The sequence below is a fragment of the Myotis yumanensis genome, unplaced genomic scaffold (genome assembly GCF_028538775.1).
Source record: "Myotis yumanensis isolate MYYU_CA2020_CCGP unplaced genomic scaffold, mMyoYum1.0.hap1 SCAF_16, whole genome shotgun sequence".
NCBI lineage: Eukaryota > Metazoa > Chordata > Mammalia > Chiroptera > Vespertilionidae > Myotis > Myotis yumanensis.
Genome location: NW_027223767.1, coordinates 3318520 through 3848099, shown reverse-complemented (window position 1 = coordinate 3848099; position 529580 = coordinate 3318520). Strand labels below are relative to the sequence as shown.

At 44.0% G+C, this 529580-nt stretch overlaps 7 protein-coding genes, 2 non-coding genes and 8 pseudogenes across 22 annotated transcripts; 6 read left to right on the top strand and 11 right to left on the bottom strand.

Moving 5' to 3' along the window:
• Positions 1–3520: 3520 nt before the first annotated feature.
• On the top strand, positions 3521–3648 carry LOC138995242 (small nucleolar RNA SNORA19). Its single transcript, XR_011468568.1, has one exon. It is a non-coding gene; the product is annotated as a small nucleolar RNA SNORA19 (small nucleolar RNA).
• Positions 3649–14633: 10985 nt separating this feature from the next.
• On the bottom strand, positions 14634–17314 carry UBB (ubiquitin B). Its single transcript, XM_070393103.1, has 2 exons — positions 17214–17314; positions 14634–15925 (listed from the first exon to the last, which is right to left on the bottom strand). Exon 2 carries the CDS (start codon positions 15917–15919, stop codon positions 14774–14776), a length of 1146 nt encoding a protein of 381 aa, XP_070249204.1. The 5' UTR covers positions 15920–15925; positions 17214–17314; the 3' UTR covers positions 14634–14773.
• Positions 17315–35473: 18159 nt separating this feature from the next.
• On the bottom strand, positions 35474–35990 carry LOC138994670 (ubiquitin-conjugating enzyme E2 C pseudogene; annotated as a pseudogene).
• Positions 35991–39680: 3690 nt separating this feature from the next.
• On the top strand, positions 39681–40572 carry LOC138994560 (phosducin-like protein 3 pseudogene; annotated as a pseudogene).
• A 3465-nt stretch (positions 40573–44037) lies between these two features.
• CENPV (centromere protein V) lies at positions 44038–60931 on the top strand. The gene is made up of 5 exons (XM_070393253.1): positions 44038–44417; positions 51561–51659; positions 53578–53647; positions 59405–59519; positions 60535–60931. The coding sequence occupies exons 1-5, from the start codon at positions 44053–44055 to the stop codon at positions 60657–60659; spliced, it is 774 nt and encodes a 257-aa protein (XP_070249354.1). The 5' UTR covers positions 44038–44052; the 3' UTR covers positions 60660–60931.
• Positions 60932–65317: 4386 nt separating this feature from the next.
• Positions 65318–68829, bottom strand: LOC138994559 (large ribosomal subunit protein uL13-like; annotated as a pseudogene).
• Positions 68830–69066: 237 nt separating this feature from the next.
• Positions 69067–75393, bottom strand: LOC138993845 (H(+)/Cl(-) exchange transporter 5-like; annotated as a pseudogene).
• Positions 75394–82827: 7434 nt separating this feature from the next.
• PIGL (phosphatidylinositol glycan anchor biosynthesis class L) lies at positions 82828–154268 on the bottom strand. 2 transcript variants are annotated; one of them, XM_070393251.1, is made up of 7 exons: positions 152990–154268; positions 133836–133935; positions 93912–94002; positions 89757–89824; positions 88322–88353; positions 86735–86868; positions 82828–85297 (listed from the first exon to the last, which is right to left on the bottom strand). In XM_070393251.1, the coding sequence occupies exons 1-7, from the start codon at positions 153405–153407 to the stop codon at positions 85199–85201; spliced, it is 942 nt and encodes a 313-aa protein (XP_070249352.1). In that variant the 5' UTR covers positions 153408–154268; the 3' UTR covers positions 82828–85198. The 2 variants fall into 2 exon arrangements, with proteins under 2 accessions (XP_070249352.1, XP_070249353.1); XM_070393252.1 differs by lacking the exon at positions 88322–88353.
• On the bottom strand, positions 104263–127497 carry LOC138994512 (serine/threonine-protein phosphatase 2A 55 kDa regulatory subunit B alpha isoform pseudogene; annotated as a pseudogene).
• NCOR1 (nuclear receptor corepressor 1) lies at positions 153663–401931 on the top strand. Of its 12 annotated transcripts, none has more exons than XM_070393236.1 (47): positions 153663–153678; positions 187668–187845; positions 210686–210819; positions 231080–231272; positions 239486–239668; positions 262385–262498; positions 269388–269444; positions 270179–270231; positions 270565–270591; positions 272626–272692; positions 275559–275731; positions 276813–276903; positions 282582–282760; positions 283255–283309; positions 283962–284063; positions 299937–300064; positions 305397–305614; positions 307143–307205; positions 310733–310872; positions 320298–320424; positions 327514–328063; positions 329984–330113; positions 343832–344027; positions 358086–358246; positions 360214–360334; positions 360433–360534; positions 360881–360981; positions 363186–363351; positions 365110–365250; positions 366812–366895; positions 367293–367549; positions 368955–369315; positions 371905–372132; positions 374851–375060; positions 375522–375671; positions 376020–376133; positions 377791–377956; positions 378173–378666; positions 381108–381236; positions 381639–381787; positions 381939–382162; positions 388867–389007; positions 391020–391162; positions 395301–395354; positions 395800–396021; positions 398995–399174; positions 400877–401931. In XM_070393236.1, exons 2-47 carry the CDS (start codon positions 187738–187740, stop codon positions 401062–401064), a joined length of 7374 nt encoding a protein of 2457 aa, XP_070249337.1. In that variant the 5' UTR covers positions 153663–153678; positions 187668–187737; the 3' UTR covers positions 401065–401931. The 12 variants fall into 12 exon arrangements, with proteins under 12 accessions (XP_070249337.1, XP_070249338.1, XP_070249344.1 ...); XM_070393237.1 differs by lacking the exon at positions 153663–153678 and adding an exon at positions 154085–154258 and having other exon boundaries at positions 299940–300064; XM_070393243.1 differs by lacking the exon at positions 153663–153678 and adding an exon at positions 154085–154258 and having other exon boundaries at positions 327562–328063.
• Positions 241017–241666, bottom strand: LOC138994485 (nucleophosmin pseudogene; annotated as a pseudogene).
• Positions 401932–404362: 2431 nt separating the features above from the next.
• Positions 404363–433430, bottom strand: TTC19 (tetratricopeptide repeat domain 19). Of its 2 annotated transcripts, XM_070393248.1 has the most exons (10): positions 433206–433430; positions 433008–433126; positions 430906–431016; positions 430431–430469; positions 429624–429680; positions 429248–429309; positions 426830–426924; positions 408370–408524; positions 406635–406797; positions 404363–405983 (listed from the first exon to the last, which is right to left on the bottom strand). In XM_070393248.1, the coding sequence occupies exons 1-10, from the start codon at positions 433387–433389 to the stop codon at positions 405850–405852; spliced, it is 1119 nt and encodes a 372-aa protein (XP_070249349.1). In that variant the 5' UTR covers positions 433390–433430; the 3' UTR covers positions 404363–405849. The 2 variants fall into 2 exon arrangements, with proteins under 2 accessions (XP_070249349.1, XP_070249351.1); XM_070393250.1 differs by lacking the exons at positions 433008–433126; positions 433206–433430 and adding an exon at positions 432206–432574.
• Positions 419324–419487, bottom strand: LOC138995233 (U1 spliceosomal RNA). The gene has a single exon (XR_011468563.1). It is a non-coding gene; the product is annotated as a U1 spliceosomal RNA (small nuclear RNA).
• A 136-nt stretch (positions 433431–433566) lies between the features above and the next one.
• Positions 433567–453236, top strand: ZSWIM7 (zinc finger SWIM-type containing 7). The gene is made up of 6 exons (XM_070393612.1): positions 433567–433721; positions 435524–435545; positions 441591–441693; positions 450582–450686; positions 452004–452123; positions 453022–453236. Exons 1-5 carry the CDS (start codon positions 433631–433633, stop codon positions 452118–452120), a joined length of 438 nt encoding a protein of 145 aa, XP_070249713.1. The 5' UTR covers positions 433567–433630; the 3' UTR covers positions 452121–452123; positions 453022–453236.
• A 215-nt stretch (positions 453237–453451) lies between these two features.
• Positions 453452–478700, bottom strand: ADORA2B (adenosine A2b receptor). Its single transcript, XM_070393610.1, has 2 exons — positions 478354–478700; positions 453452–454768 (listed from the first exon to the last, which is right to left on the bottom strand). Exons 1-2 carry the CDS (start codon positions 478698–478700, stop codon positions 454105–454107), a joined length of 1011 nt encoding a protein of 336 aa, XP_070249711.1. The 3' UTR covers positions 453452–454104.
• Positions 478701–486198: 7498 nt separating this feature from the next.
• On the top strand, positions 486199–487880 carry LOC138994558 (UPF0711 protein C18orf21 homolog pseudogene; annotated as a pseudogene).
• Positions 487881–499496: 11616 nt separating this feature from the next.
• LOC138994738 (TIP41-like protein pseudogene) lies at positions 499497–500303 on the bottom strand (annotated as a pseudogene).
• Between the last annotated feature and the right edge of the window lie 29277 nt (positions 500304–529580).

The following is a 529580-nucleotide window of genomic DNA, read 5'->3' as shown; positions in this document are numbered from 1 at the left end:
GAGGCAGCTGATCGATGTTTCTCTCTCATCGATGTTTCTGGCTCTCTATCCCTCTCCCTTCTTCTCTGTAAAAAATCAATAAAATATTTTTTTTAAAAAAAGAATCATTTAGATTTGAGTGTTTAGACCCTCCCCTGGAGCCCTAGGGTTTCCAGGACCCGCCTCGTTACTACTAAAGCTTCTCTCTGAAGAGAAAAGTTGTCAGCCAGGTCTGCTCCAGGCCTGGATGCTTCAGGCCTCACACTGCCTAACCCAGGGCTAGGGCCAGGGTTAGAGAGAGAATGGAAAAATTCATGCACCAGAGTTTTCTGTTTTCCTCTGTGTTGTCCCTTCTTACCTTAGTTTTGGTGTGTGTGTGTGTGTGTTCCTGCCTTTCCAGGCAGAGGTTTTCCTCAAATGTCTGGTACATGGAATGGGGCTTGCTTAAGCATCCCCGAGGGTGATGTCATGGTTCCCAAAGTCTAGTACTCAGATGTCCACTTCATTCCCCCTGGTTAGCAGGGTCTCATCTGTCTGTGGGTCCCCAGAGCACTGAGGTCTCAGCTTCTCTCCTGCGTTATCAGTGTCATCCTCTGCCTATGGCGCACACACTTCTGGCCAAGCCTCTCTGCCTGGTCTTCTCTCCTACTCCCTTTGTCCTGGAAGGTTTACACCTCTCTTACTCATTTACCATCTTTTAGAGGGGATTGAGGAGGAAGCCATTTTTAAAACTGTGAGCCCAACCATAACTGATGTTTTATTTCTTTTAAAAAAATACTTTTATTGACTTCACAGAGGAAGGGAGAGGGAGAGAGAGATAGAAACATCAATGATGAGAATTATTAATCAGTTGCCTCCTGCATGTCCCCCCATGAGGGATCGAGACCAAAAACCCAGGCATGTGCCCTGAACAGGAATTAAACTGTGACCTCCTGGTTCATAAGTTGACACTCAGCTACTGAGCCACACCAGCCGGGTTTTATTTCTCCTTTTTTTTTTTTTATTTCTTTTTTAAAAGACAATCTGGTTCCCAGAAAATAAGAGTGAAGAAGTTGAAGTTGAGACAATGTGCAGACCACCCTTTGGAGGTGTTTCATCATATAGGGAAGCCGGGAGGGGACACTAACGGAAAGGTCTGTGTGGGGGGAGTGTTTGTTTACAGATCACAGATACATGGAATGAAAGATGCTATTTGGACAAGTTTCAGACCAAGTGTGAGAAAACCTGATTACCTCTGTTTTCTCAAAAAAGTGAGATCGCCCGGCTGGCATGGCTCAGTTGGTTGAGCATCATCTCATTTACCAAGAAATCGCCCCCCCGTTTGATTCTGGTGGGGGCACATGCCCAGGTTGTGGGCTCAATCCCCAGTAGGGGGCGTGCGGGAGGCAGCCGATCAATGTTTCTCTCTCCCTCTCCCTTCCTGTCTTATTCTTAAAAAATCAATAAAAAACATATATTTTTTTTTAAAGAAATGTGAAGTTAAGGTCACTAGCTGAGAGTAAAGGGGCAGGTGGGGAGGTTGAAGAAAGAAAATAAAGCATATCGCATCTCAGACTAATGGAGTGAAATTGCCTGGCCGAGTTCAGAATCCCTTTGAGTTGTGCAATCATGAAGTTAAAGTGAAACCAGGCTCCTTAGCTGTGTGACTCCCCCCCCCCCCCCCCCCCCCCCCCCCCCCCCCCCCGCCCACCACCACCACCCACCACCAGCAGTTGGGTGCAAGCAGGGAGAAGGCAGATATTGGAGTCATCAGGCCTGGGTTTTTGCCAGGTGACCAGGAGAGGAAAAACAGCCAGCTGCTCCTCACCTCACAAAAGAACTCCTCACTGTCATGTTTTCACACTTCGTTCTCCAGAGAGAAGCAGCACGAGGAGGACTCACCCCTAAAATGTCATTCCCTAGGCTGGGTGTTTTGAGGGGGAATGAGTAGGCAACTGCCGGGAGCCCAGCCCAGGAGCCACCTGTTTTTCTTAGCATCTCCCAAGCACAGGCAGCCTGGATGCCCTGATTTGACGCCAAGTGTGCCTGGAGCAGAGCCCTGAGTCATTGCAGAGGTGGAGGTAGGCAATGGGTGGGGAAGCAAGACTAGAGGCCCACTCCTCCATCTTATCTTCCAGTTCAAAACAGCACGCCCCTCCCACCCAGCAGATGTGCTAACTCAGCATCTTGTTTGACCCTGACCTGTCATTGTATTTATCACCCACATTACAAGTGTCCGTTTACTTCCCTGTTTCTACCGGAGGATTGAGTCTATTTGTCTGGGTAGCCTTAGAGATTGGCACAGGGTAAGAAAGACCACTTTTATTTCACAAATATTTAAGGCTCTAGAGTAAGGCTTAGAACATACTTATTTCCTTAGTGTTAGGACTGATCAAATAACTGAATCGATGCCCTCTCCCCCGGGAATGGACCTTGAGGCCATTTCACTATGGACATTCCCTTTTGCTGAGACCACACTTGCTGAGACCACATTCCATTATCTCCTCTACGGACCTGCGCAGAGACTTCTCCGCCGAGATAAAGCCATCCAACGTCCTTTAGAAACCGCCAACTCCGTCCCTGGGGGCTGGAGCCATCCAGGCTCAGCCACCTGGTGTGCGGACAATCGAAGATCGAAGATGGAATAAATTTGTAATCCCTCACCACTCTGGCCTCGTGCACACGCCCGTTCGTTCCTCCTTTGGCGACCTAACACTTAGGAGATGCTTTGGGCCTGAATTCACACAAAGCTTTTTGGCTTCACCTTTTCCGAATGGAAGGGGTGATGATATTCGCCTATTTCTGGGTGTCCCCAAACCATGCCCCACAGAAAGTTTGGGTTTCCACCCTTTTCTCCCTTACATTCTGTGGTTTGGGGTCACCCAAGAGCCTGCGCAGATGTTGCATTTACTTTGCGGGATGTCTTTAGGCACAGGTCCCTTGAGTCAGTATAAATTTCCATGTTAGACTACCCACTTCAGGCGCTGCTCACCTGAGCCCAGGGCACGGAGCTTGGAGCCAGGATGTAAGGCTCTGGCCTGGAACACGAGTGCAGAGGCCAGAGCTGAGAGGGAAACTAGTGAACTATTTTAAGTGGCTGCAGTCAGTCTGCAGGGGAGCAGCTACGCAGAGTGAGTCATCAGACATTACTGGAAGCCAGAGGAGCCTCCATCTGCGTTCTGGGGGCTCTGCACAGAGGCGTCTGAGACAGCAGAGGCACCAGCAGCTCAGGGGAGGCTGAGGCCGGAGGAGCAGAGGAGGAGACACTGCTGTGCAGGCTCCTCCCGCCCCCACTTTTGCCCCCTTAACCTCTTCCTTCTTGTCTCTGGAGGCCTGTTTGTCTACGCTCCCCTAGTCATGCTTTCAGGGGACTCAGGACCTTCTCCTTTCTCTAGGTCTTGGCCGCTGTGGGGGCAAGTAGCCATATTGTTCCAGCAAACTTTGCCAACCTGCTTCCAGGAAAAGCTCAGGGGAGGAGGGAGGAGGAGGATTACCTAACAGGCCATCAGAGCTTCTGGCTGCAAAAGAGAGAAGGCCATTTTAGCCTCTAAAGGCAATTACAGTGCACATTTCATTGACCTGCTTTCTGGTATATGTGAGCAGTGTTATTTCTTATGTGTTATACAAATGGTTGGAGCTTAATTAGCAGTATAACTAAGTAGTAATGCTGCCAGTCTCCTTCAGACAAACAGTAAAAATAAATAAATAAATACGATTACACGCAGGCCTGATGCTCAGAAAAATAGCTTTCACAGGGTTGGGAGGGACTGGGGTGCTGCTTCACAGGAAGCTGAGGCAAGCAGAAGGTGCTGGAAGCTTCCAGCTAACTCGACCAAGTGAGGGGTGAAAGCTTCGTTTGTTGAAAGGTCGCAAGAGCATATTTAGCCTTAGAAGTAAGGTCTTCCTCTGATAAGTCCCAAAGGCCTTTTTCTCCCCCAAATGCTAGCGCATCCCCTTTGCTGGATGCAGTGGTCACTATTTGACACTGACTCAGGGTGAACAGAGCAGTTCCGAACATTGGGAGTGTTACCTGCATTCGCCAAGGCCAGTGTTTGGGAGGTGTGGGCCGCACACTGAGGAAGTGGAGGGCGGGCCCCTGTGCTCTGTCTTTGCCTGCAGAGCCACTGATCCCAGAAGTTAGCCCATCAGCAAGCTCCTATCCATCTCCAGGTGAATGGGACCAAGGAGGATGGACGCCTGGCTCTGCCGAGCTTCCCCTTCCGTTGGGTTCCTTTGATGTCAGCTGTTGGCCTGGAGCCTAGCCCCTCGCTCCAGTGTAGGAGCAGGAAGGAAGGTGCAGCTCCTGGGCCACTCGTGGAGCTCATACACAACAGCTAATTCCACAAATATTCACCGGTGTGGATGGAAAGCCGCGTAAAAAGATGGGCTTGTGTCATTGGGGTCTGGCAAACTGTCTTAATGCCTCATAATTATAGGGAAATTCCTGAAACTCTAAATTTAACCACTAAACAGAATTGCAGGGTCTGCAGCAAAGAGTAAATGTTCTTAGCAAACCAATAAGTAAGACAGCTGAACAAAAATTTTAAAAACTGAAGATATGAAGGGACAGTTCACAGGAGAAAAGAAAGGATGCTAAACCTGACTCATCAAATAAATGTGACTTTTTATTAATTATTTATTTATTTTAGTAGATTATATTGGCCCATGATGAAAATTCAAACTGTTCAAAAGGTATTTTCTTTCTGGAACCAACCACTGTTAGCAAGTTCTTTTTCCTTTCTTTTGTATTAAAACATATTTGACGAACAGCATTAGCAATTTCTATGTATCCTTCTAGAATTATCCTACATGTGCTGACCAGCAGACCCTGAGCGATGGATGAATAGATTACTCTGACACATGTTTCTGTGAAACAGAGGCTAAGAAGGTGGTTGGCAAGGCACCAAAAACAGCCTCAATCGCCTGCCTCCTTTGGCTTTTACTGTAACAACAACTTGAACTAAAATTAACCTCTAGATACAATCAGCAGGGCAAGTATCCCTGAGAAAGTATATGCTTCTACAAGGTCGGGTCTTAAAGACTAAACATAGAGATTCCAGCAAAACACCCAGGGGATCGCACTTGTTTGGAAAAGTCAAGGTAGGGGCTGCTGCCTTGGCAAGTTCCCCCAGAGGCCCCTGACCTTTTGGAGAATCCTCCTTACAGACTTCACAACCAAGTCCCATGCTTTGCCACATACATGTATGCAAAATCATTAACATATAAATAATCCCCTTTCCACGCAGGTGTTAACACACACTGCTATTCATATTTATGTTGTTTTCAGTGCATTGCTACCGTTAAGAATACAGCAGTGTACATCTGTGTCCATGCTTCTTTGTTTACATCTGTGAGAACATCTGAAAAAATTTTAGCAATGGAATTGCTGGGTCAAAGGGTATGTACATTTCATTCTCATAGGTACTTACCAACTATACTCCAAAGAGGTTTTACCAGTTTATGCTGAACAACAATGCATATGGATGTATTTCTCTACTCTCTTGGAAATAGTGTACTAGCAATCCTGTTTTATCTTTTTTAATCTGGAAGATTTTTAAAATATATTTTATTGATTTTTTTACAGAGAGGAAGGGAGAGAGACAGAGAGCCAGAAACATCAATGAGAGAGAAACGTCGACCAGCTGCCTCCTGCACACCCCCCACTGGGGACGTGCCCGCAACCAAGGCACATGCCCTGACCGGAATCGAACCTGGAACCCTTCAGTCCGCAGGCTGACACTCCATCCACCGAGCCAAACCGGCCAGGGCTGGAAGATATTTTTAAATGCTATTTCATATATTTACTAGTCATTTTTCTTTCTGCAAGTAAAGCTGCACATCTTTTCATATGTTTAAGAACCATTTAGTTTTCTGTGAATTATCTGTTCTTATTCTTTGCCTATTTTTCTATTGGATTACTAATCTGCTTCTTATGTATATTGTAGAAACTCCTTATACATTAAAAAAATTAGCCTTTATATATGTTGTAAATATTTTTTCCAGTTTGCTATTTATCTTTTGACAAAAATGTGAAAAAATGAATTCATAAGGTGTTGACCAAGAAGTTGCCTACAAATGTGCCATCCATATGGATTAAATAAATTATGATACATATAATAGAATGTTGTGCAGCTCTTTAAATGAAGATTTATACTTATTAACAAAATAATATCTATGCATAGTAAGTAGAAAAGGCAGGATATAAAACATTATGTGAGCCCCTTTTTGAAAAATGTACGTTAAAAAAATGTATGTTACCAATAGTCACCTCTAGTTGGTAGAAATTCAGGTAATTTATTCAGGTTATTTTATTTTCTTCTTTTTTCCATTCTAGCTTATCTGAATTTTTTTAAAAATTATGAAGTTGTGTTGTATTGTTCATTTAACAAGATAAAACATATGAATTAAGCTATTTCCATGTAAAAAAAACAAAAGTAGCCCTAGTCAGTTTGGCTCAGTGAATAGAGGTCAGCCTGCGGACCAAAGGGTGCCAGGTTCAATTCTGGTCAAGGGCACATGCCTCAGTTGCAGGTTCCTCCTCGGCTCAGGCCCTAGTCAGGGCTCCTGCAGGAGGCAACCAATCAATGTGTCTCTCTCACATCGATATTTCTCTCTGTCTGTCCCTTCCCTTCCACTCTCTCTGAAGTAAATAAGTAATTAAGTAAGTAAATAAATAAAATAAGCTACTAGTAATTCTAAACAAGGCAAACATATTTAAAAATACAAAAAGAAGCATGGGGTTATCATCTGAGTGACAGAAAACAATGATAATAGTGTTCAGTATGCTTGGCAAAGTATAGTTATGTGATATAAAAGGCATTTGTCAAGGTCACTACTGACACTGGAGTTAAGATAGGCATTACAATAATCCAGCGATTCTCAACATTTTCCATCTCATGGCACACATAAACTAATTATTAAAATTCTGTGGCACACCAAAAACTATATTATATTTTTTGCTGATCTGACAAAAAAATAGGTAAAATTTTGAATTGTTCATACCGAATGGCTATGTGTTGGCTATTGTCATTTTTTTATTTGACAATCTAAGAGAAAAGAGGTCAGTGCCCTGGACTAAATAGTCAGGTATTGTATGTTTTAAAAATTCTTGCAGCACACTAATGTGCCTCTTGCAGCACACCAGTTGAAAATCCATGCATTAATCACTAGATAACTAACAGCTTTAAAGAGTCTCTACCGCCCTAGCTGGTTTGGCTCAGTGGATAGAGCATCGGCCCGTAGACTGAAGGGTCCTGAGTTCAATTCTGGTCAAGGGCACATACCCGGGTTGCAGGCTCAATTGGCAGGAGGTAGCCGATTCAATGATTCTCATCATTGATGTTTCTCTCTCTCCCTCTCCCTTCCTCTCTAAGGAGAAAAAAAAAAAAAAAGTGTCTGTCATTGGTTTGTTGATCCCTGTGGGGAAGAATGCTATTATGATCTGGGAGTCATGTGGGGGGCATGTTTCTCTTCCTGGAACACTCTTCACCCAGAGGGGTGTAGAAACATTGATGATTCTGTTTCTTAAAAAAATGTGTTGTTGTTATCAACAGCCTTACACTTTTACTTATTTTTTGGGCCCAGAAGTAATACAGAAAAAGATTGCCAGATTCTCTTTCAGTTTCAAAACTTCTGTTTTGACAAAAGATACCATAAACAAACAGTGAGATAATAGTCTCAGACACTATTTAACACAATTATAACAGATAAGTTATTACTTTTTAAAAAATATAAAGAGGTCCTACAAATTAATAATAAAAAGGGCAAAGGTGTGAAAAGGTAATTCTCAGTACAAATTAATGTAAAAAAATACAAATAGTGCTTAATCTTATAAGGTTAATCAGAAACATGCAAATTAAAACAATAAGGTGTCCCCTGGCCAGGCACTCAATTGGTTAGAGCACATTCCAATATGCCAAGGTTGTGGGTTCCATCCTCAGTCAGGACACATACAAGAATCAACCAATCCTATATAATAAAGAGCTAATATGCAAATGGTCATCACATCCTCATGCCCTTGCACCGGAACTGCTCAGATACTCAACACTGGGGAGAGAGGAATGAGGACCAGCCAGGCTGCGGCCCAGGAGAGGGACAAGCCGCATGCCCTGTGGTTCTGGGCACCAGCGGCTGCATCTGCACCTGTGGTCCAGCCTGGGAGAGGGACAAGCCGCACGCCCCGTGGTCCCGGGATTGGAGAGGGTGCAGGCCGGGCTGAGGACCCCCACCCCCGTGCATGAATTTCATGCACTGGGCCTCTAGTGAATAAATAAATAAGTGGAACAACAAATCAATCTCTCTCTTTCCGTCCCTCCCTCCCTCCCTCCTTCCCTTCTCCCTTCTCTCCTTCTCTATGTCCCTAAAATTAATCTTTAAAAAAAATTTTGCTCTTCAAATTATCCAAAATTAAAACGATTCATAATGTATGTTAACAAGGGTATGAAAGGCTAGGTACTCTTAGGCCGTACTGATGGAAATTTATGTTGGCATAGTTTTAAAAAAAGTATTGTAGTATAAGATACATAATATAAAATTTACCATTTTAACTTTTGTTGTTGTTAATCCTCACCCAAAGATATTTTTTTCATTGATTTTTAAAGAGAGGAAGGGAGGAAGGGAAGATCAGAGAGAGAGAGAAAGAGAGAGAGAGAGAAACATCAATGTGAGAGACATCAATTTGTTGCCTCTTGCATGTGCTCCGACTGGGGCCAGGAATCGAACCTGCAACCCAGGTACCTGCCTTTGACCTGAATGGAACCCAAAACCCTTTGGTGCATGGGCTGATGCTCTAAACACTGAGAAACACTGGCAAGAGCCATTTTAAACATTTTTAAGTGTACAGTTCAGTGTCATTAGGACATTCACATTGTTATGTAATCATCACTACTATAATCTCCAGAACTTTTCCATCATCCCAAACTAAAACTCCATATGTATTAAACACCAACTTCCTATTCCCCCTCCCCTAGACTCTGGCAACTCCATTCCACTTTCTGTCTCTACAAATTTGATTATTCTCTATACTTAATATAAGTGAAATCATATAGTATTTGTCCCTTTGTGAGTTGCTTATTCCACTTAGCATCATATCTCCCAGGTTCATCCATGTTGTAGCATGTGTCAGAATTTCCTTTCTTTTTAAAGCTGAATAATATTCCACTGTGTGTGGTACAATCTTTTTGAAAGGCAATTTTGTGGTAATCAAATTGTAAAATTCCATATTCTTTGATACAGCAATAAGAGAATTTACAAGGATGTTACAGCATTATTTTAACAGTGAAAAATTTAAAACATTCTACCTATCCATCAGCAAGATAGGTAAAGTGTGAGATATCTATACTATGAAGTACAGGGTGGGGCAAAAAAAAAAAAGTACGTTTACAGTTGTGAGACAGGTTGCACTGAAAGAGGCCTGGAATTATGTGCAATCCACAGTGCTAGACAGGGAGATGGGAGAGGTCATGGCTGGAACAGTGTTTCTTAAAATGTGAGGGACATTCACAGAAAAGGTTAAAAAAAAATTGAAATTGAAAAACACTGGGTTAGCCTGGCCAGCATGGCTCAGTGGTTGGCCTATGAACCAGGAGGTCACTGTTTGATTCCTGGTCAGGGCACATGCGCTGGTTGTGGGCTCCATCCCCAGTGTGGACTGTGCGGGAAGCAGCCAATCAATGATTCTCTCTTATCATTGATGTTTTTATCTCTCTCTCCCTCTCCCTTTCTTTCTGAAATCAATAAAAATATGCTTAAAACAGAGAGTACTGGGAGCTTTGTCCCTTAGTACTACCTCAATTGCAGCCTGTGGTATAATAAAGAATGTATCTGATCTTCAAAAAAAAAAAAATATGCTTAAAAATAAAAGAAGAAGAAAGAAAAACAGTGGGTTAAACAACATTAAACAAAATCTTTTAAGGCAAAACTTCTTGGAGCCTTTAATATAGTCATGCATATCATAAGTCTCCAGGAGGGAGGTAATAGCTTCCTGAGCCCTTGTGACCACAACATCCTTTTTACAGTGGTTATGTTTGGAGGACAAAGTTTGGGAAACATTGATAGTATAAATTTCTGAAAGTAAAGGTATTCCTTAAAAGGAGTTGTGGTAGGTGTTGTGTGGTCAGACGAGTAGGTGCTAGAACAAATTATAGGGGTTGGCTGATACCTACTAGATGGGAAGCAAACTTTACCACTCAATTTCTGACAACAACAAAATAATAATTACTTTTCAAAAAGGGGGGAGGGGGAGACCAAAGTTAGTAATGGGATCAAGAAAGTATGAAAAAAGTAAAATCCCAAAACTTACTTCCCTGTTACTATTGTTGCAGAGTGTAATACACTTTCCCAGAAATCAGCATCTGTCTTAGCTTGGAGTCCGCTGAGCCTAATTAAAAGGGAACCATGACTTGCCCCTTCAGATTATTTAAGGAATGAGCAGAGTGTAATTAAAATGAAGGCTCTTGAGGTTCAGGAAGTCTCATGAGATGTAGTTTCTGGAGGCCCTGGGAGATGCATAGAGAATGAATCAGAGACTTGTGCATAATAAATCAGGAACTCGACCCAATTTGGGAGCATAATCTGACTTCAGGATAAAGAAGTACTTTGCTGCCTCTTGGACAGGGATGCATGTTGTGAACAATACTGAGGGTATGTTGCAAATGACTTCAGGCTTCCTGGAAGCCTATGGGTTGCACATAATATCTAGAATATAGTTTAAATACAACTCCCTAAACCCTCTTTATCTTCCTGAAGGAACCAATGTTAAACAGGGGCCCACTCTTTTGTGTGCTCATGGTTACAAGCCAGTAAGTGGAGCCAGATTTAAACTCAAGTAGTCGTGTCTCCAGAGCCACACTCCGAATCATTTTATTATACTGCAACACTTTTATACAGAGGGTGTATAATCTTTTAAATTGAATGGACTTCATAATTTATGTATAATTCACTGTACTGTTCTCATTTATTTTTTCATTTCACTGAGAACTAGCAAAAACTTTATCTTGGAGTGGCATCAGGCTACCGGGTCTTGCTTTCAGCATGCCAAGCAAGCATTCTTTTAACACAACTTAGCACACAGGCACCTTTCAGGAAAGTTCATAAAAAATAGAACATATTAATGAATTCCTAAGTAGAAGGTAGACAATGAAGATTATAATTGGGGATGGTTGAGACACAGGGAGAGCCTTTTCCTTGCTCAAATTTCAATTGTGTGTAGGGTGAATTGGCTGAGACCCATGAATACCTTTGGGGATTCCTATGGAAGAGATCCTGAGGCTTAAGAGACAGGAACAGCTGAAACCCTTTTTCACAAGACCCATTAGCACAGTGGTTCTCAACCTTGGCTGCACATTAGAATCACCTGGGAATCTTTTTAAAATCCTGATTTCTGGGCCTCATCCTCCAGAAATTCTGTTTCTTTGTTATGGGGTGAGGCCACAACATTAGTAACAAAGAAACAGAATTTCCAGAGGATGTGCAGCCAAGGTTGAAAACCACTGCATTAGCACGTCAAGTGGTAGTGAAGATTTGGTAGAAATGACAATTGTGCAAGTCCTATTTGCCCAAACCAAATGCTGTTCAGTGAAATGCATTTATTCTCTATATTTTTATTTATATACTAGAGGCCCAGTGTGGGGGGGGGGGGGTGTGTCCTCAGCCTGGCCTGCACCCTCCTCAATCCAGGACCCCCTTAGAGGATGTCCGACTGCCGGTTTAGGCCCCCAACTGCCCTCCACTGCCAGTCTGATCTCACCCCTAACTGCTTCTCCTCAACCCCCACCATCATGGCTTTGTCCAGAAGGAAATAGGATGTCCAGAAAATGGCAGGTTGACCTGGTCTAATTAGCATATTACCCTTTTATTAGTATAGATTTTTTGTTAATCCTCATGTGAGGATCCTTTTTTCCATTGTTTTTTAGAGTGGGAGAGGGAGGGACAGGGAAGGGAGACACATCCGTTTGTTGCCTCCAGCACACCTGTTACAGGGCCGGGATTAAACTTGCCATCCAGGTATGTGTCCTTGACCAGAAACCGAAGGTGAGACCCTTCAGTGTGTGTGTGTAATGTATATGTATTTGATTTCAGAGAAGGATAGACACATCAATGAGAATCACTGATCGGCTGCCTCGCCCCCCCCCCCCCCCCTCCCATTCACCTCACACCAGGGATTGAGCCCGAAACCCAGGCACATGCCCTGAACTGTGACCTCCTGGTTCATGGGTCAATGCTCAACCACTTATTTTTATTTTGGAAACATCGATCTGTTGTTCCACTCATGTATTCATTGATTCTTGTATGTGACCAGGAATCAAACCGGAAACCTTGGTATATGCTATAACCAACTGAGCTACCCAGCCAGGGCCTATTTTTCAAGTTTATTAATCAAGGCTTTTATTAGTGTTAAAAAATGTGAAAGACAATTTTTTTAAACATGAACCTTTAGAAGAAAAACACTGATGTGATAGGGAAACATCAATCCATTGCCTTCTGTACATATCCTGACTGGGAACTAAGCGAACCTGTGACCTTTCAGTGTAAGGAACAATGGGCCAGCCACACCAGCCAGGGAAGAACAATCATTAAAAATCCAGCTTTAGCCCTGACCACTTTGGCTCAGTGTCTAGACTAGAGCATTGGCCTGTGGACTGAAAAGACCCAGGTTCGATTCTGGTCAAGGCTACCTCTACTTGGTTGCATCCCCAGTAGAGGGTGTACAGGAGGCAGCTGATCGATGTTTCTCTCATGGATGTTTCTCTCTACGCCTCTCCCTTCCTCTCTGAAAAAAAATCAATATAAAAAAAAATCCAGCTTTACTATCCAAAGGTCTGTTTTTCCCAATTATTTTATTGCATATTCAGCAAAAACCTGCTTAATAAAAGCACTAGTTTGGACATTCTGAAGGGAAAGAAACCCAATGTAATTTCATGGACTTTATGAGGTATGTCTGAGTTCATAGGACACTTGGATTCCAATCCTTGGTTCCCCCCTAACATGAACTAAGCATTCAGCAAGTTAACCAACTGTGTAATGATAATGGGACTAGAGGTCACCTTCCTCAAATCTAAGGAAGGCTTTTAAAAAAAAGTTCTGCCCTAGCTGTTTGGCTCAATGGATAGAGCACCGGACCTGCAGACCAAAGGGTCCCAAGGTTTGATTCCGGTCAAAGGCACATGTGGGGTGCGGGTGCGGGGGGTGTTTGCCGGTCAATCCCCAGTAGGGGGCATGCAGGAGGCAGCTAATCAATGATTCATCATTCACGTTTCTCTCCCCCTTCCTCTCTGAAATCAACAAAAATGTATTTTTAAGAGGGATAAAAACATCAATGGGAGAGACATTGATCAGCTGCCTCTTGCAACCTGGGTATTTGCCCTGGCAGGGAACTAAACTGGGTTCCTATTGATTCATGAGTTGATGCTCAACCAGTGAGTCACATCAGCCAGGCAGGCAGGCTTTTTATAAAGGCTTTTTTCATTACCACCCCAAGGGTTTGATATATAAGTGCTATTTCCAACGTCTAACTTAAAAAAACCCAGAGTTAAGTACTCCAAAATTTTTATGCTGAAAATGTTTGACTGTTGCTAAGGTAGAATTCCTAAAATTAAGCCCCAAGTCATTCTGAGTGAGGTATACCTGGACTACCAAGGGTGTATTTCTAGGCCTGATGCTTGGCTTTTTGTATTTCAACAATGCACCTCTGGACACCTCCCCATCACCCCAACACACGCCATTCAATTTTGTTCAAATGAGAAACCACCAAATCACTGGTTACACTACAGGGAATTGTTTGTAAAGGGGAAAGAGGTTGAGAACTTAAAAAAGCACTGTAAGAATCCAGATTCTTATTCCCTCAAAATTCTCTTCCTGGCCCTAACCAGTTTGGCTCAGTGGATAGAGCGTCGTCTGGCAGACTAAAGGGTCCCAGGTTGATTCCAGTCAAGGGCATGTACCTTGATTGCAGGCACATCCCCAGTAGGGAGTGTGCAGGAGGCAGCTGATGGATGTCTGTCTCTCATAGATGTTTCTCTCTATCCCTCTGTAAAAAAAAAAATCAGTAAAATATATTTTTAAAAATTCTCTTCTTGGTATTAGAAATATACTGCCTAGTCTTATCGGTATGGCAGCATAAGAACTGCTTGCGTTAGCTTTAGATAAGAATGAAGACGTTTATCAAGTCCCAAACTAGAAAATTTCATTTGCTGTTGCAATCTTACCTTTCTCCTTATAATAATGTAGAGCTATTAGTCATTAAGATTGATTGTTGTTAGGACCCACCTTCATTTGCTGCCTAAAACACCAGTGTCTGCAAGTGGCCTTAGATCAGAACCTTTTTAACTCAAGTTCTTTCATGCAATGTTTCTCATCAGCCAGCCTTCTTTCAAATTTAAGGGCTCCAAATTGATTCTTGGCTCCTGACTTCACATATAACAGACAGGATTAGGTTTCCATTCACTACCTGAAGCACTTCAGTGCAATGCACTATTGAGCAAGAAAAACAGCCAACTGGTAATTATAAGACTGAGACCAAGTTCCTATACCTTGGCACACCCTATGTTTACCAAAGTCCTGACTTAATTTTGGTCACTGACAATCTCAAAATTAAATCCCTTCCTTAAACACCATTTTAACCAGCTAGGAATCCCCACATCACTACATAATTTCATGACGACAGACACCAAATATGCTACCATGCAACAAAACTTTTATTAACATTTTGAACAGATTCAGTTATAACTGAACTGGTAATTTCTAAACTTAAATTGGGGCAAATGGCTAGAATGCAGAGTAGTGCCATCATTGGCACTATGAATGCAAAACTGCAGAATTAACAGCCACCCCTCAGACGCAGGACCAGGTGCAGGGTGGACTCTTTCTGGATGTTGTAATCAGAAAGAGTGCGGCCATCTTCCAGCTGCTTGCCTGCAAAGATGAGCCTCTGCTGGTCGGGAGGGATGCCTTCCTTATCCTGGATCTTGGCCTTCACATTTTCAATGGTATCACTGGGCTCCACCTCCAGGGTGATGGTCTTGCCGGTCAGGGTCTTCACGAAGATCTGCATACCACCCCTCAGACGCAGGACCAGGTGCAGGGTAGACTCTTTCTGGATGTTGTAATCAGAAAGAGTGCGGCCATCTTCCAGCTGCTTGCCTGCAAAGATGAGCCTCTGCTGGTCGGGAGGGATGCCTTCCTTATCCTGGATCTTGGCCTTCACATTCTCAATGGTATCACTGGGCTCCACCTCCAGGGTGATGGTCTTGCCGGTCAGGGTCTTCACGAAGATCTGCATACCACCCCTCAGACGCAGGACCAGGTGAAGAGTAGACTCTTTCTGGATGTTGTAATCAGAAAGAGTGCGGCCATCTTCCAGCTGCTTGCCTGCAAAGATGAGCCTCTGCTGGTCAGGGGGGATGCCTTCCTTATCCTGGATCTTGGCCTTCACATTTTCAATGGTATCACTGGGCTCCACCTCCAGGGTGATGGTCTTGCCGGTCAGGGTCTTCACGAAGATCTGCATACCACCCCTCAGACGCAGGACCAGGTGCAGGGTGGACTCTTTCTGGATGTTGTAATCAGAAAGAGTGCGGCCATCTTCCAGCTGCTTGCCTGCAAAGATGAGCCTCTGCTGGTCGGGAGGGATGCCTTCCTTATCCTGGATCTTGGCCTTCACATTCTCAATGGTATCACTGGGCTCCACCTCCAGGGTGATGGTCTTGCCGGTCAGGGTCTTCACGAAGATCTGCATACCACCCCTCAGACGCAGGACCAGGTGCAGGGTGGACTCTTTCTGGATGTTGTAATCAGAAAGAGTGCGGCCATCTTCCAGCTGCTTGCCAGCAAAGATTAGCCTCTGCTGGTCAGGGGGGATGCCTTCCTTATCCTGGATCTTGGCTTTAACATTCTCAATGGTGTCACTGGGCTCCACCTCCAGGGTGATGGTCTTGCCGGTCAGGGTCTTCACGAAGATTTGCATTTTGACCTACAGAGTTCAAAAAGCAGAAGTTAATATATCATTTCAGGATCTTTACATTTATTACTTTTATATCTAATCAATTCTTCAAAACTTAATTCTTCTTCCAAATGCCTTAAATCATACACATCTCTCACGAACCTCCAATTTTTATGAAACTAGACAAATTAATCAACCCAACATTCCTTTAAAAAAAGTTTAACCCTGCCCTGGCCGGTTCAGCTCAGTGGTTACTGTTGGCCTCTGCACCGAAGGGAGGATTCCTGGTGAAGAGGATACACTGATCTCCCCCCTCCTTCCACTCTCTCTGAAAAGCACTAGGAAAAATATCCTCGGGTGAGCATTAACAACAAAAAAGATTTTGTGGCACAATGAAAAATCTTTTTTTTTTTTTCCTGAGTGTGGAAGGGCGGGGGGAAGAGACAGAGAACATCTATGAGACAGACACATCCATCTGTTGCCTCCCGACCCGGGCCCCAATCCGGCAGGGATCCACTCTTGTGCCCTTGACCACATTGGAACCCGAGACCCTTCAGTCCGCAGGCGGACGTTCTAACCGCCGGCTAGGGCAATATCTCCTTTTAAAAGACCAAAAAAAAAAAAAAAAAAGTCATTACCCAAGGATATATTTTTTGTTGAATTTTAGAAAGTAAGGGGGGGAGAGAGGAAAGTAGAGAAACATCCATTCGAACCCCTGGGTTCGCGCCCACCACCTTTTTTTGGTGTACGGGGTTCCCAAACAACCGAATCACCCGGCCAGGGCTAAATACGAAATTTTAATTTAGTCAAGGCTTCAACTTATACTGTAGTATCGAAATTGCTTTGTAAATTTACCCTCCAGAGCTTTCTTCCTTAACCTCAGAATTTCCCCAAAACTTAAGCATAGCACCTAAAATAAAATTTTAAAAAACCCACAGGACACGGAAAATAAAAACTCCCTTTTAAACGGAGCTGGTAAGCGACATCTGTGTTGCGATTCGAAAGGAAAAGGTTTCTAGAAGTCACACTACCTTTTTTCCGCCTTCCCCCTCTGAAACAGACACGATGGAACCGCCATCGGTTAAGCGTCTGTTGGCCCCTCTCCGCGCGCGCGCCAACCGCCCCCGCTCCCTTCACGTAAACAAGGCCCACCTTCCGGAAAGGCCCGGCGACGCGACGCCGCGTCAGCTCCTCCCCTCCCCCCACCAAGGTGCACCCAGGCCAAGACCCGGCCAGTTTCCTCTCACTTCAGTTCCCTCGGCACCGGCCTCCCTCCAACCCCGGCCCCCGCCAGGTCTCGAAGGCTGCGGGCCAGTACCTGTTAGCGAGTGCGAAAAACCGCAAGTCCAAACCCGTCGAGCCTCCTCAACAACGACACAGGCCCTACAACGTCTGGCGCGTCTATAAGTTCCGGCTAGGCGGAGCTGAAATTTATGCAACGTCTGTTGTGGACTAATCACTCCTACGTAGCCGCCGTGTCCGTGCGCCACTGAAAATAGTTCTCTCGGCCGCACCTCCCGCGACGCAGTTAGATCCTTCCAAGTAGGCCCCAAACTCCTCAGAATCTGGAAAAGGGGCCCTAAAAATTCTGCTACTCTCTATTCCAGGCTGTTCTTCTCCTCCTTTAGGAAAAAGTAGGAAAGTTATCAGGCGGATGAATTCGAGTTGAGGGAACCGTCCTCGAAAGCTCTGGAAACTTCCTTGAGGCGCCGGCGCTGATTGGTGAGGCGGGTGAAGACGAGGCTGGCGGTGATTGGTTGCGGGCTCGGCACTCCGCTGTTGCTGGGCTCCGGGCAGGGAGAGCCGACGTTGCTAAGTGACTGAGTGCGCGTGCGCCGCAGAGGCGCGCCTCCGGGACAGCAGGGCGTTTCCGGTCGGAGATGGGGGAGGGGTCCTCCGCTCCTGCCTCCGAATACTAGACCTGAAAACCGCGCGTTTCGGTCTTAAGCGGAGGGAGCAGGGGGTTCCGCGGGGGCTTTTCCGAGAAGGCCGCCCCGTCTGGCCCGGAGGTCTCGGGAGCCGGGCGGGGGCCGTGTCCGCTGTGAAGCGCAAGCCCACCGCCCGAGGCCTGAGGAACCCGCGCCCTCACGCCGGCGAGTTCTTAGTGTTGCTCTTGGTTGTGGAGCTTTCCTCGCGCCTCTTTACAGTCGGTGCTTTTGTTGCCGGCCCCTCACCGCCGCCAGGGGTTCCCGGACCGCCCCTGCCTCAGTGGGAGGGGGCCGGCCCCGGGCGCCATCCTTGTCTTAGCATATAAGTGAATTTATGCGAGAGGCCTTGATGCGTTGTGAGAAGCCAGTTTATTAAAGCTGCACCTTCACTGAAAAAGCACATCAAGCAAACTGTGCGTCCGGCTTGAGGCACAGACGGGGGCGGTGCTGCACGCCCTCCGGTCGGTGGCCTCGGCCGCCTCCGCTGGCGGCGGGTGCAGGTGGTTCTCGGGCCCCTTGTGCTGACTGTGGCCTCCCGGAGCTCCATCCGCCCGCTGGCTCCCCAGTGGGGGTAAAACTGCCCCTTTCCTCCCCCTCCCCCGCCCCCTCTGCGTTCTCTCATTAGGGCTTTTTAAATCATTTTTCTCGTGTTGGGGAGATAATGGCTTGTTCGTTACAAGCTGGCTGCACATGGCCCCCTTGTTTGGTTTGTTTTCGCTTTCCCGTCCGTTCCCCTGTCCCCCGGCCCTGGAACCGTCACACGTTCGTCACACTGTCTGCTCCGTCCCCACGAGGTTCGGGCCGCGTCTGTGGATGAGACCCTCGGAGGGGCGCCCTCGGCGGGACCCCCGCACCCCAACCCCGCCGTCCTGGTCCCTCCTGGCCGTTTCCCTGCTCGTCGGTGGGGAACGGGAAAGGCAGGTTAGGGGTCCGAAAACCCTCCTCAGGGACCGGGAATCCGTGCACCAGGAAGTGACAAATGTTTCTGCCATTAATGTGCTCGTGGTGCGAGTGGCACTGAAGGGGGTGGACCCGCAGGACCGGCTGGCGTGCTGCGCCCCGGGCGTGGGCGCTGGTCGGAGCGGCGGTGGGGGCGGGCGGGCCGGGCTGTGGGGCTCCGGTGCCTGAGTCCTGGGGGGGGGGGGGGGGGGGGCGCGAATACACCTGCAGAGGGTCCTGCGGTACCGACCTTCCCGGGTGAGGCGTCGTTTAAAGATTCGCATGAACACCATTAGCGGGGTGTCCCTTAGAAAAGGTCGTTCGAGCACAACATTTCTAAGCACAACCTTAGGAAACGAGGTCAATACTATGGACAGGTATAGGAGTTAACACTATAAATTAGACACTTTAAATTTACTAACTCTTGGTAAGGGCTGCTTATTTTAATAACCAGGAGAGAGGAATAAAATGTCTGTAAGATAATGTTGGGCCAGGAGGTAGTTGATAAAATGTTTATGTTACAAAGTATGAATTTTCATGTTTGCAAACCCAGCAGTGAGTCAGCTTGTCTCACCAGCTCGCAGCTTCTGCTGAGTCATGCTTGTTGACTCAGGGCGTGGCCTGGAGCGGAGAGTCACGGTGGGTAACGATGATTTTGCTGGGAGTTCCACCCGTTGCCAGAAGTTAGTCATACAGCTGCCTGCTTTGATATTTTGCCAAAGTGGGTCATTTGGTAACCTCAACAGAACAGAAATGTTTTCAGAAGGAAGGCATGTGCTGTCCAAGGGCAATTTTTTGTGGCATGTTTAAAAAATGAAACTTTTAGTAATATCATTTCTGGTGATAAATATCATTTCTGGTAACAAATTAAAGACTAGAACACAAAGATCAGGACTTTGGTAATCTTGCACAATATTTGGCACTGTGCTCAAATGTTTGTTCAGTGAAGTATAATTTCCCCTTTTATTCAACTGGAAAAAGACACACAACTTTTTGACAGCCTTAGGTCCTAAAGTACAAAGCAAAAAGACAGTACTTAATCTCAATTGGCAAATAGTTTTTGCCTAAGCAGTTCCTTAGAAAGGAACAAAGGAATTGATTCTGAGATTCTGAATGGCTTTACTTGACTAGATGTTTTTAAATAAAAATCTGAGAAAAATGTGGTTCTAGTTAAAATTCCCAATTGTCTTGACATTATCAGTTGATATTTAATATATGGAGTTAGTTTGTGGTTTCTCATTTCCTCATTTGTCTATTTATCTCAACAGAATTATGAGACTAATTCCTAATTTATTACCAGTGAATTAGAAACTTTACTTTTGAATGCCCAAAATGAAAACAGAGCAAAATTCTGTATTGTCATTATACTGGGCCTCAAAATTATAGAAATCTGTCCATTTAAAAGTAGCTACTTAAAAATGTTTTATTATGAAATATTACAAACATATATAAATGGAAGTTGGAGATATAACAAACACCTTAAAACCACCACCCAACTTTATTAAGGCTTAACATCTTGCTGTTTTGCCTCAGCTTAAAAATTTTTTAGAGTAGTAAAAAATACAATATAAAACTTAATCATCTTACCAGTTTTAAGTGTACAGTTCAGTATGTGTTAACTATAGTCACATTGTTGATCCCTGGAACTTTTTTATCTTATAAAACTAAAACTCTATACCACTAAACCAGAACTCCCCATTTATCCCTCCCCGCAGCCCCTGATAATCACCATTCTACTTTCTGTTTTTGTGATTTTAAGTATTTTAAATACTTTGTATAAGTGGAATCATACAGTATTTTTTTTTTTCTGTGACTGGCTTATTTCACTTAGCCTAGTATCTTCAAAGTTCATCCATACATTTGACAAAATTTCCCTCTTTTTAAAGGCTAATATCTATTCATCTGTCTATGGATATTTGGGTTGTTTCCACTCTTGGCTATTGTCAAATGTTGCAGTGAACATGGGTGTGCAAATATCTCTTTAAGATTCTGTTTTCCATTCTTTTGGATATAAACTCAGAAGTGGGATTAATTCTATTTTCAGTCTTTTAGGAGCCTCCATACTGTTTTACATAGCCAACAGCAATGCACAAAGTGTTCCAGTTCTCCACATCCTCACCAACATTTGTTACTTTCTGTTTTTTTTAAATATTAAATTTTTAAAATTGATTTTAGAGAGAGAGAAGAAAGGGGGCAGGGAGAGAGAGAGAAACATCAATGTGTTGTTCCACTTATTTATGCATTCATTGGAGTCTTGTGTGTGTCCTGACCTTGGCATATTGGAATGACACTAACCAACTGAGCTACCTGGCCAGTGTCTACTTTCTGATTTTTTTTTTACAGTGGCCATCTTAAGAATGTGAAGCAAGCATGTCAGACTCATGGCCCGTGGCTGCATGCCTCGTTTTAGGCCACACCCTCATCTTAGGCATTTAGCCCACCAGCCTCAAGTTTGACATGCTTGGTGTAGGATGATATCTCATTGTTATTTTGATTTGCATTATCATAATGATTTATTTTTAAGTGGTTATAGATCCACAGGAAGTAAAAATAGTACAGAGAGGTCTCATTGTACCCTTCACCCAGTTTCCCACAATGGTAACATCTTACATAACTGTAGCAAAACATCAAAACCAGAAAAATAGCATTGGTGGAAATCACAGACCTACTCAGATTTCAACAGTTTCACATGCACTTTAGTGGGTGTGTAGTTCTATGCAATTTTATCAGATTAGCAGATTTACATAATCACCACCACCATCAAGACACGGAGTTGTTTCATCAACACAAGGATCCCTTGTGCTACCTCTTTTTTTTTTTTAATTGACTCTAGAGAGAAGAAGGGAGAAGGAGAGGAGTAATATCCATCTGCTGCCTCCCATATGCACCCCAACCAGGGATTGAACCTGTAATGCAATCTGGGTATGTGCCCTGATCTGGAATAGAACATGAGACCCTTCTGTGCATGGAACGTCACTCCAACCAACTGAGCCACATGAGCCAGGGCTATACTACCTCTTTATGTTTACAAGCTTCTCCCATCCCTTTCCTTCAAGGCAACCACTAATCTCTTTGGCATCTTTATAATTTTGTTATTTTGAAAATGTTATAAAAATGGAACCATACAATATGTAACTTTTTATGTTAGCTTTTTTCACTCAGCATAATTTCCTTGATATTTGTCCAAGTTGTTGCATAGATTTTCATTCCTTTTTGTTGCTGAGGAGCATCCCATAGTATGGATGTACCATAGTTGGTTTATTCTTTAGAACTCCTTTCATGTTGCAAAACTGAAATTCTGTACCCATTACACAGTCTCTCCTTCCCCTTAGGCCCTGGCAACCATCATTCTACCATGAATTTGACTAGGTATCTATATATATATATAAAAGCCTAAGAGTCCGCTGGACCGGTAGTTACGATACGCACTGACCATCATGGGGCAGACGTTCAATGCACAGGCTGATGAACAGACTGATGAATCTCGGAAGAAGAGGGCGGGGGAGAGTGGGAAGAGATTAACCAAAGATCTTATATGCATACTACAAGCCCGGTGCATGGGTTCGTGCAACGGTGGGGTCCTTCGGCCTGGCCTGTGGAGATCGGGCCGAAACCGACAGTCCGACATCCCCCAAGGGGATGAAATATACATAAAGTAATGAAATATAAATGAAATAATACAGTATTTGTCCTTTTGTCACTGGCTTCTTTTACTTAGCACAATGTCCTCAAGGTTCATATATGTTGTAGCATCTATCAGAAGTACCCTCCTTTTATTTATTTAAAAAAATATTTTTATTGATTTCATTAGAGGAAAGGAGAGAGAGAGAGATAGAAACATCAATGATAAGAGAGAATTATTGACCAGCTGCCTCCTGCATGCCCCTACTGAGGATCAATCCCGCAACCCGGGCATGTGCCCTTGACCGAAATCAAATGCCGACTCTTCTGTCCACAGGCCGATGCTCTATCCACTGAGCCAAACCAGCTAGGGCAGAAGTTCCTTCCTTTTACAAATTAAATAATATCCCATTGTATATACATACAACATTTTGTTTATCCATTCATTTGCAATGGGCTTTTGGGTTGATTATATCTTTTGGCTGCGGTGAATAATAGTGCTATGAACACGTGTGTACAAATATATCTTAGAGGCCCTGCTTTCAAATCTTTTGGATATCCCCAGAAAGGGAATTGATTGCTCATATGATAATTCTGTTTTTTATTTTTTTGAGGAACCACCATACTGTATTCCATAGCAGCTACACCATTTTACCTAGAATGTACCTAGAATGTTCCTAGGAAGTGGTGGGCAATATACAGATCTTGTAACATAGAAACCCATACTTGAAACCTATGTGATCCTATTAACCAATGTCACCCCAAAAATTTAACTTAAAAAAGGGAAAAAAGAATGTATCTAGGAATTGTACCTAGGAATAAAACTGTGGAATGTACCTGAAACTTTACTAAATTTTGCCAAATTGCTTTCCAAAATGAGTACTAACTTACAATCCCACCAGCAATATAGGTGAATTTCCACAGTTCTATATCTTCAGCAGCTCTTAGTCTTTTTTAAAAAATATATATTTCTTTATTGATTTCAGAGAGAAAGGGAGAAGGCGAGAGAGAGAAACATCAATGATGAGAATCATTGATTGGCTGCCTCCAGCAGGTCCCCTACTGGGGATTGAGCCCACAACCCAGGCATGTGCCCTTGGCCAGAATGGAACCTGGGACTCTTCAGTCCACAGTCCAACACTCTATCCACTGAGCCAAACCAGCTAGGGCAGCACTTAGTCTTTTATCTTTTTTTTTTTTAATCCTCACTGGAGGATATTTTTCCATTGATTTTTAAGGCGAGTGGAAGAGAAAGGGAAAGACAGAGAGAAACATCGATGTGAGAGAAACACATCGATTAGTTGCCTCCTGCATGAGCCCAACCAGGGCCTGGGCCTGGGAGGAGACTCCAACCAAGTGCATGCCCTTGACTGGAATCAAACCTGGGACCCTTTGGTCCATAGGCCGAGGCTTTATTCACTGAGCCAAACCGGCTAAGGAGATATATATATAGATAGATAGATAGATAGATAGATAATTTTTTTATTGATTTCAGAGAGGAAGGGAGAGAGAGGGGGAGGGGGAAGGGAGAGTTGGAGACATCAATGATGAGAGAGAATCATCGATTGATTGGCTGCCTCCTGCACCCACACTGGGGATCAAGCCAGCAACCCCATGGCATGTGCATGCCCCCACTGGGAATCCAACCGTTACTTTGTGGTTCATAGATTGTTGCTCAACCACTGAGCCATGCTGGCCAGGCCAGCAGCACTTAGTCTTAACAGACCTTAAAATTTTTGAAAATCTAATGGAAAGATTTCTTTAAAAAAAAAAAAAGATTTACAAAGTCCCCTTCAGTTTACTTTATAAATATGAGCCTATTTGTTTTCAAATGGGATTTGACTGTAAGGGTAGAGACTCTTATTGAGGCAGGTCTGACAGTTGTGTAGAGTTGGCCATCAGAATTCCTTTGGAATGAAGATCTAAGGAGCCTCTTGGGGAAAAATTGTAAGAGGCAGTGAAATACGACTTGTAACTGTTAAGGGAGGGGTGTGAGGGTAGGAATAAATGCTGGGTTTGCTCCTACAAACAAATTGGCTGTGTGTCAAATGTGTCAATTATGTAAAATTCATCAATAAATCCTTTTAGGAACCTAAGGCAGTATGTTACAGCAAAAAGAGTATGAGATTTGGAATGAAACACAACTGTATCAGATTCCTGACTTGGTTTTACACCTGCCCTATGACTGTGTCTATTTTACTTAACATTTTTAACCTGTAATTTCTCTATCTGTAAAGAAAAAATGTGGGTCAGGTGTCATCCTACTTTGTCAAACTGAGTCTTTTTTTTTTTCAAACTGAGTCTTAAAATCGAGGTAAATCACTTGGTAATTAGTAGATGTTGAGCAAATGTCATTTCCATACCTCATTTTTTGCCTTTTTGCTTAGTCCCTTTTAGAGTTGGCCTTTGAAAAACTGATATTTTCTTTTCCCAACACCTTTTAAGGAATTCTCAATCCTAGTCAATGTACTAAGAAAATGAGGCTTGCTGTATCAATTTTCCAACCTGTTAGAAAATTGTATTAGGTATCCAGACCCAACATGGCAATAGTAGCTATTATTTGCTTGGATAAATTAATTTTGTACCATTCCCTTAGACTTAAAGGAGTTATTCTTCTTTTTCTGATTGAACTAACTCTGGGATTTAAATGACACTTTAAATATTTTTTAAAGTTGATTTCAGAGAGGAAAGGAGAAGGAGAGAGAGAAAAAATCAATAATGAGAATCATTAATTGGCTGCCTCCTGCACGCCCCCCACTAGGGATTGAGACTACAACCCTGAGCATGTGCCCTGACCAGGAATTGAACTGTGACCTCTTGGTTCATAGGTTGATGTTCAACCACTGAGCTGCACTAGGTGGGCTAAATGACACTTTAAATTTTTACTTATTGTGTCTAATATTTGCTGTCAAATGTAGGAACAGAATAGCCAAAAGGTGTAGATGGTTTCATAAGCCAATGTGTTATTTTTGTTGGCTGTGTCACACGTAAACATAGATTAGATTTATTATGGGAGCTGTCTTGGACATCAGCTCTTTGCCCCTATTTTGCTGTCAGAGGAGTTGGCTAGCACGTTTTTCTAATACATAATACAATCTCTGATACATTTGAAATGTAGAGAATATGCATATTAAGCCAAACTTTATATTCATCAGTTCTCGGTATGTATTTATTACAACAGGTTTATAATTCATTATCATAATTTTCTCCAAGCAGTTATTCTTGGGCACTGTATACTCTTGAGGTTTGAATCCTGAGCCAAGAAAAAGATACTAGTTCTGCTGGCTCATTCATTCGTTCATTCATTCAGCAGACTTGTTGAGCAACTTCTGGGTGTGGGAGGCATTGGGATTGCTGTACTGGGACAGGACATAGACCTCGCTCAACAGAGTCATGGTCTTAGCATCAATAAGTGGATGGTTGTGAGGTCTGAGGGTATCTACCTCAAAGAGTTGTTGGAGGATTCAATGAGTTAATTCATGTTAACAGTTAAGAAGAAAGCCTGGCCGAAACCGGTTTGGCTCAGTGGATAGAGCGTCGGCCTGCGGACTGAAAGGTCCCGGGTTCGATTCCGGTCAAGGGCATGTACCTTGGTTGCGGGCATATCCCCAGTAGGAGATGTGCAGGAGGCAGCTGATCGATGTCTCTCTCATCAATGTTTCTAACTCTCTATCTCTCTCCCTTCCTCTCTGTAAAAAATCAATAAAATATATTTTTTTTTAAAAAAAGAAGAAGAAGAAGAAAGCCTGGCATGTGGGGAGTACTTGATAAATGTTAGTTATTAATTACTACTATCAATCTTGAAAGACAAACAAGGGCTTAGTACTTGAAGTACAAACTGGACAGTCTTGGTTGAAATCCTGACTACTATGTACTCACTGTGTAACTGTGAGCAAGTTACTTCTCTAGGCCTCAGTTTCTTCACCCTTATGGTAGAGAATAGTAATAATGCCTAGCTCGTCAGAGTTTTTGAGGATTAAATGAACCTGCCTCATAAGGTTGAGTTTATATAGGTTAAATGCTTAGAACAATGCTTGGAAGATAAAAAAACTCAATAAATGTTAGCTATATAAAAAAAGAAGTATATATAGATTTCCGTGGAGGCACAGAGAAGGAAAGAGCCTGGAGGAGGAGGATAGGAGAGGAACCAAAAAGGTTCAATAAAGTATTATTTAGAAACCCAATCAGGAGGAGGAGTAGGATTGTCCAGGAGGAGGTGAAAAATGAAAGGCATGGTGTGGCATATAAGCATAACCAATGGACACAGACACTAGGGGGGTGAGGGCATGTGCTGGGGGGTGGGGGTGGCTCCTCCCCTGGGGAGAGGTCAATGGGGGAAAAAGGAGACATATGTAATACTATACGTAATACTTTCAATAATAAAGAAATATATATATATGTGTGTGTGTGTGTATATATATATATATATATATATATATATATATATATATATATATTTCAGAGAGAAAGGGAGAGGGAGAGAGAGAGAAACATCAATGATGAGAAAGAATCATCGATCGGCTGCCTCCTGCACACCCCCACTGGGGCTCAAGCCTGCAACCCAGGCATGAAAAAAAGAAAGAAAGAAAGGCATGGTGTGTTGAGGAATGGTGAGTAGCTATGCATGTATGTGATTTAGGATGGCTGCATGTTCGCCTGTGGTTTGGAAAATAAGGCTGGAGAAGTAGGCAGAGCTCAACTCTTCAGCAACCTTACTACTTCCAGCCATACTGGCTATCCAAGATTTTTCCCATTTCTGGATCTTTGCATTTGATATTTCCTTTGCCTAGACCTCTTCCCATGGCTACTTCTGTCTCACGTTTTAGGCAACATAAGTGTCACCTCCTCAGAAAGGCCTTCTCTGACATCCACCACTGCTCCAGGACTTAACCAAAGCACCCTGGTTATTTCTTTAACAACAATTACATGTTTATCCAATCCATAATTGTATTACTTATAAGGTTGTTTATCTCTTTGTCTCCCTCACTAGAATATAAATTACATGAAGATACAGGCCATAGCTCTCTGGCCTATCACCATACCTCCACACTTAGCCAGGTTGCATAGAGCCTAGTACGTAATCAGCACTTAGTAAATATTTGTTGAAAGAATGAATGACTAATGAAGGATGTGCCCTTCTCTGCTAAGGACCTTAGATTGTTCCTGTAGATATTTGACATAGGAATGTCATGATTAGATTTCTATTGTAGAATGATAACTTGATGACATCATAGCAGGTGAATAAAAGGTGGACAAGACTAGAGACTAAATCTCCAGAGATGGTGGCAGTTGTCCAAGCAGGGTAAGATAAGAATCTGTATGTGACCACATCAACAAAATCCAGCATCCCTAAAGAAAACAGAAGGAAAGACCTGATAAAATTAAATAAAAACAGAGCACTGTTTACTGGTATTTGGTCCTTGTATCAAAAAAAACCCAAGGTCCTGGCCAGGTAACTCAGTTGGTTGGAGCGTCATCCTGATATGTCAAGGTTGTGGATTTAATCCCTGGTCAGGTTACATACCAGAATCAACCAATGAATGCATAAATAAGTAGAACAGTTGATGTTTCTCTCTCTCAAATCAATAAATAAAAATTGAAAAGAAAAAGAAAATGCCCAAGACAACTGACTTAAATGTATATAATATAACAAAACAAAAGAAAGATAAGTGTATGGGGAACTTATAATAAAAGGAGAGGAAACAAGAGAAAATAAGTTGGAAGTGAGATTAGTATTTAAAATGTTGGCTCTAAAGTCTGTCCTTTTGTTAGAGGTGGGCCATAAACCTACATTTTGGTGTTCTGTTTTTCTCAGCCAGCACAGAGAGAGACCCAATCAATTACATAATAAGTTCATGTGATTAAAATAATTGTAGTATATCCATACAATGGACTACTCCTCAGCAATAAGAAGAAATGAACTATCAATACAAAGAACAACCTGGATAAATCTCAACATAATTATGCTGTGTGAAGGAAGCCAGGTCAAAAAAGGAGCCATACAAACTATATGGTTCCAATCTATTGAGAGAGAAAGATCAGTGGTCACTTGGGGATGGAGGCAAAGAGAAGTAGTAAGATGTGATGGATTATAAAAGGCAGGAGAAACTTTGGGAGGTGAGGGAAATGTTTGTTATCTTGGATTTTTGTGACATATTAAAACTTGTCTATATACTTTAAAATGCGCAACTTATTGTGCATAATTCATACCTCAATAAAGCTATTAAAAAATTAAATTAGACATTTGACAAAGCAATTCCTGATATAGCTCAGGCAAATATTTGATGAACATGAAGATATCTCAGAAACTAAAAGTAAACTTACTTCAACAATTTTTTTTTTATTTTGTTAATGTGTTTTTATTGATTTTTAGAGAGAGAAGAAGGGAGAGGGATAAAAAGATAGAAAACATTGATGAGAGAGACATCATTGACTGGCTGCCTCCTCACGCCCCCTACTGGGGATTGAGCCGGCAACCCGGGCATGTGCCCTGACCAGGAATCAAACCGGTGACCTCTTGGGTCCTGGGTCGATGCTCAACAGCTGAGCTGGGTTTATTTTAATTTTTAAGAGATAAATATCAGCACCTTTAATGAAATATAAATATATATTTACACAGTTTGGGACTTCTTAAATCATGTTAATGTACCAGACTTTAGTATCACTCTAATAGATCTCCTCTGTTTGAATTTATTTGAGTCCAAACAGAAGCTATTTTGGAATGTAATGCTGCCCTTTGAATCCAAACAGATATATTGTCAGAGGATATATTAGAAGATTTTAAATAGTAATGAACTTGTGGTGACCAAGGGTAGTTACAGCGTTAAATTCATTACCTAAGTAATAAATACCTCAAGCAAGACACACATCTTTTCTGCTTTCGTAGTCGTGTCAGGCATACAAAGCATGTTCCTTTGCTGTCTTTGTTGAGAGCGAGAACCTCTCAGATGCAGATTTAGTGATCTCTATGGCAAGCTTTCCAGGCACTCTTATCTGTGGGGTTGGTATAGCAGAATTTTAAAAAGAATCATAACTAATTAATTCATACGATTCTGAAGCAGAAAAGTGTGTGTGTGTCTTAGGGACCAGAAAATATTAAAGGTCGAAGGAATCTGAGCACACAGAACTGCTTACCATAAAGTGAAATGATTATAATTATGTTGATTGTTGTGCCAGGACTTATGCTTAGCATTGTATCCCTTAATCTTCCCAACAAAATAACTTCCCAACATAAATAATGTGATTGTGCCTATATTATAAATACTTGGGGTTCGGGGGGAAGCTATATAAGTAGCCTACAGTCACAGCTAAGAAGTGGCAGCGGTGAGATTTCAACTCAGGTTTACCTGACTCCAAAGCCCAAAGCCATATGCTGATTGTCTCTAGTGGTCCTTTATGGCTGTGAGAAATAGGGTGCCAATGTAGGGCTAGCTACCTAAGTGGTGAAAGCAAAGAGGGAAACATGATTACACATATATTACACTGTCCCCAAGATACAGAGAAGTTGACTGATTGTTCAAGAGAAACAGAACTTTTTCTGCGACAGATGTCTTGTATAGGTTCTTACAAAGAGTATGCTCCGTGGTGAATGGATAAAGCCTACCATTGCACCCCTCCAGTGGAGATAATTAAGAATTTTACTACAATAAGAATGAATAAGATCTGGGGGTCAAATATAGAACATGGTGACTATAGTTAACAATACTGTGCTGTATACCTGAAAGTTACTAAGAGAATAGACCTTAAATATTCTTACCACACACACACATAAAAACATAACTATGTGAGGTGATGGATTGTGTTGATCACATATATATAATGATGTTGTATACCGTAAACTTACATTACATGATTTGTCAATTATATCTCAAAGCTGGGGGGAAAATGAATTTTACTACAGCTATTTCCTATGATGGCCCTTGATGTAGACTTGTGTCCAGCTAGCTGTTCTATGAGAATCCAACCCAGTTTGTCCAAAATTTCAGATGGTAAGGCTTAGGACAAGTGTAAAAAATATCTAGACTAGGTGGGCCACATGCACATTAATGGTCAATGCACTATTAATACCGTGACTCCGAAGCAGTCTTTGTTAAGGATAGAACAGCAATGAGTTGCTCCAGGAAAAAATCCAATGCCTTAGGTATTCAAGGTTGTCCTCAATTGCACCCCACGCAATTATCTTACATAACCAGTCATCAGTGTCCCCAGCACACAGCAGAGTGGAAAAACTTGGTGCCTGTCTCAGAGTGGCTTATCATACAATTAAATAGAAAACATGTAAATAATAACTCCAGTGCCATATGAGAAACAGTATAAAAGAGGAGTTATAAGAAACAATGGAAGCAGAAAATATGTGCTCAGCCCAGCTGGTAGGAATGGGGGAAGTTTTCCCTGGGCAGACCCATGATTGGATTCACCGGGATGCCAAAATAGGGTTCAACTCTCCCAGCTCAGAGACTCAGTTCCATGCAGGCTAATACCCATGCAGATAGCCATGGCTTTGAAATCTCCCTGTTTATTGGGAGGCCTCCCTCACCTCACCATCGTTGGATGCCATAGCCAGGTAGAAGATAGTTTTTCTTATGTTTCTTCTGCATCCGGCCTTCTAGCCCCAAGGCAAACATAGTTCAATCTAAAGTGGTCATGTTCCATTGATAGAGAATCCAGGAACTCAAATTTCATTGCTCACCACTTGTTACTCCCCTGCTTCCTATAACCCCTAGAATAGAATTCCGATTCCTTGCCATGGCCTATAAGTTCAGCATGGTCAACGCATGCCTCCCTCTCAGCTTCGACCCCGATTAGTCACTTTAATCCTGCCATCCATCTGGTTGGAGATGGTCATCAAGAGGATGTGACCTTGGTTGACCCATGAGGTGGAACAGAGCAACCGGAGGCTCCTTACACCCTCCTGTCTTTGGAATGTATGTTCCACCCACTGTTCCTGCACCAGGAGCCATTTCAACGATGCAGCCTTGGACTGAATATGTGACTAACCCAGTTAAGGCCACTATGTAAACTTTTAAGATTCTGGTGGGCAGGTGCAGAGATCTACTCGTCTGCAGCACCCCAAACAAGCCTAATATGTAAGTTCCCTTGCTTATTTTACCTGCCGCCTCCCAATCTGTAATGGTCTGCCTCTTTCCTTGGTCTTTCCCTGCCCTCCATATACAAGGGCCAATGTTGAATTTCACCCAAGGAACCCCCCAAAGTCTCAAACCAACACATCTCCCAGACATGGTAAGCTCATGCTGGTCTCCAGGCTTATGCTATTCCTCCTGACTGACTTTTCTTCCTTTTTCCTCATCATTCAAGATTCAACTCAGGAGTGCCTTCCTCAGAGAGTTCTTCTTCAACTACCCTGTGATACTACACTACATTATTATTTTCTTGCCTTTGGAGCATTTGTCAATCCCTGATATTATTCCATTTATTCATATTTTTATCTCCTACACATTGGAATCCCCATGAGGTCAGAGATTGTTATTCATGGCCGCCCAGAGCAATGCCTGGCACAGAGGTGCTAACACCCTCCCAGACCAACCAACAGGAAGTGTTCCTTCAGCAAATGGGTCAATGTCAGGGCTCCAGTAGAGGGCGCTGTGGCACAGGAGAATGTGAGGAGGAGGAGCCTTGCAATATAGGAATGTCCTCCCTCAGACAACAGAGGATGTCATGGAAGAACATTCACCCTTTTGCTGCAGAGATAGTCCCTTACTCCAAGAAGACAGATCTGGCCCTTTATCAGACATAGCCCTCATCTGGCTCATTGGGAGGCCCTGACCCACCCCCATCCTCATACATCTCAGAACAAAAGAAAAGGTGAACAAATAAGATGGATATTTGAAGGCATGAGGGCTTAAAGCAAGCATGTCAAACACAGAGGCTAACACGGGCCAAAAAAAACAAGGTTTAAGTTTATGTGGGCCACAAAAAAACAAAAGCTTCAATTTTCTTTCTTTTCTTTTTTAATATATCTTTATTGATTTCAGAAAGTAAAGGAGAGGAAAAGAGAGATAGGAACATCAATGATGAGAGAGAATCATTGATTGGCTGCCTCCTGCATGTCCCCTACTGGCACATGCCCTAACAGGGAATCGAACGGTGACCTCCTGGTTCATAGGTCGATGCTCAACCACTGAGCCACGCCACACCAGGCCTCACTGTTATTTTTAACAAATTTTAGGGAATAGACCATAGGTTGGAAAAACTGTAGTAATTTTGCCAACATAAATAAATATTACCTATCTACAGCTATAGTCTACATATTTAAATCCAAGAGTCACCGCTCGTAAACAATGTTCGGTGAGTGACCAGCACGTGATCACAGGGCACCATGCCCAGTAATTGGTTCTGTTGTCGATGCAGCAGTTGTAACGTGTGCCAGCCGTTGCTCCCACGTGTGCTAAGCCCTGCTCCAGCCTGTGCATTTGTTTACTCTCAGTGACTGCTGAACGCTCGCATTTACTAGACCTATTCAGTATAAATTTAAAATTACAGTAACACATATAGAAAACTTTTCTGTGAAATTAAATTTTCATGCATACTTAATTTTAATTACACAAACGTATCTACATAAGTAAACAGGTAGACTAATTTGTAAATTTTTTAACAGACACAGTCAGAAAACCTACTTAATTATATAACAGATTTTCAGCTTTAACAGACACCCCCCACCCCCACCACCGAAATTAGTCCATTATATCGAGGTTTTACTGTTCATCTCAAGCAGAGACAACTCATATCTGAAAAGCACATGTGCATAAGGAGGGCAGTATATTTTACTCTCCTGTGCTTCCACATTCCTAGGAATTCTGTCCCAAATCATGGGAGCTTGTGCTGCAGGGCTCTGTGTGGCATGCAGCTGAGCTGGCTGCAGCTTCTGGCAACTCCCTGAATGAGTGATGTCCACAGTGTCCTGGCCTCACAGCCCTGCTCAGCTCCCGGAGACTCAGGCCTTTGGCGTCCTTTATGGAATCAATCTATCTCATATTTGGTCTTCCTCTTTCCCTGCTGCCTTCCATTTTCCCAGCAATATTGTCTTTCCCAAAGAGCCCTGCCTTATGATGTGCCTGGAGCAAGACAGCTTTAGTTTGGTCCTTTTTTACTTTTTAATTCATCTTTATTGTTGAAAGTATTACAGATGTCCCACCCCCCATGACCCTCTCCTCCCACTCTCACTCTCTCCCCAGGTTTTCACCGCATTATTGTCTGTCCATGGACTATGTATACTAAGTGGCTGTAAAAAAAAAAAAGGGATCTCTTACCCTTTGAGACTACATGGAGGCACCTGGAGAGTATTCTACTAATGAAATAAGCCCGTCAGAGAAAGACAAGTATCACATGATCTCACTCATGTGGAATCTAATGAACAAAATAAACTGATGAACAAAATACATCCAGAGACATTGAAGCATGCAACAGACTGACATATTTCAGAGGGAAGGGGGGCAGCGTGAGAAGACATTAACCAAGGAACTTATATGCATATATACATAGTCCATGGACAGACAATAGTGCGATGAATAGTACTTGGTACAGTAAAACCTCTATTCTACTTTCTCTCTCTATGAATTTGAATTCTGGAAGAAGTTAGTGTCATTTCTGGTAGAGAAAGTTGCTCATGTTAGATTAGCTATAGGAGTGGATATGTTTCCCGTTTCTACATATGACACTTTTGTTCAAAAAACAGCCTATCCTATATAACAAAAGCCTAATATGCAAACAGCCTATCCTATATAACAAAAGCCTAATATGCAAACAGCCTATCCTATATAACAAAAGCCTAATATGAAAATTGTTCGATCGGGAGTTTGGCCGGTCACTATGACATGTGCTGACCACTAGGGGGTGGAGCGGAACATGGCGGGTGTCGACGATGCAGTGCTGGCAGCGGGCGGCAGTGGAGGCACTGCTGGCCCCAATGGGCCCTGACGAGAGCAGGACATCGGCGGAATGGTGGAGCAGGGGAGTGGGTGGCGCCAGGCCAAGGCGGGTGTGAGAGGGGGCCCAATCGCCCTGCTAATTGCTCTGCAGATGGTGACCAGCTTCGGTGGCAGGGGCAGGGCCACCACCTGCTCCCAGGCTCTGAGAAAGCTGGCTGGCCCCAATTTATTGCGCCCACAGGTGGGATGGTGGAGCAGGTGAGGTGGTGGCACCAGGCCACGGTGGGGTGCCAGGTAGGGCTGCAGGGCTGCGAGGCTGGGGGTGTGAGCTGGGGCTGCAAGCCTGGGGGTGCGAGCTGGGGCCCCGACCCCCGCAGGCCACCCCGAGGGACCCCACCCGTGCACGGATTTGTGCATTGGGCCTCTAGTATTAAATAGAAGTTATGATTTAGCAAGTCTTATCAAAACCTACACAAACGCACAGATGCTAAATAACCAGAGATGATAAAAATACTTTCCAGTTAAGTGTCTAAAAAAACATTAAGATTCCATGATAAGTCTTTGAATTAATTCTGTTTCTATGGTTATGTTTTCCTTTTCATTTCTAATGTATAAATGTATATTCTGTTGTCTCCCTTTTTATTTTTCTTCATCAAGCTTGGCAGGTGTTAAGCTTATTGACACCGAGTCAGGAGTAAAAGAGATAAATACATACACATATCCTGGCAAAATTCTGAACTCATGGGTAAAGGGAGAAGCTTATTTTCACACTAATGGACGAGGACAGATCGGGAGGCAATCGATCTATGTTTCACTCTCACATTGATGTTTCTCTTTCTCCCTTCCTATCTCTTTAAAACCGATAGAAGCATGTCCTCAGGTGAGGATTAAAAAAAAAAAAATTAGAGAAAGACAACTATAGACACTCCAATCTTATATATAGGGTGTCCCCCAAAAATGTATACACACTTTGAATATTTATAAAGCAGTTTATTAAAACACATTTCATTTTTTTTAATTCAAAATGTATTTATTTAATTATATTCATCACAGGGGCTCAACCAGAGGCTTAATTTAAAAACGAGACACAACAAGTATGACATCACAGCTGAAGATACAGAGTCCTGTACAGAAATCAAGGCAAGGACAGACCATCTAAGGAAAAAGGAAAAAGGCAGCACAAGGAGAGAGGCTGGAAGCCCAGGTCAGGGCTCTTGGCTGGAGCCCTGCTTTGCTAGTTTTCCTGTCGGTGCTTCTTGAAGGCTGTGGGGTTTCCCCAGAGCTCTGCAGTGTGCTCACCGGGCTGTGGATGGGGCTCTCCTAGCAGGCTCTGGACGGAGAGCAGGATGGTCCTGACGTCATACAGGGCAGACCACTTGTCCTTTAGGATGTCCGGCAGATGTTACCCTGGTGTCCACGCTGGGGGCGGGGCGGGGTGGGGGTGGGGTGGGGGCGCGGGTTGCAGGGGGCGAGGACTTTGTGGGGAGAGGGAGAGCGTATGCCTCAAGTCTTCCTATACTGTGCCAGCTGCTTCATGGATGGTCCCCACCCCTTTGAAAAGGTTCTCTGATTCAGGGAAGGCAGAAATTCCTTTGTCACCTGACGTCATGAGGTCATCAGTTCCCGCTGTAGCCTCTTGCCCCGCAGCTGGGAGGCGCCCTTCCTGGGCTCGGCTCCTTTGGCGACACTGGCGGCGGCTGGGTCGTGGTTCTGGGAGGCCATCAGGGCAGCGCTGGCAGAGAACTCGGAGAACACGACTGTAATTCAAAACACATTTCATTTTTTAAAAATGCAATAGAATCTACAGACATTGTGTGTGTACATTTTTTTGGGGGGGGGGGGGTGGGGGGGGCGGGAGGGACACCTGTATTGTCCCTGGATCCTAGCTGAGGAAAATACTAAAAGTTCTTTAATCAATTGATAATTATATTAGAAAAAATATCTCAATATTGGGTAGAGAAGAGTACAGTGCTTGTTGTGAACAATTTACCTTATAATATAGTTGTCTTCATTGATCATTTATTCATTCAACAAACATTTTGAGTGCCAGGCTCAGCAGCAGCTCTTGGAGCTGAGTATCATGGTTATAATGCTAATGAGATAAGAAATACATGCTGCAAATGTTCAGGAAGGAGTTTTCATACAGAAGACATACTTAAGAGGAATTGGGCATCGGGGTCAATGGGAAAGTCCGGAAGTAAAACAGCAATTTCTAAAATTCTCATCTAGATGAAGGGGTCAAGATTTTGCAGGCGAAATGTTTTGGAAAACATGTTTATTGATCAATTTTGAAATATTACTAGAAGAATACAGGTTTCATCAGAACTACTAGGTATGGGAAGAGAAATACCCACATTATGGAGACAGATTAGAACTTCCAAATTAACAGGAGAGCAAGCACGGAATGAAGAGAAACTTTCCCAAGCCAGTACATGGATGCTTACGCATTAAACATGGCCGAATACATAATATTCATTTCAGAATTTAACTAAGTATGCAAAAACAAAGCAAATCATAGAGGAATTTAATAGTGCAGTTTATAAGCGTGACTTAACAGAAAGAGAACTTTCTAATATACAGAGAACATATACCTTTTATGCCCATAGAAATCATTTATATTCCTGGCCATCAAGCTAATAAATTCCAAAAAAAGAGAGATTTTAAAATTCAGAAACTTTAAATTAGAAATCTAATTAAAATTAGAAATCAACCACCAAAAGATTTTTTTTTTAATTTTCACCACCAAAAGATTTTTTACAAATTTGCTTGGGAGTTAAAAAATAGCCTAACATGCAGATCTAAGAGGAAATAGAAATTATTAAGACAAAAAAAAAAGTGAATTTAGGAAGGTATAAGGTCAATATACAAACAACCAATGGTTTTCTGTGTATTAGCAACAAACAATTAAAAAAATAAAAACTTGCCCTAGCCAGTTTGGCTCAGTGGATAGAGTGTCAGCTCACATACTGAAAGGTCCTGGGTTTGATTCTGGTCAAGGGCATGTACCTTGGTTGCAGGCTTGGTCCCTGGCCTTGGTTGGGGCGCATGCGAGAGGAAACCAATGTCTCTCTCTCATCGATGTTTCTGTCTCTCTCCATTCCACTCTCTCTAAAATAATAATAAAAATAAAGTTTTAAAAAACAACAAAAAACTTAAAATACTATTTGTAATAGCAGCAAAATATCAAATATTTAGTAATAAATGTCACAAGTTTATTACAAAATATTGCTGAGAAAAATTAAAATAAGATTTCATAAATGGAGAAATATATATTTATATATTGGAAGACAATACTGATAAGAAGTCAGTTCTCTATTGATCTACAGATTCAATGCAACTCCAAACCCAAATCCCATAAGGCTTATTGTTATTGTTACTAGAGGCCCAGTGCACGAGATTCGTGCACTCCGGGGGGGGGGGGGGGTCCCTCAGCCCGACCTTCACACTCTCGCAGTCCAGGAGCCCTCAAGGGATGTCCAACTGATGGCTTAGGTTGGCTCCTGGCTTAGGCTCATCCTTAGCACTGCTGTGGAGGTGGGAGAGACTCCTGCCGCCACTGCTGCACTCGCCAGCTGTGAGCCCGGCTTCTGGCTGAGCAGTGCTCCCCCTGTGGAAATGTACTGACCACCAGGGGGGCAGCTCCTGCATTGAGCATCTGCCCCCTGGTGGTCAGTGCGCATCATAGCGACCAGTCATGCCGTATTTGGTCGATTTGCATATTAGCCTTTTATTATATAGGATTATTATTATTATTATTTGGGTAAGAACAACAACAACACACCGCATTGCTAAAATTTGTACCTTGTATAGGAGGTCTCTCACTCTGGGAGCTCTGAGCTGCTAATTATTTTAAAAATCTGAATTCTCTGAGGTCACCCAAGGAAGTTCAAGCCATGTGGAGAGGCTCCAGGTAAGTACTCCAGGTGACAGGCCAGTGGGTCTTCCAGCTGTCAGCCAGCATCAACTGTCAGGCATGTGAATAAGCCATCTCAGCCATCCAGCCTGGTCAAACCTTCATACGACTATGGTCTCAGGGACATCTCAGTGACAGTTCATGAGACACCCCAAGCAAGAACTGTCCGGCCAAGTCCTTTCTTATTTCCTGTCACACAAGATCTTAAGTAAAATAAAATAGTTGCTTTAAAAAAAAGTCATAGCAGCCCCAAACTGGAAACACTTTAAATATCCTTCAACAATAAAAAGAATAAATAAAATGTAGTCTATTCCAATATTGAAATACTACTACACAGCAATGACAATAAATGAACCATAGCTACATGAACTCATGGATGAAACTGACAGATCTAACATTGAGTGAAAGAACTCATACACAAGCGTACATATTGTATAAATGCATTTATATAAAGTCCAAAATCATGGTGATGAAGAGTGGTTATCCATGGAGAGGATTGACTAGAAGTGTGACAAAGGACCCTTATACGATACTAGAATGTTCTATATTTTGATCTGGATGGTGGTTGTGAAGTTGTACATATATGTAAAACACTGCAGTGTGTGTAAAGTTTAGCTCAATTTAAAAATGAAAAACATGAATTAGGATTTTATTTTAAAGATATTATGCCATTAAATTGGTTTCAGGTGAAGAAAACAGTGGAGACATCAAAATTAAACCATAGAACCACCATCTTTTAGAACTGCCTGAAATCTGGCTGAATGGAAGTCCTATAACTAGAGAATTAAAGAAGAAGCCACACTGAGACTGGTATGAGGGGTGCAGGTGCAGAACGGTCCGGTCCAATACCCACCTGTGGTGTTTTTAATTGGGAGGGATATCTTGGCTACAGAGGTCCCCCGTGAGGAGTGTTCCAGTGCTGGGAAGAGAAGTCCTCATAACTTCGGGATGTAAAAACCAGCGGAAATTGTAAACATGGAGGCTGCTGGAGTCCCCGGTGTTCCTCTTACAGCGGACGCATGGACTTAATTTGACTCACTCCCTCTGAGCTCCAGCGCTGGGGTAGCAGCACATACTGGAAGGAACTGAATTGTCTGGCATCAGGGCAGGAACTGGGGGAGGGAGGGGCAGCTTTCTCCCAGACAAAAGTGCTAGCAGAGGTCATTGTTCCTCTGCCGAGACCTCCCTGAGCTGACTGACAGGTGCCATATCTGAGTTTCCATCAACGTGGCTTACACTGTTTGGCCCTAGTGACTCCCTTAGACTCTGCCCCTCCCAATTTGCAGTCCCACTCAAGCTATTTGCAGTGGTCTTTCTATATGAATAGCCCGTCTTCGATCAGGCTTTAGAGTTTCCTAAAATCTCTTCAACAAGCAGCAGCTGGCCTCAGCATGCCTCATACCTCTCAATAAGAGGCCCAGGCCCAACATAAGTAGCAGCCATCTGCAGGTCGCTCTGTACCTCGTGCCAGGCGGCCCCAGGCAGGGCATAGGCCAGTCATGGCGAACCTTTTGAGCTCGGCGTGTCAGCATTTTGAAAAACCCTAACTTAACTCTGGTGCCATGTCACATATAGAAATTTTTTGATCTTTGCAATCATAGTAAAACAAAGATTTGTATTTTTGATATTTATTTTATATATTTAAATGCCATTTAACAAAGAAAAATCAACCAAAAAAATGGGTTCGCGTGTCACCTCTGACACGCGTGTCATAAGTTCACCATCACTGGCATAGGCAGTAACTGACTTTGTACCTCTTGGGAGACCCAAGAGCCAGTGCACAAGACTTTGGAAGAACTGGAAGATAATGAAAATGAATTTAATGAGGAAGACCAACGAGCTATTGAAATGTACAGGCAGCAGAGACTGGCTGAGTGGGAAGCAACTAAAGCGAAGAACAAATTTGGAGAAGTTTTGGAAATCTCAGGAAAGGATTGTGTTCAGAAAGTTACCAAAGCTGGAGAAGGCCTGTGGGTGATCTTGCACCTTTACAAACAAGGGGTTGATTTGCCTCTGTGGCCTGATAAGTCAGCACTTCAGTGAACTTAGCAAGAACTTTCCTGAGGTCAAATTTATCAAAGCCATTTCCACAACCTGCATACCCAATTATCCTGAAAGGAGTCTGCCCACAATATTTGCTTACCTTGAAGGTGAGCAAGGCTCAATTTATTGGACCTCTGGTGTTTGGTGGCATGAACCTGACAATAGATGAGTTGGAGCAGAAATTATCTGAGTCTGGAATAACCAAGACAGACCTGGAGGAAAACCTTAAAAAACCAATTGAAGACTCATTGCTGTGCTTGGTGCGGGGGCTCGATCCCCTTGAAGAAGGGCAGCAATTTACAGGATGCAGAAGGCCAAAGCCGCCAAAATGTGCTGAACTTAATGTGACAAATTGTCTGGATTTTTTAAAAAAGAAAAAGTAGGACTAAATCCTTTGGTTTTTAGCCTTTTATAGTTATGTTTTATATCTCATGGATCTCAGAAACAATCATTGCTGCAAAACCTATTAAATTTCTTGGAACTCTCTTTTTTAAAATATGTTTTTATTGATTTCAGAGAGGAAGGAAGAGGGAATCATTGATCGGCTGCTTCCTGCACATGCCCTAGTGGGGATCAAGCCTGCAACCCTGGCATGAGCCTTGACCAGGAATGGAACTGTGATCTCCTGGTTCAACCACTGAACCATACCAGCAGGGCTAGACCTCTCTTTTTTCCTTTTATTTTTTTAGAAGAAACTTTGTGTCCTCACTGACCACTCATTTTTAAAAATATATATATTTTATTGATTTTTTACAGGGAGGGATAGAGAGTTAGAAACATCGACGAGAGAAAAACATCAATCAGCTGCCTCCTGCACACCCCCCACCGGGGATGTGCCCACAACCAAAGCACATACCCTTGACTGGAATCGAACCTGGGACCCTTCAGTCCTCAGGCCGATGCTCCATCCACTGAGCCAAACCGGTTAGGGCCCTTTTATTTTTTTTTATTTTTAATTTATTGTTTTTCTCTTTGCTCTTCTTTGGAACTCTCTTTTAAATTTAAAACATTTCCTTTTTTTAAAAAAAACAGCTATTGGTATGGCAAAAACAAAAATTAAAAGAATGAAATTAGGAATATTGGAGGAATTGAGGGATTTTCATAGGAGTATGGTTGATAGCATAAACTACAGTATCAAGCAGGCTGTTTTGTAGAAGTAGACGATTCTATGCTTTATTTGGAAATGCACAGGACTTAGAAGGGCCAAGATAATCTTGAAGAACAAATCTGGAGGACTTACTCTGATTTCATGACTAAGTAATTAAGCAAGCATATTAAGACAGAATTGACTTGGTGTAAGGGCAGGTAAGTCGATCAATGGAACAGAATAGAGGATTGAGACCTAGATAAGTTCATGTCTATAAAAAAAAAAGGAAAAAACTCACACCATATGCAAAAATTAATTTGAGTCTTAGCTGGTTTGGCTCAGTGGATGGAGTGATGGCCCATGGACTGAAGGATCCCGGTTGGATTCCAGTCAAAGGCAAGTACTTTGGTTGCAAGCAATCCCGGGCCCTGGTTGGGGGTGTGTGTGGGAGGCAAACCGATTGATATGTCTTTCTCACATCGATGTTTCTCTGTCTATCCCTTCCTCCCACTCTCTCTAAGAAAAAAAAAAACACTCAATGGAAAAAATATCCTCAGGGGAGGATTAACAAAAAAAAAAATTTAATTTGAGATGGATCATAGACTTAAGGGTGAACGCTAAAACTATAAGCTTCTAGAAGACAGATAGGAGGAAAATCTTCATGGTCTTGGGGTGGGCAAAGCTTAAAAACATGACACAAAAACCCTAACTATAAAATAAAAATTTCCACAAGTTGAACGTCATCAAAATAAAAAATTTCCACTCATCTAAAGATATTAAGGTGAAAAGGAAAGCCACGACTGGGAGAAGATATTCTGAATATACATACCTGGCAAACAACTCCCATCCAGATATAAAGAACTCCTACACATCAAGTAACTCAATTTATAAAATGGACTAACTCTCGGAGGAGTGTCTGTGAACAGGCATTTCACAGCCGAAGATATTCAAATGGTCAATCAGCACGTGAAAAGGTGCTCAGCATCACTACACACCCAAGGCATGCAAATACCATCACACGGAGGTATCACCGCATTCCCACCAGAAAGGCTGAAGTCAAAGGTCTGACAAGACCAAGCGTTGTCAGGGTCTGAAGCGACTGCCACCCTCATACACGGCTGGTGGAAAATAAAGTGGTACAGCTACTTTGGCAAAAACTGAAAGTACAGATTATCTAAAATTTTTTTAGAGAATCCCATATAAAACCCAACGGATAGAACTAAAGCTATACTCAGAAAATATTTCTAGCCATTAATGTTTTTATTACCCAAAACACTGAAAATAAATTATATATTTAATTCAGTAAACTATTAAACAAATGATAATAAACAAAAACAGAGTAAGTTGAAATTAAAGTAGAAAACAAAAAGGTAGGAGAATGAATTAGAGAAGATGTTATTTCTTTGAAAATATGAATAAAATAGAGCTACTAATAGGTTTAGAACAGCAGTTCTCAACCTGTGGGTCGCGACCCCTTTGGGAGTCGAACGACCCTTTCACAGGGGTAGTCTAAGACCATCGGAAAAACACATATATAATTACATATTGTTTTTGTGATTAATCACTATGCTTTAATTATGTTCAATTTGTAACAATGAAATTGGGGGTCACCACAACATGAGGAACTGTATTAAAGGGTCGCGGCATTAGGGAGGTTGAGAACCACTGGTTTAGAAAATATGTAGGTTTCATCCGTGGTTCTTGTGGTTTTTTTGCTTTAAAGTTTGGTGCTGTACATGGTCGCACTCATAGGTGGAATCTAAGTAACAAAATAAACTAATGAATGGAGTGGATCCAGATTCAAGCATGGAACAGAGTGCGGAATCTCAGAGGGAAGGCGGGGTGGGTGGGTGGGTGGGAGGTAATCAACCACAGACCTTGAATGCATATATGCGTGGCCCATGGACACAGACAATAGGGTGCTGGAGGCCTGGGGCCGGCGGGGCGGGCTGGAGGGGGTCAATGGGGGGGGGGGGGAGAAGGGGGACATATGCAATACTTTCAATAAAGAATTATTTAAAAAGTAAAGTTTGATGCTGTGTTCAACAAAACATAATCACGTCATTTAGTGAGGGTTTCATTCATTTATTACTTTTTTTTTAAAAAGCCTGTTGACCATCGATATAAATAAGGATATCGATGGTCAACAGGTGTGGGTTTTTTTAAGTAATAAATTATAAAACACACACACCGTTTTAAAAAGTTGGGAAGACGAAGTTTAAGAACTATGGTTTCGGCTGCTCTGTGTGAGCAGGTAGCGGGGGCCCGGCCTCCAGTTCATTTCAGGCGCTCGGGGCTCCTGCAAGGGCAGTGCTGTCCTGTCTTGGGGATGACGTTGCCGGCTGCCCGCTGGGATGTGCCGTGAGTTCAGGGCTGACCCAAGACCACTAGGTCCGGCAGGTGAGCAGCCCCGAGGCTGCAGGGGGGACGGCCTCCTCCGCAGGTGCACAGGCTCTGGGTGTCGGGAGCCTGGGCCCGAGGCGCGGGCCCGTTAGGCTTGCAGGACGCACTGGCGGGTGCAGGGCCGAGGCCAGCGGGCGAGCTGACTCTCCTTTTGGGGCGCAGCTGGGCGGCCAGGTGCGGCGGGCCGGGCCCGGCCGGGGCGGGGGCCAGGGCCAGGGCCGAGGCCGGACCGGCGGGCGCAGCGCCCCCTGGGCGTGCAGGTTGCTGGGTGGCGAGGAGCGCGCGCGGGCTGCGGGGACGCGCGGGCGGCGAGGCCTGCGCGCCAGTCTGCGGGAGCCATGCGGCCGACCAGGAGGAGCGCGTCCTCCGAGCCGCGCGGGCAGAAGCGGCCCGGGGCCTCCCGGGCTCCCGCCGCCGCCGCCTCGGCTCCCGGCGACACCCGCGCCCCGCGCCCCGCGGGCCAAACCGGCGGCCGGAGCCGGGCCGCGAAGCAGCGGCCGAGGCCGTCGTCGCCGCGGGCCCAGGAGGCGGGCCCCGGGGAGCCTCCGCCAGAGCCGGCGCTGCCGCCGCCCCCGATCCCGGCGACTCCGACGTCCTCGGTGGCCACGCCGGACCTGGGCGACCAGCGGGAGCGCTGGGAGACGTTCCAGAAGCGGCAGCGGCTCACCTTCGAGGGCGCCGCTAAGCTCCTGCTGGACACCTTGTGAGTGCGGCGGGAGGGGCGGGGAGGGGGCCCGGGAGAGGGGGTCCGGGGGAGGCCCAGGGGTCGGGGTTGGGAGGGGCGCGGGGCTGCGGGGCCGGGGGCCGGGGCTGCGGGGCGGGCGTGCGGCTGCGTGTTGGGGCAGGTCTTCTGTTCTGCGTCGCACCCGTAGTGTGACCGCCGCGCCCTCGGGGCACCGGGCTCGGCCCTCATCCGTCAGGGGTGCGCGGCCTTGCCTGGCGGGGGCTTCTCCCCTCGGCCCCAAGCCGGGACGCGCGGCGCAGCGGGGCCGGGTCTTCCCGGGTCGCCGCGCTCTTGTCTGAGGGCGGCGGTGCCGGGAGGAGGATGGCCCGGGCTCTCTCTCACCCGAGCCGCTGCTGTGCGCGCAGGTGTTGGGGGGAGGCGGCGGGAAAGGAGGGTGAGAAAAGCCCAGCACAAGTTCTCAACCAACGGGGGCGCAATCCCGTTTTTGTTCCAGGCGCTCGCTGCGAGGGAGCGGGTGGCGGGAGGGGGTTCTGCACCGAGAGGAGCGCGCGGGAAGCGCTGCGGGGCCTCAGGGGCGCGGGTGCGGGCGGTGCGAGGGCTTTTGTGCTCCTTCCCCGCTGCCGCCGGCCCCGCAGAGCTCGGAGGCTGCGGGCAGAGCCACGCACCTCGAGGCAGAGGAGGACCGGGGGGCCGCGCTGTTGGGGGGCGGTGGCGGGGCTAGTGATGTGTCCCCGGCCGGGCCCCCTGGTTTTCTCCAAACGCGACAGCGCCCAGACCCCGGCCCTGGGGCCGGGTTGTACTTCCGAGAAGGATTTTAGCACCTTAATACGTCTGTGTCGATTATTTATGAATTAAAAAGATCAAAACCCTAGAAAAACACTATTGGCAACGGCCTGAGGATTATTCCTGAGTAAGAATGTTCCTTGTCTTTGTTCCAGAAGAAATTCGCTTCGTGAGAATGAGTCTTCCCAGAGACGGACTATTTGGTTTTCTGTGTGCTTTACTTTTTGTCGTTTTGGACTGAATATTATTTTTTTACTTATAAGAAACCAAAACTCACCATATTAACTTACATGCTAAAGGAATGTACAATTCTGCACTGTTTTTGTTAAAGAATTGTATGAAAAAAAGTCTGCAGGAATATATAGCAAATAGTTAACTGGATTCCTGCGGGTGTTAGGATTATAGGAATTTTTCATTTTTGTTGTTATCAAGTGCTGTAACATTTGAACTTTTTACAGTAAGCATTAATTGTACATGCAGAAAAAATATAAGTACATCAAATTAACTGATTCAACTTGTAAAGAAACATGGTAAAGCATTCAGTTTTTAAAATTCTTTAAAAATTATAGTTGACACAATATATTAGGTTCAGGTGTACAACATAGTGATTCGATATTTACCTATGGTGTGATCACTAGAAGTCTAATAATAACTTTGTCACCCTACGAAGTTATTGTGTTATTATTCCCTGTGCTGTACCTTAAATCCCCATGACTTATAACTGAAAGGTAGTACCTTTTATTCCCCTTCACTTTTTAAAAAATATATTTTTACTGATTTCAGAGAGGAAGGGAGAGGGAGAGAGAGATAGAAACACCAATAATGAGGGAGAATCATTGATTGGCTGCCTCCTGCATGCTGGCAACCTGGGCATGTGCCCTGACGGGGAATCGAACCATGACCTCCTGGTTCATAGGTCGGTGCTCAACCACTGGGCCATGCTGGCCGGGCCCTCTTCACCTTTTTAAAAAATGATTATTTTTAATAATTCTTTATTGTTGAACGTATTATATATATCTCCTCCCCCCCACCCCCATTGGTCCCCTTCAGCCTGCCCCATTATCTGTGTCTATGGGCCATGCATACATGCATACAAGAACCTTGGTTGATACCCTCTCACCCTCCCCCTTCACCTTTTTTAGCCATTCCCTAATAACCAAATAAATGCAGATTAAAACTGCAAGCTGTTTTTTCCTGTAATTATTGCTTGAGAAGGTACAGTGACATGTTTTCCCATTCATTACTGATAAGACTGTTCAGTTCTTTTAGAAAGCAATTTGATGATATTTATCAAATCCCAGTCATGTTCAATTAAGGGCCTGGCTAAATATAATAAGTTTTAAAAGCATTAAAATTGTATGTAATGTGTATGTATGGCTTTGTAAAAAGTCATGTGTATGAAAATACTGGAAGAGAATATAGCAAAATGATAAGAGCTGTTGTTACTTTTTCAGAAGGCTTTTTTCTGAACCCTCAGACTCAGTTGGGTCCCATTGTCTTTCTTTTCCACAGCAGCCTGTACCACCTTTATCACAATCATTTCAATCCCCAACCTTTTTTTTTATTTGGGTAATTTGTTTGATGACCACCTAAGGTCAGTAAGGCCAGGAACCATATCTGCTGTATCTTGTTTACTGCTTTCTTTCCACTGCAGTGCACTTGGTTGGTAAAAATTTTTAGTAAATATTTGACATAAATAAAAATGTTTGAGTGGTGGGATTAGAATTCCTACCCCTAACCCCACCTGACCTTGTCCCAAAATTTTTGGAATGCTTTATTTTTTTAAATAAAATATTTTTATTATTGATTTCAGAGAGGAAGGAAGAGGGAGAGAGAGAGAAACATCCATGATGAGAGAGAATCATGGATTGGCTGCCTCCTGCAAGACCCCCACTGGAGATCGAGCCCACAACCCGGGCATATGCCCTTGACCGGAATCGAACCTGGGCTGTTTCAGTTTGAAGGCCGACGCTCTATCCACTGAGCCAAACGGGCTAGGGCTGGAATGCTTTCTTTTGCATTTTTTATTTTTATTTATTTCAGAGAAGAAGGGGGAGGGAGAGAGGGATAGAAACCTCAGTGATGAGAGAGAATCATTGGTCAGCTGCCTTCTGCACGTCCCACATTGGGGATCGAACCCGCAACTTGGGCATGTGCCCTGACTGGGAACCGAACCCAGAATCGAACCTTAACCTCATGGTTCATAGGCTAACACTCAACCACTGAGCTACGCCGGCCGGGCTCTTCTAGGGTTTTTATGGTTTCCTGACTTACATTTAAGTATTTTATCCATTTTGAGTTTATTCTTGTGCATGGTGTAAGTTGGTGGTCTAGTTTCGTTTTTTTGTTTTTTGTTTTTGCATATATCTGTCCCAATTTTCCCAACACCATTTATTGAAGAGACTCTCTTGACTCCGTTGTATGCTCTTGGCTCCTTTGTCAAATATTAATTGATTGTAATGGCTTGGGTCCATTTCTGGGGTCTGTGTTCTGTTCCATTGGTCTACTAGTATATGCCTGTTCTTGTGCCAGTACCAGTTAGTTTTGATTACAGTGGCTTTGAAGTATAACTTGGTATCTGGTATTGTGATTCCTCCAACTTTGTTTTTCTTTCTCAAGATTGCTGCAGCTACTCAGGGTCTTTTTTGATTTCATATAAATTTTTAAAGTATTTGTTCTAGGTCTGTGAAATATGCTGTTGCTATTTTAATAGACATTGCATTGAATCTATAGATTGCTTTGGGTAGTATGGACATTTTAATGCTATTGATTCTACCAATCCATGAACACGGTATATTCTTCTACTTGTTTATAATTCTTTTTTCAATGTCTTGTAGTTTTCCGAATACAGGTCTTTTGCCTCCTTGGTTAAGTTTATTCCTAAGTATTTTAAGTTTTTTATTGTAATGGTAAATGGGATTGCTTGTTTAGTTTCCCTTTCTGAGTATTCATTATTGGTGTATAAAAAAAGCCATAGATATTTGGGTGTTGATTTTGTATCCTGCTACATTGCCAAATTCACTTACTAAACCTAGGAGATTTTTTTGTGGAGTCTTTAGGATTTTCTAGGTACAATATCATGTCATCTGTGAATAATGAGAGTTTTACTTCCTCCTTTCCAATTTGGATGCTTTTTATTTCTTCTTGTCTGATTGCTGTGGCTGGGACTTCCAGTACTATGTTGAATAAGAGTGGTGAAAGTGGACATCCTTGTCTTGTTCCTATTCTTAGGGGAAATAGTTTTAGTTTTTGTCCATTGAGTAGGATGTTTGCTGTAGGTTTGTCATATATGGCCTTTATCATGTTGAGATATGCTCCCTCTATTCCCACTTTGCTGAGAGTCTTTATAAAAATGGGTGTTGGATTTTGTCGAATGCTTTTTCTGCATCTATTGAAATGATCATGTTATTTTTGTCTTTCAGTTTGTTTATGTGATGTATCACGTTATTGATTTGTGAATATTGTACCAGCCTTGCATCCCTGAGATAAATCCTGCTTGGTCATGGTGTATGACCTTTTCAATATATTTCTGGATCTGATTTGCTAATATTTTGTTGAGGATTTTAGCATCTATGTTCATCAGGTATATTGGCCAGTAATTCTCTTTCTTTGTAGTGTCTTTATCTGGTTTTGGAATGAGGATAATGCTGGCTTCATAAAAAGAGCTTGAAAGTGTTCCTTCCTCTTAGATTTTTTAGAATTGTTTGAGGAGGATATTGTGTTAGTTGTTCTTTGAATGTTTGGTAAAACTCCCCCATGAAGTTGTTGAGACCCGGGCTTTTATTTACCAGGAGTTTTTTGATTAGTGTTTCAATTTCATCAGTGGTTATTGGCCTATTCAGGTTTTCAGATTCTACCTGATTCAGTTTGGGGAGATTGTATTTTTCTAGGAATTTATCCATTTCATCCACAGTGTCCAACTTGTTAGCACATAGTTGTTCATAGTATTTCCTTAAAATCCTTTGTATTTTTGTGGTGTCAGTGGTTACTTTCCACTTTCATTTCTGATTTAATTTATTTTGGTCTTCTCTCTTTGTTTCTTGATGAATCTGGCTAATGGTTCATCAATTTTGTTTATCCTTTCAAAGAACCAGCTCTTGGTTTCATTGCTTTTTGTATTTTTTTTTTGTCTCTATGTCATTTATTTCTGTTCTCATCTTTATTATTTCCTTTCTTCTACTTTGGGCTTTTCTTGTTGTTCTCTTTCTGATTCTTTAAGTTGTAATGTTAAACAGTTTACTGATAATTTTTCTTGTATTTTGAGGTAGGCCTGTAATGCTATGAGCTTCCCTCTCAGGACTGCTTTTGCTGTATCCCAGAGATTTTGGGTTGTTGTGTGTTCATTTTTGTTTCTTCCCAGGAAGTTTTTTATTTCTTTCTTGATCTCAGTGGTAACCCATCATTGTTTAATAACATGCTACTTAGCCTCCATGTGTTTGAATGTTTTGGGAGTTTTTACTGTAGTTGATTTCTAATTTCATTCCACTGGGATCTGTAAAGATGCTTGATATAATTTCAATCTTCTTGAACTTATAGAGATTTGTTTTGTGTCCTAACATGTGGTCTATCTTTGAGAATGATCCATGTGCCCTTGAGAAGAATGTATATTCTGCAGCTTGGGGGTGAAATGTTCTGTAAATGTCAATTAAATCCATCTGGTCAAGTGTGTCCTTTAGAGTCTCTGTTTCCTTGTTAAGTTTTTGTCTGGAAGATCTGTCCAGTGAAGTCAGAGGGGTGTTAAAGTCCCCTACTATGACTGTGTTGTTGATCTCTCCCTTAAAGTCCTCTAGAAGTTTTGTTATATATTTAGGTGCTCCTATATTGAGTGCATATATGTTTACCAGGGTTATATCCTGCTGTTGAATCCATCCCTTTAGTATTATGCAGTGACCTTTGTTGTCTCTTGTGATGGCCTTCATTTTGAAGTCTATTTTGTCAGATATGAGTATTGCTACTCCAGCTTTTTTTCTTTTCCATTTTTTCCCAGTCCTTCACTCTTATCCTGTGTGTGTCTTTTGTTCTGAGGTGGGTCTCTTGGAGACAGCATATAGTTGGGTCATGTTTGTGTAACCATTTAGCTACCCTAAATCTTCGATGGGAGCATTTAATCCATTTACATTTAAAGTTATTATTTTTTAAAAAAATATATTTTATTGATTTTTTACAGAGAGGAAAGGAGAGAGATAGTTAGAAACATCGATGAGAGAGAAACATCAATCAGCTGCCTCCTGCACATCTCCTACTGGGGATGTGCCTGCAACCAAGGTACATGCCCCTGACCGGAATCGAACCCGGGACCTTTCAGTCCGCAGGCCAACACTCTATCCACTGAGCCAAACCGGTTTCGGCAAAGGTTATTATTGATAGGTACTTATTTATTGCCATTTTAATTCTGTATGCCCAGGTTTCTCTCTCTATTTCTTCTTCTCATTACAGCAGTCCCGTTAGCATTTCTTGTAATACTGGCTTGGTGGTGATGTACTCCTTTAGTCTTTTTTTTGTCCAGGAAGCTGTTTATTTCACCGTCTATTTTGAATGTGCACTTGAATTACTATAGCCTTGCTGGATATAGTAATCTTGGTCTCAGATCCTTGCTTTCCATTACTTTGAGTACGTCATGCCTGTAGAGTTTCTGATAAGAAATCAGGTGTCAGCCTTATGGGAGCTCTTTTGTAGGGTAACAGTTTGCTTTTCTCTTGCTGCCTTTAAGAGTTTTCTCTTTGTCTTTAATTTTGGCATTTTAATTATGATGTGTCTGGGCATGGGCCTGTTTGGGTTCTTCTTACTTGGGGTTCTCTGTGCCTCCTGGACTTGTGTGACTTTTTCTTTTACCAGATATTGGAAGTTTTCAGCCATTATTTCTTCAAACACGTTCTCTATCTCTTTCTCCGTTTCTGCCTCTTCTGGCCCACCTGCTATTCTAATATTGTTTCATTTCACATTGTCCCACAGCTCCCTTAAGCTGTCCTCCTGTTTTTTAGTTGCTTTTTTCTTTATGATTGTCTGATTGAGTGATTTTTTTCAACCCTGTCATCTAATTCACTGATTCAATCCTCAGCTTCACCTAATCTGCTGTGTATTCCTTCCAATGTGTTCTTTATTTGTGCTGTGTCATTCTTTATTTCTGTTTTCGTAGTTACTATATATTTTCTCATGCTGTTGATCATCTTTACCATCATTATTCTGAACTCTATATCAGATAAATTTCTTATCTCTGCCTCATTTATTTCTTCTTCTGGATAATTCTCTTGTTCTTTCATTTGTGGGTTGTTTTTTTGTCTCCTCATTTTGGCTGCCTGTTTGGGTTTGTGACTCTGTATTGGGTAGCTCTGCTACGCCTTAGAAATTCTGATCTTTCTGATTTTCTGTTTTATGTAGCGAATACCAGGGCCTGGTGAAACACACAGGAGGCTGCCACTGTGGAGCAGTTCGCTTTGAAGTTTGGGCCTCAGCAGACTTGCACATCTTCGACTGCAAGTGAGAGTTTTCTCTTCCCAAGTTGGTTTAAGAGGACTTCCGAGTTAAAACACAGCGCTTCAGCTTCTCCCGGGGGATTGGGGTATAGATGAAACAACATACAGTTGATAATTGTTGGAGTCAGGTGATATGTATATAAGGGTTCATTTTTCTATTCTTTTTCCTGTTGTGTGTACTAGAAGTTTTTTATAAATTTAAAACCCTGTTTTTAACCCTCACCAAGGACAAGTTAATTGATTTTTAGAGAGAGAGAAACATAGATCGGCTGCCTCCCATAGGAGCCCTGACCAGGGATTGAACCTGCAACACAGGTATGTGCCTTGACTGGGAATTAAACCCATGACCTTTCAGTGTACAGGACAATGCTCCAGCCAACTAAGCCACACTGGCCGGAGCTAGAAGTTTCGTTTGTTTTTTTTTTGTTGTTGTTGTTAATTAATCCTCACTTGAGGAAATTTTTCCATTGATTTTTAGAGAGAGTGGAAGGGAGGGGGAGAGACAGAAAACATCGATGTAAGAGAGGCACATTGGTTGGTTGCCTCCCTTACACACCCTGGTCAGGGCCAGGGATCGAGCCTGCAACCTAGGTATGTTCCCTTGACTGGAATCAAACCCAGGACCCTTCAGTCTGCAGGCCAACGTTCTATCCGCTGAGCCAAACCAGCTAGGGCTAGAAGTTTTTAATAATAATTTTTTTAAAAAAGATGAAGGCTAAAAATAACTGAGTCTGCTCTGTATGTGAGTGTGTGTGCATGAGTGAGTGAGAGAGAGAGAGAGAGAGAGAGAGCACTTGGTGACACAGAGCAGGGTCCTCGGGCTTGTGCCCGGCAGAGTCACCCCCCAGACTGGTGGGTGGGGAGTGGTAGCTGGAAGCAGGTCAGTCTGGGCACTGAATGAATGCCTTGGGCAGAGTCTTCAGAGTTGGGGGAGGTGGAGGGGAAGGGAGAGGAGGGTGTGCCCACTGTGCTGAGCCCTCTCCCTGGGTTCTTCCAGGTGGAGGGCGTGCTTTTTAGCGCCGTCCCTGGCACTGTGACAGAACAAGGACAGGCTCGGTGTTTTGGACCTTTTGTCCTTAGGTGGTCCCTGAGTTATATGAGAAAAAATATCATGGAACTGACCAGGCTGCTAACAGTGGAGTCCAGATTGAAGAAGCACCATGGCTTCTATACCAGAGTATTAGAGGCTCTTCTTATTGAGGATTCTGTACTAAATTATAATTTTTTTAAAATATACTTTATTGATTTTTTATAGAGAGGAAGGGAGAAGGATAGAGAGTTAGAAACATCAATCAGCTGCCTCCTGCACACCCCCTATTGGGGATGTGCCCGCAACCAAGGTACATGCCCTTGACCGGAATCGAACCTGGGACCCTTCAGTCCGCAGGCCGACGCTCTATCCACTGAGCCAAACTGGTTAGGGCTAAATTAGAATTTTTTAAAAAGGTGGACTGAAAAGAGAGGGCTTAGATTTAGTTCCACAGATGGTCATCCGAGGGCCTGTTTTACTTGGAGGTGGGCTTACTGTGATGTGCAAATGAGCCAAGAGGGACATGTCATCTTTCTTGTCCATTTTGGTGTGGCTCTCCCAGAGGTAGAAGATTGTAGCTATGACTGGGGTCACTGTGTCTAGAACCAACAGCTACCTGCCCTGTAATGAAGTGGGGGTGGTAACAGACACGTGGTTCTCTTAGTGAGGGTCTTCAACGGGATGCGTGGTCCCCACTGCTGAGGGTGGGGCCTGCGGGCAGAGACCCAGGCGGCCAGTTTCGCTGCCGGAGCGTCCCCTTCCCGGGAGAGTGCTGGCAGAGGCCTTACTCCTGGGGTCAGCCAGCTCTCAGATCATATCACGTTGGGCCCCTTGGCACTCAGAGGGTGGGGAGGGCTGTTCAAAATCTGGAACTTGCTCTTTCTTTCTGTAGCTGCAGTGTTTGCAAGAAGAAGCAGAACAGACACTTCATTGTTCCTGCTTCTCGCTTCAAGCTCCTGAAGGTTAGTGCTAAGAGCAGGGCTGACGATGCAGAGCCCATTGGTGAGTCCGCCGCTGACTGGCAGCACCCCGTAGCGTTCGAGGGGACAGGAGCGCAGCACGGCGCCTCTGGGCGGTCCCTTCCCTGGTCACCCAGGCTTCAAGTGTATTTGTAAGGTTTTGTTATGTTTTCTTTTATATTTTGGATGCTTATGTGATATTACTGAGGAAACATTTTCAAATAAATAAGATCATCCAAATCCTATCAACTAAAGGTAATCACTGTGAATATGTTGGTGTATATCCTTGTGCACGATTTTGTACACAAAAAATACATCTAAATATGTATTTTGTCTTTTATCAAAGTAGGATTTTACCTTCCTTTCTGTTTTATAACCGACTTTAGCATTTCCCAGTGAAAAATATATAAGATTTTTAAACTTTATTACTGTGGGGAGTTTTTTGTTCTTGGGGCAGCATCTGAAAGGAGGGACATGCATGTACACAGCGCAGTCCTCCCCGCTGCCCCTCTCGTCCTCCGGCTCCAGTCCCTGGGCTCTTGTCCTGTTCTTCGTTTGCAGCCCAGGGAGAGACTAGTGAACAAGTGCATGGGTCCCTGCCTTTCTGGGCAGTGAGGGACTTACTACCAGTACTTCGGGCTGATTTGTCTCCTATTGTTTGTCAGCCCTCGGTCCTCATGCGAGTGGTGGGGGCAGTGGGACGGGGGCAGCAGACCTGTCTCTTGGCTTTCCCGGAGGTCCCGAGGACTGCCCGTCCCCTCAGAGGCCCGTGGCTGCGGCCCAGGTCGCCTTTGCTCCTGGCACCCAGGGCGGATGGTGTTTGAAGACACCAGCGGGTGCAGCCGGGGCTCTGGGTCTTGGACTCACACTTTTTCTTCTGGGGCCTGCCTATCAAGGCGTTCTCCTCGTGCTCCTGAGCGCCATCCTCTTCTTTGGCTCCAGTCTGTTGAAGGAGTAAGTTTCTGCTTATTTTTGGTATTTATTCTTTTTAATTAAAAAAATTTTTTATTGATTGGTTTTTAGAGAGAGAGACATCGATTTGTTGTTCCACTTATCTGTGCACTCACGGGTTGATTCCCGCAGGTGCCCTGACCCAGGGGTCAAGCCCACATCCCAGGTGCACCTGGACAACCTCTGACCAACCGAGCCACCAGCCAGGGCTTATTCATTCATTTTAAATTGACACATAACATTATATTAGGTTCAGATACGCAGTGTAGTGATTCATTATATGTACGTATTGTGTGTGTTTTTAAAAAGTAAGTACAATACTTACTCATTCAACAAGTATTTATGGGACACCTGCTGCGCGCAGGCACTGCTCCACTGAAGCCCAGCCGTTGGCAGGACAGACAGGTCCGTCTCGGAGTTGACAGTCTATAGAGGGGATACAGAAGGAATGAGTAAGAAGAAGTCTGATCGTGCGTGTAAAGAGGGGAAGTAGAGCAACACACAGATGACCGCTGGGGGCTGGAGTAGATTGGTTAGGAAAGGCCCCTCCGGTGCTCAGCTCTCAGTGGTGAAGGTGGGTGCGTGGGTGGAGGAGCTCCCCAGCAAAGAGAGAATATAGTGCAGGGGGCTTCCGAGCACAGCTGTGGCACGCCTGAGGAGCTGAACCAGCCGTTGTGACCGCAGAGGGTCAGTGAGGTGGAGGCGAAAGGGCAGACTAGGGTGGGGTTGGCGAGAGCAACAGCAGAAGGGGTAGCTTTTACTCTCTGTGTAGTGTGAAGTTCGCGGAGGGGCGCAAGCAGGGCAGTGACAAGACCTGCTTCAGTGTTTTAAAAGCTCACTCTGGCTGTTGTGTGGAGAGTGGCTTGTAAGGAGGCAGGTGCAGAGAGGGGTAGCTAAGAGGTTGTTGAGGCGGGTCAGGTGAGAGATGATGGGAGCTTGGATTCAGACGGTAGTCATGGAGATGGAAAGAAAATAGATAACTGGAGATGTGCTTTCCTTCTTCATTGATTCTAGAGAGAGGAGTGGGGAGAGAGAGAAACATGGATGTGAGAGAGAAACCTCGATTGGTTGCCTCCTTCTATGCGTCCCTTAACCGGGAATTGAACCCACAACCTGGATATGTGCCCTGACTGGGAATTGAGCCCACAACCCTTTGGTGCATGGGATGATGCTCTAACCACTGGCCAGGGCTGGAGAATTGTTTTGAATAGGTAATTGAACAGGTGTCTTAGAGCAGTGGTTCTCGCACCTCAGTGTGCGCGGTCACTTACAGGGCGTGTGTAACAGGTGGCCGAGCCCCACTTCTGGTCCGTGGGTCATGGGATGGGAGTGAGAGTTTACATTTCTATGTTCATGTGATGCTCTTGGTGAGCACCACGCTCTGAGAGCCGCTATTGTGGAGAAGGGTGCACAGAATTCTGTGAAGGATCGGGCGTGAAGAGGAGGAAGAGAGCAAAGTTACATCCACAGTGTTGGGCTTAACCAACGAGGCGAACAGAGATGCCAAATCCTGGGCGAGAAGCCAGTGAGATGCTGGAAGCAAGAGTTCTTTTTTGAAAAAGTTCGACTGAAGTTATCTTTTGGACATTCATACAGAGATAGGAAGTGGGCAGCTGGAGGTGAGTGGGGTTGTGGGGGGAGAGCAGAGCTGCAGCTGCCGATTTGACAGTGGTTGGCTTATTGCCGGTGCTTAGAGTTATGAGACCGGGTGAGGACAGCTGGGTAGAGGGTGTAGCCAAAGAAGGGAGAGGGCCGAGGACAGAGCCTGGGCTCGCCAGCATTTATCGAGCCCGAGAAGGATGGCCAGGAGGGAGGGGAGAAACAGGAGTGGGTGTCCTCAGAGACACAAACTTTAAATGGAAGGCGTGGTACTGAGAGGTCAGTAGAAGAGCAAGTTAAAAATCCAGAGGTCAAGAGAAGTGCCCATTGGATTAGTCAAGATGCTGCCCTTGGTGATTGTGATTGGGCCTGAGACAGAAGTGATGACAGGCTGTGCGCTCAGTGGGAGGAGGGCTGTGGTCGGGCTGGTGGGCGCACAGGATCGCGAGGGAGTGAGGATCGGAGGTCACCGGTGACCTCAGGTAATGAACTGGTGAGGTGGGTGTGAGGCAGCTCCCCACTCTGGGGAATTTCTCGGGCGGAGTTTGTAATCAGATCACTCTGGCTGGTTTGGGACCACTTGGCTGTTGCTCTTTGCAGCTTCTCTGTGGTGAAGTGGCCGCAGGGTGAGGAGAGGCCCCTGAGGGAACTGTTTTTATAGGAGACGCAGAGCTCAAGGGTGTTCTGGCGGCTGGGGAAGAAGCGTAAGAAAACCTCCACCCCAACCCACAGACAGACACACACACACACACACACACACACACACACACACACACAAACCCTCCACCCCAACCCACAGACACACACACACACGCACACACACACACAGAAACCCTCCACCCCAACCCACAGACACACACACACACACACACACACAGAACCCTCCACCCCAACCCACAGACACACACACACACACACACACACACAGAAACCCTCCACCCCAACCCACAGACACACACACACACACACACACACAGAAACCCTCCACCCCAACCCACAGACACACACACACACACACACACACACACACAGAAACCCTCCACCCCAACCCACAGACAGACACACGCACACACGCGCGCACACACACACACACAGAAACCCTCCACCCCAACCCACAGACAGACACACGCACACACGTGCACACACACACACACACAGAAACCCTCCACCCCAACCCACAGACACACACACACACACACAGAAACCCTCCACCCCAACCCACAGACACACACACACACACACAGAAACCCTCCACCCCAACCCACAGACACACACACACACACACAGAAACCCTCCACCCCAACCCACAGACACACACACACACACACAGAAACCCTCCACCCCAACCCACAGACACACACACACACACACAGAAACCCTCCACCCCAACTCACAGACACACACACACACACACAGAAACCCTCCACCCCAACCCACAGACACACACACACACACACAGAAACCCTCCACCCCAACCCACAGACACACACACACACACACACACACACACACACACACACACAGAAACCCTCCACCCCAACTCACAGACACACACACACACACGCACACACACACAGAAACCCTCCACCCCAACCCACAGACACACACACACACACACACACACAGAAACCCTCCACCCCAACCCACAGACACACACACACACACACACACACACAGAAACCCTCCACCCCAACCCACAGACACACACACACACACACACACACACACAGAAACCCTCCACCCCAACCCACAGACACACACACACACACACACACACACAGAAACCCTCCACCCCAACCCACAGACACACACACACACACACACACACACAGAAACCCTCCACCCCAACCCACAGACACACACACACACACAGAAACCCTCCACCCCAACCCACAGACAGACACACACACACACACACAAACCCTCCACCCCAACCCACACCCACACTCCCCCCCGACACACACAGCGGCACAAGTATGTATATCCTTTTTTAAAAAATAGAAATAGTGTCTAGCACACACATTGTTATACGCTTTGCCTTTTCACTAACTTTGTGACCTTAGAGAAGATTCCGTATTAGTATTTGTAACTTTTGGGAAGTTGCAGAGGATTCCATTTATGTGTCCATAGTTGCTTTAACTAGTCTTCTGTGGACATTTTCAGTGTCCAGTCTTCGGCCTGTACAGTACAGACAGTGCTGTGATATCCATGTACATGTGTCATTGGAAACAGGGGATTCTAATTGTGGGATACATTTCTAGACGTGGAGTTGCTGTGTCAAAGGATTGTTCATTTAAAATTTTGATGTCAGAACCTATCCGTGTATATTCTCACAGCTGGTCCGTTGAGTGCTGCTCCTCCACATCTCCTCAGGACTGTGTTCAGCTGCTTTTATATTTTGCCCACCTGACAGTGAAAAATATCTCAGCACAGTTCATGAGTGTAAACATCATTTCACAGGTTAAAGACCTATTTGTTTATTTTTTTCTTAATTTTTATTTATTGATTAGAGAGAGAAGAAGGGGGGGAGGAGAAACATCAACTTCTTGTCCCATTTATTTATCGCTTGTTGGTTGATCTTGCCGGTGCCCTGACTGGGTATCAAACCCTCAACCTTACATTTTGGGTCAATGCTCTAACCAACTGAGCTACCCGCCAGGCCTGTTTTTTCTTGTCACTGTTTGTTCATGTTCTTTGTCCAATTTCTCATTTGTTATTAACCATTTGGGAAATTAGTCTTTTGTCTCTGATGTCAGGCAAATACTCTTTTCTTAGTTTGTTCTTCGCAACTGCCGTGGACTGTTTTCTCAAGACCTTCAGCAGCGCTGTTTGGGGACATGGAGAGCCAGTCCCTAGCGCGGGCTGTCTACTCACTCGGGCCTGGAAAGCAGGCGTCTTCCCGCCCCCACACCCCACCCCCCATGTCGACAGGGCTGCCTGGCCGTGAACAGGGACACTGTGAGGCTGAGTTGCTCTGTGTGCAGTTGACCTGCGAGAAGGCATGAACTGTCCTTTCTCCAGCTCAGGCCCATCTTCACGAGTCTCCTGGCTGTGCAGGTGGTTCCCTGGGGGATTGGACGTGTCCTCATCATCCCGAGGGCCCTGCAGAGGGGCTCCCTAACCCGTTGAGCCTTTTCGAAGATAGATTTTTTAAGTGAGAAATAACATCTCTTTGTAGAAGGGGACACCTGTCTGTCTGTTTTCCCTTAGGGAGCGGAGAGCATCACCACGTACACGTTCAACACTCACAAGGCGCAGCATACCTTCTGCAAGAGATGTGGGGTGCAGAGCTTCTACACCCCCCGCTCCAACCCTGGCGGCTTCGGTGAGTAACGGGAACGGCACAGCTCGGGGGACACCAGTCACCAGGCTGCTCAGGGAAAATCTGGTTAGCAAGGTGGGCACTGCGTGCTCGGCTTGCCCCTGCGTGGCAAGACCCTCCCGCAGGCCTGTTTCAGAGGAACAGACGATGGGACGGAAGCCTGGCTCTGGTCAGTCAGATGCCAGCCCCGTCCCGACCTCATCCTGGTGCTGCCAGAGCTGCCTCACGGGGCTGGCACTGAGGGACAGCGAGCAGGGGAGAGATCGGGGGCCTGTGGGAAGGGGGGTAGCAATGGTGGTTAAAGGGATAAGGAAGCAAGATCGAAGGGCATTGATAATGCCCTTCAAACTTTTTGGTTCAAAACAGAAACAGGAGAACCCCCCAAAGTCCCTCTTCCGGTCCTACTTGATCTGGAGGCAGAAACAGCCTTTAGACGGCTGTCCAGAATGAGGCCACTTGCCATGTGAATTGAAGCAGCGGTGGGGACGTCCCTGAGGGATCTCGTTCCCGTGGAGGCGCAGCCTCCAGGACTGGGGGCAGCTGGGCCGTGTCCTTGCCTCACGGTGGGGAGGGCATGGCACCATCTCGCTCTTCTGCGCATTTCTCGGAGCAGCTGCTGCTCGTTCCCGTGTGTCACATGGTGGCGCCATTTTCCTACCGCAAAGCACAGGAAGGCTTTGGACAGTGTCAGCTCCTGTACAGATGGGATGGCATTTAATGCTTAGAAGCCACCTGGCTCGGCCAGAAAAGGCCTGTGAATTCTGCAGACTGTGGGTCAGAGATGGGTCCAGGCGGAGCCGTTCTGCTCTGTACTGAGCCAGTCCTGATGGATGGCTAGCCGTGGCCTCCCTGGCTGAGGAAGGCTGATCCCCGTCTCAGAGACAAGCAAAGTAAGCAGGACCCTGTAGGCTTACATGCAGCCCAGTGATGCTCGCGGGTGTGGATTTGTCCAAGAGCCAGTAGCACACCTGGTCTCACTCATACTGGGGACCTCTTTCTCTGTGCCACCTCCCCCCAGGAATCGCCCCACACTGTCTGGATGAGGGCACTGTGCGGAGTATGGTCATCGAGGAATTCAATGGCAGCGATTGGGAGAAGGCCATGAAGGAGCACAAGACCATCAAGAACATGTCTAAAGAGTGAGCGCCCGCTCTCTCCCTTTCTGGAAAGGAGGAACGATGGGGCCAGCAGCGTGGCTGCCCCCCTCTGCACTCGGTGGTGCCGGCGAGCGTGGCTGCCCCAGGGCTCAGGCCGGCCACCAGCTCCAGCTCTGCCCTTGACTCCAGCTACATTTCCTTAGGCAGCTCTTTGTCCTCCATCAGCCCGGACTTCGATGTAGACTAGTTACATCCTCTTTCTCTTCCCAACTTTTGTGTGATCTTTTAGAAAAAATAAATATTTTAATATTAAAGCAGTTACAGTGATTTATAATTTTCTTTGTCCTTTGATTTTGCTTCTGATTATAAGTCTTTTACCTCCTTGGTTAAGTTTATTCCTAAGTATCTTAATTTTTTTGTTGCAATGGTAAGTGGGATTTTTTGTTTAGTTTCTTTTCTGAGAATTCATTATTGGTGTATAAAACAACCATAGATTTTTGGGTGTTGTTTTTGTATCCTGCTACATTGCCAATTTCATTTATTAAATCTAGTAGTTTTTTGGTGGAGTCCTTAGGACTTTCTGTGTACAATATCATATCATCTGCGAATAATGAGAGTTACTTCCTCCTTTCCAATTTGGATGACTTTTAATTCTTCTTGTCTGATTGCTGTGGCTGCGACTTCCAGTACTATGTTGAATAAGAGCGGTGAAAGTGGACATCCTTGTCTTGTTCCTGTTCTTAGGGAAAATAGTTTTAGTTTTTGCCCATTGAGTATGATGTTGGGTGTAGGTTTGTCATACATGGCCTTTATCATGTTGAGATATGCTCCCTCTATTCCCACTTTGCTGAGAGTTTTTATAAAAATGGGTGTTGGATTTTGTCGAATGCTTTTTCTGCGTCTATTGATATGATCATGTGATTTTTGTCTTTCAGTTTGTTTATGTGATGTATCACGTTTATTGATTTGTGAATATTGTACCAGCCTTGCATCCCTGGAATGAATCCTACTTGGTCATGGTGTATGACCTTTTCAATATATTTCTGGATCTGATTTGCTAATATTTTGTTGAGGATTTTAGCATCTATGTTCATCAGGGATATTGGCCTGTAATTCTCTTTTTTTTGAAGTGTCTTTATCTGGTTTTGGAATGAGGATAATGCTGGCCTCATTAAAGGAACTTGGAAGTGTTTTTTCCTCTTGGATTTTTTAGAATTGTTTGAGGAGGATATTGTGTTAGTTGTTCTTTGAAGGTTTGATAAAACTCCCCTGTGAAGCTGTCCAGACGCAGGCTTTTGTTTGCTGGGGCTTTTTTGATTACTGCCTTCATTTCATTAGTTTTATTGGCCTATTCAGGTTTTCTGATTCCTCCTGATTCAGTTTTAGAAGAATGTATTTTTCTAGGAATTTGTCCATTTCGTCCATATTGTCCAGCTTGTTGGCATATACTTGTTCATAGTATTTTCTTACAACCTTTTGTATTTCTGTGGTGTCAGTTGTTACTTCTCCATTTTAGTTTCTGACTTTATTTATTTGGGTCCTCTCACTTTGTTTCTTGATGAGCCTGGCTAATGGTTCATCCATCTTGTTTATCTTTTCAAAGAACCAGCTCTTGGTTTCATTGCGTTTTGTATTGTTTTTTTAGTCTCCATGTCATTTATTTCTGCTCTAATCTTTATTATTTTCTTTCTTCTACTTACTCTGGGCTTTTCTTGTTGTTCTCTTTGTAATTCTTTAAGTTGTAGGGTTAAGTAGCTTATTGTTAATTTTTCTTGTGTTTTTGAGGTAGGCCTTTAGTGCTATGAACTTCCCTCTCAGGACTGCTTTTGCTGTGTCCCAGAGATTTGGGGTTGTTGTGTGTTCGTTTTCATTTGTTTCCAGGAAGTTTAATTGGTTTTTTTTTAGACATTAAAAAATAATACATACTTTTTTAATTTCAGAGAGGAAGGGAGAGGGAGAGAGAGATAAAAACATCAATGATGAGAGAGAATTATTGACCGGCTACTTCCTGCACACCTCCACTGAGCTCAAGCCCTCAACCCATGCATGTGACTGGGAAACAAACTGCAAACTCCTGGCTCATAGGTCAATGCTCAGCCACTGAGCCACACCGGCCGGGCCCATCTTAATGTTTTTTAAGTGTACAGTTCAATAGTGTTAAGTGCATTCACATTGTGCATCCAATTTCCAGAACTGGTTGTCTTGCAAAACTTAACTTCTGCAAGTTACCCATTAAACAACAAGTTAGAATCTACATTTTTAAAGGAAGCAAGATTTAGAAAGATAGACGGGAGAAGTAACTATGAACAGGTATGGTCACATGCTAATGGCAGGCGAATTGGATACTTGTGATGGAAGAAGTAATAGAAGAGAGCAGAAAAGTATGTTGAAGTCAGACTGTGGACTGTCCTAGATATTAGGCTCAGGAATTTGGCCTTCATTTTACAGGTATTGGGATCCCTGAACAGCTTTGAACAGGATAAAGAAAGCCTGGCCTGTTATGCACTCTTTTTTTTCTTTTCTAAGTTAAGTGTTTATATATATATATATATATATATATTTTAAAATCTTTATCGTTGAAAGTATTACATAGGTCCTCCTTTCCCCCACATTAATCTCTTCCAGCCACTCCCAGCCCCACAGCCCCCTGTTGAATACTCTTTTGACTGGTTTCCTGCCTCACTCGGTGCTTCACATTGCTTCCTGCATGCTACAGTCATTAGCTTTCCTACAGCAGTCCTTTCATCACCAAATAGAGTATATACATCATGGCAAATCTTAATAAATATTTGCTCTTTGCTCTAGGAAAATCAATTGAAATGATTGCGAGGTAGACTAGATAAGGGGAAAAGAGACGAGAGGAAATTCAGTAGTTCCCCCTGTCCATGGTTTGGCTCTCAGTGGTTTGTTACTCACGGTTAACCATAGTACCAAAGTCTTAAATGGAAAATTCCACCTTTCTTCCTCCCATCATGTTGGCATGTATCATCTTATCAGAAGTAGGGAGAGTACAGTGCAATAGGGTATTTTTAGAAAGACCACATTTACATAAAATTTATTACTGTATCTATCTATATATATAAAAGCCTAAGCGACTGTTAGGACTGGATGACTGGCCGGTAGCTATGACACACATTGACCACCAGGGGGCAGATGCTCTCACAGCCAACCTCCCATAGTCCCTCCCCTACCCGCCAGCTGGCCCTGATTGTCCCCGATCGCTGGCCAGGCCAAGGGACCCCACCTGCGCACAAATTTGTGCACCAGGCCTCTAGTATTGTTATAATTTTCTGCTTTATTATTGGTTATTGTTAATCTCTTACTGTGCCTGATTTGTAAATTAACCTTTATCATAGATGTGTATGTACAGGAAAAGGTTTGGTGTTCTTCAGTTTCAGGCATCCACTGGGGTATTAATCATCTCCCCTGCAGATAAGGGGGGACAGTTGTACACATGGACTGGGGTTCTGTGTGGTCACCATCTCTGCCAAGTCATTGACAGCCTGTTGACAGACACCTTGTTCTGACTAAGGTGAAAGGAGTTGATAAGTTATACAGGTAAAACATGAGTATATTATACAGTGAATGTTCCCTCTGGTATATCATACCTCCCTTGTTAATTGCAATATTATGTAAAAATACAAATTTTATTTATCTTTAAAAATTAAAAAAATGTTTTGATTGATTTCAGAGAGAGGAAGGTAGAGGGAGAGAGAGATAGAAATATCCGCCCCCTACTGGGGATCAAGCCTGAAGCCCTGGGCATGTGCCCTAACTGGGAATTGAACTGTGACCTCCTAGTTCATGGGTCGATGCTCAACCAACTGAGCCACTCCAGCCGGGCAATTTTGTGTCTCTTTTAAAAACATAAATTACATCACTTTACACCTTTTGTTCTCACAACTTTCATTTTTGTTTAGAAACCTCAGTAGATATATCTTCATTATTAGCTGTTACATAGAATTGCATAGTATGGGTATAATTCATTTAAGCTTTTTTTTTTCATGGAAATTGGGATTTCTAGTTTTTGCTTTACAATGAGTGTTAATGAACATTATTTTACATGCCTCTTTACACATGTATTCTTTGAGGATATAGAAGTGAAATTATTGGATTGAAGATATGCATATTTTAAATATTAAAAATATTGCTAAGTTGCCCTTGAAGTGTATGCTAGCCTCTAAAATATCCATCTGCCCTGCACATAGCAGAGTGCCCTCACTATCACCTGATGTTATTAGTCTTTTTTTTTCTTTAAAAACAATTTATTCATTTTCCGATCACAAGGTACAGGACCGTGCAAGTGCGATGCCTGAGACGCTGTGGCTGCCGTCCTGTCTGTGCATCTGTAAATCCCTCTGTGCAATACCAGGTCCCTCCTGCCCCCAGCAGTTGCTGCATCCTAACAGCTGCAGTCTAGTATCGTGTGGGAAGTTTAAAGAGTTTTCCAGCTTGTAAATGCTGAAAGGGAACTAGCTGTTCCAGGTGCTCATTTCCTAAAACTCTGAGTAGGTCACAGGCAAATCATGCCCAACTGACAGGGCCATGTAAAGCTTTTAAAAGGCCTTTCTTTAAACAGCAGTGACTAAGGCCCCTTCCGTGTCCCCAGCCTTCTAAGGCCCAAGGCAAGGTGCCTGTGGCCCCGGAACAGCCCCTGGGCGTCCCCCCATCCTAGGGGGCGATGGAGGAAGGGCAGGCCAAGCATGAGGAATAACAGTCAGTGTTATTGGGCTCAGACCAGGAGTCCATGGGTCTTGAGGACCGCTGTGAATTTGTTGATTTTCTTCTCCTCGTTCTTTTCGGCCTGTTTCCGTAGCCTCACGAGCTGCTTTCTCTTGCGGTGATGGACCTTGGCCTTCTCCTTCCTCTTCTCCTCCAGAGGGGCTGTGCCGGCCTGGTATTCCAGCCACCCTGGTAGCCAGGCGCCCCAGGCAGGCAGACTCCCGGGCAGGCTGCAGACGCACAACCTTGAGGGCGGCGGGAACCCCATTTGCTTTTCCTTGTCATAGGGCGGTGGGATCCTGTCAGACACCTGGAGGCGGCCCAAGGCGGCCTGGCCGCTGGTCTTGTGGGGCAGCCTCACTCGGCCGCCAGAAGATGCGGCTGGTGGCTCGGGAGTGCTAAGGGCCACGGGATGGGTTGGTGTTTATCTGTTTGCAGAGGAAGGCCAGGTACTTCAACTTGTTTCTGTAGAGATTGCCAGAAATGTGATGCCCTCACAGAGCACAACCACCACCTTGCCGCCCAGCAGTACCTGCTTGGCCACGATGGCCGCCAGGCGGCCCAGGAGATGGCCTCGGCCATCAAGCACCAGGCCCTGCCCTCCGCCATCCTCGGCAGCCACCTGGGCTATTAGTCTTTTTAATTGTGACCAGTCTGTTGGGCAAAATGTTTCATTTTTTAAGTATCCATTTTCCAGATTACCTGTGAGATTGAGCATTTTTTAATGCTTTTTGGCCATTTTAATTTCCTTGTTCTGTCAGTTGCTTGATCATGTCCTTTTCCCATTTTTCTTTGGGGCTGTTTTTAATCTGAATCTGCCAGTTAAAAAATATTAGTAAAACATCAATGAGAGAGAATCATTGATTGGTGCCTCCTGCACGCCCCCTACTGGGGATCTAACTTGCAATCCTGGTTCATGGGTTGATGCTTAACCACTGAGCCACACCAGGCAAGAATAGACTTTTTATTTCCAGTACTCCCCTGAGGATATGTTTTTGAGAGAGAGAAAGAGAGAGAGAGAAAGGGAAACACCAATGTGAGAGAGAAATATGGATCGGTTGTCTGCCATATGTGCGGTGACCGGACACCAAACCCACAGCCTAGGTATGTGCCTTAACCGGGAATTGAGCCTTCAACCTTTTGGTGTGTGGGACAACCTTCCAACCAACTGAGCTATCTGGCCAAGGCTAGACTTCTTTATTCTTATTTATTGATTTGAGAGAGAAATGTTGATTTGTTGTTCTACTTATTTATGCATTCATCGGTTGATTCTTGTATGTGCCCCGACTGGGGATTGAACCCACAACCTTATGTTTCGGGACGACGCTCTAACCAACTGAGCTACGAGCCCAGGGCTGAGAATAGGTTTTTTATGAAACTGAACTTTATCATCTCGGAAAGCGACATGTCTCACCACTTTGATTTGTTCTTTTATGCTCTTCAGGTAAGTTTCATGCCATTTTCCATGTAGAAGCAGTGTAAATGGCGCATTGTGTGTTGGCTTTATTCCTGGCTAGCTTTTCTTTGTTGCTTTTATGAATGGAATCTTCTCTTACAATTTGCAGTTGGTATTGCTGATGGAGAGGAATTCTGTTGTGCCTGGTGTGTTAAACTTTTATCCGGCCACTTGTTGAATTTCCAGTGACTTTCTAAGCGAGTCTGTTGAAAGTGTCCCTTGGCAGTGAGGCCGCTAGCAGAAGTTGGAACAGCTATTGGGCCCCTGAGTGGAACCTGTCCTAGCTTGAGCTCCTTAGCCATCCTTAGAGGTTGGTATTTTCCCACTTGTTTCAGCGGAAGCCAAGGTTTGGTACCAGCCAGGAGGACTTGGAATCAGACGCCATCCATAGCAGCCTGGCACGTTTGGAGCGAGCTCTCAGCTGGAGAGCACTCGGCTGGCGGCCACCCTCACAGAGCACTTTCCCTTCCTTTTGGTCCCTTGGCCAGGACCCGCCTCACTCCTTGTTCCTGTCATGCCCTCTCCAGGGATGTAAGGGGGCTTGCTACAACTTTGTTTCTATTTTCTGATTTCATAAAGGAAGGGAACAATTCTGAAGCTGCAAGAACTTCCCAAGGTCGCATTCCACTAGCTGTCGTTAGTGGAAATCCCGCCCTGGGACTCTCTCAGAGCCTTTCCTGAAATCACCTCCACTTCTCTAAAGCGCACGGCACTAGGACCAGTGCTTGCTTTTGTGGCTGATGACGAGCTCACGGAGGATCTGTCATCCCCTGCGCCTCCTGGTCTCTGTCCCTCTCGGGCAGGAAGAGCAGCCTGGGCAGCAGGGACTGCAGTCGCTCCAGCTCAGGCTGAGTGTGGGTTCCTGGAGAGCACGCTGGCTGTTTCCTGGGGTTTCCCAAAGCAGCAGGAGAAATAAAACTGAATTCTGAGCTCGTAGGCTCTGATTAACTCTTTAAATATACTAGGATTCTTTTCCGTACCTCTTGCCTCTTCCAAACTCCTCAGACCTTGCCCCAAGGCTCACCTAATTAGACCAGGTGTCTTCAGCTTCTAATTACTGTTGACTTCACTTCCATGTGGATTTTCCTTTTAAGAATATCAGCCTGGGACTGGAGCCCAGAGGCGGGAGGAAGAGTGAGAAGAATCGGCCTTGACCAAGACTTAACACCAACCAAACTATGTTTTCGTTCCCCAAACTCTTGTGGTCCAAGAAAATAAACACTGCATCCTGGTCAGCCTGTCTCTGTAAGGTTTGGCTGCTTCACTGTTCACAGAATTCACTGACGTCACCTGCTCTCTGCACCAGCTAACCTCGCTGCTTTTCTTCGCTGACCAGCTCGCCTGGTGTCCCCAGGTCAGATGTGCTTCTTCCAGGAGATGCTCAAGATGATCCACTGATACATAGGAAGAAACTGTTAGAGTTTCTGTTTGTCCTTTAACTTTTTATTTTTTGTGTATGCTTTATAATGTGTGTGTGAGCACTTAGGACAGATGTATTATTGCAAAATCAAAATCAGGAGATTCTTGCTCTGGCTTTTTGATTCTGTTTTCCCCGGTGGGTGCTGCCATCAAACATCTGTCTATGCACCTTTGTACTGAGGATAAATGCGTGCACGCAGAATTGCAGAGTCAAGGGACATGTGCGTTTCATTCTTTTTGACACAATGATTTCCAGAAGATTCGCCATCTTATGTTTCCTCCATTAGTATAGCACATATGTGTCCATTCCCTCACCTGAAGAATTATTTTTATAGAAGTCTTTGCAAATTAGATGAGTGAAAATGGCATTTTCATTTAATTTGTGTTCCTTTAATTAGCAGTGTGGTTTATTTTCACACTGAGTGAGCGTGTGTGTGTGTGTGTGTGTCTGTGAAGAGAGTGAGGGAGGGGAGAGAACTCTGCAGTCTTCTGTTTCCTCACCGCCGAAGTCCTCAGGACACCTCTCCCTCTCTAGGTCCGTCACCACCTTCATTGTTGCTTTAATTTGCATGCCCTGGTTGCTACAGAAGTTAAATAGTTCTTCGTACTTATTGGCCATTTGGATGTCCTCTTTTGTGAATTTTCATCTTTAATCCATTTTTCTTTGGGGATGTTTTCTTATCAATTTTATATACAGTATTAGGGATATTACATCTATAATATCTGTTGCAACACTTAGAAAACTTGTGACATATTTGTCTCTTTCTTTTTTTAATATATTTTATTGATTTTTTACAGAGAGGAAGGGAGAGGGATAGAGAGTTAGAAACATCAATGAGAGAGAAACATCGATCAGCTGCCTCCTACACATCTCCTACGGGGGATAAGCCCGCAACCAAGGTACATGCCCTTGACCGGAATCGAACCCGGGACCTTTCAGTCCACAGGCCAATGCTCTATCCACTGAGCCAAACCAGTTAGGGCTTGTCTCTTTCTTTATATCTTATGGGTTTCTAGCCTGGCTTGGTAAGGTCTGTCCCACTCCAAAGTACATATGCTTTTAGTTTCCCAGATTTCTTAATGATATATATTTTTAAATGTTTATTGATTCTATTTATTCATGTTTGTTAATTCTCACTGGAGGATATTTTTCCCATTGATTTTTTTAGAGAGAGTTGAAGGGAGGGAGGGAGAGAGAGAAAGAGAGAGAAACATCAATGTGAGAGAGACACATTGATTGGTTGCCTCCTGATGGGCCTGGGATCAAACTTGAAACCCAGGTACATGCCCTTGACTGGGAATTGAACCTGCAATCCTTCAGTCCTTGGGCCAATGCTCTAACCACTTAGAAACACTGGCCAGGGCTACTTACTGATTTTGGAGGAGAAGGGGGAGGGGGACGAACGGTAATGGGGAGGAGGAGGAGGAGGAGGAAAGAAGAAGAAGAAGAAGAAGAGAGAAACATCGATTTATTATTACTTGCTGATGCATTAATTGGTTGCTTCTTGGATGTGCCCTGACCAGAGATTGAACCTGCAACTTTGGCGTATCGGGCCAACTCTCTAACAAACTGAGCTACCTGGCCAGGGTCAATAATATTTTACTTGTTTTGGTTTTTATAGGTAAATCTATAATTCATTTAGAATCATTTTTGTATTTGGTATAAGGTAGAAACTCTGTTTTCTTCCAATTTCCTGACCAACCCTTCTGAAACCATTTATTAAAATGCCACGGTTACCATACACTTCTCAGGTAATTTGGATCTGTTTCTGGATTTTCTCTTCTGTCCAACTTCTGTTTATTTCTATGCCTTTATCTTACTGTTTTGATTGCAAGGGCTTTATGTTTTAATATATATAGAAAGGCAGCTCTCGCAGATCTCACATCTCTGTCCTTTTAAAAAAATATTTTCATTGATTTTTAGGGAGAGAGGAAGGGATAGGGGAGAGAGAGAGAGAAACATCGATGTGAGAGTGGAACACTGATTGGCTGCTTCCTGCATGCTCCCCACTGGGGATCTAGCCTGCAACCCAGGCATGTACCCTGACCAGGAATCAAACTGGTGACCTCCCAGTGCATAGGACAGTGCCCAGCCAACTGAGCCACACTGGCCAGAGCACATCTCTCCTCTTTAATATTTCTGTTTTGGCTATTTTTGGACATTTCCTTTTCTAATATATTTTAAAAATAATTTTATCTAGGTTCAAAGATAATACTCCATTGAAATTCTGCCTATAATTACATTAAATCTGTATATTAACTTTGTACGCATCAGAATTAATATATATAGCATGTAGCCCTGACCAGTTTGGCTCAGTGGCTAGAGCGTCAGCCTGTGGACTGAAGAGTCCCAGGTTCGATTCCAGTCAAGGGCATGTACCTTGGTTGCAGGCACATCCCCGGTGGGGAGTGTGCAGGAGGCAGCTGATGGATGTTTCTTTCTCATGGATGTTTCTAACTCTCTATTCCTCTCCCTTCCTCTCTGTAAAAAAATCAATAAAATATATTTAAAAAATATATAGCATGTAAATATATAACTATAAATTAGAACTTATATATATATTTGATAGTCAATTTATTAACTTTGTAAGGATTTCTATATTAAATTTATCAAGGAATATTGTACAGCTCTCCATTTATTCAGGTTTTGTTTTAGGTCCTGCATCACATTGTTAATTTTTGAAATTAAAACTGGGTTAAAATACAAATATTTGTACTCTGTAATATTTACTTTGTATTTAGTGGGCTAACGTGTCAGATGAGTACTACCAGGTTCAGAGAGCTATACCACACTTATTAATTTGGGGTGGGATGAAATGCTCTAAAAATACAAATTTTAAATCCATCAGGTCTAATGTGTCTTTTAAGTCCACTATTTGCTTATTGGTTTTCTGTCTGGAAAATCTACCATTGATGTTAATGGGGTGTTAAAGTCCCCTACTATGATTTTATTACCTACTGTCGATCTCTCCCTTCATGTCCATAAGATTTGCTTTATATATTTAGGCGCTTCTATGTTGAATGCATAAATGTTTATAACAGTTATATTCTCTTGTTAGATTGATCCCTTTATCATTATGTATGTCCTTCTTTGTCTCTTGTTATAGTTTTTATTTTAAAGTCTATTTTCCCAATAAATCTAATTTTTTAAAAAGTCTATTTTGTGTGATATAAGTATTGCTACCCTGGCTGCCATGGTTCAGTGGTTAGAGTATCAGCCTTCACACCGAAGGGTGGGTGGTTTGATTCCTGGTAAAGGGCAGGTATCTGGGTTGCAGGTTCAACCCCCAGACCTGCTCGGGGCTCATGTGGGAGGCAACCAATCAATATGTCTCTCTCACATTGATGTTTCTCTCTCTCTCTCTTTCTCTCTCTTTCTGAGTCCCCCTCCAACTCCTCCTCCCCATTCCACTCTCTCTAAAAATAAATGGAAAAAATATCCTCCAGTGAGAATTAACAACAACAAAAGCATTGCTACCCCAACTGTTTTGTTTGTTTGTTTCCATTTGCATGAAATCTATTTTTCCATCCCTTTACTTACAGTCTGTGTGTGTCTTTCGATTTGATGTGGGTCTCTTATAGGCAGCATATATATAGATCTTGTTTTCTTATCCATTCAGCTACCCTATGTCTTTTGATTGGAGCATTTAATCCATTTGCATTTAAAGTGATTATTGGTAGATATGTCGTTTTTGGCATTTTATTATCCATATTTGTTTATTTTTTATGTATCAGATTTTATTATGTGTACATTAAAAATAATTTTTAAAAAACAGTTGTCATCAGCAACAATGATACTTTCTATTTCTCCATCTAAGGGTGGAACATCATCTCTCCTGGAGAAACCCATAGCTGTCCCTGGTCTGTCCATCAGGTCCGCATCCCTGGAGCTGCTCTGGAAGCTGTCGACACCCCTGCTGAAAGCCGCTATTACCCATGGCTCCCTGCCACGTGGCCATGTGGATCCTATCCACTCCCACGGTGGGTCACAGGCTCAGAGTTTCCCAGAGCTCCCAAGCCAGTTCGTCCCCATCAAGCCCGTATTACAAGAATTGTTAAAGGGACGACTTTAAGGAGAAATGAAAAGAAGAGAAAAGAAAAGGAAAGAAACATAGAGTCTACTTCCTGCCACCTGAGCTGGCGTCACCCCTTCCCAGCTCGGCCAAGGTGTGGGGAGAGTGCCAGCCAGGGTGGGCACAGGATGTAGGGAGACTTGGGATGTAGATGGGACCGTGGCAATGTGGTCTTATTTTCTGCCAGATGCTCATAAGCCCCAACCTGGCTTTTCTGCTCCACACTTATGATTTCCTTCACTTATTCAAGGTTGCTTACACAGGGGTACACGTACAACTTCATTTGTCAGTCTGGGAAACCGATTTGCTCTGTTGCCCAGGTCCAGAGCCGTGGAGCCCGTCTGCTGCTGGCAGGCCAAATGCTCAGTTGGCTCTGGCATCCAGAACACCAAATTGAGTTAGTGCCCTATGTAGAGGGCAGAGCTTCATTCACAGCCCTGCCGGAAGGAGAGGAAGACTAGCCAATGGCTCATGGGACAGGCACCTCGCCAAGTATCAGCCAAGCACAGCTAACATCTGGGTGTGTGCACCCTACCCAGCCCTCTCCCCACACCTTGGCGAGCTGGGAGGGTACAATGCCAGCTTGGGTGGTGAGTCCTAGACTCTCTTTTTTCCCCCTTTCTTCTTAAAGAAGTCCCTTTAACATTTCTTATAGTACTGGTTTGTTGGTGATGAACTCCTTTAGCTTTTTCTTGTCTGGCAAGCTCTTTATTTCTCCTTCAACTTTAAATGATAGCCTTGCTGGGTAGGGTAGTCTTGGTTGTAGGATGCCAAGTTTATCATATTGTATGTCCTTATAGTAAACTAGAACATTGTAATGTAATCTTATTTTCACACTATTTTTTAAAATTGCGATATAGTTCACATATTATAAAACTCACCCTTTAACTTGTAGAATTTAGTGGTTGGTGATTTTGCAGGTTTGGTTCCAGACCACCAAAATAAAGTGAAAATCACAATAAAGTGAGTCATACAAAATTTTTGGTTTCCCAGTGCATATAAAAATTATGTTTATAGTATATATTGTCTAAATAAACAATGTAGCCCTGGCCAGTGTTGCTCAGTTAGGTTCCATGCTCCTTCTTGCTTTTTCTGTAACTCACTTCAGTTTGAAGTTTTTTCACAGCAATTTCACCTAATCTGGCCACACGAAGTTTATCTGCTGCTGCTGCTGCTGCTGCTGCTGCTGCTGCTGCTGCTGCGAGGCTGTGGGGCTGTCGCAGGTCACCACACCGCAGCCCGCTCCCCGCGCACCTGGCGGTCACTTTTCATCAGGAGCCGGGCTCTGCAGCATCATGACTGTTTCCTCCCTCCACAGTGCAGGTCGGGTGGGAGTGACGGGAATGCTTGGAAGATGGCTGCAGGGAGGAGGGTCGTGGCTGCCGCAGCAGTGCCAGCTTCCAGGGGGAGTTGGGGGGAGCCCTCAGCCAGCCAGGGCATGCGGCTCGGGCAGCTCACTCGGCCCCTCACCGGCCTTCATTAATCCCATGCTGGTCTGCGTGAGGCGCCTGCAGAATGGAAGGCACAGGCAGCGGCTGGGAGTGGAGGGTTTGTACTGCTGGTTTGAACACCCAGAGCCTGTGGTTCTGGCTGAGCGGCTGATTTCGGCTGGTGCCTCCGGCGCTGCATGGAGGGCAACATGCAGGCCTTCGTCAGGCCCCGGGCAGCTTCTCCCACAGGAAGGGCCTGGTGAACACGAGGTCCCGGAGGTCAGCTTGGCACTCACAGGTCCCACGGGTGCCATCGGGCTTCCCCTGGGCGCACGTGGTCAACGTGTTTTCTCTGGGAATACGATAATGGTCCATCTTCAGGTGGCATTATCCCGCTCATCATAGTCAAATGTGGCCGACGGCGGTAACTGGCAAAGGCTGACGGGTCCCGATTTCACGAATAGGAGCGATGAAGGCATGCAATCCATCGCAGTTCCTCTTGATGCAGAGCTGGGCAACTGCTATGGCATATTTGAAGTCTTTCCAAGTCCACAGACCCCGCTTGATGGAGGTCGCAGTAGGGCTACTGAGAATAACTCCTGGGTTTCAGGGTCATAGGTGCTGTGGTTTCCAAGCCTCGGAGACGAGTTCCATGGCCCTCTCTGCCTGGGCACACGTGCCAATGACCTCCAAGTTCCCGGCAGCAGAAAGGAGGCTCCTCCTGCTCCAAAGCCGCCTGGTGAAGCCAGGTGGGCAGGAACATGCCCACGTGAAGATCTAAAGGCACAGGCCCACGGTGCACAAAGATTTAAGCTCCATGATTTCATCAGGGTCTGAGATGCCGAACGCCCCAATCTTCACCATGCGGCACTCCTCACAGGCGCTCAAGTCCTCAGGCTGAAGTCTGGGTCGCTCAGAAGCAGGTTCTCATCTCTTGGTGCCGGGTGCTCTCCAGCCCGTCCAAGGGTGAGGTGAGCAGCTCCGGTGAAGCTGAAGACCGCGCTCCCTGAGCAGGCCCTGAGCCATGGTGACAGCCATCGGGGTCGGTGGCGACAAAGGTCGCCCCTCATAAGAGAGAGAGAGAGAAACTTCGATTAGTTGACTCCTGTAGGTGCCCAGACAGGGGATCAAACCCGCCTTTTGGTGTACCGGATGAGGCTCCCACTGGCTGAGCCACGGGCCAGGGCTTCTCCCATTTTCCTTAAACATTGTTATAATAGCGACTGAGTTGTATCTTTCAAAACCTGTAAATAAAATAACATGGCTTTTCTTCTTAATTTGTTGATGTAATACATTATGTTGATGGATTTCCCAAAGTAGAGCCATTCTTGCATTTCTGAAATAATACCCCACTTGATCATGGAGTGGTAATTCTTTTGATGCACTGCTGGATTCAATCCTATCTAATAATAGACAAACATGGTAATTAACCATACCTTTGACATGCTTCCTATTGGCTAATCAGGGCGATATGCAAATTAACTGCCAACCAAGATGGCGGCCGGCAGCTAGGCAGCTAAAGCGAATAGGAGGCTTGCTCGCTCCAGTGAAGGAGGAAGCCAAGGTTCCCCACCTGCCGCTGCTGGGCTCTGAGCTTGCACTCTAAGCAACTATGTTGTAATTATAGAAGCTAAACAAACCCCATGCTTTCAGCCAGCAGGCCAAGCTGGAGTTGCAACAGTGTTTCAATTATAGAACCCAAACAAACCCAGATACCTGCTTTCAGCAGCCGAGGTCTCAGAGCTGGAGCTGAGCCTCAGAGCTAAAGCCGGCTCTCAGTTCCAGTGACAGCCATAGAAGGTAAATAAATCCCAGAATAAAAAAGAAAAAAGAAAAAAAGGAGCGGTTGGGAGCTTCAGTCACCCACCAGCCTGTAAACGGCCCTCAGCCTCTCACCCAGACTGGCCAGGCACCCCAGTGGGGACCCCCACCCTGAAGGGGGTGTGACCAGCTGCAAACAGCCATCAGCCCCTCATCCAGGCTGGCCAGGCACCCAAGCGGGACCCCCACCCTGATCCAGGACACCCTTCAGGGCAAACCAGCCGGTCCTCACCCGTGCACCAGGCCTCTATCCTATATAGTAAAAGGGTAATATGCCTCCCAGCACTGGGATCAGCGGAGCCTCGAGGCCTCACGTCCCGGGATCAGCTGAGCTGCGAGGCCTCCTGACACCGGGATCAGTGGAGCTGCGAGGCCTCCCAGCACTGGGATCAGCGGAGCAGTGAGGCCTCCCGGCACTGGGATCAGCGGAGCTGTGAGGCCTCCCAGCACCGGGATCAATGGAGCAGCGAGGCCTCACTGCCCCGGTGTCAAGCAGAGCTGCGAGGCCTCCCAGCACTGGGATCAGCGGAGCCGCGAGGCCTCCTGGCCCCTGGAGCAGCGTGACAGGGGGCAGCGCCCAAACCCCCTGATCGCCCTGTGGCTCTGTGTGTGACAGGGGGTGGGGCCACAACCTCCCTATCCGCCCTGCTCTGTGTGTGACAGGGTATGGAGCCCCAACCCCCCTGATGGGCCCTGCTCTGTGCGTGAAAGGGGGCAGCGCCCCAACCCCCTGATCGGCCCTGCTCTGTGCGTGACAGGGGGTGGCGCTGCAACCTCCCCATCGACCCTGCCTTGAGTGTGACAGGGGGAGGTGCCCCAACCCCCCAATTGGCCCTACCCTGAGCATGACTGGGGGTGGCATCGCAACCTCTCGATCTGCCCTGCTCTGTGCATGACAGGGGGCAATGCCCCAACTCCCCAATCGGCCCTGCTCTGAGCCCAACCAGGGGCTGCACCTAGGGATTGGGCCTGCCCTCTGCCACGTGGGAGCAGGCCTAAGCCAGCAGGTCGTTATCTCCCGAGGGGTCTCAGACTGTGAGAGGGCACAAGTGGGGCTGAGGGACCCCCCCCCCCGCCAGTGCAGAAATTTTTGTGCACCGGGCCTCTAGTCTATATATATAAAAGCCTAAGTGACCATCACAACCAAATGGTCGACCGAACAGGCTTCATGGGGCGACTAGGCCAGCAGGGGTGTTGGTGAGGGGTGAGGTGCCGGAAGCCAATTCCAGCAGGTCATAATTGCAAGAGTTTCATCAAAAGGTTTATGGAACTTGGGGACTCAACAAGGGCTGAGTCACATATATTGTCACCTGTTGGGAATGGCTAAAGGCATTTCCCCAAACCTGAATAGGATACATTAAATTGATTGCTTGCTGCCAGACAGCTCAGGGCATCTTAATCTACATGTTATTGCCTCCTACTGGCCAAACACCTGAACAGCTGTAGGCTAATTCTTCCAAATCTGACAATGCCTCTGTATACGAAACCCTGACCCTTTGAAGTGTATATCTCTGCCTTGCCTCAGGCCAATTTATATCAATAAAAAGCATGGGGTCCTGAGATGAGGCGATCTTAGATCTTAGTTTCCTTTCAGCTAGGCTCCTCTGACCCCCAAATGCCTTTCAAAATTATCTTTCATCTCTGGATTTCTATTTAATCTACGCACAGCCTTCTCCAGATTTCCTGAACCCTTCTTGATGCTGGAACAAGAACCCCGGCAGCAACAAAACGACTGAGCAGCAGGCTGCGTGGGGGACCAGGCTCGCAGGGGGGCAGATGGGGGCGACCAGGCCAGTTGGGGGGGCAGTTGGGGGCGACTAGGCTGGCAGGGGGGGCAGTTGGGGGTGACTAGGCCAGCAGGGGGAGCAGTTAGGGGCGATCAGGCAAGCAGGCAGGTGAGCAGTTAAGAGCCAGTAGTCCCAGATTGTGAGATCTGGATCCGGGCCTAAACCAGCAGTCGGACATCCCCTGAGGAGTCTCAGATTGGAGAGGGTGCAGGCTGGGCTGAGGGGAACCCCTCCCACCCCGTGCACGAATTTTGTGCACTGGGCCTCTAGTGTACTAATATTTTCTTTTACATTTTCGCATCTATATTCACAATAAAATTGTCAGTTTTCTTTTTTGTGATATAGCATGTTTTGGTATGATGTCTATGCATTGGAGTACTTTTCCATTTTATGCCAAGTAACATCAGAAGTAGCTTTAGATAGCTTTAACACTATCTACACTAGGAACTTTTTTTTTTTTTAATATATTTTATTGATTTTTTTTTTACAGAGAGGAAGGGAGAGGGATAGAGAGTTAGAAACATCGATGAGAGAGAAACATCGATCAGCTGCCTCCTGCACATCTCCTACTGGGGATGTGCCCGCAACCAAGGCACATGCCCCTGACTGGAATCAAACCTGGGACCCTTGAGTCTGCAGGCCGACGCTCTATCCACTGAGCCAAACCGGTTAGGGCTACATTAGGAACTTTAAAAAATATTTCTAACTACCATTCTAAGGTCTTCTGATGTGATTTATTTGGTCTGTTGTCTTTTACTTTTTAAGTAAATTTTAGTCATATAAAATCCCATTCATAAGACGTCTTACCTTTGAATGAATCCAGTTGTCCCTTTGTGCCAGTACACTGCCTAGTTCCCATTCCCAAATGTGGGTGGACCAAAGCTGGTGCTGGGGCATGAGGTGGAAAGGGATCTGGAAGTGACCACCTACTCAGGACTTGCTCAGTTTGAAAGCATTTTTTACTTTGCAAAGATTCAACAAAAGGAGCAGGGTGAAGCTTTCCAGTGGAGAAGACAGCCACCATGTCAACATCAGTTTGTCCTGGAGTCCAATTCCTGTAGAGCTTGGCTCATCTCACCCCTGCCTAGCTATAGGGCCACCCCTGCCTAGCTATAGGGCCACCCCTGCCTAGCTATGGGGCCACCCCTGCCTCACTATAGGACCACCCTGCCTCGCTATAGGGCCACCCCTGACTAGCCACGGAGCCACCTTGGCGCACAGGCTTCCCTCCTTCCCTCCTAGGTTTTGCCATGAAAGCAGAACAGCTGTCCGCCCAAGGATGGGCAACATCACCTTCGGGTCTTGGATGTACCAGTTGATGCCAAGTCATGCAAAGATGAAAAATACTGGTTTTCCTTAATCTTGCAGTGAGGCAGGACTGCATTTTTGGGGATTGACATGTTTGGGCCTATTTTACACTGTGGTAGGGTTTTGTGGTAGTCCAAACTTTCCTAGGGAGTTATCATTTTCTTTTAAATTCTGAAAGAATATTAAAGCCTTCCATTATTATTGTTTCATTTTAAATAAAGAACTTGTAGTTCTGGGAGATGTTGTTTCAGGTGTCTGGATGCTGTGGTACTTGGTGCAGCTCTTTCACAGAGTGAACCTGCTGTAAAATATCTCCCACTGGGCAAGATTAATGCTTTTTATGTCTAGATGTTTGTCGTTTGCCGTTTTCTTTTTACTTGCCTTTGTCTGATAAATGGCTCATTCTTATTTTAGCCTTTGTCACTTTCAAATGTTGCTAGATTTTGATTTCTAACTCAATTTGATAGTCTGTTTTGGTAGGGAAATTAGCTCCCTCATTTTAGTTTGAAGTAACTGATATCTGATTGTATTATTTTCATATCATTCTCATGTTCTCATATTACATTTCATACTTTTTTTCCTCTTTTTCATCCTTACTTTTGCAGGCTTTTACGTTTCTCTGCATTTCCTGTTGCCCCCTTAGTTAATTTGTATACTACACTTTCCAGAGCTGCAGGTCCTAACAATCCAGACGGAGCCCTGTGTTTGTCCGCAACTCGTTGCCCTGCACCGTGATACTTCTCCCCAGCTCCCGCCTCGAACCCAGAGGAGACCTCTGCAATACTTTTATCTCCCTCCCCCACTTGACATTTAGAAATTTTGCCAGCATGCTTGTGCATCTTTTCAAAAACACTAACGATAGCTAGGATATGGTGCACCCTTCCGAAGCGCTGACTCAGGTTTCTTTATTTTTCCTATCTGTAAATTCTGTAATGCCCGCTATTCACATGTTAGGTCTCCTCAATGTATTTTTCAAGTCCATTTTCCACCATGGTTTGCATTTCTCAGCTCTTTCCCCCTCTTTGTGTTAAGACGTAGCCTCTTCGTGATATTGCAGATTACTAATTTGGCCACTGATAAGAAACATCCCTTTGCATCTGGACCAGGGCTTGAGCTTCCATTATTGTTTTTACTATTTATTTATTTAAAATCATTTAAGCCCTCCGGTTTGGTTTAGTGGATGATAGAGTGTTGGCCTGAAGGGTCCCAGGATTGATTCCAGTCAAGAGCACATGCCTTGGTCCCCAGTAGGGGGCGTGCAGGAGGCAGCCAATCAATGATTCTCTCATTGATGTTTCTATTATCTCTCTCTCCCTCTCCCTTTCGCTCTGAAATCAATAAAAATATATTTAAAAATTATATATAAAAATAAAATCATTTAAAATTTTTTCAATTATAGTTGACATACAATGTCATATTAGTTTCAGGTGTATACCCGAGTGATTAGACATTACATACTTTACTAAATGATCATCCTGATAAAGCTCACACCCATCTGACACCATACATAGTTACTACATTATTGACTATATTCCCTATGCTGTACTTTACATCCCCGTGACTATTCTGTAACAATAAATTTGTACTTCTTAATCCATTTACCTTTTTTACCCATCTCCTGAACCCCTGTCCCATCTGGCAACTGTCAAAAAGTTTTCTGTGGCTAACCATATATTTCTGTTCTGCTTATTCATTTATTTTGTTTTCTATATTCAATTGTTGACAGGTATGTATTTATTGCCATTTTATTGTTCATATTTATTCTCCTCCTTCCCCTTCCCCTTCCCCTCCTCTTCCTTCATCCTCCTCCTCTCCTTCTTCTCTTTCTCCTTCTCCTCCTTCCCCTTCCCTTTCCCTTTCCCCTTCCTTTTCTTTCTCCTCCTCCTCCTCCTTCTCCTCCTCCTCCTCCTCTTCTTCTTCTTTGACCCTTTAACATTTCATTTTTGGTGGTGATGAACTTCTTTAGCTTTTTCTTGTCTGAGAAGCTCTTTATCTGACCTTCAATTCTAAATGATAGCTTTGTTGGGTACAGTAATCTTGGATGTAAGTCCTTGCTTTTCATCACTTTGAATATTTATTACCACTCCCTTCTGGCCTGCAAAGTTTCTGTTCAGAAATCAGCTGACAGTTTTATGGGAGCTCCCTTGTAGGTAACTAACTGATTTTTCTCTTGCTGCTTTTAAGATTCTCTCTTTGTCTTTAACTATTGGCATTTTAATGATGATGTGTCTTGGCGTGGGCCTCTTTGGATTCCTCTTGTTTGGGTCTCTCTGCACTTCCTGGACTTATATGTCTATTTTCTTCACCAAGTTAGGGAAGTTTTCTGTCATTATTTTTCAAATAGGTTTTCAATTTCTTGCTCCCTCTCTTCTCCTTCCAGCACTCCCATGAAGCAAATGTTGGTACATTTGCAGCTGTCCCAAAGGCTCCTTACAGTATCCTCATTTTTTTTTTCTGTTCTGATTGAGTGGTTTTTTTTTTCCTTTCTTATCTTCCAAATAGCTGATTTGATTCTTGGTTTCATCTACTCTACTGTTGATTCCCTGTAAAGTAGTCTTCATTTTAGTTAGTGTGTCCTTCATGGTTCTTTTTCATGGTTTTTATGTTACTTTTTATGCTGTTGAAGTTCATCTACTCTTCCCCTAAGTTCAGTCAGCATCCTTATAACCAGTGCTTTGAATTCTGTGTCTAGTAGATTACTTGTCTCCATTTTGTTTAGTTCTCTTTCTGGAGTTTTGTTGCGTTCTTTCATTTGGGACATATTTCTTTGTCTCCTCACTTTGGCAGCCTCCTGTGTTTCGTTTTATGTATCAGGTGGAGCTCCTACCTCTCCTAGGCTTGGTGGAGTGGCCTAAGGTAGTAGGTGTTCTGGAGCATCCAGTGGCACAGCCTCCCTGTTCACACAGGCCAGGCATTTGAAGCGTGCACCCGTATGGGTTTGTACACCCTCCTCTTGTAGTTGAGCCGTAATTGCTGTTGGCACATCAAAGGTGTGATCACCTACAACCAACCTCTAACCACCATAGAGGATCAGCTGTGTAGGGGCTCACCCCAGAGAACAGGACTGACTTCAGCAGGGCTCTGGTGCCTGCTGAGTCTGCCCTTTGACTGTGTTGCTTGTGGAGGTGGTTGGGTGGTGATGCTTTGACGTGGTCTGAAGCTGTCCACTGGGTGCACTGGCCCTGGGGCCTCCCAGGAGGTGCAGGTCAAGGTCAGCTGCTGCCTGTGTCCTGCCTGTCACCATCCAGCATGAACTACAAAGCAATCTGTAGATGGCTGCTACTTGTGCTGGGCTTGGAGGTACCCAAAGAGGCCATGCTTTGAACCAAGGCTGGCTATACTAGTGCTAGTTCTGGGGCCACTTAGCCAGAGTTATGGGACTTGCTGAGGCTAAATGCTGCTTGTTTGGAAAATCTGAAGCATGATCCAAGACAGGCCATTTGTATGGAAAAGCCACTGGAAACAGCTTTGGTGAGCCTGAAAGTTGGGTGTGGTGGGGTCTCAGGGAATCACCAGGGTGGGGCAAACAGTGAGCCAGGATGATGGAGACTCAGGTATAGCACCGCCTGCTGGCTCTGTGTATACGTGTGTGTTGGGGAGGGTTCCAGAAAAGGAACAGTGGCCTCTGCCAGCACTACCTCCAGCTCTCTCCTGATGTTGGACAATTCGGTTTCTCCCTGTGTGTCTCTGGTGCCTTTCAAGCTGCTGCCTCTGTGCTGAAGCTCAGAGGGAGTGAGTCAAAGTGAGTCCACGTGCAGGCCCTTTAAGAGGAACTGTCTGGGACTCCAGCAGCCTCTGTCTTCCTCAGCCACAGTCTCCACTGGTTTTAATATCCACAAGTTATGGGGACTTCTCACCTGGCACTGGAACTCTTGGCTGGGGGGCCTGGGACCCCTCACTCCTCAGGGAGATCTCTGCAGCCAAAATCTCTCTCCTGATTTTTACGTACTACATGTGGATGTGGGACCAGCCCTTTCTTCATCTCCACTCCTTCTATTAGTCTCGATGTAGGACTTCCATTCAGCTAGATTTTAGGCAGTTCTGAATGATGGCTGATCTGTAGTTTAGTTATAATCTTGATGTGGTTGTGGGAGGAGGTGAGTACTGTGTTTATCTACAATGCCATCTTGACAGGAAGTCTGTGTATACAGAGTGTCCTAAAAAATGTATACACACGTTAACAGCTGATTCTATTACATTTTGCAAATGAAATGTATTTTAATAAACAATGCCTTTATAATTATTTAAAAAATATTTTCTTAGGCCACAGAGTATGTGCATTTTAAAAGGTCTTAATGAGACAGGCTAGTAAGCCAGGACAAGTGGGATAGGGAAACTGAGACAGATAATTAAATGGCCAAGCAGTTTACAGCCATCTAGCAAATCACAAAATCCGATCTTCCCTAACTACCCAAGGACACTGAGGAGCAAATGGTTTACATTTCTCCCCAACCAGAGGATAAATAACTTAAATCATCCTACTCAGGGAGACAGCAGAAATCCCATTAGTGCCAACCACACCCAAGGACATGAAATTAAGAAAATAAACCTCATTTTGGCACATAAGCATGAACTGATGAATATTCTATTGAGATCCTCCCCTAAACGCCCAGCCTTTAAAACCCTCAAGTTGAAGGAACCAGGGTGCACTCTCCCTCCCAGGAGTACGCCCATGTCTTTCTACCCTCTCAGACTTGCAAGCAGAGGAGCAATGGGCAGCAGCAACTCTTCCCAAGATAACCCTCTGACACTACCTCCAAGCCCCCTTTTCTCTGACTTTCCAGTGAACCAGAGCAGCCCTGCCTGGCTCATTTCTTTCCTATAACATTTTTAGAGCCAAAGCAGCCCCACCTAGACTTTCTGCTGTTGCTTCTATCTTAGGCCCTTCCTTTCTTCACTGTCCCCAGCTTTAACACACATACTCTCAGATTCACCTGGACTGGCAATGTGAAATCTTTCCTGCGTGAAGTCAAGAACCACCCACTATTGGCCAGCCTGGGACAGACCAGCTCAGGTCCCTGTCTGGGAGGCTGGGTCAGTGTCCACCACTCCAACCAGTGTTAGTGGCTTGTTTTTGTCACTTTCACATGAAGGCCATTAGGAGCTGCTGACAAATTTTTAGTAGACAGGTAATGGCCAGTTTTGCAACTTCAATTCCAGCTTCAGGGCCTGATAGCTCTGTGAGCCGAATTTGGCCCCCAGGGGGCATTCAAGACAATGGTGACCCTCCGAAAAGAGAGGCAAGTTTGGGTGAAGAGACCCAAGAAACAGGTCTCTAACCTGCTGCTATGGAGCTAGCAATTCAGGGCTTCCTGTGACAGGCAGAGGGAATACTCAGGATTCTTTTCTTTTTTCTTTTAAATCTTTACCCAAGGACATATTTTTATGTGCCCTGACTGGGAACTGCACCCACAACCTTTTGGTGTATGAGACAACGCTTCTACCAACTGAGCCACCGGCCTGGGCCCTAGGTCTTTTCTGTATCAGGCCTCAGATTTCTGCTAGTCCCTCTGCTTAACGCCCGTTTTCTCTATAGGTCTCAGAATACTTGCAGCTCCTCTTTCCTGAGCATTACCGTGTGCCAGACCCTTTTCTATGCACCTCCGGCAGCATCTCCTCTCTGGTTGGTACTAGTACATTGCTGTACCTGTTTTGCAGATGAGATAATTGAGGCAGAGAGAGGTTAGGCACCTCTTCTGTGGTTACCTTGCTGGTAATTTTGGCCTCCACCCAGGTTCACTAGTCTGCGGGGCCTGTGCTTTCCACCACGGAGATTCCCTGCCTCGGGCTGCTTCCCTGGGACATTAGCTGGATTCTGACCTCTCAGAATGCTTTTGTTTATAGTATAATTTTAAGGCATCAGGTTATTGAGCGTGTGTGTGTTTTATTTAAAAAGGCCAGATTTCTCTTCCTATTTCCTGCTTTCCCTAAAATATTAAGACCTGAAATGTTCAATTATAAGTTCACTGAGGGTAGGGCCCACATCATATTCGTCTCTGTGTGAAACTGCCCACCACAGCAATCGGAGCCTGGCTGCCCCCGTCTGAATGTGATGTTAAAAAGAGCAAGTTTTCCCTAGATTCAAATCTGATACATAGGCCACAAAGATAAATCAAGGAATTCGGGTTAAACTAACTCAGTATAGACTACTCTGTGTGTGTGTGTGTGTGTGTGTGTGTGTGTGTGGTGAGCCGGCTCTGAAACAGCATACATGCGCGGCAGCGTCACCTGTGCATTGACCTGCGGCACTTGCACGGCCACTGACATGGCCGCAGCTGGGCTAGGTGTCTGCCATACGCTGGGTTTTCACATATATTAGTTCTCACAAGCATAGAAGAAGCTAGCAGGGTAACTCTGGTTACTCTTGGGCTTGTTTTTGGTTGTTGTGTGTTTTTTCCCAGAGGAGAAAGTGAAGTTTAGACAGTCCTTCGGCCTGCATGGCCTCTGTTCGTCAGGGGCTGGCCACCCTGAGGAGCAGGGTCCTGGTACACCGGGCTCTCCTTCGGCTCAGGGACATAGCCAGCTCCCGAGCAGGCCGCTTCCTGGTCCTTTCTCTCCTTGTCCCGGGATCAGAGGGCGTGCAGAGAGTTGATTTTCAGATACCGGGAGAAGAGCACGTAGAGCCGGCGGAACCACAGGAGCTGGCTGCGGTGGCAGGACATGGCCCTCTGCAAGAACCAGAGCACACGTTAGCAAACAAGGGCACTGAGCGCTTCCTGTTAGTTTGTTTCATCTTCCTCCCAACAACACACTGATGCTAGAGCCTTGGCAGGTTTCTTCCTGTGACCTCGGAACCGAGGACGGGCTGCCACGCCGCCTCCCTCTCCCATGGCCAAGCGCTCCCTGTGGTAACAGCAGAGGATGCGCTGCAGCGGTAACGCTCAGTCTCCACGCAGTATTTCAATTGTAACAACCCAGTGAGTTAAGTACTATTATTATTTCTTAAAAAATAGATGAGGAAACATATCCATCTCAAGTAGCTAGTACAGAGTGGGCTGACATTTGAACCCAGAGCCATCCGATTGCCTCTGGAGCCTTCGTTGTTAATCCCCTTGCCCCAGCACTTCGCATGCATGACACACAGGGTGTTTCATGGGGCAGCTAGAATACTAGGCTCAGACGCCTCTGAATTCGGTAGCCCGGAAAGTACAAGTGCTGTTAGAGAGGAAGGAAGAATGGTGCACATAGGCCTGGGTTCTTTGCTGCCTAGTGGAAGAAATGTTTATCATCTAGTTATACAGGTCTGGGGGAGTTCAGTTTTTAAAAAGAATGGATAATAGCAACTGATTTAACTGTATATAAACATATAAACGGTTTCTGCCTGTTTTTCTTTAAGTACCAAAGTGATCTTCCTCTCCAAGTTAATATCATTATAAACCTTTCTCTAAATAACTCGTTTTATATTTGTCAGGACATATGTGGCTTCAGAGATGTGAGTGCACCTGTGACAACAACAAGCTTTAAGTGATAAAGGGAACTATCACTCTAGCTGGTGTTGCTCAGTGGATAGTGTTGGCCTGCGGGTGAAGGTCCCTGGTTTGATTCTGGTCAAGGGCACATGCCCAGGTTGCGGGCTTGCGCCCCACTAGGGGCGTGCAGGAGGCAGCTGATCAATGATTCTCTCTCATCATTGATGTTTCTATCTCTCTCTCCCTCTCCCTTCCTCTCCAAAATCAATAAAAATATATTTTTAAAAATATAAGAATAAATATATTCTTATGTACATATATTTATCTAATATTCTTTATATAGAAGATATAAACCAACATATTAACTAGGATTACATATGAGAGGTGGGATTGCAAGAAATTTTATTATTTTAATTTTCTTTTGATGCTTTTATGCATTTCCAGATTTTCTACAATAAGCATATGTTATTATTTACTTTTTTAGCATGTATTATTTATTTTTATAATCAGTAAAAAAAAAAAAAAAAGGTAGTTCTTGAAAATCTATGACTCCAGGTCCAGCACCAGTACTGACACTCAGGGGCAGAGGCTGGCTGCTGGGGGAGGTCTCTGTTAGGGCCTCTGCAGGCCAGGGTTTGAGGAGCCGGAGTCTGGGGCAGATCTGGAGTGGGGTGTGAAGGAAGTTGCAGTCCTCACCTTGGCCTGTGTCACTTCCTTGCTGGTCAGCACGAAGCGGACGTCGCCGGCATGGAGCAGAGAGAAGGGCAGGTCCAGAAGGGCGATGTACTTGCGCAGCACATTCACAGACTGAAGCGTGAGCACCGTGCACCCTGGGTGGGGGAGGGAGGGGGAGGAGGGAAGAGCTGTTGCTTCCAGACAGATTTTCCCGAGCACCCTACCTGCCCCTTGGGGCTCAGGGCGGGGCAGTGGCCCTTTGTCCATCATTTTCACCGATGAGAAGAGTGAAAGGACCACAGGACACCTGGCCTGCTGCCTCTCCCTGCTACAGTCCTAGCAAGAAAAGGTTGGTTGCCAGAGGTTGGGATTTGGCTACCTCAGGGCCAGGGGAAAGAGGACAGAGACAGGAATTTCTGTATTGGGAGGCCAGAGGTCTGCTTCCTGCTTGGTCACTAAAGAACTAAGAAAGTCCCTTAACCTCTCTGAGCCTCAGTTTTCTCATCTGTAAAATGGTGTTGATAGTGTGGGACCTGCCTGTCTCACAAAGTTAGCAAATAAGAATAAAATAAACTATAGCCAAGTTCCAAAGACCTCACAGCTTGGTGACCTCAGTAAGCCCCTGAGAAAGGGCACATGCTCATATGTTTTCATATCTTTCATCTCCACAGCATTCCTGGGAGGAATGTGCCTTGTCCCTCTGACAGACCAGACACTAGCTCACAGGTCAAGCAGCGGCATCACACAGTATATGGCAGGGGGTGGCATGCACCATCCTTTGGGTTAGGAAGAGTTTTACGAACACCAGAGGTGGAAAACACCCACCCGTGAGAAAGCTAGAAGGCGAGTGGGCAGGGCCTGGCGTGTCAGCTGCACCACAGGGCGCCCAGATGATTGGCTGAACATGATTTCTGGGTGTCCGTGAGGGTGTTTCCAGATGGGATTAGCATTTGAGTCAGTAGATTTCCTTCCAGTGTGAGTGTGTGTGTGTATGTGTATGTGTGTGTGTGAGCACGTCCGTGTAAGCATCCATTTAGGGGCTGAAGAGAACAAGAGGCCAAGGAGAGGAGAACTCCTTTTCTGCCTGACAGAGAGGGGATGCTGGTCATCGGCCCTCAGGCCCTGGATTGGGCCTGGGATCTTGGCTCCCTGCTTCTTGGGCCCTGGGGCTCGGACAGAATGATACCACCTGCTCCCCTGGGCCTCCAGCTTGTAGAAGGCAGATCCTGGGCCTTCTCAGCCTCCATAACTGTATGAGCAATTCCTTATAATAAATAGGTAACTAAATACTCTCCTATTGGTTCCATCGGCTCTGGTTCTCTGGGGAACCTTGACCACACCCTCAGCCTCCCCCCAACGCATGGGGGCTGCCTGCCTGGCCGGGCACTTCTCAGTGATACACCCTGGTTCTGAGACCTGGGGACCCAAATAGACAGAACCCTGAGCCAAGTCAGGAAGAGGGTGGCCAGTCTCCCCATCCACCCACCCACCTCCGCTTGGCCTAGGGCAGCTCTCTGTAGCCACGTTTACACATTTCACACTAATAGGTTTCCTAGGGGACATGGCTTTCCCTGACCCAGCGGCCTCTAGCACAAGGGACAGGCTTACCTTCAGGTAACTTCCCTTCCGAATGGAGGGTCCTGGGGAGGGAAAGGACAGAGAGAGAGGAGTAAGATGATCTTTGCAGGTAACAGGAAGGGCCTGCCGGGGAAGCCTGCCATGCCCATGGTCCCTCCAGGTCAGCTTCTAGGTCGTTTCTTTTGCATAAGTTGGCACATAGATTTATGCTACAAAATTTAAAAAAAAAGAAAGACTGTGGGTGATGATTTATAGCCTCTTCCAGGGGGCGACACACACGTTAGGGACGAAGCTGGAAGGCTCTGATACTGGATGGGAATGCAGAGGCAGCAGATAGACGAGGCACTAAATGGAGCCCCTGGGTTCCTGGGGTCTGGGGCTGCCTCTGCCACCCCAGCCTGGCAGTGCCGGGCAAACCGCCTCCCTGCCTGGGTGAAACGAGCAGGCCCAACTGGACAGGTAAGGTCATTCCACCGTCACGCATTTCTCTGCTCCCGGCTGAGAAGGCTGGGCCTGCCGAGAAGGTGAGAAGATAAGCCCTTCACTTCAAGTTGCCCCTTTCCTTCCTCGGCAGTTGGGCCAGGTCTACCAAGCTGCTGCCAAGGCGCCCATGGGAAGCCCTTCTCCTGAGAACGGGAAACAGGACATACGTTCGTATGACCCTGAGTGAGTCCCTAATATCTTCGAGGTTCAGGTTTTATTTGTTACTGGTAAAATCCACATCAGTCAAATAGGGTGATTGTGAAGTACAAATGAGATTTCATGTTATATATATACATCCCCCTCCTGCAAAGAAAGATATGAAATAGTGTATAAAATATACAATAGCCTGGCTGGGTGGCTCAGTTGGTTAAAGTGTTGTCCGGTGCACCAAAAGGTTTCGGGTTCAATTCCAGGTCAGGGCATATACCTAGGTTGTGGGTTCGATCTCCAGTTGGGGCGCATACAGGAGACAACCAATCTATGTTTCTCTCTCTCATCAATAAAAACATATCCTTGGGTAAAGAATATACATATATATAAAACAGATGACAACAAAAATGAATGAGAATAGGGAGGAAAAAAAAGATGAAGCCAGGAGGCACACTGGTTTACACAACTCAATCCTTAAAGTCTCGTACATGTGCTACTAAGAGTTGCAAATTTGGCCCTAAAGGTTTCAGTGGTCAAAGCAAAGAGAGAAATTAAATCAGTTACCCCTTTGCTGTGTCCATGGTGTAAAACACACACACACACACACACACACACACACACACACACACACACGCAGCTGTTTGGGAGATGAAACAATAGGACTTGTGAGAGATTTCTCACGGGGAGAACAAGGGAGATGTATGAGCACCATCACCACCACTGCCACCACCGCTCGCTGCTAACAGTGCCGTTTCATGGGCTCACGGTGCTTCAGAAACCATCCCTCCGAGCAAATGACAAACGCCTCCCCCCATGACCCAGTGCATCGTACCTCACAGCCGCATACAGAGCAACATGATTGCGGTGACCACTCACTCCCCCGGCATCGAAAGTCACCACCTGCAGAGAAAGAGAGGGTTGCACTCCTGCCCTGACTCCAGCCAGCTGTGCCCTCCCTTGGGCAGGACAGAAGAGAGCAGGGCCGTGAACTCTTCACGCTCTGAGCATATCTGAACTGACTCTGGCTCAGATCAGTGGTGTGTAACTATGGGTGTGGCCGACTGTATGGAGCCTTTTCCACAGGAGTTTTGCCGTTTGTTCTTGTTCCTGACGGCGGAGCAGAGTGAAATTCAGCCATGATGTGCTACTAAGCTCAGAGTAGCTTTGTCTTTATCTGCCTCGCCAGTTATTAGCACATTTAGTTTTCCTGGCTGGCTGCCGTGTGGTCTTTGTTCATGATGCTGCCTGCGCTATCGGTCTCTTTTCCTTGTGCCTTACTAAGTGCACAAAAGCTTTAGGGGACAATTTCCACCATGGCCTGGGGTTAAGTTCACAGCAGAAATACGTTTATTCATAGACGGCCTCCGCTTCCATTTCCACAAATATAGAACTCTTTATTAACTAAAAACTTAGATTCCAACATTTCAGTTCTACATAGATGGATTTTAAAAAGCCCAAAGAACAATTTAAATAATAATAATGATAATATAATAATAATAAAAGGATAACTTGGATAAAAGAAATATTTTAGAGAAATCAAGGACCCAGAAAAAGGAATAGTACTAGTTGGTTAGGGGTGATGGAAAGAAGGAAGCTGTCCCCAGAGGAGGAAGCTGACCACATAGCATAGACAAAGGTCCTGAAACTGGAATTGGAAGAGGCTGGGAAGGAATTCATGACCAGTCTTTCTTTTCATATATATATATGTTGATTTCAGAGAGGAAGGGAGAGAGAGAGAGAGATAGAAACATCAATGATGAGAGAGAATCATTGATTAGCTGCCTTTTGCACAGCCCCCACTGGGGATTGAGCCTGAAACCCATGTATGTGCCCTGACTGGGAATAAAACTGTGACCTCCTGGTTCATAGGTCGGCGTGCAACCACCAAGCCACACTGGCCGGGCATGACTGGTCTTTCGATACTACACCACATAAAATGTGTTTACTTCATGTACAGGAAACTGTGAGCAGCTAACTTTTACTGAGCATAGGCTGGAGGGTGGGGTACAGATGGAAAGAAAATGTAGTCTTATCCACTGATCCTGATTCAAACAAGCTATAAAAAGAAAAACAAATTAGTTTTCTTTAAGAAAAACACATTTATGGCATGAGACTATTGGAAATGCAAAACATTGATATGAATTAATTTTATGGGTGATAATGATATTAATGTTAATGAAATATTCAATGTCTTTTAGAATTACATACTAAAATACTTAAATAGGAAATATGATGAAAAGGATTTGTTTCAAAATAATGTAGGAGATGGGGGAGGTGGGCTGAGTAATAGGAACATAGAGGTTCACTAAACTATTTCCTCTACTTTTGTATGCTTGAAATTCTCTATAATCAAAAGTTAATGCCCTGACTGGTTTAGCTCAGTGGATAGAGCGTCGGCCTGCGGACTCAAGGATCCCAGGTTCGATTCCCGTCAAGGGCATGCACCTTGGTTGCGGGCACATCCCCAGTAGGGAGTGTGCAGGAGGCAGCTGGTTGATGTTTCTCTCTCATCGATGTTTCTAACTCTATCCATGTCCCTTCCTCTCTGTAAAAAATCAATAAAATACATTAAAAAAAAAGTTAAAAAAAATCTGAGTTAAAGATTTATAAAAAGCTAATCATACAATAGTGAATATATGTCATTATGCATATTTAAAAATCCATGGAATATACGACACCCAAGTGAGCCCTCACGTACACTATAGACTTTGGGTGATGATGATGTGTCAGTGCAGGTTCACTATTGCAACAAATTGCAGAGGACAGGGGTTATGTATGGACTTTCTGCTCAGTTTTGCTGTGGATGGAAAACAGCAGCCTATTATGTTGTACACCTGTAACTAAAATAATATTGTTGTCAACTGTAGATGAAAAAATTTTAAATACAGTCTATTAAAAAACCAGTTAACCATCTAACTCAAGTGCTGATCCCATTCTTTTTATTTTTTTAAAGTATATTTCCTTATTGATTTCAGAGAGGAAGGGAGGATAGAGGATAGAAACATCAATGATGAGAGAGAATTATTGATCGGCTGCCTCCTGCATGCCCCCTATTGGGGATCGAGTCTGCAACCTGGGCATGTGCCCTTGGCTGGAATCGAACCCGGGACTCTTCAGTCTGCAGGCCGATGCTCTATCCACTGAGCTAAACTGGCTAGGGCTGATCCCATTCTTCATGTAACAAGGTGGGTGCAGGGGCTGCAGCTGCTCCACTCAGGACACTAGTTACCCCAGCCCTGTGGTCGGCAAACTGCGGCTCGCGAGCCACCTGCGGCTCTTTGGCCCCTTGAGTGTGGCTCTTCCTAAGCCTTAGGAGTACCCTAATTAAGTTAATAACAATGTACCTACCTATATAGTTTAAAAAATTTGGCTCTCAAAAGAAATTTCAATCGTACTGTTGATATTTGGCTCCCTTGACTAATGAGTTTGCCAACCACTGCCCCAGCCCGTCGGGCAAGTCACAGAACTTTACCACTGGGAGTTCTTCCAACTTCCAATGTCTTGTTTCATCCTCTGAGGGATCAGGAAAATAACACCTGCCCTCCTTTCCTCCTTGGGTTGAGGTGAAGATAAAATAAAGCCACGTGGGCCCTAGCTGTCTGGCTCAGTGGATAGAGCGTCGGCCTGCAGACTGAAGGGTCCCGGGTTTGATTCTGGTCAGGGACACATGCCTGGGTTGCGGGCCTGATCCCCAATAGGGGGTGTGCAGGAGGCAGCCAATTGATGAGTCTCATCACTGATGTTTCTGTCTCTCTCCCCTTCTCCCTCCCTCTCTGAAATCAATAAAAATATATTTAAAAAATAAATAAAGCCACGTGGAAGTGTGCGGAACCACGCAGCAACACAGGCTTGAGTGTCTAGCGCTCGGTCGGGACAGCAGACAGCTAGCCGCTGGGCCAGGTTGTCACAGGCACGTGGGGATTTGGGGCCACTGGAGTTTGCCTCAGGCACTTTTCAAATTCTCCAATGTCTTTGTTTCTTCCTCATTTCACATTTTTGGTGTGGGGTGGGGGGTAGGGGACCTTTGTTATTTTCAAAGGCTCACACAAAGCCTAGGTCTAGGTTCCTCCCACACTGGCAAGTTTATCCTCAGCTTAGAAAAATGTTTCTCTAGATTTCAATAACCAGAGAAAATATCAACAAGAGAAAAAGTTCCTCCTTTGTAGGTGATTTGGCTTTTTGCGTTGCTACCTTTAAGATGTCCTTTCTCTTTGGTGTGCTGCGGTTCCACTATGATATACCTGCGTATGGGTTTCCCTCCTCCTGTGGGACTCACTGGACTGCTTGAAATGGTAGGTTAAGGCCTTTCTCATTCTGGAAAAGTTTCAGCTATTGCCCTTTAAGTATTTTCTCTGCAACCACTTTCTGTTTTAGAAGTAGACGGTAAGCAGGCTTAAACTTGACTACTGGCGGGGCCGCTCCCGCAGATCCTGAGAGAGCGGATGGGGTTCCCAGGCGTGCCCACCCCTGCAGGTGAGTGTGAATTTCCTCTATGGTGGTCTCAAATGTTCTCCCTGTGGGTGTGAATTTATCCTTGTGTTTTTTTGAAATTGAGGATGAAAGTTCTAATTTTGCCACTTGCTGAACTTGGGCTAGCTGCCAGCCTCTGGAAACTCAATTTCCTTGATGTAAAATGAGATTATAACCTTTACCTCTGAAGTTAAAACAATACTCTAAATGTGAAAATGCTCGGTGAAAGGGGACGTTTTGTACAAATGAGAGTTGCAGGCCAGGCTCCTTGGGGGCCTGAGCTTTTAGGTGGCAGGACAGAGGACACCACGGAAAGGCCTCTGCCTCGGAGCGCTGGCAGTTTGGTTACTTAGTCTCCCAAAAGGTGTGTTGTCATCAGGAGGTTTGAGAGAGAGCGTGGAGGGTTCGCCTCTTTTGGAGTGGCCCTGGAGATGGGCTGAGGGGTGGCGGGGGGGGGGGTCGGGGGGGGGGGGGAGGGTGACCACAGGAAAGGTGTGACTGGGAGGGCGTCCCGTACCAGGTTAATGTCATTCACTTCTATGTGCTGGAGGAGGACGCTGGCCACATGCTCTGTGTCCCACTCCACACCCGGGTCATCTGGGAAATCCCTGGAAGGAAGAAGCACAACTTGAGCACCGTTTCTAACCAGGTGCAAACCTCTCCCTAAGCTCCCGGGTGGGCACCAGTCTTGTGACAGGAATTGTAGGGGGGCTGCCGTAACATCCAGATTTTTGTTGAAAAAATCTAGGTAAACGCTAGAAACAGCACACAACTAGAAATCGATGGACAACCCCACAGAACACGCCGGGAGCTTTGGGCTCGTTGCTGAGGGGAAGAAATAGACATCAATGAGACAACACTTTGTCTACAAGTTGGAGAGACAGATGGTAAGTAAGAGCCAACCCGGCACCGAGTGACATGTGTCTTTATAAGAGTAACAGTAATAGTGTTTTAAATAAAAGAGTTCAAAGGCGTGTTGCTTCATTCCACCTCGTGGACATCCTTTTAAGAGACATTAAGTAGCTTGCTTGAAAGGTTGTTAAAGTGGGGTCTGAACCAGGTTTTCTGATGCAAAACCAAGATGCTCTATCACCAGGGCACCAGCAACATGCCATCCGCAATGAGGCAGCGCATGGCCTGCCTCGGCCAGTGGTGTCTGCAGCTGGCTCTGCACCGGATCTGTGTCTGCATTGTCCACACCACAGACCTGTGTCCTCCTGTCCCGTTCTGGTACATGTATCTATGGCATCACCTGACACAGGCCAAGGCCTCAACTTGAACCCCTTCTTGAAGAAATTATAAAGAGATATCATCTCTCTTTGGCTCAGGCCCTATGGCAACACCCACGGTGTGACCCGGGGGCCCAGGCTCTCACTGCTCCCCACCTGGCAGGCTGCTCTAACCTCTCTGTGGACAAAAGCCACTCACTGACCCTCCTAGGACTCTGGTCAAGGGAGAGTCCCTGAAGGTTTTTCAGCATGAAAGTGGCATGAGCCTCAGCACTAAATAATATGGCTATTTATATTAAAAAAAAAATATATATATATATAGTATAGTTATTTCTACCGCTTCACTGCTACCTCTACCAAAGCCCTCGGTGCCTTCTGTGGAGGACAGGAAGCTTTAGGCTTTTCAAACAGCATCCACGTAGCTCTCATACTGCGCCTGTAGCAAGTAGGACAGACAGCTCAACTGGTGGGGACAGACAGGGAGATAACAGAGACAGTACAAGCCTAGCCCTACTTCCTGGAAATAGAGGTAACTACGGTATGTAGAACATGAGCTGCTGAGCTCTGGCTGCTGGAGGGAAAAAGAGACAGGAATCAGGGGAAAATACCTTAGTGTGAAAACAGCTGCATGCACACTCCTGGTGGGGAAGCCCACGAAATGTATGGCATCATTCTGGAAACCAATAGTAGTCATGTGGATGGAGCAGCAGGCTAAGGACAAGGGTGGGCAGTGGAGGCTAAGCCTACTAATCCCCGGTTCTGGAAGATGAGTCCCTGAGTGGGCGAGCCACCGCGGTCTGCATTATCTGGAGACTCGGGCCTGCTGATCCAGGGCACGTCACTCAGAGCAGGGCCACAGGACAGGTGTGACTCCAGGCCGCTCCCTCGGCGCCTCTGCCCTCTCACCGGGGAGAGGAAAGCCCATCAGAGGGGCTCTTGGATCAGACACATCGATATGGCCGCACTGCTCTTACAATCAAGTCCAGACTCCTCTGGTAAGGCACTCGAGATTCTTCCCAATCTGTCTCCTATTTTGATTCACTTCATTTCTCTTTACAGAGCAAATAAGATGATGCATGAGAGGAAGCATTTAAAGACTGGCGAGGCGTATGTAAATGTCAAAGTAGTGGCTATCACTGAGGCATTAGCCCAATGTCAGCTTCTTAAAAAAAAAAGAACCCCCCTCTCTTTCCTGCTCTGGAGGCCCTTGCAGAGCTCTGTGCCGACTGCCTGGGTCAGTGGTCCAGGAGATGTGCAAGACGATCCGTGGAGGGAAAGCAAGAAATCACTAGAATTTCTATATCTATATTTTTCTATCTGTTTAAATTTCTATTTTTTTAGCTATTTTATATCATATAACAGAGTTTAATGTGTACACAATTTAAACGAATAACCCACAAATATGGAAACGCATACTCAAATTTCATTTCTTTTTGTCAGGGAATTATGATAAAAAATACAGAGTGGGGCAAAAGTAGGTTTACTGTTGTTCTGTGGACAATAATGCAGTAATTAATGAATAATAATACAAGACTAAACTGTGTTTTGTGTACTCATAGCTCTAAATCTATTTTGGCTCTACCCTGTATTTGGAGATCACTGGTCTAATCTACTCACCCTATATTTTATTTTTTTCTGTATATTTAAAGACTACTTTATTGGTATAATTTACATACTATAAAATCCACCCATTTAAAATGCACAATTTAGCCCGGCTGGCATGGCTCAGTGGTTGAGCATCGACCTATGAAACAGAAGGTCCACAAGGTTTGATTCCTGATCAGTGCACATGCCCAGGATTGTGGGTTTGATCCCCAGTGTGGGGCGTGCAGGAGGCAGCCAATCAATGATTCTCTCTCATCATTGATGTTTCTATCTCTCCCTCTCCCTTCCTCTCTGAAATCAATAAAAATGTATTAAAATAAAAAAATGTTTAAAAATAAATAAAATGCACAATTTAGTGATTTTTAGTAAATGTTTTGAACTTCTACATTTTACTAGTGTTTTGCATATATTTGGTGGAGCCAAAGGCTGCTATACCCACCAGACCGAGGGTTGAAACATACAAGTAAGAGCTTTGGAAGTTAGCAACTTGATAAAACAAATAAGGGGCAAAACACTGTATAAAGTGCAGAGGCCAGCAAGGTATCTCAATGGATCACCTTCCCTCAAGGCAGGAAAACATAAAATTTGACACTGGGAAACTTCAAACAGATAAATGTAAAAAAAGTAATTCCAGCCCTAATCGGTTTGGCTCAGTGAATAGAGTGTCGGCCTGCGGACTGAAAGGTCCCAGGTTCGATTCCGGTCAAGGGCATGTACCTTGGTTGCGGGCACATCCCCAGTAGGAGATGTGCAGGAGGCAGCTGATCGATGTTTCTCTCATCAATGTTTCTAACTCTCTATCCCTCTCCCTTCCTCTCTGTAAAAAAATCAATAAAATGTATTTTAAAAAGAAAGAAAGAAAGAAAGAAAGAAAGAAAGAAAGAAAGAAAGAAAGAAAGAAAGAAAGAAAGAAAGGAGCTTTCTTAGAAGTGTCCTCGTTAAAAAAAAAAAAAAAAGTAACTCCTTCTAGATCAACTGCCTGACTTGTCCTTGGCCTCAAGTTCAACCCTAATCAACTCAAGGCTTGGGTTCAAATGAAAACTTCTGCAAAGTTGCTTTCTTTTCTGATGGATTAACAATTACGCCTTAGATAAACATGCTGGCAGAATGTAAACAGAAGTGTTGCAAGAGACAGCTGGTGAACGACCTCTGACCCATAATTCTCAGTGCTGTCCCTCGTGCTGGCTGGGGTTTGTGCCTGAGGACTAGGGTTAAAGTAGCCATCTTGGTCCATGAAGTCATATTAGGGAACGAAGGCCAGACACAACAGTGACAAAAAAGAATGCAACCTTCACAACAGCCTCAGACAGCACACCTTTTCCTGTTGCAGTTACTGGGGTTTTCTGTCATTTGCCGCATTACCAAATCCTGATTTACATATGACGTAAATTTCTAAAGTCTCCATTTTATTGATTATTTAGTCCAGGGGTCCTCAAACTACGGCCCGCGGGCCACATGCAAATACAAATATTGTATTTGTTCCCGTTTTGTTTTTTTACTTCAAAATAAGATATGTGCAGTGTGCATAGGAATTTGTTCATAGTTTTTTTTTTAAACCATAGTCCGGACCTCCAACGGTCTGAGGGACAGTGAACTGGCCCCCTGTTTAAAAAGTTTGAGGACCCCTGATTTAGGCAGTTTCCAATTTTTAGTAAAGTAAAAGGTTGTAATGAGCATCCTTATACAAAACTCTCTGCATCTCTCACTATGTTTGGGGGATAACGTGATAAAAATGTACTTTCTGAGTCAAGGTGAAGTGAACATGTGTGGATCTCTCCAGAATCCTGTTACGGAGAGCAGATGGAAAGTGTGTTAGCTGCAAGAAGTGCAGCATTAAGGGAGTGTTTTTATAGGCCAACCTTTCTCCTGGGAACCACATGTATGTAAACCAAAGCCAGTATGAAAGCAGTAGTCAAGCCTCAGAGCAGTCAAGCTTTAGATTTAAAGCCAGGCATCACCCTTCCTATTTGACCTGAAATGTGAACCCTGCAGCAGACTGGCTTCAACAATAGTCAGGTATTCAGCAGTTCGTTACCTTCCCAGGTGTGTGTAGGTCTACAGCGCTACAGGGAATGGTAATAAAGTTACCCAGCCTAGAAACTTTCTTTACTTGTTAGCAACGTTCTTCCTGGTTCTTATTGCAATGTTAATGAAAGAGTATGGCAATCTCTCAGGTGCTGATGTGCCTGGTAGGTTTGCTGAGATGTAAAGCGGAGGCAGAGGGATATAATGGGCTGAAACCCAGGTTTGGCAAGTAAAACAGAGATGACCACTCAGAGGCTCTGAGGACCGGGAAAGCCAGGGAGCTGCAGCAGCTGGGTGGTATGGCCCTTACTCGATGTGCTCCCCCTCTTTCGGGAGACTCCAGCCTGTGGAGCGCTCTCAGCTCAGAAATAAGACTAGATCTCTGCAATATCTGGCGAGTGACCTTGTACCCAGACTTTCCAAGTTAGAGGCCTGAGTTTTTTTTATTAGGTCTTCACTCTATATCTCAAATCAATCAGGTGATGCGACCTGATAAGAAGGCAGTAATAGAGAACTGGGAATAAAGGCAGAACTTCCAAGGTCCTTCACAAAGGAAGTGTGAGGACTGTTTAAAACATTAAAAAGGTGGCCCTGGCCGGGTAGCTCAGTTGGTTGGAGCATTGTCTCGATGTGCCGAGATTGTGGGTTCGATCCCTGGTCAGAGCATATACAAGAATCAACCAATGAATGCACAAATAAGTGGAATAACAAATCGATGTCTCTCTCTCTCTCTCTCTCTCTCTCTCAAATCAGTAAATTAAAAAAAATTAAAAACCATAAAAAAGTCTATTAAAGAAATAAGCCAGTCAGAGAAAGACAAGTGTCACATGATCTCACTCATATGTGGAATATAATGAACAACATAAACTAATGAACAAAAATAGATCCAGAGACATACATAGAAGCATCAAACAGACTGTCAAACCTCTCAAACCTCAGAGGAAAGGGGGGCGGGGTGTAACAGATCAACCATAAGACTTGTATGCATGCATATAAGCATAACCAATGGACACAGACAGCAGTGGGGTGAGAGCCTGTGCTGGGGCTGAGAGTGGCTAGGGAGAGGTCAATGGGAGAAAAAGGAGACTCATGTAATACCTTAAACAATAAAGAATTTAAATTAAAAATAATAATAAAGAACAAAATAAATTGCATGTAACGGATTAAGGAATCTCAGACGGAAGCCAGGGGTTGAGGTGTGGGTAGGGAGACATTAACCAAAGGATTTATATGCATAATGCATGAACACAGACAATAGGGTGATGAAGGTCTGAGGGGACTGTGGGGTAGAGGGGGTCAATGGGGGGAAAAGGGGACATCTGGAATATTTTCAACAATAACTATAAATATCTAAAAGCCTGTCAAAGATTGTTTAAAGAGTCCGGCCAGCATGGCTCAGTGGTTGAGTGTCCACCTATGAACCAGGAGGTTACGGTTCGATTCCCAGTCAGGGCACATGCCCGGGTTGCGGGCTTGATCCCCAGTGTGGGGTGTGCAGGAGGCAAATGATCAATGAGTCTCTCTCATCATTGATGTCTCTATCTCTCTCTCCTCCCTTCCCCTTGTAATCAATAAAAAAAATTTAAAAAAAAAGATTATTTAAAGAAACAGGTATTTTATAAAACAAGAAATGTAAGCTGCCAACATATATTCTTCCAATTTTCAGAAAGAATCACAGAAATGCTAAATTAAAGCAGGACATCTGTGTGGAGAAGGGCACAGGGAAAGGCGCTGCTGGTGGGAGTTTAAATTGCTACACTGAGAGAGCTGTTTGGTTATATGTGATTATTTGTGCCTTTGATCTTATCTTTCTAGAAATTTACTCTAAGGAAATAAGTAGAGAAGCCTAAAAGTCAAAGTCAGCTCAGGCAGAGATGCCAATGTCATGGCCATTAAAGGGAGGAGGTCCGAAGTTCTGCTGTCCTGCCACCAGGGAGCGATTTCTCTAACTTCCTGTGTTGTGGCTTATGAGAAATGCTCAAGATCACAGAGTTTGGGGGCATTTTCAAAGCAAAAATAAAGGAAATATAGATACACCTAAGGTAAGGAATTTAATGCAACACAAAATAAGAAAATCCACAAGTTACTCAAGTTTAATTTTGGTTTTGACTTCCCAGTCTAAAAGAATGAGACATGTGAAAGTAGAAATGTATTTAGAGGAATTGAATTTTGAAAGCAAAGTAAGTTTGCGAGAGAACTAGAGAAAGGGCTCTGGATGTGTCAGATTCTGTAGATATCCTCATCTGGGTTTCCCAGAAAGCAGAGCCTAAGGTTCATGTGTATTTTATTGGGGTGTGTGACCCCTGGAAGCAGGAGTGACAGAGGGAGGGAGAATCCACACAGGACGCTTTATCAACTTGACCCCTGCATGAGCATTGGCTGCGTGATCTCATGGGACTGTTTGAAGTTGTATGAAAGCATCTCAGAACTGCTCAGCTGTCCAGAGGAGAAAGAGCTATTTATCTTCACGGGGTATTAACTCTTCAACACTTGAGGGCTGAGCAGGCTTGGGCACCTGAGTCTCTGAGCAATGACAGAGAAAACCTAGAGCAGAAAGGAGGGGGTGCAGAACAGGGCCTTCGGTGAGCAGCTGTCAGGTGGCACCAGCCAGACCCCAGCACACAGCCCAGGCTGGGAGGAGGGATCTGAAGCCCCCCCCGCCCCCCCCCCGCCCCCCCCCCCCCCCCCCCCCCCCCCCCCCCGCCCCAAGCAGGGTTCTGAGAGGATGAAGCACTGCCCTGGAGCCTCTCGGGACTAGGCACACAAGCCTGGGGTTAAGGTTTAGGGATACAAACATGAACACAAACCCTGTTCCCTTCCCTCAGGAAGCTGCAGGCCCAGTAGAGCGAGCTTTGCATGGCGGCTTGGCTGCAGGATGCGAGCGATTTGCAGAGGGAAGGAGCGGGCTGGGTAGGAGGGAGAGAGCCAGCCTGGGGTAGCAGTATCTCTTGCTCACGGTGCTGCCCTCAGTCAGTGGGTGCCACAGGAAGCACCTCAGGGAGACTGCGGCACTGTGTCCGGCTGGAAGGCCTCTGAGAAGGAGGTGGGTGTTTGCGAGCTATCAAACACAACAGGGGAAGCCGACTTCTGCCAATCTTCTGGTCCAATAACTACAATCCTCACAGGCCCCACCCTGGGGTGTGTTTAGCAAACATAGTGTTAACACTGCTGGGAAGTGCCCCAAACTTAGCCCTGCCCTAGACCTTTATGTTCAGTAAACAAGTCAGACCGCTGGCCTGTGAGGGCTCATAAACACAACGTTTGCTTTCCCGCTGGCTGAGTCCTCACACGCTGACCTTCTCTACACGCTAATGGCTCACCCTGGCTGCGCCCTGGAACCCTGTCAGCAGCCATGGAAACGCTGGGTAAAACCTGTGGGTTGTCAGTTCCTTCAGTCACAAGTCACAAGGCCCCGCAAGGAAAGCCCCTTCCCCACTCTCCCTGGGGAAAGCCCCGCGGGCCAGGCCTCCCCTCCCAGCCGCAGCCCTGCGGGGAGGGGCTGGCTGCACGGGCACTGCCACTGCAGCTCCACCGGGGTTGGGTAACAGCTTATCTCTCTGAAAACCGAGTCCCACTTTTGCACACTGCACTCTGAACTTTCGTACAGACGGGCGGCTTGCACACCCTTATTTGGTCTTGTGGCTGGTGCGGCCCAGCTGGAAGGCTCAGCCGGCCCCTCCCCCACCCACCCCAAGCACATTTCCAAACTTGATTACTTCCTTTGTCGTCCAAGGCTGGCAAAGGTCACTTGAGTTCATTGAACACAGGCCAGATGAGAGCACGAAAGGTTACCTGGGGCCTGTGCAGTCCCACAGGGCCTCAGACTGCTAACGCTGCTGCCCACAGGGCCACCGGGGCCTCCTGCTCTGAGGAGCGAGGCTGCTGAAGCCAGTAGAAACCCTGAGAAGATCTAAGCTGAAGGGAGGTTGAAGATGTGCTTTAAAAAGCAGAGGCAGGCAGCTTCTGGGGGTGTCTCAAGATCACCAGTGACTAGCCTAAGATAAACAGTAGGGAAAAGAAACGGGGGAGAAATAAGCAAAGGAGAAAGGAAAGACAGAAAAGTTAGAGGACTGAAAAAAGAGGAGCACACATAAAAAGCAATGCAGTTAGCAGCCCAAAGACCAAATGTCCTAAGACAGTGGTCCTCAACCTTCCTAATGCTGCGACCCTTTAATACAGTTCCTCATGTTGTGGCGACCCCCAACCATAAAATTATTTTCGTTGCTACTTCATAACTGTAATGTTGCTACTGTTATGAATCGTAATGTCAATATCTGATATGCAGGATGTATTTTCATTGTTACAAATCGAACATAATTAAAGCATAGTGAGTAATCACAAAAACAATATGTAATTATATATGTGTTTTCCAATGGTCTTAGGCGACCCCTGTGAAAGGGTCGTTTGACCCCCAAAGGGGTTGCGACCCACAGGTTGAGAACTGCTGTCCTAAGAGACCCTTGTCCACGTAAGGCTTAAAGCTTCCAACCCTAACCATAAAATGGGTTTTTCCTTTCTCCTAGTGAAAGGAATTTTAGAGACAGGGCAGGCAGTTAGGGAGTATGGGGAGTGGAGGGGGTCCACGGGAGAGGAATGCATACGTGAGGGTTTGGGGCAGCCAGAATGCTTATCTTACTTTTTTTAAAAAAAATATACTTTATTAATTTTTTACAGAGAGGAAGGGAGAGAGATAGAGAGTTTGAAACATCGATGAGAGAGAAACATCGATCAGCTGCCTCCTGCACACTCCCCACTGGGGATGTGGCCGCAACACAGGTACATGCCCTTGACTGGAATCGAACCCGGGACCTTTCAGTCCGCAGGCTGACACTCTATCCACTGAGCCAAACCGGTTTCGGCCTTATCTCACTTTTACAGAGAAGAGAAATGTCAGAAGGTAAGGGGAAGGGGAAGGTATACACTCACAGAGGATAGAGGTGTTGCAAGATAAGGGGGGCACCAGGTGGGCTTTGAACTTTGAAACTGATACTATGTAAGTGACCAATTAGGAAAACATAGGACATACATGAAGGAAGAGTCCAATTAGAAAGGGTCATGTTCAGACAAAGAACTCCTAGCATTTATAAACCCAGAGACAAAGAAACTCAGAAGATTGATTTTTTTCCCATTAGAGAGAGCAAGCAGGCTTTTCCCATTTTGGGACCCCTACCCAGGGTGTTCCCTTTGGGGATCCCTGCTCAGGGGGAGTTTGTATATGCTTCCAATAAACTTCCACATTTTTATTTAAAATCCTGAGCCACGAATTTTATTCTTCAAACTTTGTAGGATAAGAACCCACAGGAAGAGTCCACACCCCGAGCTCCATGTATCAATAGGACATGAAAGGGATTTGCAAACCATGGCTGTTAGGTGTTATGTGAAGTCATTTACACTGCCTGCGCTCACTTACCCAGAAAGATCCATTTCATATTACTGCAACAAATAAAGTCTGCAGTTTGCAAAGTTTGTGTGAAGAATCTTTTTGTAAAAATTGCCAATTTGGCCCTAGCCTGGTGGCTCAGTTGGTTGGAGAATTGTCCCATACACCAAAAGGTTGTGAGTTTGACCCCTGGGTTGGGGGCGCCTGTGGGAGGCAACCAATAGATGTTTCTATCTCACATAGATGTTTCTCTCTCTCTCTTCCTCTCCCTTCTTCTCTTTCTCAAATCAATAAAAACATATTTAACACACACACACACAACACAAAAATAAAACAAAAATCCCTTAGTTCACAATATATAACCCCCCTTTACCACTAACCCCAAACTGACTCATTATGTGAGCTTTAATACTTTCTTTTCTTAATATACCACCACCAAGACTGGGTGTAGGGGGCAAGGGGAAGAGACATGAAGGGGAAGAGTCCAGGAGGCCAGAAGAGGAGGAATGCTATAAGCCACAATAAGAATGAACTGTATTTAATTTAAAAAGGGGGTAGGGGTATACTCCACACATGATACAGTAGTGAGGATACACAATTAAATCCTATAAGTATGACTGAGGCTTTCACTGTGTTTGATGTCATCACAACGGAAGACACAAAAAGTGGAGTAAATCAATTTTGACACAGTCCAATCTGGTCCAGTAGGCAAGATGGTGCAAGAAGTCATTTAAATTAAAAGTGCCCTACCCTGACCTACATGGCTAGCAGGCATGGAGAACACCACAGTGATGAACCCACAGAGCTTCCTCCATGTCGCTATAAGAAAATGTGTTGTCCAATGGCTCATTGTCAAATACTGGAAGGAGGCACCACGATGTACCTCTCTCTTTTTAGGTATGAATGCTCGAGTCAACCATCTCAATTAAGCAGGAATGCCAACCCTACTTCACTTTGTCTTGAAATATATACAGATTGTTTGTAGTCGCTACAGCAATGATCTTCTTTGTGGAGTGCCAGCTGTATGAGGCACGTTCTTGTTGAAGTGTAGGCTGCCTTCTCTCACCACTTGCACAGACTCTGTGTGGCTTCAGAACCATGCAAGGTTTACTGTTTTCTCCTGATGCTTCTAGGGTTATGTCTCACTTTGTGTTCCTGTCAAAAATTCTGAAAAAATTGTAAGATCCAGTCATGACAATACTATCAGAGCCATTCCAACAACATTCAAACTTGTCAAATATTCCGTCATTTTCATACAGTGAACAAGCTTACTTCCGAGGTTTTTCATGTACCTGATATGTTTCCACATGCCTGTTCTCCATATTTAAGTCCCAAATTTTAGTCTCTAGTCATCATATATCTACCACTATGGCTGAATTTTACAGCAGAAATAGAGAAGATGATAAAAAAAAAAGATGTGTTTCTGGGATCTTCAGGTTCCTCCAATAGTTTAGAATGCCGCCACAAAGGCACGTGCCCTCATGTCACAGAACCCAGCAGTTCCTTCGCTGTGCCGTATACCAATGTGCTGCAGCTGCTGACATGGAATTCTGTGCTGTAATCACCTCTGTTACCTCTCCCATGGTGCAGGCTTGATATCCACAATATTAAAACTCCTATCTGTAATTTCCAGATGCCAAAGATTAATCCATAAATCATCTGCAGATAAATGTTCCATAATCACTATTAACAGAAATTGAGTTGATGTGCTATGTATGAGCATTGGCAAATATTCTTCATGGCCTGGCCTCAGCCAAAGATCCATGGGCCTAACGACTGGCATGCAATCTTCCTCTTTTAAGTTACACCCTTCTGGTCTCTTGTCCCTTTCACTGATTTTCTGTAATTTTATTGTTTAACCACTGGTAGACAAGAGAAACTGAGCAGCATTTTTCTGGAGTAACCACCCAATTTTGTTGATCTTCTATTTCTAAACTTTTCAAGTAGTCAAACTCTGGTTCGTGGCTCTGGAAGGTGCTGTAAGCATCATATTCCTCTGCTAGGAGACTGGATTTTGTTCCTCTGCTCCTGTTGAAAGATGATGACTCTACTGTCTTTATCTCCTGTTGCTACTAATTCTCCAGAGTGCGTAAATTCTACTGCAGAAATCATATCTGCTTCTGCTACCTCATCTACTGCTCCTTTCACCTGAGAAGAACACTGGATATCCTTCCCTCCACTCCTGCCATGTTGTGCTGCATATGGTGACCTGCCGGGTTCCTCGGGGTCTCCACTTCCTGGAGTCCCCCCCTCACCTGGGGATGGTGGGCAGAGAGGGTGGTGGCGGGGGAGAAGGGAGGCTGGGTGGGCAGAGGAGCACTCTGGGGCTCTCCTGCTCTTGCTCTTTCTCCAGCAAAGGACAGGGTCAGGCGATTCCTAATTAAAAAAAAATTTTTTTTAAGAACCAAAATAAATTAGGGTTACTTCAGAGAGGAGGTTCATCCTGATTTTGGCAAGCATCTGAGACATTGCCATATACCAAGAAACAAGACAAGGCCCAAAGCCACAAACTTGGAGCCTTGAACCTCCCCAGGCCAGCCAGGCCTTGCTGATTATAAGCACCCACTGCAGTCTGGGAGAGGCGCTGGGAGCTGTGGGAAAGCTTAGGGAAACGCTACCCTTTAGGTTCCCCTGAACTGCAAGGCACTGTGCGCGGTGACATAGGAATGCAAGAGGCCAGAAGGATCAGACAAGTGTTCAAATAACAAAATCTAAGACAAAAAGTGCTATAAGTGAAGCCAGGCAAAGGAAAGTCAGGCAAGTTGCTACGAGGGCTCAGAGGAGGGAAATACAAGGTTTTGCATATGGATCAAAGCTGGCTCGTGAAGGCAGAGGCATCTGAGCCGGGTTAGGATGCCCGGGCTCCCGGCTGGAGTCCCAAGTTCCAGACTGAGGAAAGCCTGAGCCACGCTGTACAGGGTGAGTGCACAGCTGTGATCTGAGAAGTGGAAGTTCATGTGGGGAGGGTGCGGGGGGCCCAGGGATGGATTCACAGCTAGCAGCTACGGAGGGGTTTCAATGGGAGTGGCCAGATCAGCTATGCTTAGGAAATTAACCTGGAAACAGTTCGAGGAATAAACTGGGTGAGTGGAGGATGGCAAGTCAACCATAATAGTCCAGTCCAAAGGAAGTGGCCATGGGATTGGAAAAGAGCAAAGAGCCAACAGCTGTTACCAAAGAAGACTTTACCAGATTTAGCAGCTAACTGGAGGGTATGAACAAGGAATAAAATGACATCAAAGATGACCCCAGTTTTAAACCAGGAGGGACGACAGTTTTAGTAACATTCCTTAAAGTCAAATGCTGTCAATTTTTTGAAATGATCAATTGGTAAAACAATCCAGAGTGCCAGATGGACATTGAAACTGGCGGTGCTAACTTTTTCGGTCCATTTTATGGTCATCAACATTAAAACGACACATTAAAAATGATCATAAAGAAGTTGTAACCACGGAGAAACTGTCCCGCGCTGCCTCAAAGGCACAAGAACCCTGGCTTGGGAAATCTCAAGTAGGGACAGGGAAGAAAGGGCAAATGGAAGCTGGGAGAGAGGTCAGCACTGGGAGAGAGCAGGCAGGCAACAGAAGCAACGCTGTCAAGGGCTGAGGAGGATGAGTCCTAAGAAAAGGCTACTGATTTTGCCTGTTGAGAAATCGTTAGTGGCCTCTGAAAGCGGTGTCAGTGAGGTGGGGTAGGCAGACGCTAAAGGACAAGGACAGAGGTCAGTGAGGGGACAGAAAGCAGCACCAAGAGGATATGAGGCACCCACCACAGTGACTTTGGGGAGGATGCTGGTGTCAACAGCACAGATGTGAGAACTGATTGCCTACAAGAGGGCTGAAGAGAGAACTTTGAAGATTTATGAAGAAAGAGCTAGCAAGGAGAGGGGCCAGCAAGGACTGAGAAGGAGCAATTGGAGATCGCCTGACTAGCTCTGGGTAGTATTACATAGACACCAAACCCCACAGGCATGCCACAAGCGAGGCGAGATGCTGGTAACGGAGCATGATGAGTGCACAGGGACTGAGAGCTCATCAAAGCAGCTTTCATGAGCAATGTCCTGCTGGCCATCCAAGTTTGTGGTGAGGCCCACACCGGATGCATTCCCCTCCTTACGAAGAGTTCTAGCAGCTGCGAGGAAGGAGGGCAGAACAGAGCCTATAGTGAAGTTAATGGCTGGCCAAGAGCGAGTGAGCTGCTGAGCACTCTCTGAAGTAAGGGTCAAGAATGACTCTGAGCCTGTGACCGACCTGCAGGGACCTCCAGAGGCAACCCTGACAGAGCAGAGGTGAACTATGAGATAAGGCTTTAAGCTTGATCGATGGATTCTGCTAGAACTGAAGTGGATTCCTATTCTAACTCACTATTAATAATAATCATTAATTCTGTAATCGTTCAATAGGAGTTTTTGCATAATGGGTGATTTAAAATGTTTACAAAATCTTCTCACTGCTCATTTGCTTCATATAGATGAACATTTCTTCTACGAGTGAGTCTTGCATTATTCACTATTACTTTGCTGCTGGGGCTATAATGGGCTGAGTCCCACGTCCAGCTTGGACATGAGCTCATCCTCCTGTTACGCGCAAACATCAGGGTATCTGGAGAAGTGGCATTTTGCACTGACCCTTCCGCAGCCTTAATGAGCACTGCATTCCCTGAGACTGTTCTTAATAAGGGTGGTAGTCTGAGGAAGAACACCTTCCTGCCAAATGGTACTGTTGATGCATTAAATAGAGAATGTAAGCATTTAGCAACCATCTAAGTAATCCTGTTAGCCTTGGAAGAGTCAGTCTAGGGTTATTTTTTGAAACCAATGCTGCCTTACTATTTTGGGAGATAAAGTGGTTCAGTTTTCAAGGTGTCCAGGTATGGGTATTAAAGCTACATTTGCCATAATAGTATCAACCATCTGGTGAAATAAAACCCAAACCAATGACCTCTAATTCAGCATTCCATCATGGTATCTCGTTCCTAAAACTTGGGCTTTTCGAAAGTTGTAAAGGACAAAAATATGGATTCTTTCTGTCTCCATCCTGCACTCTGAGACCCTGGTTATTGGGGGATGGAGAAGTCCAAGTCATTGGGCCATCAACCACTTCCCTCACCTGGAACCAGGGAGGGTTTTCAGAGGACTGTGGGCAGGCAAGACTGAAGGAAATTTGGGGTATGTGACATTTTCCAGGAAGACCTTATCTATTGGTGGTCAGATGGCTTCTGAAAAGCAAATTTTTCTTAAAAACCAGGTGGTGTCCATATCAGGGCAGTCTACCACTATGGCAAGTTACGTCCTAGTCCACTGGTAATCCCCATCTGAGCAGCACCCCCATGATACCTGTTCCTCCCTCCTAACTCCTGTGTTAGGGTCCACCTTAGCAGCAACCCCATGGATACCTGTTCCTCCCGCCTTTCATTCTCTGGGCCATATCAGAATCTCTGAGGATGAGTATCTGAAAATTTTCAGTGCTTGCCCTGGCTGGGTGGCTCAGTTGGTTGGAGCATTGTCCTGTACACCAAAAAGTTGTGGTTTTGATTCCTGTTCAGGGTGAGTACAGGAGGCAACCAATTGCTGTTTCTCACTCTCCCTTCATCTCTAAAATCAATAAAAACCACATGATCGGGTGAGGATTAAAAAATAATAATAAAACAAAGGTTTTCATTGCTCTAGTTCACCGGTGGCTTGCTCACTTGTTATCACACAGAAGATGTAACAATGGGCACCACCACCATTGTACCAAAGTCCAGCTCTTTCTTCTGGACCTTATTTCCCCTTGTCATTGAAAATTCTACCATGGATCCCCCTTTTCTTCCTCCTTCTCCTTTGGCCAGTCTTACAAACATTCTCCAATATCAGTATCCAAATTCTTCTAGAATTAATATTTTTTAATAGACAAAGAACTAGACATTAAATATTGCAGCAGAAAATATACACATCTACCAGGCTAGGGATTTATAAAGAAAATATTTGAGAAATAATTTAAATCATTTCAAGATCATTCCCAATTGGGTTGATTCTGTTTGGTGTGGTTACTTGAAAGTATATACAAGGGGCCGAAACCGGTTTGGCTCAGTGGATAGAGCGTCGGCCTGCGGATTGAAGGGTCCCGGGTTCGATTCCGGTCAAGGGCATGTACCTGGGTTTCGGGCACATCCCCAGTGGGAGATGTGCAGGAGGCAGCTAATCGATGTTTCTCTCTCATCGATGTTTCTAACTCTCTATCTCTCTCCCTTCCTCTCTGTAAAAAAATCAATAAAACATATTTTTTAAAAAAAGAAAATATATACAAGGGTACATGTGCAGTGCTGGCTAGGAGAATGTCTTAGTTCCTATGAATGATCTGTCTTAGCTTTGTAGATAGCAATATGCATGTTCTTGGGGATGGAATGGCATTCATTTATTAATAACTTCCGATACCCATTCTCTGAAACAAAAGCAGTTGATGTTCTTTCAGAGTAATTAAAAATACTTAGATTTTTCTTAAACAAGGTACAATGCTGCTAGAATTAGCATCTAAAAGATGTCAAAATGTAGCTTATAAAATGAGTTAAAAATGAACTATAGTATTGTTCTGCAGCAATATTTTCCACCTGAGGTCCACAAGTCCCTAATAGTCTGTGGCTAAATTCACAGGGGTCCATGAGTTCTTAGAAAAAGGTATTTTTATTTAGATAACAATCTAAAAATTTTTATGATTATTTCACTGACAATACTAGTAAATGGATAATGTCCATGTGATTTCCTGCTTATATTTACACTAGAGGCCTGATGCACGGATTCGTGTACCAGTGGGGTCCCTTGGCCTGGCCTGCACCCTCTTGCAATCTGGGACCCCTTGGGGGATGTTAGACTGCTGGTTTTGGCCCGATCCCCGCAGGCCAGGCTGAGGGTCCCCACCGCCTCTAGTATGCATTTAAGATCTTTGATTAATCTCTTCCCACCCTCCTCCTTCCCCCCTCCCCACTGAGATTCACCAGTCTGTTCCATGTTTCCATGCCTGTGCGTTGAGTGTCTGCTCCCTGGTGGTCAGTGTGCATCACAGCTACTGGTCGAACGGTAGCTTAGGCTTTTATATATATAGACTAGAGGCCTGGTGCACAAAAATTTGTGCACTCGGGGCGGGGGGGGGGGAAGGAGGGGGGTTCCTCAGCCCGGCCGTGCCCTTTCGCAGTCTGGAACCCCTCGGGAGATAACGACCTGCTGGCTTAGGCCTGCTCCCGGGTGGCAGAGGGCAGGCCCAATCCCTAGGTGCAACCCCTGGTCAGGCTCAGAGCAGGGCCGATTGGGGAGTTGGGGCACCACCCCCTGTCACACTCAAGGCAGGGTCAATGGGGAGGTTGCAGTGCCATGCCCTGTCACGCACAGAGCAGGGCCAATCAGGGGGTTGGGGCGCTGCCCCCTGTCACTCACAGAGCAGGGCCCATCAGGAGGGTTGGGGCTCCGTACCCTGTCACGCACAGAGCAGGGTCGATCAGGGGGTTGGGGAGCTCCCCCTGTCACGCACAGAGCAGGGCCCATCAGGGGGTTGGGGAGCTCCCCCCTGTCACTCACAGAGTAGGGCCGATAGGGGAGTTGGGGCACCGCCCCCTGTCACACACAGAGCAGGGCAGATCAGGGGGTTGGGGCACCGCCCTCTATCACCCACAGAGCAGGGCTGATCAGGGGGTTGGGGCGCCGTCACTGTCACACTCAGGGCAGGGCCAATGGGGAGGTTATGGCTCTACCCCATCACACACAGAGCAGGGCCTGTGGGGGGCGGTTGGGGCGCCGCCCTCTGTCACCCACAGAGCAGGGCCGATCAGGGGGTTGGGGTGCCGCCACTGTCACACTCAGGGCAGGGCCGATGGGGAGGTTATGGCTCTACCCCGTCACACACAGAGTAGGGCTCGTGGGGGGGGGGGTTGGGGCGCTGCACCCTGTCACACACGGAGCAGGGCCGATCAGGGGGTTGGGGCGCCCCACCCTGTCACAGACAGAGCTGCAGGGCGATCAGGGGGTTGGGGAGCTCCCCCCTATCAGGCACAGAGCAGGGCTGATCAGGGGGGTGGGGCGCCTTCCCCTGCCACGAACAGAGCAGGGCGGATAGGGAGGTTGTGGCCCCGCCCCGTCACACACAGAGCTGCAGGGCGATCGGGGGTTTGGGTGCTGCCCCCTGTCACACTGATCCCGGTGCCAGGAGGCCTCGTGGCTCCGCTGATCCCGGTGCTGGGAGGCATATTACCCTTTTACTATATAGGATAGAGGCCTGGTGCACGGGTGGGGGCCGGCTGGTTTGCCCTGAAGGGTGTCCTGGATCAGGGTGGGTGTCCTGTTTGGGTGCCTGGCCAGCCTGGATGAGGGGCTGATGGCTGTTTGCAGCTGGTCACACCCCCTTCAGGGTGGGGGTCCCCACTGGGGTGCCTGGCCAGTCTGGGTGAGAGGCTGAGGGCTGTTTTCAGGCTGGTGGGTGACTGAAGCTCCCAACCGCTCCTTTTTTTCTTCTTTTTTTTTTTATTCTGGGCCAGCTTTAGCTCTGAGGCTTGGCTCCAGCTCTGTGGCCTTGGCTGCTGAAAGCAGGTATCTGGTTTGTTTGGGTTCTATAATCGAAACACTGTTTCAACTCCAGCTCTGAGATCCCAGCTGGCTGAAAGCAGGTTTCTGGGGTTTTGTTTAGCTTCTATATTTGTAACAATGTTTCAAACTGCAAGCTCAGAGGCCGGCAAGGCAGGCGGGGAACTTTGGCTTCCTCCATCACTGAAGCAAGCAAGCTTCCTGTTTGCTTCAAGCTGCCTGGCTGCCGGTCGCCATCTTGGCTGGCAGTTAATTTGCATATTGCCCTGATTAGCCAATGGGAAGGGTAGCGGAGGTACGGCTAATTGCTATGTTTCTCTTTTATTAGATAGGATGTCTGAGAACACATGAGTCTTCTCAAAGTACCTGAAATTTTTTTCTTTCAAACAGGATCCAATACTTTATGTAAGCTAAATATAAACAGAAAATTATATTGGGCAGAAAAAGAGATCCATACATTATCAAGGTTAACAAACCTTGCTCCACAGTACTTGGGTTGAAAACCAGTCCAAGTTCTCTAGGCAATAAAAGCGAATCTATCTGTATCAACCCTCTCCTTCCCCAGCCTTGTAAGACCCTTAACCACTCCCATGTGTGGAGTTAACATGAACCCAGGCAGGCACCATGTGCGGGAACCCATCCCCAGGAACAGCTAGAATTACCAATGTGAGGGCATAATTTAGACAGCATCCAAAGGGCCAGCAGTGGATCTTAAGCATCTGTGTGAGCATCAAGCTCATCTTTCCCTCAACAACTCCTGTTTTCCTGGCCCACGTGCTGGGCTCTGCCTTGATATGCTCATCTGTTTCCCCACTGAGAGCACACTTGGTTAGGACCTCATGAGGTCTGGTGAGACCATATGTTAAAGCCGAATGACTTGTCCCAGTTTCCTGTCCTAGATGCTGGCTGTGGTCTAGCTCCAAACAAGGTCACCACAGGGCCACTTGCCTGACTTTGATCACCTCTGGAGCTAGAAACTCTGCTGCAGTATCTTACCCACTAGATTGGGCCTCCCTGGAAACAGACACGAGTCCAGTTCAGACCTGCATTTACCCCATCATCAAGCAAATACAATCTGATGTCTGACTCGTGGGCCTGTGTTGAAGTTTCTGCACCTTTAGTAGACATATCTGTCTGTACGACCATCTGGAGGGGAGAGAGATACAATGCGGGCTGGATTTAGGTTTGACAGCAATAAGTGTAAAAACTTACAGAAAGTCCTCTCTTGGGAAGTATAGCAAAATAAAAGAAATGTAAATGGAAGTTTAAAAGTTAGAGATATACCTGAGTGTGTTAAAGGATAATGTTGAGACTAGATCATCCGAAGCAGTTTCTCTGTATATCACTTGCACTAAAAGGCTCACTGTAACAGCTGATAGCTCAATTGTGACAATGAAATGCATTTTAATAAACACTGCCTTTATAAGTATTCAAAGTGTGTGGACTGTGTTCCAGCTATCTGGAAGCACACACTGCATGGAGCGCATGTGGCTAATTCCCATTTATTAAAGAAACAGTAAGAAAAGATACATTGCAGGAAAAGCACCAACCAACCTTTCACATCAGGTTGAACAAAGCACAGTGATTTCTCCCCTTTACCCACCCCCAAAGTTTATACATTTTTTGGGACACACTATATATACTCAGTCACTAAATTGACACATGGGGAGTCCCTTTGACCTGCTCTCTCCCTTATCTTTGAAAGTCAATTCATCACTAAGTCCTAGAAACACTACCCCCCCAACAGCTTTAGAAACCTTCTCTCCTCTTGGTCTCCTCTGCCACTGCTTTTTCTGACTCTTACACAGCTGACCCTTGAAAAAGTAGGGGTTAGAGGTGCTCACTCCCCACCCAGGCAAAAATCTGAGTATAAGTTTTGACTGTCCCCAAACTAAGTCCTTCCTTGGTATCTGTGGAGATTGGTTCCTGGGCCCCTGCAGTTACCAAAATCTGTGGACACTCAGATTTATATAAAACTAGAAGCCCGGTGCACAAAATTCGTGTACAGGGGTGGGGGGGTCCCCTCAGCCCAACCTGCATCCTCTCCAATCCAGGACCCCTTGGGGAATGTCCGACTTCTGGTTTAGGCCCGATCCTCGGGCAGTCAGACATCCCTCTCACAATCAAGGACCACTGGCTCCTAACTGCTCACCTGCCTGATTGCCCCTAACTGCCCCCCCCCACCAGCCTGATCACCCCTAACTGCCCCCCTCTGCTGGCCTGATTGCCCCTAACTGCCCCCCTCTGCTGGCCTGGTCATCCCCAACTGTCCCCGCCGGCCTGGTCACCCCACGCAGCCTGCTGTTCAGTCATTTGGTCATCCCTCACTAACCCCCCGCCGGCCTGGTTGCCCCATGCAGCCTGCTGTTCGGTCGTTACTGTTACTGTGACGGCATCCCGGACAATTTGCATATTCCTCTATCATTAGTATAGATGTCCTTTATATAAAATGGTGTAGAACAATACACACAGTCAGCCCTCTGCATTTGCAGATTCCCAGCTGTGAACTGAAAAATACTATCTTCCAGCCCAACCAGTGTGACTCAGTAGTTGAGTGTCCACCCATGAACCAGATCATGGTTTGATTCCCATGGGCTCGATCCCCAGTAGAGGGTATGCAGGAGGCGGCCAATCGATGGTTCTCTTTCATCATTAATGTTTCTATCTCTGTCTCCCTCTCCCTTCTCTGAAATCATTAAAATCATATTTTAAAAAAAACAAGAAAAAAAATACTATCTTCCATCTGCATTTGTTTGAATCTGTGGAGCAAAACCCTCCAATATGAGGGCAACTGTATATTCAATGAAAAAAATCTGCATATAAGTAGACCCGTGAAGTCCAAATTTGTATTGCTCAAGGGTCAGCTGTACTGTCCACTTGCTTATGTTAACGGCCTCTTGTGCACAAGGGACCGTTATGTTATGCACAAGTCTGACCCCTCTTTCAAGCGGCTCTCCACAATGCTGTCAGAAAGAGATTCCTAAAATGTAAATCAAATGCAGCCATTGCCCAGCTTAGTATATTTCAAAGCTCCTTAGTTTTAAAAAATTGTCGGAAGTCCTTAACCTGTACCTAACACAATCTTCATGGTCTGCCATCTGCATGGCTAGTTCAGGACCCCTTCATCACCTCTCCTCCCGCAGGTGGCTGCACGCCAGCGCTCTGGATGCACACACTGTGCATGGAGCGATGTGGCTAATTCCTACTTGTCCTTCCAGGCTCAGACCACAGGTAATCCAGCTGTGGCATCTTTCCTGACTCCTGTGTTCAGGTCCCTGGCACCCTTTGTGGACTGGTCTTCGGGTGACTGGCCTTTGGAATAGCCCTTCTGTGCGGCCTTCATAGCGTTAGTTGGTTTGCTGGCCTTCTCTACTGGACTGTAAGGTCTTTGAGGGTAAGAGCTTGACTTTTCATTTTCTATTTTTAGGACTAATATTTGAAATATAGCATATGCCCCCAAAATGAGGGTTAGATGAAGACAATGAATAAATAAATTTCAAAATTAACAAATAAGCAGACAAATGGAAACCCAGGTGCCTCTCATGAGTTCTGTTTCCTGCTGACTTCCAGGTGAACCTGGCTCAGTGGGGCACTGGTGTTTTGTAAACAGCCTCACTCACAAGGGCAGAATGAGCATCAAACACCGAGCACCTAGGCTTAGAGCGAGTGCAGAAAATGCGAAATGGACAGATTAAACCTGTGACATGTAAGGACCAGGCAGTTGAACAAGAGAGGCTGAAAATGACGGGCACAAAGTGGCCAGGGAAGAAGGAGGTAGGAGGACAGTTGGGGCCAAGTACTGTTATGGATGCCAAAAGTAGTTCTCAGAAGTGGGGGGAGAGGTCAACCAGCGCTGCTGAGAGGGCCAGTAAATATCCGACTGATTTTACAATTAGGGAGTTACCAGTGACCCCGAGGAAGTGGAATTTCAATGGCAGAAGGAAGAGAAGAGATGGGGAGCCCAATTTTACTGTACTGAGGAATGAATAAAAAGATGAGGCTGTGCAGATGGTGAGTATAAATAATGTAAGATTATAAAAGAAGAGAGAGAAGTAGGGCAGTAATGGGCTGGAGGAGAGTTAAGCGAAGGTTTTCTGGTTTGTTTGAATGATAAGAGAATCTTGGACAAACATACGGCAAGAACCCAAAGCAATGAAACAAGAATAAATAGAGGTTAATGGAAATTCCCAATAGCTCTGGCTGGTTTGGATCAGTGGATAGAGCATCAGCCTGTGGACGGAAGGGTCCCAGGTTAGATTCTGGTCAAGGGCACATGCCCAGGTTGCGGGCTTGATCCCCAGAAAGGGGTGTGCAGGAGGCAGCCAGTCAATGATTCTCTCATCATTGATGTTTCTATCTTTCTCTCCCTCTCCTTCCTCTCTGAAATCAATTTAAAAAAAAAAGTAAAAAAGAAAAGAAAAGAAAAGAAAATTCCCACTAAAGCATGCTATGGGCATAACAGATTATGTGTCATAGGTCAGGATTATTGATGAATGTCAGCAATGAGGCTGTAAAAAACAGGTGTGTAGGTGTAGTCCTGGCAGCCAGTACTAGGAAATATATCATTGCTTCTATCCTCAGCCCTGTCAGGGCTAGAGCAGGAGGCAACCAATTGATGTATTTCTCTCTCTCTCTCTCCTACAATCTCCTCCCCCCTTCCACTGTCTAAAAATCAATGGAAAAAATACCCTTGAGTGAGAATTTAAATAAAAATCTGCCTCAAACAATATAAAATTGAGTATATCTGTTTGCATTGTCATGTGAACGTGGCTAGAGTTTCAATACTTTTGGAAGGTGTGTTTGGGATGACTGGTTTGACTTAAAATGAGTATGTGGTATGCACACAATTCCTTCTAGGGGAGACATCTCAAAGAGAAAGGCAGTTATTTGTCAGAACTGATCTGCTTCAGGTATTAAGACACTATGGGCAGAAAAATGAACAATGAAGAGTGGTTTCAGGAGCCCCCAAATGAACAACCTAGGAAGCAGAAGCCTACACTGCAGGCACTAGTATATAACCAACGGCCTTCTTAGTCTCTGTGTGACTCCAGAGTGAATAGTAGTGGAAAATTCTTTATTTCACGAAGGTTAATGGCTCTTCTGGCAAGGCCAGGGAACACTGTATTAATTAAATTATTATACAGGTGTCCTATGGGATAGTGTGCAATATTAAAAAAACTGTTTTTATGTTTGTGTATAAATATGTATTTGTAAAGTTTTGAAGGTATGGAAGTTTACACACCAAATAGTTAACAATGGTTTTCTCTAAGGAGGTAAGTGGGTGGGGAAAGAATAGAGGGTGCCGTTCATTTTTTCACTTGATAATTTCTGTACTGTTTGTTTTTACAATGAGCATAGATACTATTATTATTTTTTATTTCTTTTTGGATACTATTGTTTTATTTTTAAATTTTAAATTCTTTATTGTTTAAAGCATTACATATGTCTCCTTTTCCCCCATTGACCTCTCCCCGGCTGCTCCCATCCCCCAGCACATGCCCTCACCCCTCAACTGTCTGTGTCCATTGGTTATGCTTATATGCACGCATACAAGTGCTTTGGTTGCTCTCTTACCTTCCCCCCCGCCCCCCCCGCCACTATTATTTTAATAACAGCTTTATTAAGATAAAATTCACATACTATACGATTCACTCATTTCTTTTAAAAAAAATTAAATTGATTTGAGAGAGAGAGAGAGAGACATTTATTTGCTGTTCCACTTATTTATGCATTCATTGGTTGATCCTTGTATGTGCCCTGACTGGGGGTCACACTCAACCTTGGAGTATGGGGACAGTGTTTTAACCAACTGAGCTACCCGGCCAGGGCCCAACCACCCATTTAAAGTGTACAACTAAACGTTTTTTTCTTTAGTATACCCACAGAGTTCTGCAACTAACACCACAATCAATTTTAGAACATTTTAATCACCTAAAAAATAAGCCCCATTCGTTTCCCAATCCCACCAGTCCCTGGCAACCACTAATCTCCTTTTCTCTCTATGAATTTGCCTGTTTGGGACATCTGAGATAAATGGAATCAACATATGTGACTTTTAGTGTCTGGTTTCTTTCACGTAGCAGAATGTTTTCTAGGTTTAGCCATGCTGTACCAGGTATTAGCACTTCATTCCTTTTTATGCTTTAATAACATTCCAGTATATGAATATACCACAATTTGTTTATCCATTCATCAGCTGATGGACATATGGGGTCTTTCTATTTTTTTTTTCTATTTCTTTTGGCTGTTGTAAATAGTGCTGCTATAAACACTCATGTACAAGTTTTTTTTATATATATATCTGCTTCCAATTCTTTTAGGCATTTATGTCAGAGAATGGCTGGGTAATGGTGATTTTATGTTTACTTTTTTTTTACTTATTGATTTTAGAGAGAGAGGAAGAGGGAGGAAAAGAGAAACACATCAGTTTTTGTTCCACTTATTTATGCATTCACAGGTTAATACCTGTATGTGCCCTGACTGGTACTGAAACCACAACCTTGGCATATTGGGACGATGCTCTCACCAACTGAGCTACCTGGCTAGGGATATGTTTAATTTTTTGAGGAGTCACCAAACTGTTTCCCATAGTGATTATACCATTTTACATTCCCATCAGCAATGTACGAGGTTTGCAATTTCTCTGCATCCTTGCCAATGCTTAGTATTTCCCTTTGTACTTTATTTTGAAAAATATGGTCAACCTAGTGGGTGTGAAGTGGTGTTTCACAGTGATTTTGATTTCCATTCTAGTAATGATTAATGATGCTGAACATCTTTTCCGTGTTTATTTGGAGAAATGTCTACTTAAGTCCTTTGCCCATTTTTAAATGGATTTTTCTTTTTGTTGTTAAGTGTAATCATTTTTTAATGTATTACTTTATTTACATACTAGAGGCCCGGTGCACAAAAGTTTGTGCCCTCGGGGGGGAGAGGGGGTCCCTCAGCCCGGCCTGTGCCCTCTCACAGTCTGGGACCCCTCAGGAGATAATGACTTGCTGGCTTAGGCCTGCTCCTGGGTGGCAGAGGGCAGGCCCAATCCCTAGGTACAGCCCCTGGTCGGGCTCAGAGCAGGGCCGATTGGGAGGTTGTGATGCCACCTCTAGTCACGCTCAGGGTACAGCCGATTGGGGGGTTGGGGCACCACCCCCTGTCACACTCAAGGCAGGGTCGATAGGGAATTTGCGGCGCCACCCCCTGTCACGCACAGAGCAGGGCCGATCAGGGGGTTGGGGCGCTGCCCCCTGTCACGCACAGAGCAGGGCTGATCAGGGGGTTGGGGCGCTGCCCCCTGTCATGCACAGAGCAGGGCCCATCAGGGGGGTTAAGGCTCCGTACCCTGTCACACACAGAGCAGGGCCGATCAGGGGGTTGGGGCGCTGCCCCCTGTCATACACAGAGCAGGGCCCATCAGGGGGGTTGGGGCTCCGTACCCTGTCACACACAGAGCAGGGCCGATCAGGGGGTTGGGGCACCGCCACTGTCACACTCAGGGCAGGGCCGATGGGGAGGTTATGGCTCTACCCCGTCACACACAGAGCAGGGCCCGTGGGGGGGAGTTGGGGCCCCACACCCTGTCACAAACAGAGCCGCAGGGCAATCAGGGGGTTTGGGAGCTCCCCCCTATCAGGCACAGAGCAGGGCTGATCAGGGGATTGGGGTGCCTTCCCCTGTCACGAACAGAGCAGGGCGGATAGGGAGGTTGTGGCCCCGCCCCCTGTCACACACAGAGCCACAGAGCGATCAGGGGGTTTGGGCACTGCCCCCTGTCACGCTGATCCCGGTGCCGGGAGGCATATTACCCTTTTACTATATAGGATAGAGGCCTGGTGCACGGGTGGGGGCTGGCTGGTTTGCCCTGAAGGGTGTCCTGGTTCAGGGTGGGGGTCCCCACTGGGGTGCCTGGCCAGCCTGGATGAGGGGCTGATGGTTGTTTGCAGCTGGTCACACCCCCTTCAGGGTGGGGGTCCCCACTGGGGTGCCTGGCCAGCCTGGATGAGGGGCTGAGGGCCGTTTTCAGGCTGGCGGGTGACTGAAGCTCCCAACTTGTCCTTTTTTTCTTTTTTTTAAAATTCTGGGGCAGCTTTAGCTCTGAGGCTTGGCTCCAGCTCTGAGGCCTCCTTCACTGAAGCAAGCAAGCCTCCCTGTTCGCATCAGCTGCTTGGCTGCCGGCTGCCATCTTGGCTGGCAGTTAATTTGCATATCTCCCTGATTAGCCAATGGGAAGGGTAGCGGAGGTATGGCTAATTACCATGTTTCTCTTTTATTAGGTAGGATTATTCTATATGCAACATATAGTATATAACATATTATATATATAAACTAGAGGCTTGGTGCACAAAAATTTGTGCACTCGGGAGGGGGGGTCCCTCAGCCCAGCCTGTGCCCTCTCGCAGTCTGGGACCCCTTGGGGGATGACCACCTGCTGGCTTAGGCCCGCTCCCCAGGGTATTGGGCCTAAGCTGGCAATCAGACATCCCTCTGGCAGCCCGGCAGCCCTCGGGGGATGTCCACTTGCCAGCAGGGAGCAGGCCTAAGCTGCAGTCGGACATCTTTAGTGCTGCTGAGGAAGCGGGAGAGGCTCCCACCATCACCGCTGTACTGGCAGCCATCAGCCTGGCTTGTGGCTGAGCAGAGCTCCCCCTGTGGGAGCGCACTGACCACCAGGGGGCAGCTCCTGCATTGAGCGTCTGCCCCCTGGTGGTCAGTGTGTGTCATAGTGACCAGTCATTCCCTGTCGTTCTGCTGTTAGGGTCAGTTTGCATATTACCCTTTTATTATATAGGATATAAATATAAGTCCCTTATCAGATATATGATTTGCAAATATTTTCTCTCATTCAGTGAGTTATCTTTTGACTCTTTCTCTTTTTTTTCCTTTATTAATCCTCACCTGACGATATTTTTCCATTGCTTTTCAGAGAGAGTGAAAGGATGGGATGGAGAGGGAGAGAGAAAGAGACACACATCAACTGGTTGCCTCCTGCGCATGCCCCGACTGGGGCCGGGGATCGAACCTGCAACCCAGGTATGTGCCCTTGACCAGGAATTAAACCCATGATCCTTTGGTGCCTGGGCCAATGCTCTAACCACTGAGCACAGAGGTCTGGGCTTGACTCTCCTAATAGTGCTTTTTTAAAAAAAATCTATTTTATTGATTTTTTTACAGAAAGGAAGGGAGAGGGATAGAGAATTAGAAACATCGATGAAAGAGAAACATCGATTCAGCTGCTTCCTGCACACTCCCTACTGGTTATGTGCCCGAAACCAAGGTACATGCCCTTGACTGGAATCGAACCTGGGACCCTTCAGTCTGCAGGCCGATGCTCTATCCACTGAACCAAACCGGTTAGGACCTAATAGTGCTTTTTGATGTATAAAATTTTTAAATTTTGATGAAGTCTAATTAGTTTATTTTCCCTTTTATTGCTTCTATGTGCTTTTGGTGTTATATCTAAGAATGTTTTGCCTTTCCTGCTCATGAAGATTCACTCCTAAATTTTATTTTAGCTCTTTTTTTATTTTTGAAAGATTTTTGGAGAGAGAGGAAAAGAGAGGGAGAGAGAGAAACATCGATGTAAGAGTGAAACACCCAACGGCTGCCCCTGCATGCCCCCCAACGGGGATCCCAGCTCACCACCTGGGCATGGGCCCTTACCAACAATCCAATTGGTAACCTTTAGGTGCATGGGACAACGTCCAACCATCTGAGCCACACTGGCCAGGGTTATACTTTTAGCTTTTATATTGAGGCCTTTTTGAGATCATTTTTGTGTATCCTGTGAAAGGGTTCAACTGTTGTTCTTTTGCATGTGGATATCTAGTTATCCTAGAACCATTTGTCAAAAAGAGCATTTCTTCCCCCCATTGAATTGTCTTGGAACCATTGTTGCAGATCAACTGACTATGTGAGGGTAAGCATGTATTATTAAAAAAAAAAAATAAAGAAAAAGAAAATCCAAAAGTGAATAGAGCCTAGAAATCCTTTCACTACAGAAACTAGCTACTTAAACTGTGGCTCAGCCTTGAGGAACGAGGTCTAGCTAACCATGACAGTTTTACCCAACTAGCAGAGCTCGTACTACATCATCTTAAATTGCAATACACACAGGCCACTGCAATTTTCTTATCCCAAGGACTCTATAGAACATCCTAAAAATGACTAAGAATTACTTCTTGGAACTTGGTCTTATGAAGAAATAATCTGAAAGACCAACTAGCACTCTTTCTTCTGGATACTCACATTATTTGTCTATAAGACTTGCATTTTAGAGAATTAATTATCTCCTATCCAAAGTTTTTGGTTCCTACAATTTTTGTAGATGCTGTAGACTGAATATTTGTGCCCCTCAACAGTCCTATGTTAAAATCTATTCCACTCATCTGATGGTATGTGAAGATGGGGCTTTGGGGAGGCAATTGAGTAGAGCGCTCACAAATGGGACTAGTGCTCTTAAGAGACCTTAAGAAACCTCCCTTGCTCCTTCTGCCATGTGAGGACACATCTAGAAGACATGAACCAGGCACAGGCCCTCACCAGACATCAAAACTGCTGGTGCCTTGATCTTGGACTTCTTAAACTCCAGGACTGTGAGAAATAAATTTCTATTGTTTTTAAGCCACGGAGTTTATGGCACTTTTGTTATAGCAATCCGAACGGACTATGATAGTAGGCAAGAGTGAGCTGGCCAACCTTATTTTGGTAAATAAAAGGACTACTTTGAGTTTCTTTCCACTGTGGATGTCATAAAATGTAAAAGTGCTTAATAAAATGGAAAGCACTTAAAAATGTCAGCTATATTGCTGAATTGAGTACATAAACCTGCATTTATATCTAGGAGCTTTAGGTAAAACTACCATCTCATTCAGTCAGTTTACATATAAAAAAAGAGAAGCTCAGAGAGGGAAAATTACTTGCCGAGCCGCAGTTTGCCGACTACTAACACACAGATGGTTGTAGCAGAGCTAAAACCTGAACACACATTTCATGACTCACAGACCATAGCTCTTTCCATCACCATGTGCTTTCCTTACTTTCTTTTCTCTAGTCTTGATTTTTTCACATTCATCCTTCCACTACAAGCAGTAAAATGCAAATATGGACTTCTAGTTATAGTGCTAGTGACATTTTCACTTCCCTCTCTTCCCTCAAACTTTATTGAAAACAACAACAAAAGAAATAAAAGTTATGTAGCATTAACTTTGATGAAGCAAAAACACCACTGTATCAGAAAACCACAAAACAGGAAACATACCTGCCTAATACTGTGAAATCTGCCCCAGAAAGAGGGGCATGCTGCTGGCCAGCATATGTTCTACCTCAAACTGTCAACAGGATTTGAAAATCCCTCAAAATCAAGCCTCCCCATCCTCAAAGGCACCCAGTGATCTTTGAATAGCATCATGAGAATCAGAGACAATATGGTCATGGAGAAGCATACTTTGAAGAATCACGGTGATAAGCTATTTCTAGGGTTTACATCAAGCCTGTTGCCTGAGAAGAGTACTATGAGATGAACACGAAAATACATAAAAAATAAAGATGCCTACACAATAAAGGAAGGAGAAGGCTTTGTCTTACTGTTGAAGACAAAGATTCAGCAAAAGCTTCAGATGGCCCTGCTCAAATCCTTATATCCTCCTCAGCCTCTCCAGAACCATTTTTACAAAGGTCACTGGCCTACTCAAACATGAGAAACCACCTAGAGAGAACCAACAGGGGACATCCCCTATGCATGATAATTTCAAAAACAATACAAAAAAAAAAGAAGAAAGAAAAGAAAGAAAAAGAAAGAAAGAAAGTTAGAAAAAAAAAAGAAACCATAAGCAAAATGCAGATGAAGAACCTATTATAATTTCAAACTATCTCCTAGGGCAGTAGTTGGCAAACTGTGGCTTGGCAAACCGTGGCTTAAGAGCCACATGCGGCTCTTTGGCCCCTTGAGTGTGGCTCTTCCACAAAATACCGGCTCTTCCACAAAATACCGACTTCTGCGCATGGGCCACGAAGTTTCAATCGCACTGTACGTGCGTGCCCGCACGTGGTATTTTGTGGAAGAGCCACACTCAAGGGGCCAAAGAGCCGCATGTGGCTCGCGAGCCGCGGTTTGCCAACTACGGTCCTAGGGTATCAAAGAATTACCAGCAGCCTGATATCTTTTAAAAAATTAGAAGAAGAAGAAGGAAAAGAAGATGGGATTTTTAAGGGTTTCAAGAAGAGGTCTTTACATAACAGAAATGGAAGTTAGTGTAGCTTGGCAAATAAGCAAGGAAAAAAATAAACAATTATTCAAAATAAAGTGAGAGATATAATGGAAACGTTGAAGAGATCTAAAAATTGAAAAGAACATTGATATATAGGTTATAGAAGAGAATAGTTATGGAATACAAAGAAGATCTAACATACACCCAATTAGTGTTTCTAAAGAAAAGAACAAGGCAAATGGTTAGAAAGATATAATGGAGTCTACAGAACGAAAGACCTACTATGTCCTAGGAAAAATTGATTTGGAACAATCAATTTTAACTAAATATTAACATGATATAGTTCTGGAACTTTCAAGGATAATCCAGGTAGAAAATATTTTGTACCAGGGGAAAAATATCAGAATCTCCACAACAACACAATGAAGAAATATCTACAGAGGAAAAGGAAGTATAACCTGATAATTTTATAACCACCCAAAGTGTCCTCTAAATATAATATATATTCTTAAAACGTACGAAAATACAAAATGTGCTGCTTTTCAAAAACATACTGGTTGATGACTTCCTGTCATGTCAGGAGTGAATCCAAAAAATGAATTGAGGATTGAACAGACTGTGGTAAAACAGACTAATTGGACCATGCGGTTAAACACAGGATTAAGATTCAACAGTATGGTAACTATGGTTTTTGAAAAGACTGTCATAAACCTCTACAAAGAAAAAGTAATAATATAATGGGAATTTGGGGAGGAGGGTTTTGGGGAAAAGTTTAGGTATACGTACTTCCTCTATGCGTTAGTAGAAACATGGGTTAAAAACACTACTACCATCACCACCAAAAAACAAAATCTCAGTAACTACAATCTCCAAATATTTCACACTCTTCTTAATTTTGGACAGATATTTTTGGAATTAATCAATTGTAGCTGAATTAGATAAAAACATTTATCTGAAGTTTATTTCAAGTTAAAGTCCATTTCTTTTCAAGTAATATTCAATTTCATTCAAACCACAGCAACTATACAATTATTTTCATTTTTCTAAAACTATAATTATATTATCATCTATCTTTCTGTCTGCAGATATGCTTAGAAAGAAGGCTAGCACTGAGTATTGACAACGGTTATTTCCAAGTGTGAGTATCAAGATGATTTTTACTTTCTTTTTATTTTTTGCAAGCACGCATTACTAAAAATACTTTATGTACACAAATCTGACCATCTTGCTCCTTTGTTCAATGTCTCTTCATTAAAAAAAACTTAGCCCTGGCTGGTGTGGCTCAGTTGGTTGGAATGTCCTCCTGTGCAATGAAAGGTTGCTGGTTCGATCCCTAGTTGGGACACACACCAGGTTGTAGGTTTGGTCCCCTGTCTGGGAAGTAGTTGATCGATGCTTGTCTCTCACATTGATGTTTCTCTCTCTCCCTCTCTAAAGTCAACAGAAATATATAAAAAAATGTATAGTCAAAAACTTATATCCACACAAGATTCTGTCCACAGATGTTTATTTATTTATTTATTATTTTTTATCCTCACCCGAGCATATTTTTCCATTGATTTTTAGAGAGAGTGGAAGGGAGGGGGAGAGACAGAGAGAAACATTGATGTGAGAGAGACACACTGATTGGTTGCCTTCCACATGAGCCCTGACCAGGGCCGGGGATCAAGCCTGCAATTCAGGTACATGTCCTTGACCTGAATCGAACCTGGGATCCTTCAGTCCTTGGGCCAATGCTCCCTGAGCCACACCAGCTAGGGCTGCCCACAGATGTTTACACTAGCTGTATTCATAACTGCCAAAATTGGGAAGCAACCAAGATGTCCTTTGGTAGATACATAGGTAAATAAATAAACTGTGGTACATTATTCAGCACTAAAAAGAAATGACTTATCAAGCCATAAAGAGACATAGAGGAACCTTAAATGCATATTACTAAGTGAAAGAAGCCAATCTGAAAAAGCTATACTGTATGATTCCAACTATATGACATTCAGAAAAGGGCAAAACTATAGAGACAATAAAAAGATCAGTGGTTGCCAGGGGCTGGGGAGGAAAGGATGAATAGGCAGAGCACAGAGAACTTTAAGGGCAGTGAAAACACTATATTATAATGATGAATACATATCATTATACATTTGTTAAAACCCATGGAATATACAACGCAAAGCATAAACCTTAATTTAAACTACAGATTTTGGGTGATTATAATGTAACAAATGTCCCATTCTGGTGGAGGAGGTGGATAATGGGGGAGGCTATGCCTGTGTGGGGGTAGGACTTATAGGGCAAATCTTTGTATCTTACTCTCAATTTTGCTGTGATCCTTAAACTGCTCTAAAAAATTAGTCTTTAAATTTTTTTAAATGCTAAAAAATATACACTTAGAAACATATTGAAAAATAAAGCTAATAAAACATTTGTATTACAACTAATGAATGCTCTTTCTCAAAACTATGGGAAGACAAAAAAGTGCAAAGAATAAAGTATATACTGCTTTTTAAAACTCAATATTATATTATGGACACTTTCCTGGATTATTAATCATGCATAGGACAGTATGAATTGTGGTTTAATGGGCTGAACCATCGCTATATAATTAATTGTCTACTGTTACATTTAGTTTGCTAGCAATTTTTTGTTAATATAAATAGTACTGTAATGAATATTTCAGTAGTCACCTGTTTTTGTGGTATTTGCAACCATTTTCAAGGAGTAGTATTAGCCCCAAGTGCATGCTCGGTCAAGACCACCCCTCTCAGCCCCACTTTGCGTCTTTTACATTGACTCCCCGTCATGCTACTGAAAGGCCCAGCCTCCCTTCAGTCCCGGAGGATCTGCCTTTGAAGCGGCTTTCGGTTTCCACATAATAGCTCCACATCAGCTGGGCCCATTCAGTCTCCTCCCTGGTTTCTTTTCTAGGAAACATTCTTGTCCATTGCACCTCATGGGAGGATGGGAGCCCAGCCTTGTTCCTGCCAACTGGGACTGGCACTGTGCCCTTGAGCTTTGGCTGAGTCACTCTCCGTGTATTTGGAGAAGGGAATTGCAGGAGGCTCTATTTTCATCTCTACAGTGAGGACGCTGTAGAGACCCACTTTGGCAGCTAGCATACTGTCTTTTTGCTTTCTGTATGGGGAAAGCTCTTCTCGGCCCCCAAAGGAGAGGGGGGTTTAATTACCAATGTAACCCCAACAGCCCCAGACTGCCTTGTGGTTTCTTTCACTATATGATTTGCATGACTTTATTGGAAAACACAAAGACTTCCAGGAACTGCTAGTAAGCCAGGCTCATTTATGTTTACTGGAATCTATTTTCTTGTTCAGCTAAAATTAGTCTGTAAAAGACTTGTTAAGACAAGCACTGGGAAAAAGGAGATTTGTAATGTGCTGAAACTTTATGACAATGTCGCCAAACATATAGAATGGCAAAATAAAGAGACGTAGAAAAATCCTTCCAAACTGAAATATTAATTTAGAACTTTCCAAAGAGTTAAAAATAACTATGCGAATCAGGAATCTAGACTGTTTTATTTAATTAAAGAATTTGAAAACAATTGCATATGTCTTAAAAAATGGTTTGCTAATCACCATTTCGGAGTGAATGAAGAAAAAGTGATGGAAGAAGGTTGAGATGCATAGGCATCCATTCAAGTTCTTCAAGATCACACATTTACATGTGGCCCCAGGAAGAAAGTTTACAGTATAAGTGGAGCCATTCATTTATTCAACAAACATGTGCTGAGAAAACTACTACGTATCAAGGGTTAGAGAGAGGTTAGAGATACAGGAAGAAAAAATACAGAGGGGCTCCTGGCATAGAGTAAAACTTCATGTGCATGTTAGGATATAAGAGTACAATGAGAATATAATGCAAGTTTCCAAGATAATCTGGGAAGTCAGGATGGTGCCAGAATCTAAGGTAATTTCTGAACTGAGGTTTAAGTATGAATAGGAGTTGGCTAGAGACAAGGTAAGGGGTGTGGAGAAGTGAGGAAGCATGTGAGAGGCAGGGACCAGCACAGGCAAAGGTGTGCACACATAAGAAAGCGTGGTACCTTTGAGGCCCAGCTTAAATAGGAGGCCAGAGATGCAGAGGAGATGCAGATGGGGGTACTGGGCAGTCCTACCTATTTTTGTTATGGGAATGGATGTGATGTGGGTAAAACAGGGCTGGGTTACAGGGTTGAGCAGGGAGACCGGGATCAGACCACAAATAGCTTCAAGACCTTGCAAGTTTTGCCAAACAATAGGTCATTGGGCTCAGAGTACTTTAGTGGTCCTAGATTATAATAGGGGAATCTGTTTTGTTTTATTCCGTCACAATCAGGCCTCTTCAAATCCCCACCATTTCTAGTCAGAATACTTTGGGGCAGTATATCTGATCCTTTTCCCACTCATCTGCCAGAAGGAGGCCCATGAGAAGACCATAGTGTCTATAAAAAGGCTTAAGACCAATATTTATTTTTTCAAGGAACTCTATTCTGTTTTGAATTTACCAAATCAAGTATCAAAATATACACAGATTTAATTCTAACTTAGCATTGACTTGTATGGATAGAAACTGAATAGAGAGAGAATGTTTTATTAGATACTAGAGGCCCGGTGCACAAAAATTTGTGCACTCGGGGGGGAAGGGGGGCCCCTCAGCCTGGCCTGTGCCCTCTCGCAGTCTGGGACCCCTCGGGAGATAACGACCTGCTGGCTTAGGCCCGCTCCCAGGTGGCAGAGGGCAGGCCCAATCCCTAGGTGCAGCCCCTGGTCGGGCTCAGAGCAGGGCCGATTGGGGAGTTGGGGCGCCGCCCCCTGTCATGCAGAGCAGGGCGGATCGGGAGGTTGCGATGCCACCCTCAGTCACTCTCAGGGTAGGGTCGATTGGGGGGTTGGGGCACCACCCCCTGTCACACTCAAGGCAGGGTCGATGGGGAGGTTGCGGCGCCACCCCCTGTCACGCACAGAGCAGGGCCAATCAGGGGGGTTGGGGCTCCGTACCCTGTCACGCACAGAGCAGGGTGGATCAGGGGGTTGGGGAGCTCCCCCCTGTCACTCACAGAGTAGGGCGGATAGGGGATTTGGGGCACCGCCCCCTGTCACACACAGATCAGGGTGGATCAGGGGGTTGGGGTGCCTCACCCTGTCACACTCAGGGCAGGGCCGATGGGGAGGTTATAGCTCTACCCCATCACACACAGAGCAGGGCCCGTGGGAGATGGGGGGTTGGGGCGCCGCACCCTGTCACACACAGAGCCGCAGGGCGATCAGGGGGTTGGGGAGCTCCCCCCTATCAGGCACAGAGCAGGGCTGATCAGGGGGTTTGGGCGCTGGCCCCTGTCACGCTGATCCCGGTGCCGGGAGGCCTCCCGGCTCCGCTGATCCCGGTGCTGGGAGGCATATTACCCTTTTACTATATAGGATAGAGGCCTGGTGAACGGGTGGGGGCCGGCTGGTTTGCCCTGAAGGGTGTCCTGGATCAGGGTGGGGGTCCCACTTGGGTGCCTGGCCAGCCTGGGTGAGGGGTTGATGGCTGTTTGCAGCTGGTCACACCCCCTTCAGGGTGGGGGTCCCCACTGGGGTGCCTGGCCAGTCTGGGTGAGGGGCTGAGGGCCGTTTTCAGGCTGGCGGGTGACTGAAGCTCCCAACCGCTCCTTTTTTTCTTTTTTTTTCTTTTAATTCTGGGCCAGCTTTAGCTCTGAGGCTTGGCTCCAGCTCTTAGGCCTCGGCTGCTGAAAGCAGGTATCTCATTTGTTTGGGTTCTATAATCGATACACTGTTTCAACTCCAGCTCTGAGATCCTGGCTGGCTGAAAGATGGTTTCTGGGGTTTTGTTTAGCTTCTATATTTGTAACAATGTTTCAAACTGCAAGCTCAGAGGCCGGCAGCGGCAGGCGGGGAACGTTGGAGTTCTCCGTCACTGAAGCAAGCAAACCTCATGTTCGCTTCAAGCTGCCTGGCTGCCGGCCGCCATCTTGGCTGGCAGTTAATTTGCATATCGCCCTGATTAGCCAATGGGAAGGGTAGCGGAGGTACGGCTAATTACCATGTTTCTCTTTTATTAGATAGGATGTGGGGTAGTCTTAAAAAATGCATATATATATATACATGTATATATATATATATATATATATATATATATATATATATACATGTATATATATATAAATATAAAAGTTATAAAGGCTTCCTTAAAAAAAGCAAACTGTACAGAAATCTCTGAAATTAAATAAAATGAAAGTATTCCTCTTTCAAGCCCCAATTAAGTAGAAGCTACTTTAAGGTATGTATCCTTTTAGTAATTATCTATGTATACAAAAATATGTGGGTGCTTTTCGTTTTCTTTTGCTTTGAAATATAAATAATTCTATGGATTTATATTAAGAAGCACAAACCCAACAAATGAGTTCTAAATCCACAGGTTGCATTTTCTAATCACATACAATTCCCAAATGCTTCAGGGACCGTCTTTAACTGCCCTCCTAGCCTGGCTTTCAGCATCGCAGTGAAACAGCCTTCCACAAACGCAGCAGTGGCAACTGCCAGGCCAGCACCTACTATTCAGCTCCTGCATCTTGAACTGCTCTGCTCTTTCTTCAACATCTATTACAGTGCCTTGCCCATTCCAGGCATTGACTATGTATTATTAATAACATGCATTTCAATATCATATGACTCATTAAGTTAACAGAACCCATAGATATTAAGGAAAAGGGTAGAATTACTGAAAGTATCCATTTAGGTGTCTAATGACTGAAATTATGCCTTCTTTTCTTTTTTCTTTTTTTTTAAAAAATATATTTTATTGATTTTTTACAGAGAGGAAGGGAGAGAGATAGAGAGTTAGAAACATCGATGAGAGAGAAACACTGATCAGCTGCCTCCTGCACATCTCCTACTGGGGATGTGCCCGCAACCCAGGTACATGCCCTTGACCGGAATCGAACCTGGGACCTTTGAGTCCGCAGGCCGACGCTCTATCCACTGAGCCAAACCGGTTTCGGCATGCCTTCTTTTCTTGAGAACTGAATTTTCCCCCACTTTAAGAAATCAGATAAGGGTTTTACTTGGTAGGCTCCTCTTGCTAAATATCTCCTAGAAATCCAGCAATGAAGTTCAGAACAATGGAAGGAAACTGACTATGCACAATGTCATTAAATGCATTCAGATAATACATTGGTCTTCAAGTGCAGTAACAAAGTGGTGGCTTACTTTCCCGCAGAAAGCCAGGAATCAATCCCGTCTTCCTTTCTGTTTTTGAATTCTAGCACTGCCATTTACTAAACCTCTGAGGGGTCTCTTTAAAAAATTTTTTTAAAAAATATATTTTTATTGATTTCAGAGAGGAAGGAAGAGGGAGAGAGAGATAGAAACATCAATGATGAGAGAAAATCATTGATCGGCACCTCCTGCACACCCCATACTGGGGACTGAGCCTGAAACCCGGGCATGTGCCCTGATTGGGAATCAAACCTTGACCTCCTGGTTCATAGGTCAATGTTCAACCACTGAGCCATGCTGGCCAGGCAAGGATTCTCTTTTTTTTTTTAAAAAAAAGATGTTTTTATTGATTTTGGAGAGAGAAAGGGAGATGGCGATAGAAACATCCATCGGCTGCCTCCTGCACGCCCCCTATTGGAGATTGTGCCTGCTACCCTGATCAGGAATTGAATAGGTGACCTCTTGGTGCACAGGACAATGCTCAACCAACTGCGCCACACTGGCAAGGCCTCAGAGGATTCTCTCAATGTCTATGAGCTTTAGTTTCTTTGAGTGAAACAAAAAAGGATAATAAAACCTTTCTTGCACAATTAGTGGAAGAATTACATGAGATGGCCTTTGTCAGGCATGGAGTGGGCATAAAATAGAGTGGTTGAAGCATAGGCTCTGGAGCCAAACTGCTTCAATTCAAACGCCAGCTCTATACCACCTATGCTGGATGACAACGGGCAAATTACTCAATCTCTCACTATTCCTCAGTTTCTTACCTATGACATCAGACAAGTAATTGTATTACTTTAAGCATTAAGATCATGTATTTAGCATGGTTTTGGGTACTGACAATGATGATTTAATATATATTTGCTGTCATTATTATGAGTATAGGCCCTCCATAAAACGTCTCTTTCTCTTCTTACCCTTTATTCTTCTCTTTGACTCATTTAAATCACCTGAAATAAAATTCTAAAGCTCTGCCTTTTCTGGATTATGAAGTTAGAGACTGAAAGACTAAAGGTTGCATGTTGCTAGGAACTGACTGCATCCTCCCCAAATCCATCTGTTGAAGCATTAACCCCCAATGTGACTGTATTTGGTGATAGGGTCTTTAGGAAGTAATTCAGGTTAAGTGAGGTCATAATGGTAGAACCCTAATCCTATAGGACTGGTGGCCTAAGAAGAGAAAGGGAAATTCCTCTCCTCTCTCTCCCTCCATGTGAGCAAACGGTGAGAGGACGGCCGCCTGCAAGCTAAGAAGCAAATCCTCTCCAGAGCCCACCCATCTGGGCTGTGATCTGGGAGTTCCAGCTTCCAGAACTCTGAGATCACACATGGCTGTTGTTGAAGCCACCCTACTGGTACTTTCCTATGGTCGCCTGAGCAGACCAAGGTACATGGTTTCTTTGCATCTTCAAACTGGCTTTTTGACAAATTTATTCTTAACAAGTTTACTACACCTCTCCAGTAGCATTTCAACAAGTATGCTACTTGTTGAAGCTGCATGATCTTCAGGATACAGAAAACATGTAAAAAATGATGACATGACAAGAGTAAGGAACTTTATAACCGAGCTGAGATCTTTGGTTTGACTACAGTTCTCACAACTCAGATCTAATCCTCAAAAAACATCTTGCATTGCTGAGCCAACCGCACAGGCAGAAGTCTGTGTGCAAGTGGGGTGCCTGAGCAGAGAAGCCCATAAATATTATCATTAACAGTGAGAAAATAAATCACAACATATAACCACAGTGTAAAAGGGAAGTATGTCATCTTTGAAAATAAGCGAGCAATGATTTATTTCACAAACTGACTCAAAACCATGTATCTTCCAAGGGTTACTGAGGAAGAAGTTTAGGAACAGAGACTAAGCAACTTCCCCACATGCACAGTTAATAACCTGATGAAGCTGGGGTTTTAGTCCCGGCAGTCTGGCTCCAGATTTGTTCTTTCAAAAGCATTACACAATCCACAGGCATTGACAGAGAAGAAGTTCCCCCATGATGATCCCAACAGTTTACCCTGAGCCACGTAAAACTGAGAATAAATAAAAACTTTTCCCTTATCTCTTTGTAGGGCATTGATGTGAACAGGAGCTCCCTCCTCGCTCAATCTAACACAGTGAGCAAGTGAGCATCACTTCCCAACAGCGTTTAACATGATAAAGAATATATTTCATAAGCAGCAGCTAATATAGTGAAACACTAGATGTGTTGTCAATCAAATCTTTAATACAGATGAATTACCTGCTGTCAATAATCATTACATTGGTGGGTGGAATCCCCAAAACATCACAGCTCTGCAAAAGTTCTTTCTTACGAATCTCCCCTTGATTGTAGTAATTCCCTGAGGATGACAAATACACAGTGGAAGATTTAACAGAGACTTACGGGTTCATTCATTCTTACCTCTACCTGAAAACTTTGTGGTTATGATAAAAAGCTGAAGAAAATACAACATTAAGATTATGATCAGACACTCCTGGGAGAAGACCAGCAGCACAATCTTTAGAATCACCATTTAGTTCTTCCCCAATCTCTGCATCTATCTCTGTTGGTTGCCTATCTGCCTGTCTGTCTGCACGTCAGTTTCATGCCACAGGCAGCACTGTACATCTCAGACAGCAATGACTTTGGAGTTAAGCAGATTAAGGATTAACCCTTCTATAACCACTCAAGAACAAGTGGGGTCCTGAGCACACTATTAGTTGGAGCCCTTTTAAATGAATAGTCCTTAAATATCTGTTAAACATTTATTTAAAGGAGAGATTCCTGAGTATTACAGGAAAAGATGCAGCCTCATTCAGGAAAATATCCCCCTTTGAAACAACCAGCTATGCCAGCATGCCCTTCTGAGACCCCGACGACATCAGCATCCCAAATAGCTTACGCATTCTTTATTTTCCCAACACATATACTATGCTTCCTAAGAACAGTCCTGGTAAGTGCAACTCCTCTGTATCCTCATGAATAATATACAGTGAAATGTTGGTATCACTACACAGCACTCACCTAGCTATGCAGCCTTGAATCAATCTCTGCAGAGAGAACTGCACGTGTGATTTGCGCTAGTTCCTCAACCTTCTTGAGCCAGTTTCTCCACATTAGTTTCTCACTTCAAGGTTTTCCTGACGGTTACACGAGATAATACACATTCACCCAGTTGGGTGCTCAGTATTAATTTCTCTTTCCTTGACTTCTTTACCTTCCCACTCCTCCTCTTCCTGAACTACAATTCATCTTCATCGTCCAGATCAAATGGTCTTCCCTCTAGGAAGCCTAGTCCTGTTTTCCCCGGCAGATAATTATTTCCAGTATTCTGCTCTTAAGTAGGAACTTTTCTCCATGATCGAGTTATTAATTCCTAAATGTCACTTGACCTAAAAAGTCAGGGTCTCATTCAACTTTGCATCACCCTGGTGCCCAGCGCACTGCAGGTTCTTGTGGGGCACTGAACAGAGAGGTTCTGCTTCGCGCTCCTGGGAACTCGGAGAACTCCATGGAAACCTTTCGCCTTTGGCAGGGATCACTCAAGTGCTAGTTTTCAGCTGCTTAAACCCAGATAGGAGCCAGTCATTACATTGTATCGACTAAGGGGACTAACGGTAAAAAGTCTCCAGATAACAGCATAATGTTGTATGGTTCTTGTCACAATTTTCTGTTAACACTTCTTAAATGTATTCATGCCTCTGTTTCTATTTTGTTTTTCAGTTGCCTTACCATTTTTTAAAGACAGAAACTAGTCAGTTTTGTGATGGTCATTACTATTTTAAGTTTCTCCCAACTCTGTACACATACCCTCTCCCATTAAAAAAAATATTTTTTTTTTATTGATTTCAGAGAGGGAGATGGAGAAATAGAAACAGCAATGATGAGAGAGAATCATTGATTGGCTGCATTCTGCATGTCCCCTAATGGGAATTGAACGTGACCTCCTGGTTCACAGGTTGATGCTCAACCACTGAGCCACACTGATGGTTCCCATTTTGTCTTAAGGTTATTTGATCTATTGTGAAAGAGTCTAATGTATACTAGTGATGTGATTCTGACGTTCAGAGGCTCTGATTATAGTTGTGAGAAACTGATGAAGTAATGTGTTTATGGAGTCAGTTTTATTGCTTTGTGTTTACGAAATTTAAAAAAGGGTAGTGAGTTGAAGTTAGAGATCGCTAAATATTTTCACTAAGTTTGGTGAACATGTGGGCATTTCAACAGATTAAATGTTTGAGATTCTTCATCAATTCTTAATTGAAACACTCTAATACAGCATTCAAGTAGGGTGGCTGCATCCCAGGAGGCACAAGATAAACTACTGGGGTAGAGAAAAAGCTTTAGAATTTCTTCTCTTAATTTGTTTACCTTGTTGACTTTTTATTTTTACAAATGTCAACTTTAAAAAAATAAACATGTTTTTATTGATTTTAGAAAGATAGGAAGGGAGAGGGATAAAGAGATAGAAACATCGATCGGCTGCCTCCTGCACACCCCCTATTGGAGATCAATCTCTAATCCTAGGCAAGTGCCCTGACTTGGTATGGAACCGGTAACCTCTTGGTTAATGAGTTGATGCTCAAACACTAAGCCACATGAGCCGGGCCAAATATCAACTTTTGTTAATGTTTTATAATGTACACAAGTTCAGTGGTCCATGTACTTATTATAATTATAAATATATGTTACACATAATTGAAGTATAGATACATATTGGAAAATATTACCAAAAAATGTTTGAAGATTATTATTCTAGAAAACAAAAATGAATGGGATTAACATAGATTTATTTACCAGTATATAGAACTACATTGTGTGTGTGTGTGTGTATGTGTGTAAGCTTATGAATAATTGCATGCTTAGTGAAGTCTTCTGTTTCGTGAAAACTACTAACTAGCAAGCAAGCTGACATTTAAAACAAAAAGACACTTTGTAAAGACCCACATTTATATACCACATGTATAAAGGTAGACATTTTATTTTACTTTAAATATTTTAAATTTATTCTAAATAGGTAAAAGAATTATGTGGTTAAAAATCAAAAGGAATGTAAAAAAGTAAAGTCCCCTGTCACACTCCTTTAGTTACCCTGATCCCTACCTTGCAAGTTTTAATTTATTAGAGGGAGAAGAGGATTGAGAATCAAAGCATTATGGTCCCAATTCCTGGCCTTCTACTAATTTCATGAATCTGAAGAAATTTGTAAAGTTCCCAGTTTCAGGAATGCCAGCAAGGTTTTTCCTTGAACATAATGACCAAGACACTTTTAAAATATATTTGGAAGAAAATAAGGTCAACATATTCTCAACTCTGAAATGAGGGAGTTTAGATGCTGATACAGTTAGGGTCTGCCCAGGAAAACAGAAACTATATCAAATATTTACATCAGTTTAAGAACTTAATGAAAAGAATTTGATACATAACTGATGGAGGATTTGAGGGTCAAATAGGGAACAGTGAAGTGACCCAAAGATTAGCAACAGCAAGAAGTGACTACCAACACTCGGTTGGAGAGAGAAAAGGAGGCAGTGTTACTGGAGCCCAAAGGCCTGGGTTCCCCAAAGGAGCTGAAACTGAAAGAGCTTAGACCCTCTTCCTTTAGAATATACCCACAGAACCCAGTTGGAGAAATCATGATTTAAAAACGAAACTAGAATAAAAAAGGGGGCAAATTACCTGAATAGACATTTCTCCAAAGATGAACAGATGGCCAATAAGCATGTGAAAAGATGCTCAATATCATTAGTCATCAGGGAAATGCAAGAACCACAATGAGATATCTTTTTATATCCCACTAGAATAGTTTAGTATAAAAAAAGCCACACAAAATAAACCAATGTTAAATATAAGTGTATGTGGAGAAATTAGAACCCTCACGCACTGCTCGTGGGAACATAAAATAGTATAACTGCTGTGGAAGAGCCGGTGACTCCTCAAAAATTTTAAAAGAGAAGTATCATACAAATCAGCAATTCTACTCCTAGGTAGAGAGACAAAAGAACTGTAAACAGGGATTCAAACAGATCTTGTGTACCCATGTTCATAGCAGCATTATTCACAACAGCTGAAAAATGGAAACAATCCAAGTGTCCATAAGCAGATGAATGGATAAGCAAATGTGGTATATACATACAATGGGGTATTATTCAGCCTTAAAAAGGAATAAAATTCTGCCCTGGCCAGTGTGACTCAATGGTTAGAGCATCGGCCTGTGCACTGAAGGGTTGTGGGTTCAATTCCTGGTCAAGGGTACAAACCTGGGTTGCAGGTTTGATCCCTGGCCTTGGTTAGGGTGTGTGCAGGAGGCAACCAATCCATGTGTCTTTCTCACATTGATGTTTCTCTCTCCTCTGTCTCTCTCCTCCTACCTCCTTCCTTTCCACTCTCTCTGAAAAGCAATGGGAAAAATATCCTTGGGTGAGGATTAATAACACTAACAAAAAGGAATAAAGTTCTGATATATTCTTCAAACTTTGAAAACATGCTAATTAAAATACGTGGGACATAAGGGGACAATCTACACTAATAAAAGAGAAACATGGTAATTAGCGTACGACCGCTACCCTTCCCATTGGCTAATCAGGGAGATATGCAAATTAACTGTCAGCCAATATGGTGGCCGGCAGCCAGGCAGCTGATGCGAACAGGGAGGCTTGCTTGCTTCAGTGACAAAGGAAGCCAACGTTCCCCGCCTGCCTTGCCGGCCTCTGAGCTTCAGTTGGAAACATTGTAACATTTATAGAAGATAAACAAAACCCCAGAAACCTCCTGTCAGTCAGCCGGGATCTCAGAGCTGGAGTCGCAACATTGTTTCGAATACAGAAAACAAAGGCCAGAAACCTGCTTTCAGCCGAGCCTCAGAGAGAAAGCCGGCTCTCAGCTCCAGTGACAGCCATAGAAGGTAAATAAATGCCAGAATAAAAAAAAAAGTAAAAAAGGAGAGGTTTGGAGCTTCAGTCGCCCGCCAGCCTGAAAACGGCCCTCAGCCCCTCACCCAGACTGGCCAGGCACCCCAGTGGGGACCCCCACCCTGAAGCAACAAGATGGCGGCTAATTTGCATACTGAAGGCAGGCAGCAGCAGGCAAGGCTGTCTGTGGTCTGGGACCCGGATCTGTGACCCTGCCGGGCGGGATCAGCAGAGCCGCGAGGCCTCCCGGCACCAGGATCAGCGTGACAGGGGGCAGCGCCCAAACCCCCTGATTGCCCTGGGGCTCTGTGTGTGACAGGGGGCAGTGCCCCAACCCCTGATCGGCCCTGCTCTGTGGGTGGTAGAGGGCGGCGCCCCAACCCCCACCCCCCCCCACCCCCCGGCGGGCCCTGCTCTATGTGAGACGGGGTAGAGCCATAACCTCCCCATCGGCCCTGCCCTGAGTGTGACAGGCAGCGCCCCAACCCCCTGATCGGCCCTGCTCTGTGAGTGACAGGGGGGAGCTCCCCAAACCCCTGATGGGCCCTGCTCTGTGTGTGACAGGGTACCGAGCCCCAACCCCCCTGATGGGCCCTGCTCTGTGAGTGACGGGGCAGCGCCCCAACCCCCTGATGGGCCCTGCTCTGTGCGTGACGGGGGTGGCGCCGCAACCTCCCCATCCACCCTGCCTTGAGTGTGACAGGGGGCGGTGCCCCAACCCCCTAATCGACCCTCCTCTGAGCCTGACCAGGGGCTGCACCTAGGGATTGGGCCTGCCCTCTGCCACCCGGGAGCAGGCCTAAGCCAGCAGGTCATTATCTCCCGAGTGGTCCCAGACTGCGAGAGGGCACAGGCCGGGCTGGGGGACTCCCCCGCTCCCAGTGCACAAATTTTTGTGCACCGGGCCTCTAGTTATTCTATGATTCCACTAATATGAAGTATTTAGAATAGTCAATTTCATAGATACAGAAAATAGAATAGTGGTTGCCAGGGGTTAGGGAGAGGAAGGAATGAGAGTTATTAATAGGTGGAATTCTGTTTGGGATGATGAAAACGTTCTGAAAATAGACAGTGGAGATGGTTAAACAATATTGTGGATGTACTTAATGCCACTCATTGAATTGAATACTTAAAAATGACTAAGATGGTAAATTTTGTTATGTATATTTTACCAAAATAAAAATATTTTAAAAATTAGATTTGCATTGAATAAAAATGTTTCAATTATGAGTTATCACTGTAAAACAAAGTTATGCCTTTAAAATTGGCAAAATAATTTTTTAAAAACTCATTAAAAAAATACTGAGCATATATCTATGCAGCCATGATTAAGAAACACTGCCACATGCTATTATCAACCAATATACCTACACTTGTAAGTATGTGTTTTTTCATTGTTCCCAAAAGGAGCACATTAATATTTACCATTAGTGATGGAAATATGACTTTTCGTTAGGTACTCTGATCTATGACCATGGATAGTCATTAACATGGCCAACCATATTGGAAACTATTTTTTTTTTCCTGAATATGACAAGCATATTTGTACCAGATGGAATGAGATGTATGCACTGCATAAAAACAGTGTTCAGCTCACTGCAATGAGCAGTTATAACAAGTATTTCCAATACTAAGCTCTTCAAAATTCACTACATTTTGTTGATTATTCCCATTCTATACTTCTATCAGGTTAGTCCTATTGCATTCCCTTTCTTTCTTTTATTATTTTTTTAATCCTCACCCGAGAATATTTTTCCACTGATTTTTTAGAGTAGAAGAGAGAGGGGAAGACAGAGAGAAACATCAATGTGAGAGAAACACATCGATTGGTTGCCTCCTGCACAAGCCCTGACCATGGCCCAACTGGGGAGGAGCCTGCAACCAAGGTATGTGCCCTTTCCTGGAATCAAACCAGGAATCCTTCAGTCTGCAGGCTGACAATCTATCTACTGAGCCAAACTGGCTTTCTTTCTTTTAAAAAAATGTTTTTATTGATTTTAGAGAGCGGGAGAGAGGGGGAAAGAAACACTGATGAGAGAGAACTATCGATCGGCTGCCTCCTGCACGCCCCCTACTGGGGATTGAGCCCACAATCTGGGTATGTGTCCTGACAGGGAATGGAACAGGTGACCTCATGATGCACAGGACATGGCACCCAGCCACTTGAGCCACACTGGCCAGGGCTGCATTTTTTTTTTTTTTTACGCTTGTTTCTTTCCCTTTTTCACTGTTCACAGACAACCTTTGTCACTGTAGAATTTTCTTTGGTCTCTGACATGATCTCTTCCCTGTTCATTAACATTTCTTTTATGGCTTCTCATAGTTTAAGCAAGTCCTTTATATTTGCACTTAAAAGTCTTAACTCATTGAGTAAATAAAAACTTTGGAAAGAGTGTAACATTCTTCAATTAAGTAAATAAATACTCAGCAGGACATAAATATTTTTAGGAACACATACACTATATTAGGTTCAAAATAGGGGATGTATATAAGATTACCTGACATATAAATCCTAAGCTTAATTATAAGAAAGCTAAGTAAATATATACTTAGAAATATATAATCTCTCTATATAAAAGCCTAATATGCAAATTGTCCCCCCAGGAGTTCAACCAGGAGTTCATTCGATCTTTATGATGTGTGCTGACCACCAAGGGGCGGTGCAGAACCAAGGAAGGCCCCAGCTGGCAGCTGGTAGCCGACAGCCTGCAGCGGGGGAAGGAAGGCCCCGGCTGGCAACCAGAAGGCCCCGATTGGCCCTGATCGCCGGCCAGGCTTAGGGACCCTACTGGTACTGAATCTCGTAAACCAGGCCTCTAGTATTCTTATGAACAGTTAACCTACCATCAACATCAACATTTATGAATAGGCATTGTTTTCATTGATCCCTATGCATTCTTTGGTTGGCATTATCATATAGAAATCCTATTAACCTAAACCTTAGAGAAAAGTGCCTAAGTATTTATATATATGTATATTTACAAAATAGGACCACAGATATGTAACCTTTGAGTCATGTTGTGAAGTTTTATAGCTCCCTTAAACATAATTTATATTTTTAAATATTAGTAATTTATTCCATTCTTTTTTGGGGAGGGGGTTAATCCTCACCCGTGGATATTTTTTCCATTGATTTTTAGAGAAAGTGGAAGGACGGGAGGAGGGGGGGGAGATGAGAGAGAGATAAACATTGATGTGAGAGAAACATCAACTGGTTGCCTCCTACATGCTCCCTGACAGGGGCCGAGGATCAAACCTGCAACCCAGGTACTTGTCCTTGATCGGAAATCAAACCCAATATACCATTTGGTCCACAGGCCAATGCTCTAACCACTGAGCCAAATCGGCCAGGAGTAATTTATTCCATTCTTAATAGAATATAGTCAGTAGTTAAGATGTTGTTTTGTGTGTGTGTGTGTGTGTGTTTAGAAATCTCAAAAATTTGGGGTCAGAAAGAAAAGAGACAGATGAGACTAATAATTTTGAGGCTAGATCTAAATATTTCTCAATAAGGAAACTTTGAAGAATTATTTATGATTAAAAATCATTATTAAAAATATCCTGATAAGTTGTTTTAGGAAATATGATGAATCAATCAGATGCCTGGAGAAACCCTCTTAGTATAGGACACCTAAACATGTGAAATACAAGGCAAACCTGTAACAGAAAGTATAGCTGAATTAGCAGGAAGGCAAGGGCTATCTTTGAGGTTTTCAACATAGGGAAGCACAAACCAGATTAAGTAGGGTGGAGCTGAAGCCGGAGTATCTGCCTATGCCCGGTGGCCTAAAATCAGGGCAGGAGATAAAGCGTGGGCACAAATAAGGAGAACTCCACACAAAGACAGAACCTTCAAAAGGCAATACCACAGTGGGTGAACCAGATAAACCTCCACGGAAATGTGAGGCCACACCTCTGTCTCAGACTCGGTTCTAGTGGAAGGGAGATGCCACCTCCGAAGGACTGTTAACCGTACACTCGCCTTTACTTGGTGTGGCACACTGTATTATCCAGAAGTAGCTACAGCAGTATTTCTAGTCCCACATGCACCTCTAGAACCTTGTTGCTCCCTATGAAGAGCTGAAGTCTATTTCTCTCCTTGAACCTGGATGTGACTTGTGACTGCCTCGACAAGCACAATTCAGTGAAGTGATACGGCGTGATTTCCAAGGCTAGGCCATAAAAGTGATGTGGCTGCCTCTCCGGATACTAGCCCAGAAACAGCCACTGGGTTGTGAGGAAGCCCAAGCTTCGTGGATTTAGTATATGTGGACTCTATGTAGATGTTCTGGCCAATATCTCTAGCTAAGTCAGGTGATTCTAGTCCCAGCCTTTGGATCCTCCAGCTTTGGATACGAAACATGCCGAGGCAGAGACAACTGTACTCTGAAACCATGAGAGATAAAGTTTATTACTGTTTAAGCCACTAGTTTCGAGATAATTTGTTATACAGCATCAGACAACTAATGCGCTTGTGTTTGGACCCTGAATTTACACTACCTCTGTGGACTGAAAAAAATCTCCATCATTTAAAAATTTTAGTAGTGTCCTTTGCTGCCTGGCTGAAGCAAACATAATTCATCAAAATATCATCGCAAGTATGTTTTCAAGGAATATGTATTTACAATAAAAAAAAATCACAATATACACATGGAAACAAGTCACTCAGAATGAGTTACTCAAAGAGCAGAATCAGACACACAGATTGCAGAAATTAGAATTATTAGAGCAGATATGTGCTTAATATATTTAAAGAATTTGCAAAATGAACGCCTAGACATGAGAAATAGATTAAAGAACAAAATTATGAATCATCTCAATACTACATATGTAAGACCTTTATTATAAAACTATTAACAGACACAAAAAAAGACACATTGTAGAAAGACAATAAAAATGAAGGGACATACTATAAAATCATAGATGGAAAGACTTTATATTGGAAAAAGTCAATTTTCTCTATAATGATCAATAGTCAATGAGATTCCAATGAAAATGCCAACAAGGTTTTTCCTTCAACGTGACCAAACTAACTCTAAAATATACACAGAGGAAAAAAGGCAAAAAACAGCAAATACACCCTGAAGAACAACAAATCGGAGGGCTGGCTATACCAGATAATACTGCCGTAAAATCTACAGTAATTAAGACAGCATGATATTGGCATAGGGAATCCAAACTGACTAAAGGATTAGTATGTAGATTGGAAATACATGAAAATTTGTTATATGAGAGTTGGCACTGCATCTGGAGGGGAAAGGATGAGCTAAATTGGTTTCCCTGACTCCAGTCGTGGCCTCCACACCATTCTCCAATTGCCACCAGAATGAGCTTCCCAAAACACAGAACTGGTTGTTTTAACTCTCCAACCAAATGTATTCATAACACCTGACTATCTACTATAGCTTTCTCCTACCTGTATAGTAACAGGTTACATAAATTGAGAGAAATGCTAGACTAAATAAAGTTAAATAGGATTTTTTACAGCAAGATTTCTCAAAGATGTTAATATTCTAACAAGGAATTTGAACCTCTGAATGGGGGACAGCACATCTGGCTAATTTAACCAAACTAGTCAGGCCAAACCATTTTTTAAGAAATAGTAACTTGATAAATCAATGTTTCTGGAATCATACACTGGAAATCAAAAGTTATTTTATCTGACATAGCATACAAGGCAATGCGAAAGGCAGATGGATTACTTTTATGCTGAACAGTTTATGACAAGAGCCACAGGGTCCTGGCTCCTCTACATTCTCGCTGGTCACTTTGGTCAAGTTACTTTAACTTTTTCATAATTCAATTTCCCTTACTGTAAAATGGGAATAACACATTCTGTATGTTTACTTGTATAATTTTTTTAATATAATAATTCCTGTCATAGGATTGCTGAAATTAAATAACCCGCTAATAACAAAGTATTATATTTTTTCCTGCTTCTCCCTACCCTTGAAAACTGGAGATATAGTTAGAATGAATTATTCATACAAGTCCAAGACTTACTGATGACTTTACTATTGCCTATAATGACTTGCCCCATTTCCTATATACCCTGTCCTATTCTTTTTTTTTTTAAATTAAATCTTTATTGTTCAGATTATTACAGTTGTTCCTCTTTTTCCCCCCATAGCTCCCCTCCACCTGGTTCCCACCCCACCTTCCTCCCTCACCTCCCAGCCCCCACTGTCCTCATCCATAGGTGCACGATTTTTGTCCAGTCTCTTCCCGCATCCCCCACACCCCTTTACCCCTCAAGAATAGCCAGTCCACTCCCTTTCTATGCCCCTGATTCTATTATAATCACCAGTTTATTCTGTTCATCAGATTATTTATTCACTTGATTTTTAGATTCACTTGTTGATAGATGTGTATTTTTGTGCATAATTTGTATCTTTACCTTTTTCTTCTTCTTCCTCTTCTTAAAGAATACCTTTCAGCATTTCATATAATACTGGTTTGGTGGTGATGAACTCCTTTAGCTTTTTCTTATCTGTGAAGCTCTTTATCTGACCTTCAATTCTGAATGATAGCTTTGCTGGATAAAGTAATCTTGGTTGTAGGTTCTTGGCATTCATCACTTTGAATATTTCTTGCCACTCCCTTCTGGCCTGCAAAGTTTCTGTTGAGAAATCAGCTGACAGTCGTACGGGTGTTCCCTTGTAGGTAACTGAGTTTCTTTCTCTTGCTGCTTTTAAGATTCTCTCTTTGTCTTTTGCTCTTGACATTTTAATTATGATGTGTCTTGGTGTGGTCCTTTTTGGGATTCCTTTTGTTTGGGGTTCTCTGCGCATCCTGGACTTGTAAGTCTATTTCTTTCACCAGGTAGGGGAAGTTTTCTGTCATTATTTCTTCAAATAGGTTTTCAATATCTTGCTCTCTCTCTTCTTCTGGCACCCCTATAATTTGGATGTTGGTATGCTTGAAGCTGTCCCAGAGGCTCCTAACACTATCTTCGTATTTTTGGATTCTTTTTTCATTTTGCTTTTCCGGTTGGATGTTTTTTGTTTCTTCGTATTTCAAATCTTTGACTTGATTCTTGCGATCCTCTAGTCTGCTGTTGGAACTCTGCATAATATCCTTTATTTCAGTCAGTGTATGCTTAATTTCTAGTTGGTCCTTTTTCATAACCTTGAGGGTCTCACTAGATTTCTTGAGGGTCTCACTACATTTATTGGCGGTCTCACCAGACTTTTTGAGGATCTTACTAAATTTATCGGTGGTTTCTAGAAAGTTCTTGAAAAACCTTAAAAGTGTGGTTTTGAACTCTATATCCAGTATTTTGCTTTCCTCCATTTCTGTCATTTGTGTCCTGTTTCTTTGTCTTCGCATTTTTTATGCTTCCCTGTGTTGATAGAGTGGCTTTCTGTGCTAGGTGTCATATAGGGCCCAGTGGCTCAGCCTCCCCAATTACCTGAGGTGGATACTCTTGGTGCACCCCCTTGTGGGCTTTGTGCACAGTCTTGTTGTAGTTAAGCCTTGATTGTTGTAGGTATCACTGGGAGGAATTGACCTCCAGGCCCATTGGCTGTGAGAATCAGCTATGTCTATGGTGGGAGAACTTCTGTGCTGAAGACACCCTCATGGGGCAAGACTTGCTTCAGTGGGGCTTTGGTGCTCACTGAGTCTGCCCCCTGAGTGTGTCCCTTATGGATCTGAGGAGTTGTAATCTGGCTCTTGGATCTAAGGAGGTGCTAATTTAGCCTCTGCCTGAGGCTACCCAGCAGGAGCTACGAAGAGATCTGCAGATTCCCCTTCCTTGTTTGGGGTTTGGAGGTGCCCAGATGAGGCCCAGCTGTGAAGCAATGCAAGCTGCTGTGGGGCCTTGGGCCTTCTCTTGGAAGTTCTGGGTCTGTCTGGCCCAGCTGCAGTTTCTTAGGTAATTTTCAGATTGCAAAGGGCCAGGGCATTCATATACAAAAGCCTCTGCCGCAGCTTGGGTGGGGCGGGGTCTCAGGGAATCAACAGAGCGGAGCAAACAGCTATGGCTGATCCTCAGCCCTGCCCTAAGAGGCCCTGCGTCTGTGTCCCGGTAATCGCTGCAAGCACCTCTGACAGGTAGCCGCCCTTGAGTTCCGAGTTCTGCCCGCTGCCAGACAGTCCAGTTTCTTCCCGTATGAGTCTGGGTCCCCAGAGACTTCCTGGAACTGGAGTTCAGAGCAGTCGGGGGCTTGAGACTCCCTCCCGATTCAAAAAGACAGCCGCGTCCTCTGTTGCCAGCCCTTGCCGCGTGCGCCTCCGTACCTCTGCACTTTACTTCCGCAGCTCCTCTGAGTCTCAGTGCTTTTCTCTTTCCTTCTAGTTGTAGAATTTCCACTCAGCCCGCCTTTCTGTGGTTCTGGATGATGTCTGTTTTGTCTTTTAGTTGTATTTTTAAGTTGTTGTGGGAGGCAGCAATTTCAGGTGTTTACCTATGCCACCATCTTGGTTTTCCCACCCTGTCCTATTCTTAAAGACCAGCTCAAAAGAAAACCTCTTTGGAGAATTTTCTTTAATCCAACCCCCTGAAAAGAGAATCCATGCTTTCCTTCATTTTGTGTGCATTGTACTTTATCACACACCCTTACAGTTTTCATTATACGGTATCACAAATTATTAACTTTCCTTTTTTTCATGTTAGAGTAAGTCAGTAGTTTAATATACCAATTTAATGTTTAATACACCATTTTTGAATGAATTGGGAATTTTGAAAGTAATTTTAAAAATTAAAAGAGAAAACAATCTAAATAGCAAGTTGAATTCAGAGGAAGGAATGAAACAACAATAAGGATACTGAGTGTTTAATATGTGCTAAGGGCACACATTTTTTTATTTGAAACAATTTTGATTTTTGGTCCCAACCTATTGAAAAATAAGGAGAAATTTATAAAAGAAACCAATACATTGACCTGGCTGGGGTTTCTCAATGGTTAGAGTGTCAGCCCAGCAACAAAGTGTCTTGGGTTTGATTCCCAGTCAAGGGCAAGCACCTGGGTTGTAGGTTTGATCCCCAGCCAGGTAGGAGCAGGTGCAGGAGATAACCCATCTACTAGTATGTATCTCTCTCACATCATTGTTTCTCTCTCTCCTTCCCTCAGTTCTACTCTCTCTAAAAATCAATGGAAAAAATATCTTTGGGTGAGGATTAACAACAACAATAAAGAATCCAATGCACCTATAATACTTTGTTAATAAAACCCAGACTTCTTTTCCAGATCTTGAAACAAATTAGCTTATAATTTGACTTCTATAGTTATCATTGTAGTATAAAAGATAAATAAAATGAAAAGCAAAAATAAAACCAACAAAAGGCCTTTAACTATATTTATTTGCAATTGATATCCATATCAGCACAAATTGAGAAGAAAAGTGCTTAGACCCAAATTCTCAAGAACGATGAAAAATAGTTTACTTTTAGCAAATAAATATTAATCAAATAAAGAAATATTATTTAAAAATACTATTCAATGCTAGAGAGGGTACTATATGTATTAAAACAGAGATTCTCATGATATGATACTGTATATAGAGAACCCTAAAGATACCAGCAAAAAAACCGTTAGAACTTATAAATGAATTCAGTAAAGTAGCAAGATATAAAATAAATATCCAGGAAGAGTTGCATTAAAAAAAAATATATTAAATAAACAAATATTGGTTTCAGAGAGAGGAAGGGAGAGAGAGAGAGAGAGAGAGAGAGAGAGAGAGAGAAACACCAATGATGAGAGAGAATCATTGATCGGTTGCCTCCTGCACAGCTCCCACCAGGGATTGAGCTCACAACCTGGGCATGTGACCTGACCAGGAATCCAACCCTGACCTCCTGGTTCATGAGTTGACACTCAACCACTGAACCACCCGGCCAGGCTCAGTTGCATTTTTATACACCAATATTGAACTATCAGAAAGGGAAACTAAGAAAACAATCCCATCAACAATTGCTTCAAAAACAAAATAAAATACCTAGGAATAAATTTAACCAAGGATGTAAAAGACCTGTACTTGGAAAATCATAAGACACTGAAGAAAGAAACTGAAGAAGATACAAATAAGTGGAAGCATATACATGTTCATGGATAGGAAGAATTAACACCATTAAAATGTTCCTACCACCCCAAACAATCTATAGATTCAATGCAATTCCTATCAGTATGCAATGGCATATTTCACAGAACTAGAACAAATATTCCAAAAATTTACATGGAACCACAAGAGACCCTGAATAGCTATAGCAATCTTGAGAAAGAAGAACAAAGTTGGAAGAATCATGCTACCTGATATCAAAGTGTACATACTACAAGCCCATAGTAATCAAAACAGTGTGATACTGGCATAAAAACAGACATATAAATCAATGGAACAGAACAGAGAGCCCAGAAATAAATCCATGCCTTTAAAGTCAATTAATAGTTGACAAAGGAGCCCTAACCGGTTTGGCTCAGTGGATAGAGCGTTGGCCTGCAGACTGAAGGGTCCCAGGTTCGATTCTGGTCAAGGGCATGTACCATGGTTTCGGGCATATCCCCAGTAGGGGCTGTACGAGAAGCAGCTGATCAATGTTTCTCTCTCACTGATGTTTCTAACTCTATCCATCTCCCTTCCTCTCTGTAAAAATAATCAATAAAATATATTTTAAAAAAACAGTTGACAAAGGAGGCAAAAACATACAATGAGGTAAAAATAATCTATTCAACAAATGATGTTGTGAATATTGGACAGATACATGCAAAAAATGAAACTAGACCACTTTCTTACACCATAGAATAAACTAAAAATGGATTGAAGACTTAAATGTTAGACTCAAAACCATAAAAATCCTAGAAAAAAACATAGGCAGTAAAATTTTGGACATTTCTCATAGCAATATTTTTTTCCTGATATATCTGCTTGGGCAAGGACAACAAAAGAAAAATTAAACAAATGGGACTATATCAAACTAAAAAGTTTTTGCACAGCAAAGGAAACCATCGACAAAATGAAAAGACAACCCACTGAGTGGGAGAACATATTTGCCAATGAAACATCTGATAAGGGGCTAATATCCAAAATTTATAAAGAACTTATAAAACTCAACACCAAAAAATCCAAACAATCCAATTAAAAAATGGGCAAAAGACCTAAACAGACACTTCTCCAAAGAGGACATACAAATGGACAATAAATATGAAAAGATACTTGATGTCACTAATCATCAGAGAGATGCAGATTAAAACCACAATGAGATATCACCTCACACTTGTCGGAATGGTTATCATCAATAAACCAACAAATAACAAATGTTGGAGAGGATGTGGAGAAAAGGGAATCCTTGTGCACTATTGGTGGGAATACAGATTGGTGTAGCCACTATGGAGAGCAGTATGGAATTACCTTAAAAAACTAAAAATGGAACTGCCTTATGAACCAGTGATTACACTTCTGGGAATTTATCCGAGAAAACCTGAAACACTAATTCGAAAGAATATATGCACCCTTATATTACTTGCAGCATTTATAATGGCCAAGATTTGGAAGCAGCCCAGGTGTTCATCAGTAGATGATTGGGTAAAAAAGCTGTGGTACATTTACACAATGGAATACTACTTGGCAATAAAAAAGAAGGATCTTACTTTTGCAACAGTATGGATGGATATGGAGAGTATTATGCTGAATGAAATAAGCCACTCAGAGAAAGACTAGTACCATGTGATTTCACTCATATGTGGAATCTAATGAACAAAGTGAACTAACAAGCAAAACAGGGACAGGTTCATAGAGAGCAGGTTGACAGCTGTTGAGGATAGGTTGGCGGTTGGGGGTCTGGGTGGGAGTGGTGGAGGGATCAAGCAGAAAAAAAAAGGATAAAACACTCATGGATATAGACAACAGTGTGGTGATTGTGGGCTGCGGCAGGGAGGGGGTTGTTGGGAGAAAGTGGAGTAGTGTGTGGGGGATAAATGGTGAGGGAGACTTGATTTAGGGTGGTGAACATGCAATATAGTGTATAGATATGTGCACCTGAAACCTGTGTAATTTTGTTAACCAGTGTCACCCCAATAAATTCCATTAAAAAAAAAAGACAGATTCACATTACTAGTCAGTGAGACTATAAGTTGGTATATTTTTGGGAATATAATTTGCATGAAAAGCTTTAAAACAACCAACTTTAGAAATCAGTCCTAATAAATTACTATGGAATACATATAGATGTTTGCTGTTATTTGTAATGGAGATAAACTGGAAAAAACAACAACCCTAAATAGACATACAATAAGGGATGACTAAATTAAGATTTATCTCTATGAGACTATTTAAAAGGATATATACTAGTTTTTATTAATATGAGTAAATGTTTAAATTATAAGTTTCACAAGGACGTGGTCCTTATCTAGCTTGTTTTTACTATTTATTCCTAGGGAATAGCATAAGGCCTAGCATACAATTTTTTAAATTAAAACTTTATTCTTTTTTTTTATATTTTATTGATTTTTTACAGAGAGGAAGGGAGAGGGATAGAGAGTTAGAAACATCGATGAGAGAGAAACATCGATCAGCTGCCTCCTGCACACTCCCTACTAGGGATGTGCCTGCAATCAAGGCACATGCCCTTGACCGGAATTGAACCTGGGACCCTTGAGTCCGCAGGCTGACGCTCTATTCACTGAGCCAAACCGATTAGGGCTAAAACTTTATTCTTTATAAAGCTGTTAGGTTCACAGCAAAATTAAGGGGACGGTATAGAGATTTTCCTTGCCATTTACCCTGTCTCCACATATACATAGCCTTCTCCATTATCAACATTTCCCATCAGAGTGTTACATTTGTTACAGCTGATAAACCTCTATCATTGCCACCCAAAGCCCACAGTTTACATTAGAGTTTATTCCTGGTATTGTACATTGCATGGGTTTGGACAATGCATAAGGGCATATATCCATCATTAAAATATCATACAGTATTTTCACTGCCCTAAAAAAATCCTCTGTGCTCCATCTAGTTATTCATCTTTCCTCCCATCTCAACCCCTGGAAAACAACGATCCTTTTACTGTCCCCATAGTTTTGCCTTTTCCAGAATATCATTCCATTGGAATCATACACTGTGTAGCCTTTTCAGGTTGTTTTCTTTCACTTAATAATATGCATTTAGGGTTACTCCATGCCTTTTCATGGCTTGATAGTTCATTTCTCTTAGCACTAATAGTCCATTGCCTGGATGTATTAATTTATTTCACCTACTGAAGAACATCTTAATTGCTTCCAAGTTTTGGCAATTATGAATAAGCTGCTATAAACACCCGTGTGTAGGGTTTTGCATGGATATGCTTTCAAGTCCTTTGTGTAAATAAATACCAAGTAGAGTAATTGCTGATGGTTTGGTAAGAGTATGTTTAGTCTTCTAAGAAACTGCCAAATTAACTGCCTTCCAGAGTGCCTGAACCATCTTACATTCCTACCCTTAATAACTGATAGTTCCTGTTGCTCTACATCTTCACTAGCATTTGGTGTTGTCAGTGTTCCAGATTTTGGCCATTCTAAGTGTAGTACATATACATTTTTATTAAATACTAGAGGCCCGGTGCACGAAATTCATGCGGGGGAGGTGTCCCTCAGCCTGGCCTGCACCCTCTCCCAATCCAGGACCCCTTGGGGGATGTCTGACATCCCTCTCGTCATCTGGGATCCTGGCTCCTAACTGCTCACCTGCCTGCCTGCCTGCCTGCTTGCCCCTAACCACCTCTGTGGTGACCTCCGCGGCTTTGTCTGTAAGGTCGTTCGGCTGTCTGGTCTAATTAGCATATTCTGCTTTTATTATTATAGATTTGGTAAATGAATGAAAAATGTTCAGTGAAAAAAAATTATATTAAATGTTATTTCTGTGAAAAATCTGTCTATAAAAAGAACTGGAATGACACACCATGAAATGGGAAAAAGAGGTCGTGGGCATTTGTTAAGAACAGCTTTATTGAGATACAATTTTACATACCATAAAAATTCACCATTGTATATGTACATTGTGCGATTAGCGCCATCATCCAGGATCATGGTCTCATTCCACCTTTTCTGTCTGGTAAAGGAGGGCTTATTCTTTGGAAGTCCCCTTCCCTGAACTATAAAATTATCTATAAAAATTTCAGGGTTGAGCAGGCATGATATAACTAGATTCTGTTTCGCGTACTATGGTAGGATCACTATTCTTGGTCCTTCTGCAAATACAAAGGCTCCACAGAATAATGAGTACAGTCCCATTCTCCAAAGGAAATGTGGGTATTGGATGGAATCAGAAGTGAGCAGTTCCCTTGTGCGTGATCTTGCTAGCGGAGTGCGAAAGCTGAGGACGCCCCCCAACAACCTGGGAAACCGGCCGCTGCAGTCCCGGGGCTGGAGCCACCGCCTCTCCGTGAAGCGCCCAGAGAAGGGACTTTGGGGTATAGTTCGTTAACTCTCTACAACAGAGAATCCTTTGGGCAAAACTCGACTGAGATGGGTGAGCACTTAAACATCCTTTACAGCCCCGGGTCCCAACGCCCCGCCGGCAGCCTCCTACCTGCAGAGAAGCAGAGCAGGAACACCGGGTGCCTCAGGCGGGCCAAGCCTAGCAAAGTGGGAGCAAAGAACATGGCTTCGTCGTCGGGGTGCGCGATCACCAGGAGGGCCCGGCTTCCGCTTCCCAACAGGCCAGCCTGCACCTGACTCTTCATTCGTTCCAAGAAGTGCCAAGCCCAGAAGATGCCCGGTGCTAGGAGGGCCACCGCCACACACACAACACCCACGGCCTCCATGCCGTCTGAGGGGCACAGCGCCTGCGTCACAGGGACAGGTGCCCCGGAGCCGGCTCGGGGGAAACCACGCTCCGCGCAAATTGCGTTCCGAGTTGCGGTCCGTCCCGCCAAGCAGCTCCTACGGCGTGAGGCTTGAAAGGTCGGGTGCCTGGGATGGGCTGGCACGGTCGCCTCCCGGCACATACCGAGTTCCCTCTACTTTACGTAGCGTTTACGAGGACGGCGAGAGCTCGGGACCGAGCCCCTTCCTGTCAGTTTCTACCCTCGTCCTGACACAGTCCGATCGTTTCACCCTCAGAGTGAGGCTGAGGGCGCACTTTGTGGTCGCCAGGGTCACAAGCTCCGAGTGGCTAGATAGAGTAAGGACTGACATCAAGGACAAATAGGCATCGCCTGTTCGCTTTTCAGTGAAGTCTTGGCGCGAGTTACAGCCGGAGCCCTGGGAGACACCTGGGTAGGTCGACGTGCACCCCTCCTGCTCCCAGCCTGTGGGGGCCGCTCCCTCCCCGCGGCCCGCGCTCGCGCCGAGGAGGGGTCGCAGGGCCGGGGCCTCACGTCCTTCCCGTTCTCACGCCCGGGGGAGGCCCGAGTGCGGGGAGTCGGCGGCTCGCGGTGGGCTCCCCAGGCCGTGCGCGATGGCAGCGCCGGTCCCGGTCGGGCACGGTGCTGCCGGGCCTGTCTCAGGGGAGGGGACCGCCGCCGCCAGGCAGAGGCGAGGCGAGGGGACCGGGCGCGGGCGACTTAGGAAGCTCGGCCGAAGTGGGAGCCGGGCCCCGCCAGCGGAGGGAGTCGGTCCTCCGACCTTCCGGAAGGAGGAGGAGCCGGCGCCAGAGCCGCCTGAGCGCGGCCGCCCGGCTGGGGGAGGGAGCGGGGTTGAGTCAAGATGGCGGCCAAGGTGGCGAAGCAGCAGCGGCGGCTGGAGTGAGCGTCCGCTCGCCGCGCCGAGCGAGGTACCGAGGTAGCGACCCGCGCCGGGGCCGCGTCCCGCCCCTCAGGCCCGGGGCGCGCCGGCCACCACGCTGCGCCCGCTCCCGGTGAGTAGGCCCCGGCCTCCGGTCCCCGGTCCCCGCTCGCTCGGGGGCTGCCGAGGGCTCTCAGGGCAGCGGCCGCGGGGGTGCCTCCCTGTGGGGCGAGGGCCTTCGCGGACCCGGCAGGTGGGGGCCCGCCCCAGCCGCCAGCCCTTTCTGCTCGGCCGCCCAGGGGCGGCGGGCTTGGCGGGGCGCGCGGGCTTGGCGAGTGGAAGCGGCTGTGGAGTTGGAGGAAGAGCGGGCTGCGGCCCGGCCGGCGGCCGGAGGTGTGCGGCGGGAGAGGCGGCGGGCCGAGCGGCCGGAGGTGTGCGGCGGGAGAGGCGGCGGGCCGAGCGGCCGGGACCCCGGCGGGCCGCGCGGTGGCCGCCGCGCTCCCTCGGAGGCGGAGTCGGTGGGCGGCCGGGAGAGGAGGGTGCGGGAGGGTGACAGCGAGGGACGAGCGCTTGAGGAGCGAACTAGTTCGCCTTTCTAAGCAGATCGCCCGGGAGAGGAATGGCGAAGGGCGGGTCGCGGTGGAGATGGCAAAGGTCGGAACTCTGTACCTTCTGCCTTGGATATTGGCTTTAATAATGATGCCAAGTCGGGGAATTCTCTTTTTGGGGGTCAGAGGGATTTGAGAAACTGTAATTTAGAAATGAGTCCTAATGGGGAGGAAAGCGAATTTGAATTCTTCGAATGAGCTGGACGAGGTGCGCCGAGGACCGAAGGTGTGGGTGGGGGGACAGTGATGTGCTGGTACCCGAGTTGTGTTGATGTTGTGGGCCCCGTGCTGCTGCAGCAGCTCGCCTCGGAGTGGAGTTCCGGGTGGGGAATTCTGCTCTTTGGAATGAGTGTACTCACCTGCATCAGGGTTGCTTCCTCAGTCATGTCCCAATTTTGAAATTTACATTCCTTGTGTTTACCCTGGCGAGGTAACGATGGGAGGCGGAACACTGTGCAAAGAGCAACAGGCCCAGGATTTAAAAATGCCAACCAAGTATTCATTCATTCGTTCATCGTATCTTGATCAATAGCGCCTGCTGATGGTCACATGGGATTGGCTAACTGAAGAGCTGATGGCATGATTTAGTTTTCAGTGTTTTTTTTCAAAATGTTTTCGTGTACTTTTTCATAAAGTTATTTATTGGAGGAATCAATTTGCTGGGGCTCAGGAGTAGCCCAATTTTAGAATCTTATGTCTAAATAGGTAAAAATTACAGAAGAGCCGAAACCGGTTTGGCTCAGTGGATAGAGCGTCGGCCTGTGGACTCAAAGGTCCCAGGTTCGATTCCGGTCAAGGGCATGTACCTGGGTTGCAGGCACATCCCCAGTGGGGGATGTGCAGGAGGCAGCTGATCGATGTGTCTCTCTCATCGATGTTTCTAACTCTCTATCTCTCTCCCTTCCTCTCTGTAAAAAATCAATAAAATATATTAAAAAAAATTACAGAAGAAATAACCACAAATTGTTGGAAAAAGAAATAGTCTTTACTTTCTTATTTTGTTAAAATCCCGTGGAAGTTTATTTATTTATTTTAATATTTATAGTACACAGTTGCTTTGCCTTGTTTTAAGCACACGTGTTACTAGAAATCAAGGTTAACACGTACATGTAAATAATATGCACATACATACATAACGGTGTGAATACTTGCAATATTAAAATAAAGTACTATTTTCTTTTGCAAAAGCCTTGCCATATATTGAACTACTCCCCCAGAGAAAATATAATACAAAGAGTCCCGATTCTTCCTTTAATGAAATTGTGACATTTTGGAATATGATCAACCTTTCTGTGCTTCAGTTTCCTCACCTATGATAGGAGGAAAGCGTCTCTCCCAGGGTTGGCTGTTGTGAGCCTAAGAAAGTTAATAGTTATGAAATTACTTTAAATAGGTTGAGAGGGCTATATTTCTGTGAGGTAGTAACAGCTCCCTCTGCCCTTGTGAAATGCTTTATTTGCACATCTCATGGCATTTACACTTTCTACCTTATATTTAGCTTTTTATGTACCTGTTTTATCTCCTCTGGAGGGAAGGATAGGCCCTTCTCTGATTTTATCTTTAAGTTTATGGCAAATTTAAAGATAAAATTCGAGGATTTTATTTTCTGGGTAGAATATTGATACTGCAATATTTATTAAATGAATAAACATTGCATTCTAATTAGAAAAATGGATTCACATTACAACTTATCCAAATACACTTGTTACCTGTGGTGTAACATTCTCTGAGATATCTCTCTCTATATAAAAACCTAATATATCGGGAGTTTGACCGGGAGACTAAGAGTTCGATCACTCGCTATGATGTGTGCTGACCACCAGGGGATGGCATGGAACTAAGGAAGGCCCCAGCTGGCAGCTGGGGAAGGAAGGCCCTGGCCAGCAGCCGGGGAAGGAAGGCCCTGGCTGGCAGCTGAAATGCTTCGATCAGCCCTGATCACCAGCCAGGTCTAGGGACCCTACCTGTGCATATAAAAGGCTGATACGCTAAGTGTCCCTCCTACTGTCTGACCCATCACTATGACACACACTGACCACCAGGGGGCAGACGCTCAATGCAGGAGCTGCCAAGCTGCAGTGACTTGGCGGCTGCAGTTCTTGGGTGACACACCCCAAAACCAGAGAGGAGAGAGCCCAGTTCCTCGCAGAGCTGCGCGATTCCACCTTTGGCTGTGGGTCATGTTGTTGCTGGGGCACTGTTGGTCCTGAATCTGGTTTACTGCACACTTGTGTTTGCGTTCCACACCCTATACAACAACAACTTTGCAGAGTGCCCTCTCGCACTCCAGGACCCCTCGGGGGATGCCGGAGAGCTGATTTTGGCCTGATCCCCGCAGGCCAGGCTGAGGGACCGCCACCTGCTGAGGGACCCCACCTGCTGGAGGGACCCCTCTCACTCTGCAGACACTGGAGAGGGACTGTGAGAGGTTGGCTCCAGGGCGTGTCTGGCCCGTCTCACCCAGTCCTGCCCCGCCAGCCACCTTCTAATTAATTTCCTTTCAGTGTGCACGAATCTGTGCACCAGGTCACTAGTATACTAGTATATATAACTGCCTGTCATGTTGAATTTAATTATACAGCAAGACTTAAGTATTTGGCCTGCCCACATAATTTTTTTAAAAAGGCACAAAATGTTTGAAATTAACTTATAGTTTCTTTGAATTTAATTGATTAAAAATTTGTTTCCAGGCTAGGCAGATTTAGATTAGTTAGGTTTTTTTAAAGCTTTTTAAAAAATTGGTGAAGGATGAAATTTTCTTGCCATTGTTATCTGCAGTGGAAAGCAACGGGCTTTGAATAGGCCAGGAATTGATGTAGGTCAGCAATTTTCAAACTTGTTCTTCTCATTGGCACACAGAAACTAATGACTAAAGTTCTGCAGCACCAACTGACAAAAGAATAGGTATAATTTTGATTCATTCACACTGGATGGCTATTGTGTTGGCTGTTGTCAGTTTTTAATTTGACAATCTAAGGCTATGGTTATCAACCTGTGGGTCGAGACCCCTTTGGGGGTTGAACGACCCTTTCACAGGGGTCGCCTAAGACCATCGGAAAACACATATATAATTACATATTGTTTTTGTGATTAATCACTATGCTTTAATTATGTTCAATTTGTAGCAATGAAATTGGGAGTCACCACAACATGAGGAACTGTATTAAAGGGTCGCGGCATTAGGAAGGTTGAGAACCATTGATCTAAGGGAAAAGAGGTCAGTGCCCCTGATGAAATAGTCAGATATTGCATGTTTTAAAAATTCTTGTGGCACACTGGTTCATAATCGCTGATGTAGGTAAATGTCAGGATATTTATTACTTGTTTTTTGTGTGTGTTTATTTTGTTGTTCAGTTTTAATTGTATTTCGTCTTAGTTACAATTTCAAACTCTTAATTGATGGCTGGGAATGATAGAGGTTTCCCATACTTATGTAGTTAGTTTCATCTATTCCTTCCTTCCTTCCTTCCTTCCTTCCTTCCTTCCTTCCTTCCTTCCTTCCTCCCTCCCTCCCTTTCTTCCTTCCTTCCTTCCAAGATTTTTTAAAATAGATTTTTAGAGAGAGGGAGGGAGAGGTAGGGGAGAGAGAGAGAGAGAGAGAGAGAGAGGAAGAGAAACATTCATGTTAGAGCGAAACATTGATGGGCTGCTTCCTACGCTTTCCCTATCTGGGAATCGAACCGGCAACCTTTTGGTGCACAGGACAATACTCAACAAATGAGCCACATCAGCCAGGGTCCATCTATTCTTTTACTTCACATATGGATTTTACTAGATGTAGTCAATGTTCATCATAATTAATTGTGTTGACTTATTGATTAGAGATTCATTTATAGTTCATTGCTTTGTATAACTGGTGTTAAGTGCTTTTTATGTTCAGGGCACATTATTAAATACTATAAAGTTGAGCAGATTAATATGTGCACAAATAATTCAGTCTGTAGATTGCCTGATATTTTGTCCTTTTCAAGTTTGAGGATGAAAAAAGTACATTTAGATAGATGGTTAAGAAAACATTTTGTTTGTTTCTTTTTCTATTAGGACTTATTAGGAGTATTAAAAAGCTATGAAAAGCTTCTGATATGTAGCAATAACTATGTAGAACATCTGATTTTTATTTGGGTATTCTTGTGGTAGTAGTTTTCCTTGAACATTTTTACTACCAATTTTTCTACCCTAGGAGCTAGTGTGGTCAAAATATGATATTACTTGGATAGTCTTCAGATATAACATACAAATCCTCTTTGCATTTGAAGAGGAGTTCTTCAGTTTAATTCTTCCATGTGTGCTGTTATTACTTTTACTTAAAAATGATCTCAAAAACAAATTTAAATTGATTAAAACAAAATGCTAATAATTTATAGAATTATAGAATGTAGAGTCATATAGGTTATCTACAGATGCTCCTTGATGGGGTTATGTCCTGCTAAACCCATCTTAAGTTGAATATATTATAAGTTGTAGGTCCCTTAGACCTAACTTATTGAAGGAACATCCTAGCCTAGGCTACCTTAAACATGCTGAGAACACTTACATTAGCTTACAGTTGGGCTAATGTGATTTCTTTAAAAATTTTTTTTTAAAATTTATTGATTGATTTTAGAGAGAGAGAAAGAAAAACACCAGTTTGTTGTTCCACTCATTCATGCACCACTGGTTGATTCTTGTATGTGCCCTGACCGAACCCACAATCTTGGCGCCTCTGATGATGGTCTAATCATGAGCTACCCGGCTAGGGCTGGGCTAATGTAATTTCATCTCAAGAGTAATTGCTTTCCTTTTCTCACCAGCAGCAAGTGACATGGCATATTGTAGACCTGATGGGATGGGAAAATACAAAACACAATATCCAAATAACTCTGGCAACACAGTACATTGTAGGATATCTGCTATTTATTCTTTTGATCATGTCATTTTTGTTTTGTTTGTTTTTTGTTAATCCTCATTTGATATTTTTCCATTGATTTTTAGAGAGAGTGGAAGGGAGGGGGAGAGATGGAGAGAGAGAAACATCAATGTGAGAAAGACACATGGATTGGTTGCCTCCCGCATAGCCCTGTTCTGGGATAGAGCCTGCAACTGAGGTATGTGCCCTTGACTGGAATTGCTGGAATCAAGCCTTAGGTCCACCGGCTGATGCTCTATCCCAGCCGTGGGCAAACTACGGCCCGCGGGCCGGATCCGGCCCATTTGAAATGAATAAAACTAAAAAAGAAAAGACCGTACCCTTTTTTTTTTTTTTAAATATATTTTATTGATTTTTTACAGAGAGGAAGGGAGAGAGATAGAGAGTTAGAAACATCGATGAGAGAGAAACATCGATCAGCTGCCTCCTGCATATCTCCCACTGGGATGTGCCCGCAACCCAGGCACATGCCCTTGACTGGAATCGAACCCGGGACCTTTCAGTCCGCAGGCCGATGCTCTATCCACTGAGCCAAACCGGTTTCGGCAAGACCGTACCCTTTTATGTAATGATGTTTACTTTGAATTTATATTAGTTCACACAAACACTCCATCCATGCTTTTGTTCCGGCCCTCTGGTCCAGTTTAAGAACCCATTGTGGCCCTCGAGTCAAAAAGTTTGCCCACCCCTGCTCTATCCACTGAGTCAAACCGACTAGGGCTTGATCAAATCTTTGACTGGGAGCCTTGCTCACTGCTGCTACCCACCATCACAAGAAAGTATTGCACTGCATATCGCTAGCCCAGGAAAAGGTCAAAATTCGAAATATGGGTTCTATTGAATGCCTATCACTTTGACAACATTGTAAAGTGGAAAAAGGTCATCCGTGGAACAAATGTAAATTGGGGGCTATCTGTAGTCTTACCTTGTTTTACGGTTTTTCTGAGGGCCACAGAAATGAAGTGATCTGTCTAAATTGTAGTGGGGCACTAGCAGGATCTAGTCTTTTGACATCCAGTGTAGCGCTCCTTTCATTACACCATATCATCTATGGCAGCAATTTTTAACCAGTGTGCCACAAGAGTTTTTAAAACATGCAATACCTGACTAAGTGGTCGGGGCACTGACCTCTTTTCCCTTAGATTGTCAAATAAAAACATGACAGTGGCCAACACAACAATAGCCATCCTGTGTGAATGAATCAAAATTATACCTTTTTTTGTCAGATCAGTGAAAAATGTAACATATTTTTTGGCTTGCCACAGAATTTTAGTAATTAGTTTATATGTGCCACTAGAGGCCTGATGTACAAAATTCATGCAAGGGGCTCGGCCCTCGCAGCCCTGGCTTCTTCTGGAAGGTTGTCTGGAAGGTCATCTGGATGGTTATTCCGCTGTTTGGCTGTCCGGTCTAACTAGCATATTATACTTTTATTATAGATGAGAGAAAAAAGGTTAAAAATCACTGATCTATGGGATTATTCAATGTGATGATTGACAGTTACTTAAAACAAAAGTTGGGGTGGATGGGAATAAGAGATCATTTATTCAGCTTAGGTATTGAATTTAAGGTATTTCTTAATTTTAAATTTCTGCAATAAAATCAGCAATATGATCACTGGGAATTACCTACTCTGCTTAATTGTCAAATCTGTTACGATAAAAAAATGTTTTTGAGATTATCTGGACCTAGTGATATATATTTTTTAAAACTATATTTTTATTGATTTCAGAGAGGAAGGGAGAGGGAGAGAGAGTTAGAAACATCAGTGATGAGAGAGAATCATTCATTGGCTGCCTCCTGCACACCCCCTACTTGGGATAGGGCCTGCAACTTGGGCATGTGCCCTGACCAGGAATTGAACTATGACCTCCTGGTTCATAGGTCTACGGTCAACCACTGAGCCATGCCAATGGGGCTGGACCTAGTGATATTTTATGAAATTAAACTATTACAAGAAATTTTGTTATGCCAGTGGTTACCTCTGAGAACTAAACATATCGATTATAAATTAGCTATTGTTTGCTTCACTAACTCTAAAACTTTTTTTTTAAACTTTTAATTTTTTTGATTCAGCTGGAATTTATTTCTGGGTGCATGGTTTTTCCACCAAATAGCCAGAATGTCAATGCTATTTAGTGAATAATCTAACCTTTAGATTTGCAACCTTCATAATTTATTCGGAATGTGTTTGGAACTGTTACGTTCTACAGTGGGGCCTTGACTTACGAATGTCCTGACTAACGAGTTTTTCGAGATACCAGCCGTCTCTCGGCCAATTTTTTGCTTTGAGTTGCGAGCTAAAATTCGGATTACAAGCCAGCTTCAGATACCCCACCGCTAGTTGGCGCAGCGAACGTCACAGTGAACGCCACAACAGCAACCCAGCATCACGTGTCTCACTCGTTCACTTTAAGATTTGACATACAAGTAATTTGAGTTACGAGCTCCGTCACGGAACGAATTAAACTTGTAATTCAAGGCCCCACTGTATTATGTTCTCTTGATCTTTTGTTGTATATTACCATATCCTTTAAAATATTATTGTTTCATAATTGTAATACTGGAAGGGTTAGTCACCTGTTCATTATGTTTTTTTTCAGCCTCTGACAGTTCTTGTCTGTTTGTTTTGGATGAACTTTAGAATCATTCTGTGAAGTTCAAAAAGAAATCCTGTTGAGATTTTTATCGGGAATACTGACTATTGATTGGGAATATTGAATTTAAAGTTTAATTTTGGGGAAATTGGCACCTTTATGTACTTACTATCCTCTAACAGATTTCCATATTCTCAGTGGATTTTCAAACTTTAATTCAATTAAGTTCTGTACATCTCTTATTTATTTTGTTAAACAAATACGGTAGGAAGTCAAACAGTTTATATTCAATGAGGGAGACAGAGTACATACATATAATCAAGTAAAACTAAATAATTCATTAGATTATGATTAATCCTGTAAAGAACAAAAAGGGTGATGTGATTGAGAGTAACTGGTGGGAGCCTACCTTATAATGTGGTTGGGAAAGGCTTTTCTGAAAAGATGACATTTGAACTGAGACTTAAGTCTGGAGAGAAGTCAGCCACGGGTATAAGTCAGGAAGAATGTTCCAGGCAGAGAGTAAAGGACAAAGACGAGGCAAAAAAGGGTCCTGCAGAATGAAAGATCTGTAAGGAAGCTTCTGTTGCTGGGGCCTACTGAACAATTGGGAGAGAAGCAGGCCAGATTGGTCGGGACTTGTGGGCCCTAGTGAGTATTGGGATTTTATTTGAAGTTGCCTGGTAAACCCTGGGGAGTTTTAAGCAGAACATGTTCTGATTCCTGGTTTAAAAGAATGCTTTGATTTTTCTGTGGAGAAAGTATTGAGGTAGAAAGTCCATTTAGGAGTTTCTTGCAGCAAGAGATGAAGTTGGGGGAGTTAAGATGGAGAAGAGTTGGAAGGCTTGGGGGAAGTGTCCGGAGTGGAAGGAAGAAGAGGACTTGTAGTTGGAATGGGTGTTGTTTGAGAGTTAAGCACTGTTAGGTGCTAGGGAGGCCATATAAGCAAAACAGAGATCATACCTACCCTTACAGGTGTCTAGTGATTTTATTTTTAGATATAATTCAATAAATTTTATTTTAAGTTAATTGTGATTTTCTACTTTATTTTGGTACATACCTGGAAATAGAGGCTGTTCATTAGTCTTGTTTTATTTTGCTTCATAACTTTTAGCAGTGTGTCTCTGTTTTTGGGTCAAAGGGGAGGCACCAGAACATGATCTTTAAGATAACTATCTCTGAGTTAAAAAAAATTACCTTGGAGAAGTTACTTATTTAGCCTTTTTGAAACCTTAATTAGGGAAAATAATGGAACTAGTGTTTTAGGTGAGCTTTTGTATGGCCAAGCTGTAAGTGCATTGCCTAGTACATAACAAAAGCTCAATAAATAATAACTTTTTATTATTCTCTTTAGGTATTGTCATATATATTATGACAAGCTTCTAGAGTTCAAGTTTTTGTAATCTTAATACACTGTTCTCTTTTGTGTTAATGGAGGAGAAAATTGGCAGATAGTTGTCCATTTTGGCTTTTTGAAATATACGATTTAAGGGAGGAAGGGAAGGAGAGAGAGAGAGAGAGAGAGAGAGAGAGAGAGAAAGAGAAAGAAAGAAACATCAATGATGAGAGAATTATTGATCGGCTGTCTCCTGCACGCCCCACACTGGGGATGGAGCCTGCAATCCGGGCATGTGCCCTTAACCAGAATCAAACCCAGGACCCTTCAGTCCGCAGACCAACGCTCTATCCACTGAGCCAAACCGGCTAGGGCCATTTTGGCTTTTAAATATATATATATATTCATTCTTATAGTTGAAAGAGTGACTATTGCTTAACTTAGTTCAATATAATACAACTATACCCCCAAGTTCTCAGATGTGTGTTATGTACTGCTCTCTTGGAAAACTTGTTCTTTCTTATTTTATTTATGTAGGGATAAAGCAGAATTTTTTTAAATTAAAAAATTATTTATTGAATGTCTGTATCCTTAGATTAATCAAATAATTATGCCCTTATTCTTGTGTTTCTTTCAATATCAGACTTTATCAATGTAGCATAATTTAACCTAAAAGGCCTCTTCTTTAGCTCCCATTTATTTACTTCTTTTTAAAATATATATATATTTTTATTGACTTCAGAGAGGAAGAAGGAGAGAAAAAGATTAATGATGAGAGAGCATCATTGATCGGCTGCCTCCTACAAGCCCCCTACTAAGGTTGGAGCCCGAAACCCAGGCATGTGCCCTGACTGGGAATCAAACTGTGATTTCCTGGTTCATAGGTTGATGCTCAACCACTGAGCCACACGGGCTGGGCCCTTTCATCTATCTTCTAAGTGAGATGTCATAATGTAAAAAGAGGCTACAGATAAAATACCTTATTAATGCCTTCCCACAGAGGAGTCCCCTCCTACTTTTTAAGGGAAGAATAGTTTATACTACAGGAGAAATTTTATTCCAGTTTAGCACCACTCTGATCTTATACAAATTACAGAATTCACTTAGATGATTTCTTGTCTCTCTCTTTCTTCTTCTGAGGGCTGGACTCTGAGATAGCTCAGGAGGTCAGCTTTCTTTTCTTCTTTTTAAATTAAATTAAATTTTAATTTTTTAAGTTTTCAATTACAGTTGACATACAATATTATATTAGTTTCGAGTGTACAACCCAGCGATTAGACATAATTTATGAAGTGATCACCCGATAAGTCTTGTACCCGTCTGACACCATACAGTTATACAATATTATTAACTGTATTTCTTATGCTGTACTTTATATCCTCGTGATTATCTTAAGTTCTTAGTTTATTAATCCTCTCATGAAAAACCTGTGATTACCACAGATAAAGTCACTGAAGAATCTTAACTCCTTCTGTTGTCCCATCTCCAGCTCACTTTTTGCAGCACCAACAATGGCCTTTGAACTTCTCCTAATTTTCTTCATTTTCTTCTTGTGTTCCTCTCTTGAGGTCATTGTTTTCTCATACAGGCCATGTCTTGCAAGTCTGTGTTTGGGTTCATTTTTCTTTGGGTAATCCAAGGAATCATAAATCATGCCAAAGCCAATTGTCTTGTCACCAAATACAAAGATGACATTTTGGCTGGTTTTTCCCAAATTTTTGTCTCAGGTACTGTTACCTTTTCAGGGTAACGGACCTCAATGATCATTTGTTTCCGATAAAGTAGTCTGTTGGTTATGAACCTCCTGGTCCATACAGCTACTGTGTTCTTCATGACAGTGGCCTGTGGTTAAAAAAAAAAAAATTGTTTTATTAATCCTCACTCGAGGACATGATTTTAGAGAGAAGGGAAGAGAGAGAGAAAGAGAGGAGAAAGAGATTGGCTGCCTTTCTGTATGCCCCCCACTGCCAATCATACTTGCATTCTAGGTATGTGTCCTGTCCGGGAATCGAACCCGCAACCTTTACGTTTTCAGGATGACTTCCAACTGAGCCATCACAGCCAGGGTCGTCACTGTTTTTTGTTTTGTTTTTCAAAAATTTGATTTTGTTGATTTTAGAAAGAGGAAGGGAGAGGGAGAGAGGAACGCCTATTAGTTGCCTCCTGTACTAGGATTCGACAACCCAGGCATGTGCTCTGACCAGGAATGGAAACGACCAACCAACCGAGCCACACCAACCAGGGTCATGATTGCTTTAAAACTGGCAATTCGGGCCGGCTGGTGTGGCTCAGTGGTTGAGCGTCGACCTGTCAACCAGGAGGTCACAGTTCACTTTCTGGTCAGGCCATTTGCTTGGATTTCGGGCTCGATCCCCAGTGTGGGGGGTGCAGGAAGCAACCGACCAATGATTCTTTATCATCATTTATGTTTCTCTGTCTCTCTCCCTCTCCCTTCCCCTCTGAAATCAATAAAAATATATAAAAAAAACAAAACTAGCAATTTGTACTTCTTAATCTCTTCCCCTTTTCACTCATCCCATTGGGCCACTACCAAAACGTCCTCTGTATCTATGAGTTTGTTTCCCTTTTTTGTGTTTGATTACACATATAATTGAAATCATATGATATTTGTCTTTCTCTGTCTGATTTATTTCACTTAGCATAATAAATGGACCTTGAGCAAACCTGTATCCCCCTTTTGCTCTAGGTCCATCTGTGTTGCAAATGTCAAGATTTCATTCCTTTTTTGTGGCTGAGTAATATTCCATTTGTGTGTGTGTGCGCGCGCGCGCACGTGTGTGTGTGTGTGTGTGTGTGTAGGCCAGATTATTATGACCACCTGATGTTGGTAGGCAAATTAGCTATAATTTCACACTGAAGTTGCTAGAGGGCCAGACCATTATAAATAGGGAAGCAGGTTGTTTACCACGACAGTAGAAGTGATTTTTTTCTGAAAATATGGGTAAGCAACGCAATTTAACAGCCTTTGAACGTGGGATATATATATATATATATATATATATATATATATATATATATATAAATATACATATACATATACATATATACATATGCAGGTGCCTGACTCATGCAGGAACAGTTTCACCACACGAGTCCAGGTGAAAGTGAGAATAAGTTTATATATATGCCATGTCTTTCATCCAGTTGTCTATCAGTGGACACTTAGGTTGTTTCCATACCTTTGCTATGATGAATAATGCTGCAATAAACATAGTGGTGCATGTGGTCTTAGCTTCTCCTTATCTAATGTACTTTTGGAGTTGGACTAGAGCTAGGCTCCTTTGTGAGAATTAGTGCAACCTGATTTGCCTCAGTTTACTAATATTTTGGCATCTGCAATGTTATAGAGGCCATTCCCCTATTCCATACTTTTGTATCAAAAGGTTTTATTATTTGATAATTTAAAAGAAAATTGAATTGTGTATTTTGTAGGATTATTTGTCTGCTTTGGTGAACTGTGGGCTTTGCCTTAGTGTGACCCTCCGTGGGTTCATTCTTGCTCATCAAAAGAGGCATCTACAGTCTCACCACAATGAAATACATTTTTAATCCCCCCCATGACCTCCACATACATACACACGCATACACACACACACACACACACACACACACACAGCTGAGTCCACCTTGAAAACCTATCCAAGTACATTTTGGTTATACAGAGATTATTGGTCAAAAGCCAGGAGTTCCCGTGAGAAGGAATTGGATTTTTTTCCTTTTAGATGACTGTTTTTGAAATTTTGTTGTTGCAAGATACGTTTCCTGTTGAGTAAAATTTGTGTGTGTGTGTGTGTGTGTGTGTGTGTGTGTGTGTCTTTATTATAGTAGTTCCTCCTTATCTGCAGTGGATGTTACCAAACTGCTTCTGTGCTGGGGGCTAGCCCTGCCTCTGTAGAGTCAGGACCTTTCATGAATCAGGCGACCTGCAGGTGCCTGACTCATGCAGGAACAGTTTCACCACACGAGTCCAGGTGAAAGTGAGAATAAGTTTATTAAAGCTTGGGACCACGAGGCCAAAGAAGGGCCCCTGGAGACAGGACCAGGGGATAAGCCTGGGACAAGCTGCCACTGCCCATGGCTCCCCTGGGTGCACATCTTGTAGGCACCCTTAGGGCTTAGGGTAGAAGAAGCAAAGTACACGCCCGAGGAAAGGGGGACACAGGTTTGCTCAAAGAAGAGCTCACATTGGCACCCTTTGTCCTGAGGGTTTTATCTGTTTTTTATAGGTGGGAATTTTAGGGGCGGTCTCAGGGGTGGATCTCAACAGACTATTCATTAGATTTCCAGCTATGTCATTTAGTACATTGATATATAAAAATGAGCTCATAATGGGGCTGGAGTCATTATCTTTCTTTTTTTGTTAAATATATTTTTATTGATTTCAGAGAGGAAGGGAGAGGGAGAGAGAGTTAGAAACATCAATGATGAGAGAGAATCATTGATTGACTGCCTCCTGCATGCCCCCTACTGGGGATCAAGCCCACAGCCTGGGCATGTGCCCTTGATCAGAATCGAACATGGGACCCTTTCGTCCGCAGGAGGACACTCTATCCACTGAGTCAAACCAGCTAGGGCGGGGTCATTTTCTTTCTTTTTTTTTTATTGTCTAAAGTTTTACATGTGTCTCCTTTTTCCCCAATTGACCCCCACCCTCCCCCAGCCATTCCCACCCCGGGCAAGCCCCCACCATCCCAGTGTCTGTGTCCATTGGTTATGCTAATATGCATGCATACAAGTCCTTTGGTTGCTCTCTAACCCCCCCCACCCCACCCCCCCCTCCCCCCCCCCGCACCATTTGTCTCTGGATCTATTCTTGTTGATCATTATATTCCACATGAGTGAGATCATGTAATATTTATCTTTCTCCGACTGGCTTATTTCACTTAGCATAATGCTCTCCAGTTCCATTCATGCTGTTGAAAATGGTAAAAGTTCCTTCTTTTTTATAGCAGCATACTATTCCACTGTGTACATGTACCACAGTTTTTTAATCCACTCATCTGCTGATGGGCACTTAGGCTGTTTCCAAATCTTAGCTATTGTAAATTGTGCTGCTATGAACATAGGGGTGCATATATCTTTTCTGATTGGTGTTTCTGGTTTCTTGGAATATAGTCCTAGTAGTGGGATTATTGGGTCAAATGGGAGTTCCATTTTTAACTTTTTGAGGAAATTCCATACTGTCTTCCACAGTGGCTGCACCAGTCTGCATTCCCACCAGCAGTGCAAGAGGGTTCTTTTTTCTCTACATCCTCGCCAGCACTTGTCGTTTGTTGATTTGTTGATGATAGCCATTCTGAAAGGTGTGAGATGGTAACTCATTGTTGTTTTGATTTGCATCTCTTGGATGATTAGTGACTTTGAGCATATTTTCATATGTTTCTGGGCCTTCTCTATATCCTCTTTCAAAAAGTGTCTATTTAAATCCTTTGTCCATTTTTTGATTTGATCGTTTATCTTCCTTTTATTAAGTTGTATGAGTTCTCTGTAAATTTTGGAGATTAAACCCTTATCGGAAATATTATTGGCAAATATGTTCTCCCATGCAGTGGGCTTTCTTGTTGTTTTGTTGATGGTTTCTGGGGTCATTTTCTTCTTACTTCTACTTTTATCTTGGACTAGTGGCCTGGTGCATGGATACGTGCACATTGAAAGTAAATTAATTAAAAAATATTTTAATACATATCGCTATTCGCCCTTTTTCTATAATAGAAGTGTCAGAGATGAAAGAAAATTAGTAAAGTGTACATGAAAATAATATATAAATTGATTAATAAATAAACAATAACAACATGATATAACAATGAATATTTTCCATGTGATTTTTACTGTCAGAATCTTCATTTATCATTAATTTTTAAAAATATGCTGGGTTTTCTGGAAAATTTATATCATTTGGACAAACTTTGCCTTTACTGCAACATCAAGTACATTTTCCATGAGATGGTTTTTTTCATTGGAGAAATTTAGGGATAGGCAAAATATACATGTTAACAGTCATTCCACCACAGCTGTGTTCGATAATTGCATCCTCATTTACCTCATTTTCGCTATGAAGACAGTTCCTACCAGTATTGGTAGTACTTGTTGATGACTGTTCTTCAGACATATTCTGTTGATGACGTCGCTTTCTTTTGGCTTCAGATGTACATAGTGCCAATAGTTGTTCTTCAGACATACTCTGTTGATGATGTCACTTTTTTTCAGCCTTAGAGGTACATTGTGCCAATAGTTGTTCTTCAGATACATTCTGTCCACGATGCTGGCTTCTTTCAACTGTAGAGGTACGTTGTGGCAATAGTTGGTCTTCAGACATATTCTGTTGACAGTGTCAGCTTCAGAATGTCAACAAAAACGTGATGTCATTACCCGGCACCCACAGCCACCGTTTCTGGGCTGGGCTGGGATGGGGTCTTGGCAGTGTTGGCTGCGATTTGGTGGGGTGTCGCTCCAGGATGGTGGCAGGGGCCTGTGTCCCACTTGGGAGAAGCCAAGTGTTGCTTTGTGGGCACCAGGTTCGCGGTGGCATTTATTGTTAAATGGCCTGTCACTACGGAGAGGAAGCCGGGCGTTGCTACGTGACATCATTACTTGATGTCCACAGCCACCATTTCTGGGCTGGACTGGGCTTTCGGTTGCATTTTGTGCCATGGGGTCTTGGCAGCAGCTGTGATTTGGTGGGCTGTTGCTCCTGGGTGGTGGCAGGGCCTGTGTCCCACTTGGGGGAAGGTGAGTGTTGCCTTGTGGATGCCAGGTACGCAATGCCGTTCCTCTGTAAATGGCCAGTGCACGTCATGGCAGCTCCTGCGTTAAGCATCTGCCCCCTGGTGGTCAGTGTGTGTCATAGCGACTGGTCGGAGGGTCGAACACTTAGCATATTAGCCTTTTATATATGTGTGTGTGTGTGTGTGTGTGCGCGCGCGCGCACACGCGTACCCACATACACACACACACATACTAGAGGCCCGGTGCATGAAAATTCATGCACTGGAGGGGGGTTCCTCAGCCCGGCCTGCCCCCTCTCACAGTCCGGGAGCCCTCAGGGACAGGAGGCGACTCGGCCGTCAGGGGAAGGTGACAACTCCATCACACCTCTGCTGCTGCCACTGCTGGCAGCGCAAGCCTTGGCTGGCCCTGGGCAGCTGGGCAGCCACCATCCGAGCCTTGCCTGTGCCTTGGGCCTGCCCTGGGCGGCTGGGGGATTGAGGGCAGGTCCGGCCGCACTGTGTGCCTGCCACCTCCCCGGCGGGGCTGAAAGGACTGGGGGACTCCGGCGGGGCTTAGGGGACTGGGTGCCGCCATCTTGTGGCTATGGGTACTGCCATAGTTTGCGATGGTGTGATGGTCAATTTGCATATTTCCTCTTTATTAGATAGGCTATATATAGATAGATTAGTCTGGCTCTAATTAGGTGGCTTCTTTTTGGTCTGTTTTGTTATCTATCAAAAGGTGATTTAAGCTACCTGCTCTTAGATATCTTTGGTTAGGGGATAGGTTTAAACCACCCACTCTGAGGTATCTTTGGTTAGGGAGCATAATAAAATCTTGTGATTTATCAGCTGGCTGTTAATTGTTCAGCCTGTCCAGCTGTTTGTTCAGCCATTTGTCTCGGTTTCCTCATTCCACTTGCAAGGGAATTTTCCTAGGTTCTTACTAACTTGCCTTAGGAGTATGTTCCAAGATCCCCAGTGAATGCCTGAAACCATGGATAGTACTGAACTCTACATATACTATGTTTATTTTCTACTACATACATACGTTTTCTCTTAAAGGAACCAGTTTATATCCTTTGGCATATCCAAATTGCCAGCATCACTATTCTTGTGCTTTGGGGCCATTGTAAAATAAGGGTTACTTGAACACAAGTACTGTGATACTGCTACAGTTGATTTGATAATTGAGACAGCTACTAAGTGACTAATATGCAGGTAACATATGCAGAATGGGTATGCTGGACATAAGGATGATTCACCTCTGGGCAGGATGGAGGGTGGAGTAGGATGATGGGAGATTTAAAAGTCATGAATTATTTTTGGAATTTTCCATTTAATATTTTTGTACTGCTGTTGACCACGAGTAGCTGAAACCACAGTCAAAGGGAGGGGGATGACTATGGTACTTTAATGTGGGAAGATACAAAAAGGAATTTAAGTAGAGCAATTTCATTTTACTACATTTTATTGCCTGTTTGTAAAATACAGGAGGCTAGTTATGAGTTTATTTGTAAAATCCAGATAAAATGTGTTCTTGTCACTTACAACAGTGACATTTAATTCTAGTATATTATTTCCATTCTAAAATATAATTATACTAAATGTTTATGATATGAGGAGGTTCTATATAAAACCTTGACCAGGTTTCTTTTTTTTTTTTTTAAAGGTGTCCAAATATGCCCCAACTTTTAATAAGATACTCTATACATGTACAAAAATTGAAATAGCATGTAAAAAAATTGTTACAAATTACATTTTTGAAAACCAGAGAATTTAATTAATACATCCTTTGCTAGTTATGCTCTAGCCAAACCACCCAATGCTTTCTTTTTTACACACAAGTTACTTCTAATTTTTGATACTGCATTTCATCTTACTGACTTCAGCAACACTCAAGACCTATTAGTGTTTCTTCGGGTCAAATAAAAAAGTGGAACTGAGGTATAATGAAATGCAAACTATATAGATTCCTTATAAGTTATTGGCCTCAAGATAGACTTTCAAGAAAGAGATAAAAAAAAAAAGACATCACAGAACTTCTATCAGAGGTTATCAAAATATTGGTATACATTATGTTCTAACAGTGTAGATTTCCCAAGCTGCTGCACAATTATCCTAAAATTACTAGCAAGAAAAAAGTACAAGAATAAGGCTAATGGCTAACTCCACTTAGTGTCTTAATTATTCTCCATACTAATATCATCAGAAGGATCTCCAAGAAATAGGCAATAATGACCGCTACATCTAAAGCTTCTGAATCTTGATTCAGTCTCAAGTTTCCTCTCACGTGATGTTTTCCAAGTAGAGAGAGGGTGCAGTATTTAATAACGTGTAGCATCCTCTGCAGCTTTTCTTTCCAAGCAGTTGCCAATGTCCACATTTCATGTCTCACGTAGAGTATGCCTGACCCAGCCCCAGGCCAAGCCCCTGGAAATTCTTTACTCTGTCTTGCTGTTGCGGTGAACCTCCTGGTAGAAGGAAAGGGAATTTGGTACTAGGGTTGAGATTCAAGTTACCAAGGTTCTTTGCTAGTATTTCTGAGACAACTTGAGAATCCCTGAATCTTCTTTTTCTAAAAATCCTACCCCAAGGATATGTTTTTTATTTTATTATTTTTATTTATTTATTTTTTTGGGGGGGTATGTTTTTCATTTACTTTATTTTTTTAATCCTTACCAGATGAGTGAGGATATTTTTTCCCCATTGATTTTTAGAGAGAATGGAAGGCAGAGGGGAGGGGGGAAAGGGGTGCTAGGAAAAGAGAGAGAGAGAGAGAAAGAAATACATTGATGTGAGAGAGACACATCAATTGATTGACTCCTGTTCTGCCCTTTGGTCCAAGGCCCAACACTCTAACCACTGAGAAAAACCGGCCAAGGCTTGCTTGCTTGCTTATTTATTTATTTATTTATTTAACTGGAAAGAGAGAGAGAGGGTGGGGAGGGGAGGGGAATATTGACCAGTTGCCTCCCACATGCGCCTTGACTGGGGATTGAACCAGAAACCTAGGTACGTGCCCTGACCTGGAATGGAATCTGCAACCTTTTGGTGCGAGAGGTGATGCTCCAACCAACTGGGTGAGCCACTTAGCCAGGGCCAACTGAATCTTATTCACTCAGCATCTTAGAAGACCCCGAAATCAACTTGAGCTTACTTGATGAGCCCGTTGGAAGTCTGGTCACAGCTTGAAACTCCTAGATCCCTCCAAAGGGTTCCAGTGGAAGGTGATGCTCAAAACTCTCAAATTGCTACAGAGGAGCCCAGAAAGAACTGTATAGCCCAGAAATAGGCAGGAAAGTCCAAATTCCAACAAAATGTGGTGAAAGAAAGAGCTAACCTTGACCAGGTGTCTTAAAAGTTTCACAGAATTTTTACATTTCATGAGTCAAGAATGTGACTAACCCCAAGTTATTGAGTTTTGGTGCAAAGGACTGAACTTAAAAATTGAAATTGCCACTTGAGGTGTTCTCTTCCCCTTCAACCTTAATTTTAAACTGGATTCTTTTATTTCAGTTGCTTTCAAACTGTAAAGTGTTCTGTGGAGGTTATATCTTGGTGAACCAGAACTGAAGTGAGGTTGGAAGGCAGGACTGGGGAAGAGAGATTGAAAAGATAGAGTCTAGGTTCCCCATTCTCAGAATCATTTCTCCTTTGTATATTTTATACGTCTGGCTTCCATCTAAGATGATTGAGGGGAAAGTCCAGTTTAAAAATAAGAAGGTCTGAACTATTACTACATGCTTAATGTTTTGAGGAAGGAGGTTGTAGTGGTCTCCAAGCTGTAGTTCTTGTGACCAGCTACCCCAGTAGTTTTTGTACCTGCTTTGACCCATAAATTTATATACTATTAAGGGCTAATCTCTGATTTCACTGATGTTTTATTGCCACCTGCTTTGAGTTGATAGTACTTGACTTTATTTTATTTTGGAGGTATTCAAGTTAAGTTCACTAAAATCACAAACCTCTAGGATAGCGATTCTCAACCTGTGGGTCGCGACCCCTTTGGGGGTCAAACGACCCTTTCACAGGGGTCGCCTAAGACCATCGGAAAACACACATAAAATTACATATTATTTTGTGATTAATCACTATGCTTTAATTATGTTCAATTTGTAACAATGAAAATACATCCTGCATATCAGATATTTACATTACGATTCATAACAGTAGCAAAATTACAGTTATGAAGTAGCAACGAAAATAATTTTATGGTTGGGGTCACCACAACATGAGGAACTCTATTAAAGGGTCACAGCATTAGGAAGGTTGAGAACCACTGCTCTAGGACATCATGAAAGATTACGGACAAAAGGGAAACATAGACAAACCATTGGAGTCATATTTGAGGGACATTGCATGCAAGTGTTAAACTCAGGACTCACCATTTCTGAATATTTAAAAAATATCTTTCCCTTTGCTTCTCCTTTCCATTTGTAGTTTTTACTTACTTCGGATGTCTGAATTGGGTGGAGAGCTCAGAGATAGATTATGCAAGCATTTCTTACTGGTGCAGATCAGAATTACTTGGAAAATATATAAAACATTTATGAACATTCATATAAGTGAAATACTCTACAGCAATAGAAAGAAAATGAAGGTTTTTGTTGACTCACGAGAATGATTGTCAAGATACATTGCTAAAGTAATAAAAGCCGGATATAGAACAGTATTTATCTACCAGGTATTATGCTACCATTTATGTAGGGGGAAAGAGGGAGAGACAATATTTATTCTAAAGGATACTCTAGAAACTAGTAAGTTTGGTTGCCTTCTGGGAGGACAGCTGGTTAGCTGAAGGGAGAGGGGAGATTTTTCTTTGTATTATATGGTACTTTTAAAAACTCTTAAGTCATACATATAATACCTACTTCTAAAACCAAAATGAAACAAACATCACACCATTAAAAACTCCATGTGCTGGCATTTTCTCTTTTACCAAGTGCAAGTATGTACGAGGGGAATGCTGCCCAGTTGGTTTTAATGTGCGGTCCCACTGAACATCTCAGAGTAGTTCACTATTTACTGAGAAAACTGCAACTTCGTGTAATGGGAGAAATTGAATTTCTCTGTGCTTCAGTTCCTAAATCTATAAAATCATTGTGAGTTGGATAATCTAAAAACCTCCCAAGTCTTAGTTTTTCTGACTTCCATGTGTTGAGAGGGAGCAGGCAGGAAACAGTGTGGGGAGACAGCTGGTTCTGTCTTCTAACTCCTCCCTTGGCCATGTTCTTCTACAACAGAAAATTAAATGAGTAGTAAGAATGGTATGTTTATTTAAACTATTCATATGCTACATAGGACCCATGAAACTTTTAAAAGTTCTTTCTCTAAGTTTTGTATTAAGGTTATATTGAATGATAGTTCTCTAGAAAATTTTGTTTTCTAAATGTAGCTTGGTAAAGAATTTGACTAAAATGGAGAAATTGGATCAAGTTAGCACACTGAATTTTTTAAAAAAATTGCTCTCCTTCCAAATCCCTTAAAATGATAGAAACAAACAAAAAATACTTTAGTAAATGACATAAATTATTAAGTGAATGGGGATTTTCATATATACACATACATATATGAATATATTTATATATAATTTTTATTTTAGTTATACAAGGTGATGGCAAAAGTAAGTTTACATTTGTTCTTATGGAAAAATAATACAATCCTATATAATAAAAGGGTAATATGCAAATAGATCGAACGGCGGAATGACTGGTCGCTATGATGCGCACTGACCACCAGGGAGCAGACACTCAATGCAGGAGCTGCCCCCTGGTGGTCAGTGAACTCCCACAGGGGAAGTGCTGCTCAGCCAGAAGCCGGGCTGATGGCTGGCAAGCAATGGCAGAGCCTCTCCTGCCTCCGCAGCAGCGCTAAGGATATCCGACTCCCCATGGGGAGTGGGCCTAAGACGTCAGTCAGACATCCCCTGCGGGCTCCTGGACAGCAAAAGGGCACAGGCTGGGCTGAGGGACCTCTCCCCCCAAGTGCACGAATGTCATTCACTGGGCCTCTAGTAATAAATAATAATACAAGAATAAACTGTTTCGTGTACTCATAACTGTAAACCTAGTTTTGCCAAACCCGGTATATAAATAATTCCTGTCATGAGTATATATGTACACACCTGTTTGTGTTTGTGTGTGTGTGTGTGTGTGTAATATTTCTTATGGGAATTTTACATATTTTTTAAATATAATTAAGATGAGAATTTATATATATATGGTACTTTATATACACACATTTTCCCATTATATATGACTAGAGGCCCAGTGCACAAAATTCGTGCATGGGTCGGTGTCCCTCAGCCTGGCCTGCACTCTCTCCAGTCTGGGACCCCTGGGGGGATCTCTGACTGCTGGTTTAGGCCCGATCCCAGAGGTATTGGGCCTAAACTGGCAGTTGGACAACCCTCTCACAAACTGGGACTGCTGGCTCCTAACCGCTTGCCTGCCTGCCTGATTGCCCCTAACCGCTTCTGCCTGCCAGCCTGATTACCCCTAACTGCTCCCCTGCTGGCCTGATTGATGCCTAACTGCTCCCCTGCAGGCCTGGTCGCCCCTAACTGCCCTCGCCTGCAGACCTGGTCGCACCCAACTGCCCTCCCCTGCAGGCCTGGTCGCCCCCAACTGCCCTGCCGGCCTGATCTCTCCCCCAACTGCCCTCCCCTGCAGGCCTGATCCCCCCCAACTGCCCTCCCCTGCAGGCCTGGTTGCCCCCAACTACCCTCCCCTGCTGGCTATCTTGTGGTGGCCATCTTGTGATGATATGAAGGGTGGCCATCTTGTGGTGACGTCGCACGTGATGCCACCAAGGCTTTTATCATATAGGATACACACACACACACACACACACACACATACACATACATATACATACATACACACACACACACACACACACACACACATCTATATTGCCTGGTGCATGAATTCGTGCACCAGTGGGATCCCTCGGCCTAGCCTGTGGGATCGGGCAGAAACCATCTCTCTGACATCCCCTGAGGGGTCCTGGATTTTGAGAGGGCGCAGGCCAGGCCAAGGGACCTCACTGGTGCACAATCAAGGCCGGGGAGGTAATGCGGGAGGTTGTCCAGCTGGGGAGGGACTGCGGGAGTGCTCCAGGGTGTCTCCAGCCCATCTCGCTCAGTCCTGATTGGCCAGGCCTCAGCAGCAAGCTGCACCTACAACTTGGAGCATCTGCCCCCTGGGGGTCAGTGCACGTCATAGCGAGCAGTTGAGCGGCCTTAGCATATCATTAGCATATTACACTTTGATTGGTTGAACGGCCGACTGGATGACGGGACACTTAGCATATTAGGTTTTTATTATATAGGATATTCATCATATATAATGGGAAAATGTGTAGAATATGCATAAAATATTCCCATCTTAATTACACACACACAAACATTATTTCTCATCCTAAAACATAAACATATATAATCATGTTTTAGGATGAGAATGCTCAACAGTATAAAGTTAGCTTTTGTTCTCCCTTTAGTCAGTGTATGAATTCAATATTAATATGGTTTCATTCAGAGTTTTTTATGGGGCCTGATAAGCTGACTCTGATATTCACATGAAAGAAGAAAAGTGCTAGAATAGCGTTCTGAAGGCTTTGAAAGGAGCAGCAACAACTAAGCATAGTGAGGGGAAACTTGTCCAGACATAAAAGCCTTATAGTGTTACAGTAACTTAAAATGTGTGGTATTGGCATAGGAATCATGGACATATTATAAATATACTTTATAATTGTTCATATTTTTCTTTATGAACAATTGTCTGTGTACCTACCATCTGCTTTTAAGAAAACAATATTTTATCATACTTGTTTTTGTTTCAAGAAATAAATTATTAAAGATTGTACCCCTTTCCTAGATCATTTTCCTTTCTTAGTTGTTACTATTATCCTAAAGTAGATGTATATTTTGTGTTTATGCTTTGATTATGTGCACGTATAAAATATATAGTATTGTTGTCTGTGTTTGTAACATATTAGTAGCGCTATAAATTGTTTTTACTCAGCTTTGCATTTTTTTAAGGTTTATATGTTTTGACACATATAGCTCTAGTTTTGTGTGTGTGTTTTTTTTTAATCATCACCGGAGGACATTTTCCCATTGATTTTTAGAGAGAGTGGAAGAGAGAGGGAAAGACAGAGAGAAATATTGATGTGAGAGAAACACATTGATTGGTTGCCTTCTGCACGTGCCCTGACCAGGGCCCAGACTGGGGAGGAGCCTGCAACTTAGGTATGTGCCTTTGACTGGAATTGAACCCAAGACTGTTAGGTTCGAAGGTCAACACTCTATCCACTGAGCCAAACCGGCTAGGGCTCTAGTTTTTCATTGTAACTTCTGTATAGTATTTTATCTTATGAATATACTACATTGTGGAATTTAGGTTATCTTCAAATTTCCTTTTGCATTGCTGCAATAAATATCCTTTTTTATGTACTAGTAAGTGTGTGAGTTTTTGTAGGGTATATATGAAAATTGTTGGGTTGTAACAAGGATGGCATTTCAGAACAGTGTGGAAAGGCAGACATGTTTAATAACTATCAATTAAAGAAAATATAGGTAGACCTCTATCTAACCCGTTTTTAGAAAAAAATTTAGGTGATTAAGGAACTAAATATTAAAAAAATAAAACTTTTAAAAGTTTAAGAGGAGAATGTAGAATAATATTTTTAAAATTTGGGGTAGAGACGGTCTTCAGAAAGTTATGAATTCTGGAAGAAAATAGAGTAGGTTCTCACTTAACTTCCTAGATAGGTTCTGTGACTTTAGGCTAAACAATATGTAACTGAAACAAATTTTACCATATGCTAATTGAAGTAAGCAAGATCTATGTTCCTATGGCGTCTCATCAACATGATAATATAACAATGTTGAATGGAAATGACTTATTGAGGATCTGCTATATTTGTAACATAAAAGTAGAAAAGGATTAATATTCAGAATACTGAGAGATATTTCAATTTCTAAATATAAACCAGCAAACCCCTCCCAGTACCACCCCATGCTCCATTCTCAGGCCTTCCCCCCTGCCACCCTACTCCTTCACTCTCCTCCTGCCTCCTTGCTTTACATTAGGATTTCTGTAGTCCTCCATGAAATGCTCTAATCTCTTTCAGGCCAACTCTGTTTTCTTCTCTTTCATACTTTGGCTCTAAAATAATATTAGAACTGAGACAGTCTTGAGAAGGAAATGGAGCATAATTAATAAGTGCACTGGGACAACAGCTGTAAACTGGGTTTGTTTCAGGAAATCAGGTCATCCTAGCTGAGATTGGCTTTCTATGATCACCCCATCGAAAATGTCTCTTATCTTGTTCTGTTTTAGTTATAGCACTTCATGATATTATTTCATGATTATTTATTTTCTGTGTCACCTCACAATAAGATGACATATATTGGTCACCATCCTATGCCAATGTTTAGGACAGTGTGTTGGTACATAGTAGTGTGTACTGTTCGCTAAGTATTTGTTGAATATTTGACATTTCTGTCTTTGGTCTTAAAATCTTGTGAAGGTATGAGACACATGGAAAATTGAATACTAATGGTACATACAAATTATACATTTGTAAAACAGAAGTGTTCTCATTTATACAGACTTTTGTGGCAGTCCCCCAAATAAAAGTTTCCATTAGCTAAACTTTTTATAAAACACTTTTCTTAGCTCATATTGGGTATTTTGGACAGTTCCTTGAGAAACAGTCTCAGGCATTCATCTTTGGGTATCTCTGTATTAAGTAATCAAATGAATTCCTAGAAGGGGAACTGCTGTGCTAGAGAATATGCATATTTTCAAGGCTCATGGTATATATTGCCATTCTTCTGTAGAATGCAATTTGTACTCATTTGACATACCAATGTAAAAGAGTGCCTTTTTCCCAAAACTCTCACCAGCACTAGGCATTATCCTATCTAATAAAAGAGAAACATGGTAATTAGCCGTACCTTTGCTACCCTTCCCATTGGCTAATCAGGGCGATATGCAAATTAACTGCCAGCCAAGATGGCGGCCGGCAGCCAGGCAGCTTGAAGCGAACATGAGGCTTGCTTGCTTCAGTGACAAAGGAAGCCAACGTTCCCCGCCTGCCGCTGCCGGCCTCTGAGCTTGCAGTTTGAAACATTGTTACAAATATAGAAGCTAAACAAAACCCCAGAAACCTGCTTTCAGCAAGCCAGGCCTCAGAGCTGGAGTTGAAACAGTGTTTGGATTATACAACCCAAACAAACCAGATACCTGCTTTCAGCCAGCCGGGATCTCAGAGCTGGAGTTGAAACAGTGTTTCGATTATAGAACCCAAACAAACCAGATACCTGCTTTCAGCAGCCGAGGCCTAAGAGCTGGAGCCAAGCCTCAGAGCTAAAGCTGGCCCAGAATTAAAAAAAAAAAAAGAAAAAAAGGAGCGGTTGGGAGCTTCAGTCACCTGCCAGCCTGAAAACAGCCCTCAGCCCCTCACCCAGACTGGCCAGGCACCCCATTGGGGACCCCCACCCTGAAGGGTGTGTGACCAGCTGCAAACAGCCATCATCTCCTCATCCAGGCTGACCAGGCACCCAAGCGGGACCCCCAACCTGATCCAGGACACTCTTCAGGGCAAACCAGCCAGCCCCCACCCGTGCACCAGGCCTCTATCCTATATAATAAAAGGGTAATATGCCTCCCAGCACCGGGATCAGCGGAGCCGCGAGGCCTCCCGGCACCAGGATCAGCGTGACAGGGGGCAGCGCCCAAACCCCCTGATCGCCCTGCGGCTCTGTGAGTGACAGGGGGAGGGGCCACAACCTCCCTATCCGCCCTGCTCTGATCATGATAGGGGAAGGCGCCCCAACCCCCTGATCAGCCCTGCTCTGTGCCTGATAGAAGGGAGCTCCCCAACCCCTGATCGCCCTGTGGCTCTGTGTGTGACAGGGTGCGGCGCCCCAACCCCCTGATCAGCCCTGCTCTGTGTGTGACAGGGTGCGGCACCCCAACCCCCCCTCCCCCACGGGCCCTGCTCTGGTTGTGACGGGGTAGAGCCATAACCTCCCCATCGGCCCTGCCCTGAGTGTGACAGGGTGCAGTGCCCCAACCCCCTGTTCCGCCCTGCTCTGTGCGTGACGGGGGGAGCTCCCCAACCCCCTGATGGGCCCTGCTTTGTGCGTGACAGGGGGGAGCTCCTCAACCCCCTGATCGGCCCTGCTCTGTGCATGACCGGGGGGAGCTCCCCAACCCCCTGATCGACCCTGCTCTGTGCGTGACAGGGTATGGAGCCCCAACTCCCCTGATTGGCCCTGCTCTGTGCGTGACAGGGGGTGGCGCCGCAACCTCCCCATCGACCCTGCCTTGAGTGTGACAGGGGGCGGTGCCCCAACCCCCCAATCGGCCCTACCCTGAGCGTGACTGAGGGTGGCATCGCAACCTCCTGATCCGCCCTGCTCTGTGCATGACCTGGGGCGGCGCCCCAACTCCCCAATCGGCCCTGCTCTGAGCCCGACCAGGGGCTCCACCTAGGGATTGGGCCTGCCCTCTGCCACCTGGGAGCGGGCCTAAGCCAGCAGGTCGTTATCTCCCGAGGGGTCCCAGACTGCGAGAGGGCACAGGCCGGGCTGAGGGACCCCCTCTCCCCCCCGAGTGCACAAATTTGTGTGCACCGGGCCTCTAGTCCTATATAATAAAACCCTAATATGCAATTCGACTGAACTGCAGTACGACTGGCGGAACGACCTGCGAACGGCCGCACAGACCACCAGGGGGCAGATGTTCAACACAGGAGCTGCCCCTTTGTGGTCATTGTGCACCCACAGGGTAACGCTGCTCAGCCAGAAGCTGAGCTCATGGCTGACGAGTGCAGTGGTGGTCGTGGGAGCCTCTCCCGCCTCCGCTGCAGGCGGGCGGTAAGGAGCAAGGGGTCCCGGACTGCAAGAGCCCCAGGCTGTGAGAGGGATATCTGACTGCTGGCTTAGGCTCAATCACCTTAGGGGTCCCAGACTGTGAGAGGGCACAGGCCAGGCTGAGAGGACCCTGGCACCGGGTCTCTAGTTTTTTAATATTTTGCAAATTTGGGGAGTGATTTTATTTTATTTTTCTGTGATTTCATTAACTTTATTTCCTTGGTTAATCCCATATTCTTGTCATGTCTGCAGTGTCATCTTTTTTATTGCTTTGTAAGAAATATATATACACGTATATGCATATTATATTTGGTATATCAAAATTTTGCTATTGTACTTTTTCTGTTTTATGGTTTGCCATTTAAAGTTGTCTTTGCTGCACAGAAAAATAAAAGAATACTTTTTGTAAGTTAAAGATATCAACCAACCTTATTTGTGCCTTTGGTTTGTGCTTAGGATATCTTTCTCTGTTCCCAGTGTTTATATGTATTTCTGTTAGGCTTTTTTCAAAGTACTGCAAATGTTACCTGGTCTTTTAAGGACCTCCAATTGGAAATCACTTTGAGAATATTAGTGTCCTTAATTATCTTGCCTTATCCTAAGGGTCAAGGAACAAAGGGAAGAAAAGCAAATGGTAATTTCTGTTCTGAGAGCTTTCCTGGGGAAGATTTAGGACAAAAACCAAAGATTTACTGAATGCAATAACTCTCAGACTGTATTTCAGCAAAAAGATTTTCTTTGCTTATAGGGTAATGTTATTTGCCTCTAAGATTAAGGAAAAAGTGCTGCTAATTAAATCATAATGTGCCATTGATTGTAGGATGCACATTGACTTCAGAGTTTTTAAGATATGAACACGGGGGATATTAAAACTCCTGAAAGATGTTATATATTAACTTGGACTGCAGCACAATAATTTTAAAATTCTGTGGTTGCTTTATATAGTTTTGTTTGTTTGGGCTTGATAATTTTTAAAACACAGCTTTATTGATATATAATTTGTATACCATACAATTCATCCATTTTTTTTTACAATGCAACAGTTTTTAGTATATTCAGAGGTGTGTACAAGCATCGCTACAGTCAATTTTAGAACATTTTCACCACCTCAAAAAGGAATCCCAATACAGAGAATATTATTTAGCCTTAAAAAGCAGAATAATTTTGATATAATGCTATTATATGGATACAGCTTGAATATATGCTAAGTGAAATGATCCAGTCAGAAAATAACAAATACTGTATGATTCCACTTATATGAGGAAGTAGAGGCCTGGTACATGAAAATTCATGCACTGAGGGGGGCTGTCCCTCAGCCCAGCCTGCCCCCTCTCACAGTCTGGGAGCCCTCAGGGTATGTCCTACTGACAACCTCTGCGGGAGGCGACCCGGCTGATCAGGGGAAGGCGCTGCCCCCATTACCCCGCTGCTGCTGCCACTGCCAGCTGTGGCGGCTGGGAGGCCTGAGCCCCGGGCCTCGCAGCCACTGTGGCTTTGTCTGGATAGACGTCTGGAAGAGGTCCGCCCTAATAGCATATTACCCTTTTATTATTATAGATAGCCAAATTCATAGAGGCAGAGAGTAGAATGGTGGTTACCAGAGGGAGGAGGAATTGGGAGTTAGTGTTTAATGGGTTTAGAGTTTCAGTTGGGGAAGATAAAAAGTTCTGGAAATACATGGTAATGATAGTTGCACAGTAATATGAATGTACATAAAGCTACAGAAATGTACACTTAAAAATGGCTATAATGGCCCTAGCTGGTTTGGTTCAGTGGTTAGAGCGTCAGCCTATGGACCAAAGGGCCCTGGGTTCGATTCCTTTCAAGGGTTGCAGGCTCCTCCCCGGCCCGGGCCCTGGTCGGGGCTCGTGCAGGAGGCAACCAATCGATGTGTTTCTCTCACATCAAAGTTTCTGTCTTTCCTTCTCTCTTCCACTCTCTCTAATAATCAATGGAAAAATATCCTTGGGTGAGGATTAACAAAAAACAAAATAGAACAAAATGGCTAAAATGGTAATTGTATGTTAAGTGTATTTCACCACAGTGAAAAAAAAAAAATAGAAATCCTAGACACTTGAGCTTTCATCTTGTATTCCTTCATCCACATCCCACCATCATTAAGCAACCACTAATCCACTTTCTATCACTATTTTGACTATTTTGGACTTTCATATGAAAGGAAACATACAAAATGTATACTTTTATGATTGGCTATTTTTACTTAGCATAATGTTTTCAGGATTCATCCAAGTTATAGCAGGTACCAATACTTCATTCTTTTTTTTTTTTAGAGAGTGGAAGGTAGGGGGGAGAGAAAGACAGAGACAGAGAGAGACATTGATGTGAGAGAGATACATTGACTGGTTGCCTCCCAAATGTGCCAGAGACCAGGGCAGGGATGAACTTGCAACCCAGGTATGAGCCCTTGACCAGGAATTGAACTCATGACTATTCGGTGTGTGGGCTGATACTCTAACCACTGACCTATGTCGGCCAGGGCCATTCATTTTTATGGCAGAATAATATTCCCTTGTATGGATATACCTGATTTTATTTATTCATCATCAGTTGATGGAAATGACACTTGGGTTGTTTCCAAGGTCTATATAGTTATTTTGAGACTTAACTTGAGATCTTAGGATTATGAGAAATAAAAACCTACTCACTTATATTTAGTAAAGAAGGACTTACTGTAAGACCATGTAAAGGGTGTCCCAAAATTCACACAAGAAGTAATTTTGATAGAAAACACACGTTTATAATTAAAAATTGTGAATTTTTTATTGATTCATGAAGTATACAGTATAGGGTTATGTATGGAATAGCGTATCGGGTAAATGGCCTCCACGGCTTTTCTGGCACATACACACTCTTTTATTGAAATTTTCCATGACAGTTTTGCATAAATGTGGCTGAATTTCCTTGATACAGCGCTCAATTTCCTTCTTCAAGGTGTGGGTGGCCGTGGGCTTGTTGGCATAAACCTTAGACTTCAAAAAACCCCAAAGAAAAAAGTCCAATGGCGTTAAATCGCATGATCTGGGTGGCCAATTCTGATCACCAAAACGGGAAATTACACGACCAGGAAATGACTCACGCAGTAATGGAATTGTTTCTCGGGCTGTATGGCATGTGGCACCGTCTTGTTGAAATCACATGTCATCCACATCCATATCTTGCAATTTAGGCACAAAAAACTGGATTATCATGTCGCGATAGCGAGCACCATTAACTGTTATTGCCTGAGCAGCCACATTTTCGAAGAAGAATGGTCCGATGATGCCTCCAGCCCAAAATCCGCACTAAACAGTGACACGTTGTCGATGCATTTGTTTCTCAACAATCACTCGTGGATTTTCTGAACCCCAAATGGGACAATTTTGTTGATTAACCAAGCCATCAAGATGAAAATGAGCCTCATCGCTGAAGATGATTTTGTTCGAAAAATCAGCATCCACTTGTTGTTCCATAATCCATTTGCGTATGTGCCAGCCAAGCTGTGGAGGCCATTTACCCGATATGCTATTCCATACATAACCCTATACTGTATACTTTATGAATCAATAAAAAATTTACAATTTTTAATTATAAACCTGTGTTTTCTATCAAAATTACTTCTTGCTTGAATTTTGGGACACCCTTTAGTTCAGTTTAACAGGAATCCAAGGACAAGGAAAGAAGTACAGTGTTCTCCTGTGGGGACGGACCCTGGAGCTGAGAGTCAGGAGCCAAGGCAACTGCTGCTGTGTCTTAGGGGCTTGCAAATTCTCTTGGCTCTACTTCTCTATGCATGTCTACTCTAGTCTTTGTCTAGGTTAGTGTTCTCTACTTCCTCTGTTAACTTCGGTGGCACAAAATATGTGGCTCATCTTGACTCTGCTGTGGCCACTTTGTAACTCAGGTACCTGTAGCTCATGTTCTCAATTCCAAATTTCTGAAGAGGGATCTGATTGGTATATCCCCGGTCCAATAGGGTAGTTCACTTGGTACAAACATGGTGTCAAAACCACACCTTAACTAGGGGCAGGTTCTCTAGAAGGAGTGTGTGCACATGGACCTGGGTGTGAACAACCTGTATAGGACACTAAAGATTGATCTAATTCTCCGGGCCAGTGGTCATCAAACATGTTGGTCTCAAGACTCATTTACACTCTTAAAAATTTAGAGCTCTAAGGAGCTTTTGTTTATGTGGGTTATATATGTTGATATTTACCACATTCGATATTAAAATGGGGAAACTTTAAAGATATTTATTCATTTAGGAATAATATAAACACATTTAATGTTAATATATATAACATGCTTATGACAACTATTTTCTAAAATTAAACAAAATTTGTTGAGAAGAGTGACATTATTTTACATTTTTGCAAACCTCTTTAATATCTGGCTTAGAAGATAGCTTGATACTCATATCTGCTTTTACATCGATCTTGTGGTATGTATGTTGTTTTGATTGAAGTTTATGAAGAAAAGCTAACCTCACACAGATATGTACTTGGAAAAGGGAGGGGTATTTTAATAGCTTTTAAAGATAATTGTGGCTATTCTTCGATACCAACCTAAACCAGAAAAGTGGTAATTTTTTAAAGGTTATTTGCTGTGTAGAATCTGAAACCATATCAGTGAGTCTTTCATATTCTATCACACTAAACATTTACTGGTTTGTCATGTACTTTATTTAATTGTGGTAAAATATCTTGTGCTTTAAATAACTATTCATGCATAATTTTGTAACATTCAGTATTAGTTGGAAAATATTGATTCATTCAGTTAATGTAGATGTTTCTAATGTTGGAACATTTTATTATATAATATAAAAAAACTCACACTTAATATCACCACCAGTCTTGTCAGAAAAGTCTTCAAATGTGGGGAAATTGTCAAGTTCATGGTGGCAGATGCAAGTTTTTCCAGAATTCTAATTTTCGCAAATATTGGCAGTTTTCTTCTTTGACATGGTAGTCTCGCTTTGTTCTTTCTTGAAAGTTTTCCTATTAGTGCCTTCTTAACTTATCATTTTGACACAGAATTATTTAAAAAAAAAAAAAAATTTCCTCTGCACAAGTGCCTATCTTGTAAATACTCTCAAATCTTTTTAACAGGTGACTTTTTTACCATCTCAAAGTTTACAATCATGGATTTTTGTTGTTGTAATATATAATGTCTGTTTCTCAGACTTTTATAGAAAGAAAGGCATTTACTGAGCAGTTGCTCTGTGCCAGTCCCATGTTTTTACTTTATACAGCTGCTGGTATTATTTGTGGTATGTTAAGTAACCTTTTTTAAGTGTAAAGGGAAATAAAGACTTATTAATATTTTTAAATGTCAATAATTTCTATTATATTAAGTAAATACACAAGAGAAACCTTTTACTGGTAATTGTGGTTTTATTTATGTAGCTATAGTTATAATTTATTAGAAGTACACCTGGTGCTTTAGTTCTTATCAGTTCTATTTTTTCCCATTCTATTTAGGTGGTTTCCTAGAAACATGATTGTTTGTTGGATTTGATCTCACAGTCTGGTGAGGACTTCTTTACTGATAATGTCAAGTTCAGGTTATCCTCCCAACCAAGGAGCATTCAGCACAGAACAAAGCCGTTATCCTTCCCACTCTGTTCAGTACACCTTTCCCAGCACCCGGCACCAGCAGGTAAGGAGCAAATATTGTGTAAATTGCATATGTATTTTGTGTTTTTCTTTTACTTTTCCTATATTTGTTGGTCAGAAACCAAATGTAGTTGTTATACATATACAGGGGTTTGCAAAAGTAGGCTTACAGATGTAATACAAATAAATAATATAATCCTACATAATAAAAGCCTAATATGCAAATTGTCTCCTTGGGCGGTCGTTCAACTGCTCGCTATGATGTGTGCCGACCACCGGGGGTCAGCGTGGAACATGGTGGGCGTCGGCGACATGGCGCTGGTAGCAGGCGGCAGTGAAGGTGCTGCCGGCCCTGATGGGTCCTGACAAGAGCGGGACCGGGGCAGGATGGCGGGGCAGGTGAACAGGCAGCGCCAGGCCAAGGTGGGGTGCCAGGTGGGGCTGCGGGGCTGCGAGGCTGGGGGTGCCAGCTGGGGCCTGATCTCCGCAGGCCACCCTGAGGGACCCCACCTGTGCACGAATTCGTGCACCGGGCCTCTAGTAGTAAATAATAATATAAGAGTAAACTGTTTTGTGTACTCATAACTGTAGACCTACTTTTGCCAACTCGTGTGTGTGTGTGTGTGTGTGTGTGTGTACACTTTTTTTTAATGGCAAGAACCATTCTCAAAGATGGAGAACTAAAAGTTGGGGATTAATTATCTTTGGCTTCTTACTATGACTTTATGACAGATTTATGACAGAGTGACCATGTAGGGTTTTGTTGTAGGATTTGTTGTGATTGATTGTAGGATATATTGATAGAATATTAGTTTATTAGTTACCTAGAGTTTCTAGGTTAAGACCTATGTTTGTGCTCCAAGTTTGGTTGAGTATTAAGCTGGCCAGATAATATGGCTTCTTTTGAGTGATGGCTATGATAGGGCCTCTCCCTTCTTGAGAGATTTGATGGTAGGAAGATGAAAGAGTTTGTATTATTGATTTACCTTGTGAAAAATAAAATGTGAAAAGAAATTATTATCTCAGAATAGGCCAGGTATAGGGATTTAAGAGGTTTGAAGAAAAAAATGGAAGGGAGGTAATGAAATGGTCAAAGAAAAAGAAAACAATTTACCAGCAAAATATAGTTATTTACTACTGGGTACGACTGAGAACTCCTTTGAAGTGTGGTTATACTTACAGAGTGAGAAAGGACATTCTTACCTTGTTTCTGTTTAGGGAAGCATTCAGTCTTCCACCATTAAGTATAATATTAGTAGCATATTTTTGTAGATGCTTTTTTTTTTTGGTCGAAGATGTTGCTTTGTAGGTTGAGAATTCTTATCATGATTGGATGTTGAAATTTGGTTGCATGTCCTCCCTCCCCCCAGTGTTAGTTAGTCATCTGATCATTAATTTCCTAGATTATTGTTGCCTTTTTTAAAAAAAGTATCTTTGAGGTTTAGTTTATATATAATAAAATTTAAATATATATGTACATTTTGACAGATTTATACACCCATAAAACGCCACCAAAGTGAAGATACAGAACATTTCTGTCACCTCTGAAAGTTCCCTTTTTTCCCATCCAGGTCAGGGCTCCTTTCCAACTTCCCACAAACCTTAGCTCACAGGAAACCACTGATCTGCTGTCTGTCATAATAGATTATATTTGTCTTAAGTTTCATGTGAACTTCCATAATATTTTTGAAATTTAGTTATGCTTTGGCATATTTTAATAGTTAGCTTTTTTTATTTTATTACTTGACTGGGTATGGATATATCACAAATTGTTTATCTAGTTACCTATTCCAGTTTTTGGTTATTACAAATAAAATTATTTTGTATCTGTGTGTTTGTTGTATTTAGATTATATAAAGAGCCCTAGCTGGTTTGGTTCAGTGGATAGAGCGTCGGCCTGTGGACTGAAGGGTCCTGGATTCGATTCCTGTCAAGGGCACATGCCTGGGTTTCAGGCTTGATCCCCAGTAGGGGGGATGCAGGAGACAGCCAATCGATGATTCTCTCTCATCATTGATGTTTCTATCTCTCTTTCCCTCTCCCTTCCTGTCTGAAATCAATAAAAACATATTTTTAAAAAAGAATTTACCTTATTAATACTATCCTTTGGAAAATGTGTGTGTGTGTGTGTGTGTGTGTGTGTGTGTTTTTAATGAAGTCCAATGTATTAGTTTTGTCTTTTACATTTCTTACTTTTTGTGTCATATTTAAGCAGTTTTTCAGAAACTCAAGGTCATTAAGATTTTCTATGTGGATTTTACATTTAAGTCTGACCTATATTGAATTAAAATTTTATAGTGTGAGTTAAGGGTTGTTTTGCATATTGAGTATTCAGTTGTTCTAGAAACTGTTTATTGAAAACATTATTCTTTCCCCAATGATTTGCTTTGGTAGTTTTTGACCATATATATATCTAAGTCTATTTCTGTTTCTTATACTGTTCCATTGATATATTTTGTCTACCTTTACTGCACAGGGTGTGCTATTCTAGGTACACAAATACTTAATCTTTATTAAAGTACTTCACATGGTCTTGATTATTATCTATAATAATAAAAGCGTAATATGCTATTAGACTGGACAGCCGAATGACCTTCTGGACGTCATTCCGGATGTCCTTCCGGACTAAGTCGCCACAGCAGGGGCTGAGGCAGAGGTGGTTGGGGGCAATTGGGCAGCCATGCAGAATGGTTAGAGGTGATCAGGCAGGCAGGTAGAGTGGTTAGGGGCGATCAGGCAGACAGGCAGAGCGGTTATGGGTGATCAGGCAGGCAGGCAGGCAGAGTGGTTAGGGGCAATCAGGCAGGCAGGCAGAGTGGTTAGGGGCGATCAGGCAGACAGGTGAGTGGTTAAGGGCAATCAGGCAGGCAGGCAGAGGCAGTTAGGAGTGATCAGGCAGGCAGGCAAATGGTTAGGGATGATCAGGCAGGCAGGTGAGCAGTTAGGGGCGATCAGGCAGGCAGGTGAGCAATTAGGGGCATCAGGCAGGCAGGCAGAGTGGTTAGGGGTGATCAGGCAGGTAGGGTCTCTAGTAGCTTTATAAGTTGAAATTAAATGGTGTGATTCCTTCCTTAATTGTTGTTTTTAATATTCTAGATCCTTAGCATTTCTGTATACATTTTAGAATCAGCTTGTCAATTTCTACAAAAATATTTCTGAGATTTTGATTGGAGCTTTATTGAATCTAGAGATTTATTTTAGAGAGAATTGATGTTTTAACAACTTTGAGTCTTCTGTTCCATGAACGTGGTATATCTCTCCATTTATTTAGGTCTTCATTAATTTTCCTCAGTAATGTTTTATAGTTTTCAGTATACAGATACATATCTTTTATCAAATTTATTTCTAAATCCTATTTTTTTATGCTATTGTAAATGGTATTTTTTAAAAAAAATTTCAGTTGTTTGTTGCTATGACATTTATTGATTTTATATTCTGAAAATTACTTGTTACTTCTAGTTGTTTTTTTATAGATTTCATGGAATTTTCTATGTAGAAGATCTTGTAATCTGAGAATAAAGACATTTTTGCTTTTACCTTTCCAACTTGGATGCCTTTTCTCTTTTGGCGTTATTGCACTGGTTAGAATATCTAGTACAGTGTTGAATAGAAGGGGGAGAGTGGATATTCTTGCCTTGTTTCTGATCTTAAGAGGAAAATATTCAGTCTTTCACCATTAAGAATGTTGTTAAGCCCTAACTGGTTTGGCTTAGTGGATAGAGTGTCAGCCCTCGGACTGAAGGGTCACAGGTTCGATTCTGGTCAAGGGCAGGTACCTCAGTTGCAGGCTCAATCCTCTCGCCCCGGTGAGGGGCACATACAGGAGGCAACCAATCGATGTGTGTCTCTCACATCGATGTTTCTCTCTCTCTCTGTCTCTCCCCCTCCCTTACACTCTCTAAAAATCAATAGAAAAATATCCTTGGATAAGTATTAACAATAACAATAACAAAGTGTTGTTAATTTGGGAAGTATTCACTCCTCCTGTATTTTCTTAAAGAGTTTGTGTAGGATTGATACTTTTTTCTTTCTTATATGTTTGATAGAATTTGTCAGTGAAGCCATTGGGGCTTAGAATTTTCTTTCTTTTTTAAAATTTATTTTTATTGTTGATAGTATTACATATGTCTCCTATCTTCCCCCATTTGTCCCCTCCCACCCAGACCCCACCCCCACCTTAGGCTTTACCACACATTTGTTTGTGTCCATGGGCTATGCATATGTGCATATAAGTTCTTTGGTTAATCTCTTTCCACCCACTTCCTCCCCACCTCTCTTCTCCCTGAGGTCTGTAAGTCTGTTTTGTTTGTCCATTCATTTTGTTCATTAGATTCCACATATAAATGAGATCATGTAATATTTGTCTTTCTCAGACTGGCTCAATTCACTTAGCATAGTAATCTCCAGGTCCATCCATGCTGTTGCAAAGGATTAGAAATCCTTCCTTTTTACAGCCACATAGTATTCCATTGTGCAAATGTACAATTGCTTTTTAAAAAATAAATATATTTTTATTGATTTCAGAGAGGAAGGGAGAGAAGAGAAAAAGAGAAACATCAATGATGAGAGTGAGTCATTGATCTGCTGCCTCCTGCATGCCCCACATTAGGGATGGAGCCTGCAACCCAGACATGTGCCCTGACCAGGAATCGAATTGTGACCTCCTGACTCACAGGTCGATGCTCAACCACTGACCCACACTGGCTGGGCTACAACAGCTTTTTAAAAAGAATTTATTGTTGAAAATATTACAGATGTCTCTCCCTTTTTTCCCCTCCGTTGACCCTTCCCCAAGCCTTCCCCACATTATTGTCTGTCCATGGAATATGCATATAAGTTCTTAGGTTAATGCCCCTGCCCCCCTCTGAAATATGTCATATGGTTGCATGTTTCAATGTCCCTGGATCTGCTTTGTTTATCAGTTTATTTTGTTCATTATATTTCACATATGAGTGAGATCATGTGATACTTATCTTTCTCTGATTAGCTCATTTCGCTTAGCATAATACTCCCTCCATGCTGTCTCAAAGAGCAAGAGATGCTTCTTTTTCACTGCTTCATATTGTTCCATGTGTAAATGTACCACAGCTTTTTACCCATTCATGTAGTGATGGGCACTTGGGCTGATTCTAGATCTTAGTTATTGTAAATAGTACTGCTTTCAACATAGGGGTGCATATATTCTTTCTGATTGGTGTTTTGGGATTCTTAGGATATATTCCTACAAGTGGGATCACTGGGTCAAATGTTAGTTTCAGTTTTAATTTTATGAGGAAACTCCATACGGTTTCCACGTGGCTGCACCAGTCTGCATTCCCACGAGCAGTACACTAGGGTTCCCTTTTCTCCACATCCTTGCCAACACTTGTTTATTGATTTATTAGAGGCCCGGTGCACGGATTCAAATGGGAGAGGCCTGCACCCTCTCACAATCCGAGATCCTTCGAGGGATGTTAGACTGCCAGTTTCCGCCTGATCCCCACAGGCCAGGCCGAGGGACTCCACCAGTGCATGAATACGTGCACTGGGCATATAAGATCTTTGGTTAATCTCTTCCCATCCTCCCCCCTTCCCCCCCTCCCTCTGAGATTCATCAGTCTGTTCCATGTTTCTATGCCTGTGCATTGAATGTCTGCCCCCTGGTGGTCAGTGTGCATCATAGTTACCAGTCGAACAGTTGGCCAGTCGGCTGGTTGTTAGGCTTTTATATACATAGATTGATAGTGGCCTTTCTGGCAGGTGTAGGGAGATAACCTCATTGTAGTTTTAATTTGCATCTTTCTAATTATTAGTGACTTTGAGCATTGTTTTCATATGTCTCTTAGCCATCTGTATGTCCTCTTTGGAGAAGTGTTAAGTCTGGTCCTTTGCCCATTTTTCATTTTGATTGTTTGTCTTTTGTTGATTTGAGTTTTTTACATATTTTAGAAATTAACCCCTTACTAGATATATCACTGGCGAATATGTTCTCCCATATAGTGGGTTCCCTTTCATTTTGTTCATTGTTTCTTTTGCTGTACAGAAGCTTGTTAGTTTGATGTATGTAGTTCCATTTGCTTATTTTTTCCTTTGTTTCTCTTGCCCTAGGAGATGTATCTGTGAAAATTCTGCTACTTAACACATTTCGTACCACATAGAAATCTCTAAGACATATGCCAGGGACCGCATGTTCTTGGGCAAACTGCATGTTATTTAAATCATCATAACTACAGATCATAATGCACTTTAGGTGTTGTTTTTCAATAATTATAACATTTTTATTTACAAAAACAATTAAACAATTAAAGTTCCTAGTACTTTTTTAACGTATGATACTGTGTAAAACATTTTCCTCTATGAAGAGGGATCAAACAAAATTTACATAAGTATCTAGATTCGCTCCTTTTTACAGGGGCGGCACAAACTCTGCAGGCTCTCATAGGAAATTTTTTCTTTCCACTCGCTGGAATACACGTAGGTTCATGCTGCTTCATATCACCTGACAACCTTTTGGGTGGATCTTTACGAGGTGCTCTCCTTGCACCCCCAGGGGAAGGAAGGGCGGGACAGATTTGTCTCTGGTTCTGGAGAGCCTTCATTATTGTCATCTGTTATCCAGTCTCTCGCCACCGATAGCAGAAACTGTTTATACTTTATTTTTGCTTGTGGATTGAGGACGTTGTACACTCTAAATGAATTGTAAAGTCCACAGTTTATAAGGTACAGCACTACTTTTTTTGACAATTTCATCATTTTCCTTAGAATGGAACAACATGAAAGGAAGTGTATCAGTTTCGTTGGTTTCCTTCCTTTTTCTGAGAGAGGGCATTTCTAAAAGCGCCAGGAACTTGAAGACGAAGGCTATTTGAATGACCAAAATACAATGTAACTTCAATGCTCTATGGGTTCGTGCAATTATATAGTTTTTCGTAGATTGACCTGTACGATTTCCACCAATGAGATCACTTCATTTGATGTGGACAAGACAGTGTGTTGACATCTAAGATCCATAACAGATGGCGCGTGAAAAACGAGAAAACTCGTGAGCGGTCCTTAACAGATGGTGCGCGAAACACGAGAAAGCTCGTGAGCGGTACGAAAGGTGTTAAGAAGTTTGAGATTTTGCTGCCTATGTTTTCTTCTAGGATTTTTATGGTGTTTCGACTTATATTTAAACTAGAGGCCCGGTGCATGAATTCATGCATGGGTGGGGTCCGGCTGGCCTGCCCTGATGGGGGCTGATTTGAGCCAGGCTGGCGCGGAGAGGGGATATCGGAGGTTGGACAGCCGGCCCTGTCCCCGATCGGGGTGGAGGGCTGATCGGGGGCAGGGCCAAATAGGGGGAGGGTGTGGGCCAATGGGGGGGGTAATTGGGGGTGGGACCGATGGGGGGAGGGGCCGCAGGAGGCTGGCTGGCCGCAGTGGGCATCCTAGTGACCAGTTGTTCTGGTCATTCCAGCGTTGCTGTCATTCCGGCATTCCGGTCGCTGGCTTTTATATATATAGATCAGTGGTTCTCAACCTGTGGGTCACCAACCTGTGGGTCGCGACCCCTTTGGGGTCGCCTAAGACCATTGGAAAACATATAATTACATATTGTTTTTGTGATTAATCACTATGCTTTAAATATGTTCAATTTGTAACAATGAAAATATGTCCTGCATATCAGATATTTACATTACAATTCATAACAGTAGCAAAATTACAGTTATGAAGTAGCAACGAAAATAATTTTATGGTTGGGGGTCACCACAACATGAGGAACTGTATTAAAGGGTTGCGGCATTAGGATGGTTGAGAACCACAGATATAGATCCTTAATCCATTTTGAGTTTATTCCTGTGTATGGTGTCATTTGGTGGTGTAGTTCCTTCCTTCCTTCCTTCCTTCCTTCCTTCCTTCCTTCCTTCCTTCCTTCCTTCCTTCCTTCCTTCCTTTCTTCCTTCTTCCCTTCCTCCCTCCCTCCCTCCCTCCGTCCCTTCCTTCCTTCCTTCCTTCCCTTTTGCATGGACCTGTCTAGTTTTCCCAGCACCATTCCTTGACAAGACTGTCTTTATTCCATTGTATACTCTTGCCTCCTTTGTCAAACACTAATTGACCATAATGGCGTGGATTGATTTCTGGGGTCTCTGTTCTGTTCCCTTGATCTATATGCCTGTTTTTGTGCCAGTACAGGCTGTCTTGATTAGAATGGCTTTTTAAAATAGTTTGGTATCCAGGATTGTGATTCCTCCCACTTTGTTCTTCTTTCTCAAGATTGCTGGGACTATTCAGGGTCTTTTTTTGTTCCATATAAATTTTTGGAATGTTTGTCCTAGATCTGTGAAATACGCTGTTGGTATTTTAATAGGGATTGCGTTGAATCTATAGATTGCTTTGGGTAGTATGGTCATTTTAATGATGTTAATTCTTTTAATCCATAAATACAATATATGCTACCAGTGTTTTGTATTTTCTTCTATTTCTTTTTTTAATGACCTATATATTTTTGAAAACAGTTTTTTTTGTTGTTTTTTTTTACCTCTTTTGTTAAGTTTATTCCTAGGTATCTTATTTTTGTTGCTGTTGCAATGATAAATAGGAATTTTTTTTTTTTTTAGTTTCTCTTTGTGAGAGTTTATTATTGGTGTACAAGAATGCCATCAATTTCTGTATGTTAAGTTTTGTATCCTATTTTGCCAAATTTATTTATTAAATCTAGTAGTTTTTTGGTAGAGTCTTTAGGCTTTTCTGTGTACAGTGTCATATCATCTGTGAATAATGAGTTTTACTTTCTCCTTTTCAATTTGGATGCCTTTGATTTTTTTCTTGACTGGTTGCTATGGCTAAGATTTCCAGTACTATCTATCTACACTAAAAAAAGAGAAACATGGTAATTAGCATACGATCGCTACCCTTCCCATTGGCTAATCAGCAAATCCTTATGCAAATTAACTGTCAGCCAAGATGGCGGCTGGCAGCCATGCACTGGAGCGAACAGGGAGGCTTGCTAGCTCCAGTGATGGTGGACTCCAACGTTCCCCGCCTAACTTGCCGGCCTCTCAGCTGCAACTCTAAGCAACTATGTACTATGTTGCAAATATAGAAGCTAAACAAAACCCCAGAAACCAGCTTTCAGTCAGCCTGCCTTCAGCCAGCCTGACCGCAACATTGTATCAATGTTTTCAGCAGTGAGGCCTCAGAGCTAAAGCTGGCCCAGAATAGAAAAAAAAAAAAAAGAAAAAAAGGAGCGGTTGGGAGCTTCAGTCACTCGCCAACGTGAAAACGGCCCTCAGCCCCTCAGCCAGACTGGCCAGGCACCTTAGTGGGGACCCCCACCCTGATCCAGGACACCCTTCAGGGCAAACCAGCCAGCCCCCACCCGTGCACCAGGCCTCTATTTTATATAGTAAAAGGGTAATATGCCTCTCGGCACCGAGATCAGCGGAGCAGTGAGGCCTCCCGGCACCGGGATCAGCGTGACAGGGGGCAGCGCCCAAACCCCCTGATTATGCTGCGGCTCTGTGAGTGACAGGGGGCGGGGCCACAACCTCCCTATCCGCCCTGTTCTGTTCGTGACAGGGGAAGGCGCCCCAACCCCCTGATCAGCCCTGCTCTGTGCCTGATAGGGGGGAGCTCCCTAATCCCTTGATTGCCCTGCGGCTCTGTGTGTGACGAGGGGGAGCTCCCCAACCCCCTGATCACCCTGTGGCTCTGTGTGTGACGGGGCGGGGCCCCAACCCCCTGATCAGCCCTGCTCTGTGCCTGATAGGGGGGAGCTCCCCAATCCCCTGATCGCCCTGCGGCTCTGTGTTTGACAGGGTAGAGCCATAACCTCTCCATCGGCCCTGCCCTGAGTGTGACAGTGGCGGCGCCCCAACCCCCTGATCGGCCCTGTTCTATGGGTGATAGAGTGTGGCGCCCCAACCCCCCTCCACGGGCCTTGCTTTATGTGTGACAGGGTAGAGCCATAACCTCTCCATTGGTCCTGCCCTGAGTGTGACAGGGTGCAGCGCCCCAACCCCCTGATCCGCCCTGCTCTGTGTGTCACTGGGGGCGGTGCCCCAACTCCCCTATAGGCCCTACTCTGTGAGTGACAGGGGGGAGCTCCTCAACCCCCTGATGGGCCCTGCTCTGTTCGTGACAGGGTACGGAGCCCCAACCCCCCTGATGGGCCCTGCTCTGTGAGTGACAGGGGGCAGCGCCCCAACCCCCTGATCGGCCCTGCTCTGTGCGTGACAGGGGGTGGCGCCGCAACCTCCCCATCGACCCTGCCTTGAGTGTGACAGGGGGCGGTGCCCCAACCCCCCAATCGGCCCTACCCTGAGCGTGACTGAGGGTGGCATCGCAACCTCCTGATCCGCCCTGCTCTGTGCATGAGGGCGCAGCGCCCCAACTCCCCAATCGGCCCTGCTCTGAGCCTGACCAGAAGCTGCACCTAGGGATTGGGCCTGCCCTCTGCCACCCGGGAGCGGGCCTAAGCCAGCAGGTCATTATCTCCCGAGGGGTCCCAGACTGCGAGAGGGCACAGGCCGGGCTGAGGGACTCCTCCCCCTCCCCCCGAGTGCACAAATTTGTGTGCACCGGGCCTCTAGTATATATATAAAAGGCTAAGTGACCATCCAACCGGCTGGTATCTATGACGCATATTGACCACCCAGGGCAGATGCTCAACACAGCTGAGCTGCGGTGACTTGGCAGCGGCGGTTCTTGGGTGACGCACCCCTGAACCAGAGAGGAGGCAGCCTGAATCCTCATGGGGCCGCGCGATTCCACCTTGGGCCATGGATTATGTTGTTCCTGGGGCACTGTCGGCCCTGAATCTGGTTTACTGCACCCTTGCATTTGCATCCTATACCCTGTATGACAGCAATTTTGCAGAGTGCCCTCTTGCACTGCGGGACCCCTCGGGTGATATCGGAGAGCCAGTTTCAACCCGATCCCCACAGACCAGGCCAAGGAACTCCTCCTTCACTCGAAGGGATCACAGATGCCCTTTGATCCATGGCACCACCCCTGGTGTGACTGGCCAGGGAGGGACCGCAGGAGGTTGGTTCCAGGGCTTGTCTGGCCCCTCTTGCCCAGTCCTGCCCGCCAGCCACCACCCGAGACCACCTGCATTAGTCTTTGCACCGGAGCCAGCACCTTGAACCAGAAGACCCGAGCATGAGTTTTCTTTCTTTTTATTCCCCCTCCCCCGCGCCGTCCCCCTCCCGCCCCCCTTCACTCTGCAGATGCCCTCTAAGCCACTGCACCGCCCCAGGAATTCTAATTGATTTCCTTTCAATGTGCACGAATTCATGCACTGGGCTACTTGTGTTGAATAAGAGTGGTGAAAGTGACAATCCTCTCTTGTTCCTGTTCTTAAGGAAAACGGTTTTAGTTTTTGCTCATTTAATATGATGTTGACTGTACATTTGTCATATATGGCCTTTATTATGTGGAGGTATGTTTCGTCTATTCACACTTCCCTGAGAGTTTTTATCAAAACTGCTGCCCTGGCTGGTGTGGCTTAATGGATAGAGTGGTGGCCCATGCATTGAAGGGTTGTGGGTTCAATTCCTGGTCAAGGGCATGTACCTATGTTGCAGGTTCGATCCCCGGCCTGGGTGAGGGCGGTGAAGGAGGCAACCAATTGATTTGTCTCTCTCTCATCGATGTTTCTCTCGTTCTTCCCCTCTTTTCCATTCAATTCTCTCTAAATATCAATGGAAAGAAAATATCCTTGGGTGAGGATTAACAAAACAAACAAACAAAATAGTTGTTGGATTTTGTGAAATGCTTTTTCTGCATTTATTGCTATGATCATGTGATTTTTATCCTTCATTTTGTTTATGTGATGTATCACATTTATTGATTTACGAATATTGTAACAGCTTTGCATTCCCAGAATAAATCCCACTTGATTCTGGTGTATAATCTTTTTTATTAATACATTTTTATTGATTTCAGAGAGAGAGAGGGAGAGAGACAGAGAGAGAGAGAGAGAGAGAGAGAGAGAGAAACATCAATGCTGAGAATCATTGATCGTCTACCTTCTGCATGCCCCACACTGAGGATTGAGCCTGCAACCCAGGCATGTGTCCTGACCGGGAATGGAACCGTGACCTCCTGGTTCATAGGTCGATGCTCAACCACTGAGCCATGATGGCTGGGATGAACTTTTTAATGTATTGCTGAATCCAAATTGCTAGTACTTTGTTGAGGCTTTTAGCATTTATGTTCATCAGGAATATTGGCCTGTACTTTTCTTTCTTTGTAGTGTCTTTATCTGGGTAATGCTGGCCATGTAAAAAGAATTTGGAAGTCTTCCCTCCTCTTGAATTTTTTGGAATAGTTTGAGGAGGATAGTCATTAGTTCTTTGAATGTTCTGTAAAATTCAACTGTGAATCCATTCAATCCAGGACTTTTGTTTGCTGGGAGTTTTTTGATTATTGCTTCAATTTCATTACTAGTTATGGGCCTATTTAGGTTTCTCATTGAGTTTTGGAGGATTGTATATTTCCAGGCATTTGTCCGTTTTGCCTAGGTTGTCTGGATTGTTGGCATGGAAATATTCATATTATTTTCTTACAATCCTTTGTATTTCTGTGGTGTCAGTTGTTATTTCACCTTTTTCATTCCTGATTTTATTTTCTTGGGTCCTCTCTTTTGAGCAGTCTGGCTAAAGGTCCAATCTTATCTATCTTTTCCAAGAACCAGTTCTTGGTTTTATTGATCTTTGTATGTTTCTTTTTAGCCTTTATGCCATTTATTTCCCTTTGATATTTACCATTTCCTTCCTTCTACTTCCTCTAGAATTTTCTTGTTGATGTCTTTTTAATTCTTTTAGTTATAGTATTTAATCATGTATTTGAGCTTTTTCTTGTTTCTTAAGGTAGGCCTGTAATGCTGTGAACTCCCTCTCAAGTACTGCTTTCACTGTGTCCCATAGATTTTGGGCTATTGTGTGTTCATTTTCATTTGTTTCCAGGAAGTTTTAATTTCTTCCTTTATTTCATTGGTAATCCAGTCATTGTTTAATAACATGCTGTTTGGCCTCCATGTGTTAGAATGTTTTTGAGGTTTTTTTTATTGTAGTTGATTTCTAGTTTCATACCATTGTGATCTGAGAAGATGCTTGATATGATTTCAATCTTCTTGAACTTGTAAAAACTTATTTTGTGTCCTAATATGTGGTTTATCTTTGAGAATGTTATAGGTGCACTTGAGAAGAATGTATATCCTGCAGCTTGGGATGAAATATTTCCAAATATCAATTGAATTCATCTGATTGAGTGTGTCATCTAAGGTCACTGTTTCCTTATTTATTTTTTGTCTGAACATTTATCTTGTGATATTAGTGGGGTATTAAAGTCCCTTTCTATGTTGTCCATAATTCCCTTATATTCTTACTAGAGGCCCGATGCATGAAATTTGTTCACAGGTAGGGTCCCTAGGCCTGGCCAGCAATCAGGGCCGATTGGGGCCTTCCGGCTGCCGGCCAGGCCTCCCTTCCCCAGCTGCCGGCTGCTGGCCAGGGCCTTCCTTCATTCTGTGCCACCCCCTAGTGGTTAGCACATGTCATAGCAAGCGACTGGTCTCCCGGTTGAACTCCTGTAGGGCCAATTTGCATATTAGGCTTTTATATATATACTAGAGGCCCGGTGCACAAAAATTTGTGCACTCGGGGGGTGGGGAGGGTCCCCCAGCCCGGCTTGTGCCCTCTCACAGTCTGGGACCCCTTGGGAGATAACGACCTGCTGGCTTAGGCCTGCTCCCAGGTGGCAGAGGGCAGGCCCAATCCCTAGGTGCAGCCCCTGGTCAGGCTCAGAGCAGGGCCGATTGGGGAGTTGGGGTGCCGCCCCATCATGCACAGAGCAGGGCGGATTGGGAGGTTGCAATGCCACCCTCAGTCACGCTCAGGATAGACTGATTGGGGGGTTGGAGCACCGCCCCCTGTTACACTCAAGGCAGGGTCAATGGGGAAGTTGCAGCGCCATCCCCTGTCACGCACAGAGCAGGACCGATCAGGGGATTGGGGCGCTGCCCCCTGTCACTCACAGAGCAGGGCCAATCAGGGGGTTGGGGCTCTGCCCCCTGTCACTAACAGAGCAGGGTCCATCAGGGGGGTTGGGGCACTGCCCCCTGTCACTCACAGAGCAGGGCCCATCAGGGGGTTGAGGAGCTCCCCGCTGTCACAGAGTAGGGCCGATAGGGGAGCTGGGACACCGCCCCCTGTCACACACAGAGCAGGGCGGATAGGGGAGTTGGGGCACCACTCCCTGTCACACACAGAGCAGGGGGGATCAAGGGGTTGGGGCGCTGCACCCTGTCACACTCAGGGCAGGGCCAATGGGGAGGTTATGGCTCTACCCTGTCACACACAGAGCAGGGCCCGTGGAGGGAGGTTGGGGCGCCACCCTCTATTACCCACAGAACAGGGCCAATCAGGGGGTTGGGGCACCACCACTGTCACACTCAGGGCAGGGCCGATGGAGAGGTTATGGTTCTATCCTGTCACACACAGAGCAGGGCCTGTGGGGGCGGGGGTTTGGGGCGCCTCACCCTGTCACACACAGAGCAGGGCCGATCAGGAGGTTTGGGCGCTGCCCCCTGTCACGCTGATTCCGGTGCCGGGAGCCTTGCTGCTCCGCTGATCCCGGTGCCGGGAGCCTCGCTGCTCCGCTGATCCTGGTGCCAGGAGCCTCGCTGCTCCGCTGATCCCGGTGCCGGGAGGCATATTACCCTTTTACTATATAGGATAGAGGCCTGGTGCACGGGTAGGACCGGCTGGTTTGCCCTGAAGGGTGTCCTGGATCAGGGTGGGGGTCCCCACTGGGGTGCCTGGCCAGGCTGGCTGAGGGGCTGAGGGCTGTTTTCCCGCTGGCAGTTGACTAAAAGCTCCCAACTGCTCCTTGTTTTCTTTTTTTTTTTTAATTCTGGGCCAGCTTTAGCTCTGAGGTCTTGCTGCTGAAAACATGGATACAGTGTTGCGGTCCGGGGCTGACTGAAAGCTGGTTTTGTTTAGCTTCTTATTTGCAACATAGTAATAGTTGCTTAGAGTTGCAGTTGAGAGTCCAGCAAATGAGGCGGGGAATGTTGGAGTCTGCAGTTCCTGGAGCAAGCAAGCCTCCCTGCTTGCTTCAGTGCCTGTCTGCCGGCCGCCATCTTGGCTGACAGTTAATTTGCATAAGGATTTGCTGATTAGCCAATGGGAAGGGTAGCGGTCGTACGCCAATTACCATGTTTCTCTTTTATTAGTGTAGATAGATGTTTTTAAAAGGTTTTTTCTTTTAGCTGCTCTAACTCAGTGTTTTTTCTACCATGACTTTCAAGTTGCTAATTCAATCCTCTGCTTTATCCAGACTGCTTTTAATTCCTTCCATAGTATTCTTGATTTCAGGTATAGTATTCTTCATTTCTGCCTGGTTTTTATTTATGGTTTCTATGTCTTTTTTTTATGCTGATGTAATTCCTATTAAATTCCTTGTATTTTTCACTGAGTTCCTTGAGCAAACTTATAACCATTACTCTGAACTCTATGTCTGATAAGTTGCTTACCTCCATCTCATTTAGGTCTTTTTTTTCTGGAGATTCCTCCTTTTTCATTTGATGGTTGTTTCTTTATCTCCCCATTTTACTTGTCTCTTTGTGTTTGCTTCTATGTATTAGAACTGCAGTGACTTCAGTGTTTGTGGGGTTGCCTTTTGAACTCCTGAGCTGTTGTTCTAGGAGTGACCCTTTTGTGGGTTATTTGGGCTCTCTCATAATTGGGTCTTGATTGTTGTTGTCCCCATTCCTGGGTGTAATCTCCTTTCAGGCTGGCTGACTGTGAGGGTCAACACTGATGACAGTGTGAGAGCTGTTGTACAGTGCTGACAGGACAATATAAAGCAAAAACATACAAAAGAACCCAACAACTACAGCAAAAACAATAGAAAAGAGAATTAGAAAAAAGAACAAGAATAGGAATAGTAAAGGGAAAAGAAAAAGAATACTAGAAAAGGTGAATACAAAATATTATGAAAGAAAAGGGGGAGAAAAAATAATAAGGACTAGGAAAAAGAAATTGGTAAAAAAGAAAAGAGAGAGAAAACAATTACGAAAAAGTAAAAAGCAGAGAAAGATAAAGCAAAAGAAAGAAAAGGGAAAAAATAGAATAAGAATCAGAAAGAGGCAAATAAGAGGTATGAAAGAAATGAGAGAAAAGAGAAAAGCAAAATAATACCCAAGTAATAGAAAGGAAAAATAAAGGAATTAATGGGAGAAGAACAAAACAAGTGGAGTTCGTCTAGGCAGATTTTACTTCCTTCCTTCCTCTATGTTGTCTAAGGCTGTTTTGTATGCCGATCTTGGTCCTCCTGGGAAGTACTTTTTTGGTAGCCAATGTTAGAAGCTGTCCATGTTTGGCTCTCGGCACCCTGTTCAAAGCTTCAAGTGATCCACTGCTTCTGGCTGCTTCCAGAGCGCTTGGCTACCCACAGGAGGGGCCAAGCTGAGCTCGTAGGCCAGTTTTTTGGTAGCACAGGGCCTTGAGGCGGGTCAGCAAATGTTCAGATTTCAGGGAAGATGGTGAGTGTGTTCCCCTTCCCAGACCACTCTTCTGAGTTTGTCCTGGAATATTTCCCTGACCTTAGCAGGACTGAGCCTCTCAGGCAGGCTGGTGGGGTCTGTCAGAAGCCAGGAGTTTTGTCAGCTCCATGAGAGGGAAGTGCCAGCCAGGTTCCTGGAAATGTAGGGGGAATGGCTCTACCCCAAAGCCAGTCACTGATCTACCTGACACTGCTACCTCCTCAGGAGCCCAGGGAATTCCTTAGGGTGGGGTGAGCTGTATCCTCTGGGGCAGGCTATTGCCTTTCTTGAGGCTTCTCCTGTTGGAAGGGGCTTGCAGTTCTCAGGGAAAATGGCTGATGCAATATGGGGGGAGGTGGATGACCCAGCACAGGTGCCGGTAGCCGCCCCCGCATTGATTCTCCAACTCCTTCCACCCCAGTCTCCTTAGGCGACTCCATTCTGCACCGCACTCCCTCCCCAGAAACCTAGGGTGAGTGGCCAGGAATGAAAATCCTTTGTGCCAGCCCTTTAATAAAAGTGGCTTTGTCTCCAGGAGCCTCAGACTTTCCCTGGCAGATAAAAGCCCTGGTACTGGTTGCTGCATGGGCAGCTGTTGCCAGCTCTGGTTGTCTGGATTGGGGAGCTGAGCCTGGGGTCCAGGCCTCTCTCCTCTCAGGGTGAACCCTCCTCACCCTTGGTCCTGCCATTCCTGGGAACTGGGCCAGCCCCTCTCACACACAGCCTTGCTTTTCCTACCTGTCTACAGGTGGGTTCTGCCCTTCCTTGTTTAAAAGTCTCCTCTTCAGCCAGTCTTCAGCTGGTAATTCAGAGAAAATATTCCCCAATCTATGTTAAACCTTCTCCTGTGCTTAGAATTTTGTTTGTGGGATGTATTTAACTTATGAACACAATTTCTTTAATAGCTATAATTCAGAATCTTTCTCCTCTAGTCAGTTTGGTAAATTTTGTTGTTCAAGATGTTAAATTTATTTACATAAGTTGTTATACTATTCCCTCATTCAGTGTCTTTGAGATCTGTTGTGATGTCATTCTTCATATTAAATGTCCCCTCTCTCCCCCTTTTTTATTAGTCTAGCTAGAAGTTTACTTACTTAATAGACTCTTTTATTTGGTTTTATCTATTTTCACTACTTTTTTTCATACCCTGATTTCTGCTCCATGTTATTTTCTTCCTTCAATAATTTCACCCACATATATCTTTTCTAAGACACCTTTCACTCATATATATATATATATATATATATTTTCAGGTTTCTGATTGGTATCTTTTTTTTTTAGTACAGGTCTTTTGATAATGGTCTTTCTCAGCTTTTGATTATCTGAAAAAGTTCATTTGAACTTCATTTTTTGAAGAATATTTTCACTGGATACAGAATTCTATATTGATTATTATTTTTTTATTGTTATTATTTTTCATCCTCCCCTGAGGATATATTTTTATTGCGCTAGAGAGAGAGAAAGAGGGAGAGAGAGAGAAATAGTAGGAGGGAGAGAGGAAAGCTGGGAGAGAGGGAGAGAGAAATATTGATGTGAGAGAGAAGCATTGATCAGTTGTTTCCTATACACACCCCAACTAGGGATTGCCCCCTAGGTATGTGCCCTGATTGGGAATGGAACCCACAATCTTTTGGTGTACAGGACAATGCTCCAACCAACTGAGCCACACTCAGCCAAGGCAATTGATAATTATTTTCTTTTAGTACTTCATCTTATTTTAAAATATATTTTTGCTCTAGCTGATTTGGCTCAGTGGATAGAGCGTCGGCCTGCAGACTGAAGGGTCCAGGTTCAATTCCGGTCAAGTGCATGTACCTGGGTTTCAGGCTCGATCCCCAGTGGGGGGCATGCAGGAGGTAGCTGATCAATGATTCTCTCATCATTGATGTTTCTATCTCTCTCTCCCTCTCCCTTCCTCTCTGAAATCAATTAAAAAATATATATATTATGTGCCCTTGACTGGAATTGAATCCAGGACCCTTTAGTCCATTGCTCTATCCACTGAGCCAAACTGGCTAGGGCTCTTTTAGTACTTTAAGAAAAGATGTCATTATTTGTATTCTGGCTTGATGGTTCCTGACTAGAAGTAAAAGTCTTTGGTCATTCTTCTCTTTGTTTATTCATATGTAAATATGTTTTTCCTCATTTTACTTTTTGTTGTTGTTGTTATTAATCCTTACCCAAGGATATTTTTCCATTGATTTTTAGAGAGAGTGGAAGGGAGGGGGAGAGACAAAGAGAGAAACATTGATGTGAGAGAAACACATCATTTGGTTGCTTCCCACACAAGCCCCAACAAGGGCTGGGGATCGAGCCTGTAACCAAGGTACATGCCCTTGATCAGAATCGAACCCTTGACCCTCCAGTCCTCAGGCCAATGCTCTATCTACTGAGCCAAACCAGCTAGGACCCTTTTGTTACTTTTAAGATTTTTCTCTTCATCAGCAGTTTTCAGCAATTTGATTATGATGTATCTTTTTTTGTGCTTCTTTAAATGTATATGTCATTGTCTTTGGCATTCACTGAACTTCCTCCTTCTAGACTGGGGATTTATAATTTTCATAAAATTTGGGCAATTTTTTTAGCCATTATTTTTTGAGATATATTTTTCTCTCTCCTTTCCTAGATTCTTTCTGAGGTAGCAATTACTCATATTTCATATTACCCTACAAGTCACTGGACCTCTGTTCATTTTAAGTTTTTTTAAATCCATTTGCTTCATTTTGCTATGGCTTCCTGTTCAATGACTTTTGTTAGTTTCCAATTTATTGTGAATTTTATCCAATGAAGTTTTTGGATATTTTCTTTTTGTTTAAAATATAAACACTGAATTTTATACTTTTTAGTGCTGGCTTTTGTTGTAATTATTTAAAGAAAGTTGGATTCTTTCTGGTAGGCAATTAAATTACTTTTGAAATTTATTTTTAAACTCTGCTAGGGCAAGTCTAGAGTTGTTTCTTTTTTTTTCAGTTATTAAAGGCCTTTATTAACAGACTAGAGGCCTGGTGCATGAAATTCGTGCACTTGCAGGGGGCGGGGGGATCCCCTTAGCCCGGCCTTCACCCTCTCGCAGTCTGGGAGCCCTCAGAGGATGTCTGAATGATGGCTTAGGCCCGCTCCTTGTAAGCCTGGCTTCTGGCTAAGCCATGCTCCCCCTCTGGGAGCCCACTGACCACCAGGGAGTAGCTCCTGTATTGAGTGCCTGCCCCCTGGTGGTCATTGTGTGTCATAGAGACCGGTTGTTCTACCATTCGGTCAATTTGCATATTAGCCTTCTATTATATAGGATGCTTGCAGTTTGTTGACTTTTTTGAAAAAAAAAAAAAAAGTAAACTTTTATTACAAATTAAAAATGATATTCTTAAAAATCTTGACCAGATATAAAACAATTTAAAAACCTTTAAAGGTATATTAAGAAAAACCAGGCTTTTTAACAAGACAAGTTTGTCATTACCAAAAAGAGACATTGAGGTAAAAAACAAAAAAAAACACCCAAAAAACCATGCTGTATAGGTAATGGAGCTAGTTCTAGTTATTTGGTCAATGGGCAAAAAAGCAAGTACGTCCTTACTGCTGAAATTTCATATTCATTTCTTCTTGTTGAATGACTAATTCGGATGATGGTAGATAGCCAATGGTAAGCCAGCATTTACTCAGTTTTACTCTAATTAGCCTTGGGAGCAGACAAATTCGAAGTTGGTGGATCGGCTGCTTTTGTCTCTTTGCCACTTTTGGTTTAGGGCAGTGGTTCTCAACCTTAGCTGCACATTAGAATCACCTGGGAATCTTTTTAAAATCCTGATTTCTGGGCCTCATCCTCAGGAAATTCTGCTAGTAACAAAGAGACAGAATTTCTGGAGGATGAGGCCCAGAAATCAGGATTTTAAAAAGATTGATTACTAATGTTGTGGCCCCATCCCATAACACCAGGGGCTATAATATTTGCTGCCTCTGCATCCTTTTCTCCAACAACATCAAACTCCATTGCCTACACTGCGAAGGTACTTTCTGGGTTTATTCTTCTTTATGACCATTTTATTGTTCCCCAAACCTTAGTTGCGATGACCTTCTTGTCCTGGGTTTCTGCTTTCTGCATTACCCCTGGTGCTGGGCTTGGTGTTGGCAGTACTGAGCATGGGGCAGGCTATTGCTGGGTCTCTACCTCTCTGCTCATGGTTGCTTTGATGATGGTGACTAGGGCCGGCTGCATCAGCTGTAGCGCCTCCTGGGGTGTGATGATAACTAGGCCAGTGGCAACCATGGGACTGCTTAGGGCTCTTTAGGGTCTACTCTCCTTTCCTTCTACCAACTGAGCTACCTCCAGTAGTCTTTAAATTTTTTTAAAAATTGATTTTTAGAGAGAGGAAAGGAGAGGGAGAGAGAGAGAAACATCAATGGGAGAGTGAAACTTTGATCTGCTGTCTCCTGCATACCCCCTACTGGGATTGAGCCTGAAACCTGGGCATGTGCCCTGACTGGGGATCGAACCGGCAACCTTTTGGTGCCTAGGACGAGACCTAACCAACTGAGTCACGCCAGGGGAGAGTAGTCTTTATCCACTTCTAAACTTATCCTTTTTGGGGTATCTACTGAATGTCTGGTATGTTCAGTGAGGTTTCTTCCTTCTGGCTGGATGAAATTTGAACCAGTTCTGGTCCTGTGTGAGCTCTGGGAATTGTTTGTTTTGTAGGTGGTCCTAGAACATATAGTAGTAAAAGCAGGAATGATATGATAAATACAAGCCTGTATAAAGTAGAAATAATGTATGTACAGTGTAGTTCAACATATTGAAAAAGACTGATTTCTCCTAAAGTATAAGATAATGAAACACCATGCTTTGTACACCCATCAGTCCACTCAATCAGTAGACTTTCCATTTTATCCATTCCTGGATACTGACTAAAAGAGACCACTTTACTACTAGCAAAACAAATAGTAACTTTGGCAACTTTTAAGATTCTTTCTCTCTTTATGGACACAGGCAAATTCAGCGCATACACAATGTCTTTATTTTGTTCACCACCATCATGATGCTTATGTCCAATTTTATGCCAAGCTTAACACTCCTATGAGTTCTTACACTTTTCTGATACCGTAGGACCCATCTTGCTAACAGATGCCCAAAATAGAGATAAAGCACAGGTGCTTACAGATGCACTTCAAAGCAATGGCGGCTTGATGCTGAGATGCTGAAGGTAGTAGTTCCCTGGGAAGGAGCATGGTGAAGCCAGTCTTGCCTCTCTGGGTGCACTGCTTCTATAATGGCTCACTGCAAAACAAACACTGAACATTTGTTTCACTTTTTGCTTTTTTGTAAAAGTGAAAATCCTCTTTGGATTTTTTTTGGTTAGTGAAAACAGGTACTAATGTAGCTCTTTTGTAAAAGTGAAGTAGTATAACTCGAACTTTTCAGAAGTGGGGGATACCTGTATACCACATTTTGTTTGTCCATTCATAAGTCAAGGGACCTTTGGATTTGTTCTTCTTTTTCGCTATTGTGAATAATGCTGCTTTGAAAATTTGTGTGTAAATTTTTGTGTGTAGACATATTTTTTTTTTATTTATTTACCTGTGTATATACCTAAGAGTGGAATGCCTGGAAAATTGCATTTTCTTTTCTTTTTTAGTAGTGAACTTTTATTGATTTCATAGAGGAAAGGAGAGGGAGAGGGAGATAAAAACATCAGTGATGAGAGAAAATCATTGATCAGCTGCCTCCTGCATGTTGCACACTGAGGATCAGGCCTACAACCCAGGCATTTGCCCCGACTGGAAATCGAATTGCGACCTCCTGATCCATAGGTCGATGCTCAGCCACTGAGCCATGCCAGCCAGGCAAAGCTTTTTCATGTTCAATAAAAAGACAATAAAAGAGAAATAGGAAAACAAACATAAAACCACCCATCCAGGAATGATGCAAAAACTATTACTCTTAACCTAGCAGGTTGAGTCTCTGGACTTCTGTTTCTTCATTTGTAAATATACATGAATTTAACTGGATGGCTTTTGTTACCCTTTCAGCTTACTGATTTTGAATTTAAGTTTGGCATACTTTTTAGGATTTCATATTGAACACATGAGTTTGAGATCTTACTACATGAGTAATATAGATCTGAAATTATTGTTAGAAGAATGAATCAAAATTGAACACAAAATTTAATTTGAATTCCTTTGAATGACATATAGTTAAAATGTTTATTGTTTTAGGTTTTGGAGAAAGAATTAGATAAGTAAAGGGTTGAAATCACCAGTGCTATTTCTTTCCATACTTAGTGGCCCATAACTACCTTTGTGCATTTATATTTGCTTTGATTTCATGATGCTTTTCACTTTTTGGTTAATAATTAACATATGATTGTTTTAATACTAGGAATTTGCAGTCCCTGATTATCGTTCTTCTCATCTTGAAGTCAGTCAAGCGTCACAGCTTTTGCAACAGCAGCAGCAACAGCAGCTTCGCAGACGACCTTCCTTGCTTTCAGAATTTCACCCAGGTTCTGACAGGTAATGGGGTTTCTTTTATTTCTCTCTAGGACTGAACTTGTGAAGTGTGCCTACTTCACAGGTGTGTTAATTTCTTTAATTTTTTTATTTTACAATTTTATTAACTAAACTGTGACTGGTCATTTATAGTTTGTGTTTTGTTTGTTTTTATTTGTTTATCTTTTGGAGTTGTTGTAATTAGTGAACCAACCCTTAAAATTTATTCCCATAGTTCAAAGTTAATGCTGTGTATCGGGACGTCAGGTAGACCTACGCTTGAATCCTGGTCAGCAGTGTGGCCTTGATTACATTATACAAGGTGGGAGCAAAAGTAGGTTTACAGTTGTTATATGGAATATAACACAATAATAATAAAAATAATGCAAGAATAAACTCTATGTATTGTGTAAACCCACTTTTGCCCCAGCCTGTATAAATTGGTGTTCTCTATTTAGGCTACTTATTAGAACTGCCTAGGAGCTGGGGTTTTTTCTTTTGGTTTTATTGCAACAAATGTTTATTCTTGGTCACACTACATGTTTTTTTGTTTTGTTTTTAATCTTCACTGGAGGATATTTTTCCATTAATTTTCAGAGAGAGTGGAAGAGAGAGGGAAAGACTGAGAGAAATATCGATGTAAGAGAAACACATTGATTGGTTGCCTCTTGCATGCACCCAGACCAGGTCCCAGGACAGGGAGGAGCCTGCAACCAGGGTACATGCCTTTGACTGGAATTGAACCCAGGACCCTTCGGTCTGCAAGCTGATGTTCTATCCACTGAGCCAAACTGGCTAGGGCTGCCTGGGAGCTTTTAAAACTTGATGCCCACTACAGCTGGCATGGCTCAGTGGTTGAGTGTCAACTTATGAACCAGGAGGTACCCGTTTGATTCCCGGTCATGGCACATGCCCGGCTTGCGGGCTCGATTCCCAGTGGGACATGCAGGAAGTAGCTGATCAATGATTCTCTCTCATCATTGATATTTCTGTATCTCCCTTTCCCTTCCTCTCTGAAATCAGTAAAGATATTAGATAGATAGATAGATAGATAAAACTTGATGCCCAAGTGTCATTTCAGAATACAAGTTCCCTTGAACAACAAGGGTTTGGCCTGTACAGGTTTACTTATACACAGATTTTTTTCAGTTGACACTTACAGTTCAATTGACTGCAGTTCAGTTGACCTGCGTAGTTCAAATCCCGGTTGTTTGAGGGTCAACTGGCTGTTTGGACTCTGCATATGCGAGGGCCAACTTAAGTTATAGTGGATTTTCTACTGTGTGCCCTAACTGCTATATTTGTTCAAGGTTCAGCTTAATTAAATCGGTATCTGGGATTGGGCCCAGGCATTCCCTTATCTCTAAAATTTCCCAGGTCATTCTCATTTGTAGCCAGGATTGCAAATCACTGATTTAGGCTCTTCAAACCTTAGTTTTCTTGCTTGTAAAAATGGGGGTATTAATGTCCTTGTCCTCAAAGGATGGTAAGTATTTGATGAGATAATATTGGCTCTTTACATGTTAGATACTCATTTTCCCTAGAGTCCTTATCATCTCTGCTATCTTTGACTTCATTCTTACTCTTGATATAAAATATTTTGAAATACAGTAAGTACCTTTATTAAATTGTCTTCCTGGTTTTAGCAATTTTATAAAGAACCTGATTTCCGATTTTAAAAATATATTTACTGTTTCAGTTTTGAGGTGATAAAAGGCTTGAAATTATTTAGTCATGTTTAAAGTTATTTTAAAATACATTTCTTGGTGAAGGTTGTAGAGAGAATTCAGATCACTCTTCCCCCAATTTTTAGCAAATATGAAAAAAATAACTTTTTAAAAAGGGGCTAAAAATGCCCCCTTTATAAAGAAGGAAAGGCATATAGCCACTGCCATAAACTTGGAAGAGTGGCATTTAAGGAAGGAATTAGAAGAATCTTGCATCACTTGGCTTTCTAGTCCCTATTTCTTTACTCAAGGAGCAGTGTTGAAGAAAGAAAGAGGATCATTAAAGTCCTAGGATTTCTCATGCATAATCTTCAATTTGAGAAAATTTAAGTCTTGATGGTTTGCCATTCTGCAGGAAGAGCTGTCACCATGTGTGGTTTTCAAAATTGGTGAGCCCAAACTATCAGGATTGGCTTACATGTCTGGTAAAGTGGCCGGGATTCTTACCAAAGGCTCTGGCAGCTTCAATCAAGGTTTCCCTTACTTTGCTCTTTTTCCTGTTCCCTCAGGCTATAGAAAAGAATCTAGAAAGCCATACCCAGTCCATCATCTGTAAACAAACACATGACAGGCAAAGTAGTGATGAGCAAGGAAAACCCTTCACTCTATTTCACACCAAAGAGAAAGTCCGAGAGGGGCTGCCCATGTTGTACCTGAATAGGAGGGTAAGGAATGCCATGAACAGGGCAAACATATCCCTGGAAAAGAAAATTAATAAGCAGTACTGTATGCCCCAAACAAAGACCTCTACATGTAAGAAGACAAAAACAAAGAACATACCACATGAGTGCTATGCACTATAGAAGAACCTATATATATAAAAGGCTAATACGCTAAGTGTCTGACCAGTCGCTATGATGCGCACTGACTACCAGGGGGCAGACGCTCAGTGCAGGAGCTACTTTGATGCGCACTGGCCATGTACAGAGAAACGGCACTGCGGACCTGGCGCCCACAAAGGAACACTTGGCTTCCCCCAAGTGGGACACAGGCCCCGCCACCACCCTGGAGCTCACCAAATTGCGGCTGACGCTGCCGAGACCTCATCGTGCAAAATGTGGCCCACAGCCCAGCCCAGCCAGAAAAGATAGCTATGGGTGCCGGGTAATGATGTCACGTAGCAATCCCCGGCTTCCTCTCCCTGGCGACGACTAACCTCCTTGCAGTTTCTTCAGCCCAGGAACATGACTTGCTTTATACCAAGGTGCAAACATTTCACACTTTAACCAAATGTCTGTGAAGCGTTTTCCCATGCCTCATCTCATTTGATCCTCACAGAAGTCCTGGAGTAGGTAGATAGTAGAATTCTGTTTTCTTTTCATTAGTCAGAAAATGGAGATTTAGAAAGTTTAGAAACTTGACCCGACTGAAAAGAAGTAAGAAATGGTGGACCTTGAAAATGACTTCAGGTTTTCTCACTGTGCAGAATATAGTCAAACACTGCTGCAGTTAAATATTTTACCTTTTGTTCTCCCTGCATGATCTACAATAATAATGTGCTTTGTGTTGATAATTGCTGTGTTGCTGACAGTTACCTGAAAAAGAAGTTGGGGTGCTTCACTGGGCTGGAAAAAGTTTAGCTACATCAGAAAGCAGGTCTAATTAAGTAAGTTTATTCTATATCTATAAAAGGCTAAGTTGACTCACGCATGCGTGATACATATAAAGTTCTCACTGGTGTAAGTGCACCTGTGTGTTTCGATCTGTCATTGTCGATCGTGAATTTGGTTGTCACTTCTATTATAGAGAAAGGGCAAATAGCGATATTAAAATATTTCTTCTAATTAATTTCCTTTCAATGTGCATGAATCCATACACTGGGCCACTAGTTTAAAATTAATAATGAAGTATTCAAACACGAAACAGCCAAATTAGATAAAATGGAAGATTGAACATCCTAGTGCCCCCAACCTCATCACTATGTACTTAACATATAAAATGAGGTGAAACAGAATTAAAATAGGTGTGGTAAAGGTCAGACCTTTGTTATGGAAGAAAGTTGTAAGATAATAAGAGTGAATGCAGAAGAAAAGGACAAAGATGAAAGCAATTTGAAAGAAGTTGATTAATCTAAAGGACAAATTACAACCACCCAATGTATCATATGAGCATGTGTTTCTGAGATGAAGAACATGGTAAAGGGGAAAAAATTTCATAATAAAATAATCCGTTTTTTTCCTGGTAAAGTAAACAAAGTTGATAAGAAATAGCCATACCTGTCTCTAGGAAAAGATTACACAGAATGATCAATATCTAGACAGATCCTTGTTAACTTATTAAAGTTCAAGGGTAAGTAAAATAATCAGGAATCCAGTAAGCAAAATAAATCTTTGATGGGGAGAAGAGTCTGGCCTCAGATTTCTATAGTGTCAGAAGATAGTAGAACAATAGCTATAAAATTCTTAGAAAAAGGAATTGAGATCCAAGAATATTATGCCAGACATATTCAAGAATAAAAGCAATAGACATCCTTAGACATGAAAACACTGAACATCTAAAACTTTAAAAAACAATTTCTAGTAGGTGATGGGATCTAGCTAAGCAGAGAATAGATGCCATAAACTCAAATTTAAGTAGAAAGTCCATATGAGTTATATAGATGAATTATGGTATTATAACAGAATGTCAATAATAATTCTTGACAAAGTAAAAAGACTATAACTACCCCACGTAGAGGTACGGTAAATATTGGGAGAATGTATAAAGGTATGAATTTGAAAAGTGTGGTTGGAGTGAGTTGGTACTTATATAATGGAAATGTTAAATAAAATTTCATCTTTTTTTTGCAGGCCAGCAGTGAGTGGCCCTGGTTCTAAGTGCTATGTTAATCCTCACCTGAGGATAGTTTTACCTTTTTTTTTTTTAGAGAGAGAGTGAAAAGGAGGGTGGGTATGTGTGTGGGGAGAGGGAGAGCGAGAGCAAGAGGTAGAGAGGGAGGGAGGGAGGGAGAGATATGAGAGAAACATATTGATTGGTTGCCTGCTCCGTGCACCCCAGCTGGGGCCAGTACTGAACCTGCAACCCACATATATGCCCTTTGGTACATGCCCTTTGGTTCGTAGGCCAGTGCTCTAACCACTGGGAAACATGGGCCACGGCTAAAATTTCACCTTTTTAATGGTTTTTATAATGTTTTCCTTACCCTTTAACAGGAATTTTTTAGGAACTGCTTTTCTTGTGATAAAGAAGCTTTTATCTGGTATATAGCAGCAGTTCTTTCCATTTTAAGCTTTATTACATATTTTTTTCTCATATCTGTATAAAAATAAAACAGATATTCTTAAAAAATACAGTTTGTGATTCTTTTGTTGTTTTGTTAATCCTCACCTGAGGATATTTTTTTCCCATTGATTTTTCTTTAGAGATAGTAGAAGGGAAAGGGAGAGACAGAGAGAGAGAATTGATTGGTTGCCTACGCATGGGCCCCAACCAGGGTTGGGGAGTGAACCTGCAACACGGGGGGTACGTGCCCTTGCCCCAGCATTGAACTTGAGACCCTGTGGTGCACAGGCTGATGCGCTAATCATTTAGAACACTGGCCAGAGCTTAAAGGTATTTAAAGATGGTATTAAGAAATGAAAGTCAGTAAAATATAGGAACTTTTATGTTTAAAAGTCTACAGCATTTTTATTATGAAAATCTGGTGTTCTTGTTTTTTGTTTCTGCTTTTGGATACTCACTTTGTTTATCCATTCATCAATTGAAATTTGATTGGTTTTTACTTTTTGACTATTATGAATAATGCTGCTATGCACATTCATACACAAATTTTTGTGTGGCATTTATTTTCCTTTCTCTTGGTAATTTAACTTGCAGTAGAATTGTTCGATGATATAAATGAACGTTTAAGATTTCTTTACTATTTAAGAAACTACCAGATTGTTTCCAAATTGGCTGCAACATTCTATAGGTATTATTTTTTAAAAGGCAAAAATGTTAATTTAGAATGCACATTTCATGTTTAGCTTCATCAGAATTCCCAGTATATAATTGTAATTGTTTTCACAAAGATTTTCATAGTACATTTGAATTTTTTGAAATTTTAAATGTTAAATTATATATTTACTTATTAATGTGTCAGTGGTTTTGTTCTTCTAAAAAGGAACAGCAAGCTGAAATGGGAAAAATCTGATTTTTTAATGGAAAGAGAACTTTCCATGCTCTGTCTGCCTTAATTGTTTGGTGTCCTGCAATGCCTTGGGCTCCCCTGCAGCACTGGGTATATTTCACCTTCTGGCTTTGGTGAATCTCACAGGCAAAATGTAATACTTGGAAGTTAGTTCTTATAGGTTGTGTCCTCAGCAATGTTGCCTATTTGAGGGGACAGCTGAGGGCTGAAAGATAGCTCAGGCAGTTAGCTGGGTCCTATACACCAGAAGGTTGCATGTACTTATAGAAATTTCAAACAAAATCTCCATCCAGGCTAACAGTGAGTGGCTCTGGTTCTAAGTGCTATGTTGAGGAGCTTGGCACTTAACCTAATGCTGGATGCTTGTTTTTGATATATTTTGGCTGTTTTGTGGAGGGTGAACTTAGAAAGACTAGGTGCAACAGAGAACACGTAGAGGACCTGTAAGAGAAAGAGAGAATATGTGCGTAAGATAGGGCGATATAATTGAAATGGAGAGGAGACACACCAGTAAATTAAGAGGTAAGACTTCCAAGACCTGGCAATTGACAAAGATGAGGGAGTAAACATGGATAAACCTTAGGTTTCCAATTTGTTGGTTGTTGTTGGTTCCAGCAACTGTGATAGAGATTAAGGACAGAGCAACAATGTAAGACACCTTGAGTTGGTATGAATTAAGTTTGGGGTACCGATGAAACATCCAGGTGGAGATGTATCCAGGATGCTTGGGGAGGGTCTAAATCAGGGGTGGGGAACAACTGGCCCGAGGGCCATATAAGTCCCCCAAATACATTTGGTCTGGCCCTGCCAGGGTATTAGGGGTGAGTTAATTAAATGTTTGACCAAATATAGCAGGCTAATTTTTAAGTTGGATGTTATAAATATCCAAATGGCCTTGGCAGAAATAGGTTCCCTGTACCTGGTCTAGATTTAAGATACAGATTGTTATAGTGAATGAGGAAGTATGAAAATTGAGAAGAGCAATAGTTTAAAGATGAACCTGTATGATTTCTAACATCTGAAGACACTGAGAGACAGAAGCCTCTGAAGGAGCGTGAAAGGAAAACTTAAAACAGTGGTCTTCAAACTTGTTACTTACATGTTATTCAAAAGAATTTTGAAAAGCTGTAGTCTGCCGTGTAATTTTAAATTGACATCTAAAATTCTTCATAGCCGAAACCGGTTTGGCTCAGTGGATAGAGCGTCGGCCTGCGGACTGAAGGGTCCCGGGTTCGATTCCGGTCAAGGGCATGTACCTGGGTTGCGGGCACATCCCCAGTAGGAGATGTGCAGGAGGCGGCTGATCGATGTTTCTCTCTCATCGATGTTTTTGAGTCTCTATCTCTCTCCCTTCCTCTCTGTAAAAAATCAATAAAATATATTAAAAAAAAATAAATAAAATTCTTCATAGTAAGTTTGAAAAATGAATATAATTTGTCATATTGAAAATTGTCATTAAAAAACCCCTGCTGCAATATGCATTTAAAACTATCTGATGGAATCTAAATACCATAGTGATTTGATACCATCATCCACTTAAAATAAAACTGTATTTGAACAAACTTATCTTTAATTGAGCTTTTTTATTCCCTTTTTTCTTAGAACTCATTTAGTCATTCCTTACACAAAATTTATTTTAATGTGATATGTTTTTATTATATAAAGTCTTATATTGATCAACCTATCACACTTTTATTCAACACCAAAGTATATAAAAGTATCTTTAAGGTGCTCTATTTGAAAAAACCTTCCAGATTGAAATATAATCATTATGTTATAATTATTTTTTAACATTTAAAATTTTATTTTCTATTACAGTTTATATTCAGTTTCATTTTGTATCAGTTTCAGGTATATAGCATAGTGTTTAGATAATCAGATATTCTATAAAGTGGTCCCCTTGATATTTCAAGTACATACCTGGCACCATACATAGTTATTACAATATTATTGGCTATATTCCTTATGCTGTACTTTTACTAGTACATCTTGGGACTATTTTGTAACTACCAATTTGTAGTTGTTAATTCCTTCACTGTTTTCACTCAGCCCCTTCTGTCCCCTTCCTTCTGGCAATCATCAGTCTGTTCTCTGTATCTGAGAGCCTGTTTATATTTTGTTTGTTCATTTATTTTGCTCTTTAGATTCCATATATAAGTGAAACCATATGGTACTTGTCTTTTTCTGTTGAGCTTATTATCTATAATAATAAAAGCATAATATGCTAATTAGACCAGACAGCCGAACGTCCTTCTGGACAAAGCAGCGGCAGCTGCAAGAGCTGAGGGCAGGCAGCTGTGGTGCCAGCAGCAGCAGCAGCAGCAGTATGATGGGGGCGGTGCCTTCCCCTGATCGGCCCAATTGCCTCCCATGGAGGAAGGCCATACTGCGGCTTAGTCCTGCTCCCTGTGAGGAGGGGCCCTAAGCCATCTTGGGACATCCCCTGAGGGCTCCCAGACTTTGAGAGGGGGCAGCCCGGGCTGAGGGACCCCCCCTCCCCAGTGCACAAATTTTCGTGCACCGGGCCTCTTGTGCTTAACATAATACCGTCTAGTCAGCGGTTCTCAACCTGTGGGTCGCGAACAATGAAAATACATCTTGCATATCAGATATTTATATTACGATTCATAACAGTAACAAAATTACATTTATGAAGTAGCAATGAAAATAATTTTATGGTTGGGGTCACCACAACATGAGGAACTGAATTAAAGGGTTGCGGCATTAGGAAGGTTAAGAACCACTGTGGCTAGGTTTATCCATGCTGTCAAAAAGGTTAGATTTCCTTCTTTTTTTATGGTCGAGTAAAATTCCATTGTATATATTTACTACAACATTTTATCTACTTATCTATTATTGGACACTTAGGTTGCTTCCATGTCTTGGCTACTGTAAAATATGCTACAGTAAACATAGGGTTGTATATGTCTTTTCGAATTAGTGTTTTGGATTTCTTTGATAAATACCCAGAAGTGGGTTTTCTGGGTCGTATGGTAGTACTGTATTTAATTTTTTAAGGAACCCTCTGTATTGTTTTCCATAGTGACTACACCAGTCTGCATTCCCATCAACAGTGAAGGAGGGTTCACTATTTTCCACATTTTTGCCAACATTTGTTTGTTGATTTATTGATGACAGCCATTCTGATAGGTATGAAATGATATCTCATTGTGGTTTTAATTTGCACTTTCTCTGAGGATTAGTGGTGTTAAGCATATTTTCACATGTATATTCTGGTCCTCTGTGCATTTTTTAGTTGGATTGTTTGTTCTTTTGGTATTGAGTTGTATGAGTTCTTGATAAATTTTGGATATTAACCCTTGATGTATCTAATGTTATCATTGGCGAATATCTTCTTTGATTAATTGGTTGTCTTCGTTTTGTTGATGGTTTCCTTTGCTCTGCAAAATGTTTTATCTTTATATAGTCCCATTGCTTAGTTTTTTCTTTTGTTTTTCTTTTCTTAGGAGATATATCAGAAAAAATATTGCAGAGAGAAATGTCAGAGATTTTACTGCCTATGTTTTCTTCTAGGAGTTTTGTGGTTTTGAATCTTACATTTTAGCCTTTAATCTATTTTGAGTTTATTCTTGTATATGTTGTAAGAAAGTGGTCTAGTTTAATTTTTTTTTTATGTATCTGTCCAATTGTCGCAGCACCATTTATAGAATAGACTGTGTTTACTCCATTGTATGTTTTTGCTTCCGTTGTCATAGACTAATTGACCATATAGTCGTGGGTTTATCTCTGGGCTCTCTATCCTGTTCTGTTGATCTATGTGTCTGTTTTTATGCCAGTACCATGCAATCTTGATTACGGTAGCCTTGATATCAGGTAGCGTGAGACTTTCAACTTTGTTCTTATTTCTCAAGATTGCTGTGACTTTTTGGGGTCTTTTGTAGTTCCATATAAATTTTTGGATTATTTTTACTAGTTCTCTAAAAAACGCCATTTGGATTTTGATAGGTATTGTGTTCAGTCTGTTGATTGCTTTGGGTAGTATGAACATTTTAATGATGTTAATTCTTTCTGTCTATGAGCATGGGTACGTGCTTCCATTTATTTGTATCTTCTTCAAGTACAGGTCTTTTACTTCCTTGGTTAAATTTATTCCTGAGTTGTTTTTGTTTTTTATGTAATTATAAATGGTATTGTTTCTTTAGTTTCCTTTTCTGATAGTTTATTATGGTTGTATAAAAATGAAGCTGATTTCTGAATATTTATTTTGTATCTTGCTACTTTACTGAATTCATTTATCAGTTCTAGTAGATTTTTGGTGGAATTTTTAGGATTCTCTATATACAGTATCATGTCATATGCAAATAATGACCATTTTACTTCTTTCTTTTCAGTTTGGATGCCTTTTTTTTTCTTGTCTGATGGTTGTGGCTAGGACTTCCAGTACTGTCCTATATAATAAATCCCTAATATGCAAATTGACCGAACTGCAGAATGACTGGTCGCTATGACATGCATTGACCACCAGGGGGCAGATGCTCAATGAAGGAGCTGCCTCCTGGTTGTCAGTGCGCTCCCACAGAGGGAGTGCCGCTCAGCCAGAAGCCGGGCTCTCCGGGCTTTCCCGCCTCCACTTCAGGCGAGCGGTAAGGAATGAGAGGTCCCTGACTGTAAGAGCCCCAGACTGCGAGAGGGTGCAGGCTGTTCTGAGGGACTCCCCCGTTTCTCGCCCCCCTACACCCCTGTGCATGAATTTCGTGCAGCGATCCTCTAGTGTTGAATAAGCTTAATGAAAGTGGACATTCCTGTCTTGCTCGTGATCTTAAAAGAATGCTTTTAGTTTTTTCCCCCTTCAGTATGGGTTTATTGTATATGGCCTTTATTTTATTAAGTATGCTCTCTCTATTGCCACTTTGCTAAAAAAAATTTTTATCATAAAGGGGTGGTGGTTTTTGTCAAATGCTTTTTCTGCATGTATTGATATGATCATATGATTTTAATCTTTTTTGTTTATGTATATCACATTATGTAAATCATTAATTAATTTATAGATATTGAACCAACCTTTTATCCCAGGATTAAATCTCATTTGATCATGCTGTATGATCTTTTTAATATATTGCTGAATTCAGTTTCCTAATACTTTGTTGAGGATTTTTGCATCTATGTTCATCAGGGATTTTGGCCTATAATGTTCTTTCTCTGTAGTGAGTGTCTTTACAAACAGTCCTTGGGTTACGTTGGACTTGACGTATGTTATTTTGTAGTTACATCACCATGTCCCATTTATTTATATACTAGAGGCCGGGTGCACACAAATTTGTGCACTCGGGGGGGGGGGGGGGGTCCCCCAGCCCGGCCTGTGCCCTCTCGCAGTCTGGGACCCCTCGGGAGATAACGACCTGCTGGCTTAGGCCTGCTTCCGGGTGGCAGAGGGCAGGCCCAATCCCTAGGTGCAGCCCCTGGTCAGGCTCAGAGCAGGGCCGATTTGGGAGTTGGGGCACCGCCCCAGGTCATGCACAGAGCAGGGCCGATTGGGAGGTTGCGATGCCACCCTCAGTCACGCTCAGGTAGGGCCGATTGGGGGGTTGGGGCACCGCCCCCGTCACACTCAAGGCAGGGTCGATGGGGAGGTTGTGGCGCCACCCCCTGTCATGAACAATGCAGGGCTGATCCGGGGGTTGGGGCGCTGCACCCTGTCACACTCGGCAGGGCCAATGGGGAGGTTATGGCTCTGCCCTGTCACACACAGAGCAAGGCCCGTGGAGGGGGCTTGGGGCACCATCCTCCATCACCCACAGAGCAGGGCCTATCAGGGGGTTGGGGCGCCGCCACTGTCACACTCGGGGCAGGGCTGATGGAGAGGTTATGGCTCTACCCTGTCACACACAGAGCAGGGCCGGTTGCGGGGGGGGGGGGGGGGGGGGCGTTGGGGCGCCGCACCCTGTCACACACAGAGCCGCAGGGCAATTGGGATTGGGGAGCTCCCCCCTATCAGGCACAGAGCAGGGCAGATAGGGAGGTTGTGGCCCCACCCCCTGTCACACACAGAGCCGCAGGGCGATCAGGGGGTTTGGGCACTGCCCCCTGTCACGCTGATCCCGGTGCTGGGAGGCATATTACCCTTTTACTATATAGGATAGAGGCCTGGTGCATGGGTGGGGGCCGGCTGGTTTGCCCTGAAGGGTGTCCTGGGTCAGGATGGGGGCCAGTCTAGGTGAGGGGCTGAGAGCTGTTTTCCTGAAGCGAGTGACTGAAGCTTCCAACCGCTCCTTGTTTTCTTTCTTTTTTTTTTTTTATTCTGGGCCAGCTTTAGCTCTGAGGCCTCGCTGCTGAAAACATCGATACAATGTTGCAAAATCCCGGCTGAATGAAAGCTGGTTTCTGGAGTTTTGTTTAGCTTCTTATTTGCAACATAGTACGTAGTTGCTTAGAGTTGCAACTGAGAGGCCGGCAAGTTAGGCGGGGAACGTTGGAGTCCGCAGTCACTGAAGCAAGCAAACCTTCCCTGCTCGCTTCAGTGCCTGGCTGCTGGCCGCCATCTTGGCTGACAGTTAATTTGCATATACTCACTGATTAGCCAATGGGAAGGGTAGCGGTCGTACGCTAATTACCATGTTTCTCTTTTATTAGTGTAGATAAAAAAAAAGTTCCATCATTTTTGACGTATGTACATATGTGCTTTATGTTTTTTATTATTTATTTACCACAAGTAAAGGTCAGGAATTGTTATCTTTATTTTAAATGTTTTTTACTGTTTCACTTCATTACTGCTGTGTATTTGCTCCATGTGAGTGATGTAGGTGCTTATGTAGTTGGTTCTGACTTAAGGGCGAAAATCGCGTTACGTTGCACTGTAGGAACGGATCTCCCATGTAACCTGAGGACCTACTGTATCTGGTTTTGGAATTAGGATAATACTGGCCTTGTAAAATGAGCTTGTGAGTCTCCCCTTTTTTTGAAATTTTTTAGAATAGTTTGAGAAAGATAGGTGTTAGTTCTCTTTGAATATTTGGTAAAATTTACCTGTGAAGCCATTCGGTCCAGGACTTTTTTTTGTTGGGAGTTGTTTGATTACTGCTTTGATTTTATTGGTTATAGTTGGTAATAGTTGTTAAAATTTTTTGTTTCTTCTCGATACAGTTTTGGATGATAGTTCGTTTCTAGGAGTTTACCCATTCTAGATTGTACCATTTGTTGGCATATAGTTGTTTGTAATATCCTATCCTATCTAATAATAGACAAACATGGTAATTGACCATACCTTCGCTACGCCTCCCATTGGCTAATCAGCGTGATATGCAAATTAACCGCCAACAAATACGGCGTCTAATTTGCATACTGCAGGCAAGGCGGGCCAGCGCGAGCCACCATCCGGGCCCCGTGTGCTGCCTAAGCCCCACCCCCAGCCGGGACCCCTGTGTGCGGCCCTGGGCGGCGGGATCCCCGTTTGCGGCCTTGGGCGGTTGGGACTCCCATGTGCGACCCTGGGTGGGCGGGACCCCCATGTGCGGTCCTTGGTGGCAGGGCTTGGTGGCATGATCGGCCCAAGGAAGCCCTATTCTTGCAGGGGCTGCTGGGGGCCCGATCAGAGACACAAACATGCAGGCCCGGCACCCAGCAGCCCCAAGCCCCGCCATCAGGGTGCTGGGGCTGCTGGGGGTACCAGAGACACAAACCCGTAGGCCCACCACCCAGCAGACCCAAGGCCAGTCACCACGGTGCTGGGGCTGCTGGAGCCCGGATGAGAGACACAACACACAGGAGGGCCCGGCACCCAGCAGACCCAAGCCCTCCCACCATGGTGCTGGCGCTGCTGGGGACCGATCAGAGGCACAAACCTGCAGGGGGGCCCTGAACCCAGAAGTACCAAGCCCTGCCACCACAGTGCTGGGGCTGCTGGGGGCAGGATCGGAGACACAAACCCGCAGGGGGGGGCCGGCACCCAGCAGCCCCAAAGCCCACCACCTCGGCGCTGGGGCTGCTGAGGGCAGGATCAGAGACACAAACCCTGCGAGCCCTGCATAGGACGTGTGCTCTGCTTCAGGCGAAGTGCTTTCCCTCCAACCCAGCTCTCCCTGGGAGTCCGGCATGGAGGGCACTCTCCCTGGGAACCCGGAAATCCACCTCTGGGGCGACTGTGCAGCAGCCACACCTGGCGAGCCACGGAGAGGGCGACCTACCCATGTGGATGTGTACACTGGCGGAGGCCACGCAGCTGCCATAATTGAAGTTGTCCTTGATGTAGGAGCGGGGGTAGTGGGGATCAGAGTGGGCCAGGTTGGCAATGGAACCCCAGCTCCCCGCCAAATGACTAGAGCACATGGTCCTCAGTCACTTCATGAGCAGCAGTCAGCCCCGACTGGGATCAACCTGAAACCAAGTAGGTGCCCTGGCAGAATGGAACCCAAACCTTTGCTGTAGCAGAGGAGCTCTGACCCACAGCAGGGGCCAGGGCAGCTGGCGAGTGCAGCGGCGGTGGCGGGAGCCTTTGCGGCAGCACTAAGGAGCAGCAAGCCAAGGGGTAGGAAGCAGCAAGCAGGTGGGCGGTAAGGAGGGAGGGGGTCCTGGACTCTGAGAGGGCACAGGCCGGGCTAAGGGACCCCCCCACCCATCCCCAGCACACGAATTTCGTGCACCGGGCCTCTAGTCCTATATAATAAAAGAGAAACATGCAAATTAGCATTCCTCCGCTATGCCCAAGCCACGCCCACCAGCAAATGAGGAGTGGGTATGCAAATTAACTCAACAAAGATGGCGTGTTATTTGCATACACAGAGCAGAGTGGGAGAACCGGCAGCTTGGGGGGACGTGGCTCCCTCAGTTGCTCCCTCGGTCGCTCCTTTGGGGGGACGTGGCTCCCTCGGTCACCAGACGGAGAGCAGAGCAGGAGAGCGGGAGGCTTGGGGGGACGTGGGTCTCTCGGTTAGAAAATACCCAGAGCGTGGGGAGCACCAGGAATGCTGGGAATCGTAGTTCTGGTGGCAGACGGCTCTTGTAGACACTAGAGCAGGGGTGGGCAAACTTTTTGACTCGAGGGCCACAATGGGTTCTTAAACTGGACCAGAGGGCCGGAACAAAAGCATGGATGGAGTGTTTGTGTGAACTAATATAAGTTCAAAGTAAACATCATTACATAAAAGGGTACGGTCTTTCTTTTTTTTAGTTTTATTCATTTCAAACTGGCCCAATCCGGCCCGCGGGCCGTAGTTTGCCCACGGCTGCACTAGAGCAAAGTGAGCCTGGAGCACTGTTGTGGTTGGGGATTTAGGGAAAGCAAAGAGGAGAGACATAAGTAAAATCAGAGTGTCTAGGGAAAATTTAAGGGAAGATATCCTAAAATTTCCAGGAAATCTCCACCAATGGAGCAAAGGAAAAAAAAATGCCTCTTATTCTGTGAGCAACAAACCAAACTGGGTTGGGGGTCTCAGACAATTCGCTCATATGATTGCAAAGACAGACAGAAACTTCCAGATTGGAGAGGGCTCCCAGATTGGAGAGGGTACAGGTCGGGCTGAGGGACCCCCCTTCCACGCCCCCACCCCTCCACCCCCCAGTGCACGAATCTTCGTGCACCGGGCCCCTAGTTTTCCTATAATCCTATGTATTTCTGTGGTGTCAGTTATTACTTTGTATTTCTTTTCCCAAATTGTTTTGGCTATTTGGATTCCCCTGTGATTTTATGTGAATTTTATGATGGGTTTTTCTCTTTCTCCAAAAACAAAACAAAACACGCCATTGGGATTTTATTACAGATTACATTGAATCTGTAGATCAAGCATGTCAAACTCAAAAGTTAACTAACACAGGCCAAATAAACAAGGTTTAAGTTTCTGTGGGCCGCAAAAAAACAAAAGTTTCAATTTTCATAGAAACATACGTTTGTTTCGATAGAGACATGCTGAATACAAAGGGCTAAAATAAATGAGTAATCGTTAACAAAATAATAGAACATTTTAATAAAAAATAAACATTTTTTCTTGAACATTAACTTACCAGATGTTGAATAACTGCACAAATTAATAAGTGTAACGCAAATAAACCTATTTTTCTTGTGCTCCCAAAGTGAAGTATTTCCTGTTGTGCACACCAAACAAGTCAGTCCAAGACTAATGACGTGGCAGTCGGCTGCTAAAATATTTGCTGCTAGTATTAGTGGAGAGAAATGGTGCGCCTGCGCGTAAGGCACATAAAGGAAATGAATGCATCACAATGATAGTAATCAGTCATTAGCACATGTTGTAGTTTGTTATTAATAATTATGTATAACAGGATATTGTAAAAATTAAGTTACGAATTTTTCATTAAAATGTTTCTTTTTTTTTTTAAATTAAATCTTTATTGTTCAGATTACATTTGTTCCTCCCCCCCCCCCCCCATAACTCCCCTCCTTCCAGTTCCCGCCCCACCCTCTGCCCTCACTCCCCACCCACTGTCCTCATCCATAGGTGCACGATTTTTGTCCAGTCTCTTCCCGCATCTCCCATTCCCCTTTCCCCCCCAACAATAGTCAGTCCATTCCCTTTCTATGTCCCTGATTCATTATAATCACCAGTTCATTCTGTACATCAGATTATTTATTCACTTGATTCTTAGATTCACTTGTTGATAGATGCATGTTTGTTGTTCACAATTTGTATCTTTACCTTTTTCTTCTTCCTCTTCTTAAAGGATACCGTTCAGCATTTCGTATAATACTGGTTTAGTGGTGATGAACTCCTTTAGCTTTTCCTTATCTGTGAAGCTCTTTATCTGACCTTCAATTCTGAATGATAGCTTTGCTGGATAAAGTAATCTTGGTTGTAGGTTCTTGGTATTCATCACTTTGAATATTTCTTGCCATTCCCTTCTGGCCTGCAAAGTTTCTGTTGAGAAATCAGCTGACAGTCGTATGGGTATTCCCTTGTAGGTAATTGAGTCTTTTTCTTGCTGCTTTTAAGATTCTCTCTTTGTTTTTTGCTCTTGGCATTTTAATGATGATGTGTCTTGGTGTGGTCCTCTTTGGATTCCTTTTGCTTGGGGTTCTCTTCGCTTCTTGGACCTGTAAGCCCATTTCTTTCACCAGGTGGGGGAAGTTTTCTGCCATTATTTCTTCAAATAGGTTTTCAATATCTTGCTCTCTCTCATCTTCTGGCACTCCTATTATTCTGATATTAGTGCGCTTGAAGCTGTCCCAGAGGCTCCTTACACTATCTTCACACTTTCGGATTCTTTTTTCATTTTGCTTTTCCAGTTGGGTGTTTTTTGCTTTCAAATCTTTGGTTTGATTCTTGTGCTCCTCTGGTCTGCTATTGGGTATAATATTCTTTATTTCAGTCCGTGTATGCTTACTTTCTAATTTCTTTATTGTAGCATCGAGGGTCTCATTAGTTTTCGTGAGGCTCTGCTCAAGTTTATTGCAAGCCCTCAAAATTGCGATTTTTAGCTCCATATCCTCCATTTCTGTCATGTTTTTTTGTCTCCACATCTTTTATGCTTTCTTGGTGCACCCCCTTGTGGTCTTTGTGCACAGTCTTGTTCTAGTTAAGCCTTAATTGTTGTAGTTAATACTAGAGGGATTTGATCACCAGGCCGACTGGCTGTGAGAATCAGCTGTGGGAAAACTTCAGTCCTCTGGGGAGGTGCTAATCTAGCCTTTGCCTGAGGCGATCCGGCAAATGGCTCTGCGCAGGGCTTGGGCGGGGCGGGTTCAACAGGGCGGGTGGAGGGAGCAGCTATGGCTGCTCTCAGTCCGTCCTTAGGGGCTCCGCCTCTCTGTCCCAGCAACCGCTGCAAACCTCGGAGGGACCGTAGCCAGACAGTCCCGCTTCTCCCATTTGAGTCTGGGTCCCTAGAGACTCGCCCGGATCTGTAGCCCAGAGTCTGAGACTCCCTCCTGATTGAAAACGAGAACCGCGCCCTCAGCCACCAGCCCGCTTTGCGCGCGCACCACCGTACCTTTAAATTTTCCACACTGCGCCTCCTCTGAGCCTTGTAATGCTGTTGTTTTTCCTTCTAGTTGAAGAGTCTCTCCTCAGCCAGCCTTCCTGTGGTTCTGGTTGATGTCCGTTCTGTCTTTTAGTTGTATTTTTGAAGTGGTTGTTTGCTGCAGCAGTCTCCGGTGTTTACCTATGCCGCCATCTTCAATTCTCCTCCAAAATGTTTCTTATATTCCGTTATAAAGGCTGGGACGCAAAAATATTTGTTGTGGGCTGCATGCAGCCTGTAGATAGCTTTGTGTAGTATTGTCATCTTAACAATCTTAAATCTTTCAATACATGATGTCTTACTGTTTATTTAAGTTTTCCTTTATTTCTTCCAGCAGTGTTTTGTGTTTTTCAAGCTGTAGGTCTTGAGCCTTCTTGGTCAAATTTATTCCTATTTTATTATTTTAGATGTTACAAATTGAATTGTTTTTTTAATGTCATTTCAGATCATTCATTGCTAATGTATAGAAATAAAACTGATTTTTGGCCTAGCCAGTTGTGGCTCAGTGATTGAACAACCAGGAGGTCACAGTTAAATTCCCATTTGGGGCACATGCCCAGGTTGCAGGCTTGATCTCCAGTAGGGGACGTGCAAGAGGCAACTGATCAGTGGTTCTCTTTCATCATTGATGTTTCTATCTTTCCCTCTCCCTTCCTCTCTGAAATCAATAAAATATATTTTTAAATGGATTATAAAAACAAAAACTGAGTTTCCCATGTGTGTTTGTATCCTGTAATTTTGCTCTACGCATTTATTAGCTCTAACATTTTTTTGTTTGTTTGTGTGTTCTTTGGAGTTTTCTAGATATGAGACCATGCCATTTGCAAAGAGAAATACTTTTTCCTTTCCACTTTGGGTGCATTTTATTTATTTTTCTTGTCTAGTGCTTTGACAACCCGCAATACTAATATTAAGTACAAGTAGCTTCCTACTCCACTATTTTTCATGTTGTCATTGTGAATTTTAAGAAGATAATGAGATTTTATATCTTACATGAGATTTCAAATTTTTGAAGTACTATAATTTTATGGAATTCAGGGCTTATTTCATCATCTACCCTAAAAAATGAAATCCAGTGATTATCATTTCAATGAAATGTTTCTTTGAGCCTATGGAAAGATGATAAAATGTCAAGAAGATAAAAATGTTTGTAAAATGTAATCTTCATCCAGATATGTGTCACCAGGATAGTTGAAATAAGACAAAGCTTTGCATTCTCATTGTTCTTATACCTTGTTCAGTCTGAGAGATGAGACTAAATATTATGGAAACATTTAGAGGAAGGCATAATCACTGTGGTATTTTCTCTCTTACAAGCATAAAAAAAATAAACATATTGTGGTACTCCTAGAAAACGTTATTTTTGAGACAGTTCTTTTTAAAGCTTGGCCATAAAGTAAAATATCACTTCTATAAATAACTTGGTAGAAAATGAAAAGTCAAATGATCAAAATACTCATCTGTAGTACTCTGCATGGTACATTATTTCAAGAAATCAAAGTCAGATTTCGGACCTTCAAGACACGTACTTGGGGAAACTAAACAGAATACATGTGTGGGGGGTCGGAATTATATCTTCAAAAACAGTGTTGCATTTCCAGTTAGGAGACTTTTCTTTAAGTCTCTGTAATACCTCACAACTCAAGTCATTTGTTGAGAGAGAGAGAGAGAGAGAGAGAGAAAGAGAGGGGGGAGGCATCAGTGTGTGAGAGAGAAATATCAATTGGTTACCTCCTGAACACACCCCAACTGGGGATCGAACTTGTAACCTAGGTATGTTCCCTAATTGGATATCCACCCCCAACCCATTGGTGTACAGGATGATGTTTCAATCAACTGTACCACCAGCCAGGGCTAAATTTATGGGTTGTTTTTTTTTTTGCTTGTGGTTTTTTTTTTTTATTGGTTAAGAATGGTGTTATTCTAGTGTCGATTATACTGAATTCAATAATTATAGGTTGAAATATATTATTTTATAGATATTCTTCAGCAACTTTAAATTTTCTGTAAATTGAAAATTTTTTTAATAATATTTTTTATTGATTTCAGAGAGAAAAGGAGAGGGAGAGAGAGATAGAAACATCAATGATGAGAGAGAATCATTGGTCGGCTGCCTCCTCCACGCCCCCTACTGGGGATAAGCCCATAACCCGGGCTTGTGCCCTGACTGGGAATCGAAAGGTGACCTTCTGGTTCATAGGTCGATGCTCAACCACTGAGCCACTGGCCGGGCTAAATTGAAATCTTTTACTACATCTTTCATTTCTTTACCACTAGCACTTCCAAATCTGTTGCAGAATATTTTTCTATTGGAATTCAATAGAAAATTATAATATTTTATAGTGAGGTATATATTCTTCTGGGGTGCGGGAGAAGGGGACAGGGATTCATTCTGGAAGTAAGCTAATTTTTTCACTTATTTCAAAGTCCAACCAGGGATATTAGTAGGAAGTTGTACATCACTTAAACTTTTTTAAGTGTTTATTTTCTTTGTATGTACTAGGCCTCAAGAAAGGAGACCTGGATATGAACAGTTTCACCCAGGCCCGTCCCCAGTGGATCATGATTCACTGGAATCCAAGAGACCACGTTTGGAGCAGGTTTCTGATTCCCATTTCCAGCGTGTCAGTGCCACGGTCTTACCTTTAGTGCACATGCTACCAGAAGGGTTGAGGTCTTCTGCAGATGCGAAGAAGGTAAATATTTGCTCCCTTACTCTGTGGAACTGTCAGTCTCTAATATTTATTTAGTTGAATTCAGGCACCTCGCCTAAAAGAAAGTCCAGTTACAGTCTCTAAAGGTTAGTGCTATGGGAAAGTAAGAATTTTGTTAAATAAAACGAAAAAACACAGACTTATTGTTCCAGACTTTTGAAGTCAGTACTTTAGATTTTTTAGTAAATGAAAACAATCTGAGGACTGTTATAAAGAAAAATTGCTATCGAATAACTCTCAAGCATTTTGTACTGGCTTGCTGGACTGTAAAATGTGGTCAGAGGTACTCAAGACTACCACCATTTTCCTAAATTTAAATTAAATCTTAAATAATCTTCTGAAATTTTTTAACTTGCAACATGGGACAAGATACTATTTATGTGTGGATTAAGTGTATTTATAAAGAAAAAACATTTTTTTTCTAATATAAAAAATGTATATTCTTTAGGAGACTTGCAAATACTAGTACAAGTAAAAAGTTACCTGTAATTCTGTATCTTGGAGATAACTATTTTTAATATGCAGCTATATTTTGTGACATTTCAAATAATGTGTATTTATCAGAAGGCTCTACTAAGATCAAACCTCTTTTTCGTTGTGTTTATTATTATTTGCCTTTCTTTAATGAAATGTATGTTTGTTTATTATGCCTTTATTTTGTTGCTGTGTTTATCTTTTTTTTAGTTGAATGTATTGGGGTGACATTGGTTAATAAAATTATAGGTTTCAGGTGTACAGTTTTATAATACATCATCTGTATATTGTATTGTGTATTCACCACCCCAACTCAATTCTACTTCCATCACCATTTATTCCTCTTATGCCCTCTACTATCACTGCCGCCCCCCACCCCCCCTTTTCCTTTTGGTAATCACCATGCTATTGTCTGTGTCTATGAGGCTTTTTATTTTTTATTTTTATTAATCCTCACCCGAGGATATTTTTTTCCATTGATTTTTAAAGAGAGTGGAAGTGAGTGGGAGATACAGAGAGAGACGAACATCAATGTGATAGAGACACATTGTTTGGTTGCCTCCCGCACGCATCCAACTGGGGCCAGGGATTGAATCTGAAACCACAGTATGTGCCCTTGACTAGAAGCGAACCTGTGACCCTTCAGTCTATGGGCTGATGCTCTAACCCAGTGATGGTGAACCTATGACACGCGTGTCAGAGGTGACACACAAACTCATTTTTTTGGTTGATTTTTCTTTGTTAAATGGCATTTAAATATATAAAATAAATATCAAAAATATGTCTTTGTTTTACTATGGTTGCAAATATCAAAAAATTTCTATATGTGACACGGCACCAGAGTTAAGTTAGGGTTCTTCAAAATGCTGACACGCCGAGCTCAAAAGGTTTGCCATCACTGCTCTAACCACTGAGCAGCCAACTAGGGCTGTTTTTTTTGTTGTTTTTTTTTTTACCACTTGGCGACAGCATGGATGGATCTAGAGGGTATTATGCTAAGTGAAGTAAGCCCGTCAGGGAAAGACAAGTACCAAATGATTTCACTCATGTGTTGAAATCCAATGAACAACATAAACTAACAAACAGAAACAGACCCATACATAGAGAACAGACTGACAGTTGTCAGAGGGGAGGCGAGTTTCAGGGCAGGGAGAAAATGGTGAAGGTTTATCTTTTTTAAAATTGTGCATTTTACTTATCATTAAAGCTGGTACTTAGTAGGAAATGAATAAATATTTATTTTAGAGAGAATAAACTAATTCTTTAAAACTCTTAAAAAGATATCAGCCCCTTTACTATCATACATTAATATCTCTTACTCTCTCCCTCTTTTTATTAGCAAATCTCTTCCTTATAACTTATTTACCTTTACAAATAACGGCTCTTCCCACCCTGATATTAGGTAAATAAATACCCACATATTTTCTTTGGGTTTTTATGCAGTAAAAAGTGATTTAAGACATAGTGATTGTCTGCAATTTATTTTCATATAGTTGAGCCAAGGTAAAAAAGGGTAAGTGTGTATGTATGTGTAGAGAGAAAACAAATAAAGTAAAATGTTAACTAGTGAATCTAGATGAAAGATAAATATCTATTATACTCAACTTTCAACTGTTATGTAAATGTGAAAATTTACAAAATAAGTTGGGTGGGGAAAAGCTCTTTGTCATAAGCTATAAATGAGCTAAACTTGGGGGAGTTTTGATACCCTCCTCATCATACTAAATATCTCTATTATAGTTTATGGGTATAAAACAAGTATTTTGCAGCATTTAAAAATATATACTAGGTCTTCTTCCATGACTGAATAAATTATCACAAATGTAATATCTAGTTATGGAACTTTTAGCAGAAAGGGATCTTAAAAGCTTATTCATAGGGATATAAAGATGGTTAAACATTTGTAAATCAGTCAATATGATATATCATATTAACAAAATCAAGGATAAAAACCGCATAATCATCTCAAAAGATGCAGCGAAAGCATTTGACAAAATTCAGTATCCTTTTGTGGTAAAAACTTTCAACAAAGTTGGTATAGAAGGAACATAATTCAACATAATAAAGGATATGTATGACAAACCCACAGCTAATATGCTTAATATGAAAACTTCTAAGGTCAGGATTCTTAATTCTTAATTCTGTCAAGAATGCCATTGGTATTTTAACAGGGATTGTATTAAATCTGTATATTGCTTTAGGTAGTAATGACATTTTAACAACAGTCATTCTTCTAATCCATGAGCAAGGTACAGTCAAACTTCAGTTCTCAGATTTCTCCCATCTTGAACATTTCAGTTCTCCACCAAGTTGCTCACAGAAAAAAAAGTCTCACTATCACCACTTCTATTCAGCATAGCATTGGAAGCCACAGAAATCAGACAAAACAGGAAATAAAAGGTATCCAAATTTAAAAGGAAGAAGTAAAACTGTCATTATTTGCAGATGACATACTATATATAGAAAACGCTAAAGACTCCACCAAAAAACTGTTAGAACTAATGAATGATTTCAGTAAAGTTACAGGATATAGAGTCAACATACAGAAATCTATTGTGTTTTTGTACACTACTAGTGAGTAATATGGAGAAAATAAAGCAGTCCTATTTACAATTCCATCAAAAAGGATAAATTACCTAGTAACAAATTTATCCAAAAAGATGAAATACCTGTACTCTGGAAACTATAAGATATTGAAGAAATTGAAGAATTAACAAATAAATGGAAGAGTATATAGTGAAACCTCGGTTCTTGAACTTAATTTGTTCTGGAAGACTTTGATAAGCAGTTTGTTCAAAAACTGATTTTTTTCCCCATTAGAAATCATGTACATTGAATTAACTCGTTCCAGACCCCCAAATGATTTCTCTTTTATCCTTTCTTATATACAGTATATGTATAATGTACTGTTTAATCTGTAAACAAACACTTCTTTTCTTAACGTGTTAAGTGCCCAGTCAGTCACCGGTGACTGACACTATACTTTCTGTCGAGAAGAGAAAACAGGCTGGGCGCTTAACGTGTTTAATTTATAGAACCATCACTTACTAGCCTTAAATAAAGCACTTTCAGCACTCTTTCCAGGGGTGCAGCATCTTTGCTTTTTCACATCACTGCTATCACTGGCTAACTGCATTTCACTTATCCAAATCAACAAGTTTTTCTAACTCTTAATTGCCTGTGCTCATTGTTTCTTTCACACCCTTAGCAACATCAGCACTCTTGATGGCCTCTTTATGTTTTATTTATTTATTTATTTTTTTTATTAAATCTTTATTGTTCGGATTATTACAGTTGTTCCTCTTTTTCCCCCCATAGCTATCCTCCACTCGGTTCCCACCCCACTCTCTGCCCTTACCCTCCCCCCACACTGTCCTCATCTATAGGTGTACGATTTTTTTTCCAGTCTCTTCCTGCACCCCCCACACCCTTTCCCCACCGAGAATTGTCAGTCCACTCCCTTTCTATGCCCCTGATTCTATTATATTCATCAGTTTATTCTGTTCATCAGATTATTTATTCACTTGATTTTTAGATTCACTTGTTGATAGATATGTATTTGTTATTCATAATTTTTATCTTTACCTTTTTCTTCTTCTTCCTCTTCTTAAAGGATACCTTTCAGCATTTCATATAATACTGGTTTGGTGGTGATGAACTCCTTTAGCTTTTTCTTATCTGTGAAGCTCTTTATCTGACCTTCAATTCTGAATGATAGCTTTGCTAGGTAAAGTAATCTTGGTTTTAGGTTCTTGCTATTCATCACTTTGAATATTTCTTGCCACTCCCTTCTGGCCTGCAAAGTTTCTGTTGAGAAATCAGCTGACATTCCTATGGGTACTCCCTTGTAGGTAACTAACTGTTTTTCTCTTGCTGCTTTTAAGATTTTCTCTTTGTCTTTTGCTCTTGGCATTTTAATGATGATGTGTCTTGGTGTGGTCCTCTTTGGATTCCTTTTGTTTGGGGTTCTCTGCGCATCCTGGACTTGTAAGTCTATTTCTTTCACCAGGTAGGGGAAGTTTTCTGTCATTATTTCTTCAAAGAGGTTTTCAATATCTTGCTCTCTCTCTTCTTCTGGCACCCCTATAATTCGGATGTTGGTACGTTTGAAGGTGTTCCAGAGGCTCCTTACACTATCTTCATATTTTTGGATTCTTTTTTCCTTTTGTTTTTCCGGTTGGGTGTTTTTTGCTTCTTCGTATTTCAAATCTTTGACTTGATTCTTGCGGTCCTCTAGTCTGCTGTTGGATCTCTGTATAATATTCTTTATTTCAGTCAGTGTATGCTTAGTTTCTGGTTGGTCCTTTTTCATATCCTCGAGGGTCTCACTAGATTTATCGAGGATCTCACTAAATTTATCGGCGGTTTCTAGAAAATTCTTGAAAAACCTTATAAGTGTGGTTTTGAACTCTATATCCAGTAGTTTGCTTTCCTCCATTTCTGTCATTTGTGACCTGTTTCTTTGTCTCTGCATTTTGGCTGCTTTCCTGTGTTGATAGAGTGGCTTTGTGTGCTAGGTGTCCTATATGGCCCAGTGGCTCAGCCTCCCCAGTTACCTGAGGTGGACCCTCTTGGTGCATCCCTTTGTGGGCTTTGTGCACAGTCTTGTTGTAGTTGAGCCTTGATTGTTGTAGGTATCACTGGGAAGAATTGACCTCCAGGCCCATTGGCTGTGAGAATCAACTGTGTCTGCGGTGGGAGAACTTCTGTGCTGGAGACAATCTTATGGGGCAAGACTTGCTTCAGTGAGGCTTTGGTGCTCACTGAGTCTGCCCCCTGAGTGTGTCCCTTATGGATCTGAGGAGTTGTAATCTGGATCTTCCCACTATGACCACTGGGTACACTGGCTCTTGGATCTCTAAGGAGGTGCTAATTTAGCCTCTGCCTGAGGCTACCCAGCAGGAGCTACGAAGAGGTCTGCAGATTCTTCTTCTTTGTTTGGAGTTTGGAGGTGCCCAGATGAGGCCCAGCTGTGAAGCAATGCAAGCTGCTGTGGGGCTTTGGGACTTCTTTTGGAAGATCTGGGTATCTCTGACCCAGCTGCAGTTTGTTAGGTAATTTTACATTGTAAAGGGCCATGCCATTCATATGCAAAAGCCTCTGCGCACAGCTTGGGTGGGGTGGGGTCTCAGGGAATCAACAGGGCTGAGCAAACAGCTATGGCTGATCCTCAGCCCTGCCCTAAGAGGCCCTGGGTCTCAGTGTCCCTCAGTAATTGGTAATCGCTGCAAGCACCTCTGAGAGAAAGCCGCCCTCGAGTTCTACCAGATGCCAGACAGTTCATTTCCTCCCTGTATGAGTCTGGGTCCCCAGAGACTCGCCCGCCTGGAACTGGAGTTCAGAGCAGTCGGGAGCTTGAGTCTCCCTTCCGATTGAAAAAGACAACCGCGTCCTCAGTTGCCAGCCCTCTCCTCTCGCGCCTCTGTACCTCTGCACTTTACTTCCGCACCTCCTCTGAGTCTCAGTGTACTTTTCTCTTTCCTTCTAGTTGTAGAATTTCCACTCAGCCAGCCTTCCTGTGGTTCTGGATGATGTCCGTTTTGTCTTTTATTGTAGTTTTGAAGTGGTTGTGCGAGGCAGCAATTTCAGGTGCTTACCTATGCCGCCATCTTGATTTCCGTCCTCTTTATGTTTTAAAATTGTGCTGATCATTCATTTCACCATCAAAAAAAGCAAAAAAAAAAATTTTACAAAAATATTCACAGCATTCTCTCCTTTGTTTGTGACCTGAAAGGGTTGTCAGGTCCAGAACATTAATAACTGAGACATTTTTTTCTGTGAGCAACTTGGTGGAGAACTGAAATGTTCAAGATGGGAGAAATCTGAGAACTGAAGTTTGACTGTACCTTGCTCATGGATTGGAAGAATGACTGTTGTTAAAATGTCATTACTACCTAAAGCAATATACAGATTTAATACAATCCCTGTTAAAATACCAATGGCATTCTTGACAGAATTAGAATAACTATAGTCCTATGAACTATGCTTATTCTAGATTTCTTATAGCCTGAAGAAAACTAATATCTTAATCTGAAATTTATTTGCTTTTCAGTATTGCTTATATCTTTACCTTTGCCTGGTAATTAATAGGATGTGTGTGTGTATACGTATGTACCTACACGGGGTGGGGGGAGGTAGAGGGGCTTTTATTCTACAGTTTCCTGCTGATTTTGAGGTGAAATGGTATATTATATTTGGCTAAAGAGATGTTATATGCACTGTAGTGTAGGCAGGGTTAGTTGCTCTTTATAAGGATAGGCCTAGGTGATAGTAGCAACAGAAGTTCCTAGGTAATTTTCTTAACTTCTGTGCCTTATTATTGTTTCTTGGAAAGCCTGAAAACTTTATGATGGTAACTCTTGATCATATCGTAGTTGTTAAGTTGAGTAGGCACACAGATTTTCATCTGTAGTTTATACCATATTCCAACCTACATGTTCATATCTTTTGAAGAACCATTGCAAGAAAATGGCTGAGAAATTGGTATCTTCCTTTGTCTTGATTGCATTATTATTTCCCCAGAAATTCTATATAGTCCCTGTATTGTTATACCGAAGGTTGGTTAGTCAACCTGCCACCTCATTCTGTATAGCTGTTAGAATCTTCAAAATAGTGAACGATATGTTTGAATTATAAAAGTGATATAAACATCAGTGGAGGTTGTATGTATAAAAATTACTATTGTAGGACTTCCATATAGAGATATAGTACACATGGCTCTGCTGTTTTTGTGAACTCAGAAAGGAAAAAATACATCTACTATGAAGGGCTCCTTGTGGCTAACTGGGCTAAAACAAACAACAAAACAAAACAGGCCCTAGCAGCCATTTCCTCACAGGGGCATCTCATGCAAACTACTTTACAAAGGAGCGCCTTCTCTAAACTGCCTGTATCCACACTGAACTGCCTGCTTGCACTGTGTTTCTGCCATCTGAGCCAGTCCTTCTGAACGAGTTTCTATTATTTCAACCAATAGGACTGAGATTTTCCCCATTCAGTCAGAGCTGTGCAGCTCCAACCAATCAGAGCAGCTCTATTCTTACCATTCTGTATAGTGCCTTTGAGCCAATCAAACTGGTAGGATTCTGAGTCCTCATTTGAGAACAGACCAATAAGGTACCAGTGGCAGGGACTTCTTTCTATATAAGTCCGCATCCTTCTGGCTTGGAGAGTGCACTTTCCACTGAGACTGTTTCTACTGCTAGAGTTGAGACACTGAACCATCCTGGAGCAGAGCACAGTGGAGCAGAGCAGAGCTGCCTAAGTGAAGAGGGACCTGGACCTGGGCCAAGGGCAGCTTCATAGCCTTGCTGTTTTAAAAGTCACACTGTAGCACTATTGAGCTGTTTGCACTAAATAAAATTTCCTTCTTAACTGCACCCCAGATTGGGGATTCCTGTTCGTGTTGAATTGAAGCCAGTGACCATCGTTTGACATTTTAAAATTGACTTTTTCAGTTAAGAGAATCATGACACTACCATTGGCTCTTAGTGAGGAACAAGTTGTTGTTCTCTGCCAAGCTGGAGTGACTCAGTGGTTGAGTGTTGACCTATGAACCAGGAGGTTGTGGGCTAGATCCCTAGTGCGTCGTGCAGGAGGCAGCTGATCAATAATTCTCTCTCATTGATGTTTATATCTCTCCCTCTCTCTTCCTCTCTGAAATTAATTAAAAAGTATATATTAAAAAATAAATAAATTGTTCTTGATTTTCTTCTCTAAAGGATCCAGCATTTGGAGGCAAACATGAAGCTCCATCCTCTCCAATCTCTGGGCAACCATGTGGAGATGATCAAAATGCTTCACCTTCAAAACTTTCAAAGGAAGAGTTAATACAGAGTATGGATCGTGTAGATCGAGAAATTGCTAAAGTGGAGCAGCAGATCTTTAAACTGAAAAAGAAGCAAGTAAGTTTTTGATTTTACTGCTTAATGTATTCTAAGAATGAATGTCTCTTTAAAGAAGATGATGTTGATTTTTCTATACATTTCAAATTTATTCTGTGATTCTGACTTTTTTTGTTGTTTTCTTAGTTTCATTCATTAATTTCCTCAGTTGTATTATTTTATTGTATGCTCATAGCAACCTTATTTATTCATTTTATTTTTGATCCTATTGGATGGATTGTTTTTAATTTTGTTGCTATTTCATATACTAGTGCTATATTTTTTGGTTCACGTGGAAACAGATTTTCTAGGACATGTGCCCAGGAAAGGTATTGCTTGGCCAGAGAGTATGCATATCTTTGCGTATACTAGATTATACTAAATTTGCTAAAATGTCAGTACCATTTTACATTCTCAATGGTAGCATGTACAAGTTCCATTTTGTGTATAGCCTTGCCTTCATTTGATAACTTTTTTCAGTTGGATGTGAAATAGTTCTCACTGTGGTTTTAATTTGCATTTTGCCTCATCAGGAATGTGATAGAGCTTATTTTCTATTGTTTATGGTATATTTGTGTTCCATATGGGGATTTTTTTTCTTTCAATTGGTCATTTTATTATTTCTAGTATTTCCTCAAGTCTTGTCATTGATGTGTATAGCAGATAACTTCTGTATTGTGGCTCGTCATTTTTCTTTATTTGTGGTATGTGTGTGTAGGGATTTTTTTATTGAGATAAAAAATTCACATACCATAATAGTGACTCTTTTAAAGTGTATAATCCAGTGGCTTTTAATGTAGTCATAAAGTTGTGCAATTATCACCACAATATAATTCCAGAACATTTTTATTACTTTGAAAAACAACCACATACCTATTAGCAATTACTCTCTATGTCCCCCTTGTCCCTGCTCCTGGCAACCAATAATCTCTTTTGGTCTGTATGGATTTACATATTCTGCACATTTCAGATAAATAGAATCATATAATATGTGACATTTCATTTAGTGTGTTTCTTTCATTTAGTATGTTTCCACTATTTATCCATGCTGTATCTTGTATCAGCAATTCATTTCTTGGTATGGCTGAATAAAATTTTGCACGTATATACTGTTTCGTTTATTCATTCATTAGTTGATGGACATTTGGGTTGTGTTCACTTTTAGCTGTTATGAATAATGTTTCTATAACATTCATGTACAAGTTTTTTTTTGCTTTTTTGAGTGTTAAGAGTAAGATTGCTTCCATTCTGAAAAGGGGATTGATATTTAAAAGATTTCAGTGTGGATTGTTGATGATGCTCAGTATGAACTTTATTTGTCTCTCCTTTATCTCTCTCTTCATTTTTGGGCTCACAATACCAGGACTGTTCAATATGGTTTTTCTCGATTTGCCTGAATTTTTGATTTAATGTCATCTACAAAGCTAGGTCCTTTTGTATTTTAGGAGTTTTTCCCGTTTTATTTTTTAGTCTTTTTCATTCTAGTTTGATATGTATAGGTTTCTTTACTGGAACTCTTTCTTCAGTTTCCTCCTCCTCATTATATTCAATATCTTCATCATTACGTTTTACTTTTATCTGTGGAACCTTGCTACCATTTCTAGGGGTAGATCACTTTCCAGATTATGTGCGAGTTTGACAGCCTCCTCTTCTTCAAAGATCTTCTGATTCTGCATCTTCCTCCACAGCTGCTGATTGCTGTCCGCTAATATGCACAGGCCCTGAAGCACGTGTAGACCACAGGTGGTGTTATTTCAAAGCCACTAAGGGAAACATTGGTTGTACAGATGGTTTCAGTTGCCAGTATTACTTAAATTGGACTGTCTTCATAATTCATTGCCTTTTTTTCAACAATGCTCAGTTCATCCTTTGCACCAGCACTAAACCATTCTTAAAGATAACTGGTGCCCATTTTCATCATTATCCACTTTAAAGTGATAATCTTTGTTAGTCTTTAGTTCCCCAACTGAAAAGATAGTTCTGGGACCTTAGTGGGCTCATGTCCACTGAATCTTCCATATATAAATGGCTCTCACATTAAAAAAAAAATCCTCACCCTGAGGACATGTTTATTGATTTTTAGAGAGAGGAAGGGAGAGAAAAAGAGAGAAACATTGATCCATTGCTTCCCATATGTGCCCCAACTGGGGATCGAACCTGCAACCTTGGTATGCACCCTGACTGGGAATTGAACCCACAACCTTTTGGTGTATGGGACAACGCTCTAACCAGCTGAGCCACCCACCCAGGGTAGCTCTCATATTTTTATTTTGGAGCCAGAAACGTCACTTTAGCGTACCCCTCTGCCCCCCAAATAAGGTTAAACAATAGAAAAACTTAAAATTATTTGAAAAGTCGCTAGTGCTTACAGGTCAGGCTCTGCAAGATTTTACAAAATGATGTTAAGCCTCAGTAAATAAAACAGTATGATTCCAGTGTATGGAAAACAGAAGGAATCTGCCAGAAAAGTCAGAAATGGACAGAAACCGATTGGGAATTTAATGTATTTAGTTAATCAATTTAATGGGTTAATGGTGATGATGTCATCCTCTTGGTGGGAGAGAATAAGGATGGAGATAAATGACTACTGTTCCAGATAATAGCTGGGTGGTAGTCACACCAGGGCCAAAAGTTTTTAATTGTGATGAAGTTGAATTTATTTTATCTTTTACTACTTTTGCTTTTGGTGTCCTATCTAAGAAACCGTTGCATGATCCAAGGTTACAAAGACTTATACCTTTGCTTTCTTTTTTCCTAGGCACAAGCTTTCTTTTTTCCATGTGTTATTAACATTTTCATGTCTACAATTCTCTTCTATTTATCCTGTTCTTTTTCTCCTTTTTTCCCCTCCTTATGCCTCCAGTTGTTCGACCCGTTTGTTTTGTGTGTGTTTAGCTTCTTGGTTTCTCATGATCCATAGGCATTTGAACAAAGCACCCAATAACTTGTTCTGTTTTACCACCGTAATGTCTCTCCCTGTTCCTCTGTGAGCACCCCATTCCTTCCTATTTGTCATTCTGGAGCTGTCTGCTTTGACGGGGCATTTTCCTCATTTGCCTGTTGTGAAGGAGTAGCTTAGTTAGTTTTCAGGTCTTTTTCAGAGGAAATTGTTCCATATATAGCTGTAGATTCAGTGTGTCTTTGGGAGGTGGTGAGTTTAGGATCATTGTTGCCATCTTCAACCACTCCTTGCCTGTACCTATGTTTTCTTTTGCGAGTTTTATAGTTTTAGCACTTAATTTAGGTCTTAGAGCTTAATAGTGTTTTTTGGTGAACAGAGTTTCTTTAGATTTTATATGCGACTACCCTGGCATCATTTTATTTTTAAATTTATCTTTATTGTTGAAAGTATTACAGATGTCCCCTTTGTATTTTTTCCCCCATTGACCTCCTCTATCCCACACCTGCCCCTCCCAAGCCACCTTGGCATGATTAAAATAGTTTACTATATTATAGTCTTTTGAAAAGTTTTATAGTTAATGCTTTTCACATTCTTTTTCTTAAATTTATAGGAGTGATATTGGTTAATAACATACAAATTTAAATGTACAGCTTTATAATACATCATCTGTATTACTCACCATCCACAGTCAAGTCTCCCTTTGTATCTATCTATCTATCTATCTCTATATATTTTTTAAAATTCTCACCCTTGGATATGTTTAGAGGGAGGGAGGGGGAAAGAGAGAGAGATGAGAAAGCAAATATCAATTGGTTGCCTCCTGTACGCACCCTGACTGGGGATTGAACCTGAAACCTAGGTATGTGCTCTGACCGGGAATCGAATCCCCAACCTTTTGTTGCATGGGACTGTGTTCCAACTGAGCCACCTGGCCATACATTTTGGAAGTTTTTTGCTTACTCTTCCAATTTCCTTACTGTTAACTGGTCTATTTAGGTTTTCCAATTCTTCATGATTCAATCTAGGAAACTTATTTATTTCTAAGAACTTGTCCATTTCTTCTAAGGTATTGAATTTGGTGGTGTATATACTTTCATAGTATTGTTATATAGTCCGTTGTATATCTGTGGAGTCCGTTTTAACTTCTTTTTCATTTCTGACTTTGTTTGTGTGAGTCTTTTCTCTTTATTTCTTAGTGAGTCTAGCCAGGAGTTTGTCAATTTTATTAATTTTTTTCAAAGAACCAGCTCTTGTTTGATTAAATTTTTTATTGTCTTTTGTTCTTTATTTAATTCTGTTCTAAATTTAATTATTTTTTTCTTTCTACTGACTTTGGGCTTCATTTATTCTTTTTCTAATTCTTAAAGGTGAAATATTAGGTTTTTTAGTTGCAATTTTTGTTTCTTGAGGTAGGCTGTAGAGTAATGCTATAACTCCCCCACATTTTGATATGTCTGTTGGGATTCTCATTCATTTCTCTGTATCATTTTTTTGGTTAATCCTCTCCCCAGGATATTTTTTCCATTGACATATTTTTTTTAATATATATTTTTTATTGATTTTTTTTACAGAGAGGAAGGGAGAGGAATAGAGAGCCAGAAACATAGATGAGAGAGAAACATCAATCAGCCGCCTCCTGCACACCCCCTACTGGGGATGTGCCTGCAACCAAGGCACATGCCCTTGACCAGAATCGAACCTGGGACCCTTCGGTCCGAAGGCCGACGCTCTAGCCACTGAGCCAAACCGGTCAGGGCGACATTTTTTTTTTTAAGAGCGTGGAAGGGGTGAGAAGAGACAGAGAGAGAGAGAAAGAGAGAAACAGTGATGTGAGAAACACACATCGATTTGTTGCCTCCATCACACACCCCGACTGGGGCTAGGGATTGAGCCTGCAACTGAGGGAATTGAACCCGGACTCTTCAGGCTGAGGGCCAATGCTTATCCACTGAGCCAAACTGGCTAGGGCCATTTCTATGTATATTCATTTTATTCTTTTAATCCTCACCTGTGGATATGTTTTTTTTATTGATTTTTAGAGAGGGAGAGAGAGCGAAAGTAAGAGAGAGAGAGAGAGAGAGAGAGAGAGAGAGAGAAAGAGAAACAGGAAAACATTAATGTGAGAGAGAAACATCTATTGGTTGCCTCTTGCATTCGCCCAGACCAGGGTGGGAGATCGAACTTGCAAAACAAGTATGTGCCCTTGACTGGGAATTGAACCTGCGATCCTTTGGTGTGTGGACTGACACTCTGTTATTAACTACTGAGCCACACTGCCCAGGGCTGTTAGGTTTTGTTTCTTAACCCATCACACTACTTGGTGCATTTTAATTGATGAGTTCAGTCCATGTACATTTATTGTGATTTTTTGACGTATGAGGATTTCCTATAGCCATTTTATCTTTTGATTTCTGGTAGCTGTGCATTGTTTCTGGTAGCTGTGCATTGTTTCTTTACCCTTGTCTTTCTGTCTGTTATTCTAGTTTGGTGGTATTCTTTGATTTGATTTATCCATTTCCTCTTTTGTTGTTGTTGTTGTTGTATGTGTCTTAGTTTTATTTTTTTATTTTTATTTTTTTAATATATTTTATTGATTTTTTACAGAGAGAAAGGGAGAGGGATAGAGAGTCAGAAGCACCAATGAGAGAGAAACATCGATCAGCTGCCTCCTGCACACCTCCCACTGGGGATGTGCCCGCAACCAAGGTACATGGCCTTGACCGGAATCGAACCTGGGACCCTTCCGTCCGCAAGCCGACACTCTATCCCCTGAGCCAAACTGGTCAGGGCTGTGTGTCTTAGTTTTAGATTTTTGTTTTGTGGTTACCATTAAGTATATGGGGAAAAACATTTCATATTTACAATAGTCTTTATTCTTCTGATTGCATCTTATGTTCATTCACCTGTGCAAGTTCAGTCCTATTCTCCTCCCCCTTCATATTTTTGTTTTCACAAATCACTTTTTTATGCTGTTCATGCATTTCCAAATTGCAATAGCTATTGTTTTTTTTCTTTTTTATTTAATGCTTTTATCTCCTTTGACCTTTATGATATGTTTTAAGTGTTTAATGCTGTATTCTGAACAAGAGTTGCAATTTCCTTGTTCTGTGTCTGTTAGTCCTGTTACAGTTTTGTATTCTTTTGTTTTTTTTATTTCATGTAGAAGAGCACCTTTCAGCTTGTCTTTTTGTTGTTGTTGTTGTTAATCCTCACAAGAGGATGTTTTCTCCATTGATTTTTTTTTTTTTAAAGAGAGAGTGGAAGGGAGGGGGGAGAGAGAAATATCGATGTGAGAGAAATACATCAATTGGTTGCCTCCCACGTGCGCCCCGACTGGGGCTGGGGATTGAGCCTGCAATCGAGGTACATGCCCTTGACTGGAATCGAACCTGTGACCCTTCACTCTTCGGGGTGATACTCCATCCACTGAGCCAGGCTAGGGCTCAGCCTGTCTTTTATTGCAGATCTTATGGTGGTAAATTCCCTCAGCTTATATACGGCTGGAAAAGCCTTTATTTCTTTATTATATCTAAAGGTTAACTGTGCTAAATATACTATTCATAGCTGGTGATTTCTCTCTTTCAATAATTTGAATATGTGTATATATATATATATATATATCTTTTAGTATCTTTTTATTGATATCAGAGAGGAAGGGAGAGGGAGAGAGAGATAGACACATCAATGATGAAAGAGAATCTTGATTGGCAGCCCCCTGCATGCCCCCTACTGGTGATTGAGCCTGCAATCTGGGCATGTGGCCTGAATGGGAATTGAACCATAACCTCCTGGTTCAACCACTGAGCCACACCGGCCGGGCAATAATTTGAATATTTCATTTCAATCTTTCCCAGCTTTTAGGGTTTCTGTGATAAGTCCCACGAGGTTACCATCTTTTCTCTGGCTTCATTGAGAATTCTTTCTTTGCCATTAATTTTTGAGAGCTTTAATGTAATATGCCCTGGAGAAGGCCTTTTTGGGTTGAGATAATTAGGTGTTAGCTTATTGGATTCAAGGGTCCGGTTTTTTCCATAGGTTTGAGAAGTTCTCATTGATTATTTGTTTGAATAGTTTCTATGTTCCTTTCTTCCTTTCTTCTTCTTCTGGTGGACCCATTATTGTTACGTTGCTTTTTCTAATGGAGTCAGATAGTTCTCATACTGATCTTTGAGTTTTCTTCATACTCTCCATTCTCTCTCTTCCATCTGAGTCATTTCTAGACTTCTAGCTTCAGTATCAGTAATTCTTTCCTCTGTCTGGTCTCCTCTATTTCTTAGGCTGTCTAATTCAGTGGTCGACAACCTTTCGGACCTCTTGGACCACCAGTGGTCTGTGGACCACCGGTTGGCGACTGCTACTCCAAAGGTTTCCTTATTCTTTGCCTGATGTATTGAGTGCTTTAGCTCCAGAATTTGTGTGTGTGTGTGCGTGTGTGTGTGTGTCTATGTCTATGTTTAAGTTTCAATATCTTTGGTGAAATACTCTTTGCCATTTATTTCATTTCTGAGTTTGTTGAATTACTTTTCTTGTATCTTGTTGAGTTTTTTTTTTCCAGAACTGTAATCTTGAATTTTCTTGTCATTTAAATCATAGTCTTCCTTATCTTCAAGTTTATTTTCTGGAGATTTTTAAATTTTCTTTCTGAACTCCCTTGTTACCTTGGTTATTCATTGTATTTGATGGGTTATTTCTCTTCCTGCCATTTGTGGAAATGAAATCTCTTTTTTCTTTCTTTAAAACATTTTTAAAAGTATTTGACTCTTAACTTGATAAGTAGAGGACTTGCTTTTTTTTTTCTTGTAAGTGGTGCTGAAGCGAAAGGGTTTTTCTTTTCTTACCTGTACGAAGAGAATTGATGCTTCTGGGATTATCTCTATGGGGCGGTGTTGCCTCTGCCATGGAAATTCTCCCCATTCCCTTCTCCATATTGGCCAAGGAGCTGGGTGTCCTCTTTACAACCAGGTACTTGGACCCCTTTCTCTTGGGACAGCATCTACATGGAGGAAAGTTATGGTCTATGGGTCTCTTGGCCTTTGTTTTCCTGGTGCTGCCTTCCTGTGGTGAGAGGTGCCAGCAGAGCCACTCTGTCTGAATTGAACCAGCTGCTTTTACTAGGCTCTGCAGTGACAGGGCATGGGGTGGGAGCATCTGTGCTGTTCTTTGTAGTTGCTTTAGCTGCAATGAGTACAGACCACGCAGGTTGGAAAGTTGGTGTTTTTTTGTGTTGTTTTTTTTTGCCTCTTCTCAATCTGCTTAGTGAGAATTTTAGTGCTGGGGGGGCCATAGAGGATGGGAAGATTCCTACATCTGTAGATTTCTTTGGTGATGGTGGTGTGTGGAATGAGCCTCTTCTCTGCCCCTTATCTTGGGCTCAGCCTCTGTGTGTGCCAGGCCCAATTGATTGCTGTCTCTGTTGGGGTCGTACCCTGACCTTTCACTGCTATCACTGCTATCACAGTGGTGGCCTGGGCCACCACTAGGGCTGGATTTCCTCTGCAGTCTTGTCCTTTCCTTGTCCAGTCTCCCCTGTTCATCTGGATGTGCCCACGTTCAGATGTGTCAGTGTGTGGAACTTTCAGATATGTTTGTGTGTTGAGCAGGGAATCTTTTGTTGAATTATAGCTATCCTACTTGTTACTTACAAGGAACAGTCATAGGGCTCCTCTCATGCCACCATGCTACTGACATCACCCCTCACATTATTCTTAAGCTACCAGAAATTGATGTTTTGTGACTGCCTTAAGGCAGGAGTCAACATTCATTTTTATTCCTGTATGGATAATTAATTGAAAATTTCATTCTTTGCCCACTGTTCTACAGTTTTAGCTCTATTATAATTAACTAGAGGCCCAGTGCACGAAATTTCTGCACTCGAGGGGGGGTGCAGTTCCCTCAGCCCGGCCTGTGCCCTCTCACAGTCCAAGAGCCCCGCAGTCGGTTGCCCCAAAGAGGTAGGCCCCACTCACCCAGCCAGGGCTCCTTGATGGATCGCTCCAAAGAGGTAGGCCCTGCCCCTCCGGCCGGGGCTCCACAATGGATCGCACCCCGCAGCGGGAGGCCCTGCCCACCCACTGCAGCCCGCTGGTTGGTGGCCTAGGCCTCCCTCTTTGGGGCAATTGTGGAGCCCCCCCTCCCCGATTATTGATAGTGACTTATCGGACACTTAGCATATTAGCCTTTTATATATAGACTAGAGGCCCGGTGCACAAAAATTTGTCGGGGGGTGTCCCTCAGCCCGACCTGTGCCCTCTCACAGTCTGGGACTCCTCGGGAGATAACCACCTGCTGGCTTAGGCACGCTCCCCTGGTGGCAGATGGCAGGCCTGGATCCCGTGCTGGGTCACAGATGGCAGGCCCTCTGCCGCCCCGCTGCCTGCCGCACAGGGCAGGCCTGGCGGGTGGTGGGGCGGGGCGGGCAGATCGTGATCCACTGCGTCCTGCCCCGCTGGCCACCGGGCCACGCAGATGGACGGCAGGCCCGGCTGGCGGCGGGGCAGAGTGGGGCGTGGGGCGCGGGGCGGGTGGATCGCCATCTGCTGTGCCCCGCCCCGCCGCCCACCGGGTGGTGCACATGCCGTGGCTGGCGGTGGGGCGGGCGGATTGCGCTGTGCCTCCCCGCCTGCAGTATGCAAATTTAACGGCCATCTTTGTTGGGTTAATTTGCATACTCTTCTGATTGGCTGATGGGCGTAGTGAAGGTATGGTCAATTAACATCTTTGTCTTTTATTAGTGTAGATTGCTGGATTTTCTTGCACAATATTTATCTTAGAATTTTTGTATCTGATATGTGAGAGCAAGATCAGCCTGTAATATTTCTTTCCTGTAATTTTTTTTTTTGGAGGAGGGGGGCTGATTGAATTCAGTAAATATTTATTGAGTGTCTATTATATGATCGATAAGGTTGTTCCAGGTACTTGGGACACAGCAGAGAACAAAACAAAGGTCCCTGCTCTTATGGGGCTTACTTACAGTTAAGTGCTTATGACCACTTTGCCTACACACTATCTGTGATCCTGGGCGAATCTCTTCTCAGCTATCCAATGCGGGAAGAAGCAGGCTCGGTCCAGACTTGGGTAATGTGTGTGATGCACTGTAGATGCCAAACAGATACCACCTCCAACTCACTACGCAGAAAATAGGTCAGGCTGGAAGTTGATTTTTAATAATAAAGTACAAGGGGAGAGGGCAGAGGAAGTGCACCTGAGTGGTCTGGTGTGCTGCTGCACCAGGGTCTGGGCTAGCTACACAAACTGCTGCTTCTGCTTCTTGGTGGCTTCCTTGCTGACAAGGTCCTTTGCCTTGTATGTACTGCCAGTGCTATCTCCTTTGGATCCTCTTTGGCTTCCTTGGCTGTCTCAGCAAGGCTTTTGGACGGAACCTCACCTTGCAGCTTGGTTAGTAGTCTCTGGGACAGGAGCTTCTAGTCAGGGGTCACCTCCTGGTGCACTGTGTCTTCCTTCAAGACATGTTTGCTAAAGGGGTCTGGATACCGCTGCCAGAAGGCAGCAAACACTTGGTCCCAGGAACTCTGGAGCACACTCTGGCCCAGGAAATACTTCACCATTGTCCTGGCCGGGGTGGGATCAGTACCTGTGCAGCATCAGGGGTGCAGAGCCAGGGGGGCACACAGAGGCCAGGCTGGGGCTCGGCCCATGCCCGCCAGGCTCACAGCTCAGTCACCACACCACTGCTCCCCACCAGCTGCCACTGCATGAGGGATTGTCAGGCTACCTCTCTTATAAGGTTCTTATTTTTGTCATTACATTTTCTTTACTTTTATTCAATTACAGTTCACATTTAATATTTTGTACTAGAGGTCCAATGCACAAAATTCGTGCAAGATGCTCGGCTCTCGCAGCCACGGCGGCTTGCCTTGCCCCTCTCATCCCCAGCTTTGTCTGGAAGGTCGTCCGGAAGGTCATTCGGCTGTCCGGTCTAATTAGTATATTATGCTTTTATTATTATAGATTAGTTTCAGGAGCATAGTGGTTAGATAATCATATACTTTATAAAGTATATAAAGTATTCTCCCTGTTATTACCAGTATGCAACTGGTGTCATATATACTTATTCCAGTACTAGTGGCCTGGTGCATGAAATTTGTGCACATTAAAAGGGAATTAATTAGAGGAAATATTTTAATATTGCTGTTTGCCCTTTATCCATAATAGAATTGTCAGAGATGAAAGAAAATTAGTAAAATGTATATGAAAATCTTCCTCCTGTCAGAGTCTGGGGCGCGCCGCAGGACCCAGAGCCAAGTCCCGGCCCACCCGTGTGTGCCTTGAAATCATGCGAGACCCAGACCTGGCCAGTCCCACCTCTATTGGGCGAGATCCAGACCTGGCTGGCCCCACCCCTGTCAAGCCCCCTGGGTGGGGGGGCGCAGCCTCAGGTCCCCTGGCCCGAAGCCGGGTGGGGGGGTGCAGCCTCAGGTCCCCTGTCAACCCCGCCGGGTGGGGGGCGCAGCCTGAGTTCCACCGTCAAGCTTCACCAGGCAGGGGGCATGGCCTGAGGTCCCCCATCAAGCCCTTTTGGGTGGGTGGTGCGGTCTGAGGTCCCCTGTCACGCCCCACTGGGTGGGGGGCGCTGCCTGAGGTCCCCTGTCAAGCCCCACTGGGTGGGGGGCGCTGCCTGAGGTCCCCTGTCAAGCCCTGCTGGGTGGGTGGTGCGGTCTGAGGTCCCCTGTCAAGCCCCACTGGGTGGGGGGGGTGCAGCCTCAGGTCCCCTGCCCCGGCCCAGCGCCACACAGCCTCAGGTCCCTGCTGATTGCTCATTAAGACTTGTTACGGGAACTTGGACTCTGCTGTGAGTGCAGCCATCTTGTGTTACAGAAACCCTGCCTCTGCTGTGACAAAGTGATGGTCAATTTGCATATTCTCTCTTTATTAGATAGGATTACTGACTGTATTTCCTATGCTGTACGTTACATCTCCATGACTGTTTTATAATTGCCAATCTGTACTTATCAATCCCTTCACCTTTTTCATCCTCTCCCCTCTGACAAACATCAGTCTATTCTCTGTATCTAAGACTCTGGTTTTGTTTGTTCCTTTATATTGTTCTTTAGATTCTATATATAAGTGAAATCATGTGCTCTTTGTCTTTCTCTAACTGACTTATTTCACTTTGCATAATACCTTCTCGCTCTATTGTCAGCACATTTTTTTTTTAATATATTTTATTGATTTTTCACAGAGAGGAAGGGAGAGAGACAGAGAGCTAGAAACATCGATGAGAGAGAAACATTGATCAGCTGCCTCCTGCACACACCCCACTGGGGATGTGCCTGCAACCCAGGTACATGCCCTTGACCGGAATCGAACCTGGGACCCTTCAGTCCGCAGGCTGACGCTCTATCCACCGAGCCAAACCGGTTTTGGCATGTCAGCACATTTTTAACCTCTGAAATAATTTTAGTAAGATTGTGATTGTTTGTTCTGTGAGTGTTTGGTAGCACTTAATAAAATCAGCTTGGTCTGGTTATATCTTTGTGCATGTGTGAAGATTTTTAAAAATAGCTATTTAACTTTTCTTTTCCCATATTCTTACCTATACGTTTATTTATTTATTACCCTCACCCGAGGATATTTTTCCATTGATTTTGAGAGAGAGTGGAAGAGAGGGAAAGACAGAGAGAAACATCGATGTGAGAGAAACACATTGATTGCCTCCTGCATGAGCCCTGACCAGGGCCCCCTGGGCTGGGGAGGAGCCTATGACTGAGGTACATGCCCTTGACTGGGGTCGACCTGGGACCCTTTGGTCCACAGGCCAATGCTCTATCTACTGAGCCAAACTGGATAGGGCATTTTTATTTATTTTTAAAAAATCTTTAATAGATATGTCCCCTTTTCCCCACATTGCCCAACTCCACCCAGTCTCACCCCATCCCAGGCTTTCACCACCCTGTTGTTTGTGTCCATAGGTAATGCATATATGCATATAAGTTCTTTGGATAATCTCCTCCCTCTGAGATTTGTCAGTCTTTTCCTTTTTTCCATGCCTGTGGTTCTATTCTTTGTTCATTTATTTTGATTTTTAGGTTCAGTTGTTGATAGATATGTATTTATTGCCATTTTATTGTTCATATTTTTTATCTTCCTTCTCCTCCTCGAATTGGTAGAGTGGCCTTGTATAGTAGATGTCCTGTGGAGCCCAGTGGCTCAGCCTCCCCAGTCACCTGAGCTGGGTATTCTAGGTGCACCCCTGTGTGGGCTGTGTGCACTGTCTTATTGTAGTTGAGCCTTGATTGTTGTTGGCATCACTGAGAGGAATTGACCCCCAGGCCAATTTGCTGTGAGGATCAGCTATGCCCATGGTTGGCAAAGTGCGACACGCGAGCCACATGCAGCTCTTTGGCCCCTTGAGTGTGGCTCTTCCTAAGCCTTAGGAGTACCCTAATTAAGTTAATAACAATGTACCTACCTATATAGTTTAAATTTAAAAAACTTGGCTCTCAAAAAGAAATTTCAGTCGTTGTACTGTTGATATTTGGCTCTGTTGACTAATGAGTTTGCCGACCACTGAGCTATGCCTATAGCAGAAGAGCTGCTGTGCTGGAGATAGCCTTATGGGGCAGGACTTTCTATAGTAGGGCTTTGGTGCTCACTGAGTCTGCCCCTTGAGGGTGTCACTCGTGGATGTGTAGAGTTGTAATCTGGTGTGGTCTGAAGCTGTCCACTGGGTGCACTGACTCTGGTGCCTCCCTGGAGGTGCAAAGTTAGCCATTGCCTACCCATCAGGAGCTATAGAACAATCTGCAGATGGCTGCTTCTTGTGTTAGGGTTGGAAGTGCCCAGGAGAGGCCAAGCTGTGAAGTAAGTTGGCTGCTGCTAGTGCCAGGCTTGGGGCCTCTTATTGAGGGGTATGTGGCATGCTGACACCAGCTGCTGCTAGTTTGAGAGATTTTAGTAAAGTCTGAAGCCTGAGCCTGGACAGGCCATTCATATGGGAAAGCCACTGCAAACTGCTTGGGTGGGGTACAAATTGGGTGGGGTGGGGTGGGGTCTCAGGGAATCACCAAGGCAGAGTGAACAGGGTGAGTCAGGTTGATGGAGACACAGATATGGCTCCTTCCAGTCAGCTCTGGGATGGGGGAGGTCTCAGTATAGGAACAGTGACCCCTGTCAGCACTTTTGTCTGGGAGAAAGCTGCCTCAAATTCTTGTCTGATGCCAATTTAGTTCCTCCGTCTATGTCACTGGATGTACTCAAGCCACTGCCCCAGTGCTGGAGCTCAGAGGGAGCAAGTCCACTCAAGTCTGTGTGCCAGCCCTTTAAGAGGAACTGTCTGGGTCTCAAGCAGCCTCCATGTCACTCATCCACAATCCCCGCTGGTTTTTATTGCCCAAAGTTTCAGGGACTTCTCTTCCCAGCTCTGGAACCCTCCTGGGCTGAGGGGTCTGGTGTGGGACTGGGACCCCTTGCTCCTTACGGAAGCCTCTACAGCCAAGATTTCACTCCTAATTAAAAACATGCCACATATGGGTGTCAGACCAGCAACCCTGTTCAGTGCCTCCATCCCTCCTACCAGTCTCAGTGTGCCTTTTTCTTTACTTTTCTTGTTGTAGAAGTTCCATTCAGCCAGATTTCAGGTGGTTCTCAATGATGGTGGTTCTGTATTTTAATTGTAATTTTGATACGGTTGTGGGAGATGGCTAGTGCTGCATTAACCTATGCTGCCATCTTGGTTTTATCTCTTAGCTATTCAATTTTTTAATAAAAATTCAGTTCTGTTTCTTCTGGAGATAATTTTTCCTCTTATATTTTGGAATATAATTTTATCTTCTATACCATAAGTTTCTGCTTCTTATTTTCTTTCTTTGGTTTTCTGCTCTTTATAACTTGTTAACACATTACTTTTTTAGCTTTTTCTTCTCTCTCTCTCTGCACTACTTTAACTTCATTCCACAAGGTATAATATATACTTTTTATTATCTGTTATGGTTTCTTTTTTGATCTCTCTATTAATTAATTTTTTCTTGGCTATTTTTAGTTATTTGATTTTCACTTTATTGTGACCTGAGACTGTAGTCTGTAACACACCAGTCTCTGGTCACAGTAAAATTAGAAATGTTTGTGTTCTTGAATTTTAGCCTAGTATGATGGTCAGTTTTCATAAAAATATTGTGGACATACTTGAGAAGAATGTATATCTTGTCTCATTTTTATTTGCAACTTATCAGTTGCCATTATGGTTTTGGATTTGTCCATTTTCCTAATAGGTCTCTTTTTTAAATTGGGGTGTAATTGACATAAAACATTAGTTTTAGGGGTACAATATAATCATTCAGTATTTGTTTATGTTGCAAAATGATTGCCACAATACAATAGGTCTTTTTAACATACATCACCATACATAATTATAGATTTTTCCCCCTTGTGATGAGAACTTTTAAGATCTACTCTCTTAACAACTTTCAAATATGCAATTTAGTATTATTAACTGTAGTCTCCATGCTGCACATCACATCTCCATTACTTATTTATTTTAGAATTGCAAGTTTGTATCTTTTGACTCTTTCACCCATTTGCCTACCCATCCAACTTTGGCAACCACCAATCTGATCTCTATGTCTGCGTGCTGGGTTTTATTGTTGACTTTGTATTCAAGATTTCACATATATCTGATATCATATGGTATTTGTCTTTCTTTGTCTCACTTATTTCACTTAGCGTAATGCCCACAAGGTCCATCTATGTGTCACAAACAGTAAGATATCCTTCTTTTTTTATGGCTGAATAATATGCCTTTATATATATCACATTTCCTTTATTTATTTATCTGTCAGGGACAGATTGTTTCCATATCTTGACTATTGTATATAATGCTACAGTTACCATGGGGGTGCGTATAGCTTGTTGAATTCGTGTTTTTGTTTTCAGAAATACCCAGAAATGGAATTGCTTCATCATATGATAGTTGTATTTTGAAATTTTTGAGGAATCTCCATGATGTTTTTCATAGTGATTGTACTAATTTACATTCCGACCGACAAGGATTCACTTTTCTTCACATCCTCACCCACATTTATTTCTTATGTTTTTATAATAACTACTTTAACAGGTGTACGTTGATATCTCATTGTGGTTTTGATTTTCATTTCCCTCTTGATTAAATTAATGTTGTTGAGCATCTTTTTATGTACCTGTGGGTCATCTGTATGTCCTCTTTGGAAAAATGGCTATTTAGATTGTCTACCAATTTTTTAATTGGATTTTTTTCTTCTTTTGAGTTCTGTGAGTTCTTTATATATTTTGGATATTAACCCATTAACAGATATATGATTTGCATACATCTTCTTTCAGTTCTCAATTTTTATTCTATACATTTTGAGGCTCTTATTGTAGGTTTGTACATATTTATAATTTTCCTGGTCAGTGAAATCGTTTATTGTAAGGTAATGACATTCTATCTTTTTGAATGATTTCTACCATAAAGTCTTTTTTGCCTAATAGTGATGTAATTATAATTAGATCAGCTCTTTTGGTTGATGCTAGTTAGCCTATCTTTTTTTAAAATTTAATATTTTTTATTGATTTCAGAGAGGGAGAAAGAGAGAGAAACATCAATGATGAGAGAGAATCGTTGATGGGCTTCCTCCTACACGCCCCCTACTGGGGATCGAGCCCACAACCTGGGCATGTCCCCTTGACCGGAATCGAACCTGGAATCTTTCAGTCCCCAGGCCGATTCTCTATCCACTGAGCCAAACCAGCTAGGGGGTGTTAGCCTATCTTTTCCCTTCCCTTTACTTTCTGTGCTCTTATATTTAAGGTGTATCTCTTACAAAGGTTTTGTATACAGTCTGGCAACCTGTCTTTCCACAGCATAATTTAGTTTTTTTTAAACTGATAATGATGATTAGTAATATATCAAGGATTTTTAACTACTTTATGTATGCTATTTGTCCTATTTTTTTTTTATGCTGATGTTGGTATTTTCTTTTTTAAATCCTTATTCTGGATTGATTTTTTTGGTCTTATTTCATTTTCTCCTGTCCCACTAGTTGGATTGTATTTCTTTGCTTATAGTTAGTTATTCCACAGAAATTTTTTTTAATTTTTTATTTTTTATCCCCAGAAAATTTTAACAGCCTGTTTAAGTCAAATCCCAAAACTAATAAGTATCTTAGCCATGTTCTTGAATAGTATGAAGGTATAGAACTTTAGTTCTTTCTATCTTCCCAATGTTTATGCTTTTGATATCATATATTTTAGTTCTTTTTTAAAACTACCTAAGACAGTATTCTATAAATAAAAGGCCAGCGACCATAAGTGTAATGACTGGAATGACCGCTCAACCAGTTGCTATGAGGTGGGGGCCGGCAAGGGGGACAGGGTGGTTGGCAATGGCGGTGGGGCGGGACCCAGGGCAGTGAGGAGAACCGGGTGGCTGGTGGCAGCAGTAGAGCGGGACCTGGAGCCGGCGAGAGGAACCGGCTGGCTGGTGGGGGTGGCGGGGCAAGACCAGGTACTGGCGAGCATGTGGAAGATGGGCCTGATCGTAGGCTAGACCTAGGGACCCTATCTGTGCACGATTTCATGCTCTGAGCCTCTAGTTTTATATAATCACTAGAGGCCCGTTGCAGGAAGATTCCTGCAAGAATAGGGCTTCCTGAGGCTGGAGCCTTGCTCCCTCCCGTCTCCTCTGCCTCGCTCCCTCCTGTCTCCGCCGCCTCGGCTCCCTCCCGTCTCTGCCGCCTCAGCTTCCTCCCTTCTATGCTGCTTTGCTCCCTCCTGTCTCCGCTGCCTCGCTTCCTCCCGTGTCCGCCGCTTCGCTCCCTCCCTTCTTTGCTGCCTCGCTCCCTCCCTTATCAGCCGCTTCGCTCCCTCCCGTCTCTGCTGCCTTGTCAGCCGCTTCGCTCCCTCCCGTCTCTGCTGCCTTGCTCCCTTCTGCAGCGCTTGGCTTCCTTCTACGCTGTCTTCAGTCTTTGCTCCGCGCCTGTGTATGCAAATTAACTGCCATCTTTGTTGGGTTAATTTGCATATCGCTCTGATTGGCTGGTGGGTATAGCGGAGGGACGGTCAATTTGCATGTTTCTCTTTTATTAGTGTAGACTAGAGGCCCGGTGCACAAAAATTTGTGCACTCGGCTGGAGGAGGGATCCCTCAGCCCGGCCTGTGCCCTCTCGCTGGCTTAGGCCCGCTCCCCAGGGGATTGGGCCTAAGCTGGCAGTCAGACATCCCTCTGGCAGCCCAGCAGCCCTCGGGGATGTCCACTTGCCAGCGGGGAGCAGGCCTTAGTTGCAGTCGGACATACTTAGTGCTGCTGAGGAGGCGGGAGAGGCTCCCACCACCACCACTGTACTGGCAGCCATCAGCCTGGCTTGTGGCTAAGCAGAGCTCCCCCTGTGGGAGCGCACTGACCACCAGGGGGCAGCTCCTGCATTGAGCGTCTTCCCCCTGGTGGTCAGTGTGTAATAGTGACCAGTCATTCCCAGTCGTTCTGCTGTTAGGGTCAATTTGCATATTACCCTTTTATTATATTACCCTTTTATTATATAGGATAGAGGCCTGGTGCATGGGTGGGGGCTGGCTAGTTTGCCCTGAAGGGTGTCCCGGATCAGGGTGGGGGTCCCGCTGGGGTGCCTGGCCAGCCTGGGTGAGTGCTGAGGGCCGTTTTCAGACTGGCCACACTCCCTTCAGTGTTGGGGTCCCCGCTGGAGTGCCTGGCCAGCCTGGGTGAGGGGCTGAGGGCCGTTTTCAGGCTGGCCACACCCCCTTCAGGGAGGGGGGTCCTACTGGGGTGCCTGGCCAGCCTGGGTGAGTGGCTGATGGCTGTTTGCAGGCTGGCCACAGCCCCTTCAGGGTGGGGGTCCCCGCTGGGGTGCCTGGCCAGCCTGGGTGAGGGGCTGATGGCTGTTTGGAGGCTGGCTGGAAGCAGGTATCTGGGATTTATTCATCTTCTATAATTGAAACTTTGTTGCCTTGAGCGGAGGCCACAGCCAGCCAGGGCAGGCGGGAAGCTTGGCTTCCTCCATCGCTGGGGCAACCAAGCCTCCTGCTTGCTCCAGCTCCGTGGCTGCTGGCCGCCATCTTGGTTGGGTTAATTTGCATATAGTCGCTCTGATTGGCTGGTGGGCGTGGCTTGGGCGTAGCGGAGGTGCTTTCAATTTGCATGTTTCTCTTTTATTAGATTAGATGTTAAGTTAGGTTCATCAACACATTTGTCATCTTATTCATTCATTATTCCTTCATGCAGTGCAGATCTTCAATTTGGGATACAAACTTGTGCTTGAAGAGCATCAGAATTTCCATTAGTGAGGATTTGTTAGTAAATTCAGTATTTGGTTTTTTTTTTTATTACTTAAATGTCATCTTTTATTTATGCCTGTTTATTGAAAGATTTCTTTATTTGGTATGTGGTTATTTTCTCTCGGTATACTGTCTTCTGGCTTCCATTGTTAAAACACCAGCCTTTACCCTAATTTGTATTCTTTTGTAGATAGTCTGAATTTTTTCTCTTACTCCTTTCAATATCTTTTTCTTTGGGTGGTGTTGTTTTTACGAGCATGTATTTAGAAGTGGATTATTATTTTTTTAAATCCAGCTTGGGATTCATTGGGCTTCCTCTATGAGTTTTTCATCAGTTCTAAACCATTATGTTTTTTTACCAAACTCTTTCCTGCAGTTTCTTTGTCATCTTCTGAAATTCCTGTTAGATGTAATAGCACTCTTGTCTTCTATGTGTCTTAATTGCTTTTATTTCCCATTTTGTTACTTCTTTGGGCTTCATTTTGAAAAGTTTTAAAATTTCTGTGTTTCAGGATACATTACTCTCTCCAGTTATATTTAATCTATCAAATATACTTTCAGTTTCAATAATTATGTTTTTATTGCTAGAATTTTTATTTGGCTCATTTTAAAATCTGCTTGATTATTAAAAAATATTTCCTTTCCCTAGCCGGGTTGGCTCAGTGGATAGACCATCGGCCTGCAGACTGAAGGGTCCCGGGTTCGATTCCAATCAAGGGCACTTGCCCAGGTTGTGGGTTCGATCCCCAGTAGGGGGCGTGCAGAAGGCAGCCAATCAATGATTCTCTCTCATCATCGATGTTTCTCTCCCTCTCCCTTCCTCTCTGAAATCAATAAAAATATATTTAAAAGTTTTTTTCTTGATTTTTGAAAATATGTTGAGCCCTCCTTTATTTATTGAATCAGATTAAATTTATAATAAAATAATATAACAATTATTTTAAGTTTTATGGGTCTGGTTCTGCTGAGTTGGTCTTGTCTTTTGTTTCTTCACTTGTAAAGTGGTAATACTATTACTTTTTTTTATTATTGATTTCAGAGAAGAGGAAAGAGGGAGAGAGAGAGAGAAACATCAGTGATGAGAGAGAATCATTGATTGGCTGCCTCCTCTATGCCCCCCGCTGGGAATCAAGCCCAAAACCTGGGCATGTGCCCTGACCCAGAATCAAACTGTGATTGCTTGGTTCATAGGTCGACACTCAACCACTGACCTACACTGGCCAGACAATACTAGTAATACCAGTTAAATCATGTGATTTGTTTATGAGTTGAGATGATGAATATATTGAATAATATGTGGCACATATAAATGCTCAATAACATTTAACAACATAATAATTAGAATTAATGAAATATATTGTGTGATCATCAGGAGATTATATAGCTATAATTATGTTGAGATATGTCAAAGATAACTTGTAAATAAAGAAATATACCATAGGTGAATAGAAACAATGTTAATGTGTGGTCATATTCATATGTTTATACATTTTCAATAAAAATTCCAACCAAATTTAGTTTTAAACTTTTGCAAAATTGTAAAGTTAATGTGAAAGGGCAAATAGGTGAGGAAAATTTGTATGTTTTGTTTTTGTTTATCTGTTTCTAACCTTTCTGTTAAAATGATTTTGTCCTAGGGCTACTTGGGTATAAAAAACAAAATATGATTTTCTGAAGCTTGTTTGTTTCTTTCTCTAAATCCACTTAACAGGGATCCTAAAAGAATGCCCTCTTGGTAAAGGAAAGAAAGGGCATTGTTAAAGAACTTATTCTCATTAAGGTGATTTCACAACTCCAAAGATCTGTCTTTTGCTTATATAGATAGCAGACTGCAAGAGTAATTTTAACTTTAAAGTGGAAATGGTCCAAACTTCTCACTTGGAGGATGTTTATCCTTTCATTTGGGTGTGGTCTGAGTTCTAGCACAGATGAGTTCTTCTGGGCTTTTAGTAGACTTAACATTTTTACCTAATGAACGTCTTTTTTCATCTTAGGCAGCGAACTTATATTGATGTGGCTATTTGTTGAGAATTTACTAGGTATTACTGGTTTAGGTGTTGTGGGGAAAAAAGCAGTGAACCCAGCAGACCAAGCCCCTGCTTACTTCAGTAATAATTATAGGTAATAACATTATATTAAATGAACATTTTTAGTTTTCAGATGTTTTTGAGTCATTTAGTCCTCTCAAAAAGCTATGTGATAAGTAGGATTAATATCCCTACTTCATCCTTAACCGGTTTGGCTCAGTGGATAGAGCATCAGCCTGCGAACTCAAGGGTCCCAGGTTTGATTCCGGTCAAGGGCATGTACCTTGGTTGCGGGCACATCCCCAGTAGGGAGTGTGCAGGAGGCAGCTGATCAATGTTTCTCTCTCATCGATGTTTCTAACTCTCTATCCCTCTCCCTTCCTCTCTGTAAAAAATCAATAAAATATATTAAAATAAAATAAATATCCCTACTTCATATATGAGTAGTTTATATTCTTGCTGAATATTGAAGGAAGGACTTAGAAAGGATCCTAGGATCACACCACTTATAGAAGGTGACCCTAAAGCTCAAACCCAGACAGAGTAATACAGATAGCTTTCTGCTTTGTAATTGCACACCAGCAGTCCATATTGTTGTGGTTTTGCCAGTGCCTTTTGACTATGAAACATAAAGTTTGTTGTGGGGTGGGGATGGGGTATGGTGCTATTACTAAGTTAAGGATTAATTCTTTAACGCAGTTCTCCCATGCTCTATCCCCACCAGACATTAACATAAACCGTATATCTATAACATAAAAGTGTTTCCCAGTGCCACAAAAGATCATTGTGATAGAAGTTTATGGGGTATCTTTTTTACTTTTATTTTTATTATTTTTTAGTTCTAATTTTTTAAATGTATTTTTATTGATTTCAGAGAGGAAGGGAGAGGGAGAGAGAGAGAAACATCAGGGTTGAAAGAGAATCTTTGATTGGCTGCCTCTTGCACTCCCCCCAGTGGGGATCGAGCCTGGAACCCAGGCATGTGCCCTGATCAGGAATCCAACCGTGACCTCCTGGTTTATAGGTCAACAACTCAATCACTGAGCCACGGTGTTTGGGCTATGGCAGCCGTGGGCAAACTACCGCCCGCGGGCCGGATCCGGCCCGTTTGAAATGAATAAAACTAAAAAAAAAAGACCGTACCCTTTTATGTAATGATGTTTACTTTGAATTTATATTAGTTCACACAAACACTCCATCCATGCTTTTGTTCCGGCCCTCCGGTCCAGTTTAAGAACCCATTGTGGCCCTCGAGTCAAAAAGTTTGCCCACCCCTGGTATGGGGATCTTTATATGTTTTGTTTCTCTTATTATTTTGTTTTATTTATAAGAATTAAAATATTAAATGATTTATCTAATGATGATTTATGTTGTTTGTTTATTAATAAAAACAAATCTAATAGAATTTGTTAGAGCCCTAGTAGATTACATGATTTCCCTATAGAATCAGCACAACATTACTCAGTAGCATGTGTTATCTCTGGTGATTAATTATTGGTGGGGGTGACATGCAGCAGATGCCTGACTCTTCCTTTCTGGATCTCTTAGCAACAGCTAGAAGAAGAAGCAGCTAAACCTCCTGAGCCTGAGAAGCCTGTGTCCCCTCCTCCTGTGGAACAGAAACACCGCAGTATTGTTCAAATTATTTATGATGAGAATCGGGTAAGCTCATGCCATTTTTAGTGGCACAAGCCTTTGAAACCATTTGTGCCTTTTCTTAGTTATCAGTGAGTTCTGTAGTGATGTTAATGTATTAAAACCTGGTTTCTGTTATAATTTTGAATGTTCTTAAACTTTGATTGACTGAAGCTTGGTGCTTTTACCTTATGAAGAAAAGTTGACAGCTATATCTTAAATTATTTAATATTTCATTTACATGTTATATAAATATTATTTAATGAGGGTATAGTTTTATCAGCTGAGTCTCTCTCCTATTATATAAATACTGGCAAACAAATTTTGTTTTGTACCAAATAATACAAAAATAGTCATTCTATAGTTTTTCACTTTATAAGGGACATTTAATGCCAGATTCTGGTACCATTCCAGTAGAGATAGGTCATTGGATGTGGAAATTACTTACATTATCACCTTCACAATTAATAGCTGGGCTATGATTTGAATCTTAGTTATAAAGTGTGAGGTCATTGACCTTTAGGTAGACTTTGCTTTTTTATGTTTATTAAAATAATTTTTATACTAATAAAAATATATGAATTTAGGAAAACCAGGCCTCAATTCTGTGAATTATTTTGTGATGTCACAGTTAGTTTTTGGCCAGGATCCAGCCCAGGAATGAGCAGTTAAAAGGAAACTGATTTCATCTTAATATCAACAACTTTCCAACAGAGCTGTTTGACAGTGGGCTTCCAGAAGTCCTCAGTCCAGAAATGAATAAAATGTGACAGTGGGCTTCCAGAGTCCTCATTTCAAAAATGAATAATATACTTTAAGTACTGTGGGAGAGAATAGGCTTGTTAGCTAATGTTGTTCATAAGGTAGAAGTTGGGATTGTTGTTTCAATTTGCTTCTTTATAGTGAGTAGAGCAGTACATCTTATAGGCAGCCAATAACTTTATAATATTCCAGATCCTAAAGGAAATTGGCCTTAAGAAAAGCAGCTGTGAATTAGTCATTAAATAAAAATTTGTAGGAATGATCTTGGATTCATATGTACTAGTACGTGTCTATATGGATAACTGAAGTCAGCAGATATGTAATACTTAAAGTAATTAGAAGTGTCACGGCAGGTAATATGGACAATTAATATTATTTTCTTGGCTGAGTTCAAAATTAGTCCATTTTATTGAATGGACAGAGCTATGTACATGAGGATCTATCAAGTGAGGGGCAGTGGGACCGCCTTGTGGCATATCCAGAGGGACAGTGCTCGGTGGTCATGCAGGGATGTGGCCCGGGTTGGCTCGTACTTCATTCTTTAAGAGAAGCCATGAACATGGAAATATAGGTGAAATTTCCTGCTTTAAAACAACCCCAACTCTGTAGAACAATAAAAGTGCCTTTGTGGGCTAATGGGCTTTATGGCCACTTTATGATGTCAGGGATAAAGTAAAGAGGGGTTAGAGCTGATAGCAATGGAAAAGAATCTTTTAAAATAAAATGTTGAATTTCTCAGTATGAATTAATTGTCAAATAAATGGAATTCAATATTTATTAATTGATTGAATTTCTTAATTACCTTTGTCTCACAAACCTAATAAACAGTTCCAACATTAGTGAATTCTGTAATTGCCTGACTAGGATGTGAGGACTGATAGATAATTTAATTTGTGTTTGATATTTGTATGTCTTTTCATTAATTAGGATAATATATGTTTCTTGATGCCCATCAACAAAACTGAAAGCTTGCAGACCTCTCTTTCCATTTTAGAATTTGCATATTTGTTGTGTAGTCTGTAAAGTATTGAACAACCAAACTTGAAATCTGTGTATTAGAATTACAGTAAAGATTATTTTCAACTTACAGTACTGTAGGAATCACCTTTTTTATATTATTTTTGTATACCCTGCTCCTAGTCATCTGCTGTGGTTGTACTTGTGCAGTCATAGAATTGTAGCAGAGGTTCCTGGAGGGGAAGTGATGAGAGCACAGCTGGTCATAGGCTTTCTCACACTAACTTCTTGCCATGCTGCTTTGTGTGAGGTCTACACTGATTCTCGAGCTTTGTATAATGAATGACTTTATCTGTTTTGATTCTATAGGCAAGGAGAGAGTGTACATCCACCTCTTGTTCCTTGTTTGCAGCAGTCTACACTGGTTGGGAATTAAGCCAGATGTGGCTTCAGAGATAGGGGCTAATATCTTGTTTAAGGCATCTTTATTTTGTTTAGAAAGTTAGTGGGAGGAAGAAAACTCCCTAAAAATTACTGTTAATTTCAAAATTGGCTTCCTGAGAGAAAAATAGCCTTGCATCATATTTAAACCTCAGACTAAGATTTATTTAGTCTCTAACTAGACTCTTCTGGACTATTTTCAGTAGTTCAATTTGTCTTCCAAAAATATTTATAAATGTTCTAATTTCAGAATTATAATACATATAGAAGACCGGGGGAGGTATGGACTGTAGTTTTCAAAATCTTGTTTATATTTTGACTGAATGATGTGCAAGTTAATGTGACACTAGGAGAAAGAAAGGGATGGACAGTAGAGAGCATGCTTAGTGTCAACTGCTTCTAGTCACCTTGGCCAATGTCCTAGGACAGGGGTGGGCAACCTTTTTGTGAGCCGTGCCAAAACCAGCAAAATCTCTGACTCAAAATTCTTCTGCATGCCAACCCTAATTTTTTGAGAACATGTTACACCTACTTGATATCTCTTAAGGTGTACGTATGTGAAGAACCTTAAAGAAATAATAAAATTCATTTGAGCGATAAAAACACAGTATATGATGATGAAAAATACATTTATTTTTAAATGTATACATGTACACTGATAGTCCGACAGAAAACTTTTGACTCCGTTTGATATTATCAGCGGGACTTTTGCTGCTGCATCACTGATGACAGAGATTTTACATCAGGTTTATATTTCGTGACCTTCAGAGATATGCACGAGCTATTACTTTCATCCGTCAGGCTACTCCTATTACGAGACTTAACAAAATTCATCACTGAGAACAAAGATTCACAAGCGTATGTGGATGAAAACATGGCGAGTAACGCTGTTGCAAAGTTTTTTAAACAGAAAAAATTTTCTGGAATGGCATTCCAAGTCCTCAGTAGTTCGTTTTCGACACTTCTCTCTGGTACTCTTGTCTCTAATCGCTTTTTTTCAATGTTTTCCAAGTCAACTCTAAGGTCAACAAATTTCTTCTTCCAAATTGAGCTACTCTGAAATTCAATCAACTGCATTTCAAAGTCAGCCATGTCTATGGTCTTTAACCCTTTGCACTCCGCTGTCCCCTCTCAGGGGACATTGGAATTCTAGCATATCACTCGGATGTCCCCTCTCAGGGGACATTGCAGTTTATTAGTGATTACGGGGAATTGAGTTATTTCAACGCAACTTTTTGAGATATGCATGTTCCCTGAAGTTTTATCTTGAAATGGCACAAGAAATTAAATCAAAATATCGTAAAGTTACTAAGATATATACAAGAAATGTCAGCGGGTTTTGTGTCGGATTAAACAATAAACTACATATTCCCGATGTGGGACAAAGAAAACGGGACTGCATTGTGTGTTCTAACAGGAAAACACCTGGTGGCAGGCGTCAAACCACTTACTACTGTCAAACATGCACTAATCAGCCTGCAATGCATATTGGGGAGTGTTACAAAACTTATTATACTGTACAAAATTATAAACAATAAAATATTTTTTTTTGCAAATATACATTCCTCGATGTCACCCAATTCATATAAGTCCAATATCATTATAATACGTTACTTGGTTCCAAAATTATACTAAATAATACGAGGGTCTGTAAATGCACGTTTCCTCCGCAAAGTAGCGTCGAGTAGCTGGTAGCCAATGTCCAGAATGGTTCGGAGTGCAAAGGGTTAAGATAACTTGTTATGTAAAATTATTTATTTATCTAAGATGCACCTACACTGAATTTATCTGAAAAATAAAAAAGTCGATATTAAGAAAAAAATTGTAAATGGAAGATTATAAGAGAGGGTTTCGTGTACCAGCAAAAGTTCTTGGCGTGCCATGTTTGGCACGCATGCCAGGGGTTGCCCACCCCTGTCCTAGGAATTACTTATTTTGTCTCTGCCACGGTAGATTTAGCTAATCAATGAAGAGCATCAGTCCTACCTCTTAAAATTTAGTCTGATCAATTGCTCCTCTCTTTCTTTTTTGGCAGTAGCTTAATTTGAGCCCTTATCTCTAACATGCCAGTAGATAGTAAGTTTCCTTCTTTTAGTCTGTTTTTCTTTTTAATCTGTCCTTCATATTTGTCCCATGATGTGATTATCCAGATAAATCCTTTTAATGCTATCCAACTTTCTACTGACTAGCTAGCCCAAACTTTGTATCAGTGCTTGCATGCGTATCTCCCTGGCCCTTGGCCTGATACTCCTTCCTCAGTGATATCCTGCCAGAATGTGCCCTTGAAATTACTGTCTTTACCTCTGCCTCCAGGTGTTCCCGTGTCTTGTCTTTTTTCTGTCTCTTTCTATCCATTGCACTTGTACTTTAAGACCCAGCTTAAGTATCATTTTCTCTATGAAGCCTTTCAAGACCCCTTCTCTTCCTATTTCAGGAAGGGCAATTTTATTGATTGTTTTCTTAGGGTCTAGCTAGTGTCCAGATTATACCCAACATATGTTTGAAGAATTAATTACTTCTGTCTATAGACATATAATAAAAATTATAATATGGTAATGTGAGGGTTTTAAATTAAAGTTTTTCTGCCAAACTATTTATAGGTTAATCTGTTCTTAGCAATTAAGTCAACATGAAGTCAAATATTTAATAAAATTTTGCAAAACTTAAATCTTGGGGTCAGCAACATCTTAAAAATCAGCCTTTATAATTAGCCCTGAAAAGGTAAGTGCCTTTACATAATAGGATACTGGTAAATATTTGCCATAAGATGATTTTGCTCCCTTGTCTCTCAGTATTATTTGTGTACAATTCCACTTTGCCTGTTCTTGGTATCAACTCTTAATATAGAGTGCCTTGAGAAAGCAAATTTAAAAACTAGTGAATATTGGGTCTAGAGGGAGTAATTTGCAGGTGCTAGATATTTCAAAATTCATCATTTGTAATTATATTTGTATGTTATTTAACATATTCCAAAAACTAGTAAATTTGAGTTTTGTTAAAATTACATTTTGACTTCTTTTTAAAAAAACTTTCTCTTTTTAGAAAACGTATTTTGTTATTGCTTTCAGAGAGCAAGGGAGAGGAAGAGAAAGATGGAAACATCAATGATAAGAAAAAATTATTGATTGGCTGCTTCCTGCAGGCCCCCTACTGGGAATCAAGCCTGCAACCCAGGCATGTGCCCTGACCAGGAATCCAGCCATGACCTCCTGGTTCATAGGTTGGCACTCAACTACTGAGCCATGCTGACTGGGCTACATTTTGGCTCTTGACATTAATAGTTACCAGAGACTATTTTTATTGTCATACCTTGGCAGAGGGGTGGAGGCTACTGGCATCTAGAGGGTAGAGGCCAGGGATATTGCCAAATTTCTACAATGCATAGGACAGCCCCCCAAATAAGAAAAAAGCTGTCCCAAAATGTTTATAGTACAAAGTTTAACAAATCCTGCCTTTAAAACCATCTACAGCTTGGCTGGCTTGGCTCAGTGGTTGAGCAGCGACCTATGAACCAGGAAGTCTTGGTTCAATTCCTGGTCAGGGCACATGCCTGGGCTGTGGGCTCGATTCCCAGTGTGGGTTGTGCAGGAGGTAGCTGATCAGTGATTCTCATCATTGATGATTCTATCTCTCTTTCCCTCTCCCTTCTTCTCTGAAATCAATAAAAAAAATACTTTTGAAAATCTATAGAAATAGAATTTGCTATGCAAATTTAATGGGTATATTTATAGTTTAGTATTTGACATTTTTGATATGTTTATTTCTCATCTGAATTACCTTTTAAGTTTATTGGAGTTTGGATAGTTCATTATACTATTTTGTCCTTCCTAAGCCAGTTAAACATTTTTTTTCACATAATATGTACTAAATAAATATTTGATTGATAAATGAGATGAAAAAGAGGAATATTTATTTTAAGGGAACATCTTTCTTTATACTTGGGAAATACTGATTGATACCCATTCCTGTTTGTATGTCCCATCAGAAGAAGCCCTGGAGAGTTTCTTAGCCAGATGCAGTAAGGTGGAGTCTGCAGCAGGCCATGAGCCATTGTTACTAATGAGACTGCTGGGAGAGAGAGGAGATTTGAGAACCACTGAGACATTTGCTAGTTATATAATTCTAGTTTAAATATATTCAGTTTTGAATTTTGTTATATTTTATTTGTTTTTTATAGATGATTTCTGTTAGCACTTATTTACTTTTGAAAATAACATAAAAATATATGTTAGTCACCATTTATTTACTACTGAACACTTGAGTAATTCAGACTAGTTGTTTCCTCTAGTTTGGGGGTTATTGCTAAAGTTTTCTTGTAACTAGAAAGTAAGCTTATTCTAAACTGTTCTTCAGAGAGATTAATTTGGCTTACCACAGCAAAGATTGACAACTTTATGGTGTTTTAATTATTTAATTTTCATTAAAGACATTTTTAGTTGAAGTATTTACATGTTTGAAGGATTCATTTCTAATTGTGGATTGCTGTTCCCTCTCCCTAGAATGAATATATATTTGCTTTTAAGAATTTACCAATTCTTTAGGCAGTGCTTTCAATACAAATGTTAAGCTTTGACTGAATTTGGTGAGGAAATTATGACAATAGAAATAGTATTTTAGCCTATCATAAGGAGAATGTTTAGAAATAAGGATAAGCTTAAGTATAGATTGGTCTTTAGATAAATATTATTTTATTGGTAATGATTTTGCACTTAGGTAATATAATTTTTAGTTATACAGTATAATAATGTCTTTGTAGAAAAAAGCAGAAGAAGCTCATAAAATATTTGAAGGTCTTGGCCCAAAAGTTGAACTGGTAAGTAAGAAATTACTTTTTTTATTTCTAGTGCTCTTTTGTATTAGTTTTTCTTGGGATAAGATGGAATACAATCTACTTACTTTGAGGTGAGAGCAATATAGCTGGGCAGTAATTTGTGATCAAAATAATGGTGCATGACCAAAAGGTTGCAGGTTTGATTCCCAGTCAGGGCATCTGCATTAGGTTGTGGGTTCGATCCCAGTTGGACACGTATAGGAGGCAGCCAGTTGATGTCTCTTTCTCACATTGATGTCTCTCTCTCTTTCTCCCTTCTTCTCTCTCTAAAAATCAATTTAAAAAACATATCCTCGGGTAAGGATTAAAATAATAATAATAATGGTGCAGGAACTTGGTTATCTTTGAAAAGAAGCATTATCCTGGGCAGCCATTAAATCATCCATATAGAAGGAGAAAGAAGTAAGAACAGAAATAGAAAGCTCTTTGAATCATTCCGTTAGGATGATGATAGTGCTTAATTTTTCTTTGCCTTTAAAATGAAAAATCTCTGAATTAATGATTTTATTATGGGATACAATGGATTTATAAACTTTCTAGGAATGGCATTATTAGATATTCAGGGAACCTAAAAGTCTGGAGGTTTTGGTAGGGCACATATTGTGTAGACCCATTAGTACTTTATTTAGCCTTACAGTAAAATATAATTTGTTTCCTTGTTCTTTATAGACATATGTACAACATTTTATGTGTAAATATTTGATTCTATTTTATAGCCACTCTATAACCAGCCATCAGATACCAAGGTGTACCACGAGAACATCAAAACGTAAGTATTTATTGTCTCTAGAGTTCTTCAGTTAAAGACCATATATTCTATAAAGAGATTGTTTTTATGTTATCTTCTGACATATTATTGTAATATAGTGTTGGTATATTTTAGATTTGTGTAATTTGCTGTCATTTTACTATATGTTATCTTCCTCTGGCTTCTTGGGGGTTGGGGTAACAGCTTTGAGTTTCCGAGGCCAAAAAATGAAATAAATTATTGCATAAAACTAGCTGGTTTTATAATCTGCTAGTAAAAAAGGTGGATACTTAACATTGAAATGGCTTACCTTGAGGCTTGAATTTTTTGCCTCCTGTTTTGTCTTTTTTTCAGTGGAGTACCTGCAAGGCGCATGATGAAGTAAGATAATGAAGCTTTTTCATTTAAGACTAGTGATGACACCGTCCCCCACCAAGCCACATCTGCCATTGCAAAGTAGAAGTGCCACGGATCATTTTATCATTATTCAAAATCCTATTCTAGGGAAATCCCTTCCATGACTCTTGCTAATGACGGTATTTGTAGACCCTTCTGCCATTTAATGTCCTGGTGCCTTGGAAGCGCTCAGTCACCTCACCTGGGTGAGGAAAGCTCCAAAGTGTAGTTTGTTTAGCCTTGCTCATCCTAGATACCAGGCCTTTATGGATGCGGATTTTGGAATAAGAAAATAAGTAAAAAAGAAAACCTAATTTCTTGATCTGATTGAAGAAAAGAGGAGGCTAGATAGGTATCTTTTTAAAAAAAATTATCATACTTTAAGAGAATTTTAGGTAATTATTCTTGTTTGTAACAAAAATGTGATATTTCTACTTTATATGTTTTATTAAGTATAATGAGAAATTACAGTTTTTAGTACAGTTAATAATGAGCACATTGCTATATATGTATATATATACACATATATTTTTTCTTTTTAAAAAATTTCTTACTGAGAGTATGTGCAATAGTTGACTACTTTGCAGAACTGGTGGCAGATATAATTTGCATGGTATGCATGAAAAATATTGAAAGTGAATAATTTTAACTTTTGTTAAGAAAGTGGTTCATAATAAAAGTCTTGTACTTAGAATTTTTCTGTGAGATGCTACTGTGGTCTTGACAACCCTTAGGTTAGGCAGAATTCATATAAAATATGCCTTGTTTTGGAGTTGTTTAGCTATTTTAACATTTTTAAAAAGAATATTGAATAAAATATAGTTGGCTACTTTTACTGATTTTTCCCCCCCAACAAAGCTTCAGTTAATGTTTGTGTTCTGTCTTTTCCTCCCAATATTAGCTAGAGAGCATAAGTCTGTCTGACTTATTTCATGTTATCTACACTGTCCTGAGCTGGTTACTGACTAGCTGACTTCTTTATTTAAATTCTTAGGAGACATTTTAAATTATACTTATTGATTGTTATTTGCTATTGAGTAGCACATAATTACAATTAGAGCAAACTGAATAGATGGTGATGCTTCTACTGTACGTGTGAAATTCCTTGTGAAATATCATTTACTCAGCTGCATGCACCCATTATGAATCATTGAGTAGCTATTTTTCATCATTGCCATTTGCTTTGTATAAAATAGCAAATGTACATTTTAATAATTCTTTTAATCTCTTGGCTACTTTTCCATATAGCCAGCTCCTGATTGCCCATGCTTATTTGAGTGGAGCCAGTGTCACTGTTAGTCCTGAGTGGCAGATAATCCAAAAAATTACTTCTACTTGCCTTGGCCTTGTATTTATATTTGAATAATCAGCTTGAAATCCTTTCTGGAAGTAGGTGGGGTATAAATATTTATATTTGAACCTGCATGTCATTGTTTTTGAAGGTCACAATGCTTCAAATTTAAAAAGTGAAATTATGTTAAGGTATAAGAGAAGTTTTTCTGTCTTGTCACATTGCCCTCCATTACTTCTTAGAGTGAGTTGTGTCATTTCTGTGACTGAAGAAAATCTTCTTTTTAAAGCAGAAGTCACCTCTCTATGTTGGTATACATTCTCATAGCAGGGAGGTCAGCACCAATCCTGAGGTAGGGAGGTAACTTAAAGGCTTTTCCTTCTCTTCGACCTCCCCTCCTCCAGAGAGTACAAAGATGTTTATTATCGCCAGGGTTCTTAAGAACTGTGTAATTGTAAATTGAAAATAATATTTACCTTATAATTGGATATAATAATTGAAAATGAACTATTTATATAAAATTTTGTTGTAGAATGGGAGGAATTTTAGTCAGCTCTAATTATTGCAAAAGTCTTATTTTGCAGGGTGAAAAATTAAGATTAATTTTTATTACATCATATGTTCTTAAGTGATCTTTGCTTGTTTTTCAGTGTCTGTGAAAAATAAGTGAATACATTTTTAAATTGTGCATTTTCTTAATGTCATACAACCATATTTTTCTTTTCTAGAAACCAGGTGATGAGGAAAAAACTCATTTTATTTTTTAAAAGAAGAAATCATGCAAGAAAACAAAGGGTGAGGTCCTATCCTTGTTAACTGAAATTTGTACAGCTTTTCCATTCATGCCCATGTAGGCATTTGCTTTTCCATTATTAATGAGAATGGTTCTTGATTATATTTGAGAGAAGGTTGCTGATTTAGAAATTAAAAATAGATGTGACTTAACTATAAATTAACTTCTAACAACCTTTTGATATCATAATTCATGTTTAATGTCATTATTAAATTAATATCTTTGGTCATCTATGTATAAAATTTTTATCTAGCCAAATAAAGAAAATGGTGAGTAGTTAAAAAAATGTGATAAACAGGATGATCTACATTTATTCTCTTAACCCTCAAACAAATGTGGGTAAGTTACAGTCATGCTAATTACATATTACTGTTCTCTCATTAGGAGCTGGGTCAGCTAAAGGTTAGCTTTTTCAAATTTTAGAGAGTTAATTTTTCATATTTATTATATGACTTGCAGTCCAAAAGTTTTGTAAGTATAGTCTTCATGGAAATTAAATTACAGAAAATATAATGCCAGTATTCTTATTTTCGTAACATGTCTACTGATTTTTGATAAACTATTGATTTATTTAAATTCAGTTGTTTAGTAAATAAGTGTTGTTCTTTATTAACTCACATTGGAAGTGAATGTTGTACCTTATATTTAATGACCTGACAGTTAATGATTGCAACACTCTAGAGTCAGCAGCTTTTGTTTGGAGTGTGACTTCTTATATTCTAATTGCCAATCGCGCCCTTCGGTCTTGAATTTTATGTGTGGATGTGCCAAGAACATAGAAATATATATATATATACACATATATATATGAATATGTATATATATATATATATATATATATATATATGCCTAAGTGACCATTATGACCGGTTGACTGAATGACTGGTTGCTATGACGCGCACTGACCATCGGGGCAGATGCTCAATGCAGGAGCTGTCCTCTGATGGTCAGTGCATTCCTACAGCCAACCTCCCACAGCCGGCCAACCTCCCATGGTCCCTCCCCCCTGGCTGGCTGGCCCCGATCGCTGGCCAGGCTGAGGGACCCTACCTGTGCATGAATTTGTGCACCAGGCCTCTAGTAGTAAAGAAGAAATTAGCTAAAGTATTTTTTTCTATTCAGTAATTTTGTTGCAATTATGGTAATTTCTAAATTTGCTATCTGCAAACACAGAAGCTCAGATTTTCTTTTTATGCTTCAATAGAGTAGTTATAACGTGTCTGTGTTCACTGATTTGTTTAATGTTCATTGGCTGCTTACTCTGTTCCACATATCATTCTACAGTGGTGAGCAAGACAGCCATATGGTTTTAGCCAAGGTGTAACTGAGGATAGATAAGTCAGCAGGCAATTGTAGTACTGTGATCATATACAGATGACTGTGAGCATGTAAGAGGGATAGTTAGTGCAGAGATGAATCATGAAAACGGAAGTTTCACAGGAAAACTTGTATGCTAATAACTTGAATAAGCAGAGGGAACAGCTTAAATGAAGATTTGGGAGGTAGAGTGGATTGTGTGATGAAGATCGGGGAGGTAGAGTGGAGTGTCCCAGGTTTAGAGATGGCTGGGGCTTAGACAGAGCTGGGAGTGTGGTGAGAAATGAGGCTGGTGGGGAAAGCCAGGGCCAAGTCCTATACAGCCCTGGAGGTCACCTAGGAGTCTTTGGATTAGATCTTGAGAGTATCTTTTTAGTGTTTGAACTGAGGGAGTGAAATGTTTAGGTTTGGATTTTAAGAATTTGCATCTGGCTACACTATTAAGAATGTGCCAGGTGGGTACCTGAAATACCAGAGGGAGGGACCACTTTGTAAAGTATATGATTGTCTAACCACTATGCTGTACACCTGAAACTAATAACAAAATAATAGTGGATATAAATTGTAATAAAATAACAAATTTTATTGTAAAAAAGAGTACATGGGAGACATTAGGAGGCTCTTTAATCTAGATGAGGATTGATGTTAGCCTGTACTGAGGAGGTGGCGGTACAGATGGAGTAAAACAGACATATAGGAGTGGAAAAGAATGATTAGGAAGATGTTGGGGTGGGATATGGAGTATGAGGAAGATAATTTTATCTTCTCTGATGCCACTTTTTGAGATGACCAGTGTTAACAATTTTTCATGAGTCCCCCCACACTTTTTTAAATTTGTGTGTCGTCAGACACATACACAGTTCTGTGCAGGAGCGTTCTTCTTTCTGTTTTTGATATTTATAAAAGAAGATCATACATTACTCATTTTTATAAAAGTATTCTTGATTTCATGTCATTTGCTGAGTTTTCTTTCTGTAATCATAAATTACAACCAATTTCTGTCTTTTGCAGACTGTCAAAAATGTTTATGACATAGCATAATTTATAGTAACAAAAATATGCGAGTAACCAAAATCACCAACAATAGAGGAATGATTAAAGTGTGTTTTCTCTGACACATTGGAAGGCTAACAACAAAATGTTAATATGGTTGCCTTTGGGTGACTGGGATTACGAACTATTTATGTTTTTGTTTTTAATTTTACATTATTTTTTACATGAAGACATATTGTTATCAGGAAAAAAAACAATCAAAGTAGCTGGTCATTTAGTAGTAGTAGCTCATCAGTTCGTTGATCAATTTATATAGTCCTCCTGTTAACTAAACAAAATCTGACCAAAATATGCTCTATATGTCAGATTTTTCATAGGCAATGGAGCTCCCTTTCTCTCTCCTCTTTCAGATTGAGAACAGCTTCTCATTCACAATTGAGTTATAGGCCAAATGTACTTCTGACTTTATCTTAAGAACTGACATGTACTTTAATGTATTAGGTTTGTCAGAATCACAGAATTTTGTTTAATTTTTAATTTGCTACGGGTATTTAATAGGAACAAAAAATCTGCCAACGTTACGATCAACTCATGGAAGCATGGGAGAAAAAAGTGGACAGAATAGAAAATAATCCTCGGAGGAAAGCTAAAGAAAGCAAAACAAGGGAGTACTATGAAAAGCAGTTTCCAGAAATTCGAAAACAAAGAGAACAGCAAGAAAGATTTCAACGGTAAGCAGTTTGGTGTTTAATGGCTGTGCTATATTCTTGGAATCACACTTTTGATCTTTCACAATACTTATTGTTACTTGATAATCATTAAGAAAGATTATAAAGAACTTTTGTTTTTAATATGTCTTGGTGAATTTAATATTAATTTTTTATATTCATGATGTTGAATCTAAATTTAAGTTAATTTTTTAAAGAAATATGTTTTTATTGATTTTAGAGAGAAGGGAAAGGGAGAGAAGGATAGAAACATCAATGATGAGAGAAAGTCATTGATTGACTGCCTCCTACTGCTTCCCATTGGGAATTGAGCCCGAAACCCGGCATGTACTCTGACTGGGAATCGAACCATGACCTCCTGGTCGACGCTCAGCCATTGAGCCACACTGGCTGGGCTTAAGTGAATATTTTTAAATTGATTATTCAATTTTTGAAAATATCCATTTCTTTGGAAATGATAGTTAATAAGAATAGACCTGAGTATCTCGTTGTCCTTCATACCTACACCAACATAGTCAAACAGGATTAAATTGGTTGCTAATTATAAAATTCTTTGGTATTGCTAAGATATTTTCTGATTTGTTTTTACTTTTGGAGAACAAGTATTTTGTAAAGGTAAAAACAGTGTTCTGCTCTTCACTGTCTCATGTAACAGTCATGTAAGCTCTTTTAATTATGATTAAGGTTTTTTTTTGTGAGGGATGATGGTTGTGTTTTTCTTCCCTCTTTTAAAAAATCTTTGATGCATTTTTCTAAGCCTGCTATTCCAGTTTCTGGAAGGCATGCAAAAAACTGGTATTTGAAATGGAAATGTCACCAATAACTAGTTTTCCAGAAGTTTCCCATAAATAAATAGTTCTGTCTTTTGAACTTGGACATGCAACCTTTAAACCTTAATCTCGGCATTTAAATTATTACTAATTTTATAGATGACTCAAGCAAATTAATTTAGGTTTCTTCTCTGACATCTAGTTGATTAAAAAAGTCTTCTTCAGAAAAGTAATCTATACAAAAGTAATTTAATTTATATGTCTTCCTTATAAAAGGCCTTTAAATATATATATAATTTCTCTCTCATACTTAGAGTTGGGCAGAGGGGAGCTGGTCTTTCAGCCACTATTGCTAGAAGTGAACATGAGATTTCTGAGATTATTGATGGACTCTCTGAGCAGGAGGTAAGAAAATAAATTGATCTAATTTAAGTTAATTCATTATTTAGGAATTTTAGCCTCATACTCCAGGAACTAAGGGTTTATTTATACATAAGTGAGGGAATACTCCAAAGACTGTGGTCAATCATTGGAAATTTTAAAGAAGGCAGTCACATGATCATATTGGTGTTTTACAAATATGGCTTTGGCCACATGGAGGTGGGGAAAGAGAGGAGGAGACTTTTATAAAAATAAGGACCTGAGTCAGAATAACAGTGTTAGATAATAGGAGGGGACTGAAAGGAGAGGTTATAGAAGGTAGAATGGACAGGACAAGATGGATAGATTAAGTGTGGGGGTGAGAAAGAAGAGAAATGGAAAGTGACTCCCTGGTTTCTAGGTTAGAGGACAGCATGTTGTGCCATCTCATAAAACAGCAAAAGAGCATGTATTTTGCAGATGTTTGTGTATTCACTTGTTGTGGTTTCCAAAGAGTGCTCTCTAGCCTGAAAGAGACATAAGAGGTGACATTATTAAATCATTGCTGAACAAGAATAAATTTCAGTCAAGAACACTGAGTCTTTGTAACTGTGTTCAAACTATGTCTTAAGGTTGTTTCAAAGCCATCTACCTATTGAGTTTTGCTAGTTTTGATTTTATAACATGGCTTTTTAAAACCTCATCTCTACATTCTGGTGGTCTTGATTATTTGAATGTGGTAGCCTCTTAAGTAATGATCAAAGATAATTATTATGTTGCTGTATATTTCAAGATTTGTGGCCATAATACCTAGAATAACTAAACCTGTGTTAAATTTCTTAGCTTGCTTTTTGACTGAAACCATATAAGCATCTATAATTAGTATCAGTTGAGGTGATTTCAAACTAATGTCTGCTGCAAACAGTACTTTGGTGTTCAAACTGATTGAGAGTACCTCATAAAATTATAGACTTTCTAAGGACTTGTAAGGTAATATCTACTTCTCTGAGGAAAATTATTAGGAGAAGACCTAGCCTTGTTACTGAGATTAATACTTATAACTTTGCTAAAAGTTTTTTCATGGAAGTTTGTGCTTATAAACTTAAATTAAACCTTGGGAAAAGAAATTTATAGACCTAAAAAGTTTCAAATTGCTAAGAGTAATAGTCTTAAAATTTTAATGGAAAGATTATGTAAGATTAGTAAGAAGCATTTAATTCCTAAATGAAGTTAGTTACTTTAAAATCAGTGATCCTAAGATTTGGTGCCTGTTTGTTTAATTTTCTGTTTATTGTTCTCTAAAATGATGTCAAGATTTGTAGTCTAAAATGGTGTTAAGACTTTAAAAAATGAGACTAAATAGAATTAATGTGGCTCATAAGGTCACTATTATATCAATGAACTTGACATAACTGTATTTTCTATATCTAAAATTTTATCTGAAATGTCAGCTTTTAAGTAAAGAACTCTTTTCAAAATGTGGCTTATAAAAAAATAATATGTATACTGACTCTTTAATTCACTGAATGGATATTTATTAGATATATAAATAATTACTACATGTTAGATGTTATGGAATGCACTACTATTGGAATGAAAAGTTCAACATAGCTAAGATGGCCATATTGCTTAAAGCAATATAAAGATTTAATATAGAGAAAACCAAGATGGCAGCATAGGTAAACACCTGAAATTACTGCCTTGTACAACCACTTGAAAAAAAAAAAAGACAACTAAAAGACCAAATGGACATCATCCAGAACCATAGGAAGTCTGGCTGAGTGGAAATTCTACAACTAGAAGGAAAGAGAAAAGCACACTAAGACTCAGAGGAGGTGCCGGGTGGAAGTAAAGTGCAGAGGTACGGAAGTGCACGTGGAAAGGACTGGCAACTGAGGACGCTGCTGTCTTTTTTAATCGGGAGAGAGACTCAAGCTCCCAACTGCTCTGAACTCCAGTTCCGGGAAGTCTCTGGGGACCCAGACTCATACGGGGAGAAACTAGACTGTCTGGCATCGGGCAGAACTTGAGGGCGGCTTTCTCTCAGAGGCGCTTGCAGCGATTACCGCGGAACAGTAAGACACAGGTCCTCTTAGGGCAGGGCTGAGGATCAGCCATAGCTGTTTGCTCCACCCTGTCAATTCCCTGAGACCCCACCCCACCCAAGCTGTGCGCAGAGGCTTTTGCATATGAATGCCCTGGCCCTTTGCAATCTAAAATTACCTAACTAACTGCATCTGGGTCAGAGAGACCCAGAACATCCAAAAAGAAGGCCCAAGGCCCCACAGCAGCTTGCATTGCTTCACAGCTGGGCCTCATCTGGGCACCTCCAAACCCCAAACAAAGAGGAGGAATCTGCAGATCTCTCTGTAGCTCCTGCTGGGTAGCCTCAGGCAGAGGCTAAATTAGCACCTTCTTAGAGATCCAAGAGCCAGTGTACCCAGTGGTCATAGTGGGAAGATCCAGATTACAACTCCTCAGACCCATAAGGGACACACTCAGGGGGAAGACTCAGTGAGCACCAAAGCCCCACTGAAGGAAGTCTTGCCCCGGAGGGGTGTCTCCAGCACAGAAGTGCTCCCACCATAACCACAGCCGATTATCACAGCCAATTGGCCTGGAGGTCAATTCCTCCCAGTGATACCTACAGCATTCAAGGCTCAACTACAACAAGACTGTGCACAAAGCCCACAAAGGGATGCACCAAGAGTGTCCACCTCAGGTAATTGGGGAGGCTGAGCCACTGGTCCCTATAGGACACCTAGTACACAAAGCCACTCTATCAACACAGGGAAGCAGCCAAAATGCGGAGACAAAGAAACAGTTCACAAATGACAGAAATGGAGGAAAGCAAACTACTGGATATAGAGTTCAAAACCACACTTATAAGGTTTTTCAAGAATTTTCTAGAAACCGCCAATAAATTTAGTGAGCCCCTCGAGGATATGAAAAAGGAACAACTAGAAATTTAGCATACACTGACTGAAATAAAGAATATTATACAGAGACCCAATAGCAGACTAGAGGATCCCAAGAATCAAGGCAAAGATTTGAAATACGAAGAAGCAAAAAACACCCAACCTGAAAAACAAAAAGAAAAAAGAATCCAAAAATATGAAGATAGTGTAAGGAGCCTCTGGAACACCTTCAAACGTACCAACATCCGAATTATAGGGGTGCCAGAAGAAGAGAGAGAGCAAGATATTGAAAACCTCTTTGAAGAAATAATGACAGAAAACTTCCCCTACCTGGTGAAAGAAATAAACTTACAAGTCCAGGATGCGCAGAGAACCTTAAACAAAAGGAATCCAAAGAGGACCACACCAAGACACATCATCATTAAAATGCCAAGGGCAAAAGAGAAAGAGAAAATCTTAAAAGCAGCAAGAGAAAAACAGTTACCTACAAGGGAGTACCCATACGACTGTCAGCTGATTTCTCAACAGAAACTTTGCAGGCCAGAAGGGAATGGCAAGAAATATTCAAAGTGATGAATGCCAAGAACCTACAACCAAGATTACTTTATCCAGCAAAGCTGTCATTCAGAATTGAATGTCAGATAAAGAGCTTCACAGATAAGGAAAAGCGAAAGGAGTTCATCACCACCAAACCAGTATTATATGAAATGCTGAAAGGTATCCTTTAAGAAGATAAATAATTTGATGAACAGAATAAACTGGTGAATATAATAGAATCAGGGTCATAGAAAGGGAGTGGACTGACAAATCTCAGGGGGAAGGGGTGTGGCGGGTGCGGGAAAAGACTGGACTAAAATCATGCACCTATGAATGAGGACAGTGGTAGGGGTAAGGGCAGAAGGTGGGGTGGGAACTGGGTGGAGGGGAGCTATGGGGGGAAAAAAGAACAACTGTAATAATCTGAACAATAAAGATTTAATTAAAAAAATATTTAGTACAATCTTCATCAAAATTCTAAAGTCATCTTAAAAATAAATTTAAAAAAATTATTTATCAGATTTGTATGGAATTCCAAAAGATCCTGAATAGCCAAAACAATTCTGAGAAAAATTAACAAAGCCGGAGGTATCACACTACCTGACTTCAAATTATACTATATAGCTACGATAATCAAAATAGCATGGTGTTCACAGAAAAACAGACACGCAGACCAGTGGAACAGAATGAGAGCCCAGAAATAAAACCACATGTATATAGGCAAATAATTTTTGACAAAGGAGCCTAAACACACAATGGAGAAAAGAAAGTCTCTTCAATAAATGGTGCTGGGAAAATTGGAAAGCCACATGCAGAAGTATAAAACTAGATTACAGTTTTTCCCCATCTAAAAAATTAATTCAAAATGGGTCAAAAATCTAAATATAAGATCTAAAGCAATAAATGACATAGAAGAAAACATAGGTACTAAACTTACGGATCTTGGTCATAGAGAATGTTTTATGAATTTAACCCCAAAGGCAAGGGAAGTAAAGGGAAAAATAAATGACTGGGACTATATCAAACTAAAAAGCTTTTGCACAGCAAAAGAACCTGCCAACAAACAAAAAGGCAACCAGGTGAATAGGAGATAAGGGGTTAAAATTCAAAATCTACAAAGAACTTATACAATTCAACACCAAACAAAAAATAATCCAATTAAAAAATAGGCAGAGGACCTGAACAGATACCTCTCCCAAGAAGACATACAAAAGGCCAACAGATATATGAAAAGATGTTCAACTTAACTAGCTATTAGGGAAATATAAATCAAAACGACAGTACCACCTCACACCTGTTAGAATGGTTATTATTAACAAGACAAGTAATAAGTGTTGGTAGTCAGCCATAAGAAAAGATGAAATATTGCCATTTGTGACAACATGGATGTATCTTGAGAATATTATGCTAAGCGAAATAAGCCAGTTAGGAAAGCTAAGAACGGTATGATTTCACTTATGTGGGATATAAAACTGAAATTTATACACACATAGAACAGTATGGTGGTTACCATAAGGAAGGGAGTAGGGAGGTAGTAAAGGGTAAGGGAGGCCAAATATATAGTGATGAAAGATGATTTGACCTTGGGTGGTGGGCACACAATGCAATATACAGATGATGTGTCATAGAAATTTACCTTGAAACATGTATAATCCTATTAACCAATGTCACCCCAATAAATAACTTAAAAAAAAAAAAATAAACCCTCTTCTCAATTTGTAGTAGTAGATTATAACAAATACTAGAGGCCTGGTGCACAGATTTGTGCACCGGTGGGGTCCCTTGCCTTGGCCTGTGGGATCAGGCTCTCTGACATCCCCTGAGGGGTCCTGGTTTGCGAGACGGGACAGGCCAGGTCGAGGGACCCCACTGGTACACAATCGGGGCCAGGGAGGGACAGTGGGAGGGCTCCAGGGCATGTCCAGCCTTCTCATCCAGTCCCATTTGGCTGGGCCCCAGCAGCAAGCTAGCCTACTGGTCGAATGTCTGCCCCTTGGTGGTCAGTGCACATCATAGCAACTGGTCAAATGGTCAGACACTTAGCATATTAGGCTTTTATTATATAGGATATGTGTACTCTGACTCTTATTCATTGAATGGATACTTATTAGATATTTGAGTAATTACTACATTCTAGATGTTATGGTGTATACTACTATTGTCATTGAACTACATATGTATGTGGGTTTTTGTTTTTTTAGTATATATTAAGACAGTCTGTGACCCTCTTTAGATTTTATTTTATGTAAACTGCATTTTTTTTTCCAGAATAATGAGAAACAAATGCGGCAGCTCTCTGTGATTCCACCTATGATGTTTGATGCAGAACAAAGACGGGTCAAGTTCATTAACATGAATGGGCTTATGGAGGACCCCATGAAGATTTATAAAGATAGGCAATTTATGAATGTTTGGACTGACCATGAGAAGGAGATCTTTAAGGACAAGTAATTTAAATTTTAAATTATTATCTACTTGAAGCTTACATAGTTAGTAAAAAACACTTAGCCCCTCGTTTTGGCATTTGAATTGATACTGCAAAGTAGAGAATATAGATTTGAGGTTATCTTCCCATAAGTTTATAAGTGGAAATATAGGTAACAGATAAGAACTGGGGTTATGAAGTCAAGTTAAGAGAGGTACCCAAATAGGGGTGGTATCTGAATCATCTGGGGGTGCTTTTTAAAAGTACAGATTTCTGTGCTCTATCATAGACCAGTCCAGTCATTTCCTGGTGGATGGTGCACAGGAATCTGTGCCCTTTAAAAGATTCCAGTGATTTTACAGTTGTTCCTCAGGTAGGCAGCTAGGAACCACTGGGATTTAGTTGGTACATATTTCTATTCTCGAGGTTTGCACACACACACACACCGCTCCGCTTTTGAGTTGTTAAAATGTTTGTCTGTGTGTTTGTGTTGTTGTGTGTTTTTTTTTTATGCAGGTTTATCCAGCATCCAAAAAACTTCGGACTAATTGCATCCTACTTGGAAAGAAAGGTGAGAAATGGTTGGCATTGAAAATGTTTATAGTTTTTTGATGGTTGCTACTTGGAAATTTTATGCTCTAATACCCAAAAATAGTTAATGGCATCTGATTTTTGCAAAGGGCTTGCTACAGAAAAGATTTTCATGTGATTAATATAGTGATATTTACAATTATATGCTCACGAATCCTTAGCACAGAACACAGACTAATAATATTCATGGTTAATGAAAATAACCTGATATTGTATTTTTCTAAAAACACATAGATTACAATGCTTTTTTAACCTCATTAAATTTCTAATTATAATATTATGGTCCTGATTTTTCCTGAATTTTTTCACAGTGGGTTGAATGTAGTGTTTTGGGGGAAAATATTTAAAGAAACAATTTGAATGTTTAGATATATGCATTAAGAATAGGAATTTAGTTACTGATTAATAAGAAAGTTGTTGAATGTTTCTGATAGTTCCTAGTATTTTTTATGTAATTTGTATTGCCCATTAAAGTAGTAGACATAAAATGTACATTTTTAGAGTCCAGCTATGTTATGTGTGTTTCATCTCAATTTATACCTTGAGAAAACCAGAGATTTTCCTAGAAAGTGTTAATTTTTTAAAAATTTTATTTCATTGGATTCTCAAAAATACTTCTTTTTTACTTATAGAGTGTTCCTGATTGTGTTTTATATTACTACTTAACCAAGAAAAATGAGAATTATAAAGCCCTAGTTAGAAGAAATTATGGAAAACGCAGAGGACGAAACCAGGTGTGTTTCAATACTGTATGGAAGATGTTTCAGGGTTGGTGTAAACAGGAAGATGAAATTGTTATAATAGGAGCTTTGTACTTAATAACGTGTACTTTAGGGATTGGCGTTTCTATTAATTATGGTATTATGAACATGTTTTGATTGTTTTGAAGTTAAGCTATATATTTTTAAGTGTTATATTTTTTATTTTGAATGTATTTTAAGTTTCTAGTATGAGAAACTTATTAATTAATGAGAAAAGTTTTATACTTCCATGTAATCTAAATCATGCATGTCAGTGTTAACAATAATAATGTAATTAAATTTGAGACCCTTAATACCTTATTTACTATATCATCTTTACAAGTCCTTTGTTTGAGGAAGGGACAGGTAGGTAAGAGAGAGAAATACAGCATGGTAACCAGAGTGGCGGATTTTAATTCATTTTGGGAGTTTAGATAGTTTAGATAGTTTAAATCTTTAAAGCACTTGAGGCCTGGCTGGTGTGCCTCAGTTGGTTGGGTTTTGTCCTGTGCACCGAAACATTGCCGGTTTGATTCCCATGTGCCTGGGTCCCCTGGTAGAGGGCGTGTAGGAGGCAGCTGGCTGATGTTTTTCTCCCTCTCCTTCTTCCTCTGTCTTGAAAATAAATTAAAAAAAAAATCTTAAAATAAATAAATTAAATACCTCAAAAAAAGTACTTCACCTAAAAAGATAGTTTTTAATACAATGTAGTATATGTTTTCACAGTTGCAACTCAGTTACTTCTTCCAAAATACTCAGCAGCTGTCACAGCTCATGTATGCTTTACCAGTGAGACTGTTGGGATAATGCAATCACCTGTTACCCTCCACACCCGGATACAAGTCGAAACATTGAATTGTATGCATGAACTTGGACAGCTGCTGACTGTTTATTAGCATTCCTAAATTTCTTAATGGTTTCTGTACACAGCTACCCTGTCTTCCTTTGTCTCTTTGGTCACCAGATACAGGTTGACACAGTTTTTTCATTGTTTATAGTCATAACTTTTGTGTTTTCTGGGTCATCATTTCTTACAGAACACTACCTCATAAGATGTAATTACATGTTCTTCGAAACTTATTTCTTGGTCAAAAAAAGTATAGGGAGTGTTTCCTGAGTCAACGGTGTGAAATGCTGCTTTAGGTTGTCAGCTGAGGTGACCTTGATAGGCATTTTCAGTGGATTGGTGAGGGAGTCAGAAATAAGATTATAGTGAACTGAAGGGGATATAGAAGGTGTGGAAGTGGCAATAGTATTAGTGTAGCCTTGTTTGTAAGATTTGCTCATAAAATAAAACAGAAATGGGTGGCAGGCCTGATGGGGATAAGAAGGGAGGAAAAGAGTATTCTTGTACATCAGTGGGACTGATAGTGTAGAGACAAAGAGATAGATGCTTGTAGAGCCCTGTAAAGATTTATGAACTGAATAGCAGCAAATTGAATGTTGGTAGTGAGATAGGAAACACTGTTCCACTAAAGGAGCCAGGGCTTTCCCCCTGCTTCCCACCTGCAAAGTGGAACCAAGGTCTTTTTGCAAGAGTTGCTTGAGCCTATCTACGTTTTCAACAAGTTTCAGCTACAAATTTTTTAAAATAGCTTTACTAGTATTTCTAATTACTAACTAGTCTTTGTAACTTTAATTTTATATTTAGAAATTTTGTATGTTACTGTTTAAATTTTTTTAATCCCAGGAAATGTAAAGGGATAATTTGATGTTTATTATACCTTATCAATGCTGGATTAACAGTGTCTTGCTTGTGATAAAGGGGAAAGCTCTAGTGACAGGGAGTGTCTCTGTTAACTCTGAAACATTTGTCTTCTAAAGTTATTTGGGGTACCACTTCACTCTTCTGTGGCACACTTGCCTTGTTAGGTTTTAGCCATATTAGTGTTTTCCTCTGCACATTCTTGTTCTATGTGATAGCACCCTTAGCATATCCCCAAGTGCATTTGCAGAACTGAGATTTTCCATATGTATCCTCATCTTGACCTGACCCTTAGGAGGCTTGCCCCCAAGTAGGTTCAGTTTGGGTTTGGTCAGCCTTCCAACAATTCTAGTCCTGCTCACAATCACTTTTAGGTTACCTTGAAGATTTTCCTTCTAGTTTTATAGTTTTTTGGTTGTTTCACTGGAAATTTGTGAAAGGAGGGGGTTAATAATGGACTTATACCACCATCTCAGACCAAAAGAATCTTATCTCTGTTTCTTAATTGTTTGTGTACTACTACTTCATTTCGTTTGTGTGAAAATAGATGGACAACTTTTCAGAAATTAGTTGGTATTAGTTTAATATAGTATGGAATGAGCCCTAGCCGTTTGGTTGAGTGATTAGTGGTTTGGCTCATGGACTGAAGGATCATGGGTTTGATTCTGGTCAAGGGTAAGGCGTACACCAGTTTGTAGGCTTGATCCCCATCCTGGTCGGGACCCAGGTGGGAGGCAGTCAATCGTTGTGTCAGTGTGTTTCTTTGTCTCTCCCCTTTCCTTCTACTCTCTCTAAAAAAAAAATCAGTGGGTAAAATATCCTCGGGTGAGGATTAACAAAACAAAACTATAAAGATAACTGAATGACATTAGAACTGATACCAAATAAGAGAAGAATCCATTGGACTTTTAAGCAGAAGCATAATATCAGATTTTAGTTGTGACAGACTGTTCTGACTGTTCTATTGAGGTTAGATTTGTGAGGCAAGGGAAGAGTGGGGAGAACAGTTAAGAGATTATTTTCATAATCCCAGTGGCTTGGACTTGGCTATAGTTGGGTGGTGAAGAGAACTGATCAGTTTCTGATATATATTTAAAGGTAACGCCAAAGGGTTTTGCTGATGGTTTGATTGTGGGGGAATGTGAGAAAAACAGTTATCAAAGATAATTCAGGTTTTGGTTTATGGAGGTGCCATTTACTGTGAAAGGATTGGCTGAAGGAGGAACAGGTTTTGTAGGAGGAGCAGATTTCAGGACATGATAAAATTCAAATACCTGCTGGACATCCAAGCGCAGATCTAATGTACACATTTAGCTATATAACCTTGGAGTTTGGGGAAAAGATTTGGTTTGGAAAGAATAGACTGTACTATATAGAAAACACTTTTAAAAATATCAATTATAAGTTAAGAATTTTTAAATTCATGTGTCTTGATTTTACCTTCTTTATCTTACTCTGGTCGATATATCATAGAGATCCAACTAATTTGAAAAGTCTCTTTACTGGTTTATTATCCAATCAAGTTTGAATCACTAGGTAATCGCAGAGTGATTAGGGCACATTTATTTTAAGACTCTGTAGAACTCCACTGAAGCACGTTCCATTCTTTCAGTTTTTGTCTGCCTCTCCCTTCCCCCACTCCTCTTACCCATAGTAAACTATTGACGGAAAGATTCCAAGTTTGTGAGCTTAGATTTTTAACCTATTATTGCCATAAAGTAACTTGCTTATTATTTACTAGAGGCCCGGTGCACAAAACTCGTGAACTCGGGGCTGGGGGGGGTGGGGGTCCATCTGCCTGGTCTGCGCCCTCTTGCAATCCGGGAGCCCTTGGGGGATGTCCGACTGCTGGGGAGCGGGCCTAAGCCAGCAATCAGACATCCTTAGCCCTGGCACCGCCGCTGCACTCTCCAGCCGTGAGCCTGGCTTCTGGCTAAGTGGCGCTATCCCTGTGGAGTGCACTGACCACTAGGGGGCAGCTCCTGTGTTGAGTGTCTGCCCCCTGGTGGTCAGTGCGCATCATAGCGACCGGTCGTTCCACCGTTTGGTTGATTTGCATATTAGCCTTTTATTATGTAGGATTCTGAAAGTGAGTTTTTAATCTCAGAATCATAAGGAAATTAGACAGGTAATCATATTTTTGTGAAAAATTGTGTTCAGAAATCATTATTGGCAAAAGATTACACTCTTCTCTCAAATTGCTGTTAGATACTGCCCAATCCACTTTTACAGTTCAACTTATTAGCATCCCATGATCAGAATGAGTGGTTTATTATAAATTTTAGTTGAAGCCGTGATTACCTATTAAAAATTGGAAACCAGAAGCCTACTCTTAAATGCTATTATTTGAGATCTAAAATTATAAATGATACTAGAGGCCCATTGCATGAAGATTCGCGCAATAGGCCTTCCTTCTCCTGGCTGCCGGCACCGGTTTTCCTCGGCACCCGGGACCCAGGCCTTTGGTCCAGCCGCAGCAGAGAAGCCAAGCCTCGAGGCTAGGCTTCTCCGCTCCAGCCGCAGTGAGGCTTGCTTCTCCGCTCCGGCCGCAGCGAGGCTTGGTGTCTCCTCTCCGGCCACAGCGAAGACGCAAGCCTCTTCAGTCTTCAGTCTTTAGTCTTCAGTCGTCTTCAGTCTTCGCTGGGGCCCAAGCCTTCAGTCTTTGCTCCTCGCCTGCGCATGCAAATTAACCCGCCATATTTGTTGGGTTAATTTGCATACTCATCCTGATTGGCTGGTGGGCGTGGTGGAGTGACAAAAATTTGGATGTTTCACTTTTATTAGTGTAGATGCCCAGTAATTTAATTCTATGTATAACATCTACACTAATAAGAGAAACATGCAAATTGGTGTCACACCGTTACTCTTCCCATTGGCTAATCAGGGCAATATGCAAATTAACTGGCAGCCAAGATGGCGGCCGGCAGCCAGGCAGCTTGAAGCGAACATGAGGCTTGCTTGCTTCAGTGACAAAGGAAGCCAACGTTCCCCGCCTGCCTTGCCGGCCTCTGAGCTTGCAGTTTGAAACATTGTTACAAATAAAGAAGCTAAACAAAACCCCAGAAACCTGCTTTCAGCCAGCCAGGATCTCAGAGCTGGAGTTGAAACAGTGTTTCGATTATAGAACCCAAACAAACCAGATACCTGCTTTCAGCAGCCGAGGCCTCAGAGCTGGAGCCAAACCTCAGAGCTAAAGCTGGCCCAGAATTAAAAAAAAAAAGAAAAAAGAAAAAAAGGAGCGGTTGGGAGATTCAGTCTCCTGCCAGCCTGAAAACAGCCCTCAGCCCCTCATCCAGGCTGGCCAGGCACCCCAGTGGCACCCCCACCCTGATCCAGGACACCCTTTAGGGCAAACGAGCCGGCCCCCACCCGTGCACCAGGCCTCTATCCTATATAGTAAAAGGGTAATATGCCTCCCAGCACCGGGATCAGCGGAGCTGTGAGGTCTCCTGGCACCAGGATGAGCGTGACAGAGGGCAGCGCCCAAACCCCCTGATCGCCCTGTGGCTCTGTGTGTGACAGGGGGCAGGGCCACAACCTCCCTATCTGCCCTGCTCTGTTCGTGACAGGGGAAGGCGCCCCAATCCCCTGATCAGACCTGCTCTGTGCCTGATAGGGGGGAGTTCCCCAACCCCCTTATCGCCCTGCGGCTCTGTATGTGACAGGGTGCGGCGCCCCAACCCCCTCATCGGCCCTGCTCTGTGTGTGACAGGGTGCGGCACCCCAACCCCACCCCCCCACGAGCCCTGCTCTGTTTGTGACGGGGTAGAGCCATAACCTCCCCATCGGCCCTGCCCTGAGTGTGACAGTGGCGGTGCCCCAACCCCCTGATGGGCCCTGCTCTGTGCGTGACAGAGGGGAGCTCCCCAACCCCCTGATCGACCCTGCTCTGTGCGTGACAGGGTACGGAGCCCCAACCCTCCTGATGGGCCCTGCTCTGTGAGTGACAGGGGGCAGCGCCCCAACCCCCTGATTGGCCCTGCTCTGTGCGTGATGGGGTGGCGCCGCAACCTCCCCATCGACCCTGCCTTGAGTGTGACAGGGGGTGGTGCCCCAACCCCCCAATCGGCCCTACCCTGAGCGTGACTGAGGGTGGCATCACAACCTCCCGATCCGCCCTGCTCTGTGCATGACCTGGGGCGGCGCCCCAACTCCCCAATCAGCCCTGCTCTGAGCCCAACCAGGGGCTGCACCTAGGGATTGGGCCTCCCCTCTGCCACCTGGGAGCAGGCCTAAGCCAGCAGGTCGTTATCTCCCGAGGGGTCCCAGACTGCGAGAGGGCACAGGCCGGGCTGAGGGACCCCCCCCCCCCACCCAGTGCACAAATTTTTGTGCACCAGGCCTCTAGTCTATAATAATAAAAGCGTAATATGCTAATTAGACTAGAAAGCCAAACAAACTTCTGACGATCTTCCAGACGAAGCCAGGGCTGCGAGGGCTGAGGCAAGCCACCATGTCAGCTAGGGCTGAGCTCCTTGCATGAATTTCGTGCATCAGGCCTCTAGTTTTGTTAGAAGAAAGTATTTTTTCTTTCCAGTCTAAACTCTTTATTTAATAAGTCTGTTACTGTGTGGATAAGATTATTATGGTACCTGCTAGTGACCTATGCAAAAGCAAGTCATTGTTTAGGGACCACATTCTTCATTTCCAGTACTTGAATACTTTTTGCAAGAACTTGTACTCTTCCATTATGTTGACAACATATTCCCTTTTATGTCAGCATGTGTTTTCTTGGCCTTATTTACTTATTTATTTATTTAAAATATTTTTAAAAATTTCAATTACAGTTGATATTCAATGTTATATTAGTTTCAGTTGTACAGCATAATGGTTAGATATTGATATAACTTACAAAATGATCTTCCTGATAAGTCTATTACCCACTTGGCACCATATAGTTATTACAGTATTATTGACTATATTCCCTATGGTGTACTTTACATCTCTGTGATTATTTTGCTACTGCCAGTCTGTACTTCTTAATCCCTTCACCTTTTTTCACCAACCCCCAAATCCCCTCCAATCTGGCAATCGTCAGTTTGTTCTCTATATCTATGAGTTTTTTCTCTTTTATTTGTTCGTTTATTTTGTATATTAGATTACACATATAAATGAAATTATATGGCATTTGTCTTTCTCTGTCTGACTTACTTCACTTTTCATAAAACCCTCTCCCTCCGTCTGTCTTGTTGCAAATGGTAAGAGGTCTTTTTTTTGGCCAAGTAATATTCCATATATACCACATATTCTTTATCCAGTCCTCTATTAATGGACACTTAGTTTGTTTCCATAATTTGGCTATTATAAATAATGCTGCAGTGAACATAAGGGTACATATATCTTTTTAAATTAGTGTTTTGGATATCTTTGGTTCAATACCCAGAAGTAGGATTGTTAGATCATATGGTAGTTACTAGTGGCCTGGTGCACAAAATTCATGCCCATTAAAAGGGAATTAACTAGAGGAAATATTTTAATATTGCTATTTGACCTTTATAATAAAAGTGTCAGATATGAAAGAAAATTAGTAAAATGTATATGAAAATAATATATACATTTATCTCCCGTGGGGACGTACCGTCAAGTCCCCACCGGCACCCACGGGGACCCGGTGTCAAGTCCTGCAGGCGCGGTGAGACCCAGAGTTAAGTCCTGGGTGTGGGTATCCGGCTCTCTTCTCCCTCCAGTCAGAGTCTGGGCCGGCGCCCGTAGGGATGCAGCGTCAAGTCCCGCTCGTGCTGAGAGACCCAAAGTCAAGTCCCTTACCCAACCACACACACCTGTAGTATAGTTATGACGTAGCATGATAGCTCCAGCTTCATTCTTTTTCAAGTTCACTTGGCGTATTTGGGGGACTTTTGTGGTTCCACATAAATTTTAGGGTTATTTGTTCTAGTTCTGGGAAAAATGTCATTGGTATGTTGGTTGCTTTGGGTAATGTGGACATCTTAATGATGTTAATTCTTCCTATTCATGAGCATGATATATGTTTCCATTTATTTGTGTCTTTTTAAAAAAAATATTTTCATTGATTATAGGGAGGAATGGAGAGGGAGAGAGAGAGAGAAACAGCATTGATGAGAAAGAATCATTAATTGGCTGCCTCCTGCACACCCCCAACTGGGGATCGAGCCCGCAACCCAGGCATGTGCCCTTGATTGGATTCAAACCTGGGACCCTTCAGTCCGCAGGCCATTGCTCTATCCACTGAGCCAAACCAGCTAGGGCTATTTGGGTCTTAATTTTTCTCTCTGATAGTTTGTAATCCTAATATATAAAAAGTCAGGGGCTATCACGAATGAAACAACCGGATGGACGACCAAACAGCAGGCTGCGTGGGGCGACCAGGCCAGCAGGAGGGGCAGTTGGGAGTGTCCAGGCCGGCAGGGGTGGGCAGTAAGGGGCCACCAGGCTGGCGGCGGGGGGGACAGTTAGGGGTGACCAGACTGGGAGACGGGGGCAGTAGGGGGCGATTAGGTAGGCAGGCAGGTGAGCAGTTAGGAGCCAGTGGTCCCGGATTGTGGGAGGGATGTCCAATTGCCAGTTTAGGCCCGATCCCCTGAATCGTGCCTTAACCAGCAGTTGGACATCCCCCAAGGGGTCCCAGATTGGAGAGGGTGCAGGCTCGGCTGAGGGGACCTCCTCCCCGTGCACGAATTTCGTGCACTGGGCCTCTAGTTGATTTATAAAAATGCAGCTGATTTCTGAATATTAATTTTGTATCCTGCTAAGTTAGTGAATTCATTTTTCAGTTCTAGTAGTGTTTTGGGTGGTATATTTGGGGTTCTCTATGTACTGTGTCATGTCATCTACAAATAATGACAGTTTTTATTTCTTCCTTTGTAATTTGGATGTCTTTTTTTTCTTTTTGTCTGATTGCTGTGGCTAGGACTTTCAATACTATGTTGAACAAAAGTAGTAAAAATGGACATTCTTGTCTTATTCCTGATTTTAAGGAAAACACTTTTAGCTTTTCCCTGTTGAGTATGTTACCTGTGGGGTTTGTCATATATGGCCTTTATTATGTTGAGATATGTTTCCTCTATTTCCACTTTGCTGCAAGTTTTTTTTATCATAAATGGGTGCTGGATTTTGTCAAATGCTTTTCCATATCTGATATGATCATGTGATTTTTAGCCCTCATTTTGTTTTTGTGGTACATCACATTAATTGATTTGCAGATGTTGAATCAACCTTTTCCCCAGTGGCCTTGATCATGGTGTTTAACATATTGCTGAATTCTGTTCGCTTATATTTTTTGAGGATTTTTATATCTATGTTAATCTGGGATAATTGCTATTACCTTCATTGCCTTCATGATGGTGTTTTTTGGTGATTGACACCTTTCAGTCTTCAGGAAAATAATATCAAATTCATTTGGTTTACAGGCATTAGTTATTAATATGTTTTGATAAGATGGACATAAGATATTTTCTATTTATTTCCTGAAGTATTTTTAAGGAAAAATTCAGTGGCTGAGGTAGTAATTTCTGCTTTCTGCTTCTTGTATACTTTTAGTTAACTATAGCTGCTTGATCTTAAATGTAGTTGTTTCTTTTTTTGACAGCTTCATTGTCTGAGAAGTGGGAATTTCTTTATCAATTTTCTAAAGACTTGAGCATTTTAACAAATATAAATATACTAGCCCTAACTGATTTGTCTCAGTGGATAGAGCATCGGCCTGCAGACTGAAGGGTCCCAGGTTCGATTCTGGTCAAGAGCACGTACCTTGGTTGTGGGCACATCCCCAGTAGGGCGTGTGCAGGAGGCAGCTGATCGATGTTTCTAATTGATGTTTCTGACTCTCTATCCCTCTCCCTTCCTTTCTGTGAAAAATCAAGAAAATATATTTAAAAAAATAAATAATTAAATACACACACACACACACACACACACACACACTCACTAGAGGCCCGGTACATGAATTGTGCATGGGTGGGGTCTGGCCAGCTCACCCTGATTGGGGCCAATCAGGCCAGCCAATGGGAGGGCAGCTGGGGTGAGGGGCCGCAGGCAGTTGGCCAGTTGGCCCTACCCGTGATTGGGGTGGGGGAGCCAATCAGGGTTGGGGCCGGCTGGGAGGAGGGGCCGTGGGCCTTTGGCCGGCCGGCCCGGCCCCCTGGTCAAACTCTCAGTTGAACTCCTGGTTGAACTCCCAGTTGAGGGGACAATTTGCATATTAGCCTTTTATTATATAAGGATATATAGGATTTGTTAGTGTTAGATATTCAATTAGATGTAACAGTAATAAGTCTCAGCGTAAACTATTTTTAGATTTTGCTGTAGAGCACTGTCAACATTTGAAACATTCAAACCTGTAGAGAATTTTTGTGAGTTATACTAGAGGCCCATTGCAGGAAGATTCCTGCAAGAATAGGGCTTCCTGGGGCCTATTCCTACAAGAATAGGGCTTCCTGCACTCCCTTCTCCACTGCCTGGCTCCGCTCCTGTGTCTGGTGCCTCGGCTCCACTCGCGTCTCCGCAGCCTCAGATCCCTCCCTTCTCCGCCGCTTTGCTCCCTTCTGCAGTGCTTGGCTTCCTTCTAGCTGTCTTCAGTCTTTGCTCCACACCTGCGAAAAGGGGGTCTTGGAGACAGGTTCAGGGGATAAGCCTGGGAAAGTTGCCACAGCCCACTGCTGCCCTAGTTGCAAGTCTCATGGGGACCCTTAGAGTTTAGAAGAAAAGAAAGCAAAAGTACACTGTGAGTGGGAGTGTTCTAAGGAGGGCACATACTGGCATCTTTTGTCTCGAGCATTTTTCTCTGTTTTTGCTGGTGGGAATCTTAGGGGAGCTCTTGGGAGGGTGTCAGCAGCATATTCATCAGCTTCCCAGGTGCATTTTTTAATATGCTCATGCATCAAAATGAGTGTATGGGGAGTTTGGGATCATTCTCTGGTCATTTTCACTGGTTTACTTCTATATTTTGTCTTTCAGGCTCTAATAGGTTTTTGGGGGGTTTTATTATGTACTAGTGACCTGGTGCATGGATTCGTGCACATTGAAAGGAAATTAGAAGGTGGCCAGCGGGGCGGGACTGGCAAGACAGGCCAGACACGCCCTGGAGCCAACCTCCCATGGTCTCTCTGGCCTGCTGCACCTGGGGCAGCACTGCAGCTTGAAGGGTGTCTGCAGAGTGAGCGGGGTCCCTCCCGCATGTGGGGTCCCTCAGTCTGGCCTGCGGGGATCCGGCCAAAACTGGCTCTCTGACATCCCCTGAGGGGTCCCGGATTGCAAAAGGGCAGTTCTCAGGTGACGCATCCCGGAATCGGGCTCCATCCTCTCTGGTTCTGGGGTGTGTCACCTGAGAACCGCCACTGCCAAGTCACGGCAGCTCGGCAGGTCCTACATTGAGCATCTGCCCCCTGGTGGTCAGTGAGTGTTATACCTACTGGCTGGTTGGATGGTCGCTTAGCCTTTTATATATGTACTAGAGGCCCGGTGCACAAAAATTTGTGCACTCGGGGGGGAAGGGGGGTGTCCCTCAGCCCGGCCTGTGCCCTCTCGCAGTCTGGGACCCCTTGGGAGATAATGACCTGCTGGCTTAGGCCTGCTCCTGGGTGGCAGAGGGCAGGCCCAAACCCTAGGTGCAGCCCCTGGTCGAGTTCAGAGCAGGGCTGATTGGGGAGTTGGGGCGCCGCCCCCTGTCATTCACAGAGCAGGGCTGATTGGGAGGTTGCGATGCCACCCTCAGTCACGCTCAGGGTAGGGCCGATTGGGGGGTTGGGGCACCACCCCCTGTCACACTCAAGGCAGGGTCGATGGGGAGGTTGCGGTGCCACCCCATCACGCACAGAGCAGGGCCAATCAGGGGGTTGGGGCGCTGCCCCCTGTCACTCACAGAGCAGGGCCCATCAGGGGGGTTGGGGAGCTCCCCCTGTCATGCACAGAGCAGGGCCCATCAGGGTGTTGGGGAGCTCCCCCCTGTCACGCACAGAGCAGGGCCGATAGGGGAGTTAGGGCACCACCCCCTGTCACACACAGAGCAGGGCAGATCAGGGGGTTGGGACACTGTCCTCTATCACCCACAGAGCAGGGCTGATCAGGGGGTTGGGGCGCCACCACTGTCACACTCAGGGCAGGGCCAATGGGGAGGTTATGGCTCTACCCCATCACACACAGAGCAGGGCCCGTTGGGGGCGGGGGGTTGGGGCGCTGCCCTCTATCACCCACAGAGCAGGGCCGATCAGGGGGTTGGGGCGCCGCCACTGTCACACTCAGGGCAGGGCCGATGGGGAGGTTATGGCTCTACCCTGTCACACACAGAGCAGGGCCTGTGTGTGTGTGTGGGGGGGGGGGGGGCGGGTTTGGGGCGCCACACCCTGTCACAGAGCAGGGCCGATCAGGGGGTTGGGACTCCGCACCCTGTCACACACAGAGTCGCAGGGCAATCAGGGGGTTTGGGCGCTGCCCCTGTCACGCTGATCCGGTGCCAGGAGGCCTTGAGGCTCCACTGATCCCCGTGCTGGGAGGCATATTACCCTTTTACTATATAGGATAGAGGCCTGGTGCATGGGTGGGGGCTAGCTGGTTTTCCCTGAAGGGTGTCCTGGATCAGGGTGGGGGTCCCCACTGGGGTGCCTGGCCAGTCTGGGTGAGGGGCTGAGGGCTGCTTTCAGGCTGGTGGTTGTTGACTGAAGCTCCCTACTGCTCCTTTTTTTTTCTCTTTTTTTAAATTTTATTCTGGGCCAGCTTTAGCTCTGGCTCTAGCTCTGAGGCTTCCGCTGGTTTGTTTGCGTTCTATAATCGAAACAATGTATAACTCCAGCTCTGAGATCCCGGGGTTTTGTTTAGCTTCTATATTTGTTACAAAGTTTCTTAGAGTTGCAGCTCAGAGGCCGGCAGCGCAGGCGGGGAACGTTGGAGTCCTCCTTCACTGCAGCAAGCAAGCCTCATGTTCGCTTCCAGCTGCCTGGCTGCCGGCCGCCATCTTGGCTGACAGTTAATTTGCATATACTCACTGATTAGCCAATGAAAAGGGTAGCGGTCGTACGCTAATTACCATGTTTCTCTTTTATTAGTGTAGACTAGAGGCCCAGTGCACAAAAATTTGTACACTCGGGGGGGCGGGGCGGGTCCCTCAGCCTGGCCTGCATCCTTTTGCAGTCCAGACCCCTTGGGGGAGGTCCACCTGTTGACTTAAGCCCACTTCCCCAGGGGATCAGGCCTAAGCTTGCAGTCAGACATCCTTCTGGCAGCCAGGATGCCCATGGGGGATGTCCGACTAAAGGCTTAGGCCTCCAAGGGAGCTGTGTTGAGGAGGCTGGGGTGACAGAGGAGCCACGCTGTCCCGCCCCGCCGCCCTGGGTCGGGTTGCACATGGGACACCCGGGTGGGCTGGCCGATCGCTGCTGCCCCTCCCAGTTGCCCCGGGTGGCAAATAGCAGTCCCGGATGGCGGTGGGGCAGGCAGGATGGTGCCGTCCCGCCCTGCCTGCAGTATATAAATTAGCCGCCATCTTTGTTGGTGCTTAACTTGCATATTGCACTGATTAGCCAATGGGAGGCGTGGCGAAGGTATGGTCAATTACCATGTTTGTCTATTATTAGATAGGATATATATCCTCTCTCCAATAAAGACGGGATATGCAAATTGACCATCACTTTGCAACAAAGATTGCAGCGCCCACAGCCAATAAGAAGGGAATATGCAAATCGACACGACAAAGATGCCAGTGTTCTACCCGCCCCAGCTGCTCCGGGCCTCTGGGCAGCGCACGAAGGTAGAAAGATGGCTCTGGGCCGGAGCGAAGGTGGTGCCGGTAGCCAGGGGAAGGAAGGTCTATTCTTGCACGAATCTTCATGCATCAGGCCTCTAGTATATATATATATTCCCCAGACTTCATGCATCCTTAGGTTTACTGGTACCAGCAGCACTAATTGGGTCTCTATTACCTATCTCCCTGACTAGGGTGATTTAAGCTATTTATTCTCTGGTTAGGGATGAGAGGCATAAACCATTTTCTCTCAACTGTCCTTGGTTAGGGAAGATAAGGTCTTGCAATTCATTAGCTGGCTGTAAATTGTTTGGTCTTGTTTTATTTTCTTATCTAAGTTCCCTCATTCCACATGCCAAAAAATTTTCCTACTTTTTAAAAAAATACATCCTATATAATAAAAGCCCAATATTCAAATTGTCCAGTCGGCCGTTCAACCAATCAAAATGTAATATGGTAATGATATGCTAAGGCCACTCAACTTGCTGTGATGTGCACTGACCACCAGGGGGGCAGATGGTCCTACTGGTAGGTTAGGTTGCTGCTGGAGTCTGGCTGATCAGGACTGAGCCAGATGGGCTGGACATGCTTTGGAACCCTCCTGTGGTCCCTCCCCATTTGGCCAACCTCCCACATCCCTCCCCAGCCCCAGTCGTGCATCGATGGGGTCCCTTGGCTTGGCCTGCGCACTCTCACAATCCGGAACTTCTCAGGGATGTTGGAGAGCAGTTTTTGGCCCTACGGTGGAACTACTAGTCACTATGACATACACTGACCACCAGGGGGCAGATGCTCAACGCAAGAGCTGCCCTCTTGTGGTCTCTGTGCTCCCACAGGGAGAGCGCTGCTCAGCCAGAAGCCAGGCTTATAGCCGGCGAGTGCCGCAGCAGTGACGGGAGCCTCTCCTGCCTCCACTGCAGCACTAAGGATGTCTTACTGACAGCTGTCCATTGGACATCCCCTGAGGGCTCCCAGACTGCGAGAGGGCACAGGATGGGCTGAGGGACCCCGCCCCAAGTGCATGAATTTCATGCACCAGACCTCTAGTGTATATGTGTGTGTGTGTGTGTGTGTGTGTGTGTGTGTGTGTGTATACACATATACATATACGTTTTATTGTTGAAAACAGTACATATGTTCCCCATTTTCTCCCCCTTTGCCCCTCTCCACCCAGCCTCTACCCCACCCCAGGGCTTCACCACACTATTATCTGTGTCCATGGGCTATGCATATATGCATGTAAGTTCTTTGGTTTATCTCTTCCTGTATCCCACTCCCATCCCTCACCCCCCAACCCCCACCCCTCCGAGATTTGTCAGTCTGTTCTACGCCTTCATGTCTCTGGACCTATTTTTTCTAGCTTTTTATTATCCTGCCTCATTCATCCTTTATGAGATTACTAGAGGCCCGGTGCATGAACTCATGCACGGGTGGGGTCCCTCGAGGTGGCCTTTGGGGATCGGGCCCCAGCTCATGCCCCCAGGCTTGTAGCCCCAGCTTGTGCCCCCAGCCTCACATCCTTGCACCCTGTCTGGCACCGCTCCCTCACCTCCACCATCCCGACTGCGGGTTGATCGATTGGCACGGGGCCTCCCGCCTGGCTCCACCACATCCTGGGAGCTCGATGGCGGCCCCACCCCCAGCCGACGCTGCCCCTGGTTGCCATCTGTGGGGCGATCGGCAAGTCAGTTGGGCCCCTGTTCGCACCCTCCTTGGCCTGGCGCTTCACAGCAGCTCCTGCATTGAGCGTCTGCCCCCTGGTAGTCAGTGTGCGTCATAGCGACCATTCGAATGGACATTTATCATATTTGCCTTTTATATATAGAGATGGTTGTAATTTCAGCTTAGAAGTATTTGTGCTTCTTTTCACTTTATTATATCCTTAATATTTTTCCAAATTACTTTAGTCTTGATAAATGACCATAGCTGTCTACTAATTCCATTAAATGAATGTCCCCCAATAGAGTAAAAGCATAACGATCTCTTATATAGTATTATCTATAATGATGAAAAAATTGAGAATATAGTAAACATCAAATACTAGGGGGATGGTTTGATAGGTTATCAAATTTTAAATTAAAGTTGAAATGCTTAAGTGACAGATTAGATATAGGAGTTACAAAAAGAGAGCACCAACCGCAGATTTCTAGTGGAGTCTTAACATTTTTGATTCTTTGATGGGTTCAAACCCTATGGGCATGTGTGTGTGTGTGTGTGTGTGTGTGTGTGTGTGTGTGTGTGTGTGTATGTATATCTAACCTTTTAAACAATATATATAGAATATATTAAAGAGCATTAGACTTTTTGTAAATACATGATTCCTAATTACATTGTAAAAGATTAATAAGTTAATTATTCTTTTTGCATAGATATTTATTAAAATTCATCATCAGAATTTGAGGAGCTAGTTCTTTTTCCTTTGAATTTTATAAATGATGGTTTATTCTAGCAGCAAATTGCCCGACCATCACAAGAAGAAAAAGTAGAAGAAAAAGAAGAAGATAAAGCAGAAAAAACAGAAAAAAAAGAAGAGGAAAAAAAAGATGAAGAAGAAAAAGATGAAAAGGAGGACTCTAAGTAAGTTAAATAATTAGAATTAAATAATTAGTTAAATTTTATACTTATTTTTAAATAATGAAATTGTGTCTTTTGAAGGTATAAAACTTCAGATAAAAGAATTAATGTGATGTGTGCTTTAACTATTGAATAGTTACTTGATATAAATAAGGAGTGGAGTATTTCAGTAAATATAACTTTTGGCTTATTTGCCAGACATGGTATATATATTACTTCAGAAGGAATAGGCTATAATAATATATACTTATCACTGAGATATATCAAATTTAATCTAATCTTTGATTTCAAAGATACCTCATGATCTTTTTATGTACCTCATTTGTATTATCATATAAAATAGAGTTCCTGGTTTGTTTGTGGTTGTTGCTGTTTTTGAGGTTATAAAAGTAATTCTTGCTCATTATAGAAAATTAGGAAAAGAGAGCAAAATATAAAGAAAATCAATCTGTGATTCTTCCACTCAGAGATTCTTGATTCCTTTGTGTACATATTGTGTCAGGGTGGTGTGGAGGGCTTAGCGGCTGGGTTAGTTGTGTCTCCCCCAGGGGTCAGTGTTATTAAAGCATTATTTACATAGAGTAAAATTCACCAATTTTAGGTGTAAATGTTATACATTTTGACAAGTGTGTGCATTGGAGTGACCATTGCCACAACCGTGATGTAGATAGAATGTTTTCTTTATTTTTTTTGCGAGTCAGTTTTGTTATATTTATTATTTGCATATTAGATAGAACATTTTCATAACCCCACAAAGGTCCCATATGCTCCTTTGCAGAGTTTCTCTCCCCCCTTTTCTGGCATCTGGCAATTGCTAATCTATTTTGCTTTTTCTACAATTTTATATAAACTGGATTATGCAGTATAGAATCCATGTGTGACTTCTTTTACTTAGCATAATGCTTTTGAGGTCATACATAATGCATGTATCAGTAGTTTGTTCCTTTTTAATGTTTTCTGTGTTATTTTTATAATCCTCTTGGAAATATTGAAGATTTATCTAGTTGTGTCAACTAAAGCAGACTTAATCATTTGACATGGCTTTTAAAGGTTGGATACTCATGCCATTCTAATATTCTAGGAAGATACCCATTTAAAAATTATGTATATTTTTTGCCCTGACCAGTTTGGCTCAGTGGCTAGAGCGTCGGCCTGTGGACTGAAGAGTCCCAAGTTCGATTCTGGTCAAGGGCATGTACCTTGGTTGCGGGCACATCCCCAGTAGGGGGTGTGCAGGAGGCAGCTGATGGATGTTTCTCTCTCATGGATGTTTCTAACTCTCTATCCCTCTCCCTTCCTCTCTGTAAAAAATCAATAAAATATATTTTTAAAAATAAATTAAAAATATGTATATTTTTTCGTTGTTCACGTATAACATTTATATTCCCATGTGATCATTGGTTCTGCTCATATGGAACTACCGTATCTTGATTTTACTTTTTTTTTCCTTAAAATCTCTAATTTGTTTAACAAACATTCATTTATTACTGATGTGACTAGGATGTTATGGAGGATAAAAAAATACATAAGATATTTGCTACTCCCAGGTAGTTTATGAATTAGTTAGTAGGAGAAAATTAGGCAAGATACAAGTACTATTTTTAAAATTTATTTATTTCGTTTTTAAATATTTTTATTAATTTCAGAGAGGGAGAGAGATAGAAACATCAGTGACGAGAATCATTGATTGGCTGCCTCCTGCACACCCTCTACTGGGGATTGAGCCCACAACCGGGGCATGTGCCATTACCTGAATGGAACCATGACCTCCTGGTTCATAGGTCAAGACTGAACCACTCAACTATGCTGGCCCAGCTACAAGTACTATTTTTTTAAAAAAGAAAGAAAAGCCTGGAAGAAATGAACAAACCCAATAAATTTATGTTGAAAGATTGAGAAGAGGTTGAGGTTTACTAGTACACTGGAACCTTTGTTCTTAAATTTAATTCATTCCGGACAACTGTTCAAGAAGTGATTTATTCGAAAACTGAATCATTTTTCCTATTAGAAATAATGTAAATTGAATTAATTCGTTCCAGAACCCCAAAAGATTCCCCGTTTTAACCTTTCTTATATACAGTACAAGTCTAATGTACTGTTTAATCTATAAACAAACACTTCTTTTCTCAAATTTATCGAACCACCCCCTATTAGCCTTAAAGCAATCACTTTCAGCACTCGTTCCAGGGGTGTCTTTCAGGGAGTCAGCAGTGCCATCTTCACTTTCTCACATATCACTGCCTCTGAAATGCTGTCACTGACTAACTGCTTTTCCTTTATCCAAATCAACAACAGTTTTTCTACCTCTTCAATTGCCTGTGATCATTGTTTCTTCACACCCTTAGCAATATTAGCATTCTCGATGGCCTCTTTAGGTTTTAAAATTGTGCTAAGCATCCCTTGGGCCAGCAGCAGCAACAACAAAAAAAAACACAAAAATATTAACAGCACAATTTCCTGAGATGTTAACAAGGAGAGGTTTAGCTGTAAATTGACTCATACTGGTGCATTCTATCCTTTGTTTGTGGCCTAGAGAGGCTTTTTTTTAAAAAATATATTTTATTGATTTTTTGCAGAGAGGAAGGGAGAGGGATAGAGAGTTAGAAACATCGATGAGAGAGAAACATCGATCAGCTGCCTCCTGCACACTCCACACTGGGGATGTGCCCGCAACCAAGGTACATGTCCTTGACCGGAATCGAACCTGGGACCCTTCAGTCCGCAGGCCAATGCTCTATCCGCTGAGCCAAACCGGTTAGGGCTAGAGAGGCTTTTTATCATGCAGATGTATCAGCATGAAGGTTGTCTGGTCAAAACTGAAGTTTTGTTCAAGAACAGACATTTTTTCCTTGAACAACATGATTGAGAAGTGAATTATGGGAGAGGGGAGACATTCCAGAACCAAGGTTTGACTATACTGTCTGGATAATTTGGAGGCTTTTATGTAGGAAGAACTGGTTAAGTTGGGGTAGAATAAAGGGAACAATGTTAATAGATAATGCCTCTCTGAGAAATGACAGATGATGGTTTCATTAGAAAAGAACATAGTGTGCCTGAAAAAGAAAAGTAGAGAACAGATTGGTGTTAGATTACGTAAAGCCTTAATGAAAGAAACTGTAGATTTCATTCAGGAGACTGTGGAAATAGACAAGGCTTAGAATGGATGGAATGATTTATTACCAAAATTATTCTGCTAGAATAATGTTATATTAGCAATATAGAATGAATGGACTAGAGATATATAAGAGTCAGGGAAGCTGTTATAAAAGACTGTCATTGGGGTACCAAGATACTGAATAAGTACAGTGGTAGTAGAAACAGAAATGGTGAATTAATGGGAGAAATATTAATGAGATAAAATACCCAAAATTTGTCATCAGATTACATACAGGAAGTAAAGAAAAAGGGAAAGAGCTAAAGATGATGTCAAATCTATACCTGAGTGATTATGAACATGGTGGTATTGTTAACAAAAAATGATTAGAGAGTGAGGTGGATCAAAAGCAAGGTGGTGAGATGAGCATGTTTTTGCATATTGATGGGAAATTCAGGTGGTGCAGTAATTGGGAAAAATAAGTCTGGATCTTAGGAGATTTAGGAGATGGGGTATGAGTTCATTAGAATTGATGTAAATAGGTAATCTCACAGAACTTTAAGGCCAGAGAGAGCCTTGGAAAATCCCTACATTAACAGATGATCGGGAAAAGGCAGGCCAGAAAGAGTCCCAGAATAGCAATAGGGATATTAGAAAAGTGTGAAATCCTAAAAGCAAAGTTGAGAAGGATATAAAAAGATTTGTCCACTGTATCAGTTGCAACGGAAAGAGTAATGTGACGAGAAGTAATAAAGGTTATTTGATTTTGCAGTTTTTAATTCATTGGCGACTTTTGACAAAACCTCTTTAATCAGAGGCTATGGTATAAAGCAGATTGGTAAGGGAATACAGAAGTGAAGGGGGAGAGAGCTACATGGTAATTTCAAGGGTAATTTAGAACTGAAGGGGAAAGAATTATTCTTGAAACATTTGGGGGCAGGGCAGTGACTTACTTGCTAAGCCACAGTAGGTCTTTATTTGAAGTAGGTAAAATTAAAACAAACAACAACAAAAAACGCACCTTCCATTAACCATTTGTACACCATAAGTGTCTATAGACGCAAGCGGCGGACCTTTTTAAATTAAATTCAAAATATTGTGGCAGTTAACTGGTTAAGCAAGAATAGTTGAGTGCTTGAATAGTGCCATCTTTTTGTTCATTTGTAAAAATTTACATTAAGCACCTTAAAAAAATTTTACTTTTCAATTATAGTTGATGTATAATATATTTCAGGTGTACAACTCAGTGATTAGACATTTACATAATCTATAAAGTGATATCCCTGATAAATCTAAGCACCTTGCTTTTAACTATAACAACCCTGGGAGATAAGAAAGACAGAGAATGGTTTTCCAGTATTACATGTAGTACTATTGCTATAGTAATGACCGCTTAATGTGTTTTTCCTAAGTGCCTGAGACTATGATAAGCCCTTTATAGCCTGAAGGAAGTTTAACTTCAATAGTAGGAAACACCTACGAAGTTTACTATGTTCCAGACACTGTTCTAAGCATTTTACAGAAATTAATTTCTGTAATTCTCACCACAGCCCTATGAAATATACTATTATTATCCTCATATTACAGATGAGAAAAACTGAGCTCCATAGAGGTAAGGTTGCTTGTCCAAGGTCATCACAGGGCTAGTCATCACATAGAGCTCTGTATGAACCCAGGCAGCCTGGGTCTAGAGGCCATTTTCCTAACTATTAGGCCATGCTGCCCTGTTTGTACATAACTGTCCTTGAGGTGGTGAAGAATATGGAGCCTGCTTTAATAAAACAATATTGTAGACTGTTATTACAGAAAGAGCATCTGTCATGGAGAGTGTCCTGAAGCTTCTTCATTTCACAAAGGAGGAAACTTGTGTCACAGCAAAGGCCAGGAATCCAGGACTCCTACCTCTCGGTGTCCCCTGCCTCTCGGTTGCAGGTCCAGAGGGTGTTTCTGTGCTTCATTACTTCCTCAGAGAGAGTGTTCTTGTATCTAAGTTAGGGGATTTGAAATGTGTTTACATTTTTAAGTCCATTAACAAACAAAACAAGCCTTTGTGAAATATTTTAATTTGATCAGTCAAAACTTCTCAAAATTGGGGCATGACAATATTTTATAAATTTTGTTTTAGTAACGAAGGGATTGGTTAGTTTTATTCAGTTTCTATTTAAAGATTTTTCAAAGCTGCCTTCTTTGACATATGTATACCTTAAATCACACAAACTTTTCATTCACTTTTGTTTCTAGAGAAAATACTAAGGAAAAGGACAAAACAGAAGGAATAGCAGAAGAAACTGAGGAGAGAGAGCAGGCCACACCCCGGGGACGAAAGACTGCCAATAGTCAGGGCCGCCGAAAGGGCCGGATTACCAGGTCCATGACAAATGAAGCCGCTGCTGCTAGTGCTGCAGCTGCAGCCACCACCGAGGAGCCCCCTCCACCTCTGCCACCGCCGCCAGAACCCAGTGAGTGTGCAGATTGAGTGAACCGGCCACACTTTTGTTTGGGGTTCTGTTTCAGTGCTAAGCTGGGGCAGCAGGGACCTCTGATATTGACAACCTAGAAATACTCTGCAAGTCTGGCTTTCACATTTTTCAAACTTCTTTGTAAAAGAACAACAGCCCCTATTTTGCTACCCTAATAGAGCTCTTTTTCTTTTTACTTACTTATAATCCTAATGTACATGCTACTTTGTTTTCTGATATTTGAACATGGCATATATCATGAATATTTTCTAGTTTCTAAGCCATCTTCAATTTTACACTGATGACTGCCAAATATTGGCATTGTGCCCAGAGGCACAGTTTCCTGACCCATACCCTGTTATTATCCTCTACCCTCCTTTTAAGCCAATGTAACACTGTAATTAAAAAAAAATTCATATAGCATTTTCTTTCTGTTAAATTATTTTCTATAGGAATAAATTCTGAATATTGAGTCCAAGAGTTCAAAGCATTTGTCTTTGTTGCTAAGTATTGTCTCATTAGTTTATAAAGGATTATGTTAATGTCGAGTACCACCATTGGTGGTTCAGTGGTACCAATTTCACTGTAAGATTAAGTATGAAAGTTCTAGGAATGGCAAGAATAATGTGAGAGAAATATGTAGACAAGCGGATGCGGGCAGATCACAAAGGGCCTTGTTTGAACTATATGCTTCGTTGCTTATAAAGGTTTTAAATAGAGGAGTGCTTTGATTAGATTGGAGTTCAGATATCTCTAGTGACAGTTGTGGAGCTCAGATTAGAGAGAAGGAGGGCTGGAGGAAGAGGGACCAGCTAGAAGGGCATCATTATGCATGCAGTGGCCCAGGCAAGGAGAGGTGGATTCAGGGTATTAGAATTGACACACATCATTGAATGTGAGTGGTAAATGGGAGGAAGGATTCAAAATGACTAGTCTGAGGATCCTGTCACTAATTTGAGTGACTGGGTGGATGGTAGTATATACTATTGAGAAGGGGAATACAGCAGGCGCTCATTTCAGGCCTGATAGTCTCAATTTTCTTTCTAAAGTAAAAGAGAAAGTGTTCAGTTCATGATCCATCCATGTTTACTAGATGTCAGGCATGGAGGATGAGCATAAGAGCCTCCAAGAGAGGAAGAGACAGGGGACTCAGAGAATGGGAGAGGACTGTGCCTGGACCAGCAGGTGGAGTGCTGTTTCTTCCTCTGACTCTTCATTAGGAAAGGATGGAGCTCTAATAATTGGGAAGGCACTGGGTGAAGTGGGACTTCTTAGAAAATAAATTAATGGTATTCAAACGTAGATGTGGACGGAACTTTAAAAAACATTAAGAAAGATCACAGAGGTGTTGCATTTTCCCCTTTAGTTTGGTGGGGGAAGAGGCTGATGCCATCCTATTTCTTTAGTTTCTTTCACTAAATGTCAGAGAAATAGGTTACAAATTATGCAGTCTGTGCCATATAATCTGTGAATGAAGGATTTGGGTTAATTTTTCTCTACCTTATTGGATTTTCTCTCTTTATTTTAGTTTCTTCAGAGCCTGTAGAAACCTCTCGATGGACAGAAGAAGAAATGGAAGTTGCTAAAAAAGGTAAATGATAGTTCAGATTCTTCAAGTTTTTTTGTTTTTGTTTGTAAGATTATTAATAACTAGTGGCCTGGTGCACGAATTCATGCACATCGAAAGGGAATTAGAGGAAATATTTTAATATTGCTGTTTGCCCTTTCTTTATAATAGAAGTGTCAGAGATGAAAGAAAATTAGTAAAATGTATATGAAAATATCGATTGCCTCAAAGAGGGAGGCCCAGGCTGCCTTGCTGGGGCTCCATGATCAATCGCCATGCAGAGGGAGGCCCTGCCCACCCACCACAGCGCCACCAGCTTGGTAGCCTAGGCCTTCCTCTTTGGGGCGATCAATCGTGGAGTCCCCCCACCCCCTGATCGATCGCTCCACAGAGGGTGGCCTGGGCCTTCTTCTGTGGGGGCAATCATGGGGCGATGGCAGGGCCCCCCGACTGATCGCATCACACCCACCTTGGCTGAAACTGGCGCCAGTGCGTATCATAGCGTGGTCTTCTGGCGGTCGTTCTGCTATTTGGTCGTTTGGTCGATTTGCATATTATGCTTTTATTATTGATGAGTGAGATAGAGCTAATTTTTTTAATCTAAGAAAAAAGTTCTTCCACAATGATAAATAGAATTTAGAAGTAAACTTACAAGTTGTGGGTTTTTTTTTACTGTGTGGTTGGTACCTTATAAGATACCCCAATTGTGCCTTGTTGAAGAGCCACTTTTAAGGGACTTAAGGTTCTCATTTTATTTAAAGAGCAAGTAGGCTATTTTCACTTTTTCAGAATAGTTGCGATTAATGCTTTTAAAGTTGTTTTAGAAGGTATTTTCATATAAAAAGTTTGTATTTGTGTTATTTAAAAGTTGCATTGAATAGAATGATAAATAACTTCTTAGTGCTTATTTGGTAAGGCATTTGATTAAAAACTACTAAGAAATTACACTGTGATTCAGAGAAGAGTATGAACATTGAAGCCAGACACAAAAGTTTGGATCCTGTCCTTGATCTTATTCTGGCAATTTTTGGGTCTTGTATTTTTCCACTGTTGCTTATTAATAAAAGCCTAATATGCTAAGTGTCCGGTTGTCCACTCAACCAATCAAAGTGTAATATGCTAATGATATGCTAAGGCCGCTCAACCGCTTGCTATGACATGCATTGACCACCAGGGGGCACATGTTCTGATTGCTGGGTTAGCCTACTGCTGAGGTCCGGCCGATCGGGACTGAGCAAGATGGGCCGGACATGCCCTGGAGCCCTCCCACAGTTCCTCCCCAGCTGGTCATCCCCCTGCATCCCTCCCCGGCCCCAATCGTGCACCGGTTGGGTCCCTTGGCCTGGCCTGCGCCCTCTTGCAATCCAGGACCCCTGAGGGGATGTGGAAGAGCTGGCACCAGGCCTCTAGTGTAATATAAAATTTAAGATTTCTAATAGGATAAATAATTGGTTTATAAATAAATTGTTTTCAAATATAATAATTTTTGAGAGATTAACCGCCTTTTGGGGGAGTTTAGTATTTACCTTGTAATTCTAGAGAGAGGATATTGTAAACAGCTTGACTTTTAGTGATACATTTCAGACTTACTTTCTATTTACCAGGTAATGAGTGATACATTTAAATATCATATAAACCAACTTTACCAAAAATACAGAAGTTAGTGTTCTGTCTTTTATTTGAAGTTTGCCATGATTAGAAAATTTGTGATTTGTCATGATTACATGTTTAACTTTTTAAAAGATTCACATTTATTCTCTGATCATCAAAATTTCATAGTGAAGTAAGTAGATATTAGCTATATCATAATCTTTTTCAGGTAGATACACTAACATATGACTTTAGTCACCACTCTTCTTTCTTTTTTTTTTTTTTTAATGTATTTTATTGATTTTTTACAGAGAGGAAGGGAGAGGGATAGAGAGTTAGAAACATTGATGAGAGAGAAACATCGACCAGCTGCCTCCTGCACACCTCCTACTGGGGATGTGCCCACAACCAAGGTACATGCCCTTGGCCGGAATCAAACCTGGGACCTTTCAGTCCGCAGGCCGACGCTCTATCCACTGAGCCAAACCGGTTAGGGCTAGTCACCACTCTTTTCATCTCTTATTCATATATCGGATAAGATTTAGAAGTGATCTTCCAGTAATTATTAAGGAAGCTACTGGAATTAACCTTGAAAAACTGATGTTTTTCTATAAATTCTTAAATTTATACTGGAAAATTTTGCTTGGGTACACCTGTATTTAAAGTATATCTCTGGCTGGATAACTCCTATGTATATATGCATTTTCATACCCATATTCCTTTGACATGTGTATGTGTGCATATATATATATATTATTTGATTAAAAAAGTGTCAGATGGCATAGATTTCTGTGATGCTTTGGGTTACAACAGATTTTTTTCAAATGGTTAATTTTTCTTAGGACATTTCTTGATTGTGAATGGACTGAAGACATGCTGATGATTCATGGAGTCTTGTATGTGTGTATACATACATATACATACATACATACAGGATGGGGCAAAAGTAGGTTTTTAGCTGTGAATACATGAAACAGAGTTTATTCTTGTATTATTAATTACTAGAGGCCCGGTGCATGAATTTGTGCACTAGTGGGGTCCCTTGTCCTGGCCTGTGGGATCGGGCCGAAACCAGCTCTCTGACATCCCCTAAGAGGTCCCGGAATGTGAGAGGGACCAGGCCAGGCCTAGGGATCCCACCGGTGCACTACCAGGGCCGGGAAGGGATGCAGGAAGTTGGACAGCCAGAGAGGGACCACGGGAGGGCTGCAGGGCATGTCCGTCCTGTCTCGCTCAGTCCTGATCAGCCGGACCCCAGCAGCAAGCTAACCTACCAGTCAGAGCGTCTGCTCCCTGGTGGTCAGTGCACGTCATAGCAAGCGGTTTAGTGACCTTAGCATATCATTAGCATATTACGATTTGATTGGTTGAATGGCTGACCAGATGACCAGACACTTAGCATATTAGGCTTTTATTATATAGGATTTTATTATTTTCCATATGAACAAGTATAAACCTACTTTTGCCTCACTCTGTAAATATATCGTTATGTTAATCATTTATATTTGATTATATTATTAATTTTATATTGATACACTCTTTCCAAAGATTTAGAAGTACCTTCTCAGTCAGTTTACAAGTATTTGAATTATTACTATGTGTCCAACGTTAATGATCATGCTTTTGTTTGTTTGTTTTTATTGTTGTTGTTGTTCCACTTATGCATTCATTGGTTGATTCTTGTATGTGCCCTGATGGGGGATCAAACCTGCAATCTTGGACAATGCTCAAACCAACTGAGCTCCCTGGCCAGGGCTTTCATGAGCATGTTTTAAATAGAGCTGTTCAGTGAGTTTTGTGTCAATACATATTTCAGTAAGTATTGAAGTATATCAATGAGAATTGAAAACACTTTTAGTGTTAATGATTGTGAATACAATGCTTAAGTTTGTCTTATTATTGCTCTTGTTTGCTTTATCAGGTTACTGTTCTTTAACATTTGTTCTGTTTTTAAAATACAGGTCTAGTAGAACATGGTCGTAACTGGGCAGCAATTGCCAAAATGGTGGGAACTAAAAGTGAAGCTCAATGTAAAAACTTCTATTTTAACTATAAAAGGCGACACAATCTTGACAACCTTTTGCAGCAGCATAAGCAGAAAGTGAGTATGTCAGGCATGGTGAATCTCTTACTTACTGATTTTTACTCTCAGTTTCTTGTTTTTTGAACTTCAAGATAGGTTTTGAGAAAAACTTTTGTAGCTCATATTTTTATTTATTGCATTTACCTGTAAAAGATATGCTACTTTCTTGGCACAAGTTGACTATTTATTTACTGCCCAAAGAATAAAACTTCTGTCAGTAGTAATGAGAATTCAGTACATTTGAATTACTGTAAACTGGATTTAAAAATGGAAGCATTTGGGAGTTTGAATTTAAAATTAGTTGGAGTGCTCTTGACATGATTTGATTTGGCATATTACAAAGCATTTTCTCAGAGAAATATTATATGGGGTAAATGTTAAAAACCAGAAAGTAGGAAAAACCAAGATGGCGGCATAGGTAAACACCTGAAATTACTGCCTCGTACAACCACTTCAAAACTATAAGTAAAAGACAAAATGGACATCATCCAGAACCACAGGCAGGCTGGCTGAGTGGAAATTCTACAACAAAAGGAAAGAGAAAAGCACACTGAGACTCAGAGGAGGTGCAGAAGTGCAGAAGTATGGAGGCACTCTCATAAAGCGCTGGCAACTGAGGATGCGGGTGTCTTTTTCAATCCGGGAGGAGACACAAGCTCCCAACTGCTCTGAACTCCAGTTCCGGGCGAGTCTCTGGGGACCCAGACACATACGGGGAGAAACTGGACTGTCTGGCATCGGGTGGAACTTGAGGGCGGCCTTCTCTCAGAGGTGCTTGCAGTGATTACCAATTACCCCGGGACACTGAGACCTGGGGCCTCTTAAGGCAAGGCTGAAAATCAGCCATAGCTGTTTGCTCCACCCTGTTGATTCCCTGAGACCCCGCCCCACCCAAGCTGCTAGCAGAGGCTTTTGCATATGAATGCCCTGGCCCTTTGCAATCTAAAATTACCTAACTAACTGCATCTGGGTCAGAGAGACCCAGATCTTCCAAAAGAAGGCCCAAGGTCCCACAGCAGCTTACATTGCTTCACAGCTGGGCCTCATCTGGGCACCTCCAAACCCCAAACAAAGAAGAGGAATCTGCAGATCTCTCTGTAGCTCCTGCTGGGTAGCCTCAGGCAGAGGCTAAATTAGCACCTTCTTAGAGATCCAAGAGCCAGTGTACCCAGTGGTCATAGTGGGAAGATCCAGATTACAACTCCTCAGACCCATAAGGGACACACTCAGGGGGCAGACTCAGTGAGCACCAAAGCCCCACTGATGCAACTCTTGCCCCATAAGGGTATCTCCAGCACAGAAGTTCTCCCACCGCAGACACAGCTGATTCTCACAGTCAATTGGCCTGGAGGTCAATTCCTCCCAGTGATACCAGCAACAATCAAGGTTTAACTACAACAAGACTGTGCACAAAGCCCACAAAGGGGTGCACCAAGAGTGTCCACCTCAAGTAATTGGGGAGGCTGAGCCACTGGGCCCAATAGGACACCTAGCACACAAAGCCTCTCTATCAATACAGGGAAACAGCCAAAATGCAGAGACAAAGAAACAGTTCACAAATGACAGAAATGGAGGAAAGCAAACTACTGGATATAGAGTTCAAAACCACGGTTATAAGGTTTTTCAAGAATTTTCTAGAAACAGCCGATAAATCTAGTGAGACCCTCAAAGATATGAAAGAGGACCAACTAGAAATTAAGCATACACTGACTGAAATAAAGAACAATATCCAGAGATCCAACAGCAGACTACAGGATAGCAAGAATCAAGTCAAAGATTTGAAACATGAAGAAGCAAAAAACACCCAACCGGAAAAACAAAAAGAAAAAAGAATCCAAAAATATGAAGATAGTGTAAGGAGCCTCGGGGACAGCTTCAAACGTACCAACATCCGAATTATGGGGGTGCCAGAAGAAGAGAGAGAGCAAGATATTGAAAACCTCTTTGAAAAATAATGCCAGAAAACTTCCCCTACCTGGTGAAAGAAATAGACTTACAAGTCCAGGATGCGCAGAGAACCTTAAACAAAAGGAATCCAAAGAGGACCACACCAAGACACATCATCATTAAAATGCCAAGGGCAAAAGACAAAGAGAGAATCTTAAAAGCAGCAAGAGAAAAACAGTTAGTTACCTACAAGGGCGTACCCATACGATTGTCAGCTAATTTCTCAACAGAAACTATGCAGGCCAGAAGGGAGTGGCAAGAAATATTCAAAGTGATGAATAGCAAGAACCTACAATCAAGATTACTTTACCCAGCAAAGCTATCATTCAGAATTGAATGTCAGATAAAGAGCTTCACAGATAAGAAAAAGCTAAAGGAGTTCATTACCACCAAACCAGTATTATATGAAATGCTGAAAGGTATTCTTTAAGAAGAGGAAGAAGAAGAAAAAGGTAAAGATAAAAATTATGGACAACAAATACATATCTTATCAACAAGTGAATCTAAAAATCAAGTGAATAAAAAATCTGATGAACAGAATAAACTGATGAATATAATAGAATCAGGGGCATAGAAAGGGAGTGGACTGACAATTCTCGGTGGGGAAAGGGGTGTGGGGGTGAGGGAAGAGACTGGACAAAAATCATACACCTATGGATGAGGACAGTGGGGCCGGTAAGGGCAGAGGGTGGGGTGGGAACTGGGTGGAAGATAGCTATTGGGGGAAAAAAGGACAACTGTAATAATCTGAACAATAAAGATTTATGTTTAACCCTTTGCACTCCTCTGTCCCCTCTCAGGGGACATCGGAATTCTAGCATATCACTCAGATGTCCCCTCTCAGGGGACATTGCAGTTTATTAGTGATTACGGGGAATTGAGTTATTTCAACGCAACTTTTTGAGACATGCATGTTTCCCTGAAGTTTTATCTTGAAATGGCACAAGAAATTAAATCAAAATATCGTAAAATTACTAAGATATATACAAGAAATGTCAGCGGGTTTTGTGTCGGACGAGAACGTGAGATGCGTGCTCACGATGGTCCGAGCACTTCACGACGCCACTTGAAAAGAGCGATAAGGGGAGTTTATAGAAGAAAGGTCGGTTTTCGAACATAGTGCGCACTGTATAGTGAGATATATAATTACAAATAAACAAGTCTACATCTGGAGGAAAAGATTTTCAAAGCTGAGCTCATTTTGGTTTGAAGCTTCGAGCAGTGCACATAGATCTAACGAGGAGAAAATCGGAAAAGTGATTCTTTTCTTAGTGAATAAATTGTTTGGTGAAAGCTATTTTGGTAAATATCATCTTGTCAGTTAGTAATAACAATTAGAAATTTTCAACCCATGCATTTATTCATATTTTTTATTAGAACAATGGCAAAGCGTCCAACCACGAATGAGTCTCATGACACAAGTAGTAGTGAAGATGAGCTCCAGATAGACCTCTATACAGACACATTAGAAAGACTAACTGTAGAACAAAACGACAGCAGTGATAGTGATATCGGTCAACCTAGAAGGTGACGAATTGTTCGCATAGATAGCGAAAGCGATAATAGTAGTACGGAAGAAAACACACGGCAACATGACAACGTTCATCAAGTGAAGAGTGGGAAGATGTTACCGAATCGGACGTTCCTCCAGCCACGATAAATTTTGATTTACACGAAGAAATAGCCGGACCACAAGTTCCGAGTAACATAAACGAGCCCATAGACTATTTCACATTATATTTTACTGAAGAATTAGTAGACAGCATAATAAAAGAGACAAACAATTATGCCAAAGAAGAAATTGGAAAGAAACAGTTGCATACAGAAAAAATAATACTACGCTTCTTGCGTGGAAAGATAAAAGAATTATTACCATGCTCACCAATTATTATAACACAAACCTACAATCTACCCAGAGAACATTACTCGGTGGACATATCTTAACAGTCAGTAAGCCTGAAATGGTGTTAGAATGTACGGCAAATATGGGTGGTGTGGATCGTGCGGATCAATACGCTTCGACGTATTGTTTCCTCCGTAAATTGTTCAAATGGTGGAGGAAGTTATTTTTTGGGGGGTTGGAAATGTGTGTGATAAACTCATACATAATGTATCGCATCGAAAAACAAACAAGTAATGAAACGCCAATGACACACCACAAGTTTGTCAAGACACTCGTTGACCAATTAAAGGGCGATTTTCGTGTATCGAGAACGCGTCCATCCACATCTTCTGCGGACAATAGATTAAACAATAAACTACATATTCCCGATGTGGGACAAAGAAAACGGGACTGCATTGTGTGTTCTAACAGGAAAACACCTGTTGGCAGGCGTCAAACCACTTACTACTGTCAAACATGCACTAATCAGCCTGCAATGCATATTGGGGAGTGTTACAAAACTTATCATACTGTACAAAATTATAAACAATAAAATATTGGTTTTTTTTGCAAATATACATTCCTCGATGTCACCCAATTCATATAAGTCCAATATCATTATAATACATTACTTGGTTCCAAAATTATACTAAATAATACGAGGGTCTGTAAATGCACGTTTCCTCCGCAAAGTAGCATCGAGTAGCTGGTAGCCAATGTCCAGAATGGTTCCAAGTGCAAAGGGTTAAAAAAAAACAGAAAGTATATAAGAGTAATGAAAATTCCTTAACAAGGAAGTTTCAATGTTCTCAAAGTCTATAATGCTCTTTGAGGGTTCCATGAGCTCAAGACTACAGTCAAACCTGGGTTTTCGAATATCTCCCATCTCGAACCATTTGCCAAGTGGTTCATGGAAAAAAATGTCTCAGTTGTTGAACAAAACTTCAGTTCTCAACCTGACAGCTCTTTCATGCTGATACATCAGCACGGCAAAAGTGGTCCCTCAAGCCACAGACAAAGGAGAGAATGCTAGTCATCTTACACTAACCCTCACATTGTTAACATCTCCTGAAATTTTGCTGTGAATATTTTTGTGTATATTTATTTATTTAGCTTTTTTTGCTAGCAAAATGGACAATTAGCACAATTTTAAAATATAAAGAGGTCCTTAAGAGTGCTAATGTTGCTAATGGTATTAAAGTCACTGATCACAGGCAATTAAAGGTAGAATAACTGTTATTGATTTGGCTAGTGACAGCATTCTGGAAGCAGTGATATGTTAAAAAGCAAAGATGCTGCACCAGTGGAATGAGTGCTGAAAGTGATTCATTTAAGGCTAAAATTTGATAAATTTAAGAAAAGAGGTATTTGTTGATATATTAAACTAGAGGCCCGATGCACGAAATTCGTGCAAGGGTAGGCCTTCATAGCTCTGGCTGCCTCGGCCCTCACAGCCCCAGCTGCCTCACAGCTCTGCAAACCTGCCCCCCGCCCACTGGTCATTCCGGAAGGTTGTTCTGGAAAGTCGTTCCACCGTCTGGTATAATTAGCATATTAGCTCTTTATTATATAGGACTAGAGGCCTGGTGCATGAGATTTGTGCGTGGGTCTGGTCCCTAGGCCTGGCCTGCTGTCAGGGCCATCTTCCTCAGCTGCCCACAGCTGGCCCGGCCCCCTGCCACCACATACCCTTGGTTTCCCGTTCTTTATCAGGTAATCTGTGCTTGACAGCTGGGGAACAGGACCAAGAGGTCGGCTGTTCCCACCCGCTCACCGGCCCCACCCCCACTGGAGGTGGCCATCAGGCAATCGGAGCCTGCCGGCCAGGGAAAGAGACCAAGAGGTCGTCAGTGCGTTTCTTAGTGACTGGTCCAGTGGTCGTTCTGGTTTTTCTGCCGTTAGGGTCAATTTGTATATTACCCTTTTATTATATAGGATAGAGGCCTGGTGCACGGGTGGAGGCCAGCTGGCCTGCCCTGAAGGGGGCTCTGGATTGAGGTGGGGAGTCCCCGCTGGGGGGTGGGGCCGGCCTGGGCGAGGGGCTGTGGGCAGTTTGCAGGCCAGCCATGCCCCCTGGTCAGGGTAGGGGTCCCCACTGGGGGCAGGGCTGGGTGGGCGAGGGGTTGCAGGCGGTTTGCAGACCAGGCACGCATCCGGTTGGGGTGGGGGTCCCCACTGGGGGCAGGGCCATCCTGGGCGAGGGGCCACAGGTGGGCGAGGAGCCGTGTCTGGAAGACGTCCAGTCTGTCTGGTCTAATTAGCATATTACCCTTTTATTAGTATAGACTAGAGGCCTGATGTATGAAATTCGTGCCAGGGGCTCAGCCCCAAACACAGCGATGGCCGCCTCTGCCTCGACCACCACGGCTTCATCAGGTCTAATTAGCACATTACACTTTTATTATTATAGATAGTACATTAGATGGTAATGTATAGAAGAAAGATTAAAATGGGAAATCATTTGGGAGTATGGAACGAATTAATTCAATTTACATTATTTCTAATGGGAAAAATAAGTCAATTTTTGAAAAAACTCTTCTCGAATGGCCTTCCAGATCAGTTAAGTTCAAGAGCTGAGGTTTCATTGTCTTTACATAAAATCTTAAGATGTTATTTATTTTTTTCTACTCTATTTACATTTGCATTGATGGTGTTAAAGCAGTTGTGAGTGAGAGTGCTGGTGACTTAGCATGAATCCTGGCAGCACACCACTGTGCCAAGTACTCTAATGTATTCTTAACTCCAGGTATTTGAAGCATTTTGTTTTTGTTTTAAAGCCAGTGTCACTTAAGAATTTCCTTGATGAAGCAACAAAATTTAACTTTATTAAATCCTAACTGTTGAGTACTTGTCTGCATGATAAGTGGGAAGCATGCATAAAGTTCTCCTGCTCACTATCAAAGTATGATTGATGGCTCTCTCAAGGAAAAGCACTTTTGAAATTGAGTTCCAAGGCTCTCTTTTTTCATGGACTGTCATTTTTAGTTGACTATTTGGCAGGCTTCCTTTTTTTAAAATATATTTTTGAATTGATTTCAGAGAGGAAGGGAGAGATAGAAACATCAATGATGAGAGATAATCATTGATAGCTGCCTCCTGCACACCCCACACGGGATCGAGCCCACAACCCAGGCATGTGCCCTTGAGCAGAATCGAACTCACGACCCTTCAGTCCGCAGGCCAACACTCTATCCACTGAGCAAAACCGGCTAGGGCTGAAATTTCTTTTTTAATGAAGCACAAGATGAATGAAGAAAAAAAGTAGTAAATCTGAGTAAGAAGGAGCTATAAAATATGTCGTTTAATAGCATTCTTACCAATTGTTACTTTAACAATTTAATCGTAAACATATTTGAGAAATACAAATTACTTAACCACGTTCTTATGGTCTGTTTGATTTGACATTCTAAAGTATTTTCTAAGACTATTTGTCAATATATTTGTACCCTTTGTCAGTATTTCTTTAGAAATACAACTACTACTTGAGATGAGCCATCATTGCAAGATATATTTTACATTATTAACATATTCATGTGATATATCTGAGATTTGCTTCACAATAAATCAGTACAGAATGGGGATCAGGGAAAGTAGGTTGGGTATAGATGAAACAAGATTTGTCTCAACTTCTGTATGTGTTTCAAAATTTCCAAAATAAAAACTAAAAAGAAAAAAAAAAAAGAATGATCTAATGTGTAATAAAAGTGCATATGTTTAAACTGATTCACATTTGAATTATAATGTTGGCTAATTTTAAGAGTTATACACAAAGGAACTTTTAGGTTAAAAATGTGAATGCAAGAGCTAAAAATATGCTATAGCAACTAAAATATAAAGGAATGAAAATAACAAAAAATCTGCTGAGAGAGTTGACTTCAAAACCATTGAAATGTTCTGGGAGAAAAATAAAAGAATAAATCAGACATGTTTCTAAAAGATAAACATTGTTTTATTGGACAGGGCTCTTCAGAGAAACAGAACCATTGTGTGTGTGTGTGTGTGTGTGTGTGTTTCACGAGGGAGCGGGAGTGGGAGTGAAATTGATTTAATTATTTTTTATTTTTTTTAAAATCTTTGCTCGAGGATTTGTTTATTGATTTTAGAGAGAGGAAGGGAGAGTGAGAGAAAGAGAGAGACACATCCATGTGAGAGAGAAGCATTGATAGATGCCTCCTGTATGCACCCTGACGGGATGGAACCCACAACCTGGGTATGTACCCCCACTGGGTATCGAACCCCCAGCCTTGCAGTGTACTGGATGACGCTCCACCTGTGTCATACCAGGCCAGGGCGAGATTGATTTACTTTAAGAAATTGGCTCATGATTTTGGAGGCTATGTGGGCACAAAATCCAATACGATAGGGTGATAGGCTGGGTACTCAGAAGAGCTACAGTCTGATAACAAATTTCCTTGTAGTGTGTGTGTGTTGGGGGTAGGTAGTGCAGGTAGCCATCAATCTAATTCTATTAAGGCTTTTAATTGATTGAATGAGGCCGTCCCCATATTATGGAATGTAATCTGCTCAACTCAGAAGCCTATAGATTTAAATATTAATCTGGTCCAAAGGAAAAAAAAAACGCATGCATGAACACATCCAGAATAATGTTTGACCACATATCTGGGTATTGCAATCCAGCCAAGTTAACATAAAATTATCATCACAGATGTCTTTAAAACTTCTTGTTCTGATCATTTTAATTACAGCTGTAAGAATAGGAACAGCAGGCTTCAATTGTTAGTCTAGAGCAGCGGTCGCCAACTGGTGGGCCACAGACCACTGGTGGTCTGTGAGGTCCAAAGGGTTGGCGACCGCTGGTCTAGAGTGTTTTATCTTTTTAAAAGAGATCCCAGGAAAACATGACAGAATGTTATCTGTTAAAACACAGTGGAAGATATATAGGATTTATATTTTTGTGTACTTGAATTGTTACATTGACATTTAATAAATTCTGTTGGCCCTGACCAAGTGGCTCAGTTGGTTGGAGCATTGTCCCATACACCAAAAGGTTGTGGGTTCGATTCCCACTCAAGGCACATACCTAGGTTGCAGGTTCAGTCCCATATCTGGGTGTGCTCAGGAGACAACTTTTTGATGTTTCTCTCACATCGATGTTTCTCTCTCACCCCTCCTCTAAAATTAATGAAAACATATCCTTGGGTGAGAATTAAAGAAAAAGAATTAATGAATATTATATAGTGAAGAAAATGCTTGGGGATATAGTACATTATTGCATGTGAAGATTCCACATTCCACCTTATTGTTATAAGAAAAAAATATGTTATTTTTATTAGAAAATACATTATTTGGAAAGAAAGAAGAGCAGGAGTTTTGTGATTTGGGGCTATTTTATACATGTATAGTGGTGAGTAATTTAAAAAAATTTGTTTTTATATTACTTTTGATCAATTTGTTGAAAGCGATTTACCTACACAAAAGACTAGTTAATGGTTATCTGGAGATAACTGTACTCTAACCAGAGCAGCTGTCACATATACAGCCTTCTTGTTTAGTATGTGTGTATGTATTTGTGAACTCCGTGATTTCAGATAGGAAAAGGCTTGTTTCTTTCCATTTAGTTATTTAAATCATAATTAATATTTTGTTACTCTAGACTTCACGAAAACCTCGTGAAGAACGAGATGTGTCTCAATGTGAAAGTGTAGCTTCCACCGTTTCTGCTCAGGAAGATGAAGATATTGAAGCCTCTAATGAAGAAGAAAATCCAGAAGATAGTGAAGGTATTTCAAAATGTTAAATTTAGTTGTACCTCCTGCTAGCCCAAATACGTAGTTTGTAGCTTAGTGATTTGACTGTTTAGGAATTGCTTCATTAAGGAAATAGGACATTTGTGTTTTCAAGGCATAGAGACATTAAACTTGAACATAATGTGTTCATTCAACTAACAAATATTTATGTAGCACCTGAGATGGTCCAAGTGCTACAAACAGAACATCTTGAAAATGCCAGTCATGCTTCAGACACTTAATATTTCTTGTCTTTTTTTTTTTTTTTTAATAACAGCCATTCTAACAGGTGTGAGGTGCTTGCTCACTCTGTTCTAACCACTGTTCTTTCTTCTGTTCCTGAGCAGAGCAACCCTCACTTCAGGGATTTTACATGTGCTAACCCCTCTACCTGGGATGCTCTTCTCAAAAATGTGCCTGTTGGCTCATTCTCCCATTTCTTCAGGCCTCTATTGATATGTAACCCTACCTCTATAATATCTCTTTATCCACTGGTTCCTAAGTTTTGTTATTTATTCACTGCACTTATTACTGCCTGATATATCTTCTATGTATTGTTTAATGTCTGTTTTATACTAGAACTAGTAGCCCTGTGCATGAATCCATGCGCCAGTAGGTCGCTGCTGCCCTCCTGTAGCTCTCCGCCCACTGCCCCGCCCTCCTGTAGCTCCCCTGCCCCCCCATAGCTTGTTGCCCTGCCCTCTCCTGTAGCTCTATGCCTCCCGCTTGTAGCCAGTAGGTTGCTGCTGCCCTCCTGTAGCTCTCCGCCTGTTGTCCCTGTCCTCCTATAGCTCCCCCACTCCCCTTCCCACCCCCATTGCTTGCTGCCCTGCCCCCTCCTGTAGCTCTCCGCAGCCTGCTTGTACCTCACTGGCCCACCCTCATGCTGTATCTGTGATCTGGTTGTGATGCACTTGGTTGTTATGCCTCAAGGCGTGATGGCTAATTAGCATATTCCTCTCTTATTTAGGACTAGAGGCCCGGTGCACAAAAATTTGTGCACTGGCAGGGGAGGGGGGGTGGGGGAGGGTGTCCCTCAGCCCCACTTGTGCCGTCTCACAGTCTGGGACCCCTCGGGAGATAACCACCTGCTGGCTTAGGCCCGCTCCTCGGGTGGCAGATGGCAGGCCCGATCCCTCGGTGCCTGCCCCGCCTCCCCGGGTCGCGCGCACGGCAGGGCCGATCCGGGGGTTGGGGCGCCGCCCCGGGTCGGGTCACACACGGGACACCTGGGCGGGCCGGTGGATTGCTGCTGCCCCGCCTGGCCGCCCTGGGTCGGGTCGCACACGGACGCCCGCCGCCCCGGGTTGCAGATAGCAGGCCCGGATGGCAGCAGGGCAAGCGGGATGGCGCTGTCCCGCCCCACCGCCCTGGGTCGCAAATAGCAGGCCCAGATGGCAGTGGGGCAGGCAGGATGGCGCTGTCCCGCCCTGCCTGCAGTATGCAAATTAGCCGCCATTTTCGTTGGCGTAGCGAAGGTACTGTCAATTACCATGTTTGTCTATTATTAGATAGGATGTCAGCTGCATTGAAATGTACTTTGATTATTTCTGTCACCAGTACTTCAAACAGCTAAATTATCCTCATTTATCCTAAACTAGAGGCCTGGTGCACGGATTCGTGCACTGGTGGGGTCCCTCAGCTTGGCCTGCGGGGATCGGGCCAAAACTGGCTCTCTGACATCCCCCAAGGGGTCCTGGATTGTGAGAGGGTGAAGGCCGGGCCAAGGGACCCCACTGGTGCACAATCGGGGCCAGGGAGGGACCACAAAAGGGCTCCAGGGCATGTCCAGCCCCTCTCTCCCAGTCCTGATCGGCTGGACCCCAGCAGCAAGCTAACCTACCAGTTGGAGCGTCTGCCCCCTGTTGGTCAGTGTTCATCATAGCGACTGGTCAAACAAACAGTCAGAAACTTAACATATTAGGCTTTTATTATATAGGATTATCTTCTAAACGTTTTTTAAAAAATCTATTCCATTTGTAATTATTTTTCTGTATAGTGTAAGATAGGGTCCATGTTTTTCTTCCAGACAAATAGTTCTGAGAGAGCTAGTTTATTAAATAAATCATTTTTTAGCCAGTGGTTGAGTGTCGACCTATAAAGCAGAAGGTCATGGTCAGGATAAATGCTTGGGGGTGAGCTGCAGGCCGAACTATAAATTGTTTACCTAGTTTAAGAAATGTATCTTAAACCATTGGGATTCTCATTGGACATATATATTTTAATTTTAGGGTGATACAAATTTTTATGTTGTATTGTAGTCAATTTTAAGAAAATAATCTAAAAACTTAATGCTGTAGTGAACATCTCTATATACTTTTTATAATAGTGGCAAATTGGATCCAAGGGAAGGTAAAGTAAATTTAAGACATATTTACAACCATTTATTCATTTTATACTTCAGCGAATGTTTGAGTGTATTGTGTAGCAGGCACAGTACTTGTGTCTAGGATTTAAACGATAAGCAAAATACATGACTCTGCTCGTATGGTGTTTATAGCCTAGTGGAAGCAGCAGCCAGGAATCAAATCATTGTGAATAAATATAAAATTGTAACTATAATGAGTACATGTGTAGTAAATTATACATGTAACTGTAATGAGCCAGAGTAGTAAAATTTAAGGAATTATAAGGAAACTAGAGACCTGGTGCACGAAATTTGTGCATGGAGCGGGGTGGGTCCCTTCTGCCCAGCCTGCACCCCCTCCAATCCAGGATCCCTCTCACAATCTGGGACCGCTGGCTCCTAATGGCTCACCTGCCTGATTGCCCCAACTGGCCCCCCCCCCCTCCCCGCCAGCCTGATCACCCCTAACCATCTCTGCCTGCTGCCCTGATTGCCCCTAACTGCCCCCCTGCTGGCCTGGTTGCCCATGCAGCCTGCTGTTCAGTCGTTTGGTCATCCCTCACTAATCCCCCTGCCAGCCTGGTCACTCCATGCAGCCTGCTGTTCGGTCATTACTGTGACAGAGTCCAGGACAATTTGCATATTCCTCAATTATTATTAATTTCCTATAGATAATAGAAGGCTTTTTTTTAAAGCATGCGATATTTGATGTAATATTTAAAGGAAAATTAGGTGAAAGAGCCTTTTCAGTAAGAATAAATGGCATGGGCCCAGCTGGTGTTGCTCAATGGTTGAACTTCAACCTATGAATCAGGAAGTCATGGTTCAATTCCCGTTCAGGCCACATGCCTGGGTTGCAGGCTCCATCCCCAGTGTGGGTATGTGGGAGACAGCCAATCGATGATTCTTTCTCATCATTGATGTTTCTATCTCTTCCTCCTCCATGAAATAAATAAAAATATATTTAAAAAAACACACACACAAGAATAAATGGCATGTATAAGTCTGAGGTGGAAGACACATGGGCATTCCCTGAAACTGAAAGGAGGCCCAGTGATAACAGAATACAGAGCGAATATAACATGCGAGATGGAACTAGAAAGGTGGGTGGGTGGGTCCACCACCCTGGACCTTGTAGCAAGACCATCCTCAGAATTTTGGAACTTTATCCTAAGAGTAATGAAGTTTCATGGAAATGTTTTAAGTGGTAGGAAAGAAGAGTGAGGAAAGGAGAGGAAGAGAGTGTGGGTGAATTTTGGTAAGATTTGGCTTTTATAAAGCATTATTGTAGAGAATGGTGTGAGGTGGAAGGTGAGAAGAAAAGTCATATTTGGAATAGAATGGCAGTAGTGCAGTTGAACAGAAATGAATGAATTCAAGAATATTTTTAGAGAGAAAATCTGTGAGATTTGTTCATACAGAATATGAGAATAAGTGTCATTAGCATTTAAAAGTTTTCTGGTTTGTTTAATGGAATAGTAAACACTAGAAAAGAACCTGATTTAGAAGTGAGTGCAAGTCCAGTGTAAAACATTAAATTTGTGATTTCTTTGACATATTTAGGTAAAGATGTCAAGACATTAAAAATCCCATCTATGCCCTAACCGGTTTGGCTCAATGGATAGAGTGTTGGCCTGCAGACTTGAAAGGTCCCAGGTTCGATTCCGGTCAAGGGCATGTACCTTGGTTGCGGGCACATCCCCAGTAGGAGGTGTGCAGGAGGCAGCTGATCGATGTTTCTCTCTCATCGATGTTTCTGGCTCTCTATCTCTCTCCCTTCTCTGTAAAAAAAATAAATAAAATATATATCTTTTAAAAATCCTATCTATACTAATAAAAGCCTAGGTGGTTCGCGCGTGTTGTTGTCACAAGATGGCCACCACAAATAAGGCTTCCACAAGATGGCCACGCACACAGCGGAGGTGGGGCCCGGCAGCCTCCCTGCATGGTGAGGCCTGGGGGTCCCGTGGCTCCATGCAGCATGGAGGAGGCTGGTCCGGGCGTCTCCGCCGTTTCAAATGGAGGAGGCGGGTCCCGGCGAAGGAGGCGGGTCGTGGCAGGGGAGGGCAGTTGTGGGCAATCAAGCCGGCAGGGGAGGGCAGTTCGGGGCAATCAGGCCGGCAGGGGAGCAGTTAGGCGTCAATCATGCGGGCAGGGCAGCCGTTAGGGGGCGATCAGGCTTGCAGGCAGAAGTGGTTAGGGGCGATTAGGCAGGGAGGCAGGTTAGGAATCAGCAGTCCCGGATTGTGAGAGGGATCGGGACTATACCAGCAGTCAGACATCCCCCAAGGGGTCCCGGATTGGAGAGGGTGCAGGCCAGGCTGAAGGACACCTCCCTGCCCCCTGTGCACAAATTTTGTGCACTGGGCCTCTAGTGTAATATAATACAGGATGTAAATGATAAAAATTAAACAAGTCATGGTAATTTTAGGAGGAACAAAAAGCCAGCAGTCCCGGATTGTGAGGGACAACCTCCCTCCCCCGCCGTGCACAAATTTCGTGTACCGGGCCTCTAGTATCCTATACTAATAAAGGACAAACATGCAAATTGACCGTACTTTCACTACACCTTAAGCCACGCCCACCAGCCAATCAGAGCGACTATATGCAAATGAACCCAACCAAGATGGCAGCCCGCAGCCACCGAGCTGGAGCATGCAGGAGGCTTGCTTGCTCCAGTGATAGAGGAAGCCAAGGTTCCCCGCCTGCCGCGGCCCGGCTCTGAGCTCCACTGAAAACAACAAAGTTTCAATTATAGAAGGTAAACAAACCCCAGATACCTGCTTTCAGCCAGCCTTGGCCACGGAGCTGGAGTGAGCAGGAGTGGGTTGCCCCTGGCGATGGAGGAAGCCAAGCTTTCCGCAGGCCTCAGCTAAAAGCTACAAAGTTTCAATTATAGAAGGTAAATAAATCCCAGAATTAAAGAAAAAAGGAGAGGCTGGGAGCTTATTTCGGCAGGGTGCTTGGCCAGCCTGAAAACGGCCCTCAGCCCCTCACCCAGACTGGCCAGGCACCCCAGTGGGGACCCCCCCACCCTAAAGGGGGTGTGGCCAGCCTGAAAACAGCCATCAGCCCCTCACCCAGGCTGGCCAAACCTCCATGGGGTGAGGGTCTCCACTGGGGTGGACATCCTCCGAGGGATCCCACACTGCAAGAGGGTATAGGCCGGGCTGAGGGACTCCACAAGTGCACAAATTTTTGTGCACCCGGCCTCTAGTAATATATAAAACTCTAATATGCAAATCAACCGAAAAGTGGAACAACCGGTTGCTATGATGCATACTGACCACCAGTGGGCAGACGATCAACACAGGAGCTGCTCCCGGTCAGGGCCGGCGAGCAGATGGTGGGTGCCAGGAGGGGCCCCCCGATTGCCCCACCTGCCAGTCACCCTGCAGAGGCAGGTGACTGGCTGCAGGGGGTGGGGCTGGCCAATGGGCAGCGCCAGGCCGCCAGCCAAGGTGAGTGCCAGCGGGGGCCCCCCGATCGCCCTGCCCATCGCCCCACAGATAGCCCCTGATCGCCGGCCAGGCCTAGGCACCCTACCCTATATATTGAGAATAGTCCCTTAGATTTAAAAATTAAACGCAGCATCGCTACTCTAACACTAAAAAAACAGGATGATGCAGCGATGACATGTATGGACTCTGGCTTGCACATTTTGTGGTTTGCCCTGATTCTGACACTTATAACTATGTGACAAAGCCAATTATTTAACTTCTCTCTGCTTCTGTTTTTCCACCCATAAGATGGAGAAAATGGTACTACTGCCTCAGAAGGATCATGTTATGTACTACTTTTTCTAATCAGGGCAAAAAAATGTAGCAGACCATACAACAGCAAGATGCCTTTCACCTGTATGAAAAGTATGGTCACTGGTGCATGCAGCATCCCAGATTGTGAGAGGGATGTCCAATTGCCAGTTCCCAGATTGTAAGAGGGCACAGGCTGGACTGAGGGGACCCCCCCGCTCCCGTTCACAAATTTCGTGTACTGGGCCTCTAGTATACTTATAAGACGATACAAATGATGTAGGGAAAGAGCAGTGCTACAGTGTTTTACATTAGAAATCTGTACTATTATTACAGAGCTTTGCTGTCTAGTGTGGTAGCTGTTGAGCTCCTGAAATATGGCTAGTGCAAATTGAGATGTATTAAAAATGTAAAATATAATCAGGTTTTGAAGACTTAATACCAAAAGAGGTAAAATATCTTAGTAGTTTTCTATATTGATTACATGTTTAAATGATATTTTGGACAATTGGGTTAAATAAAATATATTGTTAAAGTTAATTTTAGCAATCTGTTCACTTTTTTAATGTGGCTACCACATTAAACTTAAAATTACAGATGTTACTCATGTTACATTTCTGTCGCAAGCTGCTGGTAAAAAGAAAAGCACAGATATAAGCTGGTAGAAACAGTCCAGAATGTTACCATTTATGGGAATGGTTTTTGTTTGGTTTTGTTTTTCCTTCTTTCTTTGTTTTTCAGATTTTATATAAATTATTTTTAGACATTAAAAGCTTTTACACTTTCAGTTTCAGAAGGTCAAGACAATTTGGTCTTTCCCTTTTCATGCTCTATAGAAAACTAGCTTTTCCAATGGTGGTAACACTTCAGGGAGGTCATTGAAGGAGTGAAATCTGTCCTAAACAACTGCTCTCAAGCCTGGCTTCTATCACCACGTGAAATGTGCTCATTATCAGATTTTTATGCTATATCATTATCTTTAAGGTGCTGAAAATAGTTCTGATACAGAAAGTGCTCCTTCTCCTTCACCAGTTGAAGCTGTGAAGCCCAGCGAAGATAGCACTGAAAATTTGACTTCTCGAGGAAACACTGAACCTGCAGCTGAGCATGAGTGTACCACTGAAACTGCTCCCAGTGCATCTCCCTCATCAGCTCCAAGTACAAAACCAGCTGAAAATGAAAGTGTGGGGACCCAGGCGAATAACAAAGTCACTGTTGAGGTAGCAGAGCCAATGGATATCGAACATCAGGAGCACAGTGCTGACGTGACTTCTGTTCTTGATCTTCCCACGACTACCAAAGCAGAGTCTGTAGATGTTGAAATGGGGGTACCTGAAAACAACCCATCTCAAGTTGAAGGTGATACCAAAGAAAGGGACCTGGAGAAAGCCAGTGAGAAGACAGAGCCTGGAGATGACGATTTGGTGGTGGCTCAGCAGATAAATGTCCAAAGGCCTGAACCCCCATCAGACAATGATTCCAGTGCCACCTGCAGTGCTGATGAAGATGTGGATGGAGAGCCAGAGAGACAGAGGTGAGACTCATTCATTAACTATTCTATCTTTACTCTGTTGGTCACTGACTAAATCATAGGAATGCTGTTGGCTATAGGGAGTACTCCTGTATAAACATCAGCAAATTAAAGGTAGTGTGTATGCTTTAAACTTTTTTTAAACCAAGAACAATTGTGTGATCATTATTTTTTAATGAAAAAGACTATATGTTTTTTACATTAGTTGTTGCATGTGTTCCGTATGATAGCAAAAAAGGGGATTTCATCTGACAAAGTTGTGAACTAAACCACAGATGACTGCCATTACTGGTGATAGTAGTAGGATGTGAGATGAAGGTGGAAGCAAGAGGTATTTGCTCCAGCTATTCTTGCTCTAAGACCCTATGGCCTCACAGCAATGCATACTGTACCCATAGTATTAGATGTAAGAAAATACTGATAGGCCAGTGGTTCTCAACCTTGGCTGCACATTAGAATCACCTGGGAATCTTTTTTAAAATCCTGATTTCTGGGCCTCATCCTCCAGAAATTCTGTTTCTTTGTTATGGGGTGGGGCCACAACATTAGTAACAAAGAATTTCCGGAGGATGAGGCCCAGAAATCAGGATTTTAAAAATATTCCCAGGTGATTCTAATGTGCAGCCAAGGTTTAGAACCACTGTGATAGGCGAAACATGTTAAGTTTTCTAAAAACATTTTAGAAAGCACAATTTAAATATAAGTTAATGGTAATTAACTTTTTTATCAGTTAAAATTTTAGATGCTTTATTTGTAATTTAAAATATCAGGTATAATACAAATTAACTTATAAATACTTTTATTCATCCTATATAATAAAAGCCTAATATGCAAATCAATGGAACGGCAGAATGACTGGTCGCTGTGACGAGCACTGACCACAAGGAGGCAGACGCTCAATGCAGGAGCTACTCCCAGCCCACAGGCCCCAGGCCAGCCAAGGCGGGTGCCAGTGGAGGCCCTCCCCCAATTGCCCCGTCGGCCCCCACAGATCAGCCCTGATTGCCAGCCAGGCCTAGGGACTCTACCCATGTATGAATTTTGTGCACTGGGCCTCTAGTTAAATTAATATAAGAATGTATCATCTTTATGGTTTTTATAAAATATTTAAGTATAAAAATGTATATTTTATAGAAATAGATACTACTTTATGTAATACTAGAGGCCCAGTACACAAAATTCGTGCACCGATAGGGTCCCTAGACTTGGCCAGCAATCAGAGCCGATTGGGGCCTCCCGGCTGCCAGCCAGGGCCTGCCTTCATTCCGTGCCGCCCCCTGGTGGTCAGCACAAGTCCCGGATTGTGAGAGGTCGGGCCTAAACCGGCAGTCGGACATCCCCTAAGGGGTCCCAGATGGGAGAGGGTACAGGCTGGGCTGAGGGACACCACCCCCCCACCCACCCCCGTGCACAAATTTCATGCACCGGGCCTCTAGTATCTTGTAAGGTTAATGTGATGTGATGTGTGTGTGTGTGTGTGTGTGTGTGTGTGTGTATGTATTGACTTAGAAGGAATTATGGTGATTATATACAGGGTCTGGCAAAGTAGGCTTATAGTTGTTTGTATGGAAAATAATACAAGAATATACTCTGTTTCACATGCTCACAACTGTAAACCTGCTTTTGCCCCACTCTGTATTTAAAGTCTTAAATAAGAATATGTTGCCGAAACCGGTTTGGCTCAGTGGATAGAGCGTCGGCCTGTGGACTGAAAGGTCCCAGGTTCGATTCCGGTCAAGGGCATGTACTTGGGTTGCGGGCACATCCCCAGTGGAAGATGTGCAGGAGGCAGCTGATCGATGTGTCTCTCTCATCGATGTTTCTAACTCTCTATCTCTCTCCCTTCCTCTCTGTAAAAAAATAAAATCTATTTAAAAGAAAAAAGAATATGTTAACTTCTCTTTTTATAATTGCCAATTGCAGAATGTTTCCTATGGACTCAAAGCCTTCACTGTTAAACCCCACTGGATCTATACTAGTCTCATCCCCAATGAAACCAAATCCACTGGACCTGCCACAGCTTCAGCATCGAGCTGCTGTTATCCCACCAATGGTAAGTGCTTAAAGTTGCAAAACAAAGACCTGTATATACATTTCTTCTCTCCTTTAATCAGTACTTGATTTTTTTTAAAGAAACTGTGGTATAAACCCTGGCCAGGGAGCTCAGTTGGTGGGAGCATTGTTCGATCCCTGGTTGGAGGTGTGTACGGAAGGCAATTGATTGATGTTTCTCACGGTGATGTTTCTCTTTCCTCTCTTGTCTCCTCTCTCTAAAAATTTAGTTAAAAAAACACACACACATGTCCTCAATTGAGGATTTAAAAATATTGGGGTAAAAAACACATAGCATAAAATTTATCATCAGCTATTTTTAAGTGTACAGTTCAGTAGTGTTAAGTATATTCAAATTGTTGTGAAACAGATCCCCAGAATATTTTCATCTTGTAAAACTGAAATTCTGTTCCCATTAAACCATAACTCTCCTTTTCCCTCTCTCCCAGCTCCTGGTAACCACTGTTCTACTTTCTGTTTTATGATTTTGACTACTGTAGGTACTTCATATAAGTGGAATATAAGTATTTGTCTTTTTATGACTTGCTTATTTCACTCAGCATAATGTCCTCAAGATTAATCATGTTGTAACACGTGTCTTCCTTTTTAAGATTTATAATATCCATTTTGTTTACTTATCTGTTGGATATTCGTATTAGATTCATTGTGATGATTGATTGAGATGGTCATTTCTAAGAAAAAAACAAACGAAATATAATTCCTTAGCCATAAATATTAATAACTTTTGATTTGTTTGTTTTGCTCTATGACAGTAGTAGAATAAATAGGTAACTAGGTTTTGAATATTTAGAATGAAGTATAGAGTATGGCTAACTTCAGTATATAATTCCAAATCTAGTTTTATTTACATTTTACTTCATCTCTACAAGTTTGATTCCCTTTTGAAAGTGAATTCCAATCTTGGGTATTGTTCTTTTACTTAGTTATGTTCTATCTCCTGCTTTATTTATTGTACCCTAGCCATTTTGGCTCAGTGGATAGAGTGTTGGTCCTCGGACTGAAGGGTGCTGGTTCAATTCTGGTCAAGGGTATGTATCTCGGTTGCAGGCTCAATCCCCTGCCCATCAGGGGCGCGTGCAGGAGTCAACCAATCGATATGTCTCTCACATCGATGATTTCTCTCTCTTTGTCTCTCCCTCTCCCTTATACTCTCTCTAAAAATCACAGGAAAAATATCCTCGGGTGAGGATTAACAAACAAACAAAAACAAAAAATTTGTTAACTGTCTCATATGATAATCGGGAAAAGTTAAGTGTGCACTTGTGATAGGCTCACAAAAAAAATCATTAAACATTTGTTATTCATCAGTTTCTTCAAATGGATATTTATTAAATATCTACCCAGTTCAAGACAGCAGTTAATGCTGTATGGAATATACACATGTTATAATTTCTGACTTCAAAAAAACTTAGAGATTGGTTGTGATCATAAGACATAGAAAAAAAATCATAATAAAAATTAAAATGAACCCAACAAGCATGGCTCAGTGGTTGAGGAAGTCACCGTTGACCAGGAAGTCACCGTTGGATTCCTGGTCAAGGCACATGCCTGGGTTGCAGGCTCAATCCCCAGGCGGGGGACATGCAGGAGGCAGCCAGTCAAGGATTCTCTTTTACCATTGATATTTCTATCTCTCCCTTCCTCTCTGAAATCAATAAAAATTAAAATGAGAGGAAAAAAATTTTTTTTTAATTTTTTAATTTAAAATGAGAGCTTCCTTCTTATTGAGACATGTGAATAAGATTCCACTTAGGAAATAATACTTTGGTTAGACCAGAACACTTCATTTGACTTTTTGTAGCAAAATAGGAAAGGCCATGTTTACATATAAGCCAAAGCACAAAAGTAAGAAAATTATGTGTGTGTTAACATTCAGTGATATTTTTTACTTATAGTAGCAGAAAATACTATGGAAGTCTTTAGATAACAAGTTCTAAAAAAGTTTAGGTGTCTACTTCCCCAGGATTATTTTGTATTCATGAAATGATGTATTGTGTTAGGGGCTAAAGTAGTTGTTCGTATGGAAAGCAATCCTATATAATAAAGAGCTAATATGCAAATGGTCATCACGCCCTCACTCCGTAAGGGCTCAGACACTCAACACTGGGGAGAGGGGAATGGGGACCAGCCAGACACAAATGAGCTTGTGAGAGAGGAATGGGGACCAGCCAGGCACAAATGAGTTCGTGAGAGAGGAATGGGGACCAGACAGGCTGTGGCCTGGAAGAGGGACAAGCCACCCACCCTGCGGCCCTGGGTGCTAGCGGCTGCGCCTGTACCTGCGGCCCGCGAGAGGGACAAGCCACCCGCCCCGCGGTCCCAGGCAACAGCGGCTAGGGCTGCGGCCCGGGAGAGGGACAAGCCACACGCCCTGTGGTCCCATGCGCCTGCGCCCCAACCCGGGAGAGGAACAAGCCACATGCCCTGCAGTCCTGGGTGCCAGCGCCTGTGCCTGTGGACCAGGAGGGACAAGCCACCCACCCCGCAGTCCCAGGTGCCAGTGCCTGTGCCTGCGGCCCGGGAGAGGGACAAGTCGCCTGCCCCGCGGTCCTGGGCGCCAGCGGCTTCAACCCAGGCGAAGCTGCCTGCCATGGTCCCCTGCGGCTGGCCGCAGGCAAAGCCGGCCTACTTCCTGGGTGCCTGCGGCAAGCCAGAGGGAGGGTAGCCTGGGTCCCGGGTGCCTGCAACTGGCCGGAGGAGGGAATCCTGGGTCCCGAGTGTAGGGCTAGGCAGAGGCGGTTAGGGGCGATCAGACCAGCAGGGGAGCAGTTAGGGGTGATCAGGCAGGCAGGCAGAGGTGGTTAGGGGCGATTAGGCAGGTAGGGAGAGGAGTTAGGGGCAATTAGGCAGGCAGGCAGGCGAAGGGTTAGGAGCCAGTGGTCCCGGATTGTGAGAGGCAGTCGGACATCCCCCAAGAGGTCCCGGATTGGAGAGAGTGTAGGCCAGGCTGAGGGACTCCCCTCCCCGTGTGCGAATTTCGTGCACCGGGCCTCTAGTATAATAATCCTATCTAATAATAGACAAACATGGTAATTGACCGTACCTTTGCTATGCCTCCCATTGGCTAATCAGCACAATATGCAAATTAACCGCCAACAAAGATGGCGGCTAATTTGCATACTGCAGGCAGGGCGGGATAGCGCCATCCCGCCTGCCCTGCCGCCATCCGGTCCTGCTATCTGCGACCCGGGGCGGCGGGCATCCGTGTGCAACCCGACCCCGAGCGGCTGGGTGGGGCAGCAGCGATTGGCCGGCCCGCCCAGGCGTCCTGTGTGAGACCCGACCCAGGGCGGCGCCCCAACTCCCGGATCGGCCCTGCCGTGTGCGCGACCCGGGGAGGAGGGGCAGGCACCGAGGGATCAGGCCTGCCATCTGCCACCCAGGGAGCCGGCCTAAGCCAGAAGGTGGTTATCTCCCGAGGGGTCCCAGACTGTGAGAGGGCACAAGTGAGGCTGAGGGACACCTCCCACCTACCCACCCTCCCCCGCCAGTGCACAAATTTTTGTGCACCAGACCTCTAGTAGATAATAATATGAGAATAAACTGTTTCGTTTACTCACAAATGCAAATCTGATTTTGCCCCACCCTGTATATTATTGAATAGTTAGGGAGAATTGATATGTTAATGAATTAGTTGTGGGAGTTGAAGAGATTGATTCATTAAGGATGACTACCAGTGTCTGGCTGAAGCTGCTGAGGTTCAATTTTCTAAAATGGAGATCACTGTAGGAGAAGCATTGAGTTTAGAAAATGAAAAGTTCAGTTTTGCATATAGGTTTTGAGGTGCTTTGAGATATCCAAGTGGAGTTGTTAGGCAATTTTTCTAAGTATAGACTTTGGAGAAAAATGTCTTAGAAATAGAAATTTATGAGTTGTTAACATATAGATGACTTTTAGATTCACAAAAGAGGATACCATTACCTGGTGAGAGTGTAACTGAAAAAACACAGGTTCAGCTGCCTGCCACCACCAAAGCCAAACTTGTGAGGCAGGTGCTGGTGCAAAAGGAAAGAGGTTTCATTCAGGTCTCATTTGACCTAAGAGACCTGGGAGAATGGTGAACTCCCGTCTCAAAGACAATCTCTCTTCCTGTTCAAGTCCACCATTATTATAGGGATAGGGAGAGGGGAGTTCTTTATTTTTTTCCCCATTCAGTTATCTTGCTAGCCTTAGGTGCACTTGGTGCCCTATCTATTCATCTTTCTAGCTTGTGGAGTACGCTCAATGTAAGAACCTCCTCTGCTGCCATCTTGGCCAATGGTAGAGACTCCCTGATGCTCCAACTGACTGTCTGTGGTAACACCTTCCCCTTCAAAACTCTGGACCCTTGTACTCTTACAAGGGTAAATAGATGAAGGTCTCATCTTCTGTAGTTTCTTCCTGAATAGTCTTACCTATCTGTGGATCCAGAGATTCTTACTATCTACTAAAAGAAGAGGGGGGTCAGTAATGGAGGGAAGCTTTATATGAGGGAAAAGGATTGCTGTCTGAAGACGTCATATGCGGTGTAGAGGATGGCACTGTGAACAAGCAAAGCTGATATTCTTGTTTCAAGAGCCAGTGTTGCCGATGGGCTTCCAAAGTGAGACCTATTGGGCAGACAAACGATCAAGTGCTCAGTGAGGGGTATGCCTAGTCGTGCAGGGGAATTGTCGAGAAATCGAGACTGGAGAGACTAAGGGGTGGGCATGATCTAATCCTGAGTGGGGCTTTGGGTGGCACACCCAACAGCAGGATAAGTTTGCCAAGGAAGCCACTTTCTGGGAAATGCAAAGGTGTTATCAGTCTAAGCCTGGGCATAGAGTAGAGCAATTGTAAAAAAAAAAAAATAGTAAAAGGAAAAGTAATATTGTCACTTAGCTTTGGGAGGCGCCGTTCCTTCCCGAAAGCGGAATTTTAAATCTCTTTCACGATTGCAGGTCCAGCTTTCCCTTGCAGTATCAACAGCAGCAGCCAGATCTGAGTCCTCTCCAGGCAGCACCTGCTTTACCCGTGAGGGGTGGATCCAAGGCTTGATTCCCGGGAGCTTTAGGGAAGAGTGTGTTGTCAGCAGGATTATCACAGGGACTGGCCCATTGCTTGGCTAACTGCTGTTCAGGATGAGTCTTTCAGGTTTTTAGTAAGACTCCCAGCTGGAATGGGTGTAAGGGCTCGCCAGATGGGTAATCCAGCAATGAGCAAACTTGTGCAAAATTGTTAGTGTTTGCCCTAAATGTTGTACATATTATTTAATGATTGATTGCTGTTCTAAGTCTAAAGGAGGTGCTCCTAAAACAGAAATTTGGAAGGGTCTCCCATAAACTGTTTCAAAAGGGCTTAATTTAAGCCCCACTTCAGAGTGCTAATCTAATCTGGAGCAAGGCAATAGGGAGTATCTAGTCCCATTTCAAATGTGTTTCCTGGCATATTTCATCAGGATCTTCTTTATTGTATGGTTCATTTTCTTTCTTTTTTTTTTTTGAAGTTTTTATTTATTGATTGATTTAGAGATAGGGAAACATCAATTTGTTGTTCCACTTATTTATGTAATCATTGGTTAATTCTTGTAGGTACCCTGATCAGGGATCGAACCCACAACTATGGCATATCAGGATGATGCTCTAACCAGCTGAGCTACCCGGCCGGGGCTTGAGTGGCTTATTTTCTTAGTCTTCCCCGTAGATGGCATCTCCAAGATGCATGTAGTTTCCATTGAGTCTGCAGTGCCTGTCCTATCTCCTGGGAGATTTCTGAAGTAAACAATGGTTCAGTGCCACTTTGAATGCTGTAAGGAAGTTGAAACCTAGGGATTATTTCTTTGAGTAGAAGTTTTGCTACCTCATTTGCCTTCTCAGTTCTAGTGTGGTATTCCTCTACCCATTCTGTAGGATGTCAGAGGTTGCTACTAGTGCCCAGAGGCATGGCAACCATCCTGTTGTCATGTGATCTAGTTTCTTTGATACATAGGCCATGGGTTGAGGGCTATTTCCCCAGGTCTGGGTTAGTACCCCAAGTCCAATTTCTTGCCTTTCATGAATGTATCATTTGAAAGGTTTTGTAAATTGGGCAGTCCTAATGCAGGAGCTGAAACTAATTTTTCCTTTAAAGTGTCAAATACTACCTGAGAGTCTCTTGTTCATTTAAGAGGTTCTGAGTCTATTCTACAATTCTTTCGCTATACAGTTATTTCGCCATAGGGCCAAAGTTCAGAATAAAAATTAAGCAAAACTGTAATCCCTAAGAATCCACGAAGCTGCCTCCATTTCTGTGGAGTTTTTATTGTAGCAGTGGCTTGTTTTCAATTTGCCATCAAACTCCCAGTGCCCTGTTCCACTTGGAATCCTGGGATCCACCTCCTGTGTGCAGATCTGGGCCTTGTAAAGTGATACTCCATGTCCTCTTTTTGCCAAATGATTCAGGACTTGATGGTATTGAGCAACAGTCTTTGTAAGTATTGCTAGCTAATAGTAAGTCGTTTACATATTGTTGAAGAACTCCCAATTTCAATTGAATATCCCTTAAATACCATGCTAATATTTCCCCAGTATGGTCAGGGAATCCTTAAATCCTTACAGCAACACAGTCCAACAGTATTGGAGCATGGCTTTAGTTTGTGGGTCCTGCCATTCAAAGGCAAATAATAGTTGAGCCTGTTCATCTATTGAGATGCAGAAAAAAACATTCTTCAAGTCTAGGACTGAAAACTACTTGCTGTCCCCAGGCACTGAGGTCAACAAAGTATAAGGGCTGGGCACCATAAGATGAGTGTCCTGGACAATATCATTTATGGCCCTGAGATCCTTACTTTGTACAGAGGAAGACTTTTTGACTGGAAAAATGGGAGTGTTATAGGGAGACTAGCATGGCTGAATTAATTATGATTTTAAGAATTTCTGCAGCCCTGGCTGATTTGGGTCAGTGGATAGAGCGTCGGTCTGCGGACTGAAGGATCCCAGGTTCGATTCCAGTCAGGGGCGCATGCCCAGGTTGTGGGCTTGGTCTCCAGTAGGGGGCATGCAGGAGGCAGCCGATCAATGATTCTCTCTCATCATTGATGTTTCTATCCCTCTCTTTCTCTCCATTCCTCTCTGGAAAAAAAAAAAAAGAATTTCTGCAATAATGCTTGAATTCCCTATATAGCTTCCTTTTTAAGGTGATAGTCTTTCTTCCATGGAATCCATGCTCCTTTTAGGTTAATTTTACAGGTTGGATATTAACTGCCCTACTTGGGGTTCTGTCGGCCCAAAGGCTCAGTCAACCTGCTTGTGGATCTCGGGTGGGAAGAGTCACCTCCATCTCCTTCCAGTATTACCTGGAGCTGGAGAGCATGTTCTGATGGGACTCCCATACATAATTGCTACTTCTCAGGTGAAAAGTTATTTATGCATGCAATTTACAAAGTAAATCTCAGCCCTACAACCAAACGGGGCAGTCTGGCATGTAGAGAAAACTGTGCGTAAGCTTTTAATCCCCAAGCTGGCATTCTGGAGGTTGAAAGAACGCCTGTTTTTTGTAATGTCCGGTCACTTCAGTAACCAACTCCACAGCTGAATTTTTCTTGGTTAATTTCCCGTATCTACAAGGAAGTCAATTAGCTTGTTCCCTGAGGCTCCTGTGGGGAAATAGGTCAGGAGGTGTCTAGGGGTGCCCCTGGTCCTCCAGATTCGTCATTCCTTTCTAACATTTCTTGGCAAGGTTTTCCATCCTTTTTGTTTTTCTTTTGGGGTTCCAAGGCAGTCCTTTCTCCAATGGCCTTCCTCTTTGCAATAGGCACATTGATTGGCACCTTGTGGGTCTTTCCTTTTCCTTTCGGATCCCGCCTCTCCTTCTGGTTTCCCGCACTGTTTCTAAGAAAACAGTGGCCTGCTTCAGTGTCCTTGTTTCCTGGGCATGGTAAGATTGAAAGGCTCTGTCCACCAGCTGGGAGGGTTTCATTCCTAACACCCTGTCTAAATGTTTGAGCTTCCTTCTGATCTGCAGGCACTTTGCCCAATAAAAGTCACATTTATCATCCGGACATTTGGGTGGTGAATGGCAAAAGTGGAGGTGATAAGATCTACCATTTTCTGAGGATCCTCCCTGTATGAGGTATTGGAATTCTTCCAGTTCATTAAATCCGAAGTAGAAATGGAGTGTGGGCCTAAAGGAAGCCAGCAGATGGGCCTTTCTGGTTTATTCTGCTTATACGGTGTTGCCTCAAAGGGAATTGTCCTGCTCCAGGTAGGGATGCTCCCTTGCCAAATTGGGTGCCCTGCCAGGTTATTGAGGGTAGACCATTCCTTCATCATACGGGGTGGGGCTGCCCCCCCCCTCCTGGCCCTATCTCAGGGGCATCAGCAGCGGGGGTGATGGTGGGGGAAATCCTCCTGCTGCTAACCCTGGGTTCCTCGGTGGCTGGGCGTTAGAGAGACTCATTTCCTCATTCTCCTTTTCTTCTTGTGTCTTTCTATTGGAGGAGGTTTTAGAGCCAGTTCCCTTCTCTGGATCATTAAGTTGTTCCCTTTCTTTGCCGAATCCGTATCCTATAAAAACATGGACACCTGGACATAAGGGATTTCATTTCATTTCCCTAACCATTGTCAAAATAATTCCAACTGTATGATGGAGTAGTAATTTAGGGAACCTATTTTTCCCCTGTAGTATAAAGTATACTAGGTGTAGCGGTTAATAATGCAGATTTGTTTCAATAGATGGAGTTACACATATGTTGATATATATGGGATTTGATATATATACTATTTTGTTGTATTGACAACAAGCTTTAAAACTTCATATGTCAAATTTTCTGAAGGTGTTGACATCATAGATATTTTTACGCTTAAAAATGTCGAATTTTGTGTCAAAAAAAGACCATTTGCAGGAAGTTTTAATTCATTATTTTGAAGAAAAGTGCTGCTGAAATACTTGGGGAAGCTTATGGTGAACATGCTCCATCTCAAGATATTTGTGAAAGCTGCCTTAAAAGTGATGATTTCGACGTGAAAGACAAAGACAGTCCAGGTCAACTGAAAAAGTTTGAAGACCAACAATTACAAGCATTATTGGATGAAGATGCGTGTCAAACTCAAAAACAACTTGCACAAAGATTAAACATTGCTCAGCAAACAATTTCCAATCGTTTACAAGCAATGGGAAAGACTTTAAAGGAAGGAAAATGGGTGCCACATCAACTGAACGAAAAATGGAAAACCGAAAAGTCATCAGTAAAATATTGCTTCTACGGCACGAAAGTCTTTTTTGCATCGAATTGTGACTGGCGATGAAAAGTGGATTTATTTTGAGAATCCCAAATGCACAAAATCATGGGTTGATCCAGGTCACCCATCAACATCGACTGCAAGGCCAAATCGCTTTGGAAAGAAGACAATGCTCTGCGTTTGGTGGGATCAGGAAGGTGTGGTATATTATGAGCTTCTAAAACCAGGTGAAACTGTTAATACTGATCACTACCAACAACAAATAATCAATTTGAACCACGCTTTGATCATGAAACGACCAGAATGTGCCAGAATTACATGGCAAAGTAATTTTGCTTCATGATGACGCACCATCACACACTTCAAAACCAGTAAAGACATGTGAAAAGATCTTGCCTGGGAAGTATTAATGCACCCACCATATTCACCAGACCTTGCTCCTTCAGATTACCACTTGTTCCGATCGATGGCACACACACTTTCTGAGCAGCACTTCAAAACATACGAAGAAGTGGAAACTTGGATCTCTGAATGGTTTGCCTCAAAACAAGACAAGTTCTATTGGGATGGTATCCACCAATTACCTGAAAGATGGGGAAATGTGTAGCTAGCGATGGACATCACTTTGAGTAATGAAGCACTTTTGATGTTTCTCTTGAAATTATCGTGTTTTCTTTGATTACAAAATCCACATTATTAATCGGTACACCTAATACATAGGCCAAGTAGTGTTACAGTAGAAAACCAATTCCTTCTCAGTCATTAGACCATAGCTGTACAAGGACCAATCTTCTAAAATTCGGGCCAGTGGGCTCCCTTCAGGAGTCAAAACAGAACACCCCAGTGGCACAAAAGTACAAACCCAAAACCATAACCATAGCAAGACCCCAGACAAAGTGGGAACATATGAACAAAAATTGGATCCATAATTCCATTTTTCCAAATGAGTACTCGCAAGCACCTCTTAATGTCTTATCTCCTGCCAGCCAGTACCACAGCAGTGCTAGCAGGACCCAAGTGGCATGAAGCCCAAGCGACAGGGGTAGCCTGCCAACCGGTACTGCAAATGATTTTAACAGGACCCAAGTGACACCGAGCCCAAGCAGCATGAAGCCTGAGCAGCAGGGGTAGAGGATCCCTGGTGTGCAGTCTTGGGGTTCTTCTCACCAAAAACCCGTTTCCTTTCACCAGCCAAGCATTTCAGGTGGCTGACACCTAGAGAAGGAGTGCAGGCAAATTCCCCGGGACAAGCTCTTGGCAGCTACTGGGAAGTCCCCACGGTCCCACTGTCCCTGGGCCAGCCTGCCACAGGCTGCTGGGACCCCACCCGAGTCCTCCAGAACTTGCTGAGGTCCATGCTATTCCAGCGGAGTCCTCAAAAACTAACTTAACAAAAACAAAAACGGAGGTTTGGCTGCCTACTGCAATGAAAGCCAAACTTGTGAGGCAGGTGCTGGAGCAAAAGGAAAAAGAGGTTTTACCCGGCGGGGTTGCTTAGTTGGTTGAGTGGAGTCCTATCTACACTAATAAAAGAGAAACATGCAAATTGGTGTCACTCCACTACCCTTCCCATTGGCTAATCAGGGCGATATGCAAATTAACTGCCTGCCAAGATGGCGGCCGGCAGCCAGGCAACTTGAAGTGAACATGAGGCTTGCTTGCTTCAGTGATGGAGAACTCCACCGTTCCCCGCCAGCTGCTGCCGGCCTCTGAGCTTGCAGTTTGAAACATCGTTACAAATAAAGAAGCTAAACAAAACCCCAGAAACCTGCTTTCAGCCAGCCAGGATCTCAGAGCTGGAGTTGAAACAGTGTTTCGATTATAGAACCCAAACAAACCAGATACCTGCTTTCAGCAGCCGAGGCCTCAGAGCTGGAGCCAAGCCTCAGAGCTAAAGCTGGTCCAGAATTAAAAAAAGAAAAAAAGAAAAAAAGGAGTAGTTGGGAGCTTCAGTCACCCGCCAGCCTGAAAACAGCCCTCAGCCCCTCACCAAGACTGGCCAGGCACCCCAGTGGGGACCCCCACCCTGATCCAGGACACCCTTCAGGGCAAACGAGCCGGCCCCCACCCATGCACCAGGGCTCTATCCTATATAGTAAAAGGGTAATATGCCTCCCAGTACCGGGATCAGCGGAACCGCGAGGCCTCCCGGCACCGGGATCAGCGTGACAGGAGGCAACGCCCCAACCCCCTGATCGGCCCTGCTCTGTGTGTGACAGGGTGCGGCGCCCCAACCTCCCCTCCCCCCACAGGCCCTGATCTGTGTGTGACGGGGTAGAGCCATAACTTCCCCATCGGCCCTGCCCTGAGTGTGACAGTGGCAGCGCCCCAACCCCCTGATCGGCTCTGCTCTGTGGGTGATAGAGGGCGGTGCCCCAAACTGCCCCCCCCTCACCACAGGCCCTGCTCTGTGTGTGACGGGGTAAAGCCATAACCTCCCCATCGGCCCTGCCCTGAGTGTGACAGGGTGTGGCGCCCCAACCCCCTGATCCGCCAGGCTCTGTGTGTGACAGGGGGCGGTGCCCCAACTCCCCTATCGGCCCTATTCTGTGAGTGACAGGGGGGAGCTCCCCAACCCCCTGATGGGCCCTGCTCTGTGCGTGACAGGGGGGAGCTCCCCAACCCCCTGATGGGCCTTGCTCTGTGTGTGACAGGGTACGGAGCCCCAACCCCCCTGATGGGCCCTGCTCTGTGCGTGACAGGGTATGGAGCCCCAACCCCCCTGATGGGCCCTGCTCTGTGAGTGACAGGGGGCAGTGCCCCAACCCCCTGATTGGCCCTGCTTTGTGCGTGACAGGGGGTGGCATCGAAACCTCCCCATCGACCCTGCCTTGAGTGTGACGAAGGCGGTGCCCCAACCCCCCAATCGGCCCTACCCTGAGCATGACTGAGGGTGGCATCGCAACCTCCCGATCCGCCCTGCTCTGTGCATGACAGGGGTCGGCGCCCCAACTCCCCAATCAGTCCTGCTCTGAGCCCAACCAGGGGCTGCACCTAGGGATTGGGCCTGCCCTCTGCCACCCGGGAGCAGGCCTAAGCCAGCAGGTCGTTATCTCCCGAGGGGTCCCAGACTGCGAGAGGGCACAGGCCGGGCTGAGGGACCCCTCCCCCCCCCCCCCCGAGTGCACAAATTTTTGTGCACTGGGCCTCTAGTCTATATATATAAAAGCCTAAGTGACTCTCGCAACCAAAACAACTGAACAGATGACCGAACAGGCTGTGTGGGGTGACCAGGTCGAAAGGGGGGTTAGTCAGGGATGACCAAATGACTGAGCAGCGGGCTGTGTGGGGCGAACAGGCCAGCAGGGGTTTAGTGAGGGACGACCAAGCGACTGAACAGAGGGCTGTGTGGGGTGACCAGGCCAGCGGGGGCGGGGGAGGGGGGCGGAGGCGGAAACCAAACGACCAAACAGCAGGCTGCGTGGGGCGACCACGCCGACAGGGGGGCAGTTGGGGGCGACCAGGCTGGCAGAGTGGGACAGTGAGGGGTGACCAGGCCGAAGCGGGGACAGTTGGGGGTGACCAGGCTTGCAGGGGGGGGCAGTTGTGTGTGACCAGGATGGCAGGGGGCAGGGGCGGGAATTGGATCAGGCCTAAACCAGTATTTGGACAACCTCCAAGGGGTCCCGGATTAGAGAGGGTGCAGGCTGGGCTGAGGGGACACCCCTCCCCTCCCCCCGTGCACGAATTCCGTGCACTGGGCCTCTAGTATATCATAAAGATTGTGGGTTTGATTCCTGGTTAGGGCACATAGCTAGGTTTTGGGTTCAATCCCCAGTTGGGGCATGGCACATACAGGAGGCAGCTGATGGATATTTCTGTCTCAAATCAATGTTTCCCTCTCTCCCTTCCTCTCTCAAAATCAATAAAAACATATCCTCAGGTGAGGATAAAAAAAAAAAGGTGTTTTATTTAGGTGCCATACAACCTGGAAGAACAGTGGACTCCCTGTCTCTAAAACCATCTCTCTTTCTTCCTGCTCAAGCCTGCTGTTGTTATAAGAATAGGGTGGGGAGGGCTTTTTTTCTCTCTCCATTCATCTTCCTAGCTTTTGGCACATTGGGGCCTTTCCATTCATATATCTATCTTTATGGTCTGCTGGGGCCCTGCCTTTCCATCTTTCTAGTGTTTGGCCCGTCAGTGTAAGAACTTCCTCCTGTTGCCGTCTTGGCCAACTGGGGAGACTCCCCTGTACTCCAACTGACTGTGGTAAAAAAAGGACATTGAGAGGAGGGGTAAGGACACAGGGTAGAGCTACCAAGGATTTGACCATCATAAGTTAGAAGCAGACAGAGTGTTTTAATTTCTAATTTGATTTATCTTATTACAGCTTTTGTGATTTATATTGTGTTCATTTCTGAAAGTAACTGTTTAGCATTTCAGTCATTATATTTGAAGATTATTTCGATTAAAACATGGTAAAATCACTTTGACCAGTAACATCACAGAAATAAGCATTAGTTGCAACAGATGGTAATTATTATGTTGGTCATGGCATATTTACTTTTTTTTCTTCCTGTAGGTGTCCTGCACCCCATGTAATATGCCAATTGGAACCCAAGTGAGTGGCTATGCCCTCTACCAGCGACACATTAAAGCGATGCATGAGTCAGCACTCCTGGAAGAGCAGCGGCAGAGGCAGGAACAGATTGATTTGGAATGTAGAAGTTCCACAAGTCCCTGTGGCACCTCCAAGAGTCCAAAAAGAGAGTGGGAAGGTAGGTAGAGCTTTCATCACAAAACTTGCCTGAAAGGAAACAAAGCCATACACAAAGGTAGTGGCCTTTGTGCTTTGTAATTTACTAGCGTATTAATTGATACATTATACTTTTTCTGAGCAGGTGAATTGACTTTAGTGAAATTATTATTTTTTTTAATATATTTGTATTGATTTTTTACAGAGAGGAAGGGAGAGGAATAGAGAGTTAGAAACATCGATGAGAGAGAAACATCGTTCAGCCACCTCCTACACACCTCCTACTGGGGATGTGCCCGCAAACAAGTTACATGCCCTTGACTGGAATCAAACCTGGGACCTTTCAGTCCTCAGGCTGACGCTCTATCCACTGAGCCAAACCGGTCAGGGCTTTAGTGAAATTATTAAGTAATGTTAGTATTATTGAATTTTCTGATATTTATCTATATGTATAAAAGCCATGCTTTATGCTCTTCATCTGAGATTTCAAAGAATGAATTGTTATCTTGTCCTCCAAACCAATCACAGTTGACAGGGTAATACTCTAATTCTCTGAAACTTTGTGTAATGTATAGAGCCAGTCAGACCCTGACTTAACCCTCACCCCAGCATTACCAGTTGTGTGGCCATGGCCAAATCCCTTAACCTTTTTGAGCTTTGGTTTTCTTCTTTGTGAAGTACAAATTTTCTATCTACCTTGATGGAATTATAACCTGTAAGAAAGAATGAACATTAAGCCCAACCCACATGGCTCAGTGTTGAACATCAACCTATGAACCAGGAGGTCATGGTTCGATTCCCAGTCAGTGCACATACCTGGGTTGTGTGCTCGATTCCTACTGTGCAGTGTGCAGGAGGCAGCCCATCAATGATTCTCTCTCATCACTGATGTTTTTCTCTCTCTCCCTCTCCCTTCTTCTCTGAAATCAATAAAAATATATTTTAAAAAAAGAATGTTCAGTATGGTTTTATAACACATGCTCAGCTTTATTTTATATATAACATATAATGTAATGTAATATAATGCATAGTAATTAATATATTATGTATATATATAAAAGGCTAATATGCGGAGTGTCTAACCGTCCAACTGGTAGCTATGACATGCACTGACTACCAGGGGACAGACACTCAACACAGGAGCTGCTGTGATGTGCACTGGCCATTTACAGAGAAACAGCACCGCAGACCTGGCATCCGCAAAGCAACACTTGACTTCCCCCAAGTGGGACACAGGCCCTGCCACCACCCTGAAGCGACAGCCCACCAAATTGCAACCGATGTTGCTGAGACCCCATAGTGTAAAATACAGCCCACAGCCCTGCCCAGCCCAGAAACAGTGGCTGTGGGCGCTGGGTAATGACATCACATATCAATGCCTGTCTTCCTCTCCCTAGCGACTAGCCTCCTTGGAGTTTCTTCAGCCCAGGAACACGACTTGTTTTATAGCCAGGTGGAAACATCTCACACTGTAACCAAATGTCTGTGTAGCATTTTCCCATGCCTCATCTCATTTGATCCTCACAGAAGTCCTGGAGTAGGTAGATAGGAGACTCGGTGGAATCCTATTTTCTTTTCATTAGCCAGAAAACGGAGATTTAGAAAGCTTAGAAACTTGACCCGACTGAAAAGAAGTAAGAAATGGTAGACCTTGAAAATGACTTCAGGTTTTCTCACTGTGCAGAATATAGTCAAACACTGCTGCAGTTAAATATTTTACCCTTTGTTCTTTCTGCGTGATCTACAATAATAATCTGCTTTGTGTTGATATTTACTGCTTGTTGCTGACAATTACCTGAAAGAGAAGTTGGGGTGCTTCATTGGGCTGGAAAAAGTTTAGCTAAATCAGAAAGCAGCTCTAATTAAGTAAGTATATTCTACATCTAAAAAGGCTAAGTTGACTTGTGCATGCACAATACATATAAAGCTCTCGCTGGTGCCAATTGCACACGTGTTTCCATCTGTCATTGTCGATCGTGAATTTGGTTGACACTTCTATTATAAAGAAAGGGCGAATAGCAATATTAAAATATTTCTTCTAATTAATTTCCTTTCAATGTGCACGAATTCGTGCACCAGGCCACTAGTTATGTAATAATAGTATAAATAAATACCACAGAGTTACCATTATCATTGTTACATCACTTATTTCAAGTGACAGATTTGAGATGTGCAAGCTTTTTTAGTTGGTACATGATACACTTGTTTCTTCTAAAAGAAGAAAGGCAGCGATTTCTAAAATTTAGTAAGTTCTGGTATGGTTGGTTATTAGATGGCACATGTATTCTGGTGATAATTTATGGGCTGTGTGCTACGATAGTAAAGTCTTCTGTGATTATGGTTTAGTTTTTTTACAGTGATTCAGAAGACTCTTTGCAAGTACCTTTTATAGGTAAGAGCTATTAGCTGTAGGATGCCATGCATTTCAAGGGCCGTTTAATGTAAAACAGGAACTGTGATACTTAACTGATCCTGCTGACTCCTACCCCAGTCACACTAATAATGAGTTATTAGTTATATGACATGTTGAACTGCTTATATTAACCCTTTGAGTGCCAACCAATATCATAGGAGCTATGCTAAAATTGCCAAGGCATTTTTGCTGATTTTCCTTAGGTGCCATCTGTCAATAAAGAGTGAACTACTAGCATCTAATAGTGACATTGCAGGAGGAGCACGATAGCGCTCCCGGCACTTTTGGCGAAAGACAGGAGGAGTGCGATTGCGCTCCCCGTCACTCTAGGGGTTTGTTTTAAATAGGAGATTGTTAGTGTTTAAACGTAAACCTTATGCAAGTAAAAATGTGAGCCAGAGTATTATACCCACCAACACTGGGTATGTAATAGATGCTAAACAAATATTTCTTGAATGAAGGTAAAAACATTGATAACTTTGGGCTTTTACTATATTGTATCTAGAAAATTCTTAAACTCTAATTCAGTAATTGACATAATGTGTCAATAATTACTCAGTAATTATATTGAAGGAATTAATTAAATGAACCACAAAGTATAAATGGGTTGAGAAGAGCCTAAGAGCATTTCAACTATGAGACAATCTGTCATGATAATGATAAATTATCTACACTAATAAAAGAGAAACATGGTAATTGGCGTACGACCGCTACCCTTCCCATTGGCTAATCAGCATATCCTTATGCAAATTAACTGTCAGCCAAGATGGCGGCCGGCAGCCAGGCAGCTGGAAGCTAACAGGAGGCTTGCTTGCTGTGGACTCCAACGTTCCCCGCCGGCCTCTGAGCTTCAGTTGGAAACATAGTAACATTTACAGAAGATAAACAAAACTCCAGAAACCTCCTGTCAGTCAGCCGGGATCTCAGAGCTGGAGTCGCAACATTGTTTCGAATACAGAAAACAAAGGCCAGAAACCTGCTTTCAGCCGAGCCTCAGAGAGAAAGCCGGCTCTCAGCTCCAGTGACAGCCATAGAAGGTAAATAAATGCAAGAATAAAAAAGAAAAAGAAAAAAAGGAGAGGTTTGGAGCTTCAGTCGCCCGCCAGCCTGAAAACGGCCCTCAGCCCCTCACCCAGACTGGCCAGGCACCCCAGTGGGGGCCCCCACCCTGATCCAGGACACCCTTCAGGGCAAACCAGCCGGCCCCCACCCTGAAGCAACAAGATGGCGGCTAATTTGCATACTGAAGGCAGGCGGCAGCAGGCAAGGCTGTCTGCGGTCTGGGACCCGGATCTGTGACCCTGCCGGGCGGGATCAGCAGAGCCGCGAGGCTTCCCGGCAGCGGGATCAGCGAGACAAGGGGCAACGCCCAAACGCCCTGATTGCCCTGCGGCTCTGTGGGTGATAGAGGGCGGCGCCCCAACCCCAATTGCCCTGCGGCTCTGTGTGTGACAGTGGCGGTGCCCCAACCCCCCCACGGGCCCTGCTCTATGTGAGACGGGGTAGAGCCATACCTCTCCATCGGCCCTGCCCTGAGTGTGACAGGGTGTGGTGCCTCAACTAACCCCCCCCCATGGACCCTGCTCTGTATGTGACAGGGGGCGGTGCCCCAGCTCCCCTATTGGCCCTACTCTGTGCGTGACAGGGGGGAGCTCCTCAACCCCCTGATGGGCCCTGCTCTGTGTGTGACAGAGTACGGAGCCCCAAGCCCCAATGGTCCCTGCTCTGTGTGTGACAGGGGGAAGCGCCCCAACCCCCTGATCGGCCCTGCTCTGTGCGTGGCAGGGGGTGGCGCCGCAACTTCCCTATCGACCCTGCCTTGAGTGTGACAGAGGGCGGTGCCCCAACCCCCCAATCGGCCCTACCCTGAGCATGACTGAGGGTGGCATCACAACCTCCCCATCCGCCCTGCTCTGTGCATGACAGGGGGCGGCGCCCCAACTCCCCAATCGGCCCTGCTCTGAGCCTGACCAGGGGCTGCACCTAGGGATTGGGCCTGCCCTCTGCCACCCAGGAGCAGGCCTAAGCCAGCAGGTCATTATCTCCTGAGGGGTCCCAGACTGCGAGAGGGCACAGGATGGGCTGAGGGACCCCCTCTCCCCCCCGAGTGCACAAATTTTTGTGCACCGGGCCTCTAGTCCTATCTAATAAAGAGGGAATATGCTAATTGACTCTCACTCCGTAGCAAAGATGGTGGTACCCACAGCCAATAAGGAGGGAATATGCTAATTGACTGCCCTGTCCTCAAAGATGGCGGTGCCCACAGCCAATCTACACTAATAAAGAGAAACATGCTAATTAGCGTACGACCGCTACCCTTCCCATTGGCTAATCAGCATATCCTTATGCAAATTAACTGTCAGCCAAGATGGCGGCCGGCAGCCAGGCAGCTGGAAGCGAACATGAGGCTTGCTTGCTCCAGGGACTGCAGACTCCAACGTTCCCCGCCTAACTTGCCGGATTCTGAGCTACAACTCCAAGCAACTATGTACTATGTTGCAAATAAGAAGCTAAAAAAGACCCCAGAAACTGGCTTTCAGTCAGCCCCGGACCGCAACATTGTATCGCTGTTTTCAGCAGCGAGGCCTCAGAGCTAAAGCTGGCCCAGAATAAAAAGAAAAAAAAGAAAAAAAGGAGCGGTTGGGAGCTTTTAGTCACCTGCCAGCTGGAAAACAGCGCTCAGCCCCTCAGCCAGACTGGCCAGGCACCCCAGTGGGGACCCCCACCCTGATCCAGGACACCCTTCAGGGCAAACCAGCCGGCCCCCACCCATACACCAGGCCTCTATGCTATATAGTAAAAGGGCAATATGCCTCCCGGCACCGGGATCAGCGTGACGGGGCAGCGCCCAAACCCCCTGATCGCCCTGCAGCTCTGTGTGTGACAGGGGAAGGCGCCCCAACCCCCTGATCAGCCCTGCTCTGTGCCTGATAGGGGGGAGCTCCCCAATCCCCTGATCGCCCTGCGGCTCTGTGTGTGACAGGGGGCGGGGCCACAACCTCCCTATCTGCCTTGCTCTGTTCCTGACAGGGGAAGGCGCCCCAACCCCCTGATCAGCCCTGCTCTGTGCCTGATAGGGGGGAGCTCCCCAATCCCGATTGCCCTGTGGCTCTGTGTTTGACAGGGTGCAGCGCACCAACCCCCTAATCGGCCCTGCTCTGTGTGTGACAGGGTGCAGGGCCCCAACCCCCGCCCCCCCCCCCCCACAGGCCCTGCTCTGTGTGTGACAGGGTAGAGCCATAACCTCCCCATTGGCCCTGCCCTGAGTGTGACAGTGGGGGCGCCCCAACCCCCTGATCGGCCCTGCTCTGTGGGTGATAGAGGGTGGCACCCCAACCCCCCTCCACGGGCCTTGCTCTGTGTGTGACAAGGTAGAGCCATAACCTCCCCATTGGCCCTGCCCTGAGTGTGACAGGGTGCAATGCCCCAACCCCTTGATCCGCCCAGCTCTCTGTGTGACATGGGGCAGTGCCCCAACTCCTCTATCGGCCCTACTCTGTGAGTGACAGGGGGGAGCTCTTCAACCCCCTGATCGGCCCTGCTCTGTGTGTGACAGAGGGGAGCTCCCCAACCCCCTGATCGGCCCTGCTCTGTGTGTGACATGGTACGGAACCCCAACCTCCCTGATGGGCCCTGCTCTGTGAGTGACGGGGCAGCGCCCCAACCCCGTGATTGGCCCTGCTCTGTGCGTGACAAGGGGTGGCGCCACAACCTCCCCATCGACCCTGCCTTGAGTGTGACAGGGGGCGGTACCCCAACCCCCCAATCGGCCCTACCCTGAGCGTGACTGAGGGTGGCATCGCAACCTCCCAATCCACCCTGCTCTGTGCATGATGGGGCGGCGCCCCAACTCCCCAATCAGCCCTGCTCTGAGCCTGACCAGGGGCTGCACTTAGGGATTGGGCCTGCCCTCAGCCACCCAGGAGCAGGCCTAAGCCAGCAGATCGTTATCTCCCGAGGGGTCCCAGACTGCGAGAGGGCACAGGCCAGGCTGGGAGACCCCCCCCCCCCCCCAGTGCACAAATTTTTGTGCACCGGGCCTCTAGTAAGGAGATAATATGCTAATTGACCACCATGCCCTCAAAGATGGTGGCGCCCTCAGCCACAAGATGGCGGCATCCAGTCCCCTCAGCCCCACTGGGGCGGCAGGCGTGCAGCAAGGCCGGGCCCGCCACCGCTCCGCACGCCTGCCTCCGGAGTCCCCCTGTCCCCCCAGCCCCCCAGCCACCTAGGGCCGGTCCAAGGCACAGGCAAGCCTCAGATGGCGGCTGCCCAGGGCTGCCCAAGGCTCAGGTAACCAGGGCTGGCCGAGGCTTGCACTGCCGGCAGTGGCAGCAGCAAAGGTGTGATGGGGGCGTTGCCTTCCCCTAGTCGCTGGGTTGCCTCCCTCCGCTGAGGGCTCCCGGACTGTGAGAGGGGGCAGGCCCGGCTGAGGAACCCCCCCCCCCCCCTCCAGTGCATAAATTTTCATGCACCGGGCCTCTAGCATAGAATAATTTAAAAGTTTGTTGATCTACTTCTTCCATAAATGATTTAGAATAAGTTTTGTGAGGAAGAATTAAAACCTAGAAAATAATGACATTCAAATGGTATTTACTGAATTCTTGCTAAAGTTTAACGTTACTCAGTTAATAATATCTGAATCATTCTAATATATATATGTAATTTAGGACCTCAGTATTTTTTCTTGATCTACTTTACAAAATGGGTTATATTAGGAGCTGAAAGACTGAACCAGCTTATAGAGCCCCAAATTCTGAGATTCCAAACTGTGAACTGCATTTCTCTGTGATCAGTATACCTTTTAATCCATGGGGTTTAGACTCGAATGATATCCTAATTTTTAATCAGAATGCAGTGGTCTTATATTCTTGATTAATATGACACCAAGATGTTCATTAATATGACACAAATTTGGTTCAAGGTGATGCTCTACAAACTGGGATGGTTGATTACATTTTATCCCAAGGTTAAGTTTTGTTTTTACTAATCTACCTGATATGTTCATTCAGTAATTTATTTAACAAGTGCCTGAAGTCTCTCCTGCATTTATAGCTATCCTTCATTTCAGTGTAAAGGATAATCTTCCAAATAACATTTATATATTTACAATTAAATTGCATGTTTCTGGAATGTGTGACACAAATCTTTTTAATGCAACATCATAAAGTAGTTTATAGAATGTTAAATACAGTGAGAATGTGATGTATATATAAACCATCACTGGTTATATAAAACAGGCTGGTACAGTCCACCTGAATTAGGACCATGGTTTTGATTTTCCTTTCATGGTCTAATATAGAAAGTAACAGGCAGCACCTGTTGTCCAGCTGTTTACATTCATTTTCTCTTAAAGTCAGTGGTACAAATAATTATTTTAGATGTGCCCTTTTTAAATGGCATAAAAGCCTTTCCATCTATAGAAAGCTTGAAAAAAATATTTAGGGAACAATTGCTTTAATTTTTCAGTAACATTTACACAAGTTGACCCTTGCTTTAGTTTGCAACCTTTTTCATGCAGTGAAGGAACTGAAATTTACATATGTAGAGACAGAGTTAGAATTGAACTTCTAATGCTGGTTAACAAAAGCTAATTGAAATAAGAGTTAATACTCTTATGCAGCTGAATGTAGTTTGTTTTTGTTATTTATTTTTCGGCTCTGAATACATAATGATTTATTTTATTTTATTTTTAAAAAATATATTTTATTGATTTTTTACAGAGAGGAAGGGAGAGGGATAGAGAGTTAGAAACATCGATGAGAGAGAAACATCGATCAGCTGCCTCCTGCACACTCCCCACTGGGGACGTGCCCGCAACCAAGGTACATGCCCTTGACCGGAATCGAACCTGGGACCCTTGAGTCCGCAGGCCGACGCTCTATCCACTGAGCCAAACCGGTCAGGGCAGAATACATAATGATTTAAATAGCTGTATTTAGAACCATATAAATTTTGATTTTTGTCTTTTTCTTTAAGAACTACTGCAATAGAGTGGATTTTTCCATCTATATATATAAAAGCCTAAGCCACCATTATGACTGGATGACCAGCCAGTAGCTATTACGTGCACTGACCACCAGGGGCAGACACTCAATGTAGGAGCTGCCCCCTGGTGGTCAGTGCACTCCCATAACCAACCTCCCATGGCCGGCCAAGCTCCCGCAGTCCATCCCCCCAGCCGGCTGGCCCCAATCAGGACTGGGTGAGATGGACCTGATCACTGGCCAGGCCAGGGGACCCCACCCGTGCACGAATTAGTACACTGGGCCTCTAGTCCTATATAATAAAGAGCTAATGTGCTAATTAGACTGAACAGCAGAACGACCGTTGGGATGACCCTCTGGATGAAGCCAGGACTGTGAGGCCCAGAAGAGGCTGCGAGGGCCTGCTGGGGTGGTGAGGGGCTGCGAGGGCTGAGCCCCTTGTACAAATTTCGTGCATCAGGCCTCTAGTATAATTATAAACATACTGGAAATTGCAAAATAGACACAAGATTTATCATACACTATCATGTTAAATTCTCCAGAAAGGAAGAAGTGATTTTCTTTGGAAGTTGGTTTATTTCTTAACTTTTCACAGTGTTAGAATACTTACTAATCTGATTATTTACTGGAGGCCCGGTGCATGAAGATTCGTGCACTGGAGGGGGGGGGGGGGGGGGGGGTCCCTCAGCCCGGCCTGTGCCCTCTCACAGTCCAGGAGTCCTCAGGGGATGTCCTACTGACAGCCCCATCACCCGCCGCTGCCACCCGGCCTCCCTCTGTGGGAGGTGACTGGATGGGCGATCATGGGACGGCGCTGCCCCCATCACCCTGCCTTTGCTGCTGCATGGCCTCCCTCTGCGGGAGGCGAGGACAGGGCATCAGGGGACAGCGCCGCCCCCATCACCCCACCGTTGCCAGCTAGCCTCCCTCTGTGGGAGGCAACCTGACGGGCTGATCAAGGGATGGTGCCACCCCCTCCCCCCCCCGATTGTTCCTCCGCCGCCGCTGGTCACCGCCCCCTCCCCCCATCGCCATTCCCTCCCTCTGTTCACTGGCCCCGCCCCCCGCTGACTGGTCGTTCCTCTGTTCGATCAATTTGCATATTACGCTTTTATTATATAGGATGTCAAAGAAGGGAGAGTACAGCTATCCTAATGGATGCCCCAGAGGCATCTGAAAGTCAACACGGAGTGCTTCAGAGAGGCACCAGTGCACTGTGCTCTAGAGGTTAGGGCAGGACTTAGTTTGCTTTTGAAAAATTCCTGGTCCTATGACCTTCCTTGGACAGTTAGATGTGATTCTTTGAGCCTCAGTTTCCTCATCTGTAAAATGGTGTTAATAATATCACTGGTCATGAGGTCTAATGATATAATTCATGTGACGCATGGTGCTCTGCACATAGTACATACTGAATATTAGCTAATGTTACTATAATTATTTCTGGTTTTTAAAAATATCTTTGTAAACCAAAGAACTTTTTATGCCTTTTGCTAATGAGTCTCTATTTGAAACTAATTATAAACCTTCCATTAATAGTGAAATGCCAGAGACCTTCCCATTGGAAGGGAACTACCAGGATGCCCACCATTACTTAGTATAGTGTAGTAAGGACAAAAGGATCAAAGAAGAGCTTTAGCTATTTGAAGGGAGAAGACAAATTATTATTCACAGGATAAGACTACCAACTGAAGCCCTAGCTGGTTTGGCTCAGTGGATAGAGTGTTAGCCTGTGGACTGAAGGGTCCCAGGTTCAGTTCTGGTCAGAGCACATGCCTGGGTTATGGGCTCAATCCCCCGTAGGGAACATGCAGGAGGCAGCCGATCAATGATTCTCATCATTGATGTTTCTATCTATTTCTCCCTCTCCCTCTCTGAAATCAATAAAAATATATTTTTTAAAAAAACAGTCTTAGAATGTTTTTTAAAAAAAAGAATCAACTGAAAAGTTATTAGAGCTAAAGGGAACATTCAAGTTTCTAAGAAAAAATAAATATGCAGAAATCCTCATCCTTCTTTCCTGTATGTCGGCAGTAATCAGTTATCTATACTAATAAAGGGGTAACATTCTAATTAGATCGGATTGACCAGACGTCTTCCGGACGTCCGACGTCCTGGATAAAGCCAGGGCCTGGTCCAGGGGAACCTGCCCCGGAGGCCGGGAAGCCACCCGCGATCCTGGTGCCTGCCCAGATGAAGCCGGCTTGAGTCCTGGGTGCCTGCGGCTGGCCCGGGCAAAGCCTGCAGCCGACCGGAGGAGGGAAGCCTGGGTCCCGGGTGCGAGGGCCGAAGCAGAGGCGGTTAGGGGCGATCAGGCAGGCAGGCAAGCAGTTAGGGGCATCAGGCAGGCAGGCAGAGTGGTTAGGGGTGATCAGGCAGGCAAACAGAGTGGTTAGGGGCATTCAGGCTGGCAGGCGAGCGGTTAGGAGCCAGCGGTCCCAGATTGCGAGGGGGATGTTCGGCTGCCAGTTTAGACCCAATCCCTGCATACAATACGGTAGTTGGACATTCCCCGAGGGGTCCCAGATTGCAAGAAGGTGCAGACTGGGCTGAGGGACCCCCCCCCCCCTCCCCGTGCATGAATTTTGTGCACCGGGCCTCTACTATCTATATAATTCATATATGAAAAAGATGGTTTTCCTAGCAACAAAATATAAAATCTCTATAAGTAATTTTTATCAAAGGATATTTAAGAACTATATGAAAATATATAGGTTTCTTAATTTGAAAACTCATTGTAAAATGTCAAGTCTTCTATATTCATAAATTTAATGCAAGTCCAGTGAAAATTCCAGTGATACTCTGGGGAGGAACTACTCAGAATGACTTTAAATTTAGGCTTATCTGGAAAAATAAATGACTAAGACTAGGTAAGCAAAAGAATAATGAATGAAAAGGAATTTATTCTGGCAGACATTAAAATGCCACAATCTAACTGATTTGGGTTATGAGTGATTTCACTTTCTTCTTTGTGCTTTTCTGATTTTCCAAAATTACAGTGTGTTCATTTTATCTTAATAAAATTTGTATATAATATATACATATATATTTTAAGTCTTAATATAACTCATATCTGATATGAACTTTATTTTTTTTAACTGGCATTACCTTTTTTAAAATTTCAAATTTATTGATTTTAGAGAGGAAGGGGTAAGAGAGAGAGCGAGAAACATCGATTTGCTGTTCCACTTAATTTATGCATTCATTGCTTGATATATGTGCACTGACTGGAAATTGAACCCACAGCCTTAGTGGATCAGGGTGATGCTGTAACCAACTGAACTACCCGGCAAGGGCTATCCTTAAAATGCTTAAAGTTTTTTTTATACTTTATGTGGAAATAAATTATGTAGAGTAATTTTCATTAGCATTATTGCAGTAATATTTATAATCTTATAAGCCTGTTTCTTGGGTTAGTTTGACTGCACCTTTTGAAAAGCTTCTTTCATTTCCTATGACATTTATTGCTCTGCATATTAAGCAGTGGGCTTAAACGGGCTAATTATAAGATTTGGAATCCTCAGATATCTGACCTCTAATTCAGGCCAGACTTGAATTTACAGAATGGCTAGATAATCTGATGTTAGCCTGTTGTAATCTTTATTGCATAGGAAAACATTTGATTTTCCCAATCAGAGTAAAGAGGAGGTTTTTTTCCTTTTACAGGTAAAAATGTAATTGAATTTTTGAGGATTTTATTAGGTCATAGTGATGGTTTATGCACACAGAAGATTTAGATTTATAGGGTTTCTTAACCTCTCTGGAGGAATTTTATTTAGACCTTGACATTAGCATACGGTTGGATCTGCCCCTGGATGGGTCGGCTTGGTTCTTTCACACTTACTATTTCAATTTGGGGTTCTTCCCTTATTTGGATAACTTTAACTTTCATAGGAAAATCAGTTGCCTCTATGCCTTATGCTGAGGTCAGACGTGCTCTAGAGCAGGAAGCATGTGTGTACAATACTGGAGCATGGTCAGCACCACCCCGTAGGCTCTCTCCACGAGAGTTCAGTAAAGCCGCTCCACAGCCCAGTAGGAGGGCAGCTCCCTGTAAGTGTCCCACCAGGTAAACAAATATCGTTCCTCAGTACAGTGGGTACTGGCCATCTACCTATTGATGTTAGACATGGGTGGTTTAATCTTGCCAATGAAGTGCTGTTCCAGGTTATGTCCTTGCCTTTTCAAAATTACTTTGTTTTTCTGCATTCCATCATCTATTCCTATATAATAAGAGAGGGATATGTTAATTAGCCCAGATATGCTAATTAGTCATGACCAGTATGCAAATTGACCATCACTCCAACACAAGATGGCCACCTCCATGTGGCCACAAGATGGCCTGCAGGGGAGGGCAGTTGTGGGTAGTCAGGCCAGCAGGAGAGGGCAGTTGGGGATGACAGGGCCAGCAGGGGAGGGCAGTTGGGGGCGATCTGGCCAGCAGGGGAGTAGTTCGGTGTCGATCAGGCTAGTAGGGGAGTGGTTAGGGGGTGATCAGGCTGGCAGGCAGAAGTGGTTAGGGGCAATCAGGCAGGCAGATAGGCAGGCGAGCAGTTGGGAGCCAGCAGTCTTGGATTGTGAGAGGGATCCCAGATTGGAGAGGGTGCAGGCTGGGCTGAGGGTTCCTCTCCCCCGCCCCAGTGCACAAATTTCGTGCACTGGGCCTCTAATATATAAAAGGCTAAGCGACCGGCCAACCGGCTGACCCACCAGTAGCTATGACGTGCACTGACCACCAGGGGTCAGATGCTCAATGCAGGAGCTGCAGAGCGACAGCAAATTTGCAGAGTGCCCTCTCGCAATCCGGGACCCCTCAGGGAATGTCAGACTGCCGATTTCTGCCCTATCCCTTCAGGCCAGGTTGAGGGAACTCACCTGCTGGAGGGACCCTGCTCACTCCAGAGACACCACCCCAGGTGTGGCCAGCCTGGGAGGGACCACCAGAGGTTGGCTCCAGGGCGTGTCCAGCCCCTCTCGCCCAGGCCCACCCCACCAGACACCTTCAAAATAATTACCTTTCAGTGTGCACAAATCCGTGCACCAGGCCTCTAGTTAGTTATATTCAGTTGAGATTCACTGGGCCACTGGGAAATTTATGTTGGCACATGTATACTGTGACATTTGACTGGCTTTTCTCTTAAGAGTACATGTACTTTGTAAAAAACTTGAGATCTCCATTCTCCCCCACCTATCGCAGAAATTCAAGAGTCTGAGAGAGCTAGAATCAGTAAATGTTTCTCAACTTACGAGAGGTGCATAGAGATTATATAATTAGTTGTCAGTCATGTCAGTATCTTCTCCAAAGTTGTAATATCAACTATCCCTAAGAAGCACTCCTTTATCTCACCTCCATTGTGAGGTCCAAAGAGTGAGAACAAAAATTATTAAAGATTCTGTCTACATATGCTACACAGAAATAGTTTGAAATGAACATTTAATTGAAAGCTCTGGTTTGATGGGGAGTTGAATATTTCAACCTCACAAATACCATTAGTGACCTGAATGTGTATACAAGTTTAATTAAAGTAACAGGGAGGTTTAAAATAGAAATGTTCATCCTCAGCTTCATCTTGCACTTATATTCTAACTTTTGATTCAAAAATTTAGAAATGACTGTGATAGGTAAAATGTTGCAGACTGGCAAATTGACTATTTTAAATCATTTTTTTCTTCCTTTTAAAAGTCCTCCAGCCTACTCCACATCACGTGATAACTAATCTCCCTGAAGGGGTTCGGCTTCCAACAACTCGACCCACTAGGCCACCTCCTCCTCTCATCCCGTCATCCAAATCCACAGTGGCTTCAGAAAAACCATCTTTTATACTGGGTGGCTCCATCTCACAGGTAAAATGGCTTTTCTTCCAGTAGCTTTTCCTGGTGAATATGGCTTTGGTAAAAATTTTCCCTCCTCATACTGATCTGTCAAAATCCTAATAAATAAATAATCTGTTTATATATGACCAGAAAATGCAGCAATCACTGTACTCCATGCCATGCCCAGGAAGTTTGTGTGAGTTACATGCCCAGATAGTGGGCTCTGGCACACTGTCTGGTTTAACTTACAAAAGGCATATGTGCTCTGAAGCCTAGTGTAATGGAAGTGAAAATGGAGTGTTGTCAAGTAACTAGAATATCTTTTGACTATTGTAAAGGCTCTACATGTTAAATCTTAGATGATTGGCAAGCCTTAGTTTATTCTGACTTTGGCCAATATATGTCTTTTTTTTTTAACATGGTCTGATCTTAATGGCTCACTCAGTTTTTACTGTTGTGCACAGCCAGCGACAGTAAAATGTTACTTTTAAAGATTCTGTTTACGTATGCTAAGGTTATAGAGCATTTTTGTCACTTCAGAATATTTTCTCTTGCCCTTTTCTGAGCAGTCTCCTTTTCCAATGCCTGAAGCAACCACTGTTCTGCTTTCTATTGTCATAGATTAGTTTTGCCTTTTCCAGAACTTCATATAAATGGAATTACACAGTGCGTACTGTGTCTGTCTTTAACTTAGCATAGTGGTTTTAGGAATTTATCCAGGTTTTTGTGTAATCAGTATTTTCTTTCTTTTTATTACTGAATACTCCATTGTATGAGCATACCAGTTTGTTATCCATTTCCTTGCTGATGGAAACCTGAACTGTTCTAGTTTATGGCTACTATGAATACAACAGATAGGAACATTTTTTTTCTGGGCTTTTTGTAGGCATATGTTTTCATTTATTTTGTATAATTCTGACAGTGGAATTGCTGGGTATATGTAATCTAGGGGGTGTGTAATGTTTTTGTAGTTTTATTTTGCATTTCTCTGGCAACAAATGAGGTTGAGCACTTTTTGATGTACTTATTGGCTCTTTGCACATCTGATTGTGATGTGACTGTTTAAGTCTTAACAAGTTTTATTTGGTCTTTTTGTTACTAGGTTATAGAAGTTCTAGAATGGACAACAATTCTCTGTTAGCTAGGTTGCCTTTTTGATGTTTTGTTGATTTCCCTTGTTCTGTAAAAGCTTTTTAGTTTGATGTAGTCCCAGTTGTTTATTTTTGCTTTTGTTGCCCTTGCCTGAGGAGACATATTCAAAAATATATTGCTAAGAATAAAATAAAGGAATTTACTGCCTATGGTTTCTTCTAGGAGTTTTATGGTTTCAGTCTTATATTTAAGTCTTTAACCAGTTAACTGCCACGTGTCCAAAACAGAAACCATGCCCATTTCTTCCATATGTGCTGGAATATTTATGAATTTAAGTTACCGTAATTTTCTCTACAAACCCAGAGATATCACTAACAAATCTGATTTTAAAATTGGGTGACCAGAGTTGATATGCGAGGTTTGCGGCGATAGACACGCGTGGTGTGTGGGGAAGGTCTGCCGCTTGCGTCTATAGGCACTTATGGCATACAAAGGACTAATTTATTTTGAGTTTATTATTGTATGTGATGTAAGAAAGTAGTCAGCTTCTTTTTTTTCTTTGCATGTATATGCTCAGTTTACAAAGAAACTCTTTTCCCCATTGTATATTCCTGCCTCCTTCATCACAGCTTAATTGACCATGTAAGCATAAATGAATTTACCATGTGAGTGTAGATATTTTAAAATTTGACCATTTTGTTAATTTTGTATTAGTTAACATTTAATTAATTGACCATATAAGCATAGATTACTTGGCCATGTAAGGATTTTCTTGCTTTATAAATATCTATTTTAATATTTGGGCATTGGGGTATAAATTTTTATAAACAGAAATGTGAACATTAACTTTGTAGTTGACCTTGCGAAAAGACACTGTTATTTTGGACTTTTAAAATTATTTTTAGGGAACACCTGGCACTTATTTGACTTCTCATAATCAGGCTTCCTACCCTCAAGAAACAACTAAGCCCTCAGTGGGCTCTATCTCTCTTGGACTACCACGGCAACAGGAATCTGCCAAAGCAGGTCAGTGATTAACTGTTCATCATGTTTCTGCCTTTATAGCATCATAGTCAGTAACTCAGCAGTTGATCTCTACATTTTTCTTTTGCTTTGGTCCATAGCTACTGTGCCCTATATCAAGCAGGAAGAATTTTCTCCCCGAAGCCAAAACTCACAACCTGAGGGTTTATTGGTCAGGGCACAACATGAAGGAGTGGTCAGAGGTAAAAATATGCTGTTCGGCAGAAATATTAAACTTTTGTCCCCAATTAATTTATTAAAGTAAGTAATTGATATGTTTTAATGGTGGGTTTTTAAGTTAGAGCCTTTAAATTCTAACTTTAAGTTTTCTTTCCATATAAAAATGACTTAAGAACTTTGAAATTCCATATTTCAGCAGTCGTTTGTAATAAGTGCAATATTACTTTAAAAGTACATTTCAAGAAAACAAAAAATTTTTTTGTGTGCTATTATTTCCTTCTCTTATCCCTCTCCCAAGTATGGGGTGATGTTTGTGTGTTTTCTTTGCTGTAGAGGATATAATTTGCCAATGATTTTGTTTTTATTCAGGTACCACAGGAGCCACTCAAGAAGGAAGTATCACCCGGGGTACTCCAACAAGCAAAATTTCCGTGGAAAGCATCCCATCACTACGGGGCTCTATCACTCAGGTTAGTTACAATCATTCCTGAAATGCTAAGAACACTGGAGGAAAAGTCTCAAGAGCTTTGGCTGTCCAGCTATATAGCTTTGTGATTAAGTTGTTCATTGTTCTGGGTATTGGAACTGGGTTTCAGTGATGATAAATCCCAGATCCATAAACTGTCTGCATAAAGTCATTAATGTGATTATTTTGACTATTAGCTGTGGTTCATTTGAAAGGTCTGTAATCTTACTATGTAAGCTGCCTTGCTAGAATCTAATGCTAAACTAGGAAATATGGATGGCATTGACAAAAGCACCAAAAATCAAGTATCTTCTTCCAATTTTAGGCTAAATAAATTGCCAATTTTGAGTAATAAAAGGTATTTTCCTCACTTAAATGTTAATTTTAGTTTGAAATGTAAAACACTCCTTAGCCTCTTTATTTTAAAAAAATTTTTTTTTTTTTTACTCCTTAGCTTCTTTATTAATATAAATCTGGGAATGGAAAATTCTATGTTGGGAAATTATTATAAACAGAGTTCTGTATTTTGCACATTGTACCTATCACAGGTTTTCTGTTCTATTCCTCCTCCTTGTCCTTCGTTCCTGTTTCCTAGGACAGTGGTTGTTAAAGTGTGGTCCCTAGATCAGCAGCATCAGTGTCTCCTGAGAAATTGTTGGACATATAAATGAGGCCCCACCCCACATGTACTGAAATCTCACCCGTGGGGAGGAGACCCAGCAAACTGGGTTTTCAGCCTTCCGGTGATTCTGCTGCATGCCCACTTGAGACCCATGCTCTAGGACCTTGATGACCAAGTGTGGTTTGTGCCCCAGAGCATCAGCATCACCTGGGAGCTTGTTAAATTATGCAGAAGTTTCAGTCCCCACTTTAGACCTATTGAATCAGATACTCCATTTAATAAGATCTCCCAGTGATTCCTCCTTAAGACATGGTTTATAGCGGTGGTCGCCAACCAGTGGTCTCTGGACCACTGGTGGTCCGTGAGGTCCGAAAGGTTGGCAACCGCTGATTTATAGGAGATAGCATATAGTAATCTAGAAAGTTACATACAATTCAGATCTCTCCTTCCACATTTGACCAAAATATATGTTCCCCTGAAATTAGTTTGTAGAATAAGCAAATACTTTAATATAAACAGAAGAAAAGTAAATGGCCTATGCATATTATTTTTTTCTTCTTCATTTTCACTCTAGTATCCAAACTGTGGGTAGGAAGACAGAATGAACTATATCAAATGAGGCTGGGCTTTATCTGTTTATTTTTAAATCAGTCTGACATGGGCACTTTCAAAGTAGGTATGAAGAACTTCCAGATGTTTGCTACTGAGCTCACTTATTGGCTAAATGAGGAAATGTATTGGTCTCATTATTCTTCCTGCTGTAAGCATGTCATTTCAAATTGTGCTGTCTAGAATTTTGAGAACTCAAAAATGTGTGAGTGAGCTAGGCCTGGCCCTTCCACTTCCATTTCATCCCAAGTAGTTCACTTGTGCCAAGTACTTTACATATTAGATTTCATGAATGATTTTCCTAGAAGGAAGGTTTTATTGTTCAAAGGAAAGGTAAAAAGAGCCATGGTCATAGGCAACCCAAAAGAGGACTAATGATGGTGAAAATTCAGATGATAGGACCTAAATCGAATCCATATCACAAAATGGAGACATCTGAATTTTTCTTCCTTTTCTCTTACTGATGACTAGGGGTCTAACCCAGCAGAAGTTTGGGAATTGAAAGTTCTTTATTCCTCTTACCACATTATAAGAGAAAGTTGTGGTATTCTGAAAGTTATAACTTAATTTATCATCTTATTTTTATTTTATTTTATTATTTTTATCTTATTTTTATTAGAAATTTTGAAGAAACTTAATAAATTTTGCATGATTTAAGGCCTTAACACAGCATTTTCTTTCTCCAGTTAAGTGCCTTTATAAAGGTTTAACTTCACACTGTCGAAGAAAGCTGGTTCAACTCATATTTATCAACATTTTAAGAGGTTTTTTTGTGTCAGTGTTCAAGGATAAAGATATATAGTATTTTTTTATGTTTATAAAAACTTAATGTCTGATTTTCTCTCATGTGCTCGTTTTTTCTTCTTTGGAAATATGGGTTGGTTTGACTCTCAGTGTGATAGATTAAATTTTAGGTATCTTGCATTTCCACTAAACTTGAGTGACTTTTCTGGTACTTGTGTTTGATTTGATGGCAGGGTACCCCAGCTCTGTCCCAGGCTGGCATACCAACTGAGGCTTTGGTGAAGGGGCCCATTTCTAGAATATCTGAAGAGAGCAGTCCTGAGAAAGGCAGAGAGGAAGCTGCATCCAAAGGCCATGTTATTTATGAAGGCAAAAGTGGACACATCTTATCTTATGATAGTAAGTATTATGTCTATACAATGAAGCCAATACTACAACATGTGACTAAAAACATGGCCTCTGATGCTCCACATACTTGCTTTAGGGAAGTCAGTTTCCCTTCCCTGAGCACAAGTTTCCTCTGTGTAAAAGCGGTTGATAATAGTGCCTTCTCATGAAATGTTTCTGAAAAATTAACTGAGACAGTCAATGAAAAGTGATGAACAGTGCAAACCTCATAGTAAGTGTCACATAAGTGTAGCTAACATCAACTCTAATTTGTTGATTTAGCCTAGGAAAAGGTTCTTTGTTATCTTTAATAGAATCACATTTATTTTAAAGAGATTCCTATTTTATGAGTTAAGCATTAGGGAGTAGATGATAGTCTGATGGTCCTGGAAGAATATTGAATTTAAATTCTCCTTAAATATAACTATTTTAATGTCTATAAGAAAATAATTCTTTAGATGTATTCTTAAGTTGTATTTTCCCAGAGTTATGATTTTATAAGAATGACTCAGTTCTTTTTATAAAAGCCAGGTGATGAGCTAGATTTGAGTTCTCATTTGCAATTGTTTTTGTGATCTGAGTGGTCACTAGTCATGCTTTACCTTTCTCTTCAAATATAAAGAAATAAAGTATGTGAGCACACAGTGCCTGACACAAGGTATATGGTAACTTTCTTATTTCCTTCCTCCTTTGTTGCTTTAACATTCTGGCATATGTTAGTTTACATTTTGTTTCTGGGGCAAGAAAATTAATGTACCTTGTCTAAGAGAAATCTGAACGTGATCTTTGACTCCTCCGTTTGAAGCTTTCCACATCCAATCAACCAGTCACAAAGTTGTTTCTCTTCTCTTCCCTAAAGTCTCTGGAATCTGTCCATTTCATTTTATTCCCCACTGTTACCGTCATCTGTCATCTGGATGGCTAAGTAGCTGCCTAACTGATCTCCCTGCCTTCAGTTTTAACCCATAGTCAGTACTGTACATCATGTCACTTCCTGCTGGACTCTCCATTGCCTTTAAGGTCATCATAAATCCCTTACCTTGGCTTAATCACCCTTCCATGATCTGCTTCCAGCTTATCTCTTCAGATTGTTCCCTTCTCACTTTTCCCCTTAGGCCCTTTGCAGTTACTCCCCCTGCACTCTTCTTCCCAGCTTCACTCTATACATTGGCCATTAACTGAGTTTAAGTCCCTCCCCCCCCCCTTTTTTTTTAAGAGAAAGAGAGAGAGGAAGGGAGTGGGAAGAGACAGAGACATTGATTTGTTGTTCTACTTATTTATGCATTCATTGGTTGCTTCTTGTATGTGCCCTGATTGGAAATCGAACCCCCAACCTTGGTGTATCTGGATGATGCTCTAACCAACTGAGCTACCCAGCCAGGGCTGAATTTAAGTTCTTTTAATTATCATACTCTGTCTTGCCCTCGGGATTTTGTGTTCATTATTCCCTTGGCCTGTGCCACCTCTTTTGTTGTTGTTAATCCTCACCCAAGGATATTTTTCCCAATGATTTTATTTTGTTTTATTAGGTAAGTTTCATGGACAAAGGGACTTAATTTGTTAACCTTATCTGTAAGCCTGAACTCAATAATATATTTGAATGACCAAAAACATTTTTATAAATATCATTTGCACAGATGTATATTGTTGGTTAAGACTAGTTTTTATATTATTATTTTTATAAGATAGACTATGAAATTATAATAACTTTCTTACTGTACAATGGACCTTGAGCTCTGTCTGAGCAATTCTTTTTCCTATATTTTGCAGATATTAAGAACGCCCGAGAAGGGACAAGGAGTCCAAGAACAGCTCATGAAATCAGTTTGAAAAGAAGCTATGAATCAGTGGAAGGAAATATAAAGCAAGGGTTGTCAATGAGGGAGTCTCCCGTGTCAGCACCATTAGAGGGTAAAATCTTGTTTCCAGAACAGCATTTAGATACGTTTAATTTGGTCTAGTAAATTTGCATTGTTGGGTTAGGTTGTATATTATTAATATGTATACTGTATAAAATAGATGCTGTATTAATATGAAATTAACTTCCTATTCATATTGACATACAAATCAGGTGCTACATGACAGTGGAGGGAAGTAAAAATTAAACATAATTGATCACATTGTAGGTGACTATTAAAATTCTCATATAATTTGTAGATTTTTTTCTGTTTGAGATAAATGAGTTTAAAAATGTAAAATTCATTAGAACTTTGTATTGTGAGGCAGATAAAGTGGTGTAATGGATAGAGCAAAGACATGTATTTGAATCCTAGCTTTCCCTTTCTTGGCGAATTTCTCTGAACCTCTTTTCTCTTCTGTCAATTAGGGGATTGTACCTACCATTGTTAGAGACAGGCATCCATCCTGTGCTGATCTTATGATATGCATTCAGTAAATGATAGTATGGTTTGGTTTGGTTTTAAATATATTTTTATTGAATTCAGAGAGGAAGGGAGAGGGAGAGAGAGAAACAAACATAAGTGATGGGAAAGAATCATTGATCGGCTGCCTCCTGCATGGTCCACACTGGGGATGGAGCCCGCAACCGGGGCATGTGCCCTGACCAGGAATCAAACCATGACCTCCTGATTCATAGGTTGATGCTCAACCACTGAGCAACCACGGCCGGGCTGGGTTTTTTCCTTAATGACTCACTTTCTTGAATTCTTAACCTGCCCCAACTGTTTAATTTTACTCGGGATGAAATACTAAAAACAGGGTAAGGACCCCTCAACTTATCAGCAATACAAGGTGGGACAAAGTTGTATGTGAAATAGAATTTATTCTTGTATTATTTATTAATTATTGAATTATTTTCCATATGAACAACTGTAAACCTACTTTTGCCCCACCCTGTATACATATAACATGAAGCTTATTAAGAGCTTATTTATAACGCTTTAATTTTGATTTGCATGTTTCATTTAATGTTTTATATACTTTCGAGTTATCTATTTTTCATGTTTTCTCTTTCTCACAGATGTATTTCAGAGTTAACAATGATTTTCAGTCCCTTTGTATTTTTTCTCACCTTGATAAAGAAGCATTGGGATTTTAGATTTAGCTTTGAAAGTGTCTTTCTTTCCTTTTTGACCTCTAATAGATGTCTTTTGTGCCCATTTTCTATTAGGAAAAGATTTAAAAAGGAATAGTGGTACTTCCAACTTTTATTCCATGACATGCTTCTGAATAGCTCACAGATTTAAAATATCCCCCCTTTTTTTTCCAATATAGTTGATATTCAGTGTCATATTAGTTTCAGATGTGCAGCATAATGCTTAGACATTTATATAATCTACAAAGTTATCCCCCAGATAAGTCTAGTGCCCACCTGGCACCATACATAGTTTACAGTGATACCCCTTTCTCCATAGAGCTTTTATCAAAAACATATACTCTAAGGACAGTATAAGTACATGTGGATTGACATACACATTGTGTTTAATACTTGAATTGCTTTCTTGTTTTGAAGGACTGATATGCCGAGCATTGCCCAGGGGGAGCCCTCATTCTGACCTCAAAGAAAGGACTGTGCTCTCTGGTTCCATAATGCAGGGTAAACATTTTGCTTGTTTGTTGTGACTCCCTCACTGGCATACTAGTTTGACATTAATTTGCAGTATGTGAAACATGTTTTTCAGGATATTTTCCCCTTTGAAATATTAGATATTTAATCTTTTTTTTTAATGTAGAGATATCTTTGTTATGTAATAACCATTCTGGTCTGTATTGTGATGAATGATGTATGAAATTTTGCAACCCTAAAAAATGACTGATGATTATTTAAAGATCTGCTATAAACAGAAAATTGATTAGAAACTGCAAGATGACAAGGCATTAATATTTTTTAATTGTAAAATTGTAACAATATTTACCATTTAAACAATTAAGTGTACAGTTCAGTGGCATGGGCATTGTTTTAATAAGTATGTTTCTTGAATTCTTATTTGAAGGCACACCAAGAGCAACAACTGAAAGCTTTGAAGATGGTCTTAAATATCCCAAACAAATTAAAAGGGAGAGTCCTCCCATACGAGCATTTGAAGGTGCCATTACCAAAGGAAAACCATATGATGGCATTACCACCATCAAAGAAATGGGGCGTTCCATTCACGAGATCCCACGACAAGATATTTTAACTCAGGAAAGCCGGAAAACTCCAGAAGTGGTCCAAAGCACAAGGCCAATAATTGAGGGTTCCATCTCCCAGGTAACTGGATTGTGGTTCTTTTTGCCAGTCATTCCACTTTAGACTGTAATATTTATGAAGCATTTTAAAAAGTTCAACTTAATAAGTAGTCCTTTTGAGGTCAGATCTCTTGGAAGTAAGCGTGAAAGTTTTATGTATGCTTTATCATTAGTTTTTATTGTGTTCATAGTGTGCTGTGTATAATGTGGGAAAGTACGTAACTCAGGATCCATGGGCTTTTGATCGAGACATACACACAGACAATAAAGATTACTACATCCTAAACACGAATTTGAAAGAATATGTGCACTCCTATATTCATTGAACTATTATATACAATAGCCAAGATGAAGCAACCCAAGTGCCCTTTAATAGATGGTGGCTCAGTTACTTGGAACATCCCATTTTCCAAAAGGTTGTTGGTTGATTCCTGATCAGGGCACATACCTAGGTTTTGGTATGTTTTTCTTTCACATTGATCTTTCTCTTTCTCTTTCTCTTTCTCTTTCGCTTCCTTCCTCTCTAAAAATCAATAAAAACATATCCTTGGATGAGAATTAAAAAGAAAAGTCGTACATATATACAATGGAATATTACTTAACCATTAAAAAAATGAAATCTTATCATTTGCAACAGCATGGATGGACCTAGAGGGTATTATGTTAAGTGAAATAAATCAGACCAGTACCATATGATTTTACTTATATGTGGAATCTAAAAAATAAAATAAAGGAACAAACAAAACAGAACAAACTTAAAGATACAGAGAAGAAACAGGGTTAATAGCTGGGGAGGGGAGTTGGGGGACTGGGTGAAAAGTGAAGGGATTTAAAAGTACAAATTGGTAGTTACAAAACAGTCACAGGGGTGTAAAGCATAGCATATGGAATATAGTCAGCAATAGTATAATAATTATGTATGGTGCCAGGTGAGTACTTGAAATATCAGGGGACCACTTTGTAAAATACAGTGGGGCCTTGAGTTACGAGTTTAATTCGTTCCGTGACGGAGCTCGTAACTCAAATTACTCGTATATTCAAATCTTAAAGTGAACGAGTGAGACTGATGTTGTGGCGTTCACTGTGACGTTCGCTGCGCCAACTAGCGGTGGGGTATCTGAAACTGGCTCGTAACCGGAATTTTAGCTCGCAACTCAAAGCAAAAAATCGGCTGAGAGAGACGGCTCGTATCTCGAAAAACTCGTTAGTTGGGACACTCGTAAGTCAAGGCCCCACCGTATGTGGTTGTCTAATCACTATGCTGTACACCTGAAACTAATACAAAATAATATTGAATGTAAACTGCAATTGAAAAGAAAAAAGACTACTATAGCAAACTATAATTTCCATGAGCCAAACATAAACCTTAGATGGGAAAATATTCAGGTGCTTTGGGCTACCTGTAATGTTTGTTTCTTTCCTTTTAGGGTACACCAATAAAGTTTGACAACAACTCGGGTCAATCTGCCATCAAACACAATGTCAAATCCTTAATCACAGGACCTAGCAAACTAACTCGTGGAATGGCTCCACTGGAAATTGTGCCAGAGAACATAAAAGTGATAGAACGGGGAAAATACGAGGATGTGAAAGCGGGCGAGCAAGTGCGTTCCCGGCATACATCCGTGGTAAGCTCTGGCACCTCAGTTCTTAGGTCAACACTTCATGAAGCTCCCAAAGCACAGATGAGTCCGGGGATTTATGACGACTCCAGTGCACGGCGGACACCTGTGAGTTATCAGAACACCATGTCCAGAGGCTCACCCATGATGAATAGAACTTCTGATGGTATGCTATTCTTGTGTCCTTGTCTGATCATTTTTATTGCGCTTTTTCACATCTGGCTAGTAGTAAATGTGAAATTGTTAGCTTTACGTTGTCACAGGATCTTTAGATTGTGCTTGATGCTAGGGCTATGGAGGGCTACCAGATTAAAAGTAGACATAATTGTGGGTAAGATACCCAATATTTTAATCAAGTGCAGAGTGTGATGGAGTCCAAAAATGCTGTAGAATAAGGATAGTCTTAAGAGTGTCCTCTCCACCCCCTCCAGCTAATCCTAGTTTTTCTGGAAGTCAGTTTTGACAGTTGTTTCTTCAGCAGCAATCAGTATGGTAGGTGAAAGTTCAGGCTGGGAAGCAAGACTGTTCAGGCTTGAACTAAGGTTGTTCTTACTGCATGAACTTGGACAAGTTACTTTTTCTGTGCCTGTGTTTCCTCATCCATACAATGGTAACATAGTATTAAGATCTGCCTCACTGGATTGTTTTGTAGATAAAATTAGATCGTATGTTTAAAGAATTTTAAAAGAATAGTGCTGGGCATGTTTGAAGGACTCAGTAAATGTGAACTATTGTTCTCGTTACTGGTGGGTACATCAGTAAGGTAAGAGAGACATTGATTTTTGTCAGGTGCTCCCTAAAACAATCTGACACCTTCTTAAAAGTGTTTCCACTTATTTTAAATTGTATTGAAGTGCATATTAATTGAGGGCTCATGTGAGGGCTGAAGGTCCTGGGCTGGACACTGCGGGAGTTGTGAAGAAGGGTGTTTTAGGCGTTGGGAGAGGTGTGGTAGTAGCATGGAGGGAGGAGAGAGGGAAGTGCCTGCTTGAGTGGGGTGGTGAGTCCAAAACCTTTAGGCTGTAGTTTTGAAGAAGAATTGCCTTGAGGAGGGAAAATGCACTTTATATTTGAGCAAGTTGAGGCTTGGAAGGGAATGTAATGAATCAGGGTATGTTTCTTGGTTCTGACCAGATTTGTTTGATCATGGTCAAGTTGATATTATCAAAGTAATAATTAGATGGTGCCGATGGTTGCATAACGTTGTGAGTATATTAATGCCACTGAACTGCCCCTTTAAAATGGCTAAAATGATAAAATTTATTTTCTGTGTGTGTTTTTTGGGTATTCTGAGACCCAGTTTCCAACATGGTGTGTGTGTGTGGAGGGGGTCTCCACACCAACAAGCAACTCTCAGACATCAGCAGGGTATCCAAGAATTCAACTCCGTTCCAACACTGTGTACCCAGAGATAGCATCAGATTCCACAGGCTAAGGGTTCAGCCTACAAGACCCCTTCCCTCCTTCCTCCTTTCCCACCCACTTCTGCTTCTGATCAACTGGCTGCAGACTGGAGGTTCCAAGGATACCCTCCAACGCAGGATGCCAATCGCTAGTCCAGATTGTTACCTGTACTTTTGACTGACTGGCAATAAATCAGAGGTTCCCACAGCCCCCTTCTTGGGTTCAGTTAATTTCTAAAACTCACAGAAGTCAGAGAAACATTTTAGGCACCAGACCACCAAATGGAAGAGATGCATAGGCAAAGTATGTGGAGTGTGGCGCTTCCATGCCTCTCCCAGCACCTCCATTGCCCACCAACCTGGAAGCTTTCTGAAGACGGTCCTTTAGCTTTTTTATGAACGCTTTATTCTTTAGGCACGATTGATTAAATCACTGGCCATTGACAATTGGATTTACCCTTCAGCCTCCCTGGAGGTCAGGGAGTAGGGCTGAAAGTTTCAACTCTCCAATCACCTGATTGGTTCTCCTGCCAGTCATCCCCTTCTCCTGGGTGCTTTGACGTCACCACCTCATAACATAACAAGACACCTTTGTCCCTCTAATACTTAGGAAATTCGAAGGGTTTGGGAGCTATGAATTAGGAACTATGTATGAAGACCACATATATATTTCTTATAAATCACCTATCACAGTGTTTTGCTATGTTATTAAAACAATTGAGGGTGATGGCCAATAAGTGTTTGCATATAATAAGCATTGATGGGATCCTCTAACCTCTCTGAATAACATTTCTACAAGAGGCTAGAGTAGGGGGGTGATGGAGGTTGGTGTGGTAATGAGAAAGTCTTTTGCAAGTACAGAGCAAAGAAAAATAGTACAGTGGTTCCCCCTTACCTGCAAGGAATATGTTCCAAAACCCCAGTGGATGCCTGAAACCAAGGCTAGTACCTCTGTACTGTATATAGAGGTTTTCCCTAGACCAGTGGTCAGCAAACTGCGGCTCAGCAAACTGTGGCTCGCGAGCCACATGCGGCTCTTTGGCCCCTTGAGTGTGGCTGTTCCACAAAATACCGGCTCTTCCACAAAATACCGACTTCTGTGCATGGGCCACGAAGTTTCAATCACACTGTACATGCGCACCCCCACATGGTATTTTGTGAACTGCAAACCTCAAAATCTTCTGATAGTTCTTCACATTTACATATTTTGCGAGATTGAATGTTGCATGTTTAGTGGACAGGGAAGATCAAAATTATATGACTGTAGTCTGTATTTGATTGGTTGAGAAAGTGTTAAATATCATACTCAGCAAGTTTTCTTAAGAATTTGTGATGTTGACTCTTTTTTCCAGTTACGCTTTCTTCTAGCAAATCTATCAACCATGAAAGAAAATCGACACTGACCCCTACCCAGAGGGAAAGCATACCAGCGAAGTCTCCAGTGCCTGGGGTGGACCCCGTAGTGAGCCACAGTCCTTTTGATCCCCATCATCGAGGCAGCACCACAGGAGAGGTGTATAGAAGCCATCTTCCCACACACCTGGATCCAGCCATGCCATTTCACAGGGCTCTGGATCCTGGTAAGCACAGTGGTAGTGCTAATTTATGGAAAGAAATAATATACCTGTGTGACTTTTTAAACTTTCTGTTTATTAAAGTACAGTATGCAGACAGTTGCACATATCATTAGCTTACAGCTCAGTGAATTTTCACAAGCTGTACCACCCCATGTTATCAGCATCTAAGTCAGGAAACAAAATATTACAGTACCCCTTAAAGAACTAAAAGTAATAGGTATATCAAAAGTCCTTTTATCTGATGGCATTTGTTTAAGCTGATTGAAAAAGTGGCTTAATGTGTATGACTAATTATTTGTAAATGGCACAGGCATAGCTTAAACATTTTAATTTACAACATAGACATTCATTTACCAGTGTTCTAATCGGAGGCCAGGTCTACTAATGAAACCTTACCATTGTCTTTCTTATGTAAACACTTACATTTCCAGGTTTGGTTTTTCTTTCTTTTTTTTTTTTTTTTTAAATATATTTTATTGATTTTTTACAGAGAGGAAGGGAGAGAGATAGAGAGTTAGAAACATCGATGAGAGAGAAACATCGATCAGCTGCCTCCTGCACATCTCCTACTGGGGATGTGCCCGCAACCCAGGTACATGCCCTTGACCGGAATCGAACCTGGGACCTTTCAGTCCGCAGGCCGACGCTCTATCCACTGAGCCAAACCGGTTTCGGCACCAGGTTTGGTTTTTCAAGTGAGGTTAGAATTTAGTCATTCAAATCAATCTAAATACAGAACGCTTCTAGTTTTTTCCCCTGGTCTTTTAAAATTGTCTAGTCCATACTTGATTCACCTTCTGTATTGATTCTTCCCAAAATAGTTAGTTTCCAGGGAAACCACTCTTTTCATTTTTCTCTCATTTATAGATTATTTCATTCAGTTACATAATTATAGTAGCAAGTATAGCTAGAAGGAACTTTTGAAAAGATCAGACTGACTGTGGGTGAATATAAATTTGGTAGGTGCACAAGTGTCTCGGTTTTCTAGGGCAGTCTGCACTGGCACGGTGATGCTGCGCCAGGAGCGGGGCAGCCGCTCTGCAAAGGGAAGGAGTCCCATGGGCACAGTCAGCAGGTTGGTGGAAAGTCTCTGCGGGCCGTCTGTCCTGACCCACCTGCTGTGTGGGCTCCACCCTGTCCTCCCAGGCCCCACTCCCCCTCCTCTTGCCTGCTCAGACTCAACTCTAATGTTTTTTCTGCTCATACCTCTTCTTGCTTGTTACATCATTCAAGTTGAAATTGGGACACAGAACATTTGTGTTTTACCTTGGTCTTTAAGAAAGCAATCTTCATTACCAGTGTGCCAAGCTTTCTAAGAGTATGTGTAGAAAATATTTTATCGGAAAGCTGTATTACTGCCATCAAAGTGTTCACTGAGAACATTTCAGAGGAGTCCACTCCTAGTTCCTTAGGGACTGTCCAGAACTGAGACAGAAGTTCCCATGGAGTCCGTGGACAGACTTACCTGGCTATGGAGTTCTAGATGAATGGGAAGCAAACATTCCAGAAAACCTGTCATATGTTGTTCTAGGTAGAATGAATATATATATATTCATTAGAAAAAAATAAAAAATATATATATATAAATATATATATATATTAGTTTACTCAAGCTTTCAGAAAAAGTTGAATGTTTATACTTTTATTTAGTGTTTGTTACAGTCCTTTATTTTATTGCACTTTGATTTGCTTATCATTTTTTTTTATTTTAAAAATATATTTTATTGATTTTCCACAGAGAGGAAGGGGGAGGGATAGAGAGTTAGAAACATCGATGAGAGAGAAACATTGATCAGCTGCCTCCTGCACATCCCCCACTGGGGATGTGCCCGCAACCAACGTACATGCCCTTGACTGGAATTGAACCCAGGACCTCCCAGTCCCCAAGCCGACGCTTTATCCACTGAGCCAAACCGGCCAGGGCTGCTTGTCATTTTTTAGTTTTTGCTGGATTACAAATGTTTTGAGGATAGAGGTGTTACCTTTTTTTTTTTTTTTTTTTTTTTTTTTTACCATACCTACCCCTTCCTAATATCTTGTGTCATTCTCTAGCCTAGAGTTGTCAAACTGTGGCCTGGGGACAAAATTCTGATCCTGCCTGTTGGTATAAATAAAGCTTTATTAGCACATAGCCACATGCATTTGTTTCTGTTTGTGGCTTCAATGGCAGAGACCATAAGATTTTTGACATCTGCCCTTTATAGGAAAAGTTTGCTAATCTCTCCTCTAAACACATGGACTAATTAAATGTTAATGGACTAATCATTTTCACCCCCATAGAAGTAAAGTTACTGTTTGTCACAAAGTGTTTTCACACGTATCTCTATTTGGTCATATTGGACAATCAGTACTTTAAAAATAATTTAATTTTCAAACAGCTAGTAGAGACTTCAGGTGAAAATATAATAAAGGTACATGGCAAAGATTGAAACTACTTGGGAATTTTTTTAGCACCTTTTCTACTGGTAAAAGGTTAATAATCATATTTTGTCTAGTTTCTCTTTCCCCTTTTCCATTACATCTGACATTAGAATGTGTATATTAAATATTGCTGATATATATCAAGGTCTAAAATGAATCCATCTTCCTCTCTTCAGCACCGTCCCATGCTAAATAAAAGATGCATGTGTGCATTAGCGCCATAGACTGTTGTTTCCTTACTCTTTTTTGTGAATGATGTTTAGACTAAATGAAATGCCTTTCTCTCATTCTCTCAATCAGCTGCTGCTGCTTACCTGTTTCAGAGACAGCTTTCACCCACGCCAGGTTACCCAAGTCAGTACCAGCTTTATGCAATGGAGAACACAAGACAGACAATCCTAAATGACTACATCACCTCACAGCAGATGCAAGTGAACTTGCGCCCAGATGTGGCCAGAGGACTCTCCCCACGAGAGCAGCAGCTGGGACTCCCGTACCCAGCAACAAGGGGTCTGTGTCTTCGCAGTTCAGATTTCATAGAACTTACTGTGTGTACCCATGGTGTCCTAGGTACTCAATAAAAAATTTGTTGAATAAACTATGCAAAAAAAAAAGAAAAGAAAAGAAGGCATTACTTTTTCCTATAGCCTTTAGCCCTTGAAGGCAATGTATTGAGACAGGGTATTTTGGTGAACACTAAAATAAGTAAACCAAGTCATTGTGCTAGATATTGAAGTCATTGTTTTACTAGTTTTCTGTCTCATAAGTCCATGTGGGGCAGAGTATTTCATATCCTTCTCTAGATTCAAAGAAAGTCTTACAAAGTGATGAAGTTCTTAAACATCTTTATTTGTACTGAACACAGTGTATCATTGGGTTATAGAGATAAACAACAACAACAAAGCCATGTGTAGTTCTGTATCTTTAGAATAATATTTAAAATAATTTTATTGTATTTGTCTTTTGAGCAGGAATCATTGATCTGACCAATATGCCTCCAGCAATTTTAGTGCCTCACCCAGGGGGAACAAGTACTCCTCCCATGGACAGAATCACTTATATTCCTGGTACACAGATTACGTTCCCTCCCCGGCCATACAACTCTGCTTCTATGTCTCCAGGTAAGAGTCCACACACTCACATACCTCTCTGATATGACCATGCGCTCCAGGATTAACAGCATAGCCTTTGGAGGTATTTGGGGCACTTTTCCCCCATATGGTCTGTGTTTTTTCTTTTAATATTTAGTAGTAGTTGCTATTGCTACCTGCCTGTCACTAGGTACTCTAGAAATATCCTAAAGTAACTTATGTTAGGCTCCATTTATCATCTAAGAATAATAAAATGACCTTCCCTACATTTTAAATATGAAACATTTTGAAAAAATTTCAGCTAAGAATTTTGAAATTGAATTGTACCTGATAGGTTAATATTTTTGTCTTTAAGTTGCAGATTTATGTGTTTTACAGGACACTCGACACACCTTGCAGCCGCTGCAAGTGCTGAAAGAGAGCGTGAAAGGGAGCGGGAGAAGGAGCGGGAACGGATCGCCGCAGCTTCCTCGGACCTCTACCTTCGGCCCAGTGAGTGGGGTGGCTCTGTCATTCTGTGGACACTCGTTTGTAATCTACTGCGACAGGGGCATTGTGTCTGACATTGTGGGGATGCTAAGGTTCTGACAAACAAGAATTACAAGAGAGAAAGTAATTACATACCTTACGGGAAGTGTACAGTTAAAAATGCTATAGAAGTTGAAATGGTGCCGAGATAAATTTTAAACGGGAAAATGAAGTTTTCATGATGAAGGTGTTTTGATTTGGCTCCTGGTGGCTACAGTTGGTCCTGAAGATACTGGCTGGGGAGCTCCTTGGAGCTGGAAGCAGCCCAAGTAAAAGGTTCATAGATATGAAGACATATGTGTAGGAAGCCAAGTACAAGTGATATATAACCTCAGCAGGAACTATATTTTTAAAGTATCTGTGGTCCCACTGATGGATAACATGCAGATTTAACACAATAAAATACCATTTTTGTTCTCCATAGTTCATAGGTTGATAATGTCCTGTGTTGCATTGTCTGAAGAAACACTGGTTCTCATACATTATAAGTGGCAGTGAGATGGGGAGAGCCTTTTCAGAGATATAAAAATTTAAATAGCAATTCCACTCCTGGGAATATAACCTATAGAAACAATCACATGAGCTGATGTGTGGTCAGAAGGGATAAAATTGCCAAAAAAGCTGCCCTAGGTGCTACCTGCTATGAGAACGGGTGTATACTGAGACTGCTAGCTCTTCTGAGGACAAAGAGTAAGAAAGTCAGAGTGAGGGCTTAGAACAAGAGGTGGAAGAAAAGAAAGTGATTAGAGCAGGAATTTGAGGGCTTCTGAGTAAAATAGTTTTGACCAGTCAAGAGCTAAGGTTAGGTGAACAAAAAAAGTCTCAAATATTGAAGAAGTGTAGTTTGTGGAGCTGCGCTTTTGGGAAGGTCAGTGTAGATGATTTCATGTCAAAAGAGGGCTTGCTGCTCTGTCCAGTGGCTCATTTTGTTGGAACATCGCCCTTTACACGAAAAGGTTGTGGGTTTGATCCCCAGTCGGGGCATGTACGAGAAGACAACTGATCGATGTTTCTCACATTGATGTGTGTCTCTCTCTCCCCCCCTCTCTCTTTAAAAAAGCAGTAAAAACATATCCTCAGGTGAGGATTAAAAAATAAAAAGAGGGTTTGCTGAGAGAAACAGGTACTTGTGGAGGGCAGGAAAGGAGTGGGGCAGGAAGAACTGGGTGAATGAAACTGCCTGAAACCCGGGGAGCAGCAGTATATTACTTTCATTATGATCCTTAGAAAGCTGTACCGAATTTGATGTTGGAAATGATAAACACACCAGAGTTTGAGGAAAAAGCTGAAAAACGAATGTATCTGATTTGTACTTCATTATCAGTGTTATTTTTGTTTCTCTCTGGAATCAAGATAGAAACTTGTCCCAAATGGCAAGGACAATAAATGATAGCTGGTGCTTTTGTTTCATTATACTAGTGTGGTTTTCTTGCATCTTTATTAAGAAACTCTTATAGAACAAATTTCTACAAAGGCCAGAAGGTGGGATATCAATTTCTTATCTCATGTTCCTTTTACCTATTTAGGAATGTTATGAAATGAACAGTCCCTAAATGTTGCTGTCTCTAGCTTCTTCCTTATGACTTGCCTTTTTTGGGGTTTTTTTTCCTGCCCCCTGAAGGCGCAGAACAGCCTGGCCGACCCGGCAGTCATGGATATGTTCGCTCCCCGTCCCCTTCAGTAAGAGCTCAGGAGACCATATTGCAGCAGAGACCCAGTGTTTTCCAGGGAACCAATGGAACCAGTGTAATTACACCTTTGGATCCAAGTGCTCAGCTACGAATCATGTAAGTTTTGTTTTTTGGGTTTTTTTAATAAAAAAAAAACAAAAAACACCACTTTCTTGCATACACACTTTTTAGTATGTGATTGCAGTAATTTTAGTACTGATTTACTACCCACTAAACATTTGTTGTTGCAGTTTGTCCTTCCATCTCCCCACTGCACCCCCCGACCCCCAGTACAGAGCCACCCTTCACAGCTGTGTTTGGTTTTATTTACAGGCCACTGCCTGCGGGGGGCCCTTCGCTAAGCCAAGGCCTGCCCACCTCCCGCTACAACACTGCTGCAGATGCCCTGGCTGCTCTTGTGGATGCTGCAGCTTCTGCCCCCCAGATGGATGTTTCCAAAACAAAAGAGAGTAAGCATGAAGCTGCCAGGTTAGAAGAAAATTTGAGAAGCAGGTCAGCAGCAGTTAGTGAACAGCAGCAGCTAGAGCAGAAAACCCTGGAGGTGGAGAAGAGACCTGTTCAGTGTCTGTACACTTCTTCAGCCTTTCCAAGTGGCAAGCCCCAGCCTCACTCTTCAGTAGTTTATTCTGAGGCTGGGAAAGATAAAGGGCCTCCTCCAAAATCCAGATATGAGGAAGAGCTAAGGACCCGAGGGAAGACTACCATTACTGCAGCTAACTTCATAGACGTGATCATCACCCGGCAAATTGCCTCGGACAAGGATGCGAGGGAACGTGGCTCTCAAAGCTCAGACTCTTCTAGTAGCTGTATGTATCTCCATCTGAGTTTTGCAATGTGATATCTGAGTAAAGATTACTTTATTCCTTAGGCAACGCAGAACAATATGGCATAAAGAAAATCCTGATCTTGATAGTAAATGTAATAGAAAGGTTTTGTGGGTTAGTAGTGCAATAATGTCTCTTCTGTTTTTATGGTTACTTAAATGTCAGCATTTCTTACGGATACCTTTCAAGTTATCTTGCATGAGAAAATTATGCTCTTTATTAAGGTTGGAAAGTAGGTAGGCCGAGGGCAGAGCTTATTGACATTTTCAGACATCTGAACGGTGATAGATGTGTCATTCAGCTCTGTGCTGCTGAGGCCTAATTCCTCAAGCAGTGCTTTCTGGGATATGGCTCAGTATTTAGGCTGATACCCCAAAGCCTCTTACAAGGGAGGCCGCCTTAGTGTTGGTCTTTGGTAGGCTGCAAGTGGATTTTGATGAAGTCTGGTCACTTTGATGTCTACTTTGTAGGTCTGTAAGAATTCACAAATCTACAGTAAAATGCTGGATAAGTTACTTTAAATTTATTTTTAACTATTGCCTAAATTCTTTATAAAATTCCTGAAGGAACAAACAGGTTTTTACACAAACATCTGCAAATATTTGAAGTAATTTAACCATATATAGCCATCTCTCTGTTGTTTTCATTAATGAAATTGAGTAGATTTGGAGGTAATGGGAAAAATAGGATTTCTGGTGCATCAGTATGCAGCGTGCAATTATTTTTACCTCCATGCCTGATTTTGATTTGTTTGGGTTAATATCTCCTCCATTCCTGCAGTTTTTGGAGAGATGGGGGCAGTTTGGTAGTTGTGTAGACAGAGACTTCCTTTGGCCTGGGATTAGGGAAATTCACACAGTAGTATTGTACGTGCTGAGGAAGCTCTGCAGTTCCACGAATAGGCCCTTTGGAGGGAAGTCCCCGCACACGTGGTGACCACCTGTGGCTTTTTGAATGCCATCACACACAGTTCTCTAATCACCGGGAACTTCTTTTCAGTTTACGCACAAACCAAACCTCGCTCCGGGAGTTTGACTTTCAAAAGGCCTGAAAATAGAAAGTCTGGCTTCTTTTCTGAGAGTTGGTGTTTCTGAGTGTGGTGTTTTTTGCTTTGCTTTGTTTTGTTTTTTTCTAATTAGGGAAATTACTTTCATGAAGCCCACTAGCTATTGTTATTCAGTGTGGCTTTCAGTTTTTCTGTCAGAGCCTCCCCTCTTCAGGTGAAGCACAACCTTCACCCACCCTTCAGGCTTTCAGAGCAAAGTGGACACAGTTGCATTAGGTTTCTGTTGACTAGCTTGATGTGGTAAGCAGAGTTAGGATGTGGGCTCATAAACCGTGTGATATGTACCAGTGTGTATAAAAAGTCGCAAGTATAGTGATTTATTTTTGTTCCCCAAAGATAATTTTCATCCCAATTACCAGGTTCCTGTTCTCCTGAGTATCCTGGCACTTAGGCAGCTGTAACTCCCACGGCCTGGCAAGGGTCGGAGGAAAAGGCTGTGCTGCAGATGAGCACTGGAGGAGCAGGCAGGGTCCTGGGAGGAGCATTCATTCCCATCTGTGTACAGTGTCCAGGGCCCATTGACTGGTCACACTTGCTGATCATTCCAAGATCATACATCCTTTGGGCCTCTGGCAGTTTTCTCAGGTTCCTTAGTACAGTATGCAGATGCCAAGAGCACTCAGAAGTCAGAAGGTTCCCGAGAAGGAGGTCACATCTGCCTCTCCCCCATTCTCAGCTCTGAGGCCATGGCAGGACTCGACAAGCTGTCTGGACCCCTACTGCATAGATGAGGAGCCACATCTCAGGGGCCCTTCTCTGGTGCGGACATGCTCCCTCTCTGCCAAGGGAGTGATTGGCCTCCCTTCACACATTCCCTACCATTTCTGTTCATCTTCACAATGTGACATGGTGCAAAAAAATTGGAGTAATTTTTGTCAACAATACTACAGTGATTTGAGAAAATAAGTATATCATGTTACTTAATCTGTAGCTTTAAAATCATGGTAATGAAGCAGCTTTGTAGCCTCAAAGTTTTTCTACAAGCTGAGCTGACTGCCCCATAGAATTCAAGTTATTGGAAACAGTGAACTGTTGAGATCTACTCTCTCATTTGTTAAATTTGTTCTAATGAGTGTTTGTTTCCTGGCGATTTTCTTTTCCAGCTCCTAGGAGAATGTCACAAATCTGTTCTTTATTCTGCCTCACCTAATGGTCTTAGAGCCCAAAATTCCTACCAAGATTAGGAACACCGAGGAAGCAATTATGGTCCATTGAGCTCATTATTTTTTTATCATTAATCTGGGTGAACATTTCTGAGAATGAAAAATGAAAATATGCAAATAGATTTGAAGAACTTGGACTTCTGAAACTTTTCATAGGGTTAGTTTTAAAATAAGATTCTTTTTTTCTCTTGAAGTATCTTCTCACCGGTATGAAACACCTGGCGATGCTATTGAGGTGATAAGCCCTGCCAGCTCCCCCGCACCACCTCCAGAGAAACCACAGGCCTATCAGCCAGAGGTTGTGAAGGCAAATCAAGCAGAAAGTATGTCTTTTTTAGCCACCAGTTTATATGTTTTCATATTTGCATTTATCATTTGCTTCTAGTTGTCTGTCCAGAGCATGATAAGAAAAAATTTGTTTTATTGGTTTTGTTTTAGAGTAATCTACATTAATGAAAAACTATTTTAAGCTATTATTTGATAATTCATTTGCTTATTATATTTTAATATAGTAAATAGTTGGTATTAATTTTGTTTTGCTCACTTACGATTTCAATTTTTATTTTATATTAATCCTTTAGATTATTTATTCAGTAAATAAATATTTTTCTTCAAAATTAAGATATGAATTTTGTTTAGAGATATGTACTATATCCCTTTAAGTGTTCCTCTGAGTTTTGTTTGATCTTTGATAAGGTGTAAGACATCTGTCTTTCCTCTATCAGCTGACGCCAGACAGTACGAAGGACCATTACATCACTATCGACCCCAGCAGGAGTCACCGTCTCCGCAGCAGCAGCTGCCCCCCACTTCACAGGCTGAGGGGCAAGTGCCCAGGACCCACAGACTCATCACACTTGCTGATCACATCTGTGTAAGTTTTTTATTATTATTAATTTTCCTTATTTTTATCATAAAGAAGGCACATTTCACATAGAATCACAGTAATGATGTCTAGGTTTTTCAATGCTACATTTTTTTCCCAAGTACTCAGTGAATTTAATTAATTTTTTTCTTATTCACAGCAAATTATCACACAAGATTTTGCTAGAAATCAAGTTTCCTCCCAGCCTCCCCAGCAGCCTTCCACTTCAACATTCCAAAATTCACCATCTGCTTTGGTGTCTACACCTGTGAGGACTAAAACATCAAATCATTACAGCCCAGAATCCCAGTCTCAGTCTGTCCACCACCAAAGACCAGGTTCAAGGGTCTCTCCAGAAAATCTTGTGGACAAATCCAGGGGAAGGTATGGTCTTTATTTCACAACATATGGAAATTTCCCAACAGTAAGACTACTTTAATATATCTATAAGCTAGGGCATTCATTTCTTACACCTGATGTTTATTTACCTTCATTTCTTAGAAATGAGGGTTTTTTCTCTTTTACTCTTGGAATGTCCACTGATTGGGCAATTGATACTATATATTTTTAATGTGTATTCAGAAGTTGATTGCTACATTCTGTTTGTGGGTTTGCAAAGGTAGTTATGAAGAATGTGTAGTTTGGTAGTAATGTAGGGATACTTGGGATCATTTTTCTCTCTCAGTGGTTTCTATTGAGTTAGCAGCAACAGATGTTTAGGAAGCTGGCATTAAATACTGAAAATGAGGCCATGAGAGCTAACACATTTGATATGGCAGGGCCATCTCATAAAGAGCACTTTTTCTTACCCAGTGTTGTTAGTACAAGCAGACCCAGAGGAAGGTCCTGGGACTGAAAATCTACCTCTGTAAGCAGAGGGCAGGAAAAGACCAAAGAAAGAGGCTGACCATTCCAGTTTGGTAATTAGTAGAGTTTATTAAGGGAAACTTGCGTACAAAGCATGTGTTGGGTGTCTGCAAGATGAAGTGGATTCTTGTACTGCTTGGCAAGTGCCAGAGAATTACACAGGGTGAAGTGGGGGTAGTCATGTGAGTGCTATGGGACAGCACATGCTCAACCAGGTCAGGACAATGGCTTGTTCCAGGTCCCAGCATGTTGTAGGAGGCAAGGAGGGGTACTGGTTTATATCAGAGCAAACATTGATTATGAGCAGACAGTTTCCAATGGAGGTTTGAGAGAAGCAATCTCTCCTCCCCACCCCCCAACTCCCCTCATCTTGGTTCCAGCTCACAGGTCAGGCAGCAGGCCTGTCCCCATGCCTTAGGACAGCCTCTCCTTCACACTCCACTCCTCGAAGCTGGCTCTTATAATCTCATGCACCCCTCTTCCATGATGTACCCTAAGTGGTCAACAGAGGTTTTAATATGGAAGTAGCTTGCTTGGTTGCCAATTTGGACACATTGGAGACATAGCCTACAGCCACAATACAGCCACATACAAGAAAAAAGGCAAATTAAAAGAAATACTCCAAGTGTTAGTAACAGTTTTTTCTACCATGCCCCCCAAGATCCAAGCCAATGTGTTAATAGTCTCCTCAGCTTGTGGGTAGGTCACTCAAAGTGTTCACTTGGTTTTTTATGTGGGTACTAGGAAAGAGGAGAATTTGGCAGACTCATCTGGTATTAAACATAAAATGCTGTAACTCCTTCCACAGGAATAGCAGAAGTGTAAGGTCAGAAAGACAAATACTTAGTTGGGACTTGAGTTGGGAGGTTGTCTTCTATAAGCATTATACTTCTAGCCTGAACTTAGATGTTAATGTGCCCCAGCCTTGGGAATTTGGCCAGGCTCTGTAAACTCTACATGTTGGCCAGGGGAGGTGGTGCTATCTGTCATGGGGAGGTGCTCTCTGATGTAAAGAGGTGAATAGGGGGGGATATACCAGACCAGGGCCCCTATTTTCTCCCGTTTTAATGGTGCATGCCTCAGTCCATATCTAGTGTGTCTCCACAGGTTCTGATTGCATTAGAATAACAGGATCCCGCCCGAGGTTAAGGGGTTTCTCCCCACCATTGGGTGTGAAGGAACTGATCTATCTGGGTGGGACGTCCCACTACAAATTCCAGTAAGTGGTCCCCTTCCCAGGGACAATAGGGCTCAGTGTCCTTAGTATCATAGCTGTTGATCCATTTCAAGCATCGGGACTATTGCTACATCCTTTGTTTTTCATGCGTTTACTGTATTAGGTGTTTCAGCCTGAGTTCCTAATCTGGCATATGGGGCAATAGGCCCCACGGGTTGAGCATTTAAATGTGTTAACGCCTGGGAAGGTCCTTATCTTTGCCCACCAAGCCAAAGTAGGTTTTGTAATCACTAACTTTATCTGTTGTTTAAGAACACCATTTGTTTCATTCCACCTGCCTGGCTGCCTCTGATTTTATGGGAGGTGTACTTTCCATTTAATATTTTGTTCTTGTACCCATTCCTGTACATCATGGCCTTTGAAATTTGACCCTATGTATTCGATGGGAGTGCCCATACATAGTGCTTAACTTTTCTAGTCCCTTTACAGTGGCAACTTGATTAGCTCGCTCACATGAGAGGGCCTGAGTTAAACCAGTCAGGGTGGACACACACCAGAGCATATTTGGAGCCCTCACTCAAGGGGAGAGGGCCTGTGTAGTCAGTGTGCCAGTCCCTTATCCACTGAGGGCTTTAGTGGACGGCCCTAGATTCTTGTGGTTGTTGTCCAGGGTGTTGTTGGACAACAGGGTAGGACACAACTGCATCAACCAGATCACTGTATTTTCTTGTTAATCCCCACCTGTGGGTATTTTTTCCATTGCTTTTCAGAGAGAGTAGAAGGGAAGGGGAGGGTTAAAGAGAGCGAGGGAGAGAGTGAAAGAGGGAGAAACATCGACGCATCGACTGGTTTGCCTCTCGCATGCATCCCAGTCGGAGGTGGGGAGCGAACCTGCAAGCCAGGTACATGCCCTTGACCAAAAATTGAACCCGAGACCTTTCAGTGTGTGGACTGATGCTCTGAACACTGAGCAACACCAGCCAGGGCCAGATACTATATTTTAAAGGCAGCCTTGGCCTCCTTAAATATGTGCCATGCTATTGAGTCACTGTAGTGCCCACTCCTCTGGTGTAACCAGTCCGCCATGTCAGCTGACAGGTCAGTTGCTAAAGTGCATATTTTTGCCAAGACTTGTGCTTCCTGGTTACCTGGGGGTGGAGATACCCTATGGGCAGGGACATGGAATACCAGTACAATGAGGTCTGCCTCGGGCTCTTGTAGGAGAGCCCAAATGTTTTTCCACATCTCTTGGCCCCCATAAAGGTTTATTTATAATCATCCACCTCTCCTTTTCTCATTGTCAGAGCCATAGATTCAGTCATTTTAAAACAGCTTAACTGTCAGTGCATAGGATTAGTGGCCAGGGCTCATGTGTGATCACTAACCAGACAGCTCTTTAGCCCACTTGGCTACTGTGGTTCGTTCCTGTTCCTATCCAGATAGTGTCAGTGGATGGTTGGATAACAACTGCCCTCCAAGTGGGTAGATTACCTTGGCTCGAGCATTTGGTGTACCAGGCTCCAGCTCAGATGTCCCCTGTTCCTGTTTGACAGGTTACAGGGCCAACATGGAAATGGGAGCAGGGCCTTTGGCAGGTCTGTGTATTCAATGGGCCTAATAGTGGTTGCATCTCTAAAGACAGGGAGCCATTGGACAGTGGACTCTGCTGTGGGTCGTCACGCCATTTACTCAGTGCAGGAGTCTGGGCAAAGGCATTGTAAGTGGGGTATGAATGTTCACCAGTATCCCAGTACCTCTCACGGTTTTTGGTGTGGGGTAGGCTTGTACTTTATCTATGACGGCCTCAGGGACGGTGTGGATCTTACCCAACCATACAACTCCCAAGAACTCTAGAGCAGTGCCTGGACTTTGAATTTTCTGCGGATTCACTGCCCATCATCTCGTTGCAGGTGGTCCAGTAAAGCACACAGGATTTTCTGCAGCATCGGCAAATCTTAACAGATTAACATTTATGTCATCAATGTCACGGGCCCATTTCACTGGGGTTGGGAAAGAAAGCAGTGACAAACCATGGTCACCAATCCATTGAATATGGTGGAGCTATGTAGAGAGCCTGGAGGAAGCACTGGGATAGTCCATGTTGACCCTCCCAGGAAAGGCAAATTGATCTTGGGACCCAGCAGCCAGGGGCATGCTAAAAAAGACATTGGCCAGCCCTCGCCGGTTTGGCTCTTTGGCATGCAGACCAAAGGGTCCCAGATTCGATTCTGGTCAAGGGCACTTACCTTGGTTGCAGGCTCCTCCCCAGCCTGGGCCCTGGTCGGGGCTCGTGCAGGAGGCAACCAATCGATGTGTTTCTCTCACATCGATATTTCTCTCTGTCCTTCCCTCTCTCTTCCACTCTCCCTAAAAATCAATGGGAAAATATCCTCGGGCAAGGATTGAGAACAAAACAAAAAAGAGACATTGGTGAGGTCTAGTATAGCCTGTGTTTCTAGAACCCTAGCCAAATTATGTAATATAGTGGCAATATTAGGCACAGCCACATGAATAGGGGACACTACCTTATTTAGCTCTCCATAATCTGTCCATTCTTTAAGAGCCATCAGGCTTTTTACTGGCCACACTGGTCTGTTAAAGGGACCAGTCAACTAACCGGCTCCCAGTTGGCATTGCCTCTTGGTACTGATTTACTTGTACTTAAAGGCGAATTCCCTGACAGAGGTTTGTAAAGTCTGGCTTTGCAAGATGTTAATGCCCAGTATGTTTTTGGGATTGGGGAGATGAAGACCTCATACTCCTGGTGGTGGGAGCACCCAATTTGCAGAACAAGGGGGACTTGCTGACCATTACAGTCTGGCCTCCATAGCTGCCTCTAGCACTGGGGAGCCAGACAGTTTCTGAAGATAACCATATATTAGGGCAGCAGTCGCCAACCGGTGGTCCGCAGACCACTGTGGTCCGTGAGGTCTGAAAGGTTGGCGACTGCTATATTAGGGCACATTCAGTGTGTCCACTGAAGCAATTACCCTCTTTATTTCTGGAGGACCAGTGGATGGTGAGTTCCACATGAGGCCTTTGATTGCCCCTATGACCCTCACCTGAGGATGATCTTGGCCTTCATCCTGTGTGAGGTGGGGACAGCACCCAGCATAGGATGAAATTCCAGAGGGCTTCCCTGAATCTGTTGATGTGTCCACTGGGAGAGCCGAGGGTATCAGGTGGAACTTGTTTTGGTTTTAAAGCTTTCCATCCTGCTAGTGCTACATTAGGCCAATGATCCGTCTTTTATTTCGAAATGTCTATGGCAACCAGATTGTGCCATGTTGCTTTTAGGGTCTCCTCACAGGCCATTTCTTCTCTGCTGCCCTTACTCCCACCCTTTCTTTCCCTCTGTCCAAGTTCTGAGTCTTTCCCCAACTTGTAGCAGAGGTGCTTCTCCAACCTGCCTGCCAAACCCTCAAGTTAGCAAAGACCATAAATACGAACAGCCTGGCTGGCATGGCTCAGTAGTTGAGTGTTGACCTATGAACCAGGAGGTCACCTTTCGATTGCAGGTCAGGGCACATTCCCAGGTTGCGGGCTCGATCCCCAGTAGGGGGCATGCAGGAGGCAGCTGATCAATTATTCTCTCTCACTATTGATGTTTCTATCTCTCCTTCTCCCCTCCTCTCTGAAATCAATAAAAATATATATATTAAGAAAGAAGTACAAATAATTTAAGCTGAATGGTCTTCATTTAAAAAAAACACACCCTTATTGTGGTATTTTTTCAAACATATACAAAAGTAGAGAGAATAGTGTGATATGCATGCATGTACCCATTGTCCAGCTTCAGTAATCACCAGTGTAGGGCCAGCTTTATTTTATCCCCACTTGCCCGTCCTCAAACTAGATTGTTTTGAAGCAAGTCTTGGACATAATCATGTCAAGAAGCTGGATGATGTTAAAGATAAGATGAAACCAAAAGAAAAGAAATTCAGTTATCCAAGGAAAATGTAAAGCTCGCAGAGCCTAGCCATGGCTCGTTCTCGATGAAAAGTATCGTGTAGCAGGCTTTGAGCAGTTGGTGACATTTATGAAAAGAAAATTCATTTTACTTTTTCACTTGTAATTCCTACATTACTACAACTGTGCATTTGAATGAAAATTATTACACTCCTCTCATTGGTTTTAGTCAAATACTTGGTTTTACAGTTTAAAATAAAATGGCAGCAAAATAGAAAAGGTAGTAAGTTCTTTATCTTTCATGGAAGGCAGTAGGTAGATACTGTTTCAAGTTTTATAAATCAAGAAAGGTATGATTATTTAGTTTTAGACATAACCATCAAAGAAAAGAAAAATGGTAAAAAATGGCTACCTATAAGAATTGGGTAGGGTTGATTGGGAAAGGAAATCACAAGTAATATATATATAAGTTATATATTTATTTATTTAAACTTCACTATAATAGTAATAAAAGCAGATGTTAAAGGTCCTGGGTATGTCTTAATATGAATAACCACCAAGCCAAAAACTTGTTTTGGTGTATTTATCTCACATTATCCCACCAACATGGTATCCAAAGCAAGAACATTAAGTCTCGGAGGACCGCTTGTCTCTGAGCTGCTGTGACTGGAGCCTGTCTTGACTCGGACAAACTCCTTAGGTTTCGGTGTAGTGCTCAAGTCCTTTATCTGTTCACTGAATGGGGAAAGACCTGGGAGGACATGACTCAAAGTCAGCAGTAAACCCCTGAGGGCCACCAGGAGCTGGCTCTGGGTGGATGTGGGACTGATGCCGAAGCACGGACGGACCTCCTGCCAGAGCCTCGGCTGCTGGCTGTCCCTTGTGCTGTTTGTGATGCGATTCCCAAGTCCGGCCGGCATGCATGGATAATCCAGCAGTAAAAGACTTTTTTTTATAACCGTGTATATAGTGAATACCTAAGGAAACTCTTTTTTCTGGTATAAATTGGCAACTTTTGTTCCTTTTCTGCTGAATGAAGTAATGAGTTGACTGGTTTTTGTTGAGAGTAAGCTGTAGGTGAACTGTAGGTGAGCCCTGGGAGCACAATCTAATATTTTATATGTTACACTATTAGGCCTGGAAAATCCCCAGAGAGGAGTCATGTCTCTTCAGAGCCCTACGAACCCATCTCCCCGCCCCAGGTTCCAGTTGTGCATGAGAAGCAGGACAGCATGCTGCTACTGTCTCAGCGAGGAGCGGAGCCCGCAGAGCAGAGGTGAGCAGCAGGCACTTCCTCACTGGCAGCGCTCATTCATGAATGTGTCTGTGGGTGTTCAGTGCCTTTCCATCTTCCTTAAAGTCAGTGCCTTCTCTAATACTAATAGATTTTAATGAAAGAATTGTTATACTTACATAAGTTATAGAAAAAAAATTGTTCATTATTCTTCTTAAAATTAAGTCCTTTTGGATCTTTCTTTTAAACCGTGATGTCTGTGTGGTCACCTACTGAATTTAACCACCATTTGAGTGCTTACCATGTACAAGCCTTGCAGACTGCATATGGAGGGAAGTTAAGGATGAGCACCTGTGCCAGACTGCTTTCCATTATTTTTTCTTACCTACTTCTGACCGTAACTCAGCCCTGTGGATTACTGGAACTCTCATTGGGATTAGACATCTTTGATTTGGTGCCTCTCCAGTCCACTTCTGCAGAGTGATTTGTCTAAAACTCACAGAGGCAGCCCACTCAGTGGTTGAGTGTTGACCTATGAACCAGAAGGTCATGGTTCGATTCCTGGTTGCTAGTTCGATCCCTGGTGCGGGGGGGCGGGAAGGGGAGGGGCGGTAGGAGGCAGCCACTCAATGATTCTCTCTCATCGTTGATGTTTCTCTCTCTCACTCTCCCTTCCTCTCTGAAATCAATAAAAATATGTTTTTAAAAAATAAAACTCGGAGGCAAGCACTAATTCATTAGCATGGCCTTTGGGTTCCTTTATGGTCAGGCTTTTACTACTCATCTCATTTCCTGCCACGTCACCCCGTGACACCTTCCACTGGGGCCCTTAGAGGGTGAATACATGATCTGCCCACTGTCAAATCAAGGAAGAGGGGGAGCCTGGTTTAAACCAAGGTCTTCTCACTCCAGACTGTTAGTGCATTTCTTTCAGTGTGTTGTAAGTTATTTACTTACAATACACTAGAGGCCCAGTGCATGAATGGGGGGGCGGGGTGTTCCTCAGCCTGGCCTGCACCCTCTCGCAGTCCAGGACCCCTCCCCCAGAAGCTGGGCTCACAGCTGGCAAGCGCACTGACCACTAGTGGGCAGCTCCTGCATTGAGCATTTGCCACCTGGTGGTCAGTGCACGTCATAGCAACTGGTCATTCCGCCATTTGGTCAATTTGCATATTAGGGTTTCATTATATAGGATATTCATAGGCAAACAAACAGATGTTGGTACTTTTCAATGAGAGGAAGAAAATTCATTTTTGAAGAGGGAATGATTTTAGATGAAATTATGTATGTTTTCTCCTAAGTTTATGTATTTTTTTCAGGACATTCCATTTTTCTATCACTTCATTCATCTTTCTTGGCAAATAGTAGCTTCAGACATGTTCTCATGTTTGGATGATGAAAGAACCCCATGACCAGACTATTATCTCCAGCTCTGGCTCCAGTTAGATCCTGGTATCTTGAGCTGTTAGAAGACACTTGTCTTTAAATGTTTGTGTAGGAAGCTTCCAGTGAAATATGAAACCCTTTACAGGCAGCAGCCCATTCGGTAGGAAGCTCTGAAATAGTCGCAGCAATTTCTACAGGTAGTTACTCTGTTCAGGTCCAATGTTGATTGCTCAGGTCTGAACTCTTACTATTTTATAGGCAAGTGTGCTACTTATTATCATTTTATTGTACTTTAGAGTAATTCTGCTAGTAAAATAGTTTACAGTTCATGTGGTACCTAAACTTGTCAGTGTTTGTGCTGTTATGCATACAGCGTCGTGAACTGGTTCTTCGTTTTTCTGTTAATGTTTGCTGCTTATTCATTCTTTGTTAAGAATCCTTGTTTTGGATGATCTCCATTCCAGTCCTCATTTTATGATTTCATCTTTGTGTCCTCAAATCTGATGTACTAACTGGCTTGTGGTCACATGTTGCTCGTTAGGGTTGTAACCAACCACACACCAGACAGGGAGGTAGTAGTTCTCCCAAATACGCTGTTGTTATCATTGATAGGAAAGTCCCCCAGGTTAGGAGTTCATGATAATAATAGACAACTGTGTTCCCAACAGGAATGATTCCCGCTCACCCGGGAGTATAAGCTATTTGCCTTCATTCTTCACCAAGCTTGAAAACACGTCACCCATGGTTAAATCAAAGAAGCAGGAGATTTTTCGTAAGTTGAACTCCTCTGGTGGAGGTGACTCTGATATGGGTAAGTGGGATTTCTTTCATAAACCCCCAATAAAGCATGCATTGATAATGATATCTCCAATGTTGCCTCTTGTGTAATTCTTGTGTTTAGGCTCTTATAGGCATGTATCTAAAGTTCCTTCTCAAATGTCTGCCAGTGAATGAAGATTTTTCTATTAGGGAGCAAGAACTTACTGCATCCTGAAGCTACCCATTTTCTCTTTTAATAAGTGCTGATTCTAGGAAACTTTTTTCTGATTTGGGGCTGGGTTAGCATTCCATAGTTTCTTGCCCACTGGTCTCTACCTGACCTCTCTTCAGCTACTTGAAGACAGGTCATGTCCTTTGAGTATTCTCATCGCTGTCAATATCCACAGTGGTTCCTCACACGGCCTGTGCTGAGTATTCATCCCATCTCAGTGGCTCTCCACTGAGACCTTTTCTCTCGCTTAGCCTTTCAGTAGGTTCTCGGAGAGTCCTCATTATTAAGAGAGTCTAAGATTGTATTAGGGTTTTTAGCAACCTGTGTACTGTGAAGTTATAGCGCACTTAGTATCGATATAAATATCAAGGTCCCTTGATGTGCTGCTCTTGGTTCACACCTGCCCCTTGCTGTCCTTGTGCAGTTAACTGGCTCCAAGTACAGGGTGATGCAATCTGTGCTTTCTTCATTCTGGCTTTTTCTGGACCTCAATCCAGTCATTCGGCATCCATCTGCAGATCTGATAAACTCACCAGCTAGGAATACAATCACATCAATAATAATGGTAGATGCTCTTGACACTGCGCTAAGCATGTATGTACCTGTGTATGTTGTATGTATGTATACATACTAACTTAATCCTCTCAACAACCTTACATGCTACTACATATTATCTCCACTTTGTAGTTGAGAAAACTGGGACTCAGAGGTTTATTAACTGGTGCAAGTTACATAATCAGTAAGGAAGGAATGGGGCTGTGGGTCCCACTTAGTTCTGTACTTATAGCATCACTAGAGGCCCAGCACATGAAATTTGTACACGGGTACAGTCCCTAGGCCTGGCCTGTGATCAGGGCCATCTTCCCCAGCTGCCAGCAGCCAGCACCCCCCCCCTATGCCCCGCCCCCCGCCACCCACCCCTGGTTTCCTGTTCACCATCAGGCAATCAGAGCCTGCTGGCCAGGGGAGGGACCGAGAGGTTGGCTGTTCCCACCTGCTCGCTGGCCCCGCCCCTGCCCCAAGTCACCCTCTGTGTGAGGTGCGACCAGCAGGGTGGGGGCCTTGGCCTGGCACCGCCCACATCCCCCGCCACCCACCGCTGGTTCCCCATTTGCCATCGGGTGATCGGAGCCTGACGGCCGGGGAAAGGGACTGAGAGGTGGTCAGTGTGCCTCATAGTGACTGGTCGAGTGGTCGTTCTGCCGTTAGGGTCACTTTGCAAATTACCCTTTTATTATATAGGATTATTATATAGGATTACCGAGATCGTTGGCAAACATCCACTAGGATACAGCTCTGGCACCCAAACCTTTCCTCTGGGTCGATAAGCATCATTAGTCAGGACCGTCCTCACACTGTGTTGTTTGGCACACTCCCTTATACTATCACTCAGTCTTACTTATCCACTTTCCCTCAAGTATATCCAGTGACATAGAAACTTTGTCGAATGTCTTGCAGAACTCTGTGTATACCACAGTCTCCTTTTTTTCTCTGATCTAGGATCTAGTCTCCTGACTCTTAAAAGAAATTGTGGGTATGAACAGTAAACTGCCAGGTGGATGTGTGTTTGCATCTGTGACAGTTGGTGACTAGTAAAGGCTGAATGTCCAAGGGGAAAAGGATGAGCTCATTGCCACTTATTATTTGTGAACTTACCCTGGCTCTTAATTAGCAGATTATCTTAAGTGGCAAAAAATCATCTAAAAGATCAATGTTTTTAGAATGTTGACCAGGATTGCTACCAGCTTACAGGTATCTTTTTTCCTTTTTAAAAAATAGTATAATTACATTAATCTGTCTTCAAGCTTTAGTCATTTCATCTGTTATTTTCAGCTCCTCAAATGTCACCAGCAAAAATATAGTGCCCTTGTTTTCTGACTCTCAGAACCCAGCCATGAGTCTGTCGGAGCGTGGAGACATACGGGCTTAGCGTAGCCAAGCATTGTTTCATGTGTGTATGGTTTGCACTCATCCTCTCCAGGCTTTGTGTGTGTTTCAGTGGGAAAGGAGTGCTCGACAGGAAAATGCCCCATATGAATTAAAGAAGTCCACTTTATAGTTTTCTTCCCTTAAGTTTTCCACTGTCCTTAGGAGTAGCTCTCTCATTCATTAATTTAACTACTTATTGAGCTACTACGTTGAGTGCTTTTGAAATGACAGATGGTCTCCACTTTCTGAAAATGTATAATGAAACAAGTATGGAAGATAAAACGTATTAATGTGTTAAGGCCACAGAACTAACAAAATTGCTTAAGTATGGATTGTTATTTTTGTTTTATTGCAAGAACTCAGTTTGATTGTGGAACGGGACAATTAAGGAATTATATTAAGCAGCGATTTTCAGCTTTTTTGATCTCATGACACACATAAACTAATTAAAATTCTATGGCACACCAAAAAATACTTTTTGCCAATCTGACAAAAAAAAAAAAAATAGGTATGATTTTGATTCATTCCTACCAAACAGCTATTGTTGTGTTGGCTGTCGTCATTTTTTATTTGACAATGTAAGGGAAAAGAAGTCAGTGCCCTAATAGTCAGGTGTTGCATGTTTTAGAAAGTCCCGCAGTGGCACACCAGTTGAAAATCGCTGGTACTGAGGAGCCAGGAGCCTCATGGGACTCCAAGGCACATTCAGTTCTGACCAAGAAGTATCACTGAGAAAGATCAGCAGTTTTAAGTCGGAGGTCCAAACTTTCATATTGTATCCATCACAACTTCCTGGTTGCTCCTTCACTATGTGAATAACAGAAGCCTAGGAAGGAAATTGGTGCTTTTACTAAGCTACCCACGTGATTCTCACTGAACTGGAAGCTCAGTAGGTAAAAGAAGTGCCTTTTATGTCCAGTATCCTACAGTATTGCCACTGGCTACAGGACATGAAATTGTTTTCACCTGACCATTTTTGATCAATAAGGTGATTTTTTAATGATTCAATCAAATAATTGCTCAGTAAATGCTTGTAAAATGAATGAATGAGTCCTGTTTCACAAACTTTTGTGAAAACTACAAAGGCGTATTTATTATCACTTTGTTATTTCAGGTTGAGTGTTTACCTGGCTCATTAGTAAATTGACTGTCCTCAGTTATTGTCTTATAGTTCTTTCTGAAGATAGGTCTCCCCTCTTGCCAGTTTAAAGCTCTCTGATGACGAGTTTATTTCTAGGCACATGCACCCTTCCTGCCCCCATCTTCACAGATAGGTTTCATCTCTTGGAAAGAATCCATCCTCCTAAGGTCTCATCCAGAATCTTCTCCGGGACACCATTTGTTTAGCCACCCACTTCTTACATTCTCCTTTCTTTTTGCAGTTGTTTACATGAAGTTGGGGGACATGATGAAAAACACCATTTATGTTACCAAATTCCTTGTTTCTGGCACAGTGCTTTTTATAGGTAGTTCCCAGGTTGTCCCAGCTGTTGTCATTCAAACTATACAAATTAGAGATTGTAGTTAGCAGGAATGAAAAGAATCACCAGGCAGAATGTGTGTCTGATCCTGGTAATTGACAAAGTTTCCAGTTAACCATGGTAGGGAAACACAGCGTCCTTTTCATACTACTCATTAAGCTGCCTTTGCCTGGATCTCATCTCAGGCTGCCTCAAGCTTGTTGACATCCATCTGCAAGAGTCGTCTAAGCCACACTTCCTTCTCCAGCAAGCCTGGACTCCGATTCTGATAGCGCCTCTCCTGCTGGTGTTTCTCTAGCAGTGCAGTCTCTTTCCTTCTGCTGTGTTGTATTGGTCCTGTTTGATTTTCCTACCTCACCCCAAATTTTCCTGATTTCCTTTCTTTAAAAAGATTATTTCTTTCACTTTATATTAATGGGTGAAAAATAAAGTTGAGATCATGGAAAAGAAAACAGTCAATTTTATTGTGGGATTTTTTTTGAGACTATCATTTTTTGATGTACATGATTATCATATTTCAATTAACTTGAATGTTTATTTAAATACAGCAGCTGCTCAGCCAGGAACTGAGATCTTTAACCTGCCAGCAGTCACTACCTCAGGTAAGATTATTTGCAATGAAATTGGTATGATAGCAGTCAATCCAACAAATATGTATGGAGTACGGACTGCATCCTAGGGGACTACTTCACTAACAAAAATGATTAACCGCTCGTAATTTAATCAAGGAGATAGCAATAAACAGTGAATTGAGATTCAATAAATACATGTTGAAAAGATAAGTGAACAAAGAGAAAACGATTAAAGAACAGCACAGAATCTAGGAAACAAAAGAGAAGAAAACTGTCTTAGTAACTTAAGCACAAGTGGGTGACAGTCATTTAGCCAAGAAAAACACATTTCCTTGAGTTATTGGTGGATTTAGATGGTCTTTGTGTGGGCTCTTAGTGGTGTACTCAGTGAACTGAAGGACTGTGTGTAGTCTGTTCATTTCTGTTTCCCGATGGATCTCAGAAATAAGTAGAATGTTGTGTGTGTCTCTTTCAGGCTCAATTAGCTCTAGGGGTCATTCTTTCGCTGATCCTGCCAGTAATCTTGGTCTAGAAGATATTATCAGGAAGGCTCTCATGGGAAGCTTTGATGACAAGGTTGAGGACCATGGTGTTGTCATGTCCCAGCCTGTGGGAGTGGTGCCCGGTGGTGCCAGCACCTCAGTTGTGACCAGTGGGGAGATGCGGAGAGAAGAAGGGGACCCATCGCCTCATTCAGGTAAGGTTTGCATTTTAGTGCCCTTCTCTTTCTTTCCCAAGGAAAAGCCAATTTATTCCCCCCAAGTTCTAATGCATCACTAAGAGATTTCATTTACATGTGCAGAATAACCTCTGAGGGTTTTAGTTACTTAAAATAATTTTTTATCCTGCTCAGACATTTTAGTCACATGAACAAAAATAAAGACAAAATTTTTCCCAGAATGTCACCCTCCAGCATAGCTGTTTTTACTTTTGTTTGCATCTAGTCCTTATCTGTGTACATACATTATAGTTATAACACAAGTGCAATTTCATATTCTGCTTTTGAACAAAAGTGACTTACTATTGTAATAAAAATGATAGTTTATCATAAAAGAATTTTATACCATAGAAAAAAGTAAGAAGGAAAAAAAAACAACCTTTAGAGATTACATTACCCAGAAAGCTAGTGTTCTTTGAGGAATGAGCATCATTGCGGACATGTCACTGGATGGACACACATAAAAGGGAAAAAATGAAATCATCGTGTACATCCTATTAAAGCAAGCACACACAAACGAGTGACACTCAGCTTTTAATGTTTGTTTGTACCTTTTTTAAAATATATTTTTATTTTAGAGAGGAAGGGAGAGGGAGAGAGAGAAACATCAATGATGAGAGAGAATCATTGACCGGCTGCCTCTGGGCATGCGCCCTGACCGGGAATTAAACCATGATCTCCTGGTTCATAGGTCAACAGTCAACCACTGAGCCACACCGACTGAGCCGTAACTTTTTTTCTTAATCTTTTGAGAATTTCTCTTATTCTTAAAAAATTACCTGAAGGTCAGCATTATTTCAGGTTTAGTTCAGGTTTATTTTTCTGTTATTGTCAAGGAAAAGATCTTACTAAGGTTAAGAAAAAGATTAGAGATTAGAGGTTTTTATTGTTTTTACCTAAGTATATTAATTTTAGGACAATGGGGGTTCACTTCCTGCTCTGAAAGATGAGCTTTGTCTTCCCCTTCCTGCTCTTACCTTTGATTTTCATTCATTCAGTGTGTATTTTAAGGTTATAACATTGGTGACTATTACACAATTATAATTACCCTGGTTGTATCATCCATTTTTAACGGCATTTCTTTAGGTGAGGTTTTCACACTCCATTTTCTCAAAGAGGATGCTATCATCCAAGAAATTCCATGCTAGAGAATATCTCTTTGTTGCCTTTATCTGTGAAATGACAGCTTGGCAGGTTATAATACTCTTTTTAAAAATATATATATTTTATTGATTTTTTTACAGAGAGGAAGGGAGAGGGATAGAGAGTTAGAAACATCGATCAGCTGCCTCTTGCACACTCCCTACTGGGGTTGTGCCCGCAACCAAGGTACATGCCCTTGACCAGAATCGAACCCGGGACCCTTGAGTCCGCAGGCCGACGCTCTATCCACTGAGCCAAACCGGTTAGGGCAGGTTATAATATTCTCAACACATACTTTTCTCCAAACATCCTATAGACTTATTTTTTTCTGACATTCATTGTTATATAAGAAATAAGGCCAGATGTGCCCCCCAACCTTGGCCCTCTTTAGCAGGTGACAATTTTTCTGCCTGAAGAGTCCTTTTTTTCCTCAATTTCAATTAACTATCAGCATGTGTTAGTATTCATCATTTTGTATTAGATTTTCCTGACCACAGGAGGGGCGTTGCATTTTCAGGTAGATTTTTATACTCAGAGGAATGTTCATATAAGTGGTCCGCTGAGTTATTTTCTCTCTGTTAGGCTTTCCATTCCAGAAACATGATGATCTTCTTGCTAGATAGTCTTGTCTTCCATATCTGTTACCTTCTAATTACTTTAATCATCTTGATCTCTTGCTGTTGCTTTTCCTGTATCTCTGAAAAATTTTTCCTTTGTGCTAATAATTCCCTTTTTGTTATGTCTCTTATCATCTTGGGTATTTTGTTTCCTGCCTTTTCACCTCATTCTTGGATTATCTCTTCTCTGAGCTTCTTTTGTAAACTGGCTTCGTGTATTTTGAAGTTTATCTTCAGTGTACGAAGCACCTTCTCCCCCTTGTTCTATTATGTATTCTCTTATCATCAAGGACTTGCATTTCTTTCCAGATAGTTGGAGGCATAGGAGTTGCTTTGTACCCACTTTTTTTCTGTACCCTGAAGGGCATGGGGCAGGATGAAGTGGTTCTGATGGGCGAGGAAGATGCTGACAACCTAGTCCTAGGCTCTGATCTCTTATGAGCTCTTTTAATGTTTTATGTTGGAGCCCAGCTGGGGCTTCCCACTCCTGGGAATTTCTGCTGAGGTCCAGTGGTGCCCTGGAGGGGTTCCATTCTACGTTTTTTGTCCCTTTGACACGTCTCCTTGGGTGGTGTAATAGCTCTTCTGCATGCTTCTGAGTTGGTGGGGGAGGGGTAGTGAGGATTTAAGAGTTGTGTCAACCTGCTTTGATTTCCTAAGCCGTTTCTGTGCTCCAGGCCAGGAAAGAAATGATGTTCCACAAGTTTTAGTTCTTCGTTACATGTTTTTAAGTTTATGGCATAAGGACATACCTCTTTTTTGTTTTAGTTGCCATAAGTATATTCTGGCTTTCTTTTGAATATTTTTACCATTGGATACTACAATCTGGGATCTTCATGCTACCACTCAACTTTTCACTTAGCATTATATAGCCATCAGCATTTTGGCAGGATTAGTTTGGTTTTTTGTTGTTGTTTTTAGCATTTAATCCTTCCCCGGGGATATGTTTTTATTGAATTTTCAGAGAGAGGAAGGGAGATTGCAGGAGGAGGGCATGGATCGCTTGCCTCTGACATGCACTCTGGTCAGGGATCGACCCCAAAACATGGGCATGCCCCCATCAGACATCGAACCTGTGACCTTTGGTGCACAGGACACCTCTCCAGCCAGCCAAGCACACGGCCAGGGCTTGGTAGGTTTGAAGTTGAGAACATAATTACTATAATCACCAATTAATTTATTTCACCCTTAGGAGGAGTTTGCAAACCAAAGCTGATCAGCAAGTCAAACAGCAGGAAGTCCAAATCTCCTGTCCCTGGGCAAAGCTACTTAGGAGCTGAGCGGCCCTCTTCAGTCTCCTCGGTGCATTCAGAGGGGGAGTACCACCGGCAGACACCAGGGTGGGCCTGGGAGGACAGGCCCTCTTCTACAGGTGAGGGGCTGCCTGCTAGAAGATGAGTCTTAAAGTCCTTATAGTAATGCCTTGGTTAGGATTTCTAAAATAAGAAACTTTGCTTGTAAAACTATATTTCCATTACTGTGTCATCAATAGGCTCTCTTTCCAGAATAGAAATTGAATACATGTAGCCTTAAAAATGTCAATAACACAGGGTCTGATTACCATGAACAGAGGAAGAGCTATGCGGAAATTTCTCATCCATCCGCCCTTCTATGTTATGTTGGCATTTGCAAAGCAAGTGTGTCTGGTTTCAGTTGTGCATGAATTAACTCTATCTAAATGTGAAGTGCCACTCCCCCGGCAGCCTCACCTGCAGCCTTTCCCCGACATCCCTCCAGGGTTCTTAGGGAACAGGGAACACTAGGGTATCCAAGTCAGAGATGGAAAGAGCAGTTTAAAAAGACACTCGCCCGCCCTAACCGGTTTGGCTCAGTGGATAGAGCGTCGGCCTGCAGACTGAAGGGTCCCAGGTTCAATTCTAGTCAAGGGCATGTACCTTGGTTGCAGGCACGTCCCCGGTGGGGAGTGTGCAGGAGGCAGCTGATCGATGTTTCTCTCTCATCGATGTTTCTAACTCTCTATCCCTCTCCCTTCTTCTCTGTAAAAAAAAAAAATCAATAAAAATATATATTTAAAAAATAAAAATAAAAAGCCACTCGCCCTCCTTTAGGTGCACTGTGTCCCTACAGACAGATGAAAATAGTTCTCTAGCATTTGTGCCCGTTTGAAAGCTGCTTTTTTAAAAAGACTTAATAATGGTGTCTTTTAGAAAACAGACTTACCCTTTTTTAAAAACAAAACTGGGATGTTTGCTATGGGTTAAGTTTCAGAGAATTATAAGCCACCCTTTCCTTAGGTGTTAATGTACAGATGTCAGTGGGAAACTCTGAAAGGTGCCCTCCCCTGAGGACATGTACATTTCACACGGGTGTTGTCAGCATAATTGAAGACTCTGATTCCTAAAATTCTCACACCAGATGTGAAGTCCTTATGTACTAGTTTGAAGACTTGCCTAGATCAGTGATTGTCCTCAAATCTCTCTTAGGGAAGGAATTATTAAACCATTCATGAAATTACTTAATAAAATGGTATGCTTTCTGTTAGATGTTCTTAATCTGTAGGAGACTTTCTGGGGACAATAAGATAATTTAGAAACTGACAAAAGGTAGCAGTGCTATCATTAGATTTGTGTATCCCTCTTCTACATCTTGTACATTCATAAAGCTGCCCAGTGTGATCCAGCAGATGACACTCATCCTGCTGCCCGTGACCTAGCCAATTCCTGGGTACTTCTCCCCTCCTCCCGTGGGAACTGTGTCCCTGACTGTGAGAGTCAGGAAGTTCTGGGAGTAACCAGACTCCTTTGGTTAGAGCTTCGTTTCATATCCAGAAGTTCTGTTATATTCTCTGGAAACACCTAGTTCTAGACTTAAAATCCAGGCCTGAGCTTTCATTTCTGGACTCAGCAACCCTCACCTCACGTGTGTATTCATTTTTGACCTTTCTAGACTGCTGCATTATCACTGGCTATAGTCCAGTGGGGAAGCTTGGCCCTCTGTGTGGTTTCCTTTTGCTTAGTTTTACAAGATCATTTTAGTATAATCCTGGCCGCCTCCATCCTGTGAAAACAGCGACTATGCTCATGACAGTGAACACCTAATTTTTCTTTTGCCAGGCTCAACTCAGTTTCCTTATAACCCTCTGACTATGCGGATGCTCAGCAGCACGCCACCAACCCCGATCGCATGCGCCGCCGCCTCTGTGAACCAAGCAACTCCTCACCAGCAGAATAGGATCTGGGAGCGAGAGCCGGCCCCGCTGCTCTCAGCGCAGTATGAGACGCTGTCGGACAGTGATGACTGAGCTGCACAGAAGAGGGATCTGGGTGGGACCATGCGTGGAGGAGGGATCTCTAGTTTTTGGTGGTTTTATTTTTAACTGCAGATAAAAACCTGCCTTCCCATGACTTATGCCCAGAGACTTTTCAGGAGAGCCTGGACCACGGATGAGGAAGAAATGATGGAACTGCAGAGTCAAATGGGGGAGAACTGCCTTTGATACGAGCAGTTCGGTGGATTATAATAATAGTGGAAGGTTGGAATGTAGAATTTTTTTAAAGTGGACAACTCTTATTCTTACATCTGTAAAGAAAACCATAATGTCTTTAAATCACTCTTCTGTAAATAGATGATCTTTTTGCAGTGTTGCCCTTTACTGTAGTACCTGGTGGACTTGTGTTGAAATCAGAGCATCAACTTCGGGGGTGACTTTTTAAAACCTTCTTGTCTATCTTTTTAACCCCGGCCTTCTAAACAACCTCACACAGCCCAGCGTGTAATGTTGGCTGTCACGGGCATTGTACTTTTACCCTATTGTTTCCTCTAAATTCAGGTTCCCAGGTGATATTTAAAATCTTGTGGAAATGTTTAGATTTTTAACACAGACCCTGTTGTGAAATCTGTATATTAATGTGTTAAGGTCAAGATAGAAGAAACAAAATTCTGCCATACTGTAAATTTCCAGGCAGGCTTAGAAATTTTTTTAATTAGGAGCACTGAAGCAATATTACTGCATGGGTGTGTTCTAGTTGTTTTTAACATTTCAAAGGCTTTTTTGTGGCGCGCCTCGCTGTTGTGCGCACCGGGGATCTAACTGCCCTGAGTGTTCTTTTCTGCTGCATTGGATGCAGCACCAGAGCTTTCCTTCCGAAATAAATTTGACTGCCCTGTCCATAGGCACAGTAGGTTGTGATTTAAGGCTCTTGCTCTCTCAGGACTCAAAGGAAACACTTATAATTGTACTGAGTTCGATGTATATTACCGGCTGAGTTAGAAGACAGGATTTGTGTAGCACCTTGGGCTTCTAGATTGCTTTGTGCTGCATGTACTGACCTTAGCGGTGAACACACGGTCCTTCCCTTCTCTCTGCGCTAGTGCTTCCTCCCACTTGACTCCCTGTGGGCAAGGGTTTGTCGTTGAATGTTCTCACGTCTCTGAATCTCAAGGAGCAAATAACGTAAGACTGAATTTTAAACTGATTATGGTACTGAAGGGTCAGTTTTTCCCTAATAATTGCTTTTTGAATTTTTAAGATTTTTTCATACAACTTAGGCATAGTTATTGCATCATCCTTCTGCCGCATTTAGATGCTGAGCAGCTTGGGGAGATGCCACTATTACAAAGGGGAGTAGTCTCAGGATGGTAGAAATCTGCACTTCACAGACTTTTCAGTAGACCTCAACTTTTTACAAAAGTACTGAAGCCTCTGAGGAAAGCAGATCTGATAACCACTGACGACCTTCTTTGTAATGAAGCGTTTCATGTGTGATCAAGACCTTAAGACCTTCACATCACCCTTAGCACTGCTGTCCAACCCTATTTATAGATAAGGACACATGTTCCTACCTTGCCCGTATAGTTAAATAGGCAACAAAGACAGGCCATGAACTCCTGTTTGTCTGAAGTGAAAGCCTTCACTCCTGTTGCTATTCCACTCTTGTATACCTGAGGTCCTCAAAATAAACCTTAGGTCAGGTTTAGTGATCAGATTTCTACTATGTGGAAAGTTGGTTTCACTTTATTATAAATATATCCTACACAATTTAATGTGAATGAGAAAATAACTGAATGTTCTACGTAACAGTGTTCTGTTTTTTTGGTTTTTTAGGTACTGTCATTAATAATTTACATTGTCAACTGACCCAAATGAGATTATGATGGTATTTCCCTATGACCTTGAAGGTCTTAAGCTATTCCAAGTCAGAATAGTTTCTGAGAATACATCAGAGCCTAACTTGTCATTTTGCAGCCCCACCTAACCCCCGCAGTGAGCAGCTACTATCCCTCACCCCATCCTTGTCACAGTGCATGTGTTTCCTTCATCTGCCTTCACCCAGAGAAGAGATTTCCGAATTCTCACATGCCTTACCTAAGGAGCAAGTCTGGAGGCTAGAAGTCCGCCTCAGCATGACTGGAGGTGGCCAGCACAGCACTGAGTGACCGGTGACTTGAAGTTGGCTGTAAACCAGGTGTGACGCTCCCTGCAGGCTGAGATCTCAGTGTTCTGAAGTATTTTTTGCCAATCTGACAAAGTAATAGGTATAATTTTGATTCATTCACACTGGACGGCTACTGTTGTGTTGGCTGTTGTAACTTTTTTTATTTAACAACCTAAGGGAAAAGAGGTCAGTGCCCCTGACTAGTCGGGTACCACATGTTTTAAAAATTCTCGCAACAAACAGGCTGAAAAAGCCATTGATTTGGGTGCCACTGATACTGGGAAATTTCCTACAACAAAAAGGGATTCAGAGCTTGATTAAGTCAAAGGTCTACTTTTTCGGATGTCGCATGATTTTTCAGCACCAGATTTTCCTAATACCCTCCATGGAAGTATTCTGACAGCCCAACTTCCAGAGCATGTTTGTAACGGGAGGTTTCATAAGCTTTCATTTTGGTATGCTGAGTGATCCTATTTTAAACACACGCCCTAGCTGGTTTGGCTCAGTGGGTAGAGCATCAGCCTGAAGGGTCCAGGTTTGATTCCATTCAAGGGCACATGCCCAGGTTGCAGGCTTGATCCCCAGTAGGGGGCATGCAGAAGGCAGCCGATCAGTGATTCTCTCTCATCATTGATGTTTCTCTCTCCCTCTCTCTTCCTCTCTGAAGTCAATAAAAAACATTAAAAAATAAAAGCATGCCCTGAACACTCTAGAATGAGAATACCCACAGGAAGCGACCATCTTTCTGAAAACTAGTTTTTCCAGCACCAGGTCCATGAGTTGAATCATTGTGGAGGATCAAAAATTCTTAATAAAACCTGAAGTGAAAAACCTAACTTCCAGTAACTCCTGCAATTGTGAAAAGGTAAAAATATTCCCAATGCAGAAGGTGAGTAGTTGACTAATTTTTTTAAATCATCAATAAGAATGGGCTACACTGAAACCTAGTCTGCTTTACTACACTTTATCTCTGAGTTAAGACTTAACTAAAGGAATTAGCTGGCTGGTCAAGAATAGATGAGCTTAAAGTGAGAAGAAGCTTACATCTGCAAAATACAAAATTCTAGCTTTAGCCAAATCTCTAATGGTTTGAACCTTAGTATTTTATTTTTATTAACTCCAGTAAGTTACTTTTTATGAGCAACTCAAAAATTACGGCATATGTACAATATTGTTGTAGAGTAATTTATTATGAAAGGGTTTTTCCAGTATGTACATAGGAACCAAAAATATAGTTTATCATTCCCACTCATAACCCAACCCCAAAGGCATACCAGTAACAAGTGTTCCTTCACGGTGCGAAGAAAAACTGCCTTCCCCGAGGCCACCAGGTCTTTGCAAGGTAAAACACCCATCTATGCATCTTGTATTTAGACAGTCCGACTTTCAGTGGTTTGACTTAACAATTTTTCAATTTTACGAAGGTGCAAAAGTGATAGGTACTCAGTAGAAACTGGCGGGGTAAACTATTTACTAGGTTAGGTGTATTTAATACTTGTTTTTAAACCTTCACCCGAGGATATGTTTATTGATTTTAGAGAGGAAGGGAGACAGAAAGAGAAACTTCGATTGGTTGCCTCCTGAAAGCTCCCCAACTGGGGATGGAACCTGCAGCCCAGGTATGTGCCCTGACCTGGAATGGAATCCGCACACTTGGGTACGTGAGACAACACTCCAGCCAACTGAGCCACCCGGCTGGTGCATATTAAATGTGTTTTTGACTTAGGGTATTTTCAATTTATGACGGGTTTATCAGGACATAACCCCATGATGAGTTGAAGAGTATCTGTATACACTTTCTAGTCTGAGGAAAAATGATAGAGTTCTTTCAACACAGCAATCTATTCATTTAGATCATTTGACCAAATACCTTCTCCCGTGGCCAAGAAAGAATCTCTTTTGTCCTTTACTTTACAAATGAGGGTACCGAGACCCCATTCCAAAGCCAGGACTTGGGTCCAGGCCAGCGACTCCTGCTGGGCCTATGGTGCACGTCAGCACCCCAGGAATGCGGTAGGGCCTACCCTGTGGTGAGGTTCTGGGTGCAGGTGGCTGCTCCGTGATTTGTTCTTATGGCAGAGATGCCTGTGTGAATTATACACCCACCCAGGGGAAACTGACCCATCTTAATCTTAATCTACAATTAGACCTACATGGAGCACCTAAGTATGCTACACTGAAAAATTACTTGACATCTTTAGAAGTCAAAGTCAGGTGTGAAAGTTGCTTTTCCTGTAAAAAACAAGCGGCGGTGCAGTGTTTAACCTGTCCTGCACAGAGGCCAAGCTGAGGACACTTGGGGATCAAGGACAAAGGGTTTAAGCCAGTGATTTTCAACTCCATCTTGTGGCACATAAACTAAATATGAAAATTCTGCAGCACACCAAAAAAATATATTTTTTGCCAATCTGACAAAGTAATAGGTATAATTTTGATTCATTCACACTGGATGGCTACTGTTGTGTTGGCTGTTGTAATTTTTTTTATTTAACAACCTAAGGGAAAAGAGGTCAGTGCCCCTGACTAGTTGGGTACTGCATGTTTTAAAAATTCTCGCAACAAACAGGTTGAAAATCGCTCATTTAAGCCATTGATTTGGGTGCCACTGATACTGGGAAATTTCCTACAACAAAAGGGGATTCAGAGCTTGATTAAGTCAAAGGTCTACTTTTTCTGGACAGCTCGGCCAATTCTTTCCTGATGTGCTGTATTGAAACCTCATCTCTTTTGAGCTTTGCTTGCTTCAGTGCTTCCTGGTAGATCTCTTTTGCTTGTGCATATCGTTCTAAAATAACCCAGAGAGAAGGGAGAATAAGAAAAAAATGTATGCTTTTAAAGTGATTCTGAAGAGAAAGCACTAGTGATGATGCAGGTCGGTGCTGGCTCAGAGAAGTTGTAAGGGGGCACAGGTAGAGAACTCTAGCCCAGTGCATGCTGTGGTTCTCCTACCGCCCAGTACAGCCCTGGGGCCCTTACTCCACTGACCCAGGGCTTCACTCATGGGGAGAAAGGACCTGTCATCCAGGCTTCTGGGAATTTATAGGTGAGGCCCTGAGTACTATGCCACAATCTGTCTAACAGACACTGACACTCCATCTTACCAGCTTCACAAGTACACAGTGAAGAACAAATTAAGTTGTACATGTGAACACATTTAGAAATCTGTAAAGCACTACAGAACTGAGGTACTATCATTGCAAAGTTCTCTCTGCATTGATGTGGTTCAGCAAGCTAGTGCAGGACTACAGAAGTTATGTCAATTGAGCACAATGGTATTTCTGCCAAACATACACCCTTTTTTGTATTTTTCAACTAGCTTTTAATTGTGGAGCTTCCTCACTGCCCTTGCCACTGCTTAACACCATTTCACAGATTTATAAATCCAGTAACTCCCTCCCTAACGAAATCAAGTGGTCAAGATCACACAGCTCCCTACCTCTGTGCATCAGAACTGCAGCCAGGTTACTCAGCACCATGTGCAGCTCAGGATGTCCTACTTGTCTTGCCAGATCTGACGCCCTCTGCACGTAGGCACAGGCCTCATCAAAGTGGCCTTGTGCATCCAGGGTGGTAGCCAGGTCACTCATTAGCACAATGGTCTATACAAGAAAGACAAACAGGCAGCTTCTCTATTAAAAAAACACCCACAGAGATTTAACGTTAATTTGGAGTCTGATAACCTTCCAATATATACTCAAGATTTCATCTGTCCTAGCATTCCACAAAAGGGGAGGAGCATTAGCCACTAACAAACAGGTGCCTTTATCATTCACACTGTATAATGGGCAGCTTTAGTTCGACCCTCTGGAAAATGACACAAATCTAGAAACTAGGAACAAGATAAATATAATTTACTAATATAACTAATATTAGAAACAAATGAAAAATAATAGCAAAAAGAAGCTATAATATCCCATTAAGGTTCAGCAATCTTTTTTAAAATGGATTTGAGAGAGAGAGAGAGACACATCTATTTATTCCAGTTATTTATACATTCATTGGTTGGTATTTTATGTGCTGTCACTAGGGATCGAACCCAAAACTTTGGCATACTGGGATGAGGCTCTAACCAACAGAGCTACTGGGCCCAGGGCAGTTCAGCAATCTTAAGAAGCCAGCCACTGCATTGTAGAATATCATTCCTACTGGTGACCGAGACTCATCAAGAAGAAATAGGGATAGCCCAGCCAGTGTGGCTCAGTGGCTGAGCATCAACCTATGAACCAGAAGGTCAAGGTTGGATTCCTGGTTAGGGCACATGCCCGGGTTGTGGGCTCAGTCCTCAGTAGGGGGCGTGCAGGAGGAAGCCAACTGATGACTTTCTCTCATAGATGTTTCTATATCCCTCTCCCTTCCTCTCTGAAATCAATAAAAATATATTTTCTTAAAAATAGAAAAAATATATCATCCACTTTAGGAAGATTCCCATTAAAAAATTTTTAATGTTGGTACTAAGAGAGGCAAGTCCTCCTCTTCTCCATTAAGGGGACTCTATAATTAAGCCCTAAATCCCTTTCCTGAAGGTAATTCATAGCCCAATAACTTGCCCTGCTCATCTACCCCAACCTTGAGACATGTCCAGTCCAGTTAAAATTGTGTTGGCAATACCAAGCGTTCACAAAGTGATCCACTTGTTACCTCTACAAACGTTGTCTGATAGAGGAGAGACCCAGAGGTGATTTCAACTCAATTCCATGTGTTTAGTGTTCTAACCGAAAGCTTAGCATGCTTTGCTTAAATTCTGTCAGTAGTCTTAAAAATTTTTTTTAATGTGCTCCTCCCTCTCCCCCGCCGTTTCCTGTCATTCACCTGTGAGGCAAGGGAGGCGAGGATCCTCAGGAGTTAAACTGTTCCACGTCAGATTCAATATTCTGAAATACTGTGCTGTGTACTATGAAGCCCAGAAGCACCTGGGAGCCTGGCCAGACCTGCTTTTAGAGAGGCTGCTCTGCTGTGGGAACCAATCCTCCCTCAAAAGGTTCTGGGAGACCCAGCCAGTGACCAGCAGTCCCAAATCCTTCCTCAACAAGCAGGTGGGGGCGGGGGAGTGGCAGGAGATGAATGGACTGGGGCATGAGGAGGAGGGCATCCCAAGGACCACCTGCTGATTACATCCCCAATAATGAGGCATTCCACACCCAGAAATTCTGAAACCTGTTTTCCTCTCTTACCTGTGGGTGTCTTTCTCCTAGTATTTCTTCAGAAATATGCAAAGCTTTTTCATACATCCTCTGTGCCTGCGATGGCTGCTTGGAGGACAGAAGGTAGCGAGCATAAGCATCTAAGCACATGCCGAGGAGGAGGCGGGTGTTGGCTTTCTCTTCCACTGAGAAGGAAATAAGAGCGTTGCTGGGATATAACAAGTGCAATACAGAAAGCGAGTCAGAGAACTGGCCAACCTACCCCTCATTTTTCTTTTTTCCAGGAGCCAAAATATTTAACAGTCCAGAACCCACTGAGTGTTTCATGACACTGAAGTACTCCTGGCCTGACAATTCTGGTAGATTAACATGTACATTGTTTCCTGGACCCAATTTCAGAGAGAGAGAGACAATGTGTCACCTGGGCTTGGTTGTAACCTGGGCCTCTGACAGAGTACCTACAAACTGGAATTATCTAACTACCCTTCCAACTCAGGATGCCAATTGCAAGTCCGGGTGGTTGTCTGTACCTCTGACTGGCTATAAGTCAGAGGGCCCCGGGACCCCCTCCTTGGGTTTAATTAATTTGCTAGAGCAGCTCACAGAACTCAGAGAAACATCTTACTCACTAGATTACTGGTTATTATAAAAGGATATAATTCAGGCACAGCCAGACGAAGCAGCATTGGGCAAGGCACATAGAAAGGGGTGTGAAGCTTCCACGCCCTCCCTAGGTACACCACTGTCCCAGCACCTCCACAAGTTCAAACCAGCACCTCCACAAGTTCAAACCAGAAGCGCTCCAAACTCCATCCTTTCGGGTTTATGTAGGCTTCATTCCATAGGTATGACATTAAATCAGTGGTTCCCAAACTTATTTGGCCTACCGCCCCCTTTCCAGAAAAAATATTACTCAGCGCCCCCTGGAAATTAATTCTTTTTAAATTTTAATAGCAATTAAACAAAGATATATGTATTAATGTTTCTACCTTTTTCGTAAAACATAGTAAAGAAAGGTGTAAATTATAAACATTGAAGTTTGAAATTATGAAACTATTTATTGAACTCAGAATAGAAAGGTAATACAAAAAAAGTTAAAACAAATGCACCTGTGGCCATCACCGCCCCCCTGGATCGCTGCAGCGCCCACCAGGGGGCGGTAGCACCCACTTTGGGAATCACTGCATTAAATCATTGACCACTGGCCTCTTTTCCCTTCCTGGAGGTCAGGAGGTGAGAGTGAAAGTTCCAACCCTCTAACCATATGATTGGCTCCCACTGGCAACCAGCCCCCATTCTCAGGGACTTCCAAAAATGCCTCATTAACATAACAAAAGACACTTTGCTCACTCTTCTTTTTCTTTGTTTCTTTTTTTTTTTCCCTCTCAACACTTAGGAAATTCTGAGGGTTTGGGAGCTGAGAGCCAGGAACTGTACAAACCACATAAGTATATGTGAGAAATATATATTTGGTCATCCGAATGACCATATATGTATTTCCTATAAATCACAACCTCGCAATGTCCAATTAAATGACAAACTTTTTCCCACTTTTTAAATAAGTTTGAGTCCACACACTGATTAAGTGTTTGAAACTAATATTTAGCAGATACATGTGAAGATAAAACTCAAAGTAGAATGAGTTAACAACAAAGAAAGTCTAGGGCCAATGAAAGAGTTTTAAGCTGCAAAGAAAGCAATGTATTAAGTAAGAAACCAGAGAACATCAGACTCATGAGATGGAAACTCAGAGACCAAATTTAAAGATCCATTTTTTGAAGAATAACAATAAAGGCTGCGATGATACAGCACCTGTTGATACATTACAGAACTGACTACATGATGTCTGGAAAATCTTAAACACCAAGTGCCACATAGGACTGGAGAACACAAATCCAGAGGACAGTTCTGTCTGATCAAAAATGAGAATCAGCAGACAATAAAACAGAGGCCTCACCCTTAAGATTTTACATACTTAATCCCAGACTATAAACTCAGTCGGTTTAAACTACTTGTATGTCGAGTGTGCGCCACCTCCGAGCCCTGCACCTGTCCCTCCTTTGCCTGGAATTCTCTTCCCTAGAGACTGCCAGCTGACTTATTCCCTCTCATTCTTCAGATTTCTTACCAATTAGGCCTTTCCTGACCCCTCTATAAAACAGTATACTCACTATACACATTCCTTCAAATGACATCTACGTAGCACTTCATCTTTGGATATGTTATCAATTTACTGGATAGTGTTGATTATGTGTTTTTCCTCCACTAGAAATTTAGCTGTAGGAGGCAGTGACTGTTTTAATGGCTGTATCTCAGTGCCTAATAATGTGTCCAGCATGTAGCAGGTATTCAGTTAACTATTTCTTGACTGACTGGTTGAATGAATGGACAAATAAAAAGAAAGCATTAAAAATAATAAAGGTACTGAACTACATATGGAAAGGATATAATAACACAAAATTAATGTTAATTACAGAATTAAACAACACTGTCACTCCATTGATCTATGATAACTCAATATAGAGCTGTCATTACAACTCCGTAAGAAAAGGATGGACTGACTAATAAAGCAGTCCTGAGCCAAAACCTGTCCATGAGGGGGAAAAAATTATACTGCCCCTCATACCACATTAAGAAACAAACTCCAGGTAAATTAAAGACTAAATGGGAAGCCAAATATTTAGAAGAGACAATCTTTCTGACCTTAGAAGAGTGAAGGATTTTTTACTAAAGATACAAAAAGCACAAACTATAAAGGAAAATATCAAAAGATTCTATTATGGGCCCTGGCTGTTAGCTCAGTTGGTTAGAATGTTGTCTGACATGCCAAGGTTGCAGGTTCCATCCCCAGTCAGGGCATATATAAGAATCAACCAAAGAATGCTTGAATAAGGGGAACTGCAAATTCATTTCTTAATCTCTCTCAAATCAATTTTTAAAAACAAATGTTAATCGCTCTGTCAAATGTCATATGTGAAAAGACAAGGCCACAAAGAGCTATGCAACCTACAGATATAAGATGATCACATACATAAAAAATGCTCAATCATTAAGAAAAATACAACCCGTCCAGGCGGGTGGCTCGACTGAAGCATCATTCCGCATACCAAATGACTGTGGGTTTGATTCCCAAACAGTGAGTGCAAAGGAGGCAGCCAATTGATGTTTCTCTCTCATATTGATGTTTCTGTCCCTTCCTTCCTCTAAAATCAATAAACATACCCTCGGGTGAGGATAAAGTAACAAAAAAGACAACGCTTTTAAAAAATAAGCAAAGGATACGGAGACAATTATCACAGGAATTTGAATGTTCAAAAAAATCCTTGAAAAGAAAAGATATTCTGTATCTCATTAGTAATCAGAGAAACACATTGAAGCCACAGTAACATTCCCTATCATACCCACCAGATAAAAAAAAATGTTAAGTCCAACAATAAAAATATAGAATTTACAAGAATGCTAGCACATTGCTAATGAAAATGTAAACAGGTAAAACCATAACAATAAGCAATTTGGTAATAACTAGTAATGTACCCCAGCAATTCTACTCCCAGGTCCATACCCCAGGGGAATATCTTGCACATGTGCCCAGAGACAAAGGTTCAAGAATGTTTAAAGAGATATTATTTTCCACCGCAAAACATGTAGAACCTACATATCCATCAACAGGAGAACTGGAGTATATTCACATGATGGAGTCCTATGCCACAGTTGCAGTGCATGAACCGATTAGGGCCGCCTCTAGCCTGTGTCACTGCAAGAATGGAAAGAAAGGCTCACCTCATCCCTCACTACCCATGCCAGTGGGCTTACTTAGAAGTCACCACTCTGCTGCTCTAAGTATCAACATGGATAACTCTCAACAACATAATGATGAGTGAAAAAAGAAACTGTACAGTATTCCATTCCTATAAAATTTAAAGACACATTAGCCCCATTATTTACATGATATCTACAGTGCAATAAACAGGCATAAGAATGATAAAGACCAAAACCAAAATCAGGGTAGGAGTTATGTTGAACAGGAGTACACAGGGATTTAAACTTACCAACGTAAAGTTCTGAAGCACATATAGTAAAATACTGTACTTACTCTACTAGACGCAACAAAGCTGAAGGTAAATGTGTACAAGCATTGGTTAAAGTCTCTACACATTATTTTTGCTTGAAATCTTTAAAAAAAAAAAATACACTGGAAGAAGGAAAGCACAGAACCAACTTTTCTGAATATGTTAGTAACATAGAACAACTAGAGAAATTCCCAAAACACAGACAAAACTGAGACAGTCGAGGGTAGATATAAAAGGACAGAGAAGAGAGGCCAATATACAAGTAAATGACATTCCTGAATAAAAGACTCAGAAAGTAGAACTGTGCAATAATAAAAAATATATTACAGAAGCTCGAGAGAACTGGATCTTAAAAATGGAGGTTCCCCACAGACCAGGAAAAATTCATTAAAAAAGAAAATGAACCCCCTAACCTTCTATAATCTATAATAATAAAAGGGTAATATGCTAATTAGACCGGACGTCTTCCGGACAACCTTCCTGATGAAGCCGGGGCTGGAGGGAAGCCAGCCCAGGTCCCAGGTTCCAGCCGGCAGCTGGAGGAGGGAAACACCCCGGGTCCTGGTTGCCTGCTGGCAGCCGGAAGTGGGAAGGCCGGGTCCAGGGTGCCAGAGGGAAGCCGGTGCCGGCAGCCAGCGGAAGGAAGGCCTACTCTTGCACGAATTTTAATGCATTGGGCCTCTAGTATGCTAATAAAACTTCTGACTCCTACAAAGCAACCAGGCAGGAGAAAACAGGTTGTCTACAGAAGGAGGCAAGTAAGTTGGCTTCAGGATTCTCTGTAATAAATCCTAGTCTAAAATTCTAGGTTAGAGAAAAAATACGTGGGCAAAGGGAAAAGTAGAAGAATGTTAAATTGTACTCACCTTAGAAAAGAAACTGTAAACAAATTGTTTTTTCAGAGTCAAATATGTCTTGAAATTTTTAGGTTACCTCTAAGAGAACTGAAAAACCATGTATATACCTTCTTTTCAAAATATAAATGGAGTTTAGTGAGGAAAAAGTCCCTATAGTAGCAACCTGAAAACAAAAGAAATAAAAATGAAAAGCATTTGCCTCGCCGGTTTGGCTCAGTGGACAGAGGGCTGGCCCGCAGACGGAAGGATCCCAGATTCGATTCAGGTCAAGGGTGTGTGTCTCGGTTGCAGGCTCAGTTGCAGGCTCAATCCCCAGCGCGGTTGGGGCATTTGTGAGAGGCAACCAATAAATGTGTCTCCCACATCGATGTTTCTCTCTCTCTCTAAAAATCAATGGAAAACTATCCTCGGGTGAGGATTAACAGACAAAACAAAAAAAAGAGGGAAAATATTTTTAACTACAAAAATCAGACCAAATATCACTTTTAATATTAATTTAAGTAAGTTTTAAGATTATCACAAGACAATACTCAGATTAGGTTTTTAAAAAGTCTAAACATAACCTTCTATAAAAGACATAACAAATGACTCAGAAAAAGTTAAAAGAGTAAAATATAGTCAACAATGTAAAATGAAAATTTGTGACAAATGGGACAAAAAATCATTTTTTCTGATGAAGGGATAATGAAGATATACACTGAGTGGCCAGATTATTATGACCAACCCATCAGTACTTCCTTGGGCCACCTTTTGCCTTCAATACTGCGGCGATTCTTCTTGGCATTGACTCGAGATGTTGAAAGGTGATGCGAGGAATCTGACACCATGCCTGATGAATAGCACTGTCCAGTTCTGTGAGATTTGATGGTTGTGGAACTAGCTGCCTGATGGCTGTTTTAACTTCGTCCCACAAATGCTCAATGGGATTGAGATCTGGTGATTGTGGGGGCCACCTAAGCAAGGTAAAGTCTCCCTCATGTTCTTGAAACCACTCCTGCACAATATGAGCACCGTGGCATGGCACTTTGTCTTGTTGGAAGAAGCCATCTCCATTGGCATACACCATCAACATGATAGGATGAAGTTGATCAGCAACGATACTTAGGTATGTTGTGCTATTCAGACGTTTATAATGATCTGGCCCTCTAGCAACTTCAGCAGGAAATTATAGCTAATTTGCCTACAAACGTCAGATGGTCATAATAATCTGGCCACTCAGCGTATATCTTCAGTGAAGATATACTAGTATCTAGGGCTGCTTAAACAACAAAGATATATGGATAAAGAAAAAAAATCACAAGAACAAAAATTTTGTGTAGAACTAAACAAAATCAGCAAGAAGATTTGGACAAACTATAAACTAACTAGACTTAACAGATATATAGCACACCCCATCCAACAACAAGGGAATACACTTTCCTCCCAAATGCACATGCAACATTCTTCAGGAAAAAACTATTAGGCTATAAGTCTCAATAAAAGGACTGAAATCTTACAAAGCATGTTCTCTGACCACAACAGAATGAACTTAGAAATCAACAACAGAAGAAAATTTGAGGACTTCACAAATATATGGAAATTAATCAACATACTCCAAAATATCCTGGGAATCAAAGAAAAGAAAAATCACAAGAAAAGTAAGAAAATATTTTGAGAAATGAAAACGAAAACACAACATACCAAAATCTATGTGATGCATCTAAAGCAACAGAGGGAAATTTATAGCTGCACATGTCTATATTAGAAAGATCTTAAACCAATAACCTAATCTTCCACCTAATAAACTAGAAAAAGAGCAAAATAAAATGAAAGCAAGCAGGAGACATAATAAAGATTAGAGTGGAAAGTAATGAAATAGAGAAACAACAGAGAAAATGAAAACACAAGCTGGCTCTTTTTGCAAAGATCAACAAAATTGACAAGGAGAAACAGAAAAAAGTAATCAGGATGCTGCTGCATAAACTGAGACTGGTAAACATAATATAGAGAAGGAAAACCATTTAATAAATTATATTAACACAACATTCCAGCAACTCTTACATAGTATTTAATGAATACTAGTCACAGTCCTAGAGCATATAATTCCTGTAACAACTCCAAAAGGTAGGTTCTACTATTATTCTTACTTCATTGAAAAGGAAAAGTTAAATAACTTGTCTATAGTCAAATAAGTAGCAGAGCCAGATTTCAAACTCAAGTTTCAGACTTCAAGCACTCATAAAAGTAAATATGCCACTTTCCAGAAATGTTTGATTATTTAAAAAATGAATGAAACTTTCAGCCCAAGAAAAGGAAGAGGAAGGAATCAATGGAAAAATATCTCTTAAAAAGAAATAACTCCATAAAAATAAGAACTGGGAAAGGAATAGGTTCCAGGTACATAGAGAATATGATAAATTATGCTTTCAAAATATAATTTCATAAGGAAGTTTCTTCTAGGAAAAATATCCAGCAGTATACCGAACAATTAACCAATTACTAGAAAGCCTGGTTTGCTCTAGATATCTACACTAATAAAAGAGAAACATGGTAATTAGCGTACGACTGCTACCCTTCCCATTGGCTAATCAGCATATCCTTATGCAAATTAACTGTCAGCCAAGATGGCGGCCGGCAGCCAGGCAGCTGGAAGCGAACATGAGGCTTGCTTGCTCCAGTGACTGCAGACTTCAACGTTCCCCGCCTGACTTGCCGGCCTCTGAGCTGCAACTCTAAGAAACATTGTAACAAATATAGAAGCTAAACAAAACCCAGAAACCAGCTTTCAGCCAGCCGGGATCTCAGAGCTGGAGTTATACATTGTTTCGATTATAGAACGGCAAACAAACCAGATACCTGCTTTCAGCAGCCAAGGCCTCAGAGCTAGAGCCAGAGCTAAAGTTGGCCCAGAATAAAAAAAAAAAAAAAAAAGGAGCGGTTGGGAGCTTCAGTCAACTGCCTGCCTGAAAGCAGCCCTCAGCCCCTCACCCAGACTGGCACCTCAGTGGGGACCCCCCACCCTGAAGGGTGTGAGACCAGCTGCAAACAGCCATCATCCCCTCATCCAGGCTGGCCAGGCACCCTAGTGGGGACCCCCACCCTGATCCAGGACACCCTTCAGGGCAAACCAGCCGGCCCCCAGGCCTCTATCCTATATAGTAAAAGGGTAATATGCCTCCCAGCACCAGGATCAGCGTGACAGGGGGCAGTGCCCAAACCCCCTGATCGCCCTACAGCTCTGTGTGTGACAGGGTGCGGCGCCCCAACCCCCCCCTCCCCCACAGGTCCTGCTCTGTGTGTGACAGGGTAGAGCCATAACCTCTCCATCGGCCCTGCCCTGAGTGTGAGAGTGGCGGCGCCCCAACCCCCTGATCCGCCCTGCTGTGTGTGTGACAGGGGGCGGTGCCCCATCTCCCCTATCGGCCCTACTCTGTGAGTGACAGGGGGGAGCTCCTCAACCCCCTGATCGGCCCTGCTCTGTGCATGACAGGGGGGAGCTCCCCAACCCCCTGATTGGCCCTGCTCTGTGCGTGACAGGGTACGGAACCCCAACCCCCCTGATGGGCCCTGCTCTGTGAGTGACAGGGGGCAGTGCCCCAACCCCCTGATTGGCCCTGCAGGGTACGGAGCCCCAACCCCCTGATGGGCCCTGCTCTGTGCGTCACAGGGGGTGGCGCCGCAACCTCCCCATCGACCCTGCCTTGAGTGTGATAGGGGGCGGTGCCCCAACCCCCAATCAGCCCTACCCTGAGTGTGACTGAGGGTGGCATCGCAACCTCCCAATCCACCCTGCTCTGTGCATGACAGGGGGCGGCGCCCCAACTCCCCAATCAGCCCTGCTCTGAGCCCGACCAGGGGCTGCACCTAGGGATTGGGCCTGCCCTCTGCCACCCAGGAGCAGGCCTAAGCCAGCAGGTCGTTATCTCCCGAGGGGTCCCAGACTGCGAGAGGGCACAGGCCGGGCTGAGGGATGCCCCCTCCCCTCCCCCCGAGTGCACAAATTTTTGTGCACCGGGCCTCTAGTCTATATATAAAAAACGACAGCAACCAAGCGGCAGAACAACCAGAATGACCAGTTGACCTGTAGCTATAACGCACACTGACCACCAGGGGGCAGACGCTCAATGCAGGAGCTGCCCCCTGGTGGTCAGTGCGCTCCCACAGTGGAAGCCTTGCTCAGCTGACTGGGATGAGCGGTGCTCACATAGCAGGAGCAGCCTCTCAGAGGGTGGGTCCACAGCTGCTCAGCTGACGGCACTCCCACAGCGGGCTGATTCCTACAGGCCACGCTCCCCCACCAGTGCACAAATCCGTGCACTGGGCCTTAGTATAATAATAAATCTGTTCATACAGTTGGCACCAAATTAGACAAAGTTGTCCATCACCACTATTATTCAATGTGGTCCTGCAGCTGCAGCCGATGACTGAACTTAATGGGGGTGAGGGAGGGGGTGGTACACAGAAGTATATCTAAAAGGAAACAGTTATCATGATTTCCCAAATGTATAATTACATATCTGGAAATAGGGTGACTATTAACTGAAAACAAAAAGTTTGGTCAAGTATCCACTTGGAATCAAATGTCATAAAATAACTATCACATCTACGTGAGTAAATCTGTAAGCAAGAGACATCACATTCCTCAACGGGAGACTGCCTCAACGGGAGGCCTGGGTTTTGCAGAGTGTAGGAGAGTCCTCCCAGCACCGCTGCAGTGTGTCTCCTTTCGAGCAGAGGGGACTCCCATCTGTTCGGAAGGGATCCTGGTCAGCTTTTGCCCATGTGGTAATTCCTTTCTCTTGCCACAGCATGGGTTAGAAATGCCCTGTAACCCACTCCCAGCCAATGAGAAGTAAGGATAAATCTATGTGTAGACTTTTAGAAAAAATTACCTCATTCTAAGAGAAACAAAGAAGTCTCCTTTCCTCTGGACGTTGCCTTTTCTGGATGAGATTCCTGAGACCTGGTATAGTCAGTCACTTTCCAACCACAAGGGGAGCACGAATGAAGAGAGGGCCAGCGGGCTGAGAAGGGCCGTGAGGAGGGACGCAAGGAACCTTATCCTGCAGGCTGTTAGAGAGCCATACATTTATAAACTAACCAACAGCCTGCCCCTTCTGCTGAACTGCCAGATACATAAGGTATGTGTCCTTACTGTTTTAACTTAATTAAGTTGAAATTTTCTGCTATTCGCAGTCAAACGGTAATTTATTTATTCAGAAGGCAAACTCCCCCAACTTATAAATATAATAGAAATCTAATAATTCAGTCTCAAAGCACTTTGGGGTCTTGACAAAATGATCTCAAATTCATGTGAAAATATCTAAAATTTATGTAAAAACTGAAAATAAAATGGGGGGAAATTTTGCAAAAGTAGCATTTTTGAGATCTGAATTACCATATCACTATATTTCAAACACTATATACTGTTATAAGTTTCATCAGATGAATAAACCTGAATGGAAAACCCCAAAAGAAAGCCAAGCATATACTTATTAATACATAAGTACATAATGATGATAGATTATCTCTAAGGAAGTAGTTAACAACTTCACACCAAAATAAATTGCACATATATTAAAAAATTAAATGTTAAAACTGTTTAGAAATGAAGAAAAAAATCAGAAGGAAAGATGGGTGAGTATCTGATTTCAAAGCTGAAAAATATCTTTCTAAGCATTAAGCTCTAAAAAAGCAGGGACTTTTTTCTCACTTGCCTCTATGCAAACCCTGAAACAATAACTGGCATAGAACAACTACTCAATCTTTATTAAAAATTAACAAAAGCAAGGAAAATAAACATAAATGAATTCAGGTCTAATCCCCAAAAGATTAAAGACTGTTATAAGTCATACTGTGTAATTCAATTATGTAAATTTTCAAAATAAACACCTCAGTTATCTTCTGTACAGAAGTAAAACTAAAGAAACGGGAATGAATGGTAAAGATTCAGGAGAGCAGGATCTCGGATTGGGGCCAGGCACACACAGGTCTTCACAGGTACTGTTAATGCTGCATCATTATTCTTTAAATTACACAAATAATAGTTTCACTTTTTTATTTTATTTTTTTTTGTGTGTGGGGAGAGCACGAACGCAGTCCCCCACTACCACAAATTAAGCAGTCGAGTTTCCCACATTTGAGGAAATCACAGGGGTCAGCACATCCGGAGTGCAATGGATAAGCCTCGCCCTGGGAAAACCACCTTCCTGATCATGGTATCTCCCCTGCCAGGTAAGTATTCACATTTCTTTTCATTAAAACAAAAAACCCAACAACTCCTAACTCTATACACACCAACAGGGGAAGAAAGGAGCCACGCCCTAGCCAGTTTGGTTCAGTGGATAGAGAGTCAGCCTTTGGATCGAAGGGTTCCAGATTCGATTCTGGTCAAGGGCACAAGCCCGGGTTGCAGGCTCAATCCCCAGTAGGGGGTGTGCAGGAGGCAGCCAATCAATGATTCTCTCTCATCATTGATGTTTCTATATCTTTCTCCCTCTCCCTTCCTCTCTGAAATCAATAAAATATATTTTTTTAAAAAAAAGGAGCCAGTGACCCAGCAATCCACTGTGGCCTAGCCAGTGGTCGGCAAACTCATTAGTCAACAGAGTCAAATATCAACAGTACAACGATTGAAATTTCTTTTGAGAGCCAAATTTTTTAAAGTTAAACTGTATAGGTAGGTACACTGTTAACTTAATTAGGGTACTCCTAAGGCTTAGGAAGAGCCACACTCAAGGGGCCAAAAAGCCGCATGTGGCTCGCGAGCTGCAGTTTGCCGACCAAGGCCCTAGGCCCCCAGAGAAGCTGAGGAGTGAAAGAGACCAAGTACTACGCTAAAGAGAATCTGTCACGTGCATAAAAAACAACCAACAAAAAAAATCCAGTTAGCTACCGACTTCAGAGGAAACAACCACTTGTAGAAAAAAGAAAATGTAATGATGTAATCATGTTAGTTGGACCAGCAACTAGCAGTATTTATGTGTTCTAAATAATAAAAAATACTGCACTAAGCCTGGCCGGCATAGCTCAGTGGTTGAGCACTGACCTATGAACAAAAGGTCACAGTTCCATTCATAGAGCCCGGTTTGCAGGATCCACCCCCAGTAGGGGGTGTCCAGAAGGGGGCCAATCAATGATTCTCTCTCATCACTGATGTTTCTATCTTTCTTCCTCTCTGAAATCAATAAAAAATGTATTTAAAATAAATTTTAAAACCTGTTAAAAAAGTTTGCACTAAATTACCACTTCTCTGTAAGTCAACAGATTCTTAAAATAAATCAAGAAATAATTTTGTTTTTTAGAAATATAAAAATCTCCTATAATTCTACCAAACCAGGAATAATCACTGTCATTATTATAGAATAAGGGTATCATTCAGCCCTTACTTTACACCTATATTTAATCTACCTATATTAGAAAATGATGCTCCTCCTAACTATAATGTTTCATAATCTACTGTTTTCACTTAATTTTTTATGATCCTTCATTAATTACATAGATACATTATGAGGAACAAAATGAGTATCCTAGACCAAGTTGTGTTTTTGTTTTGTTTTGTTTTGCTTGGGTAAAACCATTTTATTAACTAACCAAAGCACTTCATTTTGTTTTCCGATTTGAGGTAAAACTATTAAACACAGTTCTAGACCAAATTTTTATATGATCTGAAGTTATCTATTCTTGATAGAGTTAGTCACGCCAATAAAAAGCATATAAATTTGATAGTGGATTTGCTTTGTTCAAAACTGAGTGGGGATATATTCCTTTAGAAAAAAATAAGATTAAGAATAGTTTCCTCGGCCCCTGTGAGGTAGGGACGGCCCCGGTGAGGTTGAAACAGCCCCCGTGAGGTAGGGACGGCCCCGGTGAGGTTGAAACGGCCCCCGTGAGGTAGGGACGACCCCGGTGAGGTTGAAACGGCCCCCTGAGGTAGGGACAACCCCGGTCAGGTTGAAACGGCCCCGGTGTGGTAGGGACGACCCCGGTGAGGTTGAAACGGCCCCCGTGAGGTAGGGACGACCCCAGTCAGGTCAAAACGGCCCCGGTGTGGTAGGGACAACCCCGGTCAGGTTGAAACGGCCCCGGTGTGGTAGGGACAACCCCGGTCAGGTTGAAACGGCCCCGGTGAGGTAGGGACGGCCCCGGTGAGGTTGAAACGGCCCTGGTGAGGCTCAGACGGCCCTGGTGAGGTTGAGACTACTCCAGTGAGGTTGGGACAAATAAAGGGGACCAGTATAGACTGATGAACAGGGGTAGATACAGAGGCAGAGCAACATTGAACAGAATGTTAAACTACAGTGGGAAGCCTGGGGAGGGTTGGGGGGGGGGGGATTAAGAGACCAACTGAAGGACTTATATGCATGCATATAAGATTAACCAATGGACACAAGACACGGGGCGGGGGGGGGGGGGGGCGGGGGGTAGGGGCCGGGGGAATGTCAAGGGGGGGAAAAAAGGAGACATATGTAATACTCTTTGTAATACTTTAAGAAATAAAAATTATTAAACTATTAAAAAAAATAAAATAAAAAATAAAAAATAAAAAAAAATAAATGTGGAGGAAGGGGCCACGTGCCAGAGAATGCAGGCAGCCCCTAGAACAGCCGTGGGCAAACTACAGCCTGCGGGCCGAATCCGGCCCATTTGAAATGAATAAAACTAAAAAAAAAAAAAAGAATAATGTTTCCTGGCTGGGTGATTCAGCTGGTTGGAACATTGTCCTGTATACTAGAGGGTTCTGGGTCTGATTCTTGGCCAGGGCACATATGGGAGGTAACTAATGTTTCTCACATTGATAGTTCTCTCTCTCTCTGTCTCTCTCTCTCTCTCTCAAAATCAATCTATCTATATATCTATATATATAAAAGCCTAATATGCAAAGTGTCCCCTCGGGAGTTTGATCGCTCGCTATGACATGTGCTGACCACCAGGGGGCGGTGCGGAACAAAGGAAGGCCCCAGCCGGCAGCCCGCAGTTGGGGGAGAGAGGCCCCAGCAGGTAGCTGGCAGCTGCTAGGGACCCTATCCGTGCACAAATTTCATGCACTGGGCCTCTAGTCAGAAGGACAAGCACCTTATGATTTCACTCATTTGTGGAATCTAATGCACAAAGTAGCAAACAATATAGAGATAGACTCATAGACAGAGAATAGACTGACAGCTGTCGGAGGGGATGGGGTGGTGCAGGGATGGGTGAGAAGATGAAGGGATAAATTTAAAAAAAGAAACAAAAAACTCATAGACAACAGCATGGTGATTTCCTGAGGGGAGAGAGGGAGGGAGGGAGGGAGGTAAAAGAGGGTATAGAGCAAGCATGTCAAACTCAAAAGCTAACACAGGCCAAATAAACAAGGTTTAAGTTTATGTGGGCTGCAAAAAAAACCTTCAATTTTCATAGAAATGTAGGTTTATTTCAATAGAGACATGCTGAATACAAAGGGCTGAAATAAATGAGTAATCGTTAACATAAAATAATAGAACATTTTAATAAAAACTAAACATTTTTTCTTGAACATTAACTTACCAGACGTTGAATAACTGCACAAATTATTAAGTGTAACACAAATAAATCTATTTTTCTTATTCTCCAAAAGTGAAATAGTTCCTGTTGCACACACCAAACAAGCCAGTCCAAGACTAATGACAGGGTAATCGGCTGCTAAAATATTCGCTGCTAGCATTAGTGGAGAGAAATGATGCGCCTGTGCATAAGGCGTGTTAAGGGAAATGAATGCAACCTGATTATCGTAATCAGTCATTAGCGAACGTTGTAGTTCATCTATATAAATAAAAATGTAAATGTTCGTTTGTTCAAAATCTTAAATCTCTGAAAGTTCTTCACCGATTGCTTTGAAATCTTGACACAACGTTGCATTCAAATACGCGCGTTTTTATATACCTATATACCTACTATTATATAGATGTCACACCTGTGACAGGTAAAAAACATGTTTTTGAAAAACAGCGCCATCTGTTGGACCTAAAAGCAACACACGCTATACTAAATATTTTACGATGCCATTTCAATGTTTCTGTTTACAATTATAAATTGTAGATAAAATTAACTACAAATATGCGTGTCCAGCTGCAAAACGACTGATCAGCTGAGATATTCTCACATCAATTGCATGGAAATTCGTAACGGAAAGGTGCCGGTTGATCTGACCTCAGGACGAATTTCACTGCCTCATAACTTCTGCAATTTAGTGTCGTCAAAAGAAGAATTGGTTGAAAAAGTATTTCCCGATATTCAAACCAATTATAAGAATCACGATTGGCCGAGTGAACGAGCTATTCTTGCGGCCAAGAACAAAGACGTCTACGAACTTAACAATATCATTCAGTCTAACATTCAAAGCGAGGCAGTCACGTACAAGTCCATCGACACTGTTGTGGAAGCAGATGAAGCGGTTAATGATCCAACAGAATTTTTGAATTCACTCGATCTGCAAGAGATGCCACCGCACGTACTGCAATTGAAAATCGGCGTGCCAATTATCATGTTGCGAAATATCAACCAGCCAAAGCTTTGCAACGGCACGCAGCTTGCTTGCAGTAAAAAAATTAATGAGCAACGTCATAGAAGCAACAATCTTGACAGGACCTTTCAAAGGTGAAGATGTCCTCATTCCTCACATTCCTATGATTCCAACGGATATGCCATTTCAATTTAAGAGATTGCAATTCCCAATTCGATTGGCGTTTGCAATCACCATCAACAAAGCTCAGGGGCAACTTTAGAATTGTGCAGTTTACATCTAGACACGGATTGCTTTTCACATGGACAATTATATGTTGCATGTTCCAGAGTCGGCAAACCAGACAATCTCTGTATCTGCACAGACAATGGAACAACAAAAAATATTGTATACCCACAAGCATTGTGAAATTAAACATATTAGAAACGTGCGCTTTCTCTTTTCTTTCTTTTCCATTTAACCAGACTGAGCCACAGCAACGCATGGCCGGGTACAGCTAGTTATTAATAATTATGTATAACAGAATATTGTAAAAATTAAGTTACGAAATTTTTATTAAAACGTTTCTTACATACTGTTATATTGGCTGGGACACAAAAATATTCATTGTGGGCTGCATGCAGCCTGTGGGCCACGAGATTGACATGCTTGGTATAGAGGGATAAATTGTAATGGAAGGAGACTTGACTTGGGGGGTGGTGAACACACAATTTAAATTTTTTAAAAAGAGAGGCCCATTTCAGACATGTTAAATGTGAGATGACCATCATTCAAGATGTCAGATACACAACCTTACCCATGAGTAGGTAGTTCATGTGCAAGTTGGGGCTGAAGATGACATTAACATGATAGGACTTAAATGTTATCTCCTAGGGTGTGAGGGTCAAAGATAGCCCTGAGGGCTGCTAACTTTAGCAGTGGCAAATGGAAAGGCAAGTGACTAGGGAGGTGTCCCAGAAGCCAAGAGAATAAAGTGTTTGCAATAGGAGACAGTGATCACCAGGTTAGAACTACTAGCAAGTACAGGGGGTAAGACAAGGAATGAGTGCCTCAGTAGTTACGTCGAGGAGAGAACTGGAAGACAACTGAGCAGACAACTCTTCCAGGCACACTTGGGCTTTAGAGACAAGGGATACTTAGGCTGTATCTCAAACATCTTGCTAATGCTTCAACCCGAATCGTTCAAAGCCACAGAGCTTCCTTCCCACCCTGTTCTATTGCTAGCTTAACTTGCTCTTCCCTCCATACTGAGGATGAACTGCAAAATCATGAGCTGCTCTTTATCTTTCATAAGTTGGTGTGTATCTGGGACCAAAAGGTAATTAATTGCATTGTGACTAGAAGCTGAGCCTTCCCTTTCTGCTCTTCAATTTTCCAGAGGTTATGTATATCCTATCTAATAAAAGACAAAAAGGGTAATTGACCATACCTTCGCTACACTTCCCATTGGCTAATCAGGGTGATATGCAAATTAACCGCCAACCAAGATGGCGGCCGGCAGCCACACAGCTAAAGCAAGCAGGAGGCTTGCTTGCTCCAGTGATGGAGGAAGCCAAGGTTCCCCGCCTGTTGCAGCCCGGCTCTAAGCGGCCCGGCTCTAAGCTCCAAAAGCAACAAAGTTTCAATTATAGAAGCTAAACAAACCCCAGATACCTGCTTTCAGCTGGCTGCAGCCTCAGAGCTGGAGTGAGCAGGATGGCAACAATGTTTCAATTATAGAAGCTAAACAAACCCCAGATACCTGCTTTCAGCCAGCCACAGCCTCAGAGCTGGACCCAGCTCTCAGCTCCAGTGACAGCAATGAAGTTTCAATTATAGAAGGTAAATAAATCCCAGAATAAAAAGAAAAAAGGAGAGGCTGAGAGCTTCAGTCGCCGGCCAGCCTGAAAACGGCCCTCAGCCCCTCACCCAGGCTGGCCAGGCACCCCAGTGGGGACCCCCACCCTGAAGAGGGTGTGGCCAGACTGAAAACGGCCCTCAGCCCCTCACCCAGGCTGGCCAGGCACCCCTGAGGGGCCCCCACCCTGATCCGGAACACCCTTCAGGGCAAACCAGCCAGCCCCCACCCGTGCACCAGGCCTCTATCCTATATAGTAAAAAGGTAATATGCAAACTGACCCTAACAGCAGAAAGACTGAGAATGACTGGTCACTATGACACACACTGACCACCAGGGGGCAGATGCTCAATGCAGGAGCTGCACTCTGGTGGTCAGTGCACTCCCACATGGGAGGAGCTCTGCTCAGCCACAAGCCAGGCTGATGGTGCCAGTACAGCGGTGGTGGTGGGAGCCTCTCCTGCCTCCTCAGCAGCACTAAGGATGTCTGACTGCAGCTTAGGTCTGCTCCCCGCTAGCAAGTGGACATCCCCCGAGGGCTGCCAGGCTGCCAGAGGGATGTCTGATTGCCATCTTAGGCCCAATCCCTCAGGGAGCAGGCCTAAGCCAGTAGGTGGTCATCCCCCGTGGGGTCCCAGACTACAAGAGGGCACAGGCCGGGCTGAGGGACTCCCCCCCACCACCGAGTGCACAAATTTTTGTGCACCGGGCCTCTAGTATATATATAAAAGCCTAAGTGACCAGCCAACCAGCCGACTGGCCGGTAGCTATGACGCGCACTGACCACCAGGGGACAGACGCTCAACGCAGGAGCGGAAACCCAGGCATGGAAACATGGAACAGACTGATGAATCTCAGAGGGAAGGGGGAGGGGAGGGTGGGAAGAGATTAACCAAAGATCTTATATGTATACTAGAGGCCCAGTGCACGCATTTGTGTACCGGTGGGGTCCCTCAGCCTGGTCTACAGGGTTCGAGCCAAAACCAGCTCTCCAATATCCCTGGGGGGGTCCTGGATTGTGAGAGGGCACCAGATCTCTAATATATAATAAAAAACAACCAATAAATTATGAACATGTCACCAAGGGGTTAGAAAAACACCAGTGGTCAAGTCATTGAACCAAAATATTGTATTCCAAATCCTCTGCCAAGATCTTAAAAACAGCCACTTAATTTCCCAAATGAATGACTCCCTCCCCTGATGCCCTTTACCACAGATGAGGAATGAAGCCCTCTGCGCAATGTCCAGACAAGGCAGATTCCCCTACCTGACAAAATGTCTTCTGCTAATTCCTTTTCTCTTTCAATTTTTTCCTCTAGAGTTGAAATGCAGAATTCATAGCCAGCAAGAGCAAATTCCTGTCTGTAAAGCAAAGATCAGCATCGGCTATTCACCTTTTCACAAACTCTTTTATCCTCATTTTCCCAGCTGGGGTTTGAATTTTATCAATAAAGGAAGTGTGAAGATGGGAAGGGAAATTTTGTTTAAATCTCTGAGGGATGTCAATCAGCCATTTCTCAAGTTACATATTTTTTTCTAGTCACCCATTTAATGTAACTTAAGACATAAAAAGCTAGGAATGCAGCCATGGTTTTAATAACTGACATAAACAGCAGTTTTCATCATCTCGTGTGAACAGTTGAGTCACTTTTTTGCTCAAAGTAATACTAATATGAATGGAGGCAAAAGCCACCCTGTACTAGGAGTCTAACTAATGACCTCCTACAATTTTTGGAATAACTTTATACGTCTTCCCACCTGTAGGTCTTTGATGAAAGTTTCTTTCACAAAATGGAACCCCTAGCTGTGGCACTGGGAAGCAGTTAGCCTCACTCCAGCCCTGGTGTCCTCCCAGCAGCAGACTGAGTAAACAAGGGTCAACTGCTGGTTTCTGTAAAGAGATGCACAGAAACATGACAGAAACTCCTCCATCCTGAAGCTCAGTCCTGGCTCTAGTTTCTTACCGGAAGTGGCACTAGAAAGCTCAGCCCTTCTCCTCTAGGAAGAACAGGTGATCCCACAGTTCAGAAGCTTCCCCAGACCCAAACCCTGGCAGACATGGTTTGGATCCAGCCAGGACATGGAGCAGGGGCGGCTGGCCACAAGATGCTCCTAGTCAGAGCAAAATGTCCAAAAATGACTTCCCTCCTAATGTCAGTCTCTCTAAGCCTCAGGATCTAACTGTATTTTCTGGTCTCATACTTTTCTTAATAAAACAAAACAAAAAAACACTTTTGCGGAGAGTACAGAGTAATTTATAAACTAATTATTAGTGGCTCCTACACAAGGTTTCACCTCTATAAGACCATGAATTTGTCTTACTTTCCAGTGTGATTAGCTCTGAGCTTCTTACCCTAGGAGTTCACACCCATCAACTCCTAGTCCTGTTACTCCTCCAAGGCAGACTGACCCAGCTGCAATGCTGCCCAGAACCGACCACTTTCAAGCTTTACAAAAGACTGGGAGTCAAAGACCCTCAGAAGTGCTTGCCCGTCTAGCCGTTCCTGGTGACAAGGGTCAGTAGGGACCAGTGGCAGGGCCCCTCGCCTCCATGAGCACCAGACTTGATGTTATTCCAAATCTCTAGTACCCAACTTCTGCAGCAACTAAAATCTAAGGAAAAGCTTGTCTTAGGTCTTCCCAGAATATAACTCTCTAGAGCAGCGGTTCTCAACCTGTGGGTCGTGACCCCTTTGGGGGTATAATGACCCTTTCACAGGGGTCACCTAAGACCATCAGAAAACATATATATAATTACATATTGTTTTTGTGATTAATCACTATGCTTTAATTATGTTCAATTTGTAACAATGAAACTACATCCTGCATATCAGATATTTACATTACGATTCATAACAGTAGCAAAATTAGTTATGAAGTAGCAACGAAAATAATTTTATGGTTGGGGGTCACCACAACATGAGGAACTGCATTAAAGGGTCGAGTCATTAGGAAGGTTGAGAACCACTGCTCTAGAGGAGTTCTTTGCTTCCACCCTAAGTGTTTCTTCTTTGAACTCCATCTGGAGAGAACGAAAGGCTCCGGCCCTCACTCATCAGCTCCTGACACACCCAAATGGTTTTCTAAAGCCTTTTCTGTGTAGCTGGCAGATTTCCTTCTTTCTAAGGATCGAGACTCATCTAATACTTTTAAATGAGCATCAACTTCCTGTCCCACTTACCCAGAAGTCTCTCTACTCCTAGGTATTTCCCCTTCCTAAAATCTAGCTACCTGACCATCTCTGGATGCTTTAAAAATACTGCCAACCAAACCAGCCACTAAGACACTCCATAGCAACTCTCATTTAACTTATACCTAACTTCCTGGTTGGGTAATACTTATATCAGCAAAATGGTTTCTTCAAAGTTTATTACCCCTAGCAGCTTTTGCACTGCTTCCTTCTCTTCTAGAAAGAGCTCAACTCAAGTTGCTTCCCTTGATTAGCTTTGTCTCTGTGCAGCCAGGGCTGAGGGCTATATTCCTCACTCAGCAGGGTCACTGAAACAGCAGGGGCAACACTGGGAAAGGCTGAGGATTTCAATGATGAAGAAGGGAACACTCTGAATGTGACACCCAATTTTGTGAAGACCCAGATGATCTGGAGACCCAGTAGGTAAATGAAAACTATACACCATCCCGGGATCACAGTTTTCTGTCCACAGTCCTAGAGGCTGGCTACACTTACCGATTCTGAGCAGCATAGATACTGGCCAACTTTAGAGAGATTTCAATTATTGCATTGTCTTCCTATTGGGAAAAAGAAAATACATGACAAGTAAAACTTCCTCATGGACTATTTCAGATCAACCTCTAGATTGACTTGGGCCTGAACGTCAGTCTTTATCCTTCTGGAGGAATTAGGCACCTGTGAATTCCTCAGCTACCATGCTTTTGCATGAGTGAAAGAGTGGCAGTTTTCACACAAGTCCGGGAAGAGGGAGGGACCTACCCCCTCCCCGCCCCGCCCCACAAAGCACATGTTGGGAGCTGGGTGTTTTCAGGAAGCAAGACTATTTTGAAACCAACTTCAGCTAGGGCCCAATCCTAGGCAATATTCTTACCTGTTGCATGCCCCCTCCAAGCAGGTAACTCATTGTTGCTTTAAAAAGTTTTTCTGCCTAAAAGCATAAGGAAAAGATTTTTGTTTTATTTGGGGCCACTATCTAGATGACCCTGGATTCTAAGTACTAGTCTGATGCATCATTCCTCATAAAACACAATATGCACACACATTCACATACAGAGAAAAGTATCCTTGTGATGGGAAAACAGACTAAAAATCTGGACCCCATATGCTCTGGGCACCTTAAAAACTATTCTGTGATGAGTGAAAACTTTAGAAGTTAACTTCTAATCCCAAGCCACTGTGGCAGAGACTGCAAACTATTCCCTACTATTCACTCTCCTCTCCATCTTTTCAGTTATAGAATCTCCTTAATTTTGCATAAGTCAGCCTCCTTTGCAATTAGGTATGATCATATGATAAAGTTTTGGTCAAAAGATACAGGCAGAAGGAATGTGAACAATTTTTAACTCATATTTTTTAAGTAAGCTGCGTGCCCTCCATCCTCTCCTCCTTCGTTCCTGCAAACTGGAGATGAGCCAGCTGATCTATGCAGATGGGGACCTATCTAAGAAGAAACCTGGGCTTCTAGACCACTTCATGGAACAAAGGTACAAAGCCCCCTTTGGTGATTAACAACCTCTGGACTAATGCACTAGAGAGAAATACACCTCCGTCTTGTTTGAATCACTCTATTTTGGGGTCTCTTTGTTACAGTGGCTTAGCCTGTACCCTTACTAACAGTGTTCCCTTGAAGCCAATCCTTCACAAATTCAAGATATTACAAAGTGATTTACTTACTTACATTTTCAAGCTGACCCCGTATAAATGCTAAGTTGGCCATCTGAAAATAAATTATAAATTGTTTTTCAGTTTAGAACACCGTGTTCTTACTTTAAAACTTTTAAGCTAATGACTCCTTTTTGCTTTCATCCTCTAATTAAAAAATTGTTCAGAGAAAAAAAATACGTCACTAATCTATCAGAAGCAAAGCACAGCAATGGTATGAGAATAAATAGTTGCATATGCTTTGTGGATGTCAATCCAAATCTAAATTCACTTATCCTCAAAAAAAACAAATGTTAATGATATTTGTTTCTTTTGAGTCTGGGATCGAAACTTCTTATAAGTGACACCCCAAGGATAATAAAAATTAGAGAAAAAAAATAAAACTTAGTAAAACAAAAACCAAGAGGGTCTGGAATATAAATCAGTAGTGCTAACATCCCTTCTCTTGCATCCACCCTTCATCAGTGGCTGAGATTAGTTACATGAGTTACCAAATCATAAGTGTAAATGATGGCCTTCTTGTTATCACTCTGAATGGCAAGACGAAGTGCCTCATGCAAAATTAGCTCAGCCTCTTCTGGCTCATCTTTCATGATGCTCAACTGAAAAGAGAAAAACATGAAAATGAAATGTAAAGAAAGCAGATGATGTGTTACCAGACAGAAGAGGATATGGCTGTACATCCCAACACATAGAAGGAAGCCATTCATTCATCAAATATTCACTGAACGCACCAGGCATTATGTCTACAATGGATGGCCATATGACCAAGTCTTGGCCAACAGATGCAGACAGCAGGAATGTGAGCAATGTTTGCATCATGATTTAAAAGAAAGCTCCTTGCCCTACACCTGTATAACAAATATTATGGATCTGAAGAGTTGTAATCTGGTATGGTCTCACCCTGACCACTGGGTAGGGTACACTGGCTCTTGGATCTACAAGGAGGTGCAAAGTCAGCCACTTCCTGAGGCCACCCAGCAGGAGCTACAGAGAGATCTGCAGATTCCTCCTCTTTGCTTGAGGTTTGGACGTGCCCAGATGAGGCCCAGCTGTGAAGCAATGCAGGCTTTCTTTTGGAAGCTCTGGGGCTTTTTGACCCAGCTGCAGTTTGTTAGGTTTTAGATTGCAAAAGGCCAGGCCATTCATATGTAAAAGCTTCTGCTCACAGCTTGGGTGGGGTTGTAAATTGGGTGGGACAACTTAATTACAACTAATGATAAGACCTATAAAGAAAATAATGGAGAGAACAATAAGGGTGTCCTCTAAATGGGGGCCAGAGCTTTCCAAGTAAGTGATGGTTAAACTGAAGAAGGATGAGAGAGTCACCCAAATAAGAAATTGTGGGGGGAAATGACCCAAACAGAGAGTAAGGAATGAGCAAAGGCCCTGCAGACAAAAGAGAGCAGTTCTTTAAGAACCATTCAAGAAATGAAAAGAGATATGAAAGAAAGATGGTGAACCAGAGGATTACTGTAAGTGGGTGGGCAAGGTTAAGGTGGTGTCAATCTTGTAGGGTCTTGCAGGCCATGGCAAGAAATTTGAATTTAATCATAAAGGCAGTGAAAAGCCCCAGCCAGGTGGCTCAGTTGGTTGGAGTGTCGTCCTGTACGCCAAAAAGGTTGCGGGCTCAAACCCCTGTTGGGTCGAGAACGGGAGGCAACTCTCTCTCTCTCTTCCTCTCTCTAAAATCTGTAAGAAAACATATCCTCAGGTGAGGATTTAAAAAAAAAAATGCAGTGGGAAGTCATTCAAAGTTTTTAGGCAAGAAGATGATACGATCTGACTTACTTTCTTAAGGTCACTCTGGCTGCTTGGAGAATGGACTGCAGGGGCGATAGGGCGGCGCCACCATGTGGCTCAGTGATAGCAGAGGCGACAAAGGAGAGGGGCTGATTTTTTTATCTGTTGGCAACAGGAACTGTAGCTGGACTGTAAGTGTATTGGGAGGTGGTGATAAGACGCCTCAAGTTTTCAGAATCACTGAGGTTTTCAGGCTAAAGAACTGCACTGACGGTAGTAAAGAGAAGGCGGTGAAGGAAATGTGTTGGGAGGAATTTAAATTCAGGTTGGTTTGCGGCCAGTTCATCGGAGAGGCAGGCTGCGCCTCCCCGTGCAGAGGGCGCGTCGGTGGCGCCCTGCGGCGTGGAAATGCCACCCTGGACACTGCGGGCATCGGGGGGCAGGTGACCCAACAGAAGAGCAGGCAACCTGGGGGGACAGGAAATAGAAAGGAAAGCGGCGAAGGACGAATGTAGAAAAGAGGACCGGCCCGCTCAGAGGCACCACTGAACGTCACTCCCAGGCCGTTACTGCGTGTGAGAAACTCTCTGCCCGTCCGGCCACCTGGGCTGGTTCGCGGACAAAAACCACAAGACGTTTCCGCTCATTCCTGCCCCAAGAGCGACGCCCGGTGCCCCTTGCACCTGCACCTGCGCCGGAGACGGCGGCTCGGGAAAGCCTTGGAGACCGACAGCCGGGCCGGACTCCAGCGCCGCCTTCGCCCCGCCCCGTCCAACTCCGGGCGCTTGACCTCGGAGCCGCCATCCCGTCTTCGGCCCCGGGGTCGGGCGCGCCGCGGCAGGGCCCTCACCTTGGCTCGCTTCAGCAACCGGATGATCTCGGCCTCGGCGTCGTCCTCCTCGGCGTCCGGGGCGGCCCCGCCCGCTCCCGGCTCCTCCGCCGCCGCGGGCCTCGAGAACCACGCGAGCGCTGCGGGAAGGGACGCCGCGTCAGCGCCGCCCACGCCCCCGCGCTCCCGGCCCCGCGCGCCCGGGCCCGCGACCCTCACCTGCCAGCAGCGGCAGCAGGCCCGGGCCCCCGCCCTGCGGAGCGACTCGGGGCGGCGGCACCCCCACCGCTGGCGCCCGGCCGCCTGCCGGCCCCGGGGACAGGTGCGCCCAGCAGCGCCGGCCCCGCCGCCCCGCGGCCCGCAGGAGGGCTCTGCCCAGGCCGGCGCCCAGGAGCCGGAACATGCCCGCGCCGCGTCCTCTGCGCCCGGCAAGCCCGGCCGGCCCCGCCCGCAGCGCCCAGCGCACTCAAAGAGCAGGGCCGTGACGTAGCGAGGCGTCAGCCGGGCTGTCCGCATGCGCGATGACGTAAGTGGACGTCACTGCGCCGCGCGGCGCCCCGCCCGCGGCCGGTGCTGGGCTCCCTCCGCAGACACGCCCGCGCGGAGCTCCGCGGGCCTTCGGAGGAGGCCGCGCCCGCAGGCCGATGGCTGCGGCCTCGCGGGCGGTCACGCTGCCGGCCGTGGTGGAGGAGCTTCTGAGCGAGATGGCCGCGGCGGTGCGGGAGAGCGCGCGCGGTGCGGGCCGAGGGCGCGGGCGCCGGCGGGCGGGCGTGTGCGGGGCGGGAGCATGGGAGGCCGGGCGGACGGGCTCCGGAGCCCGCAGGCCTAGAGGAAGGTAAAAGCTTAACTTATTAAACGTGCCGACACTCTTTTTTCTCAAAATCTGTTAACTTTAATCCTTTCACATACTTTATTCAGCAAATAAGTATTTTAGGGCCACAAAACCCAAATGCTCAGGCAGTGACTGGAGAAACCTGAATATTGTGCAGGCACCTTTTCCCCGCAGGCCAGCAGAGGGCGCTCTGACCACGCTCGGTTTCCGCTCTGAACAAACGCACCGACTGGGGGGAGCCACTCCGCCAGTGCACACATGGCCATTGAGGAAGTAGCAGATGAGGCCTCAGAACTGCCGCTGCTTACTCACTTGGCTGGCACTTCTGTTAAAAGGACTGCACTTTTAAAGGGCTTATCTGGAGTTACTGCTTTTTTTAAGAATTGAGAAGAGCAAAGCCAGTCTTTTTTCTCATTTCAGTTAAAACTAATGCAATATATATCTTAAAAAATTAGGCCAGCCAGGAATTAAAACGCCTTCCAGTCCCAAAAAGGGTAGGTAGAAAGTCAGCCTGGTGTCAACTCGGTGGTCGCCGGGAGTGCGCCCTGTCCCAGGGCCTTGGCGCTGCGCTGAGGCCGGTTTGCAGGCCGCCCCGGACCCTCCTCGGCCAGGCGGCCGCCGCCATGGAGGCCTGATCATTTTCAGCAGAACTGTCTGCTGTTTAAAAAGCTGCGCTAGACAGTCATACTCTCCCTGACCACTCCCTTTCCGTGGTAATACTTCTCAGAGCATTTGTATGATGTGAAACTAGGCACCGCCGAGCCATGTAGGAAGCTAGGATTACTTTTCCTTTCCTGTGTAACTTCTTTTTTTCCTGGAGTTGCAGCTGTTGTGTGTACATTGGCTTCTTTAGTTTTCTGTATGTTTATCCCTCACTCAACCTCAAGCTCATTATCAGGGCTCTAAACCTGTCCGCTAGGTGTTGAAACGACCAAGATGTTTTATCAGCTTCATTTTCCTGTGGACCGGCTGCTCTCCAGGCTCTCTCCAGAGCTCCCTCCACCATTCTTATCTCGGGATACCCATTACTGATAGTGAACCTTAAGTTCCTACAATTTTTGTTTTCTTAGTCTGCTGCTTCATTTTATAGAACCCACTAGATGTCTAGTGCACTAAATTTGTGCAGGGGTTGGGGGGAGTCCCTCAGCCCAGCCTGCACCCTTTCCAATCCAGAACCCTCAGGGGATGTCCTACTGCTGGGCCTAAACAGGCAGTCGGACATCCCTCTCGCAATCCAGGACCACTGGCTCCTAACCACTCGCCTGCCTATCTGCCTGATCTCCCCTAACCACTCGCCTCCCTGCCTGCCTGATTGCCCCTAATTGCTCTCCCTTGCTGGCCTGATCGCCCCTAACCACCTCTGCCTCGGCCCCACCACTGTGGCTTTGTCCAGTCTAATTACCATATTACCCTTTTATTAGTATAGATACTGACTAGCAACTTCTTGAAGGAAAGGTACATGAAATGTACTTTTTGAGGTTTTACATGTCTGAAAAAGTTCTTTTCCTTTCTTAGATATTGTTTCTTCCTGTCATTATCCTAGAGAGTTTATGCATTTTATTTTTTTAGTTTATGCTTTTAGAAAAGTCTTATTATTGTTTAGTGGAGTATTGGGAAGGAGTAAAATTAGATCCATAAGCTCATTTTTATGTTTGTGGTCACTGGTTTAATATGATTAACTTTCTTTCCATCCCTGTTTTTACAGTTCCTGATGAGCATCTGTTATTGTAAGTATATGTCTTATTATGTGTGGGGGCTTTTAATCTTTAATGTGTTTTAAAAGCCAAATCCTTTCTCTTTTTTAAAAATCTAAAAAACAAACTAGAAACAATATTTTCTTGACATGATTATTAAAAACCCATTTCAAGTGAATAGCCAAAACCATATTTGATTGTACAAGGCATTCCCACATTGTCTTGAATACCATTTTGTTTATGGTTGTTTAGAAGTGTAGCTGTTACAAGAAATTAGAATACCTAAATGCAAGCAAAGAAATATCTTTATTTATAGATGATAGAACTACTTTTTTAAAACCAAGAAAATAAAGTTAAGTTCAAAAATATAGACTCTCAATAGCAACAAAAAAGTGAAAGCTCCCTAAAAATAAATAATATTTAATTGCATATGTGCACTTACACTTAAAAGTCCACAAGAGCCCTGGCCAGTGTGGCTTAGTTGATTGAGCATTGTCCCATGCACAGAAAGGTAGCTGATTTGATTCCTGGTCAGGGCACATGCCTGGGTTCCCTGCTTGACATCCAGTAGGGGGCATGCAGGAGGCAGCCGGTCAATGTTTCCCTCTCATTGATATCTTTCTGTCTCTCTTCCCTCTCCCTCCCCCTCTGTTTCTCCCTACCTCTCTCTCTGAAGAAAAAAAAAAAATCTTTAAACTGAAAGTCGACAATATACTGGTAATTATCTTAGGGGGAATGAAAGAATTAGAATTTGGAGAAGGGTTTTAAACTTGTTTGTTTCTTAAATTGTTTGTATAAAGATTATATGTTAAAGAACTCATGATTTGACACAGAATTATCCATAGAAAATCTCCATATGTTTTTTCTAATACATTTTTAGGAAAAATTACTACTTTTAAAACAAAGAAAATAGGCAAATACCAAAAGAATGCAATTTACCAAAAAACTTTGGGAGAAAAAAGGTAAATCTTACTAGTGGTCATAAAAATATAAACTAAAATAATGAGATAACTTTCCATCTATAAAACTGACTACCACAGAAAAAAGGTTGGTAAGAATATTCCAGATGTTGGCAAGAACATGGAGAAAAAGATTATTAATGCCCTCCCAATAGGAGTGCAAATTAGAAGGTAATCTGGCAACAGGCAATAGGAGCTTTAAAACATACACATTCTTTGATCCAGAATTCCACTTATAAGAATGTACCCAAGGAAGTAATCATGGATGTTCATAAAGATTTTGCAGTGAACATATTCCTCCATATTGTTTATGGTAGCAAAAAAAAAGGCGCAAAAAAAGCCCACCACACAAACCTGGAAATAATCTAATTCAGATTAGATTTAATAAACTAATTATCCATAAATACAGTCTGGGAAAAATAATTCATCTTTACAGAGAAATTCTTTGTAACTGTTAAAAGTGATAAAGAAAAATATTGCTTTCAAGAGATATTCATAAGCCCTAGCTGGTTTGGCTCAGTGGATAGAGTGTCAGCTTTCGGACTGAGGGGTCCCGGGTTCGATTCCGGTCGGGGGCACATGCCTGGGTTTCGGGCTCGATCCCCAGTGAGAGATGTGCAGGAGGCAGCCGATCAATGATTCTCTCTCATCATTGATGTTTCTCTTCCTCTCCCTTCCTCTCTGAAATCAATAATATATTTTAAAAAGAGAGATGTTCACAATGTTACAAGGTGGACAAGGCAGGTTAAAATTTTTTATTAGATCCATTTTTAAAGTTAACTGTGATTACCTCTGATAAAGTTATTACCAAATTTTTTCCTTTGTTCATAGATAATCTCTATATGTTTAATGTAGGAATTTGAAAAACTATTCCCATTCCAGTAGTTTTTTTAATAAAGAGACTAGTTTGTTGGAAAATGAAGAAGTTAAACATTTTAATTTTAAAGTCTTAGTAGTTCTGTCTTCTTCTTATGTGTCAACACATATGAATTCTTTTTATCTATTTATTTATTTATTTATTTTAAACTTTTTTTTTTATTAAATCTTTATTGTTCAGATTATTACATTTGTTCTTCTTTTTTTCCCCCCATAACTCCCTTCCTTCCAGTTCCCACCCCACCCTCCGCCCTCACTCCCCACCCACTGTCCTCATCCATAGGTGCATGATTTTTGTCCAGTCTCTTCCTGCATCTCCCACACCCTTTTCTCCCCCAAGAATAGTCAGTCCACTCCCTTTCTATGCCCCTGATTCTATTATAATCACCAGTTTATTCTGTTCATCAGATTATTTATTCACTTGATTCTTAGATTCACTTGTTGATAGATGCATATTTGTTGTTCATAATTTGTATCTTTACCTTTTTCTTCTTCTTCCTCTTCTTGCAGGATACCTTTCAGCATTTCATATAATACTGGTTTGGTGGTGATGAACTCCTTTAGCTTTTCCTTATCTGTGAAGCTCTTTATCTGACCTTCAATTCTGAATGATAGCTTTGCTAGATAAAGTAATCTTGGTTGTAGGTTCTTGGTATTCATCACTTTGAATATTTCTTGCCACTCCCTTCTGGCCTGCAAAGTTTCTGTTGAGAAATCAGCTGACAGTCGTATGGGTACTCCCTTTTAGGTAACTGAGTTTCTTTCTCTTGCTGCTTTTAAGATTCTCTCTTTGTCTTTTGCTCTTGGCATTTTAATTATGATGTGTCTTGGTGTGGTCCTCTTTGGATTCCTTTTGTTTGGGGTTCTCTGCGCTTCCTGGACTTGTAAGTCTATTTCTTTCACCAGGTGGGGGAAGTTTTCTGTCATTATTTCTTCAGATAGGTTTTCAATATCTTGCTGTCTCTCATCTTCTGGCACCCCTATAATTCTGATGTTGGTACGCTTGAAGCTGTCCCAGAGGCTCCTTACACTATCTTCGTGTTTTCGGATTCTTTTTTCATTTTGCTTTTCCAGTTGGGTGTTTTTTGCTTCTTCGCATCTCAAATCTTTGACTTGATTCTTGCGCTCCTCTGGTCTGCTGTTGGGAGTCTGTATAATATTCTTTATTTCAGTCCGTGTATGCTTAATTTCTAGTTGGTTCTTTATCACAACATCGAGGGTCTCATTAGATTTCTTGTAGATCTCAATCAGTTTATCGGCGGCTTCTAGACAGTTCTTGAGGGACCTTAAAAGTGTGGTTCTGAACTCAGTATCCTCCATTGACAATTTTGTCCTGTTTCTTTGTCTCCGCATTTTTTACGCTTTCTTGGTGCACCCCCTAGTGGTCTTTGTGCGCAGTCTTGTTATAGTTAAGCCTTGATTGTTGTAGTTAATACTAGGGGGATTTGGCCTCCAGGCCAACTGGCTGTGAGAATCAGCTGTGTCTGCAGTGGGAAAACTTCTGTCCTCTGGGGAGGTGCTAATCTAGCCTTTGCCTGAGGCGATCCAGCAAATGGCTCTGCGCAGGGCTTGGGCGGGTCGGGTCGCAGGGGATCAACAGGGCGGGCGGAGGGAGCAGTTATGGCTGCTCTCAGTCCCGTCCCCAGAGGCTCTGCCTCTCAGAGTCCCAGCAACAGCTGCAAACCTCGGAGAGAAAGCTGCCCTCGCATTCTGATCGATGCCAGACAGTCCCGCTTCTCCCGTTTGAGTCTGGGTCACTAGAGACTCGCCCAGAACTGGAGCTCAGAATCTGAGACTCCCTCCCGATTGAAAACGACAACTGCGCCCTCAGCCACCAGCCCGCTCTGCGTGCACCTCCGCACCTTTGTATTTTCCGCACTGCGCCTCCTCTGAGTCTCAGTACGCTGTTCTCTTTCCTTCTAGTTGAAGAATTTCTCCTCAGCCAGCCTTCCTGTGGTTCTGGGTGATGTCCGTTCCGTCTTTTAGTTGTATTTTTGAAGTGGTTGTGTGAGGCAGCAAACTCCGGTGTTTACCTATGCCACCATCTTGGTTTCTCCTCTGAATTCTTTAAAATATTAACTTTTTAGCCCGGCCAGCGTGGCTCAGTTGGTTGAGTGTCAACCTATGAACCAGAAGGTCACGGTTCGATTCCCAGTCAGGGCACATGTCCGGGTTGCAGACTTGGTCCCCAGGATGGGATGTGCAGGAGGCAGCCAATTAATGAGTCTTTCTCATCATTGATTTTTTTTTTAATATATTTTATTGATTTTTTTACAGAGAGGAAGGGAGAGGGATAGAGAGTCAGAAACATCGACCAGCTGCCTCCTGCACACTCCCCACTGGGGAAGTGCCTACAATCAAAGTACATGCCCTTGACCGTTATCGAACCTGAGACCCTTCAGTCCGCAGGCCGACGCTCTATCCAGTGAGCCAAACCGGTTACGGCACCATTGATATTTTTTAAAATATAATTTTATTGATTTCAGAGAGGAAGGGAGAGGGAGAAAGAGATAGAAATATCAATGATGAGAGAGAATTATTGATCAGCTGCCTCCTGCATGCCTCCCCACCCCCACCCCCCCGCCCCCGAGGAGATCAAGCCCACAACCCGGGCATGTGCCCTTGACCAGAATTGAACCTGGGACCCTTCAGTCCGCAGGCTGATGCTCTACCACTGGGCAAAACCAGCTGGAGCTCATCAGTGAGATTTCTCTCTCTCCCTCTCCTTTCCTCTCTGAAATCAATAAGAAAAAATATATACATTTTTTAAATAAATAAATAAAACATTAATTTTTCAGTTTTAGTTCAACCCAACCATTTTATTTTCCAGTTCATAAAAATAATCCATACTCATTAAAAAAAAAATGTTCTTGGAAAATAAAACATAAAAAGCAACAACAATCATACCACCCAGTGATAATCACTATTACATTTTGGTTTATTGCCTTCTGGTTTAAAAAAAAAAAAAGGTTTATTTTGAGATAATTGTAGTTTTTTAAAGAAAAATTAACATAATTGAGAGTTTCTAAATATATAATTTTGTGTCTAACCTTTCTCACCTAATATAATAATTTTCCCACATAAGTTTTTCTGATATGTCATTAACAGCTGAATGGCTTTTATTATTAATGAAAAAGTACAAATTTAACACCTATCTGATGGTCAAACATGAAAAATTATAATAGGGGGTTGGTGAGGATGTGGAGAAAATAGAATTCTCATACAAGGACTGGTGGGGGTGCTATTTCCACTGTGGAAAGCTATTGGGAATACCTATTAAAATTGAAAAATGCATATATCCTAAAACCCAGCAATTTGCTTTTACTTATATACTCAGGATAAGTTCTCGTTTATGTGCACTAAGGGACAGGCACAGGGAAAATTGAATATTATTTATAATAGTGTAAAGTGGAAGTTATCAGAGTGCCCATTGATAGGATGCTTATAAAATAGAAGTACTTTTATATATATGTATAATGGAATATTATTCAAAAGGTAATTAAAATTTAAAATTTTTCTTCTTTTTGTTTTGTTTTGTTAATCCTCACCCGAAGATATTTTTTCCACTGATTTTGAGATAGAGTGTAAGCGAGAGGGGAAGGGGACAAAGGAAAAAAAACATCGATGTGAAAGAGATATACATCGATTGGTTGCCTCTGGCACGTGCCGAAACCCAGAGCCAGGGATTGAACCTGAAACCCAGGTACATGCCATTGACCAGGAATCGGACCCGAGACCTTTCGGTGCGTGGGCCAACCTTCTAACCACTGAGCAACACTGGCCAGGGCAGCTTGCATCATTTTCAAAAGCATGTTGAGTAGAAAAAAAGTTACCAAAAAGCCTACAATGTACCTTTTGTTTTAACTTTTAAAACGGTACCACATATACCATGTTTGTTTGTATATATGTGTGTATAAAAATACATACACACATACTGTATATAATAAAATATAAAAACATTAATAGGAAAGAAACCAACAAAAGCTTATGGTTGTCTCAAGAATGAAGGGAAGTTGGGAAGAAGAATAGGAAGCACTATGAGGCATAAAGAGGGCTTCTTCATTTATAAATAACATGTTAACATTTATTCTGGGGGATTGATTACATGGATTTTGCTATATTATCTTTTTTTCCAAGCTAAAATGAATTAAATTTTTTTGAATGCTGCGCGTGATGCTTTGGGTCAAATTACTGAGGTGAGTTTTAGAGTCACAGTCTAACCTGAAACCTTTCTATTTCTCAGGCTGAAGTTTGTCTTTGGCTCATCAGCCCTCCAGGCCTTGGACCTAGTTGATCGACAGTCCATCACTTTAATCTCGTCGCCCAGTGGGAGGCATGTTTACCAGGTAGAAATCTAGAGGTGGGATTATCTCAACAGAAACCCCTTAGGACAAAATGTTTTCAGGAATCTCTGTGGAAGCTGGTGACCAGCTTTAAGTATTTCCTACACTGTTGAAAAGCATTTGACCAAACTTAGTACAGAAAATTAGTGTTTTAGTCATTAAGTAAGATAAATATGACCTATTAACCCTACGTAACAGCAATGTATAGAGCCAACAGTGCTGTGGAGGGCTCTGCTCAGATCTAATGGAGTGTACTTGACTTTTGCTTTTCCCCCCAAATGTATTGACATCTTCACCTTGTTCATAATCTCTTGCTTATAAACAAAATCCAAAATGCATTTTAAGGTCCTTCCACATGTTCAAATTCATCAGAAATGATCTTTTAAAAGGGTTGTCAGGAAATGTTATTAAGGGTCAAACTGTGCTAAATGCAGACAATCTACTTGGACTTGAGTTTTGCCTCTAGAGTTTAACACAGGCAGATTTCTAAAGTAACAGCCTCTTTTCAGGCTCTGAGTTACTTTCACATGTTGATAATTCTCATCAAAAACCCAGCAATGTATTTCTTCAGGAAACTGAGATGCAGAAAATAAAACTAATGGTCACTGCTGGCAGCTGGGATTTGTAACTGCTATCCCACACTGCCTGTTTTCATATAAAGAGTGAGCCAGACTCCAACCAACCCCCAACCTTCCAGGTTAGCTGTATGAGACAATGGTAAGTGCAGCTGGTATTGAGGGAAGGGAATATTGAGTGAAATAAAAATATTGGCAGTGATCTCTAAAATTTTGTGTCTGGCTTGGAAGGCGATAAAAGAAGCTGTCAGTTCTTATGAATGAACTAGAGGCCTGGTGCATGAAATTTGTGCACAGAGGGGTAAGGGGGGGTCCCCTCAGCCCGGCCTGCACCCTCAGAGGATGTCCAACTGCTGGTTTAGGCCTAAACCAGCAGTCGGACATCCCTCTCTCAACCCAGGACACTGCATGCACCAATGACCATACTTTTCATACAGGTGAAAGGCATCTTGCTGTTGTACGGTGTGCTACATTTTTTTGCCCTGATTAGAAAAAGTAGTACATAACATGATCCTTCTGAGGCAATAGTACCATTTTCCCCATCTTATGGGTGGAAAAACTGAAGCAGAGAGAAGTTAAGTAATTGGCTTTGTCACACAGTTAGAAGTGTCAGAATCAGGGCTGACCACAAAATGTGCAAGCCAGAGTCCATACATGTCATCGCTGCATCATCCTGTTTTTTCATTGTTAGAGTAGCCTTGCCAGGTTTTAATTTTTAAATCTAAGAGACTGTTCCCAGTATATAGGGTAGGGTCCCTAAGCCTGACCAGCGATCAGGGCCAATCTGTGGGGCGACTGGCAAGCGGGGCAACCAGGGGGGACCCCAGCTGGCACCCGCCTTGGCTGGCATACTGACGCAGCCCCTGTTTGGTGGCTCCGCCCCCCAATCGCCGCTACTGGTTGCCTCTCTCCCAGGGGACATCATAGCGCCACTGGTCGGTCAATTTGCATATTAGGGTTTTATTATATAGGATTTCAGGCCCTGCTGAAGACCAGGAATGGGGGAATATATCAGTGTTTGGATTCTGGTTAATTTGCAATGAACTTCTCAGAGCTGAGACTATGTCAGATAATTCTGAGTGAGTGAATGACCTGAGCAAAGCCTGCTGGGCCAATAGGTGCCTTTGCTTAGTGAATTAACTTGCCATTCCACACAGTAGTATAACATAGCCAACCTGGCAAAATCTTCATACATTTCTTCCCTAAGGAAAATGGGGTAATTAGTGTTGAATGTTGTGGTTAAAACTTTTGGATTGTGTTTACTTAAAAGAGGCTGCCCATTAGAATTTTCTCCTGGTGAATTTATAGATTAATAATCAGAACTATTAAATAATGTTTGTAACTGAGAAGATATTTTTTTTTCTTGTTTTTATTTTTTTTTGTTTTTGTTGTTGTTGTTGTGAGGAAAAGAAGACTAAAATGCTAATGACCTACTGCTAGGTGACCACACTGCTGTGAAAAATAATAAGGACCTTTCCAAGTAATATGATGAATTAACCAAGTACAGGTCCCCCAGCCAGCACTCCTTCTCCGAGCACAGCTCCAGATGAATAACTGCTAAGATGTGTTCAGTGTAGGGGGCACTGATTCTCAGCCTGCTACTTCTTACATATTTACTAAAAAGCCAACTTCTTTCTACCACAAAAGAAAGTGAATGAAATAGCAATGCTATATAAAGAGTCAGGAAGTAGAAAAGACAACACTCATTTGATTTCAACGCACAAGAACCATGCCCCCAAACAAAACTACCTCTTTGCCTCTTCACTCAACCTTTTATTAATAAGTTGGACTTGCAGAGTATAATGGGGTTAAGATTTGAAAGCCTGGTCTTTGTTCACAACATTCATTTCCACACCTCATTGTCTTTAAATGGAACAAAGTGAATCCAGTTTTCCTTTTCCCAGCCTCATTTTTCCCATTTTGCTGATTCCACTCACCTCCACTCCTCCCTCGTCAACATTTGCTCTTGACAAAGGCTATATTGGCATTTGTGTTTATTACCATATGAATTTAACTCAATTACTTGCATTTTCTGCCTTATCCCTCTTTATGGACTGAACTATTGTGTGCCTAGTAATGCTACATATACTAAGTGGGAAGTATTGCCAGAGTTTCTGAAATCAACCCACACAAAAAAACATGTTCCATTTTAAATCAAGTCTCACACAAGTAGCACTGAGTGGCTGGCTCTAGGATTTTCTTGAAGTCAATGCAAAATATAAATTGTTAGTAGAACAACAAGAAATCACTCAGGATCCTCTGTGACATTTGCCCAGTTGAATGTTTTTTTTCTAAGGGGTAATTAGAGGTTGTTTAATTATCTATGGATACAAGAGCGCTGCAGGTTCCACCACCCCAAAACTCAGTGGCTTAAAACAATAAGCATTTATTTGCAGGTCAGCTGGGCATTTCTTCTGGTTTTAGCTGAGCCCATCAACATGTCTTGTGGTTGGCTGGCCAATTTGGGCTGATGTAGAATGGCCCTGGCTGGGACGACGGGAGTAATTCAGCTCTGCTCCGTAAGTCTCGTCCTCCATCAGACTAGCCCAGGCTTGTTCTCATGGTGACAGAAAAGGGCAAAAGTGTGAACAGAAATGTACAAGTGCTTCTACAAGCCTCGCCTGTCAGTCACATTTGCTAACATCCCATTGACCAAAGCAAGTTCAATGATGGATCTGAGTCAGGAGGTGAGACAGAGTGCCCTTCCCAGAGTGGAAGGGCACCGAGTGGAAGGGCACTGAGTGGAAGGGCACCGGGTGGAAGGGCACCGAGTGGAAGGGCACCGAGTGGAAGGGCACCGCGTGGAAGGGCACCAGGTGGAAGGGCACCGGGTGGAAGGGCACTGAGTGGAAGGGCACCGGGTGGAAGGGCACCGAGTGGAAGGGCACCGCGTGGAAGGGCACCAGGTGGAAGGGCACTGAGTGGAAGGGCACCGGGTGGAGGGGTGGAAGGGCACCGAGTGGAAGGGCACCAGGTAGAAGGGCACCGGGTGGAAGGGCACCAAGTGGAAGGGCACTGAGTGGAAGGGCACCGGGTGGAGGGGTGGAAGGGCACCGCGTGGAAGGGCACTGAGTGGAAGGGCACCGGGTGGAGGGGTGGAAGGGCACCGAGTGGAAGGGCACTGAGTGGAAGGGCACCGGGTGGAAGGGCACCGAGTGGAAGGGCACCGGGTGGAAGGGCACCAGGTGGAAGGGCACCGAGTGGGAGGGCACCACGTGGAAGGGCACCGGGTGGAGGGGTGGAAGGGCACCAGGTGGAAGGGCACCGGGTGGAAGGGCACTGAGTGGAAGGGTACCGGGTGGAGGGGTGGAAGGGCACCGGGTTGAAGGGCACTGAGTGGAAGGGCACCGAGTGGAAGAGCACTGAGTGGAAGGGCACCGGGTGGAGGGGTGGAAGGGCACCAGGTGGAAGGGCACCGGGTGGAAGGGCACCGGGTGGAGGGGTGGGAGGGCACCGAGTGGAAGGGCACCGCGTGGAGGGGTGGAAGGGCACCGGGTGGAAGGGCACCGGGTGGAAGGGCACTGGAAGGTTTCAGGGCACAGGTTGCGGATACAAGGAAGGACCAAGAAGAACCGGGACCTCTAAAGCGATCAATCTTAGCAAAGAAGGCAAAGTCATTTTGATGATGTCCAAAGTTCTTCAGCAGAAGTTTCTGTTTTGTTTCATTTTTACTGTCGTCTAGATAGCTACTCAAAATTGATATGTTGTTTTTTTTGTGTGTGACAAAAACTCTTTAAAAAACAACAACCCCACCCCACCTTTGGAAATCTCCATTGATTTCCAATTTAAAAACTGTAAGTATAAAGCTAATTCTAAAATATGATCTATACAAGTTCACCATTTATTTTTGTCTACTGACTAGATGGGAATCAGTGATTCCTTGGTAAAAGATGTCAAAACTACAAACTTGTGTCTCAAAAGCCTCACCTTCCACCCAAAGAAGCAGCTAATGGATATTAGATCCGGAATTTTCTTTATCAGTGTATCTCAGATTATTGACAGTTCCACAGAATACCAGCAAACAGTACATCACAGTCTTTCACCAGAGCGGACATAGCCACAACAACAATGTTCAAAAAAATTTTTTAATCTTAACCCTTATCATTCATATCCCGATTGTTCTAATACCTCTGACTATGAAAAAGGAAAACAAAATATACCTTTGTTCTCACCATGGCTGGGTGACTTAAGTTGGTTGGAGTGTCATCCCATACGCCAGATGGTTTTGGGTTCCGTTCCCCGTCAGGGCACTGGCTTTGTTTTTTTTATAGCCAAAGTGATTTAAGCAAGAAGGATCTTTGAATGTTTCCCATGTCTTTTAGTTTCGGATTGTTTTTGTGTCAGTTCCGGTATCAGCGTACACTTAACTTGCCCAATTGGACTTCTGAGTGTCCTCTAGTTCTTCAATCTAGTTATTAGTTAAAATATTTTTTTAATGTTTTTATTGATTTTAGAGAGAGAGGAAGGGAGAGGAATAGAGCGAAACATCGATGAGAGAGAAACATCGATTAGCTACCTCCTACACTGCCCCCTACTGGGGATTGATCAAGCCCGCAACCTAGACATGTGCCCTGACCTGGAATCAAACTGGTGACTCAACCTTTGAGCCACACTGTCCAGTCTAAAATCTTAAAGATTTTGTTTGAAATATTTCAGTTATTGTTGACTTTTTGTTCCTCCTAAAATTACCATGACTTGTTTAATTTTCATCATTTACATCCTGTATTATATTACCTTGCTTTATTTGTCATAAAAATGGTAACTTCCTAGAATATGGTTGTCAGCTTGGACTTTGAATCTTATATAAACCCTCAAGTTAACCTTAATGGTTTCATTGCATTGTAATATAGTAAGAATTTGGCTTAATTCAACGGTTCTGAAATGATAAAAGTTGAATCAGGCATTGCCTTGATACCTGCTAGTTGTTTTCCCATAGTTCAACTTTCTAATATTCTTCCTGTCCTCCAGGTATAATGGTAATTGTGCTAAAGTCGACGTTAAGTTTTGGTCACTTGAGTTGTTTTTTTTATAAACGTTCTTGGTTCATCTAGGAAGAGGGATGCATGTCAGGAAAGGCTAAGTTATGCTGTGGTAACAATGACCCCAAAATTTCAAGGGCTTACAGTTTTATATGTCATTCATGCTGCAGATCCATTAAAAGTCAGTGCAGTTCTGCTCTAAAATATTTTCCTCAAGGGTTCCAGTTGGTGGAGAAGCCCTCCCTATGTAGACCCGTGGATCTCACCACAGAGAAAGGAGGACATGGGATGCATCACTTTTTATGTTTCTGCTTGATTACTCAGTTTACTGGCTAAAGCAGGTCACATAGCCAGGCTGTACTTAATAGGGCAGGAATGTGTAATCCTCTTTCAGAGAGAGGCACCAAACACGGAGAACAATAAGCACACAGTTTCCCGCTGGGGTGGCTCCTAAGAGGCTTGGAGCCGTCATAAAGCTGTGCCTGTGAGTGATGGCCCTCTACGGTGGCTCACCCTCCTGAGAACCTCACTGAAGCCACAGCAGACTTCCTCCAAGGGCCGTTCCTGCACGTCCGGCCATGGGTCTGAGTGTCCTCTTCTGAATGTTTCTTTTTTTAAAAGCTCTCTCCTTCTCAGGGTCAATTCCAGGCTATGTATGGGAGCTGGGAGCAGTTCCCATAAGAGGTCATGCTTCTATTGAAGGTAAAGGAAGTAGGTGATCCCTAAGGTCAATCTCCATTTCCAAACATTTCTCAGATTTTTGCCTGAATATTGGGTTCACTAGTTGTTCACTGCTGGATAAGGAAGAAGCAGATTCATAATTTGCTGTCTCTTTATGGTATTTACTGCCTCAGGTGGTTAAACACTGTATTTTTAGTCTGAGCCAGTCTTTGAAAGGATCAGGCAGGGGAAACTAGAATTTCTCCCCCTCTGTAAATCACCAGGCATTAATTTATTCAGCATAATCCAGAGTATTCTGATAGTGGGCCAGTACCAATGTGGGATTCCAGGGGCTTCTGCTGAACTTTATATCCAGAGAGAAGAGGTAACGGGCGATAACTAAGGCTGAAGAGATCTAATGTTTTAGTCATTGATAATACTTTGGAGACCCAAGAATTATCATGTCGCTGCTGGGTGTTGGTGGGTTTTCTTTAGGGAAAAGAGTCTACTTTAATGCTCTCCCTTAAGTTTTCCAAGACAGCCCCAGGTGGTGTGGCTCAGTGGATAGAGCATCGGCCTGGGGACAGAAGGGTCCTGGGTTTGATTCCAGTCAAGGACACATGCCCAGGTCGTGGGCTCGATCCTCAGTGGGGGGCGTGCAGGAGGCAGCCGATCAATGATTCTCATCATTGATGTTTCTATCTCCCTCTACCTTCCTCTCTGAAATAAATGAATATATTAAGTTTTCCAAGACACACTAGGGAAATTCCTCCACTGATACTCAGTGATGTAGGTGATACGTTAAAAACGTCTCAGTGCCTCACGGGAAAGGACCTGATTTGTCACTGAGGCTGAACTCTTTAATGGATATAGTGGGTATCTTATCCAGTCCTTGGCAGTTCTGGCCAATCTCGCAGTCCCTAAGGAATTGTGCTGCTTTGCTCAGAAACCTGCAGTGACATGGCCTCACTGAGTCAGTGGGCATCAGACAGAGCACAGCCCCTGAACACTGCTGTTCTTTGGCTGAAGCCTTACCTGTTGTGTTATTTTTTGTGGGGGAGAAAAGAGGAAAGAATCCTAGGAGGACTGGCATTCTTTTTCAAAATAAAAACGTCCTGGCCTTTTCATTTAGATTGCTATCTAGAGCCTCAGCCTAATTTTAAAGCCCTGTGGCAGTTCCTGGTGAAATAACCCTCAGGATGTTTCTACTTCCCTGGGATACTGATTTTACATTTCCAGTTTGGAAAGTCACTGCAGGGACGCAGCGCTCCACATTTTTGTTTGGGCTGTTTGTGATGGACTTAATTACACAAGTGGCTTCTTCAGGAGTTGGTCACAGATGCATCATATTTCCCTGTGCGTCTCCTTTTTTGTCTCTTGATTGCCACAAGGCTGTTTGTTTTGGACAGGGCCTCTCCCCACCCTTCACATTCTCTGCTTCCCTTCCATCCTGCCGGACGGTCCGGGCTTGCCTCTTTCAGAGACCTCCATCCTGAGCAACCTAGTCATCCCTCTTGCAAAGTTCTTTATTTTCTCTGCTCTCCAATGCTTTTCAAAAACCTTTTCCCGCTTCTTTCTGAAATCTTTTTGCCTCACTACTTTGATTCAGCATAATCCAGAGTATTCTGATAGTGAACCAGTCCAGTCAATGTGGGATTCCAGGGGCTTCTGCTGAACTTTATATCTAGAGAGAAGAGGTAACAGGTGATAACTAAGGCTAAAGAGATCTAATGTCTTATTCATTGGTAATACTTTGGAGACCCAATAATTATCATACTCTCTTTTTAAAAAAAATATATTTTTATTGATTTCAAAGAGGAAGGGAGAGGGAGAGAGAGAGAAACATCAGGTGAGTGAGAATCATGGATCAGCTGCCTCCTGCACGCCCCCTACTGGGGATTGAGCCCGCAACCCGGGCATTGCCCTTAACTGGAATCGAACCCGGGACCCTTCAGTCTGCAGGTCGATGCTCTATCCACAAAGCCACAACAGCCAGGGCTTATCATACTCTCTTAAGGTTGTGGTAGAAACTTTAGAAATTCGCAAACATGCTGTGAAATACCATAGGTTAAATAAGAAACACCACAATAAAAGGTAGATGAAGGAGCGCCCCCCCCCCCCCTTTATAGTCATCCCCTGGAGTTGGCCCTCTGAATCACTACATAGAGGAACAAAGTGGTTTGTGTAGATGGTTCACCTAGCCTACAACTCTTCACACTTGGAGTGCGGGAAACGAGTTAAGTCGGCTCGCGTGAATTGCGCGTACTCCGCGGGAGCCGTCTTTAACTCGGTTCATATAGATTTGCGGTGGAGTGCGGGAAACGTGTAAACTCGGGCCGATTGTAACTGCGTATTACCAAATATTTGTTTGTAATCCACCCTTTTGGTGGATGGAACAAAACCAAAAGACAGAGCCATCTTATATTTTGGCGGGAAATTCACCCACACTCCAAGTGTTCAGTTTCATTGCATAAAGTCATCAAGGGGAGAGCTCTGAGGAGGGAAGAGTCTGCACACAGGGGAATTGAGATTACACTTTTTTTTTGCAAAACGTAACTGCAGTTCTTCCCAGTGCAATTTGCAGAGTAACTCTGAGTCATCAAATAAAGTCAAGGGAAGAAAGCAATTTTTCAGCACAGCTTTTGAAGTTTGGTCCCATCTGTCCTTTTCTTTCTAGGTGCTTGGAAGTTCTGGTAAAACATACACATGTTTGGCTTCTTGTCATTACTGTTCATGTCCTGCGTTTGCCTTCTCCGTGCTCCGGAAGAGTGACAGCCTGCTGGTGAGGATGGCGCAGTCTCTTCCCACTGCCATTGAATTAGGGAAGAAATTGGTAGCCCTTACTTCATGGCTTAAAAGTTGTACAACGTGGGAATTTTACTACATGTTGAAACAACTTGTTTATTATCTTTGACTTCAGTTAGTAATCTCTCTTGGGTTTAACCTCCCAAAATGCTGTGTCATTTTTAGAAATACATCAACCCCAGTTTATTACTGAAAGGGTCATGGACTACGAAGCGTTTGGGAGGACAAGATCGTCCTGAGTGGGTTGGCACTGAAAAGTTGGCACTGGGGGATGAGGTAACCCAGTAAAGTATGAACCAAACTGGAACCAGGTTGGCAACCTTCCAGGTCCCCAGCTCCAGCCATGAGGTGTTTCTTCCCACTGCCCATAAGACAGCCTGGCACTTCCACCTGAGGCAGGAGAGCACAGTGGTGCCTTTGCCTACTTCACAGGAGTCCAGAGCCTCGAGCAAGGAAAAGACATACAACTCTTTACTCCAAGGAGAAAGCACCACTCACCTGAGAGTAGGTAGCTATTTTTTAAGTCTTGCCAAAGAAGAAAATTATAGCATCCATCCCATTCTTACCCTTTGTTTTACACTCTTAACTTCATTAAACATCTTGGGAACTCGGTAGCAGATTGGGTATCCCATTGTACGAGTGGCTACATTCATAGCTGATGTGCCATAAGCTTATTTCACTGTTACGTGACATGATTACACCAGGCCCCTTCAATATCTAAAGCTGCGTTGTGGGTTCAGTGATACAAGGTCCAACATAGATCATCTCTCCAGAGCTGTGTACAGGCTGGTGTATGTGAGGGTTCTGCCAGCCCACCTTTACCCCTCCACCCCCCCTCATCCCCTAGAAGTGTAACAGGTTAAAGAAGCAGACTAGATTCTGAGCACATGGTTAAAATGGGGACAAGAGCTGTTCTCAGAAGGAGCTGTCAGATGTAAATGAGATCATGTGAAGCACCTAATAACACTGCTTTAGGAAGGCTATTCATTGCTATTAGCAGCTTTCTGAAGGTAAGGAAGAAAGAAATATGACTTAGGACTCAGATGAGGAGCCTGCTGTGGTTAAATACCTGTGCCAGCCTGTTTCCCACACAGCAGGCTAAGTAAAGCTTCCTTTGTGCCCTCTGACTTCTAGAAAGAATACATCTGCCGCAGCTGTGTCTGCAGTTTCTAAGCAATGCGTTAAAGGCCCATAGTCTGTGCCCCACTCCTTTCCGGCTACTGTAATGGTAGTGAGAGGCCTTGGTTAGCCTGGCTGTCGCAGTTTCTAACCGTCTGTGTGTTTTATATTCCAGTGCAAGCATCTCTTAGCAGTTTATCTTAGTCAGATTATGGGGACCTGTCAGCAGCTAAGTGTTTCGGATAAGCAATTGACGGACATATTATTGATGAAGAAGAATCAAGAAGCATAAAAGGTACAGACTATCATTATCTTTCGAAATAGAAGTAGCAACAAAAGTCCATTTAACCTATGGCTCATAGGGAAGAGAGGTGAAATAGATCCAGAAAGTTGTTACTGTCCCTTTTTTCTTATGGACTATAGGAGGCACTGTGGTTGGAACCCAGGATGTGTGTATGGTTTGAAGCCCTGTACAAGTCTCCTCATGAAAATCTGAACCAGTTTCTAAGCCCCATGGCTAAAAAATTTCCTAGATGGAATCAAGCATTTTGGACTTAAATAAAGCCTAATACCATGTCTTGTCCACAATTAGATTATTAACTGAGGTACTAGTAATTTTAAGAGGTTGAAATGCAAGACAAAACTGAGTAGGATGAAATGTAGATGAGTAAGTGTTAATTCTTTACCTTGGGTTCAGAAAATTATTCTGCAGCAATGAAAGATCAGAGCAGAGATGTGGCCAAACAGCAGCCAAGTATAAATAGATTTACTGGGGTTCTGGTTTCAGGAGCTTCAGATACCTGTGGTGCTGGTGCCAAAATAGCTCCAGTAGACTGTATTGTTAGAATGGTAGTATCTAGACCAACGGAAGTACTGGTTTTGTGCTACATGCATTTCTGAGCTTTATAACAAGCCAGATGAAGGAAGGGACTAAAATTCATGTGCTGAAGGAAGCAGAAGAAACTACTATGGATTTCTAGTCTGAAGAAGAAAAGGCAAAAGAGAGACCAAGAAGAGTGCTAGGAGGGAGGAAATGGGGCTGTTTGGACCCCCAGGAGAGTGCAGACGAGTTATGATGGTGGAAACGAGACAGATGCAGCACTTTACAGGCACAGCTGTCTGTCCCGCCAGAATGGGATCCGAGGACAGGAATGTGCTGTGTGAGGGCTTATAAACCTGCATTGTCTTTACAGGGATATTGCAGAAGCAGCTGACGCAGTGAACAAACAGATGAAAAAGATCTTACAGCCTAGGAAACCTCAACCCTGTGCCCCCAAAGCGTGAGGTGCTAGTGAGTGAGTGCTGTGTGAGAAGGCCACGATGTTGCAGTGTTCTGTGGTGGGCAGAGCCTTTTGTTACGATGAGGTGTGGCAAATAAACTGTGAAGATTTTTCTGCTACTTGGGAAACTTCAAGTGGGTATAAGCTTATATTTTTAAGCAGACTTTAGGATAAAGAGTAGAAGGGACATGCAGCTCTGTATGACAAGCCAGTGCAGCACCCTAAGCTTGATTTCTTTAAGTTTTATTTTTATTTCACCCAATATAATACACAATTGTATAATTTTACTTAGTAAAAATTTCACACTTTGAGATCCAGCAAGTTGGCAAAGCTTGAAGTTGGTAGGGGAGTAAAATTCACTACTAGTTCTAGGAGTGGGAAAGGGAATCTGATAGAAGGATCCCTTCTCTAGTTTCTTTCTCTAGGGTTGTTTGCTATATATGGAAAAGAATGCTATCAAAATGTTATCTGATGATGTTCTACTTAAGAACTTACAGGAGTGTCATTACCCTAAATTAATATAGTAGTTTCTTGATCAAAGAATTATACTTTTAATTTTCCTGGTCTCCTTCCTAGAAATGAGTATACACTTTTAGTATGTCCAACTTTTATTTTTCCATTGCCTCTAAGTTTAAAAAATATTTGTATTATAATAATTCACAGTGTTTCACAGAAAAATAGTTTTATTCATTTTCTACCATAAAAAAGGCAGACTTTAAAAAAAACAAAACATTATTTTACAATCCATTCAAGTTGTCAGCATCATCCACAGTGAGAGCATCCAGACAGGACCATATGTATTTGTCAACCCTTGGAACCTACTAATATCATGTACATATTAGTTAGATATGTGGTAACTCCAGGGAGATGCTCAAAAGAGGCAACCCATATGCTTGTGAGGCATGACTGTCTTTCACGTGAGGATCATCCAATCATGTCCTGTCCCTCTGTTTATTATGGATTTGTGCCTTTTGAAGAGGACAGAGTCCATCCAGGTCATAGGCCCATGTCAAGAGCAGGCTGTGCCCCCGCCTGCCCATTCCCACTCTTGAAGACATCTGTCTGGCAGAGAACATACCTGGAGATGAGTTTGTGAAAAGTATAGCGGAAGTCTCGGTTCCTGTAGGCATAAACGATGGGATTGACAACTGAGTTGGCATGTGACAGGAGAATAGCCATATTCATTGCCCACTTGGGCTTCTCCTTAGCCTGAACTGGATGAAAAAGGGTGACACAGTTGATGGCATGCACTGGTAGCCAGCACACAGCAAAAATCCCCACGATCATGGCCAGGGACTTAGCAGCGTGGATCTCTCGCTGGAGGATGGTCCTTGAGTGGTCCATCAGCTCGGTGCGCTGAAGCTGCCTGCAGGCCACCATGAAGATCTTGATGTAGATCACTAGCATTATGAGCAGTGGGGGCAGGACACACCCAAAGAAGTTGAAATACACCATGTAGCTCATGGGGACCACATTCTCAAAAAGACATTTCACAAGGCAGCAGCTTTCATTCATGGTTCCACCCCAGGGCTCTGTGCAGTTGGTGGCACTGTCTTTACTGTTCCAGCCCAGGAAAGGGGTCAGTCCAATGCCAAAGGCAAGCACCCAGAGGACAGCAATGACTCTTCTCGCTCGGGTCCCAGTGACCAAACTCTTGTATCTGTTGAAAAGAACATCATCTGTTATTGTCATTTTATAGTTCTCTGCAGCCAAGTCCAGAATCCCACCTCTGCTATTGTTCCATGACCTTTACTCCTAACAGCTGCTAAGATTCACCGTCAAAGGGTACCATGGCCTTTACTCTCAACACTAAAGACACACAAACAGGTATAAACAGCTTTGCTCTACAAGTTCAATAAGAGTTTCATTGACTTACTAACTCACCTCTGTTTAGTGGCAAATTATGGTCAATGAAAACAAGTGTAGAAGTCTTCAAGGTTATTTTCTACTTACCCAGATACTGACCCTTGAATCTAAGTCTTGTATAAGGCACTGTTCTAGGTGGTTGAGATACACCAGTGAACAGCACACACAAAGATCCCTACTTTTAAAGGGACTTACATTCTAGTAGGGGAAACGGATAAAAAACAACAAACATGAGTTAGTAAATTATGGGGTATGGTAGAAGGATATACGTGTAATTTTTTTTTTTTTAAGCAGCTTAAGCAAAATCAACTGCCAGGGACAGTAGTGAAAGAGGTCTGTTAAGGGACACTTGGGTGACAAGGTGACACCTGAAGGAGTGAAAGTTGGCCCTTGGCGTCAGCACTACGTGGTGGCTCTGGTCAAGAATCCTTCTGGTCCCACAAATACACAAGAGGTTTGCCTTGGACTCTGGGAAGAATCATCCCTGAATACTTCTACTGGAGAACACGAGTCTGGCAAAGTCCTCATCTCTGCTAGCAGCAAAGTTGATAGGAATTGGGAAATACCTTAGCAAATATTAACTTTTAAGTAAGTTTAAACCATTAAATTGTATTTAAAAATCACTAGAAATCAGAATATACATTATAGACATTTTGCTATAAAGTAGTCCATATGTGGCTTATAGCAAAGCAATAAATTTAGCCATTAATAACTGCTCCATAATAGGTATTCAATGTAATTATTGAGTAAGTGAAATAAAATCTTTCCTTCTGGGAGGGGAATTTGGAAATAATTAGATACACATTACCTGAAGACTTGTCTATGGAAAATGTCCAATTTTCTTTGTCTGCAGGATAAAGCCCATACTTTTCAGCATGACCCACAGAGCCCTCCAGGCCTCAACCCACATACCCAGTGCCTGCCATTCCTAATCAATGGCTCATCTGGCTCAGGCTGCTCTCAATATCAGATAAAACACGTCTTCTTGTTTCCAGGGTCACCTCCTTTTCTGATCACTTCTCAGGTAGTGGTGGCCAGTCCCACTCTGCCTCATACACTGGTTATAAAATTTGTTTTATCTGTTACATCTGTCCTCCACCTAACACAGTGCTTGGCACATAGTATAGTATTCTTAATAACATAACCATTATGAATACAGTCCTTATGAATACAGTCCTTATTTGTTACCTGATTTATTATCAAATAGCTTTATTTTTTAATCTATTTTTCTTGATTTCAGAGAGAGTGGGAGAGGGAGATAGAAACATCAATGATGAGAGAGAATCATTGATTGGCTGCCTTCTGCACGCCCCCTACTGGGGATTGAGCCCAAAACCCGGGCATGTGCCCTGAATGGGAATCAAACCCTGACCTCCTGGTTCGTAGTTTGACACTCAACTCCTGAGCCACGCAGGTCAGGCTGTTATCAAACAGCTTTAAAACAAGGTTCTACTTATTGAGAATACTTGGTTCTGTGGCCTGGACAAGCAGAACTAATACAGTTTGCTGAAGAAGTTACCTGAGATCTTACCTCATAATTGGAAGTGGGAGTGATCTTTAATCTCTCTGCTCCCTATTAGAGCAGCAGTGGGCAGTTCAGTTGTGGAACCTTTACAGAAGACCTGGGCTTAGTGGCTCACTGAATTTTTCTTGGCCAATAAATCCACCCTTTCTGCTTCCTCCCTCATTCAGGAATGGAAGCCATTCCTTAAAAAAAAAATGTCATTCTTGGCCATTGCCTCACCTAAGATATGAAGAATGCAATTAGTCCCCGCAGGATAACAAGGGAGCCTCTAACGTCCAAGCACTTAGAGCAGTGGTTCTCAACCTTGGCTGCACATTAGAATCACCTGGGAATCTTTTTAAAATCCTGATTTCTGGGCCTCATCCTCCGGAAATTGTTTCTTTGTGATGGGGTGGGGCCACAACATTAGTAACAAAGGAACAGAATTTCCGGAGGATGAGGCCCAGAAATCAGGATTTTAAAAAGATTCCCAGGTGATTCTAATGTGCAGCCAAGGTTGAGAACCACTTACTTAGAGTCATAGAACTTCAGATCCATGAGGCAACCTACTGGACAGCCCTGCTTCACTCCTTGGTTGTTGACAGGACTCACCTGTGTTGAATTGTGTACAACTGAATACAGGCCAGGCCTGGGGAATGAATTCTATTTGGAGTATGCAAATCCTTTGTTCTGTAATGGTTGGCCGTAGATAATTCTGGCAGTTAAACAAAAGAAAGTCTGCTAGGATGCTCCCAGGAAATATTTTACTTTTTTAAAAAAGATTTTTAAAAATTGAATTTTAGAGAGAGGAAGGGAGGGGGAGGGGAGAGAGAGAGAAACACACTGATGTGAGAGCGAGATAGCAATCAGCTGCCTCCTGCACGCCTCTATGAGGGATTGAGCCTGCAGCCCGGGCATGTGCCCTGACTGGGAATTGAACCAGCGACCTTTCAGTGCACTGGACAATGCCCAACACTGAGCACACCTGCCAGGGCAGATTGTACTCCGTGATAAAAGGAGAGATTTCAGGAGGAGAGTTCCTCTCATGCCCCTACCTTTCTGCACTTGATACTCTCGTGAGAGGCTGTGATGCTTAAAGCTGCAGCATTCAATTTGTGACCAAGAGGGACAGTGTGAAGACAAAGCAAATGGCAAAGCAGAGGGAAGGAAAGAGCCCAGGTCCTTGATGACATCTTTGAACCACTGCACCAGCCCTAGAGCCATCATGACTCCATGATCTAGTTCGAGAGAGAAGTAAATGTCTTGATTGCTTAAACTGCTGCTACCTACCTGGAGCTAAAGAGTTCTACAAACTGGAAGGGACTTTTATCTCTTTAGTGCAACCTCCCTTATATGGATACAACGGCAATGTAAGAACCAAAGACCAAAGCTAAGCCAGGACTCTCAGGCCTGTGTTCCTTGGACCACGTTATGCTGCTTATTTTACTTGACTTTTTTTAAAGCAATATTAGGCACAGAGTACTCTACACATAGGGATCATGGGGTGGTTTCCCACTACAGTTCAAAACAACTGGAATCCAACCACATCTGAACTTGTCAAAACTGCTGGATCCTGCCCAGCCGGTGTGGCTCAGTGGTTGAACATACGCCTATGAACCAGGAGATCACAGTCCGACTCCTCGTCACGGCACATGCCTGGGTTGCAGGTTCAATCCCCTATAGGGGGTGTGCAGGAGGCAGCCAATCAATGTTTTCTCATTGATGTTTCTATCTCTTCCCCTCATTGAAATCAATAAAAAAATATAATATTTTTAAAACTATTGGATCCTACACATGTGAAAAACGATAATTTTATGCTAATTGTCTTAAATTTTTAAAAAAGCAGCTGATTCCATCAGGGAAGCGTCTAGTCAGCTTTCAGTGACTCCCAGTCACAGCCTTTCTTCCCTCTTGTTCACTATTTTATTCAGAGTTCTTCCTTTGTATTATGCTCTCTTAGGCACAATAAACATAATTACAGCCCTCAGGGGTTGTAAAGCTAATAGAAAAGACAGAAAATAAACAAGTAAACACACAAATACGTAATTACAAATCAGAATGAATTTGGCCAAACCAAAATGAATAGGATGCAGATAAGAGAAAGACAAGAAGACCTTAAACATGAGATATCTGGGAAGATCTCTTAAGCAGAGCTAAAAGTTGAGGAGTAAAACATTTGAAAGATGGAGAGAAAATTATTCCAGGCAGAACATAATGTGTAATGCTCAGACAGGAAAGGATTTTACTTTCTTAAACAAAATGTGAATGAACCTAAGATGAGGCTAGGGCCATCTCATAGCATAGGAAGGAATCTGGATTTTTAAAAAATATGTTTCTATTGATTTCGGGGAAAGGGGGAGATAGAAACATCAATGATGACAGAGAATCACCGACTGACTGCCTCCTGCACCAGAGCCCCACTGAAGCCAGTCCTGCTCCATAGGGTTGGCCTCTGCACAGCAGCTACGGACAGTCTTCACAACCAATGGGCCTGGGCGGGGGCGGAGGGGTGGCACCTGGAGCACCAGCTCGTGTGATAGGAGACTGCCACTGTGCTGCTACATAAGGCTACTCTACTAAGACTGGGAGATATAGCAGCTCTACCTAATACATAGAAACAAACACAGGGAGGCAACCAAAATGAGGAAACCAAGAATGAAAGAGTAGAACAAGCAATCTACTAAATGCAGAGTTCAAACACTTTATAAGGATGCTCAATGGACTTAGGGGAAGAGTAGTTGAACTTAGTGAGAACTTCAACTAGAGTTAAGAAATATAGCCCTAGCCAGTTTGGCTCAGTGGATAGAGCGTCGGCCTGCAGACTGGGGTCCCGGGTTCAATTCTGGTCAGGGAGGGGCATATACCTTGGTTGTGGGCACATTCCCAATAGGCAGCTGATTGATGTTTCTCTCTCATCAATGTTTCTAACTATCCCTCTCCCTCTCTATAAAAAAATCAATATTTTTTTAAAAAGAGAGTTAAGAAATATAAAAGTGGAGATAGAAAACAAAAAAGAACCAGTCAGAAGTGAAAAATACAGTAACTGAAATGAAGAATACATTACAAGGAATCAATAGTAGAGTAGATGAAGCTGAGAAATCAGTGATTTGAAAAATAAGGAAGCAGTAAATACCCAATCTGAAAAACAAGCAGAAAAAAAGGGGGGGCGGGTAGTATAAGGGACGCTTGAAACCACATCAAGCATACCAACATTCACATTGTGAGTGTGCTGGAAAGAAGAAAGAAAGCAAACCTTTCTCAAAAAAATGATGAAGCTGTAACTGGTTTGGCTCAGTGGATAGAGCATCGGCCTGTGGACTGAAAGGTCCCAGGCTCAATTCCGGTCAAGGGCATGTACCTTGATTGCAGGCACATCCCCAGTAGGAGGTGTGCAGGAGGCAGCTGATCGATGTTTCTCATCTATGTTTCTAACTCTCTCTCTCCCTTCCTCTCTGTAAAAAAAAAATCAATAAAATATATATATATTTTTAAAAAATTATGGAAAGCTAGTTCCCTAATCTGGTGAAGGAAATAGACATACAAGTCCAGGAAGGACAGAGTTCCAAAGAGGCCCACACCAAGACACATCAAAGTCCTGGCTAGTTTGGCTCAGTGGATGGAGCATTGTCCTGTGGACTGAAGGGTCCTGGGTTCAATTCCAGTCGAGGGCATATACCCAGAGTGCAGGCTCTGTCCTCATTGGGGGGCATGCAGGAGGCAGCCGATCAATGATTCTCTGTCATCCTTGATGTTTCTATCTCCCCCTTTCCCTTCCTCTCTGAAATAAATAAAAATATATTTTTAAAAAGACAATTAAAATACCAAAGGTTAGAGACAAAGAATCTTAAAAGCAGCAAGAGAAAAGCAGTTAGTTACCTACAAGTGAGCTCCCATAGGCTGTCAACTGATTTCTCAACAGAAACTTTATTGGCCAGAAATATTCAAAATGATGAAAAACAAGGACCTACAACCAAGACTACCTAGCAAGGTTCTCACTTAAAACTGAAGGAGATGCCCAGCCAGTGTGGCTCAGTGGTTGAATGTTAACCTATGAACCAGGAGGTCATGGTTCAATTCCTGATTGGGGCACATGCCCAGGTAGCGGGCTCAATCCCCAGTAGGGGGCATGCAGGAGGCAGCTGATCAATGATTCTCATCATTGATGTTTCTGTCTCTCCCTCCTTCCTCTTTGAAATCAATAAAAAAACATTTTTTAAAAAAAAAAAACTGAAGGAGAAATAAAAAGCTTCCCAGACAAGAAAAAGCTAAAGGAGTTCATCACCATCAAACCAGTATTAGAAGGAATATTAAAGGGACTGTCTATTAAAGACCCATCTCACAAAAAACACACACAGCCTAAACGTAAAGAGATGGAAAAAGATACCTCATGCAAATACAAAAAAGAAAGCTGGGGTAACAATTCTTATACAAGACAAACTTTAAAATAAAGGCTATAACAGTAGACAAAGGAGGACCCAGCAATTCCATTTCTGGGTGTTTATCCAATGAAATCTAAAACACTAACTCAAAAATACATATGCATCTATATTCCTATTGCAGCATTATTTACAATAGTCGACATATGGAAGTAATCTAATTGTCCATAAATACATGAATGGATAAAGTAGAAGTGGTGCATATATACAATGGAATGACTTAGCCATAAAAAAAGAATGAAATCTTGAGGGGGACCAAGATGGCGGCATAGGTAAACACCTGAACTTGCTGCCTCGCACAACCACATCAAAACTACAACTAAAAGACAAAACGGATATCATCCAGAACCATGGGAAGGCTGGCTGAGTGGAAGTTTGACAACTAGAAGGAAAGAGAAAAGTGCATTAAGACTAGTAGGAGGTGCAGAGGTCCGGAAGAGCGGAGGTACGGAGGCGCGTGAAACGGGCTGGCAACTGGGTACACTGTGGTCTTTTTAAATCGGGAGGGAGATACAAGCTCCCAACTGCTCTGTTCTGAACTCCAGTTACAGGCGAGACTCTGGGGACCCAGACTCATACGGGGAGAAACTGGACTATCTGGCATTGGCCAGAACACGAGGGTGGCTTTCTCTCAGAGGTGCTCGCAGCGATCATTGTTCCTGCACCAGGCCGCAGGACACAGAGACCCAGGAACCTCTTCAGGGCAGGACTGATGGGCAGCCATTGCTGTTTTCCCTGGTGATTCCCTGAGACCCCGCCCCACCCAATTTACAACCCCACCCAAGCTGTGAGCAGAAGCTTTTACATATGAATGGCCTGGCCTTTTGCAATCTAAAACCTAACAAACTGCAGCTGGGTCAAAAAGCCCCAGAGCTTCCAAAAGAAAGCCTGCATTGCTTCACAGCTGGGCCTCATCTGGGCACGTCCAAACCTCAAGCAAAGAGGAGGAATCTGCAGATCTCTCTGTAGCTCCTGCTGGGTGGCCTCAAGAAGTGGCTGACTTTGCACCTCCTTGTAGATCCAAGAGCCAGTGTACCCTACCCAGTGATCAGGGTGAGACCATACCAGATTACAACTCTTCAGATCCATAAGAGACACACTCAGGGGGCAGACTCAGTGGGCACCAAAGCCCCACTGAAGCAAGTCCTGCCCCATAAGGGTGTCTCCAGCACAGAAGTTCTCCCATTGTAGACACAGGTGGTCCTCACAGCCAGTTGGCCTGGAGATCAATTCCTCCCAGTGACACCAACAGCAATCAAGGCTTAACTACAAGACTGTGCACACAGCCCACAAAGGGGTGCACCAACAGTATCCACCTCAGGTAATTAGGGAGGCTGAGCCACTGGGCCCTATAGGACACCTAGTACACAAAGCCACTCTATCAACACAGGGAAGTAGCCAAAATGCGAAGAGAAGTCACAAATGAAAGAAATGGAGGAAAGCAAACTACTGGATATAGAGTTCAAAACCTTGGTTATAAGGTTACTCAAGAATCTTCTAGAAACCTCTGAGAAATTTAGTGAGACCCTCAAGGATATGAAAAAGGACCAATTAGAAATTAAGCATACACTGACTGAAATGAAGAATGATATGCAGAGATCCAACAAAAGACTACAGGATCCCAAGAATCAAGTCAAAGATTTGAAATACAAAGAAGCAAAAAACACCCAACCGGAAAAGCAAAAAGATAAAAGCACCCAAAAATATGAAGATAGTGTAAGGAGCCTCTGAGACAGCTTCAAGCGTACCAACATCCGAATTATAGGGGTGCCAGAAGAAGAGAGAGAGCAAGATATTGAAAACCTCTTTGAAGAAATAATGACAGAAAACTTCCCCCTACCTGGTGAAAGAAATAGACTTACAAGTCCAGGAAGCCCATAGAACCCCAAACAAAAGGAATCCAAAGAGGACCACACCAAGACACATCATAATTAAAATGCCAAGAGCAAAAGACAAAGAAAGAATCTTAAAAGCAGCAAGAGAAAGACAGTTACCTACAAGGGAGTACCCATACGACTGTCAGCTGATTTCTCAACAGAAACTATGCAGGCCAGAAGGGAGTGGCAAGAAATATTCAAAGTGATGAATAGCAAGAACCTACAACCAAGATTACTCTACCCAGCAAAGCTATCATTTAGAATTGAAGATCAAATAAAGAGCTTCACAGATAAGAAAAAGCTAAACGAGTTCATCAGCGCCAAACCAGGATTATATGAAATGCTGAAGGATATTCTTTAAGAAGAGAAAGAAGAAAAATGTAAAGATAAAAATTATGAACAACAAAATGACAACAAATACATATCTATCAACAAATTAATCTAAAAATCAAGTGAATAAAAAAATCTGATGAACAGAATAATAGAATATTATAGAATCAGGGGCATAGAAAGGGAGTGGACTGACAATTCTCGGGGGGAAAGGGGTGTGGGGAGTGTGGGAAGATGGACGAGGACAATGTGGGGGGAGTGAGGGCATGGGGTGGGGTGGGAACCAAGTGGAGGGGAGCTATGGGGCAGAAAAAGAGGAACAACTGTAATCTGAGCAATAAAGATTTATTTAAAAAATAAAAATAATGAAATCTTGCCATCTGCATCAACATGGATGGACCTGGGAGGTACTGTGCTGAGTGAAGTAAGTCAGACAGAAAAAGATAAATGCCATATGATTTCACTTCTATGTGGAATCTAAAAATAAATGAACAAGCAGAACAGAAACAGACACATAGATATGGAGAACATTTTGACAGTTACCAGATTGGAGGGGACTGGGAGGGATGAGTGAAAAAGATGAAGGGATTAAGAAGTACAAATTGGCCCTAGCCAGTTTGCTCCGTGGTTAGAGTGTTGGACCTTGGACTGGAGGGTCCCAGGTTTAATTCCAGTCATGGCTCAGTGATTGGGTGTCAACCTTTGAACCAGAAAGTCACGGTTCGACACAGTTGGGGCACATGCCTGGGTTGTGGGCTCGATCCCCAGTGGGGGATGTGCAGGAGGCAGCTGATCAATGACTCATCATTGATGTCTCTATCTCTCTCCCTCTCCCTTCCTCTCTGAAATCAACTTTAAAAAATAATTTTTTAAGGCAACAAAGAGACTATTCTGTTGGAGGACACCTAGACCCAGAGGAGTGGTGTGGGCTCGAAAAATAAGTACTTTAGCACCAGAGGGCCAGCTCCATCATGGCAGAACGGTGCCCTGAGACCCTGCCTGGGACAGCGCGGACACGGTCAGCCTGCTGTGGGGAGCAGGTAGGGTCCCTGTCCTGGGCAGGACGCTGGAAGGGTGGCCCTCAGTCTCTTGCATCGTATGCAGGCTCTGTGACCGCCTGCCATTCCTCTCATCTCCCACTTCACGCTGTGCCCCTGTGCTTTCCCCGAAGGCCCACCTCCCTCCCCGGCCCCACCCCTTGCTCCCGGTGCCCCTGTGGTTCTCAGAACATCTGTGCGTGTGTGGCCAAAGCATTCCTGAAAGGTGGGTGCCCCGTGCCAGTCAGCGCCCTTTTGTGGGGGCAGTGAGCCCAGCAGTGCTGGCGGGAAGCAGACATGGTCCCAGGTGTAGGCAGCACATTAAAGGCCGTGTGGAAGTGAATACAGGAAGCATGGGCAGCCTTATTACGCCAGTTCTGGCCCCACCGAAGGGCGTTCTGTGAAAGCCCACGTTCTGGTAAGTGGCTGAGCCCACTGCTGGGCACAGCTGCACGGTGACCCACCCCGTCTCCCTGGAGGCTCATTAGCTAAGGAGACAGAACAGCAGTCATGTGGAGGGACTCAACAGAAGGGACAGTGTGGACACCAAGGTTACGTAAGTGGAGGGGCCCGCCAGGTCCTGCCTAACAATCGCTGGCTATTTCTGGGGCAGGGTCTTCCTGGCTCTGCAGTCCCGGCAGAGACCAGCCACCTTCTCAGCCTAGAAGTCCGAGTTCCCAGCTCACGGGGTCCCCTGGGCGGTGCCGCTGAACCTGGCCAGCCCACAGGCTGACAGTGTATGTGCTCTGGCATCAGCAAATGGGGAGTCATGGCTGGAGGACCCGCCTCCCTGCTGTGGGGCTCTGAGTGCAGGTACGTGTGCACACGGCACTCCATGGATGACACCCTGGTAAGTGCACGTGGAGTTCTGTCGGCCTCATACGGTCGTTTATCCGGGGCCTTCGTGGTCTGTCGAGCTCACACGCGGCATTGCTCTGCACCACAAACACTTCTGCTTAAAGCAATGTGTATTCCTAGGAAACCTCATCTTCTCTAAAATCGCACACGAATAGCAGGACTTGTGTGAAAGTGGGGTTAGGACAGACCACGCAAATCCTACCAAATTTTGTGACTCGAGCACTAATAAAATACCTCGGACCATCCAGGCGGCAGGCGGCGGGGCCAGGGGCGGGCTGCCACGGGGAGTGTGTCCCCACAAAGTCTAACGGCAAAACTGCAATTAGCACCAGGCTGACAGGTGCCACGGCAAGCAGATGAGAGGAATTCTGAGCCAGGGGCCCGTCAGTACGCTGGGCACAGCGGGCAGTGTGGCCTGTCCTGAGGAGCGAGGCCCAGGGAGAGCAATGTCTTCGCCTCCTGGGTCCGGAGTGCCCAGAGGCTCCTGCCGCTCAGCCGTCCCTTCCTGCTGAAGACTGTAAAGCCCCTCCCACCGTTCCAGCTCTTTCTGCCGGGGCAGAACCTCAGATGAACCTCAGCAGTGTCCGCAGTGTGTCTGTCACACACACACGGCGTCGCTTACAGACCCGCAGAAGCCGGCCAGCCGGTCCTGACACGCCCGTCCTGCACGGCGCCCGGTTCCCCGCACAGGTTCCCCGCACACCTCCCACGAGCCTGCACTCCCCCACTCCTTCCCCGGACCTGCACGCTGATGCCAGGCCTGATCTGTTAGGCAACCACCGCTGCACCCCAACACACACACTGCGCCTGGCGAGAGACAAGCCCGGATTTCTGAGGAGGGAACAGAACTCGGGCTTCTCGGCCACATGTGCGTGTTTAACACCCGCTTGGTGGCTCTGAACAAAACGAGGCGTGTGTGCATGTGTGCGTGCGTGTGCGTGTCTTGTGCTTCAGCTTCTAGTTCAGACGAGGAGTCTGTGTAAGAGGGAAGTTTTTCTATTGAGTAGTTGCTTCCCATTTTTCAAGTTTCTTTGGAACCAGACAGGGTTTCTTAAAAGTTGTCATGGACAGAAGAAGCAACAGAAAATTTGAACAGCACCGTATCGAGTAAAGTAACAGAATTCACAACCAAGAACCTTCCCCCACAGAAAACTTCAGGCTCACGTGACTTCACTAATGAATCCTATCAAACATGTAAGGAACAAATAAAACCATTCGTGCACAAAGTGTGGATCCTGTTTGGGTCTGGGAGTGGGAAGGTCTCTCATTTACTATTTGCAGTAACTGAGAGGCCACAGCTCGGGGCAGCCTGAGGGAAGGACAGCACCTGCCTACCCACCAGACAGCCCCCGGGGTCCCAGGCTGTCACTATGAGGGAAGGACAGCACCTGCCTACCCACCAGACAGCCCCCGGGGTCCCAGGCTGTCACTATGAGGGAAGGACAGCACCTGCCTACCCACCAGACAGCCCCCGGGGTCCCAGGCTGTCACTATGAGGGAAGGACAGCACCTGCCTACCCACCAGACAGCCCCCGGGGTCCCAGGCTGTCACTATGAGGGAAGGACAGTGCCCGCCTACCCACCAGACAGCCCCCGGGGTCCCAGGCTGTCACTCCGAGGAAGGACAGCACCTGCCTACCCACCAGACAGCCCCCGGGGTCCCAGGCTGTCACTATGAGGGAAGGACAGCACCTGCCTACCCACCAGACAGCCCCCGGGGTCCCAGGCTGTCACTCCGAGGAAGGACAGCACCTGCCTACCCACCAGACAGCCCCCGGGGTCCCAGGCTGTCACTATGAGGGAAGGACAGTGCCCGCCTACCCACCAGACAGCCCCCCGGGGTCCCAGGCTGTCACTCGAGGAGGCAGGACCCGCAGCCACTCGGCTCCTGAGAGGGCCTCACCTGCTCCAACACGCTCCAACGTGTGAGTGCGGGGTAGACCCCGTTGGGCCTGGGCTGAGCCCACTGCCACATGGAAAGGTGGCTGGAAGAGATGCCATTTGTCGCTCACAGTCACCCAAGAGCAATGGGTGAGGAGTGCAGGCGGCACCCCCTCCAGCTCCCTGCCAACAGGCAGCAGTCTAGGCAGCGGTCGCCAACCGGTGGTCCGCGGGGTCCGAAAGGCTGGAGACCGCTGGTCTAGAGCGCTCTGATAGTGACGCAGCCCCCTGGGACTGAGGTGGCCAGGACAAGGTCTCCCCGAGTTTCCCTTTGAGGTGGTTTTTTGGTGAGTCCCATGTTTTGGTCTCATATATCGGGAGGGACTCAGGGACGGCCCAAGGCTGCTGGCTCCAGACTCCGACCTCCTTCCTGTGGAATAAGAGCCGTGAGAGGGAGGGCCACTGCCTGACACCAGACCAGAGGAGGAAAGGGACCTCCCATGGCTGGGGCTGAAGCACATGCTTCGGCGAAAGCATCGGCCTCCCCAGGCACAGCCGCTGGAGGAAGACACCCATGTGCCACGACGGGGATGCTAACCGATCACCTGGTTATCATGGTGTCTGCGGGTTCTCCCCCGGAACCAGCTTCCCCTTTGTAATGAGTAGAGATCTCGTGGTAGATACGGTGAGACTCAGTAAATATCTTACTTTTCACAACACCTACTGCCCGTTCCTGCCTAAGCCAGTTCTTAGTGTGATCGTTGTCAAATGATGCTCTGCTTAACCCTGTCACCCCTACCCACTGACTACATGGCATTCCACCGCGGGCCAGCGTCCGACTCGGGTTACAGCTGCTCCCGAGGAGTGAGCGCAGCGACCGCCGCCTCTGAACACCCTCTCCACTGAGAGGCGCAGGCTGCCCCCCCCCGCCCCCCCACCCCCCGAAAACAGCTTCTGTGCCAGAGACTGAGGAAGCGATGGAAACGGCGGGAACCCTCTGGCAGGGGCGCGCTCCAATGGCTCCCAGGGGCCCAGTGTGGGCACCAAGAGGAGTCACGGGAGTGGGTTAGAACACACTGGATAAAACCAAGGCCCCAAAGCCCACACTGACACTTACAATGTGGTTTAAGGAAGAGCAGGGGAAAGGCGAGCCTCTTCGTTAGAGAATGCCAGCTGATGAGGGTGGGAGGGATGAGGAAAAAGAAAACCACCGCGTCCGCGGCAATGCCACCCTCAGGCAGCACGGTCAGTGGGGCACGTGCCTGCGCGGTGACAGCGGGCAGGCAGCCTTCGCCGGGGCAGACGCGCCAGCCCACAGCGCCAGGCGGCACGGCCCTGACGGGATGCACTGATACGGACACAACGGTAAACGGCGAATCCAATCACAAGGAAACAACCTGACCCCGATTAAGGGGCTCCCTGTAGAACAACCTGGACTCCCCCAAATGCCAGTGTGCTGTGCTGCTGAAAGTCCTAAGTATAACGTAGTGTGTGTATGAGACAGACAGAAAGCAAACAGAGCAAAATCTGCACAATGTGTGTATTTAAGTGAAGAGAATCTGAGTAGTCATTATGCTAGTTTTACAACTTGGAAGTTGTGGGGGGAAACGACTTCAGAATGACTCGTCCTTCCTGAAACCACAGACGCATTAGATTAGTCAGATGGATACAAACATGTGTATGTATATATGTGTGTGTTTGTATTTTAATAGCAGGGATATTTATAAAATGCAATGAGTGTATATGCATATGTGTACACACACATATACTGCATTTGTTTTGTAACTTTTAAAAATGCCCTTGCTATTGAAACTGAGTTACTGATGCTTCTTGAAAATGCCACATTTGGGAGCTATTTCATCCTCTGCAAGACTGCGACCTCCCCCTGCAGAACCTACCTATCGGTCCTGGCGAGCCAGTCTCCTCTCCTCCTGCCTCTTCAGTTCCTCCTACCTCTCCTCTGTCTCCTTCGGGCTCCGCAGGCTTCTCATGTCCAGGCAACATATCTAATGCAACATAGCTTATGCATCCATATCTAATCTCCAACAGTACAAACATGCACCCCTCACACACAGACACCACACACAATGCCAGCTCTGAATACCTCACACTCGCGCTATTAAGAAAACAGCTGTGAGTATGCAGAGAGCTGCGCAGGAACCCTGGTACCTCCCAGCAACAGTGCAGTGAAGATCGGGAAGAGTCAGCGGGTAAAGAACATTCCGGGCAGGGAGAACAGGGCGTGCAAAGGCCTGACCTCAGGAAGATCCAGGAATTTAGAGGCGCCCTGAAAAGCCGGAGCAGAGAAGCAAAGGAGAGAGGGGAGCAGGATGAGTCAGGAGAAGGGCCGAGAGCCAGTGGAGCTGGGGCCTTCTCCTGAGGCCTGGGAGCACTGGGAAAGGACGGGGGTCAGTCAGGTGCTCACTGCAGAGGGACGCTGTTCTGAACCGAATGGCTGAGAGGACAGCGTGGTGCAGAGACCTGGCTTCCTGGGCCAGGGAGAGGCAGAGAGAAGCGCTGGAAGGCGGGTGTAAGCGCACCGACAGGACCGGTTCTGACTGTCTCAGCACAGCTTTGTCGTTCTCTACCTTCTCTCTCTTAAAGGTAGGTGTGGCAGTGGCGTTACCATCAGCACTGCAGTAGAGAAGCATGTACTGAAAGCTCCTTTCGGAAGTTTTGGGTGGTGGAAGCAAAACGGGCCGCAAACCAGAGAAGGTGCAGCTGAGCGAGGCCTAAGGAGCTGACTAGTGAAATGTGTTTAAGTGGCTACGGGAAAGAGCCGCGCAGCAGGCCCGAGGAATGGACAGTGCGGGGCTCCCCACAGGTGGAGGACCTGGGTCCAGAGCCAGGCAGGAGGACTGACCGGCCTCAAACCCCCACACTCCACCACCTGCTGCACAGCTCAACCATTACGGTATCGCTCGACCTGCAAGTTCCTTAAAAACACCCTGTGAAACTCTTACCAAAGCTCCCCTCGTCTTTGGGGGCAACACCCAGCTGCCCCCAAAGCTGGAGTCACCCTGGACTCTTTCTTCTCCCTCCTGCCCGACACCCAGCCAAGCCAGCAAGTCCTCCTGTCCTGCCCGTGACCCGCCTTCCAGCCACGCGCACAACGCACTTAGTGTCCATACCATGCACGCCCGCCGCAGGCTGCCAGGCACTGCAGACCGCACGCCGCAGGCCCACCCGCCATGTCTCTAGTCCTTGTCCACCGATTGGGGTTCCAGGGCCCCCCTTGGTTTTCAGGATTCTTTCTGTCCTGGTCTCTTGGTTGGCTGAGTGGCTTTACCTGTGGCCCCTCTGCTCCAAATACCAGCCTTCCCTGGTGTAGGTGATCAGATGTTACCTCTCAAATATCTCTAGACTTGACCTCCATCTCCACAGCCCCTGCCGGGCCATGCTTTCTTCCCTCCCCCGAAGGGAACGGCCAGCCTACGTAATCTTGTCCCCTCCAACCCCTCCTGTCCACCAGAATGACTGTCTTGTAATGCAAACCTGACCACATCAAACTCCTGATTAAAATCCTACATCGGCCTGCCAGGTTCCACCTAATTGGCACTTCTCAGAAAGTCACATTTAAATGACAGTAGAAAACACAAAAGGAAATAAATTCATAACCACCCTGAAATGGAAATGGAAGGTGGCATCAGCAAGGCAGAGAGTTTAATGAGTTTCTAGAAACCAGAAGGCAGACAGCACCATGAGGATGGGACATTTCGCCCTGAGCCAGAAGCAAGGGTGGCAGGAAGAGAGGCTGCCGTCCACAGCGGCCAGGCTGCAGCCCGGAAGTGAGACGAGGAGGGGAGAGACTGCCGTGGACCAGCCTGGGGGCTGCCTCAGCCACCCCCCGCCCGCCCTCCCAAGGCTGAAGCTTGGCACTCAGTGACGGAGGATGGCACCCAGGGATGGAAGATGGGGTGGGGGGCAGGTTCTAATTGCCTACACTCCACCCCCTGAGGAATCTGAACCATGTGAGTCCAAAGAAGGTTTTTCAAATTTTTTTAAATTTTAATCTAAACCAAAAAAGTAATAATGAATGCTAAATTTTAAAAAATAGAAAAACTAGAGGGGAAAAAATCAAGAAACTTTTCCAGAGGAGAATGACAAGCTAAAGTATTAGAAAGTTATATATTAGAGAACATTTAAGAGACAAACATGAAATCAGTCAAGGAAGGGAAATATCCACCTATCTATTAAGAATCCCCGGAGGGCTCTAACCAGCTTGGCTCAGTGGATAGAGTGTCAGCCTGCGGATTCAAGGGTCCCAGGTTCGATTCCGGCCAAGGGCATGCACCTTGGGATGTTTCTAACTCTATCCCTCTCCCTTTCTCTCTGTAAAAAATCAATAAAATATCTTTTTTTAAAAAGAATCCCAGGAGGAAACAATAGAGAAAATGGAGATAAGGAAATAATCAAGAAAATTTTATTTTTTTAAAATTTCAGAGCCTAAGACAGACCGGAAAAGTATTCAGACTGGAAAAGTCCACGGGGCAGAGCCACCCCGGATGAGGGAGGGAAGCTGGGAGTCGGTGTGAAATCTCAGAGCAGACGCAGAATAGTGATCGGGGCGTAGACCAGAAACCCACCACAAATAGGAACCTGCTGCATGCACTCCGACTTCCAGAGCAATGCCTGCGGTTTGCGGGCCAGCGTCCTAACCACTGAGCCACCAGCCAGGCAGCGGGTGCCTTTGCCAGGCAGGCTGGGAAACCAGAGGTCGGAGATTGGTGACTGCTCTCGCAGTTGGCCTTTCCTCTGGTTTCAATTTCTTGTCAACATGCCGGGCAGAGGGGCTGGCGAGGGCAAGGGCTGGGACACTTCCCCTTTCCCTTTGGTGCCCTTCTGTACTTTTGAATATTTACTTCTGTGCAGACTGGTTGATTTCTGTCAAAACAAAAACAATAATATATGTATTTTTTAAACCAGCCCTGGCGCTGGGTGGCTCGGTTGGCTGGGTGTCGTTCAATGCACCAAAAGGTTGCAGGTTTGATTCCCTGGTCAGGTCACGTACAGGAGGCGGTCGACCTCTCTCTGTCCCTCAAGCAATAAAAACATTCTCCAGCGAGGATTAAAAAATCAATTAATTAAAACAAACCCTCCTTCATGGACTTACCAGTGCCCTGAGGACAACACCCAAACTCCTCAGTAAGCGTCTGGCCCCCTCGATCTGCCTGCTCTCAGCCCTCAACCCCTCCCACCACCAACGCACCGCTTCTGTGCACGCGCCCCACCTCAGCTCTAACGCCCCTTCCTCCGGTTCACCCCACCCCAGCATCAGCCCTCAGCCCCACCCCTGGAGCCTGTGAAGTCTGTTCTCAGCTTCAATTCCATAAAGAAGGGACACTTCCTAGTTGCCATTAAGTTCCTGCAGCCTGTTAGCCTCAGGGACCAAGCGCAGCCTACTGATGCCCTGAGGCGAGAAGCCCTGACCTGCTCCCCCAGCCCAGCACCCGAGACCAGTGCCCCGAGACCAGCTCCCGGAGACCAGCTCCTGAGACCAGCGCCCAGAGACCTGCTCCCTGAGGCCGCCTCCAGGAGACCAACTCCCCGAGACCTGCTCCCCTAGACCAGCTCCCTGAGACCAGCTCCTGACCAGCGCCCCTAGACCAGCTCCCCTAGACCAGCTCCTGAGACCAGCTCCCCTAGACCAGCACCCCGAAACCAGATCCCCAAGGCCAGGTCCCGGAGACCAGCGCCCAGAGACCAGCTACCCAAGACCAGCTCCCCGAGACCAGCTCCCGGAGACCAGCGCCCTGAGACCTGCTCCCTGAGACCAGCTCCCCGAGACCAGCTCCCCGAGACCTGCGCTCCGAGACCAGCTCTGTCTGAGGAAAGAGGCAGGAGACCCCACTCGGGTCCCTGCCAGGTTGGCCGGACTCTGCCGCCTCAAGCCCACTGGCCCAGGCGCAGCCTTCTTCCCTCATTTGGTCACATTACTACAGTCTCCTCTGTCCTGGGTAATATTTAAAGGGTCCCCATCATAGTGTGCTGCTCACTCCCCTTCACCCAGAGGGACCACTCATTACTGGGTGTTTCAGCCACCTGGGGCTTGGAGCCAGCCCTGCCGGCCTGTGACCTGGGCTGACCCTCACTCCGCGAGCCGGCTTCCTGCTCTGCGGAGCAATAGGGAAGTATCTGCCCCCAGAAGGTTGGCCTAGAGGCCAAATGAGATGACGCACGGGGTTCCTGGCACAGAAACCGCTTCAAAAGAGTGGCTGCAGGTCACAATATTAACAGCTCTAATGTCCAGAGTAGCGAGGACATAGCTCCTCGTGCCCGTCCCCGCAACTGGGATCACACGCTGACGGGTCACAGCCAGGGCTCTGATGCCAGGCAGGGCACGCCCACGAGGCAGGAGGCCCGCGGGCCGGCAGAGGCGGCAGTGCGGAGTGTGTGTTACATGAAAGTGTTAACTTCTGTCCTTCTCACACGCTTACTCCCCAGAACGTGGTGGGGACCCTCCTGAGGCCCAGGCCCGCTCCCCCTGCCGGTGCTGCGAGGCCGGCTGGCCGCCCTTCCAAGCACACAGAGCAGTGTGGGCAGCGCTGGGTCGGCAGAGCAGCGGGTCAGGCCCTGGGCAGGCACGGTGGGTGGGCCTCCTTCCCCGGCCTCCCGGGGAGCCAAGGGCGCTCACAGGCTCCACCTCCACCTCCTCCCCGCCCGCCGGCTCCTGGCCTGCAGGGGTTCCCTCAGCACCACAGACATGGGCTGGCCAGCCAGGCAGCACCTGCTGCTGGTTCCCTGGGTGTGCCGGCTGGCACGGGGGCTGAAAGGCCTGTACACACCAACGGGGGCAAATAACACAGAGGCACAGCCCCGCCCTCCTCCCGGTCCCCGGGACTTTCTCTCCAGCCCTGAGAGCCAGGATCGCCCAGGGCTGTGCCTGGGAGCAAGGCCCCCCCAGAGCAGAGCATGGGCTGCCAGGACCTGCAGCGCTGAGGCCTGCTGGCCTTCTGCAGCCTCTCTGCCCCGCTATCCGCAGGCCTGTGAGGGCTCCCCCCTTTTTTCCCTTATTTGACTCATTGGACCATCCTCTTCTAACACCCCCCTGTTCCTAGATCTGCCATCTTGGGCCCTCCCTCCCCAAGTCTGTTTTGCATATTCTCCCCACACTGGCCCCCGAAGCATGACACACCACAACACCCGCTTCACCCAGTCATGCATGTATTCATCCAAAATGTGGGTCCCTACCCCATGCCTGGCATCGTGCCCTCCCTCAGCGCTCACACTCCGGCTGAAAGGGACCACAGCCTGGCCAAGACTTGGATTAAGGGTGGAGGCAGCGGCGGGGAAGCCTCTGGGTGGGGAGTGAGGGAGGCGGCAGAGCCGGGCTGGGGCAGGCACCTGGCCAGCACCCTGTGGTGGTAAGTGAGGTGCGGAGGGTGCGATGAGCGACAGATGCCAGAGCCTTCGGGCCTTGAGGCCAGAGCGGACCCTGGGGTTTCACAGGTGCCAGCACACTGCTGGGGTCCAGCCCCATGGGGTCCAGGGGTTCCCAAAGGTGTGGACGGAGTCGGCGAAGAAGGTTTTACACGGAGACAGCGTTCAGAACTCTCTAGCTTTCCTTAGTCTCCGTGGACCTTCCCTGTGCCTGGCTGAGGCCACAGAGAAAGATCCCAAATGCTCTCTTGTATCCATTTTAAGAGTAGGATTGGTGCTTTCCGCTGTTACCTGAGTCCTGATCTATCACCCCAGGGAGAGCTTGCCAATCCTGCACTTTTCCGGAGTAGAAAGGCTGCAGTGGGGTTAAGGATAAGGCTCCTTGGGCCTACCTTCTCCCATGCCTCTACATTTACCTTTCCGGCACCTTTCCTTCCTCAGAAAAGCATGGACATACTTCTTGTATAAAACATTCCGTCTGACTGGGAGTAACCTTAACTTCTCTGCTAGCAAGCACATGTGTTAAAAGATCAATACGGAGTCTTTTTTCTTCTAGACTCAGTATGGCACATCTTCTCATTCTAAAGATCAATACAGAGTCTTCTTTCTTCTAGACTCAGTATGGCACATCTTCTCAAACTAAGTTCTGAACTATCCACCCACTTACCCTACTTATCCTCTATAGGGGGGTCTGCAGCACCCTACGGTGGAGTCCTATCCGTCCCGAGTGCGAGGGGGCTTACCTAGGGGAATCCTGTTCGAGGCGCCAAATGTTGGGGTCCAGCCCCAGCGGGTCCAGGGGTTCCCAAAGGTGTGGACGGAGTCGGCGAAGAAGGTTTTACACAGAGACAGTGTTCAGAACTCTCTAGCTTTCCTTAGTCTCCGTGGATCTTCCCTGTGCCTGGCTGAGGCCACAGAGAGAGGATCCCAAGGCAAGCTGAGCCTTTATTTTATACTGAGCGGTAAACAAGGTAGTGGTTTCCATAGTCACACAGTAAGTTACACTGTTGTAAGTTTTACTTGTTTTCGTTCTTGTAAGTTTCACTTGTTTTTGTTCTTGTTGCACTTCCCTCAGCCCATTAGCTTCCCAAGTAAGATCTAGGGAGCTTTATACAAGGTCAAGCCTAATTATGCTAAGAGGACTGTGCTCTCTAAGCTGGGAATTGTTTATGACTTTGCCCACAGGTCAGTCTGAGGCTTAACCCTATATCAGTTCCCCACAGCACACAGCTGTAAGCAGGGGAGTGACTGGTCTGGCATTTCCCAGCTGTGTAGAGCATGGGGAGCGAGAGGCGATGGGGGGCCCCCCGGGAGCTGATCGAGAGCTGCTAAAAGGACATGTGCGATGATATTCGAGACATGGTCATTCAGATCGGCCAGAAAGGGGTCACTGCAGGGGTGACGCCCAATTCCTGCCCACTCCCGATGGCGCCCCTGGACTGGACCCTCTCCAGGAACATCAGGAACCGGGTGGACTTAACTGTTTGCAGACACCCTCACTCTGAAGGCCCAGGGCAGTGCCTCATCTGAGCAGACCCTCCTCCTCCCAGGTCCAGCCGAAGCCGCCATCGGTGCCCAGCACCACCTCACGCTCCCTGCCCTCTCGCTGTCGTCTCCCCGCTAGTGATGCCGTGGCCCTGAGCTGGGCACAGGCCGCACTCGGAGCTCGGGGCACAGATGCCTTCCGAGCCCACGGAACAGGTGAGACCTAGGGCACGTCCAAGGGCCGGTTTCGCCCCAACTGCCTGGACCTCGCCATCGTTACGCTTGCCTTTATAGGGGAGACACCGCCCCCCAAACAGGGCACGTCCAACTCTGGCCCATCTGAGTCCATGCCCCGAAGGGGGGCCTTGGCGCCAAGTCAGAGCTGGGCCCGGGCCACGTCAATAAAGTGAAGGAGGGCCCGTGTCTTCCTGACTCCAAGAGGGTTTCAAACGTGGCGGGGCCAGAAGTCCCCAGTTAAAGGAACTGATCCAGGGGTAACCCCCACCCCATTCAGTAGGGCCTGGGGGGGGCCTGTAATCTGCATGTTAGCCCCTCACAGGGCCATGGTTCTCAGAAGCAGGAAGTGCAGAAACTGCTGAGGGACAAAGCCCTGCCCTAGGCACCAGGCCCCAGGGGCCCAGAGAGCACGGATACCTCCCCCACCACAGGTGGGGTGTGTGCTGGGGACAGGGCAGATGCCCTACCCTCCGGGCCAGGGAGCCGGGGCTGCTTGATGGGCCTCTCCCACTACACGCCTGTGGGAGGCCAGGCGGGCGGCAGGGGTGGGATGAGCTTCGTGGTGACTCCACTGAGCACTCTGCCCTTAGCAAATGCAAGAAGTTAGGGCCAGTGATTCACAGTCCTTCCCCTTCACACACCCTCTCCATTTCTTTCAAGTCTCCACCCAGCACCAACCAGGACAAGAGCTAACAGATGGAACTTCCTGCTCCACGGGGCACAGGGAATTCTTCCAGGAACGTGAGCGGGGCCTCTCTGGACCTCTGCCAGGGGCATGCCCAAGGGGCTTCCATCATGTGAGCAGCTCGGGGTGGCGCCTGCTGGATGCAAACAGACCAAAAGGCCATCAAGTAACCAACATGCGGACCAAGAGGCAGGAAGGGACCCGAGAGAAGAGTGTGCCATCCGCTCGGAACCTTGGCGATCCCTGGGCTGTCACAGGACAGGACGCAGGAGGCCTCCTGGCTGGTCAAGGGCAGCCGCACAGGGAAAGCCCAGACACGCAGCTCAGACTCCCAGCCTGGCAGAGCGGGAGGTTCCTGTTCAGGCGGGGACCCAAGACCAACCCACAAGGACAGGCTCAACATGCGGTGGCTGGGAAGCCCCGTCAAGTCCCACAAATACATTCCTCCCCCAGCCCATTTACTGCAGGCAGGACCGGCTTCTGGAAGTGGCAGGAGGCTTTCTGCCCATATCCCAGCCACCGCTGCTGCTCACAGCCCCACAGCCTGCTGGCACCGCGGGGCACAGTGCCCACTCTGAGTGCGTCCTGCTCCGACACTCATTCCAAATGCACCCTCCTAAGCAAGGCTGATCTCCCTCGCCTACAGATGCAGGTCACAGTGCCTCCCTTCTGGAATTACTGGCAGTTAAAGGACAGAAGTTTAATATAAACCGCCTCACAGAGCTGGCACTCAAATTAATTCCTTCCCTCCCTTCCTGCTCCTGGGACAGTTTCTTGTCTCAGCCCCAAATCCAAAGAGGTCCCAAGCTCACCCAACTCAGACATGCCAATGGGGCCCAAAGGCTGAGCATAAATATTCCCAATGAGCCCTGCGGCTCCCAGATAGGCCTGCTCGGGAGCTCAACTCCGAATTCATTGCTCAGCTGCAGCTGGGGCTCGGGTCCGGGCGGCGGCTCCGTCCCCTGAATCCTACATTTCTCAGTGCGGGAGGAAGAGCCTGCGGGACTGGGCAGCGGGGATAAAGAAGGCCACGCACCCGCGTGAGGTCTTTTTAAAAACATTCGGAGGTGACCGAGTCACCAGTAAGCGTGGAGGGTCACAGGTGCCAGCACTCCCCCCAGGTAACCCCACCCTCCCGCCCAGCCCGGCCTCGTGCGCCACCAGGTACATTCTGAAGCTGGGCGGTGAGTAGTGTCCATTCTGACCACGGGAGTCCCAGCGTTCAAAGTTCCCCTGGAAACTACCCTGGTTCCGAACCCCCAGCACGCACAGGGCCGCGTCTCGCCGCAAAGGAGATGCGATCAGCTAACCTCCCGCCCCTGGGCCTCCACCCGCCCGCGGAAGTGGCGCCTTTCCCGGAGTTTCCAAGACAGGCCGGGCTCCCGGGAAACACACTCCCCGGCACCCTGATAGTTGTCCCCACATAGATCTCCGCATAGAGATGCGCGCATCCGGGGAAGCAAGGTCTCCAGGGCCCGGCCCGGGACACCGAGAGGGTCTGGGCAGCCCGTGCACGCGTCTCCGGTGGTGGCCGCTGTCTTCCAGGGCGGGAACCCGCTCGGAGCGCCCCGCGCGCCCGTCTGGCCCGTTCCCGAGGCCAGGAACCCGGGCCCGGGGCGGGCGGGCGCTGGCGGGGCTTAGGCGGGGCTGGGGCCGCCGCGCGCCTCACCTGAGCGGGACGAGGATGGCCAGGTACCGGTCCACGGCCACGGCCAGGAGGCTGAAGATGGAACTCTGCGTGAGCACCAGCACGAAGCAGGCGAGGAAGAGGCAGCTGTAGAAGTCGGTGCAGAAGCCCAGGCTGATGGTGATGGCAAAGGGGATGGCGAACAGCCCCACGGCCACATCGGCCGCCGCCAGGGACACCAGGAAGTAGTTGGTGGGCGTCTGCAGCGCGCTCGACGTGCCCACCGCGGCGCACACCAGCACGTTGCCCGCCACCGACAGCGCGGCGATGGCCAGCTCGAGCGCCACGTACAGCGCGTCCTGCACCTCCAGCGGCATGGCCGGCGGCATCGCTACCCGCGCCGCGCGGAGCGCGGGGGAGCCGCGTGCGCCCCGCCGGGCATGGCCCGAGCGCTGGGACCGCCCATCCGCCGGCAACGTCTGAGCCGCTGGTCTTGGGTGCTCCCTGCCGGGACCCAGAGGGCGGGACCGTGGAGGGGCGGTGACGCCCATTGGCCGGTGTGCCCGCCCTTCTCGGGCTCGGCGGAGCACCGCCCCCACCCCTCCCCGAACCGAGGTCTGCGCCCACTTGGTGCCGCGGCGGTGCGCCAGGGTCCGTGGTGACAGTATCTGACAAAGTCAAGTTCCCCAATTCCCCGTAATGCGCCCTCTCGGTGGGTGTGTCCCGAGCTGCCGCACTGCCTCCACCGGGGCGCTCGGAGCCGCCGCTCGGGGGGATGGAGACGGGCTGCGAGGACGTGCGCCCGCCCGCCGCCGGCAGCCCCCCAAACCACTCCACCGCCGGCGGGCGAGTCCAGGACCTGAAGCCTTTGGAGGCTCCCCTCCCCGAACCCCGCGTTCCCCATTGGACAGGCAGGGCGCGCCTTGCTACCCGGATGGGATGCCTCAGGGAGGGACGGAGGTGCCGGAACTCGCAGGCAGCTACAGGACCCACGCTCGGCCCCGCCGGCGAGGAAGGCTCTGCGGGCGGCAGCTCTGCGCCGCACCCACCCCTGCACCCGGCGCCGGTCTTGCCCCCTCTGCCGGGCGCCTCCAGCTCTGCCTTCTCACCGGGTGACTTGGTCCACATCCTTCATTCCTCACCCCCAACCCCACCCCCACCCCGCCCCCCGGCTTTCCTAAAGTGCCCGTGGTCTTCAGGCTCTCTCTAACCTTCACACCCACCCTGGATACGCTCAGGCTCCCCAGGCCTCACACGGGGCTCTTACACCGTAACTCCCCTGCCGCCCCGAGCGCCTCCTGAGGGCCAGACCCGAGCATCCCACTGCCCACAACTTTTGGACTCCGCCAGGAGAGCCCGAGGCCCCCAAATCCAGTGCGTCCAAAATCAAGCTCATTTTCAACTCGCCTGCAACCTGTGTGCGCTCCTTCGGACACTCGGTTATTGATCTTACTTCCCACCCCCACACCCACCCCCCCACAGCCACCCCCCCACACCCAGGAAGGGCGCCGATACCCTCCTCCTGCACCCTTCCCGGCACTCCTGCGGGTAGTAGTGCTGCCAATTCTGCTTCCAGAGCTTGGCTTCTCTCCACCCCGAAGTCAGGCCCAAGTGGATCCCTCCTCGCAGCCTACTCCCATCTCCTCTCCCTCTGCTCTCCCTCTGTCTCCACTCACTGCCCCATCGATCTTCCCTAGTCCTCACCAACTCCGTCGTTCTAGGACACCCTGGCTGTGCCATCCCCTCACCCAAAAGCCTTTGCTAGGAGTCACCAGACAAGGTAGTTAAGGCTATCAGGCAACCGGTAAAGATGCTTGCAAAATAATGTTAAGCAAAACACAAAACATGGAGGTAACTGCTAAAGGATGGAGGATTTCTTTTGGGGGGCGACAAAGATATTGTAAATGTGATGGTTGCACAGCTCTGTAATACACTAAAAAAAGTACTTAATTATACACTTCAAACAGGTGGACTGTATGGCACATGAATTATATCCCCGTGTGGCTGTAATAACAACACCCCTCAGCCTCCAGGCGGGAACAGTAATGTCTGTCTCTGTAACAAGGCAGCAGTCTCCAAAGCGATCGCAGTGGAGGTCCTGGCCGGTGAGATTATTATAGGGGACTGTTGTCTCCGTTTTCCGTGTGGCTTTTTACTTCTATAATAACAAAACTTGGTTTTATGTTAAAATATTGGAGAGCCCACAGATTGCACGCCGAGTTCTGACCTCACCTTCTCCCCTACCCATGTTCCCACAGCACTTGACACAAACTACTGTCACCACGTGTACGATAAACTGGAACTGCAGAGGGACCAAGGGACTTGCCCAAGCACTTCTTTGGAGCTGGTGGAGGGCGGAAGAGTTAGGGGGCTTCCTGGGGAGGGAGCCATGCTGGGCGAAGGTGGGGCAAGAGGCTTGGGCAGGCACAGCCATATGTGGGCGAGTAGAGAAGGGAAGACGGTCTGCAGGGAAGGCTTCAACCGCTAGGCTGGAGCGTTGAGTGGTTCTGCTGGAGGCGCAGGGCCCAGCCCAGGAAGGTCTCCGAGCAGGTGACGATGGACGCGAGCATTACCTGGCAGTGTGGCTGCAAGTTGGCAGAGGGAGAGGAGGCGGCAGGATGGAAGCCAGCGGGTTGTTGTGAGTGCTTCCCACATCCCCTGCACCTTCAGGCCCTGGGCTCAGCTCCACAATTTTCTGTGCCTGGAATTCCCGGTTCTCCTTACCAGAGCCCATCCTCCTTGAGGAAACAAAATAACCTGAGTAGAAAGTGTCCCCATTACAAACCTGTGCCCCTCTGCACCCCCCTGTGCAGCCCACTGAGTTCCCCGTGACTGGTGTCCACCCCTGGACAGCCATCAGCAGAGCCTCCCTCCTCTCCTCCTCTCCCCAGCCCAGCCCACACCTAGCACAGGGCTCTTTTAATCACACGACCTCCTCCCCTCTCCACCAAGTTTATGTGAAACAAATTGTTATCCTGACCTCATCAATCCCAAGTCTGGACCTCACACTGGGATTTAAACTGGACTCACAGAAGCCAGGGAGGTGGCAGGAGTGGGAACAGGCAGTTACTGCTGAGGGAACACAAGAAGAAAAGGTGGAGGCTGGAGGGAGTCATGAGCTTTAGGGTTACAAGCAGCTGGTCCCAGGTCTCGGGAACAGAGGACCAGATTCCTAACTCTGAGGTTGACCTTGGACAAGTTAATTAGCCGTGCGTAAGACAGAATAACAATACCAACTGTACAAGGGTCACTCTGAAAAGGGGCCAGGGAACCATCTACCATGTAACCTATGACAGTGATTGAGAGCATTTGGATGAATTAGGTTAGAGCCCTAGAAACCTGAGTGGTCTTTAACTGGTGAACGTGGAAGGGCACATTTTGTGGCCCTCTGGGACCCTCTGTGGACCCCTTGCAGATGGCTGGCACCCACCCTGTCATCTCCCACTCCTGCTCCATCTTGCCGCAGCTGCCAGAGCAGAATCCAGGTGGCATCCAGATGGCACCACAGCAATGCAGTGCTCAGAGATGTTGTCAAAGACCCAAGCCCTCTCGTCTTTGGCTCTGCTGTCTTTAGTCTTAAGCTTATTGCCTCATGGTCACAGGAAGGTTGCCACAGATGCAAGCATTACTTCCTCAACAACCACAGTGAACGCAGATGTGGGCTAGCTTCTCCCATCGTTTGTCATCATGTGTCCTGGATCACATGCTACTCTACACTGAATGTGAGCGCGGGGATGGAATTGTGCCTGGGTCAGACCAAACATGCCTGTCCCCAATATGTTGTCATCTAAATAATCTTGTGGTTCTGCAAACTAAACAGGAAGGGAGGACAATGCACATTATCTTTCACTGTCTGTGTGACTGTCAGAGGGAATTTTCAACTGATAATCTGTGTCCCAGGCCTCACTGGCTTGTACATAAAGATTGGTTCTTGGGGGATTAAAAATGGTGGCAGTGTAAGCGGATACTCTCCCAGGACCAAACTGAAAATACAACTAAAATACAGAAAAAACACCCTGAAAATTCCACTGAAGACTAGCTGAAGAGAACCCTGATAATCAAGTGCGGAAAGTGGAGACCGCATAGAGACTGGCAGGAGGGAGGAGATGCTAAAGGCTGGCTGGGCGCCCACAGACAGCAGCTGAAGGTTTAGAGCAGCGGTTCTCAACCTGTGGGCCGCGACCCCTTTGGGGGTCGAATGACCCTTTCACAGGGGTCGCCTAAGACCATCGGAAAACACATATATAATTACATATTGTTTTTGTGATTAATCACTATGCTTTAATTCTGTTCAATTTGTAACAGTGAAATTGGGGGTCACCACAACATGAGGAACTGTATAAAAGGGTCGCAGCATTAGGAAGGTTGAGAACCACTGGTTTAGAGGAATATTTCAGCTGTGTAGGGTTCCCGCTGAGAACTCTGAGGTCTAACCCCCAAGCTGGGCTCCGAAGCACAGAGCACCAGAACTGAGAAAGGTGTCCACAGAACATCTGGCTGTGAAAAGCAGCAGGGTTGCTGTCTGCCAGGGAAAGACAGCTGGAAATGTAGGCACCCTCTTAAAGGGTCAACACACAAAATTTCAAGTGCAGCCACTCACCTTGGATCCCAGCAGAGGGAGGGCAGAGTGGACTGGAGCTGTGTTAGGAGAGTCCAGGGTTGGGAGCTCTGGGGTTGGAGCCACCCATTTCCTGTCCTGAGTCATTTCCTCATGCTGGAGAGGACATCTTTCTCCTACCTCAGCTATCCAGGTGGTTTTGGCCTGGGGGAAAGGCAGTCACCACACCCTGTTGGAAGAGCTTTCACCCCACCCTGTAGTCTATAGCCTAAGGCCAATCAAGGCTAATTACAATTACACTGCAGGCAGAGGAAGATCTTTGGAGGCTTTGTCTTTGCCTGATCTCCTTCTGGGCCTGGGGCTTGAAAAGGCAGAGTCTGGTGCACATCTTGGTCCTTTCCAAAGGCACCTAGCCACAACAGAGGGAGCCACAAGCTGTGCATTGCCAATAGCTCCACACAGGGTACTCAGGGCCAATCAGAAACAGCGTCTGACATTGTCCTGCACTAGAGATTGGGAGTCATAGCAGATTTACCTAAAACACAGACACAAACTCAAACAGGCAGCAATAATGGAGAGGCAAAAAAACAACCCCCAAATGAACAAACAAGAGAACTCTCCTGAAGAAAGTTAAATGAAATGGAGATAATAAATTTATCTGATATAGAGTTCTGAATAATGATGATAAAGATGCTCGACAGCATGAAAAAAGATATAGTAACTATGAAAAAGACCAGTCGGAAATAAAGAATGACATAGCACAAATAAAGACCACATTGGAAGGAATACACAGCAAATTAGGGGAAGTTGAGGATCAGAACAGTGAATTAGAAGACAGGGTAGAAAAATGCACTCAATCAGAGAACCAGAAAGAAAAAACAATTAAAAACAGGACAGTTTAAGGGAGCTGTGGGACAACATGAAATGTAACAATATTCACATAATAGGTGTACCAGAAGGAGAAGAAAGTGAGCAAAGGCTAGAGAATGTGTTTGTAGAAATAACTGCAGGAAACTTCCCTAATCTGGTGAAGAAAAAAGTCATACAAGTTCAGGAGGCACAGAGAGTCCAAGCAAGAAGAACTCAAACAGACCCACACCCAGACACATCATAATTAAAATGTCAAAAGTTAAAGACAAAGAGAGAATCTTAAAGGCAGCAAGAGAAAAGCAATTTGTTACATACAAAAAGGCCTTCAGATGATTTCTCACCAGAAACTCTACAGGCCAGAAAGAAATGGCATGAAGTATTCAAGGTAATGAAACCAAGAATCTGAAACCAAGATTACTATATCCAGCAAGGCTATCATTCAAAATAGATCATTGGATTTAGTCTTGAGTAGCCTAAGGAAATCATCCACAGGTAGGGGGAGAGGTTTTCCAACAGGGTGGTGCAATTGCTTCTGACTGGAGGGTAATTGGTCTTCTCAGTTTCTTAATGGACCTCAGAACTTCACAGGGTGGGGCAAGGAGTTTTCCAGTAGGGTGAGGTAACTATCTCCCTGCCAGCCAAAAACTGCCTGGATAGCAAAAGTCTGAGAAAGATGTCCTCCACAGTGTGAGGGAGTGACTCAGCACAGGAAACCAGGGTGGCTGCCCTCTGAGCTCTAACCCCAGAGCCCCCAACCCTGGACTCTCCTCACACAGCTCCAGTCCACTCTGCCCTCCCTCTGCTGGAGTCCAAGGTGAATGCCTGCACATGAAATTTTGTGTGTTGACCCTTTAAGAGGGTGCCTGCATTTCCAACCATCTTTCCCTGGCAGATAGCAACCCTGCTGCTTTTCACAGCCAGGTGTTCTGTGGGCACCTTTCTCAGTTCTGGTGCTCTCTCCTAGGTGGTCCAGCTTGGGATTTAGACCTCAGAGTTCTCAATGGCACCCCCTGAGCTGAGATATCTCTCTGGAATTGCAGCTGCTGTCTGTGGGCGCCTGGTCAGCCCTTTCGCACCTCCTCCCTTCTACCAGTCTCTATGGTGTCTCCACTTTCCGCCCTTGGTTATCAGGGTTCTCTCCAACTAGCCTTCAGTTGAATTTTCAGGGTGGTTTTTCTGTATTTTAGTTGTAATTCCAGTTGGTCCTGGGAGGGTGTCTGTGTAGCATCCACTTACTCCACCTCCATTTTAAATCTCAATATAACTTCTTTATTTTTTAAATTGTTCTAACTTTGTCCTGACTCGCCATCTCATCAGGCAACAGAGATAACCTCAATTTGCCATTTTAGTGAAATGGCCAGATGAAGGGAAGCCCAGATGGCTGCCCCACAGCATCCCTGGATAACCCATTCCAATTCGACCAAGAAGACAGAAGAGATGTCTTCATTAAAGAGTGGAAAGAGCCTGGCCAGCGTGACTCAGTGGTTGGGCATCGACCTATGAACCTGGAGGTCACGGTTTGATTCCTGGTTGGGGCACATGCCCGGGTTGCAGGCTTGATCCCCAGTAGGGGGTGTTCAGGAGGCAGCCGATCAATGATTCTCTCTCATCATTGATGTTTCTATCTCACTCTCCCTCTTCCTTCCTCTCTGAAATCAATAAAAATATTTTTTTTTACAAAGAGTTTAAAGAAGCTATATTAGCTAGGTTTGCTTGAGGTTACTGAGAGATTTTTTTACACTTGGAGAACTTAATAATCAGTGATAGGCACTTGAAAACTAAGCAAATAAAAGAGGCAATTAGTAACACTAGGGGAAAAAAAGAGTTTAAGAAGAAAGAAAGTGCAGTACATGTCCCAGTGTAAATGCAGTCATAATGACAAGGCTGGGAAGTAGAGGTTCTTAGCTAAGTGATACTGCCTTGAGTGTGACAGAGGGCGGTGCCCCAAGCCCCCAATCGGCCCTACCCTGAGCGTGACTGAGGGTGGCATCGAAACCTCCCAATCGGCCCTGCTCTGTGCATGACGGGGCGGCGCCCCGACTCCCCAATCGGCCCTGCTCTGAGCCTGACCAGGGGCTGCACTTAGGGATTGGGCTTGCCCTCTGCTACCCGGGAGCAGGCCTAAGCCAGCAGGTCGTTATCTCCCGAGGTGTCCCAGAGTGCGAGAGGGCACAGGCCGGGCTGGGGGACCCCCTTCCCCCCGCCCCCCGAGTGCACAAATTTTTGTGCACCGGGCCTCTAGTAATAAATATAAAAGGCATCATAAAAAGAATAGTTATAAATCTGTGTTGATGGGCACACAAGATATGATATGTATGACAATAATAGAAAAAAGGAAGGGGGAAGGGAGCTCTATAGAATCAAAGCTTTTATATAACATTGTATATTGTAAAAATCTAATAAAAGAATTGATGTGACCTTTTGTGACCAGGTCTTAACAGAGTGGGGACGGTAGGACAATGAGGCAGAAGCACTACCTTGAGGGGGAAATTGCAAGATAGCTGCCAGGGCCAGGCATGCTTCTCTTTTGGGCCTAAAGTTTGTCACATGATGCTGAAAGCACTTTTGAAGGAACAAGTCTTCACTGTTCCCAGTTGCTGGTTCCGGATAATTCTCAAATGTGCCTCCAACCCAAGCCCAAACTGACACCCAAAATATAAAAACTTCTTAATTGAGAAGCAACAAATTATACACTCAGTTTTAAAGAAGCAAAATAGTAGAAAAGTACAAAGACTCCAAAAGTGTATTATTGATTACTTATAAAACAGTCAGCAGAACAGTTCAGCATCATAGTAAAAGTGGAAGCACCCCATCAGCACGAAGAGCGATGCTGCCACTCCCGCGAGGACACTCAGCCTGCACACACCCGCGAGGAGGACTCCAGGTTCTGCAAACCTAAGTCACAGCATGTCTGTTCCAAAGGCAAGAGCCCAGCACTGCATTTCAGAACACCTACATCTGGACAAATCAACACATATGTGCTCTCAAGGAAATGTGAATAAAACCAAACACACTTCTCTCAACTGAAAATGTTATGTAATCAGAGTGAATCCCAAAAGAATTCAAAGGTGAACTTCAAAAATCTTCTTTGTAAAAGATGGACTATGAAAATAAAGAAAATGTTTAATGCAATTTCTGAAACTAAAAATAAAAGAATTGATATGAAATTAAAACTGTTCACTAGAATGTACAGTGGGGCCTTGACTTATGAGTTTAATTCGTTCCGAGACCGAGCTCGTTAACTCAAATTACTCTATCAGCCGAAACCGGTTTGGCTCAGTGGGTAGAGCGTCGGCCTGCGGACTGAAAGGTCCCAGGTTCGATTCTGGTCAAGGGCATGTACCTGGGTTGCGGGCACATCCCCAGTGGGAGCTGTGCAGGAGGCAGCTGATCGATGTCTCTCTCTCATCGATGTTTCTAACTCTCTATCTCTCTCCCTTTCTCTCTGTAAAAAATCAATAAAAAAATATATTTAAAAAAAAAAATTACTCTATCAACTCAATGCAAAAAATCGGCCAAGAGACAGCTGGTATCTCAAAAAACTCGTTAGTCGGGACACTCGTAAGTTAAGGCCTCACTGTATCTATTTAACAAAAAAAGAGGCATAATGGGGAATAGATGAACAGAAAAGGCATAAGACATATAGCAAACACATAGCAAAATGGTAGATGTAAATCCCACCTTATCTGAATACCACTAAAATGCAAATTAATTAAATATTCTCATTAAAAAGTAGATATTGGTAGAATATGTTTTAAAAAATTGATCCATGTTGCTTATGAGGAACATACTTTAGATTCAAAAACACAAATAGACTGAAAGTAAAAGGATGGAAAAAGTTATATTATGCAGAGTAACCAAAAGAGAACTGGAGTAGCTACACTAATCCCAGACAAAACAAACTTTAAGATACAATTGTTACTAGAGACAAGTAAGAATCTACACTAATAAAAGACAAACATGCAAATTGACCATACCTTCGCTATGCCTTAAGCCATGCCCACCAGCCAATCAGAGTGACTATATGAAAATTAACCCAAGCAAGATGGCGCCGGCAGCCATGGAGCTAGAGCAAGCAGGAGGCTTGGTTGCTCCAGTGATGGAGGAAGCCAAGCTTCCCGCCTGCCACGGCCTGCTCTGAGCTCCACTCGAGGCAACAAAGTTCCAATTATAGAAGATAAATAAACCCCAGATACCTGCTTTCAGCTGGCCATGGCCACGAAGCTGGAGCGAGCAGGAGGCTTGGGTTGCCCCTGGGGATGGAGGAAGCCAAGCTTCCTGCCCTGCCTTAGCCAGCTCTGAGCTCCACTCAAGGCTACAAAGTTTCAATTATAGAAGATAAATAAATCCCAGAATAAAAAAGAAAAAAAGGAGAGGCTGGGAGCTTCCGTCACCGGGGGGGCTTGGCCAGCCTGCAAACAGCCATCAGCCCCTCACCCAGGCTGGCCAGGCTTCCCAGCGGGACCCCCACCCTGATCCGGGACACTCTTCAGGGCAAACCAGCTGGGTCCCACCCGTGCACCAGGCCTCTATCCTATATAATAAAAGGGTAACATGCAAATTGACCCTAACAGCAGAATGACTGGGAATGACTGGTCACTATGACACACACTGACCACCAGGGGGCAGATGCTCAATGCAGGAGCTGTCCCCTGGTGGTCAATGAGCTCTCACAGAGGGAGCTCTGCTCAGCCACAAGCCAGGCTGATGGCTGCCAGCACAACGGTGGTGGCAGGAGCCTCTCCCGCCTCCTCAGCAGCACTAAGGATGTCTGACTGCAGCTTAGGCCTGCTCCCCGCTGGCAAGTGGACATTTCCTGAGGGCTGCCGGGCTGCCCAAGGGATGTCTGACTGCCAGCTTGGGCCTGATCCCTCAGGGAGCGGGCCTAAGCCAGCAGGTGGACATCCTTCGAGGGGTCTTAGACTGCAAGAGGGCATAGGCTGGGCTGAGGGACCCCCCAAGTGCACAAATTTTTGTGCACCGGACCTCTAGTGTTTTATAATGATAAAAGGGTCAATTCCTTATAAATATGCATGCACCTAGTAGTGGAGCCTCAGAATATATAAAGCAAAAACTGTCAGAATTGAAGGGAGAAGTAGACAAGTTAACAGTAATAGTTGAAGATGCCCATATTTCATTTTTGATAATGGATACAAGAACTAGACAGAAGGTCATGGAAACAGAAGACTTGAACAACATTATAAACCAATTAAACCTAAAGGACATCTCCACAGAACACTCCACCCAACAACAGCAGAATACACATTTGCTCAATGCACATGGACATTCTCCAAAACAGATCCTATAGCAGGCCATAAAACAAGATTCAATGAACTTAAAATTATTGAAATCATACAAAGTATGTAGTTCAACCAAAATGAAATAAAATTAGAAATCAATAACAAGTGAATATTTGGGAAATTTACAAATATTTTTCCTTTTTTTTTAAAAAAAAAGAATAGTTTATTGATTTTTAGAGAGAGAGGAAAGAAGGCAGAGGGAGAGAGAGAAACATCGATGTGAGAGCACAACCTCTATCAGCTGCCTCTTGCATGCCCTCCACCCGGATCAAGCCAGCAACCCGGTCATGTACCCTTGACCCAGAATGGAACCAGCCACCTGCTGGAGCATGGGAGGACACCCAATCAACTGAGCCACACGGCCAGGGCTACAAATATTTTGAAATGAAATGATACACATAAGTAATCAAAGAGTTAAAGAAGAAATCATAAAGGAAATAAGAAAATATTTTTATATGTTTTGAGAAAACAAAACTACAACATACCAAAATATATGGGACACAGTGAAAGCAATGCTTAGAGGAAATTTATAGTTGTAAATACCAAAATTTAAAAGGATGAAAGGGATCAAATCAGTAACCAAAACTCTTACCTCAAGAAACAGGGGAAAAGAGGAGAAACTACATCTAATGTAGGCAAAAGGAAGGAAAGAACAAAGACTAGAATGGAAAACAAATGGAATAAGAAATGGAAAAACAGAAAAAAAATAATCAAAACCAAAATTTGTTTCTTGGAAAAGATCAATAAAATCAACAAACCTTTACCTGGACTCATCAAAAGGAGAGGGAAAGAGATGGTGATTTACTAAAATCAGGAATGAAAAAGAGACATTACAAAAATAAAAAGGAGTATCCAGAAATACTACGAGCAATTGTGTGCCAACAAATAAAATAACCTACATGAAATGGACAAAATCCTTGGAAAAAAAAGTAAATTACCAAAACTAACTCAAGGAAAAATATGAATAAATCTATAACTAGTCCAGCTATTGAGTTAGTAATCAAAACATTTTCAAAGAACACATTTTATAAAGAATGAATACACACTCTTCTTGTGAAGGGGTTTCACGGAAAGGAGAGAGAATATGTCCTACGAAATTCTATCAGGCCAGTACTATCCCAATACCACAACCAGAGAAAGATATAATAAGAAAACTACAGAACAATACTCCTTATGAATATAAATGCAGAAATTCTCAGCCCACAACTGAAACCAGTAACGTGTAACAAAGATTATACACCATGACCAAGTGGGATCTGAGGAATGCAGGGTTAGTTTAAAATACAAAATCAATTTATGTAATACAACTTGTTAATCGAATAAAGAACAAAAAGCATGTGATCATACCAATAGACACAAAGCATTTTAATAAAAACCTAACACCCTTCACGATAAAAAAATTAACGAAATAAAAATGAAAGGAAACCTTTTCTTTTTTTAAAAAACAACAACATTTTTATTGATTTCAGAGAGGAAGGGAGAGGAAGAGAGAGATAGAAACATCAATGATGAGAGAGAATCATTGATTGGCTGCCTCCTGCATGCCCCCTACTGGGGATCAAGCCCACAACCCGAGCATGTGCTCTTGACCAGATTCAAACCTGGGACCTTTCAGTCCGCAGGCTGACGCTATATCCACTGAGCCAATCTGGCCAGGGCTGAAAGAAAACTTTTTCAATCTTCAGAAGCCATCTATGAAAAACTAACAGCTAATAATATACTTAATGGTGAAAGACTAAAAGCTTTCTAAGATCAGAAACCGGACAAGGGTGTTTGCTTTTGCAATTTCTATTCAACACTGTACTAGCGTTTATAGTCAGGACAATGAAGCAAAGAGAAAAATAAAAAAGAATTCAGAGGCATCCAGATTGGAAAGGAAAAAGTGAAACAGTCATTATTTGCAAATGCCATTATCTTGTACATAGAAAAGTCTAAGGCAGTGATGGCAAACCTCTGACACGCGAACTCATTTTTTTGGTTGATTTTTCTTTGTTAAATGGCATTTAAATATCCTATCTAATAATAGACAAACATGGTAATTAACTGTACCTCCGACACGCTTCCCATTGGCTAATCAGGGCGATATGCAAATTAACTGCTAACCAAGATGGTGGCCGGCAGCCAGGCAGCTGAAGCGAACAGGAGGCTTGCTTGCTCCAGTGATGGAGGAAGCCAAGGTTCCCCGCCTGCCGCTGCCGGCCTCTGAGCTGCAGTCTAAGCAACTATGTTGCAATTATAGAAGCTAAACAATCCCCAGAAACCTGCTTTCAGCCAGCCGGGCCTCAGAGCTGGAGTTGCAACAGTGTTTCAATTATAGAAGCTAAACAAAGCCCAGATACCTGCTTTCAGCAGCCGAGGTCTCAGAGCTGGAGCCGAGCCTCAGAGCTAAAGCCGGCTTTCAGCTCCAGTGACAGCCATAGAAGGTAAATAAATCCCAGAATAAAAGAAAAAAGAAAAAAAGGAGAGGTTGGGAGCTTCAGTCACCTGCCAGCCTGAAAACAGCCCTCAGCCCCTCACCCAGACTGGCCAGGCACCCCAGTGGGGACCCCCACCCTGAAGGGGGTGTGACCAGCTGCAAACAGCCATCATCCCCTCATCCAGGCTGGCCAGGCACCCAAGCGGGACCCCCACCCTGATCCAGGACACCATTCAGGGCAAACCAGCAGGCCCCCACCTGTGCACCAGGCCTCTATCCTATATAGTAAAAGGGTAATATGCCTCCCAGCACCGGGATCAGCGGAGCCACGAGGCCTCCTGGCCCCTAGAGCAGCGTGACAGGAGGCAGCGCCCAAACCCCCTGATTGCCTTGCAGCTCTGTGTGTGACAGCGGGCGGGGCCACAACCTCCCTATCCACCTGCTCTGTTCGTGACAGGGCAAGGCGCCCCAACCCCCTGACCGGCCCTGCTCTGTAGGTGACAGGAGGCAGTGCCCCAACTCCCCTACCGGCCCTACTCTGTGCGTGACAGGGGGGAGCTCTCCAACCCCCTGATTGGCCCTGCTCTGTGTGTGACAGGGGGTGGTGCCGCAACCTCCCCATCTACCCTGCCTTGAGTGTGACAGGGGGAGGCGCCCCAACCCCCCAATCGGTCCTACCCTGAGCGTGACTGGGAGTGGCATCGCAACCTCCCAATCCGCCCTGCTCTGTGCATGACAGGGGGCGGCGCCCCAACTCCCCAATCGGCCCTGCTCTGAGCCCGACCAGGGGCTGCACCTAGGGATTGGGCCTGCCCTCTGCCACCCGGGAGCGGGCCTAAGCCAGCAGGTCGTTATCTCCCGAGGGGTCCCAGACTGTGAGAGGGCACAAGTGGGGCTGAAGGACAGGCCCCCCCCGCCCCCCGCCAGTGTACAAATTTTTGTGCACCGGGCCTCTAGTATAAAATAAATATCAAAAATATAAGTCTTTCTTTTACTATGGTTGCAAATATCAAAAATTTCTATATGTGACACGGCACCAGAGTTAAGTTAGGGTTTTTCAAAATGCTGACACGTCGAGCTCAAAAGCCTAAGGGATGCACACAAAACAAAACAACAACCAAACAAAAGCCTGTTAGGACGAATAAATGAGTTCATCAAAGCTTCAGGATATAAGATCAATATCTTATGCAAAATGTAATATCAATTGCATGTAAAAATAATTTTGTTTTAAATTTGTATTTATTGATTTGAGAGAGAGGAAGGGAGTGAGAGAGAGAGAAAGAGAGAGAGAGAGAGAGAGAGAGAGAGAGAGAGAGATCCATCTGTTGTTCTACTTAGTTTTTACATTCAGTGTTTGATTCATGGATGTGCCCTGACCTCAAGGGGCTGAACCCACAGCCTTGGCATAGCAGGACTATGCCCTAACCAACTGACCTACCTGGCAAGGGCTTTAAGATAATTTATTTTTCAATGACAGTTGATGTACAATATTGGTCTCATGTATATATCCCAGTGATTAGACACTTATATAACTTACAACATGATCACCTTAATAAAATGTAATACCCATCTAACACCATACATAGTTATTAAAATACTAGAGGCCCAGTGTACGAATTTGTGGACATTGAAAGGAACTGTGGGCTGCGAGGCTGAGGTAGGCACAGGGGCGGGTCTCAACCCGTCCTCTGCAACCCCGCGCAGCCCTTCTCGATGTGGCCCCTGGTCCTTTGTCTGACAGCAGCCCCGTTCCCACTGCCGCCACTCCCACGCACTGATGGTGCTGGTCCCGCTCGCACCCGCTGATGGCATGGAGCTATTGGGGCCAGCGCCAGCAGTGGGTGTGAGTGGCGGCTGCTGCTCCGATTGTCCCTCAGAAGCAGGGGGAGGTGAAGAAACCTTCAGGGGTGATCAGGGCCAGCAGCTGCTGCTCGCACCCGCTGATGGAGCCAAGTGATCAGGACCAGCGCCAGGCACCGGCAGTGGGTGCAAGTGGCAGCTCTGGCGCTGGCTGCCGGTGCAAGTGGGGCCAGCACTGGCAGTGGGTGCGAGCAGGGCTGGCAGCAGTTGCAAGTGCCGGGAGGGACCGGGGCAGGCAGGAGCAAAGAATTTTCAGTAACCACCAGAGGCTCACCCCAATGACAGCGACCAGTGCCCCACCTTGGTCTGGTGCCCCCACTCACCTGCTCCAACATCCCACCGCGGCCAATGACCACCATGTTCCACACACGCCCTCTGGTGGTCAGTGCACATCATAGTGACTGATTGTTCGGTTGTTTGGTTGTTCCGGTTGTTCCACCATTTGGTCTATTTGCATATTAACCTTTTATTATATAGGATTATTGACTGTATCCCCTATGTATATGTTACTTCCCCATGACTATTCAGTAAGTACCAATTTGTACTTCTTAATTCCTTTACATTTTTCACCCATTCCCCAAACCCCCCCTCCCATCTGGCAACTGTCAAAATGTTCTCCATCTGTGAGTCAGTTTCTGTTCTGCTTGTTCCTTTTTTTTTTTTTTTTTTTTTTTTTTTTTTTATAATAATTTTTATTTCTTAAAGTATTGCAAAGAGTGTTACATATGTCTCCTTTTTCCCCCCCATGACATTCCCTCGGCCCCTACCCCCCGCCCCCCCCCGTCCCGTGTCTTGTGTCCATTGGTTAATCTTATATGCATGCATATAGGTCCTTCAGTTGGTCTCTTAATCCCCCCCGCAACCCTCCCCAGGCTCCCCATTGTAGTTTAACATTCTGTTCAATGTTGCTCTGCTTCTGTATCTACACCTGTTCATCAGTCCATACTGGTCCCCTTTATTTGTCCCAGCCTCACTGGAGCAGTCTCAACCTCACCAGGGCCGTCTGAGCCTCACCAGGGCCGTTTCAACCTCACCGGGGTCGTCCCTACCTCACGGGGGCCGTTTCAACCTCACCGGGGTTGTCCCTACCACGCCGGGGCCGTTTCGACCTGACTGGGGTCGTCCCTACCTCACGGGGGCTGTTTCAACCTGACCGGGGTTGTCCCTACCACGCCGGGGCCGTTTCGACCTGACTGGGGTCGTCCCTACCTCACGGGGGCTGTTTCAACCTCACCGGGGTCGACCCTACCTCACGGGGGCCGTTTCAACCTGACCGGGGTTGTCCCTACCACGCCGGGGCCGTTTCGACCTGACTGGGGTCGTCCCTACCTCACGGGGGCCGTTTCAACCTCACCGGGGTTGTCCCTACCACACCGGGGCTGTTTCAACCTGACTGGAGTTGTCCCTACCACACCGGGGCCGTTTCAACCTGACTGGGGTCGTCCCTACCTCACGGGGGCCGTTTCAACCTGACCGGGGTTGTCCCTACCACGCCGGGGCCGTTTCGACCTGACTGGGGTCGTCCCTACCTCGCGCGGGCTGTTTCAACCTCACTGGGGTCGTCCCTACCTCACGGGGGCCGTTTCAACCTGACTGGGGTTGTCCCTACCACGCCGGGGCCGTTTCGACCTGACTGGGGTCGTCCCTACCTCACGGGGGCCGTTTCAACCTCACCGGGGTCGTCCCTACCACGCCGGGGCCGTTTCGACCTGACTGGGGTTGTCCCTACCTCACGGGGGCTGTTTCAACCTCACCGGGGTCGTCCCTACCACACCGGGGCCGTTTCGACCTGACTGGGGTCGTCCCTACCTCACGGGGGCTGTTTCAACCTCACCGGGGTTGTCCCTACCACACTGGGGCTGTTACAACCTGACCGGGGTTGTCCCTACCACACCGGGGCCGTTTCAACCTGACCGGGGTTGTCCCTACCACGCCGGGGCCGTTTCGACCTGACTGGGGTCGTCCCTACCTCACGGGGGCTGTTTCAACCTCACCGGGGTCGTCCCTACCTCACGGGGGCCGTTTCAACCTGACTGGGGTTGTCCCTACCACGCCGGGGCCGTTTCGACCTGACTGGGGTCGTCCCTACCTCACGGGGGCTGTTTCAACCTCACCGGGGTCGTCCCTACCACACCGGGGCCGTTTCGACCTGACTGGGGTCGTCCCTACCTCACGGGGGCCGTTTCAACCTCACCGGGGTTGTCCCTACCACGCCGGGGCCGTTTCGACCTGACTGGGGTCGTCCCTACCTCACGGGGGCTGTTTCAACCTCACCGGGGTCGTCCCTACCACACCGGGGCCGTTTCGACCTGACTGGGGTCGTCCCTACCTCACGGGGGCTGTTTCAACCTCACCGGGGTTGTCCCTACCACACCGGGGCTGTTTCAACCTGACCGGGGTTGTCCCTACCACGCCGGGGCCGTTTCGACCTGACTGGGGTCGTCCCTACCTCACGGGGGCTGTTTCAACCTCACCGGGGTCGTCCCTACCTCACGGGGGCCGTTTCAACCTGACTGGGGTTGTCCCTACCACGCCGGGGCCGTTTCGACCTGACTGGGGTCGTCCCTACCTCACGGGGGCTGTTTCAACCTCACCGGGGTCGTCCCTACCTCACGGGGGCCGTTTCAACCTGACTGGGGTTGTCCCTACCACGCCGGGGCCGTTTCGACCTGACTGGGGTCGTCCCTACCTCACGGGGGCCGTTTCAACCTCACCGGGGTTGTCCCTACCACACCGGGGCTGTTTCGACCTGACTGGGGTCGTCCCTACCTCACGGGGGCTGTTTCAACCTCGCCGGGGTCGTCCCTACCACACCGGGGCCGTTTCGACCTGACCGGGGTCGTCCCTACCACACCGGGACCGTTTCAACCTCACCGGGGCCATCCCAGCCTTACCGGGGAAACAGGAAGTTTGGCCTTCTGTCCCATGCCGGCGGCTCCCCACTAGACAAAATCTCCAGGCGTTCCTGGTGGTTGCACATCCAGCGCTCCTGCCCTCCACCAAGTGCACAGACTGCCTGTCTGCTGTCCCGCAGCGCCCCACCAGAGACTGGGACCAGTGGGCATGTTTGTGCGCTTGCTGGTACAGCAGTTCCACAGTGCCGGCCGAGTCAAGCCCAGCCCTGGCCGGCCCCGGACCCGACTCTGCCCCCCGATTGCGTCCCTCCCAGATGCAAGGAGCTGAAATCTGCAGCCTGCTGGGATGGGCTCTGTACTTGGTGCTTCAGCACATCCTACTCAGTCTCTATGCGCTTCTTTCTATGCGAGGAGTTGAAATCTGCAGTTTGTTGGGTTGGGCTCTGTACTTGGTGTCACATCCTACTCAGTCTCAATGTTCTTTCTCTCCTTCCAGTTGTAGAGCTTCCACTGGGCCAAGTTTCCCATGGTTCTGTATGATAGGTGTTTGTCTGATATTTGGTAGTTTCGATGTTGTTGTGCGAGGTAGCACGCATAGGTCTCTTCCTTATGCCGCCATCCTGGTTCTCCTGGGTCTGCTTCTTGAGTGTGTCTCTCATGGCTGCGAGCAGTTGAAGTCTGCAATTTGTTGGGATAGGCTGCAAAAGCGCAGGTGGGTCTTTTTGTGCACCTGGCACAGCTTGGATGGGGATGTAAATTGATTAAGGCTGAGACTCAGGGAGTCGCCATGGCGGAGCAAATAGCACTGGCTGAGTCTCCGCGGCCCCTTGACTCTCTGCCAGGGCTTTGTGTCCCCCAGTGCCGGCGAGCAGCTGTGCAACAGAGTCTCCCTCGCTTTCTGATGGCTGCAAGGCCGTGCTGCCTCTCCCCGTCGGGTCCGGTGCTTCATGATCCCGCCTGAACCAGCTCAGTGGATTTGAAAGTTTGCAGAAGAAGGCGCTTCTACTTGTGGGTCTGGCACAGCCCAGATGGGAATGTAAATTTCGTAGGGCGGGATCACAGGGAGTCGCCGGGGCGGAGACTCAGTGGCCCCTTGCCTATCCAGGACACCAGGACTTTGCGTCCCCCAGTGCCGGCGAGCAGCCGAGCGCCAGAGCCTCCCTCGCTTTCTGACCGCTGGAAGGCCGTGCCGTCTCTCGCCTTGGGGCCTGGGGCCTCAGAGACCCACCCGAACCAGCTCAGTGGATTTGAGAGTTTGTAAAAGCACAGTCATTCCCTCCTGTGCCTCTGGCACAGCCCTGAGGGTAGGGCGGGGTCACAGGGAGTCACCAGCGTGGAGGAAATAGCGATGGCGGCGTCTCCGCGCCCCTCGCCTCTCCGGGACACCAGGACTTCTTGTCCCTCGGTGCCGGCGAGCAGCCGCGTATCAGAGCTTCCCTCGCTCTCCGACCACTGCAAGGCCGTGGCCGCCTCTCCCTGTGGGATCTGGGGCCTCAGAGACCCGCCCCGAGCAAGCCCAGAGGATTCGAGGGTTCGTAAAAAACCGAGAATCCATTTGCAGCCCGCGTGGCGTGTGACTGCGTACCTCTGGTTTTGGTGCCTCCGTAGCTCCCACTCAGTCTCACTGCGCTTCTTTCTTTTCCTCCAGTTGTAGATCTCCCACTGGGCCAACTTCCCCATGGTTCTGAGTGGCGGTTGTTTACTTCATAGTTGATAGTTTCAATGATGCTGTGAGAGAGCAGCACACACAGGTCCGCTCCCTACGCCGCCATCTTGGTTCTCTCCTCTGCTTGTTCCTTTATTATTTTTAGATTCCACATATAAGTGAAATCATATGGCATATGTCTTTCTCTGCCTGATTTATTTCACTCCGCAGAATAACCTCCAGGTTCATCAAAGTTACTACAGATGGCAAGATTTCATTCATTTTTTATGGTTGAGTCATATTCTATTGTATATACGCACCACGTCTTTATTCATTTATTGATGGAGACGGAGGTTGCTTTCATATCTTGGCTACTTATATATATAAAAGCCTAAGCGACCATTACGATCAGTTGACTGAACAACTGATCAACTGGTCGCTATGATATGCACTGACCACCAGGAGCAGACGCTCAATGCAGGAGCTGCCCCCCGGTGGTCAGTGTGCTCCCACAGCCAACCTCCCATGGTCCCTCCCCTCAGCCGGCCAGCCCCAATTGGCCCTGATTGGCCCAGATCGCTGGCCAGGCCGAGGGAACCGACCCATGCACGAATTTGTGCACCGGGCCTCTAGTTGTAAATAATGCTGCAATGGACATATGGATGCATGTCTTTTTGAGTTAATGTTTTGGGTTGCTTTGGATAAATACGAAGAAGAGGATTGCTGGCTCCTTCTTTGCCTCATTTATAGTTTTGGTTTTTTGTTTGTTTGTTAATCCTCACCTAAGGATATTTTTTCCATTGCTTTTCAGAGAGAGTAGAAGGGAGGGAGGGAGGAGGAAGAGGAGAGAGAGAAATCTCACGAGAGAGAGACACATCCACTGGTTTGGCTGCACATGGCCTGGCGGGAGTGGGGAGCAAACCCAAAACCCAAGTATGTACCCTTGACTGGGAATCAAACCCAAGACCCTTCGATGTGCAGGCTGAAGCTTTAACCACTGAGTAACTGGCCATGACTATAGCCTTGGTTTTGAAGTCTATTTTGTCTGGTGTAAGTATTGCTACCCCAGCTTTTTTGTTTGTTTGTTTCCATTTTCAAATTATACCTTTTTTATCCCTTTGCTTTTAGACTGTGTGTGTCTTTCAATCTGAGGTGAGTATCCTGTAGGCAGCATATGTAAGGGTCTTGTCTTATTATCCATTCAGTAACCCTGTGTCTTTTGTTTAAAGCATATACTCCATTTGCATTTAAATTGTTGATAGATATTTAGTTATTGCCATTTTATTATGCATACTAGAGGTCCCTTGGCCTGGCGCTCTCACAGTTCGGGAGCCCTCGGGGGATGTCAGATAGCCAGTTTTGCCCGATCCCCACAGTCCCTATCCAGACAGGAGGGAGCCTGATCCTGTACATTGAGCATCTGTCCCCTGGTGGTCATTGTGCATCATAGCGACTGGTCGACTGGTCGTTTGGTTGCTTAGGCTTTTATATATATATAATTTTCTTTTTCTTCTTTTTTATTTTGAGTGTAACCTGCCTGCAACAATCTTATATTTTTTTCCTTTAAGGCTACAGAAAATCTGCACATAGACAAGGCAACTAATTATGATAATAAAAACGCCCCCATCCACAAAGCCAAAGTCTCCATCACATTCCACGGTGAGTGTGTGGTACAGTCACACTATTCTACAGCTGCATTTTCTTGTGAGTCTGTGGGGTTATGATCAATTCTTTCTGGAAATATTAGCTTCTCTCAAACTGCCTTCTTGATCAGTAAATATTGTGATATTTCATGAGGTTCTGTGAAGAGGAAGGTGAAACATGTGTTAAATTAGCAGTTTTAGCTCTCCTACAATGTCCATTCTTGTAACGTGTAGGTCTTGTTGGCCTCATGGTAAAGCCTCGTGCCGTGGTAAAGCACTCCATCGATTCTCAGGAAGCCCGCAGCAGCTGAAGTAGCGGAAGGCATTACTTTAATTTGCACACTAAGGCTCGAAGCTCCATGATCATGAACTTCATCCTCAAACAGGAGAACTTCTTAAAAAAAACTTAATCTGTTCTCTGGCTTTCAATTTCTACCTATATGATCTGTTGTCGGTACAACTTTCAACATAAGTGATTTGCCAAGTAATGCTCTGTTCTCATTGGTTGTAAGGTCCGATCATGTGGTTTATTAACCTCCCTGAAGGGTCCTCCTCTTTCCTGCTTTCCTGCCACTCCTCCACACAGGTTTCTTTAAGCCTCTCTTGGCAGGTGGTTACACATCTGAATGCATCTGGAGCATTAAACTCAATCTCAGAGCCAGAACCACGCTGGATTCTTAAACCATGTTGTCTCCAAACATCATTTCAGGGAGAGATGGCTTATGCAGTACATCAGCTCACTTTTCCACGCCCGCTGACCACAGGATGTGGGTCTTGGCCATTGTCAGTTTCCAGGGCACAAAAGAGAGGTCCTGGTGGCTGCTCTGGAAGCCATGGGCCATCATGACTGAGGCAGGACCAACAGTATTTTCTTCTTAAAGAAGTCCCTTTAACATTTCTTGCAATATGGGTTGTTAGTGATGAATTCCTTTATTTGTGTGTGTGTGTGTGTGTGTGTGTGTGTGCAGCGGGGGGGAGGGGGGGCGGACGGTGTTTTTTGCCTGCAGAGCTCTTTACCTGTCTTTCAATTGTAAATGATAGCTTTGCTGGGTAATTTTGGTTGTCTTTGCTTTTCATCCCTTTGAATATTTCTTGCCAATCTCTTCTGGCCTGCAAAGTTTCTGTTGAGAAATCAGCTGACAGTCTTATGGGTGCTCCCTTGTGGGTAACTAACTGCTTTTCTCTTGCTGCTTTTAAGATTCTCTCCTTGTCTTTAAGGTTTAGCATTTTAATTTTAATGTGTCTTGGTGTGGGCCTCTTTCGGTTCCTCTTGTTTTGGACTCTGTCCTTAGACTTGTATGTCTATTTCCTTCACCAGATGAGAGAAGTTTTCCATCATTATTTCTTTTTTTTTTTTTTTTTTTTTTTTATAAGTAGCACAACTTCTTTTTTTTTTTTTTTTTTTTAAATATATTTTATTGATTTTTTACAGAGAGGAAGGGAGAGAGATAGAGAGTTAGAAACATCGATGAGAGAGAAACATCGATCAGCTGCCTCCTGCACATCCCCTACTGGGGATGTGCCCGCAACCCAGGTACATGCCCTTGACCGGAATTGAACCTAGGACCTTTCAGTCCGCAGGCCAACGCTCTATCCACTGAGCCAAACCGGTTTCGGCCATCATTATTTCTTCAAATAGATTTTCCATTCCTAGTTCTCTGCCTTCTCCTTCTGATTACTCCTCTGATGCAAATGTTGGTACATTTGAAGTTGTCCCAGAGGCCCCTTAAACTATCGTCCTTTCTTTTTCTTTTCATTTCTTTCTTTTTTTTTTTTTGTACTGATTGGGTGTTTTCTGCTACTTTATATTCCAAATTGCTGATTCAGTCATCTGCTTCATCTAATCTACTGTTGATTGCATCTAATGTATTTCTCATTTCAGTAATTGTATTCTTCATTTCTGACTAGTTCTTTGTGCTTCCTATCTCCATTTTTGTGTTTCCTATCCTTGAAGTTCTCACTAAGTTAATCTACTCTTCCCCTAAGTTCATTGAACAACCTTATAACCTGTGTTGTGAACTCTGCATCAGGTAGATTGCTTGTCTCCATTTTGTTTACTTATTTTTCTGGAGTTTCGTTGTGTTCTTTTATTTAGAACATGTTTCTGTGTCTCCTCATTTTGGCTGCCTCCCTGTGTTTGTTTCTATGTATTGAGTAGAGCTACTATCTCTCTCAGTCTTAGTATAGTGGCCTTATGTAGTAGGTGTCCTGTAGGGCCCAGTGGTTCTGACTCCCTGGTCACTTGAGCCTGGTGCTCCAGGTGTGTGCTGTCCAGTTGTAGCTGAGCCTGTATTTCTGTTGTCACATCAATGTGAGGGACTGACGCTCAAGCTGATTGGTTATGAGGACTGGATGTGACTACAGTGAAGCTGTTGTGCAGGAGCTGACTCTATGGATCAGGACTCACTTCAATGAGGTTCTGTGCTGGGAGTCTGCCCTTTGGGTGTGTCAGTTGTGGAGGGTGCTTCGGTGATGCTCTAGTGTGGTCTATAGCTGGCCACTGGGTATGTTGGTTCGGGGCCTTGGGAAGGGCACCGGTGCAGGCCAAGGTCAGCCCCTGCCTCTGTCCTAACTGGGGCCCCTAGGTATGAACTAGAAAGTGATCTGCAGATGGTTGCCACTTGGGCTGGGCTTAGAGGTGCCTGGGAGAGGCTAAGCTGCAATCTGAGGCCAACTGCCACTAGTACTGGGCTTGGGGATGTTTAGCAAATGGTACAGGGCATGTTGAGAGAAGCTGTTGCTTGTTTGGGGTTTGTGAGCCTTTGAGAGATTTTAGGAATGTCCACAGCATGAGCCAAAACAGGTGGTTTGTATAGAAAAGCCACTGGAAGTGGCTTGGGTGAGCCCAAAAGTTAGGTGAGGTGGGGGCATTTCAGGGACTCACCAGGCTGGGCAAACGTGATTAGCTAGGTTGATGGAGACTCAGATATGGCGTCTTCCTGCACGTGCAGACTGGGCACAGGGAGCGCTCAACAAAGGAAGACTAGTTTCTGCCAGCACTTCTGTCTGGGAGAAAGGCACCCCTCCAGCCCTTGCTCTGAAGCCAAGCAATTCACTTCCTCCTTGTATGTCTGTGGCACCTTTTGAGCTGCTGCCCAGTGCTGGAGCTCAGAGAGAGTATGTCTTATTAAGTCCATGCACGGACCCTTTAAGAGGAACACCTGGGACTCCAGAAGCCCTCTCTCTTACTCAGTCACCATCTCCATGGTTTTCACAGCCAGAAGTTATGTGGACATCTGCTCCTGGAACCCCAGACTGGGGAACCTGGTGTGGGGCTTGGGACCCCTTACTCTACAGAGGAAACCTCCAATGGTGAGACATTTCTCCTGATTTTTAACCAACATACGTAGGTGTGGAACTAGCCTGTTCTGAGTCTCCACCCCACCCATCAGTCTTGCTGTGGCTTCTTCTGTATATCCTTGGTTATAGGGCTTCTGTTCGGCTAGACTTCAGGCAGCTCTGAATGACAGTTTTTCTGTAGTTTAGTTGTAATTTTGATATGGTTGTGGAAGGAGGAGAGCACGGTGTTTACCTACGCTACCATTTTGACTGGAAGTCTCCAAGAGGTTCAATAATTTGATCACGATAGCTCAGCTTGGGGAAGGCAAGGCAAGAATTGGAACCCAACAGTCTGGCAGCAAAGCCTTCACTTCCAGCCACCACTCAATACTCAACCATCCACCACCTCCATGGGGAAGGAAGAGCATGCTGGAGGGAATAACACTATTTGATGCACTTGCTATGATTTCTTTCTTTTTATTTTTTTAAATATATTTTATTGATTTTTTACAGAGAGGAAGGGAGAGGGATAGAAAGTTAGAAACATCGATCGGCTGCCTCCTACACACCTCCCACTGGGGATGTGCCCGCAACCAAGGTACATGCCCTTGACCGGAATCGAACCTGGGACCCTTCCGTCCGCAGGCCGATGCTCTATCCGCTGAGCCAAACCGGTCAGGACCTTGCTATGATTTCTTATTTGAAAAATAAATGTTCCTTTCTGGTGAAGGTTAGAAATAAGTTCCTGCATCGAGGTCCTGGCTGATGTGGCTCCGTTAGCTGGGCGTCGTCTTGCGCACCAAAATGTTGATGGATTGATTCCTGGTCAGGGCACATGCCCGGTGTAGGCTCGATCCCCAGTAGGAGGCGTGCAGCTGGCACCTATCGATGTTCTGTTCTCACATCGATGGTTCTCTCTCTCTCCCTCTCCCTTCTTTTCTATCTGAGAAATCAATAAAAATATTTTTCAGTTCCTTTTCTTAACAGCAAACTAACCAAGGTCACAAGATCTATGTTCAGAACATCTGTGTTCAAAGGCAGGCCAAAAGCCTTTCTCAGAACCCCCCGCCAACCCCCTCAGATTCCATCCCATTGGCCAAGATGGTGTCACATCTCCCCACTCAACCAGTCACTGACAAGGGAACAGGGTGATCTGTCATGACTGGTCCCAGGGATGAGGGAGGGGCCCACCCTGAACAGAATTAGGGTTCTGTTAGCCCGGAATATTGGGGAGAGGGTGGAGGTGATCCGTGGTGCCTGCACAGCCATGCAGGTATTTTCCTCAAAAAGAAGGCATTCCTGGTGTGGAACGTGCCACCTTTCAGCATCTTCAGATCCCCAAGGGATGTGTCCTTTTGGGGTCCACAGAGCAGCCTCCCTGGAAGGGAGTAAGTACAAGCAGCAGGAACAGCAGCCGCGGCGGCAGCTCTCCTGCCAGGTGCGGCTGAACCTGCACAGGCAAGTCCCTTACGAGGCAGCCTGCGTCCTCCAGGCTGCACCTTGCCAGCCTGGAGCATGGATGCCAGGTCTGCACCTCAGGCCCTGGGTGCTCCTGCCCCTGCATCTCCTGCTGGGCCTGCTGGCCAGGCCACACCAAACACCACAGCTGGTGGAAGTGAGATGCCCCGATGGGAGATGGCTCTTTCCACAGGGATTCCTGGGCCCGAGCCAGCTGGGGCGATCTGGGGTGGCCTGCCCAGTCTGGCCCACACTGGCTGCATCCCGAGGGAGCTCCATTTCCCGGAAGCCATTGCTGACAAGTGCCCTTATTTGGGGATTACTTGCCCTTTTCCAGAAGAATTGAAAAGAAGCAGCACTTGCGGATGTGGGTGGGCCTTGGCGGCCAACCAGCATCTGTCTCTCTCACGCTCCTGTGCGAGTCCTCACTCCAAGTCCAGGAAAGGTGGAGGGAGAGCTGTGTGGGCAGACGTAGGAGTTGCTGCTGCAGCCTCTTTGCTGCTTCCATTGGCTCGGGCACCCCCATTGCATAGGCAGTGGTCAGTCCTCAGCCCCAACCAGCTCTGCCTCTCCGCGGTCCCCAGGCTGCTCCATCTCCCCTCCTGGAGGCGCCCTGCATTGACCTTCTGCTTCTACTCTCCTCAGACTCCTCTCTGGGCCTTTCTTTGCTCCTTCAGGTCCCTTCAAAGTCTTAGCTTAAGACTTTCCTCGGGTGGGGCAGCGGGTGGGAGCCTCGCCGTGGGCATTCCCTGACTCCACCGCAGAGCCGTGAGGCCGGGGCACCCAGCCGCTGCGAGACTTTCAAGAGCTTCTCCTGCCAGTCCCTTGGCGAAGGGCGGGGGCCTGGTCTGTGGGCCACGTGGGGTCACCAGATAAAACACCAGAACGTCCAGGAAAATTGGAATTTCAGGTAAACAATGGATAATTTTTAGCATAAGTACATCTGCTGCAATGTTGAGGGCATACAGTAACTAATTATTTGTTGTTTACCTGAAATCCACCCCTTACTGGCTGCCCTGCGTTGACTGCTTGCTTCTGCAGCCCCACCTGAACGACTTGGAAACCTGAGTTTCAAACCAGACAGGGCCCGAGGCCACCACTGGCGTCAGTTTGCGTCCCCTCCCGCCTTCGGTGGAAGATGGTTTTCTCCTGGGAGCCCTGGGCAGCTGGTGGGGTCTGCGCCGGCTGACGGCAGCTATGAGCACGTGAGTCTGCACAGCCCGGCTTCCCAGCGCCTCCTCCTCGGAAGGAGACATCCCACCACGCAACCACGGGTGCCCAGTGGCCTGCCTGGCCACGGTTAGAGCCAGTTTGGGTTTTTAACCCGAATTGTCCAGCCAATGCCATCGAAGGTGCACCCCCCATTCCTGAGAGAGTCGCCAGTCAGTTGAGTCTGTTCTGCCTCCCCCTCCACCTGCCTGATTCTTACTCACCTGCGGGGTCACCGTTAATAAGACTGCCTTTGAGAAGCAGCCCTTCGTTCCTTCCCCCCAGTGAAGTCGTGTCCCCCTGAAATAACCTCCCAATACAGCCTTCACTTTTCCTCCAGGGGCACTGTCAGATGTATAGCTCTCCAGCCATGGGCGACTTTTGGGCTAAAGTCTATCCCCCCCATAACCATCCCGTCCCCCCTCCCCCCACCCCAAGGGCAGGGACCTCTCCCTTTGGTCTGCCACTATGTCCTAGCACCACCTTTTCAGCATGAAATGGGGGCCTGGGGACTCGCTGGCAGGCACATGGGACAGTTGAGTCACCAAGGCAGTAAGTGGCCTGAGCAGTGGGGAAGGGGAGAGGACTGGCTGGCAGGTGACTGGATACACAGGAAGGGAAAGACCGCCCCCCTTTCTCCAGCCACCTTTGGTAAACACCTTTCTTCATGAAGGCATCGGGTGAATTTGTCTAAACAAGATTGTAGTACAATGCCAGGGATCTTTTTAATTAGCCTGAGCTTGCTTACTTATTTTATCTTTTAGATTTAATTGTTGATAGATAGATATTTATTGCCATTTTATTGTTCATATATATTTTTTTTCTTCTTCTTCTTACAGAAAACCCTTTAGCGTTTCATATAATACTGCTTTGTGGTGATGAACTCCTTCAGCTTTTTGTCTGGTGAGATCTTTATCTGTATTTTGATTCTAAATGAGAGCTTTGCTGGGTAATCTGGGTTATGTGCTTTTCATCACTGTAAATATTTTGTGCCAATCCCTTCTGGCCTGCAAAGTTTCTGTTGAGAAATTAGCTGACGGACTTATGGGCGCTTCCTTGTGGGTAATTGCTTTTCCCTTGCTGCTTTACGATTCTCTCTTTGCCTTTAACCCTCTGCATTTTAATTATGATGTGTCTTGGTGTGGGCCTCTTTTGGGTCCTCTTGTTTGAGACTCTGCACTTCCTGGACTTGTATGTTTACTTCCTTCACCAGGTTAGGGAAGTCTTTTGTCATTATTTTTTCACATAGATTTTCAGTCCCTCGCTCTCTGTCTTCTCCTTCTGGCACCTCCATGATGTGAATGTTGGCTTTAAGTTGTCCCAAAGGCTTCTTATACTATCCTCATTTTCTAGATTGCTTGTCTCTATTTTGTTTAGTTATTTTTTTTTTTGTTCCATTCTTTCATTTGGGATATATTTCTTTGTCTTCTCATTTTGGCAGCCTCCTGTGTTTGTTTCTGTGTATTAGGTTAGAGCTGCTAGATCTCTTAGTCTTAGTAGAGTGGCCTAGTGTCATAGGTGTCCTGTAGGGTCCCATGTACAGCCTCCCCACTCACCTGAGCTGGGCACTCCAGGTGGGCCTTCCAGGTGGGCTGTGTATACCCTCCTTTGTAGTTGAGACTTGATTGCTGTTGACATCTCAATGGGAGGGATTTACCTCCAGGCCTGTCAGCTGCAAGGACTGGCTATAACCACCAACCACTGATCTCTGGAGGAACAGCTGTGCAGGGGTCCACTCAACAGAGCAGGTCTTATTTCTGTGGGGCTCTGGTGCCCAGTGAGTCTGTCCCTTGAGTGTGTTACTTGTGGAGGTGGTTGGGTGATGGTACTTTGACATGATCTGAAGCTATCCACTGGGTGTGCTGGCTCTGGGACATCCCTGGAGATGTATACCAAGGTCAGCCACCACCTGTGTTCTCCCTGGGGTTACCCAGCATGAGCTACAAAAAAAAAAAAAAAAACACAGATAGATGGGTTGTTACTTGTGCTGGTCTTGGAGGTGCCTAGGTGAAGCCAAGATGTGAGCCAAGTCATGGGACCACTTAGTGAGAGGTATAGGATTGTTGAGACCAGATACTGCTTGTTTGAGAGATTTTAGGAAAATCTGAAGCAGGAGCCAAGAGAGGCTATTTGTATGAAAAAACTACTGGAAATACAGCTTGGGTGTGCCCACAGTTAGGTAGGGCAAGGTCACAGGGAATCACCAGGGCAGGGCAAGCATTGTGAGCCAGGTAGATGGAGACTCAGATATGGCCTCTGCCTGCTGGCTCTGTGGAGGAGAGCTCAACAAAGGAATAATGGCCCCTGCCAGCACTTCTGCCTGGGAGAAAGCTGCTCCCTGCAGCTCTTGCCCTAATGCTGGAGAATTCAGTTCCTCCTCTATGTCTCTGCTGCCTTTCAAGCTGCTGCCTCAGGGCTGGAGCTCAGAGTGAGTGGGTTCTGTCTGTAAGTCCATGCATTGGCCCTTAAGGAGGAACTGCCTGGGACTCCTGCAGCATCTGTCTTCCTCAGCCACAGTCTCCATTGGTTTTAGCAGCTAGAAGTTGTGGGGATTTCTCTTCCTGGGACTGGAACCCTGTGCTTGGGGCCTGGTGTAGGGCTGGGACCCCTTTTCCCCTCAGGGGAGGCCTCCACAGCCAAGATATCCCTCCCGATTTTTATCTGCCACATGCGGGTGTGGGACCAGCCCACTCCACATCTCTGCTCCTTCTATCAGTCTCCAGGTGGCCTCTTCTTTAATTCCCTAGTTATAGGACTTCCATTCAGTAGTTCTGAATGATGGTTGTTCTGTAGTTTAGTTGTAATTTTGATGTGCTTGTGGGAGGAAGCAAGCACTGTGCTTACCTATGCAGCCATTTTGACTGGAAGTTTGAGTTCTTTAATTTTGAAGGCTTAAAAATGTTTAGAATTCTATATTCTCCTCATAACATATCAGTGGTAATTTAACATAAAAATGGTGACTTTTCCCCAAAACAATCTTTGAGTAAAATCAACATGCCAGGACGGTGCATCACATTGTGAATATTTCTCTCTTCTCTGCGTCCAGTGGCTAGAGAGCAGTCCGGTTTCTGAGTAGGGGCGGCTGGGGGTTGAGAAAATGAAAGAAAGAGACAGACACAGATATGGAAGGAAAAAGCTGGGGCCGGGTGGGACCACTGTCCTCTGATGAAGAGACTGGGACAGGGACCCAGAGCCAATACAGTGTGTTTATTTTATACAGCAAAAAACAGGAAGTTTTACTAAAAGTCGAGACAAAGGAGATAATGTGCATTCTTGGGTGGGCCTGAGTCCTATTCATTCTTGGTGCTTGGCTGGATTTAAATAACAAAACCTATCCCCTGGCACCTGGGCTGAAGGTCAAGCTGACAACACCCCTGCCTTTTGGCAAAGCATGTTTCCAGGACCTGGCTTTGCCAACGCCACTGGATTCAGCTGATGATAATTAAAGAAATGCCCATGTGCCTTCCCAGGCGCTCTCTACATCACATCATCATAAAAACATGTCCCTGTGGCACTGAGAACCGCAAGCTGGGCCCTCAGGGGAGGGCCCGGCCCGGGAAGCACCGCAGGCAGCAGGCGGGCAGGGCACACTGCACACTGCGACTGAGAGGCTCTCTGTGGGGAATGTGGGAAGCCAGCGTTGGAGTCCAGGACCGCTTGCTGGCCTTTCAGTCCCCCCAGATCAGTCAGCTGGGAGCCCACAGATTTCACTGCCCGGGTCCTTAGGCCCAGTCTGCAGACAGTGGAAACCTGTGACCAGCAGGGGCTTCCCTTTCCCTCAGCGTGACCCACAGAGCATGTTATTAGGCCTTTGCATTTTTGCTGACCTGATAGGTGAGAAGTATCTGAATTTAGTTTTACTTCGCATTTTCTTATGAACAGGGCTAAATATGCTTTAAAATCCGATTTGTATTCCTTTTCCTGTGAATTGCCACAGCACAGGGTCTGCAGCTGCTGGGTCTCACTGCAAATGTCATGCAGCTCTTCTGTGCCAGGCGGTGTCCCAGGTGCTGGGGACAAGAGTGAGTAAGGCAGACTCAGCCTGGGCCCTATAGGAGCCCACATTCTGGTGGGGGGGGGGGGGGGGAGGTCAGAAACAGAGGAATATACAAGATGACAGGCATTGATAAGTGCCAGGAAGAAACGCGGAGCAGGGGGAGAAGATGGTTGCCAGTGACGGCAGGCGCTATTCTAGCAAGAACAGTCAAAGAAAGTCTCTTTTGAGTAGGTGACCAAGTTAAACAGATAATCTGAAAGATAGGAGAGGGAGCCTCAGGAAAATGTCGGGGAGAACCCGGTGGGCTGGAAACTGAATGTGCAAAGTCCGTGGGGCAGGAGCAAGCTAGTTGTGTTGGGGTGCAGGGCAGGGCAGGTGTGGTTGTGTGTTGGGGATGAGGTGGGAAGCCAGTGTGAGCAGCAGAATGCTCGAGGCAGCTGGCTGCTGGAAGAGGTGGGTGGGTAAGAACCTTCTCAGAGTTAATTGGAGGGTTCTGAACAATGTCCCATTTACATTCTTAACATTCTTTCTGGAAGTCCAGTGATTGTAGAGGGACAAGAGTGCACACATAAAATAAAATGAAAATAATAAAATAGCTCAGCAAAGAGTTCCCTGCAGTCGCTCTGAGGAGCGGTGAGGAAGCTCAGACAGGAGCGCAGGAGAGGGGGGCAGGTTTGGAGCATGGCAGGGGCAGGGAGTGGGAGAGGCACCAGGAGGAGGGGTGGAGTTGCCTGGAGCATCCGTGAGCCCTGGGCCAGCTGCTGAATTGGAGGAGGCAAGGGGGTCTGGAGCCAGAAGGAAAGGAGAAGAGCGAAGGGATGGGCCAGGCTGTGGGCAATGCAGGAGCAGCTGTGGCATCCCTGGAGGCCAGTGTTCCCACAAAGAAGCCCTGGCAGGCACGGCTGCCCTGCTGAGAGGCCGGGCGAGATGAGCACTGAGAACCGAGCTGCTGACGGCTATCCCCAGCGGCTCCGGGGCAGGCGGGACCCAGGCTGACAGAGGTGAGGAAGGGAGCACGTGTGAGAAGGAAGCAAGGCCAGTGAAGACCCGGCCTTGGAGGAGTTTTGTCTAAATGTGGATGCAGAGGAGGAGGACCCCCTGGAAGGCTGTGGGCTTAGGGAGGGCTCCCCATTTTCATTTTTTCTACAGGATGGAGAACACGGCCCATTCGCCTGAAACAAGGGGGACCTGCAGGTGTGGGCGGGGAGCGGCTGGAGGGGCAGGTTACTGGGCGGGAGGCCGAGGCTGGGGCTGGAACCCCAGGCTCCTGAGCTGGGGTGGGAGGAGGAGATGCAGGCAGAGGGACCTGGGGCAGGTGTTGGGCAGCACCAGTGCACATGGCTTTATCCTATCTAATAAAGAGGGAATATGCTAATTGACTGCCCCACCCTCAAAGATGGCAGCGCCCACAAGATGGCCGGCAGGAGAGGGCAGTTGTGGGCGACCAGGCCTGCAGGGGAAGGCAGTTGGGGGGGACCAGGCTGGCAGGGGAGGGTAATTAGGGGCGACCAGGCCTGCAGGGGAGCAGTTAGGTGTCAATCAGGCTGGCAGGGGAATAGTTAAGGGGTGATCAGGCTGGCAGACAGAAGTGGTTAGGGGCAATCAGGCAGGCAAGCAGACGAGTGGTTGGGAGCCAGCAGTCCTGGATTGTGAGAGGGATGTCCGACTGCCGGTTTAGGCCCGATCCCTGGAGGGATGTCCGACTGCCGGTTTAAACTGGCAGTTGGACATCCCCCAAGGAGTCCCAGATTGGAGAGGGTGCAGGCTGGGCTGAAGAACAGCCCCCCAGTGCACGAATTTCATGCACTGGGCCTCTAGTTTTCCCATAAAATAAGGCAGTGCCCAGGGCCCCCGGAGGGACATCTGCGGGGCGGGGTAGGGAGGGGTGGGGTGGGGTGACAGAGAACAGGCTGGGAAGGGGGGCAGGTCAGAGGAAAGGGCTGGAGGGGTGCGGGGTGGGGGTCCTGAAACAGAAACTCGGGGCAGTTCAGCCATGGTGGTGACTGGGGCGGCTGACGGGGTGGTTCGAGGTTGGAGGGAAAGTGCAGACCAGGAAGCTAGGAACCCGAGGAAGAGGATGCCGGGAAAGACCGGGAATGAGGCGGGGGGTGGGGGATGGGGCGGGGGGGAGCGCCCAGTGAGAGAGGGGCTGGGGCGCAAACCTTCCTGGGGGACGGAGAGGGAAGCAGATGCGCAGTAAGAAGAGGTGGATCGTGCGTCCGAAGGCCTGCTCTCCAGAGAGGCTTCATTATTATGGAGGGAGAGGGTTCCCGAGGCTGAGCGGGCCCTGGGGCAGCTCCAGGTGCCCGGGACCCTCGGTGAGACGAACCTGTCCCTTTGGAGAGACGCAGGGGGTCGTCTCGGAGCGAGAGGGGACCTGGAACTAAGCTTAGCGGAGAGGCTGAGGATTCGGGTCACTTTCTGGGCTCCAGGAGCTCCCAGGGGGTTTGCAGCACCCCGCCCCTCTCTTACCAGGCGCCCCGGGCCGTGTCTTTCCCAGTAGAGATGTGGGGGTCAGGGAGAGGGGCCTTTTGGGTCCGATGAAGGAATGTTTGAGCCAAATGGGGTGTCAGTGTGGACTCCGAGGGGGAGCCAGGCCGCACCTGCAGTCAGGAGCACGTCCAGAGCAGCAGGTCAGTGGGAGCCGTGAGCCGGGCCGCGCCATCGGGGGATGCTGGCTGGACGCGCGTTCCCGCCGGCGGGGCCTGCTGGGCCCTGGCGTGCAGGCGACCGGGAAGCACCGTGCTCACCTCCTCCCAGCCCGTCCAGCACAGCCAGGGCCGGCGCCCCCTCCACGCGGTGGAAAGCCATCGCCTCAGGAAGGAATCCTCACCGGCTCCAACGTGCATGAACCGTGGGGACACTGTGCCAAGGGAAACACTGAGACACAAAGGACACAGACTGTCCGACTCCACTCCTGCGAGACACCTGGACAGCCACATGCAGACAGAGGCGGCTGAAGGGGCCGGGGCGGAAAACGAAGGGGGACAGAGTTTCCGTTTGGGAAGTGAGATGCTCTGGTGGTGATGGTTGCAAAGTGCAAATGTATTTAATGTCACTGAGCTATACACTTACTAGCAGAAATGGTGAAAATGGTTTTTTAAAAAAAGTCAACTTGGGGAAGCTGAGGCTACCCTCTGGCCTCATGGCCACACATTGGACCAGGACCTGTCTCCAACCGACCATAGAGCCCTGGGAGGGGCTCTGGCCCAGGAGGAGGCATCGGGCTGTCACGGAGGTGAGGATGGGGTGTCTGTGCCTCTCAGCGGCACCGCTTACGCACCCGCCTGGGACCTCACGCAGAGACCCGCCCGCCCAGGCTGTGATTTGCCGGGTGGGGCTGGTGCCCTGCACTCGGCCGCCGGCGCTCAGGCTCAGCAGCTACAGGCTCACAAACAGCAGGCCTGACGCCATGGCTCCTTCCCGACCTCAACCTCAAGTGCCAGCTCTCAAGCTATCATTAAAATGTCCACATTTCTTCCTTAAAGAACACAGTGTCTGGCGAACTTCATAATATTTACCTGCGTGTGTGTGCAGGGCTCCTCGCAGAGGAGAGCAAGGCCGAGAAAATTCTGAGCAAGAGAGTGAGGGACGCCCGAGGCCAGATGTCAGAGCACCCGGAACGATGCCGACCTTTCAAAGGCAGGACCAGCAAGAGGAGAGAAAAGACAGACAGCGAATCAGAGCAGAGCCCAGAACTGGGAGCTGAGCCAGGAGGCATTTCCACCTGTGGGGGGTGGGGGGGAAGCGGTGGGGGCAGCGGGTGGGCCCCGCTGATGGAGGGAGAAGCACAGGTTTGTCTTACTAAGACACAAAACCCAGAAGCCACAAATGGGAGAGACCAACATGCTTAACCACATAAAATGAAAAACTGCTGTATGACAAAAGACACATAAACAGAATTAAGAGATTAAAAACAGACTGGGAAAAATATTTATAATACATAGTAGGCAATACGTAATATTTGCTAAGAATAACTGGTATACAAAGAGCTTCTAAAAGTGGATAAGACAAACAACCCAGTAAAAAAAAAATGGATTCCCAGACAATTCTTTGAGGGGAAAAAAAGTAAAATCGAAGAGAAGCTTGATTTCTCTAGAAAGTAATCTAAATTAAAGCAATGCTGGTATATATTCATTTACTTAACAGATTGAAAGGCATAAAAAAGTATTGGTAATGTCCTCTTTCGGCAAAATTATGCAGAAGTGGGATGCTCTCGTGCACTGCTGGGGATGGATAAGTAAGTCTTGCAGGAGAGGAGAGGGACTCAACCCCTCCCTGCCCCCCCACCCCCACCGCCCCGTTGCTGCTGGGGGTGGAGTTCCTGCGGTATCTGGAGAATGGGAATTTTCTGAGACTCCCACGGGAGGATACGATGTAGTAGAAAGCTTTATTTCCACGGAACGACACCCCTGGGTTCCCCTCAGTCAGTCCAGTCACGCAAGAGGGGTGGCTGGGTTTCAGGAGAGCTGCAGTCAGAGCCAGCGTCCAGAGCTTCCGGTCCACACTCGCATAGTCCAGCTCGCACCAGGCCGCTGCCGTCCTCCAGTCCATTTGCGTGGGGCCCGAGTGGCCCTGGGCCAGGCAGGCGAATGCAAGACCAAGAGAGTGTGCCTGTGGCATCAAGAGCCCAAGAGCAAGGAGCAGCAAGAGAGTGAACTTGTTTGTTTAGGGGATTAGGTCCCAACTGGTCACACACTTGCAGTAGCCACGCCCATTCTGGACAACCATCTCTGTCCCCAGGTATGACTGACATACAAGTACCTCCCCTAGTCACCCTACTTTACTGGGCATGTGTCTGTCTTCCCTTTGCTGGGTCCCTCCCTCCCTGGGTAGTGAGAAATTGCAGCTTCCTGGTGAAGCTGCTCAAATGACATGCCTGTACTGTCTGGCCCTTCCTTTGCTTGGCTTCTTTCCCATTATTAATAACTAGCTCATTACAACCATATCATAAGTAGTATCTTTCTGGAGAGTGATTTGATGCTAAATGTTCACATTAAAACGTGAAACATATAAACCTTTGCTACACATTCCCACTTCTGGAAATTTACCCTACAGAAGCACTTGTGGATATTCAGGAAGAGCTATGGACAAGGGTAACAACAAAAAATAATGGCAATAACTTCCATAAATAGAAGAGTGGTAAAAAAAAAAAAAAAAAGTTGTGTACTTGGCTGGTGTGGCTCTGAGTTGAGCAATGACCCGTAAACCAGGAGGTAGCGGTTTGATTTCCTGTCAGGGCACATGCCTGAGTTGTGGCCTCGATCCCCAGTAGGGGGCGTGCAGGAGGCAGCCGATCCATGATTCTCTCTCATCATTGATGTTTCTATCTCTCCCTCTCCCTTCCTCTCTGAAAAATACAAAGATATTTAAAAAATAAATCGTGTGCGTCCAATAGTATGGAATACTAGACTGGGAAAATGTGTTCTTAGAGAGATGTCCACAAGATAGTTGTTAAAAACAGGTCTCTTTACAGTGTAGGTAGAGTAAGTTTACTTTTGTTTTTTAAACATCTGTATATGTAGCCCTGGCCGGACTTTGATGGTTGGAATGTCGTCCTATACACCACAGAGGTGGTGGGTTTGATTCCTGGTCAGGGCATGTCCCTGAGATGTGGATTCAGTCCCCAGTCGAGGTACATGCTGGAGGCAGCAGATTGATGTTTCTCTCTCACATAGATGTTTCTCTCTCTCTCTCTCTCTCTCTCTCTCTCTCTCTCCCTTCCTCTCTCTAAAACAAATTTTAAAAACTCTTTATATGTATAAATCCATGTGTTCCACTTCATTAATTCCAGGCTGCATACCTGTATCATGCTTTAACAGGCTGTGTCATCACTAGCATCTTATTTCCTAATATATGGCATTACGTGTGTATAAGCACAGAAGAAATGTCTGGAACAATATGCAAAACTGGACTGTGGGAGGGTGGGATTAGGAAGGGTGGGGAGCGGCACTTTTACTACCTTAAACATTCCTGTGAGTTTGCATTTGTACTCTGAGCACATGTCATTTTTGCAAAATGTAAAAACAAAACACAAACAACAGACGTCAGGATCCGGCTGTGGCGGCACCACTAGACTTCATCCGCCGCACCCAGGGCAGCCTTTATTCTCAAGGGGGTGACAGTTCTCCTTTCCTAATTTTTTCACTTTTCCCAGAACCCACACTGTCACCGCCGATGCCAGGAACAACAGAGCGCAGCTGAGGCTCCGCCCGGCCTGCCCACGCCGGGAGCTGCAGCAGGTGCGGCCGTGGCTGGTCCTGTCTTGCTTCCTGAGGCTGACGCAGAGTTGGCATTTCCATCTGGACATCTGCTTCGCTGGGGCTGCAGGGAGACCTTTGAGATCACCAGATCCCATTCCCATCTCATGGTTGAGGAAACAGGTTCAAAGAGGTGACTCGATGGTCCCAGTCCCACCCTGGCCTCCAGGCAATGGGTCCCAGCGGTCTGGTCTGATGGATGGACCAGGAACTAAGATTTCCTTCACCTAAACACATGTGCAGCTCTGAATTCTGTAGGATGCTTTGCTGCAGGTCCAAGAAAACATGTGCAACAGTGTTTTACCCCGTAGGGACGGGTATAGTGCCCTGAATAAGAAGTGCAGGCTGAGCTGTTCCTGGGGTTGGGATCAGGGACACAAGCTCTTCCCTCCATCTTTGCCCTGCTCCCTCAGTGTGTCGTCTTCACCCAGATGTGTCATTTCACGTTTTCGAGATGGCTGCCAGAGCTCTAGACACGCGTTTTCACATGGCAGTGTCAGAGCAGGAAGGGAGGAGGAGGTCAAAGCTCACCATGATTCCCCTTACCTCCTGTTGGCCAGAAGTAGTCTCATCCCCATCCCTTAGACCAGTCACTGCCCACGGGAATGAGATTACCTAATTGGCTTAGACCAGCCGTGACTCATCCTCGGAATGCATGTTACTGCTACACCGAGGCTCTGGTAGAGACGGAGAGGGCTCGCTGTGGGGACCCAGCCACTGTAGCTCCGCTTTCTCGGTAGTGACCATCCTGGGCACGTGGTCTGAGGTAATGTCCCCGCCTCCTCCGGGAGCAGTGCAGTCACAGCTGCATGTAGAACAAATGGCTCCAATGTGTGGTGAAGAGCCGAACGGATTCTAAACTTTCCCAATGACTCTTTCAGCTCAGCTTCCTCAGATGATGTTTTGCAAACCACACCGGTGAAAAATGACATTTGCCACCTGAGGCCCCTGAAATGAGCTACAGAAACAAGGTCTCATTGCAAATGAAGGGCTATGGCAACCTGGAGAGCAGGTGACGTGGCCGTGCAGGCGTGAGCACTGGTGGAACAGAACAAGCTTCCCAGAGAAGATGAGTGTAATTTCCCACCATGGAAGGGGATTAGCCAGGGTGCTGATCTCAGCCTCTTTACCCCCCGCCCCCCCCCCCCCGCCCCCCCTCCCCGCACACACACACACATTGAAGGAAGGGCAGCTGGGCTGCAGGCATACACTGGGCCAAACCCCGGCCGAATGAGCAGAATTCTGCACAATCCTGGGGCCACACAGACAGGGAAGAGAAGAGGAGGGAAGTCATGTCCAGTTTTGACTTCCATGTCCCATCACCAGGTGACTTCCCCAGAGCCTAGTGCTTCAACCACCTACCTTCCCTGGGCCTGAGCACCATCTTCACCCTGTTTCTGAAGTCCTCCCAACTCCTCTCATGTGTGACCTGGATCTGATACCCTTAAAATACGCGGCCACTGGGTAGAACCAGCGTGTCTGAGGAAAACTGCCGTGCCCTTTCCTTCCTAAGCATCCACAGGCAGACCCATGCCTGCCCTGCCCCGTGGACACTGCCCGAGGGCAGCTGCGATGCCCGCAGGCCGGGTTAAGGCCCAGCTCTGCAGCTCACCAGCTGAGCGTGGGCTCTGGTGTGGCTACTTCCCTCTCTGCGCAGCATCAAGTAGCAGAAAACACCAAATCAGTACAGGAAAAAAAAAAAAAAAAGAAAGGATGATAGTTTAAGGGGCCTCTGGGACAACTTCAAATGTACCAACATTTGCATCAGAGGAGTTATCAGAAGGAGAAGGCAGAGAACTAGGAATGGAAAATCTATTTGAAGAAATAATGATGGAAAACTTCTCTCATCTGGTAAAGGAAATAGACATACAAGTCTAAGGACAGAGTTCAAAACAAGAGGAACCCAAAGAGGCCCACACCAAGACACATTAAAATTAAAATGCTAAACGTTAAAGACAAGGAGAGAATCTTAAAAGCAGCAAGAGAAAAGCAGTTAGTTACCCACAAGGGAGCACCCATAAGACTGTCAGCTGATTTCTCAACAGAAACTTTGTAGGCCAGAAGGGATTGGCAAGAAATATTCAAAGTGATCAAAAGTGAATTGAGGGATAGATTAGCAAGAAAAAGCTGAAGGAGGTCATCACTACCAACCCATATTACAAGAAATGTTAAAGGGACTTCTTTAAGAAGAAAATACTGTTGGCCCCGCCTCGGTCATGATGGCCCATGGCTTCCACAGCAGCCACCAGGACCTCTCCTTTGTGTCCTGGAAGCTGACAATGGCCAAGACTCACACCATGTGGTCAGCAGACGTGGAAAAGTGAGCTGATGTACTGCATAAGCCATCTCTCCCCAAAATGATGTTTGGAGATAACGTTGTTTAAGAATCTAGCATGCCCGGCAGGTGTGACTCAATGGATTGAGCATGATGTCATGCACCAAGAGGTTGCTGATTCACTTGCAGGCTCTATCCCCAGTGGGGGGTGTGCAGGATGAGGCTATCTATGTTTTGCTCTCATCATTGATGTTTCTCTCTCTCTCTCTCTCTCTCTCTCTCTCTCTCTCTCTCCCCCTCTCCCTTCCTCTCTTTCTAAAATCAATAATAATATTTTTAAAAATAAAATAAAGAATCCAGCATGGTTCTGACTCTGAAATTGAGTTTAATGCTACAGATGCATTCAGATGTGTAACCACCTGCCAAGAGAGGCCTGTGCGACAGAAAGAACTGATCATAACCCGCAGACTCACAAGAAAACGCAGCTGCGGAAAAGAGCGAACGTACCACACACACACAATGGAATCTGATGGAGACCTTGGCTCTGTGGATGGAATATTTTTATTATGATAATTGGTCGTCTTGTCTATGTGCAGAGTTTCTGTAGCCTTAAAGGAAGGAATGTAAGCTTGTTGCAGGCAGGTTCCACTCAAAATAAAAAAGAAGAAAAAGAAAAATATGAATAATAAAATGGCCATAACTAGGTATCTATCAACAACTTAAATGCAAATGGAGTAGATGCTCCAAACAGGAGCCACAGGGTTACTGAGTGGGTAAGGAAACGAGACCCTTACATATGCTGCCTACAGGATACACATCTCAGATTGAAAGACACACACAGTCTAAGAATAAAGGGATGAAAAGATATTTTTTCAAGCAAAAAAGCTGGGTCACCAGACAAAATAGACTTTAAAACAAAGGTTATAACAAGAGAGAAAGAAGGACCCAGCAATTCCCCTTCTGGGTGTTTATCCAAAGAAACCCAAACACGAACTCAAAAAGACATGTATCCATATGCCCATTGCAGTATTATTTACAGTAGCCAAGACATGGAAGATATGTGGTGTCCAGCAGTAGATGAATGGGTAAAGAAGAAGTGGTGCATATGTACAATGGAACATGACTCAGCCATAAAAAAGAAGGAAATCTTGCCATCTGTCTGCATCAACACCGAGGGACCTAGAGGGTAGTGTGCTTCCTGAGATAAGTCAGAGAAAGACAAATGCCATATGATTTCACTTCCATGTGGAATCTAAAAAACAAATTAGATGAACAAGCACGACAGAAACAGACTCATAGATACAGAGAACATTTTGACAGTTGCCAGAGGGGAACAGGGTTGGGGGATGGGTGGAAAAGTGAAGGGATTAAGAAGTACAAATTGGTAGTTACAGGACAGCCATGGGGACGCAAGGCACAGCATAGGGAACACAGTCAACAATATTCTAATAACTAAGTATGATGTCAGGGGAGGACTAGATTTATCAGGGTGGTCATGTCAGAGTTACATAAATATCTAACCACTGGGATGTGCACCTGAAACTAATGTGACATTGTCCACCAACTCTAATCGAGAAATGAAGACGTTACTGAGCCTTTCCTGAGTGTTTCGGTTTCCTTGTCTGTAAAATGGTGCAGTGTTTACCTCAGCCCATGGTGTTCTAAGCCCTTTGAATCAGAAACCTGCTCAGCCTCTGGGTTGGGGTTTCCAGCTACAGTAACGCCAGGCTCTATCGCCCACGAAATGGGGCTTGTCTAGGAGAAGCCTGGCTCCCTCCCATGGACCATGCCAGCACAGGGCCTGCCTCTGCCACGACGGCCTTTGGAGGGAGACAGCTCTAGTTTTCGAGAGTGGCTTTGGCTTATTCCTGAGTGGGTGGCTGTATTTTGGTACCACATGACACCCCATCTTGCTGACTGGTCAGGAATAGGAACGTGACCAAGGACCAGTAACCACTGGCCGATTAGTTACCTGTGAGCGGACCTGGTGTGAAAAACAGTATCCAAACAGGCAGGACGGGGAGGCCACGGCAGGCCCGTCGGCTTCTTTAGCTTGGTAATCACAGCCAGGAAATACAGAAAGATCTGTTGCTTGTTAGTGGGAGGACCTAGAAAAGATGACTGTTGTGGGTAGAACAAAGGCCTCCAAGGATGCCCACCCCCTAGTCCCCAGAACCTCTGAGTAAATTACCTTACGTAGCAAAGGGGACCCTGAAGCTGGGATTAAGGATGTGGGTTTGAGACGGGAAAAGAGTCTCATTACCAGATCGGCCCAATTTAACCCCATGGCCCTGTAATCAGAGAGCTCTTCCTGGCTGCAGAGAGCCCGAGGGAGGTGTGACCGCGGAGGCCTGGGCTGGGAGATGCACCGGTGTGGTTTGAAGATGAAGGAAGGGGGCCATGAGCCAAGGAAAGGGTGATGACCTCCAGAAAGTGACAAAGTCAGTGAAACGGACTCACCCGGGAGCCTCCAAAAAGGACTGCAGCCCCGTGAACGAACACCCTGGGCAGTGAGATGAGTGCCTGCCTTCTACCCCCAGAACTGTAAGATAATACATTTGTGTTGCTTGAAGCCACTAAGTTTGTGGTCTTTTGTTGCAGTGGCAGCAGGAGACGAGTACAGTGACGTAGCAGGCGTTTAGGACCACAGCACTAGAGGGAGGGCCCAGACCCCAGCCTTGGGAGGGGGACCAAGACATGCTTCCTTGGGCCTCCACAGAACTGAGCTTTGAGAGTTGCATTTCTTTAAGGAGTTACACTCTGAAGTCAGTGTGGATTGAAAATCACTGTCAACGTTACCCTTGAATTCATTAAAAAGACGCCACCTTAAATGTCTACAAAGTCTCTCTCAATGAGGTCAACACGGTCAAACTTTCCTGTAGGGATGGGTTGAGCACCAGACGAAGTAGTTGGCTTGCAGTTAGGAACCATACTGTACCCCAAACAAACAAACGAGCCTTAACACTCACTCAATGATTGATCCATAGCAACCAAGGCAGTTGGAGGGAACATCACATGCCCACCCCCACCCTGTGCTTGCTCTAGGGCACAAGGTCACTGGCTAGAGTGGAAGGTGGAAATAGTCATACCTTTCTTTCTTTGTTTTTAAATGTTTATTGATTTTTGAGAGAGAGGGAGGGAGGAAACGTCGATGTGAAAGTAAAACTTTGATTGGCTGCCTCCTGCACGCCCCCTACTGGGGATTGGGCCTACAACCCAGGCACGTGCCCTGACTGGGAATCGAACCAGTAACCCCAGTGCATGGGGATAATAATGCCTAACCAACTGAGCCACCCTGGCCAGAGCACTTTATTATTATTACTAGAGGCCCTTCCCCCCAGCCAGCCCCGCCTCCTGGTTGAACTTCCAGACATCTCCCGGTTGAGGGGACAATTTGCACACTACGATTTTATTATATAGGATTATTTATCTTAAATTTTTTTCCTGTAAACATAACTGGTTGACTTTGTGGGAATTAAATGTGAGTTTGAAGTGCCTCCCCAGAAGGAGTTGGGCTCCTTTTCCTCTGCCATGAGCATCTCCATGCCTGCGACAGCCTGTCTGGGTCTGTTTCTGGCAAGCGGAAGAGCCCAGTGAAGTCCTATAGACCCAAGAAGATCCCAGACTCTGACTTGATTCTGCCGGATGTGTCTAAGTCTTCTCAAAAGATGGCCAAGCGTCCTGAGATCACGTGGAACACTAAAGGAAAGCTGTGGCTTTCTCATCTTCCATTTTCTGTTCTACTTCATTTTTCTGATACGTATAATGTTAACTATACAGTTTAAGGAATGGTTTAAATAGTAACACAGATGGATGTGTGGGAGGGGGGGAAGGGGTTCTTGGCCAACCTGGTTAGATGCCCAGACCAATTTTTTTATGGATTATATTTCATAATCTAGGAAAATTTCACTGAGGTTTTCATAGTGCAGGTGAGTTAAGTTATACTGAACTCACTGAAAAGGTTTGGAAGGCTGAGATTCTGCTTGGAAACGTATTGCGTCATTTTTACTCATGACGACCTAAGTAATGCTAACCAAGAAAGAAGGATTCCAAGATGGTGATGGAGTAGGTAGAAGCTACACTCACCTCCTCCCGGTGCCAAAGTGGATTTACAGCTAAATTACAGAGCAATCGATCTGAATAACCAACTGAAGGACAGCTGAACAGAAGTCTAACCAAGGATTTACAGAAGCCACATAGACACTGGGAACAAGGGTGGAGACACAGAAAGGGCTGGCCTCTGTACCCACGTGTGCGGTTGAGAATCTGGAGGGATATCTCAGCTGCAAAAGTCCCCCTGAGGAGCCTGAGATCCCAACCCCTCAGGTTCCCCAACCCAGAGCACCAGAGCCAGGAAGAGGAGTCGTCTGCTAGCAACCAAGGTACTCTCTTAAAGGGCCAATGCACAGGATCGTGCTCTTGGACACTCACCAGGGCTCCAGAAGAGGGAAGGTGACTCAGATTTGGAGGGTCAGCCACTGGGTCTCTGTCCTGAGTCCATACCCCATAGCACGCTATCTTCCCAGGGTTGCACACACCTGTTCTTACAGCACCAGCCTGGGGAGTGCGCTAGCCCAGTCCTCCAACTGCTGGTGGCACCACCCTGCTGAGCTCCAGTCTTGCAGAGGCAGCTGCTGGCCTCACCCAACAGGGAACTTTAGTGCCTTTTTTTTTTTGAGAAGCTCTTGGCAGAGACTCAGACAGACACTGAGCTGTGTAGCTTTGGAAGGGGGGGCCATTCTTCCCTCTCGCATACACAGCCGGTGACTCCCCGCGGCTGGAGACTCAGTTGGCCTGTCCTTCCCATTCACAGGGCCCTGCCTAGCTAAGCACAGTCCCTCAGGGGGACTGGAGTGCTGCTCAGAGCCAGAACCTTCAGAGCACTTCCCCTTGCCCTGGCCTTCTGACTCCCAGTGGCCCCGCCCTGCTGACCTTGCTTCTGCAGAAGGGCCAGCTGGCTGCACCCAAGCTGAAGCTGCAGTGAGCTCCTTCTGGGGAAGCTAGGGTGGTAGACGGGCAGAACATAGGGACCATTCCCCTCCCCCTAACCCCGCCACTGAATGCCTGACCGGGCTTCCCCAAGCAGTAGACCCACTAGCCTCAGCCTCCTAACCCCCAGATGCGCTGCCCCGTTGAGCTCATGCCTTCTGGGAGAGACTGCAGGTTGCAGTCAGTCTGGGCCCACTCTAGTCTTTCTTTGGAAGACTCTCCAGGAAGACCAGGCAACCTCACGGGTGGTGGAGCAACTGACAGGTGGAGCCAGACCTTGGGGCCTTTTAGTGATCTGCCCCCAACTCAGAGCTGGAGAAAGCTGACCTTTGTACACAGCTTGGCCCCTCCCCTGCACACCCAGGCCCAGTAGAGGCAGCCACAAACAGCAAATCGTGTGGTAGCTCCAGACAGGTAGCCCAAAGCAAGTTACAGGCAGCGTCTGGTACCAACCTGCACTGAAATCCTCCCAAGTGGACCCAGAACCCACAGCAGTGGTGGCTTCAGACTGTGATTGGCCACTGAGGCAGAGCTGTTCCCAGGGGGGTCTGGTGCCTGCCAAAATCTCCCTTTGGGTGTGCCAATTGTGTGGTTAGTTGGGTCAAGTTCTGGGGTGGTCTGAAGCCCATCACTGGTTGTGTTGGTTCTGGGTCCACATCAGAGGATTTCCAGGGCAGGTTGATTTGTTTGTAAATTTTTATTGATTTTTGAGAGAGAGGAAGGGAGGAGAGAAATACACTGTAATTGAGGTAATCTTTATAATCAGCCAGCCTGAGGCTTAACCCCACACACGAACAGGCCAACAGCATTCAAGACTCAACCACAACAGGAAGGCGCATGTAACCCACACGAGAGGCATTTGTGGAGCACCTAGTTCAGGTGATCTGGAAGATGGTGCCACTGATCCCCATAAGACATCTACAACATAAAGCCACCATAACAAGTTTGGGAGTCACAGCAGATCTACATAATATACAGAGACAAACACAAAAAGGCAGACAAATGGGGAGACAAAGAAAGAGGCCCAAATTAAAGAATAAGAGAAATCCCCAGAAAAAGAATTAAATTAAATGGAAGCAACCAAGATACCAGATGTAGAGTTCAAAACAATGCTTATAAGGATGCTCAAGGACCTTCAGGGAAGAATGGATGATCTCAGTGAGAACTTAGAGAGAGTAAGCATTAAAAAGAGCATAGGAATAGTAAAAAAGGACCACCCAGAAATGCATACAATATCTGAAATGAAGAATGCACTAGAGACCTGGTTAGTGTGGCTCAGTTGGTTGGAACATCCTCCTGTGCACTGAAAAGTAGCAGGTTCAATTCCCAGTCAGGTCACATACCCAAGCTGTGAGTTCGATCCCTGGTTGGGGTACATGAGGGAGACAACTGATCAATGTTTTTCTCTCACATTGATGTTTCTCCCTCTCTCTCTCCCTCCCTCCTTCCAAAAATCAATAAAATTCAAAAAATACACTAGAAAAAAAATCAAATACAGATAAGATGAAGCAGAGGATTGAGTCAGCAATTTAGAGGACAAGATAACAGAAAACATCCAAGCTGAGCAACAAAAAGAAAAAAATAATTTTTAAAAAAAATTAGGAGTCTAAGGGATATCTAGGACAACATCAAGCATAACAACATCTGCATCATATGGGTACCAGAAGGAGAAGATGGAGAGCAAAGGATCAAGGACCTGTTTGAAAAAATAATGACTGAAAACTTCCATAATCTGGCAAAGGAAGCACAGAGAGTCCCAATGGAATGAGCTCAAAGAGGCCCACACCTAGACACATCATAATAAAATAAGAAAGGTTAACGATAAAGAAAATATTTCTTTTTTTTTGGATAAAGAAAATCTCAAGAACATCAAGAGAAGGACAGTTAGTTACCTACAAGAGAGCTCCCATATGGCTGTCAACTGATGTTTCAACAGAAACACTTCAGGTCAGGAGTTGACATAAAAAACAAGGACCTACAACTAAGACTAGTCTAACTAGCAAAGATAACATTAAAAATAAGAGAAATAAATAGAAGGTGAAATAGAGCTTCCCAGACAAAAAAAACCAAAACAAAACAAAACAAAAAAACGCTAAAGGAGTTCATTACCGCAAAATTAGTATTACAAGGAATGTTAAAGAGTCTTCTTTAAGAAAAAGAAAGGAGAGAGAGAGAGAGAGAGAGAGAGAGAGAGAGGAACATAAGTATAAAGAGCAAAATGGAAACAGATAAGTACCTATCAATAATTACTTTAAATGTAAACAGATTAAATGTTCCAATCAAAAGATACAGGTTAGCTGAATAGATAAGAAAATAAGACCCATATATATGCTATCTACAAGAGATCTACCTCAGAACAAAAGATACACACAGACTGAAAGTAAAGAGATGGGAAAAAATATTTAATGCAACTAGAAATGAAAAAAGAAAAGCTGGGATAGCAATACTTATATCAGACAAATTAGATTTCAAAACAAAGGCCATAACAAGAGACAAAGAAGGACATTACATAATGTTAAAGGGATCAATCCAACAAGAGGAAATAACCCTTGTAAACATTTATGCATCCAACATAGGAGCACCTAAATCTATAAAGCAAATCTTGATGAACATAAAGGGAGAGCGTGACAGTAATACAGTTATAGTAGGGGATTTTAACACCCCATTAACATCAATGGATAGATCTTCTAGACAAAAAACCAACCAGGAAAAAATGGCTTTAAATAACACATTAGATCAGATGGATTTAATTGATATCTTCCGAGTATTTCACCCCAAAGCAGCAGAATATACATTCATTTCAAGTGCATAAGGAACATTTTCCTGTGTAGACCATATGTTAGGACACAAAACAAGTCTTAATAAATTCAAGATTAGAATCATATCAAGTATATTTTCCGACCACAATGGTATGAAACTAGGTATCATTTACAAATGAAAAAAACTGGCCCTAGCTGGTTTGGCTCAGTGATAGAGCATTGGCCCATGGACTGAAGGGTCCTGGTTTGATTATGGTCAAGGGCATGTACCTTGACTGCAGGTTCCCTGGCTCTGGTCGGGGTGTGTGCAGGAGGCAACCAATCGATATGTCTGTCTCACATCGATGTTTCTCTCTGTCTCTCCATTTCCCTTCCACTCTCTCTAAAAATCAATGGAAAAATATCCTTGGGTGAGGATTAACAAAAAGAAAAAAATAGAAAAACACACAAACACATGAAGACTAAATAACATGTTACTAAACAATGAATGTGTCACCAATGAGCTCAAGGAAGAAATCAAAAGTTACCTTGAAACAAATGAAAATGAACACACAACCCCTCCAAATCTATGGGGCACAGCAAAAGCAATCCTAATAGGGAAATTCACAGCAATACTGAACTACCTCTAAAAGAAAGAAAAATCTTAAGTAATCATACTTTATGCCTAAAAGAACTAGAAAAAGAACAACAAACAAAACCGAAAGTAAGTAGAAGGAAGGGAATAGTAAAGATTAAAGACATAAAGAGTAAAAAAAAAGTACAAGAAAAATAATAAATGAAACTAAGAGCTGGTTCTTTGGAAAGACAAACCAGATTGAAAACTTTTAACTAGACTCATAAGGAAAAAAAGAGAGAGGACCCAAATAAATAAAATCAGAAATGAAAGAGATGTAACAACTGACACCATAGAAATACAAAGGATTGTAAGAAAATATTATGAACAACTATATGCCAACAAATTGGACAATGTGGATGAAATGGACAAAATTCCTAGAAAGATAAAATCTAAAACTGAATCTGGAAGAATCAGAAAATCTAAATAGACCATATCAAGTACTGAAATAAAAGCAGTAATCACAAAACTACCAGCAAAAGTCCTGGACTGGATGGCTTCACGGGCGAATTTTACCAAACATTCAAAGAAGTTGTAACAGGTTTCCTTTTCAAACTATTTAAAAACATTCAAGAGGAGGGAAGACTCAGAGCTCATTTCATGAGGCCAGCATGTTCCAAATTCCAAAACCAGATAAAGATACTACAGGAAAGAAAATTATAGGGCAATATCCCTGATGAACATCAATGTTAAAATCAACACAATATTAGCAAACCAGATCAAGAAATACATTAAAAAGATCACACACCATGATTAAGTGGGATTTATTCTGGTGATGCAGGGTTGCTACAAAATCCACAAATCAATAAATGTGATATACTAAAAAATAAAATGAAACATAAAAAGCATATGTATGCAGAAAAAAACATTTGATGAAATCCATTGCCCAATTATGATAAAAACTCTCAGGAAAGTGGAAATAGAGAGAACATACCTCAATGTAATAAAGGCCATATATGACAAACCCACTGGCAACATCATACTCAATGGGAAAAAACTACATTTCCCTTAAGATTGGGAATAAGACAGGGAGTCGGCTTTCACCATTCTTATTCAACATAGTACTAGAAATCCTAGCCACAGCAATCAGAAAAGAAAAAATAAAAGGTATCCAAGTTGGAAAGAAAGAGTAAAACTGTTATTTGCAGATGACATGATACTGTATATAGAAAACTCCACCAAAAAACTGCTAAAATGAATAAATTCAGTAAAGTAGGATAAAAAATTAATATTCAGAAATCGGTGACATTTTTATACACCAATTATAAACTATCAGAAAGAGAAACTAAGAAAACAATCCCATTTAAAACTGCAACAACAACAAAAAAAGGTACCTAGGAATAAGTTTAACCAAGGAAGTAAAGACCTGTACTCAGAAAATTGTAAGGTACTAAAGAAAGAAACTGAGGAACATACAAATCAGTGGAAGCATATACCATGCTCATGGATAGGAAGAATTAACATCATACAAATGTTCATACTACATAAAGCAATCTATAGATTCAATGCAATTCAATGCAATTCCAATGGCATATTTCACAGAACTAGAACTATTCCAAAACTCTATATGGAACTACAAAAGATCCTGAAGAGCTTCAGTAATCCTGAGAAAGAACAAAGTTGGAGGTATCATGCCACCTAATAGCAAACTATACTACAGGCTTCAGTAATCAAAGCAGCACGGCACTGACATAAAAATACACGTAGACCAATGGACAGAATAGAGCCCGTAAATAAACCTACAGCCTTATGGTCAGTTAACATTTGACACAAGAGGCAAGAACATACAATGGGGTAAAGATAAAACGTTACTGAGAAAACTGGATATATGCAAAAAAATGAAACTAGACCCTCTTTTCACCCCGCATAACTTAAAATGGATTAAAGATTTAAATCTTAGACTTAAAGCGATAAACATCCTAGAAGATGCCCTGCTGGCATGGCTCAGTGGTTGAGTGTCGACCTATGAACCAGGAGGTCATAGTTCAATTCCCGGTCAGGGCACATGCTCGGGTTGTGGGTTCGATCTTCAGTGTGGGGCATGCAATTTTAAAAAGTAATTTTTAAAAATCCAGAATAGGCAGTAAAATCTTGAACATTTCTTGAAACAGTATTTTTTTCTGACATATCTTCTCAGGCAAGGGCAATAAAAGAGAAAATAAACAAATGGGACTACATCAAATTAAAACGTTTTGGCACAGCAAAGGAAACCATCAACAAAATGAAAAGATAACCCACTGAATGGGAGAACATATTTGCCAATGATACATCTGATAAGGGGCTAATATCCAAAATTTATAAAGAACTTATATAGCTCAACAGCAAAAAAACAAACAATCCAATTAAAAAATGGGTAAAAGATCTGAATAGGCACTTCTCCAAAGAGGACATACAGAGGCCAATAGACATATGAAAAGGTGCTCATCATCACTAATCATCAGAGAGATGCAAATTAAAACCACAATGAGGTATCACTTCCCATTTGTCAGAATGGCTTTCACCAATAAATCAACAAAAATAAGTGTAGGCGAGGTTGTGGAGAAAAGGGAACCCCCGTGCACTGTTGGTGGGAATGCAGACTGCTGCAGCCACCGTGGAAAGCAGTATGGAGTTATCTCAAAAAAATTAAAAAGGGATCTGCCTTATGACCCAGCAATTCCACTACTGGGAATTTATGCTAAGAATCCTGAAACACTGATTTAAAAGTAAATATGCACCGTGAGTCCATCGCAGTGTTGTTTACAACAGTCAAGGTCTGGAGGCAGCCTAAATGTCCGTCAGTGGCTGAGTAGACAAAACAGCTGCGGTACATTTACACAATGGAACACTACTCGGCCATAAAAAGAAGAAAATCTTACCTTTTTGGATGGACTTGGAGAGTATTATGCTAAGTGACATAAGCCAGTCAGAGAAAGACAAATACGGTGTGTGATTTTACTCATATGTAGAATCTAATGAACAAAATAAACAAAACAGAAACAGACTGACAGTTGTCAGAAGAGAGGGGTTTGGGGGCTGAGTGAAAATGTGTAGAGACTAAGAAAAAACCTCCAGCACCTCATAGACACAGACAACCGTATGGTGACTAAAAGAGGGAAAGGGGGTAGGGGAGGAAGAAGACGGTAAAGGGATGACATAGCGACAGACTTGACTTTGGGTGCATACACAATACAAATACAGATAATATATCACAGAACTGTACATTCGAAACCTATATAACTTTATTAACCAATGTCACTCCAATAAATTCAATAAAAATATTTAAAACAAAAAGGACAAATGA

Coding starts and splice junctions, on each gene's coding strand:
- ZSWIM7 (XM_070393612.1), top strand. CDS start 433,631: ATGGCTGCGGCCTCGCGGGCGGTCACGCTGCCGGCCGTGGTGGAGGAG. Junction 433,722..435,523: donor GGTGCGGGAGAGCGCGCGCG/GTGCGGGCCGAG, acceptor CTGTTTTTACAG/TTCCTGATGAGCATCTGTTA. Junction 450,687..452,003: donor GGAAGAGTGACAGCCTGCTG/GTGAGGATGGCG, acceptor TTTATATTCCAG/TGCAAGCATCTCTTAGCAGT.
- NCOR1 (XM_070393236.1), top strand. CDS start 187,738: ATGTCAAGTTCAGGTTATCCTCCCAACCAAGGAGCATTCAGCACAGAA. Junction 269,445..270,178: donor TTGGCCCAAAAGTTGAACTG/GTAAGTAAGAAA, acceptor TCTATTTTATAG/CCACTCTATAACCAGCCATC. Junction 367,550..368,954: donor TTGAGGGTTCCATCTCCCAG/GTAACTGGATTG, acceptor CTTTCCTTTTAG/GGTACACCAATAAAGTTTGA.
- CENPV (XM_070393253.1), top strand. CDS start 44,053: ATGCGGCCGACCAGGAGGAGCGCGTCCTCCGAGCCGCGCGGGCAGAAG. Junction 51,660..53,577: donor TTGCACATCTTCGACTGCAA/GTGAGAGTTTTC, acceptor TTCTTTCTGTAG/CTGCAGTGTTTGCAAGAAGA. Junction 53,648..59,404: donor CTCGCTTCAAGCTCCTGAAG/GTTAGTGCTAAG, acceptor GTTTTCCCTTAG/GGAGCGGAGAGCATCACCAC.
- UBB (XM_070393103.1), bottom strand. CDS start 15,919: ATGCAAATCTTCGTGAAGACCCTGACCGGCAAGACCATCACCCTGGAG.
- TTC19 (XM_070393248.1), bottom strand. CDS start 433,389: ATGTTCCGGCTCCTGGGCGCCGGCCTGGGCAGAGCCCTCCTGCGGGCC. Junction 431,017..433,007: donor GGTTGCTGAAGCGAGCCAAG/GTGAGGGCCCTG, acceptor TTCTCTTTTCAG/TTGAGCATCATGAAAGATGA. Junction 406,798..408,369: donor TAGGAGAAAGACACCCACAG/GTAAGAGAGGAA, acceptor TTTCTTGTATAG/ACCATTGTGCTAATGAGTGA.
- PIGL (XM_070393252.1), bottom strand. CDS start 153,407: ATGTGCCGGGAGGCGACCGTGCCAGCCCATCCCAGGCACCCGACCTTT. Junction 94,003..133,835: donor GTAATGATTATTGACAGCAG/GTAATTCATCTG, acceptor TCTTCCTTCCAG/GGATTTCCCAGATGACCCGG. Junction 86,869..89,756: donor GCTCTGTATGCGGCTGTGAG/GTACGATGCACT, acceptor TCCCCCACCCAG/GGTGCACGGTGCTCACGCTT.
- ADORA2B (XM_070393610.1), bottom strand. CDS start 478,700: ATGCCGCCGGCCATGCCGCTGGAGGTGCAGGACGCGCTGTACGTGGCG. Junction 454,769..478,353: donor GCCATCCTCGTCCCGCTCAG/GTGAGGCGCGCG, acceptor TCTTTTCAACAG/ATACAAGAGTTTGGTCACTG.